This window comes from Lissotriton helveticus, chromosome 9 (assembly GCF_964261635.1).
Source record: "Lissotriton helveticus chromosome 9, aLisHel1.1, whole genome shotgun sequence".
NCBI lineage: Eukaryota > Metazoa > Chordata > Amphibia > Caudata > Salamandridae > Lissotriton > Lissotriton helveticus.
In genome coordinates this window covers 316,316,081-316,892,796 of record NC_136070.1, presented here as the reverse complement: position 1 = coordinate 316,892,796, position 576,716 = coordinate 316,316,081, and positions in this window count along the sequence as shown.

Below are 576,716 nucleotides of genomic sequence, written 5' to 3'. Positions count from 1 at the left end.
ACAAGTCAGATAAGGTAATATTTCAAGTGCAGCAGATGTATTCAAATATGACAGCCTTGAGAGAGCTAAACACAAGCAACCGCTCCTGCTGCCAACCGGTGTCTCTCTCCATTGGCTGCTCTCCTATCCATCACAATGGACAACACTCGGTCAATTTAGCGAGCCGCACAACAGCATGCAAGTCACAAGCATGTTCGTGTGAGCAGCTCGAGGCAAGAAAGGTTTGCCTGGCTGCCACACGTCACAACTCTTCTCTCCTATTTCACAAAAAACATCAATAAAGAAAAATGCACTTTGCAATAACTTCAAAAGACAAAATGGATTGCAATTGTGTGTTACAATCCCAGACTAAGAAAATGCCATTTGATAAAAGAAAACATAGGGAAACCAACAAATCTAGCAAGGATTGAAATTCATCAAGGAACAAAGTTAATAAAATCTTTTGTCCAAAATGGAGCGCTTCGTACTCCTTCACTTGTTCTTAACTCCTTTTGGTAAAATGAACATTTGGGTCTTATTGACTTGGTTTGAGAAAAATCAACTTTGTGCACTTTTTGAATGATCTTTTCTTGACACAACATCTTTGTTTACAGGAGCAACAGAGGATTTGTTCCACCATGTGTTCCCCTCTGCACAAATTGCAGATGTGGACACAGCAATGATTCTTTTTGGATTGCTGAACTTTACATGACCTTTCTTGACTAGTCTGGGTCTTTTAATTCTTACACTGTCATGAATTTGATAGTCAGTAAAATGAACTCTATTCAAACAATTATATCCTGAGCACGTTTGCATTTGCTTTCATTTTACCACATCACTGACTTTCACAATACACAATTGACAATTGTAAGAAGTAATGTTCTTTTAACCCAATGTGGTTCTACCAAGGTGAAGGGAGTATTTCTCTTTAATGCCTGAAAAGGAGATACCCCTGTTGTAGAGTGAGGTGTTGCAGTATGAGAATTTAACTTGTCTTGATTGCCATATGGGGTGCAATTTGTCTGATATGGTTAATCTAATGGTTTTACCAATGAGTCCATAGGTATGCTCCAAAAGCCCATAACTTTGAAGGTGATAAAGATTGGTGCGCTTGTGTTCAATGCCTATTTCCTGAAGAAACTTAGTCAGAGTCTCAGATGTAAATTGCATACCAGTGTCTGTGATCAATAAGAACTATAGCATACTAATTATTGCAATGTGATAAAAGACCTAAAAGATCCAATGCAACCTTGTCCGAGGAATCCTCCGGAAGATCTACAGCTACCATGGGAGGTGTTCTAATTGATAAATGCTATATGTGCTCTGCAACAAATGTTTAGTGAACTAACTCCAATACCTTGCTGCTTTAAGAAACAGATAGAACCCATTTTTCATCTGTGTAAATAATTCTATCATTGAAGGAAAATTCACCATAGATCTTAACATAATTCTTCAACTCTCTTGTGAGATTCTTTTCTTTTGGCCAACTATCAATAACACATTTTGAAACCTTACACATCACATGATCAGATAACAACTAAGTACTCCATTCAGGTTTGGAAATACATGACTAAGGGCCTGATTTAGAGTTTGGCTGATCTAGTTCTGCCATCACTCTTTCAAAGGTTTCACCGCCCGCCTACTTGGCAGTCCACCCACTCTATTAAGATGTTGGCAGGTCTATGGACCAAAGAACATCTGAGTTCCGCTGACTCTAGGAATTATCATGCTTGTCAACAGTGTCATAGGCAGAAGCAGCTGTTGACAGGAATCCAGCCAAGATCTCTACTGGGCCAATCATGATGTGCCTTTCCGTCGAGGAAACTGTGGCAGGGATATCTCCTACTTTGAGTTGGCAGAATCAAAGGAAATGACGTAGAAATGTACCTTTTTTATGTTTCCTACTTCCATTTCAATCTTGAACCCCATTGTCCAGTTCCTTCTTTTGCTGAGTCTCCCTGACGACAATTGTAATCAAATCAGGTGTCGCCAGGAACTAAAGTAAGTGTGTTTTACACTTGTTTTACTATGAATCGTGTGATAACAACTGCCTTGGCCTTGTGGACATTTACATAGCTCATACATGGAATGTTTTTATGTGCAATGCATTAGAGTTCATTTTACATCTTATCAAGTTAAAATGAACACACTTGCATTGATACTTAAAAAATATACATATGCTGTTGTGGTTGTGTGTGTTGTGCTTGTGGCGCCTGTGGGTGTGCATTCAATAGTGTGTGTGTGTGTGTTGTTTGTGTGCAATGCCATATGTAAAAAATGGGGCATAACACATTACCTATATATAATTCATAGGCAAAGACAACATAAATTTGTGTTGACACATTAATCAGTCGTACTTACCAGTCTCCACTCCACCAGAGACCCACTCTATCAGGAATCAGCCACTAGGACTAGGCAAGCACAATGGGGCAATCTAAATAGGCTTGGGAAAGCCTGCCAGCCTGAAGGCGCCGGAGTACTGTCAGCCAATAGAGGAGTTTGATGCGTAGACTGAAGTGCACTGCTTACGGGATGCTAAACAGTCTGTTGATGTGGGCGGTGGTTCAGCCAGCTCATATTTAAATATAGTGGGCAGGACTCCATCAACTTGATGGAGTAATTGTAACCACCGCCACAGAGGGATGATGGAAGCCCTAACAAAATCTAAATCAGACCCTCAAAGTCCTCTGAAGCTATTATGCACTTCATATGCACCACTAAAATCTTCATCTAAAATGAGAAAACAAGAGAGAAAGTGTGCTCTTTCGTTAGAAAAACAATGGAGTGATGCAATGATATGTTCAAAATGTACACTAAAGGTTTGTGATTGGTTCTCAATTGAAAATGTTTTCCCCATGACAGATTTCTGGATTGATTTGTAATGCCCTGGAAGAAAATGCTACAGTGCGATCGACATTCTTGAAACTCTGGCTATCTATTACTCTCAAACCTCTTTTGCTGGCATTAACAATTACACACACATGCAGACCTGGAAAAAATAGTTGCAAAAGAGAAGCTTCTAAAATCATTCTTTATCCAATCAATAGCCTCCTTTTGTTCGCAATCCCACACAAATTCTACCCTCTTCTTGAGAAGCCTTGGAATCGGTTCAGCAACAGATGCAAAATTGGGAATGAACTTAGAATAAAACTCACACAACCCATACAGGACATCATTTGTTCTCTGTTACCTGGTTCAGGAGCATCTTCAATGGCTTTATTTAAAGCAGTCTTGGGACTGATTCCATTTTTACTAACTATGCATCCTAAATACTCTAATTGATTTGTTACAAAACCACAATTGTCCTGCCATGAACATAGATCGCTGACTTTGAATATTCCAAAAACTGCACTCAATCTATGAATGTGCTCATTTTAATTCACACTTGCTATTCATATGTAATCTTTTAAAATAAGTACTCCTTCCATATCATCCACATTTTTGACAATTTCCACTTTGAAAAACTGAAGCAGCAGACGTCAAACAAAATGGCATCTTTATGAATTGAAAAACACCATCTGGAGTGACAAAGGCAGTAAGGTGTTTGGAAGACTCAGCTATGGCAATCTGATGGTAGGCAGACTTTACGTCTAGCTTGGTGAATATTTTACACCATTCTGCTTTATTATCAGTCCCTCAATTCTAGGTAAGGGGTGAGCATTGATGGAGCAAGAATTAGCACATAAAGCTACTTGCTTGTAATCATGACCCTCAAATAACCCTAATAGTATTAATCAACCTGTTTGTCTTACTAATTTGCCCTTTTTCTGGCATTTTGGGTGTCCCAGAGACGCTTGCCTACTTGTTTACTAATAGTAATACGCTTGCAGATTAAAATGGCTGCTGCTACGCGGGAATTTCTTCAGCGCATCCGTCGGTCATAACCATGTGATGTGACGTACTCGCAGTTCTGGTGGGAAACCTTTGTACTTGCGCAGCAAAATTAAAATGGCTGCTATATGTTCTCACATGCCTGAAGCTTGCAGTGATGCTTTGGCTATGCTGTTCGTTCTGCATTAATCTTAATGCTATAGTTATTATGAAATAATGGGAATAATATAGGGATTCCTGCTATACAGTGCATTCATTTTGTCTATGTTTTAAAACTGTTTCTATTTACTTTTCATGTATCGTAAATCCGTGGGCATGAGGGTCGGGAATACTCCATGTTGAAAATCCTTTCTGCGCATCACAGCCTTCCGCAAGGGGATGAGCTCAGTGTTCTTGAAACCAAGCCAGATGGAAGCACTAGCCAAGATGTGCCTGGGAACCATTTGTCTGACCCTACTAAGAAGATGACAAAAGACTACAATGTATAAATCAATAGACTGCCCATTGTTTCACACATTTAAATCGTCATGTGAACCTGAAGTTCGGAAGGCGTGCCCAGAAATGTAAATTATGGGCTAGAGAAAGTCAAATCCTAGGAGGTGTGATGGCCTGTCCTCTCTTTTGCCCAATCGAAATTGGGGATCCTTACCCTTGCAACATTTGGGGGGTGGTACACTGACCCTAAAACAGTATTACTAGCCTAGGTTTAGCTAGAGAATTTGTCCGACTTGTCCGAATAGCTGACCTGTCACTGTCCCTACGCACTCAATAGCTGATTGAAACAGAGGTGCTGCGGAGCACTCTGTCCGACTGATTCACAGACCCAATCGGGGTTTTGAGAACCTTTGAGTGCTGGCGAAGCACTTTGCTGGGAGAATTCGAGAACCCAATCAGGGTTTTGACTGATAGCTGCAGAGAAGGTGTAGCGCAGGCGTTGCAACTGAACTGCGGGTGCTGGTCTTACCTTGGTGATCCTGTCCTGATTCTAATCATGTTTTCCTGTCCTGGGTTTCCATTCGGCACCTGCTGGCCTACTGGCAACTGCATTTCTTGGGGTTTCTCCTGTCCTTAACTGACCCGTGGCCAGGGTTGGTCTCCACACTGTACTAGTAAATATATATATATCTGTGAGGGAAATACACTTACGTCCTTTTCTTGCTTTGTGAAACTGCCAAAAGTCTTATTTGCGCATTTGTTCCTTTTCTTACCCTCCCTGTGCTGACCAATAATAAAGTTTTACTTTAGTTGTTTATTAGCATGTTCCATTTTTTCCGATCCTATAAGTCAATTGTGAAATACTGTTCATGAAATATAGATGTTCCCTTTCTTTACCTTCCTTTAGTCGAATTTAAGTGGTTGCTCTGAATTATTAGCGTGTTCCATTATTTTACCTTCCCTATAGCTACATGGTTATTTCTAATTCCTTCAGTACAAAATAAAGTCTTTTACCTTACCCACCTCCGATTGTACCCAAGCTGTGATATTCTAGCATGTTCCTTATCTTTCCCGTCCTTTAGACACACCATATCAAGTCTAATTTCTGGAATTTTATATTAGTATGTTCCCTGTTCCTACCTTCCTTTTAAACTTCTAAATGGTTGGCATAATCTATTTTCTACATGGTTATACGCTCTTCATGATTTTGGTTATTGATAGTTTACTCGCTGTGAATTTTCTGCTTTCTGACCTTGAAGATAACTAGATAAAGGTTTTCAAAACTTCCTGAGTCTGTGGTTATTATAAAGAGTGCAAATATTATATGTTATTGCATTTTGGTGACTGCTTATCTTTTTCAGCTAGCTCCCTGATCCATTGTGATCATAGGTACCCGTTACGAGGATTGGTAAGTCGGGTACATTGGAAATAAATAGGAATGAACTGGGTTACTGGTAGTAACGTGTAGGTTACCCGATTAATAAATATGGTAAATTGAATTTATTAGCCCAAATGTGCATATGGTAAAAAATTATAGTCGGGTGACCTGCGCGCTCTATCAGCATCAACCCAAATGCTTTTATTTAAAGATCTAAGATCAATACAAATGCATAACTCTGTGTTCCTTTTCCTTGCTGTGACATTGGATGAAAGGCACGGTGACCTATCAACTAGTTTGATTATACCTTGAACTTGTAAATCTTTTATGTCCTTAGATACCTCATATTTAAAACTTAAAGATGTCCTTCTCAATTGGTGCTTAACAGGCATGGCATTTTTTTTTTGTTCAAAATTCAATTGACATTTTTTTCAGCACTCCTACCTCATTTTCAACCAACACATCAGTTTTTTTTAACCAAATGTTGAATCTGTGAAAGAAAACAAAGACCATTATTGGTATCATGCATAGAATTTGCACCGTTCATGAATTCAGCATTATATCTACTCTTATGTTGTCATGATATTTTATGTGACAGTTCAGAAATTATATTACTTTTCTACTTTTGCACGGTAGAAATAGAATGCCTAGCATACCTTGATGGGTTCCATGTTTAAATATCGATATGAAAAATGTTGATGAAAAATATTTCGATGTAAAAATATCGATTACAAAAATATCGACTCCCTAACAGGTAAGTACAATGATATTGACTCAAAAATATTGATGTAAAAAATGAAGATGTAAAAAATATCAACTTAAAAAAATTACATAACTTAAATTAAATTAATTAAATAATATTAATATTATTAATAAAATATATTACATTTAATATATATTTTAACTAACTATAACAAATAAACTTAATGTAATAGATATAAACGCAAAAAATGTGTACATATACATATATTTACTTAAATACATTTTATTAACTATTATCTTTATTTTATTTATACACTTTTTTAATTATATAAAAAGCAACACATATATAAATAATTACAAAAATATATATATTCTATATTTAATTAACACATGAAACTATTTAAAACAAATAATACATACATGTAATAACAAAATAAAATCATTAGTAGTTAAAACATTGGATAGCGAGGGTGTAAAAATCACTATTCCCACTCCAGTGAGTGCAACAGTATGGAAAGAGCTGGACAGCGTAGAGGTAAAAATTACTATTCCCACTCCAATGAGTGTAACAGTAGGGAAAGCGCTGGATAGCAGGGGGGTAAAATTTACTATTCCCACTCCAGTGAGTGCAACAGTAGAGAAAGCACTGGATAGCACAGGGGTAAAAATTACTATTCCCACTCCAAGAGTGCAACAGTAGAGAAAGCGCTGTATAGCGGAGGGGTAAAATGTACTTTTCCCACTCCAGTGAGTTCAACAATAGGATAGCGTAGGGGTAGAAATTACAATTCCCACTCCAGTGAGTGCAACAGTAGGGAAAGCGCTGGATAGTGTTGGCGTCAATATTACTATTCCAACTCTAGTGAGTGCAACAGTAGGGAAAGCACTGGATAGCGTTGGGGTAAATATTACTATTCCGACTCCAGTGAGTGCAACAGTAGGGAAAGCGTTGGATAGCGGAGGGGTGAAAATTACTATTCACACTCCAATGAGTGCAACAGTAGGGAAAGCGCAGGATAGCTGGGGGGTACACATTTCTATTCACACTCCAATGAGTGCAACAGCAGGAAAGCATTGGATAACGTAGGGGTAAAAATTACTATTCCCACTCCAGTGAGTGCAACAGTTGGGAAAGCGCTGGATCCCTAAACAATAAATATAAAACCATCCAAAAAAAATTACATTTAATTTCCAATATTAACATAATTAATATATACATTTGAATATATTAGTATTAACAAAGATCATAAAAAATAATTAATTACACATTATTTAACACTATAATATTCACAACACACACCTAAAATTAATTACACAATTACATGTAATAGTTACTAATTAATTACTGAACATTTATTTATTATTTATTAATTAAACAATAAAATAAATAATTACTTACCTCCTTTCACACCATTTATACATATAAACACCACAACACACCTAAAATTATTTTCACAATTACAATTAATAATTACTAATTAATTAATGGTAATTAATGTAATAATATCTAATAATTAATCAATACAAAATGAATTACTTACCACCCTTCACACCATTTACAAATATAAACACCCCAGCACACACCTAAAATTAAACAATTACCATACTTAATTATTAATTAACTTTTGAAATTAATTAACATCTAATTATTAAACTATTATTAATTAGTCAATTAACACATTAATTATGCAATACATTTTATATATTTAAATTACTTTCCACCCTATTCCCCTATATACCCACAACCCGCTACAGAACTAAAAACGCAGAATTAAACTTAAAATAAAGTTATAACAAGTAAAATACTAAAACATATAATAAAATGACAAACAATTCTCATTAAAAACACTAAAATACATAACATTATTAATAAATCGATATTTTTGTCAACTATTATTTTTGTAAACGATATTTATTACAACAATATTTTTATAATCGATATTACTTACCTGTCAATCGATATTCTTGTCAACTATATTTTTGTTGTCGATATTTCTTCCCCACGATATCTGTGCGGTGATATTTATGTCCCACAATATTTCTCCATAGATATTCCTGCTCTGCACCAGCTTGATGTACCCAACCTAAAATGTTCTCTCCTTTGGAAGTATCATAGGCTTTACCAGTAAAATACTCATTCTGATAATTCATTGTAGACACAAAAATCAGTAAGTTTAATTTATGACCCTTAAAAATATTTTGTTTTGATGTCAGGATCTTCAAGCAGTTCATCTTTCCACAGCTGCACAAACATAGAAAAAGTGATGATGGTCACCCTGGCTTCAGAATCCATTCATAACCTGACCGATTTATTTTCTATAACTATGTTGGCTGTGGGATTTTCACAGGAATCACAGTCCATTAAGTTTATAATCTACACCCGATCTGTGAAGCTAGTCTTTAATGCATCCTCTTCTGTAGAAACTGCTACTATATTCACACCAAATATTTTCTACATACACACTTTCACGAAATGCTCAACTGAACTAGATAAACTGCATACCCTTTTAACTGCTGGACATAATTTGAAATGTGCTGCATGATGGGTAAAACTTTAACAAAAGCATATAGGAAATTTGATGTGAGGTGCCATGACCTCTTCGAATTTGTCTTAGAAGTCAAGATCTTTCAGTTTACTCTTAACTGACAGATTTGATTATTTGACATTTGTCCTTAAAATCTTCACTTCAGTTTGTGAAGACTCACCTTAGAAGCTGCATTAGTTGCTTCAGAGAGAAATAGTCTTTTGAACAATAACTTCTCTTGGCTGTTCCTATTTTAACTTCTGGGCACTAATTAGTCTCTTATAAGATGCTGATAAAATTCTCAAATTCACAATTTGGTGCTCAAATTCTTAATGCAGTGACATAAGACTCTACTGATTCATTCTACTTTTTTCCTTCGAAAATAATTTTAACCGTCTGACAACAATACTCTTTTATTAATCAAATCTCTCTGAACAGCTGCTTGAATTTCATCAAATTCTTCTCATTCAGGTGGAGTACAAATGGGCAGCCACAGCCCGTGGAGCGAGTTTCGGTGGGGCAGAAAGGCGGGGCTGGGGAGGGGCAGGGTGGGGGGTGCTAAAAACCGGAATATGGATAAATGGAGGTAAGTAAACAATTTAATAAATAAAACGAATTTCGTAGCGCGCCGATGCAGCTCGCACTACGAAATCTGTTTTATTAATTATATTAATTATTGTTTACCATGCTGAGTGCAGCCAGGAACCAGCTACTAGATGGGAGGAGGGAGGAGAGCCCTCGAAGCAGTAGCTCATGGCGCATGACGCGATGACAGAAGGCCTTTTAACCCAGTGGGCCTGCAAGCATACACACCATCCAAGCACATTGATAAACAACCTCAACTGCTGGAAAGATGACTGGTATACTGCAGGAGAACAGATAAAGTTCACTAAAAGCTCCTGTACTTTGGAGGGTAAATGCAGTCTCTGGGGATCTTCTCACCTTTAACTTTGCCACAGCTGAACTCCTGGGAAGCGGCACTGGCAGCTACAAAGACAGAGAGGTCCAGGGGTCTTTTGAGTGTGGATGGCTGGCTCCAGTGCACAGTGGGGCCCTGTTTGCTTGTGCTGGCTGCTGGTAAGGAGTCCTAGTAGAGAGGTGCATTTATGGTCTGTGCTGGCTGCTGGAGCGGTACAGTGCACAGCGGGGCCCTGTTTGCTTGTGCTGGGTGCCAGGAGTGGTGCAGTGCACGGCGGGGCTCTGTTTGCCTGTACAGGCTGCCATCACTCTGTATTTTGCCTGTGCTTGCACAGTGTGCAGTGGGCTTCTGTCGTTTGTGTGACCTAGCGCACTGTGTAGAATAGTGCTGTTATTCCCCACCGACACTATGTAGTGTGAGTGTGCTGGTACATTGTGCCCTGCGCTGTTACTGCTGTTACATCTGGGATGGTTACCACAATGGTTCTCAGTTGTGTCCAGATTGTCTTATATTGCCTGGGTTGGCATTATACCCTCAAAGAATCTCCACTGTGGATGCAGTGTCCAGGCCTGTTTACGCTTGTTATCCCCCTCCCCGTTGCTGGACCACTACAGCTCCACGAGTGTGAGGCTCATTTTGTTCTATATATACCAGATGAAAGGAAAGGACTAATTCCAGCTTGTGTGAGGAGTTCAATAATTGTACCCGCATCCTGGTTGGTGAGGAGTGTTATTATTATTATTAATAAATCATGTAAAGTGGGCGAGGCGGGACTCTGCGCTAGAGGTGGTTGTCTGCGCACGGTTGTGTGCATGGGAAAGGTTTGTCATAAAGTGCTGCGTAGAGGGACGTTGGCTAACCTGTTAGAGGTCAGGGGGGCCTTGCACGATGTCTTCCATCTTCCTCACAGGCGTGATCTTTGGCTCTTCAGATTGTGAAGCTCTATGGGGAGCTCCATGGCTGGGCCTTCCGAGCCACTCATCATAACGTACGAGGTGATGGCAGCCAATGTGAGTCAACCCCCCACTAGGCCAGTCCGGTTACAGTGTCATATTAATGGAATGATACTGAAAACGGGTAGTATGGAACCTTGGGGACTGGGAATGGCAGAACTAGTGGAAGGGAAGAGGAAACACTGGGTGGGCAATCGGGGAGCCAAAGTGGGCGGGGCTGCAATGCTCCACTGAAACATAATTGCAAAGAAAATAAAACTAACATGAAACAATAAAAAATACATTTTACAAAATCAGTACGCACATGCATGGCATTGGGTTCCTGGCAGCCATATGGGCTGCTGATCAGATGCTGTAGAGGAGGCTGGCAGGCCGGAGCTAAGCTGAGGCGCTGATGAAGACGTGGGAGGAGCATCGGTACTCTGCGGGAGCGTTTATGTGCTTGCAGTAGCAGCCCGCAGAGTTAAATCCAAGCAGGAAGGAATTTCCCTGTTCCAAAATCAGTGCAGACCACAGGGAAAGCAAGAGGGAGGAAGGGGTTAAGGGTGGGTGCATGGTGGAAGGGTGACTCAGTGAGGGAAACAAAGATAAACACCTTTAAGGGGCTTGTCTTGAAGCGAGGAGGTGGCATAACATATAAAGCGGCAGACTTTGGAGCAGGAGAGCAGGGTTCGAGTCTCAGCGTGGGCTGTATCACCTAATCATTCATAAACAGTTATTTTGGAGGTGTGTGGGGAGAGACAAATAAAAAAAACACAACACACGTGGAGGGGCAAAACAGATCAAATTAAAACAAACTCTGTCAAATGTAGCATCTGAAACCAACTGAAACAAACTGCGCACAGATGCGAAGGGAGGAGGTGGCTCAACATATAACGCTGCCGACTTTGAAGCTGCAGAACAGGGTTAGAGACACAGTGTGGGCTGTATTAATCATAAATAAATAAACAGAGAACTCGGGTGGGGAGAGACGCATAAAACAAGCATTGGCAATGCAATAGGGGAGGGGTGCAAGAAGGCATGGGAGGGGAAGGCAAGGAAAGAAAGTAGTCCGTGCAGTAAAGGGGAAAATAGCCATGGAAGGACACAAATGAAGACATGTCCATCAAAAGGAGGGACTAACAAGCTTACAACCAATCTTAAGGCAGCATTTAAGACACAAGCCAATTGAAATGAGGGGTGAAGAGTGGGCGGAGCTTCCACAAAGCTTCCACGCTATAGTGTATACTGCATGTCTCAACTAGGGTGACCAACTGGCATTGGTGCAAATTCAGGACGGGGAGTGTAAAAATTCAGGACAAAGGGTCAAAATTCAGGACACAAATTCAGGACAGGAGGTCAAAATTCAGGACAAAATTTCAGGACAATAGGTAAGTTTTACAGACACATCAGAGGTCGCGCAATAGTATATAATTAAGCCAAGCCATTTCCAAACATATTCAACCATTTGCAAACCTATCCATCATGTATTCCTTCCATCTATCATTTAACTCATCCATCCCTTCATCCATCCTTTCACTCATCAATCCATTATCCATCCATCCACCCTTTCACCCTATCCATCTTTACACTTATCCATCCACTCTTCATCCCATCCATCCATTCACTCATCCATACAGCCATTTACCCTTTCACCAATCCAACCATCATTTCACTTACTAATCCTTCCACCCATCCACTTTTTTAGTCATCCATCCATCCTCCAATTCTCTCTCCATCGACTTTCACTTAGCCATCCTTCCTTCCATCCATCCATCCATCCACCCACCCATCTACTCATCGAATCATGAATCCATCCATTGACCCCATCACTCATCCATCTATCATTTCACTCCTTCACACATCTATTCATCCTTTTGTCCATCTACCCTCCCTTTCACTCACTCATCCATCCTTACATCCACCCTTTCACTCATACGTACATTCATTCACCCTTGCACTTATCAATCCATCAATCCATCCATCATTTCACTCATCCACCCACCCACCCATCATCCACCCAACCATCCACCCACCATCCACCCACCCACTCATCCATCCTTTCACCCACCCACCCACCATCCTATCCACTCATCCATCCTTTCACCCACCCACCATCCACCCACTCCTCCATCCTTTCACCCACCCACCATCCACCCACTCATCATCCATCCACCCAATCATCCATCCATCCTTCCCCTCATCATCCATCCATCCTTCCCCTCATCATCCATCCATCCTTCCCCTCATCATCCATCCATCCTTCTACCCACCCACTCATCATCCATCCATCCTTTCACCCACCCACCCACTCTCCATCCATCCTTTCACCCACCCCCTCATCATCCATCCTCCCCCTCATCACCCATTCATCCATCCATCCTCCCCCTCATCATCCATCCATCCATCCTCCCCCTCATCAATCCATCCATCCATCCCCTCATCATCCATCCATCCATCATCCATTTATTCAATCTTTCATTCATCCATTCACCCTTTCACTAATTCATCCAATCATCCACACATCCCTTCACTTACTTACTCGCCCACCTTTCCATATTAATTTTGAGCTGAGCCCTTTTGAGAAGAGGCACATCAGGAACTTCACCCTCGCTGCAGGGGCCATTCCAGGGCTGGGACAGAAGCCACCCAGGGCGGAGACAGGATCTACCACAGGGGGGGACAGGATCCACCACAGGGGGGGACAGGATCCACCATAGGGGGGGGGGACAGGATCCACCACAGTGGGGGGACAGAAGCCATCACGGGGGGGGGGGAGCCATCACAGGTGGGGGGGTAGAGGGGACAGGAGCCATCACAGGAGGGGGAACAGGATCCACCAGGGTGGACACAGGGGTGGGCATGCAGTATTCTAGTATCATCTTGGGCTCCTCGCCCCCTCCTGCACAAGCCAACAAGAAGACAGGCTCTCTGCCCAAAATGCCATCCCCCACTGCGATGTACAGTACTTACAGGAGATACTCTAAGAGAACTGGTTTAACTGATTGTCCTCCATACTTTGTTAATCAGTGTGGGTGCGATTGTGCCATTTCTTAATTTTATAGACTGCCTGTTTGAAGAACCGAGGGTTGCTTACAATTTAGTGACAGTAATTAAGCTCTGTGAAGAGAACCAGTGCTGCACAGTGTAATCAGGGCCGAGTCGAGGATGTTTGGGGCCCTGGGTAGAAATGGAATGTGTGAGGCCCCTCTAAATTGCAGACATGGCGCATTCAGGTCTGTTTGCATCTGAATAGATGCCCCTGCTCTTGAAGCTGCAGCCCCTCCCTCTGTCACCTTCAAGCACCTCTTAACAGCTCATCAAGGGCTGAAGTCAAGGGCTGAAGGTGTGAGGGTTGACATCCCGCTGTGCGTCTCTAATGCTGCTATGTGAGCTTTGGAACAGCATCGGAGTTAAAGAGGGAGGCTGGTGGAAGCTGTGTCTGGTTAAAATTACGGACAAATGGCGTCCGTTAAAGAATCCTTCACGGACAACGGACAGACGGCCAAAATTACGGACTGTCCGTGAATTTTACGGACGGTTGGTCACCCTAGTCTCAACGAGACACCACAAGCGCTGCCTAGGCAAGACCTAAATAGTAGAACCAATTGTCTCCCACCCCAAAAGGCACACTAGTGAGTATGGCACCAGAAGAATTATTGAATCAAAATATAGGTGTGAACATCAGGTGTGCACATACCCACCATAATCTCCCACTCCAAAGTCACAAAGGTGAGTATGACACCAGAGGGATCATCAACAGGAAATATAGGTGTGCACATCAGGTGTGCATATTAACGCTGTAAATTCAAACGTTTATAAAATAAGTGAATAACACAGTACCTTATGTGGAAAAACACCTACATTTGTGGGCAATCCACATCATTATGTTTTTAACTTAAACAGAGTGGAAATAACACGGAAAACACCTCGCTTGGTAGAAGGGCAGTGCCTAACAAGGAAGAAACACATGTGGGCTACGATCTCCAAGGCTGCCGGTCATCACAAAATTGCTGCAAAGAAGACAAGGAAATATTTCAGCTGCAGCAGATTTATTCAAGTATGACAGCCTTGGGGTGAGCGGAACACAAGCAACCGCTCCCACTGCTGAACAGCCTCTCCATCAGCATCATGCTCCCAATCATCATAACAGATGAAACTCAGATGATGGCGCGAGCCGCACTACAGCGCACGAGCCAGAAACATGTTCTTGAGAGCAGCTTGAGGCAAGAAAGGATTGCCTGGCTGCCATGTACCACAACACATTCCTACATAAATCTTTCGATATCACATATTGAAATCGTTGTTGAATTCTAAGGGAAGGCACAGTTAATAAAAACATATGAAATTGTTAACTAGGAGACATGCTTTTTGTTCTAAATGAGGTGTTCCAGCAAACGCAAAGAATTCCTTAAACAAGCAAAAAGCAGGTCAATTTTTCACATCATGAACTGGAAAATTGTTCTTTTGTTGGCCGTCCATCTCTCTTTGTTCATAGTGTGTTCAGCTGTTAAGAGGCCACATCATGTGTAATGCTCTGGCCAAGCGTTGATGATTTTTACTCAGTATAACACTTCTGTGACTTGTCGTTTTGCTTTTACAATCATAATGATTTAAAAATCTCAATATAAAAAAGTGCTGGGAATTAAAAAAAAACCTGGACTTGGTGATTGTGTCAAATTTGTTTTTGGGGATGCTATTATTTCTCCCATTGTAAATCACCGGGTGTCGTCAATGTTTATCACTCACCCTGTGTTGGTGGTTCTTCATCAAGCTTTTGTTCACCACCTACTAAATCAAACTGATTGTAGAGAGTCACCTGCCTCTTTCAAAGGCTATTTAAAGAGCTAACTCTGCTCGCTATAATTTGTGTGGTAAGAATTATCAATAATTTGTTCATGTACTACTAATAATAATGATTATAATAATATTAATATTATTAAAAATAATAATATTGTTAATTAATTAAATTAAATTCGAAGAAGGATCAGAAGGATCAGAAGAAGAATACTAAGAATAAAAATTATAATAGCTTTTGCCTAGGCTTCATCCCTGAGTTCAGCAGTTTCTAAAAACTGTAAATAGCAGCTGTTAAAATGTACACGATTTAAAGGTAATCAACTGAATGTCCGAGAAGGATGAAGGACTTAGACAGCTTTGCTGAAATTAATAATACTGTAACCTGCAGATCACCGCATATCTCAACAGTGAGTCTGTAACTGGGTCGTATAAAGATCTTTGACCTCTTGCTTGTGAGCTTTTGTTGTTTTGCCGCAGTCTCGAGGAAGGGCCTGCTTTCTGTTCTCAATGACAACATGGCTCCTTTTAGAAGATCACATGGTCAGCGACTAGCTGCCGCCTCCCCCCCAATCCGGCACCCAACACCCAGGAACGTGGACACGAGACGTCTTTTACTTTTTGGAAGGCGGGCGCTAGTAGCCCGGCCGTATTTATTAAAGTATGAAATTAAAAAGGTTTTAATTGCATAATCAACAATGAATACAAAAATCAGCAGGACATTTAGTTATACAATTCTTATCAACAAGTTTGAGAGCCTGACCTTAACAAAACTCTAATACATGTTGTTTCCTAGCTTAAACTAAACATCCTAAACTTGATTTTTGTACATTTCTGGCCATATGGCAGGGTCACTACCGGTGTCAGGTCCTACAAGCTGCGCCTCCCCCTTAGAAGTGCGCATGCGCAGTGTTACCCCGGGAATTGCCCGGTCTACGCCCTAAACTCCATTTACCCACTAAAGGAGGGCCCTTACTCTGCGCCGGTGGCGTCATGAGTCCACGCGCGCGGGGTGGCTACCAGCCTAAGGAAAGCGTGAACTACTCCTACCCGCGCTCCTTTGCCTATTACCTTGCCCCTGGAGTTCTGGGAGTGGCCCGCAGGCCCCTCCCCCTGGGCGGGAACCTCCATAGGATGATGCCCGCCCCCTCAGACCTCAAATATGTGCTCACCGATAATGACCTTACCGCATGCCCCATACCTAATAAATACGACGACCTATGGGAAAAAATTCTAAAGGACAGCTACACTGGCTAATAAATAACAGTATCAACGTATAGCTAAAAAGGGAAAAAAGGCCTAACGACACATGGCATTAAATTACAATTCGCTTCACACATGTTTCACTAAATAACAGTATCCACGTATAGCTACAAAGGGAAGAAAGGCCTAAAGACACATGGCTTCAAATACAATTCACTTCACACATGTTTTGCTACAAAGGGGAAAAATTCCTAAACAAACGCATCTCAAAATATACCAACAGATCCCTCTCTCCTGTGGACCGTACCTTCGAAACTTACCATTGAACCAGACATAAAACTGCTCAAAACTTTGTTCCAAGGGATGGTGGGTGGGAAAACAAAGAAGCCCCGAACGCGGGGCACAACGTTCAGCGGGGGAGTGCCAGGGACAAGGGGGTCTCCTGGGCGCTCCCCACCTCTTATTCCCGAGGGGCCGGTCGGCCCCTCCCATCGCCCGCCCCCCCTGACCCGGACCCACTAAATTGAATCCGGGTCAGGAAGGCCGCCGGCCAATCGGCGGTGGGCCGCACCCCCCAGGGCACGCCCCCACCGCCGAATGACCACAAGGAGAAAGGGGGGGCGACGGTCGCCGCGCCGCCATGCGTGCGGGGGGGCCGAGGGCCCCCCCTTTTCACATGGTCAGCGACTAGCTGCCGCCTCCCCCCCAATCCGGCACCCAACACCCAGGAACGTGGACACGAGACGTCTTTTACTTTTTGGAAGGCGGGCGCTAGTCGCCCGGCCGTATTTATTAAAGTATGAAATTAAAAAGGTTTTAATTGCATAATCAACAATGAATACAAAAATCAGCAGGACATTTAGTTATACAATTCTTATCAACAAGTTTGAGAGCCTGACCTTAACAAAACTCTAATACATGTTGTTTCCTAGCTTAAACTAAACATCCTAAACTTGATTTTTGTACATTTCTGGCCATATGGCAGGGTCACTACCGGTGTCAGGTCCTACAAGCTGCGCCTCCCCCTTAGAAGTGCGCATGCGCAGTGTTACCCCGGGAATTGCCCGGTCTACGCCCTAAACTCCATTTACCCACTAAAGGAGGGCCCTTACTCTGCGCCGGTGGCGTCATGAGTCCACGCGCGCGGGGTGGCTACCAGCCTAAGGAAAGCGTGAACTACTCCTACCCGCGCTCCTTTGCCTATTACCTTGCCCCTGGAGTTCTGGGAGTGGCCCGCAGGCCCCTCCCCCTGGGCGGGAACCTCCATAGGATGATGCCCGCCCCCTCAGACCTCAAATATGTGCTCACCGATAATGACCTTACCGCCACAGGCCAGCATTGTTAACCGACGATCTGGCCTCCCCCTCTAGCCCCTGCCTAAGGACACCCTCCTACTTACAAAACCCTCTAGCCAGGCCCAGATATTGTCAGACCATAGGACATTACCCTCCTCTGTCAAATGAACCCCGTCCTTCAAGTAATACTTGTGACCCCAGATGCACCCATGAGGTATTGACTGTAACAAGGGGGCTCGAAACAACCTATCCAACCGTGTGTTGATCCTCTTTACCGAGTGATTCAACGCATTGACCGAATGTCCCCCCCGCCACTGTAGTCGAGGTATGAGTTGTGACCATACTAGTGTGCACCCGGGACAGGTCCTAGCCATCCAACCCGCCGTTGAAATAATCTCCTCAATCAGAATGCGCCTGCCCAGTGTTGCCAGATCATTCTCCCCAAGGTGAAGTATCACCACTGACGGTGGAGACTGCTGGCGTGCTAAAAGCCCTTGGAAGAATCCCCTAAACTCGTGAAGACACAACCCCCCTCTGCCAAAGAACGTGATGACCAATCCTAGTTGTGCCGCCCTTTTCCTCTTGTCACCTGACAGAAAGACACATTCTGCTCGCTTCACATATGAATGACCAACAATCCAGACATTGTTCTTCATTATTTCCTGGTCGCCGCTCCGTGCTGATGAATGTTGCCGGTGCCCGACGACAAATTCCTCCCCTGCGTAACAGGTCTGAGAAACTGTAAGAGAGCGGAAAGAGACCAGGCGTGAGTGACAAGTAATCATAGCATGTCAATCCGAACATAACGTTTATAGCATTCTGAAGACCATCTCCCAATTGTCTTCACTCTTTCCACTGGGAGGCCCCCCGCCACCGCCTCAGTTGCTGCCCCAATCCTGAAGGAATGAGAGCCAAAATCTTTAGGGTCAAGACCTGCTTTCCTAACCCCCATCTCCAGTACTTTCCTGAATTGATACCTGGTCAAGGGGCTCCCGTCGGCGTGACAGAGCAATGCCCTGCCCGCTGAGCCTACCAACAGTCCGTGTAATAATTCTACGTGCCTTACCGGGCAGCACGGGTTGGCGGGGGCCCGTTGCAGAACTATAGTGTGACCCCTAGCCTCTTGGTCGGTTTTAGACTTTTGGATAATCACCCACATGGTATCCCCCCTTATCGTCACACCAGCCTTTTGCAAGCCGCCCAGTAGGTCTGACTTGGAACCTGCCACAAGTTCGCTAATTCTCAGCGCCCCATAGAATGCCAAGGAGAAAGCCGCCTTAAAAAGAAGCACCTCCCACTCCGAGCTACAAACAGTCTCCAGCGTGCCCAGTAAGGCTGTCAGCCGGGCCAAACCAATGGGCTTTCTCTTATCCTTCTGGTGTCCCTGAATACGGCGCCATCCCCTTAAAGCCTTACGTATCATAAAGGTATTAGTGGGATCCCGGAAGCCCCTAGCTTGAGCGAAGAATGACACTGCCGCCCTATGTCTGTTCGCAGCTGCCACCGAGCGCCCCTCCCTATGCATCCATTCTAAATAGGCTGCAAAGCCATCCTCCTCCGCCCAAAGCGCTTCCCACTGTGGCCCCAAAAAAGAACAATAAGACAGAAACGCCCCTTCGTAAGCCGTCTTGGTCCTGGGGGCTAGGCTAGCGACCACGAGGTCCTGTAATCTGGGGCACCAATCTGCCAAAGTATTGCTGGGAAGTATGCTGGCGAGGGGTCTGCTGTGGGAAGATGCTCCCTGAATACCTGCATTTTGAAGCGAGAGAGGGAGTCAGCTGCATAGTTTAGAACACCAGGGACATGTTTGGCCCTAAAATTAGCATTCAGCTTAAGGCACCGCAGAACAATTTCTTTGACCAGACGAAGTATGAAGGGACACCGCGCCCCCTGCTGGTTGATACATTCCACCACTGTCATGTTATCTGACCAAAACACCACTGATTGATTACATAGGTGTTCGGGCCAGACCATCAGGGCCACCCATATTGGGAAGAGTTCAAGGAAGCCAATGTTGCTGGTCAGACCCCATGTCTTCCATTCTTCCGGCCACTGTTGAGCGACCCACATGTTCCCTAGGATGGCGCCAAAGCCCACACTACCGGCCGCATCAGTCCATAGGCCCAACTCCGCTGATGTTGTGAGCGGGCCGGGCCAGACCACCTTACCGTTAAAATCCTCCAGGAATGCCAACCAAATAAGCATATCCTGGCGAATTTCAGCAGATAGGCGAGTGCGGTGATGCTTTTCCCTCAGCCCCTTCATCGCGTGAGCGATGGAGCGAGAGAAAGGGCGAGCCATAGGGATGATTCTCAGTGCGAAATTCAATTGGCCTACCACCTCCTGTAGTTGATGCAGAGTGACCTTCTCTTTGCGGAGGCATAAATGCAGGGCTGACTTGAATTTGTCCACTTTGTCCCTGGGTAATCTAAAACATCCTTCTAATGAGTCAATCTCGATGCCGAGGAATTCTAAGCAGGTGGTCGGGCCAACTGTCTTCCCGGGCGCAAGCGGGACCCCAAAAGCCCGCATGAGCACGCAAAATTCCTGCAATGCCCGTGCACACTCCTGAGACCCCGCTGTACAGAGGAAGAGGAAATCATCTAAATAATGCATGACCCGCTGATGGCCCGTCACTTGTCTCATGGCCCATTCAAGAAAGGAACTAAACATCTCAAAGTAGGCGCAAGATATAGAACAACCCATAGGCATGCATTTGTCCATGTAGAACATATCCCCAAAAGTGAAACCTAACAGACGCTGATCTGCTGGGTGGACTGGAAGGAGGCGAAAGGCTGATTCTATGTCTGATTTCGCCATCAGCGCCCCGGGTCCCGTGGCCTGTAATAGGTTAACAGCCTGATCAAAAGAGGCGTATTTAACACTACAAATACCCTCGTCAATGGCATCATTCAGTGACGCCCCCCTGGGTGCTGACAGGTTATGAATCAATCTGAATTGCCCTTTCTCTTTTTTGGGGACAACTCCTAGTGGGGAACACACAAAATTGGGTACTGGCACTTCAGAAAAAGGGCCCGCCATCCTGCCTAATGATAGCTCCTTGTCAATTTTAGCGGCCACCACCGCCGGATTATGCTTGACTGACAATTGATTTCTACAGTGCGCGCTACCTGTGTATCCCGCGGCCGGGATCCTGAAACCTTTAGAAAAACCCTCCTGGAGTAGGGTGGCTGATGTGTGGTCCGGGTATCTGTTCAACCATGGAATCATTGCCACCACATCCACTGGAGTGGGGGGGCCTAACCGGTCTATCTTATTGTGGCTTTCCCCTACCCCTCTGACCTGTGTTTCCCTGCTTGGACCTACAGGCAGTTTCTGGATGAGAGGGGTGACCACAGGAGGAACATGCATGTCTAAACTTACACGCGGCCCTTGTGCAGGTGCGCCTATTAAAATCCCAGCACACCCCTCTTTTCTCTGGCCCACTTGCCCTGAACTTCCCAGGTACCTCACTCGCTTGGGGGGGCCGAAAGGGCTGTTGTGGCCTAGTGAATACCTTAACAGCACTGAACTGAGGGGGAGGTGCGGTATCGGAGAACTGTTTGTGCCACGCCATGGAATCTACCGTGTCCCATGGCAATGATCTATTGAATTCCAATGCCTTCCTGAAATTGACATCATACCCCTTCCATGCCTCCCCAGAATACTGTTCACTCCACCCCACAATCCTGCTTGAGTAGCATGCCAATGCTGCCTGTAAATCTGGAGGGCGCTCAGCTTTAATTGCAGTGAATACAGCCCATGCTTTCATCCAGTTGTTGAGCGTTTCCTCAACCCTAAATCTAGTACACTGCGCCCTCCATTCGCTAGGAAGCATCCACTCTTTTAGTGCTTTCGCCTGCTCCATCTCCCTATTATCCAACAACAGAGAATAAATGTACACGTACTTATCCGCCCAAATCATCTCCTTCACAGCTAAAGACACATGCTGAGCTAAATTCTCACTCCTAGAAGGTAGAACTCCGTCCCCCAAGAGCGGCAATGCCACTTCCTTACCAGGTGCGGGCACCGGAGGCGGCTGCCCTTTCACTCCGTCCGGCTGGGGAACACTTGGACCTGCAAGGGGAGAAGATATTGGCAATGCAACACTGTCGGCGACCGCCGCCGCTCTGATTTTTTCCACAAACCTCGCCGCCTCTGCCGCATGGTCTGCAGAATTCGGGAAAGCCCCCCCTTTTTGGAGCCATGGCATCAAGGCCGTTATCTGGGCTAACAGTTCAGGTGGCGTTGGATCTAAGTTACCTCCTGGGACCACCGGTACCACTGGGGTTATGCCCTGTGGTAGAGGCGCGGCTGGCAAGGCGGGTGCCGGGTGTGGCAAGCCTGTGCCCGGGATTGTGGGCACCGGTGGGGGAGCAGGCCCAGCGTCTACTGGTTGACCTGATGGCACCGGCACCACGGGGGCAAGGGGTGTAGGCATAGGTAAATGCGGGGGTGGGACGACCGCCGGCGGTGCAGCAGGTACCGGTTCTACTGGCCCCGGGATGGGGGCAGCGTCCCTGGGTCTCTTGGACCTAGACTTCCCAGTCGGGGTGACAAAATCCCCCCTTGGCACTGGTGCCACCCTCTTGCGGATAGGCCTACCCGATGGGCCCGGGGCATCACCATGCCTCTCATTCAACAGCGCTTCTAGCTCATCTACTTTCCCTAACTGCTGTTTCATTTCCTTCATATCACGCATCATGGCCCGCATCATAGCCTCCATGTTGGATCCACCTTTACCACCTCGTGGCCCTGGCATAATAAAACCAACAACAAACTGCCTACTCTCCTAATAACACCACAGGCCACTTATGTACCTCTTAGATGGAGGGTCACCAGGGGGCTTTCAGCACCGTGCAACGGCGACCGCAACACTAGCGGCTTGTCCGCTTATGTAGGGGGGTGAGTAAACCTAACGTAGACCCACCCGGCGGCCACCAGGAGCGACGAATGCCAGCCCCCCGTACCCCTCTTACCGACCCCTCTTGTGTCCTCGTCGGCGATGAAGGTCTGCGGTCACAGCCCCCACCACGTTGCGTGCCCTGTCCGCGAGTAAAACGTGCCAATAACGTTGTTAAGGGTGCCTGAAATTGAAAAAAGGGTTAATACCGTGAAATAATAGCAGGAATAGGTTTTAGGAAACTTCCACTACCGTGAAATAATAGCAGGAATAGGTTTTAGGAAACTTCCACTACCGTGAAATAATAGCAGGAATAGGTTTTAGGAAACTTCCACCTATTCCTCTCTATTGTGGGCTTTTGAGCCAATACCTGAACAACAAGTCACTTAATACTTAATAGCACGCAGTAATAAAACACTTTAAGCAATGTCACCTCGACTGTATACTTAAACAACAAGTCACTTAATGGTTAATACCATGCAGTAGTGCAACAACACTTTAAGAAATGCCACCTCGTTTTGTATACAATTGTACCCTCTGTGCAACTTTCATTACATGCTATGCAGTATTTGAAAAAACAGTTACCTCAATTCAACAGGGGTCTCCCATCCAGGTGCTGCCCTGGTCGACCCTGCTTCGCTTCACTCAGTTACACGAGTAGCCTACCGCTCTCGTTTTATTTCAAAATCACTCCCCACCGGCCTTGTTTGCCGCTTGCTCGAATGCGCGCCAATTTGTCGGCCCCAAATATAAACGGGCAGTTTCTCTTTGTAACACTCGGGGGCAGGATTAAATAAATCGCGTAGCGATTTCAATGCGCGTCCCCGTCTACCGGGCCCTTTCCCCAGTCCTTCGCGTACTCCTCGGCGGGGACTCGCCCGCTCCACCGCCCACACACGAAATCTGACGGAGGCTCAAGCGTTACCCTGGCGCGCCCACCGAAGATCCCCCGCCCCCGCACGATACCTCACGGTGCCTCGACTGGCACGCACCACGCTTCCTCAGCCGTAGTACCCGTACACCCGGTCCTCACAGCCTAATCCGCCAACGGCGAGGCAACGCGACGCGGTTTCTCCCGCTGCTGATCCCCAGCCCGCTCTCACGACGCGGCTGCAAGTCGCTTCTCCGCCTTAAACGTGCCTGAAAAAAGAAGCGGAAAAGATTAATAAAACAAAGAAGCCCCGAACGCGGGGCACAACGTTCAGCGGGGGAGCGCCAGGGACAAGGGGGTCTCCTGGGCGCTCCCCACCTCTTATTCCCGAGGGGCCGGTCGGCCCCTCCCATCGCCCGCCCCCCCTGACCCGGACCCACTAAATTGAATCCGGGTCAGGAAGGCCGCCGGCCAATCGGCGGTGGCCCGCACCCCCCAGGGCACGCCCCCACCGCCGAATGACCACAAGGAGAAAGGGGGGGCGACGGTCGCCGCGCCGCCATGCGTGCGGGGGGGCCGAGGGCCCCCCCTTTTCAATTGTTGTAAAGAATAAAGAATTTCAGAATTAACAAAAACGTCTCCATGTATTTGATTGCGATCTATCGAATGTGATTGGAAACACTTGTTGGGATCTAATTATTATTACAATAGTATATCTCCATGTTTATGTACTATTGGAGCTAATCTAAAAATAGTGGGTGCTGATCGTTTTTTGTTTCTGAATGTGTGGATATTCTCCACTGATGGGGGATTAGAAGGTTTTTTCCCTGATCATAGCACCACCTAAATACCACTCCCATGGTGTAACAAGTGCGGTATTCAATGTCTAACTCTAAGGGGCATATTACCAAGGGCCTTATCGACGCTTTAGCGGGAATTTTCCCCGCTAAAGCGGCGATAATTATATCGCCCCATTACCTAGCTGTCGCTAACACCAGTTAGCGACAGCTAATAGGCGATAGCGGGCATTTAGGGGCCCACTATGCATGTCAGCGATAATTATCGCTAATGACATGCAAAGTGGGCGTGCCAAGATGTTAGCGACTGGAAACAGTCGCTAACATCGCTATCACCTATTACCAACTTTTGGAAATAATCGCGCTAAGCGCGATTATCTCCAAAAGCTAACGCCTGCCCAGAGCAGTTCTTAGCCATGTTATCCAATGGAAGGTAGATAACATGGCTAAGAGCATTGTCACGATAATGCATGAATATCGCTGATTTTACAGCGATATTCATGCATTTCCCACGATTTTTACCGCTTTTGAGATAAACCTTGATAATATCAAGGTATCTCAGCGGTAAAAATCGTCGGAGCGCGGCGATATTTTAATACCCGCTAAGCTTGGTAATATGCCCCTAAGGTCTCCTTTGTAAATCGCTTAAAGATCTTTTGACCTCTTGCTTTCCAACATTTGTTGTTTTGCCGCAGTCTCGACGAAGGGCCTACTTCCTGTTCTCAATGAGAACATAAAATGGCCCAATATTAACATATGCTCATTCATTCATTCATTCTCTCCTAATGTGTTTCATGGCATCATGCCATATACATTTGCTTCCAGCTCAAGGATAAGTTTTCTAATTCCATCATGATGGCTTCTAAATTGTGAAGACATTAGGGCATATTATCAAGACAGGCAATACAATTATCGACGTTTTAGCGGCAGAAAACTGCCGCTAAAACGGCGATAATGCGCTTGATAATATGCTCTATGCAATTCCAATTGAAGCCCATGTTAGATGTGAAGGACATCTAACATGGGCTTCAATTGGAATTCCATGGAGCGTATTATCGAGCTCATTATCGCCGTTTTAGTGGCAGTTTTCTGCCGCTAAAACGGCGAATGTAACTTATTAACAAATTGCAGTGTGATCTTTTGTTTTACATTAACCTTTATAGCTCCAGGTACTAATTTGATTTAGTCTTTATTTCTTTATCAGGTACGTATTAATTACAGTTGTTCTCAAAACTGTTCAATAGTGCAGAATGAAGCTTAGCTACAAGATGAAATGCTGTTGATTGTAAGCATTATAGCTAAGGGTTAAACTCCGACATTTTGTCCTGTGGATTTCTCAGTGCGAAGTATGTGTCAATAAAAGAAAATAGACCCTTTCCGAAGGATTTACGACCCCCTCTACTATCAAAAAAGATATCACCTCCATAAACTGAAAGCCATTGTATTAATATACGGCCACTGAGAAGTCCCGGAGTTACTGAAAACACACCGCCGGCTATGGGTGAGAGAGCCGGCCATGGCCAGTGCAGTAGCCCGGAACAATTTTATTATCATTGCTTCACGCCCTGGTGCGCAAGTGAGAAAGGGTAAACTCTTTCGAGAAGTCGTGATCATTTATTTAAAACTATCTTAAAAGAAGTTAGAAGGATGTAACCGTAAGCATTCAATCTCATGACGCTTGTATTCACAAAGCTCGTACATTCTGAATATTTTTTCCTAAACATTTCAACGACTTTGCACTCAGTTTTGTTGTAATCACAAACTCAGCAATACTACCGTAAAATATTTTTCTACGTTATACGTCTATCCCGTCCACTTAACACGTCAACCTCATTTGATAATCTGTATTGTTCTCCTTAGCTGTCAGCGTCTAGAAGGTCAAAGACCTCTTGCCTAATTGTTGATGCACATAGAAATTAGACAGCATAATCAGTGTCACATCAATCAAGCTTTTGCAGACACTATCAAATTACATAATTTTGTGTAAGGTGTTGAAATGTGAGCTGTAGGTGCAAGAGAGTCCCTATGCAGGGGTTATTTGGTTGTAGACCATCATTTAGATCCTGGTTGTGGCCCGAAAGACCACTAAGGGCCCGATGTAGGTCACCAAATACCGGTCGGTAACGGCCGAATTCGGCCGTTACGGACCGGTATTTGGTGATCGAGATGTAGGGGCCAATATTTTGCACAATCGGTAAATTTACCGAATCGGTAAATTTACCGATTCTGTAAAATACCGAATCGGTAATTTTACCGATTCGGTAAATTCCAGATGTAGGTAGCACTGTTTACAGTGCTACAGGCCTTCTGAATTCGGTATTTTACCACCCAATCCTATTGGGTGGTAGAATACCGAATACAGGTGTACATGCACATCTGTGCATGTACACCTGTGCCATGTGGCACACAGACATGCCCTAAGGGCATGTCTGTGTGTCACATGGCACACGTGCCTGTACTTGGGGTGCTAGAGGGTGTCAAAGTGACACCCCCTGCACCCTTGCAGGATTCGGTATTTACCGAATCAGTATATACCGACTCGTACAGATTCGGTAATTTTTTACCTACATCTGCCTGCTTCAGATTTACCGACTCTTAAATACTGAATCGGTATGATTCGGTATTTAAGAGTCGGTAAATCTGAATTACCTACATCAGGCCCCAAATCTTTTATATGGACTCTGCTGTCCTAGGAAAGACCACCGTCCACAGTTAGAGAGCCTTGCCTGCTGGGTGGGGACCGCAAACTCCTTTATTATAAGTGTAACATGTGCTGTGGTCTGTTTAAATCAGAGATATGTTGATGGAAAACAAAAAATAATTAGCTTGATGCCCAGGGAATTTGATCAGAGCGTGTCGGTGCCATTAATTGATTACTCAGCCCAGGACTGCTATGCACTGCATATAATCCCAAGCAGAGACATTTGGTGACAGTCACTCCCTCTAAATAAGGTTAAGGGACCTTCAATATGACGTATTAGTTCAGTGGAAGACAGGCTACCAGGTCAAACATTTGTGCTGTTCTGCTGTCACTATTTCGGCACTACCCCCACTTCCAACTGGAGTGGCGGAACTGTTTCAACCGGAAGGATAAGTCATCAGTTTATGGCATTTCTTCACTCTTTGAAGCTTAAATGACCCCGACATTTTATAGTCGCCAGCAGACATTTTTCAAGTGCAAAGGTGGCCTATTTAAGGTATGATTTTTGGCAAACCCCATTATATCGTTTTCCTTCAGAGCACCATTTGAGCTAGCAAATTCTCAGAATAAATTGCTTTTCTTCTACTCTCCTGGGGGAGCATTCAGAAAAAAGCAAGAGTAAGAGAAAAAAACAGGTCTCGCTCCAGAATTGGGGAATTGAGTAAGCTATTTGTAAGTCCCACCTCAAATACTGCACAGTCCAAAAAAGCCCAAAACACGACTCGGGTCACGCTCTAATTATGAAAATGAAATCTGTGAGGACAGAGGCAAAGAAGACATTGGTGGATTGATGGACATGCACCTCAGGCACCTGTAACGAGTGTCGGATCACTTGTGCAGCTGGGCATCGGGCTATAGAAAAAAACATGGATACTTGGGTTTGAACATGCGAAATAAATGGGCACAGTGACAGGAACCAAAGAACCATGATTTTCACCCTACTTTGTCAGCGGCTGGTTTTGGCATAGAAACTTCTCTCAGACTGCATCTGGTGCCTCTTATAATAGAACCGTTCATATGGGCACATTTAGCTCTTTTGCTCGGTGAGTGGTGTGGCCAGTGTTTCATAGGTCCTCGGATGGACTCCCTAGTCGCTGTGTGAACTGCAAAAAACAGAAATACTTAGAGTTCAGTGGACCACTCATGCCTCTGGGCCCTAATGCCACTACACCTGCTGCACCAATTGATGCTACGCCCCTGGACTTGGCTCGAATGTTACCGAAAATAGCCTTTTTTGCTTGAATCAAGTGGGGCACATTCAGGTGGAAAATTGTTGAAAGGAGGGTCCAACAAGATAAGTGGTAAACCCTTCCTTATTGTAGTGTGCCTCCACAACCGGCGCTGCAAGGCAACTCCCAAAGAACTGTCACAAACTGACATAGAATGTTAGTAACAGCGGCAGCAGCAGCGGCACGAGGAAGGAATAAACCAAGACATTTGAGGGGGAGGAGAGGGTAACGGGGAAAACAAGGAATAATTAATATAACACATCTTCCCCCTTATGAACAAAAAAAAACATGATTAAATAAAGTGAAGAAGCACATCCCTGGAAACAATACAACACAAAGGAGATGTCAATACAATATTCAGCAGTTCATGTGGTTCATGTAAAAGATACAGAGTATTCAGTCTCAAAAATAATAACAAAACAAGTTCCCACAACAACATAATAACTATGGAATAATGATACTGGGGATCCCTTCCATCACAAACACCTCCTTGAGGAAACATATGAGAGATTCAGGGTCTGATTTTGATGCGGGTTGAAATGCTTCCCGACCGAATCGGGTTGGAAATGGTTTCCGACCCACTCGGATCGGGAGAGTCTGACTGACCAAGTGCGATGCATCCGGATGCTTCCAGATACGATTTGGTTGGACTTCCATTGACTTTAATGGGAGCATATGTTCCTAACCGCATCATAATTGGGCACTGGGCTGCTCCCGATCCTATTTGGAAGGAGCAAATGCCATTAGGAGGCCTTCCTAACCGCATCAGAATCAGGCCCTGGGTGGGAATGCTTTCCAACCCGCATCCGAATCGGGCCCTTAGTGTTAATGTGATTCTTCACTTTCGTCATGATCAAGTGTAATCTACTAAAACCAGCATGAACTTTCCCTCTCACAAAAGTACCTTGAGGGGCCCAGTTATGTCCAACCCAAGCTTATCCCAAGGTTTTTGAGGAACAGAGACAGGAGAAAAGTGCTTTATGAGTGGTTCTTACTTTTTCACTGAGGGCACATGATAAGCAGTCTCTGTCAGTTTCAATTATGGAATCCATCTAGGGGAATCACTGACAGAATACCGTCCTACAGAAATATCAACGCAAGAATATTGAAGTCAAGAATATCGACATCCTATCTACATTATGGTAAGTACAAAAATATTGAAAAAATATTGATGTCAAAAATATCGTTTTAAAAAAATATCATTTTTTTTTAAAGTGAAAAAAATAATGTACAAGAAAGTAAATAATACATATAATTAAAATAAACACAGTTAAAATATTTTAAAGTTTCAAAATGATAAGTTATATATATATATATATATATATAATGTAAAAAAATTAAACATATACATATAATATGTAATATATATACTTACTTATTGAATTTTGTAATAATTATTTTTATAACTTATGAATAGTTAAAAAAATTCTTATGAATTATAAATACATCTATACACACAAACAATAATATAAATAAAAATCAAATACACACATATATATATATATATATATATATATATATATATATATATATATATATATATATAACAAATAAAAAAATACAATTGTTTTTAATCTTTTTAAAATTAATTATATACTACATTAATTAAAATAATGCAAAAAATATTAGATAGCAGAGGGAATAAAATTACTATACCAACTCCAAACAGTGGAACAGTAGGGAAAGCGTTGGCTAGCGTAGGGATAAAAATTACTATTCCGACTCCTGTGTGTGCAACAGCAGGGAAAGTGTTGGCTAGCCTAGGGGTTAAAATTACTATTCACACTCCAGTAAGTGCAACAGTAGGAAAAGTGTTGGATAGCGTAATAGTTAAAATTACGATTCCCACTCCAGTATGTGCAACAGTAGGGAAAGTATTGGATAGAGTAGGTGTACACATTACTATTCCAACTCCAGAGAGTGGAACAGTAGAGACAGTGTTGGCTAGCATAGGGGTAAAAATTACTATTCCCATTCCAGAAAGAATAATTGTAGAGAAAGTGTTGGTTAGAAGGGCTTTAAATTAAAATACGTAATAATTATGTTTTTGTTTTAAATTAAGTAAAAAATATATAATTATTTACCCATAAAAAATAAAAAAATAACAATTTATAACACACAATTACCAATTAACAAATATTTAAAAATAAATTATTTCTAAATACCATTCTGTGATGTATTTACTATGGGTACTGTATCGATCCCCCTATTTCTGACCCTTGTCTGGTTAATAATTAACTAGCAGCCATTCAACTGCACAGAAACCCGTTATCTGATTAGCCATACAACGGCACAGAAGCCCGTTATCTGATTAGGTCATAGCGCATGCCATCTCATTAGGCAAGCACTATTTTTCCAGCCCCGTAATAGGCATACGGTGTTCTCAAAACAAATCAAACCTACCACGACCTGGGAAATCCCCGCAGCCATTGTTTTGATTTAGCCGAGAACTTCAGTAAAGAATGTGCGAACGACCAGTTCGTATGACATCCTTATTGACGTATTTATGTCCATCCTTACGTCAATCTCGGCACCTTTCAGGTATAAATAATACCGACATTGCCTTACGCAAACACACGAGGTGGTGACAAGATTGGAGCAGCGAGACTTGCCGAGGACCCCAGCTGACAGCGAAACCCACAGACGCTGCCCCTCCTTTCTGACGCGCTGAGAGAGAGACGCTGCCTTTTCTCCTGCCGAGAAATCCAGCTCCGGCGCTTCCAGCCGCCCTTGCAGGCAGCTGGGATATCAAGACCTGAGATAGAGATACCAGCCCTCCAGCCTTCTAAATCCCAGGTATTGAACTGAATAACCCCTTGCAGAGAATTCTTGAAGCAGACCCTTGGCAAAGCAAACTTAACTTAAACTGCTACTTATCTACTCCCGCCCACGTATTAGGCTTAGGTCAGGTACATTGGGGTAGGCGTAGTTAGAAGCACCAGTTGAGTACGATTAGTCAATGTATATATGTATGTATCTATTTTATCCATTTTAAGTATCATATGGCTAAGAAACCATATCAATGCTTTCACAGTATTATTTTATAATTCTGTTATTACTGTATGCACTTTACTTAACAATAAGTATTGCAATATTAGCGATTCATTTCTCTTGTATGAGAAAAGAGACTGATCAATAAATAACATCTTTTTATTGAACACGCCCGTCTCTTCCTTTTCTCTACAATCTGGTGAAACTAAGAATGCACTGAACTGACTGAGTAAAATAAGTTGTCTTTTGTTTTCACACGACTCTAGAGATACACTCTTGATTAGGGGAGAGCAAAGTTGTCATGTTCTATGGTTGTCAGAAACTAAATCCCTTTTTGTCTATCCAGGGAGGTTAAACTCCTTCTTGTCTATTCGAGAACGTTTCTAGTGAACTCTGAGCTAGCTGGCAAACATTAAACTTTAAGTCTAATATCGACAGTAGAAGACCTAGTTAACCTCTGTCCTACGTCTATACTATTGAAGATATTATTCCAATGCGCAGAGCCTATTGGGATAATAGGAACTACACTACATGGCACCCAACTGTTTGGATAGGCGATAAATTTAACGTAAGACATTAGAGTAACTCAGTCGTGCTTTTTCACACAGACCCCTTTTCCCATAATACTCCAAAGACGTCTGGAGTGGGTGAAAGGTTAAATCCGCCAAACTTAGCAGGAGGAGACTCCTGTGTATGGTTCTTGGTTTATTCAACGTTGAAGGATACACTGTTCCAAAATATTGTGCATCTAATCTTTGTTTCCATAGAAACCTGATCTGCAAATAAATAAAATAACTTTCTTGACATTAGAATGTCACAAGCTGAAGAAGAAAGGGAGACAGCTAGAATAGCAGCTCAACTCCTAGCGGCTGACAATAGTCTCCTACAGCAAGACCCGGAGGCAATACTCATCCCGGTCAACATAAGGAAATCTATAACTTTAAAACTTATAGAAAATGGGCTGACACCGAGAGGTGGTACAGTCATATTCGTAATTGAGGCAAACGAATATCGGCAGACAGAGGTATTCTATTCATGGATAAACTTTCCAGCAGCAAACGCTGTAACAAAGGACTTCCACTATTACAAAATAGAGGAACCTCCTAATGAGTACACTCCTTTCGAGGAGGTGGAAATACCACTCAAATACCAAGAGCACCTGCTCTGGTTTAATGGCGCCCTAAAACATAATAATCACATCACCAGGCTCGGTCCACTAGGTAGACCAGGGGCAACGTGGCCGGTCCTAGCCGGATACACACCATATCCAGACATTGAAGAAATGTCTGCACCAGAACTTTTAGCACAGCTAAAACAATTAATTAAAATACATAGACAATTAGTCCAATATGTAATGCGGACTTCAACAGTCCAACCAGCTATTAAAATTCCACAGCTGATCCCTCACCAGGGGAACACAAATAAAATTACACCACAGAACATACAGTCCTGTCTAGGTAAAGTACCCGCAAAACGGGAACAAATTCCATTCTGGTTAGCACAAAAAATCACTCAAATAGAGGCGGTATTTCCAGATACCACCCTGGTTGAGAAACACAGGATTCTGACTATCTGTCTCCCAATGGGAATCGCACCACATGTGGAGGACTGTGACACTTGGAGTACAGTCTTTGCTTCCATTTACACAAAAACACATGGTGTTCCATCCATGTCAGTAATACCAGATGTGCTAAAACAAATTCAAGATGAATACGGACCAGAACCTGCTTTAACTCTTGGTATGAAACTACTAAAAGACTTCAAGCAGGTCTCGGCAATATTATTAGCCAATATAAAGGGAGAAGCAGCAAATGTGGCGATCCGCCAGAGGTTGAAAGAGACAGATATAGCAGACCAACCATTTGAAATTGCCAGAATCATAGAAAAATCCTATGAAGAACTAGGAAGAGATAGTTTGGGTGGAAAACCGGTGAAACCCCAACTGAAAAACCTGAAAAAGTATTTATTAAAAATAATCTAAACACTCAAAAAAAGAGCTGGGATGGAAATAAACAATCCACTCCTAAAGAAAAAAGATTCCAGTCCAGAGGAAGTTCTCCTCGGCGGAGAGAAAGATCTCCGGACCAAGGACACAAGTCTCCCCAGAGGGAGCCCTCTGAGAAAAAATACAACCTTAGAAATAGGGATAATCTGAAGAAACCTGATAGATATCAAGATATTGATACAGGTCCCTCTCAATCTTTTCAGACTTCCTTGCAGAAATCGGAAAGAAGAGGACGATCAAAACACAGGGAAGAGCACGTCAAGTCCAAAGACAAGGAACCTGCTCATCAAAATAAAAAATTACAGTTTCCAAAACAGAAGGTAGCCAGTATTAAAGTAATCAACCATGCCGAGAATATTGAGGACACAGCTGAAAAACGGAGAATGGGCTCAGACAATGCTAGACAGCGCAGCAGAAGTGAGCATAGCTCGCAAGATCCTTATGAATCATCTGGAGACAGTGGACACGAATGAATACATTCAGGTGGAAACTGCAGATACCAGAGTTAGCAAACCTCATAAAATATATGAAATAACATTGCGTATAGAGGGGGATAAAACTAGGAAAATAAGGGGTCTCTTTTGGGATAATCTCTCCAAGGGCTATGACATCCTTCTAGCTGAAAGAGACTGGCCACCAGAGTTTGTCAGGGAGTGCCCTCATGGCGAAGAAATAATTATGCCTGCCTTCTCAAATCATATTCCAATTCATAAAAAATATACACTTGCAAGAAAGTGGGCAGTAGCCCAAGCTTCTGCATTATATAAAAACCATGTGGGATGGGATGAGGACTCTCCTCCTTACAAAATCCAGTTAAAATCACAACCTACTGCTCAGAGGCAGTACCCAATTAAGCAAGAAGCTAGAAAACGGGTAAAAGAGATCCTAGATCAACTTGAATAACAGGGGGTGATTGAAACTTGCACCTCACAAATGAATAATCCTTTGTTTCCTGTCTCCAAACCAGACAATTCATATCGTCTTGTTTTGGACTACAGACACCTTAACTCATGTTGCAAAACCTTTGCAGTACAAAACTCGCATAGTGCAACATTAGACATCTCTTATGGATTCTTCTGTCAAAATTTAGCACCAGAGAGCAGATATTTGACCGCGTTCTCAATAAATGGCGCGCAAAAAAATTTCTGTTGTTTGCCCCAGGTGTTCAAGAATAGCCCAGGATTATTCTCAGCAAGAGTAACAGAGTTACTACAAATATATGATGATGAGGCATTATCTTTTGTCGATGACATCCATCTAACAGATGATGACTTGGATACTCACTTGAAGAGAGTGAACACCATAATACTTGGGTTCGCAGCAGAGGGTTACAAATTCAACTTTAAAAAATCAAGAATTGCCCATCTAACTGTCCTGTTTTTAGGATATGAACTATCAAGTGAAGGCAAAAGCCTGGCTGACAATTTCCTAGAGAAATGTGCTGTAATCCAAGCACCTAGAACCCTAAAAAACTTAAAATCAATTCTAGGTTTCCTAAATTTCGGAAGAACTTACATTATAAATTATGCAGAGAGAGTTAAACCTCTCTATGATCTTATAAAACCAGATTTTAAAAGATTCAATTGGACTCAAAAACACACAGAAATTTTGAGATCTTTACAAACAGATATGTTAGTTAAAACAAAATTACAAACACGTGATAACACACGCAACCTTGTGATTCGAGTCATCCCAGGAAGATGCGGATTCACATACCTGACCTCTAATGAAGGAGAGAAGGTACCGATAGCACACAAATCACATTTGTACACAGAAGCTGAAAAAACGTTCAGCATTAAGGAAAACATTGTTCATGCGGTTCAAACAGCTGTAGCAAAAGAAAATTACCAAGCCGACGGTAGACAGGTTACGGTCAGAACAGCAGAATCAGCTTTTGAGGCATTAACAACACCATGTAATTTACCGACAACTGCACTGAATCCAGAATGGATACAATGGGTAAATTCTGTTGCTACAGACAAAGTAAAATACTATTTTGACCCGGAAATGAAAGAATTAAAATATCTAGAATATGAGAGAGAATACCCTCTGCCAATCGACATTCTGCTTTTACGACAGTACGCCTGTGTAATATATACAGACGGTCATGCTCAACCCTCAGTTTGGGAGAGCTGGCTTACAACGCCACATGCGAAATTGTAAAAGAAGTGTGGCGCGGAGGTAAATTAAGACCTCTACTTACAAAAACACACTCAGTGGAAAATAATTCAGAACAACAAACTGAAATAATAGCGTTAAAAATGGCGCTAGATAATGCCGATCGCGAATTCCCGACACTTATAGTGTGCGATTCGTATTACTGCGTCAAATCATACAATAACGATTTACAGAAATGGATTCAAAACGGTTACAAAGATGACACAGGTGCAACAATAAAGCAAAAAGTGCTTTGGGAACAAGTAGTTCTTTTGCAAAAGGAACTACAAAAGACTCACGTGATACATTCACTGAGTCATCAGTGTGATGGCGTTCACGTTGCAGGGAATTCATTGGCTGAGACAGCCACAGCGGTAGCAACTAAATCGGCTTCCGTAGCTACAAAAAAGCGTGCAGTAAAATACATTGACGGAGAAACTGTGCTGGCAGTAAAAACGTCATCAAAGGGCGACTGCTCAGCGCTACCGATCAATTACCCACTCAATTATACATACATAATCGATGCAAACTCAGTCCCTTTTGCTCGAATCCCTGGAGTGGAGGATAGAGTAATTCCAAACACAGACAGGAGAGGCTTGTTAATAGCAGACGCACATATGGGTGAGGGTCTCAGACACCTTAAGCTAAAAGATTCTCTGGAAGAATTACAATCAGTGTACTGGTGGCCAGGCATGAGCCTGCATCATCACATTTTTGCAAAAAACTGCCCAGACTGCAATAGAGATCGCAGTGGCGAGAGAAACGGTTTAATACCATGGCGTTTCACTCCAGAATGTATCAAATCAACAAAAAGAATAAAAACCCAGTATGAATAATGCGTCACATTAACATGTAAAGACTATTTTCACTTATATAGTAGACCCCAACTTTCGGCTGACGTCGGAACTGTTATACAAAGATTTGCGAGTCTAGAATGGCATATACGCTAGAAGCATGTTACGTTCTGACCAAAATCTTTCCTTTAGCTCTAAAAACAGTTTATGGGGGGTGCCTGGCCAGAATGAACGTTGCATTGCGGGACTCTTCTCACTTCCTTCCTGAGGGAAACGGGATGGTGTAAAGAAAAAACCAAGGCATAAAGCAATCTATAACAGCAAAGATATTAGGTTCAGGAGTTGGGTGGGTCAAACATTTAATAAGTGTCCAACGTAGTCTAAATAACCTGCCAAGAAATTCTCTGAAAGGACTCAGTCCGTACGAACTATTGTTTGGGACTAGAATGTTAATCCAGGACTTAGATAGTCAGACTTCAGTGGTTAAAGAAAAATGCTTTGATATCAAAGATCGCTTGGCTATTTTACAGGACATAAATGAAACAAGAAAAGACCTGAGCAACATAAAGTTGAAACAGCAGCCAGCAACCACTGAAGAAAAACCACCTGTCCCAGCAAGGCCTGTCTGGATTCCAAAAGTCGGGGATCTGGTCAGAGAGAAGATCGCGGTAAAGAAGGAATTTGGGCCTTCTTACAGAAAAGCAGTTCCTGTCTTGTCTATCAACGGGACAAGATCAGTAGTACTACCGCCCCTTGCTGGTAAAAAGGAGAACCAAGTCATATCCATCGACCTGGTTAAACCACAATCATGTGGCCGATAACAAATAGTAGGCCAAGTGGACTCCCAAGAAGTAGCAGAACACCAAAGTTTGCTACATCCACAGAGGTTCAAACTGAAAGACTGATCACATTTGAACAATCTACAGTGAAACAACAAGGACTATGCAACAAAGCAATGGAGCTTGAACCTCTTAAAACCCAAATAAAAGCTTTTCATCAAGAAACAACAACCTACGATGATGTAACTACAGACTTTGCTAATGAAACAAAGCAAAATCCAAAAGCAAAAAGTAATCCAGAAGCAATTGGAACAATTGACAGAACGGCATCCGGCTACTTCATCAACTTCGATGATTTTTCAGAAGATCCAAGTGGACCAGAAGTACAGCCATCAACAAAAAACTTTTAAAGACAAAGCAAAGGAACTTTTTCATCAACTAAAGGGAACCTATCTGACTTCTCCATGGATTGAAATTTGGGTGACATTAGGTGCATTTGTCCTCATACTTTGGCTCATCATGGTACTATGCTTGGGACATTTCATTGAGGGAAAATATGCTAAAATGGACACAGCAAGCCAGAAAATCAACTTGATCCTTAAACCACACACATCTTCACACATCAAGAAAAGAGAACTTTCTTCAGTGAACTTTACAGCTAATCTTATACCAGGCGGTGTAGCATGGGACAATACTGATTATGAAATCTATGGCCCGGTTGAAATCCTGAAGTATCCACATCAATTTAAGATCTCGTTAAGTGACTTTGTAAAACCAAGCACATTTGCTGATGATTGGGACTTTGAAAGTATTAATGATATGATGTCTGACCTAGTAATGTCTGCTAAATTTACAGAACATGATTATTTGCAGCGTTCGTCTAATTATGATCAGATGTTCTGCTACAACCACTATGGTAACCATTATCTCCATAAATCTGCACAACCTAGAAATGTTTTAAATTATAACCAATGGGAACATTGTGCTACTCCTCCAAAGGGTAGTTCTAAAACATTTTATGATAAATATTCATATTTTTCAGGGTTTAACACAAGTAATGCAGAAACATTTTATTTCAAATTGTCGAATAAGACAGGTATGAAGACCATGCTTACAAACACGAAATTGATATATTCAGATTCATTTTTTGAGCAAATGAATACATTTGGTTTTGATTTCTGGAACAATAACATTGAAACAAAAACTGTTTGGGGTACAAAAGATTGGCAAGTACAAGGTATAGAATCATTGTTCAGAGCCTGTCTGATCCCAGAACAAATTATATTTTTGAATGACACTATTCAACAAACTACCTGTCCTGGCTTAGCCAAAATCAAAGACTTAAACAAACCGTCTATTCCAAAGCCAACAACGAACAGTAATAGCTCTATAGATGTTGAGATAGACGTGAACCATATTTTAAACCAAAACAGAACACATCCTGATTGGAAACAATGGTTGATCTGGCCCACAGACACAAATAACTGTCAAGACAGATTCCTGAACAAAATACAGGGGTTCAAATTGACCAGGCCAGACCCTAGATATTCCCAAAGACAACATCCAGGGATAGTAACTACTTACAGTGTGGGCAAGCTCTGCCTTCAATGGCTACAAACATCCACACTGGCAGAAATTAAGCAGCACCTAACTTTACTTCAAGAGGGTGCTGACTTGCGTGATTTCATTATGGGACCACGCAAAGAGCGTCAAAAACGTTTCATAGCGGCCTCTATATATGCAGCTTACAATGAAGCTTGGAAAGTAGCTCAAATTGAGACAGCAGAAAAAATACGGGAAATTGACCGTATTAATTTGGAAAAATCACTTTCTGTTGTGGACAATGGGTTAATGACTCTGTCCTCCAGAATATATTCACTGGACAGTATTGTGTCTTCAGCAATCGATATAATAGAGCAAGACTTACTGATGTTACAACACGGTCAGTCCCAATTGCGTTCTATTGTACAACTTGGCTGGACGTTACAAAATCTGCGTTGAGGCTATGTGCCTTGGCGTTTAATCAACACAACGTCACTATTTAATATCTTTAACCTTACTAATAAACAAATCAGTTTGGCACAGAAGGGTGCTAACTATACAATTCTGAGCATTGAAAAACTTGAGAGATTACCATTGACAATGTTAGAACGACCTGTCATTGAATGGATAATACATGGGATAATAAATATTCCGATAACAACTTTCCAGTTTCAATACTGCCAAAAATATATACAGGCAGGCCAGTATGAAAGGTTGGGTAAAGGGTACATTAAGTCAACATGGAACCTGCCCTATACACACACATGTGTTAGTAATAAAGGCCAGAATGTGTTTCTTAGTGGCAATAATTGTGCGAGGTCGCTAAGCGGTACACTTCTGTGTCAGGGTATTAATTTGCATGGAGCCTGTGAAGGGACTACAAAAAACCTTTCATGTCACCAGCTAGGCACACCTGCATCACAAATAGAACCATTCTTTAGGAGACTCTCGAACGGGAGTTACATTCTAATTGTAGATCGCAGATGTTGCAGTCTGCTGCCCGGAAAACCTTATCTCATAACCGTGACTACGAAGGTCATGTGCTGTGAACGGGTATTGTTCCCAAACGATGCTCGAGACAGGGAGGCAAGGTTATGGCCCAGTTTGAAAATTTCTTCTATTCGAATTGATACTTTAAGCAGAATGAAGACTGTGCTCCTACAGACGCCAACCCGGCTAACGTTATCAAAAGAAACGTATGATCTCCAAGTTGCAAGGACAACTGTTGAGATTCATTCACTGTTATCAACCAATTCCCCCATACATTTCGCAGAAATACTGAGCGAAATCTTAAATATTTCTGATACAAGTGGAATCGCGAGTGTATTTAAGACAGTGTTTTCGGGAGCTTTAACCCCATTCAAAGCTATCCTGGGTATTTTTCCTGATTTTGTCCATTCCATCTTTGGCGGACTTCCTCTCCTTTTGGGACTAGTGGCAGGCATCCTATTTTTGATCCTGTTACTTCGCTATGGCAAACTACGTCACAGACAAGACACCAGCGACAATGGAAGAAACAATCCTAGCCATACGCTACAGGGACCGCATAACTAAAGTCCTTGGAATAGCCTGGCTTAGAGACCTGAACATGACTTGGTTTCTTTCATTTAGACCGATGTGGCAAAGTTGTGTTATGCCTGTATTAAGGTGCTTGCTATGCGGCGAAGAATGCGTGTTGGACACCTGTCTGACACTACAATCGGATGTGCCAATGGACGCAGAGACTTTGTTGGGTCCGGTAACGGCTCATGCATTGTACTGTCCCCAGCGGCTACCAATCCTGATGACGGCATTTGTGGAGACTTCACCACTACGATTGAAGAGTAGTGAAGTACAAGATGAAAGCAGCATCGATCAGGTACGACGTTCTGTCAGCCATGCTGATCAAAACATCAATGAAGGCAATCATGCTCATGAATGCATGTTAAAAAAAATTTCAGAGTTAGTGGAACTTTCGCAAGAAGCAGTTGACAGTTTTTTCGAAAGTCTCAACAATATGATGTTTTCACCAGAGCAGAAAGAATGACTTTGAACAAACTAGCACACGGCGTTCCCTACACCCTGTATTTGGCCTTCAACTTTGAAAATAAAGCAATAAGAAATGTTCTCACCAGTTTTTACAGAGAGCAAGACATTTTTTTTTTCCCCATCCATTTCCAATAATATTTACGATTTTTTGGGACACTTATCTTCTGCTTAAAGTAAAACCATTCCTAGAGAACAAAATTTCTATTTTTAGCTACTCTAGAGACATTAGCTACCCTCTAGCATGTTCACAAGTATTTATGATTTTGTGATGAGATGGTCTCGAATTTTTTCTTCTGTATTAAGAGCCATTTCATGAGTAATTTCCGCATTTCGTTCATGCTGATTTCAAAATATGCGTTTAGATTTAGCATTATTATACTGCTTGAAGTACATATAGTAACTATACTCATCTTTTCGTGTATTTCACATTTCCAATTTTCAAAATGCATTTGATTGTATTTTGGGGTGGTTCGGTATACACATGCACTACTAGTTTTGTTTACTATGCCTAGATTTGTAAATATGGACATAGATTAAGTGGAGTGGGTGTGATGTATTTACTATGGGTACTGTATCGATCCCCCTATTTCTGACCCTTGTCTGGTTAATAATTAACTTGCAGCCATTCAACTGCACAGAAACCCGTTATCTGATTAGCCATACAACGGCACAGAAGCCCGTCATCTGATTAGGTCATAGCGCATGCCATCTCATTAGGCAAGCACTATTTCTCCAGCCCCCTAATAGGCATACGGTGTTCTCAAAACAAATCAAACCTACCACGACCTGGGAAATCCCCGCAGCCATTGTTTTGATTTAGCCGAGAACTTCAGTAAAGAATGTGCGAACGACCAGTTTGTATGACATCCTTATTGACGTATTTATGTCCATCCTTACGTCAATCTCGGCACCTTTCAGGTATAAATAATACCGACATTGCCTTAAGCAAACACACGAGGTGGTGACAAGATTGGAGCAGCGAGACTTGCCGAGGAGCCCAGCTGACAGCAAAGCCCACAGACGCTGCCCCTCCTTTCTGACGCGCTGAGAGAGAGACGCTGCCTTTTCTCCTGCCGAGAAATCCAGCTCCGGCGATTCCAGCCGCCCTTGCAGGCAGCTGGGATATCAAGACCTGAGATAGAGATACCAGCCCTCCAGCCTTCTAAATCCCAGGTACTGAACTGAATAACCCCTTGCAGAGAATTCTTGAAGCAGACTCTTGGCAAAGCAAACTTAACTTAAACTGCTACTTATCTACTCCCGCCCACGTATTAGGCTTAGGTCAGGTACATTGGGGTAGGCGTAGTTAGAAGCACCAGTTGAGTACGATTAGTCAATGTATATATGTATGTATCTATTTTATCCATTTTAAGTATCATATGGCTAAGAAACCATATCAATGCTTTTACAGTATTATTTTATAATTCTGTTATTACTGTATGCACTTTACTTAACAATAACTATTGCAATAATAGCGATTCATTTCTCTTGTATGAGAAAAGAGACTGATCAATAAATAACATCTTTTTATTGAACACGCCCGTCTCTTCCTTTTCTCTACAATCTGGTGAAACTAAGAATGCACTGAACTGACTGAGTAAAATAAGTTGTCTTTTGTTTTCACAGGACTCTAGAGATACACTCTTGATTAGGGGAGAGCAAAGTTGTCATGTTCTATGGTTGTCAGAAACGAAATCCCTTCTTGTCTATCCAGGGAGGTTAAACTCCTCCTTGTCTATTCGAGAAAGTTTCTAGTGAACTCTGAGCTAGCTGGCAAACATTAAACTTTAAGTCTAATATCGACAGTAGAAGACCTAGTTAACCTCTGTCCTACGTCTATACTATTGAAGATATTATTCCAATGCGCAGAGCCTATTGGGATAATAGGAACTACACTAATGGAAATGCTTCCCGACCGAATCGGGTTGGAAATGGTTTCCGACCCACTCGGATCGGGAGAGTCCGACTGACCAAGTACGATGCATCCGGATGCTTCCAGATACGATTTGGTTGGACTTTCATTGACTTTAATGGGAGCATATGTTCCTAGCCGCATCATAATTGGGCACTGGGCTGCTCCCGATCCTATTTGGAAGGAGCAAATGCCATTAGGAGGCCTTCCTAACCGCATCAGAATCAGGCCCTGGGTGGGAATGCTTTCCAACCCGCATCCGAAAAGGGCCCTTAGTGTTAATGTGATTCTTCACTTTCGTCATGATCAAGTGTAATCTACTAAAACCAGCATGAACTTTCCCTCTCACAAAAGTACCTTGAGGGGCCCAGTTATGTCCAACCCAAGCTTATCCCAAGGTTTTTGAGGAACAGAGACAGGAGACAAAGTGCTTTATGAGTGGTTCTTGCTTTTTCACTGAGGGCACATGATAAGCAGTCTCTGTCAGTTTCTTCAATTATGGAATCCATCTAGGGGAATCACTGACAGAATACCGTCCTACAGAAATATCAACGCAAGAATATTGAAGTCAAGAATATCGACATCCTATCTACATTATGGTAAGTACAAAAATATTGAAAAAAATATTGATGTCAAAAATATCGTTTTTAAAAAATATCATTTTTTTTTAAAGTGAAAAAAATAATGTACAAGAAAGTAAATAATACATATAATTAAAATAAACACAGTTAAAATATTTTAAAGTTTCAAAATGATAAGTTATATATATATATATATATATATATAATGTAAAAAAATTAAACATATACATATAGTATGTTATATATATACTTACTTATTGAATTTTGTAATAATTATTTTTATAACTTATGAATAGTTAAAAAAATTCTTATGAATTATAAATACATCTATACACACAAACAATAATGTAAATAAAAATCAAATACACACATATATATTACCTACTGGCGGTCGCCAGTAGGTATATATAGTTAGGATTTTTTCTCTATGGGATTTTTGAAAATTCTATGGCTAATAACTTTGGCGTTTGTGGACGGAATTGGCTGAAATTTTCAGGAAAATGGAACAGTTTGTTTCTGAGCAGCCCCTGAAAATTTGGGGGGGGGGTTCGTCAAGGGGGGGCCGAGAAAAAAGGGGGGTCCCAAAACGTGTTTTTAACATTGAGTTTTCCATAGGGCGGTTGGCCTCACTTTTAGCCCGAACGGCTGAATGGATTTGCACGAAACTTGTCAAAATTGTAGGGACTGGTAGCCCGATGTGCCTTTGCTAGGTCTCAATATATGTGCTCCAGTGGATTTTGAGAAATTAACGTTCAAAAAAAGATATATATCTGTAACAGCGGACCGGGCAGCGCTCCAGTTCGCGTACTTTTCGCGTTACGGAGCTTTGTGAAGCGAAGCTGATTGGTTCTCCGGCGTCTGTAAACATTCCAAACAGTCCGTAGCGGCCGCCATCTTGTCTCTCGGTAGGATCGAGAGACAAGAGGAGGCCAAAGCGAAGGGGCAAATGACCATAAGGGGGCATAGTAGATCCTCCCTGACCCCCTAGGTTTGATGTGGAGGTTTTAAAAGGGCCCCGCGGGGCAAAAAAAAAAAAAAATAATAATAATTGAACGGCTGAATGGATTTGCACGAAACTTGGCAAAATTGTAGGTACTGGTAGCCCGATGTGCCTTTGCTATGTCTCAATATATGTGCTCCAGTGGATTTTGAGAAATTAACGTTCAAAAAAAGATATATATCTGTGACAGCGGACCGGGCAGCGCTCCGCTTCGCGTACTTTTCGCGTTACGGAGCTTTGTGAAGCGAAGCTGATTGGTTCTCAGGCGTCTGTAAACATTCCAAACAGTCCGTAGCGGCCGCCATCTTGTCTCTCGGTAGGATCGAGAGACAAGAGGAGGCCAAAGCGAAGGGGCAAATGACCATAAGGGGGCATAGTAGATCCTCGCTGACCCCCTAGGTTTGATGTGGAGGCTTTAAAAGGGCCCCGCAGGGCAAAAAAAATAAATTTTTTTTTTAGTTTTTTTGCGTGGGGAGCGTCCGGTTCGCGAACCGGGAAGCGTTCTGGGGAGCGTACTTTGTTGAAAATTTGTGAAAAAAGTTAGAGTAAAATAATAATTGTGAGTGATCAGATGTAGGGTAGCTCTGAGAAGAGCTTTTGGGTTTATGGTACATTTAGGTACTTATAAGTAGGAACCAATGCACAGTCTTAAATTCGGAATGAAAATTCTGTTGCCCTCATCTGAGAAGTGAACTCCATCTCCTCTGTAGATATCTTGCATGTAGTAACGCAAGTTATTGTTGTACAAGGAGCCCATTCCATGGTCTCTCATGTAAGCTGAAACAGATTTGTTTACATGCTTCCTCGACTTCTCAATTTGTGGACAAAATTGGTTCGACCACCTCCATTTCTGTCTTTGGCATATATTTGAATATACCAAGGCAGTCTGAGGAAAAAGTGCCATTAATTGTTCAAAGGTGTCCTTTAAAAGCATTTCCAGACCTACCCCAGTCAAAGTGCCCAAGTCATTACCTCCACAGTGCACAATTAACAGGTCAGGTTTTGGCAAATGCATAAAGGTTTTCACCAATGGTATCAATTGGTGACATTTTAATCCTCTGTGGCCAAACCACTTAATTTCCACATCTTGTAAATTGAGGTTAGGTACATTTCTGTTATAAGCATACCTCTGAGCCCAGTAGATGTAACTATGTCCAACAATCCAGACAGAAAACATGGTGAGAGAAGGTTCTGCTGCAGTCAGATGAAGTGTGGCAATGAAATGGCAGTTGAAAAAATAAGAGTTTAAAATGAAAAAAACTGTGGAGTTTCTGTGTTAATGAAGCAGTAAGAGTGATTGGTGGATTTTGATTGATGAAAACAGAAAGTTAGGGTGCATGGATGAGTTCTTTGAAAGATGTATTTTGAGTGGTCAAGAAAAAATCATTAAATGAAAGAATGCACTGGATATGCAGGTGCACTGAGAGTTCAGAGTTCAATTGCAACATTGTTGTGTGAACTTGCAAACACCAGAGGTCTTGCAAGAGGTGGTTGCTATGCAAAAAAAGCAGAGAGGGCAGAGGGGGGAAGGGTTTTGATTTGAAAAAAAGTGAGGGAAGAGTTTTGATTGGGTGACATGAGAGATATGTGTGAAGAATTACAGCATTTCTGTGCTTTTGATAGCTGCAGACTCTGGAGTGCATACCTTTTGCTCTGCTGAAGACAAATTGGTGTGTTTCTGAGACTGTTTTGAAACTCAAAGTATTTGCTAAGGTGAGAAAAGATTTATTTAATTTAGATAGAGAATAGTGTGCTTTAAGGAGAAAATTATGAAGAAAGTTGTGTTTTTCAAATGTTGCTTTGTCTCAAGTGTTTTACAAATAGATTTTGTTTCTTTGAGAAATTGTAATTGGAGAAAATGTGAAGTATTAGTACTGACAGGGTTTTTATGTGCATAGGAGCTGTGGAGTGTTTTCAAATTATGACTTGTAAATCGTTTTTGAGGAAAAGGAATGGTTTTAATATTTATGACAAGGACATAATGGTGTATGCTTCTTTATAAGGCAATTGAGTGTCTCTGATGTTATTTTTCCCATTTTAATGTAAGACCTTTCCCTGTGGAGCAAATTGCTTGTAAATATGCTCTCACCTGTGCATGGCAAATTTAGATTTTGAATGTTTGCGTTACATAGCCATGTTAAAAGTGACCCAAACATGCTGCAAAGGCAATCAAAAAACGCTTTCATGTGTCTTAAGGACATTTTAAGTCATTTCCCCATGTGGAGTGTTTTTAAATTATGACTTGAAAATCGTTTTTGGGGAAAAGGAATGCTTTTAAAATTTATGACAAGGACATAATGGTGTATGCTTCTTTATAAGGCATTTCAGTGTCTCTGATGTTATTTTTCCAATATTTAATTAAAAGACCTTTCCCCGTGGAGCAAATTCCTTGTAAATATGCTCCCACCTGTGCATGGTAAATTTAGATTTTGACTGTTTGAGTTACATAGCCATGTTAAAAGTGACCCAAAAAAGTTGCAAAGGCTTTAAAAAAACACTTTCATGTGTCTTGAGGACATTTTAAGTCATTTCCCCGTGGGCAGTGTTTTCAAATTATGAGTTGAAAATCGTTTTTGAGGTAAAGGAATGTTTTTAAAATTTATGTGCGCCATATGCCCCCAAATTTGTTTTTCAGGGGTGCAGCAGGGTGTTCTTGAGACACCCCTGCACCCTCGGAAAAATTCCTAATTTGCGATGAGCTAATTGCTAATCGCAAATTGCACCTTCATTCCTATGGGCCTCCTGCTCCGTGGAAATGAATGGGTAATTTGCAATTAGCAATTTGCTCATTGCAAATTAGGAATGGTAAAGAATCGCTATTTATTCCTTAAAGTTTGCTATTTAGGAAATGCAAAAAACTTTGATGATACATATGGTGGTTCATCTCTAACAAGATAAGAAGCTTAGGGATAGATTTATGATGACTGGCGCATCACCAGGGATGTGCCAGTCATCCTGCGCCGCTGTTCCGCCACCCATGGTGTGCTGCATTTACAATGCGGCGCACCATGGGGCAAAAACAGCACAGATGCGTGACGCATCTGTGCCGTAAAGGTGGCGCATTGCTGGAGTTGTATCGCAAGTGTGATGAAGCTCCAGCAAGGCTCAGGGGTGCCCCTGTCGCAGGGTTTCTGTTCTCACACAGAACTGTGCACAGAGGATTGGAACCTCGGCGAATTAGGGTGCCCCAAAACTCACCTTAGTACCCAAAAACCCCTTACCAAGCTAGCTACAGTGTCACATTGGATATAACAAACTCCCAATGGTTAGACAATCCAGAACATGAACTTACAGTACCTCAGGATACGTGGAACTCATGAACACTCGGTCGTTATATATTCATTACAAACCAGAACATGGAGTTAAGAAGAACACATGTGCATTTGAAATGTTTATTTACTAATGCCGTCTTCTCAGGCGTAGTATCTTAGATAATACAAGTACACATATTATCAGTAGCAAAATTACCAGCATAGTTACTAGTACATAAAAAGCGAATGGTGACAGCATGTTAACATGCTGTAAATGAATAAGAGTTAGCAACACTTATATCTCACCCTCCCTAATACACATATTATATTATTTGCTAAGAAGGTCTCTTTGGGTTGGTTTAGGGCGGGCCCATACCTTAGTGTCCTAGATTTGAAGGAATCACATCAGCATACACCAGCTCTCTCTTCATGTGAACCACATCAAGTGTTGTGTATGTGTGTTCGGCAAAGCAATATAAAAACCGCCTCATGCCCAGAATTGGCAGAAGCTGCACTTATGTTATGACTATGAAGTCGTGGAGATCAGACCTCATAACAATTCTGTATCGTGTTGTTCTTGAAACTTCAGCACTCCCTGTACAGACATAGTTTAACAAGCAAAGCAGATAGTAGAGCAATAACATATTATTCTCATGTAAACCACGATGAACTACTAGGTTGAAAGCTAAAGCAACAACTAAGTGTCGTGTGCAGAAGTTGCAAAAAAGGAAAAATGGCGTTTAAACCGGTAATGAGCCCATGCTAACTTAACACGGTGTAAAGATATCCAGGATCTACATGACACCCCCCCCATGATCCGGAAACGTGCACGGTCCGCAAGGTAAAACATTGAAAACTAGCAAAATTTAATGCTAAAAAAAAATAAAACAGCCAACTACTTTATCGAGGCTTAAGCCAATAGGCAAGCTAAATAATAAAAACTTGACAAATAAGTCAATGAATTGTCAATGAAATGCTAGTACTCAGCATGTCAAACATGAAAAAGGTCTATGACATAACTGTGTATGCAAAATAAGCTGCAACAGCCTCCAATAGGAAGTCACCGTCTTCATCCGAAAACAGTTCAGCCATCCAACTTAAAAGCGGAAAAGAACATACGTGCTCTCCCAGCACCGGATCCTCTATCACCATCAGAGGACAGCTCGGTGGGTTTTCAAGAAAGCTCTGTTCCAAGAAAGACTGTGCTGCCGCCAGTAAATTCCAGGGACCAATTAGTCCATGCATCAATGCCACAGCCATAATCCTTTCGCCAGGACAAACCAACTCGTGAGTAATGATAGGACTCATCAGCTGATTAAAGTCGACGTCAGGAGAAACCGGTCCGCAGAGACACAAATCAATGGCCCAATCGAAATCACAGGTCAGGCAGTGAAATACAGGCTGGACACAGGTGAAGTAGGAGAATCGAAAAGATAATCCATATGCCGTGCTTAATATCGCCAACGGCATTGTGCCATAATATTCAAGCATGCGATTGCGGAACAGCGTCAGCAGCTGCAGGGCGGGACCTTGCACAGGAAGGACATCCATATTTAAAAATGTAAAAAACCACAAGAGCGCCCGCTGCTAATGCAAGTAAAATTGGGAATCCACGAAACAAAGTGGAAAAAATAGAATGAAAGAAAGCAGGGATGACTCCAAAGATTTTCTCAAATGAAGTCACGAGACCACTGCTAACAACTTTAAAAAAATGCGCCAGGCCCTTTGTGGAGGACGCGTTGAAGATAGTCCGAACCATGTCGCTGAAATGCAAAGGCGAATCAGTATTTAAAAGGGCTTGCACCTCTGTACGGGTGTTCGCTATGTGAAGCACGAAAGTTTCACGGGCCGAACTCAAGGCCACCTCTCTCTGAGACAAAAGAGCCCTTATTCTTGCCATGCCGTTGAAATCTGCTCCCAAGGTTGGTATTTGTGGCCAGATTGAAAACTCCCTATGTTCATGTGTGGGAGGAAATAGAACATTTCTGCAGCAAATAACCCGTTCACTTACTGTTACGATAAAAGGAATACTTCTAATTAACCCACAACAATCTTCATTATTGAGCATCAAATAACTACCATTTTCCAACAACTTGAACGTGGGGATGATAGCAGGAACTGGTGTGCCTTGCAACACGCAAGCCATATTTGGTCAGTCTTTGTTGCATGAACCGTGTAACTGTATGTGCCTACACATTAGTGAATGATCTGGCGTCTCAGTGCATTCCTCTCCATTCAGATAAACTTCTTGATCATCTTTGAAACATCTGTATGTGTATGGAAGCGACCAGACCTCATGAAGAAAACCACTACCTAAAGGTTCATAACGACCTATTGGTACATATTTCATACAATTTGAAAACTTATATAAAGCAAAAGGCAGCGTTATTAAACCGTGGATAAGCCACGTTGCAGCAGTGGCCTCTGCCACGGAAAAAGGCATAGATTCTAACCTTTCAATATGTAACATAGAAAAGGAAGCATCACGCATTGACAGCAAGCGTTGTTTGTCAGTCAAATTGAATGGGGCAAATAAAGAAGAAACGTTCATGTATCCCCAGGGAACTTTACCATTTTTCAGAGTTTGAAGGGTCCAAGCAAATTGCATGATTGATCTTAATTGATTCTGACCATGGTATAACACTGACACTTCATCATGCACAATATCGACAACTGACGACACAATGTCATCTAGTGTGTAAATTCTAGATGAAAGAACGCTAATACTATTGTCAACAACTGCAAGCACTTTTTCAAGATTCGCTTGATCAATAGCCCTAAGGCGTGTAGCAGCCTCAATCTGAGTCACTTTCCAAATTTCATTGTAAGCTGCATATATCCACCTTTTCGACCTGCCACTAGCCGGGCCTTTAATGAAATCATTCAAATCCACGTCTGCATTCAGTTTAGAAAGGTGACTTTTAACTGCAAGTAAAGTTGAATGCTTCAGCCAATTCTGACACAATTTTCCTACAGAGTAAGTCGTGACAGTGTGGACCAAGTCAAACCGGGGATCAGATCTAACATTTTTAAAACCTTCTGTTAAACCCAAAAATCGATTCTGGCAAGAATCTGAACTACGTTGCCAAAGCAGCCAACCTTTTGGATTTATACTGGAAATGTTAAAGGAAGAATTACGGAGTAGGGCCTGTAAATCACTAATGGACAACCGAGTAAAATTACTCCAACCATCATATTCCTCTAACTCCGGGATAGTAGGGGTGTTTAATTTTTTAGAAGTAGCCAATCCAAAGCATGTGGTCTGGGAAATTGTTTCATTCAGAAACAACATATGATTCGGGATGAGACATGCACGGTGCAAAGCCTCAGTGCCTTGTACCTGGCAGGTTTGTGAACCCCAAACTGATGTAGATCCTGGATATCTTTACACCGTGTTAAATTAGCATGGGCTCATTACCGGTTTAAACGCCATTTTTCCTTTTTTGCAACTTCTGCACACGACACTTAGTTGTTGCTTTAGCTTTCAGCCTACTTGCGTCAAGACCTATGCCTGCTTCAAGCAGGCGCAGGGTTTTGACGCAGCTTTGTCCTATCTGATTGTAAATGCGGCACACCATGGGTGGCAGAGCAGCGGTGCACGTTAACTGGTGCATCCCTGGGGATGTGCTAGTTAACATCAATCTGCCCCTTTACATTTAAGTATGTGCAGGGGACACAGAGTCGGTGAGGCTTATCCAAGGTTAAGAAGAGATGAGTCCTGTTCACTGAAAAACTTGACATAGGCTTCACCTCCTCAGCATGGCTGGACATGGCTAAATAATAGCTGCAAAATGTTACTCTTGTTAAACAATTTTACTATTATAATCTCTGAGATTTGTCTCTTACTCTGCAACATCTCATTGTTGTTATCTTTCTTTAAAGATAAAGACAACATCAACATGAGCGACAATCAGCAATCAGTTGATTTCGACCTCATCATTGAACTCGTAATTGAAACATCAGTGGATGTTGATCCCTTGGATGATTTAAATCCTGAGGATGAAGAAGAACGTGATGAGGATGCAGATTTGTCAGAATTGTATGACATAGGATGGGAAGCTGACGTGCTTGAGCCTATGGAACTATAAACATTTATTTTAAAAATTTATAATAAATAAAAAGTAAAAATGTAAACCGTTTAATTTAAAAATAAAGACACCTTCAAAAACAGGTTATGTGTAGTGTCTTCAATAAAATATTAAAATATGCTCATAAAATTAGATCATATTCACATATAAAACAGCACAGGTAAAATGAATATAAATTCCATTTCTTTTCTGCTATTTCTGTATTCTAAATTTGCCAAGCACTAAAAAATCTTCTATGTAAAAATGTGAAGTAGTGTGTTAAGTTTTTGATGACTGTTATTGATTTACTGTTGGGTAATAGTGGTTAATAACATTTTTTATTATATTTTACCACAGATTCAACTGCAGATCATTTCAAGATTTCAGCATGCCAACCAAAGAAAGACTGAGAAAGGCTGCAAAACGTCAAAGACAGCAGGTCAATGAAAAAAAGCAGCGGTCCTCTAACAAAAATATTTGTCAAGTCACCAAGAAAGCACCGGGTAAGAGTACAAAAACATTCATAAGAAATATCTGTAGTAAAAAAAATATTTCTACAGAAAATGTTTCAGTCCAGAAAAGGAGAAGCAATTCAAACGGAAAGGAAAGGCCAATGAAAAATGTTACTGCTAGAGCAAGAGATAACTCTGTGCATGATAGTAGAAGGAAACAACAGTTTAGGGACATTCGTAAACGAATGTTCCGCAACAGTATAATTGGCAATTTGTTAAAAAATATTAAGAAAGGTCAACAGAAAGTGGTTTTTTATAAGAGAAAAAAAATAGTTGAGAAAGTTATTGATCAGGCATTTGAAATTAAACGTAAGTTATTTATTTTGATAATCAATAGAATTAGGAAGCTAAACAAGGCAATTTATGATTTCAAAAGAAATAGTAGATGGAAGAGAATAGTTAATCGTAGTAATTTTTGTGAAGTTTTTTCTGGAGAATGGATGCATAGTTCAAGCTCTGAGGCATTTTTTAATGAGGAGAGTTATTTCCAGGATAATGATTTGGTGCATGCAGTTGACACCAGTGGTCGAGCTTATGAAGTGAAAGATGGTTGTCCAGTTGAAAAAGAAAAACTTGTGACAACAGAGATAGAAGAGATGTTAGGTAATGAGGTTTTAGGAAGACGTCCTAAGGGTCCTGTGTACACCTGGAAGTGTAGTAGTATTTGCAGTGTACGACAGGATTCCATCAATTTGCTTTGTGATTTTATACGGTCATTTAATAAGAAAAGTTTGAAGCAGAAAATGAAGTTGTTGCAAGAATTAGATCGTTGCAGAGTGAGAGAAGTGACAGGTTTGCATGGTCATTCACTGGCTTGTCTTTCCAGGAGAGTATGCCAGAGTGTTTTTCATCATTTCAGGATGCTAGCAGTGCATCATAATAAAGTGAGGAAATTAGTTAGAATGTTGTATTATGCTAAGAGTCCAGCAATTATGCTTAAACAATTATGCGCTGCTCTTTTGCATGGTTCTGAAATAGATGTGAAGAATATATGTGAAGAAATTGAGTTTTGTTACTTTGGAAGTAAAGAGGAGAATGTTGAAATTGACCAAGAAGAAGAGAGTAATGTGGAAGATAGTGTACAGGTTTCCAGTACAGATAATTTCCAGAGGGAAATTGCGACGTTTGAGGTGAAATCAAGTGAGAGGCCAAATTTCACTTGTGTGTGTTGTCGACGCACTTATTATAAGAATCAGACTAAGTTAGTGGATTTATATGCAAAAAGTGAAAGGGAAAATAATAGTGAATGGAAGGATTTTACAACATACTTGATGGTAGAAAATTGTTTTGATTTGGGATTGGATCAACGTGTGTGTACTTGTTGTTGTAACAAATTAAATCAAAACCAGATGCCTGCTAGAGCAGTTCATAATAATCTGGAATTGGTTGAGATTCCTTCTGAATTGAAGGATTTAAATACTTTTGAATCTATTTTGATTCAAAGTATCCATCCCTTTCAGGCTATTGTAAGAATGGAGCCAAAGACAGGGAAATTGCCTCCATCAGATTTACAGAGAGGATTAAAGGGAAGAGTTGTTTATTTGCCTCTAGATTTGAAGAAAAACATTAACACAATTGGAGTAGAAAAAGTGGAAGAGGAACCTCTGGTTATCTTAGTTAATGGGGTTCCGACAAAGAATAAGAAAATATGGCAAGATTTAGTGGATGTTAGGAAAGTCAAAAAGGCAACATTGTATTTGAAAAAAAATAATAAATACTATAAAAATGTATATGTTGCAGAAGAGGAAGTAAGTGAGGAAGAGGATAGCGATTTGTGTGCTGGTCAAATTGAGAAAGTAGAACCCTGTACTAGTGAAGAAATATATGAACATTATAGTGTTCATCCTTTGCATTCCAAGGAAGTCATGGGGAATGCTATTGAGTTGTTTCAAATGAAACAAGCCAAAGGGAGTCCCATTAGTGTTTGGGAGGAAAGTTTGGAAGCTCGGTGTTTCCCACAGCTTTTTCCAACAGGTCAGGGAAGAAGATATGATGAGCGACCTCATCAAATTCCTGCTTCTGAATACCGGACTTTGCGATTGTATGCAGGAGATGCTAGGTTTCGACAATGCATTCCCTATTTGTATCATCTCCTGTTTGAAAGCGATCTGTCTGGACTGTCATATGCAGTGAACCACATCTTGAAAAGTGGTATACACATGCAAAACATCTCGGCAAGTGACTTTATGGATAAAGTCAATGTCCAAGACAGTATTTTGGATTCTCACCTGATTAATCTCATGGCGTGTCAGCGTGGTACTAATGAGTACTGGTACCGTCGTCATGGTGATTTAAAATGTATGCTGAGGAACTTAGGAACTCCCACATGGTTCCTCACTCTGAGCTGTGCCGTGTATGGCTGGGAAGACTTACTTGAATTTCTATGAGAGGCAAATGCAAACATCGAAAACATCGAATTCAAGACACCCGGAGAACTGTGCTCTTTGGATCCAGTCAATGTATGCAGGTACTTCAATCATAGATTTGAAGCTATGATGTCTTTCATCATGAATAAGAAGAATCCACCTCTTGGAGAGGTGTTGGATTTCTTCTGGAGAAAGGAGTACCAAGCAAGAGGTGCTCCTCATATACATATGCTGCTGTGGATCAAGGATGCACCTAAATTTGGAACGGATTCAGAAGACTCAGTGATGAGTTTCATACAACAGTATTCTACGTGTGCTGTTCCAAACGCAAAGGAGAAGAAAAGCCTAAGAGAAAAAGTTCTACGTTTCCAAAGCCATCGATGTGGAAAGTACTGTCGTCGTAAATTCCGAAACAAGGACAAGTTCTACACCAAATGTCGTTTCGGCTTTCCACGACCAGGGATTTCTAAAGGAAGAGTAAACAGTTTGATGTCTTCGCTGCGACATAATGTGATGAAGAAATCACCTAAAATCACATACAATTTGAAGAGGAACGAAGAGTCCAAGTACATCAACGACTACAACCCGGTGATTTTGTCCATGTGGAATGCTTACATGGATATACAGTTTGTGGCTGATAACTGTATGGCTGTGGCTCGGTATGTGACATCTTACATCACCAAAAAAGAGAAGACAGAATTGAAGGATATGTGGGAGGACATTTCCCATGAAAAGAGCCTCAGCAAGAAGTTGTACAGTTTCAGTCTGAAGATGTTGTCGCATCGAGAAATCGGAGCTTACGAATGCTCTGACCGGTTTTCTTCAGCAAGTCTCTATGCCAAGTCCAGGAGTATCGTTTGGGCGAGTCTTGGTCTTGCTGCAACGCGTAATCGAGTTCTGAAACCTGTGCGGGAAATTGAGTATTTGGCGGAAAAGGAGCCAAACAGTACCGACATTTTGAAGACCAACATGTTGGATACATATTATCCAAATCGAAGCAAACACCTCGACAATGTTTGTCTGTATTAGGTTCTTCAAAATTACATATTCAAGAGGAACATCAAAGAAGATACTAAAAAAGGAGTGTATGCTGTAATAGGAAGTGAGGGATGTCTGGTCAAGCAAAGAAAATGCCACTTGGTAAACCATCGAAAATTGAGTGGCGAATCTCCTGAAAAAAAGGAGTTTTTCTATTTAGCACTTTTGCAACTTTTCAAGCCTTGGCGTGCAGAAGAGGAACTGCTTGGAGATTTCCTCTGTTACGAAGACTCTTTCAATGCTGCCAAGGAGACCATAGAATGTCCTGCTTTTCCCAAATATGTAGAAATGTTGAATGCGGAAATTGAGCAGGAAGCAACGATTGCAGCCGAGATTGCCAGAGACAGTTCTCAGGACAGTCAGAGTTCTGCTTCATTGAGTCAGGATCCACTAGGAGGACCTGTTATCGAAAATGAAGCTGTCACTGCTATGAATGAAGTGGAAAGAGCCATGGCACATGCTCAGGAGGATGCGGTTAACTTAGAAGAGTTGGAAAGACAACTCAACGTTGAGCAGAGGAAAATATATGACGAAGTTACCATGCAAATTGATCATGGATTAAGTCATGACAAGAAACAGTGTTCATGTACGTCATTGAAGCCTGTCCGACTGTATGTGAGTGGAGTAGCGGGAACTGGAAAAAGTTTCCTTATTAAAGCAATTTCATGCTATTTGCAGGAAAGGACAGAGTCATCGCTGTCTTGTGTTGTCACCGCTCCAACTGGACTGGCAGCACATAACATTAAAGGGATTACTTTACATCGTTTACTGATGCTGCCAGTGGAGCATGACAACAAATTACAATATCATAAGCTATCTGGAGATGCTTGTTTTGAAGTTTCAAGAATCTTGAGGAAAATGAAACTTCTTATCATTGACGAAGTAAGCATGGTTTCCAATGTCATGCTTGCGTTTGTGCATTTGAGAATGCAAGAAGTTCTCAAAACATCATTGTTTTCGGAGATCTTCTGCAGCTGACACCAGTGAAAGGGCAACCTGTGTTCAAAATGCTCACGCATGAAGATACCAGGAAGTGCCTAGGGAGCATTGGCAACGTCAATATATGGTTAAACTTCAATTATGCTGAACTGCATGAAAATATGCGTCAGGCTAAGGATGAAGTTTACAAGAGTATTCTACAAGATGTTAGAATTGGAAAAGTGACCGAGCATGGGAAAGAAGCTTTACATGCACGATTACTGTCAAATTTATATCCAGAACAAGATGTTGTGCCTGAGAATATTTTTCAGAAAATTACTGAGAAGAAATCTGGAATATGTTTGATGCCAACTCTTGCAGAATGTGCCAAATTCAACAACAAAATGTTGCATTTGGAAAAGCAGGAGATTGCGAAACTAGAAGCTATTGACAGAGTAGAGCATATGGGATCAACAATTATTTTGTCTGAGAATTTGAAATCAAAATTGGATTCATTAGAGAAGACTATATCTAAAACTGCAGGTTTTAAAAAGACTCTGAATGTGTGCTTGAACTGCCGTATAATTTTAAGAAGGAATTTACATGTTGAAAGAGGTCTGGTAAATGGATCAATGGGTAATGTTGTTGATTTTGTGAAATACAGAAATAGAGATGGAATTGAATTTTTAAAAATTAAATTTGATGGCATTGAGGAAGTACAGGTAATTGGTCGTTGCTCTGCTAGATTTTTGCTTGTAAAAGACTTATATGTTCGCCGTAAGCAGTTTCCTGTTTGCTTGAAATATGCGGTGACAATCCATAAATCGCAAGGTTTAAGTGTAGACAGTGCATTGGTGAATATTGGCAGTTCTGTGTTCAAGGAGGGTATGGCATATGTGGCATTGTCACGAGTTAGAACTTTATCGGGATTGTACTTGATTGAGTGTGATGTCACAAACATTTGTGCGGATCTAGATTGTGTTAAGGAATACAATAGGTTGAGAAGAGAGTATGCGCCACATTTGCCTCAATATCCTTTGTTTGAGAAACGTGTGGTAGGCCGGAAACGAAGAAATGTGACAAATACTAGGGAGGTTGCAGCAAAAAGACGAAAAGTCGATGAACCTGAAATTATAAGCAGAAACAAAAAGGATTCTGTTGAAGATGTTGTTGGTTTTCAATTTGAAAACAGTTCTGGTGTCAACTGCTATGCTAATGTAGTGGTTAATGTTTTGTTTTCTCTAGAAAATGTAAAAGAAGAGATTGTGGTCAATTCTGATCAAAGATTTTGCAGTTTGTTAAATTCTGTGTTAGAGAAATGTAGCACAGATAGAACAAAAATAGAAAGTGTGTCTGAAATTCGAAATCTGTTAGACAGATGTTCAGGCCAAACACAATTCTCTCAAAATATTCAGCAAGATTGTCAGGAGTTTTTAATGTATATACTTGATGTATTGCATGCTGAAGGTGTAGATGTAGATCACCTGTTTGGGCTTTCTTATCAATGGCAGCATGACTGCGAGAACTGTAGGGTATCAAGTAGTACTAGTGTAGACTCAGAAAGATTTATATATTTAACTTTGCCAGACAGTAAATCAGTCTCTTTTAATAAACTAGTAAAAGCAGCTGATCACAACATGGAGTGTAGCCAATGTAAATCTGAAATGATGTCCACATTATTTATACGAACATATGGCCAGTATGTTATTTTAATGTTCCAACGATGTAGGCCTGATGGAACAAAATTGACAACTTTAATTAAAAATTTTGTGGCTTCACAGTTGTCAATATCAGGAAGGACTTTTGTAACTGCAGCAATTATATATCATGACGGTCCTTCAATAACATCAGGACATTAAACAGCTTATATAAAGTCTAGAAACGGCTGGTCATTCTGCAATGATTCTGTTTTAATTTTCAAAAAAAAATTGCCGTATGACCTTAAAAACTCTTACCTGGTGTTTTTAAAACCAAAATTTTAGGGAAAGAATCTCGGGATGTGCTCTGAGGAATTTCAAGAAGTTCTAATGGCTCCTACACGATTTGGCCTTGAGGATAAGTGTAGTACAGAGACATAACTTCTTACCATAACACTGGACGTCATGTTGAAATAACTGCACTTTGAATGAATTCAGAAAAACTGTTTCTTTTTATAAGCAAATTCAAGCAGTCAATCAAAACATGGAGTAGAGGGAATGTAAGTCTGCAATGCTGTCTACTGTTTTATATTGCTTTGTGATTAAAAGTGATGTAGAGAATTTAATAATTGTAGTAGTCATAGAGATAGTGTAAGTCTGCTTCATAGTAAGCAGTATCAGTGTCATAGGAAATGTAGAACATGAGTGAGCAAGAAAGGTAAGATATTAGTAATCCAGGATTGTGAAAATGATCTTCAACATTTTAATTCTGAAAGTTGCGGAAATGCAACATGACGGGATTGGCTTACAAGAATTCCAAGAGTTATAAATGGCTCTGACATGATTTGGCCTTGTGGAAACGTGTGGTAGAGAGCGAGAAGTCATTTATTGTATGTAACATGTTTTTGAAAACGATGGAGGTTTTCTTTCAGAAAGTGGCGGGTTGAAAGTAATAACAGCACAACAGAGTGTAAGCTGTTCATAGGACATCCTTCGCCGTCATGGAAAGTAAGTTAACTTTAAGGAGTTCTGAATTCTGATTTGTTATGTTGTATGGGTTTTTTAAACACAATCATTTTGATTGTGTTTTTTTTTCCCCGCTGTTATATGATGAATACCTTCAAGTCACTGTTTTTAGTGAAATTTGATACATTCTGAGAACAGCAAAAATAAACCATTTAACATGTATAATTAATTCTGTTCTGTTTGCATTTATGATGTACATGTAGAACTGTGTAGGAGGCATGGAGAAGGTGAGGCTTCTGTAAGTGTCAAAGTTGTTGCATACAGTGCTCATATTCTACGTAGTCTTTCATATGATAGACTACATTTCCACAATGAGATACCTAAGCAAAGGAAACACAGGTGATATGATTGTGGAATGAGCAAAAAAAATTGCACGTTTTTCAATTATATTACCTGTGTTTCCTAACATTACACATCACATTGTGTAGATGAGGTTTAGGCCTGTTCCTGGAGACAGAGGAGGTCTGACATTTGTTCAAGAGTGCAGTGGACATGACACACTTAGTTGGTAGGCCTGCACATGTATTTTCTTCTCTGTATTCTTCAACAAACCTAAATTTCATCTGCAACTCTGAGTAGGACTTACCTGAAACAAATCTGTGAATAGGTTACACCTTATCGGCATCTTGAAACAATGATTTAAAATGTTAGGGTCAGATTTATGATGACCGTGCGTCTCATTTGCTCCGCTGTGGGTCACTTTTGTGTAAAAGATGCACCATGTTGCAAGATAGGTTTCAGTTCATCTCCAGCAAGATACCATCACTTTGAAATGTATATAATTAGCACTGTGTAGGGGACATGCAGAAGCTGAAGCTTTTCTAAGTGTCAAAATTGTTGTATACACTGCTCAACTTCTGTGTACTGTTTGATATGCTAGACTCCATCTGCACTATGAGATACCTAAGCAAAGGCAACACAGGTGATGTGATTGTGAAATGAGGAAAATAAACTCCACATTTTTCAATTACATCACCTGTGTTTCCTAAGTTTACGAATGACATTGTGCAGATGAAGTTTAGGTCTGTCCACGGACACAGAAGAGGTCTGGCCTTTGTTCAAGAGTGAAGTGGACATGACTTACTTCATTAGTAGGCCTTCACATGTATTATCTCCTCTGTATTCTTCAACAAGTGTAAATTTGATCTGCAACCCTGAGTAGGCCTCACCTTAAACAAACCTCTGGATAGGCCACACCTTATTGTCATCCTGAATCAATTATTTAACATGTTAGGGACAGATTTATGATAGGTGTATGCCTCTTTTGCGCCACTGTGCGTCACTTTTGTGACGCAGTCGCGGTTGAAAAGATTTGCTATGAGGCGACAAAATTATAAAATGATGCATCTAGGCAGATGTGTCATGCTGTAAAAAAACAATGCCACATGAAACCGATGCAGCAGTCATGCAAAAGATGCACAATGTTGCAAGATAGGACTCACTTCATCTGCATCAAGATACTGTTAGTTTAAAATGTATATTTTTAGGACTGTGTAGGGGCATGGAGAAGCAGAGGCTTCTGTAAGTGTCAAAGTTCTTGAAAAACTATTTGTCCTTCAATCTTTTCCCTTGTCTTTTCTAATTGTTTAAAAACATGTTTTAATATTTTTCAAATGTTTGTTCTCTCTTTCACAGATTGAAAGTATAAAAAGAACAAATGACTAACTTAACGACAATTATAAGGTAAATGTTTTGTACTCTTTTCGTTATATTTCTATCACATTTAACTTCTATTAGTTCCACTGCTTCATTTCTTTAAGCATCACTTTCCTGCCTTTGCTACTTCCCTCATTCCTTTCTCTATTACTTAATTACTCTACTCCTTCACTATTTTTCTTAGTCCCTCTCTTCTCATACTTCTTCACACTTGGTCACTCACTCTGTCTCTATTACTTTCACTGTTTCTGACTGATCTAAAATTTTTTTTTTAAAAAGAACAGTAAGTATAAGGGAAGGAAACAGACAGTTATGTTAAAAGAAAGACAGCTATAGGGAGTAAACTAGGGATACTGTTACCCGCAATCCTCTGCTGATGATGTCACTGACCATGTCATGAATGATGTAATATGTGACATCATCAGCAGTGGATTACGGGTAACAGTATCTCTAGTTTACTTCCCTATAGCTGTCTTTCTTTTAACATAACTGTCTGTTTCCTTCCCTTATACTTACTGTTCTTTTTAAAAAAAAAATTATTTTGGTTCGCTCCCGGTTCGCGTACCGGCGAGCGAACTGGGAAGCGAACCAAGAGAAATAGAGGTTGGCAGAGTTCCAAATATTCTACCAATCTTTTTTATAACGGGGAGGTAGTTCTGAAAAGACTTTTTTTTAAATTGTTTTTGTTGTTTTATATTTTTTTTATTATTTTTCTGAACATTTTTTTACTTTTTTTGAATTTTTCTCAACGGTTTTATATATTTTTTTGGTTTTTTTTGGGGGGGGAACGAAAACGATTCATTGTAAAGGGCTCAACAGGAGCAACAAAAAAAAGAATTTATTGTTTGGGGCGTTTCGGACAAACATAAGCATGATTGTCAATAGCTCTGTTGATCAGAGTGATGCTACTTTCTCTGTAGCAAATGAACCCATTGCAAAGTACGCAGACTTGCTTTACTTCCCCGAATCTCATTTGTATATTTGGCACCATCTCCCTGCCCTCTGGTCCCGTCACTTCCGGTACAACAGAACTTCTGGCCATAATAGGGGGATTATCTAGTTCGTTACGTAACTGTGCAGCACTGTAGTTGTTAGGATGCCACCTAGTCATATGGCGATGCATTGTGTAGTTTCCGTAACTGTATTTCTTCTCGGTCCCTCTGGACAGTCTATCTTGACATATAAGGCAAGTTACGTATCTTGCATTTACTTTTTTCTGGCCTTTGGGAAATTTAAAAAATTGCCAAATAAAATTTTCTTTCAGGTGAGACCTCCTGGGCTCCTCAGGCAAAAAATGCCTCTCTTCCTGCTCTTCCTCCTCTTCCTCTTCTTCCTCTTCTTGCTGAATTATAACTTCAGCAGGTGGTCCTCTCTTCCTTGGATGTGGTGGAGGTGGTGGGGAAGCACCAGCTGAAGCTACTAAAGAAGCCATTGCTCACTGGTAACAAAGGGTCTTTCTCTCACAAAGATGAAAGTCAGAGTGAGGAAAGAAAGAGGGGTTTTCATCATTTGGGAAAAACAATAGTTCTCAACCAATGAAAAGTGTTAATTTTAGATTACATGACCTAGTCTTACATCATTAGGAAACCAAAAGTGAAATGAACCAATGAAAAGTGTTATTACCAAGTCACATGACCTGCTGTGTTTACGTTACGCGCTTTGCGCTGCCTCCCGGTTTGCTTCCGGGAACCTGCGCTTCGCGCCTCGCTTCGCGTACCAGTTCGCTTCCGGGTACGCTAACGTAGCACGTCATATGACGTATCACGCGACAACCCGAAACGTCATGCGGACGCGACGCGTCACGATGTTGTTTTCTAACGTGGCAGTTGCGCTAAAAGAACGTTTACCGGTTCGCAGACTATTTCGCGGCATCAAGGTGAGCTAACGGGAAGCTTCCCGATTCGCGAAGAAAAAAAAATATTAAATTTTTTTTTATTAATAAACATAAAATATATTTTTGGATTTAAAGAAGAATACATTTTACAGCTACAGATATTAGCTTTTAAAAAACCAATGAAATTCACTGAAAAAACCATAGGTTATAGACCATATATAGTTAGGAATTAGCATTTACAAAACCTTGAAAATTCACTGAAAAAACCATAGGTTATAGACCATATATAGTTAGGAATTAGCATTTAAAAAACCTTATTTTACTCACTCAAAACCATTGAAATTCCATATATAGTTAGTTGCACTAACTATATATCGCGCACCCGCAATCCACTGCTGATGATGTCACATATTACATCATTCATGACATGGTCAGTGGCATCACTGATGACATCACTGATGACATCTCAAATGACATCACTGATGACATCTCATTTGACATTATTCTTGTGCTAATACGATAAACCTCTTCAGACTCTAATATAACCTTAGATACACTCAGTGTATACAGACACTCACACACTGTCACTCATCCATGGAGTTACTCACACACCTAGTCAGTCATGCAAAGAAACAATCTCACCTCCATTTCCTCAACTATACAGTTATACACACCTTACTTATTCAAACATATACTAACACATATTTACTCTCTTATACAATCCCTGATACAAGTTCACAATGATCCATACAGCCACTCACACATTCAGTGGCTCTCATGCACAGTTATTTATATATGCCAACTCTCACATGTACTGTGTTTTACCTATGTACTTACTATGACATGTAGCATTGAGATATCCATTCACTCATCAATACACTCATGCACACAGTCAACCGCCCATGTAGCTTTTTCCACATGCACTCTTGAACTCATACACCTAGTGAATCAACTGCTCACACATCTATGCACAGAGTCACACGCCTCCCAGCCACCCCCACACAAACTCAATCTCCCATACAAATACCTGGGCAACCAATCAATAACACATATAGCCTCTTGTATAGCTAATGATCAACACATGCAGCAGTTTACATCACAACAGACATACTGATGCACACATTCAGACAGTTTAGTCACTAACCCATGCATTTAGTACGACACATTTATTCACTCACTCATACAGTCAGTCACGCACCTACTAAATCCTTCATCCAGACACTTATCCATCCACTCATTCTTCAATATATCAAACATATTAAAACTTTACAGAAACACACAGTCACTGGATGATGTCATCAGTGATGTCATCAGTGATGTCATTTGAGATGTCATCAGTGATGTCATCAGTGATGTCACTGACCATGTCATGAATGATGTAATATGTGACATCATCAGCAGTGGATTGCGGGTGCGCGGTATATAGTTAGTGCAACTAACTATATATGGAATTTCAATGGTTTTGTGTGAGTAAAATAAGGTTTTTTAAATGCTAATTCCTAACTATATATGGTCTATAACCTATGGTTTTTTCAGTGAATATATATATATATATATATATATATAACAAATAAAAAATACAATTGTTTTTAATCTTTTTAAAATTAATTATATACTACATTAATTAAAATAATGCAAAAAATATTAGATAGCGGAGGGAATAAAATTACTATACCAACTCCAAACAGTGGAACAGTAGGGAAAGCGTTGGCTAGCGTAGGGATAAAAATTACTATCCCGACTCCTGTGTGTGCAACAGTAGTGTTGGATAGCCTAGAGGTTAAAATTACTATTCACACTCCAGTAAGTGCAACAGTAGGGAAAGTGTTGGATAGCGTAATAGCTAAAATTACGATTCCCACTCCAGTATGTGCAACAGTAGGGAAAGTATTGGATAGAGTAGGTGTACACATTACTATTCCAACTCCAGAGAATGGAGCAGTAGAGACAGTGTTGGCTAGCATAAGGGTAAAAATTACTATTCCCATTCCAGAAAGAATAATTGTAGAGAAAGTGTTGGTTAGAAGGGCTTTAAATTAAAATACGTAATAATTATGTTTTTGTTTTAAATTAAGTAAAAAATATATAATTATTTACCCATAAAAAATAAAAAAATAACAATTTATAACACATAATTACCAATTAACAAATATTTAAAAATAAATTATTTCTAAATACCATTCAATAATAACAAAAATACTTAATTAAAATTAAATTACTTCCAACACTATCCCCCTCTAAACCCACAACACACTCCACATTAAAAAACACAATTAATATAATTATTATTTTATTATTAATTAAACATTAATTACCAATTAATAAATCATTAACAATACAACAAATACAAAATATTAATTAGTCAATTATAATTAAATTACTTCCCACCCTATTCCCCTATAAACCCACAACCCGCTACACAACTAAAGCGCAAAATTTAATTTAACATAATTAATAATTTCAAAAAAATAATAATTTAATTACTATAATTAAAACACTTCCACCCTATTCCCCTATAAACCCACAACCGGCTACAATACTAATACGCAAAATTAACTTTAAAAGAAATGTATAACTTCTAAACATTTAATACATATATTTAAAAATAAATTAAAAACATAACAAAAAATGTTAAACACATACATATAAAATACATAATAAAATACATAACACTAATATAAATGTCGATATTGTTAACATTTATATCATTGCAAACGATATTACTTACTTCGATATTAATAAAAACTATATTATTTACCTTAAAGTCCATATTCTGGTCATCAATATTCTTGCTGTCGATATTCTGTCCCTCCAATATCTAAAACTTGATAAAAATGTAGGTCGATATAAAAAAATCTATATTTTGACTGTGCACCATTCTATGGAACCAATAAGTGGCTCTGAATTTGGCTTTGGTAAGGCTTCTGCCCAAATGTCCCTCATGAGCAATTGTTGCAATTCTGCACCTCAACTTCATCGGCATGATTAACCTGTCACCTCTCCTGACTCTATTATTAGAAATACACAATTCATGATGCACAACCAAATAATCCTTGAGGTTATGACTCACGGGCTGATTCCGATGTCGGACGATCCGGAGTCCGTCCGACATCGGCCAGGACCTGTAACCGACTGACCTGCTGTTGTCGGTTACAGCCCTGCTAAAACGCTGCGACAGAACAGGGTTCGGTCGCATTTGTATACTTTATAATACAAGCATGCATTCCGTGGGGAATGCATACCTGCAATGTTGAAAGCAGGGGTGTAGGTCATCCCTGCACGCTGTGGCCGGCACCCCAAGGTGCTTGCCACCGGGTGCAGGGATCAACAGAGGGGCACCATAGGTGCCCCCAGGATGCCATTCAGCAGCCTTGCACCCATGGGGGCCCTAGTAGTAGATAGCAGGGAGGTGATTGTAGCCTTTGCATCAAGAGCATTGAAAGAGTCTGAGTGTAATTTTACTTTAGAATATGAGCCTCGTAACAGGAATTTAGTTGCGGATTGTCTTTCACAGTTACCCAGTGAGGAGGCCTTGCACCCATGGGGGCCCGGCTCGGGGCCCAAAAAGACAGTTTCCGACTGCCTTTTCATGCCGGGCAGACCGGCGCGAAAAGGCAGTGAAAAACTGCCATTGTACTCCCTCTGTCGTAAAGAGGCGTCTGGGGGAGTACTGGAGGATTTCCGGATGGCAGACGGGCTCTCTGAGCCTGTCGTAGGCCATCCGGAAATCCGAGTCGGCTTCCATTCTGACCGAGCCCATCGAAATGGCTCGGTCGGAATGGTATCCGGCTGGCACTGACCCATTCGGTCGGAAGGGCTCCGAACATGGTTCGGAGCCCTACCGACCTGAATCGGAATTGGCCCCTCAGTGTAATAGGTTTAACAGGCCAACCATGAATGATCTTATTTTTTACCTGTTCCAAAGTCTCATCACCACCCATCTCGGATTCCCACTCATCCTCAGAAATTCCATGAATTTGCACTGAAGCCACAATCTCTCCACTCTCTGGACTGGCATGACTCTCCGGGATTGCCTCCTCACTGGGACTGTTACCAGGCACATGTTCTAAAGTAAAATTACACTCAGCCTCTCTCAATGCTCTTGATGCAAAGGCTACAATCACCTCCCAGCTATCTACTACACCAACACTGCACCTATCCAAGCACCACTAGCATCAGTGGTCAAAATAGTTTTGCGCCGTGTGTCATACAACCTAGAGAGGGCGCTTCAGCAATGGCTTCTTTGATAGACTTAAAACATCTCTGACAACCCTCCTCCCATAGAAAAGGAGTATTTTTCTTCAATAAATTTCTTAATGGGGATGTAACATCTGCAAAATTTCTGACAAACCTATTCATATATTCTGTCAACCCCAAAAACGACCTTAACTCGTCTTTATTTTTAGGGCAAGGGGCATCTCTCACTACTTTAACCAAATCTAATTAAGGCTTAATTCCATTCTTTGAAATGGTGTGTCCCAAATAATCCACAGAATCTACACCAATTTTACACTTGTATTTGCTTACAGTGAAGCCAGCCTCCTGGAGAGCCTCAAGAACCTTCCTCAATGTCATTGTGTGTTGTTGTTCCGACACCCGATGAATAAGAATGTTATCCTGGAAGCAAAGGACGTTATCGATTTTTCCCAAAATGTTCTGCAGAACACGCTGAAAGACAGCAGCCACAGAAGCTAATCCGAATGGCACGCAGAGAAATCTGCACGCACCAAAAGGGGTAATAAAAGAGGTAAGAGACATAGACTTAGGGTGTAATTCAATTTGATGGTAGGCATTTGATAAATCAATCACGCTAAAAATCTCTGCCTTGCCCATCATACTGATCATTTCACTGATGCAAGGAAGGGGAAACTTGTCAAACCAAATGTTTGTATTCAAGTCTCACAGAGGCGCAAACCTCTTCCCCAGCTTTCTGAACAACTAGAATTGGAGCAAGCCACAAAGAACTCTCAATGGGTTCAATAATGCTCAGGAAACTAAGCTGTTCAACTCTTCTTTCAATGGAGCTTGCATGAGATTAGGAATGTTACTCACTTTACGAATCACAGGAGCGCGTTATCTTTCACTTTCATTCTATGCTGGAAACCTTTTAAGTGACCCAATTCCTTGCAAAACACCCTGACTGTCTCCCAATTACAGCAAATACAGGTTTAATTCTGTTAGTATCCAACCTGATTCCCAACTGTTTCTGATGAGTCCATCACAGCAAACATGACCCATTTTTCGTGAGGGAAATCTTCCCTTTAGTCAAAAGTTTTTTAAATTTAATCTGCATATTCAACATACCCACAAGAGAAATGTAATCTTTGTCATTAACTTTGCGGCTCTATATTAGGTGGTCATAGTGTGTAAGACTTGCCAACGATCTTTTCCTTAAAAATTTAATAATCAATTAAATTATATGGAGAGCAAGAGTCAACAAACACATTTAATTCAATATCATCAAGAGATATGTTGCATTTGGAGTAGTCCACACCCTTGCCTACGGTGTCTTTCTCAATTTGGAAAATATACATAATGCTGGTGCCCTCAGCCAACTCGTTAATTGCATGAACATTTGTTTTAGGAATATGCATTTTTGCCAAGTCTCTCAAAGTCTCATTTTTTATTACTTTGCCTACAGACAATGAGTTGAGCAGAACAACTGGGACTGTTCGGTAAATGATTTCTACCACAACGGTAACACCTTAGTTTTTCATTCCTCCTATTGTCTGTGAACCTGCTACTAGAATATTCACCAATTTTTTTTGTCGGAAAAGTTTCCTTCTCAATAGTGACAGGCTCAATTTTACTTTTCACCACCTGCATAGTTTCATTCCCATAAGAATGCTTCATTTCGCTTATTCAATCAGCTGTATGTTCGATGACGTTAGCAATTTCCAAGGCAGCCTTCGAATCTGGGTTCTCCATTAACAACTTTTCTTGAATTGTAGGGTTATTAGTGCAGCAAACAAGCTGATCCCTAATAAGAGAATCACGTAAGTCATCAAAGTCATGTAAGTTTGCCAGACCTCGCAACACAGCTATGTAGGAAGTGACTTTTTCTGATTTTCCCTGTATTGTGCAGAAAAATGTATGTCTCTCTAAAACCACATATACTTTTTGCCTGACATGTCTTTCCAATTTCCGTAGAGTGGCAGAGTAAACATCATGAGAGTCCTCACCCTCTGAACTGCTATCCGAATCTGACAGATTCTCATAGACTTTTCTGCCTTGTATGCCATCCGCATTCCCAAATGTTGAAAGGAAGTTCCAACAAGGTAAGTGGTAAACTCTTCTTTATTGTAGTCTGCCTCCACAATCGCCACCACAAGGCAACTCCCAAAGAACTGTCACCAACTGACATAGAATGTTGATAACAGTGGGAGCAGCAGTGGCACGAGGAAGGAATAAACCAAGGCATATAAGGGGAAGGAGTAGAGGGTAATGTGAAACACAAGGAATAATCAATATAATAAAAATTATCTATTCTTTATTCTTTGTTCTTTGATTATTTTAGCATTGGCACAATGCTCAACTATGGGCCTGATTCTGATGTGGTTAGGAAGGCCTTCTAACGGCATTTGCTCCATCCAAATCAGATCGCGAACATATCTTTCCAACCGACTCAGAGAGGTTTCCGACCGACCGAGTATGATGCGACTTAGGCGTTAGGAATATGCCAATCCAAACCCAAGGGCAGAATTGTACATCTCTAAGGGCAGTGTTTCCGAATTACCAAGTACTGAGCACGGTGCTGGATTTGGACAGCCTTTCTGAATCGTGCCGTCTGACTCGAATCGGCAGTCGGAATCAGACTTTGGGGGCCCATAGTGGGACCCCTGCACCCAGTGCCTTCCCAATCAGTCGCTTGGGGGTACCATTGGGCCCAGCTTACCAGCCTTGCACAATGTGGCAGGCACCAAGGGGTCCCCGCCACAGGGTGCCCGATTTTCCCCAGCCACCCCTTTCTTCAATAGGAGCCTATGCAATTGGTCGGAACAAAGGCTCCCGTTGATGTCAATGGGAGTCCAACCAAATGTATCTGGAAGCATCCAGATGCATCGTACTCGGTCATTTGGACTCTCCCAATCCGATTCGGTCGGAAACCATTCCGAAATCCATTTAGTTGGGAAGTTTCAAAAACCGCATCATAGTCAGGACCTATACGTTCATTCAGTAAAACATGTTTTGTAATTTACCAAATGGTCACTCAAGCACTCATTAGAAGTTAGTCTTCTAACGCGTCCTTGAACTTCATTCTACATGTAAATCCATGATTTTAAAATGTGAACGATTGGTAACTATGCAAGAAAAGTCTAGTATTCATGTTTTAAAAGGATTATGGAAGGTCCCCTCTGAATTTAGTGTGAGCACAAATATTTTCCTTCTCTGTACCCTTGTGTGTACTGTAAACTACAATATGCATTTTTAGCCTAGTCTTTGTGCTTCGGTAGGAAAGTATGCAAAAGTTGCCCTTAATCCGATCAACAATGAAGCATCTTTGCCTGGGTGGCATTACTTTTAATAAAACGTCTTCCTAGATATTAATCCTGAATTTATACCTTATACTAAATATTCTGGCAGCAAACTAGCACTTTTAAAGGGGGTTGAAGAGGAATCCTTGTAATTGTAGTTTTGATTCAACAAAACCTCTCTGAACTGAGATTTTATTGACAGTGTTAAAGAACATCCTGATTCAAGTAAAAACATTGAGGCAAGTATTATGCTTTCTCTTTTCTTTACCATTCATCAGCAGTAAAGAAATATCACTTAGGGCCCGGTTACAATGCCGTAGGTGCCTGCCACAGGGTGGAGGTATGAACTGCACCTCAGCTCTTTTCAATGAGAGCATGCAAGCATGCATTCCAGATGGAGTGCATGCTCCCGTTGTAAGAAATAGGATTGTGACTGAACAGTGTTCAGTTACATCCTAATTGCTGGGTTGGGACCGACAACAGGAGGTCGTTCGGTCCCAGTTCCCAAACAGTGTTGGACGGACTCAGGTCTGTCCGACATCATAAACGGGCCCTTAGTAACATTTCTTTATAAACAACAGAACTACAACTCCCACGAGTGTTATAGTAATAATGAACAACTTTCTGTAAATTCTTTCCAATGAGAACACTCCAAACAGTCTTTAACCATATCTCTGTTGCAACTTCTTCCTCTTTTCTTTGGTGAAAAAGTGACATCTCCCCCTATCAATGCCATGCCCAGACTCATGGAAATCCGGGTTTTCAGTGACTCTATCATCTGCAGTTCACCTAAATAAATTATCAACCATTACACTCCAAGTACAAACTTATGGCAAGGACTCCCTATACATTTTATTGACATGACATTCATTCATAAATACAATATGCACAACTTATAAAGGTCCTCACAGACAATTCCATAACCCCATTTTTCTGTTGGGTGGAGAAATACTTGCTTCTGTATCTTTAAAAGAATCCAGACATTCGTTAACACTGTCAATAAAATCTCAATTCTGTGACAAGACACAGAGGCTTCTACTTCAAAGCGTATCTATCACTTTGAAAGCTGTAAATTAGACAGGCTTAAAATAAAACTCGATATTGATTCTCCGCTTACAGTCCTCAGAGTCATGATATCATTTAAGGGTGCACCTTTCTCAAATGTTTTCGGGCCATAGCATTTGTAGCTGAATGCACTCAGAATATGGAGATAATCACTCCTGGATGCTCCATCACTCTTTCACACATCTACCTAAAGTCGGAAAAGACACAACCTCATGAATCAGTTTTGTGGTGATGAGCAATTGTAGAAAGTCTAAAGGACAAATGGGTATATCCACAAGAACTTGTGAAAACTACCACAAGAGTAGCGTAACGCAATTTTCAACATCGCAGTCTATCGCGGGAGAACAACCCCGTGACAACGTGGAATTCACAAACACGGAGGTAGCATGCAATAGTTTGCTGAAACAGCGGGCAATGTCCGAGATACCACCACCTCGACGGAGATAAAAACACAAACCCCAACGTGAAAAAACCTGCCGTGGGCTAAAGCGTGATAAGAAAACAGTGACAACCAGTGCGAGGGCAGACATACTCACGCACAATGCAGGAAAAAGCACAAGAACAGCATACGGAAAATGTCACAGAACAAAATTCATGAACAGCGGAGTACCACGGATGCACCCTGGCCAACTGCAGAGGACAACATTTACACTACAACATCCAAGCACCGTGGAAGAACAGAAACAACAGGCACACCGCATGAAAGAGACCAGTGGCAGACAAATCAGAGCTGCAGGAGCGACACACCCACTGTGCAGCATATACATATAAGCAGAAGTGCACCTCGACATTGACAACATCCCGGGACAAACAGCAACCCCGCCACAATTGAACACAGGACACAACTCGTTCTGCAAATGTGCACAACCTGGCAAATCACATCTGAAACCGCAGGGAAATGTAACATGACAATGTACAAGTGCAACCTGTAACCTGCAAATATATTTTAATCACACATGCAGTGGGACATCTTATACTGTCGCATGATTGGCATGGACGGTCACAATGTGACGTGCTCATGAGAAGTATGTTTCAATGATGGTATTGCTATGGGCCATTCCTGCCGCAGCTGCAGTGGGATCTGTGCCACCTGCCCCATCACCACCATCATAGTCCGATACCTCTGGAACTGGGATCCATGGGGCCCTGGTGCGAACGCAGATGCTGTGCACACAACATGCAACGATCATCTTGCACACAATGTCCGGGCTGTGCAGGATTTTCCCACCTGTGCCGTCCAGGCACCTGAAATGTGACTTTAACACGCCAAATGTGCGTTCAATGATGCCCCTGTTGCATATGTGGGCCGCATTGTACTGCCTGTGGGTGATGTGGGTCATGATGCAGAGAATGGTTGTCCTTTTGAGCCTGTTGTGGGCAGTGACGTCCTCGGGCATTAGGTCTGTGAGAGTGGCGGGTTTTCGGTAGTCCGCTGTCTTACTCTGCACTGCCTCTGTGGTGGTCCTGGGGGGGTGCAGGTCCAGGTCCTGGGGGTGGTGGCGGTGGGTGTTGTGGCCCTGTTGGTGCTCCGAGCTGCATGATGAGTAGCTCCATGGTGTCGTTTGTTCTTCGGGTATGTCTGTGCATGGTGCTCCGTTGCCTACTGCATTCGTCCATCTTTACACTTGCTTGAGGCAGGTGTTAAATACCTGCGGCTACAGCGGCTTATCGCCTGTTTTTGGTTTGCTTCGAGGATCTGTCAGTTTATTGTGAAAGTGGTGTTGTTGTTTTTTCATGTGTTTTTGCAGGGGAACGCCTACTCTGCATCTCATTAGGGTTAGTTGGTGGTGTCCGCCATGGTGTTAGGTTTTGGGGCAGTTATCGCGGGCATACTGACAATGTCTGCTGTTTGCACCAGCTTGTGAATGGGGTGTTAGTTCTATCTCCACTTTTGTTGCGTTAAGGTTGAGATAAATCATAGATAAGTCCTTGTGAACATGCCCCATAGTCTTTTAGTTCGCTCTTCATATTCCTTCAAAGATTTTACTGCACATAACTTGGCATTGTTGGAAACACCAGACAGGACATAGTTTCAGTGATCATTTGTCAATCTGCAGATTGCACAGGTCATCCCATCCCTTCAGGAGAAAAGCACCTACCTACCCCATATAATTCCTCTGGAGCATGGGGCCTTTTTGAACCCCGCCCCACTTTTTACAATGCTGACAATTATGACTCTGAAAGTGTACTGGTCTGCTGCCCGGGCCTCAATGCCGGTGCTCTCTCTCTCTCTAAAACTGACATGTGAATTGGTAAACCCAATTGGCAAGGACTTTAACCCCCTTACACGTCCAAAGTATATGGTAACCAGTGCTTAATTTGTGCAGGTGCTTTCCGGTGCTTAGCACCAGCACCTTTTTCTCAGGGCCGGGTCTACAATTTACATCAACTGCACGACTGCACTGCAATCTATACGTCATGTGTCAAAGAGTAAATTAAATATATTTGCCTACTGCAGTGTTCACTTCACACTATGAGAGACAGTCTCCGGAGTCAGTCGGTCGGTGAAGAAGAGTGTTGTGTGCAGTGTTGAGAGAGGGAGGCCGTCAACCCGCTAATAAATACATCTCCATGACATAATTGTGAATCAATTTGCTCTCAGTGTTGCTGGTGGGCGGGCCGAAGACTGGGCTGTATTGAGTTTTACTATGGGGGTAGGGGGCTGCGGCAGCGTGCCCCGCGTAACCTTTTTTTTATTCCAGGGACAGTGGACCACACCCGTCCCCAGCACACTTGCGCACGAATCACCAGCACGGAAGCAGAAGTTAGCACAACGTGAAGCAGCATCATGCTTCTTAATAAGACAGTCCTGAAGTCCTGGCAGTGCCACCACGCAGTGAGTGATAAAAGAAAATGCTGCTTTAATGGTGTGTATTGATGGTCACCAGAACTGAGTCAGAGCCTCAGAGGCCTCAGCAATGAGACCCCAGCAATCATGCCATCGGCGCCGGTGGGGCACCGAGTGCAGTGCAATGCCCAGAGTCTGCCCAAAGGTCATGGCCTTGCCCTGCCTTTGCTCAATTTATTTTAAACCCTGTCTGTCTACTCTAAAGTGTCTGACTCTGATGTACTTGCTCCAAAGAAATGAAATCGATCATGGAAGCCAAAGTGCCAGCGGGATTAAAAAAGGTGTGATAATCTTTCTGTAAATAATCATCATATCACATGATTTGCACGGTGTGGGAAGTGCCACCAGGCCAGAAGTAATTCTCGGGTCTGTGAAGTCTTCTTGTCCATAGACAGCGGTTCCTGCTAGTTCAGGAGCCCCTGTTTTATATGCTTCTTAGGTACTAAAACACAACACTGCAAATTGTGTTTACTATACAGGGACGGCAGCAGCAGAAATAGAGATATCTCATCTGGCGGCAGCTGTGAATCCCTGCGACCTTGAGGCCCAGGCCTTGGTGCACGCCGAGTACCGCATTATTTGCTGTTATTGTTGCTTTCAGATATATTTTCCCACCGCCTCTTTGGAGCAGAGCTGTTGTTTCCCGATGCCCAGCAGGGACCGCACCAGGACTCGGGTTCCTTCTGACACACACTGAGAATTATCCAAGGGTCCTTGGAGAGCTTTTGTTTCTAGCGTGGACATTCCCTCTGGCAATCAGTGCAACTGACCGCTTGCTGACAGGCAGTGCCCTGATGTAAATGGGCCTCTGTGCCAGGGAAGCTGGCAGCTCGCTGGCACAATGGCTTGTGAACACATTGCACAAATATCTTCAACCAGGGGTGCCCATCATAGGTCGAGGAGAAACAGGTCCATGCCAATTGTTTTCAAAATAGTCATATACTGCTAAGCACCTGATTTTAATATAAATTCAGTCTCTGAAAGTTCCCTTCAGTGTGATATTGTAAAAATCAGGATTGGAGTCTGCCCTCGTAGACCTATGTTGATCACCCCTGCATGAGGCGCACCAAGGGACAACTTACAGCAATCTCCCCAGGATCACACCACGTGCTGTTGACTCCTTTACCAATTTGGGATCCGGAGATGTTGCTAACTATAAAAACGAGCACAAGGCGTTCCAGTGCAATAAGATAACATGTCAGTAGCAACTTTAAAATAGTTTGTGAGTAACTATTTCCGTGATTTTATGCAGATGTACTGTCTGAATATACATGTTTCTGGATGTTTGCCCTTCATCAGCAGATCATAACATGTCGGTTTTGAGGGAAGCTTAGAAATGCCTCTCAAAGACTTCATAGACCTCTCCAAGAGCGCAGCTAAATGCAAAGGGCTCATCAGACCAATGATTAATTCGAGCCAGTGGTTTCCGGTGCCAATTCCGTACTTATTTGCCTGGCAAGGAACTTAATTGCCAGAAACTGCATTTATAACTGCTGCCACATGGTGACGCTGTTTGTGTAATACTTTGGTGGCCTAAAAAAATCTGCAATGTCACACTTGTAGGAGTGTGATGGTTATTAGTTGTGGAAGTACAGTGGCCATGTGTGGGCAAACTGTGGTGGCCTTCTGACAAGAGCCCTGGCACTTCTGTTTTTTACAAATTAAGTACTGATGGTAACATTTGTGCCCAGGTCATGGCTGGTAAATGCATCACCAGAATCACTGTTTGTGCTACCCAGAGTGACCCAAGTAAACTACTGACAGCAGTCCAGCCATTTCGAACTTCAGGAGCAGTCCAAACTGCTCGAACTTGGCTTTTCCCTCACCATTGTGGCAACGTCAATGCACTATTTTTTTTTTTGTTTTTAAATATGTTTTATTGTTTTTAGTCAAAACATCGACAGGAACTTCAGAATACATATCGTTGCATGGCACAGTTATTTTACTAAACCATTTAAGCAAATCCTCATCAAGTCTCACATGAAACTGGCTGACGGTAATTGAAACATTGGACAGTCTACTCTGCATAATTCCCATATATATCCCCGAGTTCGTCATCAGAACTATCAGGCATTGGCTCACAGATTTCCCCTCGATATGTGTTCCACGCCGCCGATATCTTGGTCAATTTCTGGGGGCACTTCTGGTTTATATAGACTGTTCTCTCAGTCAACATAATAAAGTCCAGATCTCTACACCAGGTCGTCAGTGATGGTATTTCTACAGCCCCCGATTTTTGCGCTATGTTACAGTTCGCTACCATGAGACCCAATGTGACCCGCGTTTGCCCATAACGCGTAAGGTCATTGGGTTCCCACGCGTTCAGGAGGCATCTGCGCGGCTCTGGTATAAGCCACACTCCCACTGCCTGTGATATTGTACGTAGTACCTGCCGCCAATAATCGGCTATCATTGAGTAGTCCCATAGCATGTGGAAGAATGATCCCTCCTCCCCACACCCTCTAAGGCAATATGGGTGCTACGCTTGGCTCGTTTTGTATAGCGTGCTTCTAGTGTGATATGTGCGGTGGAAGATCTTAAATTGTACAAGTCTGAACCGTGAGGGTATACCTATTTCCTTGGGCGAGGCCAAGGCCTCCTGGCATTCTGTTTCATCCATGTCTCCCACGTCAGCCACCCATTTCTCTCTTAATGTAACCGTGGGGTCTGGTAGGTTATTGATTAGTTTGCGGTATGTGAGGGATGTGGCGCGTTTCGGCTTGTGATCTGTAAGTAATCGATCTTCCAGTGGGTAAGCTTCAGGGACCTCAGTGTCTAGCGGCAGTGTCGTCAGTAGTGCGTGCCGTATTTGTGTATATCTGGAAAGCCTCAGTTGGAGCCAGATCATACTGCTGCCTGAGTTGGTCAAATGGTATTACATTCCCCTTGTCCCACAAATCTCCCACCGTGGAAATACCTATATTGTCCCACTGGTCAAATCCCTTGCTCTTTCTCAAGTGCCCTAATTGCTTTGTGTCCCAGAGTGGGGTAAGTCGGGTAACCACACCTTTCCATCCCAGCCGTGTCTGCGCTGCGTGCCATAGCATGGCTGTATGTTTCGTTGGACCCATCAGTTTCAAGGCTTGTCCTCTATTGTACAAGTCCGCAAGCATGCTTCCCGCGCCCAACTGTGCCCTATCTGCCCTGTATGCCAGGTCGGCCTGAGAGGCATGTATCCATTGGTTAATGACCTTGAGATGTGCAGCCTAGTAGTACATTTGCATGTTGGGGAGCGCTATGCCTCCTTCGTACCATCCGCAGTGCAGTTTCGCTTGGGCTATTCGGGCCGGCCTGCAGCCGCATAGCAATGTGGATACCTGCGCAGCTATTTGTTTCAAGTATTTTAGCGGTACGGGGAATGGTGTATTTTCAAGGGCGAATAAAAACCTGGGTAAGGCCATCATCTTAAATAAGGCTGCCTTCCCCAGCAGCGTCAGGGGAAGCGATTCCCAATGCGTCACATCTCGTTTCAAGCGTTCCAAAGGGGGCACCAGGTTTCAAGAAAAGAAATCTGCTGGGTCTGCTGTAATGTGGATACCCAAGTATTTAAATGAATCCCGTGAAACTACCAGTGGGCAGGTCACAGGGAGCCATAGTGGAGGACCCCTCAACATGTATAGAACCGATTTAGACCAATTGATAGGTTACCCTGATATCTTTCCAAACCCATCACATGTCTCAAGGAGCACCGGTATGGAGTTTTCAGGGTCTGTTAGGTACACCAAAATGTCATCGGCATAGAGGGAAAGACGGTCTTCCCACCCCTCCGCCCACTGAGTACCTCTTAGTAATGGATTTCCTCTAATCTACGTCGCGAGGGGCTCTAATACTAACGCGAAAAGGAGCGGCGACAGGGGGCATCGCTGGCGCATCCCTCCTGCCAGGGGTATAGTGTCTGATATGTGGCCGTTGACCGTCACACACGCCAGCGGGTTGGCGTACAGGAGGCGGACCCATGCACAAAACCTAGGGCCAAATCCCAAGTGGGAAAGGACAGCAAAGAGATAATTCCATTCCACCATGTCAAAAGCCATCCTCGCATCTAGGGAGATGACAACCGCCGGTTCAGACAGGGCTGGTGCCTTTGCCAGTGCTCCATGTAGGCGTCTGAGGTTTAGCACAGTGTTTCTATTTGGCATGAAGCCTGATTGGTCTGGATGAATTAAATGTGGGAGGTGTACCAACAATCTGGTCGCCAGCGCCTTGGCAAGAATTTTTGCCTCAGCATTGAGCAGGGATATTGGGCGATAAGAGGTACATTCGGACGGAGGTTTACCGGGTTTCGGTATAGCCACTATCGTGGCCAGTCACTGGTCAGGTGGTAGCTCGCCTCTTTCGAGGCTATCAGTGTACATTCTCAGTAAGTGTAAACTAATAGTGTCCCCCATCTGTTTATATAATTTTATCGGGATTCCGTTGGGTCCCAACGCCTTACCCGACTGCAGCGAGTGGATTGCGGCGTGTAATTCGACCTCCCTGAGATCCGCCTCAAGTTCCAAGGAAGCCTCCCGCGTGAGTCTGGGCATCTCTATATCTTTTATTGAGGCCGCAGCCTCGGATACGTCCGATGCCGAAGTATAAACATCCCGGAAATGCCCCGCCAATGCACTCACTGTGGCCCGTGGGTCTGCCGTAAGCTTCCCCTCCACCGTTCGCAGCTGCACTAGTCCCTTAGTGCCCCGCTCTCGCCTATCCAGCCAAGCCAGGAGCTTTCCAGTCTTGTCCCCTACATCATTCACCTTATGTCTGGTTGCTGTGAGGTTGGACACCATCTCCCGTTGCAGATAGTCCCTATACTGCTTCTGTTTGAGGTGTAGAGCATGTGCCGAGTCAGGTGTGGGGTCCGCCGAATGGTTTATTTCAGCTGAGTGTAATTTTAGCTCTAGATCAACTAGGTGTTTCTGTTTTTCTCGTTTGTGCCCCATAATAGAGACTATTGCCTGCCCCCTAATTACCGTCTTATAAGCCTCCCACAGGACTGACGGGGAGTCAACAGATGTAGTGTTTTCCGCAAAGAAGTATTTTGTGGCCTTGCGGATTTCTTTTCGAATGTTCGGGACTTGTAAGTATCTAGGGTATATAGGGTAAAGCCTCTTACGGGACATGTGGTGGTAGGAGAAGGTTAACACTACTGGTGAGTGGTCCGATATGCCTCTGGGTTTGATCGTAATGTCATCAACGTTCTGTAGACTGGTTTCCGATGTCATGAAATAGTCTATTTGAGAGAGACTACTAAGGGCATTGGAATGAAATGTGTATTGTCGTGCTGTGCGGTGGGCGTGTCTCCACACATCCACCAACCCCAGTGCTTCCGTGAAACTTTGCAAGCGAGAGACTCCTGCTGTCTGCGTTCTCTCCGGATATCTGTCTAAGCTTGCATCCATTGTAGCATTAAAATCCCCCCCAATAAGCAGGTCACCCACCGTTATTTTTTGAAAATCCACCCTCACTAGAGATACATCCATGGAGATTGACCCCCACCATGGCCTGGACACTCGTGAGGGCCGCCATGATGTCTTCTAGCGTCACTTTTTTGGAGCCGTCATCTCCTGCGGCCTTCCCAGAGGAGTTTATTCCCTCGGGAAGTGGTGGAAAGTACTTTCCGTAGGCCTTCTTGTCCAATTTATCTTGCATGTTCTGTGACCGTGGGGCCCTGCCCACCATGATATCGTCCGAGGTAGTCAGAGTATGGCGCTGTGGAGCGGCGTCTCCACCTCTGGGTTCATTAGTGCATGTGGCCTGCAGAGTACTCAAGACCCCTAGCGCGATGTGGTGAGCCTTTCAAGTGTTTTGGTTGAGAAGAGATAGTGGGGGGGTGGGGGAATTCGCCTGCCTGGACCTCCGTCTGGCCCAGTTCTCTGCCACTAAATTCAGATGTGCGTCTGCCTCTGGTTATTTATCGCTTGTGCCTCCAATTTCTGGTCGCTGCCTGTGGGTCCTCAGGTTCCCCCCTGGGTCGGGGGTCGCAGGGTATGAGTACCCACAGGGTGTTCCGGCGCTTCGTGGCTCTCACCCAGTACTGATATTTGTCCTCCCAGCGTCTGCTATGCTGAGGTTGCTGCGCCACCAGGTACACCATGGATCAGGGCCCCCAATAATTTAGTCCTGGCTCCATTTCAGGTAGTAGGCCTCACCTCACCGCCGCCTCCTCTGCAGCCAGGGTTACTGTAGTTTGGTCAGGTGTATTCTTCCAGCGCTCATATGGGGTCGCGCCTCTTTCCGGAATGCTCAAGAGTGTTATATAAGGGTGCTCCCATCACCCCCGCCAGCATTTGGGCCACTCCGCAGCCGCCGCGTCCGGCGCCGGATGTTTCAGGCAATCTAGTCCCCGGCGGCCGCGAGGGAAGTAGGTCGCTGCAGCTTGCCGTCGGCTGGCGCCCAAACCCGGTATCGGATTAGTACCGGAGTTGCGCCGACAGCCGCCGCTCGGTCCTGGGCATTAGCTTGTGCCTCTGGGGTGCATTATAGTAGCGGATGAGTGGACCGATTGTCTTAGAAGGCTACGTCGTCCCCGGAGCTCCTTCAGGCAGCAGCCATGTTGCTCGGCCGCTGGCCACGCCCCCCCAATGCACTATTTTTAATATATGCCAGTGACCACTAAGAAAGACCTCCTAGCCCAGGAGGAAGGATGCATTATATTAAATGAATGGACATGTAAGTGCTAACTTGTATGTCCTTATAGTGACCTTTATCATTGAATGCCACTATAAGAGATAGGTAATCCATAGGATAACTTGGGATGGCACCCGGGTAAACTCAAGGTCGCCAGCTCCATTATGGTGCCGCCAAAATACATCATGTTTGGCATCAAACAATGTTCTTCATCACCCCTTATATGACTCTTGTGTCAAGGAGTATGTGGAATGCACCCATGTGCAATCTTAGAGGTTGCCCCCCTGGTTGCCCCACCCTTTCCTGTGCTCTGGCTGCCAGCCAGCAGCTGCTGCTGCCAAGACAGGAATCTGACACCCTGTCAGGAGGTGTGAACTCTCCCAGAAGTCAGAAATAAAGACCTCCATAGGAAAGAGGTCACACAACCCTCCTTGACCGGATGGATAGTGGAATGGGACATCAAGGCGGTGAGCTTCAAAGTCTTCACCGCCTGTGATATGCAACAAGGATTGGATACCTATCAATTGGAGAAAACATCCTTTCTCCTTCACCCAGGTACATTTTCACCCGGGCAGGCAGGCAAATTAGGCATTCAGGAGATGTACACCCCCACAGGGCCAGCTGCACCACTAGGGTGGGATACCTAGTCTGTATAGCTGAGCCATTTTTTAAAAGTGGTAGAATAAAGTGTTCTGGGTAGAAAAGGTGACCCCCCTGAATATGTTCACCTCAGGGGTGGATTAGCTGCTGGCGAAAGTAACCCATTTGCCACTTGCACCCACACCTCTAACACCCTTAAATCTAGAATTTAAGGACTTCCCTCGACACCAGAACCTATGTTCTGATCTGACTTGCAACAGAGTACACAAGAAGATACCTGAGCGTGCGACAACAGGAGTTACACAAACTGAAGGTGTGATACTCTGCACCTGTGGCAACCTTCCTGGAACCGCATGACTGTGAAAGTTCAGTTCCCCCAACAGAATGATCTGCTCCAGTATATTATAAATCCCAGATGCTGCAATCACTGTCGATATCAGGCTCTGCGCCACCTCCTTCGACTGTATCCTAAACACCATATTGTTTAGATAGATGAGCCTTCTGATCCTCCTGGTTCTCAAGGAAGCCTCCACCAACTTGAAGAGCTCCGTACGCACCAAATGGAAAAAGATAAGTAGAATTGCAGAATGCAAAACTCCCACATCTGCCAGTTTGAACTTAAACATGCAACCTCCCTGTATGGTTTCTAAATGAGTACTGACATAAAGGAACCTTTTATTTCCAATATCCTCGTCTTAGGTAATCCCCTTCATTTTGAGGTGGTGGAAAACCTACCACTGGTTCAACTCCTGCAGATTTGTGACTGTAATCTTACATCTAGATCCTTTCTGGACACCAAAAAACAGCATTGCTCCAGAAACCTGTGCATGCTTGTTCATCTGAATAATTGCCCCATTTTATGCACGTTTTAAGATGTCTACGTCCATCCAAAGAACCACACCCCACATTGGTGCCAGTTTGCATGCTGTAATGGAGGACTTATGATATCCAATCTGAAGACTTGCACAATTTGTAGAAACCATGTGTATCCTGTTATACTAGTGGATGAAGTGTGCCAAACTTACCCAAATCAATCTCTTGCCTCAGTTTTTTGTCTCACTGGAATAATTGTCACTGGAGCATTTCTGGGTCTTCTCTCCAAGACTTAACTCACCCATCTCTCAATTTGGTTTGGTAGAAAGGGGAAGGATTCCTCTAACCTGCCGCTCCAAAGGGTACTTGCTCCCATGAGACCCATTGGCAGTTGCTCCACTATCAGCCGAGATGCTTTAGTCTCAACCAGCCTTCTCAAAAGACTACTTGCCAAACACTTTACTTAGAGAGCAATGAGCTTTTTCCAGGGCAGCATGGAAGCTGAAGAATTGTGTTCTCTCAACAATGAAGGGGTTACTGAAAAAGGTGCCCCTTGGTGACTGCACTGCTTCAGTCATTGCAGGTTACCTACATTAGGGTCAATCTTTTCTGACTATTCTTTAACTCTCTCCAGTGAGAGGGCACAATTAGCATTGTCCAGAAAGGATAACATTGTCTTGTCCCAAAGCTTTTACATTTCCGAGTTGACAGGAATTCCTGTCTCCTTGGCTTCCTCGATGAGATCTTATATCTTTGTCAGCAGACTACTGATGCTTAGTAGGCACTCTTGATGGTCAGTGTCACACTCAATCAATTATTCACTTGGGATCCTTTTCATGTTTTGCCATACAGGTCAGGACATTAGAACCCACCACTGCATATGGTGATCATCACTCTGCTTTTCAGTTCTGCCCAGGAATATTCAGCCTTAAAAATGTAGCAGACTTTTCTCTCTAAGGGTTTCCTCAATTTCTTGAATTGTTTACACAGCCACCTTCTTAGCTGGAACCCTGTCTGATGACTTCAGGTGTACAGTACAGTCAGGGATACAATCACTCCCAATGTCTGAAATTGAGTCATATATGTTGACGTCAGTGTTCCTCCCTTCTGACTTTGCCAACCTATGTACTTGATCCTACTCTTCCATGTGGAAGTGTGATTATCCCCTAATATCTGGAGTCACATTCCAGCTGGTGCACTGCCAACTTACGTGCCACAGCTGGGCAGCAGGTAAGGGTAGCAAGCTGCTGACTCAGCGATCTTTCTAGGCCATGAGAAGTGTGGTTGCTGTGATTTCCATGCTGTTGCCGATGAATCTTTCATAGTGTCTTTTTTGGAGAACAAGGTGCAGCTCAGTCAGATCTTTGCGATAGAAAGGGAGCTTCTGTTAAATGCTGACAGATCAGATTGTACTATTACATGACAACAGCATAGAAGCAGACTGGGCTTGTAACAGGTACACAAAGACATAATTTAAGAAATGTGGTGCCTAAATAAAAAGATATGAACAGAACATAGAAACTGCTAAGCGCCTCGTGCTTGCAAATTCCTGTCCTTTTGGACCAGCTTAGACTGCAGCCAAATTGAGCAAAAAGCTCCACTGGCTCCCTGTCGAGAAGAGTCACCTTCAAGATACTCGCCCATGACTACAAATGCCTACATAACACCGGACCCCAATACCTCAAGAATAGAATCACCCTCCACATACCCACAAGAAACCTCAGATCTGCCTACCTTGTCCTCGCAGAAACCCCACGCATCCAGAGAGCCAAAGCAGGGGGAGGATTCTTCTGCTACATCGCGTCCAATACCTGGAATGAGCTCCCAATCAACATAAGATGCGCCCCCTCCCGGAACAACTTCAGGAAGGCTCTCAAGACCTGGCTCTTCGGCTGAACGGATCTGCTGACCCCTTCCCCCACCCAGCGCCTTAAGACCCTCACGGGTGAGTAGCACGCTTAAAATTCCCTGATTGATTGATTGATAGAATACAGGTACAATACAAAGGTTGTAGATTAGACTTCATTGGTAAACAGTGGACAACACCCAACTGCCATGTGGATTTTATCCCAGCATTATTTTGAGATGGCATGGTGTACAAAATTATGTAGGACTGGGATGAGGCCCCGAAAAATTACCAGTGTGGGGATTAATTCATGTATTCCATACTTCATTCTTTTGTATAGTTTAATGCAGGGTTTCCCAAACTGTGGGTGGTTGTTAACTGATTTGGGGGTACTAGAAAATCCAAGCAACAAATAAAGACGCTTTTAAATTCTGTGCTTTTCTTGTCGCATTAGCAGTGGTTCAATGGCTGAAGTAAAATGTCAGACTATGCCTTCTGACAAGTTGCTGCTTATTCTTTTAACATAGGATTGGTGTTTACTTTTCTTTCTCTGACGTCAAAGTACAATGAGTTTTTAAAATTAATTATGTGACAATCTCATGATGTCACTATTTCACAATAGCAAAAATGTAAATACCAGTAAATTAACTGTAAGTATTCAACAGTTGAAAAACCAAACTTGAAGGACATGTTTTTCTGTAATTCTGAAGTGTGCGTGGAAACAGAGATTCTAATAGGATCAAAACAAGTAAAGTCACTTTAAATGGTAATGCACAAATGATAGATATTCACACAAACCCCATTTCCACACATTATCATTTGAGTGCTGTATACTATGTAGCTTAATCAGTAAAACTGTATGTCTGTGCAACATTAGTGATCGTATGAAAAGATAATGTGGCTTCAGTAAATGACAATGCGCTACGACGTTCATTGAAGGTAGGTGGGTTTCAAACGTTTGTCATTATGAAAATTGTGTCATGATTCTAAAACGTTTGGAAATCTCTGCTTTAGTGTGTCATCCTTAGTGAAACATGTATGCCCAGACATGGGTCCTGTGCACAGTGTGTCACTGGAAGCAAGCTATATCTGGATGGAGTCTATCAGTACCACTCACTCTGATGTTTACTGCCTTGACCAAGCATTGCAGCCAACATGACAGGCAAACCTGGCCAGACAAGCATTGATCTCTCAAGGTGTCCTCAACTGGGTGGAGAAAGTGAAGTGCTCATCTGATCGAGCGGGCTGGCAAGCCACTCAGCAATGCTTAAATGTCCTAAAATATCCTAGTTCTTTCAAAAACACTCAAAGTATCCAAACCTATGCACAATTAAAACTTGGTTCGAACTCGATTGATAATTTGTGAATTTTTCATATGTTCCTAGTGATCAGCTAGCTTTTTTATTGTTAAAAGATGTCGAATTCATTACTCAAAGTTTACCGATTTGTATGTGTTAATGCGAATTTGCAAATGTCAAATTCAGCTGAGTAATCAAAATACTAAAAGCCAAAAAGTAATCAATGAAAGACTTGCAAAACATTCCAATTAATCACACCAAATGTACAAATTAGACTTCAAAATCCCACATTAAAATAACAGAGTGTTCACAGTACCTATGTGGTGCCAACATAATTACTATTTACTCTTAGCATATTTGTTTAAAATTACCCACTTTAGGTAATTAAGCACATTGCATCAGCATTACTTGATTCTAAAAAAAAGTGTTATTTGTACTGTTTATTAATGACTCCAAATGGCAATTTCTCCAAGGCTGTCCGAAGAGAGCAAAGGTTTTTTCTCTGAAGTTACTGTTCCAGGACATAAATTATGCATGAATCCAAACTTTAGTTGCTCATTTTAAAATTATAGTGGGTTTTGGTTAGCAGAATGTTTAATGAATCTGTGCTGATTTCTTTCAGGCCATATTAATATGTTTATGTAAAATTCACGGAAAAAAATCGTGGTTAAAGTGACGTTACAGAAAGATGTTGATGAGACACTCACTAATGTTAAAAACTACAAAACACTGAAATAAGCCAGCCATACTTAAGAAAACTAGGTATAACTTTGTATACCGATGGTGCACTGCTTCTGTCCTCACATGTTACATGTGTTAGTAATGGGGTTTCTGGTCGGCTAGGGTATACACCTACGCCAGGCAGAACCACCACTTTAGTCAGGGTAAGGGAGTTACACATACAAGATAACCCCTAGTCACCCCCTTGGTAGTGCAGTCAGGGCTTATTCCAGAGACAATGTGTAAAGCGCTTGTGCAAAACACACACCAGTGGCACAGTTGTACACTACAAAAAGAGATTCCACACAAGGTTGTATAAAACGTTTCCTTTGTATGATATATAAACCCTCACAACCACAATCACACAAATCCTTGTCCACTAGGCACTTGTGATGATGTCACTTAGATCATAAAAGCACTTTGTCAACAAGGCAATAGAAATACCCATACAAGTTAGGGCAATCCAGTAAATAGGTTGTACACGTTTTAAAACCATCATCACTGCACATATAAGGTGAATCCTGGAATAATGCTTGCTATCCTATTCAATGCAAGGTAAAACAACATATATCATTAATTCAGCACATATCTGTGACAGGTAATGGATAAGCACATGAATCACCACATATTACAGTTAAAACGTAGGGCACAGCACCCCTATGCTCCTATTACGCTTTATACAGTAAGTTAAGCCCCAAGTGCAAGGCATTGCAGCACCTGCATGCCTGTTAGCAGTAAGATGGTAAAACACCGAAGTGAACAGATGCCCCCAGGTATGCAGGTTTACAGGGGTACACACACTGGCACAATCACCTAATTCGCCATAAATGCATGGGGGGGCAACTTCCCTGCACTCATACTATACTTTATACGGTAGCTTCCATCCACAACGTGGTGCCCAGAAACATCTGTGCCCCTGTTACCAGGAATACTGTAATTTCTAAGGATTCCATCGAAACTAGGAATTGGGGACTTCCGCCGAGGTTTACCCCGTCCAGCTACCATACTCCCAGGTATGTGGCAAAAAAGGTGGAGGCACAACATTGTAGCTGCCCTGCATCAGGGCATAGGCTGGGGGCTGCCAGCTGGTCTGGTCATCACTGTGGCAATGCAGAGGGCCGGCCCTGTAGACTGGGAACACACCTCCTCCGGCCTCACTAGCAGTCGTCACAGCACTCTGAGTGAGCTCCCTTTCGCTAGTCCCCCCCCCCCCCCCCCCCCCCGAGCTTGGGCCCCACCCATTGGCAGTCATCAGCTTTGCCTAACAATGCAGGGGCCATAGCCAGGGTTTCCGTTTTGCTTCTCTGGTGGTTGCTCAGCAACCAGACGCAACTCCTCAGACTGCTCGAACAGGAAGCTCCTCCAAAGCGATTCCCTTTTTGTGGCCAGAATGAAAGAAGGGGGAGTACCTTTCAGGCAACACACAGTGCTCCCCATGCACTGGCCGGAAGCATATGTTTGTGTCCCACCACACTCAACACGTGCCGGTTTCACCACAGGTCAAGTTCGCCTCATGAGCTACCACAGCTTGACGTGAATAGCTCAGCAGACCACACAGGAAGCTCTCACCACAAACTTTGGTTGTCAAGAGGTTAGACACACTGGTGTCCAAAGTGCTTGGAGAACCTCGAAGAACAGAATGAGCGCACAAGAGCCTCCAACATCGCTCACCAGGGCTGTACTGTCAGTGACAAGGGGTATAAACCAGCCCTAGTTGGAGAACACTCAGGGGCTCAAGCATGAAACAGGCGCGCCAACCAGCACATCAGGGCCTTTCAGCAAAGTTGCAGGCCTTTTGGTAGCCCAGCAGGCCACAGATCAGCACACCCGGCAAGTCCAAGTGATGGTTTCTTCTGCCAGTCCAACTGTTCGTCCTGGCAGTGTGCAGCATGTAGAACCAGCAGCGTCTGGTTACAGGTCCCATGCAATGTTCCTCCTCATGGGGTCCCAGCCGCTGCACTTCTAGTGCAAAACTCTTTGTTCTGGGGGCATATCAATCACTCTTCAGAAGTGCACAACACCCCTATTCACATCCTAAGCCCTGGCCCTAGACACAGTACAAGAGGGCAGAGACAGCATTGTGAAAGTCAGGCACGACCCTATTCAGGCGCAGGTGCAACTTCTCCCACAACTCTAAATTCAGACTAGGCCTATTTATGTGCAAGGGAAACTCCTCCTACCCATCTAAATGCAGCCAATGTCTATGCAGCCCTGCTCTGAGTCACCCAGGAAAGGCAGGACACACCTCAACCCTCCTGGTGACTGTCTAGAATGAATGCGCATCCCCTCCTCCTGTCAGTCTAAACGAGACAGTGAATACACATCAAGGCAGGGCACAATCAGTCATAAGCACACAGAAATGTCTTCTTCTAAAAGTGGCATTTATCAAACAGTAATAATAAATACGCTTTCACAAAAAAGCAGGATTTATTATCACCACTCCAAAAATCGAAAATTGCCATGCTACCCCGCTCATAATAGAAATTACCACATAAACATATATTATAGGATTCCCAATGCAAACATATTGAGAGGGCAGCCTCACAGCAGTGAGAGACCAAATAGGCTGTTTGTCACTACCAGGAAATGCCACACAGTTAAGGCACACGTCCTACCCTTTACCTACACAGCACCCTGCCCGTAGAGCTAGCTAGGGCTTACCTTAGGGGTGACTTATATGTAGTAAAAGGGGAATTTCAGATGTGGCAACCACTTTACATGCCACGTCACTGTGGAAGTAAACTGCGCATGCAGGCCCTGCAGCGGCAGAGGCCTGAGACAGGCTTGAAAGGCTACTCCACGGGAGGAGCAAGCAGCGCTGCAAGCCCACTAGTAGTATTTAATTTACAGGCCCTGGTTATATGGGATACCACTATACCAGGGACCTACAGGTAAATTAAGCATGTTAAACATGTGTAGACCAATCTTACCAGGTTTTCAAGAGAGAGCACATGCACTTTTGCACTGATCAGCAGTGGTAAAGTGCCCAGAGTCACGAACCAAACAAAAACAGGTCAGAAAAAATACAGGAGGAAGGCAATACGTTTGGGGATAATCCTGCAAAAAGGGCCAGTTCCAACATCACACATGACATATTAAGTGATATTATTGCTGACATCATTCATTATATTTAAATAGCAACATTTTTGAAGTAACTGGGATAAATCAATGACTTTGAAAGTCCGCTATAGGTTTTGTGAATGAAGAATAATACAACAACCTAAATCAATTGTTAGACTTATAAGCTTGTCTATAAGCTTTCAAAAGATGCAAAAGAATTTGGATGGTTCAGAAGTGAAATTCACCCAAAGGATTGATGCAGTGATTGTGAATCTCTTAAGGAAAGCCGTCTGCTGAACGTCATTGAACAATAGACGCTTTGGTCAACCTTTGCCGTGAAGGGCTGAAGGCTGAGAAAGTAGGATGCTAGGGGGTCAAGTTGGGTGAGTGCATGACCTGGCCACAAACAAGGCCCTGCAACCTACATCCAGCTGTGCATGAATTTAGCCACACGTGGAATGTTGGGTACATGGACTGGACATAGGGCAAGCCCACCGCCCAACCCTTACTGTATGTTAGATGCATTATCTGGTGTGACATCATGTCTTGGAGGCAACCTCCAATGTCAAAAGTCTGTGAAGAGTGTGGGTTGGCTCCTTCTGGAGGGGTGGCTGCAGACCCTGGTCAAAGGCTAAACCCTGTAACAAACAAGCCCTACTGCTTGGTAGAAAATTGTGCTCAGTGGTTGTTTGGTTCATGGTGAAGGTTGGGTGCCAGATTCAGAGCACAGCCATGGAGTTCAAGTTCAGATGCAGGTTTATGTTGGGTCTGGCCAGAGGTAATGGCTGAAATGGAGTGAGTTATGTCATCCATGATGTAATTTAACGTGTCATGAGTGATGTAAAATCTGAGATCATAAACTGTGCTTGGTTGGGTAGCAAATCATAGTTAGTTCAATAAATGATACCTGGTGTTTGCCAGTGATATTTGGGTTTTTAACGTTATCTTGTATCTTTTTCCAACACCTAACTATAATGTCACTTTAACTTTGTTTATTTTAGTGAATTTTTGTATTTCTTTTAAATGAGTTATGTGTTATCAGCTAACCTAACTATAACGTGACTTTATCCTTTACTTTTTTTTGTGAAAATATAAATGTCATTTTCCACCATAACCTTACTATTTTAAAATTAGGGAGCTGTTAAGAGACTTAGAAAATGGGTAGCATAAGTAAACAGATGTGGAACGGGTGTGCTGTACTAATGTAGACTTCTCTCTTTTTAGATATTTTTAGTCCCTCTAAAAATACATTATGCCTCTAATTACTAAAACCATATCTCCCCTCACATTTGTAACTCACTGGGTTCATACATGCATTAACATCTTAATAATCATTTGCTTTAACATGCTTCTCAGGAAAGTATTTACATTCAACAGCTCATTTTCCTTCAAAATGTTGTTCAGGAGTGCCTCACTTTTGTCTTGGATACAAAATGTTAGCACTCTAGTTGTTCATCAGGACTCTGTAGTGACACTGCAGTTCATTTCTAAGGAGTTAACTGGACACTGCTGCTGGTGTTGGAAGTACAACTTTTACTCTGCATGTCAGAATGTTTGACTGAAATGTTTTGAGGAAGACATTTGAAAACTCAAAGAAAATGTCTCCTCATTATAGCTCTCTAAAGCACTAACCATAACACATCCTGTTTTGCTGCCCGGGTCTGTCCGCTGAGCGTAACCGCTATTTAAAGCCAATTCTACTCAGACAAGGAATAAGTACGATAAAGGAGGCGGTCAACTATCTATTCACAATGGAAATCGTGAAAGACATGGCTGTGTTCAGCAAATTCATTCAACAGACACACCGGAGGCTGATGGCCCTGCACAATTAGGCCAGTGGCCGCTAACTGCTAAATCTATGAGACATTTCAGCTTACGAAGAAACGGACCAATGAACTTAGTTTTTAATCATTTTTTATTCATTTTTAAGTTTTTCTCTTTTCATCTTTCATTATTTTACCTCTGATATGATAACAATGTTTACTTAAAGTTTGATGTCTTTTTTAATGGTTTTGAGTAACCAAATAAAGTTGTATTCATTCATTCATTCATTTATTCACTAACCATAACATTCATGACAAAAAAAACCTTGTTCATTTATTGCAGTATCCTCTGTAAGAAATTCCTTTCAGTTTTACAGCCTTGATTCCATCAAAATGACAATCAGGTGCGCCATTGTTTTGTCATAAATAGAGAATGATAGGGTTTTAGTTGGTCATTACAACTCTGTTGTGACACTTCAGTTGAATACTAACAAGTTAAATGACAGACTGCTGTTGGTGTTGGAAGTACATGGATCTTTCTGCTGTTGTATGTTAGTTAATAGAATGTGATTTCATGAAAACCATGTCATCTTACCTTTTTAATCGCAATTTGCAGATTGAATAGTATTCATCTTATTTTTTTAAGCTGGCTTTTGCATGTTTTTGTTTTAAAGGTGTAAAAGCAATGTTTGCAGGCCTTACTTTGACAATTGTTTTTTGAGGTATTCATTTCAGTGCTTATTTTTACAGGGACATTTTTCCGATTTATATCTGCTAAATTTTTTACCAATTAATTTGGAAGTTTTTAATTTGCTGACCCCTCACCATCCCTAACACTATCCATCCTTGCCTACTAATGGGCACACCCTTCCAACTTAGGACAACTATAGCAACACAAAATGTTAATTGATGGAATGCTGAACATTGTCAAACATTCACCTCCAGTCACGGATCTGGGTTAAATCCATTGTTGTTTTGCTCAACATGCCATCCCAGTTTTGAACCAGCCATATATAAATCAGTCTTAACCCTGCTCCCCTTAGTAACAGTCCAGCCTGAACTGCCTGGCAAAGGTCCTACCTGGACCAGAAAACAAGATTTCTGGGACCATCACACCATGCAGAAGGAGCACTTTAGTTAGCAGATGAGTCTAAGAAAGACATTGCACACTGTGCCTAATAACCTGAAATATAAACAATATGCAGAGTTACATAGTGCTGTAATTCATTGTACATGCCAAAGAACATATCAAGACACATGTATTCTTAATATTCTTTCTTTATTTTTTCATTTTCAAAAGGAACTAAGACACAGCCAATGTGTTTCATCCCAAGGCATGGGGACTACTTCAGGGCACTTTTAGTATAATAGCAGCATGATTATTTAGGCCAGTGAGAAGTGTACTGTAGATTATTCATAGATGCAAGTCACAACGTGTATTTATTCAATGCCAAGTTACTCAATAACAACACTCATGTTTATTATTACACCATCCTTTAACCGATTTCGGTGTATCACCCCTCATCAGCCAGGCTAGCTTGAAACCAATGGTATAGCAAATACGGGACCCACGTCTGGGCATACTCTTCCCATTTAGTGCTACTATAGCAATACAAAAAGATGATGGATGGACCGGGGTCCAAACGTGGGTCTCATGCTCACAATGCCTTTGAATTCAAGGTAGGCTGGCTGATCAGGGGCGATGCCCCGAAATTGTTCCCAGGATGCTTGTTTACAGTTCAGGGAAGACCTAGTCTGGCAGTTCGGGCTGGACTGTTTCCATGAGCGCCAGGTTAAAGATTGATTTGCATATGGCTGGGTCTGAACTGGGGTGTTGAAGTGAGCTAAAGAATGCTGATGGATTAAACCCAGATCTGTGACTCGGGTGAGTGTCCTAAAATTGTCAGAGCTCCATCCATCATCTCCTTGTGTTTTCTTTGTTCACACTGGTTTGGCAGGGTATGCCCAGATGTGGGTCCCATGCTCACTTTGGCATTGGATTCAAGTGATCCTGGCTGATGAGGGGTGTTACTCCAAACCCGATTCCAGCATACTTGTTTCCATTCCAGGGAAGACCTGGTCTGGCAGTTCGGGCTTGACTGTTCTCCTTAGGAGCAGGGTCATGACTGATTTGCATATGGCTAGGTCCAAACGGAATGGTGTGGTGAGCAATTAATCAATAGATTAAGGTCCACATCTCTGTAATGAGGTTGAATGTTTTACATTGTTCAGAATTCCAGTTAATCATCTTTTTGTGGTGCTATGCCTGATTACCACCTTTCACTGATCACTAAAATGAATCATCATACCTAAACTTCACCCATCCTTGAACCCTTAAAAATCCTCACCACCTCTAAACACCACTCATCCTTGACCCCTAAAAGGCCGTTACCACCACCAAACAACATCTATCCCAGCTCTCTAAAAACCCATCACTACCTATAAACTCCATTCATCCAGACTCTTGAAAGCCCCTCATTTCCCCTATACTCCACTCACCCCTAATCCATAAAAGGTCTTTTCCACACATCCCTGAACCTTGGTAACCCCACACCAATCCCAAACCACCCATCCCTGAACCCCTAAAACCACTTACTACCTTTCACTCCACCAATTCCTGAGCCCTAAAATGTTGTGTTCATAAACTCCATCCAACGCTAACCCTTTAAACCACTCACCAACCCTAAACTTTATTGTTGGGAGCATTAGTTAAGGGGCTGAGAAGCCACCTAAATAGGAATCACAATCCTTGCCAGGTTGAACCACTGAAATAAATCACTAAATAACCCTGGGCTGGTAGCTAGGCTCAAAGGAGTCAGGCTTAACTTAGAAACAATATCTAAAATATGTATGCAGCACTTAAACAATAATAATGTGAAAACAGAACACAAGAAAAATCCTAAACGAATTTAGTAAAACAGAGTAAATGGAAAGAAATCCAGTATGTAGAAGCAGAGATATACATTTTTAAAGGTTGAATTTGTTAAAAAGCTCAAAGCGCCAACTTTGAGTATCTGGATATGCTAGACTGGGTCAAAACTAAAGGCTGACTATAATGGAGCGTCGTTTGGATACAGAGACCAGGACAGTCCCAGTAGAAAGTTTACTTTCTGACTTGAAAATATTTATTGAAGAAAAGTGGTCGTCGAAGAATTATTTGCATGGGAAGCTGCAAGCTGGACCCAGAGTGGGATTCAATGACAAGTTGCTGAAGAGCAGGGTCCTGGTGCGGTTGTCAACACAGGTAGGACAATCCATAGTTCCTCTCTATGAATGCCTCAATATCAATTGGATGCTGTTTTTCTTTGGGCCAGCTGAAACTCTCTACACGTGGACTTTGAACATTTTCTGGAATTCAGATCATCTGAAGTAGGGCACAACAGCAAGCTGAGGCCTACTTTCAATTCGACCGCTACAGCTTTGATGGTGACCACAGTCTCCATTGGTTTTCCAGACAGAAAGATGATGAAAAGTTTCTATGGCCCAGCTTTTGCAGTTTGAGGACAGGAGGAGTACACTCTAACATCAGCCAGGGGTCCAGAATCTGGGGCAGACCCCTTGAGGGTTAGTACTCACTCTAAAAAACATGCACAGTGTCCAGGACAGGTCCAGTTGTTACTGGTCAGTCCGACAGTTGCAGAGAAAGGGCCTCTGAAAGTTTGTTTTGTCCCTTTAGCACAAATAGGAGGTCATCCAACTGACCCATGGATTGACTTATGGGGTCCTAGGGTCACGGAAAGTAGGTCCAGTCTTCCTACAGGTTCATCAGACAGCAGGACAGCCTATGTCTGTTTCTTAATAGGAAGAGGAGTGTTCTCATCAGTTATTCTAGCCCCACTGGGTTTGGTGCACACCTGACTAGAGAGACAAAGGAAAGGCAAGTCTAGGAGTGAGATTCATCAGCCAGTATCAAGGTGAGTATGCTTTGAACTTCAAGAAGGGTAAGAGCATGGACCCCAGTTCATCCTATGAAGGCAGAGCCCATGTCCTCACTCCCAGGGCTCCTTGACCACTATCTGGGAGCAATATATATATATATATATATATATATATATATATATATATATATATATATATATATATATATATATATGTCACCACAATCCTCAACATCCTTACACTTCACTTACCCTTGAAGCTTAAACTGACCTCTAACCCATAAAATCCACTAATCTGGAAACCCTAAACACCCTGACCACCTTAACCTCTGCCCATTCCTGTTCACTAAATACCCCTTGCTATACCTGAACCCCACCCATCCCTAACCCTGCACTAACCGCTTATCGCTTTTAAATATCACCAACCCCCCACTCTGAAACACAACCCAATTTTAATGTAAATTTGGATTTTGGCAATCCTCCTTCCTCTATAATGTTTCCCTTAATTTTAAATTTGCTTGTATTTCCTTACAATATTCTGTCCTTAAAATTGATTTTCCTTGTTTGGCTTCCTCCAAGGTGGTTTCTCAGTTTTCGTTTTTCATTATTTGTCATACATCATCTTTCTGCATTTCAAAATATTTTCCTGACATTGATGAGGAATATATTTGAGTGTCCATAGAAAATGTGTCCTCATTTCAACTCTCTAGATTGTTAACCATAATTTTCATGACATTATGAACCTCTTCATTTCTAAAGTTAATGTTTTTAATTTAACAGCTTTGATACCATCAAGATGTAATTCCGGTGTGCGTTACCTCCATCGAAAATACAGAATGTTAGCACTCTAGTGGTTTATTAGAACACTGAGGTATCAACTGTTAGGGGCTGATTCCGATTCCGGTCGGAAGGGCTCCGACTGATGTTCGAAGCCCTTCTGACCGCATCGGAATGTGCCGGCCGAATTCCTTTCCAACCGAGCCATTCCGAGGGGCTCGGTTGAAATGGAATCTGACTCTGATTTTCGGATGACTTACGACGGGCTCGGAGAGCCCGCCTGCTGTCCAGAAATCCTTCAGTACTCCCCCGGTTGCCTCTTTATGACCGAGGGAGTACGATGGCAGACTTTCACTGCCTTTTCATGCCGGTGTTTCCGTCACGAAAAGGCAGTCGGAAACTGTCTCTGGGGGCCCCCAGTAAGGCCCCCATGGGTGCGAGGCCGCCGAATGGTGCCACTCTGTTGATCCCTGCATCTGGTGCCAGGCACCTTGGGGTGCCGGCCACTGGGTGCAGGGATGAACTGCACCCCTGCTTCACACATTGCAGGCATACATCTCGCTCGGAATGCATGCTCCCATTGTGAAGAATATGAATGCGACCGAACAGGGTTCGGTCGCATCGTACTTGCAGGGCCGTAACCGACGACAGCAGGTCGGTTGGTTACGGCTCCTGACCGATGACGGACGGATCTTAGTCCGTCCGACATCGGAATAGATCCCTAAGGGTGCTGCTGTTGAACTATATGTCCTACTCAGAATATCAGAATTTATTCTCACATGTCTCAGGAAGATTTTATGAACTTAGAGAAAATGTGTTCTTGTTAGAAATTGAGTTACTGGTTGGCTGGGGTGTGGGTCCTGGGCAACCAGCAACCTAAATCCTAGTCAGAGTAAGGCTCAAGCAAACCCCAAATTAACCTCTACTGAATCATCCCCAGGTAGCTTGGCACAGAGCAGTCAGGCTGCACTTATAGGCAATATGTAAAGTATTTGTGCAACACTTCCAACAGTAAAACAGTGAAAATACCACACAAAAAGATCCCGCACCGAAATACAAAAATAGAGCTTAATGTGATAAATAAAACAAGACCAAAATCAGTAGAACTGAACGTATGAATTTTTAAAGAATAAACTGAAATAGAGTGGCTAAAAAATATTGGAAATGAGGCAAGGCTATAGTGCAAGGTCCTTTTGAGTTGTCGTCTAGGATCCCATCGATGAGGCTTGTGATGAGAAGGTCAACATCAGGGATGTTGTGTGCAGTCAGGACAATTCTTTGGTTCCTAGTAGCTCAGAGGAGTACGAGTATGAGTACTGTCAAGGCTGTGTCAACGAGAGATGCAAGGGTCAGTGCGGTGGATGCACCGCAATGCTGGGCAATGCATCAGTTGCACGGAGCTGTGATGTGGTTCTTTGAAATGGTTCTGATCCACAGAGCAGTGGTGATGCTTAAGTTCTGCTCAGGGATGTGCCACTCAGCAGAGGACATGTGTTGCTTTTGCTCAGAGAAGATGTGCAAGTTCTACTGGATCCACAGAGGCTGTCAAGCACCTCAGGCCAACTTCCAAGGGTCCAGGACTTGGGTGGCACCACTTTGCAGGATAGACTCACAGATGGCAGAGTCTAGGTGCAGGTGCAAGGATGTTGGAGCCTGTTATGTTCCTGACGCTTCAGTTCATGGGGCCAGCCAACAAGCCCCTGGAGTCACTCAGAGGTCTGGGTCCAAGAGATGCAGGTCCAGTCCTTCTCACTTAGGAAAAAAGCAGCAAGCAGCAGGTCAGCACAGCAGGGCAGCAGTTCTTTCAGAGCAGCAGTCCAGGAGAGTAGCAGTCCTTCTAGCAGCACAGCTGTCCTTCTTCCTGACAGAGTATCCACAGGGCCAGAAGTGTACCGAAGTGGTGGTTTCTGAGATCCTCCTTTTCTACACAGTTGTGCCTTTGAAGTGGGGCGAAACTTCTAAAGGCCTGTTTTTGAAGTACACTAAGTTACTGGCTTCCCTGCCTATGTCCCAGAGTACTTACTGGTGATATGCAGTCCTTTATGTAGAGACAGGACGTAGTCTGTTCAAGTATAAGTGGGGCTGTGCCTAGCTCCTCCATCTCATCTTGCTAGTGAAGGCCCATTCAGTTACACCTAAGCTCCCATTTTGTGAGGTTGTCTAGGAAGAATACACAATGCCCAGTTGCCACCCGCACCCAGTCATGTGACCCAGAGACAGGCTACAAGCACCAAATGGCTAAGGCAAGAAAAAATACCAAATTTATAGAAATGGCATTTTTGGAATTGTAATTTAAAATCCAACTTCACAATAAGTTAGGATTTCAAATTTGGATTTCAGAGACAACAAACACCAACTGGCCATCTCTTTCCATTGGGAAATTACATTTATAAATTGTAATAAATGGTATCCCATTGGAGAGATAGGCTTTGCAGTAGTAAAAAAAATATTTTATAGTTTTTCACTACCAGGGCATGCAAAACGTGAAATTACAAGTAGTTATTTAAATACATTGCACCCTGACTACTAGGTATCTAGAACATTTCCCTAGGGGTGACTTATATGTCTTAAAAAATAAGATTAGGGCCTGTCAAATGGTTTATTTTGCCAAGTCAACTTGGCAGGTTAAAACTGCATACAGGCTCTACAATGGCAGGCCTGTGACATGTTTAAAAGGCTACTTAAGTGGGTGACACAACCTGTGCTGGAGGCCCACTGGCAGCATTTAATTTACAGGCCTAGGGCACATGTAGTGCACTTTACTATGGACTTATAAGTAAATTAAATATGACAATGGAATATACACCAATGTTACCATGTTTTAAGAGAAGAGCACAAGCACTTTAGCACTGGTTAGCAGTGGTCATGTGTGCATAGTCCAAGGCCAGCATAAACTAAGTGAGCAAAAAACAGGAAGTCTGAAGTCAAAACATTAGGGCGAACCATACAAAGGATGCCAGATCTAACAGTTCTCATTGTATCTTCTGGAGCAACCTTCATAACCTCTATAAGAAAATCAAATTGTCAGGTCATAAAATTAAATTGTCGGGTCGTAAAATTAAATTGTCGGGTCGTGAAAATTAAATTGTCGGGTCGTAAAGTTTTTTGAATTAGTTGAAAAAAGACACAAGAGCACTTGAAGGCTGTTAAACATTTTATGGACAACTAAGTCACTGATATTAATCAAATTTGTAATACTGAGGAACTGCGCACAATTATTTTTTTACAATTTTTAGATATGCTTTTATTGCGTTGTAAAGATTTTAATTAATCATGTACAAATAAAATTACTTACTTACTATAAGAAAATCATGAGAGGAAACAAGTTCATCAAGTACCCAACAGAGTTTCAACACTGTACCCAGGGTAAAATCAAGTGAAGGATCATTATAATGCATAAATCAGTATAATACTAGAGGTATGCTTAAATCAGTATAATACTAGAGGTGGCCATGAATGGCATAATGTCCTCTAGTGGAATTACAGCAAAATTGCTCATAATTATGCATGATTGAGAATACATTTTGCACTAATAAAATAGGATGAACAGCAGTAGCTAGCAGCTGCTCGCTCTCTCTTAGTTTGTTGTTCCTCTGTCACAGTGGTAGGGGTGTGCCCAAGATTACTCTTTATTACTCAAGCTGGCATTCTCATGTATTTTTGGTAACTTCGTTACAACAGTAATGAGAGATTGCTGAAATGACCTATATTAGACAGGCGTAATTAACATTTCCCCCAATGCCCATAAAATATCATCAACAAATGATTTATATTGTGACTACAATCTGTTGCCACCCTTTATATGAGTTTCTTATTGTGACCTTGAAAACATGGCATTCACTACAATGAGCAGGACCATGGCCCTAAGTTCTGTAATGGCTGTCACAACATATTGTGCATGTCCCTGCCCCCCCACTGTGAACATTGTTGTCATCAATGATGCCATTTCAGGTGTTGAAGTGATGTTATCAATTATTTCATAGAACACCTCATAAGAGATGTAATATGTGAGGTAATTAGCAGTGTATGGTATGGCTTGAGTTATAATTATTTTCGGGCAGGAGATATAGTTACTTCTTTATTTATTTATTTATTTATTTAACTTGTAACGCGCAACAGCTACCCGCAGTGGGTTTCCCGGTGCTAGGGATAGACTCAAGAAGAAAGAAGTATCAGGTAATATCGAGCAGACCAGGACAACGGGCAGATCACTCAAAAAGCAAGGTCTTAAGTCCCTTCCGGAACCGCAGCAAGTTATTCTCCAATTTTAGAGCAACTGGTAAAGCGTTCCAGAGCTTGGGCCCTAGATGAGCGAAAGACGGCCCGCCCATTCTGGCAAGTTTGAATCTTGGGATAACAAAGTCTCCATTCCCAGAAGATCTAAGGGTTCGATGAGTCCTGTATGGTTGAACTAAGTTCTGTAGGTATTTAGGGGATATATACTTGAGATAACAATAGCTGTATAATTTCAGTGGTTTTGTTTTATTTAAAACTGTATGCTTATCTGAATTTGTTATCTAACTATAAAATCCTTTTAACATTTGTTTTTTCAGTGAATAGCTATGGTTTTGAAAAGGCAAGAAAGATGTCGATTGCCATGCTCAAAGTGTGCCCTGCAGTCAGGCTCTGCACCCAACTCCCACAGGCTGACTTGTGATGTGTTGCAATATAAAGGGTGTTATTTTGAGTAAGGCAGACTTACTGACTTTGTCAAATGTTCACAACACCTAAATAGAAAATGTGGGCCTAATGGCTTTATCAGGTTGTCAGTATACCAACATATATATAGAGCAGACATGTTGTGTTTGTCAAAAAGTAACTAATACGTATAATCAAAAGTATATTTTATTAATTCATATAGTATAATATTTAATGAATGTGGCTTTCATAAAAATATATAATGAAGTTTTATTTTTTGTAAAAATCGGCATGATTTTGAGGGTGCAGAGACAGAATATCGCCATCGAAATATCAAATAGCATGAATATCGAGTCAAGAATATTGATGGAAAATATCAAGGTAAGTTTTTTAGTTGTTAAAAATATCGATTTTTAGTAATGTAGAAATATTGATTTTGTAAATATATTGTTGTAAATAATATCACATTTTGTTTAATGTTGTTTTTTTAGATTAATTTGGTAGTAGTCATTTTATATGTTTTTAATTCATTTTTTCATGGTAAAATGTTTATTTTTATTGCATTTTCATCTTTAGAAGCAGGATGTTGGGTGTATAGGGGATAAGGGTGGTGAGACATTTATTTCCTTTTTCTGACTTTTCTGTCTATCTGTTTCGTTTTTAGGCAATTTTGCAAGACGGGCCCTCCCAGTTGGGGGTTGTGTTTTGTCGGTTAAGGTAAGTTTGATTTAATTAACTTTTGAGGTAGTTTTAGGGTAGGAGCGAGGTAGTAGTGGTGTAGATTTGTTAGGACGTTAATTGTTCAGTTTTGGTGTAGTTAGGTGGTGTTTTGGTAGTTTAGTGTATTATGTGTTTGACGTAGTAGTGAAGAGAAGTAGAGGGTTATGTAGTGTAGTTATGTGTTGTTTAATTATGTTTTGTTGTATTTAATGTTGATATTAATGTATGTGGGTTTGTACATGGTATTATGGGAGGGTGTTTTTTTACAGGTTTCCTGTTTTGTCATAATGTGTTTCTTTTTTTAAAGAGAAACATTTATTTTCTTTCTTTGAAACGTTAATTTTTACATTTCCTTTTATTTTTCGGGTTTATTGGAGCGTTTTTTGTTCCAATGCTAATTTTCGGGTTTTTGAGGGTTTCATTGTAAAGAGGATTGCGTCATGGGACCCTTTTCCCTACAGTTGTATTTTTGCTTTTTTGGGGGCTTTCTTTTTGGATGGATTCGTTTTTAGATTTATCTACTATGGATTTGTTTGTTTTCGAGGACCATCTACTGCGACATTACTGTAAGTTATTTTTTATGTTTATGGGTGGGAAATGTTTTTGGTTACAATTGGTTTGTTTCTTTTTTATTTTAATAATTATATTATGTCATATTTTTATGTATGTTTTTAATTTTTAAATGACATTTAAAATTATTAATTTAATAGAGTAGTATTATGTTGTATAAATGTTTTGCAATTTTAAAATGCTTATGATTTTTAGCATTGTTTTTTGTTTGAAGTATAGATTTAGCAATCATGTCTAGGTTTTCTAGCCCTTTGGCATTTGGAAATAGTTGAGTTTTCTGTTTTAGGTATTCTTACATTGTTTTTGTATGCTTACTGAGTTTAGGGCCTATTTTGGTTAGGGATTGCTCTAGTCTTAGCTCTTGATAGCTCTGTTATTTTTTGATGGCTGTTAATAGTTTGTGTAAGGTTGTTTGTCCTCTTCCTAATGTGGCTTGGAAGACATTGTGCCATCCTTCCAACGTGCTATTAGTTTTAGCTTTTTGAGCGAGGGTGTTATAAGAGACGTTCCACCAGGGCATTTGGAATTTTGGTTGCCTACGGTGCACTGACCTATGTAGCCTTCCCACCCAAGTGTCTTCAAAGGTGTCTAGGAAAGGAGTTAGTTTTGTTTCATTTCCTTGGTATAAAGGGCTTTCAAGAAGTATGTTATAGTGGTTGGCTACCTCAGTTGTTGGTACATAGGCCAGGGCTATATATTTTTTGTTTGACAGGCAAAGTTGCTATTGGTGGCATAATATATACTTAGAGTAGATTTTTGAAGGAGTCTCCAGATACTTTGGTTGAAGTGATAATAGCAACCTTGTATTGCAGTGTGTGGGTATATTTTTAATTTTTTGTGGAAAGTAGTTGTCGGTGTGTTGTTTTATTATTTTAAGGAGCTCTATGTAGGTGGCATTTTGCTTATTGGGGAGTATTGTGTATATGAAGGGGATTTTAGTGTCTTCATATTCAGTATGGATGGTATTAGGTTGGGAAAAAGGCTTGGGGCAAACTTTGAATGTACCATCCAGCATCCACTTTTCACTGTTGTTTAATTTTTGTATGTTGGTGGTGGCAAATATAATAATTTGTTTTTCATGACTGTTATTGTCACGAAGAATGAATTTCTCATCTTTGTTAGTGATAGTGTATTCTGGTAATATTTGTATTTCTGAAAAAATGTGGGGGGTGGGTAGTGTTTGAGCAGTAGCTCTTTTAGCTCTGGATAATAATCTTTTTAGAGTGGAAAGGGATGGTAGCTGTCCTTTGTCATGTTCAGGAACCCTACTTAATAGGTTTTTTAGTATTTGGGTATTGGTTTGTTGGGAGCTGGGGCTTGCTTCTCTGATGGTTTCTAGAGCATGTCTGACCTCGAATTCTGTGACACTGGGGGATGGTTGTGTTCTATGACATTAACTACATTTTGTTTCTATTGTTGTAATATTTACTACTTTTACAATAGGTTTTGTTTCCTGTTATTTTTTCTTGCATAGAAATATAGCCCATGCAGCTCAGAAGTAGTTTTCCATTTTGTAATGTGGTGCATTTTGCTCCTTCTCCCATTTTTTGTCTATCTGTGACTTTATATATATATATATATATTACCTACTGGCGGTCGCCAGTAGGTATATATAGTTAGGATTTTTTCCCTATGGGATTTTTGAAAATTCTATGTGTAATAACTTTGGCGTTTGTGGACGGAATTGGCTGAAATTTTCTGGAAAATTGAACATTTTGTTTCTGAGCAGCCCCAGAAAATTTGGGGGGGGGGTTCGTCCAGGGGGGGCCGAGAAAAAAGGGGGGTCCCAAAACGTGTTTTTAACATTGATTTTTCCATAGGGCGGTTAGCCTCATTTTTAGCCCGAACGGCTGAATGGATTTGCACGAAACTTGGCAAAATTGTAGGGACTGGTAGCCCGATGTGCTTTTTGTAGGTCTCAATATATGTGCTCCAGTGGATTTTGAGAAATTACCGTTTAAAAAAAGATGTATATCTGTAACAGCGGACCGGGCAGCTCCCCGGTTCGCGGACTGGGGAGCGTACCAGAACTTCGCGTAGCGAAGCTGATTGGCTTTCCGGTGTCTGTCAACATTCTAAACAGTCCGGAGCGGCCGCCATCTTGTCTCTCGGTAGGATTGAGAGACAAGAGGAGGCCAAAACAAAGGGGGAAATAACCATAAGGGGGCATAGTAGATCCTCCGTGACCCCCTAGGTTTAATGTGGAGGCTTTAAAAGGGCCCCGCGGGGCAAAAAAATAATATTTTTTTTGTTGTTTTTTTTCGTGGGTAGCGCCCGGTCCGCGAACCGGGAAGCGTTCTGGGCAGCGTACTGCAATGAAAAATGAATGAGAGACTTTTCAAATGCAGTATGTTAATTGATTGTTGGTTTTGTTGATTATTTTTTATTTTTTTAACTTTTTTAAGCAATTATTTATTATTGTGATTGTGGTTGAAAATTTAATAGCATTTCTAACATTTAACTAGTTTATTAATTACATATAAAAATGATTAAAGACTCAAACAATTTTTTAATATTACATACAATTTTATTTTTCGGATTGTTTTTCAAAATTTATTAGTACGTCTAGCATTTGACTGTCCGATATGTCCTCTTGTTGAGTGAACATAAGTTCCCACATTTGACCGTCATCATAATGAAGTAAATGATCCACAGATTCTACACATTGAACTAATTCATGGTCCTCAATATCTTTTTCTGTGTTGTTCTCCAGAACAATTTCAAAGGAAACATTCTGCTCACCTTCCATTTTCTTGCTGTAATTTGCATAAAAAATAAATATATCAGTAGAGATAGGGCACTGTTGGGTTTAAGTTCAGACAGGTACTTGTGAGTTTATAACAGAGAAGTAATCTATGGGCACTGTATGGTTTCAGGCGTGAAGTAGTACTATTAAAAAGTGCCTGTGAAGAAGCCTAAGTAAATTCATAATTATACCACAGAAACCTAAATCAATCCATAATTATAATAAAGAAGCCTTTCTCAATGTCTAACTCTTACAGAGGGATAGTATATAACTATCTGAAAATGTTTTCAAATTTATAAAATAATATCTCACCTTCTAAAATCAAGTTTAAGTTGTGGGTGAAAATGATCTTGCAATGTAGTTCAGGAAGTAGTAGTCAAAAATGGCTGTGTTTCTCTCTCTTCCTTTATATATATTCAGGTACATAACCAATCAAATGTCAGGTAAAAAAAGTAGAAAATGAAAGTAACATTTTCATTGGTTGTCAATTCCAACACTTCAGATGTGTTTTGTGAAGTAATTTACCTCAGGGTATTTAGAGAGGTCTACAGGCTAAATGGCTAAATGGAATTCCAATCAAATTTGTGAAAATGGTAGGGATTGGTATGTAGTATGAGCTAATCTATATTTGGTGAAATTGTCTCCAGTGGCTTTTCTGTGAACTACTTTCCCACCTTTTTTGATGGTGCGCTTCCCAGGGAGCGACCCGGTACGCGAACCGTTGAGCGCCCCGGTTCGCGAACCTTAAGCGTTCCGGGAGTCCACCATTTTGTGTTTCGGTCGAATTAAGATACAAGATGGAGGGCAAATAATGTTCAGAATGGGTAGAAGGGGGCACGGTAGAGTTATCTTGACCCCCTAGGTTTTCTGAGGGTGGCTGAGGAGGCTTATATGTGCGAAAAAAAAACATTTTTAAAAAAAATTTCGCGAGGTTAGCTCCCGGTTCGCGTACCGGGTAGCGGCCCCGGTAGCGTACTTTGTTGAAAATTAGTGAAAAATGTTAGAGTTAAATAATAATTGTGAGTGATCAGATGTTGGGTAGCTCTGAGAAGAGCTTTTGGGTTTATGGTACATTTAGGTACTTATAAGTAGGTACCAATGCACATTCTTAAATTCAGAGTGAAAATTCTGTTGCCCTCATCTGAGAAGTGAACTCCATCTCCTCTGTAGATATCTTGCATGTAGTAACGCAAGTTATTGTTGTACAGGGAGCCCATTCCATGGTCTCTCATGTAAGCTGAAACAGATTTGTTTACATGCTTCCTCGACTTCTCAATTTGTGGACAAAATTGGTTTGACCACCTCCATTTCTGTCTTTGGCATATATTTGAATATACCAAGGCAGTCTGAGGAAAAAGTGCCATTAATTGCTCAAAGGTGTCCTTTAAAAGCATTTCCAGACCTACACCAGTCAAAGTGCCCAAGTCATTACCTCCACAGTGCACAATTAACAGGTCAGGTTTTGGCAAATGCATAAAGGTTTTCACCAATGGTATCAATTGGTGACATTTTAATCCTCTGTGGCCAAACCACTTAATTTCCACATCTTGTAAATTGAGGTTAGGTAAATTCCTGCTTTCAACGTACCTTTGAGCCCAGTGAATATAACTATGTCCAACAATCCAGACAGAAAACATGGTGAGAGAAGGTTCTCCTGCAGTCAGATGAAGTGTGGCAATGAAATGGCAGTTGAAAAAATGAGAGTGTAAAATGAAAAAAAAACTGTGGAGTTTCTGTGTTCATGAAGCAGTAACAGTGATTGGTGGATTTTGATTGATGAAAACAGAAAGTTAGGGTGCACGGATGTGTTCTTTGAAAGATGTATTTTGAATGGTCAATAAAAAATCATTAAATGAAAGAATGCACTGGATATGCAGGTGCACTGAGAGTTCAGAGTTCAATTGCAACAAAGTTGTGTGAACTTGCAAACACCAGAAGTCTTCCAAGAGGTGGTTGCTATGCAAAATAGGCAGAAAGGGCAGAGGGGGGAAGGGTTTTCATTTGAAAAAAAGTGAGGGAAGAGTTTTGATTGGGTGACATGAGAAATATGTGTGAAGAATTACAGCATTTCTGTGCTTTTGATAGCTGCAGACTCTGGAGTGCATACCTTTTGCTCTGCTGAAGACAAATTGGTGTGTTTCTGAGACTGTTTTCAAACTCAAAGTATTTGCTAAGGTGAGAAAATATTTCTTTAATTTAGATAGAGAATAGTGTGCTTTAAGGAGAAAATTATGAATTATGTGGCGCAAATTGCTTGTAAATATGATCCCACATGTGCATGGAAAATTTAGATTTTGAATGTTTGTGTTATATAGCCATGTTAAAAGTGACCCAACCATGCTGGAAAGGCAATCAAAAAATGCTTTCATGTGTTTTAATGACATTTTAAGTCATTTTCCCATGTGCAGTGTTTTGAAATTATGATTTGAAAATCGTTTTTGGGGAAAAGGAATTGTTTTTAAATTCATGACAAGGACATAATGGTGTATGCTTCTTTATAAGGCAATTGACTGTCCCTGATGTTATTTTTCTCATTTTAGTGTAAGACCTTTCTCTGTGGCGCAAATTGCTTGTAAATATGCTCCCACATGTGCATGGAAAATTTTGATTTTGAATGTTTGTGTTACATAGCCATGTTAAAAGTGACCCAACCATGCTGGAAAGGCAATCAAAAAACGCTTTCATGTGTTTTAATGACATTTTAAGTCATTTTCCCATGTGCAGTGTTTTGAAATTATGATTTGAAAATCGTTTTTGGGGAAAAGGAATTGTTTTTAAATTCATGACAAGGACATAATGGTGTATGCTTCTTTATAAGGCAATTGACTGTCCCTGATGTTATTTTTCCCATTTTAATGTAAGACCTTTCTCTGTGGCGCAAATTGCTTGTAAATATGCTCCCACCTGTGCATGGCAAATTTAGATTTTAAATGTTTGTGTTACATAGCCATGTTAAAAGTGACCCAACCATGCTGGAAAGGCAATCAAAAAACGCTTTCATGTGTTTTAATGACATTTTAAGTCATTTTCCCATGTGCAGTGTTTTGAAATTATGATTTGAAAATCGTTTTTGGGGAAAAGGAATTGTTTTTAAATTCATGACAAGGACATAATGGTGTATGCTTCTTTATAAGGCAATTGACTGTCCCTGATGTTATTTTTCTCATTTTAGTGTAAGACCTTTCTCTGTGGCGCAAATTGCTTGTAAATATGCTCCCACATGTGCATGGAAAATTTTGTTTTTGAATGTTTGTGTTACATAGCCATGTTAAAAGTGACCCTACCATGCAGGAAAGCCAATCAAAAAACGCTTTTATGTGTCTTAAGGACATTTTAAGTAATTTTCCCATGTGTAGTGTTTTGAAGTTATGATTTGAAAATCGTTTTTGAGGTAAAGGAATGTTGTTAAAAATTATGTGCGCCATATGCCCCCAAATTTCTTTTTTAGGGGCGCAGCAGGGTGTTCTTGAGACACCCCTGCACCTTTGGAAAAAAATCCTAATTTGTGATGAGCAAATTGTTAATCGCAAATTGCACCTTCATTTATATGAGCCTCCTAGCCCATGGAAATGAATGGGTAATTTGCAATTAGCAATTTTCTCATCGCAAATTTGGAATGGTAAAGAATCGCTATTTATTCCTTAAAATTCGCTTTTTTGGAAATGCAAAATGGTTATATGATACATATGGCGGTTGATGTCTAACAAGATAAGAAGCTTATGGATTCATTTATGCTGACTGGCGCAATGAAGTAGACATCACTTACTTCATTGGTAGAGCTTTACATGTATTATCTCCTCTGTATTCTTCATCAAGCGTAACTTTAATCTGCAATCCTGAGTAGGCCTCACTTTAAACAAACCTTTGGATAGGCCACACCTTATTGTCATCCTGGATTAATCATTTAAAATGCTAGGGACAGATTTATGATAGGTGTATGGCTCTTTTCTGCCACTGTGCGTCACTTTTTTGATGCAGCGGCGGTGAAAAAGATTTGCTATGAGGCGACAACATTACAAATTGATGCATTTAGGCAGATATGTCATGGTGTAAAAAAAAACGTACCACATGAAACCGATGCAGCAGTGATGCAAAAGATGCACCATGTCGCAAGACAGGCCTCACTTGGGGCCATATGTATCAAGCTAATTAGCATTCGCAAAGATCAAAATTCTACGAATTTTGGCCTTTGCGAATGTTAATTAGACAAATGGTATGTATCAAACAAGTTTGATGCAAAATAAGGAGTAGCAAAATTTGCTATTCCTTATTTTGCAATTGCACTGAAGGATTTGCAAATTTTGTGACTACTTAAATGCAATGTATCAAACAAAAACTATGTAAAAAATGACATTAAGGATTTGGAAACTATTGTGGTAAATTGGTGGTAATTTGTGAATTCTTTTCAAAAAGCTTTTTTTCAAAAAAACAAAAGGTGCCATATGACGCCAACACATGCCCTTAGGGCATGTATGTGTGCCATATGCCCCCAAATTTCTTTTTCAGGGGTGCAGCAGGGTGTTCTTGAGACACCCCTGCACCCTTGGAAAAATTCCTAATTTGTGATGAGCAAATTGCTAATCGCAAATTAAACCTTCATTCCTATGAGCCTCCTAGCCCATGGAAATGAATGGGTAACTTGCAATTAGCAATTTGCTCATCGCAAATTAGGAATGGTAAAGAATCGCTATTTATTCCTTAAAATTCGCTATTTAGGAAATGCAAAATAGTTTGATGATACATATGGCAGTTCATCTCTAACAAGATAAGAAGCTTAGGGATAGATTCATGATGACTGGCGCATCACCAGGGATGTGCCAGTCATCCTGCGCCGCTGTTCCGCCACCCATGGTGTGCTGCATTTACAATGCGGCGCAGCATGGGGCAAAAACGGCACAGATGTGTGACGCATCTGTGCCGTAAAGGTGGCGCATTGCTGGAGTTGTATCGCAAGTGCGATGCAGCTCCAGCAAGGCTCAGGGGTGCCCCATCTCCACAATGCTGCGTCAAGACCTATGCCAGCTTCAAGCAGGCGCAGGGTTTTGACGCAGCTTTCTCCTATCTGATTGTAAATGCGGCACACCATGGGTGGCAGAGCAGTGGTGCACGTTAACTGGTGCATGCCTGGGGATGTGCTATTTAACATAAATCTGCCCCTTTACATTTAAGTATGTGCAGGGGACACAGAGTCGGTGAGGCTTATCCAAGGTTAAGAAGAGATGAGTCCTGTTCAGTGAAAAATTAGACATAGGCTTCACCTGCTCAGCATCGCTGGACATGGCTAAATAATAGCTGCAAAATGTTACTCTTGTTAAACAATTTTACTATTATAATCTCTGAGATTTGTCTCTTACCTTGCAACATCTCATTGTTGTTATCTTTCTTTAAAGATAAAGACAACCTCAACATGAGCGACAATCTGCAATCAGTTGATTTTGACCTCATCATTGAACTTGTAATTGAAACATCAGTGGATGTTGATCCTTTGGATGATTTAAATCCTGAGGATGAAGAAGAGCGTGATGAGGATGCAGATTTGTCCGAACTATATGATATAGGATGGGAAGCTGACCTGCTTGAGCCTTTGGAAATATAAACATTTATTTTTAAAATTTGTAATTAATAAAAAGTAAAAAGGTAAACTGTTTAATTTAAAAATAAAGACACCTTCAAAAACAGGTTATGTGTAGTGTCTTCAATAAAATATTAAAATATGCTCATAAAATTAGATCAGATTCACATATAAAATAGCATAGGTAACATAAATATAAATGTCATTTCTTTTCTGGTATTTCTGTATTGTAATTTTGCCAACGACTAAAAAATCTTCTAATTAAAATGTCAAGTAGTGTGTTAAGTTTTTGATCACTGTTACTGATTTACTGTTTGGTAATAATGGTTAATAACATTTTTTATTATATTTTTCCACAGATTCAACTGCAGATCATTTCAAGATTTCATCATGCCTACAATAGAAAGACAGATAAAGGCTGCAAAACGTCAAAGACAGCAGGTGAAAAAAAAAATGCAGCAGTCCTCTAACAAAAAGATTTCTCAAGCCACGAAGAAAGCACCGGGTAAGAGCTCTAAATATTTCATAAGAAATATTTGTAGTAAAAAAAATATTACTACAGAAAATGTTTCAGTCCATAAAACGAGAAGGAAATCAAATGGAAAGGAAAGGACAATGAAAAATGTTACTGCTAGAGCAAGAGATAAATCTGTGCATGATAGTAGAAGGAAACAACAGTTTAGGGAGATTCGTAAACGAATGTTCCGGAACAGGATAATTGGCAATTTGTTAAAAAATATTAAGAAAGGTCAACAGAAACTAGTTTTTTATAAGAGAAAAAAAAAATTGAGAAAGTTATTGATCAGGCATTTGAAATTAAACGTAAGTTATTTATTTTGATAATCAATAGAATTAGGAAGCTAAACAAGGCAATTTTTGATTTCAAAAGAAATAGTAGATGGAAGAGAATAGTTAATCGTAGTAATTTTTGTGAAGTTTTTTCTGGAGAATGGATGCATAGTTCAAGCTGTGAGGCATTTTTTAATGAGGAGAGTTATTTCCAGGATAATGATTTGGTGCATGCAGTTGACACCAGTGGTCGTGCTTATGAAGTGAGAGATGGTTGTCCAGTTGAAAAAGAAAAACTTGTGACAACAGAGGCAGAAGAGGTGTTAGGTAATGAGGTTTTAGGAAGACGTGGTAAGGGTCCTGTGTACACCTGGAAGTGTAGTAGTATTTGCAGTGTGCGACAGGATTCGATCAATTTGCTTTGAGATTTTGTACGGTCATTTAATAAAAAAAGTTTGAAGCAGAAAATGATGTTGTTGCAAGAATTAGATCCTTGCAGAGTAAGAGAAGTGACAGGTTTGCATGGTCATTCACTGGCTTGTCTTTCCAGGAGAGTATGCCAGAGTGTTTTTCATCATTTCAGGATGCTAGCAGTGCATCATAACAAAGTGAGGAAGTTAGTTAGAATGTTGTATTATGCTAAGAGTCCAGCAATTATGCTGAAACAAATATGCGCTGCTCTTTTGCATGGTTCTGAAATAGATGTGAAGAATATATGTGAAGAAATTGAGTTTTGTTACTTTGGAAGTAAAGAGGAGAATGTTGAAATTGAGCAAGAAGAAGAGGGTCATGTGGAAGATAGTATACAGGTTTCCAGTACAGATAATTTCCAGAGGGAAATTGCGACGTTTGAGGTGAAATCAAGTGAGAGGCCTAATTTCACTTGTGTGTGTTGTCGACGCACTTATTATAAGAATCAGACTAAGTTAGTGGATTTATATGCAAAAAGTGAAAGGGAAAATAATAGTGAATGGAAGGATTTTGCAACATACTTGATGGTAGAAAATTGTTTTGATTTGGGATTGGATCAACGTGTGTGTACTTATTGTTGTTGCAAATTAAATCAAAACCAGATGCCTGCTAGAGCAGTTCATAATAATCTGGAATTGGTTGAGATTCCTTCTGAATTGAAGGATTTAAATACTTATGAATCTATTTTGATTCAAAGTATCCATCCCTTTCAGGCTATTGTAAGAATGGAGCCAAAGACAGGGAAATTGCCTCCATCAGATTTACAGAGAGGATTAAAGGGAAGAGTTGTTTATTTGCCTCTAGATTTGAAGAAAAACATTAACACAATTGGAGTAGAAAAAGTGGAAGAGGAACCTCTGGTTATCTTAGTTAATGGGGTTCCGACAAAGAATAAGAAAATATGGCAAGATTTAGTAGATGTTAGGAAAGTCAAAAAGGCAACATTGTATTTGAAAAAAAATAATAAATACTATAAGAATGTATATGTTGCAGAAGAGGAAGTAAGTGAGGAAGAGGATAGCGATTTGTGTGCTGGTCAAATTGAGAAAGTAGAACCCTCTACTAGTGAAGAAATATATGAACATTATAGTGTTCATCCTTTGCATTCCAAGGAAGTCATGGGGAATGCTATTGAGTTGTTTCAAATGAAACAAGCCAAAGGGAGTCCCATTAGTGTTTGGGAGGAAAGTTTGGAAGCTCGGTGTTTCCCACAGCTTTTTCCAACAGGTCAGGGAGGAAGATATGATGAGCGACCTCATCAAATTCCTGCTTCTGAATACCGGACTTTGCGATTGTATGCAGGAGATGCTAGGTTTCGACAATGCATTCCTTATTTGTTTCATCTCCTGTTTGAAAGCGATCTGTCTGGACTGTCATATGCAGTGAACCTCATCTTGAAAAGTGGTATACACATGCAAAACATCTCGGCAAGTGACTTTATGGATAAAGTCAATGTCCAAGATAGTATTTTGGATTCTCACCTGATTAATCTCATGGCGTGTCAGCGTGGTACTAATGAGTACTGGTACCGTCGTCATGGTGATTTAAAATGTATGCTGAGGAACTTAGGTACTCCCACATGGTTCCTCACTCTGAGCTGTGCCGAGTATGGCTGGGAAGACTTACTTGAATTTCTACGAGAGGCAAATGCTAACGTAGATAACATCGAATTCAAGACACCCGGAGAACTGTGCTCTTTGGATCCAGTCAATGTATGTAGGTACTTCAATCATAGATTTGAAGCTATGATGTCTTTCATCATGAATAAGAAGAATCCACCTCTTGGAGAGGTGTTGGATTTCTTCTGGAGAAAGGAGTACCAAGCAAGAGGTGCTCCTCATATACATATGTTGCGGTGGATCAAGGATGCACCTAAATTTGGAACGGATCCAGAAGACTCAGTGATGAGTTTCATCCAACAGTATTCTACGTGTGCTGTTCCAAACGCAAAGGAGAAGAAAAGCCTAAGAGAAAAAGTTCCGCGTTTCCAAAGCCATCGATGTGGAAAGTACTGCCGTCATAAATTCCGAAACAAAGACAAGTTCTACACTAAATGTCGTTTCGGCTTTCCACGACCGGTGATTTCTAAAGGAAGAGTAAACAGTTTGATGTCTTCGCTGCGACACAATGTCATGAAGAAATCACCTAAAAACACTTACAATTTGAAGAGGAACGAAGAGTCCAAGTACATCAACGACTACAACCCGGTGATTTTGTCCATGTGGAATGCTAACATGGATATACAGTTTGTGGCTGATAACTGTATGGCTGTGGCTCGGTATGTGACGTCTTACATCACCAAAAAAGAGAAGACAGAATTGAAGGATATGTGGGAGGACATTTCCCATGAAAAGAGCCTCAGCAAGAAGTTGTACAGTTTCAGTCTGAAGATGTTGTCGCATCGAGAAATCGGAGCGTACGAATGTTCTGACCGGTTGTCTTCAGCAAGTCTCTATGCCAAGTCCAGGAGTATCGTTTGGGCGAGTCTTGGTCTTGCTGCAACCCGTAATCGAGTTCTCAAACCTGTGCGGGAAATTGAGTATTTGGCGGAAAAGGAGCCAAACAGTACCGACATTTTGAAGACAAACATGTTGGATACATATTATCCAAATCGAAGCAGTCACCTCGAGAATGTTTGTCTGTATGAGGTTCTGCAAAATTACATATTCAAGAGGAACATCAAAGAAGATACTGAGAAAGGAGTGTATGCTGTAATAGGAAGTGAGGGATGTCTGGTCAAGCAAAGAAAATGCCACTTGGTAAACCATCGAAAATTGAGTGGCGAATCTCCTGAAAAAAAGGAGTTTTTCTATTTAGCACTTTTGCAACTTTTCAAGCCTTGGCGTGCAGAAGAGGAACTGCTTGGAGATTTCCTCTGTTACGAAGACTCTTTCAATGCCGCCAAGGAGACCATAGAATGTCCTGCTTTTCCCAAATATGTAGAAATGTTGAATGCGGAAATTGAGCAGGAAGCAACGATTGCAGCCGAGATTGCCAGAGACAGTTCTCAGGACAGTCAGAGTTCTGCTTCATTGAGTCAGGATCCACTAGGAGGACCTGTTATCGAAAATGAAGCTGCCACTGCTATGAATGAAGTGGAAAGAGCCATGGCACATGCTCAAGAGGATGCGGTTAACTTAGAAGAGTTGGAAAGACAACTCAACGTTGAGCAGAGGAAAATATATGACGAAGTTACCATGCAAATTGATCATGGATTAAGTCATGATAAGAAAGAGTGCTCATGTACGTCGTTGAAGCCTGTCCGACTGTACGTGAGTGGAGAAGCGGGAACTGGAAAAAGTTTCCTCATTAAAGCAATTTCATGCTATTTGCAGGAAAGGACAGAGTCATCGCTGTCTTGTGTTGTCACTGCTCCAACTGGACTGGCAGCACATAATATTAAAGGGATTACTTTACATCGTTTACTGATGCTGCCAGTGGAGCATGACAACAAATTACAATATCACAAGCTATCTGGAGATGCTTGTTTTGAAGTTTCAAGAATCTTGAGGAAAATGAAACTTCTTATCATTGACGAAGTAAGCATGGTTTCCAATGTCATGCTTGCCTTTGTGCATTTGAGAATGCAAGAAGTTCTCAAAACAGAGTATGATGTGTTATTTGGTGGCAAACACATCATTGTTTTCGGAGATCTTCTGCAGCTGACACCAGTGAAAGGGCAACCTGTGTTCAAAATGCTCACGCATGAAGATACCAGGAAGTGCCTAGGCAGCATTGGCAACGTCAATATATGGTTAAACTTCAATTATGCTGAACTGCATGAAAATATGCGTCAGGCGAAGGATGAAGTTTACAAGACTATTCTACAAGATGTTAGAATTGGAAAAGTGACCGAGCATGGGAAAGAAGCTTTACATGCACGATTACTGTCAAATTTATATCCAGAACAAGATGTTGTGCCTGAGAATATTTTTCAGAAAATTACTGAGAAGAAATCTGGAATATGTTTGATGCCAACTCTTGCAGAATGTGCCAAATTTAACAACAAAATGTTGCATTTAGAAAAGCAAGAGATTGTGAAACTGGAAGCTATTGATAGAGTAAAGCATATGGGATCAACAATTATTTTGTCTGAGAATCTGAAAACAAAATTGGATTCATTAGAGAAGAGTATATCTAAAACTGCAGGTTTTGAAAAGACTCTGAATCTGTGCTTGAACTGCCGTATAATTTTAAGAAGGAATTTACATGTTGAAAGAGGTCTGGTAAATGGATCAATGGGTAATGTTGTTGATTTTGTAAAATACAGAAATAGAGATGGAATTGAATTTTTAAAAATTAAATTTGATGGCATTGAGGAAGTACAGCTAATTGCTCGTTGTTCTGCTAGATTTTTGCTTGTAAAAGACTTATATGTTCGCCGTAAGCAGTTTCCTGTTTGCTTGGCATATGCAGTGACAATCCATAAATCGCAAGGTTTAAGTGTAGACAGTGCATTGGTGAATATTGGCAGTTCTGTGTTCAAGGAGGGTATGGCATATGTGGCATTGTCACGAGTTAGAACTTTATCGGGATTGTACTTGATTGAGTGTGATGTCACAAACATTTGTGCGGATCTAGATTGTGTTAAGGAATACAATAGGTTAAGAAGAGAGTATGTGCCACATTTGCCTCAGTATCCTTTGTTTGAGAAACGTGTGGTAGGCCGGAAACGAAGAAATGAGAACAATACTGGGGAGGTTGTAGCAAAAAGACAAAAAGTCAATGAACCTAAAATTACAAGCAGAAACAAAAAGGATTCTGTTGAAGATGTTGTTGGTTTTCAGTTTGAAAACAGTTCTGGTGTCAACTGCTATGCTAATGTAGTGATTAATGTTTTGTTTTCTCTAAAAAATGTAAAAGAAGAGATTGTGGTCAATTCTGATCAAAGATTTTGCAGTTTGTTAAATTCTGTGTTAGAGAAATGTACCACTGATAGAAGAAACATAGAAAGTGTGTCTGAAATTCGAAATCTGTTAGACAGATGTTCAGGCCAAACACAATTCTCTCAAAATATTCAGCAAGATTGTCAGGAGTTTTTAATGTATATGCTTGATGTATTACATGCTGAAGGTGTAGATGTAGATCAGCTGTTTGGGCTTTCTTATCAATGGCAGCATGACTGCGAGAACTGTATGGTATCAAGTACTACTAGTGTAGACTCAGAAAGATTTATATATTTAACTTTGCCAGACAGTAAATCAGTCTCCTTTAATAAGCTAGTAAAAGCAGCTGATCACAACATGGAGTGTAGCCAATGTAAATCTGAAATGACGTCCACATTATTTATACGAACATATGGCCAGTACGTCATTTTAATGTTCCAACGATGTAGGCCTGATGGAACAAAATTGACAACTTTAATTAAAAAATTTGTAGCTTCGCAGTTGTCAATATCAGGAAGGACTTTTGTAACTGCAGCAATTATATATCATGACGGCCCTTCAATAACATCAGGACATTACACAGCTTATTTAAAGTCTAGAAATGGCTGGTCATTCTGCAATGATTCTGTTTTAATTTTCAAAAAAAAATTGCCGTATGACCTTAAAAACTCTTACCTGGTGTTTTTAAAACCAAAATTTTAGGGAAATAATCTCGGGATGTGCTCTGTGGAATTTCAAGAAGTTCTAATGGCTCCTACACAATTTGGCCTTGAGGATAAGTGTAGTTCAGAGACATAACTTCTAACCATAAGACTGGACATCATGGAGAAATAAGTGCACTTTGAATGAGTTCAGAAAAACTGTTTCTTTTTATAAGCTAATTGAAGCAGCCAATCAAAACATGGAGTAGAGGGAATGTAAGTCTGCAATGCTGTCTACTGTTTTACATTGCTTTGTGATTAAAAGTGATGTAGAGAATTAAATAATTGTAGTAGTCATAGAGTTAGTGTAAGTCTGCTTCATAGTAAGCAGTATCAGTGTCATAGGAAATGTAGAACATGACTGAGCAAGAAGGGGAAGATATTACTATTCCAGGATTGTGAAAATGATCTTCAACATTTTATTTCTGAAAGTTGCGGAAATGCGAAAAGACGGGATTGGCTAACAAGAAATCCAAGAGTTATACATGGCTCTGACAAGATTTGGCCTTGTGGAATCTTGTGGTAGAGAGCAAGAAGTCATTTATTGTATGTAACATGTTTTTAAAAACGATGGAGATTTTCTTTCAGAAAGTGGCGGGCTGAAAGTAATAACAGCACAACAGAGTGTAAGCTGTTCATAGGACATCCTTGTACGTCTAGGAAAGTAAGTTAACTTTAAGGAGTTCTGAATTTTGATTTCTGATGTTGTATGGGTTTTTTAAACACAATCATTTTGATTGTGGTTTTTTTTCCCCGCTGTTACATGATGAATACCTTCAAGTCACTGTTTTTAGTGAATTTTGATACATTCTGAGAACAGCAAAAATAAACCATTTAACATGTATAATTAATTCTGTACTGTTTGCATTTATGATGTATATGTAGAACTGTGTAGGAGGCATGGAGAAGGTGAGGCTTCTGTAAGTGTCAAAGTTGTTGCATGCAGTGCTGCACTTCTGCGTATTCTTTCATATGCTAGACTACATCTGCACAATGAGATACCTAAGCAAAGGAAACACAAGTGATGTGATTGTGAAATGAGCAAAATAAATTGCATGTATTTCAATTACATCACCTGTGTTTCCTATCATTACGAATCACATTGTGCAGATCAAGTTTAGGTCTGTCCAGGGAAACATAGGAGGTTTGGACTTTGTTGAAGATTGCAGTGGACATGACTCACTTCATTGGTAGACCTTCACATGTATTATGTCCTCTATTCTCTTCAACAACTCGAAATTTCATCTGCAACCCTGAGTAGGCCTCACCTGAAACAAAACTCTGGATAGTAGACATCTTATTGGCATCCTGAAGCAATTATTTAAAATTTTAGTGTCTTGCAACACTTTTCTGAAACAACAGCAATGCAAAATATGCACCATGTTTTAAGATAGGCCTCACTTCATCTGCATCAAGATAGTGTTAGTTTAAAATGTATATCTTTAGGACTGTGTAGCTTCTGTAAGTGTCAAAGTTGTTGAAAAACTGTTTGTCCTTCAATCTTTGCCCTTGTCTTTTGTAATTTTTTAATACATGTTTTTATATTTTTCAAATGTTTGTTCTCTCTTTCACAGATTGAAAGTATAAAAACAAAAAGTGAGTAATTTAACGACAATTGTAAGGTAAATATTTTGTACTCTTTTCGTTACATTTCTATCACATTGAATTACTATTAGTTCCACAGCTTCATTTCTTTAATCCTCAGTTTCCTGCCTTTGCTACTTCCCTCATTCCTTTCTCTATTACCTACTTACTCAACTCCTTCCACTCTTTTTCTCAGTCCCTCTCTTCTCATAGTTCCTCACTCTTGTTCACTCACTCCGTCTCTATTACTCTTAGTGTCTTTGACTGATCACTGTATCACTATTTGTTCATAATGCTTTCTCTGTGTAGTTGAAGCACACTAAGTGGCATATTATGAATACAGCCAATAAAATTATTGCTCTTTTTATTGGCAGAAAACTGGTGCAAAAGCGGCTTTAGCGGCAGTTTTCTGCCGCAAAAGCAGCTTTAGCGACACATTTCTGCCGATAAAAGCTGCAAAACTTTTATTGCCTATGTTGATAATATGCCCCTATGTTATTTACATTAGGGCTATATTGTCCAGTATAACAATCAAAATTGCTCTCCAAAGACACCAGGCAAAGCAGACGCTCCCTCAAACAGATCACCAAGCGCAATTTACCCTACTTACAGCCTAGCCTGTTCTCTGTCGAGACTTTAGCAATCTTTAGAGCACAAGATAAGATCTTTTCACATGGAAGAGTCAGACGTATTGCAATTCTACTTAAGAAACAAGCATTGGCATAGACAATAGGTCTCGCCTTTGGGACCTTATACGTGTTTAGCCATGCAACAGTTGATGTTGCTGCACCAAGGATATTATGCTGCATAACTAAATACTTAGAAGGTCCCAAAGGCGAGACCTATTGGCTATGCCAATGCTTGTTTTTCTTTCACTTCGTTATCTATTTTGTTTTTCACAATTATACCCTCTTCTGTCTTTTCTTCGGTAAATAGATCTATTAAACAGTATCTCTTCTTTACTCCCTATAGCTGTCTTTCTTTTAACATCACTCTCTGTTTACTTTCCTTATACTTACACTTTTAAAAAAAAAAATAAAATTTTTTGGTTAGCTCCCGGTCCGCGTACCGGGAAGCTAACCCGGGAGCGAACCAAAAGAAATAGAGCTTGCCAGAGTGCTAAACATTGTATAAATTTTTTTTGAAAGGGAAGGTAGTTCTGAAAAGAACTTTTTTTTTAATATTTTTTTTTAATATTTTTTTTGTATTTTTTTTGTATTTTTTGTTTTTTTTGTATTTTTTGAACGATTTTATATTTTTTTTGGTTTTTTTGGGGGGGGGAAACAACAAAAAACAGGCGTTGAAAAGGGCTCAACAGGAGCAAAAAAAAATTACTGGGGGCGGTTAGGGCAATCATGGTGTTCATATGCAAGGTTGAGTGCATTGATGCTCATGTTGCCACAAGCTAATAATGCACGACAGCGCATACATAAATGTATCATATGCCCAAAATTTGGTTGGATATTTGGCACAGTTTCCCGTGCCTCCTCTGGTGTTAAAGAAACCGATGTTGTTGGTCTCGCCACAGGAGTTGGTCTAGGATTGTCCATCATATCCCTTAATTCCGCCCGGCTGTAATTTAGGGGATGTTTCCTCGTCATGTGCCTATGCATGGTGTGATTACCATAACTGTATTTTTTGTCCGTCCCTCTGGACAATTGTTCCTTGCATATGAGGCATGTTGCGTACCTGGCATTGACCTTTTTTTGGCCAGGAGGGATGGAAAAAAACTGCCAGATGAAACTGGCTTTCTTTCTTGAAACCCGGGGCAACTCTTCCAGGAATTGTGGTTGTTCTCCCTCCTCATCCATTTCTTCATCTTCCTCCTCAGTGTTGGTAACCACCTGGGGAGTTGGTCCTCTCTTCCCATGAGGAGGTGGAGGTGGTGGTGGGGGTGCACCAGCTGCAGCAATCAATGAAGCCATTTTCACACAAGCAAAATAGGTCTTCCAAGAAGCAAAATAGGTCTTCCTCTCACAATAATGAAAGTCAGAGTGAGGAAAGAAGGAGTGGTTTTCATCATTTGGAAAAAACAATACTTCTCAACCAATGAAAAGTGTTATTTTTAGGTCACCTGACCTAGCCTTCCATAATTATGAAACTAAAAGTGAAATGAACCAATGAAAAGTTTTATTAACAAGTCACATGACCTCTAACGCTCATGTTACGCGCTGCGGAATGCTCCCCGGTTAGCTTCCGGTTCGCTGCGCTTCGCGCCTCGGTCCGCGCCCCGGGACACTTCCGGGTGCGCTAACGCGATACGTCACAAGACGCATTTCGCGGCAACGCGATACGTCGCGCTTTCGCGCCGCGGATCGCTTCCGGGGAGTTGCGTTTCGCGCCTCGGTCCGCGCCCCGGGGCACTTCCGGGTGCGCTAACGCAGTACGTCATAAGACGCATTACGCGGCAACGCGATACCGTCACTATGTTGATTTCTTACCGGTTCGCGGACCGGATCGCGGAATCAAATTGAGCTAACGGGAAGCTTCCCGGTTCGCGGACCGGGAGCGAAACAAAAAAAATATTTAAAAAAAATTATTAATAAACATATAAAATATATTTTTGGATTTAAAGAAGAATAAATTTTACAGCTATAGATATTAGCTTTTAAAAAACCAATGAAATTCATTGAAAAAACCATAGGTTATAGACCATATATAGTTAGGAATTAGCATTTACAAAACCTTGAAAATTCACTGAAAAAACCATAGGTTATACACCATATATAGTTAGGAATTAGCATTTAAAAAACCTTATTTTACTCACACAAAACCATTGAAATTCCATATATAGTTAGTTGTACTAACTATATATCGCGCACCCGCAATCCACTGCTGATCATGTCACATATTACATCATTCATGACATGGTCAGTGACATCACTGATGACATCACTGATGACATCTCAAATGACATCACTGATGACATCACTGATGACATCTCAAATGACATCACTGATGACATCACTGATGACATCTCAAATGACATCACTGATGACAACATCCAGTGACTGTATTTTTCTGTAAAGTTAAAATATGTCTTACATATTTAAGAATGAGTGGATGTATAAATGTCTGGATGAAGGATTTAGTAGGTGCATGACTGACTGTATGAGTGAGTGATTAAATGTGTCTCACTGAGTGCATGGGTTAGTGACTAAACTGTCTTAATTTGTGCATCATTATGTCTGTTGTTCTGTAAACTGCAGCATGTGTTAATCAGTAGCTATATGATTAACTATATGGGTTATTGATTGGTTGCCCAAGTATTTGTATGGGAGACTGAGTGTGTGTGTGGGTGGCTGGGAGGTGTATGACTCTGTGCATAGATGTGTGAGCAGTTGATTCACTAGATGTATGGGTTCAAAAGTGCATGTGGAAACAGCTGTATGGGCGGTTGACTGTGTGCATGAGTGTATTGCTGAGTGAATGGATATCTCAGTGCTACATGTCAAAGTAAGTACATATGTAAAACACAGTACATGTGAGAGTTGACATATATAAATAACTGTGCATAAGAGCCAGTGAATGTGTGAGTGGCTGTATGGATCATTGTGAACTTGTATCAGGGATTGTATAAGAGAGTAAATATGTGTTAGTATATGTTTGAATAAGTAAGGTGTGTATAACTGTATAGTTGAGAAAATGGAGGTGTGATTGATTCTTTGCATGACTGACTAGGTGTGTGTGTAACTCTATGGATGAGTGACAGTCTGTGAGTGTCTGTTTACACTTACTGTATCTAAGGTTATATTAGAGTCTGAAGAGCTTCATCGTATTATCACATGAATGATGTCATCAGTGATGTGATCAGTAATGTCAAATGAGATGTCATCAGTGATGTCATCAGTGATGTCATTTGAGATGTCATCAGTGATGTCATCAGTGATGTCATTTGAGATGTCATCAGTGATGTCATCAGTGATGTCACTGACCATGTCATGAATGATGTAATATGTGACATGATCAGCAGTGGATTGCGGGTGCGCGATATATAGTTAGTACAACTAACTATATATGGAATTTCAATGGTTTTGTGTGAGTAAAAGAAGGTTTTTTAAATGCTAATTCCTAACTATATATGGTGTATAACCTATGGTTTTTTCAGTGAATTTTCAAGGTTTTGTAAATGCTAATTCCTAACTATATATGGTCTATAACCTATGGTTTTTTCAATGAATATATATATATATATATATATATATATATATATATATATATATATATATATATATATATATATATATATATATATATATATATATACTACCTACTGGCGGTCGCCAGTAGGTATATATAGTTAGGATTTTTTCTCTATGGGATTTTTTAAAATTCTATGTCTAATAACTTTGGCGTTTGTGGACGGAATTGGCTGAAATTTTCAGGAAAATGGCACATTTTGTTTCTGAGCAGCCCTTGAAAATTTGGGGGGGGGTTCGTCAAGGGGGGGCCGAGAAAAAAGGGGGGTCCCAAAACGTGTTTTTAACATTGAGTTTTCCATAGGGCGGTTGGCCTCACTTTTAGCCCGAACGGCTGAATGGATTTGCACGAAACTTGGCAAAATTGTAGGGACTGGTAGCCCGATGTGCCTTTGCTAGGTCTCAATATATGTGCTTCAGTGGATTTTGAGAAATTAACGTTCAAAAAAAGATATATATCTGTAACAGCGGACCGGGCAGCGCTCCGGTTCGCGGACTTTACGCGTTACGGAGCTTTGTGAAGCGAAGCTGATTGGTTCTCCGGCGTCTGTGAACATTCCAAACAGTCCGTAGCGGCCGCCATCTTGTCTCTCAGTAGGATCGAGAGACAAGAGGAGGCCAAAGCGAAGGGGCAAATGACCATAAGGGGGCATAGTAGATCCTCGCTGACCCCCTAGGTTTGATGTGGAGGTTTTAAAAGGGTCCCGCGGGGCAAAAAAAAATAATAATAATAATAATCGAACGGCTGAATGGAATTGCACGAAACTTGGTAAAATATTAGGGACTGGTAGCCCGATGTGCCTTTGCTAGGTCTCAATATATGTGCTCCAGTGGATTTTGAGAAATTAACGTTCAAAAAAAGATATATATCTGTAACAGCGCTCCGCTTCGCGTAACGGAGGTTTGCGAAGCTGATTGGTTCTCCGGCGTCTGTAAACATTGCAAACAGTCCGTAGCGGCCGCCATCTTGTCTCTCGGTAGGATCGAGAGACAAGAGGAGGCCAAAGCGAAGGGGCAAATGACCATAAGGGGGCATAGTAGATCCTCCTTGACCTCTTAGGTTTGATGTGGAGGTTTTAAAAGGGCCCCGCGGGGCAAAAAAAAAATAATAATAATAATCGAACGGCTGAATGGATTTGCACGAAACTTGGCAAAATTGTAGGGACTGGTAGCTCGATGTGCCTTTGCTAGGTCTCAATATATGTGCTTCAGTGGATTTTGAGAAATTAACGTTCAAAAAAAGATATATATCTGTAACAGCGCTCCGCTTCGCGGAGATAAAATTATATCTGTATTACCTAGCTGCTGCTAACACCAGTTAGCGACGGCTAGTAGGAGATAGCGACCATCTTGGGCCCCACTTTGCATGTGAGTGATATTTATCACTAATGACATGCAAAGTGGGCATGCCAAGATGTTAGCGACTGGAAACAGTCGCTAACATCGCTATCTCCTATTATCAACTTTTGGAAATATTCGAGATAAGCGCGAATATCTCCAAAAGGTAGCACCTGCCCTGAGCAGTTCTTAGCCATGTTATCCAATGGGAGGTGGATAACATGGCTAAGAGCATTAGCTCGGTAATGCATGAATATCGCTGAGTTTTCAGCGATATTAATGCATTGCGGTCGTTTTTTATCGTATTTGCGATAAACCTTGATAATAGCAAGGTTTATCTGCGATAATTTCTGACGATGCTTAGCGGTAAAAAAATCGTTGCTAAGCATCGTTAGGGATAAATATCGCTTAACTTTGGTAATATGCCCCAACGTCTGTTAACGTTTGATTCGAAGGAAATCAGGAAGTGTTGAAAAACATTGTCTGCGCCATCTTGTCTTTTTTCAAATGCCACACTTTTGTCGTGCATGGCAGCCATTTTAGATGCCTTGACCAGACCCACTCTGTGCACGCTGTCGATCCTTAGCATGGCTCCCCACCCTCGCAAGCATCTCCCCCAGGCAGTGGTCACCCCCGCTCTCTGTCTTATGCATGGGTAATAAACCTCCCCCCATCTGCGCTGCTCTTCCCTGAGAATCACACCCTGTGCCCGCCCGACACCTCCCTTTCGCCCTATTCACTACCGCACCCTCTGACACTCCTTTTCCTCTGTGTCCGATTGTCCAGGCCGGTCCTAGGGTATCAGCTAGCCCTGCAGATGTAGTTTATGGCCCCAGCTGTAAAGAATCACCCCTCTTCAAAGGAGTTATAGTAGATCAAGGCCCACACTCGATGAGATCCGTCACAGCAGACGCGTTCCTATTATCTGAAAACCATCCTGTATTGTGATTGGGGAGGGGACCGAGCCTGAAGCGGAAGATTCCAGGGATGACTCTTTGTACATCAAAGTTTTTACAATTATGTGTCACATTAAAAATATATAGCACTCCGACAAAGTAGTAAGATTATAAAACTTTAATAACTTATAAATATATACAAGAAAACAAAAATAGTAATAACATATAAACATTTTTAGGGAAAAACAACGAAGTAGCGGTCGGCTGTGCGAATAGTCCCAACGCAGCACAACGTCCAGATTTCCGGCGTGGGGCGTCGCGGGGGGTGGGTCATCAGTAGCAAACTGTTGTGCGAATAGTTCCAAGGCAGCAGAACGATGGCACCAAGGTGATGTCCAGTAAGTTGCCGCACTGGTTATGGTATCCTACAATGCTGCTCCGAATAACGGCGTGGGGCGCCCCGGGGGAGGCGGCGTGAACGGGCCTCTCCAGGTGGAGTGTCATCTGTTGTAGTGGGGCGCCCCTTTACCGTTTCAGTTGCCATTCCGTCCGTTTTTGGTCCACTGTGTCAAAAGCCGCAATTCAGCTGAGTTGCGCCCACTCTTGCGGTGCAGCGATAGGCGGCTGTCACAGGACTCTCAAAATGGCGGCAGGCTGTTTCCTTTTTGGGCCTGGTCCACTGAAATGGCCCTGGGACACCTTGGAAATCGGACGCTTGTCTGCTAGGTCTTGGACCCCATTCTCGAAAGCGTCCCCTCCGCCTTGAGGATTCATCAAAAGTTTTGGGGGCCCCCGACTCCTGTAGGCTTCTGGTGGGGAGCGGCTGCCATGATTGCTCGCGGAATGACCACGACGGAGCTACGAGATGGTGGTGCTCTCATGCTGACGCCAGCTTCAGTCTGAAACATCCAGAAACAAGGTGGGGCTTTCATCGTTTGGGAAAAAAAAAAGTTTTCATCCAATGAAAAGTGTTGTTTTTAGGTCATATGATCAAGCCTTCCATCATTAGGAAACCAAAAGTAAAATGAACCAATGAAAAGTTTTATAAACAAGTCACATGACCTGTTATGCGGCATAGGGTATAAAATGCGGAGAAAATACGTTGGCACGTGAGGCGGCGTCAGTAGCGGACCGATGTGCGAATAGGCCGAAGGCAATACAACGCGCCAAGATCCGGATGGCACCGAGGTGGTGTCCAGCAAGTTGCAGCACTGGTGTGGCCATCCTACAATGCTGAAAGTCGGCGTGGGGCGCCCCGTTGGCCTGTGAGTTTGCGTCAGTAGCGGACCGATGTGCGAATAGGCCGAAGGCAGCACAACGCGCCAAGATCCGGATGGCACCGAGGTGGTGTCTAGTAAGTTGCCGCACTGGTGTGGCCATCCTACAATGTTGAAAGTCGGCGTGTGGCCTGTGAGATGGCGGCAGTAGCGGACCGATGTGCGAATGGGGCCAAAGGCAGCGCAACAATATTTTCTGAATAGAAGACACCACAAGGCGCTGAGATGCCAAGATCCGGATGGCACCGAGGTGGTGTCTAGCAAGTTGTGGCACTGGTGTGGCCATCCTACAATGGTAAAAGTCGGCGTGGGGCGCCCTGTTGGCCTGTGAGATGGTGTCAGTAGCGGACTGATGTGCGAATGGGGCCAAAGGCAGCGCAACAATATTTTCTGACTGACACCACAAGGCGCTGAGATGCCAAGATCCGGATGGCACCGAGGTGATGTCTAGCAAGTTGCTGTACTGGTGTGGCCATCCTACAATGGTAAAAGTCGGCGTGGGGCACCCTGTTGGCCTGTGAGATGGTGTCAGTTGCGGACCGATGTGCGAATGGGGCCAAAGGCAGCGCAACAATATTTTCTGTATGGAAGATACCACTAGGCGTTGAGATGCCAAGATCCGGATGGCACCGAGGTGATGTCTAGCAAGTTGCTGTACTGGTGTGGTCATCCTACAATGCTGAAACTCGGCGTGGGGCGCCCTATTAGCCTGTGAGATGGCGTCAGTAGCGGACCGATGTGTGAATGGGGCAAAGGTAGCGCAAGAATATTTTCTGAATAGAAGACACCACAAGGCGCTGAGATGCCAAGATCCGGATGGCACCGAGGTGGTGTCTAGTAAGGTGCACTGGTGTGGTCATCCTACAATGCTGAAACTCGGCGTGGGGCGCCCCATTAGTCTGTGAGATGGCGTCAGTAGCGGACCGATGTGCGAATAGGCCGAAGGCAGCACAACGTGCCAAGATCCGGATGTCACCGTGGTGGTTTCATAGTTGAGAGGCACTTCATCTGCAGTGGGGCGCCGAGATCCGGATGGCACCGAGGTGATGTCTAGCAAGTTGCTGTACTGGTGTGGTCATCCTACAATGCTGAAACTCAGCGTGGGGCGCCCCATTAGCCTGTGAGATGGCGTCAGTAGCGGACCGATGTGCGAATAGGCCGAAGGCAGCACAACGCGCCAAGATCCGGATGTCACCGTGGTGGTTTCATAGTTGAGAGGCACTTCATCTGCAGTGGGGCGCCGAGATCTGGATGGCACCGAGGTGATGTCTAGCAAGTTGCTGTACTGGTGTGGTCATCCTACAATGCTGAAACTCGGCGTGGGGCGCCCCATTAGCCTGTGAGATGGCGTCAGTAGCGGAGCGATGTGCGAATGGGGCCAAAGGCAGCGCAACAATATTTTCTGAAGAGAAGACACCAAAAGGCGCTGAGATTCCAAGATCCGGATGGCACCGAGGTGGTGTCTAGCAAGCTATGCAGTTGAGTTGTGTGCGCACTTGCGGCGAATAGGTCGAAGGCAGCATAACAATGTTTTCTGAATAGAAGACACCACAAGGCGTTGAGATTCGGTTACCACCGAGGTGATGTCTAGCAAGTTGCCGCACTGGTGTGGCCATCCTACAATACTGCTCCGAATAACGGCGTGGGGTGCCCGAAGGGGGGGGGGGAGGCGGCGTGAACGGGCCTTCCTAGGTGGAGGCTCGTCTGCTGTAGTGGGGCGCCCCTTTACTGTTTCAGTTGCCATTCAGCTGAGTTTCGGCTGCTCTTGATGCTACAGCGACAGGCGGCTGCAACAGGACTCTCAAAATGGCGGCCTGTTCTTTGGATTTGGGCCTGGTCCACTAAAATGGCCCTGGGACACCTTAGAACTCGGACGCTCGATTTTTTTTTCCTTTCCTGTACATGCAAAAAAAGGTAAATGCCCGGTACGTTACACGCTTCATCTGCCACGATGAACTCTCCAGAGGAACCGAAAAAAAATATAGTTATGGTAACTATACCATGCATCGTCATATGGAGAGGTGGCACCAATTAATTATAGTGCTGCATAAAAGAGAGATTTGGAGGAGAACCCCTGACCTGCTAGTACATTCATCAAAGAAGTGGCACTGACAGCATCAGAGGCAAGGGAAACGGTCCCAAATATTTAGAAGAACTTTGGAAAGATTAAAATGACATGTTTAGATTGTGGCAAATTAATTTCATGTGGACAGATGAGTGTTACTCTAATAAATACAGCATATGAACATCATCATAGTCGATGGTTGGTAGAGACATTTTGACTATATCCTGGACCTGCCCGTCCTCGCCCAAAATGGCGCCGGAATAAATGGGACTCGTAACTCCTTGTTGTGTACTGGTTGCAGAACCTTGAAATCACGAGATACGTATGCAGTTTTGAAGCACATGGCGGGCGGGGACGAGAATTGATTGAATATTTCGACATCCCTATTGATATTAAGTTCTGATGTGTTATTGATTACTGTACTATTGAAAGTTCGAATTAACGTCACCCATGGTACTTGCCCGCAAATGTATATCTAGATAATTTTATTGTAACTGGCCCTGTCGTATTTTAATTATAAAATGTACGTCCACCGATTCCTTAACTGTTAGACACCTTAGTTCTTGCAACCTAATGGCCCGCCCGTTACGTTCCTCTACAGTGTAAATGTCTACTCATCATATACGATTACAGTTTGCTCCGTGGCCGGCCCACGTGGTTATAGGCTAGTATTTGTATAATGAAATTTTCACAATAAAGGTTTTTAAAAGAAAACATGGTAGTAGTATATACATTGGTAAAGTTTTTAATAATAGTCACTGTTTTAGAATCATTAAAAGGCAAGTGAAATAAAGCAGACCAATTACATGAAGGGTAAAAGGTATAATACGAAGGAACGCAGTAAAGATAAATGGTCAAGGGCTGTTGTGTTTTCTATTCCTGCAACATAAAGTGATCGATAAGAATCTCATATTCAGGCGTATCGGCGACTAAGACAGCAGGTCGACCCTCTTTTGCTCAACGGCTCCGTCATGGGACGAAGAAACGCTCTTTTTCTCGAAAAAAGAATATATTTTACTTGCAGGACAGTTGTAAATTTTCCGGGAAAGTACATTAGCCTGGAACATTATAACATATATTTAAGAAAAAATAATGTTCGGAAGTAATAAAAAGCGTAATTTTTAGGTCATATGACCAAGCCTTTCATCATTAGAATAAGAAAAGTAAAATGAACCAATGAAAAGTTTTATTAACAAGTCACATGACTTGTTATGCTTACGTTACGCGCTGCGCGCCCCGGATGACTTCCGGATGCGCTAACGCGGCGCGTCATATGACGCATTACGCGACAACGCAGGTCCAGAATATAGTCAAAATGTCTCCACCAACCAGCGGTCGGAACACAACCCCTTTCAGCAGGCTAAATAGTTCTGTTAAATGACAACAGAAGGGACAGGCAACAAGAACCATCAGTCAAAGAGGGGAGGGCTAGTTCTTCTCTACCGGGTTACATTGGGGCGCTACCGGAACTGATCGAATTGGTAGTCTACAGTGTTTCTGGATGTTTCAGACTGAAGCTGGGGTTAGCATGAGAGCAGTACCATTTCGTAGCTCGGTCGTGGCCATTCCGCAACCAATCATGGCAGCCGCTCTTTATCGTTATTTTGGGCGGGGTGGGTGGCGGAGCCGAGCTGTTTTGCAGCCATCATTGTGTGGAGTTCAGTTCATTTCACTAGTTTTGTATTTGTCATGAGGGGTTGTTCCTAATGTTTCTATTTTAGCGAGGTCAAAAAGAGATCCCGTTAGTGGCCTACTGATTTTGCTCGATTCCTTTTCTTTTTTTTTTACACGATTTTTCGTTATCTGCAAAGACTAAACAGAGTATTGCGACTCTGTGTTTGTTTGTAAATAGAGAATGAACCAAAGAGAACCAATTCTAAAACAGTAAATACTTGGATAACAATCAATCAAATGGAGAGAGAAGCAGGCACGACGTATTACAACGGGGGCAAAGGCCTGCGTTAACTACCCTTCACTATGTGCAAAGAGAGAGTACTCCTAATAGAAATGAGGGGGGGGGCACCATTCAAAGCAGATCAGTGTGCATAAACACGAAAATGTTTTCACTTACCACGTACTTGACATTCGACAGCTTATGATATTTGCTATTAAAAAACCATTGAAATTCACTGAAAAAACCATAGGTTATAGATCATATATAGTTAGGAATTAGCATTTACAAAACCTTGAAAATTCACTGAAAAAACCATAGGTTATAGACCATATATAGTTAGGAATTAGCATTTAAAAAACCTTATTTTACTCACACAAAACCATTGAAATTCCATATATAGTTAGTTGCACTAACTATATATCGCGCACCCGCAATCCACTGCTGTTGATGTCACATATTACATCATTCATGACATGGTCAGTGACATCACTGATGACATCACTGATGACATCTCAAATGACATCACTGATGACATCACTGATGACATCTCATTTGACATCAATGACCACATCACTGATGATATCATTCATGTGACAATACAATGCATCTCCTCATATTTTAATATAACCTCTGTTTCACCCAGTGTTAAATACAGAGTATAATTTTTGAAACCATTGACACACCAATACTAGTTACTACATATGTACTCACTGATTCCTACGTCTACACACACATTCACTCATTCACCCATACAATCATTCATACATACAATCACTCATCTTTACAACACTATCATATGCACTCATACACCTATACAGACACTCACACTCTGCCACTCATCCATGGAGTTACTCACACACCTAGTCAGTCCTGTAAGGAATCAATCACACTTCCATTTTCTTGTCTATACAGTTAAACATAGAGCACCTTATATTTTCAAACATATACTAACGCATACTTACCTTGTTATACAATCATTGATATAAGTACACATTGATCTGCACAGAGTCACACACCTCCCAGCCAGCCACACACACACTCAGTCTCCCATACAAATACTTGGACAATCAATCAATAACCCATATAGTTACTCATATAGCTACTGATCAACACATGCAGCAGTTTACAGAACAACAGACATAATGATGCACAAATTAAGACAGTTTAGTCACTAACCCATGCACTCAGTGAGACACATTTAATCACTCACTCATACAGTCAGTCATGCACCTACTAAATCCTTCGTCCAGACACTTATACATCCACTCATTCTTCAATATGTAAGACATATTTAAACTTTACAGAAACATAAAATCACTGGATGTTGTTATCAGTGATGTCATCAGTGATGTCATTTGAGATGTCATCAGTGATGTCATCAGTGATGTCACTGACCATGTCATGAATGATGTAATATGTGACATCATCAGCAGTGGATTGTGGGTGCGCGATATATAGTTAGTGCAACTAACTATATATGGAATTTCAATGGTTTTGTGTGAGTAAAATAAGGTTTTTTAAATGCTAATTCCTAACTATATATGGTCTATAACCTATGGTTTTTTCAGTGAATATATATATACATAAATATATATATATATATATATATATATATATATATATATATATATATATATATATATATATATATATATATATATATATATATATATATTACCTACTGGCGGTCGCCAGTAGGTATATATAGTTAGGATTTTTTCTCTATGGGATTTTTGAAAATTCTATGTCTAATAACTTTGGCGTTTGTGGACGGAATTGGCTGAAATTTTCAGGAAAATGGAACATTTTGTTTCTGAGCAGCCCCTGAAAATTTGGGGGGGGTTCGTCAAGGGGGGGCCGAGAAAAAAGGGGGGTCCCAAAACATGTTTTTAACATTGAGTTTCCCATAGGGCGGTTGGCCTCACTTTTAGCTCGAACGGCTGAATGGATTTGCACGAAACTTGGCAAAATTGTAGGGACTGGTAGCCCGATGTGCCTTTTGTAGGTCTCAATATATGTGCTTCAGTGGATTTTGAGAAATTAACGTTCAAAAAAAGATATATATCTGTAACAGCGGACCGGGCAGCGCTCCGCTACGCGTACTTTTCGCGCAACGGAGCTTTGTGAAGCGAAGCTGATTGGTTCTCCGGCGTCTGTCAACATTCCAAACAGTCCGTAGCGGCCGCCATCTTGTCTCTCAGTAGGATCGTGAGACAAGAGGAGGCCAAAGCGAAGGGGCAAATGACCATAAGGGGGAATAGTAGATCCTTGCTGACCCCCTACGTTTGATGTGGAGGTTTTAAAAGGGCTCCGCGGGGCAAAAAAAAAAAAAATAATAATAATCGAACGGCTGAATGGATTTGCACGAAACTTGGCAAAATATTAGGGACTGGTAGCCCGATGTGCCTTTGCTAGGTCTCAATATATGTGCTCCAGTGGATTTTGAGAAATTAACGTTCAAAAAAAGATATATATCTGTAACAGCGCTCCGCTTCGCGTACTTTTCGCGTTACGGAGCTTTGCGAAGCTGATTGGTTCTCCGGCGTCTGTCAACATTCCAAACAGTCCGTAGCGGCCGCCATCTTGTCTCTCGGTAGGATTGAGAGACAAGAGGAGGCCAAAGCGAAGGGGGAAATGACCATAAGGGGGCATAGTAGATCCTTCCTGACCTCTTAGGTTTGATGTACCATTTTGTCAAGTTTGGTGTAATTCCGTTCAGCCATTCAGGCTGTAGACGTATGTAAATGTCCTATGGAAAATTGCATGGGGAAAACACATTTGAAAGTGTTGAAATTTAGAACCAATTAAAATGTTACTTTGGTTTTGTATTTGTGTGTGATGAAAGTTAATTGGTTATGTATATATGTCAAATGAGAGGAAACCACAGCCATTTTGTGATACTACTGTCTGAGGTACATTTGTGAGGAATTTTTGGTGGTGAATTTCTGGTGTTTGATTTACACAGTACTAACACTTCTGCTACTTTTAAAAAGGTGAGTTGTTAATTTGTAAGGGGAACTATGTTGTACACTTGAAGATAATTTGAAAAATGTTTTCTGTTATTTATTTGCAGTCCTTCTGTTATACTAAATACTTGATAAAGTTAGTTTTATATTATGTATTACTAAAAACGATAAATGAAAGTGATTATTTTTTTCTGCAATTTACAGCAAGCAATTTCAAAATAAAATGGCTCACAATGAAGAGACCGTGGCAATTTCTTTTGAATTGTCCACTACATTGATTGAAATTGAGAGCACCAATAATGAAATATTGTCACAAGGAGGACATGACTTGTATGATTCCATTAGATTGATTGAAATGGACAGCACCAAGAATGAAATATTGTCACAAGGAGATGACTTGAATGATTCCACTACATTGATTGAAATTGAGAGCACCAATAATGAAATATTGTCACAAGGAGGAGATGACTTGTATGATTCCATTAGATTGATTGAAATGGACAGCACCAATAATGAAATATTGTCACAAGGAGGAGATGACTTGAATGATTCCACTACATTGATTGAAATTGAGAGCACCAATAATGAAATATTGTCACGAGGAGATGACTTGAATGATTCCACTACATTGATTGAAATTGACAGCACCAATAATGAAATATTGTCACAAGGAGGAGATGACTTGAATGATTTTTTTGATCAATCTCTTGATGGCGAATTTATCGAGTGTTTGGAGACCATAGAGTTACAAGAATCATCATTGGAGACTTTTAATGAGGACATTGCTGATGAGGACATGTTACTAGTTCTTTCAAATTTAGAAAATTCTGAAGAATAAATTTATATTTAGAAATCAAAAATAGTTTGAGACATTATTCATTTTTATTTTTAATTTATGAGGTTGTAGCGAAGTGATTGTAGTACAAAATGAGACTTATAGTATAGAGTGCAACATTTTTATGTTACATGGTAAGTTTACTCATATTTACTTCCCTTCTGCCACTATATTATCTCCAATGTGTATTTGACATCTCTTCTTCATCTCCGGCCTCCTTTCTCTCACTGTGTGTCTCCGATGCATCTTATCGCTGCTATTTTGAGTAATTACAGAAGAGAGTAAAATAAAATAGTTCGGAACGTGAAAAGGGGGCAAAGTAGAGTACTCCTCACCCCCTAGGCCTTTTTAGGCGGTCCCAAAAGGATCAGTTTCTGCTTTCCTGAGAGATTATGGTATGAGTTCCATATACCACAATAACTTGCATTACAACATGCAAGATATCTATCTCCTATTACCAACTTTTGGAGATATTCGCGCTAAGCGCGAATATCTCCAAAAAGTAACACCTGCCCTGAGCAGTTCTTAGCCATGTTATCCAATGGGAGGTGGATAACATGGCTAAGAGCATTAGCTCGGTAATGCATGAATATCGCTGAGTTTTTAGCGATATTCATGCATTGCGGCCGTTTATTATCGCATTTGCGATAAACCTTGATAATAGCAAGGTTTATCTTCGATAATTTCTGACGATGCTTAGTGGTAAAAAATTGGTTGGTAAGCATCGTTAGCGATAAATATCGCTTAACTTTGGTAATATGCCCCAACGTCTGTTAACGTTCGATTCGAAGGAAATGAGGAAGTGTTGAAAAACATTGTCTGCGCCATCTTGCCTTTTTTGAAATGCCACACTTTTGTCGTGCACGGCAGCCATTTTAGATGTCTTGACCAGACCCACTCTCTGCACGCTGTCGATTCGTAGCATGGCTCCTCACCCACGCAAGCATCTTCCCTAGGCACTGGTCACCACCGCTCTCTGTCTTATGCATGGGCAATAAACCTCCCCCCATCTGCGCTGCTCTTCCCTGAGAATCACACTCTGTGCCCGCCCGACACCTCCCTTTCGCCCAATTCACTACCGCACCCTCTGACACTCCTCTTTCTCTGTGTCCGATTGTCCAGGCTATCAGCTAGCCCTGCAGATGTAGTTTATGGCCCCAGCTGTAAAGAATCACCCCTCTTCAAAGGAGTTATAGTAGATCAAGGCCCACACCCGATGAGATCCGTCCCACCACACGTGTTCCTACTATCTGAAAACCATCCTGTATTGTGATTGGGGAGGGGACCGAGCCTGAAGCGGAAGATTCCAGGAATGACTCTTTGTACATCAAAGTTTTTACAATTATGTGTCACATTAAAAATATATAGCACTCCAACAAAGTAGTAGGAATATAAAACTTTAATAACATATAAATATATACAAGAAAACAAAAACAGTAAAAACATTTAAACAACGAAGAGACCGTGGCAATTTCTTTTGAATTATCCAATAGATTTATTGAAATTGACAGCACCAATAATGAAATATTCTTGTCAGTAGCGGTCTGTTGTGCGAATAGTTCCAAGGCAGCAGAACGCGCTGAAATCTAGATGGCACGAAAGTGATGTCTAGTAAGTTGCCGCCCAGCAAAAAACGGCGTGGGGCGCCGCGGGGGTGAGTGAGTCCAGTAGGCACCACAGCTATTCTTACCGGCATTGCAGAATTACTGCTGGGGACAATGCCTGTGCTGTAGCAGGGTCACAGCAGAAACAAAAAGGATTCTGTTGAAGATGTTGTTGGTTTTCAATTTGAAAACAGTTCTGGTGTCAACTGCTATGCTAATGTAGTGGTTAATGTTTTGTTTTCTCTAGAAAATGTAAAAGAGGGGGAGGCAGTCCAAAGTTCCGTTAAAAGGGCAAAGGAAAGGATCGGTGGTTTGAACTATCAGTCAAAAAGGGGAGGGGGTGCAATAATTTTTCCTACCGGGTCACACTGTGCTTTCACCGGAAGTGAGGTCTGCAGGATTCTAGTAATTCAAAGTGAGGCTGGCGCCAGCATGGGAGCGCCGACGTCCCGCGGATACAGTTTCGTCACTCCACGGGCGATCATGGCAGTCATTCCCCATCGGGGGTCGGAGACTCCCGCGGCTCCTCTAGAATCTTCAAGGTCGTGGAGGACTACGGTGGTGGAGTCAACCAGTGACCGGGCCATTTCTTTATGCTGGGCCCGCTCTTGCCAGGTCGACCGCCATTTTGAGAGTTCGGCAGCTACCGGCGATCGCGGGGTCACATGAGCGGACGGGCTCCACCCTGCCGGGCGACACGTTGCAGCATGGCCACAGTGGAAGAACCCTTTTCCGGGCGCCTGGAGCGCTGAGGGTGCAGCTGGGAAGCCTCCACCTGGGGAGGCGGGAGAGGCCTGTTCGCACCGTCTCTCCCTCCCAGTGCACCCCACGGCGTCTCGCTTGAGATTTGTTATGGCCGGACCAGGCGATGAGGACGAGGGGGGGGGGGGTCGGAGGCATGTGCAAGACATCCCCCCCCAGTGTTGTCGCAGCCATTATAAAAGAAAGAAGTGTCCCGTCCGTCTTCGGGCCGGGCTTCCGGTGGATGTCGGCCGGACGCCCCTGGCTCTGGCCCCATGAACGGGTTTCTTGGTTTATCGGCTGCAGCCGGATCCCGTCGGCCTCGGCCCCCCGACCGTTGGTGGCCGGACCGGAAGAGCATGTGGCGGGACTACCTGCAACTCTCAAGGGCCACCGCGGCCGGACTGGGAGAGAGAGGGGAGGGTCGAGGAGACATTCCCCCCCCCTGCAACTGTTCAGCAATGTAAAGGCAATCCCCTGGCCGGGTCCCGCTGGCCTCGGCCTCTCCTCCGGCTACACCCTACGTTAGGATCTCCTGGCCGAGGCGTGGCAGCAGGACCTGCCTTATATGGGCTGCTCCCGGCTGGGCGTAGCCGGAACCCTGCCCCACCTTGGAAGTTTCCAGAGTGGGGGCGGATGTTCTACTGACTTGCATTTTCCCTAGTCTATCGATTTTTTGGGCGTGGCAGGCGGTGGGACAGCGAGGGGTGATTTGGTTTCTCTTACTGTTTTTCTGGTCTCTCACCACTGGCATATTTTAACGTTTTCTTGTTTCTAGGACATTAATAGGTTTTATCATTACGTTATGTTATCGTTTCTTTGTTCGTTGTTTAATAAAAGTTCATGTTCATCAGTGGCCTACTGATTTTCGTTTTCCTATTTTTTTCTTTCCAGGTTGTTTCATGGTAAAGTTTCTGTTAACAGGATACAGTGATCACTTCGTTATTATTGCATATGTCCTTTTCACTAGGGGTGCTCTCTGGTCGGGCCAGATGACGTATCTCTAGTAAATGGTCCGGGTGAAAAAGGTGCATCAATCAGTGGGGAGTAGATAGGCATGACAGATTACAACGGGGGAGAAAGGTCCGCATTACGTACCCTTTCACTACTTGCAAAGATTTTCCTACGTTTATTTGCAAACAGGGAATACCTCCAAAAAGAACTAATTCCCAAACAGTCAATGTTCGGACAATCAATCAATCAATGAGGAATGAAATAGGTACGACGTGTTAAAGGCTTGCGTTACCTACCCTTCACTATCTGCAAAGGGAGAGAGAATATTCCTATTCTTCCTCGTTTGCAGGTAGAGAAGATCCTTAAGAGAATTAACTTCGAACAATTCAATGCTCGATTGAAACAATCAACAAGGGGTACTGTGAACACAAATGAACGCCGCTTATGTACATACGCATTGCTATTTTCAACAGGTTGTTCCTAATGTTTCTATTTTAGCGAGGTCAAAAAGAGATCCCATTAGTGGCCTACTGATTTTGCTCGATTCCTTTAGTTTTTTTACACGATTTTTCGCTATCTGCAAAGACTAAACAGAGTATTGCGACTCTGTGCTTGTTTGTAAATAGAGAATGAACCAAAGAGAACAATCAATCAAATGGAGAGAGAAGCAGGCACGACGGATTACAAAGGGGGCAAAGGGCTGCGTTAACTACCCTTCACTATCTGCAAAGAGAGAGTACTCCTAATAGAAATGAGGGGTGGGGGGCAGCATTCAAAGCAGATCAGTGTGCATAAACACGAAAATGTTTTTACTTACCACGTACTTGACATTCGACAGCTTATGATATTTGCTATTAAAAAACCATTGAAATTCACTGAAAAAACCATAGGTTATAGACCATATATAGTTAGGAATTAGCATTTACAAAACCTTGAAAATTCACTGAAAAAACCATAGGTTATACACCATATATAGTAAGGAATTAGCATTTAAAAAACCTTATTTTACTCACACAAAACCATTGAAATTCCATATATAGTTAGTTGCACTAACTATATATCGCGCACCCGCAATCCACTGCTGATCATGTCACATATTACATCATTCATGACATGGTCAGTGACATCACTGATGACATCACTGATGACATCTCAAATGACATCACTGATGAGATCACTGATGACATCATCCAGTGACTGTGTGTTTCTGTAAAGTTTAAATATGTTTTACATATTGAAGAATGAGTAGATGTATAAGTGTCTGGACGAAGGATTTAGTAGGTGCATGACTGAATGTATGAGTGAGTGATTAAATGTGTCTCACTGAGTGCATGGGTTAGTGACTAAACTGTCTTAATTTGTGCATCATTATGTCTGTTGTTCTGTAAACTGCTGCATGTGTTGATCAGTAGCTATATGATTAACTATATGGGTTATTGATTGATTGTCCAAGTATTTGTATAGGAGACTGAGTGTGTGTGTGGCTGGCTGGGAGGTGTGTGACTCTGTGCAGATCAATGTGTACTTGTATCAATGATTGTATAAGAAAGTAAGTATGTGTTAGTATATGTTTGAAAATGTAAGGTGCTCTATGTTTAACTGTATAGACAAGAAAATGGAAGTGTGATTGATTCTTTACAGGACTGACTAGGTGTGTGAGTAACTCCATGGATGAGTGGCAGAGTGTAAGTGTCTGTATAGGTGTATGAGTGCATATGATAGTGTTGTAAAGATGAGTGATTGTATGTATGAATGATTGTATGGGTGAATGAGTGAATGTGTGTGTAGACGTAGGAATCAGTGAGTACGTATGTAGTAACTAGTATTGGTGTGTCAATGGTTTCAAAAATTATACTCTGTATTTAACACTGGGTGAAACAGAGGTTATATTAAAACGTGAGGAGATGCATTGTATTGTCACATGAATGATATCATCAGTGATGTGGTCATTGATGTCAAATGAGATGTCATCAGTGATGTTATCAGTGATGTCACTGACCATGTCATGAATGATGTAATATGTGACATGATCAGCAGTGGATTGCGGGTGCGCGATATATAGTTAGTGCAACTAACTATATATGGAATTTCAATGGTTTTGTGTGAGTAAAATAAGGTTTTTTAAATGCTAATTCCTAACTATATATGGTGTATAACCTATGGTTTTTTCAGTGAATTTTCAAGGTTTTGTAAATGCTAATTCCTAACTATATATGGTCTATAACCTATGGTTTTTTCAGTGAATATATATATATATATATCAAGCTCCATGGGGGTTGTCCAACAATGAGCCGCACTCAGAAGCAGTTCCACTTTTCCCCCAAAAAAGCCTTTATTTTGGGTCAGGTAATACGATTTTCGGCATTTAAAGCATTTCACCGCAGTCCAACATGTTTCGAGTTTGTGCCTCTTCTTCCAGGGTACTTGCAGCGAACAAAGCGCATGATTGACTTCACCTGCACATTTAAACATTATCGTGCGCCATGATTGGTCGGCTCTGTATGAGCATACACGTTGCTTTGTGGGATGTGAAGTCTGTTGTTAAATCCTCAAACGGATGCGCTTGCAAAATAAATGCTGATTAAGGCTCTGCATGAGCCCCCGAAAAGCCGTACTGCCTTTAACCCTCGAGGTGCCTTCCACAATTTGGAGCTCATTCGAGAACCCCGTGGCCCCCTACAGTCCGGGGGGGTGCGGACTCAGTGGCAGGATGGCCGCTAAACATCAAGCTCCATGGGGGTTGTCCAACAATGAGCCGAACTCAGAAGCAGTTCCACTTTTCCCCCAAAAAAGCCTTTATTTTGGGTCAGGTAATACGATTTTCGGCATTTAAAGCATTTCACCGCAGTCCAACATGTTTAGAGTTTGTGCCTCTTCTTCCAGGGTACTTGCAGCGAACACAGCACATGATTGACTTCACCTGCACATTTAAACATTATCGTGCGCCATGATTGGTCGGCTCTGTATGAGCATACACGTTGCTTTGTGGGATGTGAAGTCTGTTGTTAAATCCTCAAACGGATGCGCTTGCAAAATAAATGCTGATTAAGGCTCTGCATGAGCCCCCGAAAAGCCGTACTGCCTTTAACCCTCGAGGTGCCTTCCACAATTTGGAGCTCATTCGAGAACCCCGTGGCCCCCTACAGTCCGGGGGGGTGCGGACTCAGTGGCAGGATGGCCGCTAAACATCAAGCTCCATGGGGGTTGTCCAACAATGAGCCGAACTCAGAAGCAGTTCCACTTTTCCCCAAAAAAAGCCTTTATTTTGGGTCAGGTAATACGATTTTCGGCATTTAAAGCATTTCACCGCAGTCCAACATGTTTAGAGTTTGTGCCTCTTCTTCCAGGGTACTTGCAGCGAACACAGCACATGATTGACTTCACCTGCACATTTAAACATTATCGTGCGCCATGATTGGTCGGCTCTGTATGAGCATACACGTTGCTTTGTGGGATGTAAAGTCTGTTGTTAAATCCTCAAACGGATGCACTTGCAAAATAAATGCTGATTAAGGCTCTGCATGAGCCCCCGAAAAGCCGTACTGCCTTTAACCCTCGAGCTGCCTTCCACAATTTGGAGCTCATTCGAGAACCCCGTGGCCCCCTCCGGGGGGGGTGCGGACTCAGCGGCAGGATGGCCGCTAAACATCAAGCTCCATGGGGGTTGTCCAACAATGAGCCGCACTCAGAAGCAGTTCCACTTTTCCCCAAAAAAAGCCTTTATTTTGGGTCAGGTAATACGATTTTCGGCATTTAAAGCATTTCACCGCAGTCCAACATGTTTCGAGTTTGTGCCTCTTCTTCCAGGGTACTTGCAGCGAACAAAGCGCATGATTGACTTCACCTGCACATTTAAACATTATCGTGCGCCATGATTGGTCGGCTCTGTATGAGCATACACGTTGCTTTGTGGGATGTGAAGTCTGTTGTTAAATCCTCAAACGGATGCGGTTGCAAAATAAATGCTGATTAAGGCTCTGCATGGCGCACGATAATGTTTAAATGTGCAGGCGAAGTCAATCATGCGCTTTGTTCGCTGCAAGTACCCTGGAAGAAGAGGCACAAACTCGAAACATGTTGGACTGCGGTGAAATGCTTTAAATGCCGAAAATCGTATTACCTGACCCAAAATAAAGGCTTTTTTTGGGGAAAAGTGGAACTGTTTCTGAGTGCGGCTCATTGTTGGACAACCCCCATGGAGCTTGATATATATATATATATATATATATATATATATATATATATATATATATATATATATATATACATATTTAATAATTATAAGGTTTAAAATAGTAAATATGTTTGTTTGATTATTATATTTGAAAATAAATTACATTTGTCTAGCTTCAATTTTCTTTTTGGATATGTTATCAATGGTCGTGGTTGATTCATTGGTTTCTTTATTTCTGTTGGTTTAAAAGGAAAATGTTATTTGTATTAAAGTGTTACATTAAATTTAATTATTTCGCTATTTTAATTTCTAGTTTTTATTTAGTTGAGAAAAAAACATACTATTTTTTGTTGAAGCTTATTTTGGGGATGTTGTTTTCTTGAAGTTTGTAGAAGCTGTGAAGAGAAAAGTATTTGTTAGATATATTTAGTTTTTTAGTTTTTTATTATTTTGCTTTATTTGTGTACATACTTAGGGGCCAATTAGGATGGCGGACGGACTTGCGTCCGTCCGCCACCCCAGAGGTGGAGGGACCGTCCGCAGGGGCAGCGGCGGTCTCTCCATGGCAATTAGGATGTGACCGCCACCCTTAACATTGCGGCGGATGCTGCTTCAAGCAGCACCCGCCGCAATGTTAAAAAATGCATGTTTACCTTTGCATGCATGAAGCGGCAGGCACTGCGTGGTGCCTGCCGCTTTGTGCACGCAAAGGCAGGGGGGTACCATAGGTACCCCCAATGTGCAACCTCCACCCCCCAATCACCCCTGGGGGCCCGCAATGGGCCCCCTAACAAAAGACCGTATGCCTTTCCACGGCGGAAATGCCGCTGTGGAAAGGCATACAACCGCAGCCATCCTAATATGCCTGGCGGTGTCTGAGAGACACCGCCAGCCATGTTAGAGCTTTTCCGCTGCGGTCAGAAGGCGACCGCGGCGGTAAAGCGGCGGACGGAAAAAAGATCCCCCAGCCATCCTAATCTGGCGGGGGGTCTTTTTCCAGTCCACAGCGGATAATCCGCATCCTCCGGGCCGGCGGTGGATTCCGCCAGCCCAGAGGATTCGGATTATCCGCAATCATAATCGGCCCCTAAGTTTTATATATTTATTAATGTTGATTTTGTCTTTGTTTTCGAAGGTAATCATTGTTTTGAGATTTTTAGGTGTTGTTTTAGTGAATTGTAATCTGTGATACATAAAGGAAAACTTTATAGTTTTAGTTAATTTAATTATTTTCTATTATTTAGTATCTATTTTTATTTAGTTATAAAAAATACACTTACTTACTTAAGTGGTAAGCCAGTAACTGCATTTTTAGATATCTATAAAACACAATAGATCTTGTTTTCATGGTGGTCAAACTGCCACCGACAGGCCGTTGGTGGTGATTTGACCGCCGACAACCCTTCGGTTCAACCTCCACATTTAAATGCCGGTGGTTAGACAACAGCGGTCAATGTTTCAGACTGCTGCTTCTGCCAGGTTCTCAGATCCAGATGGGGCGGCGGTCAGAGTCAAGGCCCAGAATGGCAGAGGTGCTGAGCCACACACCACCTTCAGGATTTGGCTATCCCTTTCCGACAGCCTGTTCATGGTGGGAACACCACCATGTACAGGCTGTCAGAAAGGGATACTTGGGGCTCCAAACAGGGCCCCCATCTGTCGTGGGCCACTGCAAAGAGGCCCTGGAGGGCACATATAGTGCTCCCACTCACCTCTATACACAGTGTGCCATGCATGACATGGTGTATGGAACACAGTCCATGGACGTACTCCTTATCATGGCGGCTTGTGCTACAGCCCTTGGTCGCAGCACATGCATTGTGCAATCAACAACCTGATGGCCGCAACCTAGTCCAGCAGTCTGACCGCCACCTGCTTGTCGGGCAGTCTCCTGACTGCTGCAATAGCGGTCAGCAGTCCAACTGCTATTAAAATGAGGCCCAATGTGTCACAGTAGGTAAGTATGGCACAGTGACTATGGGAAGGTAGAAAGTGCACAGACTGAAGAAAATCACTATTGTTGTAGACTTTCATCACAGCTCCCAAGATGCTCCCACTTTATTTGCCATGAGTAACTGAGTCTTACTTACATTGAAGACCTCATTAACCATACACCACTATCACTGTGACTGTCGAAAAGGAGCAGTCCATGAGCAACATTTAACCAACAAATGATTGATTAGCTATTGCCTTAGCTGTGATCAGAGGATGAGGATGTGATGCCTTTCTTAATGTCAAAAAATAGATTCTGTCATCTGGGTATGCCTGGTCTTTATAATAACCGTGACTCCATAATGAAATCTGACAAACCTTTGCTAAAGCATGGCTTTATTAATGCCAGACATTGCAAAAAAAGGTCTCAGAGGAACTACCAGAATACCTAATAAGCAGTGCCTTCTTTTACAGACCACTTAAGGCACTGAACCATACCTGCTGAATTCCCCAGGCCAGTGGGAGAGGTCTCTACTAATGTGGTTTAAACATGTTCTATGTGCACATTGTTTGCTTACCACTGGGATGTTTGGGAGTTATAGCCACCCATATTGCCCTGTGACCAAGTTTTGCAGCAAACTCTGATGCATTTACCTTTTTTTTCAAATTTGCAAGTATACCAGAATGTTTTAGTTGCTTATTGTAAAATCGCACAATATTAGACAATGAAGACCTGCGCTTATCTTTTACAGATTTTTAAGGAACAGAAAACTTGTTTTGCTGTTTCAAGCTTTTTAAAATCTGGTTAAAAAGTACTGTAACAACTTTATGGACATTGGCATATTTTTTTTATCTATTCATGCAGTTATGTAAATTGTGCTTTTATAATTAAGTCTCAATCAAATGAAGTATATTGAACTTTAAAAAAAAGTTTGTTTTAAAAAAAAGCCTTTTTATTTAAAGGTTAAAAATGAAATATCTGAAAATAAAGGTCTGTAGAGAAATAGCCACACAAAACTGACAAAAACACTGATAACCCTAGTAAAAACAAACTACAATAATACATCACTAACATCAATCTTAAACATAAAGTACACGTATCTAAAATAGAATTAAACGATGCATTTTGAAATAAGGCATCCACAATACCATAAATTAACTAACACATATTAAACTAAATAAAAATACATGAAAATAACATCCAATTACAAATACTAGCTTAAGTCCAAACAACTCTCCCACTCCTAAATCTTTAGAAAATAAGTTTAAAGTAGTCTTTCCTGAACCAGAGATGAGCAATGGGAGCTGAAACCACAAACTTGAGGAACATCCTTAAAAGATAAAGAGTTCAAAATGAAACAAAACTGGAAAGAAAATGGCAGAAAAACAAACATAAAAAAATACTTTCATCCAATCAGAAATCAATGTTAAATAATGTATTTTATTGATCATCATTTATAAAATACTAAATAATATGTAAAAATATTAATCAATGTTATTATATTTTAAGAGAATGTACACATTTATTTTAAGCAAACCAATATTAAAAATACTTATAAAAATCTTTGACCAAATTTTGTCAGTGCTTTTTAAATATAACAATGTTTAAATAGTAAAAGTAATGTAAAGAATGACTTATTTGTTAATAGTTATTGTACAACATGTTTGAAAAACGGGTTTTTACTACTACATAAATATGTACACTACAACTATCTCATATATGTAATAATAAATATCCTAAATTAAAAAATATTTTCTCTTAGAAATAAAAAAAATTACAAAAACCTGGTGGCAATTATTTAATACAAATAAATAGTAACACATGATATGTAATGAAAGAGATGTTTTAAAAATGTATATAACGCTAAAAATGTATGCACATTGGGTTTAAGTATTGGACTTTGTTGGTGGGGGTTCAGATTTATATTCCAACTCTAAACCTAACTACAACTGGGAAAGTGTCAGACTTTGAGGGGTTCAGATTTACTATTCCCATATCAAACAGGACCATACTGGGGAACATATTGGACTTTGGGGGGGAGGGGTTCAGATTTAATATTCTCACTTCCAATGTAACCACACATGGGAAAGGGCTGAACTTTGACAGGGGCGACATTGGAAAAAGTCCTATACTTTGAGATTTAAATTTTAACCAATACCACAAATTTACATTATGCATTAAACTGAAAAGATTACATTACAGAAACACTTTTAAATTACCCTAAATAAACCACAAAAAACTAAAGGAAATAAGTACCAAAACATTAAATCAATACAAATAATTTCCTATAAATATATTAATAGCAATAATAATTGATTAAAATTAATAACAATACAAAATATGTAAAACATTTGCATATGAATTTTTTTAACCTTGTATATAAAACACGAAACACCTAAAAACGTTTAATAACATTTAATACATTCAGTTACTTACATTAATATAAAAAGAGTTGACATAATAATGGAACAAAACAATTATAGACCTATAATAGGAATATTATAAGAATTAAAAAATGCATAGCATTAAAATACATTAGATTAAAAAGATTTATAATATTACAAATAACAGTTCAATTGCACTTAATTTAAAAATAAAAATAATATAATTTCAGCAAAACTATTTCATTTGAAGCAAATTGAATTTTACAAAGTGTTTAACACAATCACAATTTTAAATTTAAGTCTCTTTTTAGATTAAAGGCCTCATTACGATGTCGGTCGGAGTTGCCTCTGACCGACACCGTTGCGGAATCTGGACTGACTGCCTAGTTACAGTGCAAACGCACAGAGGGGCCGATTACGATGGCGAATGTACTTCCGTCAGTCCGCCATGGTACGGGGGCTTGGGACCATCTGCTAGTAATGTGGCAGTTCCGCCTTTGAGATTATGATGCGACCGCCACCGTGGCGGTCGCATCATGTATCTCAGACAATGCCGCCAGTGATGCTGGCTGCAGCACCTGCCGCAATGTCCGAAATGCACTGTTTGGATTTCCCTCTACTAAATGGCAGGCACCACCCGGTGCACACGCACTTGCGAATGAGTCACCAGCACGGCAGCATCAGTTAGCACTACCTGAAGCAGCAGAGGGCCTCTTAATAAGGCAGTCCTGCAGTCCTGGCAGTGCCACCACACAGTGAGTAAAAAAAGAAAATGCTGCTTTATCTGGCGCGTGTTGATGGTCACCAGAACTGAGTCAGAGCCTCAGAGGCCCCAGCAATGAGCCCCAGCAAGCATTCCATCAGCGTCGGGTGGGGCACTGTGTGCAGTGCAATGCTCAGAGGCTGCCAGAAGGTCATGGCCTTGCTCTGCCTTTGCTTAATTTATTTTAACCCCTGTCTGTCTACTCTAAAGTGTCTTACTCTGACGTACTTGCTCAAAAGAAATGAAATCGATCATGGAAGCCAAAGCGCCAGTGGGAAAAAAAAGGTGTGATAATCTTTTTGTAAATCATCATCACATCACGTGATTTGCACGGTGTGGGAAGTGCCACCAGGCCAGAAGTCATGTCGGGTCTGTGTAGCCTTCCTGTCCATCGACAACAGTTCCTGATGGTTCAGGAGCCCCTGTTTTATGTGCTTCTTAGTTCTTAGGTACTAACAAACATCACTTCAAATTGCGTTTACCATACAGGGACGGCAGCAGCAGAAATAAAGATATCTCATCTGGCGGCAGCTGTCGATCCCGGCGACCTTGAGGCCCAGGCCTCGGTGCAGGCCAAGTCCTGCATTATTTGCTGTTATTGTCGCTTTCGGATATATTTTTCTGCTGCCTCTTTGGAGCTGAGCTGTTGTTTCCTGATGCTCAGCAGGGACCTTGCCAGGGCTCGGGTTCCTTCTGACACACACTGAGAATTATCCAAGGGTCCTTGGAGAGCTTTTGTTTCTAGCTTGGACCTTCCCTCTGGCAATCAGTGCAACTGACAGCTTTCTGACAGGCAGTGCCCTGCTATAAATGGGCCTCTGTGCCAGGGAACTGGCAGCTCGCTAGCACAATGGCTTGTGAGCACATTGCACAAATGTCTTCAACCAGGGGTGCCCATCATAGGTTGAGGAGAAACAGGTCCATACCAATTGTTTTCAAAATAGTCATATACTACTATGCACCTGATTTAAATATAAATTCAGTCTCTGAAATTTTCCTTCAGTGTGATATTCTAAAAATCAGGATTGGAGTTTGCCCTCGTAGACCTACGTTGACCAACCCTGCATGAGATGTACTAAACGCAGATTGATCAACCCTGCATGAGATGTACTAAACGCAGATTTACAGCAATCTTCCCAGGATCACACCATGCGCTGTTGAGTCCTTTACAAATTTGGGATCCGGAGATGTTGCTAACTATAAAAACGAGCGCAAGGCGTTCCACTGCAATAAAATAACATGCCAGTAGCAACTTTAAATAGATTGTTCGTAAATAATTCCGTGATTTTATACAGATGTACTGTCTTAATACACATGTTTCTGGATTATTACCCTTCATCAGCAGATTATAACATGTCGGTTTTAGGGGAAGCTTAGAAATGCCGCTCAAAGACTTCATAGACCTCAGAGCGCAGGTAAATGCAAAGGGCTCATCAGACCAATGATTAATTCGAGCCGGTGGTTTCCGGTGCCTGTCCCGTAACTTAATTGCATGGCAAGGCACTTAATTATCGAAACTTGTACTTATAACTGCTGCCACATGGTGACGCTGTTTGTGTAATAATTTGGCGGCCTCAAACAATCTGAAATGTCACACCTGTAGGAGTGTGATGGTTATTAGTTGTGTAAGTACAGGGGCCATGTGTGGGACAAACTGTGGTGGCCTTCTGACGAGAGCCCCGGCACTTTTTTTTTTACAAATAAAGTATTGATCCACTCGTAACTTACGGGACAACATGTGCCTCATTTTGCATTTTACCAGAGGCGGCTTTGGAGAAATAAATACAAATGAGGAATTCAGAATGGTAAGAACTGGTTTAGAAATTAATATGACTGTTGACTGAGATAGAATTTAATACACACACTAAAATGAAAACAAAAACTCTGGATTTGAGGTGGGTAGCAGCCAGAGAGAGTTGCGCACGCTTTGAGAGAGAGCTGGAAAACCTAATACGCTTCACGATGAGTTGGAGAAACAAATTATTGATCATACTGTGTTAAAATACTTGCAGGAGAATCAATCCTGTACAGTATTGGGAGGCTTTCTGGACCGTTCTGCCTCATTGATATTCTTAAAATGAGATTTATGAGACAAGATTAAACCTGATAACTTTTGAAAAACTTCAAAACCAGAGATTAATGCCTGCACATGACAACAGTTTATCACCTCTGTATTTGTCATTACAAAGTGCCCGCTTCATAACAGCTTCCATTTTTTGAATGGATGCAGAACGATAAGGGTGGTAGGTAACTATTCCGAGCTTTGCAGCCTCATTCAAAATGTATGAATACATTTGTTTTGTGAAGTCGCAAAGATTTTCATGGCTTGTCTTGTGAATTGCAATGGCAATCGCGATTTACAATAACCTTTAATACATTTAATTTTTCATTCTATCCTCACAAGGCCCTCCATTTGATGTACATTCTCAAAATGAAAAAATAGTTTCATGCACAGGGCCCAGTGTGCTTAATTATGACGCATGGGAACAATGCATAGAGAAAGAGAGGGTGTGGATAATCCAAACCATATATGAACGCTAACTTATTTTGCTGATCCAATTTTTTATCTAAACCTGCATTGCTTCAAAATTGATGCCGTCGCCTGGGGAGTAGCCAATGAACTAATAACACCTTTTGAGTATTATTGGGTCAGAGACTTTCATTTAAAGGCTTATTACAAAGGGAATAGGGGGGTGAGATTCTCTGGTGAACACAAGTCATTTTACTACAATAAATAATCAATACGCTCAATGGATGTTGTAAACTATGACCTGCTCGTTCCTACCAATACATGTAGACATCAATATTTTGTCAATGACAGCTGGTGCTTAAATAATTGCAATGTTAACGTGTCCTAATTATTAGTTTTAACATGATAAAACTTAAAGATATATTCCCATGAAGTTGTTCCAATATTAAATATATTAACACCCTTAGGGGCCTATTACGTTGTCGGGCTGACGTTTTGGAAACGGAAACGACGGACCTCCGGTTGGCAGTCCCGACTACCTCATTATGTTGCGACTGCACAATGTGCCTGCCACGGGGTGCAGGGATTTTGGCCACCAAGGGGAGGCCGCAAAGGAAAGGGGGCCCAGCTAGTTACCCCCAACACGCTTTCTGACAAGTTTTCCATATCGGAAAGGCCAGCATGGAAACACTGCCAGAAACAGTGCATCGTAATCCGGGAGGAGTAAACCACCGTCCATTTGGATTATGGGCCAGTTCCGACTGGCCGACGGGCATGTTCAGCCTGTCGGAAGCCAGCCAGAATGACCGGCCGATTGAATCAAAATTAGCCAGTAAGAATTGAAATCAACCGTGTCAGTTGTAAGGCCTCCGACCTGGGGTTGGAGGCCTTACTGTTGCATATAAATTTAGGACCCTAGTGTAATTTTCCTGATTCATGCCCTATATGTAGGTATAAATCACCCTATCCTTATATAGGCATAGAAATCATAACCATATTTAGACTTAGCCTTTGCAGTCCAAATACGGCATGGCTACTTCCACTAGTTCCGAAAATCCACAAATATTTCTTGGAAAAACCCGCCTTCAGCAGTCAGGGACTTCCCCTTGCTTGAATATTGATTTATCCAAGAACTCATGGAGTTTTCAAAGAACTGAGTCCTTGATGACGTTATTATGTCCAACCTTACGTCAAACTAGGCACCTTCAAGGTATAAATATGCCCACACTTGCCCAGGCAAACATACAGTGGTTTGGAGCAGTTAGAATATCTACTTGCCCGATGCCCTGCTACAGCAAGTGCCGAAGGAAGCCGACCCTCCAGCAGACGCGCTGAGAGAGATGCTGTCTTTTCTCTTGCCGAGAAATCCAGCTCCAGTGTTTCCAACCTACCCTTGCGGGTTGTTGGGAAATCGAGTCCTGAGAGAGAGATACCAGACCTCCTTCATTCTAAACCAAGGTACGGAGCTGATTTGACGCTTAGAGAATTCTTGGATTATATGCTTGGCAAAAGAATACTGAAACTAAGCTACACCTCACTTACTTCTTCCCTTGTACTAGACCTAGGTTAGGTACACCGGGGTAGGTGTATTTTAGAAGCACCGTTTGAGTACTTTTTAGTCTGTATTCTATGTATTTTATGGCTTAGAAAGCATATCATGCTTTTACAGTATTATTTTATAATACTCTTCGTACTCTACGCATTGTACTTTGCAACCAGTATTACGATTGTAGCAGTTCATTTCCTCTGCATGAGAAAGAAGACTGTTCAATAAATACCTTTTTATTGAAAACGCCCGTCTCTCTATTTCTCTGCAACTCTGGTGAAACGAAGCATGCACGATTGACTGAGTGAAATAACTATCTATTGTTTCTGCAACTGTAGAGATACATTTCTTATTCTTGGGAATCAAAGTTGTCATGTTCATGCGGTTGTCAGAGACTAATCCCTTCTTTTTTATTCGAGAAAGTTTCTAGTGACCTCTGAGCTAGCTGGCACTCACAATTAAGTCTAGTATATGCGATAGAGACCTAGTAGACCTCAGTCCTATGTCATATCTATAGGATATATTATTCCAATGCACAGAGCATATTGGGAATATAGGAACTACCGACATTGTTATAGGCCCCTTAGTTTTACCTTTACCTGGGTGTTTGTGGTATCCTAGTGTATGATACCCACATATAAAATGTAAAGATGTCCTGTATTTAAATTGAGCAAGATGCACTTTGATCCAATGTCTTTCTTCCATTATTACTAGTTCAATAAATAAGATAGATGGCTAAATGGATGCTTCTTGGTGTTATCAATGGAAGCAGAACTTTTGAGTACTTTATTACATAATAATAAGATTACTCCATATTTGGAAGGTGGGAACATATCACCCCTTAAGGTTTCAAGGCAATGGGAGCCGTCGGGGAGTTTAAGTGAGTGACATGATGCTGAAATGTGCTGACGACCAAACAGTCACCTCTCCATCAAACACGTTTGATTTCACAGTTTTCTAAACAAAAAAAGCACATGAATCACAATATGAAAATATTCCTATGAACTGTATTGTCTATCTATATAAAAAATACAAATTATATTTCTCATTCTCTTTTTTATTTGTGCATTTTATATATAGTAGCCCAATTTATAACACTTTAAACCTCAACAAACATGTATCACTGTGTTCTTTAATTGAATGTATGTATACTTCAGGCACTTAGCTAGCCAACGACTCTTATAATCAAATGACACACATATTTGATGAAGGTATATTATATAACAATTATGCATTTTATGAAATATATAAGCACACTGCCTCGCTTATATGTATAGCGATCTAACATCCACCAGGATAATATAATGCTATTTAAAAAAAACTTCCAGACAAATAAATAAAAAAAGTACTCCTATAACTAAGCAGGAACAACATCAACTGCTGTTTGTTCTGATATAAAAGAAGAGAAGCCAGTCATTACATAGCGAACCACCAAAAACAGTTGTCATTAGCATTCACAACTTGCATACAGCGAAAATGTACGTTCGCTTGAATAAATTGAATAAAACAACAATAATATTAATTATGTAACTAGATTTTAACATGGTAAACAGATTGCACTCTGCACTGGGCATTGCTCTAATCAGATTAAGCAGGTTTTGAAGCAGCGAAGATATTCTTATCGATTTCTCAGAAGTGTCTGGTTAATTTTTCAGGAGGCGAACATTCTCCAGAAATCAATAACTTCCTGCTGCATCTTTATTCTTCTGAATAAATTGTCTGTGTCTCAGAAACTTGATTCCTATAGCCAATTAGATTTATAAAACATTGCTAGACAGACAGAACACAGAAAGGTAAACATGTTTTTCAGGAAGGCTTTTTATTACCACAGAGAAGGCAAAAATATCTGGGTCTGAGAGCAGGCTGAAACAATATACCAACATCTTTGTAGTAGAGTACACATTATCCATACCTCTCAACCTTTCGTAGAGACTTGGGAAGTGAGATTCTCAACTATAGGAGGAAAATCCTTTTTTTATATATATTTTTTTTTGTTTAGCGTGTATGACATTATTGCACCTGTCAACCTTACATTTGATTCCGTATACTTAGAACATACTGATAAACGTTTTCAAATGCATGTCATTTTTAACACAGAAGTGTTTTTTTTAAAAATATATATAAATAGGTCCTGCCATGCTTCACCATTCTTTCAGTTCTCATACTACGATCAATTTTGCCGGAGATGTTGCTTAGTTTGCCATATGCTGGTTCGTTGAAGAGTCCGAGATCGAAGCACACGATTATGCATTCATCCATTCTTCCTCCCGAAGGTCGTAATTTATGTACCAGAACGTTGGGAAATAGTGACATCTGGTATTTACAAGTACAACATCTAACAGCAAGATGGGTGAAGAAGGAGGAACCTGCGTGCGCATGGCCTCCCAGGGAGATCGTTATCTGGCCAAAGCCAGAAGAATTAAGAAGTATGCTTTACCTTTCGGGAATATATCATTATAATAGTATATATATATATATATATATATATATATATATATATTTGCAATGAAAACTCAAGCTGCATCAAATTGATTGCTACCATCTTCGATCAACTACTTCTATTTCACTCTCCTGAGAAACAACTCAGTGCTGTATTTTTATAAATGCATCAAGTCATACAATCGTCACAAACACGTTTACACAAATGCTTTAGTCTTCGCGAAAGTTAATGGACTATTAGTTTGTAAAACAAGCTTTCCTAAACTATTTGCGTATTACATATGAGGCCGCGTTAGCATCTACAGCTAAGATGGCACTGGGGTAATCCAATCAAAGCAAACCGAAGTATCGTCTGATTATGCATTCTATGTCAGCTGTTGTTCTATTAATGTTCATTGGGATGGTCTGCTGATGAGGGTGCACACGATTTCTGAAACATGTTTTGCAAATTGGACGTTACTGTGCTTATACCCGTTTTTATTTGCAGAATGAATATTATCCAAGGGTGTTTATAATCTAGAAAACACCTTTTTTTGCATATATACACTTTATTATCCTACAGTTAATTTTAGCTTTGCAGCAGCTTGTTAATATTACCCAGACGGGGCAGAAGACAACCTTGAGTACACTTCAACATGACTAGCAGAGATTTCCAGAACCGTTTCTATATCCGCAAGGGCTAAACAGGTAGAATATTCAACAACATATGAGTAAATTCATGGAATTATTCACCCAGTATTTATTAGAGAAGTATCCTAAGACTAATGACCAAATTTAACAATCTGCTTAGTTCGTTTTTTTGTTTCCTCTGAGTAATAAATTGAACTAACCAGTGACCGATTCAATGTATTACTCAGAGGAAACATAAAAAAATCTACAAAGAAATTGGAATATAACTAAGCACATTGTTAAAAGAAAATGAGAATTTAGGATGAAAACGATTGATTCATTAAAATATGTATCTCCTGTTTACAAATTTAGATGCCACATACACACTCCCATAATTTCCATTAATTGCAATGTGTGGAATTCAAGGAAACAACAGGAAAAATACTCGCCCAGTTTAACTAATGTAAATATTCTAATCTGATGCACAATTTAGCATTGACCTATTTGAATGCGTCCCTTCTATTGATTGTGTGCTCAGACGTCCTTGGTGAATAAGGGACTCTTTTCAGAAATTAAATTATGCATATATCGATGTCTTAACTATCTTTTTCACACACAGAAGTAATGGTTCCTGCTGATCAAGCAATGTATATATATATTCATGCTTCATTTCTTTGTGGCAGGTTAATGGTGCAGGACCCTCTTACATAGTTTGGTCATTGGCCCCCGCCCTTACTGGCTGTCCAAGAGCCATCACTGAAAATGGGATTGAAATAGAGCACAGACACTTACACAAAGGATGATAATTTTTATTGAGACACATTTATGCTGTCCTGCTTCAGTGAGGAGGATGAATCAGATATAGATCCTCAGTCTCGGATATTCTATATTAAAGATTCAGTTTCGTGGCCTGACATAGTCCCTAAAGGGTATCAGCTTGTCAGTGGATAAGTAAAAAAAAAGAGGAGAATTCTGACTAAGTAGAGCAAATGTATATATTGTCTCACCATTCACACAGTACAGGCCCGGACTGGCCGTAGCGGGCACCGGGTAATCCCCCGGTGCGCCGCACGGGTTGGGGGGCCGGTTTGGGGCCCATGGGGGCCGTTTTTGTTACAGGGCCGTTTTTGCAGCATAGCTGCAAAATCGGCCCTGTAAAAAAATCGACCAAAAACCGGCCCTGGCAAAGAGCTCGGCGGCACCCACAACCTCCCGGGGGGAGGGGGGCCGGCCGAGCACTTTGCCAGGGCCGGTTTTGGTTCCCAGACCGGCCCTGACACAGTATCAATGTAATAACAATTAGAAAATATCCATTTCCTCACGATTATGTGGGTGAATAGGTGCACAAAATGCAACATGTTAGTAACAGCCCTTTTTAGGTCTCGCAGACCTGCGTTGCATCGCGCATGCGCTAACCGCTCTCCGAGGCTTCTTGTAATCGGGATATTTCAGAAGTTGAGTGTAAGCCCCGCTCATCTTTTTGATTGGTTGGCGTCATCGTCCATGCTAAGCACTGGCTTCCGATTGAAAAGGAGGCTTCTTAGTCCCTCCATGTTACCGCCCTGTCTCCTTTTGCGATGGCCCATCCGGACTGGATCTTTTACTCAGCTTGTTACACGGTGGGCTTTATCTGGTGGGTCAGCACTATTTTGAAAGTGGACAGTGATGAAGACAATGGTGGCTGCAGCGCTATGCGCTCTAAATTGTATGCTTTTCATTATAATTTCTTTAATGAGCGCGACACCCGCAAGGGACACAAGGCTCACTTTACTTATTTATATTTATCATTTATGTTGAGCGCAGCGTTCACTTCAGGGACACCCCACTCTGGTTTATTTTAACTTTTAAACTGAGTGCGGCAAGGACACCACATTCCGTTTCTTTATATTTTTTTAACTTTAACACTGAGCGCTGCGCCCGCTTCAAGAACACTGCGCTCAGTGTTAAAGTTTTTAAAGAAACCCCAAAAAACCGAGCACAGTGGTCTTGAAGCGGCACTGCGCTCAGTTTTAAACTGCTTGGTGGATGTGGAGAGAGAGGGGTGGTGCTATAATTCCTCCAAGAAAACAGTCTGGCGTGACTCGCGCTACACAGAATCCCCCAGGATTTCATTTGCACAGCCATACATGCCAGGGACTGAGCTACCTCAACAGGCACCGGCCAGCAATTAGTTTCTTGGTTTCTTTGGAGCCAGACAGGCTCTTGCTGGTACAGCTAGGTTATTCCGAGGTGGCATGGGGGACAGAAGGGGAACCCTGCTGCACTCTGTGGGGGAAATTATAAATTTTGCCTGATCCGTGGCATTTCCTATTTACAGGGCCGTGGAAGTGTAGTGTTAAAAAAATAAATGCAGGCAGCCGCCCCGGCTCTGCGGGGGACCATCATTAAATCACTGCTGGGAAAACACTGCCACTGGACACAGATGCGCTCCAAATCTCACTGGCGGGGTGGAGCCTGTTAAGGTTGGGCTCTGTGCAAGTACAAGTGGGCTTCTCTCACGACCTTTAACCTTGTCTCCCGAAGTTGATTTGCCTATATCGGGTAATCGAGCTGCTCTTGCAGGCCAGTCCCTTTCAAAGTCCAGTGCGGTTGGGCGGAGTCTGACACTTGCTAGGGATATCCCAGCATGCAGTGGACACGGCTAGAATTTGTGATTTTCCATAGCTTGTGTCCGACCTGTGAGTGGCACAGCTTTCCTTTGTCTTACCAGTAAAGTCGGTCTAAAGCATTGGCAAAGAGGGCAATTGCTCAGGGACCCCACCTTCAAGACGCCGTGCTATGGGTACAGTGATAAAGATGCAGTGCTTAATTTGTAACACTACTTTCTCATAACATGTATTTTTGTAAGGCTATTTTGGGGCCGAAACGAAAAGACTAAGCAGGCTGGCAGTCCTGATCCGGGTACAAGCTGGTGTTTACACCTGAATCCGAATTACAACTTAGCGTTAATACTGTACTTTTATCCTGCACAAATCTTGCGCAGTAAAACCTGAACAAATGTGTCTGGGTAAAATACTGCCTATTCTCAGTTCTGTGCCTCAGAACAAAGGAAAACCTGCAGTAATACTATCTTATTCCTTATTTTGAGGCATGGACCTCGGAATCAGGTGTTAATGCTGCATACTGCACCTGGTGGTATTTCAGATCAATGCTGTAGGAGGCGCTACTGGGATTTGGATAAGCTAATTTATTTTTCCTGTAACTTCGCCCCTTCTCCTTCTGTGGTTTTCTTCAGTTGTTGTGCCGGAGACTGGTTACTTTTGGGGGACGGAAGGATTCTTTACAAGGTAAGTGTGGAACTTTTTATCATAGGAGACAAAGCATCTAATGTAGAATGGGTTTGGTCAACTCTAATTGGAGGGAGCTAATAGGGTGTATTATCTGTGGAGGGCAGTCCTCTGTTGCACCATACTTAGAGGGGTGGATAGGGTGCATGATTCTTTGAAGGGATGGGTGGGGGCATTTTATGGGGTGGAGATGGAACACACTAATCAAAGTAGGCGGACGAAAGGCATGGTTCATTCATAGATTAAATAGATGGGATATACCATATTGAGGGTAGATTCATGGTATGAAGTCGATAGGACTATCTTGTGTCACCGCATAAAATCTATCTCCCAGTTCAGGTGTTCCACACCATCGATTCTTACTGTGCAAAGCAGGTTGGAGTGAAAAAATTGGAAAGATAATTGTAGTAATTTGTTTTGTTGCAATTCTTTTTTAAGTCCTGCTTTGTTTTCGGCAAAATCGAGGAGGGACTGTATTCGAGCTTTAGGGTGCAAATTAGTTTACCCAGCATTCTTAAGTATTTATGGTGTCAAGTGCTGCCTTCCCCAGCACTCTGTAAGACCTTTGATTTTTTTCTCTGCTTCCATAAGGGTTGCAGCTTGCTATCCCGCGTATTGTCTATTTCGTTCTCCGTCACGTCTTTGTGGGAGCTCACCTACAGGCCCTGTTACAACTTACAGATAAAGATATATTTCCTTATGCTATGACATGGGATCTCCTCCCGGATGACTTTCTCTTCAGCCCCTGACCCTCTGCTTCCAATTTCTGTCTTCATCTTTAAACGCTCTCCACCTTCTTCCTAGTTGGACCCTCGTAATCTCTCGCTTTTCTGTAGGCGTTCTTCCTGCTCCTTTGTCTCCTTATATCCTCTTGTTGTCCTTCCCTTCCGTCTCCTTCATTGTGTCTCATTCATCTACATCGCTCTGCTTAGCTCCTCCACCCTATCATTCTTGTTCCCTCACTTTTCTGTTTTCCTCCGCTTGGTGTACCCCTTTGTCTCCACCCTCTGTCTCTTCCTCCCTCCTCTATCTGCCTCTCACGTTTCTCTCCATCTAGGATGTGAACACCTCGCTCCATGTTATTACGGACACATCTTACAATCCTAGGTAGTTAAGTGCCAACCTGATGCATTATGGGTTTTATAGTCTTGGTTTGCTTTCATTGAATTAATTTTACTGACATACCAGGTAGCAATCCAGGTAGCAATGATTTGCTGTTGAAAAAATCCAGGACTGGAATCAGTGTCCATGATGGCATTGAGCTAGAAGGTCACCCACCCACCCTCTCTGCATACCTGCCCTTTTCTTTTAATTCGGTCAGTCTCTTCATCTCCTCTCTCTCCCTTCACTCTCTGGCGTACACTTCACAGGGTCTTCCCTTCCCTCACTCTTGTGTTCCCCCTCCCCTTCCCTCTGTGCTCTGTCTTTGCCTCTTCCTTGTCCCTCGCTTGTGTAGCTGGTACAATGCTGGGGCCAGCGGTGTCCCTGGAACAGGCAAACAGTTTTCCAGGCTGTTTCATGCAGCCTGCTATCAGTGGTGACCAAATAAAGTTTCAGTCAGCCCTGCAATCTGCAATAGGTTGCATGTCCCATTTTAAAAACTTACAAGAGGAAATGGTTTCCCGGCCTAGGCTGCCTGAGGTGGCCCAAGCCTGTAACCTCGCAAGCCCTGACGGGCTGACAGGTCCGCCGCCATTACAGAACATCGCTTGCAGCGGCCGTGCTGCCTCCAGAGCAGAAAGCTCTGACAGAGCACATCAGAATACTCACATTGTTGCTGCAGTTAATGCTTTGTGTTTGAAGAACCCATTCAGTGCTTTATTAGTTTGTCACCTGTCACAAGCACGAAGTTCAATAAATGGAACCTGAAAAAAGTACATTGTTTACCATCCACGACTGCTGCAGAGCTTTTAAAGCCTAGCGAGTAAGATTTTTTGTACAATAGGCTAAAGGTTTCTTTCTACAATGCTGTTTTTGTCTTTGAACGAACCATGAGCTCATTGCTAAATTAAATATGTTTTGGTGGCTGTTTTTTATTAGTTTATTTTCACATTGAATCCCATTATTTTCACATTGAATCCCATTAGAGATGCAGGCCGCTTTTCCATGGAAAGCAGAAAGCACATGGGCAGGGACTCCCGGCCACCCCCTCCCGCCTGACACAGATAAAGCCCAAATGAAATGAACTGGAGGAAGCAGTTGGAGTCTTTGGAAGGCGGGGGATCTCGCAACCCCCCGGCCGTATTTATTAAATATGAAAACAAAATTAAAATGTCACAATAAAACGTTATTTTACACAATTATAAAAGGGCAAATATCCACAATAGATTACAGTATGATAGACATGTCTGGAAGGGCTAACCTTAACAAATTGTCTAATACAGCGTGTTCCTAACCGAATCTAATTCCACATCATTTGCAGTTTTATAATTACTGGGCCTACGGCAAGGTCGCTAACCGGTGTCCGATCCTTATTTGCTGCACTCTCCCGTCCGAGTGCGCATGCGCCACGAGGGCCCGTTCACCGGGAGAGTCTGTACCCTGTTTACCCTCGGACACACCGGGAACTCCATTTAACCCCTGATAAGAGGGCCCTTACACTCGCGTCATTTACCGACATCATAGTGTATGCGCGGGGTGGCTACACCACAAAAGGAGAGAGCGTTGCTCCCTCCCCCGCACCCCTGTAAGCCAACGTATATCCTGCCCCTGGAATTCTGAGAGGTACCCTGGGAGATACCAGTGGCCCCTCCCCCTGGGCGAGCCCATATGCTAATGGTGCCGCCCCCCCCTTAAGGACCTCCAATTGGTGCTCACCGATTATGACCTTACCGCCTGACCGATATAATAAATACGACAATATATTGCTACTAAATTGGGAAAAAGGACCTGAGGAAAAACTTTAATTAATCACACAACCACTGCACACGGTAAATCACCTTTGCCTGTTCTAGGGAAAAAGAGGCCTAAGGGATGAAAATTGCATGTTAACCTATGCCATTAACCATTAATCCTTAAACTACTTACTGGCTACCAACAAAAAAGACTCCAATCCAAAGCTATCAGGGATGGTGGGTGGGTAAAATTAAAGGCTCCCCGGCGCTGGTGGGAGGAGCGAAGCTGTTGTCTGGGCGAGCGCGGGGACAAAGAGACCGTCTCCCGCGCTCGCCGGGCATTTAACCTGCAAGCCCCGCCCCCCACGGCCCGGAAGCACCGTTAGTGCTTCCGGGTCACGGGGGGCGCGACCCAATGGACGTAGGAGGGGGGGGCCCGCCCTGCCATGCATACGTGGGGGCCGAGCGGCCCCCCCTTTCTTCATGGGCAGGGACTCCCGGCCACCCCCTCCCGCCTGACACAGATAAAGCCCAAATGAAATGAACTGGAGGAAGCAGTTGGAGTCTTTGGAAGGCGGGGGATCTCGCGACCCCCCGGCCGTATTTATTAAATATGAAAACAAAATTAAAATGTCAAAATAAAACGTTATTTTACACAATTATAAAACGGCAAATATCCACAATAGATTACAGTATGATAGACATGTCTGAAAGGGCTAACCTTAACAAATTGTCTAATACAGCGTGTTCCTAACCGAATCTAATTCCACATCATTTGCAGTTTTATAATTACTGGGCCTACGGCAAGGTCGCTAACCGGTGTCCGATCCTTATTTGCTGCACTCTCCCGTCTGAGTGCGCATGCGCCACGAGGGCCCGTTCACCGGGAGAGTCTGTACCCTGTTTACCCTCGGACACACCGGGAACTCCATTTAACCCCTGATAGGAGGGCCCTTACACTCGCGTCATTTACCGACATCATAGTGTATGCGCAGGGTGGCTACACCACAAAAGGAGAGAGCGTTGCTCCCTCCCCCGCACCCATGTAAGCCAACGTATATCCTGCCCCTGGAGTTCTGAGAGGTTCCCTGGGAGATACCAGTGGCCCCTCCCCCTGGGCGAGCCCATATGCTAATGGTGCCGCCCCCCCCTTAAGGACCTCCAATTGGTGCTCACCGATTATGACCTTACCGCCACGGGCCAGCATAGTCAACCGGCTATCTGGCCCCCCAAAAAAAACCTCCCTATGCTTATAAGGTCATGATTACTTACCAGAACTCTCAACCCATGCCATTATATTCCTCACCCATAAGTCATTGCCCTCCTCAGTGAGATGAACCCCGTCCTTCAAGTAAAATTGGCTGCCCCAGATGCATCCGTGCGGTATGTTCTGCAGTACTGAGGTGCGAAAGAGTTTCCCCAACTTGTTATTGACCCTCTTTACCGAGTGGTTCAATGCCGCTACTGAGTTGCCCCCCCTCCATTGTAGTCGTGGTATGAGGTGGGACCACACTATTGAGCACCCTGGCAATATCCTAGCTATCCACCCAGCCGCAGAGACTATCTCTTCTACCAAAACCCCTTTGTTCAGTCTCACCAGATCATTCCCCCCCAAATGCAGTATTACCACTGAGGGTGGTGGTATGTGTGTTTGCAACAAATGAGTCATATAGCCCCTTAGCTGACTAATGCAGAGTCAGCTAAGGGACCGAAAAAGGTCACCCTGGACCCCTGTGCCTCCGCCCGCCATCTAAACCCACCTGAAATAAAAACATGATTAGCACGTTGCACATACGAATGACCTACAACCCATATTATGCGCTTCTTCTCTTGTTCCTCCTGGTGATGCATCCTTGTTGGTGTGGGCGTCGGGTGACTTTGTGTAATTTCCCGTCCTGCGTGGCAGGTCCGGGAAACTGGAAGGTAAGCACACAACAAGGCAAATGTCAATTTGGGAAATATTACCACCTCACAGCATGTTCAGCCGCACATAGCGCCTATAGGCGTCAGAAGACCATCTTCCAATCTTTTTTATACTGCCTGACTGCAAACCTCTAGTCGCGGCTTCCGTCGCCGCCCCAATCCTGAATGAATGGGTACCGAATTCCTTGGGGTCCAATCCTGCTTCTCTAATAGCCATTTCCAATACCCTTTGGAATTGAAATCTGGACAAAGGGGTCCCGTCCGCGTGCACCAGTAAAGGTCCACTTGGCGTTGCGACCCTCTGAGTGATGAATGCCTCTATGCTGGCTACTGGGCAGCATGGGTTGCTGCGTGCCCTATGCAGCACCAAACTCTCCCCCCGGGCCTCCTGATCCGTCTTAGACTTCCTGATTGTAATCCATAATGCATCGCCCTGGATCGATGTATCGCACCTTTGAATGCCGCCTGCCATGTCTGTTTTGTTGGCTGACACCAGTTCGCTAATTCGCAGTGCCCCATAAAAGGCCAGTGTAAACGCAGCCCTAAACAAGAGTACCTCCCCAGGGGAGCTGCATATGCCCTGTAGGGCAACCAGTACTTTTTCCAACCGTTCTAGCCCTATCGGCCTTCGACCGTCCGCCGGTCGCAGTTGCTCCCGCCGCCATCCCTTCAATGCCTTTCGCACAAAGAAGCTGTTTGTGGGATCCCTGATGCCCTTTACTTGTGCGAAGAACGACACCGCTGCCTTGTGTCTATTAGCTGTGGCTGCTGACCGCCCCCCCTCGCGCATCGTTTCTAAATAAAGAGTGAAGCTCGCTTCCTGTTCCCAAGTCTTTTCCCACTCTTGCCCCAGAAATTCACAATACGACCTGAACGCCCCTTCATAGGCTGTCCTGGTCCTGGGGGCTAGGCTCATTGCCATAAGGTTCTGTAGTCGGGGGCACCAATCTGCCGGAGCGCTGTGGGGAAGTGTGCCGGTGACGCCTCTGCAGTTGGTAATTGCTCCCTGAACACCTGTATCTTGAAGCGAGAAAGGGCGTCAGCCGCATTATTCAGCACCCCTGGGACGTGTGGGCTCTGAATTGAACGTTCAACCTCATGCATGCAATGACAATTTCTTTCATGAGGCGCAATATCAAGGGACAACGTGCTGCCTGCTGGTTAATACACTCGACCACCGCCATGTTATCTGACCAGAATACCACAGACCGGTTGGACAATTGGCCAGGCCACACCATCAATGCCACCCAAATGGGGAATAGTTCCAGGAAACTTATGTTAACAGTCAGCCCATTTTCTTCCCACCATTTTGGCCATTTCTGCGCCACCCATCTGTTGCCCAGGATGGCGCCAAAGCCTACGCTGCCAGCGGCGTCGGTCCATAGACCTAACTCCACTGACGTCGCAGGTGAGGGCCTCCACACCACCAAATGAGCATGTCCTGGCGAACCTCTGCTGACAACCTGGTCCAGTGGTTTTTCTCTCTCAAACCCTTCATGGCCTGGGCAATAGAGCGTGAAAAGGGGCGTGCCATGGGTATGACCCTTAATGCAAAATTATGTTGACCCACCGTCTGTTGTAACTGCTGTAGTGTCACTTTCTCTTTCATTAAGCATTGTTGCAAAGCTGCTCTGAATGTGGCTATTTTTTTCCCTGGCAACCTGAAACAGCCCTCTATTGAATCCAACTCGATGCCTAGGAATTCCAGGCAAGTGGCCGGGCCCACCGTCTTCCCCTGAGCCAGCGGGACCCCGAAAGCGCGCAGCAGCACGCAAAAGTCCTGCAATGCCTTTGCACATTCCCGTGAGCCCGCCGCCCCCAGGAAGAGGAAGTCATCCAGATAATGCATTACGTGTTGATGTCCAGTGGACCGCCTCAAAACCCATTCCAAGAATGAGCTAAAAGTTTCAAAGTATGAACATGATATGGAACAACCCATGGGCATGCATCTGTCCATATAGTATTTCCCCTGGAAGGTGAAACCTAATAAGTGTTGGTCCTCGGGATGGACTGGGAGTAATCTAAAAGCGGATTCAATATCCGATTTCGCCATCAATGTCCCATGCCCCAGTGTCCTTAACATCCCTACTGCTTGGTCGAATGAGGCATATTTCACGCTGCGTATGTCATCATCAATTGCATCATTCAATGAATTGCCCCTGGGTGCTGAGAGATTTTGGATCAGCCTGAATTCACCCTTATCTTTCTTCGGGACCACCCCCAGTGGTGAACACACAAAATCTGCTTACAGGATATTGTTAAAGGGGCCCGATACTCTGCCCAAGCGCAATTTCTTTCCAATTTTTTCCTCAACTACACCCGGGTTGTGTTTAACTGAGAGTTGGTTCCTGCACTGTGGCCTACCCACATAGCCTGCCGCTGGAATCCTGAAGCCATGCATGAAACCTTCCTGTAGTAACCTGGCAGAGTCATGGTCTGGGTATTTATTTAGCCACGGGATCATCACTGATATGTCAATGGGGGTGTGGGCAACCTGGATGTGACAAGACCTACTCTGGTCTCCTCCTCCCCCTACCGCTCTGAGGACCTTTTGCCCTGCAATTGGCTTCAGTGTGGGAAGCCTGCCCACAGCTGGCGCATGCATGTTTAAATCTGCATGTGCCCGGGGCCCTAGTACATGCCCCCTTATTAAAGTCCCAGCATGCCCCCTTTCCTCCCGCATTGCCCCTGGGCCTGCTGGACGGGTCCCACCCATACCCCGCACGAAAGGGCTGTTGACCAGAGTGCTGGCATGGCTGCTGGAAATGCTGTTGTGGCCTGTTCGGATACCCTTTACTCCAACTACTGGCCCCACCCGGAGCCTGCCCTCCCGAAAACTGCGAGTGCCATGATGCCGAGTCAACTTGGTCCCAAGTTAAAGATTTGTTAAATTTCTTGGCTTTCCTAAAGGCAATATCATATTCTTTCCATGCCTCTCCATGCTTCTCGCTAAACATTATGATCCTACTCTGGTAACAGGCCAATTGGGCCTGCATCCCCGGTGTATGCTCAGCAATTACTGCTACAAATACCGAAAACGCCTTGAGCCAGTTACTGAGGGTCTCCTCCACCCTAAACTTCAACAACTGGGACCACCACTCGCTAGGCAGTAACATATCCTTCTGGGTCTTTGCGTACTCCCACTCTCTGTTATCAATGAGCAAGGAAAACATATTGATAAATTTGTCTGCCCAGATGCACTCTTTCACAGATTGAGCCACGTGTTGGGCCAGGTTCTCCCCCCTGCATGGCAGCGAGCCTTCCCCCAAAAGGGGTAAAGCAACTTCCTTACCACTTTCCGTACTCCGTGTAGGCTCAATAATCGTATTCTTTCCCCCGTCATCTGCTGCGCCTGTTAGGGGAGAAATTGGAATGCCTGGGATGTTACCCCCTGCCCTCGCCGCCATAATTCGGGCCACCACCTTCTGTGCCTCTGCCAAGGGATCTGCTGCAGCCGGTAAAACACCCCCTATCCCCAACCATGAGACCAGCGCCGCTATCTGGGCCTCCAATTCCGGGGGAACCGGACCCACTCCAGGGTTTTGGCCTACCGGACTCACCTGTGGCACCATTGCTGGCACCACTGTCACCGGCGGAGTGGCTGGAGCCTGTTCCGCCGGTGCAATCATTGGGGTTGCTGGCACTGCCGGGATAATCACGGGGGGCGCGGGTGCTGGCGCGGATGCTGGCGCGGGTGCTGGCGCGGGTGCTGGCGCGGGTGCTGGCGCGTAGTCTGGCCCTGGTACCGGTGACCCCCCACCCAGTCTGGGGTTATTACGCCCCTTGCCTCCTTTTTTGCCCCTACCGCGCGCGGGGGGACCTCCCAGTCTCCTCTAGGCTTAGGTGGCACTATCGTTTGCTTAGGCCTGCTCCCTGTGCTTGCCTCCAGCCTCTCACCCATCTCAGCCACAGTCCTCCCCAGCGCATCCACTTTCCCCCACCTTTTGTCCATTGCTTCCATCCTGCGCATCATTGTCTGTAACATGCGTTCCACTTTTGAGCTTTTCGCGCCCCGTGCAGCCATAACCAAAATTAAATCAGTGCGTTACAGCTTCCTGCAAACCCTTCTAAAATTCGCACACAATGTTGTAAATACCGTCTATGTAAACTAGACCACCAACAATGTCCCTTGTGGACTTCTAGCACCAATAACGCTGACCTTTAAAAACCCACGAGGTTATAATTTCCAAGCGTTTTAAAAAGCCCACCACCGCCTAGCGGCCCCCCTATTTAACATTATCCTCCCGATAGTGTATTTTAAAGCAGGTCTCCCATCCAACTGCTGCCGGGGAGAACCCTGCTTCACTTTTGTGCCAATAACTGTGGTCTAAATCCCCTCCGTGAACCACACAAACCGACCCTCCCCTTTGACTCCCCTCGAGGGAATCAAACCGCCGGCTTATGCCCCCCAAATTACGGCACCACTGGTTGCTCTGCTGGCCGCTTGCTCACCCCCCGGCACCACGACCACAGCAGCCACCGGGATTAAAATACCGGGTCCCACGTCGCACTGCTCCGCTCCACCAGCCGGTCCCGATCACCCGATCTCCTGCTTCTGTCGGGAAACGCCAAAACGCAGCCTGAAATAAAGAAAATAAAATTAAAGGCTCCCAGGCGCTGGTGGGGGGAGCGAAGCTGTTGTCTGGGCGAGCGCGGGGACAAAGAGACCGTCTCCGCGCTCGCCGGGCATTTAACCTGCAAGCCCCGCCCCCCACGGCCCGGAAGCACCGTTAGTGCTTCCGGGTCGCGGGGGTGCGACCCAATGGACGTAGGAGAGGGGGGGGGGCCCGCCCTTCCTTGCATACGTGGGGACCGAGCGTCCTCCCCTTTCTTATCTTCACAGGATCACACAATGAGCCAGAGGCTTGGTAGATGGGATTTGAACGTCGAGGTTATTCGTAACTACAACCTCTGTAAGTGGTTTCCTTCTGGTTTCTAAACATTTAGAAATGGATAAATGGTCTTTTCATAAGTGAGTGCAGGGCCAAGAATAAATCTTTCCTTACAGGCATCCTGTAAGCCTATGGTATTCTAGCCTAGCTGCCAACCCAGTCGGTTTTGTCTTGCCCTATCGCATCACTTTTTATTACAAGCAATGTAAAAGCCATTCGGCAACTTTTGAATTCATTGAAAGCCGATCTTTCACTGCCTCATACACCTAAGGATGTACATTGCAGAAAAGTGGGGCGTTTTTAGGTCGAGCCTGGGCAGTGCATGCGCTGCTCTGCGAGACATGCTGTATTGAGGTAGGGACTTGAAGCTCCACCCACATTTTTAATTGGCTTGTGATCGTCCACTGTAAACTGTGGCTGTTCATTGGTCAAAAGGCTTAATAGTCCCTCGTTCGTACCGCCTTGTCTCAATTTGTAACCTCTCATGGCAACACCCCCTGTTATGTCTGTTTTTGCTCGGTGGGCTTTAATTATAGCCTCCAAGCTCTCTCCTAATGCTTTTTAAACATTTTATAGCAACCATTTGCAATGCAATAGGTCTCGCATTTGCAACAGTTTAAGCTATTGGCATTGTAAATGACAATGCCTTTTATTTATCTGCTTTAAAACAGCACATAAATAAAAGGCCTTGTCATTTACAGTGCCAATAGCTGAAAAGTTCATATTGCATAATTGTATTGCAAATGCTTGTTTTCCTATTACGTTTTTTTATTGTTTCCCAAGGAAATTATGCATAAAGAAAACATGAATGCTCCTTCTCAAATGAGAGGGCAATATATCTGTAAATATTTTACTGTTTGTACCACATTATTCAATAGCAGCCTATCTGGAAGCCGTCCAGGCCTGTAGCCAGAAGTATATTTTCAGGGGGGCATGGCCCTCAACCGTGACTGAACATTAAAGCTGTGCTATATAGGTGCATTATTTCCCAAATACTGGTTGTACTACTAAATAACAACTCACAGATTATTGTGGTACCAGACTATTGATGACAGAATATTGAAAGATTAGTGTATATAGAGAAGTTTAGATTTACTATTCCTAGCTCCACATCTACATGCCTTGAAGTTACATATATCACATAGGTACATATATGTGCAATAAGGTATAGAAAATCTATACTGAAATGTCAGTATTTTGGATTTGATATTCTGTCATCACTATTCTGTTGTATTAATATTCTGGATTTGATATTCAGGGCACTCACCATGTGGGTGTATGTGAAGGAATATGTGAATTGTTTCAGGTACATTTTAAAGTACACTCAATCTACTTTATACAATCTAACTTTAAATCCTATCAATTAGATAGGTTTTAAAGTAGAGGGGTGTAAAGCTGTTAAGTAGTCTGGCTTACAGCTTTGTGTATTTTCCAAGCTGTTCAAGAATTGCAAAACTTACAAGGTCCTTTTTAAAAATATATAGGGTGGCATCATCTCTCAGTCCTCCCGCTGGCAAATCTTACCTCAGTTGATGCATTTCCAGCATCCAAAATTCAACATTTTTTTGCTGGAGGATCACCTACCTGGGACATTTTATATCAGGAAATAATCATATCTGGAAGGCCCAAAAGGATAAACCTTAACAAGGATAAAGTTAGAAAACTTAATTTGCTTGGTAAAGTGTGCAGCGTCCTAATTCCGCCCGACTTCGTAAAGGTCGTTTTAACTTAACTCATTAATTTAAAATAACTTTACAAACAGCTTGGAGCATATAATTTCACACCTGCAAAATAGTGAAAAATATATAGAATTTAGATGTCATTTTATAGAGAAAGTTCATAAGGTCCCACAATGAATGTCACTACAAGGCTGTGGCAAAAGATGGATAGTTTAATTAGATTTGATCAAAAGCACTAGTCAAAACTGCATGGGCTTGAAGAAGTCTCCAACGTTGCCATACACCCCCCATACTTACAGGCAGGTTATGCAAAAGCTGTTACACAAAAGGAGGCCTTTGTTATACAACGGCAAGCAAGACATGTTAGGATAGGTGATTTACCAGGGTGGGTCCATTTGTGGTCTGTAGTTTTTGGTCTGTGGCCTGGTGGAGGACACTTGATTCATCTCCAGTTAGAGGAGCCAACATTGTGCAAGCAGTAGCACTGCCTCTAATGGCTTCATGTGGTGGTTTCATGATTTGCATCCAGGATTTAGTTCCATGATAGCATCTCTGTGATGATGATGCTGTTTGGCATTGTAAACTCTTCCACATGCAGTAGACTCCTTGAGTAGGATCCTCAAGGTGCCACACTCTATGCATCTAACATTCCTTGGACGGGCATGCACTTCTCTGAGTGGTGAATATAAAAAGCATGGAAGCCTGTCATGTGTACTAGAAATAGAACATATTTACTTGCAGAGGGATTGTTCAGCATTGCCTCAGGTGCAGAAAAGAAAGTCAGGCTTCTTGTATTTAAGCAGTTAAGAGACCTCCATATTTAAATGTACACTAGAAAGCCAATTCACCTCTTGACTAGAACTTGGACTTACAGAAAGTGGGTTGTACTTTTCAGTGACTATACCAGCAAATGTAGACATGGCTCATATGCAGTAAAAGACAAGGTGGCATATTTTCAAGGAACTATTGCCGAGTTATCAGCACTTTATCGCTTCCAAAGTAGCGATAAAATCATCTCCCCATTCACAAGCTGGTACAAACAGCCCATATCACCAGTTTACCTGTGATAGCAGCCGCAGAAAACATCGCCACAAATGACCCCGGCAACTATAGCTAATGAGATGCAGAGAAGGCGTTCCCATGCAAAAAGCCGCGACAACACCACGTCACAACATTCTCAACAACCATCCAGATTGGCAATAAGATCACAAAACATGCGATAAGGCGCGTTAGCTGCAGGAAATTAACACCTGCTCTGACCTGGTGTAAAGTCTGACTACAACCTGCACCAGAAAAGGGAGGCCAGCCCTGAGCCACACCTGAAGAACAACAGGTGCCACGGAGCCCCCACCCTCCCACCGGGCCCTACCCCGGCCTCCCCCCAACTCCCCCGGACCAAGTGATTGCACATCAACGTCACAAAACATGAACAAAGGCATTCGCCTGATGTCACACCTTTACAACAATCAACATACATGTGAGTACAGAAAATCTGATTCATTCATTCACCATTGAAAGTCCAAACAAAATATCACAATCTAATTTTTCTCCAAACAACTATTTGGAAGAGTCATAGTGGGGCATCCCTGGACATTCTGTGAGTCACAGCCTGCAAGACAATATCCAAGATAAGAAGGTGTGTCAGGCACTCATCAAATGACATGAAGAGAGAGAGAGAGAGAGAGAGAGAGAGAGAGAGAGAGAGAGAGAGAGAGAGAGAGAGAAAGCGAGAGAAAGAGAGAGACTAAACAAGGAGCGCAAGGCCAATCGGGCCCTTGGCTCATTCATAATTGCCAACTGCACTTTGCGATCCGCAATTAAGGAATATGTAGGATTCGCAAACATTTTTGTAAATCCTACATAACATCGCGTTTTGCGATTCTCAAATAGTGATTCGCAAAAAATTGTTATTTGAGAATCGCAAACCAAATTTTGATACATATGACCCATAATGTGTTAGCCTAATCCAAGAGAGTGGTTATAAGATCCTGGATAGTCATATTTCTGTCTGGAAAAGACAGAAAAAACAAGCACTTTTTCAAAGCTTGCAGAATTGCAAAACACATTCCAGCCACTGAGTTTATCTGAGTTTGAAACATGAAACGATTATTAAACTTAACGCCTGGGTTTTTGGCTGTCTTTGTATAGGAAGGAGGTGGAGCAGATCCATCGGGCCAGCATGCCGACCAGTTGATTGGTGCCACAGTACTAAAGAAGAGGCTTTCTTATTGAGATACCAACAAACCATGGCAATTTGTTTTTTGTGCTTGAAGGAGTTTCATCCAGATTTTACTGTTTCCTTTGTCAAACCTCACAATAACTACATCAAGCTAACTGTAAAAGTTAATTTGGGTTGCAAGTTAGTCAAACCTCTCAGGATGACTAACCTATGGCCACCATTCCTTTCCTGTATACTTGTCTTCCGAGCACTCAAGTTATAACATCAGTCTTTGGTATGTACTTCCTCCAATTTAATGTCCAAAATCAAATATTTTCCCATCCAAGTTCCATCACATAGTTAGATATGGCAATGTTCAAAATCAATTGTACTCCAATCCAAGTTCCATCACATGGTTAGATACAGCCAACACGTGTTTCGTCAAGTCCGTTAGGACATATGACTTCTTCAGGGCTGCAACCCAAATGGCACAATAAATAACAAGTTTCCATAAGTATACATTCAGAAATTCCAAAAGTTTACCTTCAAAAGAAGTCAGGGAAAGAAAATTAGTAAATAAGAAGGGGACACCCCCAAATTTGTGCCTGAGTCTCAACATTGGACGTATGTGATAGATTAATTCAGTATAGAATGCCAAACGTCCCCATTATTTAATAGCTCCATAGTATAAAAGTAGGTCTGGAAAAGTAGTTCACGGTTTTCTAAATTAGCAGGTTGTGGTTTTTAAGTGTCACCATTCTACCCAATCCCTCGTAGTTTTCTCCAAGTGCAAAGTCTCATGTACCAAACGGGGATTACAGAAGACTGGACGTTTACTACTCAATATTTACGAAAGTAAAAGGTGAGGGACGTCTATTACATGTTAACCTATTTGTCGGTTGTATGGACTTTGAAATAATGTTTTATTAGAGTATGAAGGCATTACATTGAAGTCACCCGTATTTACAGGGATTTACTATAATTGAACATGAGAACGAGTGTCACCGAGAATGAGGTGTTGTTCCTCTGGAGAATAAGAAGCATGAATTGATTAGAATAATTGAAATAAATGTTTTTCAATAATAAGTAAAATGGATGAAGGACTATTCAGACGCAATTTACTTATATTTGGATTATAGGACGCTACTCGTGTTTTATTGTGACTGGATCGCTTTTGCATAATACAGCCTGTTTTCGACTGTGGAGTTTTGATGAGGTGAGGGTTTCGTCTAAATTGCTTATATTAGGAATTAAGAAATGGCTTATTGTTCATAATAAACTATAACAGAGGGACGATGTCTATCTCATAAAGCAGGTCTGACCGGACCAGAAGACTAGAGTGAAACCATTAGTGAAACTTATTTGGTGAGCAATTAACAAATGATTACTTTGGTACATGAGACTTTGCACTTAGAGAAAACTACGAGGGATTGGGTAGAATGGTGACACTTAAAACCCACAACTTGCTAATTTAGAAAACCGTGAACTACTTTTCCAGACCTACTTTTATACTATGGAGCTATTAAATAATGGGGACATTTGGCATTCTATACTGTATTAATCTATCACATATGTCCAATGTTGAGACTCAGGCACGAATTTGGGGGTGTCCCCTTCTTATTTACTAATTTTCTTTCCCTGACTTCTTTTGAAGGTAAACTTTTGGAATTTCTGAATGTATACTTATGGAAACTTGTTATTTATTGTGCCATTTGGGTTGCAGCCCTGAAGAAGTCATATGTCCTAACGGACTTGACGAAACACGTGTTGGCTGTATCTAACTATATGATGGAACTTGGATTGGAGTACAATTGATTTTGAACATTGCCGTATCTAACTATGTGATTGAACTTGGATGGGAAAATATTTGATTTTGGACATTAAATTGGAAGAAGTACATACCAAAGACTGAATGTTATAACTTGAGTGCTCGGAAGACAAGTATACAGTTTATTAAACCGCATTTGTGGTTTACTGCTGGGGGTGTGGTAACCGTCCCCTCTCTTCCTGAGCACCACCTTACGAAATTCGAAATTTACATTGACCTTGACTTGCTGTGTGCACTTTTCAGCTGTTACCATTGTTTTGTGACACCATTCCTTTCCTATTAGGCGCCATGTAAAATCTCTTTTATCCAATCTCATTATCAAGAATCACACAATAACGTAATGCAATGTAACATTGACATTCACTTTGTTCCCATTGCTTCAGGTGGAGTTCCACAGCAGGTGTCTTTGCTGAAGAGAACTACTTCTGTTTCGTTTGTGTTGAGTTTTAAACAGTTGGGGGCAGATTTACAAACATTAAATGCAACACAACACAGCAAGACAACTTGCTGTGCAGGGCTGCACTGCATCAAATGGAGAGGGCTGGAATGCACCATAGCTATTAAGAAATGGTGAATTCCTGCTCTCCCTCTGTGCTGGGGTACTTGTGGATGCTAAGCACCAATGGCTGTATTACACCCAGGATTGTTTTTCTGCAGGAAGAGCATATTCCTGCACAAAAACAACACTCTGAGGCTTTTTCCCCTTTCTATGTGAGCACACATAGAAAGTGGAAAAAACTAGGAGAAATAAACATATTTTGATGCATACCCAGGGTCCGGGAATGTGCCACAAACCATGGTTAGATGCATGGGAACACCCACGCTCCTCCCATGAAATGGCTTCCCTGGGCAGAGTAATGTAAGGCAGGAACTTGCGCTGCTTGTATTACTCTAGATTTACTATGCGGCTCTGCGTTACATAGTAAATCTCACATAAGGACTTGCATTGCCCATGTATTACCTAACATGATGCAAGGTCAACGCAAGCCCTTGACAAAATTGACCCTTGGTTTTCATTCATCTAGTGACTTCAGACGTGCAGTAGATGAAGCTGGGCTGGGTGCTTGGTGTTTTGTTGTAGGAGGAGATTATGAGCTGACTATTGTCTGCGTAAGAGATAACGTTGATTCTGTGTGATTATATGATGCTGGCAAGAGGGGACATGTAGGCATTGAGGAGCGTGGGGCATTACGATCAACATTCAGGAGCATGATAGATGAGGTTGACAGCAGCCGAGGTGTAGGTTGTCTGAATGACTTATTAGGTATGGTCTGATAGGAAGGAGCAGATCCAACAGAGACCGGTACCTTGTATGCCAGCTTTGTGGAGTCGTTAAATAAGGTTTGGTGGGAGACAGTGTTGAAGGCAGTAAATAGGTCTAGTGAGGACAGTGGTGTCATCTATGTCATCATAACCAGTAAGATGTCCTCTTTGGTGATGAAAATGGCTGTCTTGCTGCTGTGGTTGGGCCTGAATCCAGATTGACTGATACCAAGGAAGTGGTTGTCATAGAGGTCAGCAGCTAGTCATTTGTTGATGAATTTCTCTATGACTTTACCGGGTAGGGTAGCTAGGAGATCGGCCTGTAGGTGGCTAGCATCATATGGTCACCTGAGGGTTCCTTAAGGAGGGAAAGACCTATGGCATCAGCAAAGGAGGCTGTGTCGATCAAGTCATTCAGTATTGGGGTTAGGACTGAGCTCATGGGGTCCAGTTCTTTGGCAAACATGTGATGAGGGCAGGGGTCCACAATTAATGGACTGCATGATCATTATGATTTCACCTTGTGATGGTAGGCCAGGTGGTCAGGGTGGTTAGGTTGGGGGTTAATCCTGATGGGCAGGAGGGCTGCAAGGGACAGATGGGGGTACACCAACTCTTATGTCTTCGACTCAAATGTAATCTCTCATGGGCCAGTTGCACCAGGTCTCCGATTCTCCACTGGTGTCTACGAATAGTGGACCTGTTATGTCCTGGGGTAGGCCTGAGGGACTGAACCATCACCACCAAGGATTGAGTGTCAAGGTCTAGTACCATTATGAACCCTACCCTCTGTTCACTGTCATAAGAACTGCAGATATATAGCTAAAACAAAGGGGACAGAATTGGGGGAATTAGAGAGGGAGAAAGAGAGAGAACAGCAGCTACAATGTTTCCTCTGGTTTCGTTCAGTGATGTTTTGGTAAGAGGAAGCCTCCCTCATTTTAAATTTCATTAATTAGATACCCCTTCCTTAACACCGAAATGGATCAGAGATAAAGGCCAAACAGTATGAGGAAATTACAAGTGTAAGTCACTTGCCCAATGAGTTGTGCGCTTACCAGTACTACCCCATTGAGGGTATGATAGCCACAGAGAATCAACAGACATTCCTAACAAACTAGCAGAAGCAGAGAGTACGAGGAAGCCAGTACCTACATAGGGAAGAAGAGGAAATAACAAATAACAACAAAACCTTCGTAACCACAGCAAAAAGGAAAATGGAAGGAGGCACTTAAAAAAGAAAAATCACAACAATCATGAAGAATGTGAAGGCCAACTTACATAAGTAAGTGCTAGGGGAAAACCAGAGAACAGTGCACAGTTGCCAGTGAGTGATCAGTTGAAAATGTAACTTCCTATGCAGATGGGGCAAAGCTGACCAGGAAGCAGAAACTAAGGAAGCAGGAAAGATCTCCTAAGGTATTGGAACACTAGACAGATAACCTGTCGGCCTTGACACCCCTTTCCGGTTCTCCAAAAGCTTCAATCTCTCTGTCTGCGTGTAATCCATGCCCCTTTCTATTCTTCAAATTCCGGACAATGGGCACTGGAGGCTTCTCTTCAACCACATTGTTCACTGTGTCATTCAAGACGAGGCTGTGAGCATAGGTAACTGCAGAGTACTGTTTCAATAACTTTCTCCTCTGTGGGACAAAGGGGAGGGGGCTAATTTAGGAGGCCCAGAACCTGTGCTCCTGTGGGTAGATCAAAGAATCAAAAAAGGGGGCTTCTGTTCCTAAGAGAGGAGAATAAGTGTTGCTCACAGGTGTGTATGGACTTATAATCATGAGGACAGTCAACAGGACTGTCTCATGTTGCCCTCACACATCCCCAAAGGGATGTCATGCTTCATCATAGGGTGGTGCTCCTCATTGGGCCAGTGCTGCAATGCCCTACGGGTCCCCTAAAGGGTCCCTTGGGTGGAGATATTTTGTAGAGATGCAATATGATGCGTGTAAGTGAGGTGACTAGTGTGGTGGAGTAGTAAAACGTGGTTGTGGGTTAAAACTGATAGGGGAGGTCACAAACTATCTTTTAATAAGTAGACCGCCCTGTCAGAGATAAAAACCTAAAAAAGCCAGATGTTACCCTAGGGGTTTGAAAGGAACCCTGATAATCAGTGTATGGCGACTATGTGAGAAGAATAACCTATAATGTGAGGTGGAGGCCTAGCGTTGGTCTCTCATTCAATGATTCCGTGACATGTTTCACATCTATGAAATTGGTCTGAAGGATCTGTGACACTTCGTCAGGACATTAACATCTATACTGAAAAACTACACCACACAATAATGGTGCCTCTAAAGTGCAACCTATTTTTGGTGTGGTTCAAGGTCCAACCTAAAGCTATATCGCTATTGCCACATCAGGTGGCGTGTTCAAATGTGCCCCGGATTTTGGGGTGCAGACCGTGCATCTGCACCTACCCTTGCATATCCACGTCACATTGATTATGCTGTCATATAAATATGTGTGAAGTCCTGCTGTGGAGCTGGAAATTCCCATGCCAGGGGACTATCAGACAAGACAGGAGAGCAGATCCAGAACATTTCCAGAAGAGCTGCTATTGCCAGGAAGATGAAGCAGTGGCCTGAAGGCCAAGTGTAGCGGAAGTCATCCATTAAAAAAGTGTAATTGAGAGTAAGGAACAGTGCTCAACCTATTTGTATATAGGCACCCAACAGCATAAAAATGCTTCGAACATTAGCACACACTGTCAAGTTTTAACCCTTTGAACTGAGCTGCTCTAAACAATCCTTAGCTTGATCGACTCTCAGATAAAACCTTCTTTCACTACTTCATCCTATGGATCTTTCGTGCGGTGTTACAGGGCTCTGGTTTAGTGGGAGAGGGAGAAAGTCTGGAGAAAGTGTTCTTACCCAAAGTTCCTCCCTGTTTCGTACCATGACGTCTTTCAGCTCCTGCCTGTGCCAGTTTATCCAGGATCATCTAGATGCATCCAATGGGAAATTAACTCCATGCATGGCAAAGAAACGGGCAGGGATGGGAAGGGAAGATCAGGTGAGGGACAGGGAGCATATTCAGGTACCCCAGTGAGGCAGAGAAACCAGTAGGTAAACAGCTGTAGATGTAAATTAACTAGAAATAGATGAAACATCAAATATTGTTTGCCCAGTTTTAGGTTAGTCTCTCTAGTGAAGGACGCAATGTTAATAATATTGACTCTGACGAAATAATTTTTTGATCTCTCTGGTAAATGACTCCATGAAACATCAAGGTATGGTCATTTTTTTATGCTTGTGTTTCTAGTGAGGGACCTTATTTTTTTAGTGCACTTATAAGCAGTGCCAGTGGAACGGTTTGAGCTCAGTAGATAACAAACTAGAAATAATAACTAACTTGAGGGATGCCTAAACTATGGTTTGTGTCTCTATTGTGAGAAATGATAAATAAGTCAAAGGCAAGAGGACTGTATTACTTTTAAATGGTAATACCCTATCTTAACGTCCCTAGGCAAGGATTTTGTTTGAGGAATCTCAGAGTTTATCATAGCGGTGGGCAGGTCCCAATAGCACATTTGAGACCCAGTTAACTATTGATTGCCCTGAGACCACTGGAATGAGATTTTTCACACTGCCACAAATTGTTTGTTTCCTTGCATAATTTGTGGTACTGTGACAATATCCTAAATTCTGACACTATGAGAAATAGGTGCATAGGTGAAGGAATTAAAAAAGAGCACTTTGCAATATGATCTCAGATGTTGTGTCAATAGTTTGAAATGCTCCTGCAGATCCTTCTCAGTAGAAAAGTTAGAATGTAAGAAAAAGATTTGATTGCGTAAACAAAAGTGTAAGATATACTCAAAGATCAAAAAACTACTGGGGTCTGTGTACTTTTATTCAGAAAGTCTTAGGGTCTGATTTATGCTTTGGTGGATATAATATTCTGGGCACTCTGCCAGCGAAATTCAGATATGTCCACAAGCCCAGTAGTCAACTCTTGAAATTTCATGAACTGCCATCACACTGGTTCCTATAAATGCATTGAAGGTTTGATTGACCATTTTCAATATCTTTAAAGAGTTTTCTCCCATGGTTTGTTGTCATTTTGCAGTTTTCATTGCACCTTACAGTCAAGATTTACCTGGTGGTAACTGACAGTGAAAGCCTGCACTAAATAGTCAGGTCGAATAATGGCCAAACATCCGATGGCCATTACTCCGTCGGTCTGTCGGAGGTGTATGTCTGTGGTAGCGACAGAGTAGTCACTGCCATTAACATACTGAAGGTCCGACTGACTCTAAATGAAGTGGGTGGACCTTTAGTTTGGCAAAGAGGACACTCAGTCGCCTTTGTGATGGAGTACCCTTTCGGCCAAACTCTTAATTGGGCCCTTAATATTCCCATAGATGGAAATCATAGATGAGTGTTATGACAAACAGAACATTTTGTAGACATTTTTGAAGATTACTAAGTGGAAATTCATGATTTATCTAGAACGAGACCTCAAAAAAAGGTACTGTGTAGAAGTCCTCCATGCAATGAGAGTGACAAAACCCTGTTGCACACTACATGAATGATTTTAAATGCAAAAATGTTTTGAATCAAGAAGGAAAATATTTTGAAACGAATTGAAATATGTGAGTGATTCCTTGTAGTATAATTGTGTGCTCATCAGGCAAAGGACAATTGTGTTGAAGCCTCATGTGCATTGGCATGAATAAGACATTTTATATTAATGTAAGGTCATTCTGATGGCTCCTGTTGCTAAAAATGGATGCACGTCAGTTGATAATGGCTCTCAAAATCACAGATCAACGGGATCAAGATAGCTTCTAATTATGGGCCTGATTAGAATAGTGGTAGGACTTACGTCCGACCTCCATCCTGCTGGCAAACGGGACCGCCCAACAAGCTGTCCGGAGTCCCGCTTCCTAAATCACGATGCAACTGCCTTCAAGGCGGTCGCGAAAGGTATAGTTTGCATTGTGATGGGTGCTGAGGGTTGCAGCACATGCCGCAGTACAAAGTATGCGGCCCGTGCATATCCCTCCACTATGTGGCAGGCACTTATGGTGCCCCCCAGTGGCCATGTTGGAGGGCCAGGGAGGAAGGGGACCCGGTTAGGGCCCCAATGTCGCTTTCCATCTGCCATTTCATGGTGGGTAAACCGCCATGAAATGACCAGCGGAAAGAGACATTGTAATTCCTACGGTGGTGCCTAGCAGGCACTGCCTCTGCTGTAGGGATACAAGTTCCTCTGACAGATTGACGGGCTTCTTGAGGCCGTCAGATACATGGCAATCGGTCTCTCAGATCGCCAATCATCCACCCTCCATCCTAATATGGCAGGTGGTAATCAGTATTACGATGGCGGTGGACAGCCACCGACAGCCCGTTGATGGCAGTCCCACCATCATCGTAATCAGGCCCTATGAATCAATTTAAAACGTGGACCAATTTTGGAAGGAATCTTTAATCATTTCATAAACATGGTGTGAGCAATTGGGTTGTTGGATGAGGGGGTGTGAGCCCTTCTCAAGCAACAGCCACAATCCTTGTCAGGGTGAACCACAAAAAGTCACTAATTACCCTATTATTAACCCTCTGGTAGGTTGGCACAAATGTAATCAGCCTTAACTTAAAGGCAATGGATGAAGCATTTATGTAGCACTTAAGCAGCAATAATGTAAAAACAGAACACAAGAAAAATCTCACACTAAATAGAGTATAATTTAATACATTATTTGATAAATAAATAACAAAAATCCCATAAGTATAACTGCCATTATGATTTTTCTAAGTTTAAAGTGGAAGATAGTGCCTAAAGATCAAAGCGCCAACCGCCACACCTTGTCTCACAAGACTGGGGCAAAGTTGAAAATTAGGGCCAACCACTATGGCTTTTTTCATCTTATCTTATGTGACTTTGGGAATAGGTATATATGTGTACCTTTTAAGATAATGTGTCTATTCCGCACTACAGGGTACAATTCGGTGTCCCATGTGGTGTCTCTTGGTATAATTTTAATGTTGTTTGATATATTCTATCCCCCACATGCATCATTGTGACATTTTGCACTTCTTAATTTGCGAAAAATAAGGAATCGCAAATTAAGAAGTGCAAAATGCTATGCATCATTATTTTCGGTATTCATTTGTGATTCGGTAAAAATCGCAATTTTTACCGAATCCCAAATGAATACCGAATTCTTAAGTACATTTTCGCAATTCCCATTGTTTCCTATGGGCCAAAAGGCCCATAGGAGTCAATGGGAAGGCAGTAGCAAATTGCGAGTGGCACTTAGAAAATTTCATGGGTGCGGGGGGGGGGGTCCAAAGGACCCCCCCATGCACCCCTGAAATGTATTTATCGCATCATGTTTCACACACACATGTCCTAAGGACATGTGTGTGTGAAACATGAATGTTGAAAAAAAAACATTTTCAGCATTTAAAACACTTTTTCCAAATTTACCGAGTGGTTCAACCACTCGGTAAATTTGACACCCTAATTGCGATTTTGCACTTTTGAAATTAATGATGCATTGCTTTTAAGAAATCGCACATCTGCGACTTCTTAAAAGCACCCGCAATTTTAGAACTCGCAAAAATGTTACGAATTCTAAAATTGCTTCATGCATCCCAAAAAGCACTTTTGCATTCGCAAACGGCCGATTTTAAGGAATCGCACCGTTTGCGACTACAAAAATGCTTGATGCATGTGGGGGTATATGTATACATATATTTAAACATACATATATTTAAATATGTCTTGTACGACTTATGTTGCATTTTTTTTCTCCTTGTCTGTTTAGATATGTTTTGCCTGAAACATGGAACTCAAAACATGTGGTGCTGTTGAGTTTTTTTGGTTCACAAGAAGAATTTCTATAATATGTATATATTTGGTTTTGTTACATATGAAATTGTTGGGTATGACGCTGCACGTATTTAGTTATGTTTATATATGTTGTCTTTACAGCCATGAAGAAGTCCAGTGGTCTGGACAAAAAGCGGTGTACATATATTTTATGAATCATGAAAAATATACAGAATAAAAAAGAAAATGTGCACGTTCCTTTGAAATCACATTGGACTGTTCGGTTATTGCTTATGGAAATAATAGAAGTCTCGCCATGGTGCACCCTTTGTTGTATTTTAGCCTGTTTAGTTGTGTTATTGGACTGCACCTTGGAAGCAGGTGCTAACATTGAGTGCACATTTAGAATAGACTGTGTTTTTTGGGAATCTGGGATAACAGGCGAGGTGCGTTTTTTGTTAGAGGCTCCTCTGTCATGCTTTTGTTTGCTCTCTCCCAAGTATCTCAGATAGCTGGTGTAGTAATCAGGACTTGTTTTGTAAGGTGGTGAAAAGGGGTGAAACCATATGCCAACCTGAATCAACCTTGAGCAAGTCCGCAAGGACTTGACATTCAGAGGGTGCTTACGGAAACTCAGAGTAGTGCTCTTTACATTTTATCCAGACTTGTGGATATAGAAACGAGTCCAAAGTACTCATGTCAGACTACTCCAGTACTGCTGAAGCTGGTATCAACTCACTATTGGGGAATATGTCACTCACAGTCCTCACTCCCCAAGAGGCAAGCCTTATCAGTGTATTTGAACCAAACGTACTGAACAGTGTAATGTTTCAGTTTCCCTTAGTAAGTACACTCACACTCACTTTGGTGGCAGGTAGATACACATTTATTTATTTACTGGCAGGGAGAGTGCCGGGAGACGTCCGCTATGTTCGCGGGCTCCTTGCTCTCTCTCTCGCACCCAAAATGGCCTCTGCGCTCTATGTCATCACGTTGCAGCGTGAAGACTAGAGTGTGTCACTATATATCTCCCTCCTTTATGGATATACATTTCAAACAAAAATAATGTCTCTCAGTCTACCTGCTGGCAGGCTCATTCCCGTCTCCCATCTCAAAGTGTTTGTACTTCAACGGTCTTACCACAGCTCTGCCGGTATGGGTGCGTCTCACAGGAGTACAGGATGTGCTCACGGTAACCTCTCGAGGATTTCTCACTCCAGTTCTTTCTGTACTCAGGGGAACTTCCCTTTGAGGTGTTCCACTGGTGCTTCCCGAGAGTTCCATGGCGCCGGGATCACTCCCCATCTCCACTTCCTCTTCTCTCTCTCTCACTCTTGAATTTACCACTCGTTCTTCCATCGGGATGACCTCAGTGCATTGAGTCTGGGGATTTTCTGCCTGTCCATTTTCTCTTTCGTTCCATTGCAATATCTTGTTGCATTTGGACATCCTGTCCTGAGACCAAACTTTCCCATCGCTCAGCCGGGCCGCTCGGTTGTAAACCTATTTCACTTGCATAGGGGCACTGAACTTGCTGTCACCTTTCCTTCTTAATTGGGCTAGTTTGACTCAAACCCACTGCCCTCTCTCTAACTCTGTTAAAGTGTTCTGTATATATCCTCTGTGCCTTTTCCAAATTGTGGTACACTACTGCTGGAGACCACTTGCTCGTGATGGTGCGCTCGACATTGTCCTCAGTGAAGGTGTCTCGACCTCTTAGGATCTGGAAGGGGCTGTATCCCGTGCTAGTCGGGGTGATCCTGTAGGCCCACAAGGTGCACTTTAATTATTTTTCCCAGTCCTTTCCTGCTCCTATCGCTGACTGTACAGAGCCCATGATGACTCTATTGAACCTTTCGGCTAGACCGTTCCCTGCCGGACAATATATAGATGTGTGTTTGACCTTTACTCCATTCCTTCCCATGTAAGCGTTCCATTTTTCCGACGTGAATTGAGGCACATTGTCACTTAGAATGGAGCGTGAAATACCTTCCCTAAGGAAGATGGCCGTAAGAAACTTTAATACTTTGTCTGTGTCCATGTCTTCCTGTATGTCAATCTCAGGCCACATGGAATACCTGTCCACGAGTACTACTACATATTTCTGGACTCTGAGCATCCAATACTGGACCTAAAATGTCAATCAAAAAATCCTCCCATGGGTTAGATGGGTTGTCAAACTTACCTAAGGGTGGATGCATCAAGCTTTGGGACTTGTCAGCTCTTTGGCTCTTTGGCATTGTTTGCACTCCTGCACGTGCCTTTCTATCTGGCTATCCACTGCTGGCCACTAGTACATCTGTTTTGCCCTGAGCTTCGTCTTCACAATACCCAGGTGCCCTTCATGTATAAGGGCGAGTAAATGTGGCACCAACGAATGGGGAGGAACTACCTTTTCTCCTCTCCGCAGGAAGATCCTTCAGTCACCCACTGATAGTTCTTCTCTCACTTCCTCGTAGTATGAACTGCTTGACCGTCCTGATGTCTGAGTCGTTCTCGTATGCTTCCTTCCACTCCTGTTTGCTTATCACACTTTCGTGATCTTCCATGAACGCCACTCTGATATCCTCATCTTCGGAACCGCGCGTCGCCTCCTCCATGGCTGAGGCTCAGCTGAGATAACCGGCTACTTTGTTTCTGGCTCCAAGGATGTGTTCTAAGTCATACCTGTAGTCCAACAAGGACTTTGATCAGCGGTTTGTGGTCCATTCTTAGCCTGAATCTCGTGCGCCATCAGAACTGGCGGAACTTCTCCATGGCCCAGACTGCTGCCAACATCTCCTTTTCTATCACACTGTACTTTTGCTCCGTGGGTGACAAAGACCTGGATGCAAAGCTGAGGGTGACCAACTCTCCATTTTTCGTCTCTTGCATCAGGACCGCTCCTAGGCCCCTCTCACTCGCGTCCGTCGTTAGTACTGATCTTGCTTGCTGATCGAATCCACATAGGGGAACTGCTGTGCTGATGTCCGCTTTGATCCTCAGGAATCCTTCTTGTGTCTCTTCCGTCCACTAGAAGGTTGTCTTGTCTCGGAGGAGTTGGTGCAAGTGGTGTGTCTTGGTGGCGAAATGCTGCACAAATTTACTGTAAAATTCGGCCATGCCTAGAAATGACCTGACTTCTTCCTTGTTTCTCGGCGGTGGTGCATCACATGTTGCTTTGACGTTGGTCTGATTGGGTGTGATGCCTTGGTCGCTGATCTCGTGGCCTAAGTGTGACCGACGTCATTCCAAACCTGCACTTGTCCCATTCTGCAGTGAGTCCATTGCGCTCCAAGACATGCAGGACTTTGGACAACTTAGCGTCATAGTCTGCCTTGTTTGTGCCCATCACCAAGATGTCATCCTGGAAGTACTGAACTACATCCACTTCCTTGAACAGCTTGTGCATAAGTTTCTGAAATACGTCTGCTGCCGAGGCTAGTCCAAATGGCATTCTGCAAAACTGATAGCAACCGAAGGGGGTTATGAACAACGTCAATTTCCGTCATGTGTGGTATAGGGCTATTTGATGGTAGGCTGAGGTGAGGTCGATGGTGGAGAACCATTTCACCCCCTTCTTTTTTGCCAGCATCTCATCTATTCTTGGTCGTAGGAATTTTTCTACTATTATGTGTTTGTTTAATTCCCTCAGGTCCACACATAGACAAACCTTGCAGTTCGGTTTTCATTGCTACCACCAATGGTGCCAACCAGCCCGCACGGTTTATCGGTTCTAAGATGCCATTGCCTTTCAGCCTCTGCAATTCATGTTGCACCATTTCTCGGATTGCCAGCGGGATGTTTCTCACTTTGTCGCACACTGGTTTCGCATCTGTCTTGAGATCGATCTTGTGCGTGAATTTAGCCAATTTGCCTACTTTGCCTCCAAACTCTGTGGGGAAGTCTTCCTTCAGTTTGGTGAAGTCCAGTTGTTGTTCGTCGCTGGTCATCAGAACTTGTGTGGTACCACCCGGGTTCAACTGTATGCCTAGGTCTCCTTGGTCGATCCATTCCAGGACTGAAGGACCTTTCTCCGCCACGTATAGTTTGCACTCTGCACTCAGTTCCTTGAATTCAAATTTTAGGCTTCGGTATCCTAACATAGGAATGGGGTCTCCTGTGAACATGACTGGTCGAATATCTGGAGGTTCCAGGTGGTGTCCCAGCTGACTCTTGAAGTGTTCATCCCACAACGTCCGTTGTATTAGGGTATATGGGGATCCTGAATCTGCTACCATCTTTATCGGTATTCCTCCTATCACCGGGTCGCATTGAGGTTTCTTAAAGCGGTTGCCGTTGATCCCCAGTATGTGTTCTACTATGCACAACACGCTGTCTTCTTCTTCTTCTTCACCTTCTCCCTCTAAGTCTGATTCTTGTGCGACATACTTGACTGCCGGTCTTTTTTGCTGCGGCGACACACTTTCTCATAGTGCCCTACGATACCGCAGAACATGCATTTTGAACGGAAGGCTGGACACCGCTTGTCATAGGCCCCATGAGACAGACTGCCGCACCTGTAACACATGTTCTTGCCTTCGTTGCCTGGTTTCTTCGCCAGTGCTGGTCTGGACGTCCATTTGGCCTGTGTCCTCGTGTCCCCTACTACTACTTTGCCTCTTTCCGGTGGTTCTGCTTCTGTGACTTTGTTAACCATGGGCCTGGCGGCGGTCTCCCTTTTTGCCGCCTCTGGCCATCTTTTTGACAGCTCTGCTCTCTTCATCAAGGCTATGACTTCCTTCAGGGTCGCGTCTCCATTTACCCACAGCTTGTCCTGGATTGCTGAGTTCGTGGTGTGCATGACTATTTGGTCTTTAATGAATTCGTCGTGTAAGGTGCCAAACTTACACGTGATTGCCAATTTCTTCAACGCTGCTACGTACTCATCTATGGACTCCCCCGCTGCTTGTTTCCTTTGTTGGAAGTTGTACCTGTTGATGGACGTGCACACCGCCGGTCTATAATGTTTGTTCAGATCACCGATTGCGTGCTGGAACACGTCGTCATCAGCCACTTGTTGTGGTGTCTGGACTAGATTCTGGAACACTCTGATGCCTTCTGAACCTAGGTTATGGAGCAATATCCTCTTCCTTCTTTTGCTGGGAAATGCTTCTCCATTCTCGTCCTCTAGGGCCTCTAGATAGCTCATGAAGTGTTCCCTCCAGTCCTCCCACTTCATTGAGGGATCCCCCGGTTTGGGTAGGAAGGGGATCGGTGTTGGAGTGAGGAGGTTTGGGCACACATTTCCCTTCTTCTCTCTGGTGGCTCTTCCTCACCTCTGGGACTGCCTGGCACTCTTTGACTGTGCAGATGTGGGGGGCTCTGCTGCGACGCAGATCCGTTCCCGGTGCTGTGTTCCACTTGCTCCGCCAGGGCCCCAGGCTTTCCTTCTACCCTTTTTGCTTGTGGTACCAGATGACTCTGCACCCGACGGTCGTTTCCTAATTCTGCCCCTCTTCTCATCTATTGGCTGCAGCTTCCTGCAGTGTTTGTTTCCTGCCACTTACTGGCGTGTGCACGGGGTGGTGTGTAGTGAGTATGCCTTCCCCTTTGCTCACCCTGTGGACAGGCCACACTGGCTGTAGTCGGCCTTGGTTGCAGCTGCTGATCTTTGGGGTGCTTCTACGCTTGGCTGGCTGCTAGTGACTGCGGGCATTTCCTCTGCCGCGCTCTCCTGCCTGCTTCGTACCTGTCTGTAGCCTGTTGCTACTCCCTGGCTGCTGGTGTGTTCCAGGATAGCTCACTAGCCCTGGGTTCCACGTGGTCCTTGTGTTTTCTCCATTTTATTTTGGGGTTTTTTAGCGTCCCGTCCTCGTCGCCAGTTGTAATGTTTCCATTTCCCTTAGTAAGTACACTCACACTCACTTTGGTGGCAGGTAGATACACATTTATTTATTTACTGGCAGGGAGAGCTCCGGTAGACGTCCGCTGTGTTCGCGAGCTCCTCGCTCTCTCTCTCTCGCACCCAAAATGACTGCCGCGCTCTACGTCATCATGTAGCAGCGTGAAGACTAGAGCGCAACACTACAAACAGTAGAGGACAATATGTGAGGGCCTGGTGAGTATAATCTGTCCCTCTCATAACGTTTATGTATTCCATTCCATTCTAACTGCATGTATGACTTTGTGTGTATTTCAGCACGTTTGCGCTGTGGCATCTGATCTACAAGTATAGTGAGCGGGACCAGAAATGCAACATTGGCTTCAATAGCAATGTGGGCCGTATAGATTGGAGGATCCTGCCAATAACATGCATATTGTGCTTGCACACAGAAGTAGTACAGTTCAAAATCAGGCACGGCAAACCGCCCTGGTCATAGGGCAGCATGAGGATTTTTCAATTTGACTGAGGGCTGTTTATTAGCACATACAAGCTTAATCATGAGGGACTTAGGTGTGCTAAAAACTGTATTGTGAAAGGGGCCGGTATGTTATTGAAGAGTTACACACGGTAAGATAATCATTTTCATCAGGCTTATTCTGCCATGCATTTATTTTTATTTATTTCGCATACTTATAGAGCGCAGACCTGTCACCCAGAGGGCATCCTGGCGCTTTGATCAGAGAACCCCCGCACAAGACCTGAGCAGTCGCGCAGCCATTACTTGGGAAAAAGATAGGTCTTTAAGGCCTTCCTGAATGGAAGATAGTCCTTGCAGCTCCTGAGAGTGAGTGGAAGAGAATTCCACAATTTAGCTGCCGCCACTCTAAATGAACGGCCGCCCATCCTCACTCTTTGAAACCTAGGCACCACCAGAAGGTGAGCCGATGACGACCGCAGAAGCCGTGGGGCAGAATACCATGCAAACATGTTTTGTAGCGGGATAGGGCCCAAGAGGTGTAACGCTCTAAATACCAAACAGGCCGCTTTAAATTGGACCCGTAGTTCTACCGGGAGCCAATGCAGGTCACGAAGTGCAAGAGTAGAAGAGCTAGATCTGGGTCGTGAAAGGGCCAGTTTAGCAGCCATATTCTGCACCCTCTGCAGCTTCCCTATCAGATGTAGGGACAGGGAGAGTGTAATCCAGTGAGCCACCTGATCCTCTATCTTGGATATAGCAGTGCCATAGTTTTCTGAAATGATGGTCTCTTGGTTTCGGCTCATCCAAATACCAAGGTATTTTAGAGATGAAGTGCAACAAGGAATAGGGTTATCAAGCTGTCTCTCTGTCATCACTTCTGTGAGAGTAAAGATGGCTGATTTATTCCAATTTATTGCTATTCAAGATAGGACACAGAATAGGGTGAATTCCTGTAATAACAGTGTATGGTTCTGGCTTGGGTTACACAGGAACAATGTAATGTCATCTGCGTATAGAGATATAAATAAATTGTGTGCACAAATGCAATGCCTCTGTGGCCAAGCTGTAATAGCACAAGCCAGGGGTTCAGTCACAAGAGCAAATAGCAGAGGAGATGGGGGAAACCTTGTCTCAGGCCTCGCCCTATTGCGAATGGGTTTGGGGTCAAGCTATTTAACCACACCCTCGTCCTGGGAGTAGTGTAGCGCAGCTCATTTGGTGGATAAAATATACGAGAAACCCCATGCAATACAATACCACAAAAAGGTAACCCTATTAGACAGAATCAAACACTTTAGTTGTGATTAACAATATTGCTTCTGCCTCCAGTAGAAGGTCGATTTGATGGAGCAGTTCGAATAAAATGTGGAGGTTATGAAGTATGTCTTCTGGGTATGAACCCTGCCTAGTCCAGAAGGACCGGGTTGTGGAGGAGGAGAAGTCTGTTAGCAAGGATTATGGCAAAGATCTTTGAGTCAGTGTTTATACGGGACAGTGGATGATAGGAGTCCAGATGATGCAGATCTTTGCCAGGTTTCAGTAAGTAAATAATGATGGCCTTCTGAGAGGAAGGTGGGACCAAGCCACTCTCCCATGCCTCCACACATAAGAGTTTAAGCTTGGGTGCCAAAATATTAGATTAGCCTTTATAAAACTCAGCTGTAAATCCATCACCTTCTGGTGATTTGCCCATGTGGAGGTCAAAAATTGTCTCTGAAATCTCATCAAGCCTAATGAGTTCTTTGTGAAAGAGACAAGGGGGGGCAGCCCAACCAGGCCAGTGCCACTCTATCAAAGTAGGCAGTATATTCTGTTACGCAGGGAGACTGATGAGTTGCCTTTACATTGAAATAAGAAGCCATGAAGTCCAGTAAGATAGACTCTGCATCATGCCGTAGCACACCATCATCACCTGACAGCTGAACCACTGGGACTGTTAGACCAGACAACCATAGGGTGGTCTTCTTCCAACTTGTTACCACCCTCATCCACTTTTTTGACCTTGTTTCTGCTGGTATTAGGACTCCCCCCTGTTGTGAATCTGTAGCCAGGGCAGGAAGGGAGGACCCCTGTGTACTTCAAAGGCATGTATTTGAAGTCTCCCCACTTCAAAGGCAGAACTAGTATAAGGACTGGACCTACAACACCACCAATTCAGTACACTTGTGGACCTGTGGATACTCTTACAGGAAGAAGGACTGCTGTGCTGCTGAAGGACTGCCACTCTGCTTGACCGTTGCTTTGCTGGACTACTCCTTTGCTGTGCTGACCTGCTGGCTGCTGCTCTCCTCCCTGGGTGAGAAGGACTGGAACTGCATCACTTTAACCCCAAACCCAAAGTGACTCCAAGGTCTAGCTGGCTTGCCTCCTGATCTGAAGTCTCAGGGACATAACAGACTTCCAACCAGCCTGCTTTTGCACCAAGACTATGCCACCTGTGAGTCTGCATTGCCAATTGGTGCCACCCCAGTCCTGGACCCTTGGAAGTAGGTCTTAGATGTATCTACAGAGTAACCGATGCATCCTCTGCTGAGCAATGCATTCTGAGCAGAACTTATGCATCTCCTCAACTGAGCGGCGCATCTTTGAGCAGAACAGATGCATCATCACTGTTCAGTGGGTTGGACTCATTGCAAAAAGCTCACATCGCTTCAGCCGCTCACTTCTGGGACAGACATAATGCCTTCAGAACCGCTGCTGCACAATACTTTTCCCAGCACAAGCTCCTCGTATCTCTCGAGGACAGAAGCCTTTCAATGACACCGGACCTCAGCATTGCAGCTTTACCACTCATGGGAACCGACTCTTCACCTCTGCTGCACCTCGTATGCTCAACACCAGGCTTAACTTCGCAAGCCCCATTGACAGGATCTTTGACACATCAGAACCTTGCTCCACAGCCTCACAGCACATCGGAACCAATGCATTGCCTCAACTGCATGACGCATCATCTACACGAAACCACGCAAGTGCTCCGCAACCAGGATTTAAGGTACTTTAGTTCAGCTGGTCTAACTGGTTCCCTGTAACATGCCCACACTCCATCACAGTCAGACTGAACTTTTGACTTTGTTCCGGTCAAGCACAACCGTATATCCCCATAAGGTGATTCCTGTTTATAAGCATGATATTTCAGTTTATTTATTAAAAATTCATAGCTCAGGTTCTACTTAATGGATTTTTGTAGTTTTGGTCTTTTTTCATTTAATAAATTAAGCTCTGTTTTCGTAATATTGTGTCAAATCTTTTCATGTGGTGCTTTTACTGTTTTACTGTTTAAAGTGTTGTACAAACACTTTACAAATTGCATCTAATTTAAGCCCTACTGCTCTGCGCCAAGCTACCAGAGGGTGGTTGCAAGTTAATTTAGGGTGTGCCTGCTTCATAGCCTGGCTAGGATTGTGGATGTTGCTTGACTAGGTCTCCTACCTCAGTGAAGCTACATCCCAATTTCTAGCAGAGATACTCAAGTCCATTGCACTATTCAAGCAAGACTTCGGCCTGAATGGTAAGCCTTGCTATACACTCAAGCAGTAGCAAAGCAACCAAAATGTTTCATATCCCCTTCGGCTTCCTCCTTAAATTTGACAGGTTTGGTACAGATGACTAAAGACACACAATTGATTGATGGAATGCAGACCAAATCAAAACATTCACCCCGAGTCAAGAGATCTGGGTTAAATCCATCATTCTTTTGCTCACCATGCCACCCCAGTTTAGACCTGGCCATATGCAAATCAGTCTTGATCCTGTGCCTCATGGGAACAGTCCAGCCGAACTGCCAAGCCAGGTCCTCCCTGAACCAGATTCAAGCATCCTAGGACCGTTTTTGGGTTTTCACCCCTCTTCAGCCAGTGGTCTCAGGGCCTCCAGATGTGGTTTCCTCAAAGGGAGATCCTCTGCTACCTGACTCACGTTGAGTATCATTCAGTGTGCTAATAGAGTACTGGTTAAAGGCCTCATACAGGAGGTGCCAATTCCTTGGACCTCGACCCACTGCATGTTACAATGACTATTTGAGCAGTACACACCCATAATAATAATATTAATAATAAGGCATTTATTAAGCGCGCAACTACCCCAACGGGGTGTCCCGGCGCTGTGGTGGGCAGAAAATGAGGCAGAAGACAGAGCAGCAACTAATAAAGACAGCTAAATAGCCAGGTTTTAAGGGCTTTACGAAACTCTCATTCAGACTGAATCATACCAACAGAAGAGGTAGATTATTCCAACAATGAGTGGTTCCTACCTCAAAGGTTTTACCTCCTGATCTGGCTTTTGAAAACCGAGGGGTGATGAGCAGGAGCTTGTCATTGGACCATAGATATCTCGTTTGACAATAGGGATGGAGTCTCCTCCTAAGGTAGACTGGCCTCGGCCTTTCCCTGCCCTGAAGGCGAGTGTCAGAGCCTTCAATTCTATTCGAATAGCCATGGGTAGCCAATGGAGTAGTCGTAGATATGGGGAGATATGGTGTCGAAGTGGGACTCCGCACATCTAGCGGGCGGCCAAGTTTGGTACGGTCTGCAGTCTGTGGAGCAAGCCTGATGAAAGACCTATGTATAAACCATTTGTGTAGTCTAATTGGGAAGTTATCAATGCATGGACCACAGTTTTACGGGTTGCGTTGGGCAGATAGTTAATACGTTTCCTGATGATTTTAATATTGCCAAAGCAGGCGGCAGCCACCATTTGAACCTGTGTAGCAAGGGACCGCTGTTTGTCCAATCTGACTCCCAGATTCTTGACTGAGTCCTTGGGTGCCGGAGCGATGCCTAATTCCTCCGGCAACAACAGATTAGAAGAGAGGGGAGAAGGTTGGTTAAAAAATAGGATATCGGGGTGTGGCTAAGATGGCGGCGGAGTAGGACGTGATCTACTGTCCTCCAGCGCCACCTGAAAAAAGCAATGATTATCACCCCTACCGAAGCCCATCTGAGCTAGCCCCTGGGGTCTGCTGTCCCTTCTGACACGCCAAAATCTGGCGGTGTCCCTCTTTCCGTGCTAATTTGAGGATTGCCATCTTTTCTGGATGGACCGGCACTGAGCTGATTGCGGCCCGGCGGGCCTAGCTGAGGGGGGGTGCGGAGGCTGTCTCCTGTCCTGCGGCACCCCGGCTGTCCGACGCCAGTGCAGGCGGGGCTGCGGAGTAGCGGACTGAGTGGCGGGCTCACAGATACGAAGCAGCGAAGCGACGTGAGCAGCTGCCATTTTGCCGTCCTGGGGCCCTGGCCTGCGTGGGAGTGTGGCGCCCAGGCAGGAAGTCAAGCTACCTAGTGTAGTGTGGCCCGGCTGTCCTGGATTGGTGGCAGCGGTGGACGAGCTCCCAGAGGCCGGATGAGTGCTTCTCGAGAGTGGCGGGGGGCCAAGGTACGAGGGCCCGTGAGCCACGAGTGGCGGAGAGAAGCGGCAGTGGACTCGGTCCATGGCTCGGTGGATGGCAGGAGGCCCCGAGGACTGGGGGAGGGGCCTCGCTCACGCTCTCCCGCTTTGCTGTTGTGCCAGTGCCTGGGGTGATCTGTGGGCCCCCCCTCGCATGACTGTGAGAAGGCCTGATTCTGCAGCTGTGCCGGTGCCTGGGGTGATCTGTGCACCCCCCCTCACCTGACTGTGAGAAGGCCTGATTCTGCAGCTGTACCGGTGCCTGGGGTGATCTGTGGGCCCCCATCGCCTGACTGAGAGAAGGCCTGACTCTGTAGCTGTGCCGGTGCATGGGTGATCTGTGGGCCCCCCCTCGCTTGACTGAGGGAAAGCCTACCTCTGTAGCTGTGCCAGTGCCTGGGTGATCTGTGCCCCCCCCTCACCTGACCGAGAGTAGGTCCTGCTGTGGATATCTGGGGGAGGCGAGCTGCGATCGCTCTGAGAGCATGCCCCCCTCCTTGTGTGTGCTGCAAGTGGGCCTTGCTGCGTTGCTGGGGCCTGAGGGTCCTGTGGAGAGTGGGAGGCATTCATTCGGCCAGTGGGTCGGCGTGCGGTGCCTCCTAAGCGGGATTTGTGCTTTGCCCTAATTTAGTGCTGTGGGGGGAGTGCGGAGGAGAACCGCTGCCCCAGGAGAAGCTCGAGGGCCTACCTCTGCTTGAATGTGGTGGGAGCCTTAGCCGCCTTCTCGGTCCGTGTTTCGACGGACGGCGGTACGGGTTGGCCTGGTGGTAGGAGACGGCGCGGCCGAGCGCGGCCCCGCTGTCTGTAGTGTGGATTGCCGCCCCCCTGTCGTCCTGGTATACATCTGTGATCCTGGGGTATACTAGCCCCTCTCATCAAAAAAATTCCCAGACCATCTGTGGTGCCTGGAGCCCTGGCCCTCGGCTGAGCCCCTTCTTCTGGCTGCGACTTCTGCACCGGGAACCTGTGGTGCTTTGAGGGACTGGGTGAGGGCCCGACCAAGCTCTGGCCCTCCTTCCTCCGGATAGCCACCGGGGCTGCATAGTGAAGTGGCGCGAGGAGTTGCTGTCTGGGCTTGTGTTTGCGCTCCGACGTGAGCGGGCTCTGGCTGCATCCCTGGGGAGCTGCTCATACCTTTGCCCCATTCACATGCTGCGGCACACGGGCCCCTGCCAGCGGAATGATGTTGGCCTCCAGGAATAGGAGGGATAAGGCCACTCAGTCGGAAGTCAAATCCTTGCAACCTGACGACAATGATCTCCCGGCAACCAAAGCATTCATGTTAGAACTATTCTCAGCCATAAAGGAGGACATTTTGGAGCTTTGCTCTCAGCTCTCCTCAGACACTTGCGAGATGCAACGGGATGTCGATGCCGTTGGGGAGCGGGTGGTGACCTTGGAGGAACATGACTTGGGCACCGCAGATGAAATCCACCAACTCCAGCAGGATGCCATTCGCCTCACGGAACAAAACCTAGATCTCGAGGCCCACGCCGGTCCCAGCGGAATAATATTAGAACCCGGGCGGCCCCGTGGAAGGGGGAGGGAGATAATCTCCGTGAGTACATTGGTGAGCTGATCTGATAGATACTTGGTGAAGGGGAAGAACAAGAAATCCAATTGGACCGCGTACACGTTGACTTGCCGCGTGGTGCCAGGGCTATGCCACCGGACATACTAGTATGTGTCCATGACATCCACATCAAGGAGAGGATCCTTCAGAAGGACCGCTAACTCCACCCCGTGCACTTTCGCAGCCATTAACCAGCACTTTTCCAGGACTTGGCGGCCTCCACCCTCGTCAAGCGCTGGGAATTTAAGCCCATCACTAATCACCTTCGTGAGCAAGGCATCCCCTATGCGTGGGGCCACCCGTTTCAGCTTATCTTTAAGCACAATGGCAAGCTCCTGCAGGTTCGCTCCCTGGACGCTGCCTTTAAGATCTTGGTACTAGAGCGGCCTGCTTCTTTGTCTGGGAACGTAGGATTACCTGCCAGATGGCGTAGACGCTCCACCGAATGGCAACGCGTTGGGAAGCCTCCCCCGCCGGCAAAACTAGATGTGACCGCGAGTCTACTGGAGAGGGAAGCAGCTGTTACCTCTGTGGCGTTGGTGACTGATAACTCAGGGGTCCCTTGAGGTCCCCGTGCTTGGCAATTGTTGGGTCCTTATATGGCGCCGGAGAACTTGTTTTTTGTTATATCCATCCTTGTGCATTGGAAGTGCCCTGGATCAGGAGCGTGAAAGGTTCCATGATGGCGCCATGTTCCCCTGAACGTTGAATTCGCAAGACAGACTATAGTCGCTATATGCGACTTTTGAGTCTTTTTTTACTTTTTGTGTATTTCTGTATCGTGGTTTTGGGTCTGGGGTTTTGTTGGGGTTTTGGGACTGTTTTCGGGGTTCCGCATCAGTTCTCCAGAAGGCCAGGAGAGATCTTGGCCCGCAGGTAGTGCATCATTGCCCACTCAGCACTGCTGGCATTAGTTATCACATTGGCTATTACCTTTCCCCTGGGGGTTATGGGTAGGGATCTAAAAATTGTGAGCCTGAATGTTAGGGGCTTAAACAGCCCTGTTAAGCACTCGGCCATTCTTTCCCTCTTGGAGAATCCGGAGGGCGACGGGTGCCTGTTACTTTCTAGGGATACTAAGCGGATGAAGAATAGGTGCTTCCGCTTACAACTCTGGTCTTCAGGTCCGGCTAAGAAGCATGGGGTGGCGATCCTTTTTAGTGCTCGTGCACACTGCAAGGTCCTTTCCCAGGTGGCTTACATTAAGGGGAGATCTTTAGCGGTCCGCGTCCAGTGGGGGGAGACGCAGCTGACGGTAGGGTCCCTGTATGCCCCGAGCGAACAACAAGAGACGTTCCTGCGGGTGGCTCTCTCAGAGGTTTTGACGTCTTCAGATGCATCGGTGGGTGGAGAATTGAATGTAGTGATGTATCCGGGGATGGATAGGTCTGAGCAGCGGTCCTACCAGACAGGAGCATTGTTGCAGGGGGGAGACAGCGGTTGATTGAGGGCAAGTTGAACGATGCTTGGCGCGTCCAGCACCCCTTAGAGCGCGATTACACCTATCACTCCGAAGCACACAAAACTTATGCACGCTTAGACCACTTTTTGGCCACATCCTCTCTCCTGCCTCATCTGTCAGCAGTGAACATTACACCACGCTCCCTCTCAGACCATGCCGTCATTTCGGTACTATTCACCTCCCATGGAAAGTGGCCGCCGCCACCCGGCTGGCGTCTCCTTGACTCCCTACTCCATTCGGATCGATGGTCACGCGAATATGGGGCACTATCACCCACTATCTTGCAGACAATGACCAGGCTGATACACCCCTAGCGTCGGTATGGGAGGCATTGAAGTTAGTGGTATGGGGAGAGTTTATTGCGCTTGCAGCATAGTATGCGCAGTTACGCAAAAGAAAAGCACGCAGAGTTAGAGAAGGAGGTGGGCGCCTTGGAAGCGATACACAAGAGGACGGGGCCCCAAGAGTTTGGAGGGAGTTAGAAAAAAAGCGGCGCATGTTGAAGCACCTCGACTTAGATAGGGCAGAACACGCCCTCCTGCGCTTGCGACACAAGTTCTACCTTAGCGGGGATAAGGGGGGGAGGAAGCTGGCGCATAGGTTGTGAGCGCGAGCTCAGTTGACGGACATACAATCCATTAGAGACCCTCAGGCAGTTGAACATACCACTGACCCCTTATTGTGGACACCTTTCGACAGTTCTACCAGGGTCTGCACAGGGGGGAGGCGGCGGACTCTGGGGTATGGCGGACTACTTGGCGTCCTGCAACATTACACCTCTTTTCAGGATGTCGGCGGAAGCCCTAGATACCGCAATCCGCATAGAGGAGGTCATATCTGCGATTGCTCGGCTGAAGGTGGCCAAATTCCCGGGGCCGGATGGCTTCTCTGCCATATCTTATAAAACCTGTTGCATGGAGCTGGCTCCACTTTTAACCCGTCTCTTTAACTGCTTTCTCGAAACGGGAGAGGTGACTCCTTCCATGTCAGAGGCAGCGATTACAGTCATTCTTAAGCCTGGGAAAGACCCTAGAGACTGTGGCTCATACAGGCTGATCTCTCTGCTCAACATTGATGCAAAACGTTTTGCGAGTATCTTAGCGGCGAGACTCAGTCCATTGATGGACAGAATCATAGATCCAGACCAGGCAGGCTTTATTCCAACGTGGGAGGGGGGGATAATACCAACGGCTTCTCCATCTCATAGACCTGGTCCACCATTCTCGGGCTCAGGTCTTTATTCTTTCCATCGATGCAGAGAAAGCCTATGATTGGGTGGACTGGGAATACCTGTTTGCAATGTTAAAGGCTTTTGGGATGGGTGACAACTTTGTGCGTTGGGTTCGGTGCCTCTATGCTGCCCCTAAGACAGCGGTGCACGTGAATGGGTGCAAGTCAGCCCTTTTTCCCATCACTAGAGGGACACGGCAGGGGTGTCCTTTATCCCCTTTGCTTTTTGCGCTCCACATGGAGCCTTTCGCCCAACGCGTACGGTCAAATATGGGTATTGCGGGGATTAAGTTTGGTGAGATGAGTCTATATGCCGAAGATGTAATTCTGTTGCTTACCCAGCTTCACTCCTCCCTCCGGCACCTATCGGCGGGGAGCTCCTTGAATTCGGAAAGGTTGCAGGATTTAAAGTCAATTTCTCAAAATTGCAAATCCTCAACATATCTATTCCCGACTTTGAGGTACAAGATTTACAGCAGGACTTCGCCTTTCATTGGGTGCGCTCTGATATTCAATACTTGGGTATCCAATTGACCTCTTATATTGCTAAAACAGTCTCCCTTAACTATAGGTTACTGGTGGATCAAACTACCAAAGCACTTTCAGACTGGTCCCGCCTCAATTTGGCTTGGTACGGGACACTGGCGGCAGTAAAAATGACAGTGCTTCTGCATGTCCTCAACCTTTTCCAGATGCTACCTGTGAGTCCTCCATCGGGCACTCTCCGGACGCTGCAAGGGCTCCTTAATAAATTCTTATGGAGCAAGAAACGGACAAGGCCTGCATTGGCCCTAGTCACCGTGCCAAAGGCTGCAGGCGGGCTGGGCTTTCCCTTGCCGACGGCTTACTATCAAGCATCCTGTCTCCGGTATGTCACGGAGTGGAATAGGCCCTTGTCCAGCAAACATTGGAACTTTATGGACCAGACGCTAGCGGGTTGTAACATATGGTGGGAACTGTGTCTGCGGCGCAAACACAGAGCGTGGGGCCTTTATTCTTCCCCGGTGACTTTACCGACTCTGAAAGCCTGGGACCAATTGGTGCAGCATAGGGGTTGGACTACATTTCCATCTCCTATGACTCCCATTGTTGATAATCCAGATTTTCCGCCGGGGTGTGCATCCCCAGTCTTCCACCGCTGGCGGGAGGAGGGCTGTAAGAGGGTGGGCTCCCTCTACAATCTAGACGGATTGATTCCTTTCCCCCAATTGGGTAGGGATTACTTCCATCTGCCAGAGTCCGATGTTTTCATTACTCGCAGTTAGCACACTGGCTGACCCAACCACTAACTTCGCTTCAATGTCCCTCCCCTTGACTGCTGTTGAAAAATGGTTAGTTTGCAAGAAGGATGACCATAAGCTTATATCTGAACTATATGCGATGATCTTGTTGCACCTCAAGAAACAGCGTACAAAGGCGCAGGTTCGTTGGGAGACGGAGTTGGGGCGCCCTTTGACACGTAAAGAATGGGAACACATCTTTTATCGCGTACACCACACTGCCTCTAACACTGCGGGTACCGAGTCTACCTATAAGGTGGCCGCTTATTGGTACTATACTCCTGCGTGCATCAAGGCATGGGATGTGGCCTTCCGGGTACTTTGGTGCACCTGTTGTGGCATTGCCCGAAGTTAGTGCGATATTGGACAGCGATTCTTGATGACCTAGATGACGCCTTCCAGATTACATTTCCCCGGGCACCTGAACACACGCTGCTGGGACTCCCTCATCCTAAGTCCTTTCCTTTGCGCTCGCTGAGGGGTAGACAGATTGCATTAGCTTTGCTTGCGGCACGGCAGGTTCTATTGGCGCAATGGTGTTCCTCTGCTTCACCTGACCCGCAGGATTGGCTCCAAAGGCTTTGGCATCTTTTGGCTATGGAACGCCTTTCGTTGGGCATTGATGGGAAGGGTTCTGAATATGCGAAGCTATGGGATCCATTCTTACAACTCCTTTCTAAAGATCTGAGGGAAGTCACGTGCCCGAAGTACCTACAAATTCTGCAGCTAATTCCTTTGGATCCCTGGGGGGCCACTAAAGTTGTCTGACTGGTGGCGAGATGAGTCTGGGGGTTTTGAGGGATGGGCGGTGGAGTTAGGGGCTGATGCGGAGCAGGGTGGGGGTGGGGGGTTAGAGGGGTGGGGGAGTTGGGTGTCCGTCTCTTTAATTTGTTTCTTTCTGCAATAAAAGTGGTATCTACGCAACTGCCATGGCTGTTTGTTATGGCCTGAAATTTTATTTGCGGGGTCACCCACTGGGTTGTAGTCCCGTACGCTGTGTAGTTGTTAAGAGATTACGCTCTGCCAGCTATTGGATGTAGGCAGCTGAGCTGTGTATTCTGATGATTGATTCTAAAAAAATAGGATCTCGCTCTTATCTGCATTGAGTTTCAAGAAATTGCGGTCCATCCAAGCCGCAATATTCTTGAGACATTTTTTTAGTGGCTCAAAAGTGGCGGCAGCCACAGCATTAAAAGTGAAAAGAAGCTGGGTATCATCAGCATATGAAATAATTTTGACCCCAGACGTAGAGATCAATTCTGCCAGCGGGGTTAAGTAAATATTAAAAAGCAGCGGGCTCAAGGCAGAGCCCTGCGGCACACCCCATTTAAGTGATTTGACTGGGGAGATGAACGGATGGGTCCGGACCTGTTGTGTGTGGTCAGATAGAAAGGATGATATGCATTTCAGCACTGAGCCCCGCACGCCAATGGTCTTAAGTCGATTCAAAAGGATGGGATTGGCGACTGTGTCAAATGCTGCAGACAAGTCTAACAGCACCAACACCGCCTTGGAACCTCCATCGACCGCCCATCGTATAGAGTCTGCCATTTCAATAAGGGCTGATCCCGTACTATAGCCGGGACGGAAGCCAGATTGAGAGCCGTGAAGGAGGCTATTATTCTCAATGAAACCCATCAATTGCTGATAGACCAATTTCTCTAAAATCTTTGCAGGAGCAGCTAAAAGAGAGATAGGTCTTTAATTGTAAGGGGATTCTGGATCTGCGTTAGCTTTTTTTAAAATGGGCAAAAGAAGGGCGTTTTTCCACGTGTCCGGATAACCGCACAATCCAAGGGAAAGGATCCAGATGACGTTTACATGGGGATTGAGAAATTTAGCAAGGGTGTTGTATTGATTGGCGGACCAGGGGTCACTAGGAGAACCAGATTTACACTTCTGCAGTTCGAGGAGAGATGCTTGCTCCGAGATAACAACAAATTCTGAGAACACAGAACTGGGGACCGGCATCACAAGGTGGTCCTCAGAGGTCGGAGTGATTTCATGAGACTCCGGAAAGGAAGCATAAATAGTTGCAATTTTGTCCTCAAAGAACTCAGAGAGTTTATTACATAGGGTCTGTGAGGGCGGGTGGGTGTGGGTAAGTGCCAGAGGGTCAGTGAAGGACTTAACAGTTTTAGAAATCTCCCTGGACGAGTTTTTAGCATTCTCAATTCTATCGGCTAGAAACTCTCTTTTGTTATCAATCAGAAGTCTGTAGTATTCTTTAAAAGCTAAACAATAGCTTAGCTTACTTACCGCAGAATAGGTCAGTCTCCAACTGAGTTTGCGTCTTTTACACTCTGACTTTTTTAATCTAAGTTCCTCCAAATACCAAGGTCCCGAAGGGGAAGAGCTAGGAGACTTTACTGCTGTTCTAACCCTTTGGGACCCCTACCTGCTGCACACGCTGTGTGCTGCTCATTTTGCCGCTGCTGGGTCTGTTTCGTCCCCCTCCCGCCGCCGCACCAACCACTCTTGCGGCCGCCGAGTGGAGGGGGGCACTTGACAACGAGGAACAAACTAAATCTCCCGCCTGCCCTAGCGGCGGGAATCCCGGCGACAGAGCGCGCCACGCGGCGTTTGAAAGAGGCGTCACCCCCGCATCGCGGGAGCTCGCGGGAGTGCCCGGGGCAAAGCCCGGGCAAAGGGCGGGCCCTCTTAGGCCCGAGGAGGCCCGAGGAGACTGGACTGGGCCGGAACCCCTGGTTGTATGTGGACATCCTTTCGTTGTTTTCGGGGTAAGTCCATCCAATTACGTATATTAAAATACCACAATGTCTACGACGGCGTTAAGTCCGGAGATTGTCATGTCAGAAAGATCTGGGGGCCTGCTAAATGGAACTCTGGATAACTATTTTATAAGAACTGCTGCCGAAGCTCCCAAAGAATTAACTCTAGCAGAGCGGCGTATAGAACGTCGTCGTTCAATTGAAAGTATGAAGAATAGGACATTGATTGACCCAACTCCAGTCGTTTACTCTACCATCGAGGTGAGCCATAATGGCAACGATGATATTGTATCTTTGGACAGTGTGCCTCTTTTATTTAGAGATTGCATGCCTACATCCAGTACCTGCTATAAACACCCCATAACTCCACAAGCTTATCCAGTGTAACTGAGGTGCTGATTACACCAACACCTATGCCATGCAAAATTACACGAAATAAGACCAAGAAAATTATGTCGCACAAAACCTATGGTCCACCCCCAACTAGAAAAAGATGAAAAAGGGTGGATCCACATAAACAAAAGTTGAGCCATTCTGATTTTGGCAAAAAAGTAAAGCCTACTACTGTTAATGATCAATGTACAATAGTTATTGCTGACAACAAGGGAATAGGAACAGCACTCTTACCACTTCCAGCAACTATACACAAAGACAGGGAGGCTAGTACTGATAAAACTTTAGCAGACACTACGCCGCAAGCAGCGCATACTAATGTTACATTGGATAGCATTGAATACATAATTAGGAGTTATACTCTAGCAATTGTCGAGAGATTAAACAGGGTGGAGGAAAGACTTGGGAAAATAGAGCTGGAACTGGGAAGAAAGGAAATTCCTGTTAAGGCTGTAGTAAATAATGTTGCACAAACTATTCCAATGTCTACTGAAACCGTTACATCTGCCCACAATCCTCCATCTAATCCGACAATAGCAGTTCCTAAACCCTCACAAAATACATACACAAATCAACAGAAACCACCTCCTATAAAGTTGATAAATAAATCCAACTCTACCCCTGGTATCCATGCTGGTAAGCCATCGAGGGGTCTGGGAATTGCATCCTCGGGGACATCTAGAATGGAGGGGGGAAGCACTAGGCACATTCGGGGGTCACTTAATAGGGGTCCACTAACAGAACTTCCACCAGAAGCAGTGCCTTTCGTGGTGGGTCTTACGGGGGTGCCAGAGCTGGAAGAGAATAAACGGGAAGGATTTGCCCAGCTGAAGAACAAAATTACGCACTGGCTGAGTATATACAGGCCAATTGCAAGTAACATCAACGGCGAAATAGTACACGTACGCCGTCTTCAATGGTTGGGTGGTAGACCTAAGGATATTGAGGGAGATGTGGTGGTAGTTAATTTCAGAGATCAAAACGCTGTCCATTACATATTAAATTGGCCTTCAGGCAATGCCAATAATTGCATTACCCCCCGTCCTTTAACGTATTTTTACCCGAGATCTATAGTGTTCCCGCCCCAATATCCACATAGACAAGCTCACTCTAACAATTATTTTCCAATCGCACAGAATATAAGGAACCCTTCATATGTACACTACCCAGTACCAGCTTCTGATTCATATGGGTGGAATATTGTACCCCCCAGGTTCAATACAACTGCCCACAGGAGAATGGACCATCTAAAGCCTTTTACGCCACTGGAGACAACAAATAGGTTCAATATACTAAATGGACTGTGATTGAAGTTCACAGAATAGCGGGGATGGGGGTGGTGGAACACATACTTTTAGCCCGGAGGGTACTGATGAGGAAGATGAGGCAGAGGGAGATCCCAGGGCTAATACTGTAATTAGTATATCAAGTCCACCCGTGGGGCGGATTAACATAGCCCGTTACATTTGGCCTGAACGTGGCACTCCAGTTTTACAAGACAAAGCCGTAAAATCATCATACGCTGACCTCCAAAACATTGAGACAGCCATGGTTTCGGGGTCTAATTTGTTTGACACAGAGGATACGTACGACCCAAATATCGATTTTATTAGCATGGGAGAAACAGCGACTGTTAAAACCAAATACAGTGTAGGCCTTGGTAATCAAACAAGCAGTCCAACAGGAAATATAGAAGTAGTTCCCATGGGTTTAAATGATAATCTTCAGAGTTTACGGACCCCCATGGATCTAGTATCTTTCGTGGGGAACCATGTTTACGGCGCATTCAGGTCCAAAGTGACCCATCCAATGTCCCGGGTGGACAGTTCTTAGTATCCTGGAACGTGGCAGGCCTTAGGAATAAGATGGCCTCCAGGGACTGGGCGAACTTTATTGATAAATACATGATAATTACCATGCAGGAAACCTGGGCAGTTGATCCCCAAAACAAATTGAGGTACCTACAATTTGCGATAGCCGCAACCCATTCTAATAAGGGAAGGCCAATGGGGGGTTTGACAACATGGGTCAAGCAGGATGATAGATACACAACAACTCAGTTAACAACTAATTCCAAAGATATATTGGTGGTAAAGTTAAAGTCCCCTGTGTTTGGTGAATTAATAATTTTTAATGTATATGCCAGGGGAAAACCGGGAGGGAAATTGTCAGAGACTGTTGAGGCACTGGGCCACTATGTAAGAGCATGGAGGGGAAATGCAAACGTTCTAATATGTGGAGACTTTAATTGCTCCTTTGAGCCCTTGGATCAAAATGATTTAGAACTCACCGAGGCAGAAGATATTTGCTGGCAAATCCCCCCACTTAACATACCCCCAATAAAGAGGTGGACTCAAGCAGCTCTTCGTCTTGAGTGTGGGCTAAGAGCAGTAAATGGGAACACACGAGGGGATAAGCAGGGTAATCCCACATTTAATAATAGTTTGAGTACAAGTAGAATAGATTACATCCTAGTGAACTTGGACTTTTGGTGGTCCATATGTGACATGACCATCATCCAAAGAATAGAGCGTGATCACAACCCACTGAGCCTTGAGATACAGCTCCTTAAGGGCCAGGGAGAACCCGAAATAGATACAATGGGTGACATTGTCCTGGCAAACGATACACGGCGGCTGAGATGGGCTGAGTGCCTGGGTAATTCACACTCTATTACAGAAATGGATGCCTTGGTAATGGGCGCTACTGCAGTTCTACAGGGTTATTCATCCAAGGATGATTACGAGACTATGGTGACTCATATTCACACGACTCTTTTTTTAAAACTTGGTACATTTTTTAGTAAGTCAAGAAAAAATCTTTTGCGTAAAGGTAGATGGAAACCCGATTCTTGGTACGACAAAAATTGTAGGATAGCTTATAAATCCCTAGCACTGGCGGTGCGAACCAGTGATAGGGAGGTGATACAGGGCGCTAGGCGACACTGTAAAAAGATACAACAAGAGGCAAAAAAGCTTGGGACAATAATTACTGGGAAGATTTATATGAGGCCAGTAAGTCCAGAGACATGACTGGTTTCTGGAACTTAGTGAGATGGGGCAAGGGGAATCAAAAACCCCAGCCCGCAAATTCTGTCCCTCCAGAATGCTGGATATCGCATTTCAAGTCCCAGTTTGCTAACATAAATAGCGCACCTATAGATGCCCTGGATTCCATTAGTAATTGCATACCTACAACTACACTAGTGTTCCGTCGGAGGGACGTTGAATGTGCTCTCAACTCAATACCAAGAGGAAGAGCCCCGGGCCCAGACAAAATTCCGGCAGATCTTTTTTACACAGTAAAGAGGTCTGGGTCCCGTACATAGAACTGCTGGCAAATGCCATTGCAAGGGGCTCGACCTTGCCGGAACTATGGAGGGGAGCCGAAATAATACCTATTTTTAAAAAAGGGGACCGTGCTGATCCTGCGAACTACAGGCCAATCAGCCTACTAGCATGTATTCAAAAGGTTGTGGCCAGGATGGTACTTCTCAGGATCCAGAACTGGATAGAGGATTTGGGGGTCATGTCCACGCTCCAGGCTGGCTTCCGCCCCTCTACCAGTACAGTGGACCAAGTTTTTAGGTTTTCAACAATATACTGGAAATGGGTGATTCTTGGAGGCGGCACACTATATGCAGCCTTTGTCGATTTGAAAGCGGCATTCGACCTCGTGCCACGAGACAGGCTGTGGCGAGCGCTCCATGAACAAGGCATGCCACATGAACTCCTCGCAGTACTGATCAAATTCCATGAAAATAATTACGCACATGTCAGGTGGGGAAATCAGAGTCAAGTTACAGATAGATTTCCAACAGAAAGGGGTGTCAGACAAGGGTGCGTTTTGGCACCAACTCTATTCCTGCTATACATTAACCGGGTCATAGATTATTATAGGGATGCACACACAGACGCACCCAAACAAAATGGCATTCCAGTCCCCCTGTTAATGTTTGCAGACGACACCCTTTTAATTTCCAAAACACAAGAAGGGCTCCAGAAAGCAATTGGGTGTTTTGAAAAATTCTGTAATGACTATGGCCTAGTTATTAACGTGTCTAAGATGAAATTTATGGTAATGCATAGGCACAGGAAAATAAGGGGCAGAGTTTTTATGAATGGTGAATTGCTAGAACAGACAGACAACTTTAGCTATCTGGGTATTACATTGGGATCTCGGCTAGAGTGGAAGCCACATATGTCCTACTTAACAACTAAGCACGCACAGCTGGCAGGTGTTATACTGAGAGAGTTTAAGTCCTCAGCCACAAAACCAATAGCCCCAGCACTTAAAATATATGATACAAAAGTGAGATCCTCTATGTTATATGGGGCGGAATTGTGGGGGGTTTCTGATGTTACGGCTCTAAAAAATGCACAAAACAAATTTTTGCGATGCATAACAGGGCTCCCACAAGCAACACCAATTGTACCTCTGTACATGGACCTGGCCTGTCGCAAAATACAGGACATATCTAGCTTTAGACCAATTGCTTATTGGAGGAGACTATGGGTCACGCCTGAACTCTCTCACTACGCTTCAGCGCTTCTGGAAACACGAAATATGGACTCTGGGGGAAAAATAGTGTAGTTCAGAAAGGTTAAATTTCTACTCAAGGCCTTAGGGATGGGGGAACTATGGGAAAAACCTGAGGAGAATACCTTCCCATCCAAACAAACTTTAAAAGAGGCTTACTGGGCACACGTAACCCAAGAGGAGTTCCAGAAACATACTGCTCCATCGCTCACTAGGGTTTTTTTTTAGCAGAAACATATCCCTGTGTATGAGAGATATTGGGACCTTATCACAATACCATATGATAGGAAACTGTTCCATCAGTTCAGGGTAGGAACCCTTCCAATTAACACATTTATTAGCAAATGGTCGTGTAACACAGACGATCATATGTGTCCTTTTTGTTTAGTACATTCTGAAAGTATAGCCCATGTGTTGTTTGTCTGCCCAGTGTACAAAGCTCCTCGCCATAAATGGATTAGGCCGATCTGTATACAAAAGGGTATCCAGAGTGGGACCATAGAACTCAGAATTCTCAAAACCGATTGCTCTGATAGTATGGTGGTTGCGCTTGCCAAATTTCTAAAGTGGATGTGGCAAATACGAAGGGACAAGCTGAAAGTATTGCAGCCTCCATAATTTTAATCTGGTATTCATGTAGGAAAACAAATGGTATCAATTTTAATGATTTTATCAAACACAGTATTTATTTTTTTAAACAGTTGTGTTGGTACATTCTATATGTGGATAATATCAATTGGATGATTAAATGTTGTATTCCCCTGTAAATATTAAAATGGATGTAATAATGATGAAATGTGATTTTAATATGTTTATGTAAGTCTTTTATGACTAAAAGTCAAAATAAAGACTTATTGAATTGACTTTACTGCTTTCAATGGAGCTAGTAGATCAAGCACGCCACCTATCCAACTATTCAAGTTAGAAATGCCAACCTCCAGATCGTTAGAAGGAGTAGGCAAGGAGTCCTTCAGATGATGTGTTAGAGACTCTGCAGTAACTTTCTTCCAATTCCTTCTGAACTCTTTAGGGATGGAAGTAGCTTTCTCCGAGTTGAACAGCTGAAGTTGAAAAGAACATCACCAACTATGTTCTTCAAAGAGGAGAGGATGCAACTGGGAAAAGCATGACCATGGAGATGGACAAATAAGGGCTAATCAAATGCCTGACACAAATGCTACTTCCTCAACTCTTCCAGGCATTAAATTAAACAGGACTGTGAAATAACCATCTGGCATTTCCTTCACTATATTACTCTAAACTGGGGTGGTGAGGTGAGCAAAAGAGGGATAGGATAGGATAGGATATTGTTTTATAGAGAGTATGATTGCCTAAGCGTCTTGGCGCTAGAAGGTGAGATTAAGAGATTGCAGCAGCTGTACCTAGGCTTAGAGTACTGGAAACAACCATGTTTTTAGCGTCTTCCTAAAGAGAAGCATATTTGACAATAATCTCATGGAGATTGGAACTGGTTCCACAGTTTAGTTGGGGAATATGATAGGCTCCTCCCTCCCCATCTGGCTTTACGAATTTTGGAAATACAGATGAAACCTGCATCAGTGGATCTAAGGTTTCTGGTGGGGGTGTACCAGGAAAATAGTTTCTGCAGATCTTCTGCCCCTCCGCCATATAGAGTCTTATGGACCAAACATAAGGTTTAAACTCCGTCCTTTGCTGAATCAGGAGCCAATGTAATGACCTGATGGCCGCAGAAGTGGGGTGACCCCTCTGAATGTTCAGCAGTAGCCGGGCAGCTGCATTTTGTATTGACTGCAGTTTTGTCCTCTGCGCTATATTTATGCCCATATAGAGCGCATTACAATAATCTAACTACGAGAGGATAAGGGCCACTACTACTGATTTTCTCAGTACCTGGGCTTCAGTACAAAGAAGCAAGATGAGGTCATGCTGTTGATCTGGGCCGCAACATAAAGCTGGTCATCAAAAATGACCTCCAAATTCTTTACTTTATCGGATGCCACGGGACATTGTCCCACCTCTGTTGGCCACCATGTTGGATTCCAAAGGGATGGGCCACTGCCAAACTCAATCACCTCCATCTTATCCGTGCTGATCTTGAGATAGTATATGACTGATCCATCTCATGATGTGGGTGAGACAGGCATGGAAGTTAACTGCCGTAACCTCAGACTGTTTGGATACAGTGATGACAATCTGTGAGTCGTCTGCATAGGAGACCAACGAAAAGCCATATTCTCTAATGAGTGTGGCAAGTGGAGTGACGTATATTGAACAGTGTGGGTGACAAGGCAGATCCCTGCGGAACTCCACACGGTAAACGGAAAGGTTCAGATTTCGCATTTTCCCAATATATACTCTGCTCCCTAGAGGCCAAGAATGAGGAAAGAAGGGACAGGGCCATTTCCCAAATCCCCACCGCCCTCAGCCATCGCACCAACACTGTGTGATTCACGGTGTTGAATGCTGCCGAGAGGTCTAAAAGAATGAGGATGGCTCTACCCCCTCTATCCACCTGTCTGCGAATTTCCTCAGTTGCCATAATCAGGGCGGTCTCGGTCGAGTGGCATGACCGGAAGCCATGTGGAGTAGAGCCCAACAAAATGTTATCATCTAGATATTGCATAAGCTCCTGATTCACCGCACTTTTGAGGATTTTGGCTGTAATAGGCAGACAAGAGATGGGTCTATAATTCTTCACTTCCATGGGTTCTAAGGCTGTTTTTTTCAGAATGGGTCTAATGCAGGCTGTTTTCCATATCAACTGGTACGTTCCTGACTCAAGTACTTGATTTAGTACGGGGGTTAGATATGATCTAATAATCCCGGAAGCCAGGTGCATGACCATTGGTGGACATGGGTCATTCAGGGATCCAGACCTGGTTGCCACTAAGATTCTATTCACCTTTTCTGAAGTGAAGGAACTGAAGCTTGTTAATTGGCACTGAGGCGTTAAGTCCTGCAGTGCTAAGTCCAGGCCATTTTTCACAGACGTCAGGTTATTATGGAGATCGTCATAAATGAGTTGCACCGTGGTCTGGAAGAAATTCGCCATTTCATTACAAAATGCTTGGTGTGGCTTTTAAATGAGCTAACCTGTTGCGGTTTAGATAACACTTGGATGGTTTTAAAAAGCTACTTAGGGGAGTTTTTGGTAGCCTCATTTTTGCAGTATAGTATGTAGTTTTGGATTTTATAATATCCTCTTTATAGAGTTGGAGTATTATATTATATGCAGCATTATGCTCCTTACTATAATCTGTCCTCAAGGTGCGCTCAACTCTCCTACACATAGCTTTTACATTTTTTAGCTCAGGTCCATACCAGGGCGAGGACACTCGCGATTTTCGTAATTTAGTTGTTTTTTCGGGTACCACCCGGTTAAACGCGGTAGCAATCCACTTATCAAACTGGATTGCGGCGTCATCGTTATCATTGCCTCGCAGAAAGGGCAGATGTTTAGGGCCTGCTCAAGTTCAGCCCCTTGGATTTTATTCCATGATCTAATTTATAGACTTGCAGATTTATTTGCGATTGGAATACTAGATTGAGTGGCCTTAATGATGAAATGAATTGCCCTATGGTCAGTCCAAGGAAGAAGAGAAGTATTAACCATCATGACGTCGGGATTATTCGTGAATATACCGTCAAGTGTTTGTCCGGCTGAGTGCGCTGGTCCAAACACTGTCTGGGATAGGCCATACCCAGCCAAATTATCCAATAGCATACGGGTGTCTGAATTATTATTAAGTTCCAACTGACAGTTAAAGTCACCCAAGATAATGAGCTATTTTGACTCTAAACAAGTTTCTAATAGAGTCTGTAGGGCTTGAGTAAAAACAGTTTTAGGACCGGATGGTCGATACAAAAGTATGCCATGAAGAGTAACATTATTATTAACTTTTAACACGAAGCGCAATGCTTCTGCAGGTAGCTGTGAGATAGCTTCTACATGCACCTTTAACTGGTTGCGATAAATTATTGCTATTCCCCCTCCCAACATTCCCTACCCTATCTTGACTGGCCACTCAATAACCGGACGGAAGTGCCATATTCCAGTATGGATCTCATGATTGATTAGTCCAAGTCTCAGTTAGAAATATTAGGTCCGGGGTAGCGACCTGCAACATGCATTCTATCTGGTATTTGTGTTTTACCAGTGAGCGCGTGTTGAGCAATATACATTGAATTGGTTGGTCATACACCGCCCCCATCTTACAACTTGGGTGGTTGTATTTACCAGTTCGGCCATCAATGCTACTATTAGAGCCATCCAGCACTATTGTCTTATCTACCACTGCATCAATCATAATTTTAGCAGCGTCAGTGTTAGTAAGGTAAGTCTTAGTTATCATGGTACATCGGAACTCGCAACTGGAGCACTTGTACTCCTCCTCCTCCCCCCCCATGGAGTATACCTCCGGCAAGCAGCCCTCACCTCTCCTAAGCGTTTATTGCTGTATACCTGGGTCATAAAATAGGCAGGGTCTCAGGCGCTGGACGCGCTCCGGGCGCCAACGGGCGCAGATGGGCTTGCCTGTGGCGCACCAGCAGCGCGCCCGCTGCGTGCGCACGCCAGCGTGCTTGATATAGGCCTGAAGGCAATAAGACTAGACCGCTGACCCTGAAAACACAGCGGCCTCGCTCTTACAGATGGGGACCGTGGGTCAATTAAAGTGGTGCTGATTGAAAAGAGAGAGTTTGTCAATAATATAACCCAGTAAAAAATGCAGCCAGAGAAAATTAAAACAAATTCTAAAAAGTAATCAGACTATTTGAAAAATGCGGTTAAAAACTATTTTACAACAGTACTAAAGTGCAAAGGGTCAAGACTGATTTGCAAATGGCTGAGTCCAAACTGGGGTGGTGTGGTAAGCAAAAGAATGATGGGTTAAACCCAGATCCTTGTGACTGGGGGTGAATGTTTGCATTGTCCAGCATTCTGTCCAGCAATTGTTTCTTTTACATATGGCTTCACTATATTACTGCCATTGTCCTTGGCAGCAAATCCAATTCTGAGACCTGTGGGCGGACGCAACTCAAATACCTTACTGTTAAAGTCTTCCATGATGTTTGCAGCTGTATGGAATTTCTCCATGGTGAACATCACTACTGTTGTATGCGTCATGGAAGACTTTAACAGGCATACTGTTGGGCTGTTTAGGTTCTCCCTTTGGGGTGGCTTATTTGTATTGAAAAGGGAGTTTTAAGCCGAGCAAGGCGTTTATTATGCCGTCGAATTGGCAGTTTATAACTCAACACAGGCGGCAATGGCAGGCCTGAGATATGTTATGTAAGCGGGTGGCACAATAAGTACTCCAAGCCAACTAGTAGCATTTAATTTACAGGTCCTGGGTACATGTTATGCAAATTTACTGGGATTTGTTGGAAATTGGGTTACTAGTTGATGGAGGTGAAACTATACTTAAGCAGCAACCACAATTCCTGTCAGAGTGAAGTCACAAGCAAACCCCAAATTAACCTGAGCTTAAACCTCTGGTAGCTTGACACAGAAGCAGTCAGTCCTAACTTAGAGGCAATGTGCAAAGTATTTATGCAGCTCTTTAATCAGTAATAAAGTGAAAATTCAACACAAGAAAAATCCCCCACCAATTTAGTACATTTTGATAAATTATTTGACACCAAAATGACAATGAGTAGAGCTTGAAATATGCAATTTAAAAGATTTAGGTAGAAACAGTGTTTAGAAGCACAAAGCGCCAACTGTGGTCACAAGTTCAGGCCGACAGTGATGGAGTGTGGGCTGGCTACTGGGTCCACTGATCAAAGTACTTTAAATCCTTGTTGTGGAGTGCTGCAATGTCCTGCGCCGAAGATGCCTTAATCAGTGGTGATGTGGGGCTTTGATGTGAGGTCCTGCATTGAGGATGTGTTGTGCAGAGGTGGTTCTGAGGAGCATCGGGTTGCGATGAGAGGTCATATGTGGAGCAGCGGCAGTTTCAATGCAAAGCTGCAACGCAATGCAGAGCTGCGACGCAATGCATTACGCTGCATCAGTTCTGCTTGGACCACATCTGAGCTGCCAGAGCACCTTTAGGACCACTTCCAAGAGTCACGTACTTCAATCACATCACATGAGGGGGCAGGACGCACAGCAGGAAGAGTCCAGCGGTTTGGTTAAAAGTGGTTGGAGCCTCTTTCATCCCTGAGGCTCTGATCTGGGGGCCAGCCAAGGAGCCCTAGGAGTCGCTTTTGAGGTCCTGGGATCAAGATGCAGGTCCACTCCTTTTCACTCAAGAAGCAGGGCAGCACAGTAGCAGTCCTTCTTGTAGCAGAGCAGCATAGCAGTCCTTCAGAATCTACCACAGGTTCAGAGGTGTACCGTAGAGTTGGGTCTGAGGGTCCACTATTTTTACTTCATGCCAGTTTTGAAGTAGGAGAAGATTCTTGAGGTTTCCACCTGCTGAGGTGTTTGGAATTTCCTGCTTCCCTGCCCAGGTACATGCGTGACTGGGAATATAAAAGAATAGTGTCAAACTCTTTGTGAGTGCGTTGTGTTAGAGGCTTTACGATGTGCACATGTGGCATTTGAATATGTGTGAAAAATGTGCAAACAATAGGCTGAACTGCATGGACAGATATGACTCCTCTGATCCTGACAGAATATGCAGGGTGAAGCATAAAGCAACCTATTTGTCATCACAGTGTCAAATCCTGCTTGAATGTCAATTCTTGTTTCACAGGTTTGCTGGGTTTACATATAACACACATGGGCACGTTTGAAAGGAAGGGAAACAGAATGCAAAACAATTCTCATGCATCCACAGACTATTTGCTAGAAAACCCTATTTTTGTTCTACCAAACTTCTTTCTCTGGGTTAATTGTTCATACAATGACTTCCCAAAACTGGATTTTAGTGAAAGATGTAGGAGGACACCAGAAATAACATAATATATTCCCCGCACCCACTGCCAGCCCCCAGAGCCCAAGTACAATGTGGCTGACATCTTTCACCATATTGAAAATGGCCAAAATGGGTGAGGTTGACCCCCGAAAACTATTACCCATTGGTTAGATTGTGCATTATTGCCACTCTCTAGCTCATTCCGGGCATAAATGTGGCATCTTTAGTCACCCACTTCAGAACACTCCTAGAACCGAGGAAGATCAGATGAGAACTGACCTGCTGTCTGTGACCTGAAAAGAGTCCTGAAGGACTGTGCTCTTTCTCTCGTGTGCCCTGAACAAAATAAAAGGTCAGATTGAACAACTAACCGCTAAAACTGGGGTAGACCTGGTTTTTGTGTTGTACCTTAAACCATGTGTGCCCTGCTGACCTTATCCCTCAAAACAGCAATACCCCTTGTAGATGTGGATAGCAAAACACAGAAAAGTAGTAACTATCGCAAAACGCAAGCCTACTGTCCCTGTTAGTGTGATGGATTCACAATATATCAGGCCTATAGCCATTAGCAATGCATTTTCCTTACAATCATAAATCTACTGGCTTTAGCACCATAAATATAACTCTTGTCATATACTATAAATAACCAGACCTATTGGCTATGACACAGTGTTTCACAAATGAAACAAACAAAAGAACTGCATCCTTGAATAAGCACATTACTTTTATACTCCAGCTTCTCTAGTCACCTCTCATGATAACTCACTCACAATGCCTTCCCAAAAGCTAGGCCCTTGAGGGGAAGTGTAAACTCTTACCATGTTACTACTGGACTCTGCTCTCTCCCTTCCGGGAGACTTAGCCCCTCATAATGAGTGGCTTCTTAAATTCGATGGGGCCGTCATACATCATTTACCACCCCATTTATGAGACCTGCTGATATCATCATTTTTAGTAGCCGAAACCGCAGAGTGGAAGTCTGGCCTAAAATGAAGCATTATCTACAAGGAGTTTGACCCGTAATTACAAATTGTCCATTAAACCATCCTTTGTTAGGGGGCCCTCAGGGCCCAACTCAATATCTAATGGATTTGTATTGGACTGACAGTCTGGGCCCGATTGCGATGTCGGACGGACTGGAGACTGTCCGACATCGGTCAGGAACTGTAACCGACAGACCTCTTGTCATTGGTTACAGACCTGCAAGTAGGCTGTGACTGAACCCTTTTCAGTCGCAATCCTCTACTTTAATTGCAGAGGTGCAGTTCATCCCTGCACCCTGTGGCAGGCACCTCAAGGTGCCTGCCAGAGGGTGCAGGAATCAATGTTCCCCCTAGGCCACCATTCGGCGGGCTCGCACCCATAGGGACACTACTGGAGGCACCCAAAGACAGTTTCCCACTGCCTTTTCATGCTGGAAAGACCGGCACAGAAAGGCAGTTGGGAACTGCCATTGTGCTCCCTCAGCCGGAAAGAGGTGGCCTGGGGAGTGCTGAAGGGTTACCGAATGGTGGACAGGCTCTCCGAGCCCATCGTAAGCCATCCAGAAAACAGAGTCAGATTCCTTTCCGACCGAGCCCATCAGAATGGCTCGGTCGGAAAGGAATCCGAACGGCACGTTACGATGCGGGCAGGAGGGCTCTGACTGACGGTCGGAGCCCTTCCTGCTGACATCAAAATCGGGCCCTCTGTATATTCTTAACTACAAGGTGGGAAATATCCAGACCATTTACTGTGCCTCTTATAATGAGGGCCTAAGTGTAATGGCTTCTACTCCTTTAAAAGGGTGGCTTATTGGAGCTCAGCACAGCTCCAGACAGCACCCAGAACACCGTTTAACGCAATTTGAGTGCCCTGCTCTCTCCAAAATATGTGCAATTTTATGATGCAGCTGACACCACTTATACAGTGCTCTGTCTGCCCTAAGGCTATGCTTTTCCTTTCTTTGATGCAGCTGAAGCCAGTTTTTTTATATTTTGTTTCTCAGGATGCATACAGAATTGTCCTTACAATGCAGGTGCCATTTCCCCTTAAGGAACACTTGAAACTCATTAAGCTAATTGCACAGTGAGTTCCCTGAACCACATAGTCACATAAAGTTCTCTGCCCACCTGAAAGAGTCCCTTCAGTTTCCAGCGATGGAGCTGATTTTTCTCTCCTCTCTGTCTGCCCGCTATTTTGTCTTTAGGGGAAGAACAGAGGTCATGATGATTATGGTGCCAAACAGGGACCCTCTCGCCTGTGGATACATTGCAGGGGAGTTAGGGTTTGCCAAGGCAAGGATTATATTCTTTTTTATTGATTCATCACCTCTAGAAACATTCTGTGTAAACAGCGTGGGATCATGCCAAGATCCTCCTGGAGAATCCAACTCAAACAAACGTCACTAGGAATAAAGCAAAGTTGCACTAGAGATTTTCTAAAGGTACAGGTTGCAGTTTTTAAAGGATGATCTTAAAGAAGTTGTAATATCCTGGTCCCCACCGCTCTCTTTTCACAAAGTGTTTGCAGTTGTGCTCCAGCAGCCACAGACAATTTTCTGTGGCCGCCTACAAACCAGTATTGCCCTGGAGGAGTTCCTGTGGCCATTATTGACCTCTACCACTGCTGCTTCTTTCCTAGGAAGAATACAAAATAGATGATGCTTGAATTAATCTCAGCCACTTGGAGTTACTCAGGCCCCATCCCAGTACATAGTAATCTTGCACACATGCTGTGTCCTCTGTGCCCTCTGTGCCCCGTTCGCCCATTATTTTATTCTGTTTTTCCCCACTGTTGTGTCCTCTGTGCCCCCGTTCGCCCGTTATTTTATTCTGTTTTTCCCCACTGTTGTGTCCTCTGTGCCCCCGTTCACCCGTTATTTGATTCGTTTTTTCCCCACAGTTTTGTCCTCTGTGCCCCCGTTCGCCCGTTATTCGATTCTGTTTTCCCCACTGCTGTGTCCTCTGGACCCCCCTGACGCCGTTTGCTTCTGTGCCCCTTCCCACCGCTGCGTCCCTGCGGCCCCACACCCCGCTGTCCCATTCGCCCGCCCCGCTCCTGCCCCCCAGCTGCTCCTCCCTCCCACAGCTCCTCATATGGAGGCCGCGCAGAGGCCGCGTCGCTGGCGCGTAGAAGGCGCACCAAAGGCAAACCCGTCTGCGCCCGTCCACGTCTGGACCGTGCCCAGCGCTACAACCCCTGGCCCCCGCCGGAACCAGGGCGACCTCAACGCACTCAACACCGGACAGCCACCCGCCTGCTACCGAGCCACCCCGAAGCGAACCCACGGACCTTCCACCTGCCAAGCCTGCAAATTCACCTGCCTCCCAACCTACACCTCGCCCGTCTAACCCAGCAGCAACAACAACAACTACCACCTCAAGTGCATCCTCCTCAACACCCGCCCCGTCCACAAGCACGCCATCGAACTCTGGGACCTCCTCGACACAACAGCACTGGACGTCGCTATCCTCACGGAAACCTGGATGAACGCCTCCTCGGCCCCCGACATCGCCATAGCCATCCCGTTCGGCTACAAGATCACCCGGAGGGACCGCGTCAACCAAACTGGAGGAGGAATCGCTATCGTCTACAGGAACACCATCAGCGTCACGACCAACGCCGAAGACACACTCTCCACCGCTGAACACCTACACTTCCAGATCCGCACTGACCCCAAAAATTCACTCAGAGGAACCCCCGTCTACAGAGCCGTAGGCCCGCGCACACAATTCAGCGAAACCATCGCCAACTTCATCAGGCCGCACGCACTAACATCACCAGAATACATCCTCCTAGGGGACCTGAACTTTCACCTGGAGAACAACAACGACAGCAACACTATCAACCTGCTCGCCAACCTCGGACTCATGCAACTGGTGAACACCCCCACCCACTACGCCGGCCACATGCTGGCCCCCATCTTCTCCGCCAGCAACCACGTCTCCTTCATCCACTCCACCGGACTACACTGGACCGACCACAGCTGCATCCATTTCACCTACAAGAAGACTACAACACACCACCGCACGCTACAGATCCCCCGCCGATGCTGGAGCAAAGTCACCACAGACCAGCTTACCACATCACTGAGCCAGAACCCACCAGCCGACACCTCCGACACCAACGACGCAGCTCACAATGTCGCACAGTGGATCACCAACTGCGCCGACAACCTCGCTCCACTGAAGAACCCCCCAGGCAAGACCAGCAACAGAAAAACTACATGGTTCACCGACGCCCTCAAAGACTCAAAGAAATCATGCCGCACGCTCGAAAAAACCTGGCGCCACGAACAGACGACAGAAAACATGACAGCCCTTAAGAACGCCACTCGCGAACACCACCAGCTGATCCGTACCACCAAAAGGACATCGTTCAAAGAGCGGCTGGACAACAACAGGAACTCTTCAGCATCGTAAAAGTGCTCTCCAACCCCAACGCCAGCAACAACGACATGACACCATCACAAGACCTCTGCAACTCCCTCGCCACGTTCTTCTACCGCAAGATTGCAGATATACTTAACAGCTTTGACGCCCAGACGCCGCCTCCATTCACCAAAACAACGACCCCCACCACCACCCTAAGCGACTGGACCCCCATCAGCACAGAGGACACCATCCACGTCATGAACACCATCTACTCCGGCTCTCCCTCTGACCCATGCCCCCACCACATCAACAACAAAGCAGATGCCATCATCGCACCCCACCTCCGGAACGTCATAAACAGCTCCTTCGCCTCAGCCACCTTCCCAGAGAGCTGGAAGCACGCAGAGATCAACACCCTTCTGAAAAAACCAACAGCTGACCCTAAAGACCTCAACAACTTCCGCCCCATCTCTCTTCTTCCCTTCCCGGCTAAAGTCATCGAGAAAACCGTCAATGAACAGCTGACTGCATTCCTCGAGGCAAACAACTCGCTCGACCCATCCCAATCTGGATTTTGAGCCAACCACAGCACCGAGATAGCCCTTATCGCAGCCACCAACGACATCAGGACCCTGAAGGACAACGGGGAGACAACCACCCTCATACTCCTAGACCTCTCAGCCGCCTTTGACACCGTCTGCCACCGCACCCTAATAACCCGCCTCTACAAGACTAGGATTCAAGGAAAAGCGCTGGACTGGATCACCTCGTTCCTCTCCAACAGAACCCAGAGAGTCCGCCTCCCGCCGTTCCGCTCCATCTACGTCGTACCCCAAGGCTCCTCGCTCAGCCCAACCCTCTTCAATATCTACATTAGCCCCCTCACCGCCATCGCACGCAAACACAACCTCAACATCATCTCCTACGCCAACGACACCCAGCTGATACTCTCCCTCACCAAAGACCCAACCACCGCCAAAACCAACCTCCAAGAAGGAATGAAGGACGTCGCAGAATGGATGAAGCTCAGGCGTCTGAAACTGAACTCAGACAAAACGGAGGTCCTCATCCTCAGACAATCCCAATCCACCTGGGACGACTCACGATGACCAAACAAGTCAACGCCATCTCATCCTCATGCTTCAACACCCTGCGCATGCCCCGAAAGATCTTCCGGTAGATCCCCACAGAAACCTGAAAGACGGTCACCCAGGCCCTCGTCACCAGCTGGACTACGGGAACGCCCTGTACGCAGGAACCACAGCGAAACTTCAGAAACAACTTCAGCGCATACAGAACGCCTCCGCAGACTCATCCTTGACATCCCTCGCCACAGCCACATATCTGCCCACCTGAGAAATCTGCACTGGCTCCCTGTCAGCAAGAGGATCACGTTCAGACTCCTCACCCAAGCACACAAAGCGCTCCACGACATGTGCTCCGAATACCTCAACAACCGCCTCTCACTCTACTCCCCTACCCACCAGCTCCGCTCCACCAGTCTCGCCCTCGCAACAGTCCCACGGATCCACAGAGCCACCACCGGAGAAAGATCGTTCTCCTACCTGGCCACCAAGACATGGAACTCCCTCCCCGCACACCTACGACTGACCCAGGACCATCTCACCTTCAGGAAACACCTCAAGACCTGGCATTCGAGCAGAAGTGCCTCCCCCCCTCCCTTCAGTGCCTTGAGACCCTCGCGGGTGAGTAGCGCGCTCTATAAATGTATTGATTGATTGATTGATTGATTGATGCCACTTCAACTTGGAACAGCCATATTCAAACCAGTCTTGATCCTGCTCCAATGGGAACAATCTAGCTCAAACTGCAAAGCCAGGTCCTCAGTGACCCAAGACACAAGCATCCTTAGACCTTTTTTGGCCAATTTAAGCCTCTTCAATCATGTGAAGCTATGTTCCAGTGGCAAACTGAGCATAGGGCACATGTCTGAGCACATCTGTCACACTTCGGATGCCTCAAAGAATGCAAAAAAGTGATAGATGGAATGCTTGAATTATTTTCTGCTACCAATAATTACTCTGGGCTGCATCACAGTCATCATTGTTTTGCCTACCATGCTACCTCAGATTGCCTGCTGCATCTAATCTGAGTAGCATTGTGGAAAATGAATGATGGGCTGGGATGTGGCTTGAGCAGCTACCACAACAGTCAGACAAAAAAATGTCATGCTCACTCCACTCATTTAAACAACAAAGGGCCCGATTCCGTTCCCGTTCGGAAGGGCTTTGAATCAGGTTCGGAATTGCCTAAACCGATCCGGATCCCTTGTTTCCGACCAAATCGATCACAGTTCGGAATGACCAAGTATGATACCCGGAAACCATTAGTGCTGACCGAATTGGTTCCAGAAGGCATTCAGAGAGATAGAGTCTTCCGGACCCGATTCGTACAGCTCTATGGACTATGTTTCTGAGTGTGCAAGTGCGATGAACGATGCAGACAGCCTTTCTGATTCGGTTTGCCCAGAACGAAAAGGCTGCCAGATCGATCTTTGGAGGCCCGTAGCTGGCCCCCTTAACCTAGGGCCATCTGAATTGGGCCCATTGGGGTACCCATGGCCCCCTCTTCCCAACCATGCACAGTGTGACAGGCACCAAGAGGTGCCTGCCACAGGGTGCACAATTATCCCCAATCGCTCCTTTTGTCAATGCGAGCCTGTGTACACGTTTGGTACACAAGCTCCCATTGAAGTCAATGGGAGTCTGACTGAATCATATCCGGATGCATTCAAATGCATCATACTCGTTTGGTCGGACTCCCCCAATCTCAGTCGTACGGAAGACATTCTGGACCCGAGTCGTTTGGTATGCTTTCTGAACGAGATCAGAATTTGGCGAAAAGTGTTGATTCCTGCCCACATCCGGCTTCCAACAGTTAGCAGCACATAAGCTGCCATGGGAGATGGTGGGAACCCAGAGATACAGACAGGCTGCCGCAGGCACTAAATGCACTTACCTCAGGATGGCCAGCACACAAGTGTTCTCCTGGATGGCGGCCCTCTGCTTGGGTACATTTTGGGAAACAGCCTTGGCGTCTCCATATTTCTCCTCCTGTTTCATTCCAGAATACTCTGCATTTGTGAAATAGGAAGTACTGCCTGTTTTAATATTGCTCCTTGTCCATTCCTTCCAATAGGTTATTCCCAATCCACCATGGTGGCCTAACTTCCTATGATATCATTCCTGTCCTGGACCTAAGTCAGGAAGCATTTTCCATTCTTTCCTTTTGTCACAACACTCCAGGTCTCCTGTGTGGTGTTCCAGCACTCCAGTCTTTCCTTAGCTCCTCCAAAAATCCTCCATCCATTTCAGTGCTGCAGATTTTCTTTGGCTCCTCTGGAAACTCCAGTCATCTCCTGTTGGTTGTTTACTGAGCCTTTTTTCTTGCCTCAAAGTTTCAACTCTGCCCTGAAGTAATCTTTGGGGTTTTTTGACCTCAGGCATTTCCCTCTTTCCTCTGGCCAATTCCAGGGACACATTCTGTTTAGGCGCTTTCTATGTCAGCAACAACGTAGGTACTGGTGGGCATGGCCATACATCTGGCAGTTAAGAACAGTGAAAACCTGGGTCTCTGGTCCTACTTGCAGCTAGAGACTCTCTGCCAGAAGTCAGTTTTGTGACAATGTGCAATGCCAACAGTACAGTCTTAGCCAAGAGACCATGGAATCAGATCCAGCACTGCTCCTAGAAGTTTCCGCGGACCAAGCTAAAACTCTTGTTCAGACTGATCAGTAGCAAACACCTAAATTACAACAGCCCTGGATTAAAATTTGGCATCACAAAAATCTTTAACATCTCGAATCTTAGATGTTCCAATGGTCTAATCAAACATTCAATGGTATTCTGGGGACCCCAAAAAAAACTTGAAGCAGTTTCTTGATTCGTTGACTGCAGTCTCAGCCTTCCGTCCTACTCAGTTTTCATAAAACCTGGATATTTGATCAGTGCCTTGTCCAGATTCCTTTAGTAGTGTCAGAAGATTGGAGTCTCTCACACTGTGCCAACTTCTTGACTGCCTTTAAGGAAATGTGTCAAATACCGGAAGGGGAATATTTAGCGCGAGAAGCCCCGTGTGAGATCCAAAAGGGAAATCAAGATCTTTTAACATACATAACCTGCCATAAAAACATGGGCCTCATGTTCAAAACAGTCAAAGATTCACCACCAGGCATCCGCGTCATGATACGAAACACATATGTTTATACACAACCAGCACAGAGCCCCTTATCACAGCTGCACAGCAGATTACCTCTTTTTCAAAGGCAGGCAATGCAGGTTAAATCTCAAAACCATTTTAACCAGAGCATTATAGAGGGTGTCCCTGACTATGGGGGTCAAACACGAAAAAGGTGAAGAAAGGATTCTTACAATAATTCTAACCACTGGCAATTGCTCGGAGTAGCATTCCAACTCATTGTTCTTTTGCCCACTATACCAACCCAAATTAGACCCTAGCATATGCAAATCAGCCTTGGACCTGCCCAAATAGGGACCTTCCAGCCTGACCTGCCAAGCCAGGTTCTCTTTGAACCAGAACAGAAGCATCCTAAGACCGGTTTTGCCCTGATTAGGGCTATTCAGTCAGATGTAGCTTGGTTCCAGTGACACAGTGAGCAATGGACCCACATCTGGTCATACCCTAGGCCAATTAAGGTGGTACATCAAAACACAAAAGGTGATAGGAGAAATCTTGCAATAATTCCAACCACAGGCAATCACCTTGATTGGGTCTGTTCAGTCAGATGTAGCTTGGTTCCAGTGGCACAGTGACCAAGGGTATACCCAGACGTGTGTGCCTTGCTCACTGTGCCACTGGAACCAAGCTACATTCGACTGAAGAGCCTCATTCTGGGCAAACCCAGCCTTGTATTGCTTGTTTTCCAGTTTAGAGAGGACCTAACTTAGCAGTTTAGACCCGGCTGTTTCCATTTGAGCAGGGTCAAGACTGATTTGCATATGGCTGCGTCTAATCTGAGGTGGCATGGCGGGCAAAAAAACAATGTATTGGAATGCTGCCCGAAGTAATTGCCACTGGTAAAGCTTATTGAAAGCATCCTCTGATCACCCTTTGTGTGCTTGCTGTACCGCCCTCCGTGGTCAAGCTTATGCCCTGACGTGGGTCCCTAGCTCACTGTGCCACAGTAACCAAGCTACAATTGACTGAAGGGCCCCAATCTGAGAAAAAGCATTTGCCAGTGGTTGTACTTATTGCAAACATTCTCGCATCACTTTTGTGTGTGTTTGATTACTCAATATGGGGTCCCATGCGAAAGAAGAGTAAAAAAAAAGCAGACATTGAAAAGTGAAAACACTGTGGGGTTTAAAGATAAAACCTCTCTTCCTACACCGGAGAACTAGCGCTTGTACAGCCTGTTTGAAGTCATTGACTGGTAAGAATGGTTTCAACTTCCTTAGAATGTTTAACTGGAAGTTTGCCCCCTTTGTAGCATTACTGACGTGTGTCTGCATGCTGAGATTGCTGTCCAGAGTTATTCCCAGTGATTTTGCTGAGTCCACAATAGTTAGTTGCACGTTGAGTGCAGTGAGATGTTGGATTAAGTTTTGCATCAAAGGGATTTTAGCGGGGGGGGCTAAAAGGAGGAATTCAGTCTTTAGAGCGTTCAGTTTGACATGATTTTCTGCCAACCATGTTTGTGTGTTCATGATTGTGGAGTTTAGCTGTTTATTGTCTTCCATGCTGTTAATCTTTAGATACAATTGTGTATCATCAGCGTACATATGATATTGCACGTTGGTCGCTTGAAGGATTTCGGTGAGCGGCTCCATGAACAAGTTAAACTATGTTGGGGAAAGTGAGGATTCTTGTGGGACGCCCAGCCTTACTGGGACTGGGTTGGAAAGAGTGTTGTTAATCATGAATTGTTGTGTTCAGTTATGAAGAAAGGAGGTGAACCAGTTTAGCACAGATCCTGAAAGACACATCCTCAGTCTGAGCAGATCCAGTAAACTCTCGTGTTTGACCGTATCAAAAGCTGAGGATAGGTCCAGCAGGATGAGTAGGCATGAGCCGTTCTGGTCCAGGATTTGAAGTGCATCATCAATAATGTGAGTCATGGCTGATTCCGTGATGTGCCCCTCTCTGAAGCCTGATTGGTGGTTGTCAAGGAGGTCAAAGTGAGCAATATGTTTTGTTAGTTGGTGGTGTACGCATTTTTTTCAAGCAGTATGGCCAGGGTAGGGATATTGGATATAGGACGATAGTTATTAAGATTCGTGGGGTCAGCTGTTGGTTTCTTAAGGATGGGTGAGACTTGGCCGACTTTGAGGGTATCTGGAATACAACCTTGTTAGAGTGAGCTGTTGATGATTTTGGTCCATAGCGGAAGAAGCCATGGGGTTAGGTCTTTAACACGTTAGCAGGGAGCGGGTCGATGAGGTGGTTTGACGGTTTCAAGGCATTTAGAATCTTACCTAAAGCCTCTTCCGAGTAGGTGTCAAAGGACGACCAGGCGGCATTGTTCTTTGGGACACACTTTAAAGGGATTTGGTGTGTTGTAGCTGGTGGTGACGGGGGGGTTTGTGAATGTGGCACAGAATAAAGTAATCGGTCCTTTAAGAGATCATTCTCGATGTTGAGGGTCTTCTGAGTGAAGAAGGCAGAGAATTGTTCACAGTTGGGTTACGATTGGGCGGCGTCTTGTAACCGTTGAGGGGTGTCCTTAGATTGAATTTTGATTAGCTCAAATAGTTTTTTTGGGCGATTTCTAGCTTGGTCGGGTTGGTGTTTGAAAAAGTCTGCTTTGGTGCGCTGAATCTTCTTGTAATAGGCGTTTCTCTTTTTCCTTAGTAATTTGAGGTGAATAGTCGTCGGGACTGATCTCCAATTGCGTTCAGCAACTCCGAGAGAGCGTCTGTCTTCGTTGAGTAGGCTATTGTACCACGGTTTTGAGTCTTTAGTGGAGACTCTCTTAAGTTGAAAAGGCGCAGCCACGTTGATTATTGCGGTCATCGAGTTAAGGTAGTGGTTGGTGAGATCATGCACGTCTGTGGTGCCAGCAGGAGGCAATAGAAGGTTGTAGCTTGAGAAAGGTAGTGTGTTTGTGTTGAGTTGTTTTAAGTCTCTTTTCCAGATCTATGGTTTCGTGGCCCGAACTGAGTTAAATTTGACTGTTTCCTTGATAAAGAAGGTAATGATGTGGTGATCAGACCAGTCACAGGGTTGTACCGATTGCATTTGAATTACATCAGTTTTGAAAATTATTAGATCCAGGGTTGAACCTTTCTTATGTGTAGGGCAATTGCAGGTTTGGGTCAGGGCTAGATCATCCAGGAAGGTTCTGAGGCATTTGACAATTGTGTCGTTGTTGTCATTCCAGTGGAGATTGAAATCGCCGAGGAATATTTGGTTGTTTTGCATACAGTTGTTGGTTGAAATCATATCCATGAGTTGTTCCGAGAAAATGAGATTGTCACCTGGTGGATGATAGATGATGTGCAATGAACAAGTTTGTTTGCTGTAGCTGCTAAGATCTAGGCAGAAGTATTCGCAGGACGTGAGGACCGGGGATGTGGCTCTATTTACAGTGATGTCACTACGATGAATACAGGCTATACCTCCACCTATCTTACCAATTCTGTCTAATCTGATGATGTCGTAGTTTGGGGGAACTAGAATGTCCATCAGTGGTGTGGAGGAATCAGTTAGCCAGGTTTCAGTTAACAATAGCAGGTCTAGTTCTTGTGAAAGGATGAGCTCATCTATCTCAGCAGCATGTCTGGAAGCGGATCTACAGTTTAGGAGTGTGCATTTGAGCCGGGGAGTAAGGAGGGAACAGGAAGGGTCTTGGGTGAGATGGACGTGTGTAAGGTTGCTCTCGACGATCCCTCTATTATTGTGTCTGGCAACTCTGAGTGGATTAGGGTGGAGAGTAGGGATGGTCAACTGAGTTGCGGTAATGCAATTATTGGTAAAGGGTGCGTCAGATTGAAGAAGAGCTAGTTTATCGCTCTCGGAGAGTGTATTGACGCTTTGCTTAGGACGAGAACATGTATTGAGGAGGGGAACTAAATTCCGAATGGGTGGAGTGAGTTTAGGGGTGTGAGTTAAATGGTGTGATCGGTATTTCAGGTTAAATGCTTTTGAGGAAAAATTACGCCCAGGTTGGTTGGATATGGACCAAGCTATACAGCTCAGCGTTCCAATTTCTGTAAGGGATGTGGAGGTATCTTTAATCCAGGCTATTTGCTTCAAAGCTCCATGACAGGATGGGGTCCCACTCGACCTGTTCAAGGATAACACCATATTTGAACACCTTTGTTAATCAACATTTTTAGTGCCTCTATTATAGGTCCCTTGCCAGCATCTTGGAAAGAGGCCAATGTGGTTCCCATTTTTGAAAAGGGAACATGAATGACCAGGCAAGTTATAGGACAATATCATTAATTTATGCCATGGCAAAAGTATTGGGCAGGGTATTACTGGCACAGTTAGAAGAGCGGACCTCTGCAAATAACATGCTCTCAAAAACACAATATAGTTTTAGGCAGGAATGGGAACAACTGAGCAATGCCTGAATCTGTCCATGAATGTCAGCAAATATACTAAGTCCATTAAGAGCTCTTTTCACCTGCCCTTCATGGACCTATCTAGCTTGTTTGACACTGTCAATCGTCACAGATTGTGGAGTATGATGGGAGACATGGGGGTGGAGGAATCCCTAGCTGTCCTTCTGCGGAGGTTGCATTCCAACACCACAGTCAAAATAAGTCACTTTACTGATACCTGCAATATTCTCGACTGAGGGAGTTTGCAAGGGCTGCAAATTGACCCCATTTTTATTTCTTGTTTACACAAATGCCTTAAAGGTTCATTTACTGCAAAAGCAACTAGATTTCCAGCTCAGCCATTTTGTTACAAAACTACTTTAGGCAGATGATGCTGTCCTTCTTGCAAGGACAGTTATTAGCCTCCAGAAATCTTTAGACGCTTTTGTAGATTTTAAGTCATCTCTTGACTTAAAAGTGAACTATAATAAGGCTTATGTTATGGTGTGTGGCCCCAAGTCAACAAAGTTTAAATCTTTTGTTGTGTGGGATTATTTGATTGATAAAGTCCAAAATATTTCCTACCTCAGCATCCTTTTTCGCATACAGTTATCTTGGGATCCTTTATTGACCCCAAGGGCACAGCAGACGATCGGAGCATTTGAATCACTCTTCCGTTTTTTCAGCCAAATTAGACTGTTAAAGAAATCATTACACATTATAAAGCAAAAAGTCTTTCAACCGCCATCTTTGGGGCTGAAGTCTGGGGCCATAGTAAGTGTGCTAAGCTCCAATTTTTGGAGATCGATTTTATTGTAAGGCTTCTTATGGTCCCCAAGAGTGCATCAATAACATATTGTCACTCTGGTGACCGTATTGGTCTTGCCTATTTGTTGTTATGGGCCAAAAGCTACTTGTGTTAGACTTCTCAAAAGTAATTATTATACACTGCCTTTCCATGTCCAATGTTGAGCAGATCCCTTTGGGGCCCATCAGGATGGCGAGTGGATCGCCCCAGCCAGGCCGGCGGTAGCCACCACTGGCCCGTTGGGGGGATCCGCCCGCCATCCATACCAGAAAGAACCCCGCCATATTAGTATGGCTGGGGGGCCCGGGCGCAAAAGGGGTATAACATTGTGGCGGTGTCTGCAAGACACCGCCACATATTATGATGATGACGGAGATCAGCCACATATTATGATGATGACGGAGATCAGCCTGTGCTGCCATTAGAAGGCATGCTGTTTCTGCTTTTGGGGGCCCGTTGCGGGCCCCCCAGGGTGTTGGGGGATGGGGGTGCACATGGCGGTACCCCCCTGCATTTGCATGCACAAAGTGACAGGCACCGCCCGGTAGCTGTCACGTTGTGCATGCAAATGCACGACATGCATTTTTACATCGCGACGGGTGCTGCTTACAGCACCGCCTACCGCAATATAAAAAATGCGGGATGCACCCACCAGTGTGGCGGGCGCATCCTAATTTGAATGGCGGGACCGCCGCACCTATGGCGGGCGGTCCCTTTTGCCGTTGCGGTGGTCATCGTAATGGACCCTTTGGTTTGAATATTTGAAACGTCTCTTGATAATCCTTTCAAGCAAAACCCATAATTAGGTCTAATTTTCAAGCTTATACCATCAGCAGCTACTGAGACAGTAAAGATCTTTCAGTGTTGGGACTGTTAGCTTCCCCACAAATCAGTTGCAATTTTGCCTATCTTTTTTTCTGAATCCTCAATACAGATTTTACCTAAAAGTGCCCACGGCCTTTGTTCCCTGACCCCTGGTCTCCGGATTGGACACCTCTGCCCCCACTGCTCATGGATGGGGCCGCTGGGACTTGGGGCCGACTGCCTTTCGCCCTCCGGATTTGCTGGCTGTGGTGACCCTCTACCTTGAATTTCGGACTTGGACCTTGGAGCTCCCCGCCATTTTCTATTTATGGCTCTCTTCTTCTACTCCCCTTCTCCTGATCCGCCATTTTGACGATCTCTGACCTCTTCCACTGTCCCAGCGACCTTTCTGTTGTCTCTCCTGTGCCTCCAAACCACTCCTCACTGTCTTGCTCGTTGCTGTCTGTTTTCCTCTCTCGTTTTGTCTCGCTCTCGCTTTCCTGTTCTTTCTGCCTTCTTTCCCCTTTCTCTCTGTCCCCCCTCTTCCTTCCCCTGCCCCTTAAATTGTTCTTGTCTCTTACTTTCAGCCTCTCCTACAACCATCCCACTGCTTTTCGTTACCTCACCCAGCGCCTTTGTTTTTGCCATCCTCGAGTTTTTTCATTTTCCTACCCCCTATTTTTTAATGTGTAATTTTGTGTAACTTATTGTACTGCTGTGGTTACTCTTGTAAAGCGCTCTGACACCTCCGGGTCTAGCCAGCGCTATATAAAACTCAAGTAAATAAATGAGTGAGGCCTTGTAACCCCTGCTCTTACAGTGAATGTTTTAGCCATCTGCATTCGCTTGATTCCATTGATATGCGTACTTCTGTTTTACATTTTATAAGAGGAGCGCTTAAAATATGAAAGTGATATGGATAAATGAGTTTATCAAGGTGTAGCATAAGTAGTTAGAAAGAAAGAAATGAAAATTTTTAATTTGCACATTCACTTTCTCTATTCCACAGGATGTTGATAAATGCATTAATGTTTATGAGAGCAGTGATAAAAAATGAATGCTGGAAAAGACATGGGGGCATATTATCAAGGACCGGTGTTAAAATTATCGCAGTTTTATCGGCAGGAAACTGCCGATAAAATGGCTATAATGGGCTAAATAATATGCCCTTGTTAATTCCCCTAGAAGCCTATGTTCTTGTGTTAACATGGGCTTTTATTGGAATTAACAAGGGCGTATTATCAAGCTTAATATCGCCGTTAAAACAGCGATAATTTTAACACCGGTCCTTGATAATATGCCCCCTATTCTGGCTTGTTATCGCCGCTCCTTACTTATTTGCTTGCGTTATTAATTGCATTTACTGACATAGTAATATTTTAATGAAATCATGTACTTTACTTTGTTTATGTTTTTAACTAATAAAATGTTGTTTCTGTGCTTTTGTGATTTGCATGCTAAATCGAATAAAGCTTTTCTAACAGTGTATGAGTGAAGAAACACTATTTTACTTTTGCTCAGCTCAGTTTTGTCAGGGGAATCAATCACTGACTCACTATGATCTTTTCTCTGCATCCAGGCTTAGGACGCTAAAAGTTCAATTTTCTGTTTCTTATTCTCAGACTTCTTTCTACCCAATGAGAGAAGGCAAGAGATACTCTACTACCAAAGAATGCATGAACACAGTAAGGTTAGAAATGTGGAGACCAATGAAATGTGCTGCCTCAACAGTTCATTCACACGCACTGAGATCACAGGGACCATGCAGAGATGAGGTTTACAGACTGAACATGTCTTTAGCCATCCCCGAAGGATGGTGGAACTCAAGTAATACGGACTTGATCCAAAAACTGAGCCTCTGAAGTTAACTGAAGATTCTAATAGGGTATTCCTTCATGGCAGCACTGTTGATATACACCATTGCCTCAGCCCCTACCCTACATATGACTCCACCACTACTTGCTTCTCCTGGCACGTTGACTATTGAATGGTGCATCAAGTTAATATTGCTGGTTGTGTTCATGGTCATAAACACTCCACTCCATAGGCGAGGGACTGTGGTAACACGAGAATGCTTTCAAAACAAGCCAACGTCAGCAAACTCCTCCTCAGTCCCTCCAGTTTTAATAATTGTTGATGGGCTCCATAGTGCTCCATTCACTCGTCTGAAAAACAGTAGGAGGGGTAGGAGTCCCAGTTATTGTCCTCACTATGCGCTCTGTGCAGCCAACAACACATATTTTCACATTTTAAATGGTAACCATGCTGCACTGATGCAGTAGATGCTAATTCAGTATTTACATATATTACATGCAACAATAAGGCTATTGGCAGGACATAGCAGTGTTTTGGATGATGAAGTACTAGAGACAGATGCACAGTTTTATAGTTTTCAGCATGCTGGCAGCTTTGAACAGCTCTGTAGGTCCCTTTATGGTATTTCATATGATAAAGTGTGCTTATCTGATTACTGCACCGGGTTGTACAATCCGAGATTTTGTATATAGTTGTGGTCCTGAGCTTGCATGGCTGGAGGGAGAGAAAAGTGGAGAGATCTGTTGGAGTGAACGTTTTTTATTTTCATCCCATATCTGAGTGTCTATGTGTCAGCTTGTCTAGATATTTGGGACCTGCTGTGAATAGACTATGTTAAAGTCCTCCAAAATTGTCCAGTAACATGTGACAAATCTCTTCAGTTATTTCATGCCTCCACATTTGGTGATTATTAGACCTGTCATCATTAGGGTGGCCTTTCCCCCAACCTTTTCCCTTTTGTCCCCCATATTTGCTGATACTTTTTGTTGGCCTTAGCACTCTGAGGACTTTTCCACTACTAACCAGTGCTAAAGTGTATGTGCTTCTCCCCCTAAACATGATGATGTTTGCACATTGTAAAGTGGTATACTATATTAACAGGGCCTGTACTTCAAAGGCTACTACTGGGCCTTCAGCACTCATTGTGCCACCCACACAAGTAGCCTTCCAAACCTTAGGCCTGCCACAACAGTGCCTGTGCCACTTTGACTTGCCATTAAAAACTACTTGTCAACCCTTAAACTCCCCTTTGATTACATATGTCACCTGTAAGGTCGGCACTAAGTAACCCTCAAGGCTGGGTGCTATGTAAATAAAAGGTAGGACAAGTGCCTCAATTAGGCCAGAACGGGGTATTCCTAAATATACTTTTAAGCTATAATTCCTGGTCAGAGAGGAGTAGCTTTTTCATGTTTGATATGTTTGATATGTTTTGAATAGTACCACTACATCCTCCTTACTGGTGAAGTTGTATTTAACATTACTGTTTTTAGAAATGCCACTTTTAGAAAGTGGACATTTCTCTGTACCTAATGCTCTGTGTGCCTGACAGCCTGTCTCCAATACATGTCTGGGCTGGGTGACAGCTACACTTTGTGCATTTCCTCTAGACAGCCACAAACACAAGAAGGTGAGGTTCATCTGCATTCCGAGCAATCATCTGCCTTCTGATGGGTCTTCTTGGGCTGAGAAGGAAAGGAAGGGGCTGACACTTACACTCCCATAGGTAGTGTCCTGTAAATGAACAAGGCTCTGATTTACCCCCCAGGGTTAACCTGGCAGACAGAACTCAGTTGAAAGGGATCCTTTTGCTCAGATTATTATCTTTTTGTGGTGTATTCTTTTTCGCTGTGTGTGTGTGTGTGTTACATACTGCCTCTGTAGATAGGCCTGACTGCTCTGTGCCAGGCTACCAGAGGGTGAGCACTGATTATCTTATTGTGCATTTAGCTTACCCTGACTAGAGTGGTGGTTCCAACCTGGCCTGGGGGTATACCTGAGCCAACCAGGAATCCTATCACTGTTGGCTGTACAGTGTTGGTGATGGACAACCTTCATAACAGATATGTCTTATGTGCATTTAATAAGTATGTTACAGTTTGTTGTGGACCGCTGCGAATTATGGTGTTAGTATTATTGCGAGCTATAATTTTTTTTATGGAAGTACATATCTTTATAATGCCACGGCAAACCGTAGGTCAGCCATTTTTTTACCTGCATAATGAAAGCAGTTTACTGATTGAGTTATTTGCAATTTGTGGTTTGTAAGCTGAGGATTGCACTTTAGGGTATACTGATTTATGGGCTTTATTGCCGTTATGTTGGTGGTTCAGTTATCTAGAAAATAGCCACTTTTCAACTATCTTAAGAAGCGTATATGGTCCTGGGTGCTTCAAATACTGGCTGGTTCCAGAGCTTGCAGCTTGTGCTGAGAAAGCAGTGCCTCCTACATATTTCTTATTGCAAGATAGCGTGATGATATGTGGTACAAGCCTGGCATGCAGTGTTCTGTTTGGTGTGTATTGCTTGAGTTTAACCTGTAGGTATAGTGGTCCTTTTCTTGTGAGGCTGTGTGGATAATGCAGAGTACCTTGAACATAGCCCATGGATTGATTGCAGGACTGGAGTCATGCGTTCTCTAGAATGAAGGTGTATTTTGCGTATAATAAATGTTGGTACATCAAGGTGTTGGCATAGTCAAGTGTCATCGATTATGAGCGTGAGAATATGTTACAGTTTATTTTGGTATGCAAAAAATTGGAAGATGCAACATAATGTTTTCATTGTGTAGAAATCACTCTGTGTGACGTTGTTAACATACAGCATCAAGGATACATCTGAATCTATGGTTACTCGTTTGTTTCTAACTTTTCTTGATGTCTGCAATGCTTCAATTTCCTTAGGCCATATGGTAGTAGGCTGGTAGTGTTGGCATTGTCCCCATGGCATAATCTCTGTCTTTGTTGTATTGAGCTTTATATGGTTATTCATCATTCATCTGTTTATAGCATGAAGGTAATCATAGAGTTTTGAATTGTAGAAGTCTTCAGGGCTAAGTATCTTTAAAGTGATTTGGGTGTCATCTGTCTAAGTTTAACAGGTGAGGTTTTATGATTTAATCAGATTTGGTAAGGGTGATAGTTAGATGTTCAATAATAGTGGAACTATTATGGACCCCTGAGAAGCTCCATAGTATTGTGTGTGATGCAATGATGTGAAATGGGTGTGGTAGACTACACAATGTGTGTCTGTGAGTTAAGAAAAAAATAAATTTTAAAGCATTTTCATGGATTCCGATATTGTGAAATATTTTCAGTAGCATGTGGTGGTGCACAGTGTCAAATGGAGCTGATTAATCCAGGAGTATTAAAACAGCTACTCAGTTTTTGTTCACTGTGAATTTTAGATCATACCAAATGGATATGATGACCTAAAAGTGTACTGATAGTAAGCCATAACGTTCAGTAAAGTTACAGTATTGAGTAAACATTGCTTTTTAAAAAGATTTTCCTGGGAGTGGTTAATTTGATATGGGCCTGTAGTTTGCTGGATCAGATGGGTCAAAGTATTCTTTTTGAGCAGAGGTCTGTTGTAGTCCATTTGAGTTCAGGTGGGAATGAACTCAATTCCAAAGACTTGTTGAATAGGCATATGGCTATCTCTCCTCCACAGGTTGAGTGAAGGATATATTTATAGATTCTTGGCAGTGCTGCGTCTGATAGTGATCCTGATGGTCTGGCTGCAATGATAATATTAAGGGAAACTTTTTGTAACAGACTATTGATGGTATGCAATGACGGATGGTTACTGGTGTCTCTTCCTGTAGTGGTTAGGTCTTGAATTGTTGTGGTGCTAGCCTCGTTCTCCTTTAGGTAGTTTCCATCTTTGTAATTTTTTAGAATAACTGATATGAGATTTTGTCACAGAAGTCTTGTTATCATTGTGTTTCTGAGTTTAGGCACTCTGGATTGTGGAATTCTTTTATTGGGTTCTTTAAAAGGGCCATCTGCTTCAGTTATGCGTGTTGAACAGTGTGTCATTTTTTGATTCTTATGGTTTTTCTGTAGGCTCTTTTATAGTGCTTTAGCATACTTTTGTCTGCTTTATATCCTGATTTACTCCATTTGCATTGTAGTTTGTTGAGTTGGGCTCTCATGCTTTTGATGTTGTCATTAACCCATGTGGTGTTGTTTGTGTAGTCAACTCTGGATGTGATTTTTATTGGGATCTGTTTGTCCATTGCACTGAATAATGAAGTAGCTTATCTTTTGGATGCATGTTTATTGGGGTTGTTTCTATGAGAATGTTGACTTGCTGGATGTCTAGTTTTTTCAAATTGTCTGTATGAGGGTATCTTGTTGATAGTTATTGTTGTCTACGAAGATCTGTTATTGATAGGAGTGTGGATCTTGAAGGTTATGATGCTGTGACCGGTCTAGCATACAGGGGAGCTGTCTGTAACTGTGGCTTGCCCTAAGGGCTCAAATATGACATTTAGCGTGTGTCCTGTGCAGTGAGTTGGGCCAGAAACACTGTGCTGTAGGTAGAAGGTTTCAAAGTTGGTTGTGATAGCTGTATTTGTGGTGAGATTATTTTTGTCAAACCATATGTTGAGATCTCCTAGAATGTATAGGTTTGGGTGGTCCAGATGGGTGTTGGTTATTGAATCAAGTCGAACATCCAAAAGTTGGCATTGCTGCAAGGATGGTCTATATATTAAGAGGAAGGAATAGGTAATAGTTGAAATGAAGTGACATCTTATCATCAAGGATTCACACCCGTACATGGTGATATTTGTAATGGTTGTTATTTGTTGTGTTTTTTATGCATGCCAGCTAGGCCTCCTCCAATTTTGCCAGTACGATTTTCATTAATGAAGAGGTAAACAGGAGGGATGGCTTTGAGGAATGTGGGAGCAGAATGCTCCAGAGTCATGTTTCTGTAATGTAGGTGAGGTTCAATGTTGTTTCCGAGTGTAGGTCAAAGATGCCAAAGTGATTTTTTTCATGAATCTTGCCATTCTTCTTGTTGTCTTTCTTTCTACATGTTCTGTAACGGTGGAGGGGGATAGGGTATTTTGATGTGGCTGGTTTGGGGGTGAATTGAGTCTGTAGCTTTTGATGGATGTGGGAGGTTGTTAGCTTAGAGAAATGTTGACTTTTATATGTGTGTGTGGGGGTTGTGGTGGGTCATGGTGAGGTAAAATCTATGTTGTATGATGATTTGTGTAGTGTGTTGAAGGTTGTGTTGGAAAGGTGTGATCACAGACCCTTGTGCTCATACGATTGTGCCTTCCATTGATTTTAAATGCAGCTAGGAATCTGGAAAGTGGCACTTAAAATGATTTGGAAGGTCTCAAGCAGTGCCTTAATCTGTGTATGTGGCCCCATGTCTCACTACTCCATTAAGTATGGACATGCTTTTACACTATGCATTTGATGCTCAGATCATTTTTGGCCTTTCCAACCTGGCACAGCCTAAGCACAGCCTAAGCCAGCTTGCCTTTTGATCATCTGGTGGTGAATATATATCAACTTCCTTAAATTAAATCTCGATAATCTGGAGATTCTACTCACTACTGATTCACATTGCTGCATGAGCCTCTCCAGGTAAGAAGTAACGGGACTTCCACCTGCCCCCTCTAAAGTCATGCAGAATGTATTTGAAATTATTAACTCCACCCTACCCATTAGCACCCTGGTGAGGAGATTGTGTGCCCTTAAGAAATGCTTTACCGTAACACAGCACAATTGTTTGCACTGTATCCCAAGTGTGTTTACTGATTTGGCTTTCATGTGCTACTCTGGGAAAACACTGGTATGCACAAATGTGCACATACTGCTTTATATGTGGCATAGAAAGGGATATGTAGCACAGGGACACACTGTTACACAAAGACACTGCCCAAATAGATTGTGCTCAGTTGTGCATGTCTGTGTGCATGCATTAGTGTACTACACCATACCTATTAGCTTTGCTAATGTTTGTTGTCAATGTGTTTGAAGTCTCTAGAGTTTACCATTTCTGTCTGTGATTTTGTAAGAGATGGTGCATTAAGGTCAGGATTTTGTAATTAATGAGGTAGTGTTTTCACCAATGCATTTGAGTGGTTATAGATTTGTATGTGATGTTTCTTTGTGAGTAATGGGTCATGGGTGGAACTTTTTTTACAGGGATGGAATGTGCAGTGGTCCAAATTTGAGGAGGAATATGCGAATGTGTTAATTTCTTTACTAAATGGGCATTGTCCAAATATCACGACAAGGGTGATATGCCAATGTATTATTGAATTCATCCTGTGCCAAGTATAACGCACATATAATGCCATAAAGCTCTGTGTATTTAGCTTAGGAAATTAAATAAAATACCACTGTACCACCGTATCCCAACTGATTTTGGAGCATTATAGGTGTGTGCATTTTAATGAATAGATGTACAGTTCCAAAGCTGTGTAGAGAAGCAATTGGTCCCTCTTCATCATGCTAGTGATTCTAACAACGCTTCTATCAGTACCTGTTTGGGGCCCATCGGGAGAGGTGGGGGGAGACAGCACCGACCACAGACACATAATTAGGTGTGATAAAGGCCACTTTATTGGAAGCAGGTGCACCTTATCAAAAACCAACATCCCTTGGCCTGTGCCGTACAAAACTAATCCTCACTAAATATGAACTACCTAACAGCACCCCGCCCCCTCCCCTAAATGGATCCCCATTTGACAACCTAAACACAACTTAAACACAACTGCCCAAGATCAACCTGCCAGCCTACCTAACTACATAACTTGTTCTAGGCACTCTTCCTCCCCCCCTGTCAAACTACGTCACATTCCTCCTACCTGGTCCTTCCCCCCATCTACTAGGGAAAAAACGCCATCCAACACAATCATCACCCCAGCACCTGCTCCAGTGACACGATAACTTGCACAACCATTGAACAATCAACAAACCCCTAGATGCACCGGCTCCCAAGAAAACCCCTCCAGACACCCTCTCAACCACCCCCCAAACCAACAAGCACCTACCCATCATGGCCCAAACCAGAGTGGGAGGGAGGGGAAACAACGCTAGGTCCTATCTGCCCCCCGGCTGCCGTGTCACCTAGCCACAAAATGGTGACAGACTAACAAAATGTCCGTTTATAAGGAAAACCAGCCCACTACCAGCCCGAGCCAGCCCAATGCCAGCCCAAACCCTACTGCCAGCCCAACCATCAAAAACCTATCTAATGCTGACCCCCGTTGCCCCCCTACTCCTGAGGCCCCCAAAACTCCCCGGGGATAGCAGGCCTCCAGCTGGTCGGCCGCTCCCCCGCAAAGCCCCATTGGGGCCCATCGGGAGAGGTGGGGGGAGACAGCACCGACCACAGACACATAATTAGGTGTGACAAAGGCCGCTTTATTGGAAGCAGCTGCACCTTAACAAAAACCAACATCCATTGGCCTGTGCCGTACAAAACGAATCCTCACTAAATATGAACTACCTAACAGCCCCCCGCCCCCTCCCCTAAATGGATTTCCATTTGACAACCTAAACACAACTTAAACACAACTGCCCAAGATCAACCTGCCAGCCTACCTAACTACATAACTTGTTCTAGGCACTCTTCCTTCCCCCCCTGTCAAACTACGTCACATTCCTCCTACCTTGTCCTCCCCCCCCCATCTACTAGGGAAAAAACGCCACTCGGAAGCCGCCCTAGCGACTTCCGACCCCCCCATAGGACCCCTGCACTCTTGGGTATCTACACACCCCAATCGCCTGGTCAATCACCTCCTTCAATTGAACTATATACAACTCCATCCCATACCTAAACAAGTGCACCCCATCCTCCCTGAAAAAGTAAACGGCCCCATATCTCAGCTCCGGGTGTTCCATCCTGCCAAAGCCTTCTTTCTCACAAAAACCCTTCATCTCCCTATTTATCTTCCGACGTGTCTTGTCAATGCAGCTGGCCTTTCTGCTCCTCTCCAACACCTCCTGGGCACCAAATCCGACCATATCACAAAGCACCCCGACCATTTACTCTTAACCTCCAACAGATCCCTCTTCATTTGCTTAACCAAAGCCAGTCCCTTACATCGAACCAAGTCATTCTCGCCTAAATGTATCACTACCACGTCTGGACACACTCCCCCCCGCACAACTTTTTTCAATGCCGGCACAACTCGTGCCAGCGCATACCCCCTTTTCCCAACCAGTGATAATGAAACAACTGCTCGTCTAACTCCAAATTGAGGCTGCGATGCTTGTCCCATTCCGCCCTCTCCGCTCTCTTTACAAACGAATGTCCTACTATGTAAAAGTCCAACGCCTCCGCAGCCAGCCCCGCCACCGCACCTGAAAAGACACACATGTCAGGGCAAGCAACACTGCCACATCAACACTCTGCCCCTATCCCCCGCATCCTGACATATGTCCTGTAGCAGTCCGATTTCCATCGCCCCAATCGTTTGATCTCCTCCTTCCCCCAACCCCGCCGAGCCGCTTCTGTCGCTGCCCCAATGCAGAACGAATGTGTCCCAAACGCTTTCGGGCCCTCACTCATACACCGCAGGGCGTGCCGCAGGACCCACAGCACCTGTGCCGCTGTTACTCTGTCTGCTCCTCTCTTACCAAAAACCTCCCCCGCCCCACTGGACTGTGCAACCGCCAAACACCTCCCCCACACCGCAGGGCACACCACCTCGGACCCCCCTGGTCCCAAAACCACCCATGTCCCTTCACCCCACTGATCAGTTTTAGACTGCCGCACCACCACCTCACGATCCCGGATTTCCACTTCCTCCCACAACACCCCCGGGCCCCCTTTCAGCCCCACCAATTCCGAGACCCGGAATGCTCCGAAAAACAACCATAACATCAACGTGGAAAACAACATAGTCTCACCCCCATCCCAACATACCGAGGGTAATGTCCTCACTATCTCCTCCAGCATCTGCTCCGTGATTGGTCTCTGCTGGCTCGCCCGCGCCCCCTTTTCCCGTGCCAAGCCTTCCAGTAGACGCGCCCCCAACTCTCCGGCCGAAGGCGAGTAACCCCAGCACATCTTTCCCATGAACGCAACCGCCGACAACTTGCCCACAATCGTAACCCTTGACACCCCCCTGTCCATCAAGCTCAGCATGTACTGCACCACCTGCTCCTCTCGCCGCCACCGGTCCCCCAGCCTTACCGCTCCGAACAGCCGAAATTCCTGCCATGCCTGCTTGTACGCCTTCCAGGTCGATGCTGCCACGGACGCCCTCACTAGCTGAACGACCCTGCTTCGCCCACTGACCACATCTCCGCTGGCACGGGCGTCCTGTGCTCGTCCGCCTCCGTGGCTAGCCCATGGAAACTCTGCCACTGTGAACGAGACAAAGCATCCGCAATGTCATTGTCCACCCCCGGCACGTGCCTAGCTTGAAACAGAATGTCATGCTCCAAACAACGCAGCACGAAAACGCGCACCAGCTTTAACACCTGCGGGTCCCTGGCCGACTGCCTGTTGACCACCTGCACTACCGCCACCTTGTCCACCTGGAACAACACCCGCTTATGGGCGAGCTCATGCGCCAACACCGTAACTGCCACTACCAGCGGGAACAATTCCAGGAAGGCAATGCTCCTACCACCTGCCTGCCACTGCTGTGGCCACTGCTCTGCGCACCACCTCCCTGGCCAATACAGGCCGAAACCACCAACCCCCCGCCGCATCCGACGACAACGAGACGTCCCATTCCCACTCTTCCGGCAGAGCCATGGGCACGCCATTAAAGCGTCCCAGAAACACCCGCCACATGCGTAAGTCCTCCTTCGTCCCCGCCGCCAAACGCAGATGATGATGCGGGAGTGTCAAACCGGACAGTGCCAGACCCAGCCGTCGGCAAAACGTGCGCCCCGCTCACACCACCCGTCACGCAAAGTTCACCTTCCGTCTCTACAACATTGAGTCAACCAATGCCAACATCGCTGTCCGCTTATCTTCCGGTAGGCGCGCTTCCATGGCCGCTGAGTCGAGCTCAATACCAAGAAATTACATCATCGTACTGGGACCGTGCGTCTTCTCTGGCGCCAACGGGACCCCCAAGTGCCCCATAAGGTCCATAAAACTGTCCAGCTGCTGCTGGCAGTCCATCAAACCTGGCCGGCCCACCAGAAAGAAGTCATCCAGATAGTGCGTCACCGTCTCCAAGCCTGTGCGCCAGGAAAAAGCCCACTGCAGGAAAGAACTGAACCTCTCAAACAAGGCGCAAGAAATCGAACATCCCATGGGAAGCACTTTGTCCACAAAGATACTTCCGTCAAACTGGATCCCCAGCAATTGGTGATCCTCTGGATGTACCGGCAACAGCCGAAACGCCGACTTAATATCGCACTTCGCCATTAGGGCCCCCGGCCCCACCGTGGCCACAAGCGTCCGCGCCACGTCCACAGACGAGTACGATACTGACGTCAGCCCCGCCGCGATGTAATCATTCACGGACTCCCCCTCTGACCACGACAGATGTTGAATCAAGTGGAACTGTCCCGGCTCTTTCTTCGGCACCACCCCAATCGGGGAAATGATCAAGTCCGGCAGCGGCTGCTCCACAAAGGGCCCCACCATCCGGCCCTCCCTCACCTCCTTGAACAATTTTTCCCGCACGATACCCTTGTGCGCGTTGATGGATTTCAGGTTGTCTGCCCACCTCGCGATCCGCGGCCCTTTGTACCCCAAACGGAAGCCCTCCCAGAAGCCCCGCCGCAGCACGGCCGCATCCTCCCCCCATGGATACGCCTCCAACGGCTCCATGCGATCCAGCCTAACCGGTGAATGAACCTTTGCCCATAGCCCCGGTCCCACCCCTCCCTCCCCCTCTCCCACCTGCAACCCCTCCTGCAGCCGCGTTCTGCTGTCCCTGTGGGGGACCTCCCGTGACCCCCCCAGCATCTGACCACTGGGTGTCGCCGCCCGCACTTTGAGCATTCATGCCTGAATCGGGACACCTGCCTGCCGCACGCGCCTTTGTTAAAATCCCAGCAGGCCCCGATGGCGTTCTGTGTGGTGTACTCCCCCTGTCCCACCCCCTCTCGGGTGGGACGGGCCGAAAAGGGGGTCGGCACAAGTGGCAGTCTTCGCGCCCCCCATCGTCTGCTGGTACAAGTCTGAATCCAGCTCGCCCCACTTTGAGTCCGGGTCCCCAGCCATTCGTGCCTGGAACTCCTCATCATATTGAGACCAGGCGAATCCCCCGTAAGTGACCTGTGCCCGCCGCACTACGTCCATGTACTTGAACAACGCCACGGACCTATCCGGGTGCTTCTCGCAGTACACGCTGGCGTATATAAGGAACCCCGCCGACCAGTTTTCGATAGTGAGCGGCACCTTCGGCCGGCGATCCAACTCCTGCTCCTCCTCCTTAGACCCTTTCTTCGCCGACAGCTCCCGGTGAAGGAGCTTTAGGATCTCTACGTATTTCCCCTTCCAAATCTTTTCCTTCGTCGCCAGCGAAAGGTGGGCCCCCAGCGGCTTCATCACCCCCATATACGGGAGCTTCCGAACCGGCACGCTTCAACTTTCCTTTTTCCCGGTGTCCCCCGCCTTCCCCCGCCGTCATGCGCAGTCTCCGCTGCTGTGCCGCTCTCCACAACACTCCCCCTGCCCCCTTGTCCCCCATGTCAGTGCCCACCACCGAGTCTTGCACATACCTACCCTTCACCAACCGTACCGTGTCTTCCCCCCAAGCATCCGTGCACACCGACACCCACAACCCTTGCAACCTGCCCCAACCACCCTCCGCTCTGTTACCATCCTTACCTGGTGTCAAGGCTGGCATCCGCACCGGATCCCGCCGCCTAACCAGTGGAGATGGGGGGACCGTCACTCGAGGCGCCGCTTGCCGGGGGCGTATCTGCAAAACACTTCCAACAGCATTACTCGTCTCCCCCTCCTCCCCACGAATCTCCCCCTCCTCCATTGAGTCCTCTTCCTGCTCATCCCCCTCTGCTCCTGTACCCCACCGCCGATCCCGGCCGCCCCCTAGGGTCTCCAGCCGGCTAAGACCTGCCTTTTCCCTGCAAGACCTCATCAGCACTCCCAAATCTACACTCTCTCTCCATTCCCCGTCCTCATCACACTCCGCTGCATGTGTCATATCCTCTGACCGCCATCCCCATCTCCCGGCGGCTGTCGCAACCCTTCGGGGTGGGGCTGGCGGGGATCTACCGCCCCGCCGTCCGCTGCGTTCACATGAGCGGTCCCTCGCTGGAGCGCGACCGCCTGTACAAGGCTGAGCCGGCCCATCCTCTCGGTGGAGTGGAGCCGCATGCTGCTCACCCGAGCCCCAAGCCAGTTGTTCCTGCCAAGAAAAGAAATGTGGGGTCCAGCATGCTGGGGGTACCACACCGCACCCCCTCCACCACCAAACCCCCCCATCCCCCCACACACCCCTGCCTTGCCCCGCCGAGTGACCACCCTCTGTGCTGGTCTCTCCCCCCCACACCTCCCCCCGCCTTCCCCCACCCTCCACACTGGCTCCCACCCCCCCACCCCGCCCCCCTCCCCCACCCACATGACCCTCACTGCATCATCATGCTGCACCCTCCCCCCTCCCCTCCCCGCTGCGCACCCCCTCCCCATCCATCCCCCAGCGTTCCCCCTACCCCCCTGCCTTGCCCTCCACCCCCTCTGCCCCAGCCCCCGCTCCACGCCACCCTCCCGGCGACGGTGATCTACTCGGCCCGACCACATTCTCCTCCCCCGATGATGACCCCCCCAAGCCAACTCAATCCCCTTCCCCCCTGCCCTCCTCTCCCTCCACGTCCGTGTCATCAATCAGCAGCGGGGACTCAGCCCTCCCCTCCCCCAACCCACCGTCTTCCTCCCCCTGCTCCTCCCCAACCCTCTCCCCGAAGGTCCTGCAATCGCACCCCCAGACCCCCCACCCTGCCCTGCCCCAGCCTCCTTCCCCTGCATGCCAACTACTGCTTGTCCCCCCCCGGATGCCCAACACCGCCCTCAGGCCTCCCCCCCACCTCTCCGCGCTCGCCACTACCCCCGCCTGCTGTTGCCCCCCTCCCCTACCCTCCTCACCCTCCACAAAATTCAGGGTAGGCCGTTTCCCCCCTCCCCGCCTCCTCCCCGCCCTCCTCTTTCTACCCGCTAGCACCGGGGCCCTGACACCTGGCGGGCCTCCTCCCCCCTGCCGCTCGCCCCGCCCCCCCTGCTCCTTCCTCACACGAGCGCGGGGCGGGTCACATGCCAGCACCGCCGCCGCGTGGCCACTGGCAGCATGCCGCGGCGGCCTTACCTGCACCTCTGGCCGCAGCAGGTCAGTGTGGCCCGCCTCTCCCAACAACCGGAGGGCCTCGCGGACCCGCGGGTCCTCCGCACCGGTCAGCTGCGCCATAATGCACCACTCGAGTCCCGTGCAGGACACCACCACGACACCCGGCCCGCCTTCCGCTCTCTGCCACACCGGTAAGGCCTCGCGCCCAGCCGCTCCCACACGCTGCCTCCCAATCCACACCACAGCCCTTCTCTGCCTCTCAACCAACACGCCCCCGTCACCTAGACCACTCGACCGCTCCAGAAAGCAAAGGCAGACCACGCGAACTAAACAACGCTTGGTCCTATCTGCTCCCCGGTTGCCGTTTCACCTAGCCACAAAATGGTGACAGACTTACAAAATGTCCGTTTATAAGGACAACCAGCCCCAGCCAGCCCAATGCCAGCCCAAACCCTACTGCCAGCCCAAACATCAAAAACCTATCTAATGCTGACCCCCTTTGCCCCCCCTACTCCCGAGGCCCCCAAAACACCCCGGGGATAGCATGCCTCCCGCTGGTAGGCCGCTCCCCCGCAAAGCCCCATCAAAACAGGAATATGTCAGAAATATAGGATTGCCATGCCTCACATCCAAACCTAAATGCAGTGTACAAAATCATTAGAAAAGTCCAGTTTGCTGAAAAAGCTAAGTAGAATTGATCTAATAATAAAAGCTAAATTTACATTTAATACGGATTTTTATTGATTAAAACAAGCACTGGTAAATCCAACAGATTTGGCTCCCATGTGCTACTGTGAAAAAACAAGAACGCACAAAGGTGCACCTACTATTTCAAATGTGTCACAGAAAGAAAAAGGTTGCACAGAGACACTTCAAAAATTGATTAGGCACAGTGTTGCATGCCTTTGTTACCGTGCATAAGCGCATTAAGGCCAGGCCTATTGTCTTTGCTAATACTTGTTATTGTCTTTTAAAGCCTCTAATTTTACCATTTCTATCTCTGGTTTAGCATGGAAGAGTGCATTAACGTCAGGATTTTGAAAGGAATGAATATGTGTTTTGACTAATCCAACTTGAGGAGGTTAGAGATTTGTATGTGGTGTTTCTTGATGAACATGGGTGGAAGGTGCAGAGGCCGAGATTTGAAAGGGCATATGTATTAAATGGAGCATTGTCCAAACATCATGGCAGGCATGACATGATAGTGTGTTTGTCTGTCCTGTGAACACCTTCAAAGGGTGCATAGAGTGGCGGTACCCTGCAAGATGATGCCATGAATTTCACTATAAAAGTAATTAAATTGTGCTCTCGGTTGCAACAAGCGCCAAGTTTTAACGAGCAGCCCTTGCATTTAAACTTTGGGATCCTGTGTAATTTCGCCTCCTTGAAACGAGCTCCCATATTGCTTTGCCTATACTGTTTTTTTTTTAATAAAAACGAGTTGAAAGCATACGGAGGAGGTCTCATTAGTAATGGATGATAGAACGACGGTAAATTATAGAATAGAAGGTACCCAAGCACAAAAGCCTCACAGATCATTCCAGAGACAAACAGGTAACGAAAGGCAGTTCCTCGAAGACGAATGGAGGATAATGATGAATTTGATGAGTCTTTATTACACACCTCTTTGTGCCTCATAAATTATGAGGAGAAAAAAGGGAGTCAAAGGACAGGCATGTGTGCGTAATTAATAAATAATGATGAGAAATAGCGAGACGGGACATAAATACGAGCCTGCACCTAATGATGAATCGCTTCTCATATTTCTTTGCATTGAGGCATTGTCAAGCCAGGGAAACAACACATAGTTTGAGTTCCCAGGGTTCTTTAAAACCCGTGACTGGAAGGATGACTGCTCGTGTGCCTAATTTCCGAGAAAACATAATTTCAACATTACGATTAAAAAAAATGTAAAGGGAATATATTCTGAAAGGATGAAGCCAAAAGTCGTGTTTTTCATATCTTGAGGTTGAGGAAATATTTGCATTTAGAATACAATCTGGTCTACAGTGAATTTGTTGGCATCAGAGTATATTATAATGATCTCAGTGTCCCATTGTCAGTATTTCTATAGACCTCTCGACATCTCAGTGTGACTTGTGTTTCTGTTGAGCAACTCAACAAATAGGCATTAGAAAGCTGATGTAACTCTTGCCCTTCCTCCCCAAGGTGACATCAAATATACGTCATTCTGTCAATTATGCGTGATGAATATTTGAGAAGTTACTAGCAACTGTGAACTTTTGATAGTAAGGCATACCACATTAGCGGACAGCTGGCAATTAAATCTAATCAAGTGATTACAAATTACTTCTGTGACAAATCTATGTCCATAAGTAAAATTTCTGTAATAAACTACACTATTATTTAAATATTTTTATAGAATATTTTCTCGCCCACCTCCTTACTGTTTCTTAGACACAGACAATACCTCCCTGTTAATACATTTAATATCCAGTTTTGATTGTTATTTTTGCTATACCGGCTATAAAGTTAGATTCATGATATGCATCTCACAATGCATAGGTACACTGCATGTCATTTAAAAATTATATTGAAGCCGTAAATATTTTTTTAATGCTTTTATTTTCATTCAGTGAGTCGATACAGAAAGACAACAGTACTGCACTTGAGAATCAATAATATACAGAATGAGTAAAAAAGGGCATGGAGCAAAGAAATTTGGAACAATAACGGAAGGAGAAGAGGGAGGACTAGCGATGCAGTGGCGGCTCGCATAGGGCGTGCTGCAGGGCGGTGAGGCGGGTCGGGGGAGGGTGGGGGTTTAGTAAACTCGGACATACGACGGAAGGGAGGAACGTAATAATTCTGTTCCTCCGTTCCGTCGTATGACCGAGTTTACAACCCCCCCCACACTGCCCCTCCCCACCCCCCCCCACAGCACGCCCTATGCGAGCCCCCACTGGATCGACATAACAGCCTGAAGATGATGCAACTTATACATCTACACAACTAATGGAGGCTGGTGAAGCGAATCCCCAAAGTGAATATTACCAGACAGCAAAACAGTCCATCAACAATAGTCAACAGAGGGAGTGCGAAAGACAGGTAAGGGAATCAGGAGCTGTTTGGACAAAGGACGAGGCAGCCCAATGTGATTTGTAAACAAAAAAGTGTAACCTGGCAAGGGGGCCCGGTGTTACGACAGGTGACATCACCCACAGCGAGGGCGCAGGTGAGTCCCGGGGGCGCAGATAGATGAGCAGAGGTTCCCATATGTCTTTGGGGCGTGACCACTGCAGTATTAATTCCCAGAAGTGGGAACGTTGTTCAGAACAATATGTTGCATCCTGCAGCCAGGAGTCAACTGTGGGCACCGGGCACCGCCTCAGTTCATATTTGCCTTGTTTTTACCAAGGAGGAGTAGCATAGCTGTAAGCCTACGGTCTTTTGCTGGAATGTCTATAACATAGCCTAGTAACCTCATCAGTGGGATACATTGAATTCGCTTTCCAGTTATTGTGTGTATGATCGAAAACACATCTTCCCAAAATATGGCAAATTTAGGGCATATCCATGTCAAGTGGAGGGAGGAGGCTTGTGACGAGGTGCAATGGAGGCAGTTGGGGTCAGGGACTAGTCCCAACTTAAATACCTGTGCTGGAATATGATATCAACAATGCAGACATTTTAAATGTATCAACCGCTGTGTAAAATTAGGTGTGAGAAGCTCCTGCTGCCCACAGCAGAATGACCACTGAAAGTCCATTGGTAAAGAGCCAATATCTGCTTCCCATAGTCTGCAGGCTCATGGCGTCACAACCAGAGTGGTTTGTTGCATAGTTTTGTACAGATTGGTTAATAGTTTACGAGGGGTAGGTGTGGTAAGAATGTGTTTAAGTGCCTGAAGTGTCGGTGGCTGGGCAGAAAGGTGTCATAAATGGTGCGACCGGTGATCCTAATTTGATAGTACAGGAGAAGAGTCAGTGTAGAGGGTGTTGAGAGGTGTTAACAGCAAAAGATTGCAGGAAGATGTCCTCAGGGTACAGATCTGAAAAGGTGGCGATGTTAAGTTGGCCTGCTCCTAATAAAGCACTCCGGTCCTGTAACGTTGGCATCAAATGATTGTGGCCTAAAGGGATAGAAGGAGAATATATGCAAGTGAGTCTGGCCCATTTTCTGAGGACGTCCCAAGCCCAGCGGACACACGCCACTATATCAACCTCTGCAGGTGGTGCTTTGAAGGGGGCTTATAATGCTGTGGAGAAAGGCTCTTGAGCTGCGCAATATGTTTAAACTGTGATATGATGTTGGATGAATCCAGTAGTGTGAGAATTGTGTCTGGGCGCATAATGCATATAGTAGCATGTCCAGAGCACCCAGTCACCCCTGTGCAAGAGGCAGGATAAGTTTGTCTCAAGAAACGCGGAGCTGTCTGCCAGCCCAAACAAATGTAACTAAATCAGACAACAGGTGACGCAGGAAATAGGTTGTTAGTGGGAGGGGGACATTAAGAAATAAGTAAAGGAATTTGGGGAGGATCACCATTTTGGCAATAGCTATCCGGCCAGCCAATGTGAGGGGACCAGATGAGGATCATGTCCTCCAGCCACTCAATCCCACTGCCCTAGTTAGCTTTTCAGATCGCCATCGGGTCTCGCCTAAGCCATATACCCAGATAGCTGACCTGGTCAACTACCCACCTCAATGGATTTTCTGTGTAGAAAGGGTGTGTGTTATCTGTGAGGGGGTAAAATGGAGACTTTGCCCAGTTTATTTATATGCTGGAGAAACCACCAAAGTACAATACCTCCCGTGTGACAGGTGCCAGGTTATTGCAAAAATTGCAGATGTATAATGTAATATCCTCAGCATACATTGAAACAATCAAACCCTTCAAAGTGAACCCTATTCCCTGGTTTGCATGGTGTTGCCGGAGTCTGACAGCTAGGGGTTCCTTTGCTATTGCAACTAGTAATGTCAAAAGCAGACAACCCTGTTGTTTCCTGGGGGTTTAAAAATGAGTCTGAGATTAACCCATTAATACAAACACGTGCTGTTGGGAGTGTGTATAGAAATTGAATGCATCTGGTAAGTCTGAATCCCAATAACCATTACAATGACCCTCTGCAAAATGTTGGCACACATTCAAGCACATGGTCATCCCCTATTGGGCTAAGATAATTCATGAATCGCTAGCCCAAGGATCTTTTCCTGACTGTTTAAAAACTTACTGGGAACCTCTCAGACCCAAACAACTTTAGGCCAGTAACAAACATTCCCTTACTAGCCAAAGTAGTAGAAAAATGTGCTCAACAACAACTGAATCAACACATTACCAAATTTAGGCTTCTAAACATCTGCACATAGTAGATGACTCTCTGCTGGCTCTCAGATGTAACAAAACCGGTCTCCTGGTCCTTCTTGACCAATCATCCGCATTTGACACTGTAAACCATCTCAAATTATTAGCCCACCTGGAGATCAGGATGGGCTTATCGGCAACAGTCCTGAAATGGTTTTATTCCTTCCTAGAGAACAGATAGCAAAGATTCCTGGTGAAAAACAATCAATCCCCACCATACCCGCTTCAAATTGGGGTTCCACAAGGATCAACTCTATCCCCTTCACTATTCAATCTGTACATCGAACCATTAACAGAAGTATTACAACAGGCTAACATATCCTTCCACATGTATGCAGACAACACTCAGCTGTATATGAAGATTTCTTTAGCAGAAGAGATCAACATAATGACCCAAGCACTACAGAGAACCGTTAAATGGCTAGCTGGCAACCATCTCAAGCTTAGCTCACAGAAAACCTAATTACTTTTGATCTCCCCTCCTAAAAGTTCCTCCAGGATTAAGGAATGGACCAAGATGATCACTGTGCTAAACGCTAGATAAAGAATTACACATGTGAACCCACATCAACACAATGGCAAAAAATGCCAGTTGCCATCTGATGTATGTGTGTCACATGGCACACAAGGCTGAATCAGGGGTGCAGCAGCGTGTCAAAGTGACACTCTGTCCCCTTTGTCAATTCGGTAATTTTACCGAATCGGTATTTACCGATTCGGTAATTGCCATTAATTCCTATGGGCCTTGAGGCCCATAGGAATCAATAGTGGTCAATTGATTCTCAATGACTGTGCTTTTGCCCTTTTCTACAAGCCATCTTTTGCTGTCTAAGTGGTCTAAAACCAGCTTTTTCAGGGTAGAGACTGAAGTAGGTAGGCTGGAGGCAGGAAGTGTTTATGGTGCTGGAAGGTACAAGCAGGGGGTGGTATGCCAAGACTTCCACCCCTGCCAGCAGCAATCAGCGGGTGCCAATGTGTGAAATTCAAATGTGGCACCAGCACTCCCTGCACTAGTGGGCCACGAGCAATGGACAGCAGAGACAGCACCGCCACATGCCGCAGGCCCATGCCCAGATAAGCAGGTGAGCAGTGTACTCACAGTTCCACAGTGTGTAGTCCTAGGTCCGCGCCCCAGTCTACTGAGCTAGCAGCCACTCACAGGTACGCCAAGGAGAGCCCTCATCCACAATCCAACACCGACTGAAAGATCTCCGGCAGCGACGGAAAGTCCAGTCCAACCCAGGCGGTAAACTGGCCCCCTCACACCATGGTACTGAAGTTTGGGCGGTTATCTGTGCTTCAGCTGCTATCAACCCCAGACCTCACCCATGGGCCGGCATGGCCGATACGCAGTCCTACCATGCTCTGTTCTCATAGGCCACACTCGAGATCTTCACTGCCATCGTCTCACTCCAGGTTTGCAATTAATTGTGAGGCCTGTTCATCAAGGCTAAGGCATTTTGCTGATTGTTTTAATGTCCCATGTGTGTTCTCATTAGGTTTCAATAAAAAGGCAAAATAGTTATTTTCTTAGACAAAAGCCAATGGGTTCTCGTTGACATATTTAGTTTGCTGATTTTAAATACTTTGTTGATTTAAATTGCCTGGTTATGGCCTCTTTTGTTTAAGAAGTGCTTTTTGTTTGTTTTACCTTTCTTTCATAATAACATTTTGTTAGATTTACATCTGTTTTGTTTACAAAGTAAAGCTGTGTGTGCACAGTCTTTCTCAAAGAGGGAAAGAAAAAAATAGCCCTCCATCAAACATACCTGCTATAAAATATTTTAAACCCCAAGTGCATCTTCCATTTCTTTTCAGTCTTCCATGAAGGTACATCTTGATTCTGCTTTAGCAGTAAGTTCAGGAAAGGGTCCCTACTCAAAGCTTTCATACTGATGCAGCATGAGGCTGCAATACATCATTAAGGGTTTTTGTTTTCCTTTTCCCTGTCATAATAAAAAGCAACATAAAGGGATGTGATTATGTTGACCAATAAGCATTAGCAAAGCCTAATGTTATCAGCTGTGAAACCTATTGGCTTTGGCAATGGTTGTTTTCTCTTTGGGCCCAGTCCTGGTCGCAGGTCCAGCAAGATTAGCATGGTCACTGCTGATGTGTGTGCACCTGCAGTGGCCATCTTTGAATGTATTTTATTAATGCCTCAAGAAAAAGGTAATCAAAAATTATTGCCGTGAAAGCGCACATCTACAGCGGGCTTGTGAATACAAAATCCAAGCACCCCAAAATGCCTTGAGCCCTGATTGCATTTCTAAAGTATGCATGTATTAACAGTACATACTTAAATGCAGGTTTGTGTTATTATTTACTAGGAATGGTCAATAGTGCATGAAATCTCTGTAACAAAATGCTTGTGCAACAGTTTATGAGCTGCAGCTGTGTTGCACAGGGTTTTCTGCCTGTAGGAAGCTGGCTGTCTATATAGTGCATTAACATGAAGTTCCCTGTGCAGAGAGTCCAGTGAGGCCAATACTGGTATACAGAGGCAAACAAAGATAATACTAAGGCTCTCTTTGTGGTAGTGTGGGCAAGCAGATTGGTTTATAAGAGGGTAGTGCAAAGCATGTGTTGTACTCACAGAGGCCTTACACGATACACCCACTCAAGAATAAATCCGAGACCAATTTATAAAAATAACACCAATTTTTACAAAGCATTTCAGACCAAGAAATTTGTTCTAAAGGAAGTAGTTTTCGAGATATGAATTTTTCAAGTTCTCAAAAGAAATCACTTTTGTGCGAAATTACATTGAAATCTATGGGAGAACATAGAACAAACGCATATAAAATCATATAGTTGTATTTTGAGGTTCATCTTCAGGTGTTAGGTAAGTAGCAGGGCCAGATACAATGTTCCACCAGCAGATTCTCGAGAGCGTCCCATATTTGGCCAGGAAGGCAGACAAAATATCGAAATCAAAATATCGATATACAATAATATCGATGTTTTAATATCGATGGTATAGTATATCGATGTGCCATAATATCGACAGACAGAATATCGAGATTAAGGTATGTATGTTAGTAATATCGAAATTTTGATGTTTAGTGTTATGTATTTTATTATGTTGTTTATATGTTTGCTAAATATGTTTAGAAATGTATGTTTGAAAATTAGTAATTATGTTAACATTTTGCGTTTTAGTATTAGAGCGGGTTGTGGGTTTATAGGGGAATAGGGTGGGAAGTAATTTAATAATAATTAAATAATTAATATATATTTTTAAATATGTTTTAATTAATAATTAATTTGTAATTAATTGAAACTAATTAGTTAATTACATTAATTAGATTTAATGTGGTAATATATTTAATTTAGTGTTATTGTTAATTAATAATTAATTGGTAATTAATTAATATTAATTAGTTAATTAAATTAATTAGATTTAATGTGCTAAGATATATAATTTATTGTTATTGTTAATTAATAATTAATTGGTAATTAATTCATGTTAATTAGTTAATTATATTAATTAGATGTATTGTGCTAATATATTTAATTTAGTGTTATTGTTAATTAATAATTAATTTGTAATGAAATACTATTAAGTAGTAAATTAAATTATTTAGAGTTAATGTGTTAATATTTTTAATTTATTAATTTTTGATATTGTTAATTAATAATTAATTGGTAATTAATAATTATTAAGTGATTAAATGATTTCATTTATTTATGTGTAGTGGGTTGTGTGTTTATAGGGAAACAACCATTACAACGCAACTTTTACAACGCACTACCATTACAACGAAACTTTTACAACGCAAAAACTATTACAACGCATGCATTTACAACGCATGTTTTTACAACGCAGATACCTTTACAACGCATACCATTACAACGTAAGTATTGGTAAGTATATAATTATATTTAAAATGTTATAGTTTTGGGTTTTTGGGTCAAGGGGTATTTTTAGGGTTCAGGGTCAGTTTTTAGTTTTTGGGTAAAGGGGTATTTTTAGGGTTCAGGGTCAGTTTTTAGTTTTTGGGTAAAGGGGTATTTTTAGGGTTCAGGGTCAGTTTTTAGTTTTTGGGTAAAGGGGTATTTTTAGGGTTCAGGGTCAGTTTTTAGTTTTTGGGTAAAGGGGTATTTTTAGGGCACAGGGTCAGTTTTTAGTTTTTGGGTAAAGGGGTATTTTTAGGGTTCAGGGTCAGTTTTTAGTTTTTGGGTAAAGGGGTATTTTTAGGGTTCAGGGTCAGTTTTTAGTTTTTGGGTAAAGGGGTATTTTTAGGGCACAGGGTCAGTTTTTAGTTTTTGGGTAAAGGGGTATTTTTAGGGTTCAGGGTCAGATTTTGGTTTTTGGGTAAAGGGGTATTTTTAGGGTTCAGGGTCAGTTTTTAGTTTTTGGGTAAAGGGGTATTTTTAGGGTTTAGGGTCAGTTTTTAGTTTTTGGGTAAAGGGGTATTTTTAGGGTTCAGGGTTAGTTTTGGGTTTTTGGGGTACAGGGGTACAGTGTAAAAATTAAAGTAAAAATAATTTTAAATTAAATTAATTAAATTAAATTAAATTAAATTATATTATATTAATTTTTATTAATTTACATAAAAAAATTATTATATACTTACCAATACTTACGTTGTAATGGTATGCGTTGTAAAAGTATCTGCGTTGTAAAAACATGCGTTAATATTTGTAAAATTATATGTATTTTTAAATTATTTGTAAATTATTATTAATACATTTAAAAAAACGATATTTTTAATTTTGATATTTTTGTACAACGATATTATTTTTTCGATATTTTTGTACTTACCATTATGTAGATATAATGTCGATATTTTTGATTTCGATATTTTTGTGTCGATATTTTTGTATGTAGATATTCTGTCTGTCGATATTATGTCATACAACCATTTGGCCAGGAGCAGGGTGCTGAGGTCTACAGTATCTGGTGCTCTACAAAGAAGGGGGCTACCTGAAAACACACTGCACATGAGAACTTAAAGGTACTTCTGAGGGGTCCCACTCATGGTAGCAGATCGCATGAGTCTCAAGACCATGGGAGCACATCTTGTTTGCTTGTACCCAAGCTGGTCGGCTGAGTGCAGAGCAGATAGCTCAACCTGGGTGCATGCATCAAGATGTCCTTGAGGTCAGGGGCAGGAAGCTTGAAGAGGCAATTTTAGGACAGCTGGGCCATTCACAAAGTGGTTCTCAGAGGCCTCAATGTCCCTCTATGGGTGCTTGCTTCCTGGGCAGTTAAAGTCTGGATTGAACTCTTTGTAATGGTGAATGCTGCAGAGGTCTGGTACCCTGGAATTTGGTGCTGCATGGCTCCGGTAGATCCTGGTGTCTCCATACTTGTAGGGGGGACAGATTTGATAGCACCTTTGGTTCAGCTGCTGTGTTGGAGTTGCCAGGGAGCAGCAAGTCAGGAAAATTGAGTCTGCGGGTTCTGTGCTTGTGGACTTCAGAGGAGTTGTACCTCTACTACAAGGAAGTTGTTTGGTGATTTGTTGAAGGCTGGAGGTGCTCCGGTGGTCTTGGCGGCCTCACAGTTGCAGGGCGAGACAGCACACCACAATTGTTGAGTTCTTAAGGCATCAGGCTGGGTTTGGTGCCAATTGTCTACAGCAGGGCTTCAGTCCTCGGTTCAGCAGCTCTTCTTTGTCCTTATCTTCTTTGTGTCTATTGAATCTAAGGTTCAGGGTCCAGGGAGACCACCTACATACAAAATGTAGGGTCATTAAAGGGGGTGACAGGTAGTAGGTGATGGGCTACCTACATTTAGAGTGTATACACCCTCTGAGTCACCACTTCCTGTGCGAAGGGGGACTGCCTTGACCCTAATTGGCTAATACCCTCTCAAACCAAGATGGAGGGAAATGAAAAGAGGACTCCACATCACCTGGTCCACCTTAGGGGTGGTGCTGGCTGAATAGTAATCACCTCCTAATTTAACGCAGTTTCCTGCCTGTCCTCCCGCCAAATGTGAAGCAGGACAGGGAAGTTGGCATCCTCCATTATCTGGAGATGCCTGGGTTGTATTTCAAAGGCAGCATTGCCTTTGAAGCGTCCCACCTTGGAATGCCATTTGTGCTTGGAGGAGGTGTGAAGCACCTCTGGCCACAACAGACTTTGTTCCTGGGCTCTGAGAGCACTGGCTGTCACCCCACGTGGTCAGAAACATGTCTGGTGGTGGCATGCTTACTAAGACTAGTCATAGATCATCCCAGTGCTTGGTAGGTTTTCAGTGGACTCTCTAATGGGTCTCCTGTATGCATTTATTAATGAATTCAATACTGTCATCAGTGACGATTTATTAAGATAAGATGTTTGGTACCAAACATGTTGGGGTACAGTGAAGTATACAGTGAAGCCATCATGAAACTAGGAAACCTGTAATGACAAGTATCCGGCCCATGTACTCTCTGTGGCTTCCCTTTGCTCTTACAATATCCACGAATGGCTGAGATATTGCAGGGTCATATCTGCTCATGCAGATATGTCACACATGGGATATAGTGCAAGGTGCTTTAGGGCTATAAGTCCTGCAGAAGGGGTGAGTTATCTATAACTCATGCAGTGTGTGGGGGCATGGTACCCAGGGCTGTGTGCCATGTCGACTCTCAAACTTTCTCTGTAACAAGACACGCAGCCTGCATTGGCAGTTTATATGGTCTTAGTGAGGGGTCTCTCGGGTGGCAAAATTTGTGCTGCAGCCCCATTGGACCCTCTACGTCCCAATGTCCTAGGTGCCGGGTTACCTTTATTTAGGGACTTATTGGAGTTGCTAAAGTATTGCCAATCCTGGACAGTTTTAGGAAAGAGATCTGTTACCTCTAGTGACTGGAATACATACTGCTGCATTAAGTGGAGAGAAGCATAATTAATCAGTTCTATAAAAGAGCTCCACTCAAGGGCATAAAGTGAAGTGTGAAATAGATGACTAGGCGCCTATTAACTATGGACGTTGTAAGAGTCAGTGATCGAAAATCCCCAAGGGCATCTACGAGACAGTATTGAAAGCTACCTGAGAATAGTGTCTCACGACCTATCAATGGTCTAACAAAGGCCGTGCAATCACTGGATGCACCAATTACCTGGTGTTCGCTCTTATTGAATGTAAGTGCAAGCTGCAGATAGTGCATGCTTTTATAGCCTGCTTAAATAAACAGAGCTTAATACTCACATTAAAGGGCCCACTGGCCGGGAGCAAGCCTCTGAGAAAAGGAGGTTCAAGAGATGCTACAGGCCATAGAAATGAAATCCACTGCAATATGTCATTTAAAAGAGAATTAATGATCCAAAACCTAATTTAAGTTTAGTAATGAACCTAAATAATTGACATAAACAAGTCAATAGTAAAAAGACTTAAACATTGTAATGCCAACTCAACCTCATTTGCAAAAGGACTAAAAATGCAAGATTAGCAGCTCAAACACCAATTACTGTCCACCATATTGTTGAGCTATGGTTTTTTAAAATAAAAGCTCACATAGAGTGACCACATATAAAGAGACAGAAGGGAGTCAGCCATTTGAAAAATGTGCCGCTTGCTACCCACTTCCACATATTTATTTATTGCATTTGCACAGAGTACATCATGTAAATCCATTTACATTCTCATAGATTTCGAATAGATGCAATACTACGGCCTCGTGGATTTTGTTGAATCGTCTTCCCCAGTTGCCACTTTACATCCTCAGGAGAGCGCTTCAGCAATTTGAAGTGTTTCACAAGCTTTGCTCCTGGTGTACCACACCTGATCCTGCTACAATGTTGTAGAATACTTTCATTGACTCCTTGCCTGGTTTCCTCTACATATAACATTTTACCGGGACAAAATTTCACATTAACTACCATTCAAGATGTTACAATTGGTTCACTCCTTGAGTGTGATTTTTCTATCATTATATTCAACCCACTTGGACTCACTTTAGGAGTTATATGCCTTGCATCTGTCACACTGGTAGTGGCCCACTACAGAATGGCACCTCCACTGTGAGTGAACAGTGGGTAGTTCTTGAGTTGGTAACAAGCATTTAACTGCGCAATACTCAGGGCCTTATTTATGAGGCCATGCAACACTTTTGCGCCTCCGGTGAGTCACGTTTTGTGACACACCGGTGGTGTAAAAAAGGTGCCATGATGCGCCCTATTTACGAAGGCAGATGCGTTCCTTTGAAAACCCCTGCGCTACATTATACCTGCGGCAGGTAAAATGCATGCAGGGTGGGAGTTCCCCCGCATCAAAGCCTCATAGAAGTGGTGCATTGAAATCGATAAGATTTCTTCTAGGATGCCATTGGATGAAAACCTTAAGCCTGCCTCATATGGCAGCCGTAAGGGTGATGCAGGCTCTTTCACATGAGGCTTGCCCTATGTGAAAGGATACATTGCTGGAGTTGGGTCTGTTTTCAGACACGCCCCAGCAATGTGCCACTTTTACGCATACAGATACTGCAGGAATTTGTTTTTTATTATTTATTTATTTATTTACTTGTAAAGCGCCAGAATCCACCCCCAAAGGGTTATCTCTGCACTCGAGAATGGGCTGTGTGAGGGAAGAATGTCAGCTAGAGATCAGAGGTGAAGAGATGGGTCTTGAGCTGCTTCCTGAATTAAAGATGTTCCGCGACTGAGTTGTACAGGGAGCTTGTTCCAGTGGTGGGGACCCAGATAAGATAGGGCCATCCCACCCTGCCTGGCTCGTTTGATTCTAGGCACAGCAAGGAGATGCTTGGATTCTGAGCGGAGGGACCGCCAAAGGGTGTAGGGGATAAATGTATCCGCAAGATAACTGGGGCCAGAGTTGGCTAAGGCCTTGTGAATGATGCAGTTGACTTTAAACTGTACTCGCTTCCGTATCAGGAGCCAGTGGAGCTGATGAAGCAGAGGCCGAGAGGCTGTCCTTGGGGGTGCGTTCAGGATCAGATGTGCCGCCGTATTCTGGACAACCTGAAGTCTATCAAGGGCGGTCTCGTTGGCAGACAGCAAAAGACCATTGCAGTAATCCAGGTGGCCTAAAATAAGCACCTGGGTTAACGTCTTCCTAGATGAGTCAGGGAGCACAGGAAGGTTACGATGCAAAAGACCCAGCACATGAAAACAGGAGCCAGCTGTCATGGCAGCATGCTCCTTCATAGTGAGCGTCTGCTCAAGGCGGACACCTACGTTTTTTACACAGGTTTTTGGAATGGGGGAATGCCTTGGTCTGAGGGCCACCAATCGGATGTCCACAGTAGTTGAGCTTCTCCGAAGAGCATGATTTCCGTCTTCCCCACTTTGCACTGAAGAAAGTTACTCCTCATCCACTGGGAGATAATTGTCATTCCCCGGGAGAAGGCGGCCTGCACTGATGGATTAAACTTTGTGAATGGGAAAAGCAGCTGGGTATTGTCCGCATAGGAGACAGGGATGAACCCACTACTCCTCAGCAGATTGGCCAAGGGAGCCACATAGATGTTAAACAGTCGGGCTCAAACAAGAGCCCTGTGGGACTCCCTTGGACAATTCTGTTGCAGCTGAGCGATAAGAGCCTAGGTTCACCGCCTGAGAGCGAGAAGTAAGAAAACTTGTCAACCATTGAAGGGCCAGGTCTCTGAGTCCAAACTCTTCCAACCTCCTGAGCAAGATCTTATGGGAAACCATGTCGAACGCGGCGGATAGATCCAGCAGCACCAGAATCGTGAAATGGCCTCTATCTAGGGTCATCCTGATGTTATCGGTTACCACTAGTAGGACTGATTCTGCGCTGTATTTAGGGCAAAAACCTGACTGGGATGGATCCAGGCTACCCGTCCGTTCGACATGGTTAGAGAGATGAGTGTTTATATGTTTCTCCAAAAGCCTGCCCAGGAAAGGGAGGAGAGAGATAGGGCAGAGATTGGAAAACTCAGTTAGCGGGGCCTTGGTGTTCTTCCTGATAGGCATAACCTGTGCTGCTTTCCATTCCAAAGGGACTGGGCCACCTCGCAGGGAGAGATTGAGGAGATGTGCGATGGAGGAGGACAGGTGGCTGGTAAGAGAAGTGGTGATCTTTGCTGGTATAAGATCCTAAGGTGATCCGGATTTTACAGAGTGGATCAGTGACTCAGCCCCAACCTGTGTCACCAGGGGAAAACTTCCCAACAGTTGAGTGACTACATGCCCAGATGCTACGGGAGTGATGGTGATGGAATAGTGCTCCCCAGATTGGAAAATTTTATCTTAGATGGTCTCAATTTTTTGTGTAAAAAAAGTGATAATGTCGTCGCACAATTTTTGTGTAGGGACCATCGGATGCTCACATGCCTTAGGATTAGTAAATAAGGGAAAAAATTACTATTCTCACTCCAGCAAATGCAACAGTAGGGGAAGTGTAGGATAGGGGAGGGGATAAAAACAATCAATACAGCAATTGAACCTAAATCCCTAAACAAAATAAAAACAAAACAATTACCCAAAAATATTTATCAATTATTAAATAAATATTAATAATCAACTAATGTTTAAATAATTTAAACTAAATTACTTTCCACCTCTGCCCCAATAAACACCAAAACACACACTTAAATATTTTTACACAATTTCCATTTCTAATTTTGCATTAATAAAGTAAGAACAATTAACATCAAATCATAAATTAATTTTTAAAAACGTTCTTCCTAAAATGAACAACTATAAACACCACAACTAAAACATCAGTTTTATTCAACAATTAGCATATTTAATTGTAATTCATTAATTAGCATTAATTAACAAATATTTATTTAATTATAAATAATTTACCTCCCACCATAATCACCTATAAATGATACCACCAATGTTGAAAAACATGACACAATTAACATAATTATTTAACAATTAATTAATTAATTATTAACAATTAACAAGCAGCATGATTCACACCATTAACAACATCAAATAACATTAACTAAATTTTATAATAATAATATAAAAACTTTTTTTAATGAAATTACTTCCCACCTTACTCCCCTATCAACCCACAACCCGCTCCTAACAAAATGACCCAATTAATATATTTACCAATTAAATATTAATTAACAACGAATCAATAATTAATTAATAATGAATTAATTAGCACAATTAATAATACAACATAATAAATGCATACATTTTAATTAATAAAACAATTTATTAATTATAAATAAATTACTACATACCCTACTCCCCAGTCAACCAACACCCACTCCTAAAAACTGACACAATTAACATAATTACCAATTATTTAATCATTATAAATATTAACAACCAATTAATAAATAATTAATAATAAACTAATTACCACCAATAATGATACAACATATTAAATACATCAATATTAATACATATTATTAATTAATTAATTATAATGAAATTGCTTCCCAAACTATTCCCCTATAAACCCTCAACCCACTACGGAACTAAAACGCAAAATGTACTTAAAATGTAATTAATAACTTCTAAAAATGTAATACATGTATTAAAAAACAAATGCTATACTAAGACAAAAAAAGAACACATACATTTAAAATACATACAAAAATACATACCACTAACAAAAAAACGATATTTTCAACAAAATTATTTTTGCAATGATATTAATGACTTCAATATTTTTTAAAACAATATTAATAACTTCAATGTTGTTTAAAACGATATTACTTACCTTAGACTCAATATTCTTTACAACGATATTCTGACAGTCGATATTTTTCTATCCCGATATTCTGCACTAGATATTAGTGCAAGTTGAAATAAAAGACTCGATATTCTGTCTGTTAACCTGTTTCTAGGGGGTCCATTAGGATGGCGGTGAATCCGCATCCTCTGGGCCGGTGGAAGCCACCACCGGCCCATGGGATGCGGATTCACCGCCGCGGTCCCTGTAAACACCACCCGCCAGATCAGGATGGCGGTAGGGTCAGCGGCGGACGGCAGGTCGGTGCGCCGCTGATCCGCGGGGTGTAGGTTGTTATTTAGTGGTGATGGAAAAGCATGTGGACCTTTGCTTCTGGGAGGCCCTTGCGGGCCCCCAGGGTGAAGGGGGTAGGGGTGCACATGGGGGGTACCTATGGTACCCCCCTGCATTTGCATGCACAAAGTGGCAGGCACCGCGCGGTGGCTGCCGCTTTGTGCATGCAAATGCAATGCATGCATTTTTAACATTGCGGCGGGTGCTGCTTGAAGCAGCACCCGCCGCAATGTTAAAGATACAGGATGTGACTGCCAGGGTGGCGGTCACATCCTAATTGGCATGGAGGGAATGCCGCTACCCTTGTGGACGGTCCCTCCACCTCGGGGGTGGCGGACAGACGCAGGTCTGTCCGTCATCGTAATCGACCCCTTGGTTGGGGGAACTTAAATGTGGTACCTTCATAGCTTATTGTGGTAGCCCTTTGTATATCTTTCCTAATGAGGACCAGTATTCTCCTTATATGCTTAGGGACCAAGTGCCTCACGATCATTGTCTTAGTTTTGCTTTCCTTCAATTGGAAGACATTTTTGATGCAGTTGGCTTCTGTTCCATTGAGTAATATCTATGATGTGCTTCCTGTTTTGGCCACTAGCACAGAATCGTTGCCATACTCCACATGTAAGATATTTGTTTTCTTTTACATGTCTTACTTCACATAATGTAGATACAAATGCCTCTCTAGTCATTAATGCTCAGGATGTACATCAGGTAGCTACTAAGAGTCGTTTTCATACTGCCTTCTTAAGTTCTTCTCTTTTGAACCATTGAGTTCTTAAGCAGATGCACTGGTTTAGCTTTCCCTTTTCAAAGCCAATTGTCATTTCGGCCATTTCTTACTTCTGTATCTATTCAGTTGGAATTAAGATGAAGACATGGGTGGTAACCTGAAAGTCCAATTTCACCTGACTCCTCTGCACAGCGTTCGTCTTGTTAAAAAATATCAAAATAAGTTGATCGTTCTAATTCATGTCTTGAGTAAATATTGAAATGGAGAGTTTTTTGATTCACAAAAGTTATATAGTAGTCCCAGGAGCTGTTTGGAGAAGCGAGTCACATCATCGCCCCTGTGGATTATCAAGGGCTAAGTTGGAGACCAGCTTTTCCAATACATCACATATAATCATGGTAGTACTTGGAATAACCCTCTGATCATAATTGAATGTTGTTGCTGTTCATCTCAAATCCATGCTGCCGATTCGATATATTGCCGCCCTATTCTCGTCTTTTCCCTGCCCAGGAACATTTTTTACTTATTTTGTTTTGGTCGGATAGCATGTATCCTTCCAATGCTGATGCCAGACAGTGCATTGCTTTGCATCTGAGAGACTATTTTCTCTCCTTCTCTAACTTACCCATTCTTTGCCGCGGCCCCTATGCCATCACGCTCTCCTATTATGAAAAACAACCTCTCTCATACATGTTCTGCTTGCCCCTTCCCCCTCACACTTAAAGCACAACTCTACTTAAATTACAACAGTAACTATTTCATGGTGGCTCCTTATGAGTATGCATGTGCATGCATGCGTGACTGGTATATTCCAATTAATTGCATTAATGATTTTTTAAAAATGCATACAAAATACATTCTAAGATGGCACCTGTATGTGCATGCACATCTGCATTGACCATCTCTAAATGTACATTATTGGAGTATTTACAAAATGCTTTAAAAGGTGTTTGCAACAGCAGAATGAGGGGAGAGCACATAAGAAGATCTGCTGTGTATCTGTGCACTAATGGCAAGCACATATGTGCCCATCTGAACTCCAGAAGCACTGGACAAGGGGAATCTGCCACTGTGCTGCCCAAATATTGTCATGCCATAGATTAACATATGGCACTACTACCACTTTTTGCAAGTTCAGATAATAACAATCACTCAGGTAAGAATTTTTCTCGTCATAACAGTTCCATGTTAAATACGAAAATAAGAGAGTGATCTACTAAGGGTATAAAATCTAAACTGATAATTTTCTAAGTAAATCATATGAAATCTCAAGATAGTGCTGCCTATGTTCGAATTTACTTGGTATGTAACTCTATGAGGGTTATCCTCTGTCTCAGGTCTGACATGCGATGAGTGTGCTGCACTCTGGATGCCCGCTAGCCCAAGTCTGTCTCAATCTTTCTTTGAGATGAGCCAGAAAGACAAGGTTTCCGGACACCGGTAATGTCACAGCTACTGGTTGGTCAGTGGTTTGCCATATTGTGCGTAGCACCCAATTTCTAACTTCCAGTGCACATTCCATCTTTTGCCTGGGTTTCCACTGCCGATGTCAGTGTGAGGGTAAGCCTACAGCTTATGCAGCTCATGCGAGAGTCTGCCCAGCAAGCGAGTGCTCAGGCTTGAGCATCATTTGGACATGTCTCTATCCAGGTTGTAGAGAGGAAAAGAGCATGCCAGCAGAGCAACACAATCAACAAATTAATTAATGAACATTGAAATACAGTGGAAGGTACATTTCAGACCCATTAAAAACCTCTTTTTCCATTCAAGAGAGGAAAAAAACCTCATTTATGATAAGTGTTGCATCACAGCAACAAAGCAGCAATGCAACACTTCTCAGCGAGTCCTCCTTGCGACACCATAGATGCGCTGTATTTAAAGTATGGAGCATCATGTCTCAAGGAGTTATAGATTTGGCAGTAGTATTCAGACAGTGGAAGAGAGTTACCCCAGAGGGCTTTAAAACCTCTTTTGTAAAGCCACAGATATTAGAATCAGACAACATCAAAAAGGCGCTCACCAAGTACAACTCGGCAGTCTCTAATGCCGTGGACCAGTTAGCTCCCCTGAAACCCTTTCCTAGCATGCCTAGGCTGACCCAGAATGTCCGGTATTCTCCTCTTCTTTGTATCCAGAAACGAATTTGCAGGAAGCATGAAAAACGGTGGTGCCTTACTCATGAGGAGGAGGACAAAGTTCGGTTTCATGCGGCTCTGGCTGACTACCAAGGAAAAATTAGGGCAGCACGCAAAGCTCATATACCTCTAAAATTAGATCAGGCCAAAAACGACCCTAAGGTGCTATAAGATTTGACCACTTTAAATATAGTTCTTTCCTCGGTACTTTTAGTACACAATTATGATGAGGCGGTTTGCTGTTCCTACACCGCAATCTCCACTGAATAAAGGCTAATACTCTACCTGTCTGCGTGGGCTCCCTCTCCCCAGGCTAACTTCGTGTGTTGGATATTGAGCGGCTTTTGCCTGAGCCGCGAGGAGAGCCCAGCTGTTGTTAACAGTCTGTACTGCAGCGCCAAACGACGAGGCAGCGAGGAGCAGATAGTGCCTGTGGTGAAATTAACGGAAGTGTTTTTACAGCAGAACTGGCCACACGACCCACTTGGGATTTTACTAAAAGTACCGAGGATTGAACCGGCAACTCACCGGAGTATAACCTCAGCACTATAGTCACTATACCCTGTATACACAAGCCTTACTGTAACATCTGGTATTAGGAGGCATTGTGTATTTTTTTGTCTAAAAATTCATTAATGAAGTCCGCCTCCCCACTTAGGTCACCATATTAATTCACCAAACATAATTAACCATTGTATACACCCCTTTTTCTGTTTTCTAGTAAGTTGTCTTACTTTCCCTCACCTCGCCCCTTGTATATATTTCACGTTTGAACTTTGAATTAAATTTACCATTACTGTATGTTGGAGTATGATGTATGCACAACTACCATATTCAAAGTCAAACCATATTTAATGATTTTGTTTATTCATGTTTTTGCATGTTGTTACTCACTAGATGTTGGGTACACAATCCCAGTAATTTTGTTGGGGTAAACATACTATTAGACGTAGGAGAGCTGTTTGGGAAAATAGGGGCTGCCATCAGTAGTTTGATGTCCCCTTAGCAAGTACGGTTAGGTGGGGTTGCCATCTTTATTTTAACGATGTCCCCACCTACTCACAAACAGGGCATGAATTTTTGATTTTTATGTAGATTTGTATATATTTGTACAGTATTTATTGAGTATCAAGATATCATCCACTGAACATAGTATCTCCAACACAGATGTACATATGAAATATGGTCGTTTGTATATAGAGTAAACTGACGACAATTATATGTATATATATGAGTGACATCAATTTTTATGGGTGTATATATATATTCCTGTATAGATATTGATTATTAATAGTGTCAACATATTTAGTTTAAAAATTCTGGTTAGTTCGTGACGCAATCATGGTATTTACTTTATTCAATTTATTCCTTTACTGTTGATATACATAAATGATGGAATCTTTACTACTTTTGCCCTTGAAAACTTTCAGAAATATGTGACATTAGGCATTTATGCGGTCAGAATCTGTGTCACTAGTTTATTCTGAATTTATTCAGAAATCAAATTTTACTTTGTGTCAGGCAATTTTAAGCCACATTAACATCATGTGTCTTTGTTTCCCCCTTTTCCCGAACATTTGCCAGAATATATGTAGTGATAGTATGTCTTCCATGTCTATAGGTGTCACATGGTTTGCACACGCAGTTTAAAAGTTCAGGTGTGAGGGGTTTTAATTGACTGTGATCAAGGGCACCCCGCCCGAAACGCGTCAGTTTTCTTTCTCTGTTAAGCGTTGCTTAATAAAACTTTTGCCTGAATACTGGATTCGTGGAGTTGTCTGCTTTCCTGGGGACCCGGGACGGCAGTTTTGCTTCTTCTTGTCTTCGAGATTTATTCCGCGGAAGGTGGTTGCTTCCGCAACGATTCCACTCCTTTCAAGTGTCCGACGTCGTCAACCAGGTCTGGCTCTCTGTGTGAACAGGAATTTGATGACGGACCCTGCCCGGATGAAGTAACACGCCTTGCCGGGGAAGAAAAGCATTTACCCGCCCACAAACGCCGAGCGCTGAAGGAAGCCTGTGGAGTGCAGCATTCTGAGCACCACGAGCAAGTAAGCAAGCAAGCGGCTGTCGGAATCAATACTGTGGAGGGTTTCCCGTGAGGCGGTGAGTGAACATTCTTGGCGGTGAGGAGGAAAAAGGCATTGTGCGGAGGGCGGTGTAACTATATCGTCCTCGCTGCACTACAGAAACGAAAGCATTTACGCTTGATAACAGAGATTGAACTCGAGATGTCGGATGACACAGTAAAGGGGCGGGAGGCGGCTTCGTTACTATTATTTACCAACTTGCCGAAAATTCCTCAAAGAGGAGCTTCTAACACACTTGGCATAACGGGGGCTGCACAATCACAACCCCCATCGGATGAAATGAAAATAAAGGCATTAATGAAACGCTTGGAAAAAGTGATGAAAAGTGAAGTCACCAAATGGTGGGAACACAAATCATTGACAATGTACATAGCAGAAGAACGTGTTCCACGAGGCTTACGCATATTATTGGCACCTAATTATGAGAAACCCCACCCAGAAATGCTAAAAAAATGGGGGAAAAGCAATTTGGAGGCCTCAAAAAATCTAATTCTTATTTTAATAGAATATGCTGAGATAGACCGTGACATTCTGCTTAAAGAGTTGGCAACCATTAATGAGGAATTGCTCAAATTTGAACCAAATGATTTAATTACCTCATTAAGAAAGGAAATTCAGGAGAGAGTAAATGGACATGAGGAAAAAATCAAAACCCGTAAAGCGTGGAAATTTGCACGTGATAAAGATGATTACGAGCATGGTAAAATCTACACGTTTGCACGCAAGTTTGAGGATGCCAAGCGCTTGAAAATTAATCAAAACAAGGCATTGCCGCTAACTGACGGGGGAGCATCCTCAAGCCAACTAGGCACAAGAGAGCAACAAAGAGAGCACTTACCTAGCACAAGTGACTCCAACTCCAATTTAAGCAGTATTGACAGCGAGAATTCAACAACCGGTGAAGATGGGGATGAGCCCTTATTGGTTCTTGATTTGGGCGAAGAAATTGATTTTTTAGTCAACGCCCGACTGCAAACCTTGCGTCCACGCAATCAGCAACAAAAACAGCAGAAAAAAGGGCCAGAATCAATCGGCGCAGGAAAGAGCGACGCCGAAAAAACAGATGCAAGAAACAACAACAAAAAGAAAAAATTCTGGCACAAGAAGAAAAATCAAACGAAAAAACAATAATCAATCTCTCATCCCAAACGTTAACGATAGCGGAACAGCAATTACTTAGTCTTGGGTTAACGTACTGTCCTTTGACGGACTTTAATTATTCAACCACGAGAATAGACATATTCCGCTATATTCGAAAGCTCAAGCTGTCTAAATTCTTTAAAATCAAGCAGAATTCAAGCACAACGGAATCAGACTCAGCGACACCAACCACCTCCAATCTCCAAGCTAGTGACGTAAGAGGGTTACTCACTCTGTGCCAGTTGGATCAAGGTACAAATGACATGGATGATAATATATCGACTCAGGAAGAACTAAGATCTGCTGCAATCCCACAGATGGGAGCAGGATCAAGCCCATTTAAACCATCATCTACATTTATGCCCATCATGCCTAAGGATGCAATAGATTCATTTCATGATGTGGTAATATCAGATTTAAAGAAATTACACCACCAGGTCAAACACCGTGGCAGGATTAAATATGACAAGGAAAAACAATACTGGGACTTTGTATCTAGATTAAAAAACGACTATCGCAATATAGTGTGCAGTTCCGATAAGGGCGGCAATATTGTTATATGGCCACAGGAACAATATATTGCTGAAGCCACCAAACAGCTTTCGGATTCATCATGTTACACAAAAGCAGATGTCAAAATGTACGACAAAGCAAGGGACAAATTGAGAAAACTTCTCCTTCAGTACAAAAGGGAGGGTTTAATCTCCATTCAAGAATTTAAATTCCTGCATGTCGAATTACCCTGCATGGCTCGTTTTTATCTAATACCCAAAGTTCACAAGGAAGTAACACCCGTACCGGGAAGGCCAATCATATCAGCTATAGACAGTATGGGTGAACACCTTGCTCAGTATATTGACTATTTCCTGCAACCTTTGGTGGTGAAACTACCTACATACATTAAAGATACGGGACATTTTTTGAATAGAATCCACAACACCACCTGGACAGATAACTCTCTGCTAATTACGCTAGACATTGAGGCTCTGTATACGAGCATTGAACATCAGAAAGGTTTGAAGGCCATGGAGTTCTTTTTAGGGACCAGGCCAGTTGACTGTTACAACCACAGTAAAATGCTCATTGCATTAACAGCATGGAGTCTCAACAATAATTTCTTTATGTTTGGCAAGGAAATATATGTGCAGCAGAGAGGGGTGGCGATGGGGGCCTGCTTCTCCCCGAGCTACGCGTGTCTTCACGTGGGGTTTTGGGAGAGGCAGGTCCTCATGGGAACATTACAAGAGATTTTTAAAGAACATGTCCAGATGTGGGTAAGATTCATAGATGACGTGTTTTTAATTTGGAGGGGAGATGTTTCCAGTGCACTTGCGTTCATTGATCAACTTAATAACAATGATTACAATCTAAAATTCACTCACCACATCAGTGAACAATCAGTTGATTTTCTAGATGTAAGGGTATATCACAAATCGGGCAAAATTGCAACTACCCTTCATAGAAAGACCACTGCTGGCAATGCAACTCTGCACGCCAGCAGTTCTCATCCGCAGCACACAATAGAAAACATTCCCTATGGAGAACTGCTCCGTCTAAAAAGAATTTGCAGCAGTGAGGATGAGTTAGAGAGATGCACTAATGAAGCACTAAGCAGATTCAGGAGGAGAGGGTATCATGCTGACACTTTAAAGAGGGCAGTTCAAAAGGTTAATAAAAAATCTAGGGAATGCCTTCTACAGCAGAACAGTGATAAACCAACCACCGAAGCTAGTTCTGAAGAATCTGAATTAAGATTCATCACACCGTACAGTTGCCAGAACAGGAAAATTAGATCAATCCTTACCAAAAGCTGGCCGATATTACAAACTGACAATGTGATAGCATCTGACCTCCCTGATAACCCTAGAATCACTTTTAGGAGAGGGCCAACCCTCCGAAATCATGTTACCAATGCGTTTCCCGAAATCCTCAAACCGAAAACTTGGTTCCCGCAACATCAGGGCTTTTTTAAATGCTCTAGTTGTCGGGCATGCAGGTTTGGTGTAAACACCAGTACTTACATGACTCCCTTCAGTCCCACGCCTGTCAAAATCAAAGGCAAATACGATTGCAGAACGGAGTTTGCTGTGTATGTCCTGACGTGCACTTGCGGCCTGAGGTACGTTGGGAGTACTCGGCTTGCGGTGCACGTCAGGATCTTACAGCATCTCCGAGCAATTGTAAATAATGACAATCCCTACCCGGTGGCGAGACATTTTAAAAGTGTCCACAATAACAATCTGGAAAGTCTCAGCTACTTTGTCCTTACCTCTGTGCCTCGTCCTCGTAGAGGAGGAGACAGAGACAAATTACTTCGCCAACTGGAATCCAGAATGATATTAGAGCTAGATACTAAGGTCCCAAATGGGTTAAATACCACTGAGGACCTATATCATTTCTTGTAAAGTCACTATACCCTGTATACACAAGCCTTACTGTAACATCTGGTATTAGGAGGCATTGTGTATTTTTTTGTCTAAAAATTCATTAATGAAGTCCGCCTCCCCACTTAGGTCACCATATTAATTCACCAAACATAATTAACCATTGTATACACCCCTTTTTCTGTTTTCTAGTAAGTTGTCTTACTTTCCCTCACCTCGCCCCTTGTATATATTTCACGTTTGAACTTTGAATTAAATTTACCATTACTGTATGTTGGAGTATGATGAATGCACAACTACCATATTCAAAGTCAAACCATATTTAATGATTTTGTTTATTCATGTTTTTGCATGTTGTTACTCACTAGATGTTGGGTACACAATCCCAGTAATTTTGTTGGGGTAAACATACTATTAGACGTAGGAGAGCTGTTTGGGAAAATAGGGGCTGCCATCAGTAGTTTGATGTCCCCTTAGCAAGTACGGTTAGGTGGGGTTGCCATCTTTATTTTAACGATGTCCCCACCTACTCACAAACAGGGCATGAATTGTTTGATTTTTATGTAGATTTGTATATATTTGTACAGTATTTATTGAGTATCAAGATATCATCCACTGAACATAGTATCTCCAACACAGATGTACATATGAAATATGGTCGTTTGTATATAGAGTAAACTGACGACAATTATATGTATATATATGAGTGACATCAATTTTTATGGGTGTATATATATATTCCTGTATAGATATTGATTATTAATAGTGTCAACATATTTAGTTTAAAAATTCTGGTTAGTTCGTGACGCAATCATGGTATTTACTTTATTCAATTTATTCCTTTACTGTTGATATACATAAATGATGGAATCTTTACTACTTTTGCCCTTGAAAACTTTCAGAAATATGTGACATTAGGCATTTATGCGGTCAGAATCTGTGTCACTAGTTTATTCTGAATTTATTCAGAAATCAAATTTTACTTTGTGTCAGGCAATTTTAAGCCACATTAACATCATGTGTCTTTGTTTCCCCCTTTTCCCGAACATTTGCCAGAATATATGTAGTGATAGTATGTCTTCCATGTCTATAGGTGTCACATGGTTTGCACACGCAGTTTAAAAGTTCAGGTGTGAGGGGTTTTAATTGACTGTGATCAAGGGCACCCCGCCCGAAACGCGTCAGTTTTCTTTCTCTGTTAAGCGTTGCTTAATAAAACTTTTGCCTGAATACTGGATTCGTGGAGTTGTCTGCTTTCCTGGGGACCCGGGACGGCAGTTTTGCTTCTTCTTGTCTTCGAGATATATATATATATATATATATATATATATATATATATATATATATATATATATATATATATATATATATATATATATATATATATATCCAACACACGAAGTTAGCCTGGGGAGAGGGAGCCCACGCAGACAGGTAGAGTATTAGCCTTTATTCAGTGGAGATTGCGGTGTAGGAACAGCAAACCGCCTCATCATAATTGTGTCCTTCCCTTACGCGTTTCATGCACAGCACTTCGTCAGAGGGTAACGGACTCGCAGAGTTGAACAAGCTATGTTTTCTCCATGCACCACTTTAAATATAGTTCTTTCCTCGGTACTTTTAGTACACAATTATGATGAGGCGGTTTGCTGTTCCTACACCGCAATCTCCACTGAATAAAGGCTAATACTCTACCTGTCTGCGTGGGCTCCCTCTCCCCAGGCTAACTTCGTGTGTTGGATATTGAGCGGCTTTTGCCTGAGCCGCGAGGAGAGCCCAGCTGTTGTTAACAGTCTGTACTGCAGCGCCAAACGACGAGGCAGCGAGGAGCAGATAGTGCCTGTGGTGAAATTAACGGAAGTGTTTTTACAGCAGAACTGGCCACACGACCCACTTGGGATTTTACTAAAAGTACCGAGGATTGAACCGGCAACTCACCGGAGTATAACCTCAGCACTACATGAACCATCGGGCCATGCAAATGGCCACGCCCACTGAGGCTGAAAGAACTATATTTAAAGTGGTGCATGGAGAAAACATAGCTTGTTCAACTCTGCGAGTCCGTTACCCTCTGACGAAGTGCTGTGCATGAAACGCGTAAGGGAAGGACACAATTATGATGAGGCGGTTTGCTGTTCCTACACCGCAATCTCCACTGAATAAAGGCTAATACTCTACCTGTCTGCGTGGGCTCCCTCTCCCCAGGCTAACTTCGTGTGTTGGATATATATATATATATATATATATATATATATATATATAGTTAGGAATTAGCATTTAAAAAACCTTATTTTACTCACACAAAACCATTGAAATTCCATATATAGTTAGTTGTACTAACTACATATCGCGCACCCGCAATCCACTGCTGATGATGTCACATATTACATCATTCATGACATGGTCAGTGACATCACTGATGACATCACTGATGACATCTCAAATGACATCACTGATGACATCACTGATGACAACATCCAGTGACTGTATGTGTCTGTAAAGTTAAAATATGTCTTATATATTGAAGAATGAGTGGATGTATAAGTGTCTGGATGATGTATTTAGTAGGTGCATGACTGACTGTATAAGTGAGTGATTAAATGTGTCTCACTGAGTGCATGGGTTAGTGACTAAACTGTTTTAAATTGTGCACCATTGTGTCTGTTGTTTTGTAATCTGATGCAATTGTTGATCATTAGCTATATGACTAACTATATGGGTTATTGATTAGTTGGCCAAGTATTTGTATGGGAGACTGAGTGTGTGTGTGGGTGTCTGGGAGGTGTATGACTCTGTGCATATATGTGTGAGCAGTTGATTCACTAGATGTATAGGTTCAAAAGTGCATGTGGAAACAGCTGTATGGGCGGTTTACTGTGTGCATGAGTGTATTGGTGAGTGAATGGATATCTCAGTGCTACATGTCAAAGTAAGTACATATGTAAAACACAGTACATGTGGTAGTTGACATATATAAATAACTGTGCATAAGAGCCAGTGAAAGTGTGAGTGGCTGTATGGATTATTGTGAACTTGTATCAGGGATTGTATAACAGAGTAAATATGTGTTATTATATGTTTCAATAAGTAAGGTGTGTTTAACTATATAGTTGAGGAAATGGAAGTGTGATTGATTCTTTGCAAGACTGATTAGGTGTGTGAGTAACTGTCTGTGAGTGTCTGTTTACACTGAGTGTATCTAAGGTTATATTAGAGTCTGAAGAGGTTCATCGTATCATGAATGATGTCATGAGTAATGTCAAATGAGATGTCATCAGTGATGTCATCAGTGATGTCATTTGAGATGTCATCAGTGATGTCATCAGTGATGTCACTGACCATGTCATGAATGATGTAATATGTGACATCATCAGCAGTGGATTGCGGGTGCGCGATATGTAGTTAGTACAACTAACTATATATGGAATTTCAATGGTTTTGTGTGAGTAAAATAAGGTTTTTTAAATGCTAATTCCTAACTATATATGGTCTATAACCTATGGTTTTTTCAGTGAATTTTCAAGGTTTTGTAAATGCTAATTCCTAACTATATATGGTCTATAACCTATGGTTTTTTCAGTGAATTTCATAGGTTTTTTAATAGCAAATCTTTATAAAAATAATACATTTTAAATCGAATTTTATATTTTATAATTTTTGTATTTTTTTTTATATTATTTTTGGTGCGCTCCCGGGGCGCGGACAGGTGAACGCACGGGTAAGCGCAATCTTGCGGCGCGCCCCGGGGCGCGTACTGATGCGCGTCCCGGAAGCGCTATTGCCGGGAATGAAAACAACATCGTGACGTATCGCGTAGCCGCCACGCCTTGCGTCATAAGACACGTATCGCGTAGCCGCGAGATGCGTCTTATGACACACCGCGTAAGCGCACCCGGAAGCGCATACGATCGCGCAACGTAAGCACCCCGATGCGCTTACGATACACGCCCGGGACGCGCCCCGGGGCGCGTAGCGTAAGCGAGTCAAACCATGTGACTTTAAAATAACACTTTTCATTGGTTCAGAACTTTTTTTTTTCCAAATTGTGTGAAACCCACCCATTTCTCTCACTATTGCTTTGTACTTGGAGAGAGCAAGAGCTGTTCTGTCTACTCTATCTCCTACTTTTCTGATCTCCAGCAATGGCTGCAAGAGAGTCATCCAGCAGTGATTCAGATGGATTTTTAGATGAGGACCCTCCTAAGCAAAAGAAAAAAACCCATTTCAGCTGGAAATTTTACGACATCCCTGAAGGACAGAAAAAAGTCAACGCTCCCAAAGTAACCTGCAAAATATGTGGGAGTAGTTTATCCAGAGGCAATCCTCTGAAAAAATATAGTTTTGGGAATGCTAATTTGATCAGGCATGTGAAAAGAAGACACCCTAACAACTTTGCCAGGGAGAGTGTCAGAGAGCTGGCACGGAATGTACCAACAGATGGCGGCAGGACCTCCACTGGTGGAGCAACACCTTCGGGACCACCCCGTGGAAGAATGGTCCCTAACATTCAGCCGGTGTTTGCAGGCATCAAATTTTTGTGCACGGAGTGTGACGAACTGCTCTGCTATGGGGAGCAGAGTGTTGAACTCATTGCCCTAAAGAAACAGCAACACCGCTGCTCTTCCAGTCCCTAAATTTTCTAATTTTTTTGCTCCTGTTGAGCAGTTTTGGAATCCTTGTTTTTGTTTTTCCCTTGACAAAAATCCAAAAAAAATATAAAATTGTTTTAAAAAGTCTAAAAAAAATATAAAACAACAAAAACAAAAAAAAATATATAAAACAACAAAATCAAAAAAAAAGTTCTTTTCAGAACTACCTCCAATTTATAAATAGAAGCTTTTTTTTTTTTTTTTTTAAAGTCTGTCATTTTTAATCTCCATGGTACGCTCCCCCGTACGCTCCCCGGTGCGCGTACCGGGCGCTCCCCCCCGCGAAAATCAATTTTTAAAAAAAATTTTTTTTCACCCGTGGGAGCCTTTTATGGCCCCCACATCAAAAGTAGGGGGTCAGGGGGGTGTACCCTGCCCCCTTTTGCTCATTTCCCTCCTTTGATTCTTGCCACCTCTTGTGTCTCAATCCTACCGAGACACAAGATGGCGGCCGCTGCGGACTGTTTCGAATGTTTACAGACACCCGAGAACCAATCAGCTTGCCGTGCGCAAGTCGCGTGGCGCGCCTGGAGCGCTCCCCGGTACGCGTACCGGGCGCGGCTCTAGATATATATATTTTTTTAAACCTAATTTACTCAAAATTCACAGGACCACATATCTTGAGTCCTAGCAAAGGCACATCGGGCAAACAATATCTACAATTTTGCCAAGTTTCGTGGAAATCCATTCAGCCGTTCGAGCTAAAAGTGAGGCCAACCGCCCTATGGAAAATTGCATGGCAAAAACACGTTTTGGGACCCCCCTTTTTTCTCGGCCCCCCCTTGATGACCCCCCCCCAAATTTTCAGGGGCTGCTCAGAAACAAAATGTTCCATTTTCCTGAAAATTTCAGCCAATTCCGTCCAAAAACGCCAAAGTCATTAGACATAGAATTTTCAAAAATCCCATAGAGAAAAAATCCTAACTATATATACCTACTGGTCAACAAAAACAAAAAAAAAAATATAAAACAACAAAATCAAAAAAAAAGTTCTTTTCAGAACTACCTCCAATTTATAAATAGAAGCTTTTTTTTTTTTTTTTAAAAGTCTGTCATTTTTAATCTCCATGGTACGCTCCCCCGTACGCTCCCCGGTGCGCGTACCGGGCGCTCCCCCCCGCGAAAATTGAATTTTTTTTTTATTTTATTTTCACCCGCGGGAGCCTTTTATGGCCACCACATCAAAAGTAGGGGGTCAGGGGGGTGTACCCTGCCCCCTTTTGCTCATTTCCCCCCTTTGATTCTTGCCACCTCTTGTGTCTCAATCCTACCGAGACACAAGATGGCGGCCGCTGCGGACTGTTTCGAATGTTTACAGACACCCGAGAACCAATCAGCTTGCCGTGCGCAAGTCGCGTGGCGCGCCTGGAGCGCTCCCCGGTACGCGTACCGGGCGCGGCTCTAGATATATATCTTTTTTTAAACCTAATTTACTCAAAATTCACAGGACCACATATCTTGAGACCTAGCAAAGGCACATCGGGCAAACAATATCTACAATTTTGCCAAGTTTCGTGGAAATCCATTCAGCCGTTCGAGCTAAAAGTGAGGCCAACCGCCCTATGGAAAATTGCATGGCAAAAATACGTTTTGGGACCCCCCTTTTTTCTCGGCCCCCCCCTTGACGACCCCCCCCAAATTTTCAGGGGCTGCTCAGAAACAAAATGTTCCATTTTCCTGAAAATTTCAGCCAATTCCGTCCACAAACGCCAAAGTTATTAGACATAGAATTTTCAAAAATCCCATAGAGAAAAAATCCTAACTATATATACCTACTGGCGACCGCCAGTAGGTAATATATATATATATATATATATATATATATATATATATATTTTTTTTTTTTTGTGCCAACACACGTATCGACCTATTCAAGTTTATAAGAAAACTAAAATTTCAAAAAAAAAATTCTGATTAATCCCCAGGATACATCATCTACGCCTCTTCCTATTCTGGAGGATGAAGATACAGAAGAGGCCTCACCTACGGTTAATACTTTCCGGGCATTGTCCACTTTACAAGCATTAGAGAGTTTAAGCGCCGGAGAATCGATGGCGCCAAACACCCAGGAATATCTAGAACAAGCAGGAATAACCCAAGTGGGAGGCAGAAGTAACTTCAAAAGAAAATCTAGAAAGATCCCTCAGACTCCTTTCGATGCAATTGATGTCTTTAATGAAGCCGTTATTAATGATTTGAAAAATTTGGCCAACAAAAACCGGAAAGGAATTGATAACTTTAACATCCCGAGAAAATATTGGGAAGCTCTGCAAACCCTAAAAAATGATAAAACCATAGAAATAAAACCTTCAGATAAAGGTGGCAACATGGTGATTTTTAGTAAAGAACATTATCAGAAAGAAGCTATCAGGCAACTGGAGGACATTGAATGTTACACTAAAATCCAACGTAACATTTATGGGGCAAGCATCCTACAATATCATCAACTATTAGGACAATGGAAAGCAGAGGGCATGTTAAATCATGATGAGTATCTCTTCCTGCTTTGTGAAGAACCGACGCTGCCCACATTCTACCACCTGCCCAAAATTCACAAACACTATAGTAATCCACCGGGAAGACCTATAGTTGCTTCTAACAACAGTCTCCTAGAGAACACTGCAATATATGTGGACTCTTTTCTATCTCCCCTTGTCAAGAACCTAACATCCTATATACAGGACACACGGGATTTCTTGAAACATGTGGAAGGAATCTGTTGGGAAGAAAATCTGTTACTGATAACACTAGACATCACAAGTCTTGTGGTAAATAAATAAATAATACCCTATTTTTGAATGAATAAATGAATAACAGATAGCTCAATAAATAAGAGTCAAGATTCGAGGTAGTAGGAGTTTTGCAGGTTTAATACAGCATAAGGACAGGAACAGGACGACCTGCACGGGAATAGGATGGCAGCTGCCGGGGGCAGGATCGGGAATGACGGCGTAAGGATAACTTTTTAATAACAGTACATGAGCATATATACATAGCGCAAACACATAGCATTACATTGCAATAGGCGTAGCGGTGGGTGGAGCAATAGGCGTGACGCGTAGCAGTCGCGAAAGATAAGGGTGAAAGTAGGTGTAACAGGGCGTATACATAGACATGTGATGCAAACGTAAAAGAATATGTCATGAATGGGGCGGAAACCATGGAGGGGGCTACCTGAGGAGCCGGGACCTCTAACCTGATGGTGCGCGCAAGCTGGCAATGACGTATCACTAGGAGAAGCTGGGGGCTTCGAACTCTGTGCTAGGAGCAGAGACTGAAGTCTGGAGAGTCAGGGCGACATGTACCTAAACAGTATCTAGTATCTGATGTTTAGGGAACATGTTGATATAAACTAGAAGTCAGGAGGGGAAAGGCTAACAGACACTAAGACTGGTCATGCATTATTCTACATGTAGTGCGTGATGAAGAATATTAAATGACCATTAATACAGTATTTCTCTAACATGGGGCCGTAAAGGCTAGACAATGACGGAAACTATTGATGCGATTCAGTAGCTTAGGAATGCAGGGAAGGAGGGCTGAACTGATAACTGGAATCATAACATACTCTTGGCAGACTCAGAGGCAGAGCCAGGCTGGACCGGGCACTGCGAGGCAGGAAGTAAGTGAAGGGTCGAGGATACAGGTGGGGGCTGTATCGCTCCTCAGCGAGGGCTTCAGGAGACAGGAGCTGAATCTGGTGTCCAGGCCCTTTTGAGGCCTAGAAACGGGGACTTTACAATGGAATAACGTGCACACTGAGAAACGTGGCAGCGTAGCTTTACATAGGCCTGATATTCGTAGTATTCACGAGAACTGGAAACTGCCATACTAGAGGTGGACACAACTGTAATTGCGGCTTTAATCAAACATGGGGAATAACATATGCATATTAATCATGCACATATAACATATGATGGAGGACGCGTAGGGACACAGAACATGGCAAAATTTACTTTTCCACATTCCCTCCTTGTCACTACGTTTCCTTCAGGAAACATCAATATTCATGATACCATCTATCATTTCATACAGTATCATTTGCTCGTCTCGAATTCTTTTGGAACGGGATTTAGAACGGGGCTTGGGACTGGGAATACAAGAGGTAGCACAAATGCCGCAAATCGCAGGGCCACATTGTATACAGAGGCAGCAGCTGAATATAATCGCTACTGCAATACCTAGAAAGGACAAGACTTTCCATCCCCAGGCGGAAATTATATTCCAGAACCAACCGGACCATGTCCAGGTGCCTGGATCTTGGTGTAACAGATGGGCAATTTTATGGAGTCTGGTTATAGCTGAATAAACAGACGGCGCGTTATTTGGAATGAAAATGCAGCAACTAGATCCGATGACTCTACAGGCCCCGCCCCTATCGGCCAATATGACGTCAAGGACGAGACGATTTTGCAAAACTACAAATCTCATAGCAGATTGCTCTTCGGTTAAGTTACCTAGAGCAGAGGCAGTCTCATTTACTACAGCTTCAAGGGTTCTGGTTAACCTGCGGATTAGTTTACTATTCTGGATAGGTCCTATAAAGAAAAAGAAACCTCTATTGAAATCTGTATACTGTTCTAGAGCAGTTTCAGTATAATCGACAATTGGGGACTCCCTTCTATGTCTAATGTGTACTAGATGTGTGTTTCTATGATAATCAGATGGGGCTAGGAAAACTGGTGGCAGTAGGAAGGCAATGTAACAGGTTCCCTCCCAATCGAGGGGCAGACGAACATATGCAGTTTGACCACAAATAAAATAAGAATGACGTGAAGCTTTGAAGATAGATTTCCCACTGTCACTATACTTGACAATAGTAGTACAATCACTATGTCCTACGTGTACGGAACCATTATTTCGGACACATAATTCGCCTTTGACTGGTAGTACTGAAATTGCAGGTAAATCTGGAGTGGAATCAGACTGAACATTCAGGACCATGAAATTCGAAGAATAATTACCTAAATTGTAAACTTCATTTTCTAGATCTAACCCGATTCTGTGGGGGAGACCTTGCTTGTCTGGAAAACATGTACTGTTAAGAAAAGACATATCTGTTGAGGATGACGTTAACGTGGACCATGCTCCACACGAACCATTATGTGAAAAAGGATAAGGAAAGAGTGGCAGAACTCCCTTCGGTGTCTGGAAAGGGGGGAGTCGACCACACACCCAACAATTAGTGGCATTGCTGGTTTGGTGTGAGTAATGTAGCATGCGGATAAAAGAATTATTTCGCATAGCGAGGCGGTAAGAGAGTTCATGAGGAGGCAGATCACTAAACGTGTGTTCTACTGTAGCATTAGAAGACGTACTTACATGAGAAACTGGGAAACACAGGTAAAATGCATAACTGGTGCAGGAAATCATAATGCTGAGAAATAATACGAAACTTAGAAAAACGATACATCGGATTGAGTTTTGACTAACTCTCTCACTATGGGGGTCTATTTTATACATGTCAGAAACAGTCTAACCGTTTGACCTAGGGGAGGACTTAGACAATCAAACTGGCTGACTTATTTTACTAGACCGGAGTTTCAACTTATACTCCTGTTGCGGAGTTTTCTCTAACAGGGGAGGGTTTGTAGCAATGTCTTTTGCAATGTCTTTTGCGGGACAGTCCTTGAGAACAATATTTTGGCAATCCTTCAAATCCTGGGAAATGTTCTTTGAGACGGGTTTCAGTCCATAAAACTTCTTCACGTGCGAAAGGTGCACCCAGCCTTTGCGACCTTCCAACTTCACGGCTGTACGGGTGGCGAGGAGGACCTGTCGGGGCTCCTTCCAGCGTGGCTCCAGCGGACTTGAGCGGTCAAAATTCCGGACAAGGACCATGGATCCTGGAACGATTTCATGCGGTGCCACCTCGGTATTGTCTGGAAATGCGGCGGCAACCTGTGAACGACAAGAGTTGAGGGCAGACATCAAGGAAGCTAGGTAATCTGTCAGCATATTACTTGAAACATCGGTAATACTTCGGGGTCTAGGAGTACCCCACATGTTAGGGGGGCGGCCGAAAACGACCTCATACGGGGACAGACCTGATCTGGAATGTGCGACCATGCGCATATAGAATAAGGCGACTGGCAGAGCTACTAGCCAGTCCACACCTTTCTCTTTACAAATTTTTGCGATGCGAATTTTCAGGGTCTGGTTATGTCTCTCTACGAGACCGGCTGCTTCAGGATGGCGTACACAATGGAACTTCCACTGGTACCCTAACAATAGGGAAACGTGTTTCATTAACTCTGATGAGAATGGCTGGCCGTTATCAGAATATACGACCCTAGGGAGTCCATAACGGGGGAAGAACTCACAAACCAACTGCTTGGCAGTGGTCGCAGCTGTGTAATCTGGGACTGGATATGCTTCTGTCCACCTGGACAAAGCGCATACAACTACAAGGACATACTTGAAACCTCGACATCGCTCCATCTGAATATAATCCATCTGGAGGACTTCAAAAGGGTGGTCAGGAGGCTGGAATCCCCCTTGTTCCACCGGGACACTTTTACCTGGATTAAACTGACAACATATCATACAGGTACGGACTTTCTGCTTGGCTGCAGCTCGTAAATGCTTGTTGAACCAAATGTTCTGGATACTGTCTAACATAGCTTTTTCTCCTAAATGTGCTGGACTATGTGCGGTATTGATAATGACTTGAACCATAGAGTCGGGGAGAAACCATGTTGCTCTACCCTTCGTCACCCATCCTTGATCTGTCTGGACCCCTCCTTGTTCGGACCATTTCTTGATTTCTTCAGGAGTAGCACGTAACTGGATATCTATGACATCTTGTGTAGGGTCCTTAACTGTCATGCATGTAGTCGGATCTGGAGTGTGTGTCATGTTAACTGGAATGTCTGGAGTCTGTGCTGTAAGCTTGGCTGTGCGATCTGCTAGATCGTTACCCTGGGAAATAATGTCAGTAACTTTCGTATGTGCTTTGCACTTCATGATAGCAATGGATGTCGGTAAATGTATGGCATCTAACAGAGCTTGAATAAGGAGACCATGCTGAATCTTGGTTCCATGAGAAGTCATGAAACCTCTCTCCTGCCAGAGCACTCCAAAGTCGTGTACAACTCCGAATGCGTAGCGTGAATCTGTGTAAACATTAACTTTCCGGTTCTTAGCGTGTATGCAGGCTTGTGTCAGAGCAACTAGCTCTGCTGCTTGAGCGGACAGGGTGTCAATACGGTGTGTTTCAATAACCTCGGTGTCGGTAGTCACTGCATATGCGGCGACTAGTTCTCCTGTACTTGTTCTCATATATGAACCATCCACATAAAGTGTCAGGTCGGGATCTGGTAACGGAATATCTGTCAGATCTTGTCTTGGCTTTGTCGTAATGTTAACTACTTCCACACAGTCGTGTGTGTCAGAATTTGAATTAACTGATGGTAACAGTGTAGCAGGGTTCAGGATGTTGCAGCGTCTGATTTCTATGTGTGGCTGAAACAGTGTCAATTCATAACCTGTTAAACGTGCAATTGTCAAGTGCTGAGTCTGTGTTCGGTTTAAAAGAACTTCCATGGAGTGTGGAACTTGTACTGTCAGGGAGTGTCCTAAGACTATGGAATCACTTTGTCTGATAGCTAGTGCTGTGGCTGCAACTGACTTGAGGCACGCAGGCAGAGCCTGGGCTACAGGATCTAATGTGCTCGAAAAATAAGCACATGGCTTGTATTGTCCTGCTTGATCTTGTGTGAGAACAGATAATGCTGTACCTTCACGTTCAGTGACGAAAAGTGTAAAAGGCTTACTGTAGTTTGGTGTAGCTAGAACTGGAGCTTGACATAGGGCTTTCTTTAACTCATTGAAACTGAGTGTATGTTCAGATGTCCAAGGGAGGACAGTCGGTGCGGCTGCCTCCTGTGTCGTTAACTGTATCAGTGGCTTGGCTAGAAATGCATACTGAGGAATCCATTGTCTACAATAAGAAGTGAGGCCGATAAAAGCACGTACCTCCTTCTGGGTCTTGGGCTGAGGAAGACTCGCTATTAACTGGATACGGTCTGGTGTCAACTGCCTACCCCTCTTGGACAGTAAGTGTCCTAAGTATACCACTTGCTGGACACAGAATTGAAGCTTCGAAGGGGACACCTTATGCCCCATCTCGGCTAGAAAATACAGAACCGTCAGTGACGCTCGCTCGCAGTCACGTTCAGAACGGGCTGTGATCAGTAGATCATCAACATACTGGAGCAGGGCAGTGTCAGTTGGCATGTGAACATTATCAAGTTGTCTCTTAAGTGCTTGACTGTAAATACTAGGACTTTCTGTGAAACCTTGAGGAGCTCGTGTGAACATATAGCTCCTTCCATTTAAACAAAATCCGAAAAGAAACTGGCTGTCTGGATGAATGGGAACACTGAAAAATGCGTTCTTGAGATCTATGACAGTGAAAAATGTGGCTTCGGAATCAATGGCTGTCAATAGGGAAGATATATCTGGGACAACTGGGTACTGGGGAATAATACATTTATTAAGTTCCCGTAGGTCAATCACTAATCGATACACTGGGGGTGCATTTGGATCAGTACGTTTCATGACTGGAATGATCGGAGAATTGCATACATTGGAGTCAGTTTCTACAACCACTCCTTGAGCGATGAGCTCGTCAATAATTTTGGATAAGGCTGCTACAGCCTCAGGTGGCAATCTGTACTGTCTGATTCGTGGTAACACTACACCTGGCTTGAGAGTCACACGATGTGGTGTGATTTGCATGTACCCTACATCAGTTGGACCTTGCGCCCATAAATGCTGCGGAACATTAGACAATCTGGGATCAAAATCTCGTAATACATAGTGACCCTTGAAGTCACGTAGGAACAGACGTATTCCCTCTGGGGAACAACATATAACTGCACCTAATTCTTTCAGTGTTTTAATGCCTAATAGGTTTTCTGGACATGACTTAGTAAGTAACAGATCAGTAGTACGGGACAATGGACCTACTTCTAGAGTAACTGGCTTTGAAATTTCATTTACGATAGGTTTTCCTGAAAATCCAAGGGAAACATTTCTTGAGCCTGAGAGCGGAGCCCCTGGAACTTCGGTGTGACTAATTGTGGTCCTACTTGCCCCTGTATCAATCAAAAACTTTCTGTCTTTCCCTAATACTTGACTATGAACATAGGGACCTTCTTGATCTACAGGTATCTCGATGAGAGGCAAGCCTACCTCCCTCTCTAGGCTGTTTCATGAATACTGCTGGTACTCTGGATACTCAGACTGTGCATACTGGTACATCTGCTGTGTAACATGCTGTGTTGCAGCGATGGGCTGCGGTGCTGTAACTGTCTGTGGTGTATTCTGTGGCTGAGGAGTCTGTGAAACTTGTTCTTGTCTAGGCGGACGTGGTCTTTCTTTAGTCTTACCGGTAGCTATGTTATGTTTCAGAACTGCACACTCGTTTATAAAATGACCTGGCTGTTTACAATAATTGCAGTTCCCTTTAACGGGAGCTGCAGGATGACTGGCTTGATTTGGACCCCTCTTCTGACTGTCTTGAGGAACAGATTGTGCAACTAGTACTTTCATTTTCGTGTCTTTCATACGTTTTCTCTCGTGTTCTTGCTCTTCCCTGATTCTATTCTGGTGGTATTGGAGCATCTGTAACATCTGGGACGGGGTATTAGCTTGCCAGGTACTTTCGACTTTCAAAACTCGATTTTTAATTTATGGACTTGAATTCTCGACTAATTTAGTAACAAAAAGGTGAGGGTATGACTCACTACTTGTCTTGAGGCCACTGTTGATGCTAAAACATTTCTCAAATCTAGAATAAAAATCACTAATATCCTCATCTTGCTTCTGTTTACAGGCTGAGATTGCATCCCAGTCTTCTTTTCTAGTTGTCAATAATCTGGGTAAAACTTGTATTAATAATTCTGGTAATTCTTTACATTTCGCTCCAAGACCGGTACCTGGTACTCGTGCCTTATCTTCAGCTTCTAGAACTGCCCAATCGATCTTTTTCTCTCCCACCTCCCATTCTTTTTCCTTGAGCTTTTCATACACCCCTGCGGGCAGCAGAACCTTTAACATTTTAATTATATCTGGATACGTGTATTCTCCCATACGGAGCATGTCTTTTAATTCTCGGTGGATCCCTGCTGGATCTTTATCATGACAGGGAATTAATTTCTTCATCTCTAGGAGTTCCATCTTTGTAATCGGAGTGTAAACAAACACTCGTTCTAGTTCGCCACCCGTTCCTCTAACTGGGTGGACTTCTCGTAACGGATTCTGTCTCTCTATGTAAAAGGGTTTTCTTTCTGGGGGTGAGACATGAACAAAATGCGGGTTCAGAAACGTTCTATATTTGTGGCGCTGTTCTAGAATGACACTAATTAGATCGGTACCTAGACCTTTCCATCTATACTGGAGTAGCTCGTTCAGGATATCATGTAACGGGCCTGGATCAGAGTGCTGACCCTCATACAATGTAATGAGGTGCTGAATCATATACATACCCACCAGTCGCTGCTCGGCTGGGGGCATTTTCAGAAACATTTGTGCCACTATTTCGTCTGGAAAAGTGGTAGAATCAGTAACCCATCGGACTGCTGATCGGACTAGTTCTTGTTCATGCATGGTACTCAACTCACTGTAACCGATTCGTGATTTCAGAATGTGATCGGTAGCTTGGAATACTTGTTCTAGAGAACCTTGTTCTGGTGCTGGATAATGGAAAGTAGACTTGTGTTCTAGGCGTAAATGACGATCCGGAAATCTAGATTTTCCTACATACGCTATTCTGTCGGGATTCTCGTCCTCTACCTCTTCAGTATCAGAGTTACTTTCTTTCTCGCTTACTTGTGCTGCTTTACGTTGATCGTGTAACCTTATTATTTCTTTACGAATTTTCTTGTACATACTGTCCATAGCACTGATAGTCTTGTGCTTACCCTCGGCTATACTATTACTCCACTTTGTCAGGGTTCTCATTTCGGCTTGATCTTTAGACGGGTAATCTTGTTCTCTTATTAGACAATTGATCAGAAACTTCAATAACATAAGCTGGATCTCAGCTTTCCTTTGTGACATGGCTTCGCCAATGCTTTCTGGATCTTCCCCTGTACGGATGAAACGATATATTCTGTCTAGATCTTCCTTCATATCCGGTAGGGTGACTAGATACTCGGCCACATTCCTTACGCGTAATGAATATAAAACCATATTATCCTCGCCTGGGACTGGATCATAGCCGCATTCATTAAGGGCTTTTCTTATTTCTGCTACAGACTGATGTCTGGGCGTACGCTGTGACGCTTGCATATGTAATTCGGCTGTTGTTAAACGCTTGTGTGGCGGCGGGGTCTGAGGAGGACCTCCTCCTGCGGCCCCTAAACTAGAATCGTCGACTGATCCTCTTCGTACTAGTGTGGCAGGAAATTGAAATGCGGGCTGAACTGGTATGGCGGGCTGGACCGGGGGTACCGTAACAGGTACTCCGGTGTCTGGAGGAGCGGGAAGTGCCTGATTTACAGGGACTGGCGGAGCGCGAACAGGATTTGCATATTCTGGGACTGTGTCGTCCAAATAGGACGAAATAAAAATATCAGCTGCGGTCGGTTTGTGACATAGCTTGGTCGGAACTAATGGTGGCGGGAAATTACTGGATGCCTCCGGGGTCGCTTTTGGCAAGCCCTCGGCAAGAAGAGGATACATACCCTTAATAAGAGCATTCCTCTGTCTCTCTGATTGTTCAGTTCTAATTCGTTCACCTATCTCGATTAACTCTTTTTCTTGTGCTCGTTCTAAGGATTCTCTACTTAATTCTGACTTTCTGATTTCTTTTTCGGTTCTTTTATGAGCTTCTTTGCGCCATAACTCGATGGCATCTTTCTGTGACTGTCTGGCTTTCTTTTTCCATAATGCTTCTTCTACTCGCATGATGCACTCGGCATCCCATGTGCCCGATACGGGCCATCTATACTTTTCTTCTAACTGTTTGGTATACTCTACCCATAAATCTAGATACAATATGGCGCTTATGCCATGCTTCTGATACATAAAATGACCTGGACTGTCCCTAGGCGGGACTGGAACTGCTGCTTCCAGCAGACCCTTTCTAGTTTTTAACTGACGTAACTTAGAAAACAAGGGCATGACTGGACTGTAATCTAGACACAATACAATACACAATGAACACGATACTTATTCCCCATTCATACCACGACATTAAAATACATGAAGAACATTTAAAATAACAGTTCGAACAGAATACTACCTGGAATACTGAGAACAGAACACATGAATTTTCTCGAGAACAGAACTGACTAGAACAGAGACTAGATGCACTGCTGAAACAGTACGAAACTTACCGGTCTCATAAAGAGACACGTTCAGGACCCGCATCCACCGAAGTGGACACTTCGTTTGTGAGTCTGTGTACCACCAACCCACAGACCAGAGTCAATTAGATTGACCCTGTCTAGATACCACCCCAGTAACGGTACTCACCGGGCAGCAAGAACGGAAGGCCTCGGACTGGACTGGACTGCTACGACGACGGACGACGAACTTCGGACTTCAGTTACGGGTGGACCTCCGGATACCTCGGACCTTGGACTCTCGGCTTGGGCTCTGGTCGGGACTCGCCGCGTTCCTCCACCGTCTCGTCTGGATGCTGGACCGCCTCCTCCGTCTCCTCCGTGGGCCTGAGGGATACTTGAAGCAGAAATATCTGCTGGTGCGCAGAAGAGTTCCGTCACGACTGCAGAGGGTCAGGGGGTCGGCGTGGCTTCACCGACGCGTGGGGAAAGGGCAAGTCCCTGTTCGGGCGCCATTATGTGGTAAATAAATAAATAATACCCTATTTTTGAATGAATAAATGAATAACAGATAGCTCAATAAATAAGAGTCAAGATTCGAGGTAGTAGGAGTTTTGCAGGTTTAATACAGCATAAGGACAGGAACAGGACGACCTGCACGGGAATAGGATGGCAGCTGCCGGGGGCAGGATCGGGAATGACGGCGTAAGGATAACTTTTTAATAACAGTACATGAGCATATATACATAGCGCAAACACATAGCATTACATTGCAATAGGCGTAGCGGTGGGTGGAGCAATAGGCGTGACGCGTAGCAGTCGCGAAAGATAAGGGTGAAAGTAGGTGTAACAGGGCGTATACATAGACATGTGATGCAAACGTAACAGAATATGTCATGAATGGGGCGGAAACCATGGAGGGGGCTACCTGAGGAGCCGGGACCTCTAACCTGATGGTGCGCGCAAGCTGGCAATGACGTATCACTAGGAGAAGCTGGGGGCTTCGAACTCTGTGCTAGGAGCAGAGACTGAAGTCTGGAGAGTCAGGGCGACATGTACCTAAACAGTATCTAGTATCTGATGTTTAGGGAACATGTTGATATAAACTAGAAGTCAGGAGGGGAAAGGCTAACAGACACTAAGACTGGACCATGCATTATTCTACATGTAGTGCGTGATGAAGAATATTAAATGACCATTAATACAGTATTTCTCTAACATGGGGCCGTAAAGGCTAGACAATGACGGAAACTATTGATGCGATTCAGTAGCTTAGGAATGCAGGGAAGGAGGGCTGAACTGATAACTGGAATCATAACATACTCTTGGCAGACTCAGAGGCAGAGCCAGGCTGGACCGGGCACTGCGAGGCAGGAAGTAAGTGAAGGGTCGAGGATACAGGTGGGGGCTGTATCGCTCCTCAGCGAGGGCTTCAGGAGACAGGAGCTGAATCTGGTGTCCAGGCCCTTTTGAGGCCTAGAAACGGGGACTTTACAATGGAATAACGTGCACACTGAGAAACGTGGCAGCGTAGCTTTACATAGGCCTGATATTCGTAGTATTCACGAGAACTGGAAACTGCCATACTAGAGGTGGACACAACTGTAATTGCGTCTTTAATCAAACATGGGGAATAACATATGCATATTAATCATGCACATATAACATATGATGGAGGACGCGTAGGGACACAGAACATGGCAAAATTTACTTTTCCACAGTCTATACACCTGCATCTGCCATTCTGATGGCTTGGAAGCGATCAGATGGTTTTTGGGTCAGAAACATCCCAAATTTGCACAACACAATGACATGCTGTTACAGATGGTATCTTATTGCTTAAACAATAAAATTTTTGTATTTGATGGACAACTGTACTTGCAAAAACGGGGTACAGCGATGGGCACGTGCTTCGCCCCCAGCTATGCGAACCTTTTCGTGGGCTGGTGGGAGAAGCACGTGGCCTGGGGAGACGATAACGACCATTGGCTAGACAAGATTGTACTTTGGACAAGATACATTGACGACCTGTTTATTATTTGGAGGGGTGATCGGTCCTCTGCTGAGGAGTACATTGCCACTCTAAATATTAATGAATTCAATCTAAGGTTCACAGGGAACATCAGCGATACTACAGTCAATTATCTAGATCTCCAGGTCTATATTGAAAATAACGTTCTAGCCACTTGCCTTTTCAGAAAACCCACTGCAGGGAATGCAGTATTACATGCAGATAGTCACCACCCAACTAGCCTTATCAAGAGCATCCCGTATGGAGAGCTCTTGCGCCTTAAGCGCAATTGTTCTACGGAGAAGAGTTATGACAATGCTAAAAAACAGGCATTGCAACGTTTCAAGAACAGGGGCTACAAGAAGGGACATTTGCAGAATGCGGAACTCAAAGTACAGCAAATTGATAGAAGAACCTTATTATCTTCCGCAAGTAATAATAAAATCAAACCTGAAGATAATACTGTACGTATGATCACCACATACAATGAGAAATCCGCACAAATTGTCCAAATCTTTAAAAAGAATTGGCATATTCTTCAAACTGACTCGGTTTTGAAGAAGCATATCCCAGAACGTCCCGCAATCACATATAAAAGATGTTTATCTATTGGCGACCATCTTATACATAGTCATTTCACTAAACCAACAGCCACCAAAAACAGACTGGGCATAAATGGCTTTTTTCCTTGCAAGAAATGCAAGGCCTGTAAATTCAGCAAGAAAGTTACTAGTTTTGAGGGTGGACCGGGAAACAGCAGGCCTATGAGAACGATTAATAAGTTCTATAATTGTAATTCCGAATATACGGTTTACTGTCTTGTCTGTCCCTGTAACAAAGGATACATTGGTAGCACCAAAAATCCTACAAAGAAACGCATACTGGAACATATGCGGGCGATCTCTAATAAGGACCCCACCTACCTCGTCGCTAGACATTTTGAGTTATATCATCAAAGTAATAGGGATCTATTACAATTCTATTGCATCGATGGGGTAGACAGACATGAGAGAGGGGGAGACAGACTGAAAAAACTCAGAGCCAAAGAGTCCCGATATATTATAGAACTCCAAAGCATGAGCCCGATTGGACTCAATAATGACGAAGAGCTTTGGGCACACCTAGACTAAAGTATTTTCATCTGAATAATGTGTTGTTCAAGTATCCAACTAGCATGATAGAGTGCACTAAGAAATGTAGGTTCTTACTGTCAGAATGATACACATGTAAATATGGTTACTGTATAATTGACACGGATACCTGCTTTCGTATTCCTCCCAATGGCCCATTATTTATGGGTCAACTTTTTAATAATTTAATAATCTGATGTTATTGAAGCAAGTCTTTGTAACTGGACATATTGACAAGTACTAGGCTGGGAGCCTTTTGCCCATACAGAGCTCAATTATGTTATCTCGGCAGCTGGCTATACATGATGATACAGGGTTATAATGTTCTTTTGATCTCTGAACTTTTTGCCTTTATCAGCTGTGGCAACTGCCGAGATTCTGAAAAATCAATACAGGTCATGGAGATTGTCAATGATTAATTTGCAACTCTATAATTAAGAGTCCTGTTTTTATGAATGCATATTGTGAGAGGAAATCGACTCTCTTTATTTAACACTGTACAATTATTGTTTATGCACTTGCACTTATAAATTGTTTGAATAATCACTTTTTTACCCACTATAAGATGGCCGCCACCATACGAATGTATAGTTGGTTAAGATTATGTCCGTCATTTGTTTCCATGGCCATGGAATTGAAGGTTGGGTTTAAAAATCATTGAAACACCATGGGTTATTCGACATTGAAAAAGCCGCGAAGGCGAAACGCGTCTGTCGAATTGGAGGGGAGAGGAAACTGTAAAGCACCGATTAAAGCATCTTAGCTTTAAAATCTGACTCCGCGTGTGCCTCTTACTTTGTTAGCAGTCCTGCATGCTTGCTAAAGTACAACAATATATATATATATATATATATATATATATATATATATATATATATATCATTCACAAAGTTCTCCCATCAGAAGGAACGTGCAACGACACTCAAGGAGTTGCTGTGCTTCAAAAGTATTTATTTAGCAGCAAAAAACAAACAACGCGTTTCACCTCACGGCTTGCTCACGTTTGTTGTGGATTCTGATTGATAGTCCTTTTACATCATAGAATATCGACATAAACATAGGACTTCACAAATACACCCCCAAGTGAAAAATGTGTGGCGGACATTTTGGAATGGGTAAAAATATAACAGTTCATACTTGGAATATTACAAATTTCTGCAACCCTCATGCATATATTAGTCTTAAATAGGTCAGAGATACACCGTATTAAATTATACAGTGTATTAATTCATGAATGTTATCACTATGATTTGATGAAGCCTAATGCAAAATGTAAAATATGCTTTGATGGACATTTGCAATCAATTGCCTGCGAAGTTGCCCAAGTGGGCATAAATCACCATAATGTAACATAGCAAAAATTGCTAAAGATAAATATTATGCAGGTTCTAAATTTGCCCAAGTGGGCATAGATATATCCAATATCACAAATACCCATATGTTCCAATTCTATAAGCATATAGGCTCATATCGCTGTGTTCAAAGTACAGCATCATAGAATTATGTCCAAGTGGACTAAAAGTTCTTTCATCCAACTATATCTCATGTCCTCTGAGTAATCCTTAGTGTTATGCGTCCCATGAACGGGTCGTCTCTGATCTCAAAACATTGAGGCCAAATCCAAGTTAAACAAATGTCTCTTGTTTCAGATAAATTCATTACTTGAAATACCAATCCAAAGTCCAAAAGTGCAGAAAATCTGTGAAATTAAAACATAATTATACAGTTTAAAAAAGACGTATATAGAATGCGACAGCTGAAAACAAGTTCATAGAAAATGATATGATATAGCTAAATTGCTACATTTCACATGGCTCATTTAGACAATCATTATCTTAATTAATTTGTCATTTATCAAGGTGAACAGAAAGTTCTTCATGATTATTCAGACCCTGTGGAAACGTACATTCAAAGTCAATGATGAATCTGGATTCTAGTTTACGAAGGCATGTAGTTCTATCACCTCCACATATACCCAAATCCACTTTGTCCAACACAACCATTTTTAGTAGACTAGCATTTTGGTAATGATGTTCGAAAAAGAGCCTGGCAACCGGGTACTGTGCATTGTGGTTCTTTATGGCTCTCAGATGTTGTAACACTCTCTCCTTAGCTTTCAGGGTAGTGCTGCCTACATACCATTTGTCACAGGGACATATCAGCAAATATACACAATACATGGTGTTGCATGTCAGAGTCTTTTGTATAGTAAAAACTTTTCCGGTGCTGGGCACAATTATCTCTCTACAATTGATGCTGTTGCGGCATGCCTTGCATGACCTACAGCATCTAAAGCCCGGTGTTTCTTTTGGTTTTATAGTACCTGTCACAGAGTTAGGGCTTAGCTCATCCCTCAGTGATCTACTTTTTCTGAAAGTAACTTGTGGATAGTTACTCAGATGAGGTCTTAGATGGTGATCTGTTAACAGCACATGCCAGTGTTTGGTCAAAATCTTTTTCATTTCACTTGACTGGCCTGAAAAAGTTGTTATGAATCTGATATTCGATTCTGTTTTTTTGTCTGCATTAGTATCTAGGAGATCCCTCCTGATTTTAGTGTCAGCTCTTGCAACAGCCCCTTGTATTGTCTGTTTGTTATAACCCCTTTCTTTGAATCGTTTGATCATATTTTCTTTTTCCGATTCAAAACTCTCAGTTGTGCTACAGTTACGTTTCGCACGTAGTAATTCCCCATAGGGGATACTATCTACCAGTTTTCTGGGGTGTGCACTCCTTGCATTCAAAAGGCTGTTACATGCTGTGGTCTTTCTGTACAGACTAGCTGTCATCATGGTCCCTTGTATCTCGATATTGACATCCAGGAACTCAATTTTTGATCTGTGTATTTTTTCAGTGAATTTCAGGTTCATAGTGTTTTTATTTAGCTGACATACAAATTTACTAGCAGATTCCTCTGTGCCATCCCAGATCAAAAAGATATTGTCGATATACCTCAGCCACAGGACAACCTGGTTGTTAAAGGCTCGCCACCTGGCTGGACACCTGCTCCTCCCACCACCCCATGAAGAGGTTGGCGTAGCTAGGGGCGAAGCAGGTGCCCATCGCCGTGCCCTGTGACTGTCGGTATATCAACCCATCAAAGACAAAGTGATTGTGTGTTAGACAAAAATCAATCAATTCCAATAACATATTGGAATGTTCCAAAAATGCAATGGACCTTGATTTTAAGAAATGTCTCACTGCTTGTAGTCCCAAGTTGTGTTTGATGCATGTATAGAGACTACTAACATCTAAAGTAACTAAGATGTAAGTTTCCTCCCAGACAATTCCCTCTATACTTTTAAGAAAGTGTGTTGTATCTTTTAAGTATGTGGGTAAAGCCACTACAAATGGTCTTAGGAAGTAATCAATATACTGAGAAGTTTTCTCGAGTAGTGAGCCCATAGATGATACTATGGGCCTCCCTTTGTGGATCAGTGGCATTCTTATGCACTTTAGGGAGAAGGTATAGGATGGGAATCTTGGGATGATCACATTTGAGAAACAAATATTCTTCCCATGTAAGTAAACCTTTGTCATGATAATTCTGTAATTTCATTTCAAACAGACCCTTTGTTTGTCTGAAATCAGAAAAAGTACTCAATTCATAACAGTTTCCATCTCCCAACTGTCTATGTCCTTCTGCTAGATATTTACACTTGTCCAAGATTACAACATTTCCACCTTCATCCGCATGGCGGATAACAATACTCTCATCATCCTTCAAATTTTTAATTGCCTTATGTTGTTCAAAGGACAGATTTTTCTTGTTGTTTGGCATATGCACTGATCTCAACCTCTTAAGATCAGACAGAACGCCTTTCTCAAAAACTTCCACAGCTTCACATGCTATTTGGGGAATAAACTTGGATTTTGTTTTAAAATTACTCCCTGGATTTAGATTAGTATCAACCTCCTCATCAGATAGATAATCATCACCAACAATCACCCCGGAAGAGATAATTTCCATCAGTTCCATATCATTTAGATCCAAATTACTTGTCAGACCTATTACCCCAGTAGGTGGGGGTTTAGAGGGGTGAGTTTCAAACCATTTATATATATAACCGTTTCACCAAACGCTCCAAAAATCGCGTAATGCACTCTTGTTCAGCAAAAATCACCACTTCATTAATCCAGCAGATCGTATTTCATATTCTTCATTTTATTCCAGCATAGTAAACAATACAACGGAACCAAACGGTTATTTGTTGGCAGGGAGTCCTCTGACCCTGCATTGCACCGCAGTCTGCGTGTCCCGGTTCCTTCGGAGGAAGTGAAGTGGATATATATATATATATATATATATATATATACATATATATATATATATATATATATATATGTGTGTGTTTTTATAATGTTTAATGTATTTCTAACTTTGTTATTATAATTTATGAATTAATATTAAGTAAATATATATTATATTTTATATATGAATGTTTAATTTATTTTTACATTACATTTATTACTTATAATTGCTAACATTTTATATTAATTCTAAAAATAATTAAGTTACAGATATTATTTCATTTATTTAACATTATTTTGTATACATTAAAAATACATTAAAAATACCTATTTTTAACTTCGATATATTTAACAACTATATTTTTTTTCGATATGTTAGTACTTACCATTATGTATATATGATGTCGATATTTTTGACAAACGATATTTATGTCTCGATATTTTGGGAATACAATATTTTGACCTTCGATATTTTGTCAGTGATCCCTACAAACAATAGCTAGAATGGCAGCAGTGAAGAGAGAAATGTTCATGGAGTTCTTCAGATTTTTACAAAGAATCGCAAGTCAAAGTAATGGTCCAAGCTAATGGTCAAGCTGAAGTTATAATTACTGTTGTCTACAAAGCAGAAATCTGGGGAATATCATATGAAGCAAAAGGCTATAGTATAGTTCAAAATTATGTAGGAAGCTGCAACTTCTACTCACACATGCACACACATGAACATACACAAAAATTCCTATCAGACTGAGAATGTTTGGCTTGAGCTATAGAAAGAAACAAAAACTAAATTAAGATGATAGCTGAAGAGATCAGAGTTCCCAGGGTGCTGGTCCTCTAACTACATATACCCTCCTCCTCCTTCAAAGCAGTAATAAAAGAACAAACAAACAAGATGTACAAAAAAACCAATGAATTCAAAAAGTTTGGAGCAAATAAAATGTCTCTGATGCACTCAACTGAATGGGGCATTTAGGAGACAAATTCATAGGGCAGCATTTGAAGAGCTGTGATCTATATTTGGCATGCTACACCAATAGCATTCTAGCAGAATGGAAAGCCTCTATGGGTCTTTTGAAGGTGGTGACCCTGCTCCTGTATGAATCTACTATGTTAATATTTGAAGTAATATCTCAAATAATTTTTGATAGTGCAAACCAATTTTACTAAGTTACTGAAATATTACGAAGAAAGTGGCATAGTCCACCCCCCTCTTAATCACCTAAACAGAAGTCGCACCAGGGCTCGTTGGGGTGGTCAGTTGGTTTACAAAAAATTGTTAAATATTTGTTTACTGGCCTCTTCTGTCTACTGCTACAAAGCACTAATACAGCCTTATAGCCAGCTCCAGAAGGGTATACCTATTGTAGGAGGCCCTGAACCTGAGTTACAGGTCCAAAGACGGAGAGGCCCTTTAACAACTGGTATAGCCCAAGGTAGAAGGTCTATAAGTCTATGAGAACTTTCCATCCACTAAGGGTGGAAGGTTTTACATTAAAAAGGGAGAAACATGAAGACAAACATTGGAAAGTTGGAACGCTGGACGTATACATGCCATTTAAAGCCTGGAGCTACTCCATTGTCGCGGGCTTAAAGGCTCGCTCCAGTGTTAAACAAGGGAGTGGGCCTTTAATGGCCGGTAGATCCCACTACGGAGGACTCCAAGGCTATTAGAACATTCTGCCCTTCGAGGGCAGACAGTTCTAATTTGTAAACCAAAGTCCTCACCTAGCCTGAGGGGGTTGAAATCCCTTCGGATTCCCTGAGGCCTTTGTTCATAGCAACAGATGTGAACAAACTTTGGCATGTTGATGCTCCAGGCTTCTACCAGCCAATAGAAGCCCAAAACACTTCATTGTCTTCAATGTAGCACTCAACATTCTAATAAGTAATACTATTAGAGAATATTATGACAGATCATTGTGGAGGTGGTCTGGCATGCGCAGCAAACAGTTGCGGCTCGCGAGGGAGTGCTGCGGGTGTTGGGGCAGGGCGGGGTAGGAGCAGGGTGGAGAGTAGTAAACTTTGGCATAGGGCGCAATGAAGTTCGGTAAATAAATAAATAAATAATTTAAAAAATTACACTGCCGAGTTGGCTTTGCAGCGCGCGCGATGTAAATTGTTTTATTTATTTACTTAACTCCATTGCATCGTATGCCCGAATTTACTACCCCCCCTCCTGCCCCTCCCGCACCCCGCCCTACCGCCCCGCAGTACTCGCTCGATGAGCCGCCACTTGCAGCAAAGGCCATAGAGAAAGAGAAATTATGAACATAGGGCAAAAACAGAAAGAAGGACTGGTAGAAAAAGTGATCCTGAGACCCCCACGGGTGAGTAGCGCGCTTTACAAATGCAAATGATTGATTGATTAGGAGGAGACTCAAAAATAGCTAGATAGAGGAAAAAGTGTGGGAGGAAAAAGATGGGTGAAAGGAAGGAACAAATATGAAAAGAAATAAAGAACAAAAGGTGAAAGGTAGGATAGAAGGATGAAAGGAAGTATGAAAGAGTGGCTCGATGGAAAGGTAAAAGGATTGCTGGAAAATTTTAAAAAAATATGGGCAAAGGGTGAATAATAAAGAACTGTACTTGCTCAAGGCATTAAATAACCAGGTTTGGGGGGATTTATTACATTTCAAGTAATTCTTCTTATGTTGAAGAATAAGGGGAAGAGTGTTCCAGGTTTTCGGGGTTAAATAAGAAAAGGATCACCCTCCTTGTCTTGAAGGTTGTATAAATGGTACTACCAGTAGACCAGTGGCAAAAAGCAGTGATTCTGAGGCAGAACATATGGATGAATTCTACATTGAATAAAGGCATGGCCGTTTTTTATAGTAGCATCTATTGCAAATGCAGAGTCTTGAAGATGATCCATTGCTGCACAGGAAGCCAATGTGCCTTACTTAAAAAAGAGAAAATGTGATTACCCTATCAGGACTCTGATTTGTTTGCAATCTACCAACAGATTTTATTTGTGAGACCCATATTTAGAGTTGCAATATTTTTTGGGTGAAAAGAGAATGGGTAGTTGTGCTGTGTGAAGTCTTGGGAAGTAGAGAAAGAATCTATCACAACATGCATAGGTAAGAAAAAGTGGAACAAATAGTGTGACCCTGACTAGTAAAAGATATGGTAGAATCAAATGACACCCAGTTTATTCATGGATTCCTTGTGAACAGGTTAAGTGAGAAATTAAATTCAATTGACCACTATAAAGTAAACCAAACTGCAGAGGCACTGCCAAACCAAAGCTCAATTTTATCACCATGTATTTGAAACAACTAACTTAGCATCCAAGCTGCCACAGCTAGTAGATAGAATAAAAAAATGTTTGTAGAAGTAAATGATTTATCAGCAAACAGCATCACAATGTGGGTGTCATCAGCATACAGCATAATGGAAAATACTTGGGGCACCATTACAATGGCGGGCGGGTAACGGAAAATGAGACCGGCCACCAGAGGTGAGGCGGTCCCACGAGGCAAATTATAATGCACCCGCCACACTGCCGGGCGTATTCTTGCCTTTAACATTGCGGCGGGCGGTGCTGTAAACAGCATCCTCCGCAATTTTAAAGGTGCATGTTGTGCATTGCAATGCAGAACGTGACAAGCACTGTGCGGTGCCTGCCACCCTGTGTATGGCAATGAATGGGTGTAGTACCACCCAGTGCAGCCACCCACCCCCCTCAGGGGCCCCCATCAGGCCCCCAAAGTAAATCTCTGCATGCCTTTTCATGGCAGAGTCTCCACCATAGAAATACATGCCCACCGCACACATCAAAATATGCAGGCACCGTCACCATATTATGGGCCTTTTCCACCCGGCAGGCAATTAGGGGGTAATTGTCGATCTGGCGGGGAGTTATGGTGTGCGGATCGCCACCACCGGTCGGGCGGTGGCGGTCCACATGCCATCATAATGACCTCCATTGTGTCTAATTTATAAGTTTTTGTCATAGGGCGGAGTCGCAGGCCTTCCTGCTGTGCTGCCCTTCGGCAAAAGAAAAGGGCAGGAATTCACCTTATCTATCAGATATGGTGCCTTCCTGTCCTTATCACCAGCGCTGTCGCACAATGGGCTGCCATGTACCAACGCAGGCATCTTTCCACCATTTTGCAAGGGTACCTCTGTAGCGGGGATGATTGCAGCACACATAGAAACAAGAAAAACAAGGAGAAATAAAGATATTTTGCCTCGTTGTGCCTCCGGAGGTGTACATTTTTGGCACTGCGTTATATTTATGATTTCTCATGAAGCTGGGGCAGTGTCAAAAAGCCATGGCTGTTGCTGGGAATGCCCCTGGCAACACTCATTGCATGCCCCTTTAATGCAGAAAACTGCTTTAAATGGGTACAATATTTGCAAGGCTGTATTAATTCAAACAAAGTTGCTTAGTGCTGCCTGGTAAATATGGATCAGGCTCTTGCGCCATCGGAGTGTCACAAAAAGTGATGCACTGGTGGCAAAAGGGGCTTGTAAATAAGCCCCATACTTTCTAAATGAGATTTGCCCCAGAGGGGACATATACATGTTTAAAAGTGTGGGCCTCAATGATCAGCCCTGGGGAACACCACATCTTAGTGGCTTGGAATAATAATGTTTCAAAGTGAGAGAACGAGTTTGATTGGTTAAAAAGGAACAGGAGCATTTCAGTACTAGACCACATATTACAATAGATTGCAGCCCTGAGTAAAGTATATCATGGAAGAGTGCGTCAAAGGCGGCACTCAGACCTAAAAGAATAAGTACTGTGCTTGGCAGTTCGGGCTGGACTGTTTGCATGAGGCACAAGGTCAAGACTGATTTGCATAAAGCTGTTTCTGAACTGGGGTGGCGAAGTGAGCTAAAGAACAATTATGGATTAAGTCCAGATCTGTGACTGGGGGTGAGTGTCTGAAAAGTTTCAGCGCTCCGTCCATCACTCCTCGTGTTTGCTAAGTAGTGTGCTTCCACATTGGTCCAATAGCTTTCTAATGTCTTCCCTAACCACTAGCAGCACAGTCTCCATACAATGTAGCATTCAAAAACAAGCTTACATGTTGTAGAATTGCAAATTCACTTGATTCTGTAATTTTGCAAGAGAATCGCAGAAGAATAAAAGACAATACTTGTCTGAGACCTGTGCATCTGGGGAAAGCTTTCTTTAGCCTCTTTCCAATCTGGGGGACTATTGCTTGTTCTAATCAAGTATTACACACAGCAAGAAGTTATGGTGAAATGATATCAGATAGTTTATGGAAAATGTGTACAAGGAAAGGGGTACTTCAAGAACAAGATTTCATATTGCACACAGCCTACAATATTTTCCAACTGTAAGGGTTGGCAGGTAGGCAACCAGCGAGATATACAGCCTGATTCATGTACGGGCCGTTTTGCGTGGCCCTAATAGCGAATCATAGCGACTCGCTATTGAGGACACGCAAAACGGTATTCATGTAGGAATTGCTAAATAAATAGCGATTCCTACATGTTCTCTATTTGCGAGTAGCAATTTGCTACTCGCAAAAAAAGGAATAACTCCCCATTCATTCCTATGGGCCAAAAGGCCCAAAGGAATGAATGGGGAGTATCCCTTATTTGCGAGTAGCAATTTGCTACTCGCAAATCAGATAGCGATTTAAAGGGTGCCAGGGGTGTCCAAAGGACACCCTGTAGCACCCCTTAAATGCACATTTGAACAGGTGTTGCGCACACACATGTCCAAAGGACATGTGTGTGTGTAACATGCAAAAGAAAAAAATGCACTAAAGTGCTTTTTACACTATTTACGCAATTTACCACCAAGTCAGACCTGGTGGTAAATTGAGACCAAATATAGCGATTTCGCTATTTCTATTTGGTTGATGAATTGCATTTAAGGAATCTCTATTAGAGATTCCTTAAATCCAATTCCTCGCAAATATGCGAATTCTTAAATAGCGATTTTTGCATTTGGGATGATGAATACCAAATGCAAAAATCGCACTCGCAAAGGGCCAGATTCTCAGAATCTGGCCCTTTGCGAGTGCAATTTAGCTTCATGAATCAGGCTGATAGTCTCTAACTGAGGGCTCATCTCACCCCTACACTCCTAATCTGGTTCTGCCACATTTAATCAATTTTCAAATTTTTCGCTCAAAATAATCATAATAAGACTTACTGAATTTCATTAAATGTAAGTTTGTGCCTGGAATAAAAGTAGTTGAACAACGCTATATCCTGTTTAGTGGAATTCGTGTCCTGGTTTATACAAGATGCATGTTAGGCAGAAGTCGTCTACCTGAAAATCTTTTTATATTTATAATTTCAAAGGTGTAGACTTGTTACGAAGCAGCAATATATGTAGACCTCCAATATCTTCTCAGAGACTTACAACAGCGTTTGGCATCCGCCAATTACTCTGAGTACCACAGTGATTAAGGAGAGTCTGTAGGAGACTGTGTTGATTGAAAAGATACAATGGAGTCTAAAAATTTATATAATCTAGTTGTTAAAATAAATGGCTTTGGGATGGAAAAATCCAAACTATCAACTAGAAGATTAGACGTTAAGTATCCTTAAAATGGTGCCAGTCTATTTAAGCCAAAGGTCATAGGTCATACGATATAGGTTTCGTTGAGTTTCCCAATCATGTTATCCCCTTCGCTGCTGGCGTCGGCCAATGGCCGTTGCGCACACTACCTTTGTACTGCTGCACAGGTCCGATGGCCGTCGCGGCCCCGCCCACTGCACTGAACCGCTGCACCGCGGCGGAATTTCCGCCGTAGTTAAGCGGTTTAATTAGTTATATAGGACATTCAGAATTTTTAAAGATATCTTTTTATGATCCATGGTAAGTCAAGGGTGGTTGCGACTTCCAGAATGCAATTTCTCAAAAAAATAATATCCATTGTCTGCCCAGCTTTGTGCGTGGAAAAAGTTACTAATGGGGACAAACTCAAAGCCTTCAGTTCTTCAGTAATGGCAAATGTATCACGGTTCTCCATTTGGTCAATCCCTAAGCAATATACGTTTGGCATGTTTAAGCATCATCGGGGCAAACAATTCAGGGGTATATTCACAAGAAGGTGTGATAACTACCGCAAGAGCAGCGTAACGCAACATTCAACATCACAGCCTATCGTGGGAAAATATCCCCGTGGCAACGTGGAATTCATTTCTTTCCCCAGCATTCTACAGAATACAGCCGTCCTGTAGTGATCAAACTACTTCAAAACATAGATACCTCAGGTTAAAGCCCCGCACAAGAAGTTTTTTTATTTTTTAAAGTGGATTACATAGTTAACCTATGGCTATCCAGGCCCATGGGCCTGTATGCTGGACCTGCTAAGCCCCTGTCCCTCCTTGTGAGATTGTTATGTTGTTATGTTATGTTTTATTAATTTACTCATTTTTTGAATGGTGCAGAATTCACAATTTCCACAACCTCTAAGCTTGGTTTGATGTCTGGTCAGCAGACCTTTGTTTACTGGCTGAATTATACTCTAATAGAGATGTCTTCTTAGAGAGACGGTTTATGCAACCAAACGCCAGACCAGTGCGAGTTGGCCTAATTGGTCTTATGTTTCAGTTTCGCTGTGCACGTCAATGTTTCTCAAATCCCTTGTGTGTGAAACATGCATCGACTCTCTTACTGTTTCTACAATAGGTTTCCCGTGCTAGTGTGTTAACATGGCTTTCGCTATCTGTCGTCTCTTCCTCAATGTATCTTTTAGATATCAGCAGTCAAATTCACTTATTAATCTAGTCAAGTCAAATTTATTCAAATGTTCGGTCTTTTAAAACCATTACACTATATAATATCATTGCATTACTTAAAACATCCAATATATAAAAAAAGAATATTTACAAAAAAAATAGAATCTTCGTTCAATATTCTACACTTAAAAGCAAAGACCTATCCAATACTTATTAATCTGTTTCCTGTGGGTGGGAACGTGTAGCTTCCATGTTTCAGCCTCCAAATAGTGTGTGAGGCAAGTCTTTTCTCTAAGGGTGGTGTCCATGCTTGTCGGAAGTTTTTGGGGGGCTCAAGCCACCAACATGATGTGTGATCCATCTCTAGTTTTCTGTCAATACCTGTGGGTGACTACAGTTACTACCTGCATTATCGAGGATCCTCATTCATTGACGTCTGCCTGAGCAGGCTATAGGAAGACAACATTCTTGCCCGATATTCCTAATAGACACATTTATCTGCTTTCAAAACGGCTACAAAAACTGAATGAGCTCTGCAACTATTCATGTGTATTATTATATTCCAAGCCAGGAGGGACTCTTTACAAAGATCATGGAGGTGTAAGTGAAAAATTAACTTTCAATAGCTCCAATGGAAGGCATGGTTACCCATACAGTAAGCATCACATTTACTGTACATCTGCTTCATTGAACCCAAATTGTCACGGAACTATTCATACCTTCTTCACGATCATTATGCAGGCACCATAGAAATGTCAATCACTCCTGGAAGCAATTGAATATTAAAAAAGAGGACGTGTATGACCCGCGTCTGCAGGCGAACTTTTGAGAAAAACACGGTTCTCATGATTTTCACATTGATTCTCAGAGCTGGAATTACAATAGACAGGAGTTCAATTTTCACAAGATTAAATGTAGCTGCCTGGATAACCAGCTTCTGCACTTTACATATCATCATTTCAAAGAAATGATATAATGCAAAGGTCTTTGGTTGTATTTAAATGTGCCAGTGAGATGGGAGCGATTAAAGGACTGCACTGAAGGAAAATACATATATCCCACGTATTCCGTTGTCTTTTGTTAAATAAGAATTGCTTTATAGTTTTTTTTAAATACGATTTCCTTGTAATGCAGCATTTTTAAATTAATGTAACTTTTTACATCCTTTTTTGTAGTGAGAATTACATTTACGAATATGAAAATTCTAATGTATATTAACCCACGGTCATTTTCATTTGGCTACGATTTAATTTAAATTGCAGCCTCTAAACCAGTTGTAGATAGCTATAGAAAAGTCTTTAGGCGTTTTCTTAGTAAAATTGTTTTGATAGTTGTTTTGTCTTTAGACATTTGTGTTAAGTAAGTGTGATGTGGGCCTTGCTAGTCACATGAACAAAATATGTCATTGGTGAGCTATCGTTTGGTGTTAACTTCTGCATAATATTCGGTGTAGCAACTGGTAAGCAGTCAATTGCTGGACATTCTAAATATCCATTGTTGGACCTGAGCCTTTTGTGAAGGTTTATCCCAGAACATTTTACCTTCCTCCTGTATTCTTTCTGACCTGCTTTTGTTGATTTTATGGCTCTGAGCACTTTACCACAGCTGATCAATGCTAACCTGCATGAGCTCTCTCCTGTAAACTTGGTAAGATTGGCCTACACCTGTTTGGCATTGGATTCAAGCTAGCCTAGCTGATGAGGTGTGTTACCCCGAAACCGATCCCTTCGGGACCTGAGCAGCAGCAGAGCACCTGGGGACAGCAAGGCCCAGACAGCAGTGGGGCAGAGAGGGCTGAAGCAGCCCCTCCCTCTCGGACACCGGGGCTATTTAACTACTCACATCTACCCGCGACGAGGAAAGCACGCGTGGGTGGGCACCGGTCGAAGCCCGGGCAAAGGGCCTGCCGTCTGTGGCCGTCTGTGGCCGTCGGAGGCCGAAGGAGGCCGGGCTGGGCCACCCCCTTTCACCTTGTCTTTCCAAGCCATAAAGGTACTGTTCTTGTATGATTGTTTGCAGAGGGGCAGTTTGATTGACTCCTATTCGAAGAACAAATCTGTATTAGAGGGGAGGGTTTGTTTGTTCTACTCGCAAGGAGGCTCTGTTTATTGTACTTTCCCCTTTTTTATTCTATTCTGCCACCTGCTACCATGGGGAAGAGGAAGACCATGGAAGGAGGGGGGATACCCGCAAACAAAAAAGGGAAAAAGGCCAAAAAAGTCCCCCAGGCAGCAATGAACTGTGTGCTGACAAGAATTGAGGAACTAGTTAATGGCTGTGAAGAGGTCTTAAGCCACAGTAGTCCCACAACTGCGAATAGCGCAACGCCGGAGGCCATCGAAGCCCATCCTTTGGCCCAAGGAAAACCAATCCCTTCCATGTTTGCCAAACAAAATTCCTGCAAGTGTGGTGTGAGTGCTGGGAACACTATTTTCGCTCCGACAGGTGAAGATCTTCACCCATCCCCCACTACTTATACAACTCCAGCTGCGGAACCTCCCGGGGGGCCGGAAAGGGGTCATGTTATGGCCCCCTTGGTACCTTGTTCAAATAGGTTTGCACCTCTGGTTTTAGAACCTGATGATGTCGCTTCATTCTCCTTGCGGGGGCATGTTCAGGTTAACATGCCTGTTGTAGAGAATCTGGCTAGTTGCAACCTGTGCGGGCTCTTTAAGACCGAACTATTAGAGAGGATTGTTGAGCTGGAAAAGTTGGTAGTATCCCTGGGTGATAAGGTGGAGGGTTTTCTGGCTGGGCGGGCGACCATACAAACTGCTCCAGTTCATTCTCTCCTTTGAGGGGCATGTAATACAGCAAAAAAGGCCAGCACAGCCCAACTCGGGGGTGTTCCTTCCAACTCTCCTCCCTCACCTGGCCACTACACACAGGGCCCCGTAGGGTCAAATACTGTACTCCCAACCGTTAGGTCCTACGCTGATTGCGCAAGACCCAGGGCACCCAAAGGGTGCTCTCAGGGGCAGGCTCCTTCCTTGGCTGCAAATTGTTCTTCAACCCCCCCCAATAGAGTACTTAGTAGGCTACCCACAGACACAGGCCCTAAAGGCGGTCTATCCCATCGCCACAACAATAGGGCAACTATATACATGACACAGGTCCCAAGATTGACCATAGTTGGGGGCTATGAAAGTAGCGAATCCATCCACAACAAGGCGATACATTGGCTGAGGCACACTAGGGGCTGTAGATCCATAATAAGGGAGGACATGGGAAAAGTGAGGCGGGTCACAATGGCGAACTCTGAAACCGACTGCATTGAGATCCAGTTTTTTGATCCCTCGCTAGCAGAGAATCTATTAGCTCTTGAGTTTAGAACATCACCCCCTGAGCATTCATCAATCCAGATTAGTCAGTTCCCGCTCTGGTCGGTGGCCCGGGAGGTGGGTGGCTCCGGACTGTGCCAAGTTGATTGACTAGAGGGGGAGCGCCTAGCTGATTGCCCTTCTGCTTCCGTGAGCCGCCCTCTAGGAGGTGAAGGTGTGCGCATGGCCCCACTAGAGCTAGGTGGCGTAACACGCAAGGATACCATGGAGTCTTTAACTGACAATTTTGGCTTACCTGGGTGGGGAGAGGTGAAACATGTAGATCACAGTACTTCTACTGTGGCAGGTTAATCCAGCTGCTCTCCTGGAACATAGCTGGGCTACTAAAAAAACTAGCTCTTCCTGAATGGAATGACTTTATTGGCAAATATGACATCTGCTTGTTCCAGGAGACATGGTGTCTGGTCCCCCTGCATATGCCAGGGTTTACTACCTATCACATCCCCGCGACTAGCTCGGGCAGAGGACGGACAGTTGAAGGACTCTACCTCATTCTGGGAGCTTATCAATATCAGCACAAGCAAGGGGGATCCCCCAATTCCAAACCATATCACAGGCCGTCAATGGTTTGAGCACTTCCATGGCCTGAATTCGGGAGGGGGGGAACTCACCACCAGAGCAGGGGCCACGGCTGGTCAATTCTGGGATTCCTGATCCGGGGGCTGCATTTGGGCTCGAGGAGGTACAATCTGCTATTGCAAGTATTGCGCCGGGTAAGGCAGCGGGCCCAGATGGCCTTCCTGGTGATCTATAATGCCATGATGGAGAGCTTTGGGCCCTCTTCATTCTCCGGGTTCTGAATCGCATCGCGGGTTGCTATCCTGTTCCAGATTCCTGGAAGGGAGCCAAGGTGGTGACGATCTACAAGAAGGGGGATAGGGAGGATCCTGCCAACTACAGGCCGATTAGCTTAATCGACGTAGTGCAGAAAGTGGTTGGCAGGGTCCTCCTTACGAGACTGAATCTTGGATAGACGAGGATGAGGTTCTGTCTCATTTCCAGGCAGGATTCAGGCAGGGGGTGGACACGATGAACCAGGTCTTCAGATTTTTCATGATCTACTGGAAATCTGTAACAATCGAGAAAGGCAGCCTTTATTTGGCATTTATTGACTTAAGAACAGCCTTCGACCTGGTCCCTCGTGCCAGGCTCTGGCAGGTTCTGTCTGACTTGAGCATCCCCCCCTGATCTTGGATCTGATTTTACGCCTTCATGAGGGGAACTTTGCCAGAGTGAGGTGAGGCCGACAGGGACACCTGACTGATAGAGTAGCGGTAGAGAGAGGGGTACGCCAGGGTTGTGTTCTGGCCCCGACTTTGTTCTCCCTTTTTGTCAACGGGGTGGTGAAGCACCTGAGGGAGGACCCCGCTGACGCACCAACCCTGGCAGGGGAAAAATCGTCCTCGCTGCTTTTTGCAGACGATACCCTCTTGATCTCTAAAAGCCCGATGGGTCTTCAAAAACTGTTGTATCGGTTCAGCCAGTTTTGTGAGTCACGAGGCTTGTGCATAAATACAACTAAAACCAAGCTAATGGCTCTGGCCCCATCCAAGCGTTTTAGAAATACCATCAAGTTGGATGACTCCTCTTTAGAATTAGTCGAAGCATTCGACTATTTGGGGGTATGGGTCAACAACCTGATGAAATGGAACCCTCATCTGTCAAAGATGCTACTCAATCACAAACGTGTGTCTGGGGCTATTGCAAGACACCAGCGCCTTTCCCATAGTAGACCTGTCGCCCCTGCCATCAAGGTCTACGAGGGGAAAGCCCTGCCCTCATCCATGTACGGGGCGAAACTGTGGGGTTTTGAAAACATCATGGAGCTAGTGAGATCTGAGAACAAGTTCTACAGGGACCTGGCCTCGCTTCCTCCGTCGACCCCTCTGGTCCCTCTCCGCCATGATTTTGGGAAACACTCAATAAGGAACATAGCAAGGTTGCGCCCTCTTCTATTCTGGGTACGCCTCAGAAGGACCCCATAACTGTGCAACTATGCCTCTGGCCTGAATGAACTGGTCCGCATAGACACAGGCCATAAGATATTTTGGGTATCCAAATTGAAACAGCTGGTGGTGGCCATCGGTCTAGCAGATGCCTGGGAAAGCCAGACCTTGCCACCAAAGCAAGCAGGCAAGAAGGCCTATTGGGAGTGGGTGTCTAATGAAGTCACACGAAATTTGAAACATGGTTCTCTGACAGATAAGATTCTAGACTTCAAGCCTACCCCCATATTGGAACCCTTCCTAGATTTCATTGAATCCCCGAGAGACAGGGTATTGTATCTGAAGTTGAGGTCTGGCACACTCCCTCTGAACGACTTTACAGTGGGGTGGAAACACACGAGGGAGAGGGAAAGTGGGTGCCCTGGCTGTGCTTCTCCCACGGAATCCATTCCCCACTTTCTCATTGCATGTCCAGTGTACAGACAGGCAAGAAGAAGATGGCTGAAACCTGTGTGTTCCAATCTGGGGTCCAAGAACTATAGGGAGGCATTGCGTATTCTCACAACGGACAACTCCGTCCCCAGTGTAATCTGTGGGACAGCAAAATACTTGGGATGTGCCTGGTTAATTAGATCTAAGCTCCTCCGGGCGAAAAAGTTGTAGATTATGGAGCTCCAGCAACGTCCCTCTATTGTTGAGGTTTTTATTGTATATAAATTGTTCTCAAATTCATTGCAACTTTTTTTTCTGGACTTTTTATATTTTTTGCACTCTGTTTTTAAATTCCATTTTGTACTGCTTGTATGGAAAAACGATAGCCTTTTTCTTCTTATAACATTGATGTCTTTTTAAATCGATGAATGAATTGTGTACACTTTTATGATAATTGTATCGAATAAAGCCATACAACAACAACCATATATCCCACGTATTCCGTTGTCTTTTGTTAAATAAGAATTGCTTTATAGTTTTTTTAAATACGAATTCCTTGTAATGCAAATTTTTTAAATGAATGTAACTTTTTACATCCTTTTTTTGTAGTGAGAATTACATTTAAGAATATGAAAATTCTAATGTATATTAACCCACGGTCATTTTCATTTGGCTACGATTTAATTTAAATTGCAGTCTCTAATCCAGTTGTAGATAGCTATAGAAAAGTCTTTAGGCGTTTTCTTAGTAAAATTGTTTTGATAGTTGTTTTGTCTTTAGACATTTGTGTTAAGTAAATGTGATGTGGGCCTTGCCACTCACATGAACAAAAGATTTCATTGGTTAGCTTTCGTTTGGTGTTAACTTCTGCATAATATTCAGTGTAGCAACTGGTAAGCAGTCAATTGCTGGACATTCTAAATATCCATTGTTGAACCTGAGCCTTTTGCGCAGGTTTATCCCAGAACTTTTTACCTTCCTCCTGTATTCTTTCTGACCTGCTTTTGTTGATTTTATGGCTCTGGGCACTTTACCACAGCTGATCAATGCTAACCTGCATGAGCTCTCTCCTGTAAACTTGGTAAGATTGGCCTACACCTGTTTGGCATTGGATTCAAGCTAGTCTAGCTGATGAGGTGTGTTACCCCGAAACCGATCCCAGGATGCTGATGCTGAGTCTGAACCATGGTGGCGAAATGAACTAAAGAACAATGATAAATTCAACTCAGATCTGTGACTGAGGGTGAGTGTCTGAAATATTTCAGGGCTCCGTTCATCACCTCCTTGTGTTTGCTTTGTTCACCCTAAGTTGGCTGGGTATGCCCAGATGTAGGTCCCTGGCTCATTTAGCCACTGGATTCAAGCTAGCCTGGCTGATGAGGGGTTTACGCTCAAACCAGTCCCAGGATGCTTGCTTCCAGTCCAGGGAAGCCTGGCTTGGCAGTTTGGGCTGGACTACTCCCATGAGGAACAGTGTCAAGACTCATTTGTATATGAGTCTGAACTGGGTTGTTAAAGTGAGCTAAAGAACGGTGATGGATTCAACACAGATCTGTGACTGGGAGCAAGTGTCTGAAAAGTTTCAGCGCTCCATCCAACATCTACTTGTGTTTACTTTGTTCACCCTAAGTCGTCAGGGTATGCCCAGACGTTGGTCTCGGGCTCATCATGCCACTTGATTCAAGCTAGCCTGGCTGATGAGGGGTTTTACCCCTAAATGGGTCCAAGGATGCGTGTTTCCGGTCCAGGGAAGACCTGGCTTGGCATTTTGAGCTGGACTGCTCCCATGAGGAACAGGATCATGACTGATTTGCATATGGCTGAGTCTGAACTATGGCGGCGAAGTGAGCTAAAGAACGAGGAAGGACTCATCCCAGATCTGTGACTGGGGTTGAGAGTCTGAACGTTTTTATGGCACCGTCCATCTCCTTGTGTTTGCTTTGATCCCCTTAGTTGGCAATGTATGCCCAGACGTGGAGCCCTTGCTCACTTTGCTACTGGAATCAAGCTAGCCAGGCTTAATAAGGGGTTTTACCCTAAAACCGGTCCCAGGATGCTTATTTCTGGTCCAGGGAAGATCTGGCTTGGCAGTTCGGGTTGGACTGCTCCAATGAGGAACAGGGTCAATACTGATTTGCATAGGACTGATTCTGAACTGGGGTGGTGGAGTGAGCTAAAGAACTATGATGGATTCAATCCAGAACTGTGACTGGGGGTGAGTGTCAGAAAGTTTCAACGTTCTATCTATCATCTCCCTGTGTTTGCCTTGCCATATTTAATTTACCTGTAAGTCCCTTGTACAGTGGCAGGGCTTGTAAATTAAATGCTACCAGTGGGCATGCAGCGCTGCTTTCACCACCCACAGAGATAGCCTTTCAAACCTGTCCCAGTACTCTGCTGCTGCAGGGCCAGGTGCATAGTTTACTCCCACAGTGACGTGACATTTCAAGTGTTTGCCAAGTCTGAAACTCCCTTTTAACTACATAAGGGTCGATCCTAAGGTACAACGAGGTTGCCGTATGGGCAGGGTGCTGTTTATGTAAAAGGTAGGACATGTGCCTTTGTTTTGCGGCATGTCCTGGGAGTGACAAACAGCCTCCTTGGTTTCTGACTGCTGTGAGGCTGCTCTTCTCATAGATTTGTTTTGGGAATATCCAGATATGTGTTTCAGTGGTAATTTCTAATATGAAAGGGGTAGCATGGCCATGTTTGATATGTTTGGATTAGAAGTGATAAATCTGGCTTATTTGTTAAAGCAGATTAGTTATTACTATTTTAGAAATGCCACTTTTAGAAGTGGGCATTTCTGTGTGCTTCTGATTCTTTGTGCCCTGCCTGGTTGTGTATTCACCGTCTGGTTTAGACTGAGAGGGAATGGGGATGGTCATTCACTCTAGACAGTCACAAGGGGTGGTTGAGGTCTGTCCTGCCTTGCCTGGGTGACTCATCACCAGGCTTGGTAAGACCTGGTATGCATTTAGAGTGGCGGAAGGAGTTTCACTAGCACCTGAATTGGCTGTACCTGCCTTTCACAATGCTTTCTCCACTGCCCTGTAGTGTGTCTGAAGCCAGGGCTGGCTGGGTATTGAATGGAGGTGTTGTACACTTCTAAAGTTTGCTTGAAGTACCCCCAGACCAAATACTTTGCGAGTATAACAGGGGCTGTGACCCCATGATTTTAAACAGTGTGGGACGTGTAACAAGACACTGCAGGCTCTATATGCTTCACATTACCAGAGAACTGCTGGACTGCCAGGAGGAACCACCTTGGGACTTAATTACTCTGTAGTGCTGACCTGCTGGCTGTTGGGCTGAGATAAGGACTGCCACTTTACTCTGAGGACCCTTGTCCTGGGCTGCCTGTCTGCACCCTGCTGGCGCGCCCCCAGTGCTCTCCAAGGAGTGCTGTTTATGCCCCATTCCTTACCAGTTGAGTGCAGGGTGAGCGTTTGATACCTTCATAGCCTATGGGGAGCAATTTGTTCCTTTGAGCTCTTTGCCCTGAAGCTAAGCGTGTGGAGCCTAAAAATCTTAACACCTGGAGAGGCGCCTTTAAAAAAAAAGAATAGATACCCCTGCCCCATGTAAGAACCAGCATGGCCAGCTTCCGAGGCAGCTACACCAAGAGGGGTGGGACCCGTGCCTAAAGCTGCAGTGCCCAGAAAGGAGCCTGTACACTCTGGGCAAAGAAGTCAACACCTTGAACGGAAGAACTGCTCTGAACGGCATGTCTTTCTGGGTAACTAACTCCGCACTAGCAGTGCAGATGCGAGCTGAGTTGTCGGCAGGAGGATGAAACAGTCAGCGCTGGTATCTGCTAAGGAAGTTACATCTGCCCGCAGTCCGGGAGTACCAAATTCTGCACGCCGAGGTAAAGCAGCCTCCACCTCTCTTTCCCGGGGACACTGTCGTCTCACGTTGCTCAGCTATAGCTGAGAAGGCTGATGTGACTCTGAGGGCATTTGTTATTCGTTCTCAGTGTTCAAAGAGGCCTGGAAGGCCCTGGAAACGCTGCAACCTTGCCGGCAATAGTTTCTGCAAGGCTGCATCTTCACCAGACCAATGCTGGCCCTGTTAAGTAAGTCAGCTGAGAGGGAAGGAATCCTTGATGGAGTTCCCGCTCTGCCCCATTTGACGTGCGCAGTCATGCCCTCTGCAGCAATATGACCACTCTACATGCGGGGACCTAGTGAAGTTCCCTGCCACCGTAAGAAGTGTGCACACCCCACCATGACGGCACATACCATGGGGGCATTTCTTCCCTTGCCTGCTTTTAGGGGCCGATCAGGGAGAATCTTCTAGGGAGGCCTGCCTCATTTGTGACTGGTACTACTGTAAACACTGTCGTAGGTATGCAGATGTCCTGTGGCCTACGTTTGGAAACCGAGGGCCTCATTTATGAAAAGTGACGCATCGCTGCGTGAAAACAGCGATGCGTCACTTTTCACTGCGCCCTCCTTGCGACACCAATGATGAGTCATATTTACATTATGACGCATCATGGCGCAAGGAGTTACAGATACGTCAGTATTTCTGACGGATCTGTAGGTGCAAAAGTGACGCATTGCTGGAGTGTGTCACAAAAGTGACGCAACTCCAGTAATGTGTCCTTTCACATGGGGCAAGCCCCATGTGAAAGGGCCTGCGTCTGTCTTATGCCTGCTTTGAGGCCGGCGTAAGATTTTGACGCATCTGAGTCCTAGAAGTGGCGCAGTGAAATCTTATAGATTTCACTGCGTCACTTCCATGACCCTTTCTTGCGTCAATACGCCCCCCTTGCATACATTATACCTGGTGCAGGTATAATGTGGCGCAGGGGTTTACAAAGTGACGCATCTACCTAGATACGTCACTTTGTAAATATGGCGCAACAAGGCGCATTGTTTACGCCACTGTTACGTCACAAAAAGTGACACACCGGCGGCGTAAAAGTGACGCACAGCATCATAAATGAGGCCCCTGGATAGCGCACTGTCGCTGGTAGGCGCGCAGGTGGTCCTATGGCCAACAGTTGATTATGGCCTTTCTGATATTCAGGCTGATATTCTGGGGAGTTATATATGACAGATTTATTTACAGTGATTTATGTGAGCCTAACTACTGCATTTTTGTCTTATGTCCTGATTTTTTCATGATATTGGCAAGTTATGGGTATTTGCTTTACTGCCCTAAATGTGATGCCATTTGAAAACATGTTCTTTCAGCAGAAGCTGCAAAATATGCACAGTAATGCTTTTTCATGGTGTTTGTATACCATGGGCAACTTATAATTACGTGCGTTAGTGCACTCATTGTTGTGCTTATGACAATTACTATTGCAAAGTGATTTTTGATCTGTGCAACTCATGAATATTTACTTCAGTACACTACATGTGCGTTAATTACTGTTGCAAGGTTGGCAAAGTGATTATTGATTACCATTATAAGACAAGTATTACATCTGTTATTATGGAACTGCTTAGCAGCATCCCTAAATACCAATCTGATTGAATAACAGAAAAATATTTAACACAATCGATGAAAATATTAATACTCAATGATAATCAGGCTTCATACAAAAGTTATAATTAACATGGATAGGGTATTGCATTATCAAATGGCAGTCTCCAGTTAAGTTTAAATCCACAAATTTACCAACAGAGAGGCATTATGAGAGTCTGCATACGGAACCTTTTTGAGTATATAGAGTTGCATATCTTCAAGCATATGGATAATATTAGGGTAATATTTGAAGTCATATATAATCATGCGAAAATTGTTCTCAAACAATTGTCTAAGCTAACTTGAGTTTAAAGGCAAATGATAATTTCGTAAGTACATTGAGTGGGAAAGGCATGCAATAAAGGGTATACATACTTATGAGTAATCAATTTTAAAACATGAACACTATGGAAAGTTTAAATCAAACTACGCAGCCCAAACAACGCACTGAGCAATTGACAACTATTATCCCATCTGAAATGTCAAAAAAATGTCCTTTTATTCTCATACATATACCCAAAGAGTAGGGCCCACTTTAAAACAACTTGAACAATACCTTAGTACAAAATGCAAAAAAATACACTCTAACACAAACCGGACACAAAGAAATCCGACTACTAGGAAAGTCTAGGCATCCACAGAATAAAGAGATAATCAAAAAGATATCCTAATGAATGAATGAAGACATGTATAGAGTGCACAGCTACTCAACAAGAGTGTCCCTACACTAAAAAGACTCCCCGTCAACCCAACTGACACCCCTCGCAGCGGGAAACCAAAGTTTAAGCTGCTTCTGGAAAATGGCCAGGTCAATGACAGAATAGCCAGGTTTTAAGCAGTTTCTTAAAAACGGCAAGCTCGGTCACAGTTCTGAGAGAAAATGGAAGCAGGCTCTAGGCCTGGGCTCCCAGGAACCTAAAGGAGCTGCCGCCCGACCAGGCAAGGTGTATTCTGACAACGGAAGCCAGGCTCAGAGTGGATGATCCCAAGGTTCTTGGTGGCGCGTATTGGGTTACTCTCCTCCTGAGGTAGCCCATGTCACTACCATGCAGGGCCTTGAAAAATAGCACCAGAGCTTTAAACCTAATCCTCTTTTTTACAGGTATCCAGCATAAGGCCTTGAGGTGAAGAGATATGTGGGTCCTGGGATTAAGCATAGGAACAGCTCTGACAGCTTGGTTTTTGGCCACCTGCAAGCGACTGAGCAGACATTCAGGAAGTTCCGGGTACATGACATTCACATAATCCAGTCTGGAAGTGACCAGAGCCTGGACCACAGTCTTTTTAAAATCAAGTGGCAGAAGGGGAAGAAATTTCCTCAACATACACAGGAGGCCAAAGGAAGAGCCTACTATAGACTGGATTTGGGCTCTCATTGAGAGAGTATCATCCATCATGATGCCCGGGGGGCATATTACCAACAACCAGCGATAATTATTGCTGTGTTGGCTTAGCGGCAATATTTCTATCGCCGCCCTTCACCTGTTTTTATCGCTGAGATACCTTACTATTAGCAAGGTTTATCTCAGGAGCGATAAAAAACAGGCGAAATGCGTGAATACCGCTGTCAATACAGCGATATTCAGGCGTTACCGTGACAATGCTCTTAGCCATGTTATCCACCTCTCATTGGATAACATGGCTAAGAACTGGTCAGGGCAGGCGTTAGCTTTTCAGATATTCACGCTTAGCACGAATATTTCCAAAACTACGCCTGTGTTGATCATAGGCGATAGCGATTGCAGCGACTGTTTTCAGTCGCTGACATTTTGGACCACCCACTTTGCATGTCATTAGCTATAATTATCGCTGACATGCAAAGTGGGCCCCAAAATGCCCGCTATCGCCTACAAGCTGTCGCTAACTGGTGTTAGCGACAGCTTGATAATAGGGCGATAAAATTATCGCCCCTTCAGCGGGAAATAGTCCCGCTAAAGCGGCGATAATGGCCCTTGGTAATATGCCCCCAGATTCTTTACCGTCCTCTAGGAAGGAAGAGAGCCATTCTAATACAGAGACACTGATTCCAAGTTACTGCAGCCTGTCCAGGAGCCTATCATGGGGAACAGTATCAAAGGCCGCTGAGAGGTCTAATAAAATCAGGATAGCTTCACACTCCCCAGATCAAGCTTCCCCTTGGTATGTTCCAAAACCTCCAGCAGGGCTGATTCTGTTCTATAGTTGGCTCTGAAGCCCGACTGGCTAATGTGCAAAAGGTTATTCTTTTCAGCATAGTCTAAAATAACCGTTTTCACATGTTTCTCCAAAACCCTGGAGAAAGCCGGCAGCAGTGAAATGGGCCTGTAGTTTGTTGACACATTGGGGTCAGCTGAGGGCTTCCTGAGCAGCGGTAGGATTTTAGCATGTTTCTACAAAGCAGGCATATGGCCAGTGGCTTAGGAATTAAGTATATTGTGTAAAATCTGGTCGAGTGTGGCCCATGTTGTGTGTAGAATAGGAAACATAGGGAGCAAGGTTATGGACAGAGAGAGACTCAGACAGGAAAATAGCCCCGGCCTCTGTGGGTATGTCCATATGGATGTTAAGATCACCTAACACCAGGAAGTGACTGTATCTGAGGACCTGGGGTGCAATCGCTTCATTAATGGAATTCATAAAGGAGCCTGCACTAAGGATTGCTGGGCTGATTGGAAGCAGTGAAAGCCTAAGCATTCTGCACCCTCCAGCTCTCGTAAAGAAAGAGTGTTGCAGACATATGCTTGCTTAAAAATAATGGCCACTCCCCCTCCTTTGCCAATCGGACAGTCCTTCCTAAGAACCTTATATCCCAGGGTAATAGCTGCTGTGAGGGTGGAGTTTGAGAATTGCGTAAGCCAAGTTTCAGTGAGAAACATTATGTCTGGAAGTGAATCTTGCAAGAAGTCAAAGAACTGAGATTCATGTTTCTGCAGGGAGCGTGTGTTAAGCAGCAGAGCCTTTAAATTCACTCCTAGACAGGTCTTGCCGCAGCCCCTAGCAATGTTAGCTGCCCTCATTGGAGAACTCTTTTTACCGCGAGTTAGAACCCAATTGCAACACGCACATTTAGAAACAGCACCCTCCCCAGATCTGCGACATTACCTGTGCAATGCCTAGTCATGCCAAGACTGAGAAGACCAGTATAGGGTCACAGTCAATTTCTTTTAGAGTAAAGAAAATATACTTTATATATGTTTTCAGTTAAAGTGATGATTTGAGATCCCAAAATTAATGCCCTTATAATGCTTCCTTTCTTTAAGGCTTTTGGAGTTCTTGTCTGCCAGCACCGTTGACAGAAAGGAAAGGTCAGGTAAGTCACTGTTATATTCACTTTCTCTTTTGAGTGAGGTTAGTTTCATGCTTCCCTTATCTGCTCTCTCTCTCTCTTTTTTGTGTGGTTATAGGAAATGATGCTCGTTGAACGAAGAATTGGTTGAGATATTTAGCGAAACATACTGATGACCCAAATAATAGTTCTCTCATAAACCCACTTACTTTCATGTAAGATCCTCAATTTCCCATCTCCCATGTTAATTGTATCCTCCTTCTTATTGGCTCGATTTAAGAGCCGTCCACACACCTGACATAGCCACATGCCTCTGGGAACGCGGCTGGGATTTAGGCTAGGCCGGTGAACAGGACTTGGCGTCTGCTCCACTCAGCTTGTCTTGATTCCCTCATCTCGTCTGGGACTCATCAGGTCCTGGAACAATGGCTTCTTCAGTTCCTCTCTCTCTGGTTCGGGACCCTCTTCTCCACACTCCTTCAGCGTTATGGCCCGATTCACTAGAGACAAAATCCTAACTTTCAGTATTCACAAAGGGTGTAGTAAAGTTAGGATTTTGTCTCAGTTAAACTTGGGTTTTGGTCTTTTAATTTAAGTCAAACTTGAGTTTAACTGAGACAAACTCCTTACTTTACTACTCCTAAATGCCCTTTGTGAATACTGAAAGTTGTAAAGTTTGGATTTTGTCTCAGATTACTTTTATGAATCGGGCCCTATGTCTCTGGAACACCTGCAGTGCTGCTCTTTTGTCCTGTCTTTTCCGGCCGCAGACTTCCGTTCTGGGACATGCAAGTTCAAAGGAAACTCTGGTCTGTCCTAAGTTGCCTGACTTCCTGCCTGTAGTTTCCTGATGGGACAGCTCTGCAAGAGAATACGCTCGCAGTCGGCTTTGAGGAGATAACGTGGTGTCTTGTCAGTCCCAGGTTGGAGGCAATACCTTAATTGTGAGGTTTAGCTGAGTCTGTTTTCAGCATTTCAGAAAGTTCCAAGTGAGGAAGACCTGGTTTTCTTGCCTGTCTAAATATGTCAAAATCCCATTTTCCTCCAACTGCTGGGAAAATTCCTTTTGGTAAGTCCTGCTCAGCTAGTATTTCAGGGAAGGTTTCTAGGCTCCGGGTCTCTCTCCTTTCAGGTTTCCTACAGGGTCTGGTCCTCTTTATTCTTGTAGGCCCTCTTGGAGTCAGGATTCCTTCTGCATTTTGAATCCTAAATGCATACAGTAGGCCAACTATAGTGCTTGGGAGAGCAGTTATATTCCCTGGGTGCCAGCAGGAGTCAGGATTCCTCAAGTCCTAGATTGAATCCTCTTCTTCTATCTGCAGTTTTACATCTTACAGGAAGGAGTTCCCTTACAAGTGAAGACCTTCCAGGTCTAACAATGTTTTTAAGAGGTGATTGTAAGATTTATCCTGGGCACTAACCAGTGACTGAAGACATTTGGACATCCAGCCTTAACAATACAACCAGACAAGGATGTATTTAGCTTCTTTAGGTACTCTTCTACTTTCTTGAGCTCTCCCATCACATGTAAGGGTCCAGGTTAGTTCTCTGACTCCACTGCAACTGACGTTTGCCTGGAAATAATTAGGAGAAGCCTTCCTTTACACCTCCAGAAGTAGTCCAAGGCTGTCCTTAGTTCTGCCAGCTGTTCCCTCTGACTCTCAGCTAGTTGACTGAACAAAAGTTAACACTGTCTTATCCTTCAAAGCATCTAGGACCAGAGGTAGGCTACGGTCTTCTGAGCCAGGGTCAATGACTCTTCCAAAAAAAGAATGTGTATCCCAGCTGTAGAGGTGGCATTAGTGGCAGGATTGGTCTAAAACCAGACATGGCTCCAGAAATCGAAAGTATATTATTAGTTATCAAAAAGCAGATTTCACACAAAATCTGTTTTTGAAAATGAAGTAGGGAATAACTTTGAAGGCAAATCGTAGCATTTTTCAACGTGGAGATATATAGTTAATTTTTGTACCCCACCTTTGTCTTTCCTATGGAAAATGGCCAGTGAGAACACAATGAAACTCTTCCCAGCCATATTTTTCTGCCATATATGTGGGTAGTGTTAATACACATTGCAGCCCACATATGACAATTACCTCCAATGTCATTGGTATATTTTCCGTGCCATTACAATGGCCTTTAGGGAAAATTACCAAAAACAATTGGGTGAAACCAATTTACTAATACCATTTTAGGGCCCGAGCACAGCACTGTGTCTTCTATGTGTCATGGCAGTCAAAGTGTGAATGAAAATGTTGCATGTGCTATCCTACTACAACACACTGCACAAAAAGACTCTTGGAAATGTTAAGAATCTTCGTGATTGGAGCAAATACCATGTAAAACCAATTGATGAAAATAGAGTATTTGTCATGGAATGCATTGAGCTCAACCTTGTATGTCATATAGGTTGATAAGACAAAGTGCCCAATGACATCCGACTACCTGTCCAAAGCTGTAGTAACATATTAGAAATTCAGAAAAGAAAGTGATTGACAGGAGCAATTGTGTAATTTAGCATATGTATAGATTTATTTCAGTCTATTCAATACTTCTTTGTACTATAAATCTTATATACCAAATTTTTATTTTGCCCAAGGCACACTTTTCAAGGGTGGCAGTACAAAAATATAAACAAGTAAGACCCATGATGATTTGAAACAAATTTACATTTCAAACATGTTATGTGCTTTACAAATCATGTAAAATATGACAAGTAATGGCATGTAATCAGCAGGAAAATCAGATTTTAAGTGCAAGTACAAGTTTATATATGTGATAGATATGGCCCTCTCTGCAGGGTCACCACCAAATGTTTTGCCTTCACCCTCCCTTTTTTCTGGTTTGTTTTTGTTGACCTTTGGACTTTGCCACTTCTAACCAATGCTAAAGTGCTTGTGCTCGCTGCCAAAAATATGGTAGAGTTAGCTTACAGCCGAATGCCATATTTAATTCACATATATGTCCCTAGTAAAGTGTATATCATATACCCAAGGCTTCTAAATGAAATGCTACTAGTGGGCTTGCAGCACTTATTGTGTCACCCACTTAAGAATTACTTTACAACATAGCTAAGGTCTACCATTGCAGCCTTAATGCAGTTTTAAACTGAAAATTCAACAAGGCAAAATAACCCCCTTGCCAAGCCTTAAATTCCCCTTTTATACACTAGGGGGCAGATTTATGTTAACTGGCGCATCCCCAGGGATGCGCCAGTTAACATGCGCCACAGTGCGCCACAGTGCGCCACAGCTCCGCCACCCATGGTGCGTCGCATTTATGATGCGGCGCACCATGGGGCAAAAACGGCACAGATGCGTGACGCATCTGTGCCGTAAAGGTGACGCATTGCTGGAGTTGCGTCGCAAGCGCGACGCAGCTCCAGCAAGGCTCGGGGGTGCCCCATCTCCACAATGCTGCGTCAAGACCTACGCCTGCTTCAAGCAGGCGCAGGCTTTTGACGCAGCATTGGCCTGAAAGTGACTGAGTGAAATCTTATAGATTTCACTCAGCCACTTTTGCGAGGCGCACCTGCCCCGGAACGCCCACCCTGCGCCGGAACGCCCACAAGCGGCGCAGGGCTTTACAACGTGACGCATCTGCCTAGATGCGTCACGTTGTAAATCGTTCGTAGGGATGCCCCACGTTTACGCCACCTTGCGTGACGCAACAGCGGCGTAAACGTGGCGCAAGTGCCTCATAAATCTGCCCCTATATATATATGAACCCTATGATAGGCCCTAGGAAGCCCATAGTTCAAGGTGCATTGGAATTAAAAGGTTGGACATGTACTTTTTAAGTTTTAAATGTCCTGGTAGTGAAAAAAAACCTACATTTGGTTACACTACTGCGAGGCCTACCTCTCCCATAGGATAACATTGGTCTGCCTTATTTCATTGCAAACTTTTGATTAGGAGCAAGTGAGAAATTCATGTTTAGTGTCCGAGAAATTGCAATTTGAAATCCTCTTTAAAGTTAAAGTTGAATTTTAAATCACAATTTTGAAAATGCCACATTTAGAGAGTTTACTTTTTTGTGCCCTTGCTATTTTGTGTCCGCAGCCTGTTTCTGGGTCACATGACTGGGTGTAGTAGGCAGTTGGATATTTTTTAATCCTCCTAGACAGTCAAATAATAGAGGGTTCAGGTGTGCCTTGATGGGCCATGTGGCAGGGTGAGGGGCGGAGCTGGAGACAGCCCCACTTGCAATTTAATAGGCTGTGTCCTGCTTTTACATAAAGGACATACACTACCTCATTGTTCATGCAGTCAGGCAGGAGTCAGGACATGGGAGACCTGAAACTCCCAGTATTTCAAAGAAAAAACTCTAAAAACATCTCCTCCTTCAAAGAAGGTGCAAGGTATGAATAAAGGACCATCAGACCCACTCTTCATTTCACTTTCTGGACCTGTGGAAGGGCTCTCAGAAGACCGCCTGCTGCTGTGGCCTGCTATATATTTCAGAAGACCTGGACCATTGGAAGTGGTGCTAAAGGTGCCCGGATAGTCAACATTCAAAACTTGGGGCGTAGAAAAGTTTTGACTAAAACTGCTCTGAGAACCGAAAGGAGACCAGGACCTGCCTGCTCCTCGATCTGTTCAGGATGCATTGCCAGTTGGCCTGATTTCACGGCAGCTCCCCCTAGATTTTCTCCATAGTAACAAATCCTGTTGAGTGGTCCTTTGCAGAAGGGGCATATACCCTCATGGAACAGTTGTCGGCTACAGAATCCAGCCTTATACAGATGGAGATTTTCAACTTCCGGAAAAAAATGAAGTCCAAAGGTAGAAATCTTCACAGCAACTTCATTCGGCAGCTCCCTAACAACGATGCCTCCACCACAGACATAATCTGCAGCTTTGCCCAGCTAAAACTTTACCTCCTCAGATGAATTCTGCTGACATTTCTTCTAACTCTGAAAGTAATTGCTGATGGGGACCATCCACTTTATGTATCTGACACCCGATCCATCACAGGCAGCCATATTTTTCGAGTTTGACACCGTCTCTCGCGACTAGATGTCTGTGGTTGGCACTTTAATACATTAGGAGCTAGTTTTTACCTTAAACTTTAGAAATTCATGACTCTGGTTCAATTGATTGAACTTTTGTTGTTTTGGTGTCAGTAATGTCTTAAAATGCATTCTATTTTTCTAAATGTTGTGAGATTTTTCTTGTGTTGAGTTTTCACTTTATTACTCTTTGTGTGCTGCATAAACACTTTCCACATTGCCTGTAAGTTAAGCCTGACAGTTTTTTTTGCAAAAGCTGCAGAGAGTTAAGCACAGGTTCATTAAGTGACTTTTGTGGTTCACCCTGACAGAGATTGTGACTGGTGCTTGATCAGGGTTAGCACCTCACTTAGCCAACAACCCAATTTCGCACAATATGTGTATAAATATGGTAGTTCTATAGCACAAACCTCATAAAAAGTTAGCGTAACACTGTTTATTAGTGAGAAGTCTCCACAGTTAAGTGGAACATATACACTTTGAATACGACGTGCAATAATACCATGTTTAGAGAGCAGAGCATAATTCATCAAGAGAATTTAACAGAAGAGTGCTCACCACAAACAACACACTAAAAGCGTACCATCAGACATATACAGCTAGTACTCACACAATAGCGATGCCATTTTGCGAATACAATATTTTGACATTCCAGTACGTTCACAACTTAATGATTTATGTTGTAGAGCACATTGAAAATACACAATGGACAATTTACATCTTTACTATTGTGTACAGATCACGGATTCTATTATTTAACTGCTTGTTCAATATAGGTTGATTGTTCATGTACTTTATAAATGTCTTAATTTCCTGCCAACTTGTATGCTGTTTACCAAGGCATCATTCCAATGTCCCTCAACATGAGGTATATTTTGAATTTTGTGGCCCTATACTTTAAACAAGGCACTGACCAGCTGCATACAAGAAAATGACTTGACTATGTTAATTAAGCTCAGCCATGTTGAATGTCTTGACTTGTTCTCCTAATGACATATGGAGAATAACAGCAGTATCAGAGGGTCAGAATTATCGTTACTTTGTGTTGCTTCAAAACCACACAAAGCTGTGCACTGTCTTGATGTAGTTACATTCCAGCATAAAGTAACTGCTTTGCACTGTATTGCTTCAAGGGGGCATCATATGGGTAATAGTTGGGCGGTCCAGGGCAACGAATAATTAATTTTGACACAAAGCCCTATCTACTGAAATTATTAGACTGGGTTTTGTGTAAAAACTAAGGCGTCCTTGAGGAAGGCAAAACGTAGGAGAATTTCTTTTTATTTATCTTTACATTTTACAGGTTGCATGGGTGCTGCACTGTACAGCACACATCCAATGTATGAAGATTTTAAAAATATGTAAACTATGGTGAGAAGTTGTGTGTGTGTGTGGTGCTAGGTAGCCTTAAAGAGTTTCCCCACAGGGTACTGGAGAAGGTCTAGGCCATGCTTAGTAAATATGACTCTGCAATGCTCTCTCCCCTAGCACAACACAGTTGTGTGCAGTATCTGTTGTTGGTGTGTTGCGCTGCTCTCTTCATGTTGTAATAATGCCCCAATCCTAAGTAATAAGAGTTGACGCAATTCTATTTTAGCACTTAAGACGCTGGTAAAGGTTTGCTTGTCACAGGAACTTTCATAGCATGTATTGCTTTTGGCTAGCAATGTAACAACATTTGTTGACATATCTAACATAAACAGAACATAATACTATAGCATACACAATGCAACATAACAAGACAATTACAACACAATAGGGCATAACACAGCAAACCAGTCAACTAGAATGCAACATATCAACTGCTGTACAACACAGCAAAATCACATTGCAACAACGAAGCACAAAATACAGTAGCACAAAAAACTACAGAACACATCACCGCCATACCATGAAGCCAAATATTACCACTTCCTGAATCCTGTTTTGATAATACATTGATAAAGTTATTTGAAGCAAGCACTGCACTGCTTTGACTTACCGCCATGGGCATGAAATAGTACCAGCCAAAAAGCTTTTGTGATGTGGTTCAATAGTTCAAAACCATTGCCTGCAAGCAGAGTAGTATCTGAGAAATTGTCTGTACACCATGTAGAATCTTCTATTCACGAAAACATGAGTTCCATTTAATAATTAACTCTCTTCTTTTTTCATTATATTCTTTCTTTTGTTTCCTGTCAGGATGAGGTTTCACCATTTAGAGTAAATCTCATATTTAACATATTTTCTTACTGTTAATAGTTCTTTACTAACAAAATATTAAAATCTAATTTATGTGACTTGAATAGAGTATTCATGTTTTTAATATTCAAAATTAATGTTTTGTGTTGTCACTATTTAGCATCAAAGACCTACAGTGGGGCGTACAAGATGAGTACAATTAGATGAACCTGACTGTACTTGCCATATACTGCCTTTCACCAGGACAGACTCAGAGCCTGACGAAGGGAGATCAGCAGTTAAGTACCAGCAATGTCATGAGTTCATAATTAATCTCAGTTGCAGAAACCTAACTGAAAAGGAGATTCTATTACTTGAGAAGGACGCAGAGTTTGTCCCCACCTTTAAGGGAGATTATATTTTGATACATAAGGATTTGGCGCAGTTGTTTCCGAAAATATGCCTCCAATACTTTTTTGAAGAATCCAAGAGCACATGGAGTGATGAGACTGTAACAAATACAGGTTTGAAGAAGAAATCCTCCTTCAATTCACCTGTTTATCTACCACCTCCGGAGGTTTTAACTTTACAGCAGTGACAGATGAGCACGGTGAGATGCTGTACAATGAGGGAAGCCTAGCGAGGAGATTTCATCAATATTATTGAAAGCTTTACACAACCAAAATCACCTTGAATGATGAAGCGACAACAGATTATTTAGAACTCATCGCCATGACCTGGTTCACTGATGAGCATATAGAGCACCTGATGGCCCCGTAAAGTGCTGACGAGCTTAAGCAGGCATTAGCGGGGATGCAATGGGGTAATGCCCCGGAGCCAGGTGGCCTCACAGTTGCCTTCTACAAGACCTTCCAAAACCACCTTTAACCACATCTGATTACGCTATTTGAGGAAATGGCAACTGTAGGAGAGTAGGATCTGCTTACTATGGTTAACCTCACTTTTTTGCTGGTGTTTCACTGTGTCTTGACTTTATCTGGCTGGGCCCTGCTAACCAGGACCCAAGCCTAGCTGCTTTCTCTCTAAAATGATTGCATGTACTTTAGGTACACTCCAGATTGGTTACTGGGTTACCCTTGTGAGTCCCTAGTATATGGTACCTTAGGTACTAAGGGCATAGGTACCCCAGAGGCCTACCAGAAGCTGAAGCATGTATTATGCCACCCCTGGGAAGCCTTCCAAAATGGCACCACAGGTCTGCTACTGCAGCCTGGATAAGGTGGTGCATGCACCCCTTACTAAGATATAGGTTACCTATATCTACCTTTATTCACTGACACATATAAATCTATGAGTCACTCCTATGGCAGGCCTTCTCAATCCTGAAGGCAGAGTGCTTGGTTTTGTGTGAGAGGGTGCCCATGCACGAGCTGGGCTCCTCTGCAGCTTTTGCACCCATTCTCTTAGGCTTTTCTGTGATGCAGCCAGACCATATACTCTTAAGTGCATTATAACCTCACGGTAAATGCTAACTGGCTCAAGCAAAAGAGGAGTCAGGCCCAAAGGTACAAGGATAGGGCAGGGCCATTTTAAGAATGCAAGCAAATGAAAGTGCACCTATACCTCATGTTTTTAGCAAGCATTAATAGTTTCTGCTCTAAAGACAAACACCTTTATGTTTATCCTAGTATTTTTATTTTACCTTTTTCTTTTTAAATTTTTTTAGAACTGATTTTGTGTTCTCACACGAAGAATGAAAACATGGTCAAATTATATCCCAAAACATTTAAAAAAACATTTCAAATACCCATAAAAATTCATTGTGCTCTACAATATGACATCACAACTTTTTGCTTTACACAACAAACATCAATTTTCTGTAATAAATCTTCTGACTTATACAAATGTCCCTTTGTTTTTCAATAAAGATTATACAACAATGGGAATTCACTCCTTATTTTGATAGTGGAATTTATCCACAATCCTCAAACTTTTCTAGAAATATGCCTCTAGAAATGTGCCAACGCGTTTTGAGTTCAGACATCCCTTTCACTGGACTCTCATCAGGGCTTTCACATATATATCTGTAAGAGATTTATGTGACATCACGAAATATATTAGAATTTTTGGGGAATTTTTTTAATTTGCCTCTCTTTATTTCCCTAACTACGATTATTTGTGTGGTCATCATACCTGACTGCTGTTGTTTTGATCACCCAGGAACCAGCTGGCAGTTCAATTAACGGTGTATATGCGGTTTGTATACCCTTCGTTTTTCTAGAGACAATAGTGCACAATTTTTTAGTGTCTTTGAATATTGGAAAGAAAACTTTGTATTGTCAGTATAAAATGCATTAGCCTACCTTGATTGTAGCTGTACTTTATTCAAAAGAATGAAAATGCAACAACTTGATACAACATGCCTCCATTGGTTGAATTACAAACTTTTTTTCAGAAATGGACTTAGACCAATATGAATTACGGTGAAAAGTACTACTAAAACATTGACATGTTTTTGTAAATTTGAATTTAATACTATTCATACATCGACCTAATCAAGGTTTAGAATATCTCCATAATTATGATGAGTTGAGTTATAGGGTTTGGCTTATGTATTGCACTTTTGATTTCATTGTTTATGTAATTTTGTGATGAATTGTCGCCATGCCTGACGGTAACATGGCTCTCAATGGTGACTACCACTCACGTGACTGCAGTAATGACGTCTTTTTTTGTATTTATTTAGTCGCGTCATGGCGGCCGCCTTACAACTGACGAAGGCGTCCCGCCGAAACGCGTTTGTGTTTCATTTTCCTGTGCTTAATGGAGAGGCTGGGAAAGGCATGGTGCGCTGCTAGCTCACAAATTTGACTTTATATATATATATATATATATATATCTTGTTTTAGTCTTCAATGGTCATACTCAGATTTGAGTTGCAACTTCAGTTTTGCAATAACGAAGTTGGGTACCTGATTTAAACGGACAATGTCGCCAGCCGTTTTTCTTTTTACTAGATTTTCTGTTTTTGCCTCGTAGGCTGCGAGAGAAAAAATCTAACCGTCAACATCGATGGTTGCAACATTATTAGCAACTTCATTGATACATTGTTACATTGTAGGCAAACGGTACCTTAGGACTTGATTGACGCGTGGAGCGCCGCTTCTCGGTCGCTCCGCTTTAGTTTCTCTCGATCGCGTTTATCTGAAATTCAAACACGCGGATGTAATTCTAACATCCAGATCGGTTTCTCAAATGTGCCCACCCATATGTCGTTTAACCAGACACTCACCTTGCACACATTGTTGCACGATTTTAATAACAGCTACCCTGCACGGTTTACGATGGTAGCCATATTGCAACATTTAGAAAAATAACTTGGGAAGAAAGGAGGGACCCCTGCAACTCAATGAACAAATCATGAACGAGTTTATTTCTTACCTAATACAAGTGCATTCTAGGTTTTGTTGTTTTACGGGTGCGGATGTGATTATAACCTCCATGTCGATTTCTCCAATTTGTCCACCCATATGCCATTTAACCAGGCACTCACCTAGCACATTATGTTGCGCGATTTCAATGACATCTGCCCTGCATGTTTTACGGTGCTAGTCCTATTACAACCATCATTTGCATAACTTGGAAAGAAAGGAGGGACCACCGCAACTCATTGGACCAATCATGAACAAGTTTAGTTGTTACATAATGCAAGTGCATTCTGAGTTTTGTTGTTTTGAGGGTGAATTGTAGTGAGAATCGTAACAGACTTTTTTTGCTAAGCCCTCAATCTGGATTTTCTTATACTGAGCTACTACTTACTGTTAGAAGCGGCTGTCTCTAGTTGGCAGAGGGAATCTATGACATAATATCGACAGACAGAATATCTACATACAAAAATATCGACACAAAAATATCAAAATCAAAAATATCGGAGTCATATCTTCATAAAGGTAAGTACAAAAATATCGAAAAGTTAATATCGTAGTACAAAAATATCGAAATTATAAATATCGTTTTTTTAAATGTATTCATAATAATGTACAAATAATTTTAAAATACATATAATTTTACAAATATAAAATAAAACATTAATACATAATATAAAAAATTTAAACTAATACATATACATTTAAAATAAATTAAAAACTCTACATATAAATTAACGCAAAAACTATTAAAACGCATGTATTTACAACGCATGTTTTTACAACGCAGGTACCTTTACAACGCATACCATTACAACGTAAGTATTGGAAAGTATATATTACTTTTTTTTAATTTAAAAAAATTGAAAATAATATAATTTAATTTAATATAATTTAATGTAATTTAATTTGTTTTAATTTCATTTAATTCATTTAATTTAAATTTAATTTTATTTTATTTTACCCTGTACCGCTGTACCCCAAAAACCCAAAACTGACCCTGAACCCTAAAAATTCCCCGGTACCCCAAAAACCCAAAACTGACCCTGAACCCTAAAAATACCACTTTACCCAAAAACCCAAAACTGACCCTGAACCCTAAAAATACCCCTTTTCCCAAAAACTGAAAACTGACCCTGAACCCTGAAAATACCAAAAACCCAAAACTGACCCTGAACCCTAAAAATACCCCTTTACCCAAAAACTGAAAACTGACCCTGAACCCTAAAAATACCCCTTTACCCAAAAACTGAAAACTGACCCTGAACCCTAAAAATACCCCTTTACCCAAAAACTGAAAACTGACCCTGAACCCTAAAAATACCCCTTTACCCAAAAACTGAAAACTGACCCTGAACCCTAAAAATACCCCTTTACCCAAAAACTGAAAACTGACCCTGAACCCTAAAAATACCCCTTTACCCAAAAACTGAAAACTGACCCTGAACCCTAAAAATACCCTTTTACCCAAAAACTGAAAACTGACCCTGAACCCTAAAAATACCCCTTTACCCAAAAACTGAAAACTGACCCTGAACACTAAAAATACCCTTTTACCCAAAAACTGAAAACTGACCCTGAACCCTAAAAATACCCCTTTAAAAAACTAAAACATATAAAATTTAAAATATAACTATATACTTACCTATACTTACGTTATAATGGTATGCGTTGTAAAGGTACCTGCGTTGTAAAAACATGCGTTGTAAACACATGCGTTGTAATGGTTTTTGCGTTGTAAAAATGTCGTTGTAATGGTAGTGCATTGTAAAAGTTGCATTGTAAAGGTTGTTTCCCCGTTGGATAGCGTAGGGGTAAAAATTACTATTCCCACTCCAGAGGGTGCAACAGTAGGGAAAGCGTTGGATAGCGTAAGGGTTTAAATTACTATTCCCACTCCAGAGGGTGCAACAGTAGGGAAAGCGTTGGATAGCATGGGGGTAAAAATTAATTCCCACACTACTCCCCCCTTTAACACACAACACACTACACATATAAAAAAGACAATTAATATAAATTTCAATTAATCAATTAATAACAATTAATATTACTAAATTGATGTAATTATAAATGAACTAAATAACACATATTAATTACTAATTAATTAACAATAAATACCAAAAAAATACAATCTCTTTAATTAGTTACATTTAATTATATCACACCCTATCCCCCTATAAACACACAACCCACTACACATAAATAAATCGTATCATTCAATCACTTAATAATTATTAATTACCAATTAATTATTATTTAACAATAACAAAAAATTAAATATATTAGCACATTAACTCTAAATAATTTAATTACATAATTAATATTATTTAATTACCAATTAATTATTAATTAACAATAACAACACATTAAATATATTAGCACATTAACTCTAAATAATTTAATTACATAATTAATATTATTTAATTGCCAATTAATTATTAATTAAACATATGTACAAAATTATATTAATTAATTAACTAATTAATATTAATTAATTACCAATTAATTATTAATTAAAAAATATCTACAAACATATATTAATTAATTAATTATTATTAAATTACTTCCCACCCTATTCCCCTATAAACCCACAACCCGCTCTGATACTAAAACGCAAAATGTAAACAAATTTACAAATTTTCAAACATACATTACAAAACATGTTTAACAAACATATAAACAACATAATAAAATACATAACACTAAACAAAATTTCGATATTAGTAACATTCGATATTAGTAACATACATACCTTAAAAAAACGATATTCTGTCTGTCGATATTTTGGACATCGATATTCTATACTATCGAAATTAAAACATCGATATTATTGTATGTCGATATTTTAAGTTCGATATTTTGTCTCACTACCGGCAGAGGTATACACTTCTGACAAATAGGGACACACCTTTTCCAGTCAGGGCAAGGGGATCACACACTTAGATAACCCCTGCTCACCCCCTTGGTAGCTTGGCAAAGCAGACAGGCTTATCTCAGAGGCAGTGCGTTAAGCATTTATGACCACATACAGTAATAAAGTGAATACACTACAAATGGACACAACACAGTAGTATTATAAAAATAAGAATGTTTATATAAGGCTTAGCACAAGACCAAATAACGACAAAAATATACCACAATCTTAATAAATACTCTTGGAAGGAAAAATAATAGTTCAAGCACGGTTTCTTCTTAGCACCAAGTCTTTAGTAACAAAAGCAACTCCTCTTCTTTAAAACACAGTTCTTGGCAACAATGTAACCCACACGGGAGTCACACGACGTCGAGGCAAAGTTAATCCAAAGGTTCGGCGTGGACCGCGAGGAGCGCTACGTCGAGCCCGGAGTCGCACAGACCCCCACAACACAGTACCTTGGAAAAGTGAAGCACTCGATGATCAGCGGCGTCGAGATGTCCGGCGTCGCGTCTTCGGCGTCGATCGGGCCTCGGAGTCGGGGCGATATGCAGCGGCGTCGACCGAATTCAGGCGGGAGCAGCGCTCACGAGATGAAGCAGGATACGGCGTCGTCGATGTCGATGTTGCAAGAGTGAGCAGCGCTCACGGCGTCGAGAAGGCTCGAAGTCGATGCGATCAGCAGCGGTGCAGACACGAGGTCACTTGGAGTTGGAGCCGAACTCACTACTCACTGGCGTTGTTGCTGGCGTCGATCGGGCCCGGCGGCCGGCGTCGAGGAAGCGGGACACTGGAGCCGTTACTCACGATGTCGAGCTGGATTAGGCGGCGTCTGTCGGCGTCGAGATTGCTGGATTCTTTCAGATGTGCTGGGTTCACAAGTTCCAGCAAACAGCACTTTAAGCAGATGAAGTCCTTTAGCCCTGTGACTTCAACAGGAGGCTGGCACTCTTCCAACCCTTGGAGATTTTCTTAGCAAAGTTTGAGAGTACACACACAGTTCCTCTCTCCTGGTTCCTTGGCAAAAATAAAGAAGCAACTGCAGGATTCCCCCAACAAACAGCACTCTGGCAGAAGGGGTAGGCAGTCCTTGGATCAGCAGGCTTCTTGTCCTTGGTTCAGCTTTCCTTGTCAGAAGTGATCTGAATTCTTGGTTCAGGGGTCCTTCTCTTATACCCCTTTTTGGCTTTGATCCCTTTGTCCATGCAGGGGAATTTCCCCCCATCCTGGGTTTGTTGTGGGTGTTGCCAGGCCTAGGCACCTGGCCTATTCACTGTGCAGGGCAGAGTCCTCAGCCGCCCAGCAGGAGCGGAGCCAGCATTGTCACTGGCAGGGGCAGGGCCATCAGCTGCCCGGCAGGAGGTTATGTTATGTTATGTTAGTAGTATTTATATGGCGCACAGCTGCCCCAGCCAAGGGGCGTCCTGGCGCCTGATCAAACACCACCACACAACAAGTCGATACTGAAAAAGGAAGAAAACTCAATCAGCAGTGGGGAACAAAAAGGATTTATGGCGCGCCTAAAAGAAGTAAGGCTGTTCAAGGCTCGGATATGGACAGGAAGAGAATTCCACAGTCCAGCCCCCAAAACACGAAAGGAGCGACCTCCCATCCTACTTAGTCTAAACCGTGTACCAGCCGCCAGATGGGGCCAGGAAAGTCCCTGGCAGGCACAGAGTCATCAGTCGCCCGGCAGGGGGGCGGAGCCAGCATTGTATCAGGCAGGGCAGGCTATCAGGAGCTACTCTTCCCCTACTCTCAATGCAAATGCCCCACTCATCCCACACTGACTCATTCAGACCTCTGGAGCCACCCAGCTCCTGTCACACACACACCAGAACCAGCAGAGACCGGTAGACAGTTAGACAAGAAAATAGCTACTTTCTAAAAGTGCTATTTTCAAACACAGAGTCCAAAAACCATCCACACAAACGGATGCGTTATTAAACCCTGAGTTCAGGGATACCAAACTCGACATTGCACCATGCTCCCCGAGCCCGCTTGGATTATACCATTAATAATCCTGGCAGCCCATTCTAACTGATGGAGAGCAGGTTACCTTTCAATAGTGAAAAACGAATATGGCTGTAATTCACTATTAGGACATGCCAACCTTGTCAGGCTTGTCCTACCTTATGCTTACAATGCACCCTGCCCGTGGGCCTACCATAGGGGTGACTAACATGAAGTTAAGGGAAAGTTTAGGGACTGGCAAGTAGGTGTACTTGCGCAGTCTGCGTGACAGTACCAGACTGCACGTGGTCTAGCAATGGCAGACCTTCAGACATATTTTCCCAGGCTGCTTCTGTGGGTGGCACAACACGTGCTGCAAGCCCACTAGCAGCATTTGTATTTACAAGCCCTGGCACTCTTGGTGCACTCTACTAGGGACTAATAGTAAACCAAATAAGCCAAACATGGAATTCAATCAATACAGCAATTTCACATAGGGAGCACTTGCACTGTGGCACTGATCAGCAGTGGCACAGTGCCCAAAGCATTATACCAGCAAAAACATCGTAAACAGAGGAGGCAAACAGAAAAAAATGGAGGAGAGACTCATGCCAATGATGTCAGGTCTAACACCTATGCTTCTGTAGTTCATTCATTCAAGACTTGCTCATACCACCGCGATCATGCACACTTGTTTGTGTGATTTCATATTCTGCTCAGTTCACTCATGCTATTCAACCTTACAGCAATACTGGTAAACCTCATTATTAGATAGGCTTCTTTCCGAAGCAGCACACTATCCATGTCAATCGGTCTGTTTGCCATATTGACTGTTGCTAGAACTGTCCATTTAAAATCATTTTCACAGTGTTCTTTTTGAAGAAAAGTTTCAACCATTGGCGCGGAGGTTACTTTCTTTTTGATTCTTGATCTATGTTGTGTGATTCTTGTGTTCACCTGTTGGTTTGTCTTTCCAATATACACTTATTTGCAGGGACATAATATTGCATAAACTACATTTCTAGTCTTACAATTCGTGAAGTTAGTGTGTTTCCACTTCACTCAGTCATGATTACATTCTGTTCCTTCTATCATGCTATTGCACGCCATGCACCTGCTGCACCTGTGGTGTCCCTGGATTAGTTTTAAATTCCATTTTGAAAGCAAATCTCTCTTTGGCTTAGGTAAAGAAATATCAGCTCTTATTATTTGTTGTCCAATACTTTGATTTTTTTTTCATTGCAAATATCGGCTTTGGAAAAGGACATTCCAGGTTTTCAAGGAGATGCCAATTTTTGAGTATAATTTGTCGGACCTTGTTGGTATCAGGACCAAATGTTGTGACACACACAAATTTTTCTAGTTCTTTCTTGGGCTTTACCTGTAAGAGATTTTCTCGCAGTGTAAATCTTGCTCTTTTTGAAGAATTTTTAAGTAGTTTCTTTGGATAGCCTCTTTTCACCATTTATTTACAAAAGGAAGCTGCATGTTCCTCAAAATCTTGCCTCTCTGTGCAGTTTCTGTTTATTCTTAATAACTGCCCATAAGGGAAATTTTCTTTGAGGCCTTTGGGATGAGCAAAATCCCAGTGTAGTGTAAAATTGGGGTTTTAACTGTTTCTTTTTTGTACGATGATGTTTTCATCTGATTTGATTCTGGACTGATCTCTACATCTAGAAAAGTAATTGAAGATTTGCTTGACTGGATAGAGAATTTGATGTCAATATGTCTGGTGTTTAACCACTCGTGGAACATATTTAGTTCAGTCTGGCTCCCCTGCCACAGGAGCCAGATATCATCAATATATCGAAGACACTGTGTTATATTTTCTCTGAATGGATTGTTGTTTTCAATAAACCGTTCTTCATATTGGGCCATATACAAAACTGCCATTTCCGGTGCATAAGGACAACCCATGGCAGTACCTTTAACTTGAATAAAGTACTGCTCTTCAAATTTTAAGTAGTTTATTTTTAGAGCTACTTCTGTCAATTGCAAAATAAATGAGGTAGTGACTCTATGAGGACGTTCTCTATGGTCTAAGTACAATTCCATGACTTCAAGAGCCTCATCTTGTGGTATTTGGGTATAAAGTGACGCAACATCTAATGTCACCATGATTTGAACTTGCTCATCAAACGGTGTACCTTCCACTTTAGTAATAAAATATGTTGTGTCTCGTAAATAGAATTTAACTTCCTTCAAAAATGGTTTCATAAAAAAATCAACATATTTCGAGATACGTTCCAGGGCTGACCCGCACCCGGAATCTATCAGTCTTCCTGGGGGCCTCTCAATAGATTTGTGAATTTTTGGCAAAAACTACAGGACGGCTGTCCTCGGAAACGTTTTCTTCAAAAATTCGAATTATTTCGGTCCCAAGAACCAACCTTCCATACCTAGTTGTAGAATGTTTGAGATGGTACTTTGTATTGAATGTACTGGATCTTCTCTGACCATTCTGTACCAGGTATGATTATTTACCTGAGCTCTACCTTCCTCAAGGTACATTTCACGTGGCCAAATCACCACTGCCCTTCCCTTGTCCGCTTGTTTGATAACCACTGATGTGTCTGCTCTTAGATTTTTTATGGCTTTTTGTTGTTTCAGACTTATATTGTACTTGACATATTTTTCTAGTTTACCAATTGAAGACAATACTGTTTGTTCGAACGCATACATTTGCTTTGGTATATTTTGAGTAGGAACAAATTTGGATTTTATCCTGAAACCAGTCACTTCTTTACTAGATGTTGAATCCTTATAGGCAAAAAAGCCTTTCAACCTAATTTTTCCACAAAACTCTTCCGCTTCAAGCTTAAGTTTGGTAAAGTCAGTCCGTTTGTGTGGAACAAATTTTAGTCCCAAATTCAACACTCCTTCTTCTTCTTTAGAGAACTGTTTCTGCAATAAATTAACCACAGTAGATGTATCTGAAAGAGACACGTTAGTATTAGATTCCTTACCTTAGAATATCCCCAGACGTCAGACTGGATCCGGAAATTTTTGCGTAGCAGTACCCTTGCGCGTCGGTAGGCGTCGTCTGCGGCTCCGCGTCCGTTGTCGGCGTCGTGTGCGCCGTGATGACGTCGTCGGAGTACTTAGATGCCGCCTCCGCGTGCTGACGTCAGTTCTTCTTTTTTCAGCGCCAGCAAGCCAGATCTGGAAAAAGCAGTAACCCTAGTCATTTTTTGACTAACTTTTTTGAACATTTTTGATTGCTTTTCGACGTCTCTAGACTCCGAACGGTGCCGTAGGGATGCCCGGCTTCAAGCACTGTGACGATTGCGACCGTCTGATGTCGGTCACGGATCCTCACCGCGTGTGTTTATCTTGTTTGGGCGTCGACCACGACGACAAGGCCTGTTCCGACTGCCGGGCCCTCTCCTCGAAAGCCAGGCGGGAGTGGTCCCGTAGGCAACTCGAACTCCGGCAGTCGGTCCTGCGCCCTGTTAGAGGTCTCGATCCCATGGGAGGTCGAGGGCTCGAAGCCACCACAGCTCCGAGAGTAGGCCGCACTCCTCCGGGTCGAAGTCGTCATCAGGTAAGAGGCACAAGAAGCCCAAGCGGCGTCATCGCTCCTCGGACTCCCCCCGACGCTCGCGCGATGCGGTCGGGGGTTCGGGTGACACCGCCCACGCGGCTCCGTCGGAGTCGCGGGGTGCAGCTCCACACCCTCCGGTCCCTGGGCTGAACGCGACGCCGGAGGAGATCGAGCGCTTCCTCATGGCCATGAGGAAACTCTCTCCTCTGACGTGCTCCGCGGCGCCTCCGGGCCCTGCAGACCCGTCTGGGGGCCCTAGCGGGTCGGCGGCTCCGGCCCCGACGCCGTCGGGTGCTTCGGCCCCGACGCCGTCGACGCCTTCAGGCCCGGCGCTGCAGGCCCCCATTATCCCGCCGGCGCCATCGGGCCTTGCGCCGAGGGATCCAGTTGTTCCGACGCCGCCGGCGCCTTCGGGCCCGGCGCCGCAGGACGCCGCTGGCCCTCCTTCGGGATCTGGTTCATCGCCGGTGGATCTGACGACCTCCCCGGCGTCGGACCCTCAGGTGTCGCCTCCGGCGCCGTCCTCGGGCGGCGCCGGCCCCGGTCCTGCCTTCGTTCCTGTTCAGCCGTCGGAACGGCCCCGATGGGCGCCGCTCCAGACGTCGTTTGGTGAATTTCACTTTTATGAACAGGCCCTATTGGTTGAGAACCCTGAATTTCAGGAGATGGGTGATGAAGAGGACTGGGAGGGGTCTGAGGACCCTCTGACCAGAGAGTGTCAGCTTCATGCGGACTGGACAGGAGACCTGGGGGAGGCCAGTGGCCTGGACACCTCTCCAGACACTGGTTTTGTCTCCCCTCCTACCGTGGCTTCGGAGGAGGGGGCAACATATAGTGTGGTGCTGATGAGGGCTGCCAAGGCCTTGGGCCTTGAGCTCCCCGTCGCGGCCGTGAGGACTAACCTCCTCACTGAGGTCCTTAAACCGCAGTCAAGCTCGGCCGAGCCTCTGCTGCCCTTTAATGAGGCCTTGACCGACGTTCTTCTGGGCACTTGGTCCAAGCCCGCTACGGGTTCGCCCGTAGATAGGAACGTGGCCAGACGCCACCGCCCAGCCACGGACGACCCATGTTTCCTGTCCTCCCACCCTACCCCCGAGAGCCTGGTCATCCAGACCTCCAATTCCCAGACCGCATTCCCGTCAGCCCCGCCGGACAGGGAATCCAAGAGGTATGACCAGTATGGGAAGAAGATCTTCTCATCCCTTAGTCTAGGCCTGCGGTCTTCCAACACCGCCTGCCTCTTGGGACGTTACATCCACTCTGTGTGGGATAAGCTTGCGGAAGTGCTGCCAGAGTGTCCGTTGGAGGTACGGGCCAAACTCTGCCAAGCCCTTGTGGAGGGCCGGGATGCAGCCAAGTATTCCATCAGGTGTGGGCTGGATACTACCGACTCGCTAGGTAGAGCGATGGCAACGACGGTGGCGGTCAGACGCCACGCCTGGCTGAGGTCCGCCAACTTCTCGGCAGATGTCCAGAGCACGCTCATGGACATGCCGTTCGATGGCCGTCGCCTCTTTGGCGACAAGGCAGACCATGCGCTTGAGCGCTTTAAGGACTCCAGGGCTACGGCCAAGTCCTTGGGCCTCTCGGGCCAGCACCAGCAATCGGCTGCCTTTCACTCCTTTCGTGGCCATGGAAGGGGTGCGCCCACACGCGCCGCCAGCCACGCACCGCAGGGCAATACCCAACGCGGTGGCAGCCGTGGGAACCGCCGTCCGGGCGGTCGGGGGCAGCGGCGAGGTCAGTCCACACCTTCCCCCGCAGCATCCGCCTCAAAACCCTCCTAGTCCGTGCTTTCAGGCCCATGTGACGCCAGTGGGGGGCAGGGTTCACCATCACCACCTCCACTGGTGCACCGTCACTTCGGACAGGTGGGTGCTGCAGATCGTCCGAAGGGGCTACTCCCTCCCCTTCGAGGCGACTCCTCCAGCCATGCCACCGCAGAACCACCGTGTATCGGGGGATCATTTGCGACTTCTGCAGAAGGAAGTTACGGCCCTCTTGGCCAAGGGGGCCATCGAGCGCGTTCCTGGGCCAGAAGTAGGGTGTGGTTGCTACTCCCACTACTTTCTGGTACCCAAGAAGGGCAAAGGGGGCCTACGCCCTATCTTGGACCTGAGGAACGTCAACGGCTTCCTCCGGAAGGAGAAGTTCAAGATGCTGACACTGGCTCAGGTCCTGGCTGCCCTGGACCCAGGAGACTGGATGGTAGCGTTGGACTTGCAGGACGCTTACTTTCATATCCCCGTCCTGCCTGCCCACCGGCGCTACCTGTGGTTCATGGTTGGCCGCGAGCACTTTCAATTTACCGTGCTCCCCTTCGGCCTTACCAGCGCCCCACGGGTGTTCACAAAGGTAATGGCGGTGGTCGCAGCTCATCTGCGCAGGTTAGGGGTTTCAGTCTTCCCCTACCTCGACGACTGGTTGTTGAGGGCGGGCTCGCCCCAGACAGTCGTCAGCCACCTCCAGACGACGGCAGACCTGCTGCACCAGCTGGGGTTCTCCATCAATGTGCCGAAGTCACACCTGTGCCCCTCTCAGAAGCTCCTCTTCATCAGAGCAGTTCTGGACTCGGCGCGGTTTCGGGTTTATCCGCCCGAACAGAGGGTCCGGGATATTCAGGCTCTGATTCCCATCTTTCAGCCGTTATCCCGGGTTTCGGTCAGGTTGACGCTGCGGCTTCTGGGGCTGATGGCCTCCTGCATCCTACTGGTGCATCACGCCAGGTGGCGGATGCGGGCTCTGCAGTGGGCCCTGAAGTTTCAGTGGGCCCAGCATCAGGGCAACCTATCTGACCACGTCCTGATCTCGGAGGGCACTGCGAGACAGCTGCAGTGGTGGCTTACGGACCGCGATTGGGTCAGCGGCAGATCCCTCCGCCTTCCCCAACCGGAGCACGTAGTGGTGACGGACGCATCCCTCCAGGGCTGGGGAGGCCACATGGGAGAGGCGGAGATCAGAGGCCTCTGGTCTCCGGCGGAGACCCGGCTCCACATCAACCTGTTGGAGCTCAGGGCGATTCGTCTGGCACTGAAGGCATTCCTCCCCTCTGTCCGGGGGAGTGTAGTGCAGGTGTTCACGGACAACACCACCGCCATGTGGTACTGCAACAAACAAGGCGGGGTGGGGTCGTGGATCCTTTGTCAAGAGGCTCTTCGCCTTTGGCAATGGCTGGAACGCCAGGGCGTGACCCTGGTGGCTCGACACCTGGCAGGTTCTCTGAACGCCAGGGCGGACGAGCTCAGCCGTCGGTGCATGATGGATCACGAATGGCGTCTGAACTCGGACGTGGCGCAAGGCCTCTTTTAGCGATGGGGAGAGCCTTGGTTAGATCTATTCGCCACCGAAGAGAACGCGCAATGTCATCAGTTCTGCGCGTTGGAATTTCCAAGGCGGCACTCGCTCGGAGACGCTTTTCGTTGGGAGTGGAGTTGCGGTCTGTTGTACGCCTTTCCGCCTATACCACTTCTGCCCAGAGTGCTGAAGAAGATCAAGCGCGACCGGGCCCAAGTCATCCTTGTGGCTCCGGACTGGGCGAGAAGGTACTGGTATCCAGAGCTACTCAGTATGTCAGTCGATCCCCCGGTTCGTCTGCCTCTTCAGGAGGACCTTCTGTTGCAGCAGCAGGGGACGGTCCTCCACCCGAACCTGTCCAGTCTCCACCTCCATGCTTGGATATTGAGCGGCGACAGTTGAGGCCATTTGACTTGCCTCCTGAAGTTTGTAACATCATTCTGGCAGCCAGGCGTCCCTCCACAAAGTCGGTATACGCCTGCAGGTGGAACAGATTTGTGGCATGGTGCACAGCAAAGGCTGTGGATCCCCTCAATGCCCCTCTTTCTGAAGTCCTTCTCTTCCTTCTTTCTCTTGCCCAGCAGGGCTCTGCTCTGGGCACTATCAAGGGCTACCTTTCTGCCCTTTCAGCCTTTCTCAGGCTGCCTGATCAACCTTCTTTGTTCAAGTCCCCTATTGTTAATCGATTTCTTAACCACTTGGCTGCTAAGGGGTGTGCGAGGGGTTCCATTGACTTTCCATTGAAATCAATGGAAAGTCCATGACGAGTTACCCTTGTCATTAGCGCTGAAGGGGTTAAGGGCATCACACACACGTTTCCTCCTGTTCCGTTTGTGATGCCTCAGTGGGACTTGAACCTGGTTCTTACATTTCTGATGTGCGCTCCCTTTGAGCCACTTCACAACTGTCCTCTTCGCCTTCTGACTTTGAAGACTGCTTTCCTGGTTGCCATCACCTCTGCCAGGAGAGTGAGTGAGCTTCAGGCCCTTTCTTGTACTCCACCTTTCCTTTCTGTCCATCCGGACAACGTGGTGCTGCGTACCAAACCTTCTTTCCTGCCCAAGGTTGTCACGGCCTTCCACATCGGGCAGTCTATCACCTTGACAACCTTCTTCCCGCCACCGCATCCCTCTAAAGAGGAAGAGCGGCTCCACCGTCTGGACCCAAAACGTGCGCTCTCATTCTACTTGGATCGCACACGCCAGTTCCGGGTGGATGACCAACTCTTTGTTGGTTACGTGGGCGCGAAGAAGGGGAAAGCGCTGCACAAGAGGACCATCTCCCGGTGGATCATCCTGTGTATCCAGGCATGCTACTCCTTGGCTTGGAAGGAGCCTCCTGCTGGATTGCGGGCTCATTCTACCCGAGCCACGGCGACTACCACTGCCCTGGGCAGGGGTGTGCCCTTACAAGACATCTGTCAGGCGGCTACGTGGGCATCGCTGCACACGTTTGCGAGACACTACTGCCTGGACAGCCAAGTCCGGAGGGATGGCTTCTTTGGCCGTTCCGTCCTCCAGGACTTTCTGGTGTGATTATTGGTTCGCAGACCCACCACCGGGGTTGGTATTGCTGGGGTATCTATTCTAAGGTAAGGAATCTAATACTAACGTGTCTCTTTCAGATGCACAAGTTACTACTTGTGTAACGATATATCTGTAAGAGACATTAGTTAGTATTAGATTCCTTACCGACCCACCCTTCCTCCCCGTTCTGCGAACCAATATCTAGGGTTAGGGTTGTCCCCTTTCAGGACCCTAGTTTCAATGGCACCAGTGTTGGTTTTTAACATGGCTCTGCGTTTCTGGCGCGGAAAAACTGTGTCTAAGAACTGACGTCAGCACGCGGAGGCGGCGTCTAAGTACTCCAATGACGTCATCACGGCGCCCACGACGCCGACGACGGACGCGGAGCCGCAGACGACGCCTACCGACGCGCAAGGGTACTGCTACGCAAAAATTTCCGGATCCAGTCTTACGCCTGGGGATATTCTAAGGTAAGGAATCTAATACTAACTAATGTCTCTTACAGATATATCGTTACACAAGTAGTAACTTGTACATCTAGGACTTGTAGAACTGACTCCGGGTTCTCATTTCCCATGGTTGTTTGAATCTGCCTCTTTGTTGTCCGCCCTTGCCTAAAAAAGACACCTTTTTCTTGGCGTTCCCTTCTCTAGGGTCAGAGCCCGACGACTCTGAAGATGAAGTATCAGAGAATGTTTGAAAACGGTTCTTAGATCTTCCCTGATAGTTTGTGAGGGCCCTACAGGATTCAATTTGGTTATAATAGTCCTCCTTTAAAAATGGATACACCTGTTCTATATTGAATGATTTTGAGTCACTTTCAAATTTAGCACTCTTTGCATTAATGGTAATGATTAATGATACATTCCATTCAAAATAAGGAGTGAATTCCCCTTTTTGTATAAACTTTATTGAAAAACAAAGGGACATTTGTATAAGTCAGAAGATTTATTACAGACAATTGATGTTCGTTGTTTGTTTTTCTATATTGGTCTTTGTCACAGATGTAAAGCAACATTTTGTGATGTCTTTTTGTAGAGCTCAATTAATTTGTATGTGTATTTGAAATGTTTTTTGAAATGTTTTGGGTAATGATTTGACCATATTATCATTCTTCGTGTGAGAATACAAAATCAATTCTAAAAAAATGTAAAAAGAAAAAGGTAAAATAAAAATACTAGGATAAACATAAAGGTGTTTGTCTTTAGAGCAGAAACTATTAATGCTTGCTAAAAACACGAGGTATAGGTGCACTTACATTTGCTTGCAAACTTTGGAATGGCTGCATAGAAACATGTCGTGTTTGGTGTCAAACACTTTGGAATCCTACCCCCTGCCCCCCCACGCCAGTCCTGGTAGCGGGGGTAGAATTCCACCCTTCTACAGGGAGAGACATGTACACACTAACCTAACCGGTAATAGTTTAAAAGAACCCTATCATCACAAAATCGATGCTGCAGCCACAGACAAGGACCTGACCTCTTGCTGCTGGATGAAACTCTGGCACAGGAGGCCTGGCCAATAGGTTTCCTGTCTCAGGGACATGTAACCACCTCCCAGACAGGCTTTAGTGTATTGGGGCTGGGTGGGTGCATTCAGAGAATGCTTTTCAGACAGTGCTGGGGGCACACTTGGTTTCCCTGTGCATACCCGAATTCAAAGAAGTTGCAGGGGCACTCAGCCCCTGCTCTGGCATGAAACTGGACAAAGGGAAAGGGGTGTAACCACCCCACTTCCCAGACCCTCCCATAGGTGGGTCCACAGAGTATGTCCAACCCCTTTCTTCAGTATAAGTAAGGGACCCCTGGCAACAGGACTTTAGATTATACCTGGACGAAACTCTGATACATATATCCTGGAACTTCAACATTTTACATGACTAGAAGACGGAAGAATCTCCCTTGGGGTCAAGGAGTGACTCCCCTGTTCAAACAGGCACCAAAGAAGCATCTTGCTGGTCTGCATTTCTGAATCTCCCGCTGGACTCCAAAGTATTTGCGACTCAGGAGATGGACTTCCAGACTTCTCAGAGGCCGACACGAGATCCCAGCAAAGCTGAGACCTGCAGCCCTCACGAGTGACGTGGGACCGGAACTCCTGGACACCATGTACATTTGCTAGTGCATCAACTTCCCAAGCTTTCCCGACGTTGTCATTCTAGTCTAGCTTTGGTCATCATCAGTCTGCAGGCATAAGCTATGTATAGTCCATGCCGCAAGCACCATCTGCACCTACGATTGTGGGCCTACAATCAACAAGTGTTTCGTGAGCCCGCTTCGAGCATTTCTGCCTGTGGCCCCTTAGCGATCCCTGGTTTGTCAACTGGTCGGTCCCCACAAAGGTAACTCTACTTTCCTTTGGGATACCCTGGTTGCACCAGACGTATCCTGACTCACCACCAAAGGGTGAGTACCTCAGACCTTGCTGGTCTGCTCCAAAGCCAATCTCTACTTTCTACATAGGTTGCTGTTGCCAAGGCTTGTTGAGTCCAATCCGGAAACCAACACCGCAGCACTTGATAGCCTTTGTGGGACAGCTCAATTCCAGTGCCTGGTCATCGTCAACACCTCCTGGTACTCTTGGCTGAAGAGTCAAGCTTCACCTTCTTCACCTGCAAAGCACCCGACATCGGTGGGCATCCGCTCATCACTGGCAAGTGACCCATACTCTGTCCCCTCTGCTTTCAGGTTCTTCACATCTCTGATCCAGCCTTGGATCCACCCGGACACTTTCCACTTGGACGCCAGCAGCACTTTGCAGCAGATCGCCATTGAAATTGACGATGAAACCCGACACGAAAAGACACCTATGCACCCAGCTTCCCTGGGTGAGGTAATTGAAGTACTCTGGTGCTCCCATGGGTGTTGACTCTAAAACCTCCTAGTTCTAAAGGGGTTTGCTTCAAGTCCTCTTCTAAGTGTCCTTTATCTCTAACATTCCAACCACGACTTTCCCCAAAGAAGGTAATGGTGATTCGCGGCTGTGTTCAGACACTGCACGCGTCCCCCTGTGGGTCCCCTGTGTTACTACCTTGGGTGGTTCCTTGTGGCCCCAGCGGTACTACAGGCTCTAGGACTGGTCTCTATGTCAGTCGTGGTTCTTATACCACCTTCTTAATATATGGTGTGCTATACCCCTAGGGCTCAACATATATTGTGCTAATTTACTGTGTGCTAATTAAGTTTACTGAATGTACTTTTGCCTCTAGCCTCATAAACAGACTAGAGGGATGTGTTTAGAATAAAAACATATATTTTATATTATACCTGGTGGGGTTCTCCTTTCATTTGGTCACTCACTAGACTGGTAAAATAAGCTGCTTTACATTCCTCCAAGACTTAGCCTGAATGCTGCTCTCGACAGCTACCACTAGGATAGCTTTCTATAAAGGCTGTCTTTAACCTTCCATCAATAAGAGTCGTTTGGACAGGTGCAAGGTCCCCACTAGAAGAGTGGACAGCATATGCCAGGCCAACTTCTCACAGCAACAGCCTGAATCATACCCCTCACTATGGGCAAAGCAATGATAGTAACTATATTAAAGCCAAGCAAAGACCCAGAAAAGTGCGCTTCATATAGACCCCAGTCCCTTTTAAATGTGGATACCAAATTGTTTGCCAAGAGTCTGGTCAACTATCTATTTCTAATATTGCCGGGAGTAATAAGACACGAACAGTCTGAGTTTGTCCCGGGTTAAAGCATCACTACCAACCTTTGCACCCTTTTCTTTACACTACAGCAGATGAACTTGAATGTGAAGACGGCAGCAGTCCTTCTAGACGCCAAAAAGGTCTTTGATTCGGTGGAATGGGCCTTCATGCGGGCTGTGCTTCGTCGCATCGGGGTAGGTGATATTTCCTAACTCTAATAGATGTTTAGTATAACAGCCCAAGGGCAAGAGTACGCATTGGGAATGCAGTATCAATGCAGCTACAAATAACAAGAGGCACGAGGCAGGGATGCCCCCTATCTCTGATGCTGTATGCCCTGATGGCCGAACCACTAGCAGTGCTATCTGAGAATATCATGGTCATAGAGGAATTCATTTCACGGGATACAACCTCATTGTATCGGCCTATGCCGATGACACACTACTGTATATTCGAAATCCAGAGATGAACGTTGCCCCGGTTATCTGAGAGGTGGAATGGTACAGAACCCTATCTGGACTCTGTGTTAATAAGGGACAATCCATAGTATTCCTGCTTACCTCAGTGATACTACAGCCCCACTATGATATCACTTAAATTGGTTAATGGACTTGTTGAGATACTTGGGCATACAGATCCATATGGACCCTGCAGTAGTAGTTAGAGACAACTACGGGAAAGCAATTCATTCATTAGAAAAAGATATAGAACGATGAATAAGGCTCCCACTATCTTTGGCGGTTCTCATAGCTATCATGAAAATTGTTATCTTACTGAGATTTTTATTCCTATTTCAGAAAATCCAATTATGCTGATGAAAGCCTTTTTCACAACATTACGCTCTAATTTAATCAAGATAGCATGGGCTGGGAAACAGCCACAGGCAAAGAGGGAGATCCTCACATTGCCATATGACATGGGGAGTCTGGAGGCTCTGGATCTTGAAACATATTACAGGGCCGCGCAGGGCTCCTTTGCACACTAATGGATACACGGTCCCCCTGAGCTACTGCATCTTTATATAGAAGGAACTGCTGCAGCACCTAAAGCACTGCCACAAAGGCTGTTCTCCCGTCCAAGGAGACAATATGGATGCCTTGACACTCTAAACACAATGGTGGCTGCTTGGTGGAGTTTACTAGAAAGACAAGTGAGATCATTTCTGTACTCTTCTTTGATGCCAATAGACTTGTGCTCGTGGTTCGAACTGGGGCAGGACACGAGGTAGGAGTGACCTAAAGGAAGCTGAAAACCACAATAATGGGGGACCTTTTTTAGGAGGGTAAAGTGAAAACTTGGGAGAAGACAGCGACAGACTTGGAGGCCCGACAAGCGTGACATGCTTGCACTTCCAAAGGCTCAGACAGGTGTTACGGGCAATTTTGGGAGAAGATCTGCTAGAATCCCTGGGCACGCCCGCTCTGACCACCATTTTAAAAGACAGTGAACCTTGACAGATTGTCACTAAACTTTATGCCTCTGCACAGGAAACCTGCAGACTGCTGATGACCAAAGCTAGACTAGAATGGCAACGAGAACTAGGCAAGAACATCGATGATCAAAGTTAGAAGTACTGTTGTGAAATGATTAAGGGTGTGTCGCAAAATGAACGGCATAGACTTATACAGTTTAAGTGTCTTAATAGGATTTATTACACCCCAGAGAGACTACACAGATATGGACTCCTTGACACAGCGGAGTGCCAGGGATGTGCATCCCCAACAGCTAATCTGACACATGTTGCCTGGCATTGCTCTGTGGTCTCTGCCTTTTAGGAAGCAGTATTTCAAGAATTAGACCAGATAACACTAGAGATAGTTCCATTTCCAGCTCTACTTGGATACACAAAAGAGGTAGGAAAACCTCATTGCAAATTAATAACAACAGGGCTACTATTAGCTAAGCGATGAATGGAAATGAGATTGGCCAAAGGCCCGGCGCCCAAAATTGAGCTATGGCCAGGGCGGGACTGGTAATACCGAGCACCAGGCAATCCCCCGGGAGGCCGGGTGGGGTGGGGGCCAGTTTCTTTACAGGGGGCCCGTTTTGTTCCTGGGGCTGATTCTTTAAAAATCGTCCCCACTAACAAAATCAGATGGCCATTCTGCTTCCAGGACTGTGTCCGACATCTCTGCTGCTGTGCACAGTCAGGCTGGGACCCGGGGGGACCGGAGGTGTGCATTACACCAGTCTGCTGGCGGGCCCAGAGGAATACAGGATTAAGGGCAAGTCTGTGTTGAGCACGGGTGGGAAAAATCCAAATTCGTTTCAGAACCGTAAAACGAAATAGATGGCTTCTCTTCTCTCTCGGCCTCTAGGAAGTGCATGCATTCTATGTCACCCCAAAAACTCAGAGAAGCGTAGAACTGCCTGTAAAAGTTCCAGGAGAAGAGAAGTTACAATTCTAGCTCAAGTTGGGGGAAGTGAATATTTTATGCCTTGCTGTACTTTTAGCTAATAGGAAGAGTAGAAATCACACCTTCCAGTGCATATACATGAAATTCTATAGTAGTGTACGTGCACCAGCTAGAGACTCTGGCAGTGCTGGAAATGGGAAAAAATGTTCTGGGAAAATGGAGGTCAAGAAGTGGTAGCAGAAAGGGGAGGAGTCATGAACACTGGGGTCTGACAGTCAAATTATACTTTTAATATGTAGAAGCACTGCCGCCAAAGAAATTGGCAGTAAGTACAAATGTGCTAATACATTTGCTATGACTTACTTTATTGTTCACAAATATGCTGCTTTTTCAAATATTCTATCACTTTAGGCTCTGCAGAAATATTTATGTTGCAACTTCTGATAGGGACAGAGACAGATAGAGACAAGGACAGAGAGAGAGAGTAAGGCAGATAGAGACACCGAGAGATAGAGACAAAGACAAACACAGACAGAAAGAGACAGATAGAGACAGAGGCTGATAGAGACAGAGGCTGATAGAGACGGAGACCGATAGAGACGGAGACCGATAGAGACGGAGACAGACAGATCAAGACAGAGACAGATAAGAGACAGATAGAGACAGAGACAGATAAGAGACAGATGGAGACAGAGACAGATAAGAGACAGATAGAGACAGATGGAGTGTGTTAGAGAAAGAGAGAGCAAGATGGATAGATAGAGATCGAGAGAGAGCTACAGAAAGAGACAAATGGAGACAGAGAGAGAGAGAGAGAGAGAGCTAGATAGAGTGTTAGAGAGAAAGTGTTAGATAGAGAGAGATAGAGATAGATAGAAAGATAGAGAGCGAGGGAGAGATAGAGAGACAGATAGATAAAGAGAGAGAGAGATAGATAGATAGATAGATAGATAGATAGATAGATAGATAGATAGATAGATAGATAGATAGAGACGAGACTAGACAGATAGAGAAAGAGGCAGATAGAGACGGAGACAGATAGAGACAGAGACAGAGGCAGATAGAAACGGAGACAGTTAGAGACAGAGGCAGATAGAGACAGATGGAGACAGACAGATCAAGACAGAGACAGATAAGAGACAGATAGAGACAGAGACTGATGGAGATATAGATAGGCAGAGACAGATGGAGCCATAGAGAACGAGAGAGCAAGATAGATAGAGAGATAGATAAAGATAGAGATAGAGACAGAGATAGAAATAGGGACAGATGGAGACAGAGACAGTTGGAGACAGAGACAGTTGGAGGTAGATACAGTTGTGGACAGATGGAGACAGACATAGACAGATGGAGACAGAGAGAGAGGGAGAGAGAGATAGAGAGATAGATAGAGAGAGAGAGACACAGAGAGACAGAGACAGACAGAGATAGATAGAGACAGATAGAGACAGATAGGGACAGAGACAGATAGGGGCAGGGACAGAGATAGATAGAGACAGATAGAGACAGACAGATCGAGACAGAGACCGATTAGAGACAGATAGAGACAGAGACAGATAAGAGACAGATAGAGTCAGAGACAGATAGAGTGTGATAGAGAAAGAGAGAGTAAGATAGATAGATAGATAGATAGGTAGAGCTGGAGATATAGACAGAGACAGATAGAGACAGAGACACAGACACGGATGGAGACAGACAGAGACAGATGGAGACAGAGACAGAGAGAAAGAGCTAGAGAGAGAGATAGAGAGAGAGTGTTAGATAGAGAGAAAGAGTTAGATATAGTTAGAGAGAGAGAGAATTAGATAGAGATATATAGAGAGATAGAGAGAGAGTGAGGGTGAGATAGAGAGATAGACAGATAGAGATAGATAGATATATAGATAGATAGATATATAGATAGATAGATAGATAGATAGATAGATAGATAGATAGATAGATAGATAGATAGATAGACAGCAAGAGAGAGAGAGAGATAGAGACAGAGACAGATGGAGAAATATGGAGACAGACAGAGACAGATGGAGATAGAGAGCGAGAGAGAGAGAGCTAGAGAGAGAGAGAGAGTATTAGATAGAGAGAAAGAGTAAGATAGAGAGAGTTAGAAAGAGAGAGAGTGTTAGATAGAGAGAGATAGACAGAGAGATATAGAGAGAGCGAGGGAGAGATAGATAGATAGAGTGAGAGAGATAGATAGAGGCAAGACAGATAGAGATAGAGACGGAGTCAGATAGAGAAGGATAGAGACAGATGGTGACAGACAGATGGAGACAGTGACAGATGGAGATAGAGACAGGCAGAGACAGATGGAGAGATAGAGCGATAGAGAAAGTGAGAGTGAGATAAATAGAGAGATAGATAGATAAAGATAGAGACAGAGATAGAGACAGACAGTTGGAGACAGGGACAGATGGAGAAAGAGACAGATGGAGACAGAGACAGATGAAGACAGAGACAGATGGGGACAGACAGAGACAGATGGAGACAGAGAGAGAGAGATAGAGAGAGTGTTATATAGAGAGAAAGCATTAGATAGAGAGAGAGAACTAGATAGGGAGAGATAGATAGAGAGATAGAGAGAAAGAGCGATAGAGACATAGATAGAGAGAGAGAGAGAGACAGAGACAGAGAGACAGAGAGACAGAGATAGAGAGAGACAGATAGAGACAGAGACAGATAGGGACACAGACAGATAGGGACACAGACAGATAGGGACACAGACAGATAGGGAGACAGATAGGGACAGAGAAAGATAGAGACAGAGAAATATAGAGAGAGATTGGGACAGACAGACAGACAGATTGAGAAAGAGACAGATAAGAGACAGAAAGAGACAGATAAGAGACAGATAGAGACATATAGAGGCAGGTAGAGAGCAGTAGCGAAAGAGAGAGAGAGCTAGATAGATATAGAGATAGAGATAGAGAAAGAGAGCTAGAGACAGAGACAGACGGAGACAGAGACTGATGGAGAAAGAGACAGAGAGAGAGAGATAGAGAGAGTGTTAGATAGAGAGAAAAGGTTAGATAGAGAGTTAGATACAGAGAGAGAGTTAGATAGAGATAGCTAGAGAGATAGTGAGAGAGCGAGGGAGGGAGAGAGAGACAGATAGATAAAGACAGAGACAGATAGAGAGCGATAGAGAAAGAGAGAGCGAGATAGATAGATAGATAGATAGATAGATAGAGAGATAGAGAGATAGAGAGATAGAGAGATAGAGATAGAACTGGAGATATAGACAGACAGATAGAGACGGAGACAGACACACATAGAGACGGATGCAGACAGACAGAGACAGATTGAGGAGACAGAGACAGAGAGAGAGAGAGAGCTAGAGAGAGAGAGAGAGAGAGTGTTAGATAGAGAGAAAGAGTAAGATAGAGTTAGAGAGAGAGAGAATTAAATAGAGATAGATAGAGAGATAGATAGACAGCGAGGGTGAGATAGAGAGATAGACAGAGATATAGATAGATAGATAGATAGATAGATAGATAGATAGATAGATAGATAGATAGATAGATAGATAGATAGATAGATAGATAGATAGCAAGAGAGAGGCAGATAGAGACATATGCAGATAGAGACGGAGACAGATAGAGACTGAGACAGATCCAGATGGGGACAGACAGACAGAGAAAGATGGAGATAGAGACAGGCATAGACAGATGAAGATATAGGTTATAGAGAAAGAGAGAGCGAGATAGATACAGAGCTAGATAGATAAAGATAGAGACAGAGACAGAGATAGAGACAGATGGAAACAGAGACAGTTGGAGACAGAGACAGTTGGAGACAGAGACAGTTGGAGACAGAGACAGATGGAGACAGAGACAGTTGGAGACAGAGACAGATGGAGACAGACAGATGGAGACAGACAGAGACAGATGGGGACAGAGAGAGAGAGAGCTAGAGAGAGCGATAGAGAGAGAGAATGTTAGAGAGAAAGCATTAGATAGAGAGAGAGTTAGAGAGAGATAGAGAGAGAGCAAGAGAGAGATAGAGAGATAGAGAGAGAGAGACAGAGCCAGATAGGGACAAAGACAGATAGGGAAAGAGACAGCTACGGAGACAGATAGGAACAGAGAAAGATAGAGACAGAGAAAGATAGAGACAGATTGAAACAGAGACAGATAGAGACAAATAGAGACAGATAGAAAGAGACAGATAAGAGACAGATAGAGACAGAGACAGATAGAGATGGATATAGAGTGATAGAGAAAGAGAGAGCAAGATAGATAGATACATAGAGGTAGAGATAGAGAGAGAGCTAGAGACAGAGACAGGTGGAGACAGAGACACACAGAGACAGATGGAGACAGACAGAGACAGATGGAGACAGAGAGAGAGAGAGAGCTAGAGAGCGAGATAGAGAGAGAGAGTGTTAGATAGATAGAGTTAGATAGAGAGTTAGATAGAGAGATAGATAGAGAGATAGAGAGTGAGCGAGGGAGAGATAGAGAGTTAGATAGATAGAGATAGCTAGAGAGAGAAAGAGAGAGAGAGAGAGAGAGAGAGATTGATAGAGACAGAGATAGAGACAGAGACAGATAGAAACAAATACAGATAGGGACAGAGACACAGACTGAGACAGTCAGTGGCAGACAGAGACAAAGACAGAGAGAGACCGATAGAGACAGAGACAGATAAGAGACAGATATAGAGACAGAGAGAGAGACAAAAATAGAGGCAGACAGAGACCGACGGAGACAGATGAAGACAGATAGAGATAGAGATAGAGATAGATAGAGACAGATAGAGAGAGACAGATAGAGAGAGATAGATAGAGAGAGACACCTAGAGACAGATGGAGACAGACAGAAGGTGGAGAGAGAGAGATAGATAGAGATAGAGAGACAGAGCAAGAGATAGAGGGGGAGATAGGTAGATAGAGCGGTATATAGATAGATAGAGAGCGGTAGAGAAATAGATGTGTATATGCCGGGTCTGGTGGCTCAGTGGACGAATGCCTCCACTGCAGGGGCCTGTGTTCAAGCTCACGTTCACAGTTTTTTTTTTTGGCTCTAGACCCGCCCCCCACTGACCTCGCCCTCACCGGAGAGGCCCTTGGATACAAACCACACTGTAAATTTGGACCCCCGAGAGAAAGTTTGCGAGTACCCATGTTCTTGAATATGAGTCAGCCCTGCCAAGTGCCTCGTGGAGCACTCCAAGTTAGCACCGACAGAGATGCCACTTTAAAATCTTAAGTCTAGCCCATAAGACAATGTATGATGCTGGCCCTTACTATTTAAAAAACAAACTTAAATGGTATGTACCAGGAAGATCGTTAAGGTCAAGCTCTAAATTATACCTTGCTCAGCCCCGCATTCGAACTTTGTGTAATGGAGGCCGCTCCTTTTCATACCTTGCCCCTATGTTATGGAATAAATTGCCGGCACATATCTCATCCAGAACCAATCACAAATGTTTTCGTAAAAAAACTCAAACCCTGGTTTTTCCCTCCAATCGCTAACTAGTCTCGGATTGCTGACTGTCCTATCGTCCTTTCGCTGCTAGCACCATGTGCGCTCTATAAGAACATCTGACATGACACCTCTTCTGACTGCCAAAGCTCTTAGCTGGCAGATTGCGTCAGGCTTGGGCTCAGTACGCAGCTGGCAGTGCTACAATGTTTCACAATATACAGTGGCAATAGCGGACACCAGGTCACGAGGCCTCAGTGTCATTAGCCAATCAGGGTAGGCCGGTCAGCGCGAGCAGGCACACGCAGCATAGTTTAAAATTGCCCCGTTGTCGTAATGATTTGGACCGGACCACAGCTGGAGAGTGGTGCTCAGTCCAGTGCAGCCAATGCCGCTGCTGCATGAGTTCTTCTGAGTGCCTGACCTGGACCGTGGCATGGGAAGTCATCGGGGCTGGCCCGTACCATCAATGGTACTTGAGCTGATAGAGTAAGTCAAGACTAGCCGCATGTCTTTGCCTTTCACACAGCAAGCCTTGAAGAGGCTCAGGTTTACACCTACTCTGCCAACACCCCCCAGTCCCCCACCTACTGTCCTCAGCACCACCTCTGGATCCCCGTGCCCCTTTCACTTTCCGCAATTCGGTTACTGTGAAAAGCCTCTGTCCACTTTCTGTGTCCTTGAAGCATGCTAAAATGCAGGGATGTCCCTTTCCCACCTCTGCCCCTCAACACACACCCCAGAGACCCATCTGCGGGGTATCATGCAGCCGCTTCGAGCATCGCCATAATCTACCTAGCAGCCCAGATACGCAAGTGAAAGGCTGTTTTGATGCGAGAGGGGCCGTTAATGAGGGCTGATAGAGCCAGAAGTATGTGACCGATCTGAATAGGATGTGACTATGAAAGAAGCTGGAGGTGTCGTAAATTGGAGGGCTCCGCTGCTGAGGCTGGTTCAGAGGGATGGACAGTCAAGGTGAGACAATTAAAACAAGGGAACTTGGGACAGTATGCAGGCCTGTAGGGCTGAGTGGGAATCCCGAAGTGCTCCATGGAAATGCACCAAGAAATAGCCATAACCGCCTAATGAGCACGCAAAAGCTGCGTGGGGCCTGGGAGCACTAAACCTGAAGCTTCCTGAAGGTGCCCATGCAAGGCATGTATAGAAATTACCTGCAGTTTCCTGACAGCACCATTCTCCATTTGTGTGTGTTAGTTATTATCTGTCTATGCTTTTATTATTAGTTTTAAATCCTTCACTTCTTCAAGGTGCTGTGGGTATATTCTGTTCTCGCTAAGGGTCTGTCACTGGTAAAGGGGTTGGGCGTAAGCCGCGTAAACACAAACCACAGTGCCACCAGTTGCTGTTTGCTTTTTGCCTGAACCTCTTGTATTGTAGTGTCTCACATTAATGTTTTATTTAGAATGAATATTTCCCATAACGATTATGCTACACTTTTGTTGACTGTATTTATTTGTGAACTTTTTATAGCACTGTGCTGGAAGTTCAAACACATGTGGGCACTTTTCTGTACATTTCAGAAATGAAATCCTGGATATTTGACAAACCATTGGTATTTTCAGACCACTGCCATTTTTTTATATTGTATCCTTTTGAGATCACTAGAGCAGTGGGTGAGTCGCTTGGTGCAATCGCAGTCTCACGCAGAGCCAGTTTACAAATGGAATTTCCCGGCAGCACTAGTGCAGTAGTTTAAGATCTTAGAGTTTCTGGTTGCTCTAATAGCTGCAATTTCTGATATTTATATGTTTCCCTCATGTTCATTGCTTGGTTTTTGCTTCCCAGAAAGTGTTACTCAAAGTCATTGAATGTGTAGCTTTGACAGAACAGTATGCTTTTTTTTCAGAGCATGGTGAGGATTTTCTACATCTGTTTCAATGTCTAGTTCATTCACAGTTAAGAATTACTCTACCTATTTGGAACAGAATAATTAGGGAGAATGGTACACTGCCTCGCAGCAAATTGTGCCCCATGCATGCTGTGTTTCTTCTACTGTAAAACATTTCTCAAAGACAAAACCCTGATTGCGTCATTCTGTTAATTTTGTATTTAAGTCTTTTACTATCTGGTCTGCATTGAGGTTTGAGGATTCCTTTTTAGGTGCTATCCAAAGGTGTTTACAACACAATAAGGAGGCCATGGCAACAACTACAAGCACAATGGCTGAATGGAGAGCTCTTTTGTGACACAACAAGTTATGTCACCCTCCAGCCACCCTGCAGACTTTGAGGCTCATAGCTTCATTCTGCCTCTGACTGGCCACCTGAAATGACGGGCTTCCTTGAGAAGTTGAAGCCCAAGACTCGCTAATACAATTAAATATGTAATGAAAAATGTGTTGACAAATGCATTGTTTTGGCCTTTCTGTCTCCACACTTTTCTTGGGGGAGAACCCCCCAAACTCCCCCAGTAGTGGTCCCTCACTGCGCTTGCTCACTGCACACCGTATGGGGGCTGGTCTCACTAATACTTTGTGCTCTCTGATTCTCTACATTTGTGTCTATTTTTGATGCTCTCTGTAAGAATGTCTTTGGGTACATATGACTGGATAACCTTGTGCTCTTTAACCACTTGGAAGCTCATCATATTCTGCTGCTGCGCTGGGATTTACAAAAACCCATTATTCATGACGAGCTGGGCTCGTCATGAGCGTGCTGGGAGGCTACTGCATGACGAGCCCAGCTCGTCATGAGCGTCGAAGGGGTTAAGGTCATCATCTACTATTTACTATGCTTTATAAGTTATTACAATTACATTTGTTTTGAAAAATGTGCTGTAAAATGCAACATATTGGTCAGTCTTTTTCTAAAATTTTCTTAGGGGGAAAATGCCCCCAAACCCGCTCATTAGTGGTCAGGCTCGCTCGGAATGGAGGCTGCTCTGGAAAAATTTTCCAGGGCTGATTTCAGTTCCCAATCCGGCCTGGCTATGGCACAGGGACATGACATACTGTAACACCCATTGGAGGTATACAGTGACTTGCTTCCACTACGCAGCCTTCCTAAAACTATATGGAAAAGATACCAAACATTCTAAATGAGAAAAGAAACAACAGAACCCACAGTAGCAAATGCCCGGGAGACACAGTACACAGAGAAGGTGCTATAAACACTTGCCTGCTGAACACGTGAATTATAGCAGATTTACAGGTGGAAGCCTGGGGAGAAATCAAGAAGAAAGCTCTGCATGCTTAAACCCAATGATATATATATGGAACAAGAAGATGTATCAATGAAGTACGATCTCTTTGTCACAATGTAAGAATGCAAAATAACACGAGGTAAACAATAATACTGTATGTAAGCTATGTGCTACAGTCAGCTATCCTGTTAATTTTTGCTAATAAAAACAATAATAGAACATTTAAAAAATATTGTAGGGAGACATTACCTTCTTTGGATCTGCTGATAATATATCTTTTAGGGGGAATCTAAAGACGGAGCTGTATACAAAACCAATGGACTGAAACGTCTTACTCTTCTATAAAAACCTTTCTAGGCATTAGGTGCAACTGCTCACAAGTGTCTAGATACAGAATTCACACGGGACTTGTATTCTCTACTGGTACAAGAAACTATTCTATTGGTGAAATCTGCAGCAAAACGAGCCAGGAATAATTACTGCATTGCAGTGCTGGAAACCAGATCGAAAAACAACACAGGACTTTTATTCTCAACTGGTACAAAGAGACTATCCTGAGCGATTGCTGAAATCTGCACCAAAACGAGCCAGGAACAACAACTGTGGAAAAACAGATCAGTATGCGTTAGTATAATCAGCAGTCTCTCCACCACTATTAAACATGTGGTGCCGAATAACTGGAATGTATTGAATAAAGGAAACTTGACATTTCAACAACCCCTGTTTGCATTTAGGCATAGCCAGAACTTCAAAGATAAATTGGTATAGACGAGACCCTTATTCCCACCTACATCTAGTCAGGAAACACTATGAATGTCACTTCCTGTTAGGGGGAATTTCCCTTGTTGAACTTGTGATTGATTTGTCGTTATATAAAGCAATCACTTTGAATTATGACTGACTACCAATTATAATAGAGATACACTTATCTACATGCGTGCATGCCCCTATGGCAATATCTATGTAAGAATGATGACCATTATGGAACATTACAGCACCATCAGGTGTAAACACAATTCAACTAAGTTAATAAAACATTATACAGAGACTGGACATTCAGCGGATGAATTATTTTTGGCTAAACTAGACAAACCCTACGTTCTGGCCAATGTTCAGGATGTGACACAATTTTTGTTTGTTAAAGAACAGCAATGGGTGTTTAGACTGAGGAGTCATAGTTGTGGTATTAATGGGGAAATTCATTGGACTGCCTTAACGTACATAGTCTACATCAGTGGTGAGGACCAGTTTAGTGTACTAGTGTAAGATATTTTTCAAGTAGACATATGACATTGCTTTGTTTGGATATATTCATCTGATTGAGGATCATGATGAGAATTATCATCGATAATACAATTGTTCACTTGATACTGTAACCATGACCTCTGAGCACCGGTGTTAGATATTATATGTATGTTATCTGCAGATGAGTATAAGAGTATTCTTGTTTATGGGCCAATACTTATTTGACCACATTTCCCATCCCCCCTTTACCCCCCGTATTTCTTAATGACTTGGGTGCTCTTCATAGAATTTGGCCCCCTCTTTCTGTTGCGTCCTTTATCTTTTGCAAATAATATTTTTGTAGATGTGTTTTTCAATAATGAGTCTGCAACGTATGAATTGACACAAGGTCACACTATTAAGGGCAATCGAGCAGGGAAAAAATACTTTTTCCGACTGCCCGTGGTCTCACATGACTGACATTCCGGCATGTCGGATCGACGTGGTTTGTACGTGCTTCCTACTTCCGGGGCGGGGGCAAGTACCCCGAAGGGAAGCGGGGTATGGGAGGGGCCGGGCCCCGCCATGCCTGCGTGGGGGCCGATTGGCCCCCCCTTTCCTTTATTCGGCACCACATGTTTAATAGTGGTGGAGAGACTGCTGATTATACTAACGCATACTGATCTGTTTTTCCACAGTTGTTGTTCCTGGCTCGTTTTGGTGCAGATTTCACCAATCGCTCAGGATAGTCTCTTTGTACCAGTTGAGAATAAAAGTCCTGTGTTGTTTTTCGATCTGGTTTCCAGCACTGCAATGCAGTAATTATTCCTGGCTCGTTTTGCTGCAGATTTCACCAATAGAATAGTTTCTTGTACCAGTAGAGAAGACAAGTCCCGTGTGAATTCTGTATCTAGACACTTGTGAGCAGTTGCACCTAATGCCTAGAAAGGTTTTTATCACTTGCCGGAGGCAGAGGCGACACCGGCCCACTTCCCATCAACTCTCTGGCAGATTGGTGCCCCCAGCTACATGACCTCGTGGCAGCCAGCCTAGCACCCAAGACAAGGACTGCATATGAAGGGGCGTTCAGGTCTTACTGTCACTTTCTGGGCCAGGGCTGGGAGAGTAGATGGACGCTGGAAACTAGCTTCAATGGGTACATGAGCACCTTACACAGAGAAGGGCGCACGGCGGCGACAGCCAATAGGCACAAGGCGGCTATCTCCTTTTTTGCACGTGCAAAAGGGGTAAGGGACCCTACGAACAGTTTCTTAGCTCAGAAGGCGTTGAAGGGATGGCGGCGCATGCAGCCACCTTCCAAAGATTGTAGGAAACCAATAGGTTTTGATCGCTTGTCGGCAGTTCTCCTCGCTCTGCCGGACACATGTAGCTCTGCGTCCGAGGTGGGCCTCTTTAAAGCAGCATTCTCGTTAGCCTTTTATGGTGCCTTCAGGGTGGGCGAACTGGTGGCGGCCAACAAAGGTGATAGGGTAGGCGGCCTTCAGCTGCGTGATGTCAGCATAAAGGGCGACACTATGTGGATTATAATCAGGAAATCAAAAACTGATCAGGAAGCTAGGGGGCAAAGCCTGGCGTTACATCGGGCGAGGAACAATCTCTGCTGCCCAGTGACACATGTGGAGGAACTGATAAGACAGCGGGCGCAGGAGTGTGGGGGGTCACTGCTGATGCATGGGGATGGGACTCCTTTGACCAGATTTCAGTTTCAGAGGGTACTAGCCATGAGTATGGCTAGGGCTGGTTATAACCACAAGGAGTTTGGAACGCACTCCTTCCGGATAGGGGCAGCCACAGAAGCAACGGCCAGGGGTTTGACCACAACTAGTGTGCAAAGGATTTGGAGATGGTCCTCAAGTGCCTATAAACGTTATGTGCGGTTGCACATGTTGTGAGAGCTGTCGCCATGTGGAGTATTGCTAACATTTGCTGTTTTTCTGGTTATTTACAGTTTCTCGGGCCTGCAACGCAGGACGGAAACTACCCATGGATCATCAGAACAACTCGTCAACATCACGGAAGAACCAGGAGGACAGACAGAAGACAGTGGTAGTTTGGGTGGTCGGGCACTCGTATGTTAAGCGTGCTAATCCTATTTTTCTTGCAGGATCAGGTAAACAGAGGGTGGAGAGCAGGGGGTGCACGGTTTCCTTCCATGGCAAGGGGGGGCTCCGCCTCAATCAGTTCAGGGACTATATGTCGGACTTATTAAAAAGACATACTGCACCTCCCTCGGCGGTGATTCTTCATCTGGGGGGGAATGATCTGACAGGTCTGGGTAGAAGGGTCCTCCTGGAAGAGATTATATCTGCAGCAGGGTGGCTAGCGAAGCGGTTACCAGGGAGTGTGGTTGTATGGTCACAGCTGATACCGAGAATGCAATGGAGAGGGGGGGACTCAGTCAGCGCGTTGAATAACTCGGTAAAGAGGGTCAACAGCAAGCTAGACAAGTTATTTAGAACTTCGGTCTTACAGACCATTCCTCACGGTTGCATCTGGGGTGAGCACTTCTATCTGCGGGACGGGGTCCACTTAACAGAGGCGGGGAATGCCCTTTTTATAAGAAATATCCTGGCATGTGTTGAAGTTTTTGCAGGGAGAGTATGACCTTTCTACAGGGTTTTTTTTTGGGGGGGCCAGATAGTCGGTCAACCATCTGGCCTGTGGCGGTAAGGTCATAATCGGTGAGCAGCATTTTTAAGGTCCTTTGGGGGGGGCGGGCCCATTCACGAAAGGGGCCGCCCGTCGGGAGGGGCCATTGGTCTCTCTCAGAACTTCAGGGGCAGGATATGATATCCAGTATTTAAAAGGGTGCGGGGGAGGGAGTCTACGCTTTCCTCAGGCTGGTAGCCACCCCTCACAGACACTATGACGTCATCAAGTGCGCGAGTGTCAGGGCCCTTCTGTTATGGTTAAATGGAGCTCAGGGAGCGCACGTGGGTGAAACGTGCCCTGGGTTGCCCATGCGCATCTCGAACGTGAGAGCGCAGCTGTAAAAGGATCTGACACCGGTTAGCAACCTTGCCGTACGACTTAATTATTAGAATGCAATTTTGTAATTTTCGGGATGTTAGATTCGGTTAGGAAACACGCTGTATTAGATATTTGTTAAGGTTAGCCCATCATAACATGTCAACACGGATGTCAATCTAATGTTCTGAAATGTGCATTTAATAATTGTCTAAATGTTTATTTTATTAAATTTTTTTATTTGTTTTCATATTTTAATAAATACGGCCAGGGGGGGGGCCCTTGACCCCCCTGACTTCCAAAGACCCCATGTGTTGAATGGTTGAATTAGGTAATCCATGTCAGTGTGTTAAGGAGGGGGGTGGCCGGTAGTCCGAGACCATGAGGAAAGGGGGGGCCAATCGGCCCCCACGCAGGCATGGCGGGGCCCGGCCCCTCCCATACCCCGCTTCCCTTCGGGGTCGCTTGCCCCCGCCCCCGCCCCGGAAGTAGTTGTGCGCTTCCGGGGCGGGGGCGGGGCCGCGACGACGAAGGGGTTAAGAGCCTGGGGAGCGTGGGAAGCGCCCTCTTTGTGCCCGCGCTCCCAGGCTCGCTCCTCGCCCCACCGTGGGGCTGTTTAATTTTCCCACTCTCCATCCCCTTTATTAGCGGTATTGGTGCCAGGCAATGGTAGGTATACTGTCTAACGATGTGCAGGTTAATAGGAATAATATGCTTGATTCATTGGGCCTTTTTTCCCGTGTACTGGAGGAATGAACAGATTTAGACGTGTTGTGTTTTGCTGTGGTCCTTTAACTAATTTTCTCCTTAGGAAATTTTTCCCGTTTACAGGAATATGTACATATGTATATGTGTTGTGCTTTGCGGTGTCTTAACTAATTTTCTCCTTAGGCCTTTTTTCCCTCTTAGTATAGCAATGTCGTATTTATTATGTGGGTCTGGCGGTAAGGTCATAATCGGTGAGCAGCATTTTTAAGGTCCTTAGGGGGGGGCGGGCCCATTCACGAAAGGGGCCGCCCGTCGGGAGGGGCCATTGGTCTCTCTCAGAACTTCAGGGGCAGGATATGATATCCAGTATTTAAAAGGGTGCGGGGGAGGGAGTCTACGCTTTCCTCAGGCTGGTAGCCACCCCTCACAGACACTATGACGTCATCAAGGTGCGCGAGTGTCAGGGCCCTCCTGTTATGGTTAAATGGAGTTCAGGGAGCGCACGTGGGTGAAACGTGCCCTGGGTTGCGCATGCGCATCTCGAACGTGAGAGCGCAGCTGTAAAAGGATCTGACACCGGTTAGCGACCTTGCCGTACGACTTAATTATTAGAATGCAATTTTTAATTTTCAGGATGTTAGATTCGGTTAGGAAACACGCTGTATTAGATATTAGTTAAGGTTAGCCCATCATAACATGTCAAAACGGATGTCAATCTAATGTTCTGAAATGTGCATTTAATAATTGTCTAAATGTTTATTTTATTAAAATTTTTAATTTGTTTTCATATTTTAATAAATACGGCCAGGGGGGGGGCCTTGACCCCCCTGACTTCCAAAGACCCCATGTGTTGAATGGTTGAATTAGGTAATCCATGTCAGTGTGTTAAGGAGGGGGGTGGCCGGTAGTCCCAGACCATGCTGGAATGTATTGAATAAAGGAAACTTGACATTTCAACAACCCCTGTTTGCATTTAGGCATAGCCAGAACTTCAAAGATAAATTGGTATAGACGAGACCCTTATTCCCACCTACATCTAGTCAGGAGACACTATGAATGTCACTTCCTGTTAGGGGGAATTTCCCTTGTTGAACTTGTGATTGATTTGTCGTTATATAAAGCAATCACTTTGAATTATGACTGACTACCAATTATAATAGAGATACACTTATCTACATGCGTGCATGCCCCTATGGCAATATCTATGTAAGAATGATGACCATTATGGAACATTACAGCACCATCAGGTGTAAACACAATTCAACTAAGTTAATAAAACATTATACAGAGACTGGACATTCAGCGGATGAATTATTTTTGGCTAAACTAGACAAACCCTACGTTCTGGCCAATGTTCAGGATGTGACACAATTTTTGTTTGTTAAAGAACAGCAATGGGTGTTTAGACTGAGGAGTCATAGTTGTGGTATTAATGGGGAAATTCATTGGACTGCCTTAACGTACATAGTCTACATCAGTGGTGAGGACCAGTTTAGTGTACTAGTGTAAGATATTTTTCAAGTAGACATATGACATTGCTTTGTTTGGATATATTCATCTGATTGAGGATCATGATGAGAATTATCATCGATAATACAATTGTTCACTTGATACTGTAACCATGACCTCTGAGCACCGGTGTTAGATATTATATGTATGTTATCTGCAGATGAGTATAAGAGTATTCTTGTTTATGGGCCAATACTTATTTGACCACATTTCCCATCCCCTCTTTACCCCCCGTATTTCTTAATGACTTGGGTGCTCTTCATAGAATTTGGCCCCCTCTTTCTGTTGCGTCCTTTATCTTTTGCAAATAATATTTTTGTAGATGTGTTTTTCAATAATGAGTCTGCAACGTATGAATTGACACAAGGTCACACTATTAAGGGCAATCGAGCAGGGAAAAAATACTTTTTCCGACTGCCCGTGGTCTCACATGACTGACATTCCGGCATGTCGGATCGACATGGTTTGTACGTGCTTCCTTGCATACCATCAGGATTGGATTGGGATTAAATGTCGGCCCGGGCACGCAAAAAAAACTGTGGCCCACATTTGTACATTGCCCTTTTGCAAAACACTGCTTTGGGGAAATTGTATAAAAAAACGGGGAGGGAGGGGGGTGTTACAAAAATTCACTGGTGAAACACACACAAAAATAAGTGAGGCCACTTCTGCTCAGGCCTCCTTCCCCCGCTCAGTATGCACACATTAATGGGCAGGCCCAGTGAGACAAAGGGAGTGACAATTGTGCCCTGTGGTAGACGGGAGGTAATGGACGCCCATCTATCTCCAGAAAGACCACTCAGGCACCCACTGGGCCACTGGCAGCAACAAACAACGCAGACACCGCCCAGATCGGCACCCCAGGCTGCTAAAAAAAGCAGCCCACAGCTGGATCAAGGGTACCGGCCCCTCGGTCATTGCCCTAGTGCCCATGTTACCAATCCGACGCTGCATGCAATTTTAATGCGACCGCAATGGAGGTTCACGTTGTCCTCGTACCTGGCTATACATGACATGGGGAGAGCGGGTGAGCGATGGTATTGATTTCTCACTCGATTTTCATGCAGTTGAATTTATGAGTGGTAGGGACTAGGGGCCAGATGTAGGTAGGCTATTACCGGTGGGTAACGACCGAAATCGTCCGTTACCGACCGGTAATAGGTTTTTCCTATGTAGGTGGTATATTTACCGAATCGGTAAATACCGATTCGGTAAATACCGAATATTACCGATTCGGTATTTTTTACCGAATTTTTAACTATATAGTAATTACCGATTCAAAAATACCGAATCGGTAAAATTCTGTATTTTCGAATCTGTAATTTACAATTACCTACATCTAGCCCTTAGTCCCTTCTTCATGTACACTGAAGATTTTTACATGGACAATGCAGCTATTTACCATCCTCTCTAGGTGCATAAACGTTAGCTTGGGAGATGTCTCTTTCATCAGGATTAACTCTATAATTTTGAATGTAGCTGATAAATGTCTTAATGCAATTGACACAGATATTTGATTAGGTGGATTATGAGACTGAATTTACATTTGACAATGACAATGCTTTCTCATTTGTTGCTTGTTTTTGGTGCTTGTTTGAACCTGAACCTCTTGCTAAGGGCTAAGTCAAGAGGAAGCATAAAAACCCGATTACTGCAGGTAAGGTCCGACACACTGAATGTTTTCACAGTGAACCCTGTTTGGTTACACATTATGAGCAATACTGTTTCTCATATGGTTTGTGGGATGCACTGTTAGAGCTACATTTAGCTTGGCACGTTATTTGCTTGTCAGTATTTCTGGCTGACTATCTGATGTTATGACTATTTCTTATTTCTCTACAGGTCCTTGAGAAGTCAATTCCCTTAATATCTGGTGACCACCAGTTGTATCGCAATTTTATTCTTTCTTGCACTAAATAGCACATTTGCAATGCACATCAGAGTGCTCATCTACATATAAGTCCTGATGAATGCCCCTTCACCTTTTTTAAGGGTAATATAAAGGCAGAAACATGTTGACCCCATTATAGTTAGTGACATATACATTTTTTCATGTATCACTCATTTTACCTGTCCGTAACAGACAAAAATAAAGATTATAGTCTGATTAGGTGACCGTTTTAACTTTACGTTACACATATTTGTATACTCTGCTTAACTCACACATACATTTTACTTACATCGGGTTCCACCTAAAACATCCAAAGAGCTCGATCCTCCTAATATTAGGAGTTGTAGCCCTCACCACAACTTTAGCTGTGGTATGAGGAGGAATCCTATGATGAAGCATGCCACCTTATGGTGGGTGAGGATTTTTGTTGTTAAAATAATCTACCCCCTCCTTGGGCCTCTTTACTCACCTGAGCTTTCCTTGGACTGTGGTCCTTCTGATTCTCCAAGTTCCCGCGCCTGAACTTCAAGACCTGCCCTTGCAACTTCTGAAGTGTGCTCTGCCAACAGCTGAGACCTAGCATCGTAGCCGTAGACCGGTGGAGCTACCCAGGTAGCTATAGGGAGGATTGGCTGAGGCTCACCGCCGCGGCCTTCACCTACCCAGCCGGTCATTGGCACACTTTACTTCATCTCTCCATTTAGTTCTCCTACCTCCTCCTCCTTTCCAACGACTCACTGAGGTTCTTCCGATGGCGGACTCCAATTACTGCACACCATGTTGCGCGGTGGAGATGACTGGTAGCTGTTGAGGGGAGGAGATGGGGATCTACCCTCCTGCCGTTTCTCCTGCCTTTCCGGACCTTTCCATTTCCGTCACCTGCCTTCTGGACCTGAAACATGGTAGCCTGGCATCCCGCTATGCAGGAACAAGACCAACGAGAATGTAACGACACTGCTGCTCTGCACATCCAAGCTTGCTTTCCCTTTGTGACCAAGATGTGTGCCTTCCTGACCCCGCAGCTGCCTTCCTCTGCAGGGACTGCTGCCTGGGAGCCCGTGCTGACTTCCCCTGACTACGACGATCATAGAGAGTTCGGTGCCCTACAACCTTCCTCCCACCAGACTCCGACTGCTTCCTTCCCTTTCAGCTCGGCTCCTGGGTTAGGCTTTAATGGTGGCTTTTTGATCGACTTTTTATTTAACAGCAATCACGCCATTTTATTTATAAAGCTACTGGGGTCCATGACGAGGATCCTCCAACTTGCGGTTGCAACAGTCCCCCCTGCTCAAGTCATGCCGCTGGCCAATGCTCTGATCTTGGGCCACCGAATTGAACTTTGCCTTTTGTCGACCCCCTCCTAAGACTCCTTTAACCCTCTCTTCTCATTTGGTCAATGTGAGGTAACCTTTCACCCTCCTTCACACCTGTTCTATTTCTAGCTTCTACCCGACACAGTGAGGGAGCTTGGCACCGGTTGTTTGGTTGTTGTTTGGTCCCTGGACGCAGTGCGGGAGTCCGGCACTGGTTGTTGTTTGATCCCTGGACCCTTTCCAGTTTGTTTTGATTTGTTTATGCTGACTTTTTTGGAACCCCTGAAGTACTTTCCTCCTTGACCGATCTGCCAGACTTGTTCTGCAATCTAACCCTTTTACTATTCCCCCACTACCCTCTTTGCTCCGTAGGACCTGTGCTCTATGTTTTATAAAGCTCTGTTAACTGATGTATTTTTGTAACACAGTTTTCTTTCTCAATGCTATGTCATGCTCTAGTAATCAAATGTAACTATGTATCACTGTTTGTTTGTAACGATATCCTCATGTAAAGTGCTCTGATGCCTCCGGGTCTAGCCAGCACTATATAACATTTTCAATTAAAATAAATAAAAAGGATGCAGTACTGATTCTGTTGGACCTATCGGCCGCATTTGACACAGTCTCTCATGATATTCTGAGAGACAGGCTTGCGAATAGTGGCATCACCAACAAGGCTCTGGCGTGGCTAACATCCTTTTTGGAAAACCGGCATCAAATAGTAACACTTGGCAGGTACAAATCAACAGAAAAACAGTTGCCATCAGGGGTCCCACAGGGCTCATCCCTGAGCCCAACTCTATTTAATCTTTATATGACATGATTGCTGACTTTGATGGACATATTTGATATGGAATCCATTACATATATGGACCACACACAGCTAATTCTCACCCTCAACAAAAATTCCACAGCAGCTAAAGAGAAATTTCACCATTATGGACTGAAAGAAACTCAACCATCTCAAATGTAACAGCCAAAAAACAGAAATCATGCTGCTTGGAAAACAGAATCTCTTCATGTCCAAACAGTGGTGGCCGCTGAACACAGCTCCACCTCCCAACACAGTAGATACTGTGAGGAATTTAGGGATCAAGTTCAATTCCACACTATCCTTCCAAAAGCAAGCCCTCGCTGTGGCAGGCATGTGTTTGCACACAATAAAAATCCTCAGAAAATGACGGGATCTACTTCCTGTTACTGCTAGCAAAACAGTTGCAGTGGCATTAATCCTGTCACATCTGGATTACTGCAACAGCCTGTATGCAAAAAAGGCTGTTCTGGAAAGATTACAGGTAGTCCAGTACGAGGCAGCTAGGCTGGTACTCAAACTACCTAAGGGTTCTTCTTCAGCAGCAGCACTCAGAACCCTTCACTGGTAACCCATACACAAAAGGATTCTTTTCAAAATTTGAATACTCATCTACAAGGCTACCAGGGCAACAGGACCAAAAGACCTAAGGTCCAGAATCAGACTCTATATCGCCCAACGCCTCTTACGGTTATCCTTGGAAAACCTTTTAGCATCCCCCACCTTCCATCTGACATCTAGAGGAGGTAAGGCAATGGCTGTCCTAGGAACGAAAACCTGGAGCACCTTGCCCACCCAGTTGAGACTTACACAATCTGAAACTATATTTAAAAAACTTCTAAAAACCTGAATCATTGCTGCCTCAGACCACACTGTGCTATCTCTCATCTGATCCCTATTTTCCACATGTGTTAGCTAAGCCTTTTCCCCACCTCAGACTTCCATTTTCTCTCCGCAAACGCCAAGATGCTCCTAGGAGGGAACGTCGCGCTTTATAAATAAACTCATTCATTCATTTATACATTGCGCCACCTTCTCGCGACTGACACATGGCATAAGTTGGGTACAACAAAGAATGTAGGACCATCACATGACCGCTTTGCCTCTGGCCTTGCTTCATCAAAAATAGTTTGTCATAAAAGAAAATTGCCAAAATAAACTTGGATTTCCTTAAAATAAACATAGAACTGCTCTAGGCTTCTCCATTTGTTGGGATTGGTGACTTTTCTTAACCATTAACGGGAAGTGGTGGACCCGTTGTACCTCTGCTCCCCAGTCCCGAGGAACCGTAAAATATGTCTCCGTTGGCAATTTTCAAAATCCTACAATTTCCATATCATATCTGCTAGCTGAGATGCCTGAGTATTATACCATTTCTCAGCTGTTGCAATTCTGGCTACAGCTCCTCCGCCCGTTCCTCCACAGCTGAGATCCATTTGGTAATTTCCGAACAGATTTTGTTAACTTTGCGTACTACTCCCTGAAATTTCTTTGTGGGCAAGTTAGCTCTTTTGTGCTCAATTCTTGCTTCCACTTGCATCTGTTCCAATGTTGAGTAGATAAAGTGAATAGTCGGGTTATCTGCCACACCTGGCCTCATACACCCCCCCCTTGCGGGGTACCCATTTTCTCTGCATCATCTTCGTTGAAAATCTCACGTGTGGCAGAATAATCCCATTTTATCTGCCGAGTGATATTTGAGTCTGATCCAGGCCCCTTACCATTCACCTTGAATTACTCACTTTGCCATTTTAGCGAGAACATACGCTTTTGCGTAGAAGGTTTAGCCAAACTACCACTACAATCACCCCAAGGTATCAGTAGCAGGGACTTCCTCTGTCAGGTCCTCACTTAAACCAGAGAAATCAGACTCATCTGTGAGTGAAAATTATTTTACGCTCCTTCGGGAGATCCTCCTTACTGCGGTAGAACCACTTGCTCCTAACTTCTCTTGGTGTAAACCCAGATTCTCCCAGACAAATTGAAGCCTGAGCTGCCACATCTAACAACTGTACTATAGGAGCATCTAGCCCCTCCAACCTGGCCTCCTCACATCCATCCTGCAATGATCCCGTCTCCTCAATCAAACCCCCATGGATATAGCGGCATGGATTAGCAAATACAGTGGCACACATATGAAAATTTTGCTGCACGAAGATGGCAATTTAGCGGTATTTTTGTGGCACTTTACTTTACTCATAATCATACATTTCCAGCCTAAAATCAATGGAAACTGTTTTAGCAGAGTATTCCACTTTGAAATAGGCAACCTGGGATATGGGACAGAGGAAGCAGCCCACAGGTGAAGGCTGTTATCCCTTGAAAATACAACCCTCCATTTGCTTTAGTATAGGTTCTGAGAAGCCCGTCATAGATTGCCTGGTAGCATCCCATAGGAAATGGCATTCTAGAACCTACAAACCAGGAATCAGGCTTTCGGTGTCTCAGGTCATTTACTTTCCTTCCAGGCGTGTGGATCTCAGCCAAAGGGTATCGACTGAAGGAATTACCATCACAAAACCAGTTTCTGTGGGCCAATTTGGCGGGCTGTCAAACTGCCACAAATATGTTTTCTGGCTAAACCCCCACAGTCACTCTAACATGGTCAAATCAACAACGTAAATGGTTTTAACCAGCCTTCCACTCAAAGAGAAAAGAAAGGGGGCCAAAAATGGGATAGTGAAGCAAAAAGGTTTTAGTGAAATTAAATATTTGCCTAAGATCACACAATTTCAGCATGGAAGCCACAATTTTATCCAGATTTTCTGGTTTCAGTCTGTACACATCAGCAAGTATGTGGATATCTTTTTGTCTTTCCTTGTGTCAAGACTTTGTTTTTAGTTTTAACCTCCTAGTGCATTCTTTTGTAGTTAAATTATAGCTCGAAGTTGACCCGAAGGTATTGAAGCATTTCACATGTGCACCAGTCACATTACACAATTACAATACAAACACATGCATTATTTATAGGCATAGGGAGATTAAGGGCCAGATGTAGGAAGCCCTTTGCCGGTCAGTAACGGGGACTAACGGCCGAAAATCGGTATCTTTGGCCGTTACCGACCGGTATTGAGCTTTCGGGATGTAGGAGACCGAAAATAGCCTGAATCGGTAAATTTACCTATTCGGAAAAGTTACCGAATCGGAAAGTTTACCGAATCGGTAATTTTACCGAATCGCAACGGTTTGCGATTCGGTAAATTTACAGAATTGGTAAATTTACCGAATCGGTAACTTTTCCGATTCGGTAAAAAAAACGATTCGGTAAATAAGAAGTGGTAAAAATGGATATTGAGATGTAGGGAAGCTCTTAAATACAGAATTTGCTTCAAATTCGGTATTTAAGAGTCGGTATTTACCATGGATTGGAATCAGGTGGTAACCAGGTGCAACCTATAAAAATTGACCCAAAATGCAATTCTGTTTGCACAATGGCGGCATTTTAAATGTAAAAATGTAAATTGATACTTGTATAGCGCACTACTCACCGCAAGGGTCTCAAGGCGCTTGTACGAATACCGCTGTGGAACCCATCCTGGCTTTCCCTGTGAGGTGTCCACTCCTGGTCACCCCCAAGGTGGATGCCAGGCATCCTTAGCGTTGTGGGGGCCGTTGTGGAGATTAAGCAAGCTATTGCCCAGAGTTGCAGAGCGGCACTCCATGATTGGAATAGGCACCGAGGCGAGAATTATCAGGTCCGTGGAATTTTGAGCCCAAGACCCGCCGAGGCGGGGAATTGAACCCTGGTGCTTATGACCTCTGAATCAGGGTCTGTCGCTCTAACCATTGAGCCACACTTCTCCACTTCTCTTTTATGTCATTGCAAGACGTCTACGGCTACAGGAGGAAGGAGAGAGGGAATGGCAGAGAGAGGAGCAGGTCTACAGGCAGAGGGTCACCTTGTTCATGCTCACAGAAGCAGAGATACTGCAGAGGTACAGGTTGGCCCCAGACACCATCTTGGAGCTCATCCGGGACCTCCAACCACTGTTGCAGCACACTACCCCAAGGGCACATGCAATTCCACCCCTATGTGCAGGTGCTGTGCAGCCTCCACCTGCTTGCGTCTGGGAGCTACCAGAGCGTGGTTGCTGCGGTAGGTGGGGTGACACAGAGCAGCCTGTCAAGGTTTTTCCACAAATTCCTTGGCGCCATGTTACACAGGATGGAGCATTACATTTCTTTTCCTGCTACCCATGCTGAACTGGTGCAAACAAAATCTGACTTTTACCAGATGGCTCGATTTCCAAATATTATTGGCTGCATAGATGGCACACACATTCCCATTTGCCCCCCTGCTGACACAGAATATATCTACAGGAATAGGAAGTCAACCCACACCATCAATGTGCAGGTGATTTGCAATGCAAAGTGCACCATCACTGACATTGTGGCAAAATTCCCTGGGAGTACCCACGACTCCTATATTTTTCAAAACAGCGGCATCTATGCACAGCTGACTGCAGGGGATTTTGGTAAAGGATACCTCCTAGGTAAGACACAGTGTCTGACCCCCATAATACCTATTGCAGTAAGAAGTAAATGTATGCATGTTAGTAATGTATTACCTTTTCCTTTTAGGACACAGTGAATATTCGCCCTCTGCTCTTTTATACTCACCCCCTACCTCAAACCCTCAACACCCAGCCAAAGGAGATATAACCGGGCCCACAAAAGCACACAGAATGTTGTTGAAAGGACCTTTGGTATCTGGAAAACCGATTCAGATGCTTGCACAAGAATGGAGGTGCAAGGCAGTATACCCCCATCACCTGCTGTAAGATAATTGCTGCCTGTGCCATGTTGCACAACCTTGCTGTTAAGAAGGGTACTGAGGTGGAGTTGTCTGACTACGAGGATCATGACGACGACATTGCTGTGCCTGAAACACAACCTGCTGGAGTGACAACACCAAGTGATGGCAGATACAGACGAGAGGAGATTACACGCAACTATTTCTGAGTAAGTAATGAGACACAGACAGGTTGTGAACGAGAAGAACGTAATTTAATGTTGCCACAACGTTCATGCACTGAAGTGCAACAAATTAAACAAAAGAAAGGTGGGGACTACATGTCCTGGGTTACATCACCCACACCGGCAAAGTCATTTGCGCCCGCGCTTCCCAGAGCCACTGGGATGTTGGTCACTGCTTTCCTCATGGCCTGCAGCCTCAGCTAGGCGCCTGCTGCTCCTACGTGGCTGAACTACAGCGCTTGCCAAGCTGCTGCGGCTACTGCTGTCGTCTCCCTCAGCCACATCCATGGCAGGATTCAGTGCAGTGTGTGTTATTATCATTGCCTCGAGGGCACTGGTGATCCTTGCCATGCCCCTGGTGACCTCGGCCGTGTTCTGAGTGAGTCTCTCCTGCATGTTAATGCCTCTACGGCATAGCTGTGATGTGGCTGTGGCCAGACGATTCATGGCCCTATTGTTGACACGGGCGTCCCTGCACCTTGTGTGCTCCAGGCTGTCCAGTTTTGAGCACAGCTGGGTGATTGAAGTGCTCATTTGCCGCATTCCTGCAGCTAGGTCAGCATTGGTTTTTGATATCTCCCTGTTGCTTTCTACCATGTCTTTGATGCCCTTCCCCATTTCTCCAATATGTTAGTTTAGGACACGAAATTGGCAGTGGCAGGCCTGTATGGATTTCCCCTGCATGCGTTGGATGCGCACCATGCTCCCCTCCAGCCCACGGAACACAGTGCCATCTCCAGGTCCAACTGCACTGCTGGGCCTGCGTTGCCGTCTGCGCGAGGTGAAAGACTCTGTGGTGGGCTGCAGTGCAGCAGGACTCACAGGTGCAGTGGCTTGAGCCTCACCCTCTGCTGCCTCCATCACTGGCAGTGGGGCCACGACTCGCCTCCTGGCTGGTGAGGTTGCAGGTGCAGGCAGTAACAGTGATGGGGAGGTCTCAGGAGAGAAAACAAATGGAGGGGATTGTGAGAGGTGTGGGGAGTGGGGAAACTCAGGGGTCTGGACTGCCTCCTCTTCCTGGGAGATGGCAGTTGTGTGTTCTTCCTCCTGCGAGGCATAGACATGGCTTGGCCCTGCCTCGTCACTCTCCTCCCTCGCTGGTGCAGTCCCTGCTGTTGCTGTTCCTCGACTGGCTGATGTTGCCCCTAGGTATAAATAAGCGTATGTCAACTGAGTGCTACTGTGTCACAGTCACTAAATTAAATGCTTTACACATTTTACTGTCATTATTCAGCATTAATTTCACTGCCTTGCTGATGTCTGTGCAGTTACACATGGTCTTACATTAGCTGACTACATTTCCCATAATGCATTGCTCCTGTATAGTGCTAGCAGTACTGGACTGGGGTTGCCCTGTGCACAAAGGGTTAAGGGTACCAGGTTGGTATGGGGTGTCATGCTGCGCATGCGTCTTACCTTTTCCTTTGGCTCTGGCTGAGCTGTCCACATCTCCTAGTCCCACAACACTGCTGGCTCGATGGTTGAGGCCACCAACTCCTCCAGGTCAGTCAGGGGGGGCGCTGGGTTCCTGTCTCCACCGGTGACACCAGACTGCTTATGAAGCTCAGACATCTTCTTTTTTGTGAGGCTCCTGATGTCATAGAAGCGTTTCTTAAGGTCATCAATGCTCCTGCTTGTAACTCCCACTGCATTGACCCTTTCTCCAATAGCAAGCCACAGCTTGCGTTTTGCTGACTCAGCTACAGTGAGGGAGTGCCTGCCAAACAGTTGCTTGTGGACTCTCACCACCTCCTCCACAAGTACCTGCAGCTCCATGCTGCTGAACTTAACTTTCCTTTTCCTCTCTGCCTTCTGACCCTCACTGCTGCTAGCCATTTTCACTGTGGTAAACTCCCAAAAATCACTCCCTGCTGCTCTGTGTCTCTGCTCAGCTCTGACTGCCTCTCCAGAACCTTCTAATGAGTTGCAGCTGCCTGGGTAGCCACTTCCTGGTAGGGAGGGGGAGGGTGGTTGCACCTGATTGGCTGTTTTCATTAGTTTCACTTTTGCTTGCTTGCCGATTCGGAATTTACCGATTCGGTATTTACCGAATCGGTATTTACCAATTCGGTATTTCCAATGCATTCCTATGGGCCTTTTGGCCCATAGGGATGAATGGGAAATACCGATTCGGTAAATACAGATTCGGTAAATTCCGAAAGTCCGATACCGAATTTTACCGATTTGGTAAAAAATACCGATTTTTTACCTACATCTCATTTACCGATTTTTGAATACCGAATCGGTAAAATTCGGTATTTAAGAATCGGTAAAATCAGATTACCTACATCTGGCCCTAAGTGACTTGCCCAGAATCACATGATGACGAGCCGACGTTGAGACACAAACCCGCCTCCCCAGCTCCACAGTCGGCAGCTCTTGCCTTTACATCACATACCAGAAGTCTAGAGAGAGGGAAGCCGCAGTCACATGAGACCTCTGCTCCTCGAGGTTCCAGTATGACCTCGGCTCTGGCTCATAATCGACCTCAAAAGGAACATAACTTCGACCCCTCTCCCCCCCTTTGCCCCATCCCAAAAATAAACTAATTCCCAGGAGTAACACTGCACATCACATTTGCCATTATATCATGCATACTGACTACTTAAGCAAAAACTTGTTTACCTCTTCTTTGGGAGCGGATGGTGGACTATATAAGGACTGTTAGAGGTGTTAGCGGTGACAGATTATAAATAATTCAGGCCCACGGTGGAAACACTACAAAGGTACTCTGATGCTACTGTGGGCCGTACACAGATACTGATCGCAGAAAAGGTCTGGCACATCGCGAAAATCCTGGAGGGCCAAAGTTTGAGAGAAAACAGTCAACAGGAAACTGACTCGATTCATTGAAGAGGACGCTGCCCTCGACCCATCCCAATCTGGATTCTGAAGCAACCACAGCACAGAGACCGGCCTACTCGCCGCCACAGATGACATCCGCACCCTCCTGCACCAAAACCACTCCACAGCCCTCATCCTACTCAATCTATTAACGCCCTTCAACACCATCTCCCACTGCACACTAGTCGCCAGACTACACGACGCAGGCATACAAGGAATAGCCCTGGACTGGATCCGATTATTCCTCACCGGAAGAAGCCAAAGGATCAGACTCCCACCCTTCCTCTATGACCCTCCGAAAATCACCTGCAGAGTCCCACAGGGTTCATCACTGAGCCCCATCCTCTTCAACATCTACATGGCCCCCCTCGCAGCCATCGTCCTACAACTCGGCCTCAACATCATGTCCTATGCTGACGACACCCATCTCATCCTCTCCCTCACCAAAGACCCCACCACTGCCAAACTCAACTCCCAGAATGGAATACAAGATGTCACAGTCTGGATGACCAACAGCTACCTGAACCACAACACCGAGAAGACAGAAGTCCTCCTCCTTGGTACCACGCCTTCTGCATGAGATAGCACCTGGTGGCCGACCACCCTCGGGAGCCCACCTACCACCTCAGACCATGACAAGAACCTCAGCATCGTACTCAACTCATCACTCACCTTGAACCGACAGGTCAACGCAATCACCTCCAGTTGCTTCAACACCCTCCGCATCCTCCGCAAGACCATCAAGTTGATCCCCCCTGAGCCAAGGAAGACAATCACCCACACACTCATCACCAGAAGACTGGACTATGGAAATGCACACTACGCCGGCATCAACAAGTCCCTACTCCACAAACTCCAGACAATACAGAACACGGCCACCAGACTCGTCCTCGGCATCCCCGACATGAACACATCAGCCAACACCTACGAAGTCTCCACTGGCTCCCTCTGGAGAAAAGAGTCATGTTTAAAATCCTCACTCACGCCTACAAATGCCTACACAACAAAGGACCCAAATACCTCAAACACAGAATCAACTTCCACGGACCCAAAAGAAACCTCCGACCTTCCAACCTCACACTGGCCGAAGCCCCGCTCATGCACAGAGCCAGAGCAAGTGGAAGATCCTTCTCTCACATTGCAGCCAAGACCTGAAACGAGCTACCGGCAGACATCAGATGCGCCCCCTCCCTGAACACCTTCAGGAAGACCCTCAAGACCTGGCTCTTCGGCTAAACAGATCTGTAGAACCCCCCTCAGCACCTTGAGACCCTCACGGGTGAGTAGCATGCTTACAATTACCTGATTGATTGATTGATTATTGGTTGATAGATTGATTGATTGAAGCTCGCAGTATATCAGCGCTTACACTTCTCAGTGGGGAGCTACCAAGTTGCTTAGCATGCACCTCAGGAGCAGATGTGAGGGTAATGTACCTACCAGAGTTCTTTACAGACTGCCCAGAGCCTTCCCCGTGAAGATGTCAGGTATTAAGGGTTGTCTCTCCTTCAGCGCTTCAGCACTAGACTGCCCACTTTTCATTTCCTGCGGCTCCTGCTTCGGATTGTCAGCACTGACATTGGGTTTCCCTGTGGCCGGTGCGGCAACTTCCTACGTCTTCCGTCCGGGTACTGGCTTTCTATTGTGAATCACAGTGCACGCTGGGCCACGCCACAGTCTCAGCCCACACCTCAGTTATCTTACTCCCTTTCAGTGGCATCTTCAAGCCCCTTGAACTCCAAACCGCAGAACGAGCAAGCTGCCAACCAATCGTGCGATCAGCCAAGCAGACTCTTCCATCCACGAAGGAACTGGAAACATTTTTGCACCGGTACCTTTGGCCGGTTTCTTTCGCGAACTAAATGATGTCAAACATCTTGTTCTAAAGGGCAACCAGAGTTACTTTTCCATTCTTCTCCATTACTCCCAAAAGGCTGGAGCTACACAGCCGCCTTCTTGCCCCTCATCGAGTGTCAGAATTCTTTCTGTATATCAGAGATATTGGGTCTCTTTGCTACAGGTAACAAACTTCTAAATCACCAACAGATCTTAAACCTTCTACATAATCTTCATACCTTTCAATCACTCTCATCCTCAGAAATAAAACTAGTATCTTTCCCAGATAAGGTTGATATGGCTACAGCAAGAGTGGAATTCTGTTTCAATGTGATCCCATCAATACTGTTAAAAGATAGTGAAATGCTGCATAAAAATGGATTCAACCTTATCGGAGTCAACCCTACAACATCCGTAACCTCCAAGGATTTAACTACGGGAAAATTATATCAATCACAAGGTAATTGTCAGAAAATCCACCCATGCTCTGCATCTGTAGATAAACTAACAATCGGTCTTGAAGATGGAGACAGGCAGATCTCGAACCATACCCACCCTATCCTTGTAAAATCACTTAAAAGAAACTCTTGGTCCTGGATCACAAGTAGTCTAAATGTCAATAGACAGGGAAGAGGATCCAAACTCCCTTTTTAGCAAGACCGTTGATATAATTTCTTGGAATATGACAAGGTCAAAATGATTACATTGTCTTCGAAATTCCAGCAGCAAGGGTAAAGACATGGTCATGAAAGGGTGGTTTAGCAATTCTGTCATCAGAGAAAATCAAGTAGGACTTTGAAATAATCCACCTACCCTGTAAAAATGTCCAGCTTAACAAGTAAAAAATCCCAAAGGAATGTCCCTCCTCCGCAGATACTCTATTCATGTTTTAGGATTTATGTTCCTCACAGCCTTGAATTCAAATCTCTAGTAGTAAGCATCTTTAAGCTAAATGAACCAACTATAGAAACAGGTAGAAATCCACACATTCTTCTCATGGGGGACTTCAACGTGAAGATTTCTAACACCATGATAACAGCATTCAGGATTAAAGACCTAGAAGAAATATGGTCCCTACCAAACCCAATCTTCCCGGAGTCCATAAAAGTCAACAAATGAGGGAACATTGTATTAGAATTAGTCAGGCCTGGGCGTAGTTCATAATTGACAAAAAAACTCTGCGGAGTTCTCCAAGTGGCGGAGTGAAGTGCAAACTGCCATTCGCACTAATCTTCCTGCTGCTCGGGTAGAAGTTGGCTGCAGCTTACACTCGCCAACTTACTGTTCGCAAGTCCGAGTGAGGAAAAAACTCTGTTGAACTACACGTAGTGGATGTTTCTGCACTCCGTGAGCTCCACAGAGCGCGGAGTGCAGAAAGCTCTGCAAACTCAGTGAACGGAGCGGAGTTCACCTTTAAGGCCTAGAATTACTCAACTGAATTAATGGAGTAATCCTGAATGACAGAACGTGATGTCCCAGCAATGTATACATGAATGGGAGTCTCTGGCCCATCTATTTTAGATTATGTTATCTATAGTTACGATTTACTCCAGAAATCTCATCACTTAAGTACTCAGTTCACACAAAGCAGTGACCACGCAATACTGAATTTAAAAAAAGAACGAAATGTCCTTTCTCCTTTCTCTTGCTCCTTATCATGTATGAATGGAGAAACTCTCATAGCCCACAAACAGGGCAGAATCATATGGAGCAGCCACAATTTGAATAAACTGAACATCATGATCATCTTTCAGCAATTGTTTCAATCTAATAAAGAAATTAATCCAGTCTCAAGTTTCGAACAAATACTGTATGCAGTAGTCCAAGGAGTCCAGAAGCCGGTTGCCCCTGATGACAAACCAAAACCATCAAGAAAACTGAAAAATCCTAACGAAGGCATCATTGGACACATAAGTAGGTTAATTAGACAGCAATTCCTAAGGTTCTCAGCCAACAGGAACAAAGAAATCTCCACTTTACAGAACAAATAGAAAATTAAACAGATCAGAAATTATGGATAAAAACTGGGTAGATCTGCAGGTTGCAGTATCGCAAAACACATAACCAGCTATTATGGTGCCTAATCACTAAAGCAACTGGGGGCAGACAGTCCCTCAATGCATCTCTGGTTTCCCAAAACAAATGGGAAAAATATCTTCTTTAGCTCTACAAAGCAAATCCGGATGAATTTTGTGAAAGAGATTCCCCTACTCTGAAGCGTAATTATGAAACTGCCCCTTTTGAACAACAAACTGAATTATATATTAGAATGGCTAGAGCCTCTGCTGCGATCGGCCCTGACAAGATCCCTGTTGTAGTCCTCGAAAGAAACTCTGTAGGATGGTGTAAGTTTCTAGCTCCAATACTGGCCAAGGAAATATTTCTAAGAGAAGAGTAGTTCCATTCAAGGGAAGGAAATATTATACTCATTTTAACTGGACATTTGGAGGGGAAGCCATCGTAGAAGCAGTAAAGGCATACACATACTTAGGGAGAGTATTCACACAGATGCTTGAAATTTAAGGCTACTGCCCATGCACGCGCATTAAAGAGTTTTTATTCTTTCTCAGGAGAGAGACATTTTTATCCACTCCTAGAAATATAGCTTGCTAAAATCCCCCATACCCTGAAGTACACACTAGAATATTTACCAATAAACAAACTGTATATTCTGCATAAGTGCAAGTGAAACTACTATGGAAAATAACTACTACAAGACAGGGGACTTCGGTTCAAGCTCTTCGATTAGAATTGTTGCAGACTAGTGCCTATATAAATGCATTGGGCAACATAATTATATAGGCCTATAAAATGCTACACGTAGAAAAAGACACTGTGAGAGCTCTCCTAATGCACAAAACCTTTGAGGAAGGGTCGAGTAATTTCACATTTAACGAAAATCATTCAACAGCTTTATTACACTTCAAAATCACTATATCAATTTTACAGTCTTGGTCACGGGCCCATCTAAAGCTATTTTTTTAAATATGACACCGCATCCTAGCTTTGATCTAGACTCCGCTTACTGCTCTCAGCTACCCCACTATAGGTCTCCTACAGCTTCCCTTGATTACAAGACCTATCAACAGTATCTGAGATTTACCCTCTAACACATCATATCATCATGCTTCGCTCAAGTATCTTGCTTTTAGATGCCTATACTAAGTATTGGGAAAAACAAATGACAAAACAGGATTATGTAAGCTCTGTAGTGGAGTAGAACAAGATTTAGCCCACGTGCTACATATTTGTCCAAATAAAGTTTAGGTAGAAGCTCAACTTCGTTTTTTAAACCCTCATATGCTTTAGATATATATGTACCTGTAAATCAATTTACCCGCAAATGAATTTGTTTTGTCATATCTGTACAAATGTTTTAAAACTTTTCTTGTCATTGTTTTAGATAGAAATGTTACCTATTGTTATTACGTTTTACACTAATGTATTCTTCATATGTATTCTATTTGTTGACTTCGGTAGAGGTCTAAATTAATCAATAAACAACTTAAAACTTGAAACCAATCAAAAGTAACAATTATTCCCTTTTCTTTTAAAATACATAAATAGAATCAAAGAGTGGAGAAGATAAGAAGACTAAGAACGAGGGAGGAGGGTACGAGCTTGGCCTGATGCACCCCTACAAGAGGATGGAAACCACCTGCTTGTACTCTGGACTTGTATTGACTTTCTCCAGAGCTAGTTGTACTAACTCCCTGTTACTGGGAATTTAATATACCACCATTTTGGGAATTCTACAAGGCTGAAGTGTTCTTGGTCAATTTGATCCTTGTTTCATCTTTTTCAATGGTGACTCTGTCCTCATTTTCCTTGAAAAGATTTTAAAGTAGTTTACTTACACTCCGACTTCTGATCATTTCTATTATTCAATGCCATATACAAAATAAAGGGTCCTATTTAGAGATTGATGGACAAGGTACCATGCCACCAACGTGGCATAGGACCTTATCTGATAAACTGATGGTTTGCCTACTCTTTTTAGAGTTGGTGGGCCATTATATTTCTGCATGTTGTGCCCCCACAGGTTCTTGCAACATAAAATTTGAGACTGACACCCTGATAGATTTGGGGCCCTCAGTATAAGTACATCAAGTTGTCCATCCTGTTTAGATGGACTGATGTCATTTTTTTCTCTTCTGAACCATCAGTAAAAGTGTGCTGCTCCCGAAGAGAAAAAAAGGAAGAAATACTGCGTACTATTGGATAAAACTAACCAAGGTGTCAGGGTTATCAGGGTTAATAGTTCTTTTGTTTTATACCACCTCCCACTTTCGGGGTTTGTATTTGTAAAACAAAAAAGTTTGCTGAGGGTTTTCATGAAACATGACACCTACTCAATCAGTCAGGGCCTCATTTACAATATTTTGATGCATAGCAGCTTAGCAAGCTTTCCTGCTGCTCTGCCTTGTCAAAAGAAAAGGGCAGGAATATGCAGTATCTACAAGATACAACACATTCCTGTCCTTTTCCCATGTGCTGGTGCACAATGGCTTCCATGCGCCAATGCAAGCACCCCTGCGCCATGGTGCAAGGGTGTCTGCGTTGTCGGGTGATTGTTTTTGTGCAGGAAGGGGACACATTCCTGCACAAAAGAATCAAGAGAGGCACTTTCCTCTTTCTTTTTATGTGAGCTGCAGAATGCATTCCACACAGAAAAAGCAAAAACGAGGAGAACTAAAGGTATTTCTCCACGTTTGCACCTGCCTTATGCCTCCCCGTGGGAACACCAACAGCAACACCCATGGAACGCCCCTTTCATGCAGAGTAATGTGTGAAAGACGGCCATATATACAAGGCCAAGAAAAGCCATGCAGGGTGGCTTTACGCTGCCTTGTAAATATGGGCATGCACACCGGCTGCCGGTGCATCAAAAACAGTGCTGCAACGGTGGTGCAATGGGCTTTGGAGACCTCTCAATATGTCAGGCAGCAGTCTGCCAGGGCAAAGGAGGTTTTTACCTCTGCTCCCCTGGTGGACGGTTGGTTGCCCACCAATTTCTAAATCTGACTTCTTTATTAACTCCAGTTCATGTTTGCTGGCACTGAAGATCACATTGTACAGACCTCCCAGTATTTTATAACAGATTTATTATTATATGTTGGCTAGATTATTAATGATTGACTTATCAGTGTACATCTCTGTTGAAGGTGCCTTGGTGATCATGGTAAATGAATGAAATAATGCAGCGAGTTATGGCAGCCTGATTTCTTAGTATTCTAGCCAGCTTCCCAGAAAATTCCACTTTTAAAATGTTTTCTGTGAAAAGGAAGATCCATTGTGATCATAAATTAAATACATAAATCATATTGAGCTTGGGTCAGTTTGGTTTTCTTTGCAGTGGTCGACGGCAGAAAAGCCATATTAATGTGTCTGGTATGTATTCTTTGTACTACTAAGGTGTCACCTCTAAGAGTTCTTACTTTTTCCAAAAAGGCACATATCCTGCATGCCGCTTAATATCTGTCTTATAAATAAACATACCTACTCATTAGAGGAGGTTGCAAGGTTGTTGATGAAAGTATCTGCTGCTGTCTAAAACTCTCAAACATATACCTGATCTATATTCCAAAAGTATCCGCCTTCTTGTCTAAATTCAAACAACTGTTTTATTTTCATTATGGGTTTCAGTGCTAACTGATTTCCCTGCCCTACTGTAGGTTAAGCTACATAGTTATATCACTCCTGTTTGCTTATTTGCATTTTCCAACTCCGCCACCCTCATTATCCGGCCAGCCAGGTTCCCTCGTGGTCACAATAATGGACTTCCTGTTTTATTTAACTTTGGGTGACAAAGGTTTACCTTTGACATTTTCGTGATAATTGTTTCCTATTGACCTCCTTTTCAAAAACCGCGAATATTTCCTATTGAAAAACGACATTGTGATTTTATTTTATGCTAATTCGCCAGTAATTACTGCTCGTCCTTTAAATGTCCACGGAGCATAATTAAAGCGAAGGGCAGGCAAAACCCTAACAGACCTAGACAAAGTAGAACACGTCCCGATTAACTGATACTTGAGAGTATTTTGCAAATGCTTCGTTTGAAATTTCTGTTCTGTGTTGCCCCGGGCCCTGATATTGTGACACCCTCCAAAGAAAATCAGCCAGGCGTAAGGGCTACTTAAAAAGAGGGCATTTGTCTGTTTACTTAATGGTAACATATTATGCAAAAGTGCATGTTGCAAATAGTCTGATTCTATTTGACCCAATATAGCACCGAGGCACATTTATTTCTAGGGTGCTGCTTTTTCAGAAATGCTTCTTTTGGCTCAAGGTGCTCAGCTGCCATCTGGCACCGCTTCCCCAGTCTCATCCATTATGCAAATTGGATGAAGCACTCAGTTCTGTTTCATCCACTGATAACTGCTAAATGTCTCTGGAAGTTCCCTTGAGTGCCCCAGTGAAAGCACTGGCCTTACATTGGTTTATTAGAGTAAGGTCATGCGCCAGTTTCATTAATGAGTTCATGATGGCCTCTTTGAGATTAATTTTGCAACCTTCGCATAGCATATTTTAGTAACATCTGTGAACTTGGTTGTATTCATTCCGAGGGATGTCATCTTTTCCCATACATATTTGCAGAGTTTCTGATAGAAAACGTGTTTCAAGGTGAACGAGGACAAGATGGGAAAATAATGGAGGCCTGCAGATAGCTGCAGAATAACAAGAACCATACCATTGACAATAATCAAATAGCTAGCACCAGATTTAGGGCCGGATTTAGATTTTGAAGGATGGATTAATATCCCTCAAGGCAATAGAGAACTTTACTCCATTGCGTGTCTCCAAATTCTAGACATTACAGTTTCTATCATGGTGTGGAGGTCATTTTGTTATTGTCCCTCACTGCTAGGTTTTACCTGATGGGGATGGGCAGCAAAAAGCAAACCAATCACCCTCTAAATTGGGTGGATGGTCGGGTGTATAATCTCTGATGGCCAGTGCTCCGGCGGGCCACTGGAGCAGTATGTCGGTGTCAGAGCTGTAATAGTCTCTGCCCGGTCTGCCGTCCACATATTTTAGGTCCGTCTATCCCAAAATTGTGCGGGTAGGCTGTGAATTGTACAGAGAGAGCACTTCATTGCCGGTGAAATGGAGTATCCTCTATAGCAAACTCCAAATCACCCCCATAGTTCACAAACAAGCTAATTTCAAGACACAACATTCAACCACACGAATCATTAAAAATACAGGTTTACATAATACCTGGTCTTTTTCCCTAGAGTGTCTAAAAAAGAGCATTTGACATAATTGTGTCGCAAAACTTAACCAGTGCAAAGGCTAGAATTTTGTATTCATGCAGCCTTAATATCCTCATACAGCACGACATGAAGAAGTTCTTGTGTTTGTCTCTTCATGGATATAAATCACTCACTTAGCTCTATGGGTGAGTAGCACACTAATGGAGTCATTCCATAGGCTCTTTATTATCTTGACTTCATTCACGAATAAATATCAACAGAAGGGCAATGCAGATGTGAAAAATAATGTAGTAATGATTGCCCTTGTAAAGAAATTAGTCGGATAACATAGGCAAGAAAAAAATAAGAACATTTAAAGCTGACTCTTTTAGTGCCTAATGGGAAGGACTCTGGAATTCATTAACATAGTAATTTAAAGCCTCTACAACTCCGGCAATATGTCTTCCAGTCAAATTATAAGGAGACTGACATGATGGTGGATATTTACCTCCTGAATCAGCTCTTGAGGCTCTAGTTGAATTCCCTGCCTATATTCCTTGAGAGAGGCCATCAAAGTTAGGGGCCATCTTTAAAAGTAGCACAACAAGTATTCCATGTATGACTAATATCCATCACACGCTGGGAGTTTTCTTTCACAAAGGGTGAGTAGGGGGCATTTAGGGACATTGCCTGGGACCAGCATGGTTAACATGACTGGACACACTAGACACCAACAGGACTAGTATTGGGAGTGAGGTCAACTCAGTGCTGGATCAGCTGCAAGGATGTGCTCAATGGAGGAGCAGCGATATATTGTGGCTTTTCCTGAAACTCACAAGGAGGTAGGAGATTTGATTGAGTCATGGGTCGGGCATAAGTCAATTGGATCAAACATCAGTCAATTCTTGGCAGATGTCCCATCCTCATCTGAGGCCCTCATTAGGAGTTATCTAGATGTTGCATGGATACAATACACCCAAAATCTCCAATTCAGGTTTGGTATTCCCATCTTAAATCCAGCCATAACATGTTGTAGTCCACAGAATGGAGAATAATTATGCCCTCTTGGAAATACCAGCTATTGTGTATTGTATTGCCTACATGTATATCAACAGGACCAGTATGAATTAGAGGTGGCGGTTGGTGGGCCAGTGAAAGTGTCTGGGGGCAGGGGAGCTTCTATCAATAATAGAAAAACATTTCTTAAAGTCCTGCGATGGACCCATTTGTACAGTGAATACATGTAATAACACATAAATATATTGCAACTACCTAAAAAGAAACTCATGAGGCACAGGGATATACTCAGTTTTGTACCAAGTCTTTGTTTGCCTTCAAGAAGGACAGAGTTTGCAACACCATTTGGCCCACACCAGACCTCAATAAACACAGAAACATAACATACAAATACAGCCCAGTTTGAGTCATTCAAACCCCCTACTAAGCACAGCCTGCACCAACATACAACCTCCAGCCAGGAAGTAAGGTAGACTGTAACCCATACTACCTCCTACAACCTACTTGGGGGTGGTGTGTCTAGGGTAATATTAACTCCTGTGAGACTACAGGATTATTTATTAGTTATTGATGAGTTCCAGCACCCCCTTTGCCCATGCATGAAAACACACAAGGAATAAACACTATATATTTTGAAAGGTTTAATTAATAATTAACTTTTTAACTTAGTGGCTGGTCTCTCAATAGATGGTACTGTAAAAATAAACACCATTAAAGTAGAATAGGTGATAAAACAATATATTTTTATAATAGCATCATATTAGATGATCTTTAGTTAGTGTTTACTGAATCAAAGCAATCAGTGACAAAACTAGCCGAGGATAAATAAATAAAAAAAATAAAAGTGCCCTTAAGAGTTTCCCAGATGGCCTCTAAGACATGTACTTCAAGTTGGTTTCGATCAGCTGCTGTGCTTTGAAAAGGCCATCGCTTGGCTCTGCTATGGCATTAGGTGCTGTGAAAAGCACAGGTCGGTTGTGCCAGCCCATGACCTTCAATAAAGATGTCTTCCGTGTGCAGTACGCTCAAAGCTCCCACGAAAAGCTGTCTCTCCCGAAGATTCCTTTGCATCACATTTAAAATCCTTTTTTCGTAAATATAATTAAACGGGCAAACCATGTGATTAAAGATTTAAAATGCAAACATTAGCGTATACATTCAGACTTACATTTACTAAATTCTACCATATATAATAATTCCTACTAGTACATGAATAGGAGCACTTGGTACACTATCAAGCTACAATAAAGGAAACTTGATAAACATGCGCAATTGATGCTAAATGAAAAATGCCTTTTTCAATAAAGAATGTGCCCACAATAAAATTATATTGGGGGACATAAGCAGACAAATGGAAAGTGTGTGACAACGTGACACGTGGTATAAGTAAATACACTAACCCAACCAAAATCACTGACCTTTGAGAATAAGGAAGTTAGTTCATAAGTGAGTGTCATCTTATTAGTGAACGATCACATCGCAGCATCTTGATGCTAGAACTGAATTTGATGAAAGCATGCTCTTCCACCGCTTCAAACAGAAAAGAGTATTTTACGTAATTCAAGGTCTAGGAAATGTTGCAGACTTGAGGCACCAAACTACCTGCAACAGTTATAAAGCAATTTACTCGATTACATGCCATGAAAGTTGTAAATTTGTTGGCATGATGAAATGCAAAGAGAGACTATGAGTGGCAGCGCATTGATGCATCATCTTGTCCTTATGTCTATGCACCAGTTTCATGACCAACTAGCAATAAAAGAAACACTATCATGATGACATTTAATGGACCAAGATTAAAAAAATAAACATTATATCAGGCATGATTCACATGAAGAAACAAATCTAAGTGTTGAAACTGGGTGCCTATTTTTCAGAACTGAACACACAATAACTTGGTATGATGATCAATATGATCAGAACTTTAACATATCCCATACCATGCAATAACACAAGTAGAAATGCGCTGGGAGTTTCGGTTTAGGAATTACTACTTACTGATCAGGTTGAGGGAATAGCCAATGTCAAACATGGTTCTACAATACAGATAACTATAGGGAATTTTCATTTTTTCATGATGTCCACAGATTAATTTGCTTTTAAGACACTTGATTTACTGGCATCATTTGAATTTGGGTGCTGGAGTACTGCAAAACAATCCCCACAGTATGCGATCTGACTCTTAAACAAGATCAAAGATTGACATGCTCCATCCAGTTTCTCAACATTTGCACACAAATAGCAACAGTGGCATAAACGTTAAACATCATACATAAGCTGTAGTGTTTACATATTCCACCTACATGAGTGACTCTGAAGCATGATTTCATGCTGTCATTGAAGCACTGTAAGTTGCATCAGCCATATGCAAAACAATACTATTGACATGTATAAAAGCCTACTTTGAGATCAGCCCTCAACATCTTCAGTATAATGTCTGTTTGAAAAAAGCATTTTCTGAAGGGTCTCCCCAACATTTTTGCCTTCCTCTTCTGCTTCTCCCCTAAACATGGATGAATCTGGTGTATACCCAATAGGCATATTTAGTTTACTTGTAAGTCTATTGTAAAGTGGAATGCCATATGCCCGGGCCTGTAACCTAAATGCAACTACTGGACCTCCAGCACTGATTGTGCCACCCACACAAGTAGTCTTTCAAACCTGTCATTGGCCTGCCATTGCAGGGCCTGTGTTTGTAGTTTGCTGCCACTTTGACTTGGCGTTTAAAACTACTTTCCAAGCCTTACACTCCCTGTTTATTACACATAAGTCCCCCCAAGGTAAGCCCTTGCTAGCCCTAAGGGCAGGGTGCTCTGTAAGCAAAAGGTAGGACACGTACTCTTATGTTTTGCATGTCTTTTGTACTGGCAAACATCCAAATCTGTTTTTCACTACTGTGAGGCCTACTCCTCTAAGAATAGTATTGAGAATTCCTTAATACACATTTAAGCTATAAATCCTGATTAGAAAGGAGTAGCTGCTTCCTGTTTCATATAGATGAAATGGTAATGATAACTACTCTTTACTGGTAAAGTTGGATTTAACATGACTCAGTTAGAAATTACACTTTAAGAAAGGGGATATTTCTCTGCTCTTACTGCTCTGTCTGCCTTGCATCCTGTCTCCCATACACATCTGGGGTGGGTAACAGGTAACCCTGGGCGGAGCAGGCGTAGTGCCTCTACGCAAGTTCCACGGAAAACAACTCGATGGAACTTCGGTCCACGCCTTCCAAAAGTAATTAAACTATTTAAAAAGGAACTTACCTGCCCCTTGGCTGCTTCCTCCTTGCCATGGCTGCTTTCCTCCCTCCTCCTCGCCGTCCTCTTCACTGACAACCCCCACGTTGTTTGTCTTGCGCGTGCGCATGCATATTCGCAAGACGTACAATGTAGGGGTTATCACTGAAGAAGGTTGGGCGCGGAGAACGCAGGAGAGCGGCCATGGCAAGTAGGAAGCAGCCACGGCAGTAGTGAGTGCCTTTTTAATTACTTTTAATTGCTCAGGGAGGGTGGCAGGCCAGCTAACTACGCTCCGCCACTGAGTCACAGTTTTGCCTGAACTCCGCATTTATAACGGAACGCAGTGAGGCAAAACTATGCTGGCGGAGGGTAGTTACCTGCTCAGGCTTAGTGACATGTACATTATGTGCATTTCTTTTAGACAGTCGCAAACACAGGAAGTGTGGATGTGACAGAGAACACATCTGCATTCATATGCATTCCGATAGCTCTTCCTGTGCAGGAAGAGAGGGCGGAGCTGACACACCTGAATAGGCAGTGTCCTGCTTTCCAAAAAAGGGCGGATTACCACCTACTGATAGTCTGGAGCCAAGTCTTGGAAGAAAGGGGGACCTGTGCACTTCAAGGGCCTGCTTTGAAGTCACCCCCACTTCAAAAGCACAACTGGGTATACATTCTGTGCCTCCGACCCTGCGAAGACAGCACACTACTGGACCCATGAAGAACCTGTGCTACAAGGATTGCCACACTGCTAGCCTGGAAGAACTGTGCTGCTGTGCTGTCCTGCTGAGCGCTGCTCTGCTGAGGACAATGACTGGAAACATCTCACTTGAACCCAGAGTGACTCCATGGAGTTGCTATCTTGCCCCCTGTTCTGAAGTCCACAGGCCCATAGGAATGAATGGGAATTTGCATGCGCAATTTGCGAATTCCACTAGGTCCTCGCAAATTGCGCATGCAATTTTGGGGTGCAAGGGTGTTGAAAGGACACCCTGTTGCCCCCCTAAAATTGATCTGTGCGCATATGTTGCGCACACACATGCCCTAAGGGAATGTCTGTGCTCAACATGAAACTTTGAAAAATGCACAAAAGTGCATTTTTCGAAGTTTTTGCAAATTACCATGAAGTTCAAATTCATGGTAATTTGTGTCCCCTATTAGCGAAATCGCTCGTTTTTTTACTTTAAAGCATTGCATTTAAGGAATCTCAATTTGCGATTCTTTAAATGCAATCACAATTTAAGTATTCGCAATTTAGAGATTACTTAAATTGCGATTTTTGCTTTTCGGATGATGCATCCCAAATGCAAAAATACCGGTCGCAAAGTGGCAGATTCTGAGAAGCTGCCCGTTTGTGACCGTTTTTTCTTTTGATGCATGTGCCTGATAGTTGGATGTAGAAGTGGTCCTGTTAGAGTAGATTAAATAGTGAGATGAGGACATTGTTATAGCTGAGAGACCTCTGCGATACGGTAGCACAAGCACTGAATGACTGTGGAAAACTGACTTTTATATTCGGAGCCACCGTCCCTTCAACCGATAGTGGAGAAGAACAGCATGGGACTATTCTTGCCGAGCTGCATGCAGCCCTAGCATCTACAAAGAGATGCCGCGCTTGCACTGCCTCAAGCTTCCGGTGGAGGTATGGCATTTAAAGCAGTCCATGGAGTCATGCAGAGGCTGCTACAACTAGGTCTAGGCAAAAGTTTAATTTACAACAGAGAAATAGGTGAAATTCATGAATTTCATATTATATTTAATGCATTAACATTCTCAACATTTCGATTCACCCAATTTCGTGGATTTCTTTATTTAGGAGCATGGGCATCATTCACAAGACATTTTAGCAGGTGTCATTGCTCAAGGCAAACTCTCACTAAAGCCACCGGGGATATTGGAAAACAATTTTTTGCTATGAAATCATTATTGTGCCTAATTTCATGACTTTTTCATGCAATTGTGTGACATTGTGCAAGAAAAACACGGTTTAGCGCAACTACAATTTAAGTAATGTTTTTAAGCTCATTTCGACCTCCGCTGCTCACATTGGGCCATATTATCAAGAAAGGGCGATACATTATCGCCACTTTTATAGGCAGGAAACTGCAGCTAAAGCAGCGATAATGGGCTTGATAGTATGCCCTTGTAAATTCCCATAGAATCCCAGGTTCTGGTGTTAACCTGGGCTTCTATGGGAATTCACAAGGGCATATTATCTGAATGAGGGAAATGTGTGCTCTTGCCCCCATCTAATGTCCCCAGTGATGACAGCTATGTGATCTTCTGTGTGTCACGCCTAACGCAGTGCAGAGAGCAGAGGGCAGATTGCAGACTTCGTTGAGCGGCGTTGTTGTGCAGAGCAGAGCAGAGCGAGGTGCGGTGAGAGGTTGCGGTGCTGATTCTGCCGTCCCGAGCTAAGCGGGAGACCGCGGGCGACAGCGGGGGGGCAACCGCAAGTCAGCGAGCCAGCGAGCACCCTACCACTCGCCTCCTCCTCCCCCCTCGCACCCGATCTGCAGTGGAATGCAGTGGACTGGCGGTGGATTTCGACCTCTGTCCCCCGCCCGGTTTCCTGCTCGGTGTCCTGCTCGGTGTCCTGCTTGCCAACCGGTGAGGGGAACCCGTTCTCCCCGCGACTCCCCCACCCCTCGCCCCCTGTACTCATACGACCGGGCTCACTATCCTTGCAACTGGGGAGCAGGGGGTTAGAAACTTGCACACTTTGTCCCCAACCCCACTCGTCCACATACCAGGTTGTGCTCACCTCAGGAGAGGAGCAGCAGAGGAGCAGCAGAGGGGCAGGAGCAGGAGACAATTGGCGACACACGGCGCCACAAGGCGTCATAAGGGGACCATTTGACTCTGTGCATACGCGAGTGCGGCTGCCGATAGAGGCGGCCGCTGAGTAAGAGCCTGGGGGTGGCCGGAAGGCAGCCCGACTAGGTCGTGCTGACCCGTGGTCCTCCCCATGAGCACCGCTCGCAACCACAGTACCCTCCCCGTGCCCCTTCTGTGTGCCATAATGCCACACATTGATCTAACAGCCTGCATCTAGAGGATAGCAAGATAGCAAGATAGCTATCAGCCTTCGTACAATTCACTAACCACCAGTTACAGCTAGCTTCCAGCGACAACCAATTACAGTTATAACTGTGATCATTCCAGGGATTCATCTTTAACTGCGTCAACTGGATTCCAGAAGGAGAAGGAGAAAAACAAAATCTGCTGTAACAGACCCCCCCAGAACTCCAACAGAGGACACAACTACACCACTGGCGCACAACCATAACTTTTGCTGGGGTCACAAAAAGGGAAAGACAGATAAGGAAAAAACAAGGAAGCCACAAACAAGCAGAGCAATGAGATCAGGCAGAGTTAGGCAACAACTAAAGCCTAAATCAAACGCCAAGCCTAAAGCACGGAAAAGGAAACTGGTAAATCTAGAGCCATCATCTCCACCAAACCTAAACAACTCTCAGGATATTAATCCATACGCATACAATAAAAATACCAAAGAGGACCAAATCTTGACAGTTATGGAAACGCTGTCTTCAAATCAAATTCCAATCCCAACTGATCAGACAAATAAAAACGACCTGGCAAACATCACCCCGGCACCGCTTTGTCCAACTATTGCCCCTCAGCATTCACAAAGGTCCGTACAAATGTTATCATTTCCAGTATCAAAGTCCCCACCAATAGCTCCGGACAATCTTGTAACCATCGACGGACTGCCAGCAAAGAAAAGGATACGCTCTTATCAACCTAAGATTTACACAAAGTTTTTCTTCCTTTAAGACCCAGGGACAGTTATTTACTCCAAGACAGGCAACATTCGAGGCCTTCAAACTCTGCTTCTACAAGGCGAACCCGACTGTAGTCACATGTCTAAGAGCCAAGTAGGCCCACTTCAACCAGCCAATGCCTTCTTTCCATCTAGCAACGGGGCCACCGCTGCTATACCAACTTTAATACCATCTGATCTAAGAAAAACAGCAGCACACACCTTTCCAGCTGGCAACGATCCTACCATCCTCCATTCCTTGGAAATAGGGTCTGATAGAAAAATCCCCACGAGAGACTGGAGCCCACCAAATAAAGCCGAACACCCCGAGCTAGTAACTGATCGACACTCAGTCATTCAGAGTGAGAACCAACCCAGAAAGCTCAGTCCATTACTCCTTGGACGCCAAGACACGTCAATGGTAATTAAGGCCATGATTCACAGAGAGGAGGCAAGAGAAGATCTGCTCAATCTCCAACCAGTCAGCAGTTCCCCAATCTCAGTGAAGGAAGTCAGAGACGTATGTACGGGACCTCCAACAGACCTCAAAGGGCAAGGAAGCGGGATTCCATCATCCCAACTGCCAGGATCACCTCTGACTCCTACTAAAACTCCTCAACCGAACCTGAGCACCATTAGTGAACAAACAACTCCAAACATTAGGCCAGCAGTGCTAACGGCATCTCAACGCCGCACTTTACGGCCGTTCAACGATTCGCAACCTATAAACAACTCTATAAACGATGATATGTCGTCCATAGCAGCTCAGGAGTGGGAGGAACTAGTTGCCACTTGTAACCTTAAACCACCTGAAGGGAAACCAACTATTAACGCCTCTACAAGATTAGAAGGGAGCACCAATTTAGGTAAACTAGCCCCCGAAACACCATGGACAACAATCTTAAATACCCTCCAATACTCGGCCACTGCTCTGGACTTCCAGTCCCAAAAAATGGATTTACAGCTTTCTGTTTTGCAGTCAATGGCCGATTCTATGTCTGGGATCGATTGGAAAATCTCGGCATTAAATGGCCTTATAAGGAGGGGCCAAGACGCCGTCTTTGCAGCTCAACCATCCCCGTCACAACTTCTACCGTGTGATCTTATTCTAGGCAAATTATCATCTTTACCATCGATGTTAGGGGACCTGATAATCAACCTAAAATCAACAGCTCTTCAATCCTTGAAGCCACAAACCTCTGACCCATTCCCAGATCCTCCAGCGGCACCAACTGGGCCAGCAACCAAACAGCCGGGCGATCAAAGCCCAGCTATTATTTTACCCTCAGCCCAAGCACTATCTCCTGGACTACTGGAAGTTGAGCCAGTGACTACCACAGCTGAATCCTCTTCTCAATTCAATGCAAAGTCCCGTAGAAAGAACAAAAGGAAAGGAAGGAATCGGACGCTAATAGGCGCAAGTCATAATATAGAAGAACAACAGATCTCCGTTCCTTCATCAGCTACTCATGTCCGGAGTTCGACAACCAATGATTAACTATCTCCCCTGCACAAGGCCCCATGCAGCACTCCGTCAGTGTACTCACCACAGAGTGCAAAATTGTCCCATAACTCTACAAAGAAACTGACACCAAAAAAGTATATACAGAAACTTTTACAATTTAAAACAATACAGCCAGGCCAAAACTCTGCTAATATTAAAACCAAACCAGCTGAGGAAGCCTTAACAACAGGAAGTGACGACACCCTTATGGTCATTCCCACAGGGACATCTCAACAGCTTAAATTGAAATTAAATAGCATACCCAGGAATACGAGGTTAGACAATGAACAAAGTGGGCACTCACATGTCCCAGATACAGCATCCCCAAGTCACTCACCTGAACAATTCCAACAGGACAACAAGAGTCCACCAATTGACTCAACAAGAACGCAGCACTTGAATACTTCAACATCAATCTTTTTCATTCCCAAATATACATCCAGAGGCAGGGAGGATATACTGAACAGGGAAAACATATTAAGACTTCTGCATTCATTAACAAATCTTGCAAACATCAGCTCTACTGACCTCTTGCAAGTAGGGTTTCATTCCAACACCGAGCCCCACCGCCCAGATTTACCAAAAACAACTTGGAACTCATCAGAGATAGCCCACAAAATAATGAAAGAAGAAGCAATGTTCCAGCAATGGGGGATTGCCTTGAAGCTCGAAAAGCAACCCCGCTATCCGATTCCTCTTCTACCCTCTACCCGACTCCAGCCTCAAAAAAATCCAACTCAATATTAAAGGGAGCCAGGAGAAGCTCACCTGGGATGTTCCCCGAAATATAAAAAGTCCTCGATCTGGACAAAATCAAAATCGAAGTAGTCATCTCCTGTTAACAACCGACAATAACTGGAAGTCAATTCAGCGCACAATCGTTACAACGACTGCCGTCAACTGACAAAAAGGGCAAGTGCCCTCCAACTCTTCAGTGAGGCGCAGGGATATAAGAATTTGTTCCTGGAACATCAATGGTCTAGCTAGCAAAAGGAATGACTCTGAATTTTTACATTATCTAACCAAATTTGACCTTCTATTACTACAAGAAACTTGGGAAGACAAAGTATTCGAACTCCAGGGCTTCACGTCTTACTGCATTCCGGCAAACAAAAACTCAATCTTTGGACGAAGATCAGGAGGGTTGATGTTCCTTGCCCCCATATCGACAATAGGCGAAATCGAGGCACTGGATTTTCACATACCTCCTCCAAGTGTCATTCAAGTGGTAAAGCTCTCACTCCGGCTAAAAAAGCAGCTTCAGGAAGCAATTATAATTAATATATATATTCACCCTAAACGGAAACAAAAATCGGTGGAAGAGCTGGTGAAAGTTCTAGAAAAAATAAGGGAAGCTAGGATGTCTGACTTATTCATCCTGGCTGGTGACTTTAACATGCTCCTCTTCTGTAAAGATCAAGACAGCGACCTCATCCAAGAACTGAATGGGGTGTGCTGCCACAAGGCTAAAAAAAAAATAATAACTTAACAAAGCACTCGAAAAACTCACAACGTCATCTGGACCAACTCAATTTAAGGGCCCTAAATGGTTGCTATGTCGAAGACGACCCCCCAGCAGCCACCTTCCACTCCAACACTCAAACTTCACACCTTGATTACATGTTCATGTCTCTGAATATGTTCTGCTGGGTAACATCATTCAGAATAGATGCGAGCGACTTCAGTGATCATCTACCTCTAGTGGCCGAAATAAGATCCAACTTGAAAGTGGAAATTGAACCCCTCATTGGCCCAGACACAGAAGTCAGCTCAAATTTAAGGCGGTTATGTTGCAACCCCGACAACATTGACTCTATCAGCTTCACTGCGAAAATCCTCTTCTCCCAAGCCTCCGGCTCCTCAAGTGAGCTGTCGGACGTCTGGCAAAATGTCATCAATGCCATTAGGGAAAAAATTAGAAGTACTGTCTCTAACAACTTTCGCCAACTAAAGGGGACCCCAATTTGGAGACATTCATGCCCGGACATGAAAATCCAAAAAAGATTAATAAACCAAACCCTGAGACGTATGCGAAAGGACCAGGGAAACCCCAGCCTGCATAAGTTCTGCGGGAAGCGAAAAAACAGCTCAAACGGATTAAATGGGAAAGCCAAAAGCAAAGAAATGAAGATCTTTGGGTAAAACTTCTCTATGAAGGGAAGCAAAAAAAACAGCTCTAGGTTCTGGCAAATGGTAAAAAGAATACAGCACCCTGTCCATTTAGGGAAAAATTCACATATATCAGAGGAAGTATGGACAAAATACTTATTGTTGCACTTCAATAATGATGACATCAGAGGAGGCACTGCAATAAAGTCTCCTCGCATAAAAACTATAACACCGAAAAAGAAGAGAAATTCGATCATCATACGGGCGTAAATACGCATGAAATGTGGGAGTGTGAGGGTACGAGTCCACTGAAACCTGACAATCCAAAAACGGAAGAAAGACCTGCAAAGGGTGTCGATCCAGGGCCAACAAAAATTGCCCCAGCAGACATCAGACGGCAAATAACAAAGGGGAGACCCAACAGAGCGCCAGGGCCGAATGGAATACCACCCATGCTGTATAAATCAGATGTAGATTTCTGGAGTGCATCTTTGGCACTAGTATTTAATAACACAAGACTCACTTTGTCTCTTCCTGATTCCTGGCACGGGTCGGTCATCAGCCCGATCTACAAACATGGGAGCAAGAGTCATCCAAACTTTTTTCGTCTTATTGCCCTGCTAGACGTTGAAGCAAAATACTTCGCAGGACTCATTTTGGAGGAATTATCGTCATGGGCCTCTGAAAACGCCATCATCCCACTCAACCAAACGCGTTTCTGCAAAGGGCAAGGGACCACAACTAACATTATGGCATTGTCCCTCCTGATGGGTGCAGCCAAAGCAGCCAAGTCACCTTTATTCCTCATGTTTATCGACTATACTGCTGCCTTCGACCATGTGGACCGCAACAAACATTGGCAAAAACCATACAATTGGGGCATACCAAAACGCCTCCTAGACGTCCTAATACTGCTCCACCCCAGTACCTGGATTAAAATTAAACTGGGGGCAGGTACACACCTTTCGAAGCCGATTAGGATGACAAAAGGACTAAAGCAGGGGTGCCTACTAGCGCCCATCTTATTTAACCTTTTTTAGCGGATTTACCTGCAGAACTGGATAAATGCCGCAACCATGCACCCAAGTTAGGGAAAATCACCCTTTCAAATCTGCTATATGCGGACGATCTGGTGCTGATAAGCCGCTCGCCAACAGGCCTACAGCACCTCTTGAACGCAGCCTACGCCTTCTCAGCAAAGAACGCCCTCCGAATAAATCTTAACAAATCAAAGGTGAATTACAGGAAAAAAAGTAATCCTTGCTGGCACTTGAATGGAGAAAAACTTGACCGGGTAGCCACATACAAGTATCTGGGTGTTCTCCTGGACTCAAATAATACGTATAGGGCTCAACTTCATTCCATCCGAGGGAAGGCCACAATGACTTATCTGGCACTAAAATCACTAAAGGTCAAACTCCCCGATCTCACACTCAAACCCTTTCTTGAAGTCCTGTGTGCGAAACTACAACCAATGCTCACATACGGGAGTGAATCTCTTCATGGGAAGGATGCCGCACTGCTGGACACAGTCATAGCCAACTCCTATAGGCTATTTTTAATCTTCCTAAATATGTCTCTCCTGCTCAGATTCGTTTAAATTTTTGGCATTCTTAAACAAACATTAGAAAGGCGGAGTGCGTATGTAGCCAGCTGGCGGAAGATCTGCAATGCAGAGGCCGACTCTCTAAACGCCAACGTATGGGAAGAGTTACTCCGGCATCGTACTTCGCTGCCTAGAGACTACTTATTTGAATCAATTGAAGTTCTAGGTTTGTCTGACATCTGGGAAACGTCCATAGATCTCCATTCTTTCAAAAAATTAGCTAACAAATCAGCACGTATTATCTCAGCGATTGAAGACAAGAAGGACTTAGCAAACAGAGCGCATGGATGGACAACTCTGGGTGATTATGGTAAAACACAGCCACAAGCATACCTTAATACCGGGATGAAAATAAAAGTTAAAGAAACGTTTCTAAAATTACGCCTTGGTGTAATCCCGATACTGCCACACCTGCCCCCCCTGGGAGAGAACACATGTTTCGCAACAGTGTCGCCTGTGTAATTCTGGCAAGGAGGACATTGTTCATGTGATTTGTATATGCCCCAGACTAAGGGATTTGAGGTATAACCTTTTGCTACCATCCTTTAAATCACATGCTGTTCAGACCTGCAGGCAGGCAGTCAAACTATGCTTTACCACCAGAAACACCAAACTGAACTGCCAGGTTGTGAAGTTCTTTGACTTAATAAGAAAAAGACTTAGTAACGTTTAAAGAACTTTATTATGACCTGAGGCCAACCTTGAACTGATCCCAGTAAATCTCGTACCTTTTAAGCTTAATTATAAACTGTTTTTAATGTTTCTATTGGTGTTTTATATTTTTGTAAAGATTTTAATTAATCATGTACAAATAAACATTACTTACTTACTCACAAGGGCATATTATCAAGCTCATTATCGCCGCTTTAGCGGCAGTTTCCTGCCGATAAAAGCGGCGATAATGTATCGCCCTTTCTTGATAATATGGCCCATTGTTTGGCATTCATAAGTTACTTTTGTTTCACAAATTAGGATAAGTAAGTGTATTATCCAATCTCCCTAATCAGAGTTAAGCATGACTCGAAGGCTCCGTGGCTAAGCATCATTTTACATAGCAACATGCACTGTCGATTAGCTATTGCAAGCCCCCAGACATAAAAGGTGGATATTTTTAATTGCTTTCAATTGAATTAATCATCTTCAAAGTTTGCCTAAGTGTATCTTTTTGATATCAAGTGAATTAACTGTGACTCAATAGCAAGCTGCAAATGTGTCAAGGGTTATTGACATAAATAACTACAAATGTTTACTACCCTTCTGCTGTATTCCAAGCGCAAAGTGAATCTATATTCTTTCCTGCCTTTTTCTTCATAGGTTATCGTTTGGAGCTTCACAAGCCGGAACCTGAACAATTGTAAATACATTGTGGTCTCAAATAAGGAACAGAAGCCCTCCCTCATAAAATGAATCTGTTATCCTCATAAAGTTGGCAACTATTTTAGAATCCCCTGACAAAGGTTCTTGTATTATAACTACAAGAGACCTAACCATATCCTTTGCACCATTTGGTTTGGCCTCTGACCTCATCAAAAATTAAAATGAATATTTTGTTCTGAAAAAAAAAAAAATTAAAATGAATACAGAGGAGTTCTTGCTTCATCATCATCCGCTAGGTATAGCCCATCGGGAGGGGCCCTTAGGCCAGTAACCCCATCTTAGCCACATAGTTTACGCACATGTAATGGTTGATCGAAATCTGACACATTATGGTTGTATGAAGAGATGCACTATAAGCAACATGATTATATTATGTTAGACCTACATACTGGGCACAATATGGTGGATATGACTGTACACCCAAGACCTGAGAGTAAAATGAGCCCTTGCTTGCATTTATTGTTAAAAAACAATTTGATTGCGCATCCAGTGGGTGGAAGGAATTTACATCCTGGCCCTTAAGTTGTATGGAACAACAATACACATGTCAAATGGGTGGATATAATTTCTTCACTGATTGCTATTATCAAATCTATGAAGCTCTTGGCTTTGTCTGATCTCTATAGGTTTCTGATGAACCCAACAACGACGTAGTAATGGAATGTCACGAGAGATTGGTTGACAACCTAAAAGAGATCTTTACAAAAGAGGCTGGTTCTCGTTTACTGTCATGAAGTCATCGCTGGTACAAAACCAACTGTGGAGCTGCGGAGAAAAACCTTGATCCATGCAATTAAGAAAGGAGAGAAAGATCGAATAATGGCTAACTATAAAAGACCCAAAGGCTGTATAAAAAGGTGGGAGCTAAGTTTTGGAATGATATGTTGCAAACATGTAAACAAAAGGATACAAAGACCTTTTGGCATATTATTGCCCATAGTGAACGAAGTACCTATATGAAACTAGAAATACATTTTTAGCCTAATGAATAGGTCTCTCATTTTACCAACCTATGCAGTACTGAACCATAAATATATCTAGATTGTTCCAATATCTCTACACTTTTACATGAACCAGAATTATCTGATCAATGCAACACTATCGAAATTTTTAATTTTGTTTGAATGACGAGCTAAGTGACAAAATTGCCCAAAAGACTGGTTAGGCTACCAGCCTAGATACATTTCCAGTGACCTATTCCACTCTGAGCCTTCCATTTCGGGTGTTTGTGTAAGCAAACTTTCAAAAGCAATAGCATCAGGAGCTCCACTACCTAATAGATGGTGAGGGTCCAAGATTATACCAATCTATTCAAAGGTTTCCCACACCTGCCCTGGGAATAACTGTGTAATAAATCTAGTAGATAACTTACAAAAGGTATTCATTCTGTGTGCAGGTGTTGGACAAGCTAAACTTGTGGGTGGAAAAAAATCAAATCCCATTTCCGGAGGGATTTAGAATTGACAAGCTATTCCACTTTCTCTTAGTTAAGTGGCAAACTATTAATTTGACTTTGGATCACCTTTATTTGGCCTTCACCTACCTGAAAGTAGCCTTTGACCTAGTCCCCCGGAAATACTATGGGAAGTACTGCAGAAAATGGGAATTCTATTGTGTTTCTCTCAATCATAATTTGGCTTCATTCATAAAGTTCCACACATATGTGTTGCGGTGCTCACAGAAAATTAACAGAAGTCTTCTAGCGATAGGTGGAGGAGTCAGGCAACATAAGCACTTGCCCTAATACTTTTTTCATTGTACATCAGTGATTGTATTTTTTGTGTGTTAGATTGTAAAAATAAATCCTTATCAAGGATCGAGCCAAAAACTACTTGCCATTTCATTCACTGACTGCACCCTCTTGTCTAAAGCCTCAATGTTCTCAGTGCTCTATTCTAAAGTATTTGTTCATACTGCTCTGACTATGGATTATAAATGAATGCTAGTAAATGTAAATTCATGGCTTCCAACTTCCATGATTTTGCAAAGATTTCCTCGTTGTAAATGATTCTACTATAGAGCAAGTGCAGGAGTTTACTCATTGGGTATTCTTGGATTCTAGCAATTTGTTACCGCACATTGTCAAAAGCCAACCGACCATCAGTTATATAACGGCTGCACTTTTTAAAACTACAAAGAAATCTCCAAACTACCTTATATATCCATCAGTAGAAATGTATACGGCTAACATAGTTAGCCAGATGGTTGGATCTGCTCCCTGGGGCAGAATTCACTGAGGTTTATGATTTTAACTGTTTTATTTTGTTGCAAGGAATTCTGCTCATACACAGAACTGTGCACAGAGACCTAGGACATTAGTGAATTGTAGTGTACCAGAAACTCACCTCAGTACCTAGAAAACCCCAACCAGCTAGCAATCAGTGCTACATTAGCTCTTCATCCTATAGCAAAGTAACCAATGATTAGACAACCTAGAACATGCGACTTAGGACCATCTCAGGAATGGTGGGAAGTGAGAACACTCTTTTGTTATACTCTCATACCAGTCCTCAACAGGAGTAAATAGGAGACACGATAAGGTTAAAATATGTATTTTAACGACGTGATCTCATGCGCAGTAGTCAACATAAGCAAACATATGATTAAGAATAATACGGTCAGCATGGTTCCAATTCTATAAAATACAAAAGGAGGAATCATATTACAATGATAGTGCAAACAGGTTATATAGCGCCTAGTTTTAACACCCTTCCGATATAGGAACTATGTATTATATAAACGAAAGAAGGTTCCTTGGGCTTGTTTTGGGGGATCCCATTACCTTTTCTCTCAGTAAGTGTAAATTACATCTGGATCAGCAAGGCTCTCTGCATCCCTGGAATCTTCCAAGTGGCTGAAATTATGGCAAGTGTGCTATGGTAAAGGTGCCAGAATCTTACTTGGCTCGCAGCTGCTAAAATGTTGTGTCTAGAATGTGTTACACAGACATGCGGATAAACAGGCTCACATGTTATGAAAACCTTGACGGCTCAGCACTGACTGTGCAGACTAGGGGCACGATGTATGTCTAGAGATGTCGAAAAACAAACCTTTTCTCATGTGTAGACTTTCGTGGAGGCTAACTTGCAAAAACAGCTATGCAGTGTCATGTGCAAAAGCAGCAAAGGTGAAATGGCATTTAAACTTCTAATAAGCCATGCTAACATAACATGCATGGAAAAAGGAGGCCCTAAACCGTACTACAATTTCTTGTCATCCTTTGCCAACTAAGGGGCCTATTACAATGTCGGCCGGAAACTCTTCCAGCCGACTCGGTTTCGGAAATGGGTCGGACCAAATCTGCTTCTGCGAGTCCGACCGACCAATTACGATGTATCTGAACATTGCTCCGTCGGACTCTCATTGACTTCTATGGGATTCTGTGTTCCGAACAAGAATACAGGCTCCCATTGAAAATTGAAATGGTACCTGCCACACTCTGCATGGTTGTGAAGAGGGGTCCCATGGGTACCCCCACGGGCCCCAACCAGAGGCCTAAGGGTGAAGGGGGACCTGCAGCACGCTCCCAAAGTCAGATTCCGACAGCCTTTTCATGTCAGGCAGACTGATTCGGAATGGCTGTCAGAATCGGACATCGTATTTGCTCGGTTGGAAACCATGTCCATAGAGCTGTACAATACGGCTCTGAAACACTCGGGCTGTCCAAATGCCGATCAGAACCGAATCAGACAGCCCAAATGATTTCCTTGCATCCTAATCAGTTGTTCAGAAATGTATCCGATTCAGGTTTTAAATCTGATTCTCCAATTCTGAATCCCGTTCGGAGCCTTTCTGAACAACATCATAATCACCCCCCTTAATGTTTATATCTTTTTATTGTAGTTCAAAGCTGATTATTTCCTTGCTGGCAATTCCTACTTGAAGTTTTGGCATTAATAGATTTGCAGTTTGTGTAGTGGCATGTGATTGGTAGGATTTTTTTTGAATGCCACTGCCCTGCATGAATGTGTGCCAAATTCTCTTTGGCTTTGTGCAAGATGTGTATTATGTTGTCTTGTGGGTAATTGTCTTTTGTTTTTCCTTTCTTGTGAGATATCATTGGTGCTTACTATGTCTGTGCAGAGTAGGTGCAGGTGATCCTCAGGGTAGCTGTCTGTGGCAAGTGAGAGGTAGTTTGTGGAGTATATAGATCATTGTGTTGCTTGTATTGAAAATTATTTCTACACCATTACAGGTCAATAGTTATATTTACAGCCACAGTTTGTTGAGTTCAAATTTGACACAGTGTTGTTCATTCTTGTTTTGTTTTTGTGTCTCATTGTAAGCATTATGGCTGCCCATAGTCTGACTGATCAGCAGGGTGTTTGTTTTCCTTTTGAATTTGACTCTGATCATGGATTTGATCCTCTGCATCTGAAGCAGAGGATCAAGTTGAAGATCCTGGCAGTGAATTTTCTGTCCGAAAGCAATAATCTGATGATGAATCCACTATTAGTACTGATGAATTGCCACTTTTAGGGACGGGCACTGATATGGCAGTAGTGCTCAAGAGCAAGTTGGATTGCAGGCATGGGCTGTAAGGCTTTCCATTGGAAGTCCTGAGCCCCGGGTTCTCCATAATATGGTGCAGCCTGTTTTGCCTCCCTTTAATGGTGTTGCAGGATGTAGATTCAATACAGAGAATTTTTGCCTATCAGTTTTTTCCAACGGTATGTTGATGAAGGGTTTTTGAATGATATTGTGGAGCAAACTAATTTGTTTGCAGAACAGTTTTTGAGGGACCACAGTGTCACACTTCAGACCCACTCTAGAGCTACCAGATGGACCCCCACAAATCTCCATGAGTTTCAGCAGTTCTGGGTTTTTACTTTGCTTATAGGGTTGATAAGAAATCTATCACTGTCTTTACATTAGTCTACTATCCCCTTGATTGCAAATGCTATATTTCCAGTGATCATGAATTGAAACCTATATTTTCTTCTGCAGCGAATGCTGAGTTTTGTGGGTAATGCTACAGCCTTGCCATGAGATCATCCTGAATTTGACTGTTTCCTCATGGTTAAGCCTGCTCTTGTAAATTAACAAAAAGAAGGAGTACCACCAGAAAAAATGCTCAGCAGAGCGATTTCGGCGGGATGATTCGGTTTCAAAAAGAAGAGAGTCCTTCTTTGTTTTTTAGTAACCCCTCACTCACCGACCTGGTCGGTGACATGCTTCATCATCGGGGCCACCTTGATGGCCGAGTGCCATCAAGGTGTGCTACAACGCCTGAAATACAGTGGAGCTGGTATGTGAGTGATGAATGTAGAGAAAAGAGTGGGTGTGTTAAAAATTGTCCTGGTATGACTTATTTTGGAAAAAACTTTATTCTTTAAGACTACTGGACAATATTAAAATCTATGTGTAGATACAGTAATAGGTTTAATTATGACCAAGTGTATCTGGATTATATGTGGTGGGTCTACATGTTTCAAACCGTATTGGGAGTTACCGGTTATTCTTCAGGACCAAAGCAAAGAAATGGGTGGTCAGGGTACACTAACACCCTGCCGTGCCGTCATTCCTTTGTGCCTAGGTAACCAAATCGTGACACTAGGCAGAAAAAACAACAAAGGTATAACCCGGTGGTGGTTATCCTAACAATAAAAAGACTCCTAGTGAAGAGTCGTAGGGCAGCACGGGATTAGGAGGGAGGAGAGGCCTGTGGTTGAAAACATATTAGTTCTCGCAGGTCTAGCATGGCATTATACCTATGGAGTCCCTCGTGTGCCCGTGTGCTCTTGGCCATTTGGTAGATTGTTTCTCAGAGATCTATGTTCCAGGAATAGATATATCTATTGAGGAGTCTCTAGGTCTGTTCAAAGACTGTTTGATTTTCAGGCAATGCATTCCCAGCAAGAGACCACGTTATGCAATTAAGATGTACATGTTGAGTAAAAGTGCCACTGGATATGTATACACTGATAGGAATTCTTCAATTGACGCCCTTCCACTTTTGGAGTCAGTAAAAAAACTGTATGGGAACTTGCCAGAGGACTTTTTTAATAAAGATCACCAATTATACTTGGACTATTTCTACACAGGTGTACGAATATTTAAGGTATTGTTCAAGGTGGACACTGTGGTATGTGGCATGATCTGCTCTAACTGTAAAGGTTACCCAAAAGAGCTTCTGTGTAAAAACTTTAAAGGGGAAAGAGCCGTTCCTTGAGTGGTAATGAACTTCTTGCTTTGATATTTTCAGATAAAAGAGAGGTCCACATGCTCACAACTATTCATGATAAAAGCACTTCAGCTGTGATTGTTTGGGGTCAGATATCAGACATGTGCAAGCCTGTGTGCTTTCTAGGCTATAACAAGCATTTGGTAGGTGAAAATGAAATGAAAGATTGGAGCCTTACAATGCTGCTCAAAATTCATAACATTCGGGTATAAGAAGCTGACTGTTCATTTTTTTGATTTGGTGTCCTTCAATGCTTACGTTGTTTTTAAAGATTCAACTCCAGATTCCAGGAATACGTTTGAACAGTTACAACAGTCTATAATAGGCAGCTGTGCTGCAGTTGAGAAGGCAAATGTTCCTAGATTCGAAGTGATGGAGAATGGAGCTAGTTTGAAGGATTGCCGCTTTCCTGAATGCATTCTACCGACAGCACAAAAACCTTTCCTTGTCAGAGATGTAGGGTATGTGTCCAAAGAGTAGTACAATAGGAGAGTTATATGTACTGCCCGAGTGTCCTTCCACTCCTGAACTATGTATGCCCACATGCTTTAAATTGTACCATACACAACTCAAGCATTGGAAGCTACCAAGATAGGAACATGAAATTAGCTGTGGTCTGTATTGCAATGGATTTTCTGTTTAGATACCTGGTTAGCAGTAGTTTGGTGTGCTTAGCTCCACCTATTTTGTATGTAGTCAGTTGGTATTTCATCTTCAAACCTCGAAATTGTACTAAAACGTTTTGCCTTCCTCATATTTTCTCTCACCTGTTATTGTTGGTTTCATGTCTCTGGGCACTTTACCACTGCTGATCTGCACTAAAGTGCATGTGCTCTCTCCTGTAAACTTGGCAAAATTGGTCTACACCTGTTATGCATATTTAGTTTACTTGTAAGTCCCTTGAAGATGGTATCCCATATACCCAGGGCCTTTCAATTAGATGTTATTTCTGGGCCTGCAGCGCCGTTTGTGCCACCCAGAGAAGTAGCCTTTCAACCTGTCTTAGGTCTCTGCCCTGCAGGCCCTGAGCGTGCAGTTTACTGCCCTAGGGCCCGATTCACAGAATGAACTTAAGACTAAATCCTAAACATACTACTATTTGGTATTCACAGAATGCACTTACTACTATTTGGTATTCACAGAATGCACTTACTACTTTCGGGATTCACAGAATGAACTTACTACTTTCGGGTTTCACAGAATGAACTTACTACTTTCGGGATTCACAGAATAGACTTACGACTACTAACTTTACGTCCGCCGCCGGGCCGTAATTTCCACCACCGGGCCGGATTTTACGGCACTTTGGCGGTATTTACGGCGCTTTATCGTAAAATCTGATTACGGGCCGTAATTTACGATTACGGGCTGTAATTTATGATTACTGGCCGTTGGTCATGTTAGCCAAGGGTAAACACCTGGCCAAGGTCCACCCATCCCCCAACATGGATCAGCTGACACACAGCAGCCAATCCCAGCCCTGCAGCATGTATGAATGCAGAGCAGACAGAAACAATCCCTTTTCAGGATGTCACTGAACGTGTTTGTAGCACTACCCGTTGCCATGCGGCAAAACCACTTGAGGAGGAGGAGGAGAGCAGAGAGGATCTTCAGGCAGAGGATCAACCTATTTGAATGTCCAGCCAGGATGGAAGGGCCAGGTACCGTTTCCTTCCTGAAGTCATCTTGGATATGGTATGTGAGTAGGAGCAGGAACTTGACTCTGTGACCTGCTGCTCACATGCAATACCAGCATACCTCAAGATCCTTTCTGCCCTCCACTTCTTTGCTATGGGGTCCTTCCAAAGAGTCACCAGTGACCATGTGGGCATTTCCCAGGCGAGCCAGTCGCGGTGCCTGCATCAGGTACTGAGATGCATCAATGATAGAGCGCCCAACTACATACAAATGCCACATACACTGGCCATGAGACAAAGGGCAGCAAGAGATTTTTATCTCCTTGCACAATTCCCACGTGTGCTGGGTGCAATTGATTGCTCCCATGTGGCCCTTCAGCCACTCCGCCACAATGCACACATCTTCTGCAACAGATACAGATGGTATTCCATCAATGTTCAAGCTGTCTGTGATGGCAGTGGAAGGTTCATCAATGTGCATGAAGTGTTCCCAGGCAGTACACATGACAGCTTCATATTCCGCATGTTACCTCTTGCTCGGCGTATGGCTGCTGGAGAATTTGGTAACATGTGGCTACGGGGTAAGTACCAAGCACTGAAAATGAGTGATATGCGTCATTGAAATGTCCGAATGCCCCCCAATAGTAACCATTGTACAATAAGAAACATGGCCCAACAGACAGTGCATGTAAGAACGTATAGATCATGTTCTGTGAAAGTCAAAGAGTGAAATGTTAACAACTGCCCTTTCTTCCCTCCTCAGGCGACGCTGGGTATGCACTCTCTCCACATCTCCTCACCCCTTACAGGTGTGCTAACACTGTACCTCAGCGTAGGTACAATAGGGCACACATACGTACTCGAGCCATCATCGAGCGCACTTTTGGTCTGCTGAAGTCGCGATTCAGATGTCTCGACCGTACAGGGGGGTGCTTCTGTACTCCCCAGTAGTCGTGTGCAAGATCATACTAGCCTGTTGTGTTTTACACATCATTGCTCTAATGCATGGCATACACATGCCTCTCGAACCTCGACTAGCTCTGAATGTGGGAGACCGGGCTATTGCACATGACCGACGTCAGGGCATGCAAGTCCGTGATCAGCTCGTTGCCACGTATTTCACATGAGCAACCTGTAGTGTCACGGACAACATGTGGTTTGCTGTCTGTTGTCAATGATGAAATGTGGACAGACACAACAGTGTCGATAAATCCCACCCTGAGACGACTTTGCAAGCCACACTAACTGCATGCAAATCACAGCTGCTGACAGAAGGTTTGTGCCTCAGGTCATGTGCCCAGGTCAGCGATCATCGTAGTGGACATCCCTTAAACAAGCTATTCACGCTGATGACAAACAATACATGTCCTGAGAGACATACCTGGACCTCATAAGGATGGGACACCAAATCACAAAAGGTTGCATACTCAGGCCTATGACCACAACATAATTGACTCCCCCACAAATGATGGGTCCAGAATGTGAGTGATGATGTCATGGGAGAATCATGCACCATGTTCAGATTTACAATAAGAGTTGTATCTCTGCATATCAGCAGGGATGCCCCAGTAATTGTGCCTCACAGCAGACATCCCTTGCGCCATCATGGATGTGCCGCATTTACAAAGCTGTGTGCTGTGGGCCAAGTATAGACAGAAGCGTGAAGCATATGCTGTCATAAAGGTGAAGCACCACTGGAGTTGGTTCGCAAGCGCAACACAGCTCCAGCAAGGCAAGCGGCGAGCCGATGCCTAACATGCTGCATCAATCCTTAGGCCTCCTACAAGCAAGCGCAGGGTTGTGACGCAGCATGGCCATGAAAATGACTGAGTGAAATCTTGTACATTTCACACTGCCACTGTTCGGAGGCGTTCGTGTGCTGGAACGCCCCCCCCCCCCTCTGTGCAGGAACGCACAACTGCAGTGCAGGGCCTTACAATATGACACATTTCACAGATGCGTCACGTTGAAGATACCCCACATGGAGGTGGCATAGTGCTGCTGCGCCACAAAAGTCACGCTACTGTGGCGCAATTGTGGCACACAGGGCTCGTATAGCTGCCCCCATATGTATCTGACATATCCACACTTCTCCAAACCAATGTTACATAACACTTCACACAACTCTGATACGGAGTACTCAATATGAACTACATGTCCCACAATGCAAAGTATGAGAATAGGAAAGTGGGGTGGATGTTGTGTCAGCCCCCTACCCCCTGTCAGTGCAGAAATGACATGAAATGATCTGTTTCCCCTTTTGATACATATTCATGAATCACACCTGCATTGTCATTTCACTTTCCCCTACATCAGAACAACAGGATGGCAGTGGATTTGTTTACTGAATGTGGATGGCCCAGGATGAATACAAAATGGCTGCAAAATACTTCCTGTGATGTATTTCCTGTCCCCCACTACCTGTATTACATTTCCTGTATGATATAATGTGTTCCGGGTCATTTTCGGAAGTTATTGCGCTAAATCGTAATTTCCGGTGTCGCGGCGTAATGCGCGTGCGGGTAAACGACACCCCGGAACCGGAAACTACGATTTTGGGCCGTAAATTCCGAAAATAAACTAGAACACATCATTTCATACAGGCAAGGTAATACATGAAGTGGGAGACAGGAAATACATCACAGGAAGTAGTTGGCAGCCATGTTGTGGTCATTCTGAGTCATCCTCTATCAGTGATCAGATCCTCAGGCATCCTGCTGCTCTCATCTGACCTATTTCCCCATAATGGCTGAGGACTATGAGGAGAGAGCCCCCGCTTTCTTAGACAGGGAATTGGACATCTTGGTGGAGGGGGTGCTGGAGAAATTCCCTCAGCTATATGGGGACCCTGAGCACCAGCTCAGCACTGCAGCCCGGGGCAGGCTATGGGCCAACATCGCCGAGAGCTGCAGTACAGTGGGAGTGTCCATCAGGAGTACCAGGGGGTGCCGCAAACGCTGGGAGGACCTGAAGCGGTGGGCCCATCACAAGGCAACGGAGCTGGCTGGCCTGTCCTCCCTGCACCATGTACATCGTCCTTGCCTCTCACCACTGTACAGGAGGGTCCTGCGAGCAGCTTGGCCAACCCTCCATGCTCAGCTGAAGTAGCATGAGCAGCAGGGACCTAGTAAGTGCATCATATGCAATATGTGTCCGGGAGTATGATGTGAGTGAAACAGTGCTGTACCATTGTGTGTCCCATGCCTCCATTAGCCAATTTCATGTCCAAGCAGCAGTCACTAAGTTTCAAGAGGCACACTGTGGCATATGGACTATACAGGCCAGAGTGCATTTTGGGAGTTGTAGTTTTCTCATGACAACTGGGTAAATGAGCCACACTCATGCATTCATATTGAATTCTGCTCTGCCAGCACCACTACAATTGAACCAAGTCAATCATAATGGATGTGTGCATTGGATGAGCGATGGTACAGAGACTGTCAAGTCTGCACATGGCAGGCCATAGGGGATTGGATGTTGTGATTAGCATTGCACCTGTAGAATAGGGTTCCAATTAAGATAGATCATCATGTGCCTTGGAGTCAAGACAGATTTTGAGATCCTTGCATCACTCACAAGTTTTCATAGGTTTGCAAGGTGTGTCCACTGACAGACGTCTCACCCTCATTGGCCTGTATGACATTTTACATGTACAGGTAGCTGTCACAACCGCCCACCACTGTTCAGCGGTGTACTGCACTACCTTGTAAGTCAAGTAAGCCACTATGTGGCACTGGATTATCCGAAGATGTGTGGGGACATCAAAAGGCTAGACACACAATGTAGCTAGAGGAGTACTCCAGACCCCACGTGGATGTGTGACCCACATTTGTCTTGTCCCATACAATGCTACAAAGCAGATGACACTTGTCCACACGTTAAATAGCTGCAAATCCATATCAATGGCCAATATCTATTATATCTGGACTCTTAATGTTCTCCTCTGGTGGACTTGTAGTTGAACTGGCACATGCAGCAATGACACGACACACAGATCACAACAATGCCAAGGTTGAGGTTTGGCTAATGCAGTTGCGCAAGCCACAATAATACACATGAGATGTCCATGTCAAACTCAAATCAGTATATGACAGCGTGCATACATGTAATGTAAGTGCATGGACAGAATGGGGGTTGGGAGTACACTGCCTCACAGTCAGTCCCAGCACGGTTTGTCCCTTTGCATCCTGGTAAATGCAGTACACAGTTCAAACTTACTTTGGAATAATCTGGAGTCATACACCAAATTTGCTGCTGACTTTGCTGTATATATCTAGACACGTGTTTCTGGAATGAACGCTTCATCAGTAGAGAGCAGCAGTTTCAGAGAGCAAAGTAAATCATCTGGGTTTGCTGTGTGTCTGTGAGTGTGACTGTGACCTGAGAGGAATGTGGCAGTATTCCCAGCAAACCCAGATGATTCAGGAGTTAGTTAGTACTGTAAACTGCATTTACCCGGATTCAAAGGGGCAAACTGTGCTGGGACTGTGAGGCAGTGTGCTCCCAACCAACATTAAGTCCATAAGGACTGATGGGCAGATCAACAAGGCACTTGCACCTCTTTGCACCGCCATTGGGTCACTTTAGTGACGCAGCGGCGGAGCACACAAAGCGCCATGCTGCTGGATAATTACAACGTGACGCATACGGTGATTTCACTCAGTTACTATTAGGGCCAAGCGGAGCCAAATCTACGCACCTGCTTGAAGCAGGTGTAAGGATTGCCGCAGCATGTTAGCGATTGTGCACCCCTGAGCCTTGCTGGAGCCGGGTTCGCACTTGCCACACCACTCCAGCAAAGCCCGGCTATTCCACCGGGGATGCATCACACATCTGCCCACCCAAGGGCCACGGTGTGCAGCTTTGTACATGCGGTCCATCAGGGGTGACGCACGGGTGGGCTGATGCGTTGCAACTCATCAGACACACCTCTGCTGATTAGCGGAGATGCGCCAGAAGTTGTAAATCGGCCCCTGATAACTGTATAGTGTGATCAGAGGCAAACAAAATCGGACCTAGGCTTTTCTATGTATGTGTAGCGTCATGCATGAAACAACCACCACATCAGGATTTTGCTTACACTTCTGCAGGCACGGTTGATGAGACAGGAGATCCGCAGGAACAAGTCTGGAGAAAGAGACCATCAGTACGGCGGCGGCTAAACCTTCTTTCCACCAGCGTGAAGGAGAGGAGGAGGAGGGGCCCTCAACATCTGCAGGCCAGGGGGTTTCACCCACCCGGGATGAAGAAGAACACGACACTGGTACTATGTCCCGGGTGGAGGCTGTGGACATTGAAGGGGGTGAAGGACCGGACATTTCGGACCATGATGTGGTTGATAGCCACTCACCCACACATACATCACCAGTGGGTCACGGAGAGGTGTACCCGGGGCAGGCCAAAGTTCAATCTGGGCCTGCCATCTGCCCCTCCCTACCTCTAGAGTCCCCCATGCCATCAGGGGCTCAAGCTCGATCCCCTGAAACCTGTCCCCCTCCTCGTAGCCGCCAAGCCGAACCCGTCCGCTCCACACCTGAGGCACCACATCCCTTCTGTCCCCCCCCAGGTACCGGTGTTGTTCCTCCTGTGGCTGTGCCAGGGGAATTGAGTTGGAAGGTCGAGGGTCAACCTGACATGTCCGCTCGCATCTCGCTTGGTGTGTCTGGAGATACGCTCGATGCGAGCGGACCTAGTCCGATCTATGGACACAACCTCGGCACCCAAGTACAGTCCCTGAACACTGACCTAGTCCGATCTATGGACAACCTCGGCACCCAAGTCCCTGAACACAGCCATTACGTCTTTCATCTCCCAAGTGCCTTCCCATACCACCGTCAATGTGTCCCCTTGTCCGTTGCCCCACACTGTTTCCCCCCATACTCCTCGTGTGTCACGTTCCCGTGTGGTGCCTGTTCCTGCATCAGCCAGCCGTGTGGATGTGTCCGACCCTGAGGATCTAGACATTGTGGTCCTGGAGGATGACCAGAAAGACACTTGACTGTTGGACTGAGACATTGTTTTGGACGAAGATTTCTTTTTCCCCTTGTGAATAGACTGGTTCCCATGACGCTACCTGACGTATTATATTTGTTTTGCCCCACCCAAATCCAAGTTCCCTTCTCCTTCTGCATTAAGATCATCATTAGTTTTCCTTTCTCCCTTCCAAACGGACTTTGTCTGACTAGTTTGACTTCATTTTGAATGTCTGTTCCCAAATATAGACACATATTTAGTAAGTCAATTGCTATGCACATTACAACGTGTTGCTATGATGTTACACTTGTACCTGTCTCACAAACACACACATACATGCCTACATCGTCAGAAAGGACATGATACACAACAGGATATTACTATAGTAGATATTTATTTTCAAAATACTCCTAAGGAGCCCAAAACAAATTGGCCATGTCAATGGCGATCGTGTTTGTGTTTCCGCAATTGTGGGGGGGAGGAATGCGGTGAGGGGTGAGGTTGAGGTTGTCGCCTTCGTGTCTGTGGGTGTTGTCCAGGCTGATCAAGAGGTGCAGGTGCCGATGGTGTCTGCACATTAGGTGTCTGTGGCTAGACAAGGGCTGGTTGTTCAGGTGGTTGAAGTGACTGTGCAGAGGTTGGTGGTGTTTGGGCAGGTAGTGGGGGTGGTGGGAGTGACAGTCCAGAGGTTGGTGGTGTTTGGGCAGGTAGTGGGGGAGGTGGGAGTGACAGTCCAGTGGTTGGTGGTGTTTGGGCAGGTAGTGGGGGTGGTGGGAGTGACAGTCCAGAGGTTGGTGGAGTTTGGGCAGGTAGTGGGGGTGGGGGAGTGACAATCCAGAGGTTTGTGGTATTTGGGCAGGTAGTGGGGGTGGGGGGAGGGACAGTCCAGAGGTTGGTGGTGTTTGGGCAGGTAGTGGGGGTGGGGGGAGTGACAGTCCAGAGGTTTGTGGTGTTTGGCCAGGTAGTGGGGATGGTGGGCGTGCCTGTTCAGGGTGCGGGTGTGTTTGTGTACCTTGGCTGTGGTGCTCTGCAGTTGGTGTTACAGGTGTGGGGATGTGCTGTCCTACAGGCCGACATGATTGTTCCCCTCCCTGCATTGGCCGTGAAGGTAGACTTTGGATCACTCTCACCAAGCCCTCCATCATCTTCTTGGCCAAGGCATGGTGTCTTGCACTCTCTCCCCTTTAGATGGATATCAGGTCTGTCATATTTCTAGACATTTCCTGCCAAGTGCTATCCATCCTATCCAAAGCTTGGCCTATCCTGTCCACCACCTGAGGGAATTGGGCCATGTCCTGCAGGGACCCAGAAATGGCTGACAGGGTAGCCCCTATGGCCCGAATGTCCTGCCTCACATCTGCCTGCTGTCGGAAGAAGTCCTGCTCCCACTGGCCACCATCACCACGTGCAGGCCCCCTCTGCAGGTGTCTGCCAGGGATGAGATGAGCAGGTCCAACAACAAGGTGGGTGGCAGGTAGAAGTCTGTGGGCAGGAGAAGGGTGCCCAGGGGATACCTGGGCCACAACAGGGCTCGTACTTCCCACAGATGGTGGAGAGGATAGCAGGGATACACTGCGTAGGGAAGAGTGGGTAGGGGAACCACCATGTCGGTCCCGGACGTGAGGGCTGTGAGTGAGTGATGTCTGTGAGTGGATGTGTGGGAGCCATGGCTGGTTTGAGTTATGCCGTGGTATTGATGGTTTGAGAGGAGGCAGACGGGCGTTGCTTGTCAGAGGATGTGAGGCCGCGACGTCAGTATCATCATCCCCGGAGTAAATTGATATGTACTCAACATCCTCCTCAAAGTCAACGTCCTCTTGACCTTGATCCTCCTCCTCTTGGGCATGAGTTGCAGCCGACATTGCTGCCTGAAGGATCAGGGGATTCTCCCCTCGGATTGCCCGTTGGCCAGCACTGGTTGTCGGTCTGTCAGCCTCTCCTTCAGCATCATCTGAAACACAGAGGTTGCAACTGTATTGGTGATTAACCAGGTATTACATGTGCAGCAACACTAGGGTTGTATTTACTGCACTTTGCATCAGCAGATGAGGATCATGTGATCAGGTTAGGGTAACACCACAAATGGCCGCTCACACCATAGCACTGAGGTGTTACACGGAGATCTACATGATACTATCAAACTCACCAGCTCCAGCCACAACTCTCTGTCCCTTTGCGTTCCCCCCTGGTGTATCCTGCTGCACCTGTCTCATCATAGTTGTTGTAGACTTAGCTGTAGAGGGTAGAAACAACATTCTCAACGATCTGCCTCACCAAATGACAGACATGCATATGTGTCACTCCTGGTCTGTATTTCACTTTGTAATCAACAACTGTTGATTCCATGTAGAAGGGGATCTCGATCTCTGTCATGGCTTTGAAATCTAACCTGTTGACACTCCTCATGCCCGATTTACCTGAGGGACAGGTGCGTGACGATTTCACAGCTTCAGCCAGGATGTCATGCATCCCCCGGGATGGTGTCCGCTGCAGTGGTCTCATCCTGTCAGCACCTGTGATGAGAAATACATGTCTATATTTTAGTACAACAGATTGTAGCTATAAGATCGAATTACATTCTCATTAGCCATTTGCGGATAATCAAGGACGATGTGCAGCATGTGCAGCTCATTGACTTAACATGTGGGCACCTGCTCACAAGCAGCATTTGCAAGCTTACAGCCATGCAGCACTGACATCAATAAGATGACACATCAACTGACGAACTTGTATGAGAAGGTTACTGAAGTCAGAAAGGAGTTCATGTGTGAGATGTGTAGTTGTCAGGGGCTTGATGTTGCCCATTTGTGCTTCCCTACCCATGAGGTCACACAGCTCATTTTTGAATGAGAGAACACAGATTACTAATGCCCATCCTTTGAGTGTTCTCTGTTTCCATGCTCCATTTCCAACATCATGGTACTACTTACATGACAACGGATGGTGTCTTGTGCAGCAGACATCCAAACCTCATATTTCATACACTCACCTATACATGTGAATATGGTAGAAGGGAGGCAAGCAGAAAACAACATTTGGTTTAGATCACACATTGCAGATGAGGTGAGAACCTTTGAATCTTCCCACCTGCACTGGATTATCCTGTTGCTCTTCAGCCAAATCATTTTGCAGGTGTAACTGCATGAATATTCACCTTAGCAGCCCCTACACCCATCTCACAGGTACACAACTGGCACCAGTGTGTGCCTCAGCCATACCAATTTCATTTTGATTTGACCATGTTAATTTTGCTAGAGATTTAGCATTTCATTGAATTGCAAGCCTATTGTGTTGTGGACGTTTCTTATGGCACATTGTTCTATTGTATGTCCATTGTACACACACTTGGCATACATTGTGTGTCAGCATCTCATTTGCCACCAGGGTCTGATCGGCCATGTGTTCAAATGCCCTATGTGAGCATATTGTGATGCAGGATAACAGTGTTGTACAACACATACGGGTGAGGTGAAAGGCACAATTAATAAGTATTCAGCAAGCTTGACTTACCGTGGCCCAGCACCGGAGCAGTATGTGGTCCCTGGACAGATGTGAAGTCCAACCTAGTAGCAGAAGTCAGTGGGAGTCTTGGGTTCTGGGAGGACCGCATTGTACCTACAATGATAAGTTTATTTTGCAACTTTACATTCCTGCTGCCACATGTGATGCATTCAAGTTCTGGCACAGGACGGGCACAAGCAGTCATGGTCACCACCGTTGCAGAAGTGTGTCATATATTATGTAATGAGTGATCCCACATATAACTTAGATTGGGCCCACTACCTTGATGCTTTCTATATCACAATGACATGCCTACGAATCCAGAGGTAAAGTCCACTATCGTGTTTTGTTGATGTCCGGAAATTATCCATCCAATGTACGCAGTACATGATCAGCTGTGTGGACTGTGCTGAATAAAGTATGTATGAAAGATTAGAAGTTGGACAGTATATGCATTGCCAATACTACAGGGACTGGTATCTCACTGTTTGTTTTTCATTTCCGTATCTGTGCAAATGGAATTTCTTTATTAGGTCTACAAACACTATTACAATATGGTGTGTACACCCTTTTGACTTGTTGTGGCCCTCGATTACAGGATTGGTTTCCCCGTTCTGGGTCTGTTGGTGGAATACATGTTGTGTACCACAACTACAAAGTTATGATGAGCCAAGACATTTTATAATTTGTCTTTCGCTGTTCACAAATGTCATATGTTAAAGGAGAATGTCCATTGACAACTCCAATTGTAATGCAGCCAATATAGCATAAATGGTTGACTTACATAGCTGGGCACTATTTGTCCCTCTGTCGTCTTCTGATAATGTATGCATTTTGACCATCTCCTGTCCACTTTGACTTACCAGTTAGTGTGGTTGACATGCCTTCCTTGGTACGTTGCCGATTCCTCCTATGCGATGCGGTGACCTCTGCTACTGCAGTTGTCTGTGCTCTGGCTGGATGTGTCAATGGGTGAGAAGAGAGAAAAGTAGACAAATGGGAAATGTGCTTGTGTAACGTTTCGGGGATTTGCCCATATCTTCTGCGTGATAACAGTATTGCGCGGAACTGCAGCAGACGGGGCAGGTAGGAGCAGTGGTGTGTTGGGGATGTAATGGCGTGGCAGAGTGGAAATTGGACAACAGGATATGTGTTGGACATATTTACATCAGAGGATACTCTCACCATCTGCTTTGTGATTTAGGCTGGCACAGGGTGATGTACTTTTTGGAGATTTTGTGGCAAAATGAATTTACACTGTTGTTGCATCACTTCTGTGACACAACGGTGGTGTACAACAGACAACACATTTAGGATTATTCGCAACGTGACGCTACTATGGTAAATCGTCATGTTGTGAGGCCCTGCGCAACGTCAGCTTGGAGGTAGGCAGGGTGTGCACTCCTTTGGGATATGCCGCGTCCAAGTGATTCAGTGTAATCTACATGATTTCACAGTATCACTTATCAAAGGCTGCTGCGATGCAACCTTACGCCTGCTTGAAGCAGACGTAAGGAGTGGCGCAGCACGTTAGGTATGGGCAGTGCATGGACATTGTTGGAGTTGCAACGCTCTTGCGACACAACTTCAGCAAAGTCCCCCTAGACACCATCAGATTCAACACACATCTGTCTATTCCTGCACCACAGTGCACCACCATATGTACACGACACATCCGTGTTTGCGCCAGGGTTGAATTGCATATCACATTGGTACTGGCGCTTCCCTGCTAATGTTTGTCTTTAGCTAATTTATTTTTTTAACTTAATTTTAAATTTCCATTTGTCATTGCACATTTTCAGTCAATATGTACAGTTATTGAATTAGCTGGGTTGTGTATGTATGGCATCAGTACTGTGTACATGTTTTTGATTGGGTGGGGGTGTTAGCCTTTTCTGATGCAAAGGATTCTTGGAATTGTGGTGCTACGTAGTGGGTGACACATGAGTCTCTGACTAACCATATATTTATATACACTTTGGACAATTTCCATAATCACTATGACCGTGTAACACAGACAATCTCTTCATGCACTTTTTCTTTTCATTCCACTTACCTGGTACCACGTAGCGGACATCACTGACAGGCAGCCCATGGACCAATTGGGGGTGTATAGTTGTGAGGGTATCCTCCTCCAGTGTGGTGAGCTGCAGGTGGAGTCCAGGGCATGCAGCAGGGAGGATCCTGCTCAGTTCTATCCTGGAGTATTTCTCCTTGACCCTCTGCCTTTCGTCCTGCCACTTTTTTTATGTCCTGCACTGTGCGCCTGTCCTCCCCCAGGGCTGAGACAGCAGTGGCTATCTGCTGCCATAGTCTGTGCCCCACTGGTGCAGTATGGTGGGAGCCCATATAGGTGCTTGTGGTGCCTGACTATGTACTCCACAAGCATGGTGGTCTCCTCTGCTGTGAAATTTCAATTTCTTCTCATCTCCATGTTCTGTGGCACTGGAAGTGTTGTAGTAACAGTCTCTTTGTGGACAAACCTGTTCCTTCACTGTGTGCTGCTTTTATGTGTTTTGTGGTACTGGTCAATTAGTGTTAATTGTCTTCAGTTGGAGCGTGGTGGGGGATGGTAGGCAGTGGCAGCATACACCATGGCAAAATGGAGCTGCTGGCTGGGATTGGCTGCTGTGTGTCAGCTGATCCATGTTGGCGGATGGGTGGACCTTGGCCAGGTGTTTACCCTTGGCTAACATGACCAACGGCCAGCAATCGTAAATTACGGCCGGTAATCGTAAATTACGGCCCGTAATTGTAAATACAGCCCGTAATCGGATTTTACGATAAAGAGCCGTAAATTCTGCCAAAGTGCCGTAAAATCCGGCCCGGTGGAGGAAATTACAGCCCGGCGGCAGATGTAAAGTTAGTAGTCCTTAGTCTACTCTGTGAATCCCGAAAGTAGGAAGTTCATTCTGTGAATCCCGAAAGTAGTAAGTTCATTCTATGAATCCCGAAAGTAGTAAGTGCATTCTGTGAATACCAAATAGTAGTAAGTACATTCTGGGAATACCAAATAGTAGTAAGTTTAGGATTTAGTCTTAAGTTCATTCTGTGAATCGGGCCCCAGTGATTTGGCATATAAAGAGCTTACCTTTTACTACATATAGGTCACCACTATGGTAAGCACTAGGTAGCCCTGTGGGCAGGGTGCTGCATTGGCAAAAGGTAGGACATGTGCCTTCGTTGTGTGGCATGTCATAGTAGTGAAAAACAGCCTATTTGGTTTCTCACTGCTGTGAGGCTGCTCCTCTCATAGGCTTACATTATTTATTCCTCAATATGTTTCAGTATTAATTTAAATCTGATGCATGTTTGGTATGTTTGGAATAGTGGTGATAAATCTTGCTTATTGGGGAAAGCAGATTTTTTAATTACTATGTTGCCTTTTCTAGACGTGGGCATTTCTGTGTGCGTATGACTCTTTGTGCTTTGCAGCCTGACTCCAATCAGCACCTGGTTTAGACAGACAGGGGCCTGTTTTGTGCATTCACTCTAGACAGTCACAAAGGGAGCTGAGGTGTGCCCCGCATAGCCTGATGAGTCTTCCTGGGCAGGAGTGGTGAGAGGAGTTTTCACTTAAATAGGGCTGTGTCTGTCTTTTAAAATGCTGTCTCCCCCCTTTAGTGTGTCTGGATCCAGAGTTGAGACTGAATGGAGGTGTTGTGCATTTCTAAAGTTGTTTGAAGTCATCTTCAGAACAAAGACTTTGTGAGTATAAGTACAGGGGCTCTGAGTCCATGATTTTAGACACTGCTGCGACTTGTAACCAGACGCTGCTGGCTCTACAGGCTGCACCTTGCCAGAAGGAACTGTTATGCTGCCAGGAGGAACCGCCTTTGCACTCCCTTCTGTGGTGTGCTGAACTGTGGTCTGCTGGGCTACAAGAAGGACTCCGTATGCTTCGCTGCTGAATCTGTTCTTGTTGGGTGCCCCCAATGATCTCCCCGTACTTGGTGGCCTGCCCTGTGGTTGTGAAAACTAAGCACATGGTGAGGGCTGTAATTCCTGGTTCGCGGCAGCCATTGATGTGATTGGTGAGAGCTTTATTGTCCTACTTGTAGCAGAAACAGTAGCAGGTGAGGAGCGCTTGTTTCTGTCCTTGGGGCCGTGTGTGCTTGGAAGGCAACCAGGATGCAGATTTCCCGAATCAAGAGCGGTAAGCATAATTGTGGGGACCATCAAAGCCACTTTTTATGTGCAATACTGCACTCCCCCCAGCTGGGGAGATCATGATGTGCAGTTACTGAAAACAGGAGGTGTTAAGCCAAGCCACCATTCACCTTCTACAGACCTCAGTGCCATGTGTCATTTTGTGGATTCACCACTGGCCATCCGAAATCCCCCTGGTAGGGAGTCACATTGTTGGCGAAGTCGCCTTTCAGGGAGAAGATCCCACCCGTGCTGCCTGATATGACCGCTGGAATCCCACCAAGTGCCTGCATGAAGAGGCAGTATTCCAAAAAGGAGAAGAGGAGTGAGGCCGTCCCACCGTCCTACGTAGGCGGCGCTGTGTTCACTGAGGAGGACCCCAACTGTTTAGCTTTCTTTCCCAATAGCAGTGTTTTTCTTGCAGGCCACCTAGGAGAGACCACAGGAGGTCTTTTCTGTCTGCACTTGGCCCGCAAGTCCCACTTTGCTGCACATACCTAGTGGGACTGGTACTACCATTTGCAGGTCAGGGTAAACCATCGGTGGAGATCACGATCTTGCTTGACCCTTGGAATACTGATTACCATAAAGACCTTCTGCTTAGGGCTAGTATTTGCCCCCACAGTTGGCCTGAATGCCTTTACTGTATGTAATAGGATCACAGGTGCGCCGTGCCCTATAGTGTTATTGGGCTTTATGCCTTTCCTTCATTGTATGCTGCATTTTTTGGCCCTGATGTAATTAGGCAAATGGCTGTGGTGTTCTGCATTTTCAGGCATGCACAGCAGTGATGATTTCTGTTTCATTACAGGCTGCAAGTTGTGTTTTACAGTGATTCATATATGTGCGTGCTTTACCCAACTGCTTCATATTTATGCCCTGAGGTTTTGATGTATGTTCTGCTTCCTCACATTTCCAGAACTGGCATAGTGTGCACAGCAGCCATGCTTTATGTATGACCTAACCTGTATTTTAGACCCTGATGTGTTCTAATGTATGTTGTTTTTGCCTTACATTTTTAGGATAGCAAGCAGTATTTCAGGATTCAACTTATGTGCAGAGGGATGGTGTTTCAATGATGTGTGCAAAATGTAATTTTTTACTTTATTGCACTTCCTATGATGTTGTGACTATAGCCTAGTTGGCAAAGTGATTATTGGTTTATGTGATTGTGCTCTATGTGTTATATAAAATATATGAGAAATGTTTATATATTCCTGTGTGGAGTCGGAGTCTCTTCTGTGGTGTACTTATTGTGTCACTGGTGTGTGTGTGTTGCGCAAATGCTTTACACATTGACTCATTGACTCTGGGATAAGCCTGACTGCTCTGCCAAGCTACCAGGGGGGTGAGCAGTGGTTATCTTGGGTGCATAACTTCCTTACCCTGATGAGAATTGTGGAACCCGCGTTTCGAACATTTGTGATCAGAGGTAAGGATAGGACTTGCGTTTGCTCAGTACCACAGTGACTCATTGTTGCACTACGAACTCTGCACTTAGACTATCACTTGTTTTGTGTTCCTCCATTGGTAATTTTTAGGTCAAGCCTAGCAGCAGCGCGTGTGCATTGCACGCTCTGCAAGACTGCTGTAGTAGAGTATGGGAGAGAAGCCGCACCCACTCTCCTCCCATATTTTTCATTGGCTTGTGTCATTTTCTTTTGTAAATGCTGCCTTCGGATTCGTTAATAGGCTTGTTAGTCCCTTATTAGTATGGCCTTGTCTTCATTTGTACCCTCCCATAGCAACTGGCCTTTTTACTTCAGTTGTTACAGTGGAAATGGCTTGTGTTTTTTTAAGCAGCACGGCCAACCCTGTAACACGGGCACCTGCTTTCAATCACTTTAAACCAGCATAATCTCACGCCTGTTTTAATCCCCCAAGTAAAATGGATTTAGAAATGATTAACGAATTAAGTCATGTGAATTCCAGGTAGCACATTATCCTGTACTAATGGGTTGAAGTTGACAACAACAACAGTTACATGTCATCTGTACAAAAGCCACCTGATAGGTTGTTTTCAAAAGCCTATTTTATTAACTGCAACACCACCACCACCAATACCACCACCACAAATATCACCACCACCAATACGACCAACATCAATACCACCACTTCCACCAATACCACCACCACCAATACCACCGCCAATACCGCCACTAATACCACCACCACTGCCAATACCACCACCACCACCAATGCCACCACCACTAACAACATCAGCATCAATACCACCAGTACCACCAACACCACCAGCACCAATAACACCACCACCACTAATACCACCACCACCAATACCACCACCCCTAATACCACTACCACCACCGCCAATACCCCCACCACCACCAATACCACCACCACCAATACCACCAGCATCAATACCACCACCTCTGTCAGGGGGAGTAGTCTTGAATTGTTCTCTTGCCACGACTTGTACAGGAACAGGCTGATGCTTTTTACCCGACTCCACCTCTAGGATGCTCAGAGCCAGTTACGTGAAAACGTGGCCCTCAAGAACCCCAAAGGGGAAGAGGGAAGGGGGAAATGGATAAAATAATAAATCAAAAAGAGACTGCTCTGGATCTGTTCGGGTCAGCTTCTTCTGTCAGTCGTTGATATCTTTGTGACCAACCACGAAAGTCCTAATGCACATAAACAGGGAAGGTTTAGTTCTCTTCCTAACTCTAGCGAACCCTTCCTTTTGACTCATTGTTTCTTACCTAACTATCCAGATTCTAGTGCTACTCTTCTTCTTGTTTGTTCTGTCTTCTTAAGTTTCTATTCTTGTGCTTCTGGAGATTTAAACTATAATAATGATTTGATTAGATCTCTATTGCATATCTGTCTCTCTGGCTAATAACTTTTATCTTAACCTCTTACCTCCTATTTAAGCCATCTTGTTCTAATAATAATCTTGATAGTCTTGTAATCCTGGGCTTAAAACTACGCTACGCTGACGGAGCATGCAAAGTTTGTACTAGTTCGCACTTTGCAAATTGCAGGTAGTACTGTACCAAAACTATGCTTAATCACGTATTTGTACTAATTCGCACATTGCAAATTGAAGTTTGTACTAATTCGCACTTTGCAAATTGCAGGTAGTACTGTACCAAAACTATGCTTAATCACGTATTTGTACTAATTCGCACATTGCAAATTGCACGTAGTACAGTACCAAAACTATGCTTAATCACGTAGCATAGCATCTAAATTAACAATATTCTCAGATGCTTTGAAAAAGCAATTTTATATGCTAAACAGCATATAACCAATTCACAAAAATTTACTTTTACAATGAAAACATTAGGTAATGAGAGAGCTGATGATTTTGGGGTCCCCCCTAACCTAGGGGGAGCACCAAGCAGATGCCTTGAACACAAAGAGCATAAGCAATAAGCACATTTTGTTGAACTTCAGTGGTGATCCCATCATTTTAGGACCACCCCAAGCACAGTTATTGGCAAAAAAACAATCCCAACCAAAGGCCCTGCAAAGCATTATGGGACGAGATTAGCAGTGGGCAGTGAATATTATAGTGTCCAATATCAAAATAATTCTACAAAGCGCTGCAGTTCACCTAGTTGTTACTAGATGTCTCTCACGAGTCAAATGCAAAGCATTGAAATTATTCTTACATCAAGCTGCAGTTCCACTGGTCGTCCCTAGATGTCCCTCACGAGTCAAATGCAAAACCATTGAAACCCTTTCATCAAGCATTTGCATTTGACTCGTGAGGGACATTTAGTAACCACCAGCTGAACTGCAGCTCTTTGTAGAATTCTTTTGATATTGTATACTCTATGTTATGTTATGTTATGTTAGTGCTATTTGTATTGCGCACAGCTGCTCCAGCGAAGGAGCGTCCCGGCGCACCGACAAGGTGGCGAACACAACACAACAGGAGACAGAAAATATATTAAAAAAGGAGTTTAAAATTTAACAAAGCTGGGAAAACAGAAAGGTTTTAACGGCCTTGCGGAAGGAGAGCAAGTCGCCAAGAGTCCGGATTTTCAAGGGGAGAGTGTTCCAAAGTGCGGCTGCCCGCACCCTAAAGGAGCGACCCCCCGCCCGACTGAGTTTGAAACGAGAGGTTACTGCCAATTCTTGATCCAGAGAGCGCAGAGTGCGGCTCGGGATGTAAGGGCACAAGAGTTGACGCAATAAGGGAGGTGACAGACCCTTCAGAATCTTAAAAGACATGCACAGCACTTTAAAGTGGATCCGCTGCCTAACGGGTAACCAGTGCAAGGCTCGCAGAGTTGGAGTAGCCGAGCAAAACCTAGGAAGACCTACGATTGCTCTGGCCGCTGCGTTCTGCACTCTTTGAAGACGGGTCAACTCGGCCTGGTTTAGCCCTATAAAAAGGGAGCTGGCATAATCCAGCCGAGCCAGAACCGTTGCTTGTACCACGAGTTGGCGGGTTGCGGCATCGAAGTACTTAAGAGCAGGTCTCAAATTGCGCAAGATGCCGAAGCAGCACGCCGCCGTCCTTTTGGTGTGGCCCACAAAATTAAGGGAGGGGTCCAGCCAAACCCCCATATTCTTGATCTCCACAACCGGAGTGGGGGTGGGACCAAGCTCAGGAGGCCACCAAGTATCTCCCCATAGTTCCGTCCGCTTACCAAAGACCATCACCTCCGGTTTTTTTGCATTTAGTTGGAGACAGTTGGTCGTCATCCAACCAGCCACCGCCCGAAGTCCTTCTCTGAATCTTGGGGCATCCACCCCGGAGTCCCCGCTGATCGTGACCGCTAGCTGGGTATCATCTGCGTACGACACCATGGTCATACCACAGAGCTTCACAACCTCAGCCAGCGGCCTCACGTAGATGTTAAACAACGTGGGACTCAGCGAGGAACCCTGTGGGACCCCAAGAGACAGAGGATGACGTTTGGACTGATAGGGCGGGGCAGCCACACAGAAGGAACGGTCCATGAGAAACGAACGAAACCACTGGTGTGCAGTGCCGGTCACCCCTATCTCCACAAGACGCTGCAGGAGAATTTCATGGGAGACCGTGTCAAAGGCGGCGCTTAGATCTAACAAAACAAGCGCCGCCGTTTGACCTGCATCCAGAACTGCCCGCAGGTGCTCGACCATGAATAACAGTGCTGTCTCCATGCTGTGGCCAGCCCGAAAACCGTTCTGGGTATCATCCAGAATGTTGGTACGCGACAGATGATCAGTGAGGGCGGTGTTAACGTGTACCTCCGCGAGTTTGGCTGGCCACGGGAGAAGCGAGATCGGGCGGTAGTTCTCCGATTTTGTAGGGTCGAGAGATGGTTTTTTCAAAATGGGCATCACTACCGCATGCTTCCATTTCAGAGGCACCTGGCCAGATGATAATGACATGTAGATTAAGTCACAGACCGGGCGAGCAAAAGTCTGGTCTCTGAACATTAGTGGCTTGAGCGGGTCAGCCGGCGACCCAGACTTGACTCGGAGAGCCAAGGCCGTGTAAGACTCCGAGGAGAGACAGGGGAAAGAGTCTAATACCACCAGATCTGGCAGGATGGATGACCCCGCGCTGGTGTGTGCAGCAGTGGGAAAGGCCCTATAGATGGTCTGGACCTTCTCCAGGAAGAAAGCCGCCAGCGCTTCACAATGGGTATTGGAGCTGATAGAATTACCGGCAGGCTTCCTTGCCATAAGGTCCTTAAGAGCTTTAAAGATGGTTTTAACCGGATTCCCACTGCTGCGAAACTCCAGAGCGTAATATGCAGCCCGAGCTCTACAAACCGCACGGTGGTAAAACTTGACAGCAGCGGTGTACAGGATTTTTTTGCTGCTGTCATACCTCTTCCTCCAGTCTCTCTCCGCCCGTCTGCAGACACTTTTCAAGGCCCGCAGATTGCCATCATACCAGGGGCTGGGGGCGCGGAGACCACACTTACTTGAAACCATCGGGATAAGGGAGTCGAGAGCTCTGGTTACCCATCCGCAAAAATGGTCATAACCAGATTCCACGTTCTCCACTACACCCAGTGGATCGTCAGTGAGAAGGCGATAGAGATCTTCCGCCTTTAACTTGCTCCAACGCCGTCTGGGCATGGCTCGCAGCGACGCCTTAAGTGGGGCCTCTATGAGAGGACAGTAAATAGTCACGAGCGAGTGGTCTGACCAAGTCAGGGGGAGGGGGGAGGCCACTGTAGCCCCCTCTAAGTTGAAAAAGAAGGGGTCCAAAATGTGGCCGCCACTATGAGTGGGGTCCGAGACCAGCTGGAACAGTTGAAGGGCCTCGAGGTCCGCCACCATCCCACCCACTGAGGTAAGAGACAGGGTATCAAAATGGAGATTCAAGTCTCCTACGATGGAGAAATTGGCAGACCCTACTGCTAGTGAACTAACTGCCTCAGGAAGGGCCTCCCGGAATGCCACGGAGCTACCAGGTGGACGGTAAATAAGCAACCCTGACAAGGTAAAGTGCGGTGTAACGGCAACCTTGAACAGGGCGCTTTCGCATCCAGCAATATTCTGCGCTTTCCAGGCGCAGGAGTAGCAAGATTTTACTGCAAGAGCGACTCCGCCCCCTCTGGAAGAGCGGTTGAGCGTGTAGATGGCATACTCAGCAGGAAAAGCCAGATTCAATACCGTAGAATCGGTATCCTGCAGCCATGTCTCTGTCAGACAAAAGATGTCAGGGGGGTCATTGTCCATAAGGTCAGCAATGTCCTGATAATGCTTGACCGCCGACCTTAAGTTCAAATTCCAGATGGTAATATGTCGCGAAGAGGCATTACTGCTTATAGCGGACTGCACTATGCTAGACCCCACGCAAGATGGTGCTTCAAGTAGCCAACCACCACAAACACATCGGTGAGGGCCACACAAAGGGTAAACACGGGCTCTAGCACAGGGTGGCAGACGATAGTTAATCGCCAGGAGAGTTTCCCTGGTATACGTAGGCATAGTTAGAGCAATAACTGCTAATCTCATCCCACAATGCTTTGCAGGGCCTTTGGTTGGGAATGTTTTTTTGCCAAAAACTGTGTTCGGGTTTGTCCTAGGAGGATGGGACCATAACTAAATCGTTCAATAAGATGTGCTTTTTTGTTTTCAAGGCATCTGTTTGGTACTCTCCCTAGGTTAGGGAGGATCCCAAAATCATCACATCTCCCACTGCTTGCTAATGTTTTAGTTTCATCATTGTGAAAGTACTATATGCACTTTAGCAAATAAAGATAGAAATACTTATTTTATGATATCTGGTCATGTGCAGGAAGCTTTTTGCAAATATTTTGCAATTTTTGCACGGTACAGACAAGTACACACTGTCATCAGCTACGCTACTCAGACTACGTGTACTACGCAAAGTTTAAAGTATACTACGTGAAGCTGCGTGTAGTGCTGCTACGCAAACTACGCCCAGGCTCGTCTTGTACTAGTTGTTAGGTTCTTTTAGCGTTAATTGCTTCTTTTTATTATGTCTTCTAGGTAACACCTGAAAACTGCTGACTTTTCTCTCGTAAGTATTATCTTCAACTGTTTCTTCACTCTGGTTTTTAATTGCTCAAGTTTTATCTGCTCCTCACTCTGGTTCATAATTGCTCATAGGTACTTCTATGCCATTAAACTTGCTCAGGTAAGTATTTACTTATAGCGACTTTACTTCAAATGAATCTCTAATATTTTCCTTGTCAGAAAACTTAGTCCGTAATCTGCTTTGTTTCCGGTCCAGGGAAGGCATGGCTTGACAGTTCGGGCTGGACTGTTCCCATGAGGCACAGGGTCAGACTGATTTGCATATAGCCATGTCTAAACTAGGGTGGCACAGTGGGCTAAAGAACGGTGATGGATCAAACCCAGATCTTTTGACTGGGTGTGAGTGTTTGATTGGTTCAGATGCTCTGTCCATCACCACCCCCTTTTGTACCGCTTTTGGCCGCCATAAGTGTGGCAGGGTATGCTCAGACGTGAGTCCCTTGCTCACTTTGCCAATTAATTCAAGCAAGCCGGGCTGAAGATGGCTGTAATGCCAGAAATCGGTCCTCGGAAGCTTGTTTCCAGTCCAGGGAAGGCATGGCTTGGCAGTTCGGGCTGGACTGTTCCCATGAGGCACAGGGTCAGACCGATTTGCATATAGCCATGTCTGAACTGGGGTGGCAGAGTGGGCTAAAGAACGGTGATGGATCAAACCTAGATCTTTTGACTGGGTGTGAGTGTTTGATTGGTTCAGATGCTCCGTCCATCACCACCCCCTTTTGTAATCTGCTTTATGCCATTGTTATCTTAGTTTACATTGCATGCATGCACTTATCTGTGTTTCCGTTTTCTTCCGTTCTCTAGGTGACTCGAATGCTGCTGGAGACTCCTCGAGCCTCGAGTCTCTATGAGGTAAGTTGATTCTGTGGATGCTTCTACTCGAAGTTTTCACCGGTAGTTGGATTCGGGAAGTGATGTTATGCTGGACCGGTAGCCAAGGGTTTTCAAGAAGGGATTAACTCAGGGGCTAAACGGAATTAGAACAGAGTTCCAAAAAGGTCAACCGTCTCTCTCACAAACCTTTCTTGAAGTGCGCAGTTAACTCAGCGCGCGCGCCTCACTAAGGATCTCGCACCTGGAGAAGCGAGCAACAACTAGACCGCCAACTCATTTTCTAAGTCGGCAGCCATCTTGAAGTTCCGCTCATGACCCTCTGAGCTTCAGCGGTGGATCCAAGTGGTTCTCGTCTTGTCTTTTCGACAATCCCTATTCCTTAAAGCACAAACAGAGTGTCTTTGCTTAGTGTAAGCTCTGGCAGCTCTAACAGTACCCCTCAACAAAGTGGGTTCTTCCTCTCGGGCTTGGTTGGAATTCTTCTATGAAAATTCTTTACCAATCGGGGAGCATGAACTTCCGAAGCAACCTCCCACGACTGTTTCTCTGGACTGTACCCTTTCCAGTCCACCAGATAATACAATTTTCCATTTGCCTTTTTAGAGTCCAAAACATCTTTAACTTCAAATTCTACTCCGGACTCTAACTGGATAGGTTGTGGTGGTAAATTCTTTTGCAAGTCCAAAGCTGCCTTCTTCAGTAAAGAGACATGGAAGACTGGATGGATTTTCATTTTGACAGGTAGTTTTAGACGATAGGTTACTGGACTTATCGGTTTCTCAATTGGATATGGTCCAATGAATCTACGGAGGAATTTTCTATTACCCTTCAACCTCAAGTTTTTTGTACTTAACCATACCTCATCACCTTCTTTCAAACTAGGACCTTCTCTTCTTCTTTTATCAGCTTGGACCTTATATTTTATTTTAGCCTGTTTTAGATTTTGAGAGGCCTCTAGTTGAATCTCTTTTATATTGGCAACTAAATCCTTAACTGCTGGGACAGAGAGTTCTGTGTTTCTGAATGTGGGTGCTGGCCATAGATCAGATAAAATGGGGAGAACCCAGTTTAAACATTGGTGGCATTGTTGTATGCAAATTCCCCCGTCCACAAATAGTCTGACCAGTTCCCACCTTGTTCCAACAGAAACAACCTCAAATATTGCTCCAATTCCTGGTTAACCCGCTCTGTCTGCCCGTCGGTCTCTGGGTGAAAACTGGTGGATTATCTTGCCTCTATTCCCAACCCTTTCAAGAAGGCCTTCCAGAAATGGGACAAGAACTGTGAATCTCGTTCTGATATTATAATCTTTGGAATTCTGTGAATCCTTACTATATGAGTGCTGAAATGATTCGCTAACTGTTTAGACGTTGGGACCCCTTTTAAGGCTAAGAAATGTGCCATCTTAGTAAACGCATCCACTACCACCCAAACTGTATTATAACCCTGACTGGAAGGCAAATCTACAATCAAATCCATAGTGATGGTATGCCAAGGACCAGGAGGGGTGGGAATGGGTTGTAATAACCCTTTCGGGGCCTGCCATTCAGGTTTTCCCTGAGCGCAGATTTCGCACGTCTTCACATAAGTTTCAATGTCAGTGGTCATATGTGACCACCAATAGTGTCTTTAGTTTTTTCTTCTCCTTTATGGCCAGTCAAAAGATTAACATGACACTCACGTAACACCTGGTTTTGCAATTCCTTGGTGGGTATATACAAGACTCCCTGATGATAAGGTAATTGGCCTCGGATCTCTCTTCCTTCATCTTCTTTGACCCATTCTTGCATTTCTTCTGGACTCATTGACTGGGTAATCGGTTCCTCGAAAGTCACCGAGGTAGTGGCACAAATAATCTTCGAGTCTGGTATGATAACTTGATCTTGTTCCAAAGACTTCTTATCATCAGTATCAATCCTTGACAAGGCATCGGCTTTTCCATTTGGGTTCCGGGTCTGTAAGTGATAACAAAATCATATTCTGCAAAATACAAGGACCACCTGAGCTGTCGTGGAGTCAAGGTTTTGGCAGACTTCTCAATTTCTGTGGTCGGTAAAGACCGTCACTTGATGTCTGGCTCCTATTAAGTAATGACGCCATTCTTTAAAGGCATCTTTATTTGCCAATAATACCTGGTCTGTAATAGTGTAGTTTTGCTCTGCTGATGTTAATTTTCTTGATCTGTAAGCCACAGGTGTAGCTGCCCAGTCCTCTTGTGTCTTTGAGATAACACACCTCCAATAGCCTGATTAGAGGCATCGGTTTCCACATAGAATGGTTCCGACAGATCAGCATGCAACAATACTGGAGCCGAGGTGAAACTTTCCTTTAACAGTTTAAAAGCCTTCTCCGCTTCCTCTGTCCATTAAAATTTTACACCTTTACGGAGCAATTTTGTAAGGGGCAATATCTTCTTTGAGAATTCATCAATAAACCTCCTACAAAAGTTTGCTAAACCAATGAAGCTCTGCACTTCCTTCACACTGGTGGGAGAGTTCCAATTTACCACAGCTTGGATCTTGCGTTCATCCATATTCATACCAGTTGTAGAAAGAACAAATCCTAGAAATTCCACCTTAGGTACGTTGAAAGCACATTTCTCCAGTTTCACAAATAATCGATTCTCTTTGAGCTTCTGCAAAACCCCTCTCACTTGTTCTTGGTGTTCTTGCGTGTTTTCTGAGTAAATTAATATGTCGTCGATATAGACAATTGCACATTGATCAATATAATCACTCAGGATGTCATTGATGAAGTGTTGGAAGGCCGCAGGAGCATTACATAGGCCATAAGGCATGACCTGATATTCAAATAGTCCGAACCTTGTCCTGAAAGCCGTTATCCATTCATCACCTTCCTTCATCCTGATCAAATGATAGGCCCCTCTCAGATCTAATTTTGTGTAAATTTGCGCACTCTTGACCTGATCCAATAGGACTGATATAAGAGGAAGCGGATAACTATTTTTCTTGGTTATCTTGTTGATGGCGCGATAGTCTATACAGGTTCTTAGATCGCCCTCCTTTTTCGGCACGAAAAAACAAGGGCGAAGATACTGGGGACTTGGACGGTCTGATGAACCCATTTGCTAGATACTTGTCCAAGTATTCTCTCAGATGGTGTTCTTTTTCAGTCAAGGCATACACTCGGCTGCAGGGTAGGTTCGCACCTGCCTCCAATTCTATTGAACAGTCATAGGTTCTGTGAGGCGGCAATTGTTCAGCTTCTTTTTCGCTGAAAACATCCTCAAAGTCACGGTATTCTTGAGGTATCTCTTGTGAATTGATAACACACATTGAAGCTCCACTCATGCACAAAGAATGAGCAGGGTTTTCTTCGCAGTCTTTTTCTTTCTTTCCTATACAATTTTCTTTACAATAGGTTGAATTCATCGTAATCGTTCTTGTGCTCCAATCTATGGTGGGGTTATGTTCAGTTAACCAAGGTAACCCTAGAAAGAGCTCAAATTGCGGTGCATCGATCAAATTAAATTGGATAACTTCCGCATGTCCGTCTCTGGAGGTTAATTGTAAGGGCTCAGTATGACTGGTAATTGGTCCAGATGAAAGATTTGTGCCATCAACTGCTCTCACGGGTTCGCTTTTGGACTTGGGTATGGCTCTCAAACCAATCATCGCCGTGAATTTTAGATCACAAAAGTTTCCGGTAGCCCCAGAATCGACCATCACTGATACCTCCGTGAGGATGGTTTGGTGGAATTTGATTTCCATAGATTGAACTAAATGGGGTGATGAGGACTGAAGTGTATTAGCCAACTGATGTTCTTTCGGAGTTGATTCTTGATTGGCATCCACCGGTCCAACTCCTCTGACAGGTGGTGCTGCTAGTTTTCATTCGGCTTGAACTGGGTTTTAGGTTTTTTTCGGACAACCCTTCACAAAGTGTCCGTTTGAACCGCAATACATACATAAGTTTCCCGATCTTCTCCTCTCTTTCTCTTCCTTAGTCAGCGGGCCACGAATCGTTCCAATTTGCAATGGCTCCGAATTTGGTTGCCCTTCTACTGATCAGCTATTGTCTGGCTGAGTTCGATCAAACCTGGGTACCACTGGTCTAATGTCCTTTCTCTTCTCACCCTTCGTTCTCCTTGACGAAAGTCAATCTCCAGCACTAAATCCACCAATTCAGATATTTCCGTAGGTCGGTTCGGAATTTGTGCCAGCGCATCCTTCAACTCATCACGTAATCCACGGTAAAAAAATGCGGCTCTCTTGCTTTCCGGCCAGTTTGTCTCCACTACCAATTTATTGAATTGGGCTAGGTAAGCCACTAAATCCCGGTTACCTTGCCTTAATTCAATTAATTCATTGTCGACAGCTTGCGAAATTCTCCTTCTGTCGAAGATTCGAAGAAACTCTTTTTTTAACTCTTCGTAGTTCTGCAATATGGGGTCGTCTCTTGAGACCAAAGGCATAGACCAGGCAGCGGCGTAACCACTTAATTAAGACAATGCAAATGCTACTCTTGACTGCGCGTCTGGGAATATCGAAGGGCGGCACATGAAGTGGAGGGAACATTGGGTGAGAAATATTTGGGCTTTCTGGAGATCACCACTAAATCGTTCGGGAGGGGCCAGCGGAATTATCGGGGACAGAGAGTGGATTACTTGAGTGGTTATTCTGTTTGGACTCTCAGCTGCCGCTCCAATAATTTCCCTCCCAGCGTTAAATGGTTGTCCTACTCTTTGAGCCAACTCAGCTGTTTCTTTTCTAGACTTAATTACTTCTTGTTTAAGGTTCTGATTCTCCTCTCTCACTGTGATCAATTCTTTTTGAATGGCCTCAAGTACCAATCCTAGGGTCTGTAGATTTATTCCCTCAGTCATCCTGTTCGGGTGCAATCAAATAACGTGGGCACTTCACTCTGTCAGGGAGAGTAGTCTTGAAGTGTTCTCTTGCCACGACTTGCACAGGACCAGGCTGATGCTTTTTTCCCGACTCCACCTCTAGGATGCTCAGAGCCAGTTATGTGAAAACGTGGCCCTCAAGAACCCCAAAGGGGGAAGGGGGAATTGGATAAAATAATAAATCAAGAAGGGACTGCTCTGGATCTGTTCGGTTCTGCTTCTTCTGTCAGTCGTTGATATCTTTGTGACCAACCACAAAAGTCCTAAGGCACATAAACAAGGAAGGTTTAGTTCTCTTCCTAACTCTAGCGAACCCTTCATTTTGACTCTTATTGTTTCTTACCTAACTATCCAGATTCTAGTGCTACTCTTCTTCTTGTTTGTTCTGTCTTCTTAAGTTTCTATTCTTGTGCTTCTGGAAATTTAAACTATAACAATGATTAGATTAGATCTCTATTGCATATCTGTCTCTCTGGCTATTAACTTTTATCTTAACCTCTTACCTCCTATTTAAGCCATCTTGTTCTAATAATAATCTTGATAGTCTTGTTCTAGTTGTTAGGTTCTTTTAGTGTTAATTGCTTCTTCTTTTTATGACTTCTAGGTAACACCTGAAAACTGCGGACTTTACTCTGGTAAGTATTATCTTCAACTGTTTCTTCACTCTGGTTTATACTTGCTCAAGTTTTATCTGCTCCTCACTCTGGTTAATAATTGCTCCTAGGTACTTCTATGCCATTAAACTTGCTCAGGTAAATATTTACTTATAGCGACTTTACTTCAAATGAATCTCTAATACTTTTCCTTGTCAGAAATCTTAGTCCGTAATCTGCTTTATGCCATTGTTATCTTAGTTTACATTGCATGCATGCACTTATCTGTGTTTCCGTTTTCTTCCGTTCTCTAAGTGACTCGAATGTTGCTGGAGACTTCTCGAGCCTCGAGTCTCTATGAGGTAAGTTGATTCTGTGGACGCTTCTACTCGAAGTTTTTACCGGTAGTTGGATTCGGGAAGTGATGTTATGCTGGACCGGTAGCCAAGGGTTTTCAAGAAGGGATTAACTCAGGGGCTAAACGGAATTAGAACAGAGTTCCAAAAAGGTCAACCGTCTCTCTCACAAACCATGGTGAAGTGCGCAATTAACTCAGTGCGCGCGCCTCACCAAGGATCTCGCACCTGGAGAAGCGAGCAACAACTAGACCGCAGACTCGTTTTCCGAGTCGGTGGCCATCTTGAAGTTCCGCTCATGAACCGATGAGCTCCAGCGTTGGCACCAAGTGGTTCTCGTCTTGTCTTTTCGACAATCCCTATTCCTTAAAGCACAAACAGAGTGTATTTGCTTAGTGTAAGCTCTGGCAGCTCTAACAATCACCATCAATACTACCACCAATACACCACCAATACACCACCACCACCAATCCCACCACCAATACCACCACCGCCAATACCACCACCACCAATACCAACACCAATACAACCACCAACCAATACCACCACCACCACTAATACCACCACCACCACCAATACCACCAACAATACCACCACCATCTGTACCGCCACCAATACTGTGGGAGTGAGTGCTTTCAAAGGCCCACAGGTGCAGGGGTTCTCCCTTCTTTGTCTTCAAGTCCTTGGACTAGCAAAATAGAGATTGGCACGGAAGCTGTAATATCAAACAAATATTTTATTATTATCACTTATGAGTGAGGACTTTATCTATACAGAACCCTTAGGCAATGTATGAGGCAGTACAAGGAGTACAGAAACCATGGTGCTTATATATGCATTAGTTGCATTGTCAGCATGAGACCAAGGGGAGGTACTGGCACATACAAGAATAGTTATTGACTAACATGGGCATACAAATATGTCTTGGTCAGCAAAGTGGGAGGGGAGACATTTCTCCTTACATCATTAAAAACAGCCTGACATTTACAGACTAAGACAGGTGCATTCTGGCAGCTACATGCCTTTCTGAGCATGTGCAAGGCTCTGGCTCAGTACTGAAGAAGTTAATTATAGTTGATGACTCAAGTGAAAATAAAAGGGCAGGCAACAGTGAAGAGGGAAGAAGAACATGTCTAACACGTGGCTAACTAAAATGGCTGCCACAACCGAAATGGCTTCAGCTCATGCTAACAGAGATTTCTGCTAGTTTCCACAGATGGCCCTTTTAGCATTAGCTGAAGACATCTCTATGATCTGGAAGGAATATAGAAAATATCTTACACATTTATTCTCATAAATTCATTAATATCCTGATTCATTGATAGTTGGGCATTTATATTCTAAACATTTCGTTAAGCCGGTACATATGAGGTATAGGTATGAGCACAAAGGAAACAGAGCATTAGGCCATAGTGAACACACAAATAGCAGGAGAAAATAATGGCTATTATTACAAATAGAACTGTCAATATTTTCCAACCCCAAGCAGAAAGTAAATCCCAAAACCACCCAGTCCAATTCCAAGTTTCGGGGCTCCGATATTTTAGTGACTATCTTATTTAGTTTAAAAATAGCCAACAACACATTTCTGATGCAATGTCTAAATAAAAACAGTTTTAATACGATCTTCTAGTGTTCTTCTTTATGACGGCTAGGGTACCAATGATTTGTTCAGGAGGAGGGCAGAGTAGTATTTATCAAAGTGTGCACAAAGCGTTTCTCTTGCAGAAAAAACAGCACTCCAAATGCAAATATTAAAGCTGACACACATATTATCACAAAAACAATTTTTGCTTTGGGGGACCAGGAGGACCAAACGGGGGCATGGGAATTAGGACAAGGAGCCGCAAAGGGCGGCTCTTCCTCAAAAATGGGACATTCAAAGGGGTACATTGCTAACAAAAAAGTACTTGGGAAATTGAAGCCGCTGTACAACCAGCCAGAGGGGAGTCTTCTCCCTGTGTCCATCTGAGCCTCACAGGCAGGCTCTTATTGTTCATCAAGTGTTCACTTCTCCCAAGGTGGAGCTGCAGAACTTGCAACTCAAGAAAACAATCATGGCCCAGTTTTAAGGGACACGTTTATTCTTTCAGGATAGGGCAATCACCTTCTAGGGCAAACACCCTCAACAATCCTGTCTAGTGTCTCAGTGAGTGCACCAGTTTTCTTCAATTTAATCTAACAGGCACCAGAGACACAGCACCTGTACCCAAAACTCAAGTCCTTCCCTAACTCCTGTGTTGCTCTGCTGGTGCACTGCTCTTTTGTCGGGTCCACAGATTGCACCTAGTATGCCCAGGCACCTCTTGATCAACCAACAGAGGTGCAGACTTGCATTCAATTGGGAACCAGAACTCAGAGGCCTGATGCTGGAGTATCTGAAGCAACCATTGTTTCAGAGGGGTCACCTCAAGCAAAGCTTTATTGCCGTCCTTGTCAGTCTGTCACTCTCTCACCTGGGCATCAAAAACTGGATCAACACAAATAATTCTCCGTCCTGATTTGTGACCCCATCTTTCGCCCAAGACGTTCTTTTATGGACCCAGTGCTTCCGGCCTTCTACCTGCTCTGCGGTCCTAGTTGACAGCAACGCCTGTGCTGGTTCCCTTTACCTCAGCTCCAAGCTGGACTGGCGCTGACTCCCCAGGCTGGATCTGATGTCCAGGCCCCTCTGGCAATAGTTTTAGGGCAGCAGATATCAATTGGTGAACAGAACAAAGATCTTTAAGCAACACATACAAATAATCTGTCAACAGAGAGGATACTCTATTTCAGAAAACTACTTTAGTTTCGAAGCGCCCTATACATTAGCAGCACACCCAAGAACGAATTGGTAATAAAGCGAGCCCAACCAAATGTCTCATAGCCGTTCCTAGACAGCTTAGACAGGCTTGAAAAAGAGAGAGAGAGCATAACAACAAGAATGTGTTACTTAATTTTGCTTACCCTTAATTTGTCCAGGAGCTTGTCTCCTTTCCCCCCTTCGACAGTAGGTAACCTAAATAGGTGACCTCCTATCGACAATATGTACCCCCCTTTTTGGAAGCTGGGCACAAACAGACTTTTAGGAGGAAAATAGCTAGGGGAATCCATATCAAGGCAGCCATATCCAATACTATTGGACTGTACCACTTTGTGAATTTTGGTGTCAAGCACATTGAGCAAACTAGAAAACATTAATAACCAACTACCAATTCCTTTAGCAATTGTACTAGTTTAACAGGAGGGCGCATGACTGCAAACTGAATTTCATCGCCTCCTTATTTTAGCCCTTGCACAGTAATCTTTAAACTAAAACCATTATTTCTACATGCATGGCAGAGCTGATCTCTACACCGGGCCCACATACGCTACTGCCTCTCCTTCTCTTTAATGACTTTGTTGAACCTGCCTGGTTTTTTACCAAAAATAATAAGCAAAGCTTCTCTCTCTCTCAGTGCTGTCAACCCCTCCTTCAAAATCTTTTCCAATGTCAAAGTGCCAGAGCAAGCCTTACCATTAGCCCTGCTAGTTTGCTAAATACAGAACTCGACCTCTGACCCTTAAACCTGCTGTCCCTCATCTGTGCAAGGCTATCCCCACGAGGCCTTTACAATTCAAAGTAACTCCTGAGAAGCATGGCTGAAGGGCATTCCTGCTCTGTGCCTGTGTGCTGATAATTTAACAGTAGGATGTAACTTTTGCTGTCTTATTTTTGTTTTTATTCCCGTGTAATGTGCGTTCTAGCATCTAAAAAAGTGGTTCAAAATTCCAGTTTTCAGAGCTACCTGAAGCCCATCAATGAAGAGTTTCCGGTGGTACCCAACCTTCTGGACTCGATGGCAGAGTGCCCAGCCGGAGAGTGCAAGGCTGACAGTGTCATCTTCTTCAAGGGTAAGGGGGCATGGGCTGGTGTGGGAAGGGGGCGTGAGTGAGACACTTCAGTCCAGAGACTGTGGGCTCAAGGGGAGCAGAGTCACACGGTGCTGTGGTGTGTTACTCTGCACATCTGTTACACCACAAAGGGATGGATTCGTGTTCACACACCAGTATCTCAAAACATGCTATAGGTTGCAGAAGTGTGCACTTAAGGACTTTGGCTGCCAGAACATTTACTAAGGATGAATGTTTCACTAAATAAATGCTGACGTGGGCCCACATCCAGCAACATGGCCACCGACTTTGCCCCCAAGATCAGCCCCACGCTGATGACCCCAGACCCGCACTACATCCCAGGGTATCTGCTGGCCTGCAGACACTTCGGGGTTCCCACATTCTGCTTCTTTATAAAGAGTTTGACAAATAGTTAGTGCCGCACAGTGATATTACTTTGTGTCTGCCTGCCCTGTCTCAGCGGTGTGTCTCTCGCCCCTTACCCAGCTTTTCACTCTAGCTACATCTTTAGAGCTAAACTAAAGCGCTGTGACACAGCAGTCGAAGCATGCTCGCTCTATATCCTAGCAACAGAAATAAACCTGCTGAAGGCCGGGAGGGCCGTCTTTAAAAGATATTAAAGCACAGAAGGTAAAGCTGCAAGCTGTATGGGGTGTGTGTCGGGGGAGGGGTGCTCTTCTACGGAGGGGCACCCTTGCCTCTTGCCCTTAGACAACATTTCTTTTAGGGGCGGCGGCAATTGCTGGTGAAAAGTGCTCTTGGGTGTGCAGGGATGTGCACTGTGACTCGATGTAGGACACTGTTGTTGCTGCAGCGGTTGCTACAGCGATGACAAGTGTGTGCTGGGGTCAAACACTTGGTAACGTCACTGGCACAGCAGGTGTAACAAGCGCCCGGCTGTGTCTGAGTGTGAGGTGTGTGTTGGTGTGTCCTTCGTCTGCTCGCATCCATGCGGATCACAGGGCATCGGTTTAGTTAGGAGATTTTGTCCAGCGTTTCAATAAGACTCACTTGGTTTCAGGGCACTGCTCAGGTGGAAAACCGAAATATTAGGAAGAGGAAAGGTCTGCGAGGTTCTGGATAAGTTTTAATATTTTTCATGCACACTCCTGTTAGCCAAGCCAGTGCCGGAAGTGAGAGGGAGGCAGCAGGGGTTGACCGGGAGGAGTGTGGGCTAGTGCAGGAGTCTGCAGTAATAATGCCATGATGACCGGCCTCTGCCTGAGCAACATGAGCTCGGTGAGTGGCCCCCGGGCCACCTGCAGGTTCCCTTTCAGGTCTCATGTGTCCAGGATCAGGAGTGCTGCATCAAACGCCCCCTCTCCGAGCATTGAAGCTGTTATTTAATGAGGGGCTGTAGGAAATGGGGATACTATAGCGGCACTGGTGCTTTTGACGTGGTTTTCAGATATGTGTCTAATGCATTATTCTTATACAACTTCAAAACTCTTATATTTCCATTCATGGCATTCTGTGCCCATCTTGTGCAGCTTCACAAGTGTGCCTTTCTGATGCATTGAGCCATGCACAAACATAAGAAGTAGAACGCGAAAATGCGAAATTTCGCAATTTCCACGAGCGGCATGGAATTTGCCGGCCACCCCTACCCTTTTGTTGTTTCCACATATGAAAAGTAAGCCTTATTCCTTTCCTTTTACTTTTAAATGCATTTATGTATAACACTAAGCACAGAAGCTTTACTGAAACATGAAAAGTTTGTGTCACTTTTTAGAGGGCAGTAATTATTTACCATCAGATCCACAAATGTGCCTATTAGGAAAGCAAGAAGAAAGGAAGTCCTTACTTTTTATCCTGTCTCTTTTATCCAAAAAAACAAAGCTGTATTTCTAACTTTCAAAATCAGTAGGCTCTAATTCACATGCCTTTATACCATGTTGTACTAACTTAAAACCTAGTTGCCACAGCCTTTATCTGTAGCTTCTGAGCCATGTGTTATTTACTCAGCTGTGTTTTTATGTCCAGCAGGCATTAGCTTCTACGCTTTTTCAGGAGAAAAAAAACCTTGCTGTATTCTAATGTCCTCGCAGAAACCCCAAAAAGTTGATAAGCCATTCCTTACCTCGATCTGCTCTGACAGACAGCTTCCTTCGGACAGACAGCTTTGAGCAGCTGTTAAAAGCTCTCTTTCTGGCACCTGGAATGAGCACTGTTCATTCTATTTAAAACCCAGGTATTCCAAGCCAGTCAAAATCTATCATTTTGCAATGTGGTACAAGAAGGACGCTTTTATATTAGCAGAAACCAATTACATGATGTGTCCATAATTACATAATGTAATTGCCTTTTAATATTTAATATAATGTATCTAAGGATAATGCTGTAATATTTTGTAGTGAGTCCTAGCTGTGTAAAACACACAAATTCATTTTTTTTTCTGTGAGGCCTACTTTCCCCCCATTGAGTTTTAATTTTAATTTTTTTTACCATTGTGGCAATATTCACACATCTATACTTTGTTACTGTTTTACTTTTAATAGTAGTGTGCAGCTACTTAGCATGTGTTATATAATTTATTATTTGAATTTCAAAGTGTAATTCTTCCAACGGGCATCTGCAGAACACAATGATGACAACAAACCAAATTGAGCTCATTCCAGACATTTTCAAGAAGGGGCCACACACTCAACACTGCGTGCTAAGGCAAGCCATTCTTACACAAAAAGCACAGTCGCTACTCACTCATATAAGTACTTCACAAGCATCACCACCGGTGTCAGTCCACAAACCACAAATACCCTCAAACACACAATCAACCCACAAATCAACACTTAGGTCAAAAACAAGAGGCAGCCCACAGACTGTACTCAAACCAAACCAACTGTAAACACCAATTGTAAATCATATTTACAAAAAGAGCACTTGAAAGTAGTCCAAAGTCTGCACCAAGACAAGTGAACAGCCCAAGGACTGTGCCATGCTAAAACAGACAGACTCTATCCGCAGAACTTTTCCAAAATACACAGAATTACCATTTGAGCTGGCAGGACACTCTAAAGCGCTCCGTATCACCATTTACAAATTTTACCAAGTGCATAGATCAGGATCCTTTTTTATATATATTTGTTCCACAGTGTACTATACATTATGAAAGAAATACCGTATTTAATGTATATAAACCTATTAGGTGTCCCCTCTAGGGGAGCCAGCTGAGTACTTTCTAAATCCATATTGATTCCACCAAGACAGCAACACATTCTACGAAGTGTGCTAGGAACAGGCATGTCGAAAATATTACAATGCGATATAATAATATAGTCAAAGCGTATTTATCCTGGGAATTATCAAAAAGTAGAGAAAAATCTCCTCATTACCTGCCATTATTCGCTGCAGCAAATAAACAAGAATGTTGGACAACCTAATCCAAAACAAGAGTGTCGCTATAGCGACCTTACCAAGCAAAAAGTCTCCAGCCTCACTCTGCCAAGCTCTGAATCAACCTAATGGTCACTGTAAGAAGAACGCCAAAGGGATCTTAGTCGGGACTGGTAGCCACCTGGACAGTCAAATCGGCAAAATCAGAAAAGCACTTTGGTCTGCAAAGACAAGGGTCTCCTCGTGCAGTGTACATCCTCAGCGAGTTTCCAAACCTCTGGTGAGACCACTCCTTCAGGCAACTGCGTCTCCGATGAGCCCCACGTGACGGGCACCAATTTGTGGGAGTGAGCCCTTTCAAAGGTCCACCGGTGCAGGGGTTCTCCCTTCTTTGTCCTCAAGTCCTTGGACTAACAAAATAGAGATTGGCACGGAAGCTGTAATATCAAACAAATATTTTATTATTATCACTCATGAGTGGGGACTACATCGATACAGAACCCTCAGGCAATATATGAGGCAGTACAAGGAGCACAGAAACCATGGTGCTTATATATGGATTAGTTGAATTGTCAGCATGAGACCAAGTTGGCAGAGTGATTAATGGTTTATGTAATTGTGGTCTATGTGTTAGTTACAATATATGAGAAATGTTTACATATTCTTGTGTGGAGTCTCTTTTGTGGTGTACTTATTGTGTCACTGGTGTGTGTGTGTTGCGCAAATGCTTTACACATTGCCTCTGGGATAAGCCTGACTGCTCTGCCAAGCTACCAAGGGGACAAGCAGGGGTTATCTTGGGTGTGCAACTTCCTTACCCTGATGAGAATGGTGGAAACCCCATTTCGAACATTTGTGATCAGAGGTGAGGATAGGACTCGTGTTTGCTCAGTACCACAGTGACTCATTGTTGCTGTACGAACTCTGTACTGAGACTATCACTTGTTTTGATTTTCTCCTGAATTTCTCATTGGTAATTAGGTCAAGTCTAGCGGCAGCGCATGTGCACTGCTCGCTCTGCGAGTCAGCTGTAGTAGAGTATGGGAGAGAATCCATATTTTTTATTGGCTTGTGTCATTCTCTTTTGTAACTGCTGCCTTTGGATTTGTTAATAGGCTTCTTAGTACCTGCTTAATGCGGCCTTGTCTTCATTTGTGCCCTCCCATAGCGACTGGCCTTTTTACTTCAGTTGTTACACGGGACCTGTTATTTAGTCTGTAAGCACTATTTACTTTATTGAGTTTCTCTTACTACAGACCAGACATGCGCTGCTTCAGCTGGAACTGCTTGTGTTTTTTTAAGCAGCACAGCCAACCCTGTAACATGGGCGCCTGCTTTCAATCACTTTAACCCAGCATTATCTCGCACCTGTTTCAACCCCCCAAGTAAAATGGATTTAGAAATGATTAACGAATTAAGTCATGTCAATTCCAGGTAGCACATTATCCTGTGCTAATGGGTTGAAGCTGACAACAGCACATCTGTGTTACATGTCATCTGTACAAAAGCCACATGACAGGTTGTTTTCAAAAGCATGTTTTATTAACTGCAACACCACCACCACCAATACCACCATCACAAATACCACCATCACCACCAATATGACCAACATCAATACCACCACCTCCACCAATACCACCACCACCAATACCACCACCGCCAATACCTCCACCAGTACCACCACCACTGCCAATACCACCACCACTAACAACACCAGCGTCAACACCACCAATACCACCACCACCAATACCACCACCAATACCACCACCCTTAATATCACTAGCACCACCCACAATACCCGCACCACCACCAATACCACCACCACCAATACCACCACCAGTACCACCACCAAAACCACCACCAATCCAATACCACCCCCACGACCAATACCACCACCACCACCAATCCAATACCACCATCACCACCACCAATACCACCACCAATACTAATAACACCACCAATACCACCAATGCCACCACCACATTAATACCACCACCACCAATACCACCACCACCACCAATACCACCTTCGCCAAGACCACCACCAATACCACCATCACCACAAATACCAATACCCCCATCAACACCAATACCACCACCAATTCCACCACTGCCAATACCACCACCAATGCCACCACCAATACCACCACCAAAATCACCACCACCAATATCACCACCACTAATACCACCACCAATACTACCAATATCACCACCACCAGTACTACCAATATCACCATCACCACCAATACCAATGCCACCACCACCAATACCAATAACACCACCACCAGTACCAAAACCAATGCCACCACCAATACCACCACCAATAACAATGCCACCACCAATACCACCACCACCACCAATACCACACCCACCACCACCAATACCACCACCAATACCACCACCACCGATACCACCACCAATACCACCACCAATACCACCACCAATCCAATACCACTATCACCAATACCACCAGCACCACCAATCCAATACCACCACCACCACCAATACTAATACAACCATCAATACCACCAATGCCACCACCACCAATACCACCACCACCACTAATACCACCACCACCAATACCACCAATACCACCTTCACCAAGACCACCACCAATACCACCACCACCACCATCAATACCACCATTAACACCAATACCACCACCAATACCACACCCACCACCACCAATACCACCACCACCGATACCACCACTAATACCACCACCAATCCAATACCATCACCACCAATACCACCAGCACCACCAATCCAATACCACCACCACCAATACTAATACAACCATCAATACCACCAATGCCACCACCACCACCACTAATACCACCACCATCAATACCACCACCACAAATTCCACCTTCACCAAGACCACCACCAATACCACCACCACCACCATCAATACCACCATTAACACCAATACCACCACCAATACCACCACCAATCCAATACCATCACCACCAATACCACCAGCACCACCAATCCAATACCACCACCACCAATTCCACCACCAATACTAATACAACCATCAATACCACCAATGCCAGCACCACCACCACCACTAATACCACCACCACCAATACCACCACCACCAATACCACCTTCACCAAGACCACCACCAATACCACCACCACCACCATCAATACCACCATTAACACCAATACCACCACTAATACCACCACCAAAACCACCACTAATACCACCACCAATACCACCACCAATACCACCACCACCAATACCAATCCCACTACCACCAATACCAATGCCATCTCTGCCAATACATTCTCTAATACCAATACCACCACCACCAGTAAAAATACTAATGCCACCAACAATACAACCACCAATATCAATGCCACCACCAAGACCACCGCCACCACCAATACCACCACCACCAATACGACCACTAATACCACCACCAATAACACCACCACCAATACCACCACAGCAATACCCCACCACCAATACCACCACCACCTATACTAGTACCACCACCACCACCAATACCAATACCACCACCAATGCCAATACCACCAATGACACCACCACCAATACCACCACCACCAATACAATACTGCCACCACCAATACCAGTACACCGCCACCAATAGCAGTACCACCACCACCACCAATACCAATACCAGTACCAATACCACCATCAATACCACCAATGCCACCACCATCACCACCAATAACACCACCACCAACATCAATACCACCACCACCAACATAATTACCACAACCTCAGTGCCTCTCACTCATTAGTAATAGCAAGGGCACTGTACAAGGCAAGAGCTGAAGCAGAGACTATCCCTCCCTCCATGCCTGCCATAAAGCAGAGCCGCCCTGCACCAGGAGGTGAACCCAGGTCCCTTCTACAGCTGGAGTGGTTTTGTTAGGCCAAAGTTAGCACACTGCACACTCAAATCACGGGGAGGGCAAGAAATAAGCCGCGACAGTGTAAATACAGAGCAAAAGGTGTTGGAGCCCTTTGTTGGCACACTTTAAGAAGGAGACCAAAACCTTCTTAATGGGCAAATACCTCATCTAATGAATACATTACAATCACCTCAGCGACATGTTCCACCCTCCATGTTCGGCATTATCCATGGCTTCTATGGATGATACCTATTCCTGCACTCCTGGGCATCCCCCCAAGAGTTTAGACTGTGTGTCTTCTTGTATAATGTATCTACCTTGTTTTAATTTTTATCCCACAAGTAGCCGGGATTTTAGACAGCGTGCTTCTCTTGTATAACGTATCGCCTATTTTACCCAATTGATCCCTCCCTTCCTAACACTTTGTATGCCACCCTTAATCCTGTAAAGCGCTTTGGTACCCTCACAGGTCTGGTTCGTGCTCTATAAAACTATAAAATAAATAAATACATTTGTTAGTGTTCATAGCCTGGATCATATGTAACACTCACTTCACAGTTTGTGTCTGTGTAATTTCAACACTTACACATCTTCTTCACTGCACTATTTATCACTACTTTTAAGACATCTCAGGCCGGTTTCTTCCTCTGATATTTACCCTCATAGCTGCTATGGAATGTCCAGCTCCAGTGCTGGACGTTCCATTGCGCAGGTGCAGTTCGAACGTTCAACGGCCGACGGCAGCACTACGGAGGTAGTGGTGCCGTCGGCTGCTGAACGTGTGCAGCACTTAAGGGGTTACAATCTAACAAGCGGTCCAGAAGGCCCTTTATTGCAATGCAGTATGTCTTGCATTTGCGAGAGTTTAAGCTATTGGTATTGTAAATGACACTGTCTGTTATTTATGTTTTAAAACCCAAAACATAAATAAAAGGCCTTGTCATTTACAATGTCAATAGCTCAAACTCGCATGAATGCAAGACCTATTGCATTGCAAATGCTTGTGTACTGTGTACTCCTGCTTCAGTTCTTATGCCTGGGAATCTTGCTGCTGGATTGTGTTTGTGTACCTGACTGGAATGGGGTTAGTCTATGATGAAGATGACCTGTGGGAGTACACGGATGAGGAGGTAAAGTTTTTCTGCAGTGACCGTGGACTACAGGTGGAGGGGAACTTTCACAGTGCCCTGTACTTTTTTGAAAAGGAGCTACAGGAAAGCAGCCTTAAAAGAGAACCAGGAGGCAGTGGCTCTGAAGAGACTGTGCAGGATGGAGAACAATAGTGGGCAGGGACACCAGTAGAGTTGAGGACCCATGGAGAGGGAGTCCCTTGTTGGGTCTAGTGCCAGGAGAAGTGTCTCCTCCCATTCTCTGTGCCCAGAAGAGCTGGCGCACAGGTGGGAGGAAAGGAAACATCAGATGGCTTTGGAAAGGCTCACATCGAAGCATGCCCAGGAGCTAGAGCATCTGGCTGTGGAGGAGAGGAAGAATGAGTTTGAGAGAGCCTTAGTCCAGGAGAGTATGACGGAGGCTGAAAGGGCCTTCATTAGTTCTTAAGGAAAAGTTATCCCATGAGCATAGTTTTAGTGTTTCTGGACTCACCAGTGATGCAGGTGGAGTCCAATGGTGGCAGCAATGTTGTGGCCAGTGTAGAAACGTTCACTCACATAGCCAAGAGCATGGTACCTAGGTCCAAGAAGGAGGGTGTCACCCATGAAGGGTATAGGTTGAGGTTTGGGGAAGTAGAAAACTATTTCACTAGTCTTGGGGAGAGTTTGTGGAGGATTGTTGCAAAGCAGTGGAGGGATAGCTGAAAGGTAGCACAGAAAACCATTTTGAAGGGCTGTTCAATCTGATTGTCAGAGAGCACATGTTCCATTGTTGTTTTCCGGGGCTAGACCGACACCTGTTGGAGTATAATCTCTTTGACCCCGGGTACTTTCACAGGAGGCAGACCTCTGTGTGAGTGATAGAGGGTGTGGAAAGGCATTTAGGAGTCATCCTAAAGGGAGTGACTCTGGTTTTTACAAACCGATGGTGGTGGGAAAGATTCGTAGAATCCCAGATATGTCTCAGTGTAGTGGTATGGGTAGAGGGTCCCATGCCCCTTTTCAGGTGAGGACGAGGGGTGGGCTGAGTCCCTGGTTTCCAAAAACCCAGTCCCAGAGCCTGGTTGGTTCCATAAGGGATCACCAGGAGGGGGCCTAGGCTGTACTGGAAGGCCATCCACTGAGGGAGATTACATTGTGTCCGGAGACTTTGAGGGGGGGGGACTGACACCAGCGGTGGGCGGAATCTGTGTAATCGTGTTACACAAATCTCCGCGAAATGGTAAAAAATCTCCACGAACACGCAGAAATTCCGCAAACACGCGGAATTGCTTGTTCGCAATGCTTTTTTACGGTACGCTATTGCTGCTTGCGTGCTCGGGGGGAAATATCTTGCGAACCTGCATTTGAGAACGCGAACAAGCAGAAAATTTTGCAAAGTTGCGGAACGCAGAATTTTGGTCAATATTGGGTTCTCCGCGGAACACAAAATTACCCAAATTCTGCAAATTCCCAGTCCCAGAGCCTGGTTGGTTCCATGAGTGATCACCAGGAGGGGGCCCAGGCTATACTGGAAGGCTATCCACTGAGGGGGATTACATTGTGTCCGGAGACTTTGGGGGGGGGGCTCGCACTAGCAGTGGCGGAATTTGCGTAATCGTGTTACACAAATCTCTGCGAAATGGTAAAAAATCTCCAAGAACACGCAAAAATTCGGCAAACATGCAGAATTCCTTGTTCGAAATGCTTCTTTACTGTTCGCTATTGCTGCTTGCGTGCTCGGGGGGAAATATCTCGCGAACCTGCATTTGAGAACGCGAACAATCAAAAAATTTTGCGAAGTTGCGGAACGCAGAATTTTGGTCAATTTTGTGTTCTCTGCGGAACACACAATTACCCAAATTCCGCAAATACCGCGAGTGGAACGGAATTTACCGCCCAGGCCTAACTGGAACAAGTATCCCACCAGTCCTGATGTCAGCCAAATGCTAATTAATCTAATCACACACCCAGGAACACACTGATGCACACAGCAACACACTCATGGATTTACTAACGCAGACACTGACATATGTATTTGACCAGCGCAACACAAAAAGCACACCCATTGAATCACAAAAGTTAGTTCAAAACAGGGATTTGCTTTTTTGAGTGAGGGTTTAAGGGGCAAGTCACAATTATAAATATACAGCAGCGAACATACTGGCAGAGCCGAGTGGGAGTGGGGATCCTGTGCATGCTTATTCTGATTGTACAGTTTGATACAGGAACACAAGAGGAAGGATTTAGGACTTTGAAGATGTAGAAGGATTTTCATGTACAAATGCTGCACTCAGTACACAGGAGGCATTGCACACATGAATATCTCAGCCGGTGTTCCAACTTTGTTTAGTCTCCAGTAACCCTTAGTAGCCTTGACTTGGAATGGTTAAGTGATCGAGTGAGTTAGTTAGCAAAGTATGATACCCATAATTTTGTGTGATTGGGCATCTCCCAAATTTGATGCAAGAATATTTGGGTGGAGTTGTTTTTCACATGTTTAATGTAGATCAGGTAGGTATGCCAGCCTTGGGTGGCAACAAATTGCGCACTTCATTTTGGTGTCTACCTTTATTGTAGACAATATGCAGTATGCTCTCCCTAAGGGAGGGGAATCAGGTCAGTTAACAAGGAGCCACTGGATGGCAAGCATTTTCTTTTTGTAACAGGGGCACTCACACATCCTTGTGGGTGTCATGCTTTATTATTGGGTTTGCTTCTCATTGGGCCGGTGCTGCAATGCCTGATGGGCTCCCTCTAGGGGGCTTTTTATCGGAGATATTTTTCCAAAGCTGTGATCTAAAGTGCAGGTTTGGGGCCCCTTGTGTAGATTGAAGTAAGTGGGTGTTGGTGTGTGATGAATGGTGAATTAAAAAAGACTAAGCAAATCTCATATTATATTTTAAACAGTGAGTGTGCCTCTCTGTCTTAAAAGTGTGTAGTGTCACCTGTTGAGACTATGGTCTCTGGTGTCTTAAAATAAGTTCATGATGTCAATATCTTTAATTCCAAAAACAAAGTCAAATAAGTGATCTGGGGCAATTGGTCAGGGCCAAAATAAATCTAATCTTCACAGTGTTTGGTACCAGAGGAGAAAAATGCGGTGTCCAGCCACTAAGTACCCAAATTGGTGTACCTGAAATATGTTCCAAAGCTGACGCAATGTCAGAGCAATAACTACATTTTCTTCTGCAACAGCCAATTAAATTTGCAGATAGTCCAGCAGTTGAGGTTTTTCTCTATTTAGGGAAAGCAAAAAGCTAAGTGTCTCTCCTCTTATTGCTGCTTTCAGTGCATCCCAGACTACTTAAGTTTTCATTAATAAATTGGGGGATCCAGAGCCTCATATGTTTACAATATTCATTGTTTAAAAGTAGGGATCGTTCAAAAGTCCAGCTAGCCATACCTCTATTACCCAATGTTACCCCTCTTACTTCTAAAACAAAGGGATTATGATCTGCCACTAGCCATGGGGTCTTTTCCATTGAGCATGCATGGAGAATAGAGTTAGATGCAAAAATAAAGTCTAATCTTGCAAGCTTATTGTGCGGAAAAGAATAAAAAGTGTGACCAGAATCTGAGGGTTGTTGTGAGTGCGAAATGTCAGTGAGTGCCTGTTTGCGACATAGAGTCCTCAAAGCTTTAAATACCTTTGGTTTCCAAGTGCAAGAACTTTTATCTAGGGTTATGTTCTTATTTGCAGGCAGATTTATATTAAAATTAACACAGAGGATTATGGGTAACAGCCACGCGGACAATTCATTATTCATACAATCAAATATTGCGGGATCATCTGCGGTGCTGCTGTATAAAGTGCATACAGTGTAGGTCTCCATTTTCTCTCTGACATTCTGTAATAACCCACCTCCCATTTTGGTCAACTGCTGTGCGTGTGAATTGAAGGGAATATTTGGCAGACAATATTGCTACCCCCCGTGTCCTAGCATTTTGTGTCGTGGCCCCTACCACTGTACAGCCAAACGAGTCTAAAAGATGAATCTGAGTTCTTTTGATATGCGTTTCCTGCAAGCATAAGATATCTGCTTTAAGTAGTCGAAGTGCTGCAGCAGTATTTCGTCGTTTCTTGGGGTCATTAAAGCCACAAACATTGATTCTTGCTATATGTGATTTACTTATTATATAAAGCAAAATTACTCCAATACAAATTACCAAAAACCCAATAGGAAAAAAGCATACGAGTCATCCCTCTTGGTGCCATCTGTTGTCCGTGGTCCCCCCACTCTTATGTCTCCTATGTCTTTTTTTTCTTTTGTCAGTGATTTCTTTTGTGCAGCAGTTTTCCATGAAGCCTCTGAGCCTGTGCTGCTGCCCCAGTCATGTCTTCCTCCATCACTAGATGTGAATACACCAGTCTCATACATCTCCGATTCGTCTGTTACGGAGTGGAGTTTTTCCATGTTGTCAGGAGTGGTTGGTGGTCCACTGTATTTGCCGAATTCTTTTCTACAGTAGCTTCAGTGTTTGCAATCTCTTTAGTAGTGACTCCGGTTTCAGATCACATCATGCATCTGTAGCTGAATCTGCGGCTGCACCTAGAACTCCTAGAGGTGCGAAGGTTGCTGGGACCATCGACAAAGTAGATACAGGGCCCTGGGACAGCTCTCCGTCGTCTACTGGGGGTGTGCCAGCAACAGGTAAGATGATCTCTTCCTCCGGTATGGCCTTCTCAGCTAATTCAACGTCATGTATTTTTCCCTCCATCGGGCCGGAAATATTGGAGATTAGGGGCTGAGAATTAAGCACTTGGGTACTATCCATGAGCTTGGCATTTTTTATTGTAATATTTTTCCTTGTTTAGCCGCCGCCCGCTCATTCTTGTCTGCAGAGTTCACCCTTTCTGCTCGCTCCCTGTTTTTCGCCCCTGTGTTTCTGGGCACCTCTGAGGGATTTCTGATGTTGATGAGTGATTGTGCTGTATGGCTTCGGCTACCCCGGGGGCTGTCAGATTGTTATCTTTTGCTTTCAATACTTTTGCCCCTCGCCCCATCATCCTTACTTGATTGCCTCCTGAATCCTGGAGACAAAGTATCCTCCGCCCCCAGCTACTGCACTGGGACGCACTGCAGTGCTTAGCGTCTCTGCCATGCCTTTTGGAGCAATCAGGAGTTTGTAGAGGACTGATAGGATTTCCTCAAGGCAGCACGTTATTGAGAGCTGCCACAGGGCAGTGCAGGACGAAGATGCTGGAGCCGAGCAGTTCTCTATCACTGAAGCTCCGGCCAGATGCCTCGCTGCAGCACGACACCTATTCCGATCTCTGCTCCACACGGAGATCACTGTAATCCTTAGGCAGCACAGCCGGTCCATGCGACGGGGTATTTTAGCAGGTAATATTCAGCTTGTTGAACACGGATGCAATGCGATAAAAGAGCTTTTTTCTGTATGTTTAGCGGTCAGACGGGCGGAGCTGAATCGGGTAGCTACTATCCAGACGCCATCTTGCCTCCTCATGAGGCTCAGATTGAAAGGAAAAATTCTGAGTCAATCAGGGGTGAAGGTAAACATTTTAAAAGTAGCATTTTCAGAATTGCAGTTTAAAATCTGATTTCAGCATGAGTTAGGATTTTAAATTTGTAAAATCCAAACTTGAAGGGGTTTTTACTTCCCTTTTGGAAATCAAACTTATAAAATGTAATAGAGCATCTCCAATGTTATCCTATGGGAGAGGAAGGCCTTGCAAGAGTCATTCACAACCAGGACTTGTAAAACTCAAAAGTACATGTACAACGTTTTAAGTACACTGCACCCTACCCTGCAGGCTGTTCAGGGAATGCCTTAGGGGCAGAGGCATCTCCTCCTCAGTGGCAGAGGAGAATCACCCAACTGGCTCAGAGTCAGCAGGTGAAAAATAAAACAATATACTATAATATCCCGGCCCAGCGCGGGGATGCTCCTGGGTAGACAGGCGCTATATAAATGTTTTTCACTTCATTTCTTCGCAGGGAACCTAGCCATCTTGTCTTTCAAAAACAACTGAAGACATTATTGTTACCCTAAGTTCCTTCTTCCTCTCTCTTGCTCAACCCAGCGCTGAGATGCTCCTGGGTAGCCATTTGCTATATAAATGTTTTTTCATTTTATAATAATTTTATTTTTCATTTGTCAGCTCTGAGCCAGCATGTGCAGGGAGTGGCGGGCCAGGGCCATGGGAGGGGGAGAAGGAGTGGTTTGTGCACTTATAAGTGCGCATGTTTGTTTGGCTGGCCGACTCAGGCCAGCCAAACACACATGTGCAGTTAGGTTGCTCCAACCTGGCTGCATTGTAGAGCTGGGTTGGAGAAATAGCACAGACTTTCTGTCCCGAGAGGAGCATCAAGACAACCCACTCAGGCCAATCCCTGCGCCTCTCCCATAGCATGAGAGCAGTGCAGGGATTGCATAGGGAGTCTCTGCTGCTGTACCAGTGTCTGCTGGGACCAGGAAACAGCAGAACACTGAGGCGCAAGGAATAATGCAGTCGGCAGCTTCAGGTAAGTGTGTTTTTTTATTACTAACTTATTAACCCCTCTGCGTTCCCCTTCCCGCACCCTCTCCACCTTTCCACCCACCCCACTCTCTTCATTGTGTCGGCCGCCACTGCTTACGTGTGACTTATATGTATTAAAAAGGGAGGTTTGAGTCTGGCAAAGGGTCTATCTTGCCAGGTCGAAATGAGAGTTTGAACTTCACACACAGGCTCTGTAATGTCAGGCTTAAGACATGGTTAAGGGACTAATTAAGTGGGATTCACAATCACTGCTGCAGGCCCATGTGTAGCATTTTATTTACAGGCCCTAGGCACATGTAGTGCACTTTACTAGAGACCTATAACTAAACTATATATGCCAATTAGGTAAAAGCCGATGTTACCATGTTTTAGGGAAAGAACACACGCCCTTTAATATTAGTTAGCAGTAGTAAAGTGTGCACAGTCCTAAGGCCAGTAAAATTGAAGTAAGCAGAAACATAAGTCCTGAAGGCAAAAAGGTAGGTTGATAACAACGCCAAGGATGGCAACTCAAACAGCAGGGAATGTTGTATTTCTCCTGATACATAGTTGAACATCATTACGCCTCCCCTCACTCTCATTTAAAATTCTGCACTTTTTCTTCTTCTTATGACATGTAAAATTGGGTCCTTCATAAGATATTGCTGTAATTAGATGTGGGGTTGCCAAAGGACCAGTATCTCATATTCTGGCTGGCATTTTTGTACCAAATTTGTATGTATCCCAGGTTTTGTCCCCAAAATGGGAAATAACTGCACACACCCAGAAATATCAGGCTGTTTGAAGTTTCTTTTTTTCTCAGTCCCATAGAGAAAACCGTGAACATTTTCTACATACTCAGAGCAGTTGGCGAGTGGTGTTGGAGGAAAGAGGTAGGGGCTCAGGGTTTAGGATAGGCTTCAGCCTGTCTGGATAGATTATTATCTGGTCTCTTAGTGCTGCTGCAGTGGTCGAGCGCGGGCTATATTATGCTGCTGCCTGATGGTACTGCCTATAAAGCAGTGATGGTTCTGTTCCAGAGACACTTGCACTTGGAAGTGGCATAATTTCACCTAGAGGTGTCGCTCTCTGTGAAACTGCAACACTCAAAAGCAGGAAACTTTGACAATATCCGCACCGATCTGCAGTTTGCAATTACTTGCAAGCACATACTTTGAGTGGCTTCTATGTCACTTTCAAACCCACTTTTCACTGTTTTCATTTAATGAACTCTAGCAGCCAAAGTAACCATTGTGCCATAAAAGTCTCCATAGAGCCTGCTTAAGTCTACAATAGGAAAAGTGATTCTGAAATTCGAATATTCTCTTTAATTGTATACCCATCATTTGTAATTCTGATCAGGGCCCGCGTTTCCAATACTCTGCTCGCTTTGAAACAAGGCAGCATTTTATCACAACGGACCGTGATAAACTACTACGTAGAGCCAAGTGCCATTGCCTTATTACAGGTGAATTGTGATGTCACTTTGCGCATTAACTTTTCGTAGGTTTGTATGCTTTTATTGCAGGTGTCAATGTATTATTATTAGATCATAGCTCCTCAGCGGGTATGCACCATGATAAAATATTAGCCTAGTAATAAACTTCAGATATTTGGGGGCATATTAGTAAGAACCTCTTTAAAATTATCGCCGTTTTAGCGGCAGGAAACTGCAGATGAAACGGCGATAATGGGCTTGCTAATATGTGTTATAGAATTCCAATAGAAGCCCAGGTTTGATGTGCGGGACATCTAACCAGGGCTTCTATTGGAATTCTATAACATATATTATCAAGCCCATTATCGCCGTTTTAGCGGAAGTTTCCTGCCGCTAAAATGGCAGGAAATTTTAACGGGGTTCTTACTAATATGCCCCTAGGTTTTTTAACTTTACACCTGAAGAAAAAATGTATCCATCTAATCTAACTCACAGAGACATATCAAACAGTTTGTGTCATCTCCAATCAATCTTCAACATCCAAATCCTTGTGGCAGGACAGTCAGCAACTCCGAATCAGATAACTGGTAATGCTTCGTATCTCTGCATCAAAGTACTATTAATCGCACCTACCTGTAAAGCGCAAATTTTATAGGGAATGTAGCAGTTCCAGTGTATCTAATAATTAATGTACCTAAATCACCCCTGCATTTAATTTATACAAACTGATGAACGTTAAGCCTAACACCGACGTCTGAATCATTCTTCTGTTTTGGCATCTCTTCCTTTTTGACGGAGATGAGGGAGTGAAGAAGAAGGCTCTAATGCAGCATACAGTAGCATTTAATGAGCGTTTATTCCTTCTGAAGTCAACAAAACGAGTAGGACTGTTTTTGGGCATGATGCTGCTACATCTTAAAGTAGTTAAAAGCAGCACCAGGGAATGAAACTATGAAACATTTTATACATTAAACACAAAGGGGCATATTTGCAAGCCCCTATCGTCATCACAGCGTCACTTTTTCAGATGTTTATTTATTTATTTATTTATTCAACTTATAGAGCGCACTGTCAAATTTCAGGCATCCTGGCGCTAAGCAACTCAAAGGCGGGGGGTGAATCAGAAACATGGACAGGCATCTAGGTCTTGGGGAACAGCCAGGTTTTTACACTTTTTCTGAAGGGAAGGAGCTCCCTAATTTGCCTGATCTCCCAAGGGAGTCTATTCCACAATTTAGCTGCTGCCACCCCAAAAAATCTACCCCCTGACCTAACCTTCCCAAATCTTGGAACCTTCACCAATCTCGCCGATGAGGAGCGAAGCATTCTTGTAGGGGTGTACCAATCACATTTTTTTCGCATAAGCACAGGCCCTATCCCATGAAGGGCTTTAAAACAAGACAGAGAGATTTAAACTGCACTCTCTGTCTCAAAGGGAGCCAATGAAGTTCTGCCAAAGCTGCAGATGCAGAGGATCTTCTAGGCAGCCCTAAGACTAACTTGGCAGCTGCTGACTGGATCCTTTGTAATCCATCCAGCAGGAAGTTTGGGGAGTCAAGCAAAAGAGCTTTACAGTAGTCAAGCCTACTGAGAATTGTACACCTTCCTCCTTGGGCATGTGCCTGAGAAGGTAATATTGGGAAGATTTTTTGAAGGGACCTAATGATTGCAAAACAAGAGGCTGTTGTTTTAGGAACCTGAGCTTCCAAAGTAAGCTTGTTTTCAAAAAAATGCCCAGATTACGGAGAGTTTTTACTGGCCGAACTGCGGACTAAGTTCCAGGAGGCCAGAAATTGCAGGGAAGGAGATGAGGGATTCTGTTCACGGCACAGAAGATCACCTCTGTCTTTCCTGCATTAAATTGTAAAGAATTATCCTACAGCTAGAGGGCCGTGTCCCGCAGACAGTTGCGAAACACCTCCACTGATGTCGAGTCCTCTCCCTCAAAGGAGAGGATCAGCTGTGTGTCATTTGCATAATTTATGATGTCGATATTGTATGTCTTGATGACCGCAATCAAAGGTTTTAAATAAACGTTAAATAAAATAGGGCTGATTTCCGATCCCTGGGGTACACCATACAACATGTTCGAGAAGGCAGATTGGATGGGGGGAAGGGAAACCGCCTTCTGTCTATCCTGCAAAAAAGATAGAAACCATCGTAAGGCACAGTCTTTTACCCCAGTCTCACTCAATCTTCTCAACAGTATTTCATGATTGACCGTATCAAAGGTGGCAGACAGGTCGAGCAGGATCAATGCTGCTGCCTGCCCCTGTCTGTCCGCCTCTGAAGCTCATCCATGACGGTCACCAGAGCCGTCTCGGTCCCATGAGCCGGCTGAAATCCAAACTGAACCTCCTCCAGCAGATTGTGTTGTTCCAGGTGCGTAGAAAGAGTGATACTAACTGCACGTTCCACAATTTTAGTTGGGAACGGCAGCAAGGAAATAGGCCTGTAATTTTTTTAACATTCAGGATCAAGAGATGGCTTCTTCAGTAAAGGGGACACCAAAGCTTGCTTCCACTGTTGGGGGACTACACCACTGGCTAGCGAATGATTACAGATCAGACGAAGAGTAGGGAACAGTTCTTCCTCATACTCCTTCCAGATCTTATGTGGTACCGGGTCCAGGGGTGAGCCAGAGGAGATACCCTGTGGCAATTTGCTGAAGTCCTCCACCGTTAAAGGCGTGAACTCAGATAGTTGTTCAGGAACCTGACAAACAGGGCCATTATCCACACCCTCCGAATCGCCCACCTCAGGAGCAACAATGCTCCTAGCCACAGGGACTATATTCCCAGTTGGTTGCTGGTCACCCTCTAGATCATCGATAATCAGCTGGATCTTTTCCTGGAAGAACCTAGCTAGGTTCTCACAGAGTTCTTGGGAGGGGGCTATTACATTCCTAGAGCAGTCAGGGCTGTTGAGACTATTCAGAATATAAAAAATGCTTCTAGAGCTATTAGAGGTATTACGAATTACGAAGAAGAAATAGTCGGCTTTAGACCTTCTAATCTCACTCCACAATTTTTAGTTTCCACTGCAGCCTGTGTGTCTCTTTATAGCCTCGCCTCCATCTCCTCTCAGCCTGTTTACACGCTAGTTTCAGGTCTTTTATTGTGGCATTAAACCAAGGGGCAGAAGTTCTGCCCTTACACCTGTGTTTTTTAAGAGGGGCACAGGAGTCCAGAGTCGAGGTGATCTTTAGACACAGTGAGGCATAATTCTCCGCAACTTGCAAGTCTGAAGAGAAACAAGCCCCAACCTTGAACACAGAGCCAGAGCTCCTCGAACGTGTGAGAGCCTTCCAATCTCTGCTAGTATATTCAGACATAGGATGCGAGACCTGAGTCTGAAGGGTCTTAAGTTTAATAACATTTTCAAGGAATGATCCGTCCAATCCATCAGCAAAAATGTTCCAATATGCAGAAGATGGGGTTCGGAGAAAATTAGGTCAAGGAGACGCCCAGCCTTATGAGTGGCCTTAGAGACCTGCTGGAAAAGGCCAAGACCTTTGCATGAGTGAAGTAAATTGTGGAAACCAGAGTCAAGAGACTTTGCCTTATTTACAAGGCAGCATTAAGCCACTTAATGTGGCTTAACACTGCCTTGTAAATAAAGCCCCCTTTTACGCTACACTTAGCGTGAAAGGGGAGGGCATTGAGAGTTGCGGTGGGCGTACCACCGCAACACCTATTGATTTTGACGCAGCCTCCCATTTACAAGGGTGGCATGAATAAGAGGCAGTGCCGAAATTTATACCAGGGAAAACCTGGTCTTAAACAGTAGAAACGAGGTGGAATGCTTTATTTCTCAACATTTTTGCGGTTTCCATGCATGCTGCAATGTGCAGCACGCATACAAACAGAAAAAAGCCATTGATTGTTTATGTGCAGGATGGTCTCCCTCTCTGCACATAAAAACAATTTATGTTTTGAAACTTTTGTATGTGCTCCATTAAGAAGCACACACAGAAGTTACAAAGCGCCATTACGGATTGTTTATGTACAGTAAGGGACACTTTCTGCACATAAGCAATCATTCCCTTGCAACGCAGACACACTTGCACCATGGTGCAGGTGTGCCTGGGCTGGTGCTAGGCAGCTAAATTAGCGCCAGCGCATGAGGAAACGCAGGGCTACACCATATTCTTGTAAATATAGTGCAGCCCTTTGTTTCAGAAGTGTTGGGCGTGGCGTTAAGCCAAGAAGGCTAATGCCACCATCTGCCACTTCTCTCTTAAATATGCCCTAAAGTTCTCTCTATATTACACATTTAAACACAACAAAGATCCCAATGTCTCCGTTTTTATATTTGCCTACATTTTCAGAAGAATTTCATAAAGGCTTTTCAGAATTTTCCTCTTAGTGCAAATTCAAATGTAACAGAACAAAACTTTTTTTCAAATGGAGCAATTTAATTTTTCCTGATGGGCCATACCATTTTTTTTTGTTTTGCCCATGCACTCTATCCATTGCCTTTAGTCAATATCTAATAAGGTTTGCACCTTGTAAAGAACTAAACGTTAACATAGTCCTTCAGCAACTGACGCATAGAGGTGTTCTGAATTCTCTCATTTATAGGGGAGGGGTTTAGACGAGATATTTCTTAAATACCTTCTGGCATGCACCTCTTGTTCAAAAAACCTTTCAGCATCACAACCCTTTACCGTCCTCCGTTTTAACAAATATGTCCAATTGCCAGTCAGTCAGTCGACTGTCTCAGGGCGGTTGATATACGGGGGGGGATATCTTTAGGGATGTACAACACAGGAGACTTTGCAAACATTTTTTCCAAGATGCTTTTGTAGAACCAAAAAAACCCATAAAAAAACAAGGACGTTTTTACACCTCATTGGGACCTGAACGAGTCCAAAGACAATTTCTTTCCCAGGTTTCTCTCCCTCTTTCACCCTCTCTCAATTGCTCGAGCTCGTTCTGCAAATAGCACTAAATTGAACATTATTAGCAGCATAAAGAGCAGACAGGGAATTCCAAGCTGCTTACTTTGTGGCATTGAATATACACAGCTCAGCAGCAAGACGCCAGCAGCAATCTGAAACAACCTTTACTTCTTCCCCGTCGTCTAATAACTGCATTCTTAACATCAGTGGATGAAGATCCTCCCAAGGTTATTGAATAACTTAATCCTGTTTTTTTCTTTCGAGCTTTAAATGCTCCTGGTCCTTTTATAATTAGCCGCTGTGGAGTTTTGCAAAGGTCACTTTCTTGACATACAATGCTGCAATTTACTTGAGAAGAAAATGCAAAGGAAATTAACTTTCGTCAATTCATTAGCGCAGCTCACAGTTACCCCAGGCATCTTTGGGATGCCGTGCATTTAAAGTTCCACTTTTGCTCGAAGACTTCTGATGACCGAATGGTGTATGTAGGCAGCACTGTTTGCCAGGAGAAGCTCGGATTTCAACATCTGCGCTATCCCCAGGCGACGCTGTTGAGTATGTAGGCTGGCTGATCAGTAATGGCCGCTGATATTCATGCCTACGCTGTTGGCTGCACAAGTAAATAAAGCTATTGCTCCTTTGCTTGCAAGCATAAAGCGATGAACTTGAGCTTTCATAAAAGATTGTACGCTTAGGAATGGGATAGCAATATACGTCCCCTTCTTCTGATTCAGCTTTGGGCTGTTGTGTTTCAACTCCATCCCTGGGTGATTTTGTAGAAGCAATATTAAAAACACAGGAGTTATTTCAAACTTCATAACATTGTGTGCCATAACTTTAAAGTTTTGGATCTGTCTCATGAGTTTGTGCACTGGTGCATTTGGGCAGCTGTGAACGTGTTTTTATAATTGTACGGTCTAAAGTGTATACACTTAACTCGGTCATATCCATCTTAGTGCATGTGTTGTATACTCAACAAGAACAAATGGTTCCCTGGGAGAGAGCCTGTACCCTTGGCAACCTTGTTGAGGGATCACATCACAACCATTTGTATATTCAATTCTAGATATCCTTACTTCAGTATAGAAATAGACATAATCACAGTATCCACGAAGGAGCTTCAGAGAAACAATAGAGTGCAAGTGAGTTGTGACAAAGGTAAGAACTGCTGCGCAAATAATATTTACAAATAGTAATACATTATTGACTAGTTGTATATATCTGGTAGCACATAAATCTTATATATGAAATATACTGTACAGAAGAACAACTAAATAGCAGTCAACAGTGTGGGAGGAGGAAGTACTTTCATTCGATTTCATTTTAAATCATAAAAGAGCGGCACAATCCACCAGCATACATAAAAATATCGAACAATTGTTCTGGTTAGAAAATTACATGAAACTCATTTAAATATATGTAAAAATAATATCAAAACTTGTTTCATTGATTTCATGTGGGCATGTGATGTTCAGCCCTACTGGGAAAAGAGCTTCTAATGAATTTAGGTTAACTATATGCAAAGAAGCATAGTTTCATAATTTGTAAATAAAGTGCTGGTGCTGTAGTCACATGAGCTGCGGAATTTGAATAAACACAGTCGTTCTGAAAAGGCAAGTTTGATTCATCTATCACTCTTTTCTAATTCTTTTGCCCTTAGGCTCAGCAACTTTATCGCCTTGCATTCCAGTTGGACTGTCGAGCCTCCTAAGCATTTTATGACGACAGCTCTGCAAAACCTTACTTGTTTTCCCCTTCAGTTTTGGCCGTAAAAGGGTTTTCTGAATATTTAGTAGTGCTTGGCAAATACATAATAGGTGGAGTAGTGACTCATCTCCATGTCCACAAAGGCGACATTCCATAGAGGGCCAGGACTGTTTCCATTTTGAGGTAAGGTCTTTAGATGGATAGGCTCCCAGTCTCAATAAAATCAGATTCCACTTTTTTTGTTTTAAAAAGTGTTCTCAGAGATATAGTTGAGGTTTTTAGAGATATGTATATTGGTATCACTCCCCTCGCGTGGGTTTTAAAGGCCAAAGATGTTTTGTCTGTTAACTGGGATAGTCTATTGATGGCTTTCTTAGCTATTTGTTTAAACTTCGGATAGGCCAATATTGTGAGCCGAGCGTCCTCCAACTTTAAAGCGGAAAGGGATAAACTGGATATACTGTCTTTCTCAACCTAGATTGGTTATGTACTTAACTCAGATATATCCATGTTAGTTCTTGTGTTACTTATTCAACAAGAACAAATGGTTCACTCGGAAATAGCCTGTAACCTTGGCAACCTTGCTGAGCGATCACATCCACAACCATTTGTATATTCAAATGTAGATCTCCTTCCTTCAGTATAGAAATAGACATAATCACAATATCCATGAAGGAGCTCCAAAGAAACAAGACAGTTAAAGTGAGTTGTGACAAAGGTAAGTACTGGTGCTCAAATAATATTTACAAATAGTAATAAACTATTGACTAGTAGTATATATATGGTAGCACATAAATCTTATATATGAAATATTCTGTACAGAAGAACAACTAAATAACAATCAACATTGTAATTTGTCACAATTTCAATCACTTAGAACAACTGCAATGATGTCTTCATCAGGACCAAGATCATTGGCAGTAACCCTAGAAATAAGTCCAAAAAATCCATTAGGGCTCAGGATTTCAAAGTACTAATTGGAGAAACACTGTCTCTCCTGAAAAAGTACACCTTCTAAGGATTGGTGAAGAAACCACTCTTCTGGCAGCAGTCACTGCAAATGCCCTTTGGACAGCAAGGCCCAGAAACAGGGAGTAGTGGCTCTACCTTTTCCTGACCTGGACTGTTTGCATTTCCGGCACTAACTATGAGAATTTCAGAGTGAGGTGTATGTGCTTCATACGTTATGCAGACATAATATCGATGATTAAATATCAATATTCCAGAATATCGATGTTTATATATCAATGTGGCACAATATCGACCTGCAAGAATATCGTCGACCAGGATATCGACATTCAGGTAAGAAATATCGTTTTTCTCAATATCGAAGTTAGTAATATTGTAAGTAAAAATATCATAGTTAATAATATCAACATTTATTTTAGTGTTCTGTATTTTAGTATATGTGTTAAAAGCATGTGATTTAACGATTTTGTATAAGTATAACTTATTTTTGAATTGTATGTTTGAAATTTTTAGAAATAATTAATTTTATGATAATTACATTTTGCGTTTTTTAGTTCCTTAGAGGGTTTTGGGTTTATAGGGGAATAGGGTGGGAAGTAATTTAATTATAATATATTTATTAATCATTTTTAGAAGTTAGTAATTTTATAAGAATTAAATATTGCATTTGAATTCTGTAGCGGGTTGTGGGTTTATAGGGGAAAGGGTGGGAAGTCATTTAATTATGAATAATTAATTAATCATTTTAATTAATTAATATTTTTGTGTTTAACAATTTATATTGTTAATTGTGTTAATTAATTTGTTATGAATTAGTTATTAATTGGTTATTAATTATTAATTATTTATAGGTAACTATGTTACTCGTGTCTTTTTTAGGAGCGGGTTGTGGGTTGATAGGGGAGTAGGGTGGGAAGTAATTTAATTATAATTATTTAATTATTAATTGTATTAATTAATATTTATGTATTTACTATTTTATTTTGTTAATTGGGTTAAATAATGTGTTATTAATTAGTTATTAATTGGATATTCATTATTATTAATTGGTAAATATGTTCATTCTTTTATTTTTTTAGGAGGTTTGGGGGTTTATTAGGAAGTAGGGTGGGAAGTAATTTAATTATAATTTATTAATTACATTTTGTATTAAATAATATGTGTGTATTTGATATGCTATATTGTTAATTGTGTTAAATACTGTATTATTAATTAATTATTATTTGGTTAATAATAATTAATAATTAATTGGTAGATATGTACATTTTGAAGCCCGAGATCTGAGGGCCCCACCGGATATACTAGCCTTTCTAGAGGCCATTCAGACCCCATTCTTAGATGGCGATGAGAGGGAAGGACTAGAATCGGATATAACAGTAGATGAAATAAAGGAAGCCTTAACCACGTTGTGCCCTTGGAAGACCACGGGCCAAAACGGCCTCCCTGCAGAATTCAATAAGAAATGCGCGGATCTTTTAGCAGTACACCTCCTGTCGCTTTTTCTGGATGCATCTCAGGATCTCCGAATGGCCACGATTATCCCTATCCACCAACCAGGGAAACCCCCAAATGACTGTGCCTCCAACCGCCCAATTTCCCTCCTTAATATAGAGGTGAATATTTTGACGACGATTCTTGCTTTGCGCCTTCGCCAAGTCATCACTACTCTGGTGCACCAGGACCAGATGGGCTTCCTACTCAGCCGGGCGACCAGACTGAATCTGCGTAGGACCCACAATTGGCTCAAGGAGGTACAAAATCAAAAAGAACCGCATTTGCTCTTGTCCTTAGCCGCAGAAAAAGTGTTTGACGCAGTGCATTAGCCTTTTCTGGGTGCCACCCTGGTTAAATTTGCCATTGGCCCCAAGTTAAGTCACTGGATGGGCCTCTTATACATGGACCGCCGTGCAAGAGTTACAGTCAATGGACAGGTATCCAGAGATTTCCCTATTTGAAGGGGCACCCGTCAGGGCTGTCCGTTGACCCCGCAATAGAGATGGTAGCTTGCGAGATTCGGCAGCAGTCGGAGATTCGGGGGTTCCAAATTACGTCAACAGATGCTAGGGAAGAAAGGATCTCTCTATAAGTGGATGACAATCTTACTATATGTTACCCACCATACTGCAAGAATCCCTGCCTTGTTTGAACTTGTGGGCCAGTACGCCACATTCTCAGGATATACTATAAACTGGCACCAATCGGTAATATCCAGCCCATGAGCCTTGGAGGCTTGTCCCACTCTCCCCAGTGCCCTACAGATAGCGCAGATTCGGTTCACGTATCTGGGGATTTATTTCACCACAGACAGGAGGCTCTCGTACCAGAAAAATATTCAACAGGTCCTCAGAAACTTCGCTGTAGACGCACTGAGGTGGAAAGCTCTCCGCCTCACGATCCTTGGCCGTGCAGCCATGTTTAAGATGATCACTTTGCCCCAGTTCCTTTACACCCTCCAGAATGAGTAGTTCCCCCTCTCCAGGCAGACCTTCTGGGTGAGAGATGCAGAACTATGCTCCCTCCTATGGCTCAGAACCAGACAAGGATTGCACTGACCACATTACATCATAACCAATATAATGGGGGGTATCTCCTTACCAGATATTGAGGTCTACTTCTGGGTGGAGCATCTGACCCTGGTGAATGAATGGATACATGCCACTGCAGACCACCCGACCTACAGGCTTGAAAGAGATACTATGATGACTCACACATGCATGTATTATCTCAATGGGGGACGGGGCAGGGGACGCCTACTCCCGGCCACACAAGTCACGCTAGAGGTATGGGACAGAGGGTCAAAGGCACTGGGTTGGGCTTGCAAACCAACTAAACAGACACCTCTCTGGAACTGTCCCTGTTTAAAGGAACTCCACAAACTGAGGGGCTTTGGGGGTGAAACGCTAGAGAATTTGACTGGGAAGCAGCCCTAATGCACCATCGGAAGGGGGCCATTAAATCCTGCCTCTGTCCTATTCAATATAAGATACTGCACAGAGTGTATTATGATAGGGCTCAGTTTCATCGTATGGGCCACTCCAGTGACCCAAATTGTTTGAGATGTAGCCAGGTGCAGGGGGATTTCTACCATCCCATTTGGGACTGCCCTGTCATACAGTTATATTGGGAAATGGTGCTGGGGGAACTGAGCAAAGTTTTAGAAGTGACATTGGCCCGTCCGCAACTTATCTTCGCTCTGTTGGCTCTAGTGGTAGCGAAAAGGGACGTGGCTAGAACATGGGGGTTGGTGTTGACTCCCCAGTTTCGTGAATGGAAGATGGGGATGGATATGTACAAGGCGACAGGGAGGGTCACATACAAAGCTAGAGGCTGCCCGAGAAAATTCCGTAGGGGATTTATTTTAAGTCCCTATCTCTTATTTTCTATTGTAGGGTGTTGCATGATTAGTGCTTAGCCATGTGTGGAGCTAGATTTGCTCCTGTTTATTTTTGGAACTAGTGTCTTACACCCATAAATGTGGCTACACCACCATTTTCAAGGGGGGAGACATGTAATCCTACACTTTTGAGTAATTTTACACAGTCCAAAGTATGATAAATACTCAAAAGTGTAAGAGTAAATTACACATGTAAATTACTCACAAGTATAAGTTAGCTTTATGAATAACACTGATAGCTTTATGAAAAGTAAATTAAAACTAACATTTTTTCTTCTCAAAGTGTGTGAATCTTTGGTTTAAGGCTTTAATGTGTTCCATCCTTTTGGATGCGAGCATGCTGAAACAAAGAAGTGTCTTCAACTACCAATATAAATTACTTTTTGTGGCAAAGTGGCCCTTTTTTGAGTTTTCTCACCCAATAGTTTCCAATTTTGGGGACTGCCCTGCTGGTTATCTTCAACTCTGACACTAGGGAATTGCTCTCCAGTGCCAATGTATGGTCTCTGCCCCCAAAATATTGTGCCATTCTCTAACGTGGTAGTGAAAACATTACTTCAGGCCTACCTGACAGGTAAATTAAGACTAATATTATTACCTGATATGGAGTAATAATGTTTTAATTGGTTGGCATCCTTTGGAGGCAACCCTCATATTGAAGTGAGAGTTAGAAAGTAGGGCTACTGTAAAGAAGTGGGAAGAAGTAGCGGGGTTTCTGCAGTCTCACCAACAACCATCTGAGCAAAATTAAAAATAGGCAGCTCGCTTGAACTTCTGGTGATGGGCACCACTGCAGATAAACCACCTTTCTGAATTTCTTCTTCTGGAAGAAATCAAGTGAAGTGCACTCCAATCAAAACTATTATGGCCAATGGCGCTCAATCAAAGCAAATAATGGCTGATTGCTTCAATTTCAATGTATTATCATTCATTTGCATCACTTAGATGAAAGGCAAAACATATTTGGGTTACGTATTAAAAAAACAGCTAAATAAAAAAATATTTCTTTATAGAGCACAACAATGACTTGAGCTTAAGGTGCTGCAACCCGATATAACAATATTTATACTAACATGCTAAAATGATCAAATATGACAGGATCAGTAAGCAAGATCTTCATTTGATACTACATAAAGGGCCTGATTATTATATTGGGAGGACGTTGCTGTGGTCTCTGTACCGACCGACCTCTGGTCGACGGTCTCACACAGCCATGGGGTGGTTGCATACTCCAATTTCCCTATGGGAGCTTGTGCTGCAAATGTAAACTTACCATAGCACAGCTCCCATGGAGAATTGGGAGCCTGTGTACATTGCTGTACTTGTGGCAGGCACATCATGGTGCCTGCGACACGGTGCAGGGAATTACAGGGGGCGCCATAGGTGTCTCCCAGGTCCCCAGCAGTAGCCTGCGGAGAAATGTCCCTAGGCCCCCAAAGTCTCTTTCCGACATGCTTTTGATGTCGGAAAGTTTGATATGAAAAGCCTGTCGGAAACCTACATCATAATCCCCACTGTGCAAACGCTATACATAGGGGATTATGAGCGGCCTCTGACTTGCGGACGGGATCCATGAGCCCGTCGGAAGCTAGTTGGTCCCACCGGCCAGTTTCTAATCCAACAGCCTTTAGCATAATAAGGTTGTTGGATTTGAAACCTACGATGTGAGTCGGAAAGCCTTCAACCTAAGTGTTTTCAAATCCGGAAAAGAGAGTTACCATTCGCTATTTTGGATATTTGTATCCCAGTAATATTACATTCATAATGGTGGTCTTAGTCTGAATTTATATCTACTTTTTCAACTTTTGTACATTTTATGTGCCTTGATCACCTAAAAAGAACTGTTCGAGCCAACACTTTGAAGAGCTTCAGAAATTAGCGTGAGATCTATGCTGAAATTATAGCTTTTTGTTATTGTTTCCTGTATTCAGAGAACTGAAATGGCCTTGCAAACGAAAGCCAGCAAAATAATACATGCTTTCTATCAAATGACAGCTCCTGTGTGCATTCAAAGAGCACTTCCCTGGTAATGTCGGTATTATTTATGCCAGTTTCCATGCTTCCATTTGTGGTACCATGCCAATCTGCAAGCTTTTGTGAAGTGCTTAAAAGCTCCCACCAGTATGTGGGGCTTAACACTGCAATTAGGTTGCTTGATAGATATGATTGATAAATAGCTTTTTCAGAAGCTGAAATTAACTTTCCTTCTCGACTGCATAATTATGCAAATCAGCATATTAAATGACTAACAAATCAGAAGTTCATGGTCTCATTAATATTTTTTGATGGCTGTTATCCTGCAGGACGATCTTTGACGAGGATTTACTAAAACTACCTTTGAAAGAATTTGACAAAGAAAGATGACAAAATTCGCGTTTAGTCATCAGAAACATGCCAGCGTGATTTATCGACTGGGCGTGGTATCAGAATTAAAAGCAAATTTCTTGCACATTCGAAAGGGGCGAGCGACGTGCATTGTGACAAGGACAGGGTGTTCCGCATTCCTACAGTTTATACCGAACACAAATGGAAGACAGGCAGGGGAATTAGACTATACATTATTCAATGCATTTGCTCATCTCCTGCAATCTACATGCAAACACTGCACTTCCAGGATGTATTGACCCTTCTAAAACAGGGGGACTCGCCATTTGTACCTAGCGGCCTTGTCTTGAAGAATGAGGTGATCTGGGCTGTTATTAACTACAGAGAGGTGCGGTAAGCATCACGCCAACCATATTTCACTGGGCGTCCTTGTGAGAAATGGCGCCATTTTAAAATGAATGGAAATTTGTGGATAGCATTTATGCTTATTGTCTGTCCCCTCGATTTCTCGGATGTCTTACCCGTGATTCAGTGAATACCGATGACAGTGCCAGGCATGCACGAACTGTACCTCCTGTTCTGAAGTCAGTCTTCAGATAAGCACCGGGAGTGATTCCTTCTGCCTGCGTGTCACAGTATAAATTTACAGCAGGCTATGATCATTCACACTTGACAGTGCCACGTCCTTTCTGTGTTTTATTCAACAGGAATTTCCACCTGTCTAAATTGAAGCACAGAAATGTGTATGTGTGTGTGTGGGTGTGCGTGCGTGTGTGTGTGTGTATGTGTGTGTGTGTGTGTGTGTGTGTGTGAATTCCATTTTCCTGACAGACTCCACACTTGACTACCAAAGCTTTACTTGTTCTGCAGCTCGACAGTTTTTTAAGTTTTGTATGTGTTGTTTGTATGTGTTTGTATTGTGTTGTAAGCTGTTGGGCTGAACGTTTCTTCCATTTGAGTACTTACTCACTGAATATGTCTGCCAGTAAAAGTTCAGATTTTTATATTGACTGAGTCACAGTGATACTGTATTTGGATAGGTCTAATATTGTTTAATCCACAAAAAAAAACAAGTTGGAGACTGGTTTCAGCCTATAAAGTTATGTACCTAATTTTCTTTTTACCGCATATTCTGGCAACAGGATGTGACTGAATGAAGAGAATTTCATCACTACTGGCGGGTGATAGATATTACCTGCCACCAGTGATGTCAGTACAGCAGCAGTTATTGGAGCTGCTGTATTCCAAAGCCTTCTTTCCCCCTTTCCGAACACAGCCATAAGAGGAGCTAGGAGCTAACAGAAAAGAGTTTTCCTGGCTGTGAAAGTTGCGCCTGTCAGCCACACTCAACTCCTCGTACAGTCCCTAGAGCAGAGGAGGTGTACTTGTCTATCACACTTGAGCTCACCTGCAGGAAGGTCCATAGTGAGTGGTAAGGGAAACCGCATTGGCAATGCCAATAGATTTGGCTTATCAAATTGCCTTTTGTGTCAGTGATGGGTGTAAACGCCCAATAACGCTTCATACACACATACTCTTTCACTCTTTTTGCACTAACGCATCCGTTAATCAATCCACTGACTCACGCTTCCATTCACCCTATGACACAACTGTAGTAATAAACACATATAAATTCAAAAACATATGCAAGATAAGCTAAAAAAATACAAGCAGAACATATAAAACGTGCTGTCTTCTAAACATGGCAGGTATATGTTTGGAATAACAAAGCTAAACATAGTACTGGTTGGCCAATGCCTTATAAATAGTCTATCATTGTTTTAAAGTTCAAGCATGGCTGCCACATTTAGAATAAACATGCTGGTCATCTTGGAATGGTAAAACAATGATGCTAAGGACAAAATCATTCCATACTGATCTTTTGGTTTAGAGGAAGTGGCCACGTGGAGAGTCGTATATGCAGACGAAGTAAGCAGCAAACAACTTGTTAGCACTGCCTGGAGAGTTGTCTTATCCTCTTGAGAAGGATAAAAAGAAAACTGAAAGAGGAACTACAAAAATCTAATGAAATAAACTCATTTTTACGTAGCTGTACACGCATGATCGGAAAATGCCATCATTCACAGGGTAAAAGAGCCAATGACAGATGCAGACTTAACCATTACTCCATGCAGCGCGCTGTTAGGGATAGAAGAAGAGTGTAAATGACACTCAGATTGACCTATGGCAGAACACAGTGGACCAAAGGGCCTTTGTGTATCTATATGCATATTTATTTATAGGTATAAATTCATGTATCTTTTTAATGATTTTTTGGTACAATATCCTGATAGACATCTAAGAAGAGATTCTATCAATAATTATTTACAGTGCAAATCTTCTGCTCATAGGGTATTCCAGAGACAGTAACGAACACCAAAATATTTTCCTACAAAGCAAATCTGTCATTTCTTGTAACAAAATACCTAACTCTAGGCTTTAATACATAGAAATACCAAATCACCCTTTAAACCTGCGAATTTTAGCATATGGTTTTTACAATAAATATGTCAAGCATATTGTGTTGAATATAACCTTTCATAGTAAGAAAATCAGACCTATGGTAGTAGAAATATGTTTCCTTGTGAACCAACCAGGCCTGCAGCTGTTATCAATGGCTTATCACCATAACAAACTGAGTCCTCCTGTACTGTAAACATTCCCATAAAGCAAACATAAGGCATAAAGTCATAAAACTACATAGTTACTGTTAGAACTGGGGGTCTCTAGTTGGCAGATGTAGGTACCACTGTCCAAATAGGGACCCTTGCTTCTAGTCAGGGCAAGGAGATAACCCTCTGAGATAACCCCTGCTCACCCTCTAGGTAGCTTGGCACGAGCAGTCTAGGCTAACCAGAGGCAATGCGTAAACTATTTGTACCAACACTCACATTAACACAGTGAAAACACCACAAACTGACTCCACAACAGTTTAGAAAAATAAAGGTATTTTAATCTAAACTACACAAGACCAAAACGACAAAAATCCAACATACACGGTTCAAGAATATGGTTTCAAAAGAGTTCTTAAGGTTGCGTTAAAATTCTTTAGGTTGCGATAGAATAATCCACAGCTGCGTGAAAAGTTCACAGTTGCGTCACGTTTACTCACAGTACCTTTTAGTTGCAACAAAGTTCCAAAAAGCAGAAGGTGGTGCGGTGGAAAACAAGCGATGCTTTGCTCCTGAGACCCTGGGGAGGCGATGCGACAGCCCCGCTGCAGCAGCGGGCGTGTTGCGACAAATCCGGTCTGTATGGGCAGGAAGGCCACTTGTATGGATTCCAGTGCATAGGTTCCGTAGGAAGTTTGTTCTCGCAAAGGCACGATGCGACAATCTCGTAGGGGCTGCGACGATCTCCGGGGTGACAATGCGCGGTCCAGCGGTGATCCTCTCTCTTGCAGCTCCTCGATGCGATGGTTCTGCGACGATGCTCGCAGCGAAGTGATGCGGTTGGCAAGCAAGCGGTGTGGCGATCTCACCCAGCGACGACAGGCTCTGCGACAACACTCGCAGCGATGTTCGATTTTCCCGCACCGGTCTGGTGCGTCCCGCAAAGGAAGGATGAGACGGCTCTGGCAGCGGCGTCAGGCGCTGCGACGATCTCGGCCTTCGTAGCGCCAGGAAACTTCTCGCACTGTCGGGGATGCACACCGCAAGCGAGCGATGCGACACTTTTCAATTTCAAAAGTCTCTCAAGCTTAGTTTCAAGCTTCCCAGCACAGGTACAACTTCCAGAGGCCCCACAACTGGATCAAGCACTCTAGGAAGGACAGACCTCTCTCAGCAGAGTTCAGGGAAGCTGGGGGTGAAGTCCTTTTGTTCCTGGGACTTCAGAACAGGGAGCCAGCTCTACTCAGGCCCTTGGAGATTCCTTCAAGACAGGGGACACAGCTCAGCAGCAAAGTCCTTCCCCTCTCCTTGGCAGCAAAGCAACAGGTCAGTCCACCAGAGCAACAGCAGGACAGTCTTCCTTCTTCAGTTTCAGCTTTCTCCTTGGCAGAGGTTCCTTCTTGATTCCAGGATGATCTAATTTTCTGTTGTCAGGAGTCCTGCACTTATACCCCTAAAGTCTTTGTTCTCTCTGTGCATGTGGGCCCTGAGCCCGGTCTGAACCAGTTCTGGGTGTTTCCAGAGTACTTTGTTTTGCTGGCTTCTTCTTTCCTTTCAGAGTGAGGGGCAGGGTCGTCAGCCGCCCAGCAGGAGGTGGAGCCAGCATTGTGGAAGGCAGGCACAGCCCTATTCAGGCCCAGGTGCTAACTCCTCCCACCACTCCAGTTGCAAATGCAGTCATTCAGCCTAGGGCTGACTCAGCCAGCCTCCTGGGGAATCCCCAGCCCCTGTCACTCTCAACCCAGACAGTCAATACACAAGCAGACCAAGGCACACAGAAGGGTCAGACAAGAGAACAGCAACTTTCTAAAAGTGCTATTCTCAAACACAGGATTTAAAAACAACCTTTCCTAAAAGATGTATTATTAAATTATGAGTTCAGGGATACTAGTTACTTATGTCCTATTTTGTTCCTATGGGAAGAAATGCTGTTAACCACTGTAGCCAGCATCCCCCATGTTAATCTATGGAGCAAGATAGCCTTACAATAGTGAAAAACGAAAATGGCTGCCATTCACTATCAGAGCATGTTACCTGCACTAGTACATGCTCTACCTTTTACATGCACTGCACCCTGCCCAGGGAGGTACCTTGGGCCTTTCATAGGGGTGACTGATGTGCACAAAAAGGGAAGGATTAGGCCTGGTCAGTGACCAGGAGGACATGGCAGTTTCTAAACTGCACACAGGCACCGCAGTGGCAGGCCTGAGACACCATTTTAGGGCTACTCCTGTGGGTGGCACATTCAGTGCTGCAGGCCCACTAGTAGCATCTGTCATCACCAGCCCTGGCACACCCAGTGCACTTTACTAGGGACTTCATGGCGATACAAATATGCCAAACATGTATATCCAATCAGAATAACAATTTATATAGGGAGCACTTACACTCTGGCACTGATCAGCAGTGGCATAGTGTCCAATGCATCTAAACCAGCAAAAACGAAATCCAGCACAGCATCAAAAATACAGGAGGTAGAGGCAAAAATATAGGTTAAAACCACGCCAAAGATGCCAGGTCTAACACGTGTCCCCTCCAGCTGAAAGTGGGGAGAACTGCCCATCATCTTGGGAGTTCTCTTCACTAAGGCGGAAAAACCTGGACAGACCATCAGCATTGGCGTGTTCTGTACCAGGGCGGTGTTCCACCGTGAAGTCCATTCCCTGTAGCGAGATGGACCACCTCAACATTTTTGGGTTCTCACCCCCATTTGCATGAACTATCTGAGGGGCCTGTGGTCGGTCTGAACATGGAAGTGAGTCCCAAAAAGGTAGGGCCTCAACATTTTCAGAGCCCAGACCACAGCAAATGCTTCTCTCTCAATCGCACTCCACCTCTGTTCCCTGGAGAGTAGCCTCCTACTAATGAAAGCTACCGGCTGGTCTCCATTCTCCTCAGTGACTTGTGAGAGTACTGCTCTCACACCATGCTCTGAAGCGTCTGTCTGTACTACGAACTCACTGGAAAAGTCAGGTGCCTTGAGCACCGGTGCTGTGCACATTACAGTTTTCAGGGCATCAAAAGCAGTTTGGCAGGCGTCAGTTCAGTCCACTCTTTTGGGCAACTTCTTGGAAGTGAGTTCTGTCAAGGGGGCGACAATGGTGCCATATCCCTTGACAAACCATCTGTAATACCCGGTGGGTGGGTCCTAAAAAGGCTCTCACCTCTGTCTAGGTCTTGGGGGGCTCCCAAGCCAGAATGGTATCAATCTTTGCCTGTAGGGGCGCCACCTGGCCGCTCCCCACCTGGTGTCCCAAATACACCACAGATCCCTGCCCTATCTGGCAATTGCTGGCCTTGATAGTGAGGCCTGCCCTTTGTAGAGCCTTCAACACTTCACAGAGGGTTTGCAAGTGTTCCTCCCACGTGGAGCTGAACCCAGCAATGTCATCCATGTATGCGGCGCTGAATTCCTCCAACCTGCACAGTACCTGGTTAACCAGTCTCTGGAACGTGGCAGGGGCATTCTTCAACCCAAAGGGCATGACTCTGAACTGGAAGTGCCCCTCTGGCGTTGAAAATGCTGACCTCTCTTTGGCCCCATCAGTTAAGGCAATCTGCCAGTACCCAGAAGTCAAATCGAATGTACTGAGGTACTGGGCAGCTCCCAACCGATCCACGATCTCATCAGCTCTGGGGATGGGGTGTGCGTCAGTCTTCGTGACCGCATTGAGCCCCCGGTAGTCCACGCAAAACCGGAGTTCTGGCGGGCCACCGGGCGTAGCAGCTTTCTTGGGCACCAAGACCACTGGGCTAGCCCAGGGACTGCTGGAGGGCTCAATCACCCCTAGCGCCAACATCTTGGAAACCTCTTCCTTGATGCTGGCCCTGACCTTGTCAACTACCCTGTAAAACTTGTGTTTCACAGGCAGACTGTCTCCAGTGTCCACATCATGGACGCACCAGTTGGTGACACCTGGGGTCAGGGAGAACAGGGAGGAGAACTGACCCAACACTTGGCGACAGTCCCTCTGCTGCTCTGGGGTCAGGGTGGGCGAGAGGACCACACCATCCACTGACCCATCTTGCTCCTTAACTGCTAGGAGGTCAGGGAGAGGATCACTATCCTCTTCCATTCCTGCATCTGTAGCCATGAGCATAGTCACTTCAGACCACTCAAAGTGTGGTTTGAGGCGGTTCACATGCAAGACTCTCAGGGGCTGCCTGGGAGTCCTCAGGATAACCAGGTAGGTTACCTCACTCTTCCTTTCCACCACATCATATGGCCTAGTCCACTTGTCTTGGAGCGCACAAGGCTCCACTGGCGCCATCACCCACACTTTCTGCCCAGGTTGAAATTCGACCAGAGTGGTATGCTGGTCGTACCATCTTTTCATTTCTTCCCGGCTTGCTTCCAGGTTCGCCTGAGCGAGCTTCCTGAAGCGTTGTGTCTGGTTGCAGATGGCCAGTACATAGCTGAACACATCCTGGGGGGTTTTCCCACGGGACTTTTCCCAACCCTCCTTCACCAGTGAGAGAGGTCCTCTAACAGGGTGGCCATACAGGAGTTCAAAGGGACTGAACCCTAAGGACTTCTGAGGTACCTCCCTGTAGGCAAACAACAGGCATGGTAACAAGACGTCCCACTTCCGTCTCATGGGCTCTGCTAGGCCCATAATCATACCTTTCAGGGTCCGGTTAAACCTTTCAACCAAGCCATTTCCTTGAGGGTGGTAAGGAGTGGTGAACTTATAAGTTACCCACACTCCTCCCACAGAGACTTCATGTACTTAGAGATGAAGTTGGTACCCCGGTCAGAGAACACCTCTCTGGGGAACCCCACACGGGAAAAGATCCCCATCAATGCACGGCCCACCACGGGTGCTGTGATTGTCCTGAGAGGGACTGCTTACGGGTACCGGGTGGCATGGTCCACCAAGACCAGGATGAACCTGTTGCCTAAGGCTGTCTTGGGGTCCAGGGGCCCTACAATGTCTATGCCAACCCGCTCGAAAGGGGTGCTCACTACTGGGAAGGGTTGAAGGGGTGCCTTCAACTTCATTCCAGTCTTGCCACTGGCTTGACAGGTTTGGCAAGATCTGCAAAAGGAACGAACGTGCTTTCTCATCTGGGGCCAGTGGAAGTGGGTGACAAGCCGGTTCAGGGTCTTGTCTTGCCCCAGATGTCCTGCAAGAGGCACGTCATGAGCCAGACCCATTAGGAAGTTTCTGAAGCGCTCGGGTACCACCAGCACACGGGCTGCACCGGGCTCAGCAAACTTAGGCTCGCTATATAGTAGGTCATCTTCCCAGTAGATAAAGTGATCTCTGGCTGCTCCACCTGCTGCCTGATCCACAGCCGGTTGCCGCAGACCAATGAGGGAAGGGCATTCTTTCTGCGCCTGGCAGAATTCCTCCCTGGAGGGACCACCTTCCTGCTGCCAATGGGTCAGCTCAGGTAGGTCTCCCAGTTCGGCCACTTGTTCCTGTAGGTTCCAGGGCATCCCCCTCAGGTTCTGCTTCCTCCTGGACCGTGGGAAAGGCTGGGGCTGGTTTCCCGCGCCCTCTGCCTCTTCCTCTCCTGGCAGGTCTCTGGGCCACTGTTTCAGGCTCCAGTTCTGCTGAATCACCCTTACTGGCTGCCATAGCACGTGTGGTCACACAGATCCACGCACGCAGACCCAACATCTCCAAGTGAGTTCTGTGTTCTACATCCTTCCATGGAGAACTCTCAAGGTCGTTACCTAACAGACAGTCTACAGGCAAGGCATCCCTGACAACTACTTCCAAAAGACCAGAGACTCCCCCCATGCAAAGGGAACATGCGCCAGCTTGTAGAGGTGCACTGAGCTGTCAGCTGCCACTACAGGGCGGAGTACATCAGGGATGATTTGCTCCTTAGACACCCACTGACACCTCACAGATGTCACGCTGGCTCCTGTGTCTCTCAGAGCCTCAACCTCCCTTCCATTGATGGTCACCTTCTGCCCATATTTCTTAGTGTTAGAGGGCAGTAAGGTTTCCTGGACCACCTCTTAGTCTCATAGAGAGACAAGGGTCATAACTGCTAGCTCCCCCCAGTCACTAGAAACCAAATCCCCTCCCAAAGCTACACTAGCTAACGCTGGGGCGGGGGCACCAGTGGGTGCTAGCTTCTTCTTGGGACAGCTTGGAGCAATGTGGCCCACCTCATTGCAGTGATAGCAGGTAGGGGGACCTTGGTTATCCCTTCTGTCTCTATTGTCCCGCCTGCCCTTAGGGGGCCATGGCTGTCTAGGTTTGGGGGGTTGGGATTCCTTTCCCTGGGAACTATTTTGGGGCCTTTGTGAGAACTCCTTTTGGTTACCCTTGTCCCCCCCACTCTTCTGCTGGGGACCCTGCCCACCTTTGGCTGTGGTACCCACAATTCCTCTGTGGACCCTGGTACTGGTCCAGCGGTCCGCCTCCTTAGCAAGCTCAATGGGGTCTGCCCGCCTGCTGTCTAAAAGATGCTGGCGCGGCTCTGGAACACAATGACTACTCAAGTGCTCCCAACTGATTAAATGCAATAACCCCTTAAAATCAGTTACTTTACTGCCCTTCATCCAACCTTCCAGTGCACGCCAGTACAAATTCACACACTCCATCCAAGTCTCAGACTCTCTCTTCTTGGAGTTTCTAAGCTGCAGTCTATACTGCTCTGGAGTAAGGCAATACCTGAGACATAAGGCCTCCTTGATATTGTGGTAGGTCATGGCACCTGCTAATTCTAAGGGCTCTAGAGCACTCCTCCCAGAAGCCTCAAAATTTTTCCACAGGCCCGCCCCCCAATGCTGATCAGGCACACCATTCATCTTCATGCAATTTCATACGACGTGAACCAGGCATAAATATCCTCACTCCTATGGTAATTCTGTACCAGGTCTTTGGGAATATATACTTTACCCCCATACACTGGCTGCGCGCTGCCACCATTAGAACTGGCATCCACCTCCTTGGCTTTAAGATCCAGTTCTCTCATGCTCAACTCATGAGCCAAAAGCAATTTCTTCTCTTCTAAGGTACGGGCATTTTTGCTCTCCTCCACCGCCTTTTCTACTTCCAATTGCTTCATTTTCATGACTTCCAACTCATACTCTCTTACTCTCTGATTTTCTTGTAACTCTTCTGGGGAGAGGCCCCTGCTGGAATGGTTGCTGCCAGCTCCTGCACCTACTTTGCCCACTGGCAAATCTGTGACTTGAAAACTATTTTCTACATGGTCAGACATGATGCTTTAGAAGAGTTACTCCAATCAAAAAATCAAAATCAAAAACCAGTAGTATGCGGTGGCGTAGTGGTCAGCACTCACTAGTGATGTACACCAATTACTGTGGGTCAAGTACAAATACAAGTTCAAATCCCACCGCCTGACCACCAATGCTAGAACTGGGGGTCTCTAGTTGGCAGAGGTAGGTACCACTCTCCAAATAGGGACCCTTGCTTCTAGTCAGGGCAAGGAGATAACCCTCTGAGATAACCCCTGCTCACCCTCTAGGTAGCTTGGCATGAGCAGTCCAGGCTAACCAGAGGCAATGCGTAAAGAATTTGTACCAACACTCACAGTAACACAATGAAAACACCACAAACTGACTCCACAACAGTTTAGAAAAAAAAGGTATTTTAATCTAAACTACACAAGACCAAAACGACAAAAATCCAACATACACAGTTCAAGAATATGGTTTCAAAAGAGTTCTTAAGGTTGCGTTAAAATTCTTTAGGTTGCGATAGAATAATCCACAGATGCGTGAAAAGTTCACAGTTGCGTCACGTTTACTCACAGTACCTTTTAGTTGCAACAAAGTTCCAAAAAGCAGAAGCAGGTGCGGTGGAAAACAAGCAATGCTTTGCTCCTGAGACCCTGGGGAGGCGATGCGACAGCCCCGCTGCAGCAGCGGTCGTGTTGCGACGAATCCGGTCTGTATGGGGAGGAAGGCCACTTGTATGGATTCCGGTGCGTAGGTTCCCTAGGAAGTTTGTTCTCACAAAGGCACGATGCGACGATCTTGTAGGGGCTGCGACGATCTCCGGGGCGACGATGCGCGGTCCAGTGGTGATCCTCTCTCTCGCAGCTCCTCATTGCAATGGTTCTGCGACGATGCTCGCAGCGACGTGATGCGGTCCGCAAGCAAGCGGTGCGGCGATCTCACCGAGCGACGACAGGCTCTGCAACGACACTTGCAGCGATGTTTGATTTTCCCGCACCGGTCTGGTGCGTCCCGCAAACGAAGGATGCGACGGCTCTGGCAGCGGCGTCAGGCACTGCGACGATCTCGGCCTACGTAGCGGCGGGAAACTTCGCGCACTGTCGGGGATGCGCTCCGCAAGCGAGCGATGCGACACTTTTCAATTTCAAAAGTCTCTCAAGCTTAGTTTCAAGCTTCCCAGCACAGGTACAACTTCCAGAGGCCCCACAACTGGATTAAGCACTCTAGGAAGGACAGCACTCTCTCAGCAGAGTTCAGGGAAGCTGGGGATGAAGTCCTTTTGTTCCTGGGACTTCAGAACAGGGACCCAGCTCTACCCAGGCCCTTGGAGATTCCTTCAAGATAGGGGACACAGCTCAGCAGCAAAGTCCTTCCCCTCTCCTTGGCAGCAAAGCAACAGGTCAGTCCAGCAGAGCAACAGCAGGACAGTCTTCCTTCTTTAGTTTCAGCTTTCTCCTTGGCAGAGGTTCCTTCTTGATTCCAGGATGATCTAATTTTCTGTTGTCAGGGGTCCTATACTTATACCCCTAAAGTCTTTGTTCTCTCTGTGCATGTGGGCCCTGAGCCCGGTTTGAACCAGTTCTGGGTGTTTCCTGAGTACTTTGTTTTACCTGCTTCTTCTTTCCTTTCAGAGTGAGGGGCAGGGTCGTCAGCCGCCCAGCAGGAGGTGGAGCCAGCATTGTGGAAGGCAGGCACCGCCCTATTCAGGCCCAGGTGCTAACTCCTCCCACCACTCCAGTTGCAAATGCAGTCATTCAGCCAAGGGCTGACTCAGCCAGCCTCCTGGGGAATCCCCAGCCCCTGTCACTCTCAAACCAGACAGTCAATACACAAGCAGACCAAGGCACACAGAAGGGTCAGACAAGAGAACAGCAACTTTCTAAAAGTGCTATTCTCAAACACAGGATTTAAAAACAACCTTTCCTAAAAGATGTGTTATTAAATTCTGAGTTCAGGGATACTAGATACTTATGTCCTATCTTGTTCCTATGGGAAGAAATGCTGTTAACCACTGTAGCCACCATAATAATAATAATGATAATAATACTGATACTTGTATAGCGCGAACAGCTACCCCACAAGGAGGTGTCCCGGCGCTGCAAAAAAGTACTTCAGCAGTGAGCAGAGGCCATGGAGAAATTCTAGGGTTTCTGCATAAAGAGCCAGGTCTTTAAGAGCTTCTTGAAACTAGCTTCTGTCTTAGCAGATTGGATGGCAGATGGCAAGGCGTTCCAGAGTTTCGCCGTGCCAGCAGAGAAGGACCTGCCCCCAAGTCTAGCTTTTTTTACTCGTGGGACAATTAGCTGAAGCAAGGAGTTAGAACGCAGGTGTCGCTCCTGGTGATATCGGGGAAGTCTAAGTTTTAAATAGGTAGGACAGGTACCTTTTATTGCTCTGAACGCCAGGGTGAGAACTTTAAATTTTATTCTCTTCGCCACTGGAAGCCAATGGAGATCGTGCAGATGCGGAGAGACATGATGTCTAAAAGGAATATGCTTTATCAGTCTCGCAGCCGCATTCTGCACGATCTGCAGGCGTTGCACCAGATATTTAGGCAGCCCAAGGTAGAGGATCAGTCAAAGAGAAGTCCCTGGGTGAACATTCATGTATGGCCTTATTAAAACTCCATACCTGTATTATCTAAGCACTCTATCATCGAGCTTGGAAACTGAACCAAAGAATTTAAATTTCCACACTAAAAATAGGAACGTTCACAGTCTTTTTAATAAAAATATATAACAAGTTATACACAATAACAAATTAAAATTTCAAAGGGCGATCTTTGAAAAGATATAATAAAAACAGTTAATCAAAGCAATCAATCATCACAGTTCATTACATTTCATTATATATGCACCCAGATTATTAGATCAAATATTAGACATCAGAATCATTTGAAGCAAAAATCACATGCAAAAAATACATAAAGTTACAGTAAAAAGAATTTCTATGATATAAAAGACACAAAGCAATTTTCAACGAACCCCTGCATAACGTGGCTTAATGATATTACTACCACTCTCAATTATTTGATCCAAAGGTCATTAGTTCATAAGGAAGTGACATCAATAGTACTACTTTTATAAGTGTATCAATTGTTCACTGGACCTAGTTTGGATTCTACATGAAACACAAATGCGTCGACGCGTTTCGGTGCGTAGAACAATAGATACTGTAGCACCTTCCTCAGGACTGCCGTTTCTTTGGGGTCACCGGCTTCAAAAGGCTGTTGCTAGAACATCCTTTCTGTGAATATATTTGGAAAAAGCAAGGTATCATTGTTTTTTAATAGTTCACGTCATTATAGAATAGTTTCAAAGTCTTGTCACACATTTAATTATACATCCTCTCTTATATCTTATAGTTTTATCGGTTTGTCACATTTTTATATTAAATGTGAATTTACTTCATTTATTCCATACATATAGCCTTTCTCCAATAAAAGGTTGTATTTTCGCACTCATAGTATATGCACAATATCTGCGTGGCTCATACAATTTATCTTAAGAGAGCATATCATCATCTAATGTCCCTCCGTTTCCTTTTTTGGTGTGGAAATAGGTCGGGAACTTAGGCCAAATATTCTACTGGGGGCCTTATCTAGGTCTTATCATGATACAGCTTTCATCAGAGTAAACTATTCTTAGTTTTTTAAGGTCTTACCATGTAAGTTTAAGGGCAGGACACCTCTGTTGGCGTAGTTTGGAGTTTCAAGTCCTGGCTTCTAATAGAAATTTCAGATTTCCTAGTGAGGGCATAAAGGATAATCTCAGTTTCGTCATGACATAAGTTCTTTCTCTATTATGTACTAGACAGGTGAGGCTATTTACCTCTGTGATCTAAAACAAGGGTAGTGGTATGTTTCTTCTTCTCCTTGTTAGTCTGTCCTGGCACTTTCACTTTTCTTGAGCCAGCTACATAGAGATCTGATCAAAATAAGAAGACATAATACTATTTCTTGCTCTAATGTGGCTTTGTGTCATATTTTCCTCTTTTCTGAGACCACTAGCCCCTTATCCCCACTTGTATGTTTAAGCTAATTACCTTATTTATAAAATGTAGAGAGCGGAGGTAATGAGCTTCTCTCCTATCTCAGTGGTGTATAATGGTACTTCCACTCTTCTCAGTCCGCTGGGTTTCCTATCTGTTTGGACAAGGGATGTCACATTAGAGTTTTAATGATGTTGAAAGAGCTGAGTCCCCCTCTATTATACATATTTAATTTCCTCTATTTTACCAACAGTAACACTTTAAACCTGTCTTACCTTAAAAATTATTAAAACTTATCTTGGACGGGCATATATCCACGCAGTTTCATCAGTGAACTGGATATGTCCTGAAAGGATAGATAAACGGACGAATATGTATGTGTTTCTGATGTTCATTTATTAATTACATTAGGTCTCCCCCACTTCGGCTCACTGGTTTTAGTGTCTCTCTGTATAATCTGGTGCTTGATGGGTTAAGCTCTCTATGTACACTTTGGGCTATCCTGCATATCCCAACCCCCCAAATGGGTTAGCGGTGGGTGAACTATCTCGAGTATATTATTTTCGCCATTTACTATTTATTGGCGTTTTGTTTAGTTCTCAGGGACGGGTCCACCCTCCTCTTGCTGTTATATAGTTAAGTTGTCGCACTCCCCGTTATCTTCTCTGTTAGTTATCTCAGTACACTCTGGGCTTTTTGACATTTTAGTATTTTACCGGCTCGGTCCCCCTCCTAAACCCGCTCGACGGTCAGGACTTTACAAAAAAGAGAGACTAGCCCCATGTTCCATCTAGTTGGTGTCCCGCTCTCACCTTTTTCATTAGAAAAGCGCGCTTCTGCCTCGTCCTCTCGCCTTTGACAACAGGGACCGCAGAACGCTATATTTATGTGGGTTTGCGGATGGCTAATTGATTGCACCTGAATCGCGTGCATGCGCTTACATGGGATAACCTTGGCAAATAGTGGCGCCATCTTAAGATGGTAATATTGTTCTTTTTTATGCAGTGATTGCACTCCGTGTATTTACGTAACCTATATTTTTTATTTAATATACACCTTACTCGCTCAACTAAAGATGTTATTTAATAAATTTAGGTATATTATTTTATTTTGTTTTATTTTCGTTATATCTGAGAATTTATTCCGGTTTTTACCTCTCCTCTTTTGCTCCGTTTATACATTAGTTTTTACAGCCCGGTGTCAATGTATTATATTTACAAGGGGAAGTTAATTAGCGGGAGTTGATATGCACAATATATCGTTTTTACCTCCTGTCTCTACCGATGATATTATTCCCTGGTGGTGTTCGTGTTAAGCAGTCTGTGTCCTTTATTTGCCGTTACATTTGCTTCCCAAGATGACCTGGTTATATTTTTTAGATATTAACTAGGGGACAATTCATTACCCACTATTAGCCCCCCGATTTAGCCCAAGGTAGAGGCCATTTGAGTAGTCCAATCTAGACGTGACTGTTGCGTGGACTACCGTTTTGCGACACTCAACAGGAAGAAAAGAGAGAAATTTTCGAAGATTTCTAAGTTTGTGCAAACAGCCGGTGGTGATCTGTTGAACGTGAGAGGAGAAAGAGAGGTTCTCGTCCCATCTTACTCCTAAATTCTTTGCATGTGTGCCGGGATATGGTGCTGGTCCCATTTCAGGAGGCCACCATAGCTCGGGGGGAGGATGTGGATTTTTCCCGAAGAATAACACCTCCGTTTTGCTTGCATTCAGTTTTAATTTGTTTGTATTCATCCAGCTAGCCACATCTCGAAGGCAGCCTCTAATTATACTAAAAGCTGCCTCCGATACTTCTGCATAGGGGAAGACCAATTGCGTATCATCTGCATACGAAATTCCCCCATGTTAATCTATGGAGCAAGATAGCCTTACAATATTGAAAAACGAAAATGGCTGCCATTCACTATCAGAGCATGTTACCTGCACTAGTACATGCTCTACCTTTTACATGCACTGCACCCTGCCCAGGGGGTACCTTGGGCCTTCCATAGGGGTAACTGATGTGCACAAAAAGGGAAGGGTTAGGCCTGGTCAGTGGGGACACTGACCAGGAGGACATGGCAGTTTCTAAACTGCACACAGGCACCGCAGTGGCAGGCCTGAGACACCATTTTACGGCTACTCCTGTGGGTGGCACAATCAGTGCTGCAGGCCCACTAGTAGCATCTGTCATCACCAGCCCTGGCACACCCAGTGCACTTTACTAGGGACTTCATGGCGATACAAATATGCCCAACATGTATATCCAATCAGAATAACAATTAATATAGGGAGCACTTACACTCTGGCACTGATCAGCAGTGGCAGAGTGTCCAAAGCATCTAAACCAGCAAAAACGAAATCCAGCACAGCATCAAAAATACAGGAGGTAGAGGCAAAAAGATAGTGGAAAACCACGCCAAAGATGCCAGGTCTAACAGTTACATTTGGCAAAGTAAAATACTATCTCTCCTTATTGGTTCTAACAAGAATTCCGACAGTACATATCCTCTTTATAGCTTTGGTTTGTCAGAGAGGGTAACAAGCATCACAAAGCTTGCCTGCTATGGTAATCTGTCATATTCTATGTAACAAAATATTTGAATGCTTTACTACATAATAATAACAAGCTACACTTGGATTCCTATTGCCTTTAAAATATGCTTTTCACAATCAATATATCAGGTCTGTTGCTTTTATCATAATTTTCCATTATAAACAACCAACCCTATAACCTTTATCATTGGCTTGTCACCATAAACAACTCAGACCTACTGTGCTGGTCATAAGACGTTCCACAGTGGAACCATCAGGTATACCACAACAAAAGTAAAGAATATATACAAAATGCAGTTGTCAAAACAGTACAATAGTCCTACTGATAGATCCTTATAAGGATTACAATAGTGCAAATCATCTATCCTTATGGTTGTTGGGGTGGGTCACCAGCACCAAAACCCCTGCCTTCTACAGTAATATGAGATATTCCATATAACAAACTGTCTGCCTACAGCTAAACTGTTTGCCTGTAACATGTATTTTTCATAATAAGTAAGTAAGGCCTACTTGCTTTGTCATAGATTTTTATAACAGTGAATTGATAAGTTCTCTACCCCTTACCAATGGCCTACCAATATAAACAACCCAGGCCGACAGAAGTTGGCAAATATCAGGCATACATTTATAAAATTACAAATGTGTACATAATTACAGTTGGCAAAAGAATATAGACGCCCTCTCAATGGGGCCTAATAAAATCTTCACAAAGAAATTCTACTCTCCAGGTTTGTCAGAGTGGGTGCCTACATCATAACCCTTTCCTATGGTACTAATCTGCCTAGTGCCTTTGTAATAGGTTTTCATAAAATAACAAGCCAGATTTATGTAATTGGATATAACATTTACCTGCACACCGATCAACCCTATAGCTGTTGGTTTGTCACCATAACCATCTCAGAACCACTGTTCAGAGCATAAGCTTTCCCACAAGGCAACCATCAAGCATATAGTCATAACATTGTATACACACTTACAGTTGGCAAAGCAAAATAGCATCTCTCCTAAAAGGACTTGACAGGAATTCTCATAGTGCAAATCTCCTTTACTCATTGTTTGTCAGAGGGGGTAAACCAACAACACAACCATTGCCTACTAAGGTAATCTATGAGATTCCATGTAGCACAAACCTATCTGTAGACCTTAGTTAAGAGCAATAACACTCACCCTTAAAGGTCTATAGATTTTAACATACGCTTTTCATAATCAATATGTCAGTCCTACTGCCTTAATAGTAACTTTTCATAATAAATATTCAGCCGTGTAGCCTTCATCCTTTGCCTGGCACCATAACCAACTTAAGTCCATTGTACTCAGCGTAAGCTTTATACAAGTCAACTATCCGAAATACAGTCATAAAAGTACAGATGTCCACAAAATTACAGTTGGCTAAGCAAAATACTATTTGTACAAGGAGAGCATAATAAGGATCATTGTAGTGTATATCTTCTATCCTAGTTTATTTGAGTAGATCACCAACACCAAGACACCTTGTCTACAACAGTAATCTTTGGATTTCCATGTAACAAAAGTACCTACCTTTAGGTTTTTATACAGTGTAATAACAATCTCACCATATGTAGGCCTGGCCTATTGACTTTTTCATAACATTTTATAATACATATATTAAATATTAAAGCTATGAAATCTAGGATGCTTTTCCCAGTGAACTGATGAAGCCTTTACTATTTAATATTGGCTTTGCACTTTACGCAACATTGTCCTATTCAAGTTCACATAAACTGGCAACTATCATACACAGAGTTATACCATTACACATATGTAAAAATACAGTTAGTAAAACAATACTAAACACCTCTCAACAGAGCCTAGCAAGAGTCATCACAGTGTAACGGTGAACAGCCTTTACGACGCGGGTGTTACACCGCCGTGCCGTTACAACGTGGTCTTTTCAACGCAAGTCGTTACCACGACTTGCGCTGGAGGGCGCTGCAGGACAAGGAATTTTTTAATTTACTATCCAACACCTTCCTTACTGCACGTAGGCTGGTGTTGGAATAGTAAATTAAAAAATTCCTAAGTCCGCACCCCCTCCAACGCAAGTCGTAGTAACGACTTGCGTTGAAAAAAACGCGTTGTAACGGCACGCGTTGTAAATGTACGCGTCGCAATGCCGTACATCCCAGTGTAACTCCAAAGCGTGTGGCAGAGTGTGTGCCCAATGCCATAACCTTTGGGGACTGCAGTCATCTTTGAGATTCCATTTAACAAAATACCTTTCAGTAGACTTTAATATAAAGTAAATCTAAATACCTATCAACTTTAACTTATGCTTTTAACAATACATTTGACATCCTTAGTAACCTTTATCATAGCATTTCATAGTAAAGAGATCAGGCCTATATCCACGATTATTGGCTTGCCACCATAAATCAACTGAGTCCTGCTGCATCATGTATAAACCTTACCACAGACACAGAGTACAATAGATGCAGTCTTCTTAGTGGAAGCACACAAATTCAGCTCAATAAAATCCTGCACTCGGGGACCATCGTGTGAGTGAAGCCTAAGCCCCTCTCAAAGTAGGACTATAAAATCTCTTTTTTGTTGACCGCATATGGTCAAATGACAGTTGAACTGTCAAACCAGACTAAAAATCAATGTAGGTTAATGAATGCCCTCTGCCATCTATGGTGCTGTCAGAAAAAATCTATTATCTTGTTTAAGGCACTTTAATAGCATTACGGTGGCATTTGTTCTTATGAGTTCAGCCCGCAAGCTAATTTGATCTGACCATTTCTTGATACCTTTTAAGATTGTCACTATCCTACCCAAAAAGCAACAGTTGCCATTTCGAAACCCTTAAGACCGTGGCATCAAATCTTGAAACCACTTCTTTCTGAGGTACTCCAATCTATCTCCATTGAAGAGCTACAAAATGTGAATAACTCACTATCTGAAGCCTTAGATATTATTGCCCTGGTAAGAAACTGTATCGCAAGATAGAACAAGGCCGTCAGATCCCTGGTTCCTGGTTGCCTCAAAAGAGAAAAGGTTACAATGTAAACGCCTTGAGCTTACAGGGCGGAAATCCTACATCATGGAGGTGAAAATGGTATATAAAAAAACTTTGACAAACTTTAATTGATATTCCTGCAAGCTCACAAGGAGTTTATCTCCTCTACTATTGCCTCTGACTCTAACAAATCGGAGGAGCTTTTTAGGTTTGTTAATTATTTTTACCTCCAGTGATATTCAAATCCACCCTTTTCCTTCAGCTCATTTATGTGAAGAGCTCTCTGACTTCTTTTTTAATAAAATTAAAACAATTTATGAACAGTTTCTCATGCCGGGTGTTCCACCATCTACTTTGGATTGGAGTTTTTCTTCTGGCCCTCTATTGCTCAATTTTGAACTTATTTCCTTGGAGGACTCTGCTTCTGTGCTGGCCAATTGTACATCTGGCTCACCTCTCAACCAATGTCCTCTGATATCTTCAAATTAGTCACACCATTTGTTAATCTTATTTTGAACAAGCTGATTAATTACTCCTTGGAGCCTGCCATAGTACCAAGGAGTTGGAAGGAGGCCCTTTTGCTCCCCTTGCTAAAGAAAAACCTCATGCTGACCCCCAAGCTGCTCAGTAACTTAAGACTAATGTGTCTCCTGCAGTAGTAAAAATGTTGGAGAAATTGGTCAACAGACAACTTACCCTTTTCTTCATCATATGCAATCTAACTTCCATGCAGGGTATAGCAGGGCCTTGTCCGGGGAATATGAATTCATAAAGGTCAATCTTGATCAGAATGCTGCTGTGATGGTTGCCTGTTGGTTTTATCTTGACACCTGCTACTTTTAAACAGGCTTAAGTGTATCGTTGGTTCACGGACCGGCGTTGGCATGGCTCAAATCATATCTTGAAGGCAGGTCTCAAGCAATATTTCTTTTCCCTTTTACCTCAGCTGCAAAACAACTTGATTATTGCCTCTGGGCTTGGCCTTGATCCCTACCCTTTTTAATGTTTGCCTGGAACCTTTGGCAAGCCCTGTGTAATATCTGGGCCTCTAGGTGATTTCCTATGCGGATGATACCCAGCTCCTCCTGTCCTTTTAGGACAATGATGTGGAGGCCTTCCTTTCTTTTAACCTGTGTTTGAAATCTGGCTGTGAGTGGTTGAATGACAACTGTGTTAAACTGAATTGCAACAACACGTAAATTATTTTCTTTATACCAGCTATTATCCAAACTCCCAGAACTGTTGGCCTTCAGAGTTAGGTGCCCCCTTTGCTCCATCCTCAAGTGTGAGAATGGTAGGATTCAAATTTCATGCTAACCTGTCTTTTGAACTGCAGGCTAAAGCGGTATCTGCAAGTTGTTTTGCAACCATGAAATCTTTAGGGAGAATGTTACATCTGGTAAAGGAAGTCCCCTAGAAGACCATTGTCCATTCTGTGGTTACTTCCAAGCCAGACTACATGAACAGTTTGTCTGGGCCTGCTGTCCTACTTGCTACATTGCCCTCAGATCATACAAAATGTGTCAGCTAATCTTATTCTAAAAGTTCTGGGGCGCTTGTCAGTGTCTGCCCACTTGCACCATCTGCACTGGCTTCCAACTGCTAACCGTATCAAATTCAATTCACGCATTTTTGCCTATGAGCCTTTGAGCAGAAAGACGCATTGTACCTAAGATGAAGGCTTAAGGCATACTGTCAGTGTATATCCTTGAGATCTAATGCTCTAAATCTTCTTCAGACTCCAGGGGTTCTAAAGAGCAGAAGAAGGGGTCGATCTTTTGTGCTTATATAACTGCAAAATTCTGGAACTCCCTTCCGATTGCACTTCCTTTCGCCCCTTCTGAATCTGTTTTCGGAAAAGCTTAAGACATTTTGTTTCAACACTTAGGTTCTGTTGATCTGGATGTCGTTCTAGTTATTTCGGTTTGCTTCCTTGGAAGTAGCTGCACATTTAATAAATCCTACGTATTTTATTGTGTTAGAACATCCCAAATGGTTCAAACTCAGACATCTGCATAAATAAACAAAATGATCACAGCCTTGTGTAGGGCAAGCATTTTATTTTGTGGAAGCACACAACTTCTGCCCAATCAAACTATGTTCAACTAGCTCCTAACTTGTGGGTCGAGTCAATGTCCTACTCCTAGTGATTCTCACATTATTGCCTGTCAGCGGCTGTGCTGTCAAGCCTGATCATAAAAAGTTGGGAACACACAGGTTGTACCGGCTTACTTGCAACCCACCTCAGGCCTCCAACCGACTGTAACTCACCCTAACAGTTGCAGCACTACAAACTCTACAATGGCTAACCCGCGCAGGGTAGTATCTGCCAGCTCGCTCGGCAGCCTACTTTCAGATGCCTCTGACCACCTGGAAATGCTTCACCCAACAGTCAGACAACAGCAGGTAAATTGCAAACTGTTTCTGAGGCCACTGACATCCTAGAACCACTGTCACCTTCTCATCACAGATTCCAATCAGTGCAATTAAGTCCTTAGTTAAGGAGGTATAGTGTCTCTGACAGATCTGGGATGAAAAACCTTCAAGTTTAAATGCATAGTTCATGATTTTCTCCAGGTTAGACCTGAGCAGGGTACCTAAGCCTGCTTTTGTTACTTTGCATTCTAGGGTGTTGTCCTGCTGTTCTAAATGTGAAACCAAAACTACAAGTCTCAAAATGCAAATAAAAAAACAGGACAGATGAGCTACTCACCTTTAACGAGGCACAGGTTTGGAGCTCTGTGTAAGGGGGAGCAAACAACCATTCACTGAATGAGATAAGTTACTCCCAACAAGGCACACAACGTCCATTGGGCGGAGATTAATTTATCCTTCTATCATACACAACCTGTACATTCTCTGAGTTTCCTCACCAGCCTTCGTGTGTTTTTGTTTTTTGTGATCCTTGCTGTTTTACTGTCTTATCTTATTCAAATCTATAATAACATTTCAAAACATGATTATTTTATGTAATTTTTTTGTTGTTTAAAATAGCCCGTACTTGGCCACGGCCATTAGAGTGTTTTAAATGAAAAACAAATTTACTAAACAAGGTCTGAAGTTTTTTTTAGACATAGGGAGATTAGGTGCTTCATATACAAAGAATGAATTAGCTAAAAGGGTGTTCTAATTTGCTCACTGAGTTTTATTGAAAACATTATTATTTTGCAAACCAATCTATGTATTGCTAGGTCAGTTCACAAAGTACGGAATTGTAGTGGTTTGCAATTCAACCTATCTCATAAATATTAATGAGGTAGGACACAAATTACGATCCACTACCATTGGCTGCAATCACAGCCATGCTGGCCTGATGAGGTTCCCCTTGTCCATGATTGCTTGTAAATAGAACAATAGAACAATATTTTTTAAAAATAAAATGCATCTAGTTTTCCTAAAAGGACCCCTTCCCCTTTGCAACTTAGGGGCACATTAGGATGGTGGGCGAACTTCAGTTCAGTACGCCCGCCACCCTAGTGGTGCTGGGACCAGCCGCCATTGGTGCGGTGGTCCCGCACTAGCAATTAGGATGCCACGGGGGCATCCCGCATATTTTACATTGTGGCTGTTGGTGCTGTAAGCAGCACCCGCCACACTGCAATATATGCATGTTGTGCATTGGCATGCACAACGGGACAGGCACCACACTTACAATGTCTAAGAATGGACTTAAAAAATCAGTACACCTATGAACACCAAACTTGTGATTAAAACGACACAACTGGCCCAGTGTTTACGAAGCCACTTGTTAGCTCTTGACAATTCAATACGTATCTGAACAGAATCACCCAGAGGAGTGCTAGTTCCACCAAGAATGGTCTCGCCAGTCATACTAACCGAGCTTTGTTACCACATGTGCATGTGCCACTTTGCCATACACCTAATGCATCACCATTATAGAATCAGAACGAAAGTCAGACAGTTATAGGTACTAACAATGCATCCCAATTACAATGTCCCAGCACAAAACTTATTTTTTTCCCTCAAGCATGATATCACCATAGAAGCATGAGGATGAGAGAGTTGACACCCCATATGAGTGTGGTTATGTGTAAAGTATTGCCATTTTTTAGTTGTTTTGTTTTCAAAATCCACCTGATTTTGACTTATGTACAATTTGTACAACATTGTGTGTCTCCCAACCTCCCCCACCCCTATATGTATGTCTGTTATTTTTTCCTACAGGTACAATGCGACCTCACTCCAACTGAAGAAACAGGTCACAACTTTACCTATTTCTATTATTCGTTTTCACCACTTCACCTTTTTTTGCACTGGTCCTGAAGAAAGCTCACTGACCTACAGAGGCGAACAGAGCTGAAACATGTTGACCGTATTTTAAAAATCACCTTTACAGTGCGCTCGAATTTCATAATAATTCCATAGCTGCACATCAGCATTCTCTTCCCGTTTGGGCTACCCGAATCCAGACACATTAAAGTTTTTATATCTGGCTGTCCGGGTATTTTAATCCCTTCTCCTAATCACACACTACCCTTTATTCACGATCACTACTGTTTTTAACCAATGGTTAACACCTCCTGGCGGAGGTTGCATGAATACTGACCCAAGGATGTGGGGAGACAACATATACTGCTACGATAACTTTACTTACACGTGCATGAGGGTCTTTTATTTGAGAGACACCACACATCGACCTGCAAACCTTGGTTATGCAGGACCAGTGATCCTTCCCCCATGATTTTTTGAGTAACTACTAGGAGACGGAATGGATCAGTACTCTTCCTCCCCTCTTTTGATTTTGTGGTAAGAATGGACTTATACACTGTAGGGGCACATTAGGATGGTGGGCGAACTTCAGTTCAGTTAGCCCGCCACCCTAGTGGTGCTGGGACCATCCGCCATTGGTGCGGTGGTCCCACACTAGCAATTAGGATGCCACGGGGGCATCCCGCATATTTTACATTGTGGCTGTTGGTGCTGTAAGCAGCACCTGCCACACTGCAATATATGCATGTTGTGCATTGGCATGCACAACGGGACAGGCACCACACTTACAATGTCTAAGAATGGACTTATACACTGTAGGGGTACAGGCTCATGCACCTCTACCCTCAACACTGGTATAGTATAGAGGGGTGACTGATCTATGCCAGGGCTCTGAGTTGTAGGCATTGAACACAGTGACACACAGCCTGTAAAGGCAATGTGTGAGTGTAAAGTAACAGGGTGGAACAATAAGTGCTGCAGCCCTTAGAGATCTTCCCTGGTCACAGTGCCTTGGGTACCTGTGGTACCATTTACCAGGGGCTGACTTTTGGCCAGAGATGCCAATTAGGTACAGTTTTGAGGAAAGAACACAGGTCTTGGGAACCAAGTCAAAGTGCATCAGTATTCTGGCAAACACAGTGGGGGGGGGGGGGTTACAGCAACAGAAACTGAGCTTCTCACACCCGGGATTTGAACCTGGTTCCAAAGTCAGCAGCTCTAGCTTACACTAACATCTCTCCCACTCCTTCATTTGCATAATATAGCATCACAAACAGATTATTTTAAGTTAGCAGGTGAAAATTGGCAGAGGTCAAATCTGCATAAGCACATTCACTAACAAATAAACAGCAGGGCTACCCAGATGCACCTCCGCTGCAAAAAAGGAGCAAGGATGAATACTCTTCACAAGGTAATTGAATGACAGTCAGAATTTTGTTCCAAAAAGAAGAAGTCTATCAAATTAACCCAGTGTATTAAATTATAACATACAGCCTAATAGTGCTTGGGGGCGCTAGTGGGCGCACAGCAAGATGGCTGCGCTTTAGTGCTGCTCTACTGACTAAACTAACGATCTGTCCACTATCCTGCACTCACCGAGCCATCCTTAGCCCCACACCCTAGGGGTGAAGCGTACACTACACTGTGTGGGCAGTGAGGGTGTTTTTCAGGCTCGGAAAGTGATGAGCTGATAGCGTCTGGCGAGCGACCTGTGAACAGCATGGCGGCAACCGACTGCACTGTAGCCCGTACATTCAGGCCCTAAGACGGAGGAGCGGAATGGCGGCGAGAGTTAATGGGCCCTGCATTGGTGGACACTGAGGTGCAGAGTGAGAGAATTGAAGGTGGCGGTGTTGGGAAGCCGGTCAGCTTTAAGTGGTGCACTGGGGAGAGAAAGTGCGGCCTATGCGGAGGCGGCAAAACTTGCTGCGAGAAGCTTGGCAAAGAGGCAGACTATCGCTGGCCGCGAGTTGCGGGCAGACAACGGTGAAGCAGCAGGGGTGTCCGTGATTTGGACATACCGCCACTTCATGCACCAGCGGTGAGTGACAGACACTGGGGGCTGTAGAGATTAGAGCGCAAGGAATGATCACTTTCAGACAGAGAGCCGCAGCAGGGGAAAATAACGGCATACGCGAGGCCTCCTGCATCACCTCCACTGGGCCACTCTGCGGAAACTGCCTCAATACATCGCATTGTGCTGAGAGCCTGGCCTGACTCACAATAGCTTGCTCTGCTTGCCCAAAGAAATAGTGTGCCAGGGTGCATCGGCTGGACTACTGTGCTGCTCAGAGGTGGAGTGGCAGCACACTGCCTGAACAGTTTCCGTTGTTCCCCGGCCTACACTGATGATGAGTGTTCATCCCCTGGGCTGCACAAATGATGGCGCAGGAGCTGTGATCTAGCCGGGCGTTGCGACTCACATTTTTGAGGCGGGCGGCCGGCATGTGGGGGGACCCACGCTAGGCCACGCTGGGCAGTGCTTGTATGCCTGCATTGATGTGGGAAGGGGCAATGGAGAGCTGGATTGAGGCCCTTCGTACATTTAAATGCTGGGGAGACACAAGACTTAACAAAAAAGCTACTGCAAAATAACATTAGGGAGCCTGAAGCGGGTGGAGGCCCTGGTTCCGTAATATAGCCTGCAGACATCCTGAAAGTGGCTAAGCCATGAGGGGCACACGGTGACTGAACGCCCATGATAAAACTGTGAAAGGCGAGTGCGCGAAGAGCGGTGACCTGCTGTCCCTCCGTTGAGGTGTATCAGACTCAGTGCTTGCGCAGCTAACTGTTGCACATGATTATTATGCTTGGTTGACACCAGTTGGTGGAGTACACCATGATACAGCAGGTCCGAACAGTGAAACAGGGTCTTGATTCTATGATTGAGGATGTCAGAAGTTAAAGTCTGTGGTTATTTTTGTGGAGAAGTGTGGCTCAATGGTTAGAGCGGCAGACCCTGATGCAGAGGTCTAGCCCGGGACCAGGGTTCAATTCCCACCTCGGCAGGACTTGGGCTTAATTTCCTCAGACCTGACAATTCTCGCTTCGGTGCCTATTCTAATCATAGGTCCCATGCTGCAACTCTGGGCAATAGCTTGCTTAATCTCCACAACGGCCCCAACAGCGCTGGGATGCCTGGCTTCACCTTGGGGGTGCCCAGGAGTGGACATTTCCCAGGGAAAAGCCAGGAAGATTTCCCAGCGGTATGAGTCATTTCTGAGGCAGCCGTGCGCTTTACAAGTACAACACATTTACATTTCTGTGTACCCCCTCCGATCAGGTGCAACCAACTCCGTGCTTCCGAATCAATCGGCACGTGGCTGTGAGACGTTAATGACCACTGCCTACCTAACTGCATACCAACTGGGTGAGAGCCTGGCTGACTTGGGGCAGAGTGAGGCCTGCATGCCACAATGTTAGATTACCGCTGCCATTACAGAAGTGTTGGGTGCCTGTGGGAGCTCTGTGTGATGAACAGGAGAACAGCGACTGGATTCTGTGGAGGGTCCTGGATGCCCACCATTTTGAATTGTGGCACCAGGTCGTCAGCACAGGAGGCAGCGGGAGTGCTGCCCGAGCAATGTGGTGACCTGCAATATACTGTAAGCAGTGCCTGGCTGTGCAATGGGAAAGCTGGATAAACTACAGCTGCGACTCAACTTTGATTGGCGCAAATCTGCTAAGGCACAGCAGGGGCTACATTGGACTATGAACTGGAGGCTCCAGCAGGGAGCAACACTGCGTTGGAATCAACGCTGTTGGCCATACAGAGCAGTCTGCAGGTTATTGATGGAAAAATCGATGCTCTTAACCTGTGGATGGACCACATGTCTGCTAAACTGGACAAACGGGGCGCAAGGCTGGGCGAAGCAGAAAAACGCATCTCAGACGCTGAAGATGGCTTGAAAGCGGTCACTACTAAGATGCATGATATGGAGAAGATCCTTGCTGTCATCCAGGTGAAAAACGAGGACTTGGAGGCCCGCTCATGCCGTAACAACATCAGAATCAATGAATACGGGCAGGATGGAGACGTATGTGGAAGACCTGCTCAGAGAAATTTTCGGACATAAGCGCCTATCTGCTATGCTAGTGGTTGAGAGAGCGCATCATGTGCTAGCTGTCCGTCCTTCATCTGGAGCCCCTCCAAGGCCGGTAATTGCCCACCTTCTGAATTACCGGGACCTAGATGCTATCCTTGTGGTACTGAAAATTCTGGACCCGTGTCATAAACATCATCGAATCATGACGATTTTGGTATCAGCGGACAGAGAATGACGAGTACACTATGTACGAGCATTTTCGTCGCATTCGAGTGGCGAGATCACCCTGAAATCAGGAATCTCGTCCTGAACCCTCGGGTTCCATTTTGTGCATGTCAGCCATTTTGTGATTGCCCTCACTAAGGTCAAAACGAGTCTTAAGGACACGTACACATTTGCTGACTTTTTGTGTGACCTGGGCAAGCTGACTCCACTGCCTGAAGCCAAACCTGTACGGCCAGTTCCTCTCCCAGTGGCCGATCAAGATTAGTATCAAGGCACAGCAAACCATAAACCTTTCATCACATCCAAACCACGCCAAATCTCGCACACACCTGTCTCTGTTTCTTTCTTTATGACTTGCTTTACGAGGAGGAGGTGCCCGATTTTATTAGGGGTCCGTCCGATATCTGATGAAAATGTTGGGCCTTGCCGGGAAATTGATTGTGGGCTGGACAAACTGAAAATAGGCTTGTCATCATGAATCTGCTTTTTCATTGTTGTGAAAACATGTGAATGGTCAACTGTAAAATAAGGAATGTTTGCCTAAAGCATAATATTTTGTAGAAAAGGAATGGCTGGCTTTGTAAGGTTGAGCAGTCTCCTGAGAATATACATCGTGTTGTACTTCTAGGATACCTGTTACTGGCTGCAGCCAATAAACTCGATCTTTGACTTCACCTAGAAGACTCTGTGTTTCTGTAGTCTTGGACAGGAAGGACTCGAAGTCCTAGGGTGTGTTCCCTGGCACCGCTGGGTTCCTAAAAGCCCAGTACTTCAGTTGGCGCCCAACCTGGGGCGATTTCAGCGGTACCGGTCCAAGCCAGAGGTTCGTGAGGAGCTTCGTGTGAAAATTCTGGAGGAAGGCCAACCACTTCATCGACCCCTGTATGTCGTTCGTGGTCCGAAAGTCTTTGCTGCGAGGTTCCCCGCTTCCCGACGGCTACGAAGGACTGCTGCCCTGACTATCGCCCTGTCTTGGACCCTTTGATGATTTGTAGAGCGAAACGATAGACGAGTCTTCTGGTGACATCATCGATACCTCAGTTAAGTATAAGTGGAGCGTCTCCCAGTCCTTAGTTTGGTTCTTAGTTTGGGTATCCCCTTGGGATCTTTGATTTGGAACTTGCAAGTACCAAAGCCGAGGGACTCATGTATTCACGAGACTATCGTATTTCGATAATCCTTTGAAGTTTGAAGCTAGACTAGAGAGCGAAGATGCCTGGTCTGAGCAGACTTGGAAATTAGTTTTGTCTTGGTTGTAATAGGGATTCCCGATTGGAGGACTCGTGTCCGGTTCCTCCAATTGGAACTCCAACTTATGAACTCTATGTAAAGCACGCCGTGGGCCCCATCACGTATAATGAAGTATGGATTCGATACACCAGGAAGGATGGTGTTTCAAAATGGCCCCAATATGGTAGTTTTGACACAGAGATATTAGATAATCTAGAGGTTAGACTTTTTAAGAAGAAAGCCCGGCCGGCGATGTTTGACTCTTTCCGCCTATGGCGAAAAGAAGCCAAACAGAAAGAAATTAAATTAGCTAAAAAGAATAAAAGAGAAAAGGGTATTTCGATAATGCAAGTTGCTATGCAATATAAAGATGATGAGGAAGAACAAGCGAGTGAACAGTTGCACAGGCAACGTAAAATGGCGATCGATAAATGTTATCCAGTTTTGCCACCACGCCAGCAGGATACAGCAAAGGAACTTGAGAAAGATCCTTTAATGTCTCACTTATTGAATTCGCCACCCCCTATGCGCAGAGTGCTACTGCACCCCCGCAACCTTTAATTGTGCAGCCTCCGGTTGTTGTGCCTCAGGTTCTTCCACAACCGCCAGCTCCTCTTCAGTTGGCTCCTACTGCTACGGCCCAGCCTCCTCAAGGGCCGCTGACTTTGCTACCTGCTCCCCCTGTACTTCCCACAACTTTGCCTACTGCACCGACTACCTCTTCTGATGTTCCTCCTGTTACTGCCTCTGCGTCTGCATCTGCATCTGGTTTACCTCACTCTGCTTTTCCTCCTGTTCTTTCATCGACTTCTCCTTCTGTTCGGCAGAGAATGACTGATACAGTTGCTAGTCTTCTGTATCCTCTTTTTGGGGCAACAAGTATGACCCCTGTTTCAACACACAAACAGTTGCGTAGTCAAATGCCCGACTCTAGAGAGCGGGAAACATTGAATTATTTGGCACACAAATGGGTTACAGACCCCACAAGATATGAGCTAGATTCTGTTATGGATGTCTTCCATCAGTGGGAAGCACCGAAGCAGAGATATGTTTTCGAGAAAATGTGTGTTTTTCTTTGTGAGGAATTGGAGGAAAATGATTTAGAATGCAATCCGCCTGAGCTGTGCCGTGTACGGTACGAGTTTGCAAAAGGCACAATTGTGGGTTCCGATGTTGAAAAAGCAGTTGCGACATTGTTGTCGTTTAGGAGTGAGGGTGTTTCTCGGTCATTGTTTGAGCATGATTCCTCTGTTAAGAGGAAAGCGAGACAATACCCCATGAGAGAAGTTCCTCCGGTATGGAAGGAAGCCGTTGCAGCTGATGTCCCTAATAATATCGATGCTATACCGGCACATTTTCAGCGTGTTTTTGTACATGTTCCTTGGAAGCGAGCTGAAGTTTTGGCTCTTAAACAGACTTTGCCTGACCCCCGTAAAAATCCTGCAGGATATTATAAGGAACTATCTCAGACTGCAGACTCATGCATTATGAATTTAGCCGATATCGACATGTTGTTTGGAAATGTTGTTCCACAGCCTTTATGGGGTTTGATTCGTCACACAGATCATGCGCAAGAGTTAGGTGATACCTGGGCTAATATTGCTGCTGCAGATGGCCGACAAGTTGGTGGTGCTAAACCTGAGCCTGTAGTTGCAGAACTCCCTGGTAAAATCGTTACCTACATGAAGACTTTAATGCCTGCTATGCGAGTGAATTGGGACAAATTGTCTGCATGTAAGCAGAAGAAAGAGGAAACCGTGTCTGATTTCTTCACTAGGTTTGAGGAGACTTTTATCGACCACAGTGGTCAAGATATGAGTACAGAAGGTGGTCAACGGTTGTTCGTTGACAAGTTCGTACATAATTTGCTTCCTGAGTTGTGTAAAAAATTGAAAGATTCAGTGAGTTCTTGGGCCGTTTCCTCATCTGCACAGATATTGGCTACTGCACAGTATTATGAAAATAGAGATAAGGACGAAAAAGATAGAGCAGACAAGAAAACGAAAGAGTTAAAAACTAAGGTTCTTTTACAGCAAGCTTATCCGCCTCGTGGTGGCCAGCGTGATTATCAGCAACCTCAGCAATTTCAGAGAAATTCGCAAAGGTTTGAGTTTTCTCAACCACGTTTTCCTGTAATGAAGGTGCGAAAGCGTTGCTAGCGATCATTTATGATTTGATTGAAAAAGATGTAATTGAAGAGACAAGAGGCAACGTTTGCAATAGCCCGGTTTTGCCTGTTTTGAAGCGCACTGACCCTTCCCAGCCACCTGTTTACAGATTTGTAATTGATCTTAGAGAGGTGAATAAAATAGTTGTGCCACAGTTTCCAGTTGTCCCTGATATCACTGCCTTATTAACGATGATTCCAGCTTCCGCCACTTGGTTCTCAGTGATTGACCTGAAAAATGCCTTTTTCAGCATCCCAATTGCCGAGGAGAGTAGGGATATTTTCGGCTTCTGTTTAGGAGGACGAAGCTTCCGGTTCAAATGCGCTCCCCAGGGGAGAGTCCATCGATATATAGTCAGGCTTTAAAAACACAGCTGGATACAATTGTTCTACCTGATGGCGCTACCCTTATTCAGTACGTTGACGATTTATTAGTCGCTGCAGATACTGAGGAAATTTGTAAAGAGGGAACATTGTCATTGTTGCGTCATTTGTCCGATTTGCATCACAAAGTATCCCTTTCGAAATTGCAATATTGTCGACAAGAAGTGACCTACCTAGGTCATCTCTTATCGAAGGAGGGAAGGAAACTGACCCCAGAAAGAATTCAAGCAATTGCAAAATTGAGTGTGCCAAGGACACAGAGAGAAGTGCGCGCTTTCTTGGGCATTACATCCTATTGCAGGCAATGGATACCGAATTTTTCTTTACTGGCCAAACCTTTGGTGGCATTGACCTGTAAAGATACACCGAATCCCCTTCCATGGTCTGAGGATTGTCAGAAAAGTTTTACTGAGTTGCGTGATACATTGTGTTCGGCTCCTGTGTTGGGTACCCCCGACTACAGTACAGTAAGCCTTTTACACTGTATGTCCATGAGAAAGAAGGTTGTGCATTGTCAATGTTGACACAGTCTTTTGGGGACAAGCAACGTCCATGCGTGTATTTTTCGTCGACTTTGGATCCGGTAGCTAGAGCGTTGCCGAGTTGTTTGAGAGCCACAGCGGCAGCAGCTGTTTCTATTCGGCAGTCTGCTGGGTTAGTGATGAATAATATGTTAATTGTAATGGTTCCACATGCAGTGGACATTTTGTTAAACAGGACCAAGACACAGCACTTAACTAGTGCTCGATTGTCAGGTTACGAGTTGACACTTTTAGCGAGTCATGTGCACATAAAAAGATGCAACACATTGAATCCAGCTACGTTGTTGTCGATTGTAGCAGAAACAGATGTTTCTGAACAACATGATTGTTTTCTTAAAACAGAGGAAGAAACGAAAGGGAGAGTAGATCTCAGAGACACTCCTCTTGTGGAGTGTGATGGTACCTCATGGGTGCACGGTTCATGCTTCAAGCTTCCGAATGGTGATACGACTGCAGCATATGCTGTTACGACTTTGCATACGATTGTTGAAGCTGCACGTATCCCACATAATTCAGCTCAAGCAGCAGAGTTGATTGCACTTACAAGAGCGTGTGTGTTGTCAAAAGGAATGAAAGTGACTATATATACTGACAGCCAGTATGCATTTGGTGTGGCCCATAGTTTTGGACGATTGTGGAAAGAACGAGGATTTCTGACTTCGCATGGAGCCAAGATACAGCATGGTCAGTTGGTGAATGAGCTTCTTGAGTCACTTACCTTGCCGTTGCAAGATTGTGAAATGCAGTGCACATAAGAAGGTTACTGATGATGTTGGTCGTGGCAATGCATTTGCTGATGAAGTCGCGAAAGAAACAGCAAGAGATGTGATGAGTCGAATGTATGTTGCAGGCCCTGCGAGATGGGTTGGTGACATTGGAATGCGTGAAGATACAATAGAGAGTGTAAAGTGTATTCAAGCTGAAGCCACAGAGAAAGAGTTGAGTGTGTGGAGAGAGAGTACGGGTAAATTGGATACAAATGGTTGTTGGGTTGAATTATCAGAACATCAGCGATGGTTGTTACCCGATGCGTATGTGCTTGCAGTGGTTACAATGGCCCATGGAATGGCTTACATCAGTGTGAAAGGTATCTGTAAGTTGTTGGCTCCAGTATGGCAAAATGCTGGAATTCTTAAGTTTGCAGAGAATGGGGTCAAGAATTGCATGGTGTGCTTGAAATACAATCCTGGTAGGGGAACCCCAACTCCAGCTGGTCATTTTGCGCCTCCAACGTATCCGTTCGAGGTTTTGCAGCTAGATTTCATCCACATGGAGAGGTGCAACAACTTAAAATACGTACTCGTTGTTGTTTGTGCCTTTTCAAGATGGGTAGAAGCATATCCCCTGAAGGACAACACTGCCATGTCCACAGCTAAAGCGCTTGTCAAAGAATTCTTCCCCAGATTCGGGTTGCCGAGAATGGTCTGGAGTGATAATGGGAGTGAATTTGTGGGTCGAGTGATGAAGAAAGTCTGTGAAGGGTTAGGAATCCAACAAAAATTCCACACTGCAAATCACCCCCAATCAGCTGGACTAGTAGAGTGCTATAATGGCACTCTAAAACTTAAACTGGCCAAGATACAAGCAAGCTCTGGCCTTAAATGGCCTGATGCCTTACCATTAGCACTTCTATCGACAAGAATGACTGTACACTCACGAGTGGGACTTAGTCCATATGAGATCGTGTTCGGCCACCCGGCCAACATATGGGGAGTGCCTAGACCGACAAAATTCAGTGAAATTGAACACCCTGTACTGCTTGATTATTTGTATGATCTGACGGCTAAATTGCGTGTTTTACACCAACAGGTTCACGATTCTCTGCCTCAGGTTTCTGAAGATCCAGGTCACACTATCAATCCTGGTTCGTGGATTTTGGTGAAAAATTTCCAGCGGACAAAGAACGATCAGCCCCGCTGGACAGGCCCCTACCTAGTCCTGCTATCAACAAGATCCGCCGTGTGAGTGGAAGGGAAAAAGAACTGGATCCACGGCGTACACTGCAAGAGGGTTCCTTTGCCTCTGCCGTACGACCGATGGGTCCAGGAGGGTATTGCTGAATCTGAGACTGAGACTGTGCCTCGTTTTCTGCCTTTCAGCGATGCACGTGTAAAAGGAACAATTTCTGAACGTGAAAGTGACAATCTTTTGCAGGAAGCTGTGCCACCGTCGATTCGATTGGACACTACCGAGCCTGAACTCTTGTTCCTAGACCAGACATTACCTGGAAAGAGACGTTATAATCTGAGGCCGAGAACTATGGACTAATACAAATTTTTCTTTCCTCTGCTATTTTTGAAAGTGCAGCTCTCTCATCTAAGAAACTTTTTTATTTTTGTTTTTCGAACCACCATCCGGGTTCAGCTGTAGGGTCGCGGTTGCCGAAGTCTTTGGAGTGCAGCCGAAGACGTTAGGTCGACGGTTCTGGTTGGTCTAAGGGAGTTGCCCTGGACTGACAGAAGCATTCCTTAGCATAGAACACCCTACCATCGTGAGCAGCAATTAGAGAGGATGGAGTTTTTCGAGATGGAGAGACCTGCCAAAGAGATGAGCCTTAAAGCTAAAATTCGTAGAATGATGACCAAGAAATGTTTTTTGATATTATGCATTTTCATGTTGTTTAGTGTAATGATATTTTTAATAGGATATGTTTTATTCTCTATTCAAGTGACATTTGCACCCACAGCACAGCCCATGCCTCCTTCTACTGTTTCCTCACATTCTTTTCACCCTTTACCTGAACACGAGTCCGCTAGGAGATTAGAGTTTATCAATAACTCCTTCGTTCAGCTTTTGCACCAACACCAATTAGTAGTGAACACAACTAACTGTTGGGTGTGTGGTCTTATGCCTCACACTACTGATAAAGGTATCCCTTACCTGGTCCTGCCTTTCAGCCATAATGGTTCTGTGTGGGCATACAGAACGATGTTCATTTATGCACATGAAGTCCACCCCCTACGTTCTGAAAAAGACAATCCAAAGAATAGTGCTCTGGTTAAGGGTATAGTAGATATGATTAGGGAAGATACTTCCTATGAGACTATCCTGAGAGATGAGACACTAGCATATATTGGATAACCCTGGGCGTAGTGTGCGGAGTGGGGCTCCGCGGAGCTACGCGAAGTGGGCACACAACTACGCCCACCCGCGCACTCCGCGTAGCCCCACTCCGCGCCGCCCGCCTCCCTCCCGCCCTCCCTAAATACATAAATAAAAGTATAATAAGCTTTTAAAAACACTTACCTTGTCTGCCGCGTCCCCGGGGCTCCCTCTCGTCGTCCCGCGATTCGCGCCGCCACCGATTCGGATCCTAATGCGCATGCGCGGGCGGCCGCGCATGCGCATTCCTCATGAGAAATGCGCATGCGCGGCCGCCCGCGCATGCGCATTAGGATCCGAAATGGCGGCGCGAATCGCGGGACGGCGAGAGGGAGCCCCGGGGACGCGGCAGACAAGGTAAGTGTTTTTAAAAGCTTTTTATACTTTTATTTATGTATTTAGGGAGGGCGGGAGGGAGGCGGGTGGCGGCCGGCTACGCACCGTCTGCGGAGCGCGCGTAGTGCCGCCTGGCTACGCCCGCTACGCAAAATGCGTAGGAGACGGCACTCCGTGCACGGAGTGTAGCTGGCCGCCCACCCTTAATATTGGATGGAACGTGACCGGGTACGGAGTTACTCTGAGTGAGAAACAGCGAGCTAAGAGATCCACCCCGATTTGGATTGTCCCCCATCAGGGTCACCTATGTCTGCAAGGTAATGGCAAGAATCCAAGAGCTCAGTTAGGAAAAAGTATCTGCACGGAAACATATGTCTTTACATCTCAGACTTCCCCTTCGTTCCTAGCAGCTAAGGGTACCTATTTCATCTGTCATGATAGAGCCTACACATGGTTGCCCCCTGACTTCTCGGGCACATGTTTTGTTTCATTCCTGTTGCCTCCCACCTACACAGCTGCGGCAGATTACCATAAGACCAGGATAGTTAGAGGTGTCTTCAGTAAAGAAGACACTGCAGGACAAGAATTTGGAGACTTCTTTAAGGGTTTTCTGCCGTTTTGGGGACCTATGGTTAACAGCAGGAACATAAGGAAATTGACGAGGGTGGTTGAATCCACCGTAGTTGAAACTGCCGGTGCCCTTAGTAACTTGACTGCTGAGCTCCAGTCGGATCGCCTTATGACCCTTCAGAACAGGGTTGCGCTAGATGTCATACTTGCAGACCGAGGTGGGGTATGTAAAGTGATCCAATCGAGTTGCTGTGTTTTCATTCCAGATAACGCTCCAACAGTGTACCAGGCCATCTCCAGACTACACAAGATCTCTGAATCTATTCATGTGGATAAAGGAGATTGGTCGTTGTTGGGGTGGTTCTGGGAACTGATATCCGCCTGGGGATGGAAGATTCTGATGGTCATTGGGATGATCTTAGCCATCCTTTTCCTGTTCTGTCTGTGTGTACAGTGTGCTCCTACTATATGTGGCCTCTGTGCTACATCGTGTGTAAGGAAACCTGTATCAAGGGACGAGCTAAGCAATAGGATGATGCTACAGCAACATCTCAACGAATTTGTGAATATAGACCTGGACTCAGATTAGCGTGAGTATAGGTTGATTGCCTATGTAAGGGCAAAAGGAGGGTCTGTGGTACTGAAAATTCTGGACCCGTGTCATAAACATCCTCGAATCATGACGATTTTGGTATCAGCGGACCGAGAATGACGAGTACACTATGTACGAGCATTTTCGTCGCATTCGAGTGGCAAGATCACCCTGAAATCAGGAATCTCGTCCTGAACCCTCGGGTTCCATTTTGTGCATGTCAACCATTTTGTGATTGCCCTCACATAGGCCGATGACTAAGGTCAAAACGAGTCTTAAGGACACGTACACCTTTGCTGACTTTTTGTGTGACCTGGGCAAGCTGACTCCACTGCCTGAAGCCAAACCTGTTCGGCCAGTTCCTCTCCCAGTGGCCGATCGAGATTAGTATCAAGGCACAGCAAACCATAAACCTTTCATCACATCCAAACCACGCCAAATCTCGCACACACCTGTCTCTGTTTCTTTCTTTATGACTTGCTTTACGAGGAGGAGGTGCCCGATTTTATTAGGGGTCCGTCTGATATCTGATGAAAATGTTGGGCCTTGCCGGGAAATTGATTGTGGGCTGGACAAACTGAAAATAGGCTTGTCATCATGAATATGCTTTTTCATTGTTGTGAAAACATGTGAATGGTCAACTGTAAAATAAGGAATGTTTGCCTAAAGCATAATATTTTGTATACAAGGAATGGCTGGCTTTGTAAGGTTGAGCAGTCTCCTGAGAATATACACCGTGTTGTACTTCTAGGATACCTGTTACTGGCTGCAGCCAATAAACTCGATCTTTGACTTCACCTAGAAGACTCTGTGTTTCTGTAGTCTGGGACAGGAAGGACTCGAAGTCTTAGGGTGTGTTCCCTGGCACCGCGGGGTTCCTAAAAACCCAGTACTTCATCCTCAGAATGTCCCGGGAGAAGGGAGAGATAGCGCATCAAGGAAACAAGTTGTCTTTTTTCCCAGATTTCACGTTGTCAGTCCAGCCTGCCAGGCGGGAATATCATGCGGTCAAGCAGATATTGATTGCTGAGAAAACCCCGTACGCCTTGTTCTACGGAGTTCTGCATTCGTGATGTGGATGTTGTCTTATATAAGGTGGCTAGCTGGGAAAGAATGTGTAATCGGATTGCCAACAGTCTGGGGATATGGGTATTGTAACGAAGTTTATAACTTGGGATGTCCGTGGGCTCAATAACCCTAAAAAGATCAGAGCTGTGTTTGCGTATTTGGACAGAATGAATGTTAACAATGCTTTTCTGCAGGAAACGCACCTCACCAAACGGACAGAGAGGAATGTGGGGGCGAAATGGGCCACAGCGAAGGCTGCGTCTTCATACTGCTAGTATGCACGGGGTGTGATGATACTAATAAAGAAAGGAACCCCATTTACATTGATCTGCACTGAAATAGATGAACAGGGCATGGTGGCGATGGTCTCAGACTTGGGGGCATGGCAGTACTACTGGTTAATATTTATGGTCCAAATGTAGATGATCATGCATTTTTTAGTGATGTATGGAGGCGAATAACCTTGTTTCTCCTTGGAGCATTGATCTGGGGTGGGGATTTTAACTTGTGTATTGATGTCGACATGGACAGATCACAGATCGTGGGGGTGAAGGGAACTCATTCCTCACAAGTACTAATTGGGTTAATGCACGTAGAAGGGCTTCAGGACATTTGGAGACTGCGCAACCCCACTGTTCTCAGGAGCACTTTTGTCTCGGGGGTGCATGGCTCGTGGTCCAGGCTAGACCACTGGATTGCGTCAGAAGAGATGTGCCCCTGGCTAGTCACAATAGATCATCTTCCGAAAACACTTTCGGATCATTCCCCAGTTCTAATGGGCCTGATGGTCCCTGAGTGCGTGAACCCCCATTCCAGTGGAGACTACAGCAGTGTTCTCTTGCGGACCAGGTATTCCGACACACTATTGGAACTGCTATTGGGAACAATTTCCATAAGAATGAGGGTTCTGTGGAAAGCGCAGGCACCCTATAGGAATCTTTCAAAGTTACAAAATGCGGGGAATGCATAGGAGCCCAGGCTGGGGTTTTGAAAGATTTGAGATGCGGAATGCAGATGCTGGCTATGCAGATCACAACACTGGAGATGATTTTTTGAGCGCAGGTACGACTCAGATATACTCGCTAAAATAAGAGATTTAGGGCCAGATGTAGGTAATTTTATTTTACCACTTCTTAAATACCGAATCATACCGATTCGGTATTTAAGAAGTGGTAAAATAGAGGGGGGGAGATGTAGGTATTTCAGATTCGGTAAATACCGAATCGTTAAGATTCGGTATTTACCGATTCTGTAAATACCGATTCGGTAATGCCCATTGATTCCTATGGGCATTGAAGCCCATAGGAATCAATGGGCATTACCGAATCGGTATTTACCGTTTCGGTAAATACCGATTTCAGCAAGGGTGCAGGGGGTGTCACTTTGACACCCTCTAGCACCCCAAATACAGGCATGTGTGCCATGTGGCACACAGACATGCCCTAAGGGCATGTCTGCTTGTCACATGGCACAGGTGTGCATGCACAGATGTGCATGCACACCTGAATTCGGTATTTTACCACCCAATTGGATTGGGTGGTAAAATACCGAATTCTGAAGGCCTGTAGCACTGTAAACAGTGCTACCTACATCTGGGTTTTACCGAATCGGTAAAATTACCGAATCGGTATTTTACAGATTCGGTAAATTTACCGTTTCGGTAAATTTACTGAATCTGTAAAATATTGGCACCTACATCTCGAAAACCAATTACCGGTCGGTAACGGCCGAAATCGGCCGTTACCGACCAGTAATTGGTGACCTACATCTGGCCCTAAGGGCCATATGTAGGTAAACTACATTTACTGATTCTAAAATACCGAATTTTACCGATTCGGCATTTTAGAATCGTAAATGCAATGTAGGTAAAAATTCGGTAAGTATTACCGAATCGGTACGATTTGGTATTTACCGAATCGGTATTTACCGATTCGGTAATTTCCATTCATTCACCATTCATTCCTATGGGACTCCAGGCCCATAGGAATGAATGGGAATTATCGAATCGGTAAATACTGATTCGGTAAAAGGGGAACACATTGAAGGGTGGCAGGGTGTCACTTTGACACCCTGTTGCACCCTTCAATAGTGCATGGGTGCACATGTGGCAGACATACATGCCCTAAGGGCATGTATGTCTGCCACATGGCACTGTTTTAAATTGCAAGAAATTGCTTCTTTTAGCATTTTTGATTTTTACCACCAACTTGTAGTTGGTGGTAAATAACGAATCCTATAATGGGAAAAGCACTCATTTGAGTGCTCCCTACATTACTGATTCGGTAATTTGCCGAATCAGTATGTTAAGAATTTGGTAATTTACCGATTCCTTAAGTTACCGATTCGGTAAAATACCGAATCCTACAATCATGCCACCTACATCTGAAAAGCCTTATACCGGTCGGTAACAGCCGAAATTCGGTAATTTCGGCCGTTACCGACGGGTATTAGGCTACCTACATCTGGCCCCTAGTCACCGAGGACAATCAGGCTGCAGAACAGGAGCTCCTACACTGTTCACTATGTTGCGAAGCGCGCTACTATGGGGAGGGTGGCAGACTGAGTCGCTCACTTGCTACGAAAATAGCACTACCCAGAGGACATGCAAACATTTTAGAAATGCATGATAGGGAGGGAACTACCAAATACTCCTGTACTGATATAAACCAGATTTTCCTTGATTTTCACAAGGAGCTATATGGGGACAGGCCGGATGTCAGAGAGGAAGAAATAGCTACATACATGGATGACATAGCGCTGGGCTGGCTGTCAACTGGACAGATGGAATATCTAATGCAAAATTTCGATGTTGACAATATTGAGGAAGCTATCAGGTCATTACCGACCTGTGAGGCCGCTGCCATGGATGGCCTGCCAAGTGAATTTTATAAGGCATATATTGATGAGATAGCGCCTAGACTTTTAAATGTGTATGCTAAAGCCTATGAGACTTGGGTTCTTCCCCTGTCATTAGGGGAGGCATTGATAGTGACCCTATTGAACCTGAGACGTATCTACACGTTCTTTTGTGTGAATACGTGGTTTTCAAGCGTTATTCAGGCCTCAGCATAAACTGGGCCAAATCCACTGTATTCTCCTTGACTGCCGGTACCAGAGGGGTGGCACTGGATTTTCAATTGGCATGGTCCACTGACCCTGTGAAGTACTAGGTAAAATGGGTTCACAAAGACCCTGAGGTGGTGGTCACCATGAACTATGGTTGGACTAGTGTTAAAATCGCAGATCAGGTCGCTAGATGGACTTGTCTCCCTCTCTCACTTAAAGATAGGATTACCTTTGTAAAGATGACTATTCTACAGAAGCTATTATATCTATTTGTTAATATACCGATCAGGCTTAATTTGGCTCTTTTTAGGTCCCTTTAGTCTTGCCTGCTGTCCCTGGTGTGGGCTGAGAAAAAGCAGAGATGTAGCTGGAAAGTGCTCATGCAGCCTTTTGAGCGAGGTGTATTTTTAGCACCCGATCTTCTGCTATAATACTTATGCGCACAAGCGCAGTATGCGCACTACTGGTTCTACCCCCAAAAGTTTCTGCCCCACATGGCTGTGGAAGCGGACACTATGCTTCCTACCCCGCTAATAGCAATGACTTTGCAGGGTGGGGATGGTGCCATAAGCAAGGAAATATTATACACAACAGTGGTCCCTAGGGAAAAGTGGGAGTGAGAAATGTAATAAATACAGACCCAATCAGTGCTGTATTGGTTGAGCATGTCCAGTCGGACAGCGGTTCAATGTTTAATTTTTGACAGATCGTTGAGATAAGTACAACACAAAATACTGAGAGTGGGACACAAGCCTATATCCTACTGTACAAACATGGAAACATAGAAAACATAGGGTCTGGGAAACATTTAGGGAAGGCTCAGGCAACGCTCACGGTTTGTTCTCAAGAATAAATTCAGAGAATTAAGTAAACATACCGCAAGAATCATCTCTACAAAATAAATGGAAACGTCATAGTGTATGCATGAGAAATGTTTAGGGTGTCGATGACTTTTCGATCCATGAAAGGAATGTGTGGATCATCTTCAGGACATTAAATAAGCATGCCTGAATATAGGTGCCTTAAAATACTGTATAAACAAAACACAATCGTGCTGGGAGAAGAAAATGGGGGGAAAAACAGGAGAAAGGGATTAGGGAGATATATGTTGAAAACGTTTGCCTTGTATAGTTTTGTGTGTCAATACAATGACGAGGTTGGCAATCATTTGGTGACATACATTTAGGCCAAGTGACTAGCTGATTTAGCACTGAGATGCGGCGCCAGATAGTTAAATAGTACAATGACAATTCAAAACGAGTTGCCGGATTTTGATAGGTAAAGTGACACGGTGTAAATAAAAACAATGCGACGCAGTGACTCGATGGTAAAATTACATTTCAATAGTGAAGGAGGACGACGCACTACAATGGTGGCAAGAAGATGAACACAGATAGTGTGTTTGTGAACAACGCAGACAAGTGGCTGTGATACAAGGTGGGGCTTCTGTTAAGCCATTGGGCATGGTGCGGAGCTGGTAAAGTTTGCTGTGGGGGCAAGGGAGCGGCCGCCAATGGAGTGTAGTGCCGAGTGAAGAGATGGGGCAGACAGGGCATGCTGCGTGAAAAAAAGGAAAGGAAAAGTTTCACAGGAGCTTACCGTGCAAATGCAATTTCCAACAGGCTAGAAGGGGGGGCCTGGGGGCAGAATGGTCTCAATGGCACGCAGATGGTCATGGAAGGGAACCTCGAGGTTCGCAGGTCAAAATTCCATCGTGTGACAGGATACTAAGTTGAGAGGGAAAATAATTTAGCCTACTCATGGGCGGGCAACACCCAAATAAGGTCATGATGCAAGTACCAGAGACTCGCTTGCATTGAGTTAAAGTACGGGAAGGTGTTAGCGGTGTAATTTCAGGGGTCGCGATGGCCTGAAAGGGAAAGGGAAGTGCTGTAAATAAACCAGGGCGGGGAGGAGTGAAAGGTTAAAAAATAAGCAAGGAAATAAACACAGTGAAGTGTACGGCGTGGGCCTGGACGAGTCTTGCCAGGAGAGCTGGACTACAATATATTTATGCTCCAGAACTCCCAATTGGGCGCACCCGGGCATATCTGCGGCGCAAGAACAGGGAGTTCTAAGGGTGTTGCGGAAAGCAAAGGTCATAAAAATTGGCACCTTGTATCATAATGGGACGTTCAGGTCCTTGGCCAATCTCCAGGCTCGGAGCACATATAATACTATGCTGGGATTCACTTTTGTAAGAGTGCGCCAAGCGATGTGATCCCTCTACCAAGGGTTTCCCGCCAAGCCAACGGTCCTTAAAGCTTTGTAGGTGGGGCTGGCTAGGGAGGAAAGTAAGGGGCTGATCACCCAGCTTTACAGGGCTTCTCAGTTAGAAAATTAGCTACTACACCCCCGTCGCTAGCAAAATGGAATAATGTGCTGGCCTCGCCCATGTTGCTTGAGACCTGGGAGGCCTGTTGTGGTTTGATTGGTGGCCTAACAGCAGGCAGGAATCTCCGGATTATACACTTCAAGTACTTACATCAGTAGTACTATAAACCAAGTCAGCTTAAGAAATTTGGGTTACGCGAAGAGACAGGCTGCACCAGATGTAGCTAGGAGGAGGCAGACTTCCTGCACATGGCATGGAATTGTCCTCCCATTAATGTATTCTGGAGCAAGGTTACTCGTATGATATCAGACATTATTGCTGAGCAGGTTCCATGCGCTACCGAGGTGTGTCTACTGGGTTGGATGAAACAGGTTAAACCATGTAATAGGAAGCTGGTTGCCAAGCGAGTAGTTGCAATAAATTGGTGTGTTCGGACTGCCCCAACGACGCGGCAATGGGTCCGAGATTTGGTGTATTGTATGGAACAGATGAGCATATATGCAGAGGAGTTGCCCATAACATCGAGACCAAAAGATTTCTGGGCACCATTGACTTTGTTTCTGCTACAAAATCCAGACCTACAGGTGATGTGATGATGTACATATTTGGACTTGAATGATTATCAACAATGGCACATCTCAGCAGTGATAAAGTAACATGCAATTTCCATATATCACTGCACTGGCTGACCTTCGGATGTTGGGGTGGGGGAGGGTGAGGGAGTGGGTGGGTTAAAACATGAAGAAAATGGTTTGCACTTATTAACGAACAATGTGTACTGGCAGAGAGGCACTCTGCATTGATGTGTAACGTGTGCAATCTATCAATAAAATATAATAAACAAAACAAAAAACAGCTTAATAGTGCTTTGTTTCATTTTATTTTATTGGTACTGTCAACCTACTGATGTTGTGCAGCATGATTTAAAGACTGTTTCGTTGCCTAATGCACATGATGTGGGACTGGATATAGGTAGTTATATCTGCCATAATTGTGCTGCCTGCAAACATCTATGCAAAACCTGCAGCTATTTTCAATTCGATTCCAGCAGGATTGTCTCAAACTTTAATCATTCTGACACTGACAAAAATGGATAAATCAGAACACGTCATCGACAGGGATGCAATGGTAGAGCAGGATCAAGGCTGATTCGAAATGACTGGTCCATTCTGAGATGGTATGATGTGCAAAAAAACAATGGACCGGAAGACAGCAATGACTAGCATTAATTCAAGTATTCCACTCATTAGTACTTTTTGCTACTATTATTGTGAAGCTCCAAGTGCGAAAAGTATTCCCAGCTGTGGGTCCCATTCTCACAATGCCATATGACTCAAGCGGCATCCCATTGACAAAGTAAATATAGGCAGAAAGAGGTTGGGGTTGCCTGAGTAACCGTTTTCAGGGGACATTTAAAAGGATATTGCAAGTCACTTCAGAGTCCTGTGACTACGGCACTCCTCTGTGACTTATAATTAGGCCTGGGTGAAATTTTATTTAAGGAGGAAGAATTCATAAAATGAGAAATTTGTGAAATTTCTACAAAGTTTGCATTCCACAATTTTACTTAATTTTCATTTGTGAGAAACTATTTTGCTTAGAAAATCTCAAACAAAGAGACATTTTTCGCTGAGCCAGTCTTCTGCCTATATACTGGGCCTCATTAACGAAAAGTGGTGCATCGTTATGTGAAAGCAACAATGCGCCACTTCTCAGTGCGCACTCCTTGCCACACCAATGATGCGTCACATTTACAATATGACACCATGTCACAAGGAAGGACACATACGTCAGTATAACTGACCTATCTGTCAGCGCAAAAAGTGTTGCATTGCTGGAGTTGTGTCGGAAGCCCGACGCAACTCCAGCAATGTTCCTTTCAAATGTGGCAAGCCCCATGTGGAAGGGCCTGCTTCAGTCTTACACCTGCCATGAGGGAGGCGTAAGGTTTTGAGGCATTGGCGTCCTAGAAGTGGTGCAGCGAAATCTCATAGATTTAACTGCGTCACTTCTACAACCCTTTCTTGCGGGGGTGCGCCCGCCCTGCATACATTGTACCTGGCGCAGGTATAATGTAGTGCAAGGGTTTACGAAGTGACACATCTACCTAGATGCATCACTTCGTAAATATGGCGCAACATGGAGCATTTTTTACGCCACTGGTGCGTCACAAAAAAGTGACGCACCGGGGGCGGAAAAGCGACGCAGGGGCTCATAAATAAGCCCACCTGTGTTTAGGCAAGGTACACCCTTGAATGATAATATTCAGACAAGTTACTGGCAAAAGCCACATTTTTCACAAGGAACATAATCTTGTGCAATTTCTCAAGATTTTCTCGATAGGTTGCAAATAAATATGCAGCTTCACAACCCCATATTTGTGATGTCTTTTTAATTTACAGTTGCAGGCCCATGATCCCACATATATTGTGTAGCGACTGGATATGTTAGAACAGACCACTGTTTTTTTGTGGAATAGAGAGCCCCATGTGGACAAAAACGCTTTACATTGGAAGCAGTTGTGACTTGTGGGCCTTTGGACTAAATATGTCTAGTAGGTACTTCAAATGGAATCAACAGTCACCATTAGAGATTGATTATCTGATTCCGGATGCATCTGAAGCCAGCGAGAATATTAAAGCAGTTCTTTAATGCCCAAAAACCCATTTGGCACCCACAAGTTCCAGTTGAGAATGGTCACCCAGGCGTTCTACCATGTTGTTAGGGAGTGTGCAGATAACCTCAGGCAAAAAGATACATGATGTGAATCCTCAGCGCCATGTTGTGCACGTTTAAATTCTAAATAACTTTTGGTCCATTGAGAACTGATGGACGACTCTTATACTATTGGTATCTTGTGAAACTAGGCAGTATAACTCCAGGTTGCTCATGGCCTTTCTGCTCTGCAACAACTTGGCAAAAACGTAACTTCAGACCACATGATCTTCAAGTGCTGGGAAGTAAAGACTGGTACAAAGACTAGACAGGGCTGATTTCTGCCAGCACGTTTCAAACCATTTCAATGAGAGGAGGGCTACGGCGCTCGACCTCGGACCTGGGGATCTGGGTTCGAGTCTCGGTAACGACGCCAAAAAGCCCCAGTGATTCTGGGAAAATCACTTAATCTCCCGTGCCTAAAAAAAATGAAAGTGTGTCCTCATGTAACGTAATTGGTGCTATGTAAAGCGCTCTGATACCTGATTCGGTTCGAGTCTAGTTCGCGCTATATAAAACTCTGCAAAAAAATATAAAAATACAGGGGACTACAATACCATGTGCAGTTTTTGACTGACTGCTTAAGGCACTATGCAAAGCATATGGTGTCTGCACTGGCTCCCCGTCAGCAAGAGGATCACGTTCAGACTTCTCGCCCACGCACACAAGGCTCTCCACGACATGGGCCCCAAATACCTCAACAACGGCCTCATATTCTACACACCCACCCACCAGCTCCGTTCCACCAGCCTCGCCATCGCCACCATCCCACGAATTCGCAAATCCACTGCCGGAGGAAGATCCTTCTCCTACCTGGCGGCCAAGTCATGGAAGTCCCTCCCCACCCACCTACGTCTGACCAACGAGCATCTCTCCTTCAGGAAAAAACTCAAGACCTGGCTGTTCAAGCAGTATCGACTCCCCCCCGCCCCTCTCGCAGCGCCTTGAGAGTCTTGCGGGTGAGTAGCACGCTTTATACATTTTTTGATTTGATTTGATTTGATTTGACGGTTGAAATTAGAAATAGCTAACTAAGAAGCTACCAAAGGCTAAATAGGTTGCTACGCCTCCCACAGAAGGAACACATCATCCGCAAAGGTTTAAAGCAGACATATGACATTACAGCCCCAAAAAGCAGCAAAATGTGATGACTCTGTTTGCCTTTTAAATCAGGCAAAATATGCAATGCCAACTAGCTCTAGGACTCTAACACATATGAAGGATGCTTTACGAGGGTCAGAGATACCTCCGCTGTTTCATTCCAGTGCCTGCGCTTCTAGAGGCAAGACAAGATCAGCCTACCTTCAACAACATTAATACATTTGTCTAGACTGATTTGCATATGACTGGGTCTAAACTGGGGTGGCATGGTAAGCAAAAGAACGATGAATTTAACCCTGGTCACTTGAATGTGTGATTTGTTCCGCAGTACTCCCATCATTTGTGTGTCTTTGGCTTATTAAATTTGTGTGACTTGGTTCTTTACACATACCTCAATGTACATTTGCAGAAACCCACAGTATATTTTAAGTATACCTTAACATGTGTCGCTCTCTAGGATGTTTCTGGTCCCAGCAGATCTTTTACAATAGCAGTACACTTGTTCATTTTGGTAATTGTTCAAGGCAATCTCTTTTTGAACATCATCGGCTAATGAATCTCTATTACCCATTTTGCAAACGACCCTATAGCCCGCAAAATTTGATTTATTTCCCAAATGGATCAGTTAATTTTTATGAACTCAGAAAGATGAAATGTGAGCCGGGCGATAAATTCAATGGACACAAAATCCTCACAGATAATAAGAGCCAATGTCACCATAGGTTGCTATAAACAAGAAGCATTTCTCAATTTTTTAATAAAATGGGATACTTCAGACTAATACATTGAAAAGAAGATAATCATATCTTTCTTTTCTATACTAAGCAATTAAAATGTATTAGTAAAAATATTGGAAACATCTTGGAAAAGCCCCTGTTGGAGTCTAGAATAGAATATGCGAAATCGACGTAATGTGCTTTTGAAAATTAAACAAAATTCAACAAAACATCTAGGAAAATGTCCCAAATTTCAAAAACAGAGTATAGTTAGATATTTTAGAGTGAAGTGCATCCTCATGTTTATTATGGACATGAAGATTCATTTCGAACTAAAAGAAAAATACAAAACCACAAGTGCCGTGAACAACAGCCGCCGACGTTCTGGTTGTTCATATTGTTTCACATGTTCCTGAATAAACTTTGCAGAGAACATGGCATATGTACTGCAATTCGAGTAATGGTGCAACTTTGAAAAATGTGCAACAGCGCAACACTAAACTCATGTTAGATGACACTAGTGTAACAGAAACTAACGGTCCGCAGCTATACAAGTCTTAGATGATCAGACTAATTCCTAAGTAGAATATTTAATATTTTAATAATATTTATGTGGTTTGGGGCTCTTGGGTAGAGCAAGTCCATTGCATGTATGGTCCCCCCGATTCCATATGAACATTACAGGTAAATGATTGGGTGGTCAGGGCCAGCATTCTTCACAAGAGACTTCATTCTGATCTCATTTTTACCCTCCGGTAATCCATTAAGCATTATCAGAGGACTAACCACTAATGTTCTGATGGAATCTAACTGGGCTTCCATTGGCACAGTTGCTTTATTAAAAGCCACCCTGTGCCTTGCCAAAAATTCAGCAAGCTGTTAATCCAACTTTACAAAAAATAGTCATTGTTCAGCCCAACCTAGAATCAATTAATTCCTCAGTATTCATGACTGTTCGCAGAAGAGCCAATTTCTTCTCCGCTTCTCTCTCTGCCAGTTGATATTTATGGTGGCATCAAGCGTTTTTCACATAAATGTCCTTGCGCTAAAAAGCAACAGTCCTGACGGAATCTCCTTAAGCCTTTCTTGGCTATCACCATCGATATTCTCAGTCATTCTTGAGCATGGGGAACTTACTTGCCAGCTGATCTACGCCGTATTTTGCTGGGGCGTTTCTCTGAGCCCATTATCATCCCGTTTTGCCGCCAGAATTAGAAGCGCTGCCCAGGGTCTCCTCCCGCCGCGGCAGCTCCACAACACCTGAGCGCGGCCGCAGTGGGGGGGGAGACCTGCCTGCCTGCCTGGGGACTACAGGAGCCAGCAGCCTTAGCGGCTGGAAGCCGCCTTCAACCACGCCAGGAGGCGCTTAAATTCCCGGCTACCCTCGGTGGAGCGGGGAACTTTCTTGCCAGCTGATCTACGCCGTATTTTGCTGGGGCATTTTTCTGAGCCCATTATCAGGCCGTTTTGCCACCAGAATTAGAAGCGCTGCCCAGGGTCTCCTCCCGCCGCCGCAGCTCCACAACACCTGAGCGCGGCCGCAGTGGGGGGGAGACCTGCCTGCCTGCCTGGACTACAGGAGCCAGCAGCCTTAGCGGCCGGAAGCCGCCTTGAACCGCGCCAGGAGGCGCCTATATTCCCGGCTACCCTCGGTGGAGCGGGAAACTTACTTGCCAGCTGATCTACGCCGTATTTTGCTGGGGCGTTACTCTCAGCCCATTATCAGCCTATTTTGCCGCCAGAATTAGAAGCGCTGCCCAGGGTCTCCTCCCGCCGCCGCAGCTCCACAACACCTGAGCGCGGCCGCAGTGGGGGGGAGACCTGCCTGCCTGCCTGGGGACTACAGGAGCCAGCAGCCTTAGCGGCCGGAAGCTGCCTTCAACCGCGCCAGGAGGCGCTTAAATTCCCAGCTACCCTCCGTGTCACGGGACGCGCGCGGGCACAGCCGGGCTAAGCCCGGGCAAAGGGCGGGCCCTCTGTGGCCCTCGGAGGCCAGAGGAGGCTGGGCTGGGCCCCCCCCCCTTTTGTTCCCAAAGATGAACCCACGAGCCGGATGTTACATTCTACATTCCAGTAAGCAGAATCATTTAAGTACTCTGTCCTTGGCAAATGCATACTTGCTGACTGGTTAGATAAAAAATTCTATATATATATATATTTTTTTTTCTCTTTGGTAACCAAGATGACGTCTCTTCCTAAGGACAATACATCATTTCCAGGAGGGGTAAACCAAGGAACACTTGACAACTTTGTCATTAGGACCACCATGGGAACTGACAGAGAATTAGCACTTGCAGAGCGACGGGCAGATAGACGCCGCTCTATTGAACTTATTAAGAATAAGCGCTCTTCTCTGGGCCAATACAGTTAGCCTTATCACCGCTTCCCGCCACACCTTGTGAGAATGAGCGTTGTGAGGTTTCCCTTAATGACAGTATCCCGTTACTCTTCCAAAACAGAACTTCGCCATTAGTGGTAACTAATGACCCGGTCATTAATATGTCAGCCTCTTCATGTAACTCGACTCCTGAGCTGGAGGTCCTCCTAGTAACTTTGTCACCACCAGCAGAGCCAATCCCAAAAACAAAGATTTCTCTAAAAACTCCCGAGTTCAAGGACCACCCCCAAAAAAAAGGAGGAAAAGGTGGAATGCTCCACAGAAAAATAATTTTAGCCATACTAACTTTGGAAATGCAGTATCTTCTTCATCTAATGCACCCACATCACCTGCAAAAGTTATTCCACCTGATTTCCCAACACAAGATCCATCCAGCATTGATCTAATGGGTAGTATGGAATATTTAATTAAATCACTATTATTGCCAGTAGTGGAGAGGCTAAAAAGAGTGGCCGAACAACTGGGAAATTTAGAACAGGTAATTGGGGAAATAAAAGGGGTAATTAAAGATCTACCAAAGCCCATACCAGTTTCTCCAATTCTCCCATTAACCCCAACTGTTGTCATCCAGAAAGTACCAAAAAAAATTGCTTATCAAGCTACATCAAAGCAACTTGAATCAATGCCCTCCAAAACAACAGTGGCTAATGCTAAAAGTGTAGATAAAGAGCCACGGATAGGCGGGAAACCTAATATTCCAGGAAAATCCAATACCCCAGGAAATGATCCAAAATCGAATGACTATGGTAACATGGCTAGGGTATTTCCACCTAAAAGGCGCACAGTAGAACTTCCTTCGGAAGCTGTTCCGTATGTGATAGTCCTTACCGGAGTGCCAATTCTAGAAGAGGGTGGGAGAGAAGACCAGCACCGGCTGAAAAATAAAGCTTTGTTCTGGCTCAGACAGAATCGTCCGTTACCACCAGAAAAAAATGGCGACATTTTATTCGCCAGGCGTCTTCCCTGGTTGGGACAAAGAATAAAGGACATAAAGGGGGACATCATTATAGTAAACTTCAGGGATGGTAGGGCTGTTAGTCATATTGTGAACTGGTTTCCCCAACATGGTAGTAGTGTAATCGTTGTGCGTGACTTGACCTACTTTTACCCTAGAGGGCTAATGGACCCTCTAACAAACCTAAGGCCCCTGTTTCAAAATAATATTGGGCCTCCATTTAGAAGTCAGAACGTTTGTTCTAGGCCCCTATATCGAACACAAGAAAGTTACTTGAGGCCGTTCTTTCAACATTCGGTTGACTACTCTATACCTGTTTATAACCGCTATGCGGCCTTAACGGGCATGGAGGGAGTCGATTGACTTTTTCCTGGGGGCACAGGAAATGACGTTGTGGGTAGTTCCCAAAAGGCACTTTTCACGACTACAGAACCTACTTCTAGTACTAATGTATTTGTCCTTCAACCAAAACATACACGTTCTCAGGACACAGTGATTAATCATGGGGGTGATTTTAATATACATCAAGTTCCCTCAGTGAGGCAGCTAGTAGTAGGGGAAAGTGGTGTTGTCAAGCAGACAGACAGTTTTAATTTACCTATTGGGGAAGTACCCCAGAGTTCTGTTAATAGTGGCACTTCAATTGATTTACAGGCAGAGTTAGAACTAAAAGTAGAGGCACGAGTGGGAAGTGATTCTTCCAATGGGGAAGTTAGTCACTTAATGTTTTGGAATGTGGCAGGGCTTAGATCCAAAATATTAAATCCTACGTGGTTAAAAAACAATAGAAGAGGCGCTGTTGCTGGCCGACATTAACAAGGCCTTTGACTCTGTCAGCTGGTCGTACCTGTTTGCCTTGCTGCGCGGCCTTAACTTGGGCCCGGTCTTTCTGTCATACGTCCGGCTCCTCTACACCGACATCACGGCCTCGGTGCGGGTCGCCGGGGCTGTGTCCGAAACGTTCCATATCGGCCGCGGGACCAGACAGGGTTGCCCTCTTTCCCCCTACCTGTTCGCACTGGCCATGGAGCCCCTAGCTGCCAGAGTGCGCCAGGATGCGCTGATACAGGGCTTTCAATGGACTGCCACTCTGTCTGACAAAATAGCCCTGTATGCGGATGACGTCCTCTTTTTCCTTACCGACTTGCAGCACTCGGGCCCGCGTGTCCTGGAGGTGATGCAACAATTTGGGGAGGCCTCGGGCCTATATCTGAACCTTCATAAATCCACATTGTGGGTGCTAGGAGGGGGCGCCTTGGCGGACCCCTGGGCCTCAGGGCTGCGGGTGGCTACGACCGGGCTGAAATATCTCGGCGTATTTCTATCGACCTCGGCAGCCACTGCTTGGGATCATAATCTCATACCAGTCTGGGAGAGGGTACAGTCGGACGTTAAGACTTGGTCTCGGATGCCCCTGTCCATCTTTGGCCGCTCTGCCATTTTTAAGATGGTGGCGCTACCACGCCTCTTGTATCAGCTACAGAACCACCCATATCCTGTCCCACCTCAGTGGTTTCGACAGGTCAATTCTCTGCTGGGCCGCTTCCTGTGGGCCGGAGGGGCCGCCAGGGTTGCGCTACGTACGTGCTTTTTGTCCACCTACGGTGGGGGCTTGGCCACGTCGGATCTGCAGTCCTACTATCAAGCCGCACACCTCCTCATTCTAAACGACTGGTGGTATAGCAATGGCGAAGACCCAGCCTACGCCCTGGAACGTGCCTTGATGGGCGACAACTCGCTCCACACCATCCTCTATTCACCCCGGTTGCGTCGATCTCTGCCGAGGGTTACACAACTTGTCTTTGCAGTGTGGCGGCAGGCCCTGCGACGCATGGGCTGGTGGGGCAGACTGACCGCGGAGACGCCCTTGTGGCGTAACGGCTTGCTACCGGAACTGTCTAAGCTATCAGGTTTTGATGGCTGGGACGCAATTGGTATTTCGCAATTAGGCCAAGTGATGTCTGGCACAGCCCTCAAATCCTTTCAGGCCCTTCGCACCGAGTTTGACATGCCCCAATCTCAATTTTTTCGATATTTGCAATTCCGGCATGCGCTGCTGCCCAGTCTCACCGGCATTGACTCCCTTCCTGACTTCAGCCCGATTGAAGCTAAGGTATTCATGGGCGATCTGGGAGATAAAAAAGTTTCACGCATTTACCAGACAATGGTCATCCATTGCTCCTCCACCCTCCTTCCACTGAAGGCGGCCTGGGAGATGGACGTGGGTCAGCTGGATGAGGATGATTGGCGTGAGGCCTTGGTATCCCCGAGGGGTGCGGCCATTGCCGTCCGATTCCGATTAATCCAATTCAAAATCCTGCACAGAGCCTACTATACCCGCGAGCGTTTGTGGAAGGCGGGACTGATAGAGTCCCCGGACTGTCTGAGATGCGGGCTGGAGAGGGGTACGTTGCTCCACACGTTGTGGTCGTGTCCTAGATTAGTTGGCTTCTGGAGAGGTGTATGGGACTGCTTGTCGGAAGTGTTGGGATGGACCCTCCCTCGTACCCACCGTCTGGGTCTGCTACATATTCTAGAGGGGGTTGGTGGCAATATGTACAAGAGACACCTGCTCCTCCTGGGGCTGATGGTGGCCAAGAGAGACCTAGCCCGAGTATGGAAGGATGTGAGACCCCCCCCCCTGTGTGCGTGGAAGGCTGGCATAGACTTCTGCATGGGTCTGGAACGACCGATCTTTGAGGCCCGAGGGTGCCCCCGTAAGCACTTTAAGGTGTGGAAGAGATGGGCGGACTACAGGGGCCTGTTGCTGGACCCCCCAGTGGAACCAGAGGAAGATCTTTAACTCCCTGTGGCCGGACGGCCCCGTTCCCCCCCCCCACACACACACTTACCACTTTGAGAATTTTCATCGACACCGTCCATACACACATGCATAGGGTTAGGGTGGGATTCAGGGGAGGGATCCGGGAGTTGGGGATGAGTAGATAATTTAGTGATAAAGACAGAGATGATCGTTTCTTATGACCTTGTGCTGCAATGATTGTTGACTGAATACTCAATTCTATTTTCTTGATTGTATCGGAATGTCTGATGGTGCCTTCCCGATTGTGGGGGTCCGTCTTGTTACATATGCTCATCTTTGTCAATAAACTTGTTGTGAAAAAAAAAAAAACAATAGAAGAGTACGACATCCTATGCTTTCAGGAGACATGGGCATTAGAACCTTTCCATCTCTCCGGCTACAAAACTCTGTTTACATCAGCAGTAGGGGTCCATCATGGCAGGGCTAAAGGGGGACTGTCGGTTTTCATATCTAATTATTTAAACTGCCAGTAGATCCAATTATTATCATGTAATCCTTACTACCAGTTAGTACGGATAGATGCAAATAAGGAATTGTGTCTTTTAATTATAAACTTTTATAACAATATTCCTCTTGTAGACTTGGAATCAATACTTAAAAAGTTGGGCAATGACATGAGCAAAGAAACAGACAATAATGCTAAAGATGTATGGGTTGTTTGGGGGGGTGACTTCAACTGCACTATATGTAAGAAAAGCCGGAAAGGTGTATGTGGTATCATGCTCGACCAAGACATTGATTTAACACACTTTGAGCACTCCACCTGTGGAGACCTCCTAAATGCTATTGTTCACTCTGAAGATCTAGGGTATGCAAATGAAATTGGTCAATTAGAGTTCCCCTTTGCCCCTACGTTTATTGGCAGGGGCGTATTATCCACAATAGACTTTATAATAACTTCTGTTAGGCATAGGCATATGGTCAAAAGGTGCTGGATCCTCCATACTGCATTAAGTGATCACTATCCGATAATCATGGAGATCATAAACCCGTTCCGGGGAATGGGCGTAGAAAAGACATCCATGCAGAAAGTTTCGGATATTAGCATGGTAAGGCAAAATGGTTATGTTCTTAAATAGGATAGGGTGGTTCCAAATGACTTTCTGGGTACCTTGCTAATTAATTGCTTGCCTAGTTTTCTGACCGTTCTAGATGAGAGTGTTGGTGGTCAGGAGATCGTTAAACAGTTTAAGATCATTGCTTGTCAAATTAGGGACAACCTATGGGTGGCCTCTAAATCATGTAAAAAAAAGCCGGGAAAATGGTTTGATACCACATGTACAAAGGCTCACTCTGAGCTCAAGAAAGCGCTACATGTTGTCCCCCGTGATCCTATATTGGTCAGGGAGGCGCGGGGATCTTATCAGTGCGCACTGAAAAGGAGGAAGTTGGCAATTAAAATGGAGGCCTGGGAGACACTTTGCGAGGCTTCTCAGAGTAAGGATGTCTGTGCTTTCTGGAAAGCAGTGAATGCCCCTATCTTTGGTGCAGATAAAGCACGTGTTGAAATTACCATTACCGAGGACTCTTGGGTGGATCACTATTCTAGTCTGTATAGTACTTTAACTGATGGGCAGAATCCTCCGTTGCGGTCATTAACGCAGCAGCAGGGGGAAATCAAAGCTAAGGACCTAGAATTAAATGTCACCTTAAAAGAAGTAATTGAGAGTCTTAAAGCAACACGGGGCGGTAAAGCACCAGGTCCAGATGGCATACCTCCCGATTTGTTTAAAAATAACATTGATTTATGGGGCCCATTTTTGGTCCAACTGTTTAATGCATCCTTAAAGACGAGCCTACTTCCATCATGGTTTATGTCAGTTATACTGCCTATTTTTAAAAAAGGGGACAGGCAAAATCCCACGTGTTATCGACATATCTCCTTACTAGATAGCACTGTAAAAATTCTAGGAAGAGTAATATGAGGTAGGCTGCAAAAATGGGCAGAAGATAATTGTATTATTAGTGACCTCCAATATGGGTTTCAAAAGGGGGTAGGAACAGTTGATCAGGGTCTGAATTTATTTATCCTTCAACAGAAATATATTAAGGCACGGCAGTAACCTATCTATTTTACCTTCGTTGATTTGACGTCAGCCTTTAACTGTGTTTCACACAGCAAGCTATGGGACATTATGGAATTCCTCGGTGTAGAGGGAAGTATAATTTCCTTTCTTAAGGAATTGTACTCAGGTGCTATCGCAACAGTGCGATATGGAAAAAATGGTGACTGTACCAGATCATTTGATGTAGGGCGTGGGGTACGCCAGGGTTTCGTCCTAGTGCCATTTTTATTCTTGGTATATATTAATGGATTAGAGGATGCCCTGGTGGAAACAACTTGTGATGTACCTAGGGTAGCCAAAAGACGGATCCCTGCGTTATTATACGCAGATGATGCGGTCATAATGGCTCGCACGCCAGTGGCCTTACAACGCCTTGTAACATCTTTTAATACATTTATGACAAACTTGGATCTGCAAATCATTTGTTCTAAAACATTCACCATGAATTGTGGCCCTGGTTCTATTAAAAAAAGGAGGCCGATGTTCATTAATGCCAGTCCTCTAGATTTTACCCCTACCTTTTCATACCTTGGCATTTTATTTCATGAAGCAGGGACCTGGGCAGATGCCATAAAAGCAAGGAAAGTCCTGCTCTGTAAATCCATCACAGCCCTTAAACATTTTTCTAAAAAAAGATGGGGAAAAAACCTACTGTAGAACTTTTGCGAATTTTTAATGCCACTTGCGTCTCTATTGCCGTCCATGGTGCTGGGATTTGGGGGTATGACAATGTAAAATCTATTCAGGTTGTAGAAAATAAATTCTTGAGATTCATCTTAGCTGTACCTGAGAGTGTCTCAAGTTACATTTGTCATATGGAACTCGGCCAACCCCACATTGAAGATACAATTAGAGTCCAACCAGTACTGCTGTGGCTTAGGGCTTGGACCAATGATGGGTGTGTATTGAATCGTGCTATTCTAAGGGATGGATTAAGTTTGGACTATGTGAGTAGGATAAGGTGGTTTACTTACATTAGGGACTTTCTTGGAGACATCGGCTGTATGAGTTACTATGACGACCCTTTGTCTATGTGTAATATTACAAGGAAGTCACTAAAAATAAAATGTATGAAACACCTGGAAGACATTAGAATGACAGCAGAAAATAAGAAAAAGACTGTTGTTGCTCATCAATCTGTACTAATGCAGGGCAAAATTCAACCATATTTAATCCTATCCATGTCTGAACACTCGCGATTCATTTTGACCCGTTTTAGGCTAAGTATTCTTTTTAGGGTATTAAGTTTCCCTGTAATGAACTGCTGGCCTCGTAACTTAATTAAATGCCCTTGTGACAACTTATCAGAACAGTCTGATATCCACATCCTTCTATTTTGTAAATATTATACCCTACCCCGGAAAAGATTGATTTTACCGATTTTAAAGGAAATGAATGTTAGACGTTGTCGTGCCGCCTTCTTAGAACTCCAGAAATTAGATGTCATTTTTATTGTAGCTTCCATTTCGGAATATTTTAGTAATGTTTTTAGATTACGTAAATCAATTTGTACTTGAATTCAATGTACGTTGCATTTAAATTTACTGTATATTGTACCCATATTTTTATTGTCTATAACCTTGTGGTTTTAACTGTCTCTTTTAATAATAATGATGATGATGTAGTATTGTGAATTGGTTTTTTGTACTTTTATGGTTATTACCTTTTTAACAGAATAAAGTCAAATTGAATTGAATTGAGCATGATGCTTCTACTGATTTAAAAATTATGGACTGAAATAAACATGAAAGCAATTAAGTTATAAAAATCAATTATCTTTGAGATCCGCTTCAGTATTGCTTTACAAAACTCTACGGGTCTGATTCACAAAGCTAAAGCTACACTTTTATGTAAATTTTTGATTTGGGGTAATTCATAAACCAATTTTACGAGTGTTATTTATACAACTGCCCATCTTTCAAAGTGTGGAGCCGCGCCACAAGTGTTGAGGCACCTCAGTCATGATGATACTAATCATAAAATTGCTTTGTGAACTGCAAAACATCAAAAACGTACACAAAAGTGTAAGTTTACCTTCGGGGATCAGGCCCTAAGAGGAAATACATTTGAGAATGTTGGTTCAGGGAAAATTGGGGCCCATCGGGAGAGGTGGGGGGAGACAGCACCGACCACAGACACATAATTGGGTGTGATAAAGGCCGCTTTATTGGAAGCAGGTGCACCTTAACAAAAACCAACATACCTTGGCCTGTGCCGTACAAAACTAATGCTCACTAAATATGAACTACATAACATCCCCCCACCCCCTCCCCTAAATGGATCCCCCATTTGACAACCTAAACCCAACTGCCCAACATCAACCTGCCAGCCTACCTAACGACATAATTTGTTCTTCCCCCCCCCCTGTCAAACCATGTCACATTCCTCCTACCATGTCCCCCCCCCCCATCTACTAGGGAAAATCGCCATCCAATACGATCATCACCCCAGCACCTGCTCCAGCGACACAATAACTTGCACAACCATTGAACAACCAACAAACCCCTAGATGCACCGGCTCCCAAGAAAACCCCTCCAGACACCCCCTCAACCACTCCCCAAACCGACAGGCACCTACCCCATCTATGGCCCAAACCAGGGCGGGAGGGAGGGGAAACAACGCTTGGCCCTATCTGCCCCCGGCTGCCGTGTCACCTAGCCACAAAATGGTGACGGATTTACAAAATGTCCGTTTATAAGGACAACCAGCCCTCTACCAGCCCACGCCAGCCCAATGCCAGCCCAAGCCCTACTACCAGCCCAACCATCAAAAACCTATCTAATGCTGACCCCCTTGCCTCCCCCACTCCAGAGGGCCCCAAAACCCCCCGGGGATAGCAGGCCTCCCGCTGGTCGGCCGCTCCCCCGCTAAGCCCCATTGGGGCCCATTGGGAGAGGTGGGGGGAGACAGCACCGACCACAGACACATAATTGGGTGTGATAACGGCCGCTTTATTGGAAGCAGGTGCACCTTAACAAAAACCAACATCCCTTGGGCTGGGCCGTACAAAACTAATCCTCACTAAATATGAACTACCTAATATCCCCCCACCACCTCCCCTAAATGGATCCCCCATTTGACAACCTAAACTCAACTGCCCAACATCAACCTGCCAGCCTACCTAACTACATAACTTGTTCTAGGCACTCTTCCTCCCCCCTGTCAAACTACGTCACATTCCTCCTACCATGTCCCCCCCATCTACTAATCTACTAGGGAAAAACGCCACTCGGAAGCCACCCTAGCGACTTCCGACCCCCCTATAGGACCCCTGCACTCACAGGTATCTACACACCCCAATCGCCTGGTCTATCCCTCCTTCAATTGAACTATATACTACTCCATCACATACCTAGACAAGTGCACCCCATCCTCCCTGAAAAAGTAAACTGCCCCATATCTCAGCTCCGGGTGTTCCATCCTGCCAAAGCCTTCCTTCTCACAAAAACCCTTCATCTCCCTATTTATCTTCCGACGTGTCTTGTCAATGGCCGCTGGCCTTTCCGCTCTTCTCCAACACCTCCTGAGCACAAAATCCCACCAGATCACATGGCACCCGCCCATTTGCTCTTGACCTCCAACAGATCCCTCTTCATTTGCTTAACCAAAGCCAGTCCCTTACACTGTACCAAGTCATTCTCGCCTAAATGTATCACTACTATGTCTGGATACACTTCCCCCCGCACAACTTTATTCAACACCGGCACCAACTCGTGCCAGCGCATACCCCTCTTTCCCAACCAATGACAATGAAACAACCAATCGTCTAACTCCAAATTGAGGCTGTGATGCTTGTCCCATTCCTCCCTCTCCGCTCTCTTTACAAACAAATGTCCTACTATGTAAAAGTCCAATGCCTCCGCAGCTGGCCCCGCCACCGCACCTGAAAAGACACACATGTCAGGGCAAGCAACACTGTCACATCAACACTCTGCCCCTACCCCCCGCATCCTGACATATGTCCTGAGACAGTCCGATTTCCATCGCCCCAATCGTTTGATCTCCTCCTTCCCCCATCCCCGCCGAGCCGCTTCCGTCGCCGCCCCAATGCGGAACAAGTGTGTCCCAAACGCCTTTGGGTCCTCAACCATACACCTCAGGGCGTGCTGCAGGACGCACAGCACCTGAGCTGCTGTTACTCTGTCCGCCCCTCTTCGACCAAACCTCCCCTGCCCCACTGGACCGTGCAACCACCAAACGCCTCCCCCACACCGCCAGGCACACCGCCTCGGACCCCCCTGGTCCCAACACCACCCATGTCCCTTCACCCCGCTGATCAGTTTTAGAAAGCTGCAGCCGCACCGCCACTTCGTGATCCCGGACTTCCACTTCCTCCCATAACACCCCCGGGCCCCCTTTCAACCCCACCAATTCCGAGACCCGGAACGCTCCAAAAAACAGCCATGACATCAACGTGGAAAACAACGTAGTCTCACTCCCGTCCCGACATACCGAGGGTAGCGTCCTCACTATCCCCTCTAGCATCCCCTCCGTTATCGGTCTCCGCTGGCTCACCCGCGCCCCCTTTTCCTGTGCCCAGCCTTCCAGTAGACACGCCTCCAACTCCCCGGCCGATGTCGTGTAACCCCACCACATCTTTCCCATGAACGCAACCGCCGACAACTTGCCTGCGATCGTCACCCTCGACAACCCCCTGTCCATCAAGCTCAGCATGTACTGCACTACTTGCTCCTCTCGCCGCCGTCGGTCCCCAAGCCTTACCGCCCCGAACAGCCGAAATTCCTGCCATGCCTGCTCGTACGCCTTCCAGGTCGATGCTGCCACCGATGCCCTTACCAGCTCAACGACCCTGCTTTGCCCACTGACCACATCTCCGCTGGCACCGCCGTCCTGTGCTCGTCCGCCTCCGTGGATAGCCCATGAAACCTCTGCCACTGTGAACGAGACAAAGCATCCGCAATGTCATTGTCCACCCCCGGCACGTGCCTGGCTTGAAACAGAATGTCATGCTCCAAACAACGCAGCATGAAAACGCGCAACAGCTTTAACACCTGCGGGTCCCTGGCCGACTGCCTGTTGACCACATGCACCACCGCCATATTGTCCACCTGGAACAACACCCGCTTATGGGCCAGCTCCTGCGCCCACACTGTAACTGCCACCACCGGCGGGAACAATTCCAGGAAGGCAATGCTCCTACCACCTGCTTGCCACTGCTGCGGCCACTGCTCCGCGCACCACCTCCAATACAGGCCGATACCGCCAACCCCCGCCGCATCTGATGACAGCGAGACGTCCCATTCCCACTCTTCAGGCGGAGTCATGGGCACGCAATTAAAGCGTCCCAGAAACGCCTGCCACATGCGTAAGTCCTCCTTCGTCCCTGCCGCCAAATGCAGATGATGATGCGGGAGTGTCAGACCGGACAGCGCCAGACCAAGCCGTCGGCAAAATGTGCGCCCCGCTCGCACCACCCGGCACGCAAAGTTCAAGTGCCCAAACAAAACCTGCACCTCACGCACTGTCACCTTCCGTCCCTCCAACATAGAGTCAACCAATGCCAACATCGCTGTCCGCTTATCTTCCGGTAGGCGCGCTTCCATGGCCGCTGAGTCGAGCTCAATACCAAGAAATGACATCACCGTACTGGGACCGTGCGTCTTCTCTGGCGCCAACGGGACCCCCAAGTGCCCCATAAGGTTCGTAAAACTGTCCAGCTGCTGCTGGCAGTACGTCGAACCTGGCCGGCCCACCAGAAAGAAGTCGTCCAGATAGTGCGTCACCGTCTCCGAGCCTGTGCGCCAGGAAAAAGCCCACTGCAGGAAAGAACTGAACCTTTCAAACAAGGCGCAAGAAATCGAACATCCCATGGGAAGCGCTTTGTCCACAAAGATGCTTCTGTCTAACTGGATCCCCAGCAATTGGTGATCCTCTGGATGCACCGGCAACAGCCGAAACGCCGACTTAATATCGCACTTCGCCATTAGGGCCCCCGGCCCCACTGTGGCCACAATCGTCCGCGCCACATCCACGGGCGAGTACGACACTGACGTCAGCCCTGCCGCGATGTAATCATTCACTGACTCCCCCTCCGGGGACAGACAGATGCTAAATCAAGCTGAACTGTCCCGGCTCTTTCTTCGGCACCACCCCCATCGGGGAAATGATCAAGTCCAGCAGCGGCGGCTCCACAAAGGGCCCACCATCCGGCCCTCCCTCACCTCTTTTAACAATCTTTCCTGCACAATCCCCTTGTTGGCGTTGATGGATTTCAGGTTGTCTGCCCACCTCGCGATCCACGGCCCTTCGTACCCCAAACGGAAGCCCTCCCGAAAGCCCTGCCACAGCACGGCCGCATCCTCCCCCCGCGGATACGCTTCCAACAACGGCTCCATGCGATCCAGCCTAACCGGTGTATAAGCCTTTGCCCATAGCCCTAGTCCCACCCCTCCCTCCCCCTGTACCCCCCTCCCCCCTGCGCCCCCTCCTGCCGCCGCGTTCCGCTGTCCCTGTGGGGGACCTCCCGTGACCCCCCAGCATCTGACCACTGGGTGTCGCCGCCCGCACTTTGAGCATTCATGTCGGAATAGACACACCTGCCTGCTGCATGCGCCTTTGTTAAAGTCCCAGCAGGCCCCGACGGTGTTCTGTGTGGTGTACTCCCCCTGTCCCACCCCCCTTGGTTGGGATGGGCCGAAAAGGGGGTTGGCGCAAGTGGCAGCCCACTGGCTGTGTAAATCGTGCGACCGAATTTCGCGCCCCCCATCGTCTGCTGGTACAATTCTGAATCCAGCTCGCCCCACTTTGAGTCCGGGTCCACCGCCATCCGTGCCCGGAACTCCTCATCATAATGAACCCAGGCAATCCTCCCTAAGTGACCTGTGCCCGCCGCACTACGTCCATGTACATGAACAACGCCACGGACCTATCCGGGTGCTTCTCGCAGTACACGCTGGCGTATATAAGGAACGCCGCTGACCAGTTTTCGATAGTGAGCGGCACATTCAGCCGTCGAGACAACTCCTGCTCCTCCTCCTTAGACCCTTCCTTTGCTGACAGCTCCCGGTGTAGGAGCTTCAGGATCTCTACGTATTCCCCCTTCCAAATCTTTTCTTTCGTCGCCAGCGAAAGTTGGGCCCCCAGTGACTTCGCCACCCCCATATACGGGAGCTTCCGAACCGGCACGTTGCAACTTTCTTTTTTCCCGGTGTTCTCCGCCTTCTCCCTGGCGTCTTGCGCCTTCTCCGCTGCTGCCCCCCCACCGTCCTGTGCCTTGCCCGCCGCTGCGCCATCGCTGCTGCTCTCCACGACCCCCCGCCCCCTGTCCCCCATGTCAGTGCCCACCCCAGAGTCCATCACGTACCGACCCTTCACCAACCGCACCGTGTCTTCCCCCCAAGCATCCGTGCCCACCGACACCCGCAACCCCTGCGGCCTGCCCCAACAACTCCCCGCTCTGCTACCATCCTTACCTGGCATCAAGGCTGGCGTCCGTACCGGATCCCACCGCCTAACCAGTGAAGTTGGGGGGCTGTCACTCGAGGCACCGCTTGCCGGGGGCGTATCTGCAAAACACTTCCAACAGCATTACTCATCTCCCCCTCCTTCCCCCGAACCTCCCCCTCCTCCATTGAGTCCTCTTCCTGCTCACCCCCCTCTGCTCCTGTACCCCACCGCCTATCCCGGCCGCCCCCTAAAGACTCCAGCCGGCTAAGCCCCGCCTTTTCCCTGCAAGTGTTCATCAACACTCCCAAATCCACACTCTCTCTCCGTTCTCCCTCCTCATCCTACTCCGCTGTAAGTGTCATATCCTCTGACGCCCATCCCCGTCCCCCGGCAGCCGTCTTGACCCTTCGGGGTGGGGCTGGCGGGGACCTACCACCCCGCCGTCCGCTGCGTTCACATGAGCGGTCCCTCGCTGGAGGGCGACTGCCCGTACAATGCTGAGCCGGCCCATCCTCTTGGTGGAGTGGAGCCGCATGCTGCTCACCCGAGCCCCAGGCAAGTTGTTCCTGACAAGAAAAGAAATGTGGGGTCCAGCATGCCGGGGGTACCCCACCGCACCTGCCTCCGCCGCCAACCCCCCATCCTCTATGCACGCCCCTACCTTGCCCTGCCAAATGACCCCCCTCCGCGCCGGCCTCTCCCCCACCCCTCGCCACTTCCACCCTCCTTCCCTCGCCCCCACACTGGCTCCCCCCCACTCCCCACACCACCCCCCTCCCCCACCCACATGCCCCACACTGTGCCATCAAGCTGCACCCTCCGCCCTCCCATCCCCACCGCGCACCCCCTCCCCTTCCACCCCCCATCATCCCCCCTAACCCCCCTGCCTTGCCCTCCACCCCCTCTGACCCAGCCCCCCGCTCCGCGCCACCCTCGCGGCAACGGCAACCTACTCGACCCGACCACATTCCCCTTCCCCCTGATGACCCTCCCCAATCCAACTCACTCCCCTCCCCCCTGCCCTCCTCTCCCTCCATGTCCGTTTCATCAATCAGCAGCGGGACTCTGCCCTCCCCTTCCCAACCCCCTGTCCTCCTCTGCCTGCGCGCCCCCACCCACGCACCGATGTTCCTGCAATTGCACCCCCAGGCCCCCCACCCTGCCCTGCACCAGCCTCCTCCCCCGCATGCCAACCATTGCCTGTCCCCCTCCGGCCGCCCCGCACCTCCCTTGGGCCTCCCCCCACCTCCCCCATGCTCCCCACTACCCCTGCCTGCTGCTGCCCCCCCTACCCTCCCCACCCTCCACAAAATTAAGGGTAGGCCTTTTACATCCCGCCTCCCCCCCACCCTCCTCTTTCTGCCCACTAGCGCTGGGGCCTTGCCATGCTGTGGTCCGCCTCCTGCCTGCCGCCCGCCCCCCCCTGCTCTTTCCGCACTTGAGCGCGGGGCGGGTAGCAGGCCAGCACCGCCGCCGCGGCGCCACTGGCCGCGCGCCGCGGCGGCCTTACCTGCACCTCCGGCCGCAGCAAGTCAGTCCGGCCCGCCTCTCCCAACAACCGGAGGGCCTCCGCACCGGTCAGCTGCGCCGTACCACACTACTCGTGTCCCGTGCAGGACACCACCACGACACTCGGCCCACCTTCCGCTCTCCGCCGCACACCGGTAAGGCCTCGCGCCGAGACGCTCCGGCGTCGCTGCCTCAGCACCGATCCACACCACAGCCCTTCTCTGCCCCCGTCACACCTAGACCACGCGACCGCGCTCCAGAAAGCAAAACCAGACCACGCTGAAGAAACAACGCTTGGTCCTATCTGCCCCCCGGCTGCTGTGTCACCTAGCCCCAAAATGGTGACAGATTTACAAAATGTCCGTTTATAAGGACAACCAGCCCACTACCAGCCCAAACCAGCCCACTAACAGCCCAAGCCAGCTCAATGCCAGCCCAAGCCCTACTGCCAGCCCAACCATCAAAAACCTATCTAATGCTGAACCCCTTGCCCCCCACGCTCCTGAGGCCCCCAAAACCTCCCGGGGATAGCAGGCTTCCCGCTGGTCGGCCGCTCCCCCGCAAAGCCCCATTAGCAAGAACAGAAGATCTGAAAGTACCATATCAGACAATATTGGAGCACCTTGTCCTATCTCAAAGAAGGAGGAGATAAGAGAACCAGTAATACCATCAGGTGTGTATTTTGATGAAGCTAATTATTAATATGTAGACAGATTAATGCTTTCTGATTGACACAGAGTGCCTTCCGTTTACCTGTTTGTCTTTTAGACTTTGATTCCAACTTCACCATTTTTTTAGATCTAGCCTTTCTCAAAATAGGCAGAACAAAGTGTGATAGCTATCGAACCAAAGGCCATCAAATCAAAGGTCATGATATAATTTCAACCAGCAGAAGACATTTAAAAGTGGCAGTGACAAATAAGGTATGGTTGAATCTGATTCTTACTTCTGCATTTCTTCCTCAGGTACTGTGTCAGGTTCCCTCTGCCAGCAAGAAAGGCTGGGCAAGTATAAGACATGTGGTGCTGGTTTTATTAACACTTTGATCCAGTGCAGTATCACCAAAAGTGAGGTAAACTGCCACAAGGTGTTGAGTTGGGATTTACTTTATCCCTAAAATAATGCAAAGTAATGCAATGAACTAATTTATGATAATTTGCGTACAAAGGGTGGTTCATGGGTGTTCCCATGCAAACACCCATGTATTTTCACACAAACCCCTACCTACTACATTAGTAGACAGGGCTTTGTGCTACAAAATTAAGTTACATTTTGAAGAAAGCCTCAGGTGAAAGCTTTAACTCATATTTGGATTCCTTTAATACCTGTCACTTGCCAGGACCAGCCCAGAGGTTTTGATTGTTGGTACCTAGGCCCAGATTCTCGTAGCTGTCAGGCAATGCAGCGCAGCACTCACAGAAGCTGCGCTGTGCTGCATTGCATGATAGAGAGAGAGCAGGAGAGCACCATATTCACAGAGATATGACACTTTTCCCCCCTCTTCCTAGAGATGATGCTGATTGCAACTGCCCCGCGCCAGGCACACCCCTTAGTGCTATAGCTCTAGGGTGCCTGAGTCTAGCATAGGTTTTGTACCAGAAGTTACCTTTCCAGTACGAATATATCATGCGTAGACAAACCTTTAAGGATTTCCTACTTTGTATATGTGCTGCACAGTGCATCATGCATGCCAAATCAGAAAAGCAAGGAGAAATGACAACATTTCTCCTTTTAAAACCTCCTTTCCAGCTGCTTTAACTTTTGGCACTGAACCAAGTCAGCCAAAGTTACTAGATAGGGTTTAGCATCAAAAAACATGGGTGGCTGCAAGCGAACGCCCATGTATCACCAATGTAATGCCCTGTGATGCATAGTAATGCAAAGCAGCTTTTCACACTGCTTTGGTTACTTTTTCACACAAACCATCACAAATACCAATTTGTGTTGGCTTGTTAATCCCAAAGCATGTGTTTAGTGTCGGGCTTGTGTTAAAAAAGAAATGCTAATCCAATAATAAAGTTTGAGAATCTGGGCCCTATTCACTAGGATGATTTGGGGGAAAGCATAACTAAAACATCCACTCATGCTTGAAACTGACAGGAGACCCACAGAGAAATCCCACACTGTCAACAGAGTCAACCAGAGTAGGTCCATCCTTGACAGCAATGCAATGGTACCCGGACACCACCCCTAACAAGAGCAGGTGCTGCAGCCTCCAGAGCAAGTGTGGGACAATAGTCTAAATAGGAAAAAGTCATATTGCATGTGGGAGTCCCCATCCAGGCCCATCTTTATCTAAATGTCTCCATATTTCCTCGCCCATTATAGGCGATAGAACACCAACAAAAAGTTCCCATCGAAGCCCTCTACAGAAAGCTCTGAAGTGTTTAGCTCCCCGCCCATCATTTTTGGGCAACAACAGTGATTTTAGTCAGCAGAGACCCTCTGTTTTGGGAATTGCTTTGCTCCGTCGTATTTTCTGAGCCCTTCTCTTTCAGCAGTCACTGACTCTACCACTTTGTTAAATTTGATCAGAATATGGTATTTTCCTTACCTTTCCACAAAGTTCCTTAAGAACAAAAAAGGAATCATGTGCAGATCAGTGAAATAAAACAAACATGAGGGTCAAAGTTTGATTTATAAATACATTTAATCATTTTGTTTTAATTTAGCTGTGAAACACATTGGAAAATACTTTATTACAACATATTCGGAAAAATAAAAGGAAAAATAGAAAAAGAAATTGCAATTGAATTAAAAAACACCTGAAAAGCACGCCTAGAGTTCCATAACACAATACCAAAAATTGAGAGCCATTCTCCTAAGCACAAAGAAAATAGGTTATGGAAACATGAACAAAAGAAATTGGAAAGGAAGTATGTATAAATAATTTGTAAACCACTTTAACATATTTCCTGAAAGGATGGCATAATTCAGCAGTGTAATATAACCAATGTTAAACAATGCCCACTTGCATCTTCCGACCTTACTCCTGAAACGTTGTTTAGATGCAAGGTTAGGGGCTTATGATATATAAGTACAAGATGTACAACATCACCAGGAACCCTATCACGCGATTAGTAAATGCCCAGAATTTAAGTATTATTGCAAAGGCTAATACGTACCTGACTACAAAAATAAGGTGTATGCATCGACAGTGAAAATCATGCTCTAACGGTATGTCTAGAGAAGCTAACTTGCCTAAGTCTCCTATCCAAGAAAGAGAGAACAGAATGACAGAGGGAGGATGAGAGAAAGAGAAGGAGGGAGGAAGAGAAAATAGAGGCAAGGAGGTTAGGAGGGAGAGAGAGAAATAAAGTGGACAGCATAGAGGGATGCAGTAAAAGAGAGGCAAGGAAAGAAGGGCACGAAAGACAGAGAAAGGGAAAGAATGGAGCCAGGGAAGTAGACAATGTGGGAGCCAGAAATGCACGGTTAGAGTGGAGAGTGGTGAGAGATAGGAGGTATGAATAGAGAGATGGTGGGGCATTGGGGGAGAGAAAGAGGCAGAAAAAGAGAAACACAATGAGAATGAAAAGAGGAAGAGACAGAGGAAGGAGAAGAAAAGAAGAGAGGAAAGGCTTGGTTGAGGGAGAAAGAGAAAGAGTGGCAGTGAAAGACGATAAGAGAGAATAGGGCAAAGGGATGCAGTCAATGTAGAGAGACAGAAAGAAAGGGTAGCAGAGAAATGATACAAGAAAGTACACATTGAGGGAGACCAAAAGAGAGGAAGGTGAGGGGGAGTGCAGAGAAAGAGAGGGCAGTAGAAAGGAAGTGGTTAAAAAGGAAGTCAGGAAGGGAAGAACTAAAGGAGGGAGCGGAAAACAGAAGCCGTGAGCAGCAGAAGGAGAGACTGGAAGTCAGGGAATGAGTAAAAGAATCAGAGTAAGAGATGCAGGGAATAGGAAAGTGAAGGAGAGTGATCAACAGAAAGAAAAGGAGGTAAAGAGGAAGGAAATCGTAAGAGAGGTAGAATGAGAGAGGAAGACTCGTATTTTTCTTGAGGGCGCTATGCTCCTGACTAATGTTGGTAACAACATCCTATTTAGCAACCTAAAAACACTCTTTATCAACTCATACAATGAGCTAGATTCACCATACATATTCAAAAAGGCTTTACTCAAAAGTAGCTGTTGGATCTGACATGCTTGGTGTGGTCTTCCCCTAAACGTTTTGTCTTCACCCATCCTGTTTTCTGAATTTTATTTTTGCTGACATTAGGACTCTGTTCACTCTACCACTGCTAATCAGTGCGAAAGTGTTCTGCTCTCTCTGTTAAACATTACAAAATTGACTTACACCCATTTGATACATTTAATTTACTTGGAGTCACTAGTAAAGTAGTGTTGCATGTAGACAGTAACTGTAAATTAGAAGCTACTGGCAGCACTTATTGTGCAACCATCTAAAGCAGCCATATAAAACATGTTCCAGGCCTGCTACTGAAGCCTCTAATGCAGATTTATTTTTTGCAAGGTCTACAGTTTTTCTTTTTAAAATATATAATTCCCCCCTGCATTAAACCCTAAACAGTATGCACACAAAAAGAGGTAGGGATGTACATTTCACACCTATTAAGTTTAAGTGGCATGTGCTCTGTGTGGAAAAACTGCCCTCACCCACAAGTTGTGGCTTGCGTCATCATATACTAACATCTGGGGTGGAGCGAAGGGAAGGGGAAGACAATACAAACAAAGAAATAATAATGGGATAAATAAATTAAATGTGCAGATTGTGAAATCTGAAACTGACTTGGCTACATGGCTTGAGGAGGGCATTGCAGATGGCCGCCTTCCTCGAGACGAATGGATCCCTCGACCCCTCACAGTCCGGCTTCCGAGCCAATCACAGCACCGAGACCGCCCTCATCGCCGCCACCGATGACATCCGAGCCCTGATGGACAACGGAGAAACAGCGGCCCTCATCCTCCTAGACCTCTCCGCGGCATTCGACACTGTCTGCCACCGCACCCTAGTACAGCGCCTCAGCAACGTCGGAATCCAGGACAAGGCGCTGGAATGGATCATCTCCTTCCTCGACGGAAGAACACAGAGAGTCCGCCTCCCACCGTACAAGTCAGAGGCATCCGAAGTCATCTGCGGCGTCCCTCAAGGATCCTCGCTGAGCCCCACCCTCTTCAACGTCTACATGAGCCCCCTCGCGGCCATCGCACGCCAACACAACCTGAACATCATCTCCTACGCCGATGACACCCAGCTGATCCTCTCACTGACCAACGACCCCGCCGCTTCCAGAGCCAACCTTCACGAAGGGATGAAAGATGTAGCCGAATGGATGACGACCAGCCGCCTGAAACTGAACTCAGACAAGACGGAAGTCCTCATCCTGGGCTCCTCGCCCTCCGCCTGGGACGACTCCTGGTGGCCCCCCGCCCTGGGCACCGCACCCAAACCGACGGACCACGCACGCAACCTGGGCTTCATCCTGGACTCCTCCCTCTCCATGACCAGGCAAGTCAACAACGTCTCCTCGGCGTGCATCAACATCCTACGCATGCTACGGAAGATCTTCTGGTGGATCCCCACCGAGACCAGGAAGACCGTCACCCAGGCCCTCGTCACTAGCCGACTGGACTACGGCAACGCCCTCTACGCCGGTACCACCGCCAAGCTCCAGAAGAGACTCCAGCGGATCCAGAACGCCTCTGCCAGACTCATCCTCGACATCCCACGAACCAGCCACATCTCCGGACACCTGAGAGACCTTCACTGGCTCCCCGTCAACAAAAGAATCACCTTCCGCCTCCTCACCCACGCACACAAAGCCCTACACGACCAAGGCCCGAGCTACCTCAACAGCCGAATCAACTTCTACGCTCCCAAACGCCACCTCCGATCAGCCAACCACGCCCTCGCCGCCGTCCCCCGCATCCGAAGAGCGACTACAGGAGGAAGGTCCTTCTCCTACCTGGCCGCCAAAACCTGGAACTCCCTCCGGACCGACCTGCGCCTGACCCAAGACCACCTCTCCTTCAGGAAGAAGCTGAAGACCTGGCTGTTCGAGCAGTAGCGGCACCCCCCCTCCCCCAGCGCCTTGAGACCCTACGGGTATGTAGTGCGCTCTATAAATGCCATTGATTGATTGATTGATTGCAGAGGCAGTAGTTTCACTTTGACAAATGTGGAACTACAGGGAGCCGCTCACGCTCCCACACCAATTCGAGCACACACGACTATGAAACTCAATATCACTGAAGTGTGTTTTTGAATAACCCCTGATTGAAAGGGATGTTTACCCACTCCTACTAAATCGAGGTAGGACAGAGAGGGTAGTTACATGGGATCAGGGGACGTGAAGAAAGCTGTATAGACTCTTTGGAGGGCAAGAAAAACTGCTGAATTATGTTGACAAGCATGCAGTGAGGAGGGGCTGCTAATAATCCTTGACACCAACATCCCATTCTTCTTATTAACCTTGGCTGGATAATCCAGGAATAAAGCATAAAGGGCGGATATATCCGAGTCAGTTTTAGATTTCCCAATCTGCACATTTGGGGGCCGATTAGGATGGCGGACGGACATGCGTCCGTCCGCCATCCCAGAGGTGGAGGGACCGTCCGCATGGGCTGCGGCCTTTCCTCCGTGCAAATTAGGATGTGACCGCCACCCTGGCGGTCACATCCTGGATATTTAACATTGCGGCGGGTGCTGCTTCAAGCAGCACCCGCCGCAATGTTAAAAGTGCATGTTTAACATTTACATGCACAAAGCGGCAGGCACCGCGCGGTGCCTGCCGCTTTGTGCATGTAAATACTGGGGGGTACCATAGGTACCCCCCATGTGCACCCCCCACCCGCCTACACCCTGGGGGCCCGCAACGGGCCCCCAAATTCAAAAGTACAAATGCTTTTCCACGGCGGAAAAACCGTCGCGGTAAAGCATGTTTACAAAGGCATCCTAATTTGGCTGGCGGTGTCTGATAGACACTGCCAGACAAATGAGAGCTTTTCCGCCGCGGTTGTAATCCGACCGCGGCGGAAAAGCAGCGGACAGAAACCAAGACCCACCAGCCATTGTAATGCGGTGGTGGGTCTTTGGTGACTCCGCAGAGAATTTTCCGCCTCCTCCGGGCCGGAGGTGGCTTCCGCTGGCCCGGAGGAGGCGAAAAATCCTCCATCCTAATCGGCCCCATAATTTGTTGATCTCTTTATTATTTCCATATTTGTATTGGCTTCCCCTTCCCTTTGCTCCACCCCAGACATGGGTCTGTACAGGGGTGTTAGTCAGCAAGCTCTAGGATGAAGCAGGCCACAACTTGCAAAATGCAATGCAGCGCGCGCTACGAAATTCGTTTTATTTATTAAATTGTTTACTTACCTCCAATTATCCATATGCTGGTTTTTAGCACCCCCCACCCTGCCCCTCCCACGCCCCGCCTCTCTGCCCCACCGCAACACCCTCCAGGGGCTGCGGCTGCTTGTGGGTGAGGGCAGTTTTTCCACACAGCGCTCATGCCACTTAAACTTAATAAGTGTGAAATTTACAGTCCTACCTCTTTTTGTGTACATACAGTTTACTCATGGAGGTTGGGGTAGGAAGTTGTCCTCTTCCCCCTTCTTTATGTTTGTTACATTAAACCCTAAGCAGCCCACAGGGCAGGTTGCATTTGTATTTACAAGGCAGCACATGTGTTTTATACGTTTTACATGTCATAGTTGTTAAACAAGTCTTAAATTAGTTATTTAATACTGCAAGGCCTATTTCATCAATTGGATAATATTGGGTTACCTTACTACATTTATTATGCTTTAACTGTTGATGTGAATGGATAGGAATGTCAAGTTTGAATTCAAATTTGTTCTAATTTAAAATCTCCTTTAATGAGCAAGTTGGATTTAAAATCATAATTCTGAAAATGCCACTTTTAGAAAGTTAGTAAACCAAGCAAACAAGGGTTGGGCTCTTATAGTCAGTCAGGCCGAGCCACCAAATATAAAAATGAACACACAAGTGCCAAAACTAACTACACCTTTACAAACTCATTTCATTTGTGGTCACTGTAATCAATAAAACAGTGACCATTTGTTTTAATTGTATTTATTTTTGGAAAAAAATGCTTTTTTGTTTTGTATTATTTGTCACACAAAGAGTGCCAATACACAATGCATGATCAATTTTTATTGCCCACATACATGAATGTTGAAACATAAAAGTAGATGCAAACAAAACACATTTTTGAGACACAAATACACAACACAAATACAAAACATATACAAAAACATTACAATATTAGATCAGTTCTGTTTTTTTTTAAAAGTCCACTACAAGAGCAAAACATCACTGAAATATATACTCTCCATTAACTCAAAAAGCTCAAATTTATAGACAGTACATTCTTGACCCGCCAAAACTACGGTATGCAGAAAGGATATTTCAATAAACAATTTTTTATTTTTCTGGTTTTCACTATCAATATTTCTTGGTCATTGGATGCACAGATGTTTGTCTATGCGTTTCGAACCCCGACAAAAGTTTAAGGAGTTTTGCTCAGGACACAAAACTGCAATCCCCTCTACAAGACAAAATCAATAAAACATATATTACAATTTACTATGTACATAATAATACAGTGAGCCTAAAGTGCCATAGTGCCAACATCATAATTACCTCAGGAACGTAGAGCATTGGCCTCACATGGTGATCAAAATCCCTTTAATTCCTGTAAGAAATATGTATATGAGATTGTCACGGATCCAATTTTGAAGCTATTAATGTGCAATAGATTTTATTTTTGAAATACTCACTGCTAAGGGCCAGATGTCCCAGAATTACATTGTGGTCCCACATTCCAATCCTAAAGAGGCAAGTCAGTTGTTATGTGCCCTCTTTGGGTGGCCTAGGTTACTATTATAAATGAAAAACATTATAGTTTATTAAATCAGAACACAGGATAAGGTTTTGTACAGTGCACATCCTGGAGTCATGAATTTTGAGATCCTCATTTCTGATGAGTGCCTGTTTGAGCCTGTTCGAGACAGGTCGGGAGTAGGGCCAGAAATGCTGCCCATGTTCACATTCAGCAATAGCTAAGCCACACAATCCATAAACATAGTAACACATGCACACCAAATGTACACCACACACAACTCTTTGCACAAACCAATCTACCACCCTTCTATCCCAACTACCACACATACCCAACATCACCTACAAACAGTACACAACACTATCCTATTCCACTAACCAATCCACTCAATACTAACACAACCCCATTCAACACCATAGATAACTACATCCCATCCAGACACACGTCCCCTGCTCTAATTACACCTAACAGACCATCTTTAATCACTAACAAAAATATATTCATCCTTCTATCATTTGTCCAACCAACACCCTCCTCTCCCTACTACCATAATAACACTAATGCACAACACACGCACTGCAAACTACCACAGTTTTTAACACTTGCAACACACCAGTCTAAGACAAATACTCTTACCTCTACTTCATTCCCTCCTACACACACCATACACTCTACTCATAAACACATCACCACCCCCTCTACCTCACGACCTCCTCTCACAAACAATAGTATACAACCAAATCTATTGCATAAAACATACACCAGCACCCCTTTTCACTACTCCTCTAAAACAAAACATATCAAACACACCAGCACAACAAGATCTTTAAAGCACAACACGTCAAAATACTTACCATCAGAAAATACAAGCAGGCACCTTTCAAACGACACAAAGGAACAAACTCTAATGCCAAGCTCTCTCTCTTCCACCACACCTAACACGGATACAGCAACACATCAACTCCCTTATAACCACCTCTCATCCATTGGACAATTTAGAACCATACTACATGACCCACATGCTGCACCACCACCCCTGACTCATACACCTTCCGCCATAAACACATGCAAATCACATAAGCAAAGTGACACACCTCACAACTTTACTTCCCCACGTCTACTGCACAACAATGGTACACTACGAAAACAACACAGCACACCAACTCCCTCTCAAACACCATCTCCACCACATACACACGCAGACCCATCAAAATGCCTTCTTAGCATGCTGGATGAGGAACATGATACAGAACAGCTACACAATTGCTATCCTAATACAGCTAATGCCAGCACTAAAAACACACCTGCTACAAAGACACACAATACTGTTCACTCTACTACAAAACAAATTCTCACTATCACCAAAGTCCATTCTCTAAACTGTCTACTAATAAATGCTTGATCCCTCTCTAAAAACAAACATCACATCTACGACCTTCTCACTGACGAAAAACCAGACATACTATTCATAACTGAATCATGGTTGGGAGATGATATGGCTCCAGTCCTGCATGTAACCATTCCTCTAGGCTATAAAACGATCACCCAAAATCGTATAGGCAAAAAAGGAGGTGGTCTAGCAGGCTGTGTTCAGGCAAACATTACATATCTCTAAAGTTGATGACATCTCCATAAAGAATTGTGAGGCTCTCCTAACAAGATGCAATACTACACTATCTTCATCCTGTAACTTCCTGCTCCTTTACAGACCTCCACCTAGCAGGGCAGCATTCCCAGATGCACTTTTGGACACAGTTTCAAACCTGATAACAATACAATCCAATTTATGCGTTCTGGGTGACCTCAACATTTGGTTTGACAAACCCAATAGGACCCATCCAAAAACAGTAATCACTGGCCTGGACGCACTGAACCTCCATCAGATTGTCCACAAACCCCCACACATCGCTGGACATATCCCAGGTGTCATTTTTGCTAACACTGAACTAGTTACATTTCAAACTATAACTCCAGTCACATGGTCAGACCACCACTGCCTTGCTTTTCAACTCAAACAACACTAAGGGACTCACCTAAAACTAGCCTACATCCATCCACCTATCGGCCATGGAACAAACTCAATTTGGAACACTTAGAAACACAACTAACATCAAGTACAAATCTGTACACAATAACTTCAATTCAAAATCTATATGAGTGGCTACAGGAAGCTTTTGACATCCTGATACCACTCAAAACCACAAAACAGCACAAAAGAAAAAAGAGCGTTGGAGAAACTTATCAATAAAAGACATAAAGCAACAAATAAGAAAGCTGCAACGTACCTGGCTCAAAACAAACGCCAAACAAGACAAACTTCACTTACAAAAAATGTACAGATTAGAAAAGGTACTACTCAAAGAGAATTCAAAATGCTAAATGTGCAAAAAAGAATTCTATAAAATACTCAATGACTTTTGCAAACCAAATTGCCTAGAAGGAACTCATCCTGTTACTCATGATTTCACAGACAAACTGGCAAATCATTACACAGACAAAGCAGACACATTGGAATCGTACTTAAAACAGAAACAAAACACCAGCACTGAACCCTGTACAAAATAACAATCCAAGAATATTCTAACCCTGCCTCTCCGTTTCTTCTAACACATCTCACACAATTAATTTATGGACCTGTTCAAAGCTAGCAGGCCTGCCGGCAGCCCTTCTGACTTCAGTCCACCACAAACTTTTAAGACAATTTGTAAGAACGCGAAGACAGGAGTGAAGTTTAAATGAAATCTTTATTAAGTTCCCACATAACAGACCGGCATGAAAGCCAGCTCAGCGTAAAATGGCCGGCACACCCGTCCGACCTAACTGTCATCCATAACGTTCCCTCGAGAGCCAACAGGCAGCGCGAGGCAGGGGAGAACAGAGTCCTCGCGCACAGGGCGCGCGGAGGACAAATCCACTACATATATCTCCTTTCCTCAGAGAAAAGATAGGAACAAAAGGGACGGGGAAGAAGGAAGGAGGAGGAGGGAAAGAGGAAAAGAAAAGGGAAACAGGAAAGGAAGAGAACAGGAGGCAGAAGAGGAAAAAGAACTAACACCGGTACCTGACCGGAATTCTGCCCACTCTTGAGCTCCTCCTTAAAACAGTAGGAGGATTATGTGAATCATGAACACTGCAGTCACCTGAAACAGAGTTGCATGGCACATCTAATACATCAATAGAATTGTGCTTAACACCATCCACATCTTTAGCGTTTACGACCTTGTTCAAATGCCACCAGTTGCGTCCATTGACACGAACAGCACTGCCACACACTTTGTCTACAACAACAGGTTTACTGAACTTAGACTCTCCTTTTTTTACAAAACCCTGTTTCTTTATTTTCACACAGTCACCTACAGCAATCTCCCTGCTTGTGACCCGCTTCCTGTCATCCAAGTATTCCTTTTGCTTGGATTGGACCACATCAACCTTGCGTCTCACCCTTTCATCTAGTTCTTGTGGTGTAGTATTGGATTTAAACCATTTTGACATCCATGCAGGTCTAAATTCCGTACATGGCTTTCTGCCTCTAAGAAGTTCAAAGGGAGATATACCCGTAGATGAATGAGGGGTGGTCCTGTAGAACCACAACATTGTTCTCACTGTAGGGGGTACAGCTTTGTTGTGTACAATGGCCCATTTTACACAATCTCCAATAACTCTATTGATCCTCTCAACCAAACCATTGGTTTGAGGATGGTAAAGAGAGCTTCTAAGATGTGTGATGGAAGATTCTTTAAGAAATTCTTCCACATCAGATGACAAAAATTGTACCCCGTTGTCAGAAACAATAGATTTAGGGAATCCCTATCTCATGAAGGTCTCTTTCATGAAGTCAAGTATCTCTTTTGAGTCAGCTCTGGATACGAACCTAACCTCTGGCCACTTTGTGTAATAATCCATCAGGATGTACGTCGTTACAACGCATGCTTTTACAATGCATGCCTTTACGACGCAAGTTTTACAACGCAAGTCGTTACAATGACTTGCGTTGGGGGGCACTGGATAGTGAATAGTTTAATTTACTATTCTAACTCCAGTCCCCGTGGATAGTAGGGAAGGTGTTGGATAGTAAATTAAAACTATTCCCTATCCTAGAGCGCCCCCCAGCGCAAGTCGTTGTAAAAGTTGCGTTGTAATGGTTGCGTCGTAAAGGTACTTCGTTGTAAAAGTTGCGTTGTAAACGCTGTTCCCCATCCATCATTACAATGGCAAATTTACACGGATGAGGCAGAGAATGGAAAGGCCCCAAAACATCAATGCCTAGTTTCTCCCACAGAGCTTCAGGGAGTGGTATAGGAGTGAGGGGGGATTAGATGTGCGGAGACTCTTATCACTGTTGGCACAAATGGTGCACTCCTGCACCAGAGCATCAATGTCCCTATCCATCTGTGGCCACCAAAAGTATTCTCTGACCCTACGTTTGGTGAGAGTGGATCCCAATTGTCCCTCGTGTGCTTTTTTGAGCATTGTATTTCTAATGCTTTCAGGAGGTATTAACTTATCTAGTCTGAACACTAGTCCATCCTCTATAGAAAGTTCTTCGCAGATGTTTACAAACGGTTGCAAGGCCACATCCACATTTCTTTCTTTTGGCCACCCCTGTATTATGTATTTCTTTACATCTTTTAAGACTTCATCCTTGGCCATAGCTGCACACCAACTTTCTCCCACCACTGAACACACATTCCTTAACTAAATACTAGCTATTATATTATCCTCCTTTTCATCATATTCAATGTCATAATCACAGTGAATGGAATACCTAGGAGCTGGAGGCAAGCGTGCCAGAGCATCAGCCCTCACATTTTTGCCCCCGGCGATATGTGTTACCTCAAAGTTGAATTGTAAGAGTTTTGATGCAAGGCGAGCTATGCGTGGTGTAGCATTGCGATTGTTGGTGTTTCCTAAAATTATATAATATATAGATAATTCTTGAAGTTCTCAATACCCCACCAACATGCTAGAAGTTCTTTTTCAATGACTGAGTAATGTGTTTCTGCATCCCTCAGTACCCTTGATGCAAAGCCAATTGTATGTTCCCGAAGATCTACATCCTGTGTCAGGATTGCTCCCAATCCGTAGCTACTGGCATCCACAGTCAATGTGCATGGTACATCTGGTACAAACGGTTTCAAAGCTTTGACTGTGCTTAGTTGTTCTTTGAGCCAAGTAAATGCTTGTTTGCAGTCATTGTCCCACACAAATTCATTTTTATCTTTCAACAATCTTGAAATAGGACGTACTTTGGTGGCATAATCCTGAATAAAACGTGCATAAAACTCCGTCAGACCAAGCAGAGATTTAACTCCTGCCTTGTCTTTTGCAGCAGAAGCATCCAAAATGGCCTGGACAAGACTTGGCTTAGGAGTGGCCCCTGCACTAGAGATGGTGTGACTCAAATATTCCACCTTGTCTTTTGAGAACACACACTTATCGCGTTTTAGAATCACACCGTGCTCTTGAAAAATGGTGAGGATCTTGTCCAAGGTCATATCATGTTCAGTTTGAACTTTTGCAAATATAAGGACATCATCCTGAAATATCGCTACATTTTTTATGCCCTTGAGTAAGTTGACCATGACTCTTTGGAAGACAGGAGCTGCCGAAGCCAGCCCAAACGGCAAGCGACAGAATTGGAACATACCTGAAGGAGAGTTGGATGCAGTGTAATGGCGTGAGTCTTTATCAAGCTCAAAAGTGGTACGCAGAGGCCAGGTCTAGTTTAGAGAAAACGTTGGCCCCTGCTACCACTCCCAGCATTTCTGTGATGTTGGGTAAGGGGTGCAAATCCACCCAAATCACCTTATTTAGGCTGCGTAAGTCAATGCAAATTCTCAATGAATTTTTTTTTTTCGTGCAACCATTAAAGACGAAGACCAGTTTGAGGACTAAATGGGTTTGATTACACCTCTTTTATGCATGGACATAAGTTCTTTTTCCAGATCCTCTCTTATACTGAAGGGTATGCTTCTGATCTTATGTTTCACGGGCACAGGATCATCTCTTACCTTTATTTTATGTCTGAACCCTTTAAATCTTCCTAACTCACCCGAAAATACTTTTGGAAATTTGTTGAGCAGGTCTTCAACATGTGCGTGATCACGGATCACCAACACCTGTTCACTGGCACCTGGGCATAACATCATGTTAAACAAACCTTGATGGAACCATCCTAATATGTTCAAACCATGCACAGCCACATATATCTTCCCATGCCTATTCTTGAAAATCATTACAATCATTACATCCTCAAAATAACCTAGGAGGTCTATTTTGCACCCTTCATAGGATACTGGTTCGCGATCTGGTGGTTGAAGAGGTCTTTCCCCCCATTTTTCTCTGAAGAGAGATTCTGTAATCATTGTGATGCACGCACCAGAGTCCACTAGAAGTCTCAAATTTCTGTCACCAACTGCAATCACAACATATGGATCCACACAGTCGTTAGGATCTCCACTTTTAACACCTCCATCATTCACTACAAGCACCATGTCCTTTAGTTCACCAAGAGTATCATCATTGTCACTATCACTTGAGTCTTTGACACACCCTACACGAACATTACCTTTTTTGTGTGTCTGACACACTTTATCAAAGTGTCCAATCTTGCCACAGGAGCGACATACTGCGTTTTTCGCAGGACATGGTCTACCATTTTTTGTGTGAAATGGATAACCGCACCTGAAACATATATCAGTTCTCTTGAAAAAATTATTTTGTTGAAGGTCTTTCCTTTTTTTAGAATTTGTGAGGCGTACCGGAGTGACCATTTCAGTGTTTTTACTTTCAAGTTTTTTAATGGATGTTTGAGAAGTTTCTATGCTTTTCGCAATGCGAATGGATTCATCAAGAGACGGGTTTTCTAAAGAGAGTAGTTTTTGTCTAATAGTTTTGTCAAGACATTTACTTATGATTTGGTATCGAACCAGCTGTTCGCTAAAATTCTCAAATTTACATTCAGCGACCATTTTTCTTAGAGCCGTTATGTACGTATCAACGTCCTCCTCCATCTTTTACGCCCTTTTGAAAAATTTGTGTCTCAACACTACTACACTTGGTTGTTTATCGTATCTTTTAGTCAGTTTCCTTACCGTGCTTTGGTATTCATCAAGTTCCTCCCCTGCTTCACTTTCAACCACTGGTAAATGTTTGAGGGTGTCCCTACCTTCAAACCCTAAAGAGTGTAGTAATAAAAACCTTTTCCGTTCTGGTCTGAATCTGTGCGCCCCTATTGCCCCCAAATAGTTCTCAAATGCATCAAACCATTTTCTCCACACCACAGGTGGTTCTTCTGGAGCATCAAGAAATGGTGGTGGAGGATGGACAGCTTGCATGTTGTGAAGATTTATACAATTAGCCAGCAGAGAACACTTCCTTTTAAATGTTTATAAAAAGCAAGAAACTGTTGCAAACCAGAATATTATATGTAGAAATCTCTTATTTCTTCAAAATTATTCTTTGCCCTACTACAGGAAAATTATTTCTCATCCACGTTTATTTAATTTTCCATTGTACCTGCCATAAGGACGATTTTATTTTCCTTTCTACAAGTGTGCATGCCACTGTGTCATGTTGCACGCTGTACGTTTTACGCTGATGGCTGAAAGTAACACCACTGAAGACAGTAAATAATGCCGCTGCCTCATTTTTAAGAAAAATCCGCAATACCTGTTTTTTTTGCTCTTCACACTCTTTCCGAACAAAATCCACAGCCTTTCCTTTTTTTGTAGTACCTCTTTGGGTTCCACTGCTGCCAGCCTGAGAGAGGCGGTACCGTCTTTGCGCGACGACTCCACCTCCACACCTCTGAATCTCCGCTCCTGTCCACATCAACGCCACGTCGACTCGTCGTGCACTTTCGAAGCCGGGACACCGCTTCTCACTTCACCAGTCGAGACAGCAATGTACGCAGTGTATTTCTTCAGACAGCAATGTGTTTAAAGCTGCCACCTTTAACCCTATAACTTCGTGGGTTCTTCGTGGGAACTCGAACTCCTCGTCGCCATAATCGAGTGTAATAACTCGAAGACAGGAGCAGAGTTTACATTAAATCTTCATTAAGTTCCCACATAACAGACCGGCATGAAAGCCAGCTCAGCGTAAAATGGCCGGCACAACCGTCTGACCTAACTGTCATCCATAACGTTCCCTCGAGAGCCAACGGGCAGCGCGAGGCAGGGAGAACATAGTCCTCGCGCACAGGGCGCGCGGAGGACGAAACCACTACACAATTCTTTTAACAACCTCTGCTGCCACTCCAGTAAGAAGAATCATCAACGATTCCTTAACTACCGGAATATTTCCAGAGGAAATCCAAAAATCACACATATGCCCTTTACTGAAGAAAACAAACTTAGACCCGCTAAACCCTGACAACTACAGACCCATTGCAAATGGACCTTTCCTGGGCAAACTGATAGAAAGAACAGCGTTCGCCCAGATGTCACAATTCATTGAAGAGAATGACATGCTCTCAGACTTCCAAACAGGATTCCGTCTGGGAATAGACACTGGATCTGCCCTCCTTGCCATCTGGGATGACCTGAAGAATACAGTTGACCGCAGCGGGGTTGCTGCGCTACTCTTCTTGGACCTCTTGGCTGCCTTTGGCACGGTTGACTATGACACTCTGAAACAAAGACTCTACGAAGCCGGCATAGAAGGAACTGCTCTTGACTGGATCGCGCCCTACCTTTGAAATAGAACTAATGTCATCCATACTCCACCTTTCTCATCCAAACCATACTCCACAAAAGCAGGGGTCCCTCAAAGTTCTATCATCTCGCCCATGCTTTTCAACATCTACATGAAGTCATTACCGGTACTGATCAATCAATTTCACCTCACCTGTTATAACTATGCAGATGACACACAAATACTCCTTCAACTGGAATGCCCAAAGACATTGAAAAATCCCCAATTTTCAGTTCTCTCAGAGCTGTGGGTCAGTGGATGACTTGGAGCCATCTCAAGTTGAATTCTTCAAAAACGGAAATACTCATGTGTGGCGATTGGAAACATTAAAACCCGCTTGCGGCCTGGCCTGATGAACTGGGATCACCGCCTAAAGTATAGAAGGAAGTAAGAAACTACGGAATGACCATGGACTCCAAGCTGTCGATGAATGCCCAAGTGGACAAAATAGCAAGATCAAGCTTTGTCACTATGAAAATGCTGCAACAAATTTTCCCTCATTTGGGATTTCCACACAAGGTCAACGCTACCATCTCCCTTGTTTTGTCCAAACTCGATTAGGCCAATAGCCTCTACCATGGATCACCTTTAACAACCATGAAAAGACTACAACGGATTCAGAACTCGGCTGCCAGACTACTCTTGCATATCAAACCGCGAGACCACATCTCACCTGCCTTGAAAGCCCTGCATTGCTTACCGGTTGCCAGAAGATCTAAGTTTGAGCTATTTTGTATCACCCACAAAGCAATACATGGAATGGGACCACGCTTCATCAGGAATAAAATACCAAACACATTCAACAAAGGAACCTACGCTCTAAAGGGGCATCTCGCCTCAAAAATCCAAGATACAAGAAAAAACCATGGGTGGCACATCTTTCTCTGTTCAAGAAGGCAAACTATGGAACTCTTTACCCCCCCAACATAAGATCCACCTACAACCACCTTATCTTCAGAAAACTACTCAAGAATTTGCTCTTCCCCACATAAGCACCATAAGCAAAGAGAAATTTACAGCATATTCCTCTGTATGTAAGCATTTATTTTCATTATACATATGTACATATCTTTGTGTATTGCTTTGTATAAACATGTAGAATAATTATGTTTTGTAAATAAATAAATAAATAAAATCATGTTTGGTCTACATGTACTTACTTCCATTGTGCATCTATGTACCTTCCATGTACTTGGATCTGTACATCTGTTACCTTTCTCCTGAAAAAGCATATCCAATGCACTGCCGTTTTTCTCATCCTGTACCTCTATCAATATCTTTAATTACCTACTGGCGATAGCCAGTAGGTATATATAGTTAGGATTTTTTTCCTATGGGATTTTTGAAAATTCTATGTCGAATAACTTTGGCGTTTGAGGACAGAATTGGCTGAAATTTTCAGGAAAATGGAACATTTTGTTTCTGAGCAGCCCCTTAAAATTTGGGGGGGGTTTCGTCAAGGGGGGGCCGAGAAAAAAGGGGGGTCCCAAAACGTGTTTTTCCCATGCAATTTTCCATAGGGCGGTTGGCCTCACTTTTAGCCTGAACGGCTGAATGGATTTACACCAAACTTGGCAAAATTGTAGGGACTGGTAGCCCGATGTGCCTTTGCTATGTCTCAAGATATAGGCTCCAGTGGTTTTTACAAAAATTAACTTTGAAAAATATATATTGGGCTACATTGGGCTATATATATGTTGGAGCCCAAATGTAGCCCAATGTAGCCCAATGTAGCCCAAAGATGGCCACCAGAGACAAAAAAAAACAAATGTAGCCCAAATATCAGCCAGATGTAGCCCAACTATAGCCCAATGACAGAATGTCCCAGAGTGTTCTAAAGAACAACTAGAGTGCTAACAGTCCTACTTATTACAAAGGTATGGCACACCTGAAGCCATCTTGATTGGAATAAAGTGGTAACTCAATTTAAAAAGGAACAAAATGAGGGGGTTCATTTTGCCATAGAAAGTATGATTAGCGAATATATGACGAAATCCCGCATACCATCAGTCCGCCAAAAAAATCCCGCATGTACTATTAGGCCGCAAATTAAAATAACGAAAACTTTTAGAATGAATATGCCTTTAGCATACACTAAACAACTAAACTACCCTAAACCCTAAAACACTACCCCCAGCATGACCCTACACTACACAAACAGTACAACACTACCCTAAACCCTAAAACACTACCCCCAGCATGACCCTACACTACACAAACACTACAACACTACCCTAAACCCTAAAACACTATCCCCAGCATGACCCTACACTACGCAAACACTACAACACTACCCAAAACCCTAAAACACTACACCCCAGCATGACCCTACACTACGCAAACACTACAACACTACCCTAAACCCTAAAACACTACCCCCAGCATGACCCTACACTACACAAACACTACAACACAACTCTAAACCCTAAAACACTACCCCCAGCATGACCCTACACTACGCAAACACTACAACACAACCCTAAACCCTAAAACACTACCCCCAGCATGACCCTACACTACGTAAACACTACAACACTACCCTAAACCCTAAAACACTACCTCCAGCATGACCCTACACTACGCAAACACTACAACACTACCCAAAACCCTAAAACACTACCCCCAGCATGACCCTACACTACGCAAACACTACAACACTACCCTAAACCCTAAAACACTACCCCCAGCATGACCCTACACTACGCAAACACTACAACACTACCCTAAACCCTAAAACACTACCCCCAGCATGACCCTACACTAAGCAAACACTACAACACTACCCAAAACCCTAAAACACTACCCCCAGCATGACCCTACACTACGCAAACACTACAACACTACCCAAAACCCTAAAACACTACCCCCAGCATGACCCTACACTACGCAAACACTACAACACTACCCAAAACCCTAAAACACTACCCCCAGCATGACCCTACACTACGCAAACACTACAACACTACCCAAAACCCTAAAACACTACCCCCAGCATGACCCTACACTACGCAAACACTACAACACTACCCAAAACCCTAAAACACTACCCCCAGCATGACCATACACTACGCAAACACTACAACACTACCCTAAACCCTAAAATACTACACCCCAGCATGACCCTACACTACGCAAACACTACAACACTACCCAAAACCCTAAAACACTACCTCCAGCATGACCCTACACTACGCAAACACTACAACACTATCCTAAACCCTAAAACACTACGCCCAGCATGACCCTACACTATGCAAACACTACAACACTACCCTAAACCCTAAAACACTAGCCCCAGCATGACCCTACACTACGCAAATACTAAAACACAACCCTAAACCCTAAAACACTACCCCCAGCATGACCCTACAGTACGCAAACTCTACAACACTACCCTAAACCCTAAAACACTCCCCCCAGCATGACCCTACACTACGCAAACACTACAACACAACCCTAAACCCTAAAACACTACCCCCAGCATGACCCTACACTAAACAACCACCACAACTCTACACTACACTAACACAACACTACACTACACAACACTACACTACACTACACAATCACTAACCCACGAAAAAATTAACACAAACCCACTTACCTTTCTCGTCAAATGCATTTACCATACATGCCTTTAAAACGTAATTCTTTGTAAAGGCATGCGCGATAAATGCACATGCGTTTTGAAAAAAATGCGGGATAATGGTATGCGAGGTCAATGACCTTGCGGGATAATGGTATGCGGACTGAAAGTCTGCGGGATAAAAAATGCGGGAAAATGGTTGCAAACCATGATTAGCAGCAGACTTCCCTGGTGAGCACTAGCTTTACTACAGTGATCTAATGAGCAACTAGAGTGCTAACATTCAGAATTTATGGCAAATGTGTGACACATCTGAATGCCTTCTTGATAGAACCAAAGTAAACAAGCATTGAAAATGCAATAGATCTCGCCCTCGTTTAAGTTAAAGCCATTTGTAATGAGGTGGCTTTTTAGCTTTGCTTTTATTAGTGTTTTTAAAACTTTCATGTAAATAACATGCATATGTATGCATATATGTATATGTATGCATGCATTTATATTTATATAGATATGCAGATTATATATGTTTATATATGTATATTACCTACTGGCGATAGCCAGTGGGTATATATAGTTAGGATTTTTTCTCTATGGGATTTCTGAAAATTCTATGTCTAATAACTTTGGCGTTTGTGAACGGAATTGGCTGAAATTTTCAGGAAAATGGCACATTTGGTTTCTGAGCAGCCCCTGAAAACTTGAGGGGGTTTCGTCAAGGGGGGGCCGAGAAAAAAGGGGGGTCCCAAAACACGTTTTTCCCATTCATTTTTCCATAGGGCGGTTGGACTCACTTTTAGCTCGAACGGCTGAATAGATTTACATGAAACTTGGCAAAATTGTAGATATGGTTTGCCCGACGTGCCTTTGCTATGTCTCAATATATGTGTTCCAGTGGATTTTGAGAAATTAACGTTTAAAAAAATATATATATCTGTGACAGCGCTCCGGTTAGCGCCCCGGTTCGCGTACCTGACGCGTAACGGAACTTCGCAAAGCGAAGCTGATTGGCTCTCCGGTGTCTGTCAACATTCTAAACAGTCCGGAACGGCCGCCATCTTGTCTCTCGGTACGATCGAGAGACAAGATGTGGTGAAAAACGAAGGGGGAAATGAAGGAAAGGGGGCAAGGTAGACCACTCCTGACCCCCTAGGATTGATGAGGGGGATATTAAAGTGCCCCGTGGGGCAAAAAAATGAAAAGAAATTCTTGCGATTTTACGCCGTAGAGGCGCGTCCCGGTACGCGAACCGGGCAGCTCACCGGGCAGCTCACCGGGCAGCTCACCGGGCAGCTCACCGGGCAGCTAACCGGGCAGCTAACCGGCAGCGTAGCTGTCAACATTGTAAACAGTCTGGAGCGGCCGCCATCGTGTCTCTCGGTAGGTTCGAGAGACAAGATGTGGTGAAAAAAGAAGGGGGAAATGAAGGAAAGGGGGCAAGGTAAACCCCTCCTGACCCCCTAGGATTGATGAGGGGGATATTAAAGTCCCCCGCGATTTTTCGCGGTAGAGGCGCTTCCCGGTACGCGAACCGGGCAGCTAACCGGCAGCGTAACGGGAGTCCGCCATCTTGTGTTTTTGGAGCGTCCGGTTCGCGTACCGGGTAGCGTCCCGGTAAGCGTAACAAGGGGAAAACCAAGAGAAACAGTAAAAAAAAAATTAAGGGAATAGATTTCCAGCAAACTTGCCAAAATTGTAGGGACTGTTTGTTTGATGTGCCTTTGCAAGGCCTCAAGATATGTGCACGTGTGGATTTTGTCTAATTAAGGTTAAAAAAAAATATATATCTGTAAGCGTGCTCCGGCACGCTTACGTTACGGGTTTTGTTTGCGCTGCAGAGCCGATACGTCACGGTTATGCGACGCGTCATGAGGCGTCTCACGTGGCTACGTGATACGTCACCTAATAAAGAATATATTTTACAGCTATAGATATTAGCTTTTAAAAAACCAATGAAATTCACTGAAAAAACCATCAGTGATGTCATTTGAGATGTCATCAGTGATGTCATCAGTGATGTCACTGACCATGTCATGAATGATGTAATATGTGACATCATCAGCAGTGGATTGCGGGTGCGCGATATATAGTTAGTGCAACTAACTATATATGGAATTTCATTGGTTTTATGTCAATAAAATGTCCAGCTAACTATATATGGTCTCTAACCTATGGTTTTTTCAGTGAATTTTCAAGGTTTTGTAAATGCAAATTCCTAACTATATATGGTCTATAACCTATGGTTTTTTCAGTGAATCTATATATACTTACCTCCTCTATGCATCTATATACTTTCAATGTACTTATGGATCAATATATTTATCACTTACTTCTAATTTTGCATTTCAAATGCACTATCCTATTTCTCAGCCTATACTTCTCTCAATATATCCTCTGTCCCAACCTTTTGACTCATCTCAAACTTCTTTCTACTACTATTTCCAAAGCATTACCCAATCTCTCACCCTATACATATATCAATATATCCTCTGCATCCACTCTCCCATTTATCCCAAACCCCATACCACTACTATGATCCCAATAATAACCTTTTCTAGACTCTCTCCTACTCTACCCCACCTTGCATCTCTGACACCGCTTTTTACTATACCGATCCCCCAAAACAAACCTTTATAAACTCTTTCCTCTGACTCTGCCACTCAAAAACCCATTTTACATATCCAAAAAGCCTCCTACTACTGCTATGACCTCAAAACAAACAAAAAACAAGTAACTTTTCCGTCCCTCCACTATCCTTTTCAATTAAAATAACAGATGTTCATTTCTCAATATCCATATTCTACTATACTAATTCACCACTAATCCTTTATGGGTTCCAGAGTAGCATGGTACTCGCCAATGAAGCGCCTCAAAACCCCATCAAGGGGTAGCAAGTGCTATATAAATACAAACCTCTTTCCCTCTTCTATCCCGCAACCTACCCTTCTCTATCCAAACAACTGAATAACATATCCACCACTCAAATTACTTCATACTTCACTATACAATTTTTTTCCAACACTAATCCTTAATGGGTTCCAGAGTAGCGTCCTACTCTCCAGGAAAGCGCTTCAACAACCATCAGGGGTAACAGGTGCTACATGAATGCAAACCTTTCTTCCCTTTTATCCCTCAGCTACCATTCTCACTCCAAATAACTGACTAGCAGCGTGCTTCAAGATTCTGCTGTCTTTCCGAATCCGAATCCAAATAACTGACTAACCTATCCACCACTTAAAATTTACTTGCATGTTTCACTATACTAACTCAACACTAATCCTCTATGGGTCCGGGAGTAGCGTGCTACTCGCCGAAAAAGCACTTTAATGCCTCATCAGGGGTAGTAAGCGCTATATAAATGCTATTACAATACAATACAATATTGACGCAATAGGAGGGAAAGTGAAATAAAACAATTGCATAGGTTTACACAATTCGATAAAGTGGAGAAACTGGGTTTATTCACAGGTTTTCTGGTTTCACATTGTGCAACAGAAGTATATGCTTTGCTTCCCCTACACCCACCTTACCACCACTTGCTTGAGAAGGGTTTAGAACCTCCTCCGCCAATAGCCCAATTTCTTGCACCAGCTTTAAAGTTTAAGCTTATCTTTTTTATTTTTAATATTTCCTTTTCTTTTTAATGAGTGATGCATTTTTGGATCGCAATTTCTGTTCTATTCAGGAATTTTCTTTTTGTTTCAGCCTTCTAATTAGGCTGAAAGTCAAAACAAATTGGCTTCAAATTGACTCTCTTTGTTGCATCAAAAATGCACTTTTTCTGTCTGTTTCTTTTTCTTACTATTATGTTTTTTTCTCAAAGTAAAATATCCAAAATCCGCAAACCCTATTTAGGATCTTTGTTGGGCTGTCTGTATTTTAAAAGTTTCTGCCTTTGTGCCTGTTGGTGAAAATCACTATAAAGTTTCTCTCAGCGTGTTTTTCTTAGAACCATCAGATTCCGTCAAATGTCTGGCAGAAATAGGGTTAAATACTTCCAAACCCTAGGATTTATTTCTGATAGAATAGTTCTTAGAATGATTTTCTTTTGTTAACTTTGATTCTGCCCATAGAGATCTTAATTCACGTGTGTCTTCATTCAGCAGATAGATCGCATCTGATATCTCCTCTGCTGTCATATGTCGAAGGATGTGATCCTTTTGCATTCAAGATGGCCAGAGGAAAAAAGCTTCTCAGGCTGGGTTTCAGAGGGCTGCTGTTTCTGATATTTACACAACAGTCTCTTGGGCAATTCTTTCCGCCTTTATTTTCCATTAGCAGCCCGTCCCGACGTTGTCCGGGTATGAATTGCTGCCGGCCAGTAGTATATTGTTTTGTAGGATTTCGTTTTGATAGCATTTCTTATCTGTGACAGGCCTGTGAAACTTTCCGATTCACAGTGCACTGCTGATGCACTTAAAGAGTGCGCGTTCAGTAGTGTGTGAACTTGAGTTTCACTACTTTATTTTTCCTTGCAATATTATATAGCGCAAACTCGACAACATGGCATGAGCACAATTTACATTACAGAAGAACACATTCATTTGTGGTAGGCACGGGGAGACAAAGCAATTTGCCTGGAATCACAGGATGTTGAGCTGATGCCCAGATTCGAACGTAGCTCCCGCGCTCTGGAACGCTCTCCCCTTGAAACTCCGGACCCTTGGCGACTTGCTTTCCTTCCGCAAGGCCGCTAAAACCCTTCTGTTCTCTGAGTTATGTTAAAATCCATACCCCCATTTTTAAATAATATTTTCTGTTTTCTGTTGTGTTGTGTTCGCCACCTTGTCGGTGCGCCCGGACGCTCCTTCGCTGGAGCAGCCGTGCGCAATACAAATAGCCCTAGCATAACATAACATAACATAAAGTTCGCAATTCTAGAACTTGTGGCGGGAGGTGTGTCTAAAAGTGTATGTCGGTGCTGGCCATCAATGAGAGAGACCTGTGCATTTTTCAAATCGGTGGTGAAAAAATATGAGTATGTTGCTGGAGATGTGGGCCGCCGTGCCACCAATGTACTTACCGGGGGAGGGTAAACACCCATTATTCCGCAACTTTTTTTCCGCATACCATCACTCCGCATACTTTCATTACGAAAGTACCATGGCTCCGCAATGGCATTATAAACCATGGCATTACATTTTATATGCTTTTCCCACGCATACATTTACAACGAAATTCGTTGTAAATGCATGAATGGTAAAAGCATTTTTTAATGTTTGGCTAAGGTAAGTATGGGTATGGGGTATATGTTTTGGGGTACTGAGGTATATGTTTTGGGGTGTTTGGGTATTTTAAGGGTTCAGATTTAGTTTTGTGTTATGGGGTACAGGGGTAGTTTTAGGGTTTAGGGATAGGTATGGGTTTTGGGGTACAGGGGTATTTCTAGGGTTCAGGGCCAGGTGTGGGTTTTGGGGTATAGGGGTATTTTTAGGGTCCAGGGGTAGGTTTGGGTTTTGGGGTACAGGGGTATTTTAAGGGTTCAGGGCTAGGTTTGGGTTTTGGGGTACAGGGGTATTTTTAGGGTTCAGGGCTAGGTTTTGGTTTTGGGGTACAGGGGTATTTTAGGGTTATGGGGTAGGTTTGAGTTTTGGGGCACAGGGTTATTTTTATGGTTCAGGGTTAGGTTTGGGTTTTGGGGTACAGGGGTATTTTTAGGGTTCAGGGGTAGGTTTGGGTTTTGGGGTACAGGGGTATTTTAAGGGTTCAGGACTAGGTTTGGGTTTTGGGGTACAGGGGTATTTTAAGGGTTCAGGACTAGGTTTGGGTTTTGGGGTACAGGGGTATTTTAGGGTTAAGGGGTAGGTTTGGGGTTTGAGGTACAGGGGTATTTATAGGGTTCAGGGCTAGGTTTGGGTTTTGGGGTACAGGGGTATTTTTAGGGTTTGAGGATAGGTTTGGGTTTTGGGGTACAGGGTATATCTATAGGGTTAAGATGAGTTAGTGTTTAAGGGTGTTGGGGTATTTTGAGGAGTAAGGGTGTGTTATGATTATGGGGTGCAGGGGTATTTAAAGGGAGCAGGGTGGACACCCGGAGCTGGAATGTACAGAACCTGGGAAGAAAAAACAATGAAATATTGGGCACAATGGTCGCTTTTTTCCCTCCTTAATCTCGCGCCCCGCACACACCCATGCCCCCAGCACACACCTACAAGAAAAATATAATGAGATATGGCATGAAGGGCACAACGTACCACACGCCCCCATCGTTTGTCACGCCCCCAGCACACGCCCACAGCACAACCTTACATTGAAGATTTATTTGATTATATGGTTACATTGCACATGTGTAGTAATTTGTTATGAATGCACATGCAGTGAATAACCAGGGTGCACTGGCACATTGGAGTGGTGGTGCAGGGGTAACAGAGCCCAGAAAGGTTTGTTGTGCTTGGACCACCATCTTATATAAATAAATAAATCCACATTTGTAAAGCGCACACTCACCCGTAAGGGTCTCCAGGCGCTGGGGGCCGTTGGGAAGATCAAGCAAGCTATTGCCCAGAGTCACATGGTGCTGGGCTAATCTGCCACCGGTGCTGGGGATCGAACCGTGATCCCCAGATTCCGGAGTCAGTCGCCCTGGCCGCGGCGCCACACCTCTTTTCAGCTTTCAAGAACAAGATCACAAACTTCTAGCGCTAAAAATCAGTAGGAGCAGTGTGACTTACCACACCCTGCAGCTTGCAGAACTCCGCAGAGCGTGGCACAGTTTTTTCAACTCTTAGAGGAGCTCCAGAGTGAGAACTGCACAAACTTCTCCCAGGCTTATTTGTATTTTTTTAAATGGGTCACAATATTTTTATAGTGAACAACCTATTGGCTTTGCAAAGGGCTCGCTAAATCTATGTATAAAGTAATTCTATTGGCTTTTGCTTGGCATTTGATTAAAACAGTAAGAACCTATTTAGATTCGTTAATAAAAACAAAGGGATAATTACCCATATTCAAATGCATTTGTCATTAATATAGGCTAGGAGTGGGTTGCCACTTGTTGCTTTAACCGGTGGGCGACTTAGCACTCTATTTCTTTTTCTTTTTGTTTTTACTTTTAATTGGGCAACACAGTCCTAGCCTTACGTTTTCTTTAGAGGCATCATGGAGAGCCCACTCCCTCACTGCTTACCTGGCTCTCTGGTTCACTTCCGCCAGTGCTCCTGTTTTTAAGTTCAAGGACATTAATGTTCTCTCTCTTCCCCCCCCCCACAAGGGCACTGCTGCCTTGACCCTCTGCTCCCCCAGAATTGGGCACGGTGGTGCGGGTGGCCTTCATAGTTCAGGGGCTCTGACCTCCCTGGAGCAGGAAGACTACTCGGCTGCCATTCTCTGTTGTACATTGTTTTTTGCACCAGGGATGGGGTCCCAGGACAACTTTGTCCCGTCCCGGGGGATGGAGACCCTGGCAGAAGTCTCGCATGGGGGGGCACGCACACCCTTCGTCTCAGAAAATTGATAAATGAGTGTTGTGCTGATCCCCAGAACCTGGCCCACTCCAGAGGTTTTAAGCAAATAATGGGTGAGTCACATATGCTCTATTTCTTGATTTCTTGAGTTAAAGGTCAAACCTTTGGAAATGCATATCTTGGGCCCCGTTGGGCTGATTTTCACAATTTGTGGCTCATTTTGCTCCTGGTGGCGAGCTCTAGCCAACAGATCTCCTGGCCTCTAAACAAAGCACATTGAGGAAAGTGGGATTTGCTATCTCCCCATGCCAGTCTTCTCCTCTCAAGGCTTCTGGTGCTTTGCCTCACTGGAGGGCACTTCTTGGGGAGCCCCTTTGCTAACAGCCATCAGATCACATTACTGCCCACACTTGAAATACCCAGAGACTCCAGGTTGTCTTGCAGAGCACTTGCAGTAGCAGTGGAGTCCAGATCTGAGCCTGGAGAGACCAATCTAGTTTTAGGAGGTCCCCTGTAGATAAAGTCCTTAGTCCATCTTTTCAGGGCATCAGGTGGCTTCTCTTTCCAGCTCTATATTACTCTGCTGTCATCACTTTCAGGTCCAGGGTCTTCTTTGTCTCATCCTTGTGCAGGGATTTATAAGTGGCGGTGGACGGTTTTAGAAGCCAGGCACCCCTGGGCAATCCTCGAATGTCATATCATCCCTCCACCCTTGTCCCAACCCCCATCACAGCTTTCTAGGACAATCCTATATGGTGTTTCAAAGTTATATCTGTGAAGAGCTCCTGTGAGGGCACCAACTTCGCCTCTGGCTGATATCATGGCCAGATACCTACCCACCAAAACTTTAAAATACTGCCCTTCCTGCACCGGCTCCAGATGTCTGGGCTTCCTACTTTGTTCAGTGTGCCTAGGGTGACACAGATGTGAGTCCTGGGCTCACTGCGCCACTGGAATCAAGCTATCCTGGCAGAAGAGGGGTGAAACCCCGAAATCGGTCCTAGGATGCTTGTTTCCGGTCCAGGGAGGACCTGGCTTGGCAGTTCGGGCTGGACTGTTTCCATGAGGCACAGGGTTGAGATTGATTTGCATATGGCCAGGTCTAAACTATGGTGGCATGGTGAGCAAAAGAATGATGGATTCAACCCAGATCTCTTGACTGGGGGTGAATGTTTTGATTTGTTCTGCATTCCGTCCATCAATTGTGTGTCTTTTGCTTTCTCGCCCTAAGTGCGCCAGGTATGCCTAGACGTGGGTCTTGGGCTCACTGTGCCACTGGAATCAAGCTATCCTGGCAGAAGAGTGGTGAAACCCTAAAACCGGTCCTAGGATGCTTGTTACCGGTCCAGGGAGGACCTGGCGTGGCAGTTCGGGTTAGACTGTTCCTGAGAGGCACAGGGTGAAGACTGATTTGCATATAGCCAGGTCTAAACTAGGGTGGCACGGTGAGCAAAAGAATGATGGATTTAACACAGATCTCTTGACTGGGGGTGAATGTTTTGATTTGTTCTGCATTCCGTCCATCAATTGTGTGTCTTTTACTTTCTCGCCCTAAGTGCGCCAGGTATGCCCAGACTTGGGTCCTGTGGTCACTGTGCCACTGGAATCAAGCTATCCTGGCTGAAGAGGGGTGAAACCCCAAAACCAGTCCTAGGATGCTTGTTACCTGGCTTGGCAGTTCAGGTTGGACTGTTCCCATGAGGCACAGGGTGAAGACTGATTTGCATATAGCCAGGTATAAACTGGGGTGGCATGGTGAGCAAAAGAATGATGGATTTAACCCAGATATCTTGACTGGGGGTGAATGTTTTGATTTGTTCTGCATTTCGTTCATCAATTGTCTGTCTTAGGTTGACACAGCCTAGGTGCAGTGTGACAGCTAATTATCAGATGAAGATTTTCCTCCCCACTCCTTCCCTCACAGGAACAAAGCCAATCTTTGGGAAATGCTCCCATGGCCTGAGGCGGCCTTTATTCCCTCTGCTGGGCATCAGAGACATTAACCTGGCTCAGCAGGTTGGACAAAGGTGTGGAATCTATTTATGAATTGAGACAGAAAAATATGATAATTCTTGACGTTCCATCAGGTGTATATTTTGGTTATCCGAACCTGCAAAATTAAACTGTGTGTGCATGTTTTATCCCAGTTTGACATGCTGCTGGACTGTGGAGAGGAACTGTACTGTAAGGAAGATTTCACTGACATGTGCAATACAGTGAAAGCAGTACAGACTTCCAGTAAACTCTACTGACCTATCTATGAATGTAAACTAATATTATAAGGCCTACCCCAGAACACAACCTATCCTTGCAGAGTCCCTTTTGCCCCAATCTCCCTTTGCACAATTACTGGGCAGCGTATGATGGTTGACTCACATGCGCAGCCCACACACATGTGCACAGGTGTATACACAAGTATTCACATGTAACCTGCTGAGTGCCCCTACCCTAGCTGTGTTGTGCCAGCCGAGTAAAAGGTGGACACACACATCCAATTACAGTGAAATTGCTGTGAATGAGACTCAGGTGTTGAAACACCCAAAGTAGAGGTCGATAAAAATAAGGTGATCAAAAGTGAAACATCCTGGTTTACTAAATGGACCGTAGCGAACTGTAATGAATATTGCTGTGCCCTTTTTAAAAAATATTATTTGTACAGATGATAAGAATGTGTGTATTACTAGTCTTTTGATTGAACTTTTATGGTGTTTTGTATAATGCCGAATAAAGGAATTTACCTACCTACCTACTAAATGGGCTTAACCCATTTGCAATTACCCAATTTTCAACTGGTTAATTTATTAAAAGAAATTCTTGGAAGCAATTCATCAGTATTTCATAAGTGAGAGATAATGCAAGCGTTATATTTAAGATTTCACAGACTGTACAACAGCCTCAATGACACAGTTAAGAGATGTAAAAAAAGTTTGCTATCAACTGTGACTGTTGTAGTTTGACCTCAAAGAACATGACAACTAATGATATAATGGAATGTATCATTATTGCAGAACGTGTGTTGGTTGCTTGTATTTTTCTACTAGAAATGCATTATCCAGACCGAAAAAAAAAAATGGTTTTCATTGGGAAATGATGCTAACTGCTGGAAGGCATTTTTAAACTTCAATTTTCTGCATGGCACAGTCCTTTTAAAATTGCTTTGGTGTGGTCCCTGGCATCGATGAACGAAGTCTGGACTAAATTATAGTTTTTATAAACAGTAGGATCTTGGATTCATCTGACGTTGTGTGTAAAATTAGAAATTAATGCACACTGTAATGTGAAGTTGTTAGAGCACTCCCTGTCAAATCTTGAAGAACACCATAGTTATGAAAACCAGGGAGTTTAAATGAAACATGAGTCACTGGAACACTACTTGAACACGCAGTAACATTTAATTTTATAAAACAGTATACTCATGCGTTTCTTTTCTGTGCACTTAATTTCCGATGATCTGTATGCATAGAGCAAGGCACTGAACTTGTACATTGGAAATCCACTGTTACAGCAAAATGTAATACAGACAACCAATTCTTTTCCCTTCAGTTTACTGGTCCTGGAATTCTTGCTTTGGGCAATAGGCCAGATAATCCACATTTTTATTTCTTTTGCTCTCAAAAGTGATTTCAGTTTGCATCTGTAAGTGAAAGCAAGTGCAAATAAACACTGCTTCCGTTTTGAATGAATGTTGGGGGACTTATTTCTCGAACAATTGGAGACGTCTGTAGCCTCATAGGTACAGGTAGTAGTAGAGTTATAAAGAAGGATTAAATAAATGTTTAATTCCCATGCATGGAATGTGTTGCAGTTTGCCTACTACATACCTCCATCTCCAATACAGCGAGTAGCCAAGCGTAACTGGGATGACTCAAACTGGACCTATCTAGATGAGACAAAAAGGTCCAGAGATAATAGGACTATTTGGAAAATTATTGCTCACAAGAGCTAGGACTCAGAATCACAGATCGAATGTTACCTGAATACATTCGATTGGGTGGAACATGTTGCTATTCTTCATTCAAACAGTAATGATTTAGGGGCCAATTAGGATGTCGGGCGGAGAGCCTCCTCCTGACAGTCAGAATCTCCTTGACAGCATCGGAGCCATTCTGCCCGACTCGATTTACATTCCAACCGCCCAATTACGATATTCGCAATTGGAACGTAAACCGCGCAGTTATTCTGAATCGGTTCCGAGCGACTCTCAGCTTATCCGTGCCAGAACGAACCGCATCATACACCCCTATGGACAGCATCTTCCGCCCTCGGGAATGGATGCTGATTTCCAACAGCCATTCCGCGTCAGCCTGTTTGTCAAGAAAGGCTGTCAGAAAGTAACTTTGGTGATCCCTGGCAGGGCCCCCTGGGCCCGTGACCTGTGGTTGATGGACGAGGGGGTACCCAAGGGACCCCCTGTGAAACCTTGCACTGTGTGGCAGGTACCATGGGGTACCTGCGACCTTTAGGCAGGGTTTTCCGCAAAACCCCATTTCACCACAGGAGCCTGTGTTATGGTGAGTTGTCAGGCAGAACACAAGCTCCCATATAGAACAATGGGGCTCCGACCGAACAGCGTTGGATCGCATCATAATCTGGCGGTCAGATCTTCTGTCTGCAAATCGCTCGGTTCTGTTTCTGAGTCCGTGTTGGGTGGAGGCTTTCCGCCCAATGTCGCAATGAGCCCCTTAATGTGATTGATTTTTTAATGGAATTGGAAAATAGAGTACCAAGATATATAAGTTTATCCCTTTGTCAAATTATTTCTTTTATGGGTAACATATCAGGTGTAAAATGAAGACTGAGAAGGAAAAAAATCTGTTTTGTTAGTATTTAACGTGTAACCTGAAATCCTGGAGTATAATGAGATCATATCATATAATACAGGGAAGGATTATTCAGGATAACTAATGAACAAAAGTATATCATCTGCATAAGATAATGTTTTTTTAATAACATCATTAATATTAATACCAGTAATATCTATACAATTTCTAATAGTAGTAAGTAAAGGTTCAATAACAGAATTTGACCATTAATGAAAAGTCAAGCAGAGGGCTCGAATAAAGAGTTGATAGCATAATCCCAATGGACGGCGTTTTCGCTGTTGTGATTACAATACTCGATTTCCGACAGGCTTTCCATGCCGGGCTCTCTGACATACAAAGCCTGTCGGAAAGGGAGTATAGGGTACCTACCTTGGCCCCTTTCTCAGTGCGGCCTCCGGTTGGAGGGGGGCACATACGATGCCCGCTAATTAATCTTTAAGATCGCAGCGTGTTAGTCCGAGGTAAACTCCGCCTTCCTGACTGGAAACAGGCAAAGCTGGAGCAGAGAAACCGGAGATGAGCTGAAGAAGAGAAAAAGGCTCAAAACTGCTCAGAACACCACTGGATGTTGTAAGAGACAAAGGTTCCTATCAAGTATGTATAGGAAACGTTATACAGAACAACATAATGACAGGGTTGGAAATTACCAGATTTCCAATCTTCAGGCATGTGTGTATAAATATAGTGACTTGAACAACAATTTCCTTATTTACAGTAGTGACGATATAAAAAACATCTTGTTCTCCACAGAGATCGAGGCAAAAGCAATGGGAGTCAAGAGGTGGTGTGTCGATGACGTTTCGATCCTCCCTAATGTGGGGGGATCATCATCAGGACGAAGGAATTCAGACGGAGAGGAGGCCTATGTGAGGCCAGGAAAACAAAGGAGGGAAGAAAAAAGGGGAAAAAAGGGAGGAGGTTGGTAAAAAAGGGGGGGAAGGAAAGTTTAAAGGGAGGTTCAGTGAACAATGATCATGAAGAATGCAATTTACGAAGTATATATGGTGAGAAAAAGTGATAATGTTAAGAAATTATTAATAAGAATGTGCAAGAGCATCCCCTAACATATAGGGTGCTCAGTGGATACTCAACAGGGTCTGTACTCGATGTGGATAGATGAACAGAGTTGTGATGCTTAGCCCAGGGTAATGCAGGGAACACGAGTGAAATGAGGGTAAACATCCAGCGTAAGCCAAGAAATTTACACTAAGCCATAGCGCGGGCCCAGTCGGCAATGGCCATGTCTAGGCAGAGCGGCAAAAAAACTGAATCCAGCCAGGATAGGGCGTAAGAAACGATTAGCTTATAAATGCACATAAGCTGCCATTAGACTCATGCACAACCAAGGTGAGATACCAATTGTTAAAAAAACTAAGGATTACACTTATCAAGGGTACAAACAACCATGTCAGGAAGCTGAAGGTCTCTGGAGGACCTAAAAATAACCAAGCAATCCAGAAATAGTCGGGTGGTACAGTGTGCTGGTGGGGTCCTGCAGGAAATACAAACCGGGCATTTTAAGAAGAGGATGGAGCTAGTAACCGGATCCCATAGCCCGAGCCCAGTGTAATCATGTTAAGGATTTGAAAATAATCTGAGTAGGGGACATCAATATAAGAACTTGTGACCCTTTGGTACAGGAATTCTATGGTATCTATGATGAGAGAGATCAATCTTTGAAGTACTTCAAACACGGGCGGTATGGTGAATCATTGAACAGAGTAGCCTTTGCCATGAATCTGAAATTCGCCCAAGATATGATGGTGGCAAGCATCCCCAAGATTCCACATATGTGGGACCTACATCTGTTTCGACTATTGACCGCTTTTTAATTAGGGAAGAACTGTCACAATCTTGTAAGGGCTGCATAGTTAAGCAAGCTGTATGAGTGATCATAATCCCATTGTTCTAACTTTTAATCTATCTGTGAACACAAAAAGGGATAAGAAAATAAAGCCTGGTGGAGAATATGACATAAATAAGGGGATTAACATTAAATGGGAAAAAGTTGACAAAAAGTCTATTCTAATAGACCTAATGAAAAACAATAAATATGACATTGAGATAGTGCTCTCAGGCTCCGCTTCCCCCAAAAATGTTATAAAGGCTTTTACAAATGTAAATGTTATTATGTCAGATGAATTAACGAAGCCCAGTAAAAAAAACCCTGACAACCCAAGACGGTTTCATAAGAACTGCTCTGAAGCCCATAGGATCCTATGGTCTGCCTTAAAAAAGACCCAGAGGAACCAAGAGGAAATAGCAAAAGCCAGGAAAGATTATAAAAGGATTATTGGGGAAAGGAAACAGTTTTTAAAGGACAAGGCCTGGGAAGACTTAAAAACTGCCTCAAGCCTCAAAAACATGCGTACATTCTGGGAGGTGGTAAATTCATTTCCCATGACTGATGACAAAATGACTAAACTAGAAACTGTAGTCCCAGCTGAAGCCTGGGTTAATCACTTCTCTGCTATTTTTTCACCGAAGCTAGGATTATTAAAGGATCCTTTCACGTTAAAAATTGTTTATGATAGGAGATCTGCTAAAGCTTTAAGTGATTCAATAGATGTGGGGGATGTTAAGTTGGCAATAGAGAATAATCGCCCAGCGAAAGCCCCGAGTCCGGATAGGATCCTTTTTGATTTATACAAGTATTTATCAGACTTCTGGGTCCCGGTAATTACAAATGTCCTTAAGGCAGCAATAGTAGGCCCACTAGTTAAGACCTGTTAGGAAGCTATCTTAGTTCCAATTTTTAAAAAGGGGGATTAATCTCAGCCTCATTGTTACTGCCCAATTTTGTTGCTAGATAGTTCAGTCAAGATCTTAGGCAGGGTGATCTTGGCCAAATTGGAACTATAGGCACTTGAGCACCAAGCCCTTTCGATATACCAGTTAAGGTTTCGGCCCGGGCTGAGTACAGTGGAACAAACTCTAAATGTGGCACTAATTGTCCAAAAGTACACAAAAGCCCAAAGAGGCAGTATTCATTTAGCATTTATGGACTTAACCTCTGCATTTGACACAGTAAACCGCTGCAAATTATGGTCCATAATGTCAAAAATGGGGATTGATGGTGCAATTATTACTTTGCTAAGCAGGCTCTATGAACGCACCTCAGCCTCAGTATGCTATAGTACTGGAGAAGATCTAACTGAAAAATTCACACATAGGGGTAAGGTAGGGGTGTGTCTTGGCCCCTTTCCTCTTTTTATTATATATAAATGGACTGGGAGAACAACTTTGTGTGACGGGGAAGGATATTTCAAGACTAAATTTGTGTCAAATTCCTATATTATTATACGCTGATGATGCTGTCCTGATAGCCAGGACAGCAAATGGCCTACAAAGACTGCTTGATTCTTTTTATGCTTTTATGAATAACTTGGGCATAAAAGTTAATCGTACAAAATCTTTTAGATTGAAATGCAGACCAAAACATTCTAAAATGAAGACATTTTTACCGGCATGAAAACAATTAAAAAGGATTTGCATTTTACATATCTGGAGTAACCCTGGGCTTAGTTTGCGTAGTAGCGCTACGCATAGCTACGCGAAGTGCACTTCGCGAGCTACATGTAGCTATGCGAACTGCGTAGTGCACTGTGCAAAATGCTGGTCGCACTTATTGCACAGTGCCGGATGCTTGTCCACACTGTGCAATCAGTGCAAACTGCATCTTGCACAGTGCAATCGGTCGTTTTCTGCTGCTCGAGTAGATTTCTACTACAGCGGCAGCTTTTTCAACGCGGACTGGTAGTTTCTCATCGTGAGCGGACGCGAGCATACACGACCACTCACAATGAGGAACCTGACCTCCCCGCGTTGAGAATCTCGCCGGGAGGTTTATTTTCCACGCTCGCGATTGGCAACTTGATGTGGAGGACCGCAAGCAAGCAAAAAATGACCGCTACGCTACACGTATTTGCACTGTACTACGTGCAATTTGCGTAGTGCGAAGTAGTGCAAACTTCGCAAACTATGCGAGCATAGCATAGTACTTCGCCCAGGGTAAATCTGGGGGTACCATTTGATGTTGATTTTAATTGGAAACATGTTAAAACATTAGAATGATGCAATTCCAGAAAATCCAATGGTGCTATTTTTAGATTTGCTAAAAGACTGGGCCACAAACCAACTAAGGAGATTGTATGTATCTATAAGCACAAGAACCTCTCAGTGGTAACCTTTGGGGCGGGGGTCTGGGGACATATGACATGCAAATAGAACTAATGGAAAATAAGATTTTAAGGAGATTTCTATCAGTGCCCCAGAGGTCCCTTGTTGCTTTTAGCGATGATGAAATAGGACTGAGTTACCTGAAAGATAATATTGCATTACAACCGCTGTTGTTTTGGGTAAAAATTTGGAAAAAACCTGAAGCTACCTTGTGTAGGACAATATTGACTGATTGTATGGGGCTAGATAAGAACCAAGAGGATATCATTCAAGATCCTTATCCACACACACAAGGCACTCCACAAGACCGGCCCAGGCTACCTCAACAGACGGCTCTCCTTCTCCATCCCCAACCGCCAGCTACGCTCCACCGACCTCTCACTCACCACCATCCCGCGCATCTGAAGAACAACCACCGAAGGGAAATCCTTCTCCCACCTCGCCGCCAAGACATGGAACACCCTCCCACTGAGCCTACGACAGACCCAAGACCTGCTGACCTTCAGGAAGATGCACAAGACCTGGCTGTTTGATCAGTAGCGCCCCCCCCCTAGCGCCTTGAGACCCTTGCAGGTATGTAATGCGCTTTACGAATGACTGATTGATTGATCAACTTATGTCCAACACACTCTTTTCAACACATTTCTCACTTATCTACCATTTCCTTCCTCTGAATCACCTCAAAGGTAGGTAGCCATATTTCTATGGGGGTTTGGGTACAGGCAGGCAGCACTACAACTCGCACCAGACCCCCTTGACTCACAGCTTAACTTGATGGAACACTTCCCCACCCCAGAAGCCATGTGGCAGCCATCTCTCTACACAGTTCCTCCTAGTAGGTAGGTAGTCAGCTCACCAGGGATGGGGTTGTTGGGACCTGACAACAACACCACAACTCCCACAAGGCCGTCTAGCCTCCCTCCCAAACAGCATGCAGCACCCTCCCTTACAGGTAGGTAGCCATCTCATGCTCTCTTGCCTCACCCCTGAACAGGATGGAACACTCCCCCATCCCAGAAGCCATGTGGCAGCCATTTAATTCCTCTGATTCACCTTATAGGGAGTTAGCCTTCTCACCACGGAGGGGGGTGGAGACAGGTAGGCACCACCACAACTCTCACCAGGCCCCTTTGACTCACAGCTGAACAGGATGGAACACTCCCCCACCCCAGATGTCATGTGGCAACCATCATCCTACACAGTGCCTCCTAACAGGTAGGTAGTCAGCTCACTAGGGAGGGGGTTGTTGGGACCTGACATCAACACCACAACTCTTACAAGGCCCTCTAACCTCCCTCCCAAACAGCATGCAGCACCCTCCCCATCCACAAAAGCCATGTGGCAGCCATTTCATTCCCCTGCTTCGCCTTACAGGTAGGTAGCCATCTCATGCTCTCTTGCCTCACCCCTGAACAGGATGGAACACTCCCCCACCCCAGAAGCCATGTGGCAACCATTTCATTCCTCTGCTTCACCTTACTGGGAGTTAGCCTTCTTACTAGGGATGGTGGGTGGGGACAGGCAGGCAGCATTATAACTCCCACCAGGCTCACTTGCCTCACAGCTCAACAGGATTGAACACTCTCCCACCCCAGAGCCATGTGGCAGCCATATCTCTACACAGTGCCTCCTAACAGGTAGGAAGCCAGCTCATGCACCCTGTGCTCTTCTCAGACTGCATGGAGCTATATGCCCACCACATCCCACACTTGGCAGCCAACTCTGTGCAGCTCCATATGTCACATCCAGTGTGCACACAGCTAAGCCCACATAAATATCATTTAGAATCACAAATTCCACTGTGAATCAATGCTGGGCACAACCACACAATGAAATGTGCAAGTACCATTGTATTAAAGTGCTTGAAGGCACATATGAACACAAAACATGCATGGACACACATCAAACAAAACAAACCACATGATGTCAATGCAAAATTAGCAACAGAAATTAGGAAGTTTCAGCATAGATGAAACAGAATCCTAGCGAATTGTAAAATATCCCAGCCTGAACAAAGTTTGTAGATGATGACATGTCCTTGTAAACACACCATTTGTACATGTCAAATGGTTGGTATTGTCATGTCACCCTGCTATAAAAGTAATGTATGTACCTCTGCATCATGGCATAATGCTGAAACACTTGTGAAAATACCAAGTGATTGTAATTTGAAAAGTTTGGTATTCACAACTAAAACATCCAAAACAGGGTCACCAAAGTTGTGGACTGTTCATAACATGCTGTCAATCTAACCTTTGTTCAACAGGAGATTTGCAGCTGGCGGGACCACCACCAACCAGCAGAGCCAGTTTCCCCCCCCCCCGGAATTTGAACTCTCAAATGCAGATCCTCTATGTTTCTCGGATGAGGAGCATCGACCTGGCCCTTCAGAACTGCCAGGGTGCACTCTGTCTCAGGGCTTCACTGTTCCACCACCACTACCCTCAACACATCAACAAAAACAACTACGCTGATCCCTGCTACAAAGACATGTGCTGCAACCACTTCCATCATCACCACTGCTGCCTGCAACACTGTCCCTAGCTCAGTGGTAACCAACACCCACGCCGAGGATGCTATGGACAGTGTGCCGGTGCATGGACAGCCAATGCCACAGGTCCGTATCAACAGGGAAGGTGGGAGGGCAACTGGGAGACAATCACAGGGGGACACTGAGACTGAAGCCCTGGCCACCGTCGCAAGAGTCCTTGGTGCGTACCATCAGACCAAGGGACAGATGGGCCAGGTTGTAGAAGAACTATGTGAGCTCCACCTGCTGCAGAGGTCCATGGACACCTGAATGGGACAACTTGTGGATCTCATGGACCAGCTTGTGGGTGTTCTGAGGGACATAAATGCTGCTCAATTAACGGCTCCCCCATCCAGTGGCCAGCCTGCTGATACTCCCACCACCTCAGCTGCGGCCACAGGGAGGGATGAGCTGCAAGACAATGACTCCTCAGATACCTCTAAGACTGCAGCAGAGGCTCCCCTGCCAAACGCAAGAGGGGACGTCCAAGAAACACCACGGAAGGATCATGTGGCAAGAACCAACACAAGCCATGGTACTGAGCCAGCAATGATGTCACCAGTGTTACTGAACATTGACTTTGTTGATCATCCAATCCCACATTGCCATGTTGATGGCAGGAATGTGGAATTACACTATTGTGGGGACTACTCTAATGTTCTCTGTTACCATCACTGACAACTGAAACTCTCTGTATTCACAATCAATGTTACCCACTTTTTTGTTATACACCATATGCATGAAAATAAACACAAATAACACACATGCCTTTGAGTAAGTTATATGTTCAGCAGATTAAGTACAATAGAAACTTAAATATCAATGTACCACTAGATGAGATTGTGAGAATCCATTGATGGGGCGGAGGGACAACAAGAACAGAACATTGAGCCGTCATATGATGTCACCACAGCAACAATACACTGCTGTTCATCACTGTAGAAGATTCATTTCAGATAACAGTAACCAATAGCATCAACATAGACTTCAGTTAAGTGGAAATACAAATACAGTGATGCACAAAGAATCCCACAGTAGTGTGCTAACAACGGGCAGCATCCCAAAACATCATCAATGCTTCAGTCCTAACAGCAAAGCAAACAGAAACAGTCATAGTTGATCAATGCTAACTTACACTCACGGAAAGTAGTTGTTGATGAGCTGTTGCCGCAGGTCAAGACGTTCCTCCTCACCACTATCCACGTCACTGGACAAGTGTAGCTTTTGTAGCGGGGGGCTCCTGCTGATCATCATCATCCAGGTATCAGGGAGATCTCCTTGCACAAAGCCAGGCTGTGGAGCATGCGGCATGCAACTATGATCTGACACACCTTTTGGGGAGAGTAGAGTAGTGCACCACCACTCTTGTCCACACACCGAAATCTAACCTTCAGAAGTCCAAAAGCTCTCTACACTACACAAAGTGTCCTCCCATGGGCATCATTGAAGCAGATTTCCCCCGGTGTCCTTGGATTCCTCAGTGGGCTCAACAACCCATGCCGGTTGGGATACGCTGAATCACCCAGTTGTGAGAAACACAGCCCAACAATGTGAACTAACAATTGGAGGAGACCAGCATGTCACACGTACAGCACACTTCTTGACACACCTCACTCACCAACAAGCCAAGCCCGCTCTGGATGCAGATTTGCCATAAATTGTGGGATGATGCTGTTACGCAGTATGTAGGAGTCATGCGCCGAACCAGAAATTTGGCAAACACGTGGGAGATAATCAGATCCGCTAGGCATACCACTATCACAGTTATTGAAAGGTAATGCTTCCTGTTACGGTAGATGTGCTCACCTGCCTTTGGTGGAACAAGGCCAATGTGGGTGCAGTCAATGGCTCCAACAACATTAGGAATGTGACCAAGGTCATAAAATTCCCCCTTCATATCTGCCAATTCATGTCTCCTTGGAAAGGGAATGTAGCTGTCCTAGTAGGTCAAAAATGCGGAAAGGACATCACGCAACACCATGCTGAACATAGGTTGGGACATCCCATCTGTGATGGCCACTGTGTACTGAGAGGAGCCAGTGGCAAGGAAATGCAGGGCAGCCATCACCTTTACTGTTGGTGTCAAAGCTGTTGGATATGTTCTGTGAGACCTCAAATGTGGCTCCAACTGAGGACATAGCGCTTGAATGGTAAGCCGATTCAGATAGAATTTCTTAATGATGTTGAGATCCTCCATTGTCACCAGGTCAGGGAAATGCCGATGCACAGGTGGTCTCCTCCTACATATTGTGGCAGGGTACACATGTAAAAATGAGTCAAAGGTGAGACGTAGGTCACAGCTTACAGATTAACTCAGACAACCACAACATTGACCGGACTGTTGAACCTGCTTAATGCACAAGTGACATGCATAGACCCCTTCATCTACTGTAGTCATTCAGGTAGCCAGCTGGACAACTGTTCATATGAATACAGTACTGTGTACAGACATAAATGCAAATGGCAAATCAACATGAAATCTGTATACATGTCCACATGAAGGAAAATGACATGTAAGTACCGTCAGACAAATGCATTTTATCACGTTTACTGCTATGACATGTGTGGGCAGACTTAATTTAAATGTCACACTCTCAAATGCCTTTACAAGGTGCTGAAATTAGTTCTGGTAAATGTGTTGAGGTCAGTGATGCAATCCGCAAAGTGAGAATGCAAATGCACAATGTGTGAACAGGTGAGGTAGGTGTACACTGTGTCTTACACTACACAACCCATAATGTCCTAGACCATAGCATAGCTACACATGTCATAGAGGTGACAGTTAGGAACCTGATCGTACATTCTCTCCCTCTTGTCACAAGGCATAGGCCTGTCTTGTGTAATCCTCAGACCTCTAATTACTTCTTCATATATCGGAGGGTAGACTACACATGTTTTTCTCAGTAATTTTAGTGATGTGGCCATGATACATCGTGCATTTTCTAAACAGGCCTTAGGGCTTTTCACTGACGCAAATAGTGGTCCATCACAAGAATCAAGTGCATGTACAATGAGAATGATGACACAGTGCCTACACATGTGAGACTCTTCACATAATGGAGCCAAAAGAAGGATGACATGTCCACTGTACATTTAGCAGATGTGTGAGAGATGAGTTGCCATGAATCTAGACAGATACAGGCTTTGTACTCTTGTGCAGACTGGGCACATCTCCATAGGGCCACACATTAATCAGTACACTCTGCCACATTGACAGATAGCATCTCACTAATGATCATATGTTCACTTAATGAACTTTTAAATTACATATCACAGGGAATCTGTGTACAGAGTGAGATTTCTTCATATACCCATTCTGAGAACAACATGTTAATGCTTGGCTTTCATGGAGCTTCACTTGTGTCTATGGTGCCATCCTCCACACATACTCAAGTGCAACAACTTGTACCTCATCTATGTCCCATGCTGATTGGAAAACAGTGAATGCATTAACATTGGCTTGCCCTCAAAGGTACATACTAGTGTACAGTCACGTAGTGTGAGTATTCTGAGCAGTCAAAAAAGTTTACACATCCACTTACCAGTACCTCTGGAGCACAGCACCTTATAGCTACCCATACTGGCCATGGACCTCGACCACCAGGACATCCAGCACCTCTGTACTGGAGCAAGGGGGCCCTGAGGTTCTCAGTATGAGCAATTACTGGGTCCAGAGATGATGTGCCGCAGCAGTTGGTGGGGATGAAAGGCAGGCAGCAGTGTCTGTGGGCAAGTGGCAGGTGTGGCTATTTAATGAAACAATGAAGATACCGCTGGACTCTCGGGTATTCTGAGGTCAAAATGAGATTAATATATGGTTCCTCTTAGTTTGGGTGCTCGGGATGATCACCTCCTAGTCCATGAGATGCAGTAGAAATATGAAAGAGAAGCCTTACTCAGTGTAAGGTGTGGTCCCGTGCACTCCAGTGGCGGGGAATCCGCGTTGAAATGTTTGAAAAAGTAACATGCATAGAACATCAAATATAGGAGCAAGTTCTTTTTTAATTCTTTGTAGTATCAATAAAGTTCATCATATTCCATCATATGATTAGATATTGATCTTTCAATATAATACAATTTGTTCATATCAATCCATTGCATCCACGGGTTTGGTAAGTCACATGAGTGAATTGTATCCCCTATGCATTTCGTGCATAGCACTTCGTCAGGGGGATCCAAGAAAAGAAACCAAGAATTACATATTCATCGCTGATTCGACAAGAGGAGGAGTGCCAAACAAACAACTGTGTTAATATCATTGTGAAGGGGTCATGAAAACGCGAATGTGTAAGACACTTGCGCAGGTGGGTGAATAGAAGTGGAATGGAAAAAGAATAAAAAAAGTGCCATGGTGGGTGTTAGAAAATCATGCGTATAAGAAAACATGCGTATAAGAAAAGAAAACCATGCTTAAGGAAAACAGAACCCGACGTTCAAGTCGAAGGTATGTGACACTCTGCAGATAGAATATCTCTGTGCCTGTAAAAAGCATCTTAAAGTGACGTGACTATTAAGTGAAAAACCCGCGAAATACAGTGTGTTTGCTTACTGCTCTAGATAGAATCAGCGTGTGACCACGGTGCATCACTGGGTAAATGATAAATCGAAACCCGGACGACGCGAGTATATGATGACGCGCGAGTGAGTGCGCCATAAAAATAAACAACAGACTTCGCTCAGAAGGATAGAACTAAAAGGGATCACAAAGGAAATGATGAGCAGACTAAGCTCAAGTGACGCCGGGTGAAATGTACATAAAAATGATATACAAATGCTATTCGGGAAATGTAGCAAAAGAAATATGAAACATAACAATACAAAACGTACAAGACTGCATAACTATGATAAAGACAAAATGATGTAAAAGCAAAAAGCATGGGAAAAGGAAAAAAGAAGAAAATAGACAGTAAACGAATATAAAGAGATGTGTATGAAATAAAGAAACACAGTGACGTGGGTAGGATGAAAAAATAGAAAAAGGAGGGCCAGGGAGACGGAAAAAGTTCAGAAAAAGTAGAAATACATACAAGTCAATGATCAGGTGGTGTGAAACAAGCTGGTTTAAAAGATGAATGAGGAAGATAAAGAAACTAGTGTGTGTAAGAACAAGTAGTGAAGGGACAAATATGAGTGAAGGTAAGTAGACAAAGAGAAGAAAGCCATTCGGTTACAGTCAAGTACGTAGGTTTTACAGGAAACAACTGTATTCGAGTCTTTCATTAAGCCCCCTTGGATGTAGGGAATTCAGTTTATAAATCCAAAATGATTCTCGTTGAAGCAAGTGCTTGTTGTTATCTCTGCCTTCTGTTTTATCGACCCCTTCCAAAATCAGGAACCGGATCTGGCTGCCGTTATGTGAATGGTTGACGTAATGTGCGGCCGCACATGATTTGAGGTTTTTAGTCTGTATATTACTGCGGTGTTCTGTCAGTCTAGTTTTCATTTTTCGTTCTGTTTTACCCACATACGGGAGACCGCATGGGCATTTAAGTAGATAAATGACATTAGTAGTGTCACAGGTAGCATTCACTCTCAATTTTATAGATGTGCCTTGGTGGGATGTGATACAGTATTGCCTTTGATTATGCTGTTGCAATGGCCACAGTTGTGGCATGGCAATGTCCCTTTGTATGTAATTTCAGAAGATTTCTTGGTTGCTTTCAGTAATTGTTGAGTATTCTTAGAACGTTGGTACGCAAATATAGGAGGATTTTGAAAGACGTTATGAAAATCTTCCTTGAGTTGTAAGATGGGCCAATGTTTGTGTATAGATTCCTTAATTTTATAACTTTGTACAGAAAACTTAGAAACAAATACAGAACGTGTGTCCGTGTTGGTTGTCGGGTTCTTAGGTGTAAGTAATTGTGAATGCTCTTTGATTATGACCCTATCCACTGCTGCTTGGGTTACGTGTCTTGGATACCCTCTTTGATGAAATTTTTCTAGGATCTTTGAACTATTTCGAGTAAATAGATCTTCAGTGGATGCAATTCTCTTTGCTCAGAGTAATTGAGAGTATGGCAGATGTTTTTTTTAACTCATTTGGTGAAAGCTTTTGAAGTGCAGGTAATTTTTGCGATCTGTGGGTTTGGTGAAGATAGATGTTACTAACTGGTGATCAATCAACTTAATTTGAACATCTAGAAAGGATATCTCAAATGTATTCAAAGTGTTGGTGAATTGTAGTCTCTCATCAACATTGTTAAGATCTTCAATGGCTGTGAGCAATTCAATTTCGGTGTCTTTCCACATCAAGAAGATGTCATTAATGTAGCGGTAAAATGCAGAGATGTGATTTTTTCTAACGAGGGTTAGAAAGGATGTGGTCTTTTTCAAATTGGTGCATAAAAAGATTGGCATATGCCGGAGCCGCACAATTGCCCAAAGCTACTCCTGATAGTTGAATGTAGTAATTATTCTCAGAGGTTCTGAAATAGCAGTGTGAACTGCATTAGTTACATAAGGAAGATTTGTAGATCTTGAGGTTTGTCAGTGTTAACTAATGCTGATTTCATAGCTTGTAGTCCCAAGTAATGGGGAATGGACGTATACAGGGAGTTAACGTCAATGGTGCATAGAAGGATGGGATGGTCAGTTGGTATCTCAATATTTTGAATATTCATTAAGAAATCCGTGGTGTCCTGTAGGTATGTAGACATATGCTTGACACTTGTCTGTAGATGTTTGTCTATATATAGACCAGTGGGTTCGTGAATAGAATTGCAAGTACTTACTATTGGTCGAAAGGGTTGTCTAGTGGCATGTTTGTGAATTTTCGGGACCAGATATATGTACGGAATTTGATCAAAAACTTTTTGTCTCGTTCTGTGATGGTCTTGAAATTCAAGGCTTTATCAATTATGGATAGTAAGACGTCTTGGTATGCTCCTGTCGGATCTGTGTTGATTGCCAGATACAGGTCAGAGTTATTCAAATGGGTTGTCAAACTGTCAAAATAGAAGGAGGAGTCCAGGATGACTAAGGCGCCACCCTTATCTGCTTTACAAATCTTAATGTGGTCATTATTTGCTAGTTGATTCAACGCTTGGCGTTCTTTAATAGACATGTTAGATTTATAGAGTCTATTCTCCTGGAAAATGTTGTGTAGATCTTTTTGAACAAGGATTTAAAAAGTGTCCAGGATTTAATGGCTAGTGGGAGGTATGAACGTACTTTAGGGCGTAGGTCCATGAGGGTAATTTGATCCTCTCTTAACCCCTTCCATGCTCATGACGAGCTCAGCTCGTCATGCAGCACAGTGCTCCTGCGCTCATGACGAGCTGAGCTCGTTATGACCACACCCGTTTTTATTGCTGTCAAACACAGCTGTGGAATCGCTCTAGCAGCGATGCGGTTAAAGAAGGTTCACAAACATTTTTGAAAAAATGCTTAATTCTCAGTGTTCTCATGAATCTATAGAAACACACTTGTGTGTCTAGTTCATTCGATTGGTATGTGGGCACAAACGAAATGCCCTTTTGTAGCACTTTCATCTGAGTGGTTGTTATGGGTATTTGTGAAATATTAATCACTAGACTCTGTGACTTCTGGTCGATTTTGCCGGTGGTAGTTGGGTGACTTTTGAACTGGGTCCTCCTGGATCGACAATCGGGTCGTGACCTGACTCTAAAAAAGTCGACGATGAAGAAGAGGCTGTTGGTCCGGTAGTTGAAATGTTCGGTAAGTTTGTTGTTTGTGAAGGAGGTTGACGGGGTCTGCCCCGTTGAAAATCTTTACGAGTTGAGTCTTCGGAGGATGAAGTGTCACCCTCTGTCGATCTACTGTTAGATGATCTTTGTTGCCTTCTGGCAGCGTAGATTTCTGCCCAATTGTATACCTCACCTAGTTTATAGTCCACTGAATCTCTTTTAAATTTTCTCAATTTACGTTCGTTAATTTCTTTAGTGTATTTATCAAGTAGACTATTGATGTCTTCGAGAGCTTTATTCAGTTCTTCTGGGGTTAGTCTGCTGCTCAACTCCTTTTTCAGTTGCAGCCTTGTACGTTTTGTATTGTTATGTTTCGTATTTCGTTTGCTACATTTCCTGAATAGCCTTTGTATAAAATGTATATGTACATGTGAGACATTACACAAGGGTTGATGCGAGTCTGTCAAGCAAATTACGAGTTGAGCCCTGAAGAAGTAACGGATGTGACGAAACGTGTTGGCAACAGGCAATTCTGTCATTTTTAATGAAAATTTAATAAAGGAAATCTGAAACCTACATTCAAGATTGTGACACTGTATATCTGTGGGAAGTTTCCGAATGAATGTCAATGAATACTGTGAACTATATAAATCAGTTAATATAATTTTTAGACTTTTTTATTTTTAAACATTTTTTATTGAAGTTGTATTCAGTAATATACAGTATATATCATAAAGTAAAAATTTCACAAAAACGTATAATTACATTCATTTTCAATTTAACCCAATATGTAACAATTTACTCAAAATAGCACCCCCAAATTTGATCGAATTTTTTTATACTCCCGACTCTTTTAGCATATAATTGTTCGCTTTTCCTAACCCTTTTCATTTTTTCCAACCATTCCTGAAACGTCAGAACTTTTGTTGAAAGCCAGTTCTGTAGTAATAAAGATCTAGCAACGGCCATTATAATGTAAATCAATTTTGCCAAATAGATTGTAAATGTACATTCTGGATAATATCCAAATAATAACATTTTTGCATTACATGGAATTAATACCATATAATAAGTTTTTAGAAAAACAAAGATTTCTTCCAAAAAAGACTTAATTTTAGAACAGTACGCCATAATATGTGACCAATTGGCCTGCTCGCAGTTACAATGTCTAAAACAAATAGCAGATGCATTGTTATACATTTTGGCAATGATTACTGGTGTGCGATATAATAGCCATTTGCGGAAATAAAGCATTCAACGCCAATTGGCACCGCACAATACACAGAAATTAAACTGATTAATAGTTTTCCATATTTCAGTTGATAGTACTAGATTTTCCTGTGTATACCATTTACGGATAGCGTTAGAAGTCAACTCATCCTACTGACTCTGTATCAGGCACTGTTTCCATGCCCCAGGTTTCTTCACCTGATTGTTAACAAAAAGATCTAAAGCTAATGGGGAGGGATTATTAGTAATAGTGCTGGGGTCTAATTGCGTCAAAGTAGGGTAAATCAAGTTAATATAGGACCCGATTAACAAAAAATTGCCAGAGATCAGACGTATCATATCGTTAACAGTGAACCAGGTCCCATTCCC